This window comes from Hesperophylax consimilis, chromosome 3 (assembly GCF_061612785.1).
Source record: "Hesperophylax consimilis isolate HC1 chromosome 3, BYU_Hcon_1.0, whole genome shotgun sequence".
Lineage (NCBI taxonomy): Eukaryota > Metazoa > Arthropoda > Insecta > Trichoptera > Limnephilidae > Hesperophylax > Hesperophylax consimilis.
Window position 1 is genome coordinate 28,060,877 of NC_142838.1, and position 544,014 is coordinate 28,604,890.

The 544,014-nt window shown below is 34.0% G+C and overlaps 4 protein-coding genes across 12 annotated transcripts; 2 read left to right on the forward strand and 2 right to left on the reverse strand.

Annotated features, from left to right (window-relative positions):
- The first annotated feature begins 2,379 nt into the window (after positions 1 to 2,379).
- LOC149425221 (uncharacterized) lies at positions 2,380 to 207,925 on the forward strand. 9 transcript variants are annotated; one of them, XM_089650023.1, is made up of 25 exons: positions 2,380 to 2,481; positions 64,581 to 64,629; positions 113,401 to 113,617; positions 163,907 to 164,167; positions 169,737 to 169,878; positions 172,528 to 172,569; positions 173,800 to 174,082; positions 175,156 to 175,460; positions 177,867 to 178,058; positions 179,138 to 179,422; positions 184,816 to 185,092; positions 186,570 to 186,718; positions 187,009 to 187,111; positions 187,211 to 187,457; positions 188,005 to 188,069; positions 188,203 to 188,282; positions 191,603 to 191,728; positions 192,766 to 192,802; positions 194,612 to 194,754; positions 197,382 to 197,573; positions 198,976 to 199,227; positions 199,837 to 200,158; positions 202,540 to 202,733; positions 206,540 to 206,680; positions 207,337 to 207,925. In XM_089650023.1, the coding sequence occupies exons 4-25, from the start codon at positions 163,950 to 163,952 to the stop codon at positions 207,406 to 207,408; spliced, it is 3,867 nt and encodes a 1,288-aa protein (XP_089506149.1). In that variant the 5' UTR covers positions 2,380 to 2,481; positions 64,581 to 64,629; positions 113,401 to 113,617; positions 163,907 to 163,949; the 3' UTR covers positions 207,409 to 207,925. The 9 variants fall into 9 exon arrangements, with proteins under 9 accessions (XP_089506149.1, XP_089506167.1, XP_089506153.1 ...); XM_089650041.1 differs by having other exon boundaries at positions 194,633 to 194,754; XM_089650027.1 differs by having other exon boundaries at positions 188,008 to 188,069.
- Positions 207,926 to 208,073: 148 nt separating this feature from the next.
- LOC149425222 (ubiquitin-conjugating enzyme E2 N) lies at positions 208,074 to 209,649 on the reverse strand. The gene has a single exon (XM_089650108.1). It carries the CDS (start codon positions 209,417 to 209,419, stop codon positions 208,964 to 208,966), a length of 456 nt encoding a protein of 151 aa, XP_089506234.1. The 5' UTR covers positions 209,420 to 209,649; the 3' UTR covers positions 208,074 to 208,963.
- Positions 209,650 to 217,185: 7,536 nt separating this feature from the next.
- Cib2 (Calcium and integrin binding family member 2) lies at positions 217,186 to 233,117 on the forward strand. Its single transcript, XM_089651024.1, has 5 exons — positions 217,186 to 217,236; positions 217,325 to 217,359; positions 218,564 to 218,681; positions 221,321 to 221,575; positions 233,007 to 233,117. Exons 1-5 carry the CDS (start codon positions 217,186 to 217,188, stop codon positions 233,115 to 233,117), a joined length of 570 nt encoding a protein of 189 aa, XP_089507150.1.
- A 33-nt stretch (positions 233,118 to 233,150) lies between these two features.
- LOC149425224 (uncharacterized) lies at positions 233,151 to 453,378 on the reverse strand. The gene is made up of 4 exons (XM_089651025.1): positions 452,918 to 453,378; positions 235,855 to 236,090; positions 234,680 to 234,915; positions 233,151 to 234,565 (listed from the first exon to the last, which is right to left on the reverse strand). The coding sequence occupies exons 2-4, from the start codon at positions 236,015 to 236,017 to the stop codon at positions 233,600 to 233,602; spliced, it is 1,365 nt and encodes a 454-aa protein (XP_089507151.1). The 5' UTR covers positions 236,018 to 236,090; positions 452,918 to 453,378; the 3' UTR covers positions 233,151 to 233,599.
- Between the last annotated feature and the right edge of the window lie 90,636 nt (positions 453,379 to 544,014).

Here is a 544,014-nt window from a genome sequence, read left to right on the forward strand (position 1 = left end):
ATTGATATTTTAGAAGAGGTGGAAGAATAAAAATGTGAGATGAAAGTAAAGAAACTATGGATACGAAATTGGACTAATAGAAGGGATAACTAGGAGCTACATACTCTCTTCTCAAGTATATAGCATTAGAAGATCCCAAAGAATACTTTGCAACTTTGAGAATGACTGAAAGTTTTTTTTAATTTTCTGGTAAAGAAAATGAAGTCACAAATTAAACAAAAAAATAGAACAAAATGGATCGACTCAACTAAACCACTGACTAAATTGTCTATTCGACTAAATTTATGTTGTTCGGACATGTTTAGCTACCAATTACTCGCCTCTCCACTAAATTTCTAGCCCAGTCCGAACAAAACCTCTGTGATCTAGAAGGTTTTGTTCCGACCCGCCAAACAAATGGTTTGCTAGTGTTTAGTGCTTAGGTTTGCGTTTGCCCAAACTGGGCAAAACGAGTCGTGGGGAGGCACTATATTTCCTGGCTCAGAAAAGGCCTTGGGGGAATATGTATTTATATATATGTATATATTGTCTTAATGTAAAGGCATGTGCGTGTGAGGTGACTATCGTACTGGTTTTGACGATCAATGTTAGGCCGTCGTCTCACGGGTCGGTAAGGAATCGATAGAAACCGAGTGCCGAAATAATGCGGGAGATGTTCCACAATTAATGCTGCATGGTCTCTACCTACACACGGCAGAAGATGCCAAGTAATAATTTTCTAGCTTATAGCCCAGTAAACTGTCGGTAATGCAGATTTCTGTTTTCACATTTACCGTTACCGCCTTTACGCTAAATATCATAATCTTATCACCTCAAATTGACTCACGGGTACTATTATAAGGGTACTAAAAAAAATGAAGGCTTCAGCACGGGCAAGCCACCCAGTGAGGCCTACATTACTGGAAAACTTAAAATGTAATAAATATTGTAAGTACCAAATTAAAAAAAACTATTTTATAACAGGTAATTTAATGTATTGTATGAGTAATTTGACATTAAGCAATGGGTATTTCGGATAATCCAGCTTTACGAAATATGCGTCTGGTTTCCAGGAAGTCGCCGAGGAACGCAGTGGAAATTAGAAATGAGGTTGCTAACAACTTTCACCATTGCTTGTTTTAATATACTATATGTTCTATTTAAAATTTAAAACAACAACACTTGATTAACAACAAATATCGAATTGAGACAACTATTTAAGTCAGGGGTTTAAGTAAACATGCACAAAGTAGGTTTTTAGGGTTAAGTTTGGGTTATTTTAATAACTTGTTTGTAATTCCTAACAAAACTATGATTGAGAAAAATGGAACCTCAATGTAGCTTTGACCATCTCCCACCACATAACTTGTTATGTCTTGTAGTAATTAAGTAGAAACCAAGTGCTGTTTATATATATGTTTGCGTATTAAGCGTGCAGCGGAATTCGATAAGATTAATAAACATGTAATACGAGAATTATTATAGCAATGCAGTCAACTTGTATTTGAACACGAAATAATAGCGGGCCATTCACCGGAATTCATTCCAGTGAACTTCCTTTGCCACTTAATCTGCTGGACCTCTTGTTTTGTCATGAAATCAAAGTCTACCATGAAAGTTATTTCTTCAATGCCCACACAACTGCCATGCTGCCAGTAGTGTCGCCCAAACCCATAAATAATAATAATAATAATAATTGTTTATTCCAGAATGTGGAGAGGTGAGTGCAATTGAGTGCAATCCCACACATTCCATTAAATAAATAAACCACTCACCCGTAGGATCGTTTCAGTGGATGGTTACCATGGTTACAATCCCCCAATTGCCTTTAATTTTATAAAGATCTAATATATTTTACGGAACTATTTTTTATTGTCCATGAAATCTCCAAAAACGTTTTAATTTTTAGCAGGGTGCGAAGGGTTAAGTAGGTACCAATTTGAGATGGGCGACAAATATATACGTATCATGGATCGGTCATATCGGTCATTTCAGCATATCGCTCGCCATACACTACCAATGAGAATGTATGGTGAGCGATATTCTAAAATAGGCCAAGAAACGAAAATATTTCGTGCTTATAGTGTGGCCAGTCACAGGCTTAATTATTTTTGCGGATGAGATCTTGGTTTGTCTTTTTACTACTCTCTGAACGTGAATTTTATAAAATAAATGGTTGAAATCAAATAAAAAATGGGTAAAAATGGGTTATTATTGTTAATAATTACATAAATAATATCAAAAATTCAACATAATAAGAATTATTATCTCGTATTCAGTATTTAAGTACTTTTATTATTATGTGGCCATAGAAAACGTTCACTCAGTCGCCTTTCAGATATGAGAGTTCGTAGGGAAGTGTTGCCCGCCTGGATTTGCTCTTTGCTTCAGTTGCAAGCTTGACTGTCATGGCAAAAGCTGTTTTGTTCGTGTAGGTAGTGTTGTGTCAATCGCGAATTTGTGCACAATTTTATTAACTGGATCAGTTTCTTTGATTAAAGGGTAAGCGAATTTCTTATAAAAATTCAGCTATTTATTGCTGTATATACATGCCAGATATGTACTCCAATTTTTAGCTAATTTTTGCATTATGTGTGTCGATCGATTGAATTAACTCATACTTGTGTGCAATTTTATTACAACCCCTACGAATATATAACATTCTTTTATGACCTTTTGAAGATTGTAGAACGTAGGATTTTGATAAATAAAATCGAAAGGTCAATAATCACAGGGTTTTCAAAGGCTTTACCTCAGTTCAGTATGTTTAGTTTTATCTGTCACTAGTGGGCTACTTTCGCCAATTTCGTAGCTAAGATGACATTATTTTCTTTTTTACAATAAATGTGTTGTAACTGTCGAGTTACTTAGAGAATCAGATTATAAAACATGAATATTTGATTAGTACAGTCATACTAATCTATAACTTATATATTCACCACAGGAAACGTGAAAGTATACAAAATTACACTAACAATGTTATATGTGAGTACATTTCAGTGGATATTTATAATATCTGTCTTATCGTCTATAAAATTAATAAATACACAGTTCCAGATATTTATTTTTCAACTATAGTTGATGGTTCAAACTTTTGAATCACTTTTCTTTGTAAGCTGTGTGCAATAGATGTAGTGATTTGTAGTTAATACTACTTATTATCTTAATTTTGAATTTCATCCAAAATATTGCATTACCTCTGCCACGACATAGCAAACGAAATATATTTAATAAAAGAACAAAGGAATATAATAAACATGTCTCCATTGTAACATAAATATATAATGAATTTAAAGTGCCTCGGTCTCTCTTTTTTGAAATGTGTGGAACATAATTTGAATTTGGAAGTAATCATGTTTCACGGAAATGTAATATAATATTCTGTCATGAAAAAACAAAAAGTTCTTAAGAAAACCATGGAAATATTTTTGAATCGATAACTAACATTTGTAAAAATTGGGAATAATAAATTACAAAAGTGATTGATTGTATTTACATACTATTCTTGTTGTGCTATTTCTCTGTTCCTTGGATATTTCAAAGTATGTAACTTACGATAATTAATTGATAATAATCCAACGTGTTATAATATATTTTGGTTTATATGCACATAAATGCATTTATCTGTAAACAATTTTACCAGTGTGTAGGTCATACTGTATGTTTGATTGGCAATTTTCCATCATAATATTAAATCAACGATTTATTTATTACTCATGTGCTTATAATTACCGACCATTAAAATGTGGAACAACCAATTCAACTCATTTTTTTAAAGTTGGTATTATTATGTTGTTGATATTATATATTACTAAAGAACAATAATTCATGCCTTTTCAAAAAAACGTTTTCTATGGATATAGTTTTTTATGGATGTAATTCATAAAATTATCAAAAAGTGTCACTGTCTGCATTGGAACTATAATAATTGGATTTAAGTACTAATAAGCAGTATTTACTAGAAAAAAACAGTTAAAAATATGTTTTATCTAAGAAATCCAAATATCTCTTCTGGACGTTTTATTTATATATTTTTATTTAGTTAGTAGAAAGCAATACATTTGTGGTTTGACATTGTCAATGAAACGAAAAACAATACTCTTTTATACCACTTTCTTGTAATATTTAATTCAAATTAGTTTTAATCAACAGGATGCTATAATATATGTCGTTAGAGTAATGTTACCAAGACAAGTCTTGTTCTCCGTGAAAATCGTTTCCATTTTATATGATCGTAATCTGACTTTTAGAGAAGTTCTCATAATTAACTATTAATTAGTTAGGTACCTGTGTCAAATATTGGAATCTTACTCGAGTTGCCAAGAAGAAAACTGAGAAATGTTTTTTCTACAGATTTCAAATTTGGAATAAAAATATTTGTCTTATAAAATATACAGGGTGTTAAGGGATGTACTTGACTTGCTTTAACCAGTCATGCCTGACATTATTTGGAATAAAAAATGCATATTAAATTTTAGTCTCCGGGTAACATTGTGTCAGCGGTCAGGCGGTTACTCGGCTGGGTGGCTTGTGACTACAGATAGAAGAATTAAATTAAAAAATATATCAAAAAGTCACCTTAGATCAAAATTTGAATCCAAATAATGTCAGGACTTACTTGTTAAGTAATTCAAGTACGACCCTTAACACCTTATATTATAGGAAGGTATCTACTTATCGCTTGTCTGGATTTAATAATAATATAATAATAATATATTTTATTCCAGGATGTGGGGAGGTTTGTGCAATCCCACACGTCCCATATAGATATACATTTTTTTTTGTACAATAGATATAATAAATTATCAAATAAGGAAAACTATGCAGGGTGTGTTCTTGAGTGCGCTTGGGCCCAGCGCTCACTCAGGAGTGGCGCTTGGTGCTGGTAGGCTGCGGTCACCAACGTGTTGGCGGAGGCCATTAGCCGCATCCTGGCTCCAGTGACCCGGTGTCTCATCAGGCCGGCAAATCCATTCAGTCCTAGTTCCGTGAACATTGTCGATGCGCTGCTGTATCTTCGGTATCCAAATATTATTCTACAGGCGTCATTATATTGAATTCGGAGTCGTTCCATCGAGCAAGTTCGGTAGTGACACCATGTCTCACACGTATACAGGCCAGTACAGAAAGCGTTGAACAGTATTTTTTTAACGGTATTGCTGCATTTGCAAAATCTGCGGGCAATCATGTTAGAAACTATGCTAAGGCTTCTCCTTTGTCGTTCGATATCGCCATCGTCCGATAGGTTTTCATTAATAATGTGCCCCAAGTATTTCACGTTCGAACATGTATTTATTTTTGCCTCGTTAAGGTATACGGGGAGCATATTACTTGTATCTTGACTTTTTCCGTGGTGGAACGCAATCAATTCCGTCTTCTTCGGATTGTACATCATATTATGCTGTTTTCCATATTCTTCACAAATGTTTAGGAGTAATCTTAATCCCTTGATCGACGGAGCTAGGAGGATCATGTCGTCCGCGTAGCTTATATGATTCATACATATACTGTTAACACGACAGCCCGTTCTGATGTCCAGGCGACTTGACAACTCGTCCATGTATACATTAAATAGAATGGGGGACATACACCCTCCTTGCCTTACTCCTGACCGCAAATATATCGGCTGGGAGTATGTACTTGCCCACCGTACAACATTTTCTTGCTGGGAGTGCCATCGGGATAGTATGTTTATAAATGAGGTAGGTATATTCCTAGCTTTCAATTTATCCCATAATGTTTTATGACAGACCCTGTCGAAGGCTTTACTTAGATCTAAGAAGCACCCGTATACGGTAGTTTTTCGTTTCTTGTAGAATTCTATTATTTGCTTTGCAGTATATATTGCCATATTAGTGGATAGTCTACATTTAAATCCCATCTGGTTATCTTTAGACATTAGTTTATCATTTATTTCATTTAATATTACCCTTTCAAATAATCTTGCAGTTATAGTTGCTAAAGATATTGGCCGGTAATTGCTGGAGTTAGTCATGTCAGGCTGTCCCGATTTCAGGATTGGAGTTATAATCGTTTTCGTCATTGCACCCGGTATATGGTTGTGTTTAAGTATTGCGTTGAACAGTATGTGTAGTAGTTTGGGTATGTATCTACCTCCGTATTTTATGTGTTCAATACTTAAGTTATCATGTCCCGGAGACTTACCAGCCTTAGTGCCTGTTATGGCCTTCATTATACTGCTTTCAGAGAGGTAAACGTTTTGTCCATCAAATTCCATAATATCAGGGACAGACGGTATTTCATTTCCAGAAATATCTGCAAAGGTTCTTCTAAAAGTATTAGCAATTTCCTCCGTGTTTGTAGATCCATCAATTTGGCTGGCGATTCGATTTTTTGGTTTGATCAGGTTATTGCTTTTCTTCCAGAACTGGGCAAACTGCTTCGTGTCAAGTGATTTTACGATATCATCCATTTTTGTTTGTTCAGAGGAGCTTTGGCAGTGTTTAAGAGCTATTTTGAACTCCTTTCTTTTTCGTTTTCTTTCATCCGCAATGGGACCATGTAATGGTCTGCCATTTTTAATCCACTCCATCAACGCCGATCTGGAATTTTTGTAGTGTTCCTTAACTTGTTGATTCCACCCAGCAATGTCACGATGTGTTTTTGGTTTGTTTTGATCGCTCTCCCGATGAAATACGGTATTGGCAGCCTTACTTAGAGCTTCAACGATGTCTGTGTATATATTTTCCATGCTTTGTATATGGTCACATCTGTCACATATAGAATCCGAATTACAAATGGATTTGGAGTGTCTTTGATAGATTACACTAAGTAATGCTTCTGCTACAGACGTATATTCACTGATTTTCTTATTATTATTCCTTCTCCATATTATGTTATTAGGCTGTTGTGGAATATTAAAAATAGTTGCAGGTAATTTTTCAGCAGCGATTACGCAAGATGTCGGCCTGTGATCGGACCAGTCGGTATCATAATGTATTTTTAGACTATCTATTTTGTTCTTAAGATTATTGGTGCATATACAGTGATCGAGCCAGGAAGTGGTATTGTGTGCATCGCTTATATATGTATATGTGTCATTCGGTAGTCTTTCAATATCGATACAATTGTAGTTATTTTCGGTGTAGAAATGAGAGAGTTCTTTCCCGAATATGGAGGATGGGTGAGCGTTGAAATCTCCCATAACAATGGTTTCAGAGTGTTCGTTGTCTTGAATGATCGTATGTATTTTGGAAAGGTAGTTGGTGAAGTCGGTAAGGTTGTCCGCGTGACATACCGGCATGTAGACAGTCAGTATGCTTATCGTCCCTCCGTTGGTGGTTATCTGAATACCAGCGATGCGGTCATCTCCACACGGTATTATTGAAGCTTGCAGCTCGTTCCTCCAAAGTACTGCGACTCCTCCGTAGGGTCGGCCTCGTAGCGGTCCGTTTGATAAATCTACAGCAGAGGTACCCCATCCCTGGAAGTTCGGATGAATTTTGGATAGATTCGATGTTTCGTTTTGTAATAGCCACGTTTCTTGCAAAAGTATTACATCGTAGATATCGCACATATCTATAACGAAGTTGACGTTTCGTTTAAAACTTTTGCAGTTTATTGAGATTATCTTAATTTTGTTCTTTTCCATTGTATTTTTTTTCAATAAATTTTCGGAAAACAGTACCAGTCGGCCAAAATTCTTTGTTCATGTAGGTTTTGAAATCCGTATTCGGTATAGTCAACTTGAAAGATCCAAACTGCGTGGGATTTCGTTGTATTATTTTTTCTATTTGGATATTACTTCCTTTTATTTTACAATTGATAAAGTTTCGTATATTGTCCTCAGTTACACTATTGTCGAACCTCGACACATATAGCGTTGTTTTTAACTCGGCTATTTTTAGGGAGTTCTCCATCGCTATTCCAGTTGCAATAATATTTCTCGACCTCCTTAGTTTTCTTGTAACGGTTTTATAACCATCCGTATTAAAATTAGTTGTCTCTGGTATAAATGTATTTTTGTGAGATAGTGTGCGTGCAACTTTGGCTGATTCATCCATACCCGGTTGATGTACCTGTGATGTCTGAATTATGACTTGTTGCTGTTGTGTGAGATTAAAAGATTATTTTTATTATTTGATAATTTTCACAACATACAACCATAAATTTTGAAAATGTCAAACATGCGCGTACAAGGAAATTATATTTAATAATTATAATAATAATCTTTCATTTGTATCCGTTATTTAAAAATTTGCGAATTTGAAGCGAATTTGGTAAACTTCTCGAATTCCGCTGCATGCAAAGGTTCTTTAAAAAAACAACTCTTGAATTTAACTTAAATATCTACTGGAGATGATTATTTAAGAGGGGCATTTAAGTACACATGCACACAATAGGTTTTTACGGTGTTAGTTTGGGTTATAATAATTATTTATTTCCTGTTTTTCAAGCATAACTTGGGTGGAGAAAAAAAAAATTAAATCCTCTTTTATCATCTCCCGCGATACAAATAGTTATATCTTGTAGTAATTAAGTGCGTATTGAGTTAGCATGTTTATCGAGATTTCTTTTGGTTTTATGGTTTCATACATTATCATATTATCAAGCTATCTTTTCAAAGCTGAATATTAATTTACTTGCAAAATAAATTAAATATAATATCATGTATTTAGTTCCTAGGTAGAGTAAAGGTTGCAATGTATACTTTATTCTGATAGCAAAATAAGAAAATGATACTACATTTATATAGGTACTAAATAGACTAAACACATTCACACACAATCTTCAATAATATCTGATAGTTCAGGGGTCTCATACTACGAACTTAGGCGGGCCGCAAACATACATACATTTACACCTATCTAGACCGAATAATATTATTATTTCTTCATGTACTGGGCCTTAAGCCTATTACTGGAGTTTGTCCCCGTCTAATAATCCTTTTTCACTTATTCTGCCGCTGTAACTAAAACACACAATCTTACCTGAGACTCTCTAGGAAGACACTGTGTTTTTAGTTACCGCGGCAGTATTGGAGGGATTTAATTTATTTAAGATTGAAAGATTTGTACAAATTAATAGATATAATAAAACAAAATTGATGTTTTTTAATGATAATTCTAGTACCTGCTTCACAGACATATGAATATACATATAGACTAGAAATTAAAGATGAGGGGTAAAATCAACTGTTGAAGAACGAAGGGGGTAAAGCTGAGTCCAAAGTCCAAAAGTCCAAATTCGCCAAAATAAATTTCTTCTATTTTCAGAGTCGAATATTTCGTTTACGTATTTAGTTAAGACACTTTTATGTTCATAATTTACTTCCCAGCAACCAACCAGCTTTGTGTTTCGCGTCCAGACGTATCTCGATGTGATAGTATATGTTTCTACAACTGATCCATAATATTATACGATGTAAATATGCTTAAAATAAAGTAAAATAATGCTTATATATGGAATGTAATACGACAATTGGGTTTATTCTCTTTTTCACATCTATTTTTACAAGTTTTCATAGCACAAGCCACCATTTTGCCGTGTTATTTCGTAAAATGAACCGATGATACCTCGACCATAGTTCGCACAAGAATGATGACGTCACGTTTTCTAAATTCACTTGAGGCCATACGCGAGCACAGCCGGCTCCAATGGAACCGGTATGGGAAGTGGGGAATAATACGCTTTTAATCACTTAGGTCTACTAATATTTATATGTCTATGACCTGCTTATATTTTGTTCGTGCAAAATGGTAGGTATTACAAGTTTTAATATTTTTTATTGTATAATTTCTTTCGGCTTGTTTCATAAAAAAAAATAATTACAATGTTCACATTATCTTATTATTTTTGTATTACATTATTAAGATTACTCAGTTTTTTTAAATTTTTAAATAAATAACTCATAACTCCTTTAGGGCGCTGGTAAAATAAATGGCGGCCAAAAGCAAATCAGACATAAATTCACTTGTATTTCGAGATGGACGAATAAATTTAATAATGGACGGAGGAAATTTAGTATTGCTAATTTATAAAGAATCTCTTCAAATAATTTGTAATTCAGTTGAAAAACGGGATTGCAGGCCGTTTCCTGATAAACTTAATAAAAAATAAACTTTGTAAATTCCTAATAATCGGAACATGTGAATTTGCCTTGATATATTACTATAATACTAATATAGTATAATGACGAAATTCGAAAATATTAGTATTTTTATGAAAACGTGTTACGACATCATGATAAATCATAATACATAAGTTTATCAGGAAATCTATAAATTCATTCGTTAAAGGCCTACAATCCCGTTTGTAACCGGATTACGAATAATTTTGAGATTCTTAATATATTAGCAATACTCATTTTTCTCCGTGTGTCAGAGGCCGTATTCGGCGCGCGTGCCGCCAATTTTAGATCCCTGCATTAATGCAATATCATGTTTTTCAGTTTTTTGTACATATTTATTTTGAATAGGAAGTAGTGTAGACACTATGAAAGATAACGGCAATCTATTTTAGCTAACAGAATTTTAATTCATTGTACGGGGTTTTCTAATAAGAAGTGTTATTTTGAATAGCCCGCTATTTCGGTAGATGTTACTTTTGAAGCTGTCATTTTTGACATTTGACAAGTAGAAACTACGCCATTAATAAAAATGGAACGATACACGCTTCAACAACGCAATGAAGTGATTAAAATTCACTTGAGTGAATCAAATGCAAATCATCTTGAGTGATGAGGCCCATTTCCACCTCAGTGGCTGAGAGAAACAAGCAAAATTGTCGCATCTGGGGCTCGGAAAACACAAGAGTTATTGTTGAAAAGCCTCTCTATCCTCAACGTGTGACTGTTTGGTGCGATTTATGGTCCGGCGGAGTCATTGGACCTTACTTTTTCGAAACTGAGGCTGGAGCAACAGTTACGGTGAATGATGATTAATGATTTTTTATGGCCGGAATTGGATGGTATTGATCTGGACAACGTTTACTTTCAACAATACGGCGCTACGTGCCACACAAGCGACGAAACTATTGATCTTATACTATTGCATATCAAAATAACACCTCTTATTGGAAAACCCTGTATTTCTATTTACACCTACGTGTATTTCATTATATAGGTACTTAACAGTATCCGGTTTTAGTACCCGGCTTCAACGGATATTTAAATTGAAAATAAGGAACAAACAATAAAATTAAAAACTCTTTAACTCATGATGAAAAACATTGCGGTAAGAACACATCTGCGCTGACCTAGCGAATCCAGATAGAAAAAGTGATTCACTATCCCAGAGTTCACTGTTTGCTGGTGTTTTAGTGAGACGCAACTGCGCGAAGATTCATATTACACTATTATAATGTGTAGATAGTGCTCCCTTTACGATGATAATTTATGGCTGAAGAAAATTACAAATTCATAATATTATTCCAAGTGCCTGTGTCGTGTGTTTGCCATGTCCTCTGGCGACGAACAAGAGTGTATATATTGGAGAGGGAAGGTGCATCTGGAGCAAACATCCCTTATCTCTGAAGCCAAATCCCTCACCTCCCAGTTAAACTCATCCCCCCTATACTCAATCAATAACCAGATTTGCATTATGCCTGTCAAAGGGAATTTAAACGAGACGTCACTTTTAACCCTTCAACCTTTAACATATTTTTACCTACAAGTCCCAACGCCACAGTGAAATTTCATGGAATTTAGGAATGCTTCCGAGGTATTTTAAATGTGCTATAATTTCTTATTTCCAAAGTTAAAATAACTATAAAGAATTATTTTTGGTGTGTTTCTGTTTGAAATTAATATTTATATTCCTAAACGACACAATTTTAATATCAAACATGAAAATGTCATAAAAAAATAATTACCGAAACATTTTGACTCGAAACGTTCATAATTTTGAGAGAATTCGATGTTTAGAAAACATGTTTCTTATTTGTGGGGAATTAGTAAAAACATATCACCTCACTTTTTATGCCGTTGATAAAATAAAAAATGTTAATATATACAATATATCTTTTAACAGTTAACGAAAAAATCCCGCCAATTTGTGATCATACATCCACTTTGACATGGAATCAAGTATAAATATTTGAGACTAAATGAGAAGAATCTTTAAGAACAATTCTCTTTTCAACGACGAACAAATTATAGATTATCGAAAAAAGAATATTATAGAAAAAATACTTTTATAATAATTGGACGCCCTGGTCAGATCCGTCAGATGCTCTAATTGAATGTGTTTGTGGCTAGTAATGTCCTTCTGATGTTTGATGGGTTAAGACAGAAGAAGTCTCAGTAAGAAGTTCTGTAAACTGTGTGGATGGTTTCACCGCTGCATGCTTCATTACACCCTATAAATGCAAATTTATTCATGTCATCGGCGAGCCTTTGAACTCCTTCACCCTTGCCAGTTATTTCTGTCCAAGGACGAAATTTTTTTTTTTTTTAGGTAAATAAATCGGTCATTACAAATTTAAGCTTTTTAATTTGAGTACCGCACAAGAGTCCCAACTGATCTCAACCGGTTGGAATTAGTGAAACTATGGCGTCCCCAATCGATTTATGTTGTGAGGCTGAAGGTAGTGGAGAGGAGAAGGTGATAGGGAAGAGGAAGGCGAGGGAAGTACCTTGCTATTCAGATCTGATCACCAAACCATTTAAAAAAAAAATGCTCAGGCCGCGCCTTAGTGGGTCCCCATTATTCGTATTGATTTATATAATATTGTATATAATTAATGTAAAAATTGGGAAAAAATAAAGGAAAAAAAAACCATTTCATCCAACGTTTCGATTCTGAATCATAGTACATAGTATTTCATTATGATGATACTGAAAGTACGTGTTATATCTACCACTTTTATAATTCTTACTGGACGCTACTGCCTAATGCATATTAACAGAGTTCATTTTTGTTCCTACATATTTGCAATACTTATCTTCAGGACAGCGTGCATTGACTGGTCATTTTTGTAGTTATTATATACATGTATAATAATAATACATATTTCGTTATCTTCCTTTTTTGTTACAGGTAGGGATAGTGATATCCTTACTGAGATATGCCGTACTGAGGTTTTCATTTCCATATTAAAATGTAATTATATGAATAGTAATAACGATATAACTGAAAGAATTATACACACGTTGTGTAGTTTTTTTAGTGCGGTTGAGTGGCTTCTGTTTCGGTCTGTGTTTGGTACCGGCATAGTCCAGTGGTAACGCATTGGACTGCCATTCCGAAGGTCGCGGGTTCGAACCCGGCGTGCGCAAATAAATTTTATTTGATTAATTTGTGTTATTTCACAATTAATTAATTAAAATAATATATAGTATATTTGCGGCACGTTCCAGAGTGGAAGATACTACCAGTATCGCCCTGGTGAGACCACCATTCAGAATTGAAACGTTGCTCCAAATGGCTTTAGCCGTGTTTAGTGACTAGATCTGAATAGCCAGGTACTTCCCCACCTTCCTCTTTCCCTTCCCCACTTACCTTCAGCTTCACAACATCCCCCAATTGGGGATGCCATAGTCTCACTGGCTCCAGATGGGAGCAGTTGGGACTCTTGTGAGGTATTCACTGTAAAAAAAAAAAAAAACTATGTTTTGCGTATTGAACCGAGCACCAACGTAATTCATAGCTAATCGATTTCCCAATATATTTTGATACCTGATCTGTAAATTTTCAAGTTCTTTGAAAGATTTTTTCAAGTTCTGTTATTATTTCAGTTCTGTCAAGCAACTAGCCTATAATAACACTAATAGAACTTGAATAGGACTTTCATAGAACCCGAAAATGAACGTTGAAATTTGATGAATTTTTCAAATTCTCCGAAACAACTCGTCCTTAATATTAGAAATTAGAAGGCAACTGACTGATCTAATAGTTTACGCAAAATAATTCACGGCCATCTTGTTAGTGCATTATGTTTTTAGCAATTTTGAAATAAATGTTCCCAATTCCCATTGTTTAACCCTTCACTACATTCATCACATTTGTCCAGTTTGCAATGTTTTCATTGTAAACTATTATACATATTATATTTTAATTTTCCGTAAAAACGAATACCTACTGTTTTAGAAACCTGATAAAATTATCTTTCCGGCGTATGCATTTAAAATAAACATAACTATTTCTAAATAATAAAATTTAATATCACACGTGAAAAATGTTATCTAAAACGCCAACCACATTTTTACTTAATTTTTTACTCCAATCATAGAAAAATTGAGAGAACTCGATGTTTCGAGAACTCATTCGTTTTGTTTGGGGAATTTGTAAGAAAACGTACCTTCACTTTTATCTCTTTCATATAAAAAAATGATACAAAATTTTAAAAGTTAAACCGATTGTTACGATAGCGGCGCTATCTATATAATAATTAATAATATAAAATATTAATTATTATAGAAAAAAAAAAACTTTTATAAAATATGGACGCCCGGTCATATATGACCCTCAAACGGACGGATATTTCACCAATATCGCCTATCTTAGCCCTCTGACCTAAATGTGTCGACTATATAATAAGATGGAGTATGTTGAATTAGACATTTTCGCCGATAATTTATATGTATTCATAAAAAAATGTTCTGTTATTGCTAAAAAATATGTTGCGCTGATTATATATTTCTTCTTTTCTTTCGTTTAAAAGAAATACAAACATTGCCTGGTTACGAATAACCTGACAATATTTAAAAATCTCCTACTACCATCACAGTAAGCGGAACATCTTGTGATGGGGGACTTGTGTAGTACTTGCGTGTCTATTTGGGTCTCTTGTAGATATATCTATTTATGTCTCTTACTTTTTGTCTTTCATATAATTTTATAATTTTGTATTTTTACATTTATTTGTTTTATATTTTAATCTTTATTTAGATGAATAAAAATGAAAATGAATGTATCCCATGTCAAAGAAGATTTTTCTAATTGTTGTACCTATTTGTGTATTAACTGAGTTTTTATAACCGGATTTTTCTCACGTAAGTGAATCGTCTGTATAAACCTGGTATAAATAAATAAATATACGGACAAAACTATTTATTCAAATTGCGAATGTACGGGCGCAAACAAATAATTCATCGAAATATTAGCATAACTTGCAAGAAGCGTTTTTTCGTAAAATAATTCAATCAGCGCCATCAATGAAAAGCAATTTATGAATTATTTCAAGTGTACCCTTAAAGAGTTCCCTTTCCTTTTTTAAAGACATGTGACTGAAAGAATTGATGTTGCCTTCATATATAAGTAAGAGTGTGTTAGTCGGGTTGGGTTAGGGTGTTGAGGGTTAGGTATCTATCTCACGCCATCGGCTGACAGCTCTGGTGACCGGTGAAGGTACTGGTCGCTGTATGGTCCGAATGGCAGAAACCATCAGGCCATCTACTCGCCCTCCGATCAATCTCTCCCAACCCTGCCTACTCGTGGATACTTGTAAGGAACCACCCTAGGCGTGAAATAACGCCAAGAAAACACATATTTTACGTTAACCCTTTTCCTTTTAACTTGATGCATACCTTACCTCTGGACTGGAACCCCTGGTTTTACATAACGGCATGCTTTCAAATCAATATATATTTTTACGTACGATACCTATTAACTACTTGGATTGAGTGGGATTATGGCATTACTAATTTTGACATGTTTTTTTACTTGCGCTAGAAATTCGATCATAATGTCATACAAATAAAAATGAACCATGAAGATCCAATTGAGCATAAAACCATCGTAAGGTTCTATAAGTTTCAAAGACCGCGGTGTGCTGGCCATATGGAAAGAATGCCAGATGACAAGTACATCGAAAATTATATCCAAGCCAAAGATATTAGAAGAACGAGATGTGCTATGAGCAGTTCATACTGTGTGGAATTGTTTTGCCCAGTGTCGCCGGTTTTGTTCACCAATACTACTGCACACCTTCGCTTACGCTAAGGTATCCGCACTAATACATAGAACAGATTTCTGTGCGTACACGTCCCGAAAGTATTCAAAGTACCCTAATTAGGTAGTACTCCGCCTACGGTCCGGCGGCCAACATAGCATATCTCGTTCTTCTAATATCTTTGATCCAAGCGGAAGTGACCTAAGGCAGATCGTGGAAGAGAAGAACTAACTGCGTGGAAGAAGTTTGGGGCAGCTGAGATCGAGTTCGAATGATAGCACCGTGATGATGATGAGAGAAGGGCAAGGGGAAGACGAAGGTTGTTAAGCAAATGCTGGTTAAGAGTCAAAGTCCAAAGCTGGTTATTAAACTCATAGCTATAACCATTTCAAACCAACTTTTAGATTATGACAGATTCGTGGCGATACTTCCTTTCGATTCGCGTGTTTTTCATTCTAGAACTACGCGCAGATAAGAGTTAAACACATTACCCTGAAACTAGTGGTGTAAGCGGAAACTGGAGAATCTACATCACGTGTAGAACCAAATAAAACACTTTTTTTGGTAGATATTTTTTTCGAAAACTTATGGGTTATGAAATTATTGGAGCCTGGTCTACGTTCGACGCATTTGAAAGGACAATAAATGGCTGATAGAAACCCCGTAGCGACCGATTTTTACCGTACTTCGGACTCGATGATATTATACTCTAAAACAAAAACTCAAATCATAAATGTATACCACAAAATCATCTCCAAATTACAATGTGATATAGATTCAGCATTTTCCCGCTTGTTCCTCGAGTTTCCGGACATCATGTATATATTTTGATTTATTTAAAATCTGTGAAGAAATCATCATCCATTAATGATTTTTTATTTGCTTTTGAAGTTAAACCTCTGGCTCAGAGCCAATGATCTTACGGCTTTGTTAGGTCGTTATGTACTATGAATGTGATTGCCTGAATACGAATACCTTAATATTTAATTTATGTATAGCGTTCGTACTTTATTTAATAAATTCCATTCAATCGAGTGGAATGTTAGAATAGAAGTTTGCTTTATTTTGTCAAAAATTAATTCAATATCACGTACATCACTTCTGTTTTTAGATTTAAAAATCTTTTTTAGCTACTATTATAATCAAATATTTTTTTAGATTGAATCCCAAAATGTTCTCAAATAAATGTAAACGAAATATTATTTATTTTGCCATTCGATCAAAAAAGAAATAAATCATGCTTTTTATGAAATATCAAAGCCAGAAATTAACTTTCTTACTAAAAATATGCGACGTGTTGCCCTGGTATTTATTTGTCCTACCAAATCTCTAAAATAAACTGAGCATCTTAAAGACATAAGTGATGTAAAAGAGAGTAGTGTAAAAACAATATTCGGCGCGCGGCTTGGCGTAACGGGCGAACCTACGGTCGACTTTGCCCTAGCAGGCCTAGAAAATCTTTCTTTCCTTGGGGTTTATTTTAATTGTTTCTGATGAACGTATTACTAAAATATCAAAGTTTCTAGAGGGATCCCTCGGGAAGTTACTAATTCATCGTTTAGAAAAATAAAATTTGGTTAAAAGTTAGGTTGATAAAGTTTGGTTTAACATTAAGGTAGCCTTGAAAAGGGCCGTTTATCTTCTGTTGATATTTGTGATCATGGTTGAAAAATGAGAGTAAAATTTGCTTACATATCTGCCACCCCGGATATAGTAAGCAGTAATTGTTGATTGAGGTACTAGTACATATTGAATCATTTGGCGGGTTGGAAATAAGCCGACATAGCTCAGTGGATACAGAGCACCTGACCGGACATCAGAAGGCACGGGTTCAATTCCCGTTGGCGGCATTTATTTTTACTCGGGAGATACTTTCAATTTGTATTAGTATTTCGGATGACTAATTATTGCTTATAATTATTTGTTATCCTTTATGCTATGCATAAAACCTTGTCTTATAAACGTTATTTTATCATTAAAAAATAACCCAGTGAAATGGTTTAAAAAAACCGTATTTGTGCCTCTGTATTTTAGGTAAATAAATATTTAAAAAAATGATATTATAATCTAATTGTTATTGTCTTTTTAAAAAACTTGTATTATTATCATCATGAAAAGTTCTGGAACCATTTTCCTAAGGTAGAAAGACACATCTTCAGACTTTGTGGACCGAACGCCACCGCTACTGAATATGGTTAAAAGTAGTTAGGTTCCCGGTTTCACCCGAGTTTTAACATTTTTCTCTTCTCTTTTATAATAAAATAAAGTCGCTATCCGCGTTTGTCTGTTTGCGAGCTAAATTCTTTCTAAACTACGCAACAGATTTTGAAAGGGTTTTTCACTATCATGTAGAGAAAATCTTCCGGAAGGTTTATAACAAACAGTATGGAGTCTTATATTATATTAGTTAAATAGCTATTAAACTCAATAGCTCATGATGGAAATAATATTGAAAGCTAAACATAGTTAACATTGAAATACTCTTAAAATTAATGACAAAAGAAGAGCTAATCTTTCTAGAGGTTCCTTGCTTCAGTGCAGAGATTTTCCGCTTTATAGTTGAGATTACCATTAAAATACTTCTATTTACATAGATTATACGGGGCGCGAGGCATAAATTTGAAATGTAGGTTATGTCTTTCTGTGTCATTTATTTTTCACAGTAGATTGAATTCCTGATTGGATTCCTGCCCTTAGTTAACATAAAAATTATAATCCGATCTTGCAACATTTCTTTTCATCCCTCCATGAGAAAAGTTATCTTAATTTGCCTCAGTGCACTTGGAGAGTTTTTCCTCTTTGGCATAGTTCGAACCTTAATTGTATTTTCTTGCAGCGGAAAATCCAATAATTTCGAGAAGAATAATTCGGCGTGGTCAGCGGCTTGGGAAAGTTGCTCGGAAACAGCGAAATTCCTCCGGGGCGTGAAGGTATCTACGAGGGTCCGTAAATAAGGGAGTTCCGGGTCGCATAAGGGAGGGGGGGGTCAGGAAAATTCTTACCTACATTCTTTTTTAACTCCAAATGAAGTCACTTCTTCAATAATTGCAAATGCACTTTGTGGCGCCACTTTAATTTAAAATATTGACTTACTTAATTAATAACTTTGTATAAACATAATTTTATCCAAAAATGATCGACTTGTTTCAAAACCAATGTTTTCTTCGTCAGGATAAACGTATAATGAATATAAATTTAATTTCTATTGGAACAAAATTTCTTTTAATTTTTGAAGGTTATACCGATGTAATAAATATATCATTGAAGAATAAGATAAAACTAACACACCTAAATGAAACATGAGACAGAACAAGACACACATAATAAAAATATTACGGTCTTAACTGGGAATCGAATCTAGGATCTCTGTTTTACCGGGACAACGTCTTTATCCACTCGAACATTGGGATCTAATTATTATACGTCGTATTTGTCGATCTCATATTTCTAATTCAGAATTAAAAATATTATCTAGCAACTAATTTTTCCCACATTTTTGTATCCATCTTTGAGAATGATTACACAGTTCTAAAGAACTTACCTTGTTAACTAGATAGCGTCTCATATAAACATTTTTTTTATAGTGAATACCTCACAAGAGTCCCAACTGCTCCCGTCTGGAGCCAGTGAGACTATGGCATCCCCAATTGGGGGATGTTGTGAGGCTGAAGGTAAATGGGGAAGGGAAAGAGGAAGGTGGGGAAGTACCTGGCTATTCAGATCTAGTCACTAAACACGGCTAAAGCCATTTGGAGCAACGTTTCAATTCTGAATGGTGGTCTTACACCAGGGCGATACTGGTAGTATCTTCCACTCTGGAACGTGCTGCAAATATACTATATATTATTTTAATTAATTAATTTTGAAATAACACAAATTAATCAAATAAAATTTATTTGCGCACGCCGGGTTCGAACCCGCGACCTTCGGAATGGCAGTCCAATGCGTTACCACTGGACTATGCCGGCCGTCTATTATATATCTGGTTTTCTTTATTTATATGGGATACTTATCGACCATTTCTAAAAGTCTAACTTAATATTAAATTTTTATTAAGGAAGAATTAGTGTTGCTTAAATAATATTGTTAATTCTGAAGTTGACATACATATGACTATAATAATTAGGTCCCAATGCTCGAGTGGATAAAGACGTTTTTATTTTTTATCTCATTTAGATTTGTTAGTATTATATTCTTCTTCAATAATATATATTCAATTCAAGGTTTTGAAACATGTTGATCTTTTTTGATTAAATAGTGGTTTGTACATAGTGATTTATTTTTTTTAAATCCAAAAAAGTGTTTGGAAAATTATCAATACAACGTCGGCAATTAAAAAAAATATTAACTGAAAAGATAACCCATCAAAGTGTATCTTTACCAATTTGAAAAATATTTGAAGTCGCCAATAATTTACATAGGACCTTTCGACTAGGCCCCAGGCAGGCCAATGAAGTCATTGAGGCATATGCCTAAAATATACTTCTTTCGGTTCTTATGTAGCCTTAATACCCGGCAATGCAAATAGTTGGCAATGAGTTTTAACTTTAAAGAATTGCGAACAATATTATGGTTGAAAATAGTTGCGTTTCCCTAGAAACTACCAACTGAAAAATCGATGCAAATTTCATAACGTCACAACTCACCGTTTGAGAGTTGTTTACTGCTTCAACAGTTTCTCTTTAATTGAGATTGCCGTTCCAGAGTTTTCACTTCATAACGAGCAGATTTTCGGCTTTATCTTTGAGACTGTTTAAAATATCTCGTGATCTTTTCTTATGGGTTTTGGTATTGGACAGTTTCAAAGCGGGATAATCTCCGCGTAACTGAACGTCGAGTAAAACAAATTGCAATTTATGCACGAGCACTCTTTGCAGTTACTCTGGGAACGGTATGCAGCTCGGCAGGGTAAAACGAGAAAAAGATTCGCGAAATTAGTTTTATTACCCTAGCTTATTCTATTGCGCCACGCGATACATATTTATATATAGAATTTTGCAGATGGTAGGGTTACGCTGATGCGAATATTGCCTTTCACTGCATTGTGTACCTACTTTGCAATGAGTAATGATGCTGAAAATTTGTTATAAATTTAAACATCAAAATATAATATTATATCTTTATTTAAAAATTATGGGTTCTGTTTATCTTAACCATGTAGCAGTAATTTCTACGATGATTCCAATTAGATAGACACAATATAAAAATAAAAAAATTGAAAAAAGACGGGTTTTTGAAAATACTAACTTTTGATATGTACTAGTATCTACATAAACAAGGTACCCACTTATAAATAAATAAAAAATCAATGCTTGACACAGTTTGATAATGCCTTCATGAGTCGAAACAGCTGTCACGCGTAATAATAATTGCACAGCAGAACTTGTTTATAAATATACTTTTGTTTATTTAAATTGAATAATAATAGTATTGAAAATTATTCGATGTATCATTATAATTATAGGTTAAATTTGTTATGCTTTACGGCCAATCAAAAGACCCAGTTAAAAATATGACCAAAAGCTGACGGGTCGATAAATAATCGATCTTTAACCGTCCGTTAAAATATTTAAAGTAGCAACGTAGCAAGTGTCATTTTTTTTTTCTTTTTATAAATTATTCAATCATTTAAATATACATCAAGTCTCAGAGGGTTGGGCGCTATTGCAGGGATATAGTTTATTTTAGGAGGGTGGAAAAATCTTCTGGTAAGGTTCATAGTCTCCCCTTGATGACGGAATTAGCCCAGCGGCCTTCGTGACGCCGCCGAGGGACCCGGGGCGCTCTGTATCCTGTCATCCGTTGTGGGTAAATAAGATCAATACATCCGTTTAATCAGCGCCAGGACACGCTGATTATGAGTCTCGCGTTGGCTGGAAGTAAAGGATTTTGTGGACTTCAAAGTATTCATTATTTTGGAGGAACTTATTCAATAATACACACAAAACTATACATTTATTTCCTCGCTCACCTAACAAACACACACGTAGTAAACTCACATATATGAAAATATAAAGTTGATTTATTAAAAATCTGGTCAAATTATTTCCTGTTAAAAATGGGACTGGAGGCATATAGCGAATGCTTTGACAAATTTCATAATAAACTATCAGTAAAGTACGAATATGTTATGAGGATGTCGGAACACGTGTTCTTCAAAATAATAATATTTTCACATCTCGTCCCTGGTATTTACTCGGACAAGGGCACCTGCGTGAACGCGTGTTATATATTCTGAATGACTAATATTTTATTGGGAAATGATCATGCAACCACATTTTTTTATTATCTTGATAAAAAAAGCTGTACTCATTTTTTTCCGTGCATAATACCTATGTGTTTTCGTTTCTAAAAAAAATAAAAAAAATAAAAATTTAATAATGTTAAATCAAGTTCTGTTTCGGCGTTCAAGGCCAGTTTAGTATGTAATTTGAAATTCATATTTTAAGTCATATTCTAAACTAGGTTTTTTTTGCTCTTGACACGTCATCAATGTGTTGTGTATATATATACGTTTTACTGCTTTGAACGCCGAAACAGCTGTCACAATAATAAAAACAAAAGAACTTGATTAAATTTGATTTAGTTAAAAATAAAGAAATGGGGTTATGCGAATCAATCACAATAATAACAAATAATAATAATATGTTTTGTGGCGTACACGGGCAAGGAAATAATAGTTCAAAAAGTACTTTTACCATTTTGATTGATTTTTGACATTGCAAGGATGTCCAAATCTTTGGCTAAGGGAGGAGGAAACGTAACACGGCATACTAGCCCCCAAAATCAATTTAATTTATTTATACTTTTGCATAAGGTATACGCAATTATTACCAGTTAAACAAGGATAATAAAAATCAGTATCTGTATGTTTTAGTTGGTTAGTAGGATTGTTTTGTGACCAACTTACTAAGAGAACCTTTGCTGAGGTGTTATTATTCCGTCATAAGTAAAAACACATCATCGTCCTTGAGATACTGTGGTTCCACCCATAACGGCAGTACTGTATACATAATAGGTTAATAGTTGTTACGTCATAATATTACAAAGACATAATTTAGTGAAAAAAATAGGCCTGAAGTGCACTTAAAGATACCGATAAGACGAAAGGGAATAAAAGAACACAGAAGTAGATGATTATTAATGCAGGTATTTAAAATTACCAAATAATTATTCAACTATAATCTATTTAGTAGAACTAACAAACATAATATACATGCTAATTAAATTATGTTTGTTTGGTTTGGGGCGAGTATGTTTTATTAAAATTGTGTACCTTCAATCAGCGTCATACTTTTAACTGTGATAATCAAATCATTTGTACACTTATTCAGTTGACTCGGTCCTGGAGCGAGTCGAAGCCATGAGATACATATATTGTCATATTATATCTGAGTCGTAGTACGATGCAATCATAAACATTTTGTTTCTACTTCATGTTTGTCATTTTTTATAAGAATTTTTAACTACCTTTAACCTTCAGCGATTCTATGGAAATACGCATAAATTAACCCACGAAGCCTCTGACGTTTTGAAATGTTTTCTCTTCGAAGAACTGTTTTTGAAATAATCTCGCATTACATTTGATTCCAGAGAAATTCGCTTTTTTAATGTATTCAAAATAACACACTATTCTTTATTTATTACAAGATAATACATTACAAAATGATAACAAATTTATAATGTATTGTTCCCAGTGAGTTTTCAAAACTCATTTCTTGAAAGCAGTTGAAAGATTCTTTCAGATTTTAGTATTACAAATCGATATTTGAAATTAAAAATATAAAAATTTTGAACGCAAAAAATATTAAGTTTTTAAAGTCGCTTACCGATGGTTTTTATTGTATAAACTGTAATTACTATTTTACACGAAAATTAAAAACGTATTTAATTAGACAAAGGTATTATAAAAGTAAGCGATACTTCATCTTTAAATTTTCTAATCTTGACAAATTTTTTTAAATGCTAAATATCGTTTATGGTAAAATTTTTAATGCAAACTGGAAGGAATTCATCACCGTAATGTATAATAATATAGCATAACTTTCAGCATAACCTTTTGTCAGGCTGGGATATATATCTCTCAAAAAGATTACGGTTGTTCATTGTCTGTGAATAATATTTCCCAAATTTGCCAAGGGGTCAGTCAAATCAATGAATTTATAAACCTTTTATTTGTATTTATAATCCAGTGATGTTATTCGCGTGCTCTTTATAATGGCGTTACATCGTATTTATATCTGTATACCTTAATGAGTCCTCGTATCTAATACTCGGTAAATCCGTGTAGTCGTTTTAGCTGTTCTCGTTGTGACGAAGATTGACTGTATTTATATAATTTTTTTTACCTCTAATTTTATGTTTTCATCCGTGCAAAGTCATTACCTTTTCATTAAAGTAACAAGAATTGTTTTAGAAGGTATCTATCGATTGTAGCCATCAGTTTCCCGTAACCGCGGCCGCGTAGAGGCTCTACGCCCTTACACTCACCACGGCGTTATTCCTCCTGCTCGTAGGCGCTGTAGCGGTCTAGCGGCATAGTACTGTAGCAATGTAGCAGTGTAGTCAGGCCTGCCTTGTATAGTGGCTCCGCAGGGACGCCTTAACGGGTGAACGCTCGCGTCTCGGCGCCCTCGCATATCGGGGTATCGTGCCCCAACCAGCGGCTGCTCGCTATTTATACGCTCTATTTTAAAGTTTACAGTGATTATACTGGAAAAAGTTTAGAGCTTTCAGCCGGTAAATGCGAATGCTGTTTGCAAACACTTATTTTCTTAGTTGAGTTACTCTCTGATCATCAAAGGTTTCTAAGCTTTCATTTCCACCTTAATTATGCACCTATGGAGGTTTCTCGTAATCATTTTCCAAGCCCATTGTATTTAAGGCTTCTTTTTGAGCCGGTTCCTCGTTAATGAGGATCGTGACATCGTGACCTAAACTTCAATTTCACTGGTGGACAAGGCTTCTCAACTCCTCGCGGTTTTGTGCTGCGCGGAAACCTGCGGACACCGACGTACTCACAGGCGTCCTATACTTGGTCACTTCAGCGCATTGGTGAATAAAGCTTTTAGGTATGTTCGAAATAAAGTTTAATCTGTACCAACACGTATATTTTCAGTAAACCACGAGTAGCCATGTGTTAAATATAGTAATTCACTGTGTGTTTTACTCGATCCATTCAAACCTACAATATACTTATATTTTTTCTGCATATCGTGCACCCACTTGCTCACTGCGCTGCAAACCGCGAAATTTACTTTTCTGCGAGGGTCTGGTTATTTCATTGTACGCTCTTCGGCGGTCAGCTTAAGACTGATGTCGTAGTTTATTCAAAGCATTCTCTAACCCTCCTGGTGCCAAGATATGGTCACGTCTAAATGATACCCAGATTTCAAGGTAGAGCAAGCCTATCAAGTTTGATATCTATCATCACACCACAAAGTGTTTGCTTCATAATATGAAAGTGTATAATATAAGAATTTTATTTTACTTTAAACACATCAACCTGCCGGTATGTTCCATTTTACTTTCTTTTGTATTATATATTCATAAGACATCCACATTTGTATTGAAAAGCACTGCGGACTTATTACAATAATATTATAAAATATGCATAACCTTTAAATTGTTGAAGTGGCATTTCATTTAAATGTTTTCAACATAATCACTAACAAAGATATCAATAAAACTCATTCGTATTACATTTCTTATTACCATACATTTTTATCGGCCACGCTTTAAATTGTATGTTTTCGACGAACGCTTGTAGTTTTTAAATGCACGAGTATGTTTGCGGAATGTTTATTGTCAAATAATTAAAATGGGCCTGAATCCACGATAAGGAAAAACGTGTACTATGATTCATTTGCAGTAGGTATGCCTAAAACTCACTTGTAGATAAAGAATGCTCATAATGCCTACATTGCCTACCCAATTTTATATCAAATTATTAAAAAAAAAAAAAAAAATGCTCAGGAGTGCTTTTAGGAGTCCTTCTTACACGTTGGGTCTTAATGTATTTTTTCCAATTTATAAAACTACTCACTTAAAAAGGACGTAGGTACCTACTTGATTATTTTCATCATAATTTTGAAAATATTACGAAATAATTGGGTAATATTGGGGAAAGGTACTGTACATTATATTTTACTAATTATCAGGTGGATAGGTCCCTAATTATTTGTTTGATTTTGTGGTAGTCCTTTTTTTTCAAATGCTGAAGTACGTAGCAGAGTCTTATAATTTGTTATATTATATTCGATTAACGTTTGCACAGTGAATGTGAATATCATTAATATAATCAAAGTGAAACTTAATATTACTTATTCCGGAATCTGATAAGAATAACCTTGCTAGGTATGTTTAATGTCAACTTTCAGCAAATAGAAGTTTTATCATTATTGTAGAAAGCAATCACTTTGTGGTTTGACATATTTAATAAAATAAAATACTTTTTTGTTTTAAAACCGGTCGGTTTTGAAACCGGTCGGTTCTTAAATTAATAAATATCGTGGTTTTAAAACAAAAAAGTATTTTATTTTATTAGAAGTTTTATCGTTATTAACGTCTACAAACTGCTGTGATCCATACTAAGAAATCATACCTATGCTTCGACAATGCAAATTGTGTACTAAATGTTACAAACGATATTTAGCTCTCGATTATCAATCCAGAGGTCGCGGGTTCAATCCACAGCATGCGCAATTATATTTTATTTAATTGATTCGTGTTATTTCGCAATATAATCATATCAAAACAGACAACTACAGACCTATAACTTTAACTTCTCAATTATCCAAAATCTTCGAAAAGTGTTTAAAACGACAAATTATGAACTTTCTAGAATCTAATGATATCCTCTCAGCTAATCAATACGGCTTTAGAACCAAACTGTGCACCGATGACGCTATCTTTAGCTTAACCAAAAGCATATACTCTAACCTTGACTCTAACACTAAAACGCTAACCATTTTCTTGGATTTAAAGAAAGCGTTTGACACAGTCAACCACAAAATTTTATTTAAAAAAATCTCTAAAGTCGGTATTAAAAACAAAAGTTTCATGTTATTAAAAAGCTATATATTGAATCGCCAACAACGCACAAAAATAGGAACAAGCTTAAGTACCTATGACTTGACAAAACATGGTATTCCTCAAGGAACTGTCTTAGGGCCACTACTCTTTCTAATCTACATCAATGACCTATGCAATATTGCAATACCAGGTAAAATTCTCTCTTTTGCCGATGATACTGCAATAACAGTACAAGGTAAAACGTGGGAAGAAACAACCAGGAAAGCCAACAAATGTATTGCAACAGTCAAAGATTGGCTTGATAGAAATCTCCTCAGTCTAAATTTGAATAAAACTATCTTTATTCCCTTTTACAATTCCCAAAAGTCATCCCCTAAAAATAATCTTAATCTGAAGTTCCACAACCCTAATTGTAACTTTGCGACATGCTTAAACTGCGAAGACGTGAAATTCGGACAATATATCAAGTATTTAGGAGTTACTATAGACTGCCAACTCAAATGGACTTACCATATAGAAAAGACGGTCAATAAACTGAGATACCTAAGTTACATTTTCAAACGAATGAGCAACATTGTCAATATAAGAACCATGAAACTTGTTTATGACGCGTTAGTGCTTTCATCTATTTCCTATGGAATAATTGCCTGGGGAGGAACTTACAATAATCACGTAAAACCCTTAGAAATCGCTCAGAAATCCATCATTAAAATAATGTACCAAAGGACCAAGACATATCCCACCAACCAGTTATTTCAAGAAACAGAAATCATGGAACTAAGACGGATCTATTGTATTCAATGTCTCAAATTTATATTTACGCGTCCTATCAATTTCACCAAAAACACAAATCGCTCGAGCCAGAGACATACCACATGCGTGTTCACAGTCCCTCACTGCAAAACTAGGCTGGGCCAAAGGCACATCAACTATATTGCCCCAAAATTGTTCAATTCTTTACCCAATTCCATCAACATGTCTCAAAACCTGAACTTATATAAGAAAAATGTTAAAAGTTGGATAAGAAATAATTTCGAAGCGAGTAACTTTTTTCTATAATTTAAGCCATCTGTTTCTAAATAACTAAACTACCACATGTCTCTCTGTAAATTAAAGATTAATTTCTTTAAATCAAAGAAATATATACATGCATCTATGTTTTATGTGTGTGTGTGGGTGTGTGTGTGTGTGCGTGAGTGTGTGTGCGTGTGTCTGTGTGTGCGTGTGTCTGTGTGTGCGTGTGTCTGTGTGTGCGTGTATCTGTGTGTGTATGTGTGTGTGTGTGTGTGTGTGTGTGTGTGTATATGTTTGTAAATTAAAAAAAAAAAAAAGAAAAAATAGAAACTTCTCTAAAAAAAAAAACCAATCACATTGATCTCTATAGATACATTTAACAAGTTTAAAAAAAAACTATATTTTAAACACCACTGTTTTATCCTTACACTATAATACCCACGCTCAGGCTTCGCCTTTGTGGGATTTTTTTGTTACTCTTTCATTCTATATTACTATGTATGTACCTGAATTGTATATGTATCAAAAATTTTGTTAATAAAAAAAAAAAAAAAAAAAAAAATAATATATACTATTTTTAAGTTCTATTTTCGTTCCAGAGTAAGAGTTACTTTTAGCATCGCTCTGGTGTAAGACCACCTCAAAATTGAGACGGCTTTAGCCGTGTTTGGTGACCAGATTTGATTAGCCAGGTACTTCCCCATATTCCTTTTACCCATCTCCTTCCCCCCACTACCTACAGCCTCACAACATACCCCAATTGGGGATACCATAGTTTCACTGGCTCAGGGGGTTAGGATCAGTTGCTACTCTTGTACTGAAATCTGAGTTATTATTTTGCATAACATTACACGACGCATTAAATTGCGTAGTTATGCTGACGATAGTTACGTAAGCTCCCTATCTTTCTTGTAAAAGTTACAAAGGAGTTCTCAGCGGAATCCAATCTCAGCGGTCAACGTTTATCGTTGACGATAAAAGGGTTGGTTACAACGAATTTATCAAGGATATTAAACCGCTTTCGTTTTCTCTTTCCAACGGAGCTCTCAGCGGTATGAAAATGAGAACTGCTAACGCAAAATAGCTCTGTTGTAACCTCTCTTACTGATACGTGCATCATTTATGGGAAAGAGGGAGAGTTAGATAATGCATTTCGTTGCTAGTCTCCTCTACTGCATTCTCCAACTTCCGCCCACATATACTTTTTATTAATATTTTCAACCCTGACGTGTCCCTCGAAATAGTGGGTAAATACATGGTACACACCTCGCATAATGGTGTAGAATTAGTGCACTTTTTCAGAATTCAGAACAACCGGATCAGCCTTGATTATGCCAAATATGACCCCGCATTCCGAATTTTCCACCTATTTAGAGCATGTTTCCCTTCAAACATGTTATTTTTTAAGATAATCTGTATACATTTGTCGAGTCGAAAGTAATTAAGTATATGAAATTCCATAGATAGAAAAAAATCGCTAAGTACGTTCCGTAGTAAATTCCGTAAAAAACACGTCTTTTAAATATTAGCGTGCTTCCTCTTACATTTGTATTTACATAATATGTATTATATAATAGATATTATCTCCCTTTCAAACCAGCTTCTTCTCCTTTTGAACGCTTTCTACGGAGCTTTAATAAATCACCAAAATTCCCATGAAAATTCTTGCCTTTCAACATCGTTTTCAATGTTTTAACGTTTTATTTATTATGTAAAATGTGTATTAAAATACACAGAATTTTAACAAATGTATTCACCTTCGTTTTACTGTCTGCTTAGATTTTTATATAATGTTCTACTGATTTCCATAATAATCGAATTTCATTAAAAATTCTTCCAACCGAAACGTTGTGATTTTGACAGTTAAGGGTAAACGTGACATTTGTTCGAGAAAGTCATACAAATACAATATTGTATCTGTGATTCAATCCAATATTGTAATTTTATGCCTCTCTTAAAAGAATTGAGTTTAATACGGACAAAACTATTTATTCATATTCATATTGCTTATGTACGGGCTCAAACAAAAATTCGTCTTAATTTTGTAAAGTATATCTTGCAAAAAGCGTATTTTAATAAAATAATTAAATTAACGCCATCTGTGAACACGTACATTATAACGAACGTCGCGTTTAACCTTAAATAAATATTTTGAAGTTCCTGACGGAAATTTCTTTGCAAGCTGAATGTAGTTAAGTTGACCTAAAAAATTCAGGCAGAAAAAGCTGTAGGTACACATTGTTAAAGCCAGAGCTCGCCGTTGGCGAGGTTCTACTTACTGCTTTAGGAAACAACATTTCTGCTTTGTAGTTGATTTATTTGGAAAGAAGATTTCTTTTGTACTTGGTGATGATCTGGCTTGTAAACCATACAGACGATCAGGGAATAATTAATTCCCTATGAAAAAATGGGTTGATTATAAAACTCACTCTGCAGGAAACTTAACAAATCATCCAGCCACCAAATACAAAAAAAAAACAGAGAACTCACCGAATATATCACTCACATTGAGATTGGCAGCGATTCCTTAATCTCCAAATTCGGCAGCGGACGGCAATCAGCACAATTTCACTTGCATTCGCACCATGAAATAATGATCTGCCACGACCAGCGCTCAAGAGAGTAGAATTTGGAATAAAATTGAATTAACACATTGTAATTCTAAAAGTACTGTCACTTTTCTTGTGACAAAAAATATTTAAAATCAGAAGATGACAATCAGGACTAGTGGTGCCCTCTCTTGTCAAACAATATAATTCAGATGAATCCAGCTGCTTAAATGCACAGATGGCTGAATTTCATTGTCACTTTACCTGCAGAGCAAAATCTATGCGAGAATTCCCAGAGAGGTCTATAATATCACTATTTTTAATTTTAAGTTTAAAATTTTAAGTTAATTTTGTTTAAGTCTACTGCTTCTCCAGTACTTAATACGTTTTTACTGTTTATGAAAACTTAATTCTTAAGCTGATTCAAGTAAGTTAACGAGAAAAAAGAAGATTTGATGAATCTGTATCGGGAGCAATTATAGTAGAAGTTTGTATACTTGGCAAAGAAATGAAGTCTAATCAGCCAGAAGGGAAAAATACTCGTCACTCGCCCAATTGAAACAATGCGTCATGGAATTAAACTGAACCGAAATACAAAAACTGATATTAGCGTCTAAAATTCACGATATTCCTAGAATTTAGAATATTCACAATTTGGCATTTCTTACCTATGCTACAAGCAGCAATAACTCTTGATCGTTGACGAAATTTGCACAGCTTTTTCCGACAAAAATGTATAGGTCAACGCAACCATTTTCAGCTCGAAACAGTATTTTCGTCAAGAGAAGTTGAGCTTTAAATTATCACGAGTAAACAACTAACGTGTGTGGAAACTCTGATATTTTTCGATGCCGAGAAAATTGCATGAGAAATAATTTCCTCTGGGGAATAATTTCCGCTCTTTACAAGATCCTCTCTTGCATGAATTCGCTCTCGTTACGCTCTTAATTATTGTGCTAGTGGCTCCGGGTAAACAGCCCCCAAAGGGATGAATGCGCCCCCAACGGGGCTCTCGGGAAGTGTCCATGCGAGACTGTTTGCCACTCAGGCCTCTACTCACATTCCGCGCGCTTGTCGTTTCCATTAACATTTCCCAAGATTTGTATAGAGTTATTGAGCACGTACTTTGTCTCTCGTATGTTTCCAGTTTCCGTGTATTTAGGTTTTGATACTCGAGAATGTTTAGACTCGTACAACTTTTTTCATTCCGCCTTGCTAAGCGACTTCTTCCGCTGTAATAATATCGTATCCAGCGTGTCCTTTGATAGCGCAAAGTTTTCCGGAAACTCGTTACATACATGTCTCCGCGAACAAAACCTTTGGTCATTTGACACTCCCTTTGCGTCTTATTAAATTGAATCATTATTTAATTTCCGCTTGAATCATTTATATATTTAAACATAATAATTTCGCTTGATTAACGCTGATGATGCATGCTTGTATGACATCGCCCACTGGTGATTTGTGATGTCATTTCGCACAGTAATAATAGCTGTTTTGGCGAGTTAATACGCTGACCTAGTACCGCATCAAGTATCTCATAACATACATGTACAAACAATCCCAAATCTGATCCCAGTGTACAGATTGTAAATGCCATTGATATTTGATATTGTTTGCTGGAAGCCAATCAATATTTTCGTTGTGTGTGTATCGATTTCATTAATTACCTTCTAATGGAAATAAAAAAAATATAATACTGACATGTAATACATTTCTATTGCGTTAATTTATTAAATTAGCGAAATAGGTAGATAATTTATTTTATAAATATAATAGGTAACCAATAATTAATATTTTGTGCGTGCTTAATTCTGTCCAGAATCCTCGTGAATTATTTACAATGAAGAAATATTTTGTGATTAATAATGTTATTAATTAAATTCACGTTTTTTTCTGTTGAATATTAATGACAAGGCTACAATAAGGTCATGTATTTTTTTCATGAATATAAATAACATTTTAGGTAGTAGACCGAGCCATTGTAAGGTAGCTATGCGGATAATGTATTATATATGATATTAATTAGTTATGATTTGAATATATCCGTGGCAGAGCAGTAAGATCCTTGCATCTGGGCTCGGAGTTCGATGATCCGAAACCTGACGCAAATTAAAATGTACGATTTTTCACTTCGGTGTAGATTTTCAATATAATAAAAATGAGTGGTTTATTTGCACGTAGTTCCAGTAGAATATTCTCTCAGTGTCTCCCGTATGAAAGAGTGTCTGAAATGGACTTTCATTATACTTACACGGAGAAAAATGAGTATTGCTACTTTATTAAGAATCTCTTCAAATGATTGGTTTTTCGGTTAAAAGCGGGATTGCAGGCTGTTTCCTGATAAAATTTTAGTAAATTTCTAATACATTGGAACATGTGTTCATGCACCTGCTTACCTTGATAATATATAATGACGAAATTCGAAAATATTAGGAATTTTATGAAAACGTGTTCCGACATCATGATAAATGATAATACATTCGTGTTTTACTAAAAGATTATCAGGAAACCTATCAATTCATTTTTTAAGGGCCTACAATTCCGTTTTTAACCGGAATACGAATAATTTTCGGAAACATTTTTCTCCGTGTCGTATCTAATCTGAATTTGTGCATATGTATCTACATCCCATCCCCTCTCTTCCTTATTTCTTATTTGATTTCAAATCACCATACCGTGAGTCACATCTTTCCTCCTTTGTAGTTACCATGGTTCTGAAAAAAATATTTCACGAGGCCAAAAATACGTAAAAATATTGGTTTATTGAGGAAAAAGTATTAATATTTGAATGTTCAACACGTGATTCGACCTGCGGTCTGCGACAGAATGTGGTCTTAAAAAGCTATCGCGTTTCTTTCTCCGCTTCGATTAAGGCGAGGGGGGAGCGGTATCGATTTTCCACCCTCGTGCAACCCCCCAGCGCTTTGTTGGTTCGTGTGAACCACTGTGCTCGGCGCTACCAATACCCCGGTAGGTACCGGCAGTAGCTGGTAGTTAGAGCTAGTAGCTACCACACAGTACTATTACAGTCCGCCCCCACCCTGCCGCATGAACTGTGCGAGTAGGTACTGTGGCGCTACTGCCAGCCAATCTTACCCCGTGTGAACAGCCAACAGTTCCGCACGTCATGCTTCCGTTCGCAGGGGCCACTATCTGAAAATACCACGTGTTCGTATGAACCGACCCAGCTTTATATTCATATTCACTAGTTGAAGCTGCATAAGTATATGTACAACAGTTTATGTTTGACAATGTTTCCACTACTGAGGTTATTCAACCTACATTCTCGAATTATTTGCTAGTAACAAAATTTAGGCCATAGGGAGAAAAATATTTCTAATTTATTAAGAATCTGCTCAAATTATTCGCAATCCGGTTAAAAATGGGATTGCAGGCCCTTAACGAATGAATTGATAGGTTTTCTGATAAACTTTTCGTAAAATACCGTAATTTCGTATATATTTATTGTCACGATGTCGGAACACGTTCTTAAAAATCCTAACATTTTCGCATTTTGTCATTATATATTATCGAGACAAACGCAGGTGCATGAACACGCGTTCCGTTATTATTACGAATTTAACAAAAGTTTATCAGAAAACGGCCTGCAATCCCCCTTTTAACCGAATTACTAATAATTGAAGAGATTTTTAATAAATTAGCATTATCAATTTTGTTCGTGCATCAACATGACATCTTCGTTTAGATTATCAGATTATTATTAACATTTGTTACACCCTATTAGGGAGGACATATTCAACAGGTCTTGTATATTATTATTTCAAAAGAATTTCTTTTTTCATCTGTACATATTTTAAGTGTTTCTCATCTAAATATACTCCGTTTTCTGTGAGAAGATCTTGAGTGTGACCCTGCAATGTCTATAAAACTGTTAAGTGTGATTAAATGTTTGATGCTTCCTGTTGACAGCTTCTTTTTACTGACCTTCATTCACAAGCCATTTTATGGGTATAATGAAAATCTTCTCATCCCTTAAATTATTTAATTTTTCCAAAGTGTGATCTTGGTGGAAAATCTATCGATCTGCACGTCTTGTAGTTAAAGCGTTAAGTGTATCGATTTCCCAGACGCCTGGCCATTTATGTTTAACAAGACCCGAGGGGAGAGAGACTGTATGAAGCTCCGAGTGATCACACTTAACGCGCAGCTGGTACAGATTTTCCATTAGCTTTTATAATACTGGTTACATTTTATGACTTTAATGTTAAATTACATAAAAAATATTGCCTGGCGTAGTGAAATATCCACCTTTATTCGAATACGAATGCATTTCAATTTAGAAATATTAAACCTTTCATATCAATTTTTACATTTCATACCCATCTTTATCAAAAATTTGGGGAGCTTTTAGACACTCAACAAACGCAAGTACACCCATCCCTTTTTTAAATAATCAGTTATACGCTGTAAATTTTAAGGGATTTTGTTATTTAACGCACGTTTTTACAGCCCTTAACGTCTCTCCTACCTTCCATTCTTACTACCCCTTGTTTCAGTACGGATCAACGACTTCAGGTCGAACAGATAGGGCCTATTTAGATTGAGAGTAAAAAACACCCTTCGGATTTTCTAGTCGCTGAAAACCCAAATGGTCAACACTCCTTTGTGGCTGGCATTAACTAGAAAAATACTCACGAGAGCTATTTTAACCCTGTCGGATTGCGACTAAAGACGAATAAAATCTCTACTGGATAAATATAATGCTCACTATTGATTTGATAAAAAAACCTTCATATTGGTTTCGTTACTTTATTTCCAGTTCGATGACAAAATACGTGTCAGAATTAATAGCAAAATAATTAATCCAATTTACCGGAAAAATAACTTTGCTTGATTACTTTTCATTGTTTCAGGTTTTCCGAATAGATTTGTATTCCGGTTGTTATCTCTTCCTTCCATCATGTTCCGGGAATTTCGTCCCGTGACGTGTTTTCCATTATAATTTTTCAGCCACACATTCACAGACATATATTACAGAACACCTATTATTCCTCCCCACTCTGGTAAAACGTAAAAGTGATACATACCCCTGTCAAATTATTCAAAGCTTTTTGACCATTTTATGGCTTCCAAACACCCACTAGTACTGGATTGCTTTAATTTGCATCGTGAGACTTCTAAGAGTTCGAAGTGTAAAACTATGTATATTTCGAGCTAACTTAGATTTCAGAATAAGCTCAATGTGTTTTTGCTGGCTATAATTTGCAGTGTTGAACTTTCTAAGAGTTCAAAGTGTGTATTTTTCGAGCTAGCTGGATTTTAGAACAAACTCTATGTATTGCTACTTACGAGTACCAGCTTGCTATAATTTTCAGTGTTAGACTTTGTAAGAGTGTGTATTTACCAGCTAGCTGGATTTTAGAACAGACGCAATGTATTAGTACTTTGGTAAATCTAATTTGGAAAGTAAAGCGATACCTCGGAGTGCCCCCCTGCCAAGATAAACCTTGTCAATTTGCCTTCCGCCCCATTGCACTGGCGCAGGAAGCAGAAAGATAACAGGGAAGTGCTAAATTGGTATTGATTCCATATAATTTCCCGGATTGGGGGCTCTTCGGAGATCAGTGTTTTAGTTTCTCCTCCCCTGAGGACGACACGGTTACTAACCCCTGTTCCTTGAAGCCGTATACAGTGAAGTGATACGCAGGGGAAATAAATATCGATACACGAAGATAATACTGCTTACCTGTTCTTTTATCCTCAAACTTAACTTTCAAATTAATTACTCAATTACTTTTAAACTTATTATGAAATCAGATATGACCGCATTAACTGAATGCTGCCTGCCCGTTAAATAACAATAATAAATAGAGTGAGGACTAAAATCAAAAACGGCAAACTCCACACTTTTAATAAAATTGTTATTTTTACATAGTTATCTAAGTAACATTGCAGGTACCAAAGCAGAAATAAATTCAGTAAGGAACCGACTGCATAATGCAGGGAATAAATATCACATGAACACCAACGGTACTGAATGTCTATCAGCCTATAAAACATTGTTATTAAATCTGTATGTCTATCTTGATAGCTTTGTAATGTTTATAAATTTTCAATGTATCTAACTTTATAGGAATGTGCATCCTATAGTTCAGGGATAGCCAACAGGTCGACCGCTGTCTACCGGTCGACCGCGAAGCTGATTTAGGTAGCCCGCTAGAGTAAAATAAAGTGAATAGGAAAATATGACAAAATAACGTCATTATTTTGAGATGTATTCGCGCGAAGGACTGAATAAGGTACCTACTCACATGCTTCGGTCGCATCGCAACAACGCAATGGCAGTATCGTTGCGTGCGTGTGCGTGAGTCTATCAACTAAATGCGGCTCGCCTCGCTCCGCGCGTAGGTAAGGTATATCGCTCTTTCTTTTCTTTTCATTTTGCATTGTTTTCTCGTGGCTTTTCGTAGGTAGCTAGCCTAGCCAGTACCTACTAGTGTCGACTTGAGTGCGCACGGATCACATTGAACTTGTTATGTGGCGATAATAAAAATAACGTAGGGACTTTGACTGAAATTGTGACTTCGTTTTTTATTGACTATTCATTATTATAAATATCAGAATGAGTGGGCCATCTAGTTCGAGTGCAAAAAAGAGTAAGACTTACCATTATCGTAGTGAGTAGGAAGAGGATTTTTTTTTTCGTTATGGTCGAGGACAAATGTGTGTGTCCAATTTGCAACTCAAGTTTAGCGTTACCGAAAAGAGCAAATCTTGAAAGGCATTTTAAAACTACACATTCCCAATACGCCACTGATTTTTACTTTTCACTTGAAAATTTTCACCTGGAGTTTGAAAGAAGATTTGCGGATTTTGCCGCTCTCGAAGAAGTACTAAATTTCATGGTATTCCCATTTAATGAAAATATTGATATTGACATCTTAACCGTTAAAATCGGTAACTTAACCGATACTGAATCTGTTGTGGTCGGAGAAGAAATAATTACAATGAGAAGCGACATATTTTTGAAAGTTAGGGCATCTGGTAGAACAGATTTTTGGAAACTGATTTGCAAAAAGAAAAGTTTCCATGCCTAAGAAAGGTAGCTTTATATTTGACGTCGTTTTTCGGTTCTACTTATCTTTGCGAATCAACATTTTCAACGATGAATGCAATAAAAACCAAACATCGTTCCCGCATAACAGATGCCCACTTAACTTCGTGTTTGCGAGTCGCATTTTCTTCGTACACTCCCCAATACGATAAGCTTGTGGAGAATATGCAGTGCCAAACATCCACCCTTAAACGTAAAGCTGAATGAAAAAAATTTATATGTTACATTGCATTAATAAATTCTTACAAATTTATCACAAAATGGTTTTATTTTGTCACTTTTAAACTCTACCTTGCAGTCAACCGCAAGAAAAAAAATTTAACGCAAGTAGACCGAACAGGTCAAAAGTTTGGCCACCCCTGCAATAGTTTACTCTTTTTGTTGCTTTAAGTTAATATTTCTATACTTGGTACATATTTTAATTGTTATATCTCTATTACTCTTTGATTATATCAAATGTATTTTTAATTGTATCATATGTAAAAGCCCTATTTGGGCGTGTATAAATAAATAAATAAATAGATTTTTCGCGATTGCTATTTTCGATTCAATCTTTTTAAATACTTTTTTATCTTTTTGATGGGCGGAAATAGTCCGTACAAAAGTTTAAATTATCTTTTTGCTAAACGCACCACATAAAAGTGTTTAAGCATTATTTTTATTTTATCCAGAAGGTCACCTGTAGTTTCTTATATTTCCTTTTTCGTGCCATTGCTAAATTAATAATAATTATTAATAACTATTAATAATAATTATTAACAATAATTACTAAGCATTATTCTATTTTTGTAGAGTAAACCGTGTGCACATATTGAAATATAAGTTTAGTGTCATATTTTAAGCCCCATTCAAAACAACTATAGGTCATATTTTTTAAATTTTGTCTTGTTATCGGAGTGTTGAATACGTTATGTATCGATGCGCATTACCGCTTTGAACGCGGAAATATCTGTCACAATATTAAAAAAAAACTTCAATGGCAATATTGGATTTGATTTACTTTAAATTAAAATAAAAAAATTAACGGATTTCTACGAATTAAAAACAACTACAACGAATAAATTACTGCGTAAGTACATAGACGAGTTCAATAGATACAATGAAAATGTACTTTTCCTAGTTGTGGCACGGTGTTCAGGCGGCATTTTGATTAAAATTTATCGGTCATCCTTCTATGTTGATACTTGATGTCTCTGCCGGATGAAGGCATACAGTCACAGTGCCGCGGTTTGTTTGACGTTTGACAAGGCTTGTCCTTACCCTTCCCCTCCTCCCTCGGTGCCCTAATGCCCGACCCCTTCTGTGTGAGAGGTCGTAACGAGATGACAGCTCGGAACAGGTCCAGACAGAGATGTGCATTGTTTATGACTGTTTGACTATGTTATGAATGGAACTAAACGGATGCTGACCTAATAATTATTGTATCGTCTCAAACACGGATCAAATTAAGGATACGTTTATTATTGTTACGTAGAACTTTCATAGAAATTGTATTGAAAGTTAAAAATTAAGTTTCCTGTTGAGAATACTTCGCATGAACAATAAATAACATGTTCTATTTCAAAAGGTCTCCAATTCCCTTGTGATCTTTACTCATTAATGGCCAATGTTTTAGAAATACATATTGTGTCATTTGCATTTCGGAAATGAATGCGGCTCGGTGCATTTGACAGGATTTTGTTATCATGTGCTCTCAGGAGGTTATTGCAAATATCACACGCTTAAGCGACTCTTTCGTCGTTGTGGAAATTCATTTATCTATAAACTAAACACATATGGGCCTTACTAAGAATCTTTAATAATAAACGTATTTATTGCCATTCAATTTAATTTGTATAACTCTGTTTTAATTTAAAGTTTTTCTTTTATGTATAAACAAGTTCTGCTGTCACGCGTAGTAATAATATTTACACAGCAGAACTTGTTTATCTGCTGTATGTATTTATAGATAATATATTTTTTGGTAGTCGCTCTCTAAACAAATATCCCCTCCTCTATCAAGCCTTATCTAAAATTTCCTCACCTCCATTCAACATCTCATCTCTTCTAAATCTGAATTAGACTCCATTCTTCCATATAATTTTGAAATTTGCAAAAGAGATATGTAAATTCACCTTCCCTCTCTCCATAATTTGAAATGAACAATTGAAAAAAATATTGTTTCTAAATAAACTGTTTAAAAAAAAAAATAATATTATTGAATTCTCATATAAAAAAATAGTAAATCAGTTGTGTAAAATTTATTTGTACAGGGGGTTACTGTACAAATTTACCTCTTGATTATAGGATGGATATTTTTACAAATCATTCACTGACGCCACACCCCTCACTGCTCTTATTTTGTCCCAAATCATGGTCCAAATCGAAATCGGTCAAAAAATCTTTGTAATGTTGCATTTCTAAAAAAATCATCATTCCAGTGGGCACTGATTCAGACTTGGGTTCGAACTTTAAAAGCCATTTCTTCCGGCTCTATGGTATCAATAAGGCTGTAATTTCGGAATAATGATAAGAATCATGGTTGAAAACGAAATCAGTCAATAAATTGTCATTATTTTGCATTTCTCGAAAAATCATCATTCCTGTTGGCACTGATTTCAGACTTGGGTTCGAACTTAAAAAGCCATTTCTTCCGGCTCTATGGTATCAAAAAGGCTATCATTTCGGAATAGTGACAAGAATCATGTTTGAAAACGAAATCAGTCAATAAATTGTCATTATGTTGCATTTCTCAAAAAATCATCATTCCTGTGGGCACTGAATTCACTTATTAAAATGAAGTATTTTCTTATCTGGGGATACTTTTTACCCCGATCCTGAATCAATTCATGAATATTGAATCTCGTGTCAGTAAGAACTGAGTAAAAAAAGATCGCCAGTAAACCTATTTACATTTTTAATGATTCACCTCTAACCCAAAAAAACATCTTGTAGTTTCACCACCGGCTTTTCCATTAAGTTCAATCAACTTTTATTTTATGTACTGTGAAGTAAAATAGTTCCCGAGGTGGAAGCTTTATTAATACAGGGTGTCCGGGAATAAAGTGTGCCAACTTCGGGGGGTGATTGTACATGATTTTAGAAGTAAAAAAAAACTTTTTTCGAATTTCAAACGTTTTAATGTAGATTTTAGGTAAAGAAATTGACTAGTATTTATGGGAAAATATTATATTTTTTATGGAAAAATAAATATTGGAAATATTAAAAGTTTAGCCCTGATCATACATAATTGGAAGACAGGAATAGGAAATGTAGGAACTTGTCCTTAGCTATTATCAAAAGCTTCATTATAAACCTGCACCCTTGTTCGTTCAGCTTGACGTCAAGCCTCATTTCCTTGATTTTAACGTACTTTTTTATAAGATTTCACTAAAGGGATATGTGCGAACTAGTTCAGTCGTAAGTCATCTGTGATCGGAAGACAGGAATAGCAAATGTGTCAACTTGTCCTCAGGTATTGTCAAAAGCTTCACTATTGACCTGAACACTTGTTCGTTCAGCTTGATGTCATGATTCCTTTCATTGAGTGTAACGCACTTTTGTATAAGATTTGATTGATGGGATATGTGCAGGCTAGTTCAGTCATAAGTCATCTGTGATTGGAAGACAGGAATAGCAAATGTATTAACTTTTCCTTAGGTATTATTAAAAGCTTAACTCTCGACCTGCACACTTGTTCGTTCAGCTTGATGTCATGATTCCTTTCATTGAGTTTAATGCACTTTTGTATAAGATTTGATTGATCGGATATGTGCGGGCTAGTTCAATCATACGTCATCTGTGATTGGAAGACAGGTAATGCAAATGTATTAACTTGTTCTTAGGTATTATCAAAACCTTCATTATCGACCTGTACACTTGTTCGTTCAGTTTGACGTCACGTTTCCTTTCCTCGAGTGTAACGCACGCAAGATTTTATTGTAAGGGATATGTGCAAACTAGTAAAGTCATACGTCTCCTGTAATTGAAAGACATGAATAGCAATTGCATTAACCTGTCTTTGGACTTTATCAAAAGCTTCGCCATCGACCCGTGCCCTTGTTCGTTCAGTTCGAGATCAGCTGTTCCGTTTGTCGGGATTGTTTGGCTGATTCATATTCCGCACCGGCACTTTCCCCAAAGTTAACGCATTAAACGAATAATTTATTTGTGTAGCTTTTTACCCCGCGTAGTATTCGCCGTAGCAGTGAGCTGGGTTTTCTTTCTGCCGGCACGGAACACAGAACATCTCCCAGTGGACACATTTAATTAAAGCGCTGGCGGTGGAGCACGCGACTGAATGCCTCCTGTAATTTTCTCTACGAAACTTCGTGCCAGACTTGGAAATGGAAACGAGTGAATATATTATTATTATCAAAGCTGCACGAAATGAAATGTTTTGTTGATTTCTTATCATTTATTCGCGTTCCTTATATATTGTTTTACTGTACGAGATTCAGCATTTTTCATAATTTTAAATTGATATGTCAAAGCTCCATCGCCTATGGTGGAAATGAAAAAAAACTTAAAATCCCAAATAGGAAAAACTGTTCACATTTCAAGACGCCGGAGCTCACCGTTCGCGAGTTATTAGTGAGAGTAACAATTTTCTGATTTATCGGTAAGACTGGTAGTTAGGTAGGTACTACCAAGGTTTGCCCGAGTTTCCACACATTTTTTTATGATCGTCAGTTGAAAAATATGGAACATAAAATAAGGCTTCTTCATTAACTTTTTTTTACAGTAAGTTGATTAGATATTTTAAAACTGTCCTCGCATGTTTTTTTTGCTTCAGATTTAAGAAATCAGGACCTGTTTTCTGATCATTAGTTAAAATGACTTTGGTGAGCTATTTTCGTGTCGACAACAAACTCTATAATTTGACGCACACTATGAATAAAGAGAGCTTAAAAAAATAATGTGTTCAGGTCGATCGAACTTTCATATAGATGGTTATCGAGGTTTTCCTGACGTCAATCCGCCGCTGCAGGTGAAGTAGGTACAAGGTAATATTGTATCGATTGGCCATGTGGCGTTGCATCCCCATTGTTTGAATAAATGGCTCCTTGGAGATATCTCGTATCCCCTGTCGGACTGCCTGCCTCGCCGGGGCTGCGATCACTCCCCTAATTTCTTGCGGTGAGACCTGACCAATCACAATACATCGAGGGAGACAATGTATCACGGCTCCACTTGCTTTTACGATCGAGGGAAGGTGCTAAACCTCGCCCTACGTCGTTTCCTCAATTAACGAAGACCCAAAAAATTAAAACTTAAACACGGTGAACGGGCTTCCTTTCAGAAGGACTTTATATAAATTAAATTTGATTACAGTGACTTCAAAATATATTTACAATTATATTAACTCCCGAGGGAGACGATTTCCCCATGTCATCTTTGGGGATGATGTGTGTAAGGTATTTTATATGAAAGGACTACAGTTAGATATTCTATACAGGTAACAGGACGTATCCGAAGGATTTTAACCACCGACTCCTGAGCATATTTCGAGTTAAAAACGTAGATGTCATTTTGTTGTCTGATAATATATTTTTCAATTAAAAATATTTTTTTCCATCAAACCTCGCCACTGAGTACTTGGGTACAGCCTGGCTATTCACATGATACGCACTCCGTCTCATTCCAGAAGCACGGTATCAGACGAGACATGCGGTAGGTACATCGCGACGTGTAGCAGTTAGAATTTTTTGTTATTTTGTTTTTAATTAAAAATATTATCGTCGGACAGAAAAATGACATCTTAATTTTTTACTTCAAATATGGCCAGGAATCGTTGGTTATAATTCTTCTGGTACATTCTGTTAGACCCTGTATGATCATATAACGGAGTCAGTAGATGCGAAGGAGACAAATAAGATATGGTGATTGGGATAATTAAGAATCGGTAAACGTATTAAATGGTAGTAATATAAAGTTTCTAAAAAATAAATAAAAGACCGTAGGTTATCTATAAAAAATATACTTTTGAAATATCACACAATCGCACTTATTAAAAAAATCGCCAGAATAATTCACAGCTAATATCTTTGTGTACAGTTTATATAGGTAATACAGAAATAGAATAGTCTACCTTCAATAATAAATAATATATCACGTATCGATAATATCAGTTTTGCATCATGTAAACATATTTCCAATCATCAACACGATTTTTTCGCCTCGTTTTGAAGATATTCCGCTTGTTAAGCTTGCCAATACGTAGGCACAAATGTATAACCCATTTTAAGCTATGACTTTATTGAATGTTGAATTGAGTGAGGAAGGTTTTTGTTACCTTTTTCACGCCATAAAAGCTCTGTCACCTTCCGTGTGAGACCGCGTTCTGGAAAATGCTTTTGATAGATTCAATTTCGTCACTCTTTTCACGTTTCGATAAAATAATGTCCCCCTCACAAATTCACGTCATCTAAATTGTCGACTGTCCCATTCCTCTCTTCATAAGTTACTTTGACATTTAGAGAACCCCGTACTCGGGTATTTTATCCTAAATTTGTGCCACTCTTACACCGACAGCTTGTCACGAATTTTATGAATACCAAACCGAATTTATTTATATTATTTTGCCGTAAAATCAAATCAGAAATGGTTTCGCCAGTCACCTTGTTCAATATAGAATAATGTTTTTCGAAATTTTGAGATTTGCTAACTGATTACTTTGCTACCTTTTTTGATAGGTCAGCGAAACAGTAACAGTCTTTCTTCATAAATATTATCCTTTTAAAAGTAATACTGTAGGCATTGTGAAACGATTTTGGCATTTCGGCAGCGACCGATTTCCTTTAGCAGCCATTACCGCCCTTTGCAAGAAACGCTCGCTCTGCGCTCCTGCTGTAAAGAAAAACTGTCATTTGAAAATGAAAACAATTACTGCCACTGAAGAACAGTTTGTTGTTGTTGTTCGATATTTCCAATGGTTACTTAGAAATTTTGATGCAACCGTACATACTATGCAAATATAATTGCAAATCTAAGATCAGCCCTTGTTTATTTTCGTGCTGCAAATCGTTGACAATTTAAATTTTGCTTCAATTTATAATTTTCCATTTCCAAAAGCCTTGTGTCCGTGTAAATGCATTTGTGTTATTGTTAAATTTCATGCGAAACGATCAGTCAGTCACTAAAAATACAATGTTTTAAAAGTACTCCCACATCCCATGAAATTTACCCTTAGCATCTCATTCACAATATGTTTTAAATCTCTAGCTATATCATTTCAGTCGGCCTTCTCTATTCACATAAAATACGCTGTTTACAAAATACTCCCATGTCCATAAAACGTTGAAATATTACTCGGTGTTCTCTTCTTACTAAAACTACACTGTTAACAAAACACTCTCGCATCATGAAAAAAATACCAATGGCATTATCATTCATTCAGCCTTGGTTTTTCAATAAAAATACGTTGTAACCGCAAGACAATAATTACCCCGGGCTGTACGCATATAATGCATTCACACAAAAAATATACTGTTTACCAAATACTACAAAGAAAGTTACCCTTGGCGTATTGGCTATTCAGTTCACTGTTGTATGCATCTTAGAAAATTCCCTCGGAACTTCATTCAGGCAGTCTTTTCTACTCACTAAAATCGCACGTTTACAAAATACTTCCGCATTTCACAGTTCATGTGTTCAGATATTTTACGCACAGTTCAGTCCTTGTGATTATTGGTAATTTGATTAATCGTCCCATTTACGGTGGCGTCCTTGCGAAAGGTTTTATGGTTCACTGGTTTGGAGATGATCGATTCTCTCAGCTGCGTCAGTACTCAGTACAACTTGTTGCAATCGGGCAATGGACCATTTCATCATAAATATGCTCATCAAACTGCTTGCCGATCGATTAATTTTAGAAGAGTAAATGCACTGTTTAAAGTTTGTTAATATCACTTCTTCTCATGTTACCAAGAAGTTTTAGGAATTTTTACTTTATGTTTGCGACTTGAAAGTTTTCTAGCTGACGACTCGATTAGATTTATTTTACCCCTAAACTTGAAAAGGATTTGTCTTTGGACGTGTATTTATATCACTGTAGTAGCTAGTACAAACAAAGTATTATTCTTACATATTAATGACACACCTTGTAAAAATTTTGTGGTAGATTGTTTTAATCAAAACAATATTTTTTTTACAGTATTATTAAAATTTTCACGAGCGTTTGGTTCTTTACAAAAGGCTATCTGCCTAGCTAGGAACTAATATCGATCTGATAAGACGTAATAACACTTACACATTTGATTAAAATGAAATAAACAGCATTGTGCGCGATATTGAAAAGTTGTTGGTTTGGACTGAAAATTTAGAAAGATTAATGTATAAGGGTCATTCCGCCGTTTCGTTCAAATCGCATGTTCTTGCAAAAAAGTCATATGAAAAATAATGTTTTTCAAGAAAGTTTTATTGGAAAATGTAGTTATTTAAAAAAGGAAAAAGTAGTATTTACCGGATTAGGCATTTGTTACTTAATAACTTTATGGTATACAAAAAACATGCTAAAATCTCATTACCTTCCCCGTGTAAATGAGGGACCGGTAAATTGATCAATAAATAAGAACATTTTACACTAGTAAAATCACTACATTCATTAATCGACCTGAATGTACAACTAATTTTGCATATTTATTGGTGTTTAATTTATTTTTAAAGTTACTGTATCATAGAAAGAATTGAGATTTTGTTTTTGTCCAGAAAAAATCGCTGTCGTCTTCCGCCAAAGCGGTAATTAAAATTGTGACCGTGTTTGTTACTGTTCGTCAGCTGTACCCCACCCCGCGCCTCCGTTACTAATCAGTGTACCGCTATATCTGGATGGGGGAGGACGTGCGTCGCTGAATAAAGAAATATCTGCGATCTCCGTGCTCGAAAACGACTTTGTCACCGACCAGGCATCATTACCTTCCAGCATTTTTTAAAGTAAGTACATGTTTTAAAAATTCGAATCATGAACCTATAAACTATAATTAGTCGGACTATTTTTTATTGAAACATAAAGATTTGTAATGTCATTATTAAGCGAGTTATTAAGGAAAGATTGTCAAAACCTCATTACCCTCCGTCTCATTACCTTCCGTATCGTAAAATTTTTTGCCGGATGGTAATTTAGAGGTGTGGAGGGTAATGATAAATTTGTAAGGGTTATTTTTACGTGCATCTGGGACCATGTTTGGGGGTTCATAAAAGTTAATATTATCAATAAAAGCAGTTTCTTGCGTTCTAGCGTCGGACAATTTCAGTTTTGGTGAAATACATATTTTTGTTTTATCTATTTACTGATATGGAAAAACAATCTGTTAAAATTTACCCTGCGAATTTTTATTTGAAAATCGATTTTTTTATTCAATGATATAATTATAATAATTATTCAAATGTAAACGAATAATATATTAAACAAATGGTTTAACTATTCCCCTACAGTCACAATTATTTTCATTACTTATCTTCATTACTTCAGTTGTCTATTAAAACAGATGAATTTTTACAAAATTTCAAGTTTCTAAACAAATCCAGATTTGAACAAAAATCTATATAAAGGGCATTATTAAGAGTCCAACGCAAATTTCTTGATTAAAAAACCATATCATTACTGTTAGATTTTAAATCATTTAGGGAAAAAAATATTAAACAAAGATATAAAAGTAGTGTAACAATTTTTGGGCTCTCCTGTAAAAGTAACGAAATTGAAATTATCCATATTTGTCATTCAACTTCTCACTTGATCCGATACTTATGATAATTTTTCTTTATTATTTGTTACAGGCTAAACACCATAATCCACAATGGCAAAGTTAAATAAAAAACTGAAAAAAGAAGAAAAGTTATCCAAGGACAGGCTGCGTAAGCAACAAAAATATGCTGAGATTAAAAACAATCCGGAACTGTACAGTCTTCAGAAAGCGGAAGAAAAAAAAAGATACTTAATGCGAAAAGCGCAAAAAAAGATTTGCAGCATTGAAGATATGAGTGAAAGAGCCCAGAGAGAGCAAAGACGAAGATGGCGAAAGAACTCTGTAAATTATTGGAAGAAAAAAGAGGAGCAGCGTAAAATAGAAACGATTACAGTAGAAAATATGCCTCCAATTCATGAAAATGTCAAGGAAGTACCCAATAATGTGCAAAATACTCTAGATCCTGACCCTCTCGCAGTCGAGAATGAACAAAAAATCATTAACAAAAATGTGCGTGGTCTAACGAATGTTAGAAAATTGAGGTATAGATCATTGAAAATCATTAAGACGTTACAGGACCAGATAAGCAAACTCAGGAACGAGAAAAGAAACGAACAAAAGAAATTGAAGGCGTTGCAGCTACAAAACTTAAATAGACCAATCGAAGATACAGTAGAGAAAAAAGTAAGTAATAGTACGCAAGAATTCAATCCTTTCGATCAATGTGAGTTCGAGAAGTTCATCCGATCCCTAAGAGTAGAATATCCTGATTTCGATGAATCAAAACAGCAGTCCCCCAAAACTGTGGAACTCCCACACATGGACATTGACGAGGAAACCAACAAAGAGGATAAGGAGGCGCCATTCAAATACTACTTAGATGACTGGATAATGGTTCAATATAAAATAACTAACACGACACATCATTTCATTGGGAAAATTATTGGAAAACATGAGTACACACTAGAGTACAAAGTAATTTTTTTGAAAAAAGCTCAAGGGAATTCCAAAAAATTTGTCTGGCCAACAATTAGTGACGACGATTTCATTTTGGAATCACAAATTCTTCAGCGCTTGCAAGGTCCAGAGGAGAATGAAAGAGGACAATTCACTTTCAAAAATTTGCCGAACTTTGATTTGAAATAGTTTTCCAGCAAAAACTTTCACAAGAATGATCTCAAGTTCCTTAAATATTATGTTCCTATTTAGATGTAAGACCTTTATCTTGTACTTATTAGTTACATATGTTGTGTTTGTTTTAAGTATCTCTGATTTTATTTTAAACTGCATTTCAATTGACTTCTGATTTTTTCTTATTTTTAATTATTATTTTTATTATTTCTATTTTTCAAATATTACAATGTTTGCTTAGGAATGTGAAAATTTTGTATTTCTTGTGTACAAACCTACTTATAAAACGTAATTTTAAAGAATTTGACTATTCCTTATAATTTCTGGGTAAGTAGTATAATAGGAAAATTTTAGTTGTGTTGGGTTTGATGTTCCAGCTGCCTTTTCTTAATTTGTATTTTGATATTTTTTTCCATTATTTTTTAACAATTCATACAGATATTGCAAAAGCATAAGTAAGCAGAACTGATTACGTATGAAAAAATGTATTTCTTGTCTCCAATGTTCAAAAGTCTGAATAAAGCATTTAGTTTTTCACTATAATAGGTTTTTCTTCTTTTTCCTAATCCGCTCACCACGTCAAATGATACTTAGCATGATTTGAAATCTATTTTATTATTCAATTTCTATTCAAATTTCATTATTCACAGACATTTTAAGAACCTTAAACATGTTCACTACCATCTATTAATATTTCATTACCAAACTTCATTACCATCCAAATGTTTAAATGACCATCCAACAGTTTTTCATTACCATCCACACCTTCATTACCTTCCATCAATTTTCTTCGAATCCAAGTGTCGCACAAAGGTGCCCTTTTCACTTTTATACATCTGATAGGTACGGGAACCCATTTCTATAAAAATATATAGTAAAAAGGCAAAAAAATAAAAATCCGCGGAAACAGGCAAATTTGAACGAAACGGCGGAATGACCCAACTACTTTTTTATACAGAGTGTCCGGGGGTAAAGTGCACTAAGTTAGGGAGGTGATTCTAAATTATGGTAGAAGTAAAAAAGATTAATAACTTTTTTCGAAATTCCAATGTTTATTTTTCCATTAAAAATATTTTTCCAAAGAAGAATATTTATTTTCCCATAACAATTCAAGTTTTTTTTTTACCAAAACACTAACTTAAAACGTTGTGATTTCTAAAAAAGTTTTTGTGTCTTTTCTACTTCTAAAATCATGTAGAATCACCCCCCAAAGTTAGTGAACTTCACCCCCGGACACCCTGTATAGCCTCACATTCATGAGAGCTGGACTACACCGTAACTAGAAAAACGTATGATATTGCAAGAGTCATATATTTCATCGAAACCATGTTCTGAAATCGTAACAGGTATTACTGATGTGTATTTTAGTCCAATCTGTCATTACTTTATTCAGGTGTAGCCAGGTACCTACCATTTTCTTCGTTCATTTTTACTCTGTTTCAGTTCGTATTATATGCTTGGTACTGTATTATTATTGGATCATAATTTATAAACAAATGTAATAATAAATAAACAAATGGTGGCAACCAGGGCTATACTTATTTCAATAATGTACATAATGACATTATAATAATAATGTACATATCATATCATATTGTATTTTTTTGTATTTATTATGCTTATATAATGCACTTGCATAATGTGGATTGACTAGATGATCATTTGTGGAAAAGTGTGTGGAAGGGCTTAGTTTTTCCTGTGGGGAAGATTTAACCCGGACATAAAGTCGAAATTTTAAAAATCCATATTTTTTATGTTAGGTTTAAAACTTCGACTGAAAATCTCATATTTTATTTTTCTTATTGTTTTTTTATTAAACTTCGCTTTATGTTAATCATCCTCTAAAAGTATATGAATACATTTATTTTATGTTTAATTCTTAGGTCAAGAAATAATATAACCAATATTATCACCTTTATAAGATTTTTTTGTTACATACTAATTTTTATTTTTATAAATGTTCCTATAACTTGTATCAAAATCTATCAAGAATAAAATTTGAATTAATAAACTCATTTTTTTTAATATCTGGATACCAGATCATTCCTAGCGCTTATCTACAAATTCTCTTCCCATTTCTATTTCCTTCCGTGTCAGTTAATTTATGTGATGATTTGTTCTTTTTCAGTAATTCATTTATACATTTATGAAAACTTTATTTAGTTTCCTACTTCACATTTTACTGTAAAATATTTATTCGTAGAACCCCAACCTCAGTTGCAATCCTTTGAAGATTTTTAAAGTAATAATTGCGGTTTAATCCGAATAAGACTGATGTTTTGTATAAGCTGTCCATCCAAATTTGCCTACGGTTCACACGGCCGACTGACCTCCCGGTCCAGCCACCCCAGCCTCCAGTCTTCCCGGAGCCAGCTTTCATCTCGTTATGACGCGCGCCAATAAAACCCTTCTGTGATGCCAGACTTTATCGCCTTTTCCCTCAAATCAACACCCATGGATCCATGGCAACCAACCTAGCAACAGTAAAGACGATAGTGTTCTATTTTTGAATAAACAGACGTGCGAACAAATACGAGAACTTTTTGTTGCTTATTTCTGGACCGTTAGGGCGGAATTCTGAATAAGAGGATTCGACCTCGCCTTGCCGAGTTCTATCGGATATATCACAGGCTCCCAAATATTTTATTTCGCGACCCCTTTTTATAAAGGCTGAGTGACCTAAGACCCTGAAACGTTTAATAAATACGTTTTTAATATGACTAAGACAGAGTAAACAAACAAACGATAACTTTTTTATGTGATATTTTATATAGTTGTTACTTGGGACGTCAGAATTGGGTCCGAAAATTTTCATAACACAAAAACTTTAAAAAATTGTGTTTTGTGGGTTATTACAATTACCCAAAATATGCTTTAATTGTTTGTAATTTTAGTCTAGTTTATCATTATTTTGGGTACTATCAGTGGCACGTTTTTATACTGTACTTTTTCGAGATAACTGCTTTAGTGACACTGTTTTAAACATTTATGATTTTTGGCTTTTAATTTCCTGATTTCGTGTTTTTTAAATTATATAATTTATTAAACTTATTAAAACAAATAGATAAAGTTCTTGTACAGACAAATCATCTTATAGAATGTTTTTGTACACATCGATAGTATCGCGGTTCAAACTAGTTTGACCCCCAGTCCCCTCTTATCCTGCAATAGGTAGTCTTACGATACAGTACACCACTACACAAGCAAGACTCTCTTTATTCCGATTACCTGTATATTTTTTTTACTTGTATCTAAATATATGTATGTTATTTTTCGTATAGTATGTCTAATTCCTGTAGAAAACTAAAAAAACAATAAAAGAGCTAAGAATTAATACACCAATGCACCGATTAAAAATGAAAAATTGCATCGCGGTTAATGTTTTCCCAGAAAATACTTCGCCTTGAAAAGCTTGCCACTTCCCTTAGATTGGGAACCCTTGTAACACAGAATGTTATCAAGCTAGATCTGCAACGAGCACTTTAACGTGCGGATGAATAGGTTAGTATCTGGAATAAACAGAGGCAAGCGCTCTCCTCGGCATTCATATTCACATTTCTTATTAAACTGTTAATAATAACATTTTACTGTTCTTATTACTCCGCGTTTCCAAGCTTAAGAGCAACGGCTGCGCGGGCTTTCTCACACAAAACTTAAAATTGGATTTGGGGCCAAAATACCAAATCAAACTATTTTTTTGTCAAATTTATAGCAATAATCTATTTATTACCTACGAATATATGCTACTTTCTTTATTTGTGTTTTAAATTATAAAATATAGGCCACTATAGAATTCAACTTTTCATGATTTTAGAAGCAACTATTATTTGTGATTTAACCAGTGGACTGCCGATAAGTCTCCGGAGAACTTGCGAACATTTTCATATTATCTTTGTTAGAATATAATAATATTAAAAAAAAACTGTTTACTATAAATTTTTTTTAATTACAATGGCGGGTTTTACCGGAACAAAAATTTGTCTTATATATATTAAAATTTGAACTCAAGAAAACTTCTTTTTTTATGACTTTATATTACATTATATTGTAACGGTAGGTAGGGCAAAATTATTTTTATAGTAATTACAATAAACTCACAAAAAATATCAACGTCAATCGGCGTTTCGCGCGCTTTTCGGTTGCTTCGTTTCTTTCCCATAAGTTGAGGTTCAGTTCGGCAGTTCGGCTCGCGGGTGTATACGTACCATAACATAACGCAAAATTGATTATTTAACGGCCTATATATTGTTTATGGCCGGTTATATCTTTTGATAAAAATATGTTATTGACGAAGGAGATAATACTAATAAATATAAACGAAACAGAACAAGACACGGAAAAATAAAAAAAGATTACGGTCACAACTAGAAATTGAACACAGGTGCTCTCGTCTTACCGGGACAGGCGTCTTAAACCACTCGACCATTGGGACCTATTTATTAAGCGTCATATTTGTCGATATCATATTTCAAATTCAGAATTAACAATATGAAAAAATATTATTCAGTTTAGTTTGGTATTTTGTCCTCAAATCCAAATTTATTTTTTGTATGATAAGGTCCGCGCAACTGTTCCTGTTAATTCTTTGTTTCTAAATCAGAACAAATAAACAAAATACATATTTTAAACATGAAATTAAGTAAAATTGTTGAAATTAATTAATCTGAATATTTTTATACGCGTATTGTAAGTTTTAGAAGAGCTTAGCATCAGTTTTGTTTATTTTGCTGGATTCACTCTGCGATTTATAATTAAGGCGATGCCATACGTAGTAATGCAAAATCATGTGTTTTTTGTTTGAAAATTTGGTCGCCTAGAAATGTTTCAGATGCTTTGATTAAATACTGCGAGTAGAATACATCTTGGCCTTTAAAATAATCTAGTATTTTTTAAATAAGTCTTTTTATAAGCCCAGAAAAAAATAATGTAAAGGCCTATGAAAACTGTTTTAAAGTTCAAAATCTCCTACTTACGAACCCATTTTCGGTTATGATTTTATTGTATAGTGTTGCAAATTAAGTTATTTATAAAATGATAAAAAAAAAATATTTATGCCTGAACATCCACAAAATAAAATAAAAGGCACTTTTTTGCCATGTTTTTTTCTTGCATCGCCATCTACGTAAGGGTTGTTATTGATAGCGGCTCAATTAAAAATATTACACGACGTAGTACATCGCCTTAACCCATACTTATTGGCTATATATACCCAGTGGCGTAGCAAATAACAAACCAACCCGCGCTATGACATTATAATGCACCGTGGAATAACAACAGGGCACATAAACCGCACACATAAATTCCACACTCAATTAGCATTTTAAACTCTATCAAGTAGTTCTTTATAAAATTAAAAGTGTTGTTTTTTAAATATATTTTTTTAGTTTAAAATTCTTTTAATGCTTTTAGAGTGAAAGTTTAATGTATTTGTGTCATATATCCTTCATAGTACAGTCATACTTCTCTCTTTCAAGTTTTTTTATAAATCGTAAATTGTATTGTTGTCTTTGGCAGTAAGGTGAAGCCTTGAAGTCAAGTTCCTTGCTTGTTATTTTCTATTTCTTTAGAAGTTGGTTTATTAGATTTATTTTTAATGGTAATAGCAATTTTTACTTATTCAATAAATTACTCAAATAATATATTACAATGTAAAAAAAACAATGAAATAAACTAACTAAAGTGTTTACTATTGATATATCTGATTAGTTTATTTCATTGTTTTTTTTTTACATTGTAATATATTATTTGAGTAAGTAAAAATTGCTATTACAATTTTATAAATCGTAAATTGTATTGTCGTCTTTGGCAGAATGGTGAAGCCTTGAAGTCAAGTTCCTTGCTTGTTATTTTCTATTTCTTTAGAGGTTGGCTTATAGGCCAGTGCAATTAGCAATTCGCGATCGAAGTAATTCCGGTAGTCCCAATTTTTTTATATGTTATATAAACTGATCCCCTGATGTAAAATCTGAGTTTCCGACCTTGGCGCACCTGTGCTCGCGCCGCCATTTTGAAAAAGCTGGCCAAAATTGGGCCAAAATCTAGTTTTTCCCAAATATCTCATTACCAATGCAAATTTTGGCTAAAGTATCTTAACAAGTATAATAGAACATAAAATAACCTACAACTTTTGTAAAAACAAATTTCTTCTATCTCTAATAGGTACCGAGGTAGAAAGTCGTAAAGGTGCGTACATTTTTGAAAAAACAAGTTTTTTGCGCGACTAGGTTTGGGTTTTATAAATACCTCGTTTCCAGTACAATTTTGTGAAAAATTTATTGATAATAATTTTGTAGAAAATAAAATTTCGTTAAAGAAATATGTATATAATTTTTATTTTTTATCTCTATTACGTATCCAAACTCTAATCCACCAAAACCAGGCCAAAAATTAAAACAGTGGTTAGGTGTTTTAAACTTGGCGTTCCTTGATTTTATTTTTCTTTAACAATTATTGTTCTAAGAACATATACGTTGACAACAATCGTCATGCCTGTGTCAGACCTAGCTATAAATATAGTATTACATACATTCCCAATGGGAAGACCACTAAAATTGGCCAAGCCACTACATTTGTGCTCGCAGCTTGGTCTGACATGCCTATCAACGTAATCACAACATACATTTAAGATTATTAATACAATTAAGATTATAAGGCACATAAAAAAGATAAAAAATTGGTATTTTCGTAAAATTAACATTTATTGAGATTCTTTTCTTTATTAGTTAAGTTTTCAGCATAACAAAAAATAAAATTAATGCTAGATCAGTTTAGACAGAAGTACGAGCCCTTGACTATAGTTTCTTACTTCTGGCCCTGAATAGCTTCTTCATCTGTCTCATCACCCAAATTTGTGGCGACTGGGTCATCATATTCCTCGTCATCGTCATCAACGAAGGCTTCTACAGCATTCTCGCAGGAGTTGCCATTGCAATGAATGCAGAGTAGGGAACATTTCAAACCCGACTTTCTGCAGGTCCACTTTCTAGCGCAACCTTTTTTGCATTGACATGATATAAAGTTCAGCAAGGCCTGAGGTGCAGCTTCCTTCAACATTGTTACTGGAGTAAGTAACCCAACAGCATCCTTTTTCCACCCCCATTCAGCGGATCTTTATCGTGACCAAGCCAAGTCTGCACTTGCAAGTATGTTCTTGAAGCGTGTTGCTGGACTGCATCTTTGGTGGGTGGTAGCTTAGATAAATTGAATATGTTCTTTTTTACTCCTTTGACAAAAATGATGTACCTTAAATTTTCCAAATTTGATATCTCGTTGCCGCCATACAAAGTGCTAATAGTTGTTCGGCAGCCAAAGTGATTGTTTCTGTCTTTGATTTTGGGTCTTGAAATACACGAACAAGTTCATTCACTGAGTGGTTCTTGAGAAGAATATTACAAAATTTGTGTTTGCCTTGACCGAACGGAGCTCCAGTTGTATCGCAACCACTTATGCCATGAAGGAATAAAATGTTTTCAACTATTTCAATGTATTTAAAACATTTGTTCGAGTACAACGCGTTAGGTGATTTACCTTTTCCAACTTTTTGGTAATATACGTTGGGAGGTGAGAGAGCTGTGAGGAGTACCAGCAGATCAATATCCTGACTACATCATGTTGAGATGACAACGAATTTGCTGTGTTCACTATGAGAACGTCAGCATCCTCTTCAGCTTGTACTGTCGTTATGTGGGATCGTGCAAATGAGGTTCTGAGTAGAGAAATAAAACGAGACTTGTTCTTATCATTTCCCAGAAACTTTTCCTGTGGCACTTGTGGGTGCATGCTTTCAAAAAACAAAACTTCAGCAGAAGTTGTAACTCTGGCATGCCGTGCTCTTTCCACCCCTTTAGTGCTTTTATTTTCCATAGAATCTGGGTATCCATCGAATACCACTACTGCATTGGATCCATAATGATTTTGTACATACCTGACATATTGCTGGAAAATTACTGAAAAAGGTTGAGCACGACCCCATACAACTTTTTGCATTAAATATCCTCCATTAATTACATGTATTTTACTGCTTCCCAGTTCTGTATTATTTGGTAGAGGGTTGAATGATGAATAAAATATAGACTTCGTTCCTTTGCGCATGCCTTCCTCTGAGAAAAGAGACAATGGTACAGGAGAGAGTTCATATTGAATAGCATTAATGAATCTATTGCCATAGTCACACCCTGATTTTTGACACTGCTGGTCACCGCCGCAAGAGAAACTATCGCATCATTACGTTTTAAGTGTAGGTAACTTTAGACATAGCTAATTTCCCCATCTTTTCAGCCATGTGACAAGTGACTTTGCTATCCCCGATTGTGCCACTGCTAATAGACATAATCACGTTTGTTTTAGGAAATGGTTCATGGAAAGCAAACCAATCAATGAGAGTTTTAACGTCTCGATCATCCAATTCTTGTAGGCCTCATCTCTACATGTTGCTCTGACGTTCTGAGATTCAATCCCACAGAATTTTTTTGGCGCTTATTGCACTGGCCTATTATTAGATTCATTTTAAATGGTAATAGCAATTTTTACTTGCTCAATAAATTACTCAAATAATATATTACAATGTAAAAAAAACAATGAAATAAACTATATATCAATAGTAAACACTTTAGTTTTTAATCCTGATTGTTTTTAAATGATTAACAAGTGTTGTTATTTTAATTTTTTGTTGAGAGATTCATAAAGCTTTTACGAAATCTGTTTGTAAATAGTATTTAATAGTCTTTTTAACCCTTGGCTACTGCACGTGTACTTTAAATGGAGTGCAATTTTAGCTCATAATTGCATTCTTCAAATGCAGTTTTAATGGTAATGCACAGAGGGCGTTAGCGAAAGCATGCACATATCACGCGGCGAGATAAATGGCACCGAAACTGCGCTGTACCTACTTCCCTTCCCGCCCCTCGTACCGTAGTCGGTATACCGCCTGTCAGTATGCATTATCCTCGTGTATTGGATGGATTGTATTGGATTCCCGATAGTGCAGTAGTCGATTATTCATATTTGATTTTGGGAATTTTGCGGCGAGCTTTTTGGATCAGCATTTTTATAGACTCCCCGCGATACGACAATTTTCTGACAAAATTGTGTTCGCTTGATGGAAATGGTTATGAATATGAATAATCCGACGAGTTATGCCGGCGGGAAATATTATGCTAAACTACTTTGCTCGGATGATGAAATTTCCGAAATCATTTTCTTTTTTGTGGAAAAAAAATAAACACATTCGGTGAACGGTGACACCGAGAAAATGCCATTTTATTTATTCATTTATTTATTAAATGACATTGTTCAAAACCGTGCTTGATATTATTTTAAATGAAGTTAATAATAAATAAATTATGACTTCCCGTAGTTTAACGGTATGGGTGGAGATTGTGGTTAGATTCATGCCGTATCGTAAACATTTATTGACATAGATATTAAATTTTCATGTGCGAGTGCTTCCAGTCTGGGTGTTATATTGTGTGCTTTATCTTTAAAGGATTTAAGTCACTGTAGGTTTAGAATATTTATAAAAACTTCAAAAGATTTCTAGAACCTGTTAGTTTTTGTGGAGATGTAGCATCTGGATCTAAAAGTGTGCCTGTTTTATTCGTCCTCACCAAATAATATTCAAAAATTCAAATTTTAGAACACAAAAAATACTGCTTAGCATTTTTTTCTTGGAATTAAGGACAATTAAAATTGATGAAAACCCACAGCATCTCTATATAAAACATACGCCCTGAGGACCTTATTCATTTTGTACAAAAAGAACTCCACCATTGAACAACAAAACATTCGCAGTAAATAGAAACATTAACCCGAACAGAACGTTGAAACCAAAAGCATCGCTTCTAATGTTTATTTAGTGATTAAGGTGTTCAATCAAGTGTAGATAGGAGTTGCCTGGAGGAAAACTAGTAAATAAATAAACTTGATACTGAATAAATGCTTGCGAAGGTATCCATTGAAGAAGAGGTCACTGTCAGATTGACTCTTCCGTTACTCTAGACCGATTGAGACCGATCAATATTCTGATAGTTTGTTGACTGTTGTATATTGTATATTATGTATTGCTTTGGACGTGTTGCCTTTGTTTGCCCGACGATCAAACGATGTTTAAATACACTGAAGGTGTTTGCTAGGCGTATCCTTTGCCCGGAAGCGGCGGAATAAGAAATACGGCGCAGCAGATAGTACATCGAGACGTATTCCCCTTTAAACCTTTACAAAGTGCGTAATAAAGACACACCTGTGAAGGTAGGTGTGTCTTCGCCAGCCATATATCTGGTAGCCCTATTCTTTGTAACTGAATCTCAACTCGGCAGCGTCTTATTGTCTCCGCCTGGTGTGCTTTTCAAGGCATTATTTGGAGCAACAAGAACCCAATTCGTATTTTTAAATCACACTTTCTCAAACTTATTTGACTTACCGCCCTCTTTTAAAATGAATTTTCTTAATCCTCGTATCTCCTCTAAGAAAAATATAACTGAAAAAGTCTTAAAAATAATTTATGAAAATAAACATGAAAATACATTTTTATAATGCATTTCCTGCGACGTGAAACCCTACGATTTGAAACCCTACGACCTGAAACCCTAAGAACTGAAATCCTACGATCGATTGGTAGTAATGTATTTATTTTTATTGTGTTTAATAATAATACATTTTCAAATTAACACGTTCGCGGGCAGTGAGTCACCCTACTTTGGCACTATTTTTTTGTATTAGATTTTTGCGAATGCTCTAGCATTTCCGTCATGATACGTACCAACCAACACCATCAAGTGCGACGCGAATGCTATAGCAGACGTATCTCAATACATTTGACGCATGCTATAGCATACGTAACCACGCGGGATACGCCGGGCGAGCTGTACGGGAAGGGGTAAACACTGTTTTATCTTTGTGTGCAGAAAAGGTCTCATGTGACAGTAAGCGATCTGTGGTTGTGTCAGCAGTGACAGTAAGAAATAGACTACCTATATTTTATAAGGATAAAGCAACTGCTCAAGCATATCTGACAAAAAAAACTCAATAAACTTCGAATGCTATAGCATCCGCGACATAATTAAACTATCCAATGCGAATGCTATAGCATGCTCGTCCGGGAACGTGTTAAGTCAAATTTCATAATGTTATGATATAAGGTTAGTAGTAATGTGCCTTTTGATTTATTGATTTATTCCGAATTACGACCAACAAAAAAATTATATATAGTAAAATGAAAAACTATTTTTAAATATTCGTAACGCTTTCTTATTTATCAAAACGGTTCAACATTCGTCAACTATTTTCAGCCTGCAATAAAAAAAACATTATTAGCTGTCGAAAAGTTGAATGGACGAAAGCGTAGAACCTGTTTCCAAGTTCGGAGGTCGCGCTTTCGGAGTATCAGGCCCTAAAGCTTAGAATAAATTTCCACTTGAACTAAGACCGATAAAATCTCTACGAAACTCAAAACTCATCTCTTCAGAATTTCATTTCCACAAATACATAATAAATGTGAAATCCTTGTTTGAAAGCTGACCACAATTTCTGTAACATTATATTTTCTGAAATAAGACAAATAAGTGCAGTTTTAAGTAAAACCAATTAAGTGTTTTGTAAAGGATTTATCAAGTTTACTTTCTTTGTTAATAGATGTGTCGTTGGAAATTCACATTACTTATTTCATCGAGAATAGATAAAAAGCGGACATTCACGTGATTTTTTTTTGCTTTGCTTCTTATTTAACCTGGTTTATTCTTATAAATTGAATTCTCAAATGTGCGCGCAAGGCCATCGATAATAACTTTGTATACCACCATAAATTCGGTGACCGGATAAATCATCAAAATGATAATTATCACATCTTTAAAAAGTTATATAAAGTCATGGAAAGTGATGAAAGAAAAACTTTATTAACTGGATTAAGCAGGTTAGTTAGGTTAGGTTAATTTTTCGGTTAGTTTAATTTTTAGGTTGAATTGGTGTACATTATAAATACCAAAAATATGATTTAGATAAATTGAAGGTTTTCCCATCGTTTCGCTTGAATAGAATACAAATAAAATAAATAAATTACTCAATAAAAAATATAAATGTAAACTACTAAAAAAATTTTTTTTAATAGAAATGTATGAACGTATAAAGGATTTTTTTTTAATTAAAGTATTATTGCTAAGATTTTCTGTGACAGTTTCACTTGATTAACTTTTTTGCTTTCTTATAAAATTATTTACAAAATAAATAAAAAACAGTTTTGTGCTTGAAATCGAACGTTTCTAGACTCCGTTTGTCAAAAGATTTTAATGTCTATTACCTACAATATAAGGTATACCAAGAATATACATATTTTTGGCTTGTAGCTTCCTCTTAACGACTCTGCAATAACCATCGGCATTATCAACGTCACCCGCAGACAATTCAGCAAGTATTTTTTGACGCACGTCACGAAATAGTAAAACTGCCCCCGTGATCTTTTTAAACTTACTTTTACCTCAAAATTGTAATCTTCTCCGTAATATATTGGTGTATAACCATTTTATTGAGAAAATGAAGAAATAAATATGTTTCGTTTCGTATCATGGTAATATATATTTTTATAATTATTTTTGAATCAAAAAATATTGATACGACAGTTAACCATGCAAGTTTAAAAAAAAAACCTGAGAAATTCAATGCAGGATCCTCTCATTAACTTCATAACATCATTCCGTTTAGTAACGTACTCATTATGGCAAGCAATCCATTGGTTACGAGGGAAGCAACATATACAATTGCCTCCCAGACGAAATTAAAAATGAAAAAAGTATAGGTACATTTAAAAAAAAATTGTTCAGTTTTATGCTCAATCAACAAAACAATGAAAGTGAATAATATCAGTGTGTAATATATTTATGTGTAATATATATGTTATTTCTAGTTAAATAAGTGAAAAATGTAATTTTCTTTTATCTAGAATAAAAAAAAAAAAAATTAAAAAAAAACGTATCTTTTCTTGCATAAATGAAAACGGTCGAGAGAAATCAAATAAAATGTAAATGCTATGTATACATACGCGAGCCAAACTGCCGAACTGAATCTCAACTTATGGAAAAGGAACGAAGCAAATGGCGCGAAACGCCGCTTACAGTTGCTTCGTTCCTTTCCCGTAATTCGTGGCTCGGTTCGCGTTTCGGTTCGCAAATCTATACCTACCATAACAAGTAGTCATTATGACATAGAAAGCGCCAATGTCGTTTTTATAATACCAAAAATATGGTCACGTGGTTGTCCTCCAGCTCGTCGAAATGTGATAAGCATTAAATTGATTTAATCATACTGACTGTCAGAAAATGAACACGTGTTCATAAAATTTGTATACGTGCATTTCGTATTTCGAAATAAGCACTTTGTATTATAACGAAATTACAAAAATATTTTTTCCATTTTTTGGAATGGATAGCACTCTGTTTTCAGCTACTTGGTGAGATAATGACACACCGTATTACTACGCCATATATACTATATACGATGCAGCAAAAACCTACTCTCATTCCAAGAAAACCCACTTCAATAATATGTAGAATATGTATGGAATAGTCATAAACTTGACTTATTACTACGGCGCGGGGCGTTAATACATTTTATTTACTTTATGCATTGTATTGCGTTAAGAAATTATTGCACGTTAAAAAACTCATTTTGGATATTATAAATAAACTATAGTATAAAATTGAAGGCACCTGTAAAACATAAGGTAATGTTCTCTCTAACTGTCCAATGCCAATCTATCCTCGTCACCGTCGGGAAATCTCATTTGACCGGATCTCCCCGGCACTTGGACCTCCGCTTGAACTTGGGTGTGCGATAAGGGGGGCGCTGCGACCCACCCCCACCACCACCCCCCACAACCTTTACTTTCTAACTCCCCCCTCCCCCACCTGATCTGTATGCCGAGGACCACGTGCCTGGATCACCATCTATTCCGAATTACACGGAGGGCCTTCACCTCGCTCCACCCTCCAGTCTCCAATCTTCAACCTTCTTACCCCCCGAATCTTAGGGAGTCGCGTTTTCTGAAACTACACACTGGAATTGTATGGACACCACTGAAGATATAAAACGATAGAAGTGCGTTATAGGCGTGCCCGAATTAAGGTAAATTTTCATCTTGCTTCTGGTAAAATTAGATACACACATTTTCAATTTTTTAAATTAATATTTTTGAACAAATATTATTTTCATTGGTATTTCTGGCGCAAGGGAATTCAAAAGTCTCATGTGAATTGACATCATCCACTGAAAAGCGTGTCTGAGTGCCTGAAGTTAGATGTATTTGGCCTTACTTGGGTCAAGTTGAACAAACTCGTACATTTTCAAATGTCGAATTTCTTTCTTAAACAAATAAACAATTTCATTGGCCTGTATGGGGCAAGGGAATCGAAATAATAATTTATTTAATATCAACGGTATAAATATACCATAAACAATGATAACATGTCACAGTTAAAATCGTAGAAATATTTAAAAAAAAGAATTACAAATATATGTGGCATTTGATTGTGAAATGACATTAGAGAGTAAGTAAGTAAGTAAACAAGAGATACAAGTACATAAGTTTCTACAGTGCAAATAAGGTAGAATTAGATTAAATTAATATTGATTGAAAAGATTTGATAGCATAGCCCTCTTGTACCTACATTTACCATTTATCATGTATTGTTTCACAGTGCTTTCACACAAACGAAGTAATGAATTCCGTGAGACCATCATGAGTAAGGTCTTTGACGTTTGGTCAATTTCATCTTACTTACGGTAATATAATTATCATAATAAGGTTTAGTTTGAATTCTAGATACAAAATTTACCAAACTCGGGAGGAATTGAAAATGTATAAAAATAGACTCAAATGTGTTTGAATTTGAGATACCTATAAAATTTACCCAAATGATAATCCAGGGGAGAATAGTGGAAACAGGATAAAGGAAGCAGCTACAATTAGAAGAAGAGACCAGTGCATTGCAGATTAACATTGTCGTGAAATTAAATTTAACTAAATTTCCCAACAAAATTATTGTGTTATGTTTATTAAATTAAAGAATAAATGGTAACCAGCAGACAATCGAAATAACGTGTTATGCTGCTTATAGACATGAGAAAAAACGCGCGAGCAGAGCAATTGCTTCATTCCTTTCCCATAAGTCACAGTCGGCAGTTCGGTTCGCGTGTTTTTACCCATTATTTTTTTTTTTTGGTTTTAGGCATTTCACCCTGAACACCTTTATGTTCTCCATGATCTTAACGTATTCCCTTTAATATTATTGAGTCGCCACATATCATGAATAACCATAATCAAGCAATTGCTTAATTATCATTATCCTCAAACTACCAATCACAAGCAGCTCGGATGAAATCTTTAGGAAAATCTGTGTTATGGATATTAGGCAACTTTATGCCAAAAATATACTAGCATACCTCTTCAAACACAAAACTACTTTTGACAATGTTCAAACTGCTTGTGATACTAGAACCAAAGGACATAATCTCTAACAAATCCCTTTCGCTAAAACAACTTTTCGCCAGAGAAATTTTAGATATTTTGCAACAAGGCTATTTAATGCTCTCCCACTAGCCATTAGACTGAACTAATTTTTTTCGAAATATAAAACAGACATCAAGTCTTGGATCATCAGCCAAGACAGATCCAAGATCAAAATTTTTATAAAAATTCCCTTATAAGTATGTAATGATAATATTCGGCTAATTTATATAGCGCCGTTTTCGTGAGAAATCACCTCAAGGGCGCTGTGCTAGATGCTGATTAACCAATTTATCATTTATTATTATTATTTACTATTTTTTATCATTTATTATTATTATTTACTATTTTTTATCATTTTCATATTGTCATTTAATGTTATGAAATATTGTATGTATCATGTATCAAATAATATGTAAACATTAATTTATGTACTCAATACGTCTGTCTCGACACAGGTTTATCCTAGTGAGACAGACATCGAAAATAAACCTGTAAAAATACATTTATATTGCTAATAAAAAAAATAAAAAAAAATAAATCCTTTCCCACAAGTCGTGGTTCAGCTCGGCAGTTTGGCTCGCCTGTGTATACGCACATTTATGTTCTCCACGATCTTAACGTATTCCCTATAATATTATTAAGTCACCACATATCATGAATCACCACTTTGCTCCGAAGGGTCGCTGTTGAAGTTTTTATCAGGCGGTGAACAAGGGTTGCTTTAGCGGAAGCTATTTAACATTTTTATCGTGTTAATTAATGTATTTTCTTCTGTATTGTTCCAGTGTTGAGCTGTTCATTCCAGCTTTGGGTCAGATGTCCAAAACTATAACAGTAAGTATCCCCTTAAATACCCTATCTTATTCCACTACGGGCCGGAAAACCCTTCCTATTAAAAACCCCTGTACTCCCATACTCTAAGAACCGTAAAAAATACCTACATTATTCTTCGTTATTTCCACAATTTCCAAACATTGGTAATAGTTTGTGTTAAAGTTAGACAGTAAAATATGCATTTAAAAAGGTTTAGTTAATTATTGTGTCATGACATATGCACTTATTTTTTCTGTTTTAAGCGCACGCCTAACAGCCTATAATGAACCGTGGAATGTTTAAATATTCTTTTAACTGTAAAAAAAAAACACAATACCCTGTATAATTTTACATCGAAATTTTTCTTATTCGTTTCAAGAAAAAAACATTGAACTTTCTTCGCCTGTTTATTCCCCTTATTTTGTAAGGTGATATGTTTGCCCAATTTACGCGTGTTTGTTGAGCTTTGTTCGTTATGTAACAGCATTAAAATGTTTCTTGCGGATGCAAACGTACCCCCCTGCCATTATCAGCAGGTTAATTTTTGATGAACCTCCCCTCGGAGAAAAGTTGATACCGGGGATATCTTATTTCAATGTCAGCTTTCTCAGCAGTTACCAGTCACAATCACAATATCCAATATAGCCCTGTCCTGTTTTATTTTCTCCTGGCATCGCCACTTTGTTTAACTTTCCCCAATTCGCTTATCGCCCCCCGACCTTTATTGAGCTCCAGAAAAGGCGAAACCCGCCCTCCAAGGGAGATACTATCACCGTTCTAGATTAATCTTTGATATGCATATATATTTCTTCTTCACTATATCCGCGATTTCGATAAAAGAAACAAGACATATTCAAATACACTTTTGGTAAATTGCATTTCTCGCTCCCTTTGAATAAAATCATAGATAACAATGGAGATGGGCCATTTACCATTATTAGTACAAAACCGCACGCACAAAAGTGTCATCGTTTCATGCGCACAGCGGCCCCCCGCCTTTGTTTCTACCTACATGCAATACGCGTATACGCGCATTGTATAACTAACAGTCGGTGCGCATCCATGCTTCCCTTTGTTTCTTTTATCTATAAACAAAATAAACCTAATACGTTATTGTTATGGTTAGGTATACTGTGATTGCAAAATTTGGAGCCTGTACTTTTATGCTTATGTCGAAATCTCCGCCCTTTATCTTTCGGTGATATTGAAAAGGTCGCCAAAATGTTCAAAATTAATACAACCATTATTTTTGTTTTAATTAACCGGAGACAGGGATTTGAGTAGGGTGTATGTGTATTAAAATCTTGTAAACATTACAGTTTACACAAGCAGGTCACGTCTGATTATCGGGCGAAGGAAACATGCACCAGGTATCGGTAGCTCTTAGCTAGTAGCTATTAGGTATCAGGTACCAGGTATCAGTAGCTTTCTAGTAGGTAGCAGTTGCCGGGTAGGTTCACCCGGTATATATATGGAACTGGCCGTGTACGAAACGCTTCCGGGCGGCGTTGCCGCTAGTAAAGTGGTGTATGCGCCCCGTCACGTCATTGGCGCTATTATTACGGTTGTCACGTGATTGGTCCGTTTCACAAAATCGGATAATCCGATCGCAATAGTACTGGAGGGGAATCTACTTGTTTAATGATTCGGACAGTCAAGTAATTACGGCAATCAACGGGGACACGGCCGATTCGCATCCTCGTTGTAATATTTGGAAATTCAATCATTTTACCCCGATAGAGATTCTTTACTTAGCTAATGGGATGATGTTTCGCATGTTTGGAAAGTAAATTTGTTTCGTGTTTGCCCAATCTTTGAACGCGGGCGGGAGCGTCCTTTCCGATTTCTCGGAACTAAAAAAAAAAGAAAATTGTCACGGTGATCCCATCACAGACTGATAAAAATAGCAATAAGTATGCAAATTTTGTCGGCTTGAAAGTGGTATAATTATAATAATGTGTTTTCCCTCACCCTTTGCACGAAGGGTTGTCGTAACTTTCTGCCATTTCAGTCGATCGTTGCGGACATTTCGGCATATTTTTATTGATTCTTCGTAGCTGTGAACGACCCATTTGCTGGGTATTTAGCGTGTGTGGCGTCCGCAGTCGTTACCATTTTCCACACCAATGCCTATTGACGGGTATTTTTATATGCTGGATCGCGCCTCTTCTCACTACTTCACATGTTATTGTAGCAGGGACGCTTTCAAAGTGCCCCTCAATGGGAACCCTTTAAATCTGATCTACCAGGTTAACTGAGTGTTCGGGGTTGAATATGCTCAGTGTCAAAAAATTACTTTACGCCTTTGCTTTTATACATTTAGAACGATAAATGCAAAGAATAAATGTTTAATCGTTAATGCTTTATTTGGATCTTGAAATAAGGGACTACAGTCCATTTTATAATTTTTTTAAATCAAAAATGACCTTCTAACTTAAATGCCTGTACACTTATTTTTTGTATGCCTGTACAATAAGTTTTAATAGTTAGAATAATTAACAAAATTTTAAAGCTAATTCGTACAATTTGACGGTGTATTGTTAAAAGACACAAAATTCAAAACCCGCGTAGATCTGTGCCGTGACTCTAGAAACAACCGATGCAATGATGGGATTTTATTCATTTTTAAATAACGGTTTATTCATTCTACTTATAATTAATTATAAGTAATAAAACATATATATTCATAATCATCGTTTGTTGACTTATACGAATAAATATTTTTTAAGCCATAATATTTTTCACTGGTGAAAATATTATATAGCGGATAATAATGTCGGCCCAATTGTGCCTATTCTGTGCAAGGTTGAGGCCCAGCGTTTTTCTTAACGTTTTCACGCACTTTAGGCGATAACTATTATTTGTGCTCGGATATTGTTCTTTAGTTGTTCACTCGACGTTAGCTTATGGACATAGAAGCGTCTTTTAAGATAGTGGATAACCCTATAAAGATAAAGATAATGGACAGATAAAGAAAATTGGAGCGGTTGTATCTGTTGGTTTCTAGCCGCTGTCTACTAAATATTAATAGTGACACCGGAGTAAACAATTTTAAATTATAATAAAGTACTTTATAAAAAACTATGGTCAAAAACGAACTGTCTAAATTGAATTTTACGGAAATTGTTTGGTTTAAAATTAACAAGCTCTATTAATTATTTGCTCTTCGCGAAAATTTAAATAAAGTCTCAAACAGCGTCATGATTTAAAAAGCACTATTTATCGCTGTAGATACTAATAACAAGTGTTTATTTTAGACCTTTTAGGACAAATAATAAACTGATGTTTCGGTATATATCTTTATTGCCAATAATATTAATAACTTACCGAGTTACCGTGCTTGGGTTTAATAGATCAATAAAACCTTTCTCACATTCGAACAAATGGCTAACATTTATTAACAAATAATAATGCTTAATGTACACCATTCACAGTGACTGCCTCTCCCTTCGCGGGATCAGGTACTGGTATTCGCATGTATCCGGGAGCATTACGCCAGCAATATTTCCCCATCTTCTTTAACGGAATTATCTCTCCAAATTTATTGCACCCAACCCCTTGATTCGTGAGGCCTCGAAGCCTCCCAGTCTCGTAAGCTCCACCCCAGCGTGGCCAAGAGAACTCGTATGAATTTTTAAAGCTCACCCGCGAACATTCTGAAATATTGTTTAAGTGAGATGTATATTTATCTTACTGTCCTCCTCTCCTCTATAACGCGCCCTTTACGCGGCTATTCCACCCTCCTCGGGCAAGAACTCTAATTCAATTTAATCCGAAGGTTCTTTTCTCGCTGCGTTCTTCCCGCTAAGCATTCCTAGTGTGCGCCGTCAAATCTGTTTCACTGAGGTGAGTTTATTTTATTAGCGGTGGGAAAAATAAGTCGCTTCCATGGTTTTTCTCGGAATTAACTCAATACTTCAGATTTTTCCTCTTGCTTTTTAACAATCTTTAGAGGAGAATCTCTGGTATATCTTAATTCCAATAATTTTGAACAAAATTAATTTTAAATTCTTGATTTGTGTATGTGTTTGTGTGTCGAATGTAAATCTTGAGTGACTGAACACGTCAGTCGCTTACCTAGAATATTTAAAAAAATAATTTTCTGATATTTATATTAAGGCTTACTCGTTGACCATTTTTCTTTAACAATATTCCCCATAAAAAGATATCACCCTTCTTGAGCAGCTTTGAAGTCTTCTCTACTAATTAGTGTAATCGAATCTGAAATGTTAATTCTCCATCAATATCGTATCATGAATAATGGCTGATTATCTTTGATGGATTTTATAATTCGTTTAATAGTAAGTTCCGCGAAGTTCTTCCTCGAAACAGTGTGAACATTTCCACAAAACCCGAATTTGAATAAGGAACTCCAGTGAAAATATTATTACTTAAATTTGATAAAAATCGCTTATTCTGAATATGTAAGTTTTATTATACATATATTCAGAATTTTAAAATGTCTAAAACACCACATGATGACTGACGTCATTACATCCCATTTCATTCTGGTTTTGTATGAATTTTTTTGTTTTTAAGTTTTGTTTTCGTATTATATATCTTTTTATGTATCTTCTCTTTTACTCATTTTCTCTATTCTTAAATCCTGTATTCCTCTAGGATAATTTGAAACCTGTTAAATTAACTGTCCTAAAACGGGAAACCTTCCTAGTTGGACAGTCAAAAGCTTCCTTGCATAAAATATAATGAGTATTATTAAAAAAAAAAAAAATGTATGTATCTACTTTACTTCTGATGAAATTGAAACTTCGTTTAGGTAACTTTAGGCTATATATTGTTGTTAGATATGAAAAAAACAATTATTAATAACCCTTATCTAGAATATTATCATGGGAAAATTTAAAAACCAACCAGTGGAATTATGATAATGTATTGTTATTATTCTTGGATTTTTTTGTAGTGTAGAAAGAAATAAAATTTAATAAGGTAAAGTTAATTGTTTAAAGAAATTTGTGAATCTAACCTCAAAACATGCTGTTCGGGTGGGAGGTCGCGTATTTTGTGATTTTGGAATCACTTAGAAATATTCCCGGATGACATTGATTTTCAAATAGATTTCGCTGCTTTTAAATTTATACCAAAATTAAATATGTTCAGTTTTTGAAAGCAGAGTCTTTTGCATTTTAATTTACAAGCAGTTATAAAATTATGATTTTAAAAATGGTGTTTTTTTTTTAAGATTGGCTTTTCTCTTACCCATTATATTGTTCTTGTAAACTGTAGAAATATCAGTTTATACGAAACAAAACATTATTTATTACACAAATGTTATGAAAGTTATTGTCTCTTCACTTTTTTCTTTTCATATAAATTTAATAATTTAAAAAAATAACTAACTTTGTCAAACCTTCTCGCAAACACGCAGAATTTTAGAATCAATGATTATTTGGAATATATTACAATTATTTGGAAGTGTATGGTAAACTTTTGGATGCAAATACAAAGCGTGGTATTGCCTCTTTCGAAGCCTGTCTAACCCCTCCAGCGTTTAGGGTCATATATGACCGGCGTCCATGTTTTATAAAATATTTTTTTATCTTTTTTCTATAATGCGGAAATACGTAATTGTTATGACATTAGAAAGAGAAATAATAATTCTTTCAAGCTTTCTTCAAATATTTTTACTGCCAAAATATCTATACTGCCATTAATAAAATCTTAAAAATAGCCAAAATGAATTCATTTTTCGTGCTGTTACCGTAACAATCGTTTTAACTTTAATTTTTTTAATGTTTTAATTATATGAACGCGATAAAAGTGAAATTACAGTTTTCTTACAAATTCCCCAAACAAAACTGATGTGTTATTGAAATAGCGATTTCTCTCCACGATTTCTACGATTAGAGTTAAAAATTAACTTAAAATGTGGTTAGCGTTTTTGACAACATTTTTCACGTTTGATATTAAAATTTTATTATTTTGGCCGGAAAGATAATTTTATCTTGTTTCTAAAATAGTATTTGTTTTTATGGAAAATTAAAAAATAAGATGTATACAGCACATTTGAAATACTCAGAAACATTGTAAACTCAACAAAAGAGTTTAAATTACTGAAGGGTTAAATCATATTCATAAAGACCGGTCAGTGGCTGAGTTGGCTTCGCGTTTGGGTCCCACCCAGGCTGTAGTGTGTTCAATTAGTAGGAGGTTTTCAAATATTGTCAGGTTATTCGTAACCCTGAAATGTTTGTCTTTATTAAAAAAAATATGTCTTCATATAAATTTTTTAACCAAAATACAAAAGGAGAACGACTTTTATAAGTCAGTTATCTAAGAGGAAAAATTTAGCCGACGGCGGAAATGGCTGATATTTTACATGTTGGTCTAATTCAGTAACAATAGTGACGAGATGCTGATATTTTACGAAGTGTTTAATTAAAAGCTGTTTATTTTATGATTAAAAATAACTGTTATTTCGTTACTAAATTTACCCAGTCGAAAATAAAAGTAAGCTCATTGTGACTGGTGCCGTAACAGGCATCCAACAGATTAGGTAATTCCAGACTCGAAAAAATAAATCTTTGAAATTTTTTAACTATTAAAACTAATTATATCAATAAAAAATATACTGGTATTTAAGTTGTCATTATGGATAAAACATAAATAAAATAATGGAAAGGAGTTCTTTACATTCTTCAAATGGACCCTATTTAATTCCGTCAGTATTTCAGCTTCGCAATAAAAAAATGCTTTCCAATTTTATTACTAGAAATAAACATATATTTTTTTTAAATGTTTCAATTTTGAATGTTACAATGCTACAATTTTGAAATATAATAAAAATAAAAATTGTTCACTGTACGTTTTTTTGTATTATAAACGTTTATGATATTTTTTGTCGTTTCATATAAAAAAAATAATAATTAATACAAAATTCACGAAGTCTCAAGTTATTTTTCAAATTGCGGTTTAATAATAGTTTAAATTTTAAATCTACTGTGGTTAACTTCTAGATTTGAATATAACGCGTGGTATTTTCTCTTTATTACACTGTTTAGTTCATATTTCTCATCATAAGAGTAAGGGAGATACAGATACAGCGATTTCTGTGAGATCCTTTATGAGTTGTTCCCAAAAGCGAACAAATTAGCCTGAGGGGTTAATATTTAGCTTGATACCTCTCTTTTGGAAATAATACACGATTATTGCGAACGAACAGCACATTGTTAGAAAGTAGGTGGGTCTTGAAACTCTTAATAATCCATTCAGTCTTCTTCAATGGATTATTAGATGTTTCTCATTGAAGCAATTACGAGAAAGGCTAATGAAGTATGTTAAACGAAATATCTTCCTTTCGTCAGTGTTTTTTATTGTTTTACTTTGATTCTTGGGAATTGCCATGACAACTTTTTTACTATTATTTCAACCGAGATGTGACAATGGTTTGCTAATTGAATTAATTCCAAAAGGTTTTGTTTAAACCGATCTCTTTATATTGTGAGTATATCTGTAGTAAATTTTCTCTTCTTCTCTCTCTTCTTCATCTTTTCATTAATAATCCATCTCTCCTACGCTGCCACAATTTTATTTCTAATTAAAAGCGTCCCAGCGGAATATTTAATCCGGTTAAGATAAAATTTTAAATTAAGTATCAAAATATTATTATTTCTTTTGCGGAATATGAATTAGTCGTTTCTGCCAAAGTTCTGATTATCTCAAATCTACATAATGCAATGGCTAACTTTCATTGGTTATGATTGCGACTTATAAACCACTTATTTGCTAGTTATTCTTTTAGATTAAATTTCAATTTCGTGGGACCGAAGAATAACATACAATGGGTAGAGCCTTTCGACGAGTTTCAAAGATAAATTTTACCTGAAAAATTACACGGAAACCATGCCAAAGGAAATTGTGACAAAAATTCCAATGGGTTTAATTTCATCATGGAACCGTGCTTTCCACGAACATTACATGATGTGGCTGGGCGGTAAATTCTTGAACATGGACTTATAATTACATAAAGGTTTTGATTAATTTTGGAGTTAAGATTTTTAATTACGGTGGCCTCTAAATGTCACGTGAGAGACCTCTATTTAGAACCGAAACATTGTTCGATATAGCTTTTGTTTTTATATATAACAAAGCGAATCGGCTCCTTATTTGCTGTAAGTGAAGCGACTATCTTTTGACGCATGTCATAAAATAGCTGTAAAACTGCCCCATGAGCTTTTTACACTTTTACTTGATCTATTTCCTAACAAATTTTTTTTAATTGTACCATCGTCACACAGTACAGTCACTTTCTGCATGTTTGATAAAGATTATCAAATCAAATCAAATGAAATCAAAAATTATTTATTGTAAAATAAAAATTACAAAAGGTGTAGCTTATGGGTAGACCCCATTTCTTCCAGCTAACCACATTTATTTAATTACAATGTTTATATAATATTATTTGTTTTATTATAATAATTACAATGTTTATACAGATAAAATAACAATATATCATCTTTGGTATTGTTATGTACTTAATTCAACTATCTGTTATTGCTACTACTTATTTATGTTTATTTTTTTACCATCTATCATTTACTGTACCTTCTGTATCTGTAACATACCATCACCGTGATTCTGGGGTGTGGCTTCTGTGGCTTCCTATCTTAACCCTTCAGGCTTTTAAATATTTTCACCTACTTTCGGAATGCTTCCGGATATTATGTCCCATATTTTTGGAGTTGTCGCAAAAACAAATACCATTTTAGAAGAGAGATACAATTATCACGCATTTACAATATATATTGCTTCCGGGTATTATGTTCCATATTTTAGAGTTGTCGCAAAAACAAATACCATTTTAGAAAAGAGATAAAATTATCACGCATTTACAATATATATTGATTTTTTAATTTTTTTTTTTTATGTTTCTATATAATAAAATTTTGACATCAAATGTGAAAATGTTAACAAAAAACTTACCCAAACATTTTGACTCGAGGCGTCTTTGATTTTGAAAGAATTAGTTTTTAGAAAACACATTCCGTTTTTGTCGGGAATATTATGTAAGATAACTGCTACTTAATTTTTTATGCCGTTTATACAATAAAAAAATTGTTGATAATTTTTAACATTCAACTGTCACTGAAAGAGATCCCATCAATTTTCAATCATACACTTTCACAATTTTTAGGAATTATAACTTAATTATAAATAATAATAACTCTTTCCAACTACGAACAAGTCACATATCTCCATTTTTTTTTAAAAAAGATAAAAAACTTTTATAATGTGTGGACGCCCCGTCAGATCTGCCAGTCAGAGGCTCTAATTGAATATTGTGTTTGTGGCTAATCAAAGGCTTAATCAGATACCTAAAAATATGAGTAGAACCAATGTACCCTTTTAGCCGGCAAAACCAACACACACGCCTCGGCCTACGAGTATAAGAGCCGTAGAACTATATTACAAAGATTATCAGGCCATAGAGTCTAGAGCACCTAGGCTTTGTCGCCGGCTTTTATCAGTTCGCTGCCATTGTTATTGCCCGTAGGTTAGTTTGACCCACATAATGTGATCTCATTTCTGCAAGGAAGCTATCGCGACACTCCGGAATATATTAAGTAGATAGCCCTTCCTTGGAACTTTGAATTAATTTGAAGGTTTGCTGTTTGGAAATATCATCTCATTTTAAAAATACGTTTTTGGCACATTGATTGATACGTTTTAAATATTAATTGCAATGGAAGACAGGTGATTGTAATAAAATAACATCATAATATTATGTATGTTCAAAATTGAAAATGGTATTGTAGACAGCCTTGATTTAATTAACCTCGTTCAATTTCATGGTGACCAGATAATTCATCATATTAATTAAAAAGTTTTAAAAAGTCTTGGAAAGTGATGAAAACTTTATTAACTGGGTTAAGTAGGTTAGGTTAGGTTAGGTTAGTTTTAAATATATTTTTTCATCGTTTCTAATGACTTTACATCATTTGTTAAAAGTGTGTTGAATTGTCGATGTGTCGATTTATCATGGAACCGAATTTCATTTAATTCGGTGTAGACAAGAGCTACTCGTTCTAAAATCCCGTTTAAATGTAACAATTCGACTACTATGCATTTTAAACACTCGCTTGTACCTAGATTACATGAAGTTAGTAATAGGTACGCAGATGTAGCGGATCTGTTTAACTGCACATAAGCTAGGTACAAGAAGGCTATACTATCATATCTTTTAAATCATTATTAATTAAACCTAAGTCTACTCATACTTGTTTATAATATTTTGTATGTTCTTGTAACTCCTTCTAGAGTTTGTATTAATTTTATACTTTCTGTCGTCATTGTATGATCAAATGCCACACTTAATTGTTATTTTTGTTTAAATTATTACCAGTGTTTGATTATGCTTGTATCTGTAACATGTAATTATTGTGTATGGTATATTTATACCGTGAATATTAAATATACCTACAACGTACGTAAAGAATTATTCGTATTCATTGTAAACATTTTTTTTATTTATTTGAATCATAATTTAGTATCGACTTCTCAGTGGAATCACAAAAATTCGACAGAAAGTTTTATGAATATATTTTGAGATTTTTTATGTACGACCAAGTGTGGTAGTAAGTTTAGTCGTGTAAATATCATATAAAGTTTGATGTTGGCTTCGGACGTTTCATATTATGTATTTCCCTTGAAAATAGTAGATACCATATTTATATGCGAGTACAGTACATGCGTGAATAAGCAAAAAGGCTGCCATCTGGATTATGCTTTCAGGAAATTCAGCTGGAGCTTTTGACTCGGTCTATGAGATTTACATACTTGACCTTTGAGATTATTATCTCGATTAGGTCTTGGAAGCACGTCTGGGAAATCGATCGCCCCTCTCTCTTCTTAATCCCCTCTTCTCCTTCACATATCGAAGCACAATGTTGGACCATCAAATATTTATACTAGAGTGTCTTCATTACCTTTCTTTCCAACACTAACAGAGTTTTATCGGGATATTATTACTGCTCGCTCTCCTCTTCGTATTGAGTACTGCCTCACAACATATCGAAAAATTAATTTTTCAGGATTATATGGTCGTTTGAGTTTACGAGCTATGGGAACATTCTCCGCTCGTGCCTTCGGAGAATCCGTATGAATTATCAAACAGTCGGCCTTTTTTGTCATTCGTGCAAATGAAAATGAAGGCTTTTCCACATAGTGTCTAAAGCGCGTTGTCTTGTATCGGACAGTAAGAGCGTTGGGGCCGCGGGGATGTATAATTCACCCTCTCCTACCCCTATTTAGATCCAAGGGAAGGAGTCACGATCGTCTGGAAGAATGGTTATTGACTCCACTATTGAGTTGTGACGCTCGGTTAATATTTATTTGAATGCTCCTTTAATTTTGTTTCTCACCGACAAAACCGTTTACGAACGCATAATTCAAGATAAACTTATGTTATGCTATATCCATCCACGTAGCGCAGATTGATATTAACAAGATCTTGTATTTCACTTGTTATTATATGTGTCCTGTCAAGTCTTGGTGTTGTGATGTTGCTAGTTAACTTCAACCAAACTTTACAAAAATTCGTTACACCTGCGATAAAGAACAATTAAACAAATAAATTCAAATGTTTTTATAGCAGCGTATAGTTAGCTCGGCCTATTTAGTTAACACAGAAAAGTTTATCTCGTGATCAGTGGCGGTTTTCTCTAAAGTGCGTTTGTGCGGCGAACCCCCATTAAAAAGATGAGAAAATAAAACAAACTTGTTTTATAATAATATAAGCACATTATAGATAGCACGCTATTAAAATTTCGCCTTCAAAACCCGCGCCACCGAAAAATACGATACATATTCCAACTTTGTGCGAGTTGTAATCCGCGCCAAACTCTTCATACAAAAGAATTTTAGCCGGTACATACCCTATGACGGTGACATATACAAAATTTGGTCTTTCTTTGCAAAAGTAAGACAAATTGTGTGCGCCGAACACGCGTTATGTTATCACGTGACCTCCGAACATTGACGAATGTAACCGAAGAAACCCGAGAACTTCGCGGTCGACGTTTGAACTTTGAACCATAGGGAAGCAAGTGTTATTTTTTATGTTATATTATGGTATTTAACTTTGTAGTCATTTTTGTACATATTTTTGTTTTCTTGTTTCTGCATTTCTCCAACCGTTTGCTTATGGCATTTGCAAATCTACTACCTATTGAAGTAGACTTAGTAAATTTATTTCGTGCCACCTTTATTTGTTTTTTTTTTTATGATTTAAATATCTATTATATATTCTACGAAATTATTCTTCTCGAAAAAACAATAATAATTAGCAACATACATTGAGTGCTATAAAAACATTAAACAATTTAATTCCTATAAAACTTTTCTCATTATCTAATATTTGTGTCTAGTGTAAAGTGATTTAAAAACAATAATATGTAGGTACCCCTCCCACTAACTTTATTTAAGTTGTGTGACTGCTGCCGTATTCGACTATTTGACGAAGGACAACAGTAAGTAAATTTTAATTAGATATGTTTATCTTCTCTTGAATTTCTGAACCCCCTGTTAAAAAGACCACGAACCGCCACTGCTCGTGATCTATATTTCCCTCTTTGACAAATGCCATTTCCCCCTCATTATTTTGAGGAGAGAAGGCAAGAACATTATCGTATCGGTGATTAGGCCATACTTTGTTTTTATAAGGGCGTCAAGTTACATCGATTCGGAGTTACGCTAATTTGATATCACCGTAAAACGTAACTGCCGCTCGTCGATACCGCCCTATTAATGTTTCAACGCGTTGCCTTTCAAGCAATTATGAAAGGGTCCAAAAAACGACGTAACGAAATTTTATGCTCCGCTGTAAAATTCGGATAATAATCATACAAGGAGCCTTTTGTAGTGTGGATCACAATACTTAAGTATTATTATTTTTATTAACGAGTTGAATATGAAATGGTAACATCGCCGTTTAACTGCGAAAAAGCATCAAGTCCAATGCCATACAACTTTTGAGATGATCGCTATTGAAAGTTCGTGTACCTATGCATAACTTTAAAAAATATATTTTAATAAAGTTTAAAATTATAGATTTATTCAGATGAAACTACTGTAATTTATCTGCATTTTTCTCTTTTTTTGATAAAAATAAGAAGCCGTGTCTATTATCTAAAGGCATACTTTTGGTGTTCTATGGACCAAGGACAAAGCAATAATTATTCAGACTTAATACTAATAGTCCAGTCAAGTTAAACATGAAAAGGGGGTTGTGCTTGCAAAAGGTCCAGTCATTCTGAATTTTTTATATGTTGTTAGGACTTATACCAGTATTAAAAAAAAAATTTTGCAACTTCGAAAGTGCTGTGCGAGCGGCGGTGGACCTAAAAAACCAGGAAATTTTCGGATTTTTTTCAGTTTTTGCTCAATATCTCAGTAAAGGAAGGGTCTGACCGGTGTAGTCGGTATACATACTTTTAAAGAAGACTAAATTTTCTATAATTTGAAACCAAAGCAAGCTATATAAAGCTATTGGTTTTCAAGATACAGTTCTTCAAAAATAGGCAATTTTTTCCAAAAAGTGAAATTTTTTCGAAATGGTCACTTATTTTGTAAAATAATTTCTAAAATACGCATCTCACGTCAAATATTGTATGAAATAAAGTTGTTGTAAATTTAATAAGCTTTTATTTGATACTAGATTGATATCTGTAGACTAAACGGTTCTCTCAAAATTGGCAGATAACCAAAAACAGTCATAAGTGGGTTTTGGGTGAAATGCAAATAAACTGTTCTCGCGTCTTTTTATGGTTTTATTGTGCTGTCAAGTAAATCCATTAATCATCGTGGGTTTATCCTAGGGTTATAATATAATTACGACTATTTCAAATTTCAAGTACCCATTAGTACCTATACCCATGGGTACCCATATGAATGGGCACGCATATTCACGAGCTGTTCGAGCCCACATTTGGGCAAACCTCACACTGGCCAGCATTGTTTTTTATGAGGTTGACATAACTCCTGAGGAGCGAGACGAGACTGAAAAATTGCTGCGAGACACTGAAAGGTCTCTCACTATATCAGCAGAAGAAATTGATACCTACCAAATACTAAGGGCAAAATTTAAAAGTGCCTTGGAGAAAATTGAAGCGAATGGTCCAACATCACAGTTGTGGGTCCAATACTTTCGTATGACCACTTTGATAAAACTATTCATCCAGGCAGAGCGTGCTGGTGATTGGAACCTTCATTTTTACACTGTCCACAAGATGCTCCCTTTTTTCCACGCAGCTGGACATTTTTTGTATGCTAAGAGCGCGCACCTCTATCTTCAGGATATGATGGCTCTATAAGATCGGATGGATAAAAGTGAATACGACATGTTCACATAAAAGGATTCTTCACCATTTGCCGGTCTGACAAGTTTTGGTCTGGGTTGTGGTCAGACCTAACAATTGAGCAGAAGCTGATGCGATCCATGAAAACCTACGGTGGGTTGACCCAAGGAAGAGGAATCTCCGAAAGTGTTCTGGCAAGGTGGACAACAGGAATGGTGTTTATGTTGAACATTTGTGAAGAACTGGAAAGTTTTTGCAGCTTATCATGTCATACTGGAGAGCAGCATGTAGACATGAGACCTAACGTCTATCTTCAGAAGAGACAAACGTCTATCTTCAGAAGAGCACGAAGGGTGAAGCTGGTTGCTGTCACTACTCTACGACCTCCTACAACAACCAGGACTCCCGACAATTACCAGGAACGGTACTATTTAGCCACGCGTTTGCCGGGTGCGATACCACTTCAGCACCGTTTGGCTAAGGAAAGACCGAAATTAGCACACTTCTGAGCAAGAGTGAACCACTTGCTGAGCAAGTGGAGGTCTTCCTTCGGCCAGACTCTACCCCACAAGCCGTGAGTGAAGCAGGCATCAAGTGCTTCGTGGCTCTATATGGGGGTGACATCGCGAGGGATACTTTGGATTTCCTGAGGTATAAGACGTTTGTCACTTCAACAAACATAAACCTTGCCCGTTTGCCACCGACGGAAGATGCTGCAGGCCACCATGCAGCAAGGTGCTACCTCCAATTGCAGAAGTGGCGGGGAGTCAACTTGAATCCCACTGAATGGGGGTGGAAGCTGTCTTCTCAAGGACTCACCCCCATCCCCACCACGATGGATCCCGCACCTCCTGCCCTTTTGCGAAAAATTTCGTGTAAATGCAATAAAGGATGCTCTGGGAGCTGCTCGTGTAGAAAGGCTGGGCTCCACTGCTCAGTCCTCTGTCAGTCATGCGGTGGCAAATTTTGCATTAACGTGACGGATGTGGAGCTGAAATGCTCGGACGATGAAGATGACCCGACTACAGACTGGGCGCCTCTCCCAGCTAAGATAAAAAGAAAGACATGATTTGGCAACCAAGACACAATACCTAAATGATTTATATTAGTTTTATTTTTTTGTGTACATGTAATTTGTCCTTATAGTAGGTACCATGATGTTTGTACAAGCATTTTGGTATGTAGGTATATAAAACAATGTTTGAAGATGACGTAATTCCCGATAGATGTAATATCTTTTCTTTTTTCATCAAAAATCTGTTAACTGTTTGATAAATAAAACCATAAAAGGACGTGAGAACAGTTTATTTGCATTTCACCCAAAATCCACTTATGACTGTTTTTGGTTATCTGAAATTTTTGAGAGAACCGTTTAGTCTACATTCATATGGGTACCCATGGGTATAGGTACTAATGGGTACTTGAAATTTGAAATAGTCGTAATTATATTATAACCCTAGGATAAACCCACGATGATTAATGGATTTACTTGACAGCACAATAAAACCATAAAAAGACGCGAGAACAGTTTATTTGCATTTCACCCAAAACCCACTTATGACTGTTTTTGGTTATCTGCCAATTTTGAGAGAACCGTTTAGTCTACAGATATCAATCTAGTATTAAATAAAAGCTTATTAAATTTACAACAACTTTATTTCATACAATATTTGACGTGAGATGCGTATTTTAGAAATTATTTTACAAAATAAGTGACCATTTCGAAAAAATTTCACTTTTTGGAAAAAATTGCCTATTTTTGAAGAACTGTATCTTGAAAACCATTGGCTTAATATAGCTTGCTTTGGTTTCAAATTATAGAAAATTTAGTCTTTTTAAAAGTACGTATACCAACTACACCGGTCAGACCCTTCCTTTACTGAGATATTGAGCAAAAACTGAAAAAAATCCGAAAATTTCCTGGTTTTTTAGGTCCACCGCCGCTCGCACAGCACTTTCGAAGTTGCAAAATTTTTTTTTTAATACTGGTTTAGGTCCTAACAACATATAAAAAATTCAGAATGACTGGACCTTTTGCAAGCACGGATGTACATCTTGACTGGACTATAATAAGCTGAACGATAAACATCCCATATAAAGACACAAATTTCTTTCAGCAATATTGAAATATTTATGACTTAATGCACTTTTCGCAGAATACTTACTACGTATACAGGGTGTTAAGGTACGTACTTGACTTACTTTAACCTGTGATTCCTGACATTATTTGGAGTATAAAATGAAAACAACATTTTGGTCTCCGGTCACATTTTAAAGTTTTTTTTTTAAAACCAAATTTAAAAAAAAATTGGTCACTCAGCTGAGTAACTAAATAACCCCTCACCCCGACCCTAACTCTCCAAAACCTACAACTTTTTTTAAATGTTTTAAGTTAAAAAAAATGTCAACGTAGACAACGTAGTAAATTTTTATTTACATTTTTTAATCCAAATAAGTAAATTAAAATGTTAGTCAAGTACGTCCCTTTACACCCGAATATTTAAGTCCCGTTTACGTTCATTTACATATTTCATAGATTTGCTGAATTAGTCGTGAAAGACTTTTTGATTTTTATAACACCATTCTAAACAAGTTACAGCTCCCCGACTAAAGATAACACAATATTTATATTTTTATTTGTGTGAAACATCGAGATCTTAGTCTACTAATATAACTATATTATACTGTGTTTTAGTAAATTAGTATGCACTTTATACAGAAATTTGTCCTTTTAATCCTGACCCTTTTTGCATGTTAGCACAACTGAAGGATAATGAGAATTCTGCTGAATGTTTGAGATAGTTCATAGTTCATTTACCTCGTATAAATAGATGAGTGGAAATGTATTTTCATGGGGCGGGAAATTTTATAATTTTCCCTGATTCCACACTACACTATCCTGTTGCTGAAAACTCTTCTGAACTGGTGATGCGGAATGTCAATATCATGTACATACTTAACAAGGAAGTTGATTGAAAAATATTATGGCTTAAAAATATGTATTCATCATAGACATATGAATATTAGTAGACCTGCCCTAAGTGATTAAAAGCGTATTATTCCCCACTCCCCATACCGGTTCCATTGGAGCCGGCTGGGCTCGTGTATGGCTTCCCGTGAATTTTGAGAATGTGACGTCATCATTCTTGTTCGAACTAGCGTCGAGCTATGGTCGAGGCATTTTATGAAATAACACGGCAAAATAGTGGCTTGTGATATGAAAACTTGTAAAAATAGATGTGAAAAAGAGAATAAACCCAATTGTCGTATTACATTCCATATGTAAGCATCATTTTAAGCTTATTCACGTCGTATAATATGAATCAGTTGTAGAAACATATACTATCACATCGAGCCAACATTGGTCGAATGTAGCGATTCTCAAGTGTGCGCATCGTTGTTACTGGGAAGTAAATTATGAACACTTATGAAAGTGTCTTAACTAAATACGTAAACAAAATATTCGACTCTGAAAATAGAAGAATTTTTTTTTGCCGAATTTGGACTTCGCAAATTTGTTCATAACGTGGCGAGTAATTTGCGCTCCCATGTAAAAATGTCTATTCATTCAAAAGCAGATTTTACTTTTAAGAACTAAATGGTGATATTATAATGCGAGATGCCGATATACTGTCAGATTGATTTATTGACGAATCACAGTCAGCTTTACCCCCTTCGTTCTTCAACAGTTGATTTTACCCCTCACCTTTATTTTCTAGTCTATATATTCATATGTCTGTGGTATTCATATACATAGATCAACAAACGCTAATTCTGAATGTAGAATTTTTATTATATACTAGCTGTACCCCGCCACGCGTTGCTGTGGCTCAGTCTGTTTGTGCAGATAGAAAAAAATAGCACGTGTTGCTTTTCAATTCAACAGATGGCGCTGTATATATAAAAAAAAACAGGTTTTTTCCGACAGATTGCGGAATTTAAAAAAACATGTTTTTACCAGACGGGTGACATCGGTGACATCTTGTGTCAAAATTGCAAAGCAATCGGTGAAAAACTTTCGGAGATTTAAGATTTTAAACAAACATTTTCATTTAAATTTATATACGTGTATATTATAATTGTACGTAAAGACGATCCTTTAATTTAATTAATGTATTATTTTGTTTTTATTTTATGTTGTCATTACTTACTAATTACGTTTTTCGTTTTTTTTCTTATAATTTAGATTTTTTCTATTTAAATGTAATAATTGTGTATACCTCACGTGATATGGCAGACTGGGAGTTAACTATACTTAAAAAACTAAAAAATATACTCAAACGTCCTGCGATTTGTTGGCGGGTTCTGAAACTGAGATCAGAATACTGTTTCCTCCCCACTGGTCGGTCGGGCTAACGGCTTTGAAAAATTCGAACTTCGAAAATTATTAACTACAAAACGACTTTAATTTATTAAAAAAAACTGTTATTTAAGTTAGAAGGTGAGAATACTAATAATTTATATTTTACTGGAATTCCTTTGGCCATCATCGACGAATAGACAAACACAGATTGTTTTTAATAACTCGTTCGAAAACCGTTATCTAGCAGTTTAACCGGACGTAATTGTAATTTTGTAACATTTAAGAATATATTTATTTAAAAGCTATTCTGAATTGACGGTAAATATTCTTTTTTGAATCCTGATCTTGTCCGATCTGCATGGAGTCACAAGCTCAGTATAATGGTTTTCCCTGCTTCATAGTTCTGCTGTAGTGTGAAACAAAGCTTATATTTTTTCATCAATAGTTGATCCTTCCAAATTTTTATCTCGCAACTCGTTGCTCCTTTATCTCTTAGATTGGAGCTTAGGAAGACAAACTATTACAAAAAAGATCTAATATACTTTAAATAAACAACGAAAAATACACAACTCGGTGTAGTACAGTTCTCTTTGGTCCGTTTTATCGTCAATTCAGCTGACCTCGTATAAAGAATTATATAAATCACTATGAGAAAAAAAAGAAACAACATAAGATTTCCCTCGTCGGGCCATTTTCGCTTTATTGAAGAGGTTTTGCCAAAGGCAATAATTTTGTCTGGTGATTGGTGAAACGATCGGGGAAACGATGTTTCCCCTTATCCCGTCGTTTCTCTTATCTTGTAAAAAGTATACACGAAGACACAAGGTGTTTGGATGATTTCGTTGGTACACGATTATTTCATATATACGGACGTGATGATTCTTCATGTACTATGTAATATTCCGGACAAAGGTTTTTCCTCACACGAATAATTCCTGATACAGATTATTGCGAATATTGAGAACTCCAGAAACAGATTATTCCGCACGAGATGATTCTGAATATGGAAATAACTCAGTCGCAAATTATTCCGCAAATGGTGATTCCGAACAAGGAAAACTCCGGAGATGAATTATTCCTCACATTCATTATTCCTGTTTAGTTTTTTAAAAATGTGCTTTATATTCAGTGTCCGAGTTTCCAATGTGCGTAATCATCCTATCCGGAAAAATCTGTGCGCAATATTCGTGTCTCAATCACCGAGCATTTTTTTCCCGGCGGATATATTCGCTATGTGTCACAGGGTCTCGCTACTAGTTTCATAATGAAAAGTTCCCCTTGTGTAAAGATGCCGTAGCATACAATATTCTCATTAGGCACATGACATTATTGTGTTACGACAAAGGCATCCTCCCCCACTTCTCACCCCGTTTTCTGATGTAAATAAGCTCTGGCGCAGTTGCTATTTCCTCAAACCTTGGCCCATATCAGAGATTGGATTAGCATTTTTAAAGGGGTTACCTACATCATTTTATCACTAGCTTTACACCCGGCATCACCCCTATACACTATTTACCATTTAAAAATGTGAGATCGTGTCTTATTTTTTTTGTCAGTTAAGTGATTATTGAAAGGCTTCATAGTTATTGTTTAAAATTACGTTGCTAGCTGGAAATTCTTAAAAAGGCGGACAGAAAAGGCTGTTAAAATTTCATGACTCAAGCACATTCGTCTCATGATTCGAGAGTGTTGCTTCACATTTCTGATCTGTGTTTAAGATAACCTCATTTAAAAAAATGATATGGCTGTTATGATAGAATGAAAATTTAGGAAAAGCCAGGTTTGTAAGTTTGTAATGAATTAGATAATATGACTAGCAATTAGCAACTACCCAACGCCGGCTGTTCTGCTGCCACCGCACGTAGAAAAGAGTATCGCTAATTTATTCAAAATCTCTTCAAATTATTGGTGTTAAGTTAAAAACGGGATTGCAGACCGTTTCCTGATAAACTTTTAGTAAAGTAGGGACATAGGGTAGGCTGGTATTAGTAGAAATAATATCTTCTTAAAATATAAAAAATTAAGCCTGCGTATGTTTGCGCTCGTAAAACACGAAAAGTAGTCGACCGATATCGCTGAAAATTTCAAAAAAATTTCTTATTAGTGCAACGACTGTTTAGAATGATAGAAGAAGTCGGGTACTCCCGAGAAATACTCAAAGCAATATCTCTGCACCGGAATGAGATACGGAGTCGTGTAATATCTCTGCACCGGAATGAGATACGGAGTCGTGTAATATCTCTGCACCGGAATGAGATACGGAGTCGTGTAATAGTTTTTTTAACAGTAACATTGTAGTATACAGTAGTGAATGGTGGAAGAAGTCATAGACACCCGAGGAAGACATTAGAAATAGCGAAGCATTTCAGGGTCCACTGGTACCATATAATATTCTCACTGGCTCCAGATGGTTAGGAGCAGTTGGGAACTCTTGTGCGGTAGGTACTCACATAATATTATTTTTTTTTTAAAACCATACCATAGCCTAAAAAGCAACTAACGAATATTCTAGCAGGCGAAGAATCAATATTGTAACACCATTTCCCTTCGGCCCCATTTGCAGTAATAATAATTGTCGCCATTGTTTCCCACGTCATGTTCTGAATAATAATGTAAACCCTTTGGAATGTATTGTCGGGCAGTTTAGTTAGGATTATCAAAGGCAGGCCCCGTTCCACTGAGCTACTGGTGCGGCCGCATATGGTCGCACTCCTCCCAAAGAGCACATTGTCAAATAATGCTGCGTAATTTGCTTAATGGATAAACATTATAATTATTAATATTTGTTAACGAAATCAGACGATGTGAGTTTTAATATTCTCCCGAAACGATAGAGTTCCGTATGAGAGAATTGGGTTAAATATAAGCCCGGGAGAATAGAGAATTCTGTGGGAGTATGTGTTAAGTATTAACGCAGCCTTGGAGAAAGGAGAATTATTATGCATAATTACACTTACTAATTACTCGGCTAATTCTTATTTTACACTTGTAAGATAAGAATTAGCCTAGGAGAATGGAGAATTATGCATAGTTTTAGCTAGCTAAAAGAATAGAGAATTCTTCAGGAGTGTATGATACCATTAACCTAGCCTAGGAGAATGGAGAACTCTATAGTAGGAGTGAAGGATACGTTTTAGCCTGGCTAAGAGAATAAAGAATTCTGCATCGGGAGTGTAGGAATATAAGGAGAAAAAAGAAATGTGTATTGAGGTATAGGATAAGTATTAGCCTTGGATATGAGAGAATTATTTGTACGGTGGGATTATTATTAGTATATATAGAGAATTTAGTTTTAGGGGTGTAGAATATGTATTAGCTTAGGAGAAGACAGAATTGTGAATCAGGAATGTAGGAGTATTAGGAAAGAGAGAGTACTATTTTCGGTGTTTGGAAAATATCCGATGCAGATAGTTCGAAAATTAGAGTCAAGGATTCCCAAAGAGAAAGTTGCGGATCTATAAGTGTACGAAAATACTCGAGGCGGGGATGGAGATAGAATACTAAACGTCCGTTTACGATTATAGTTGCTACCCAGCTTCGCCCTAGTTTCAAAGCTCTTTTTTCTTATAGAACCGATGAAAAATGTGGAACAGTGTGGCATCTTTTTTTTAAAGTTAAATAATAGCTTCGCTTAGAGTCTAGGTCTAGGGGGGATAGCTAGAGAATTTGTGAAGAAAAAAAACCTTAAGATCTACGAGGTTTCAAAAGTTCGGTATATTTTTTTGACTATCGGTGGATCTTAACTGAATTCGGTAGGTTTAAAAAAAATCGGCTGATTTTCACAAATTTCCGTCGTTTTTCTATGAACATCGGTAAATTTTTACCGAAATCGGTATTGCTATTGTTTTGTCGACTCCACACGCTCGCGAGTGGGATTTGGCATAACCATAACAGGTAGGGTCTCAGACTCTCGATGGGGGATTTATTGCTTGACATCACGAGACACGAATTGGTGATGCGTTTTATATTTTCACAGAATTATTATTCTCTTTTAAATACTGCATCTTTTAAAAATTTCACTTGTTTGGCCATGAAGCATCATAAAAAATTGCACTTGTTTAACCGGCATGCTCGCACTCCACTCACTATACAGGTGTGTTCTTTGCACTCACCCTCCACTTAGAATCATATAAGTTACATTCGATATTCCGAGGAATGTGGTAAAACACTACACCGGTTGGAATTGATTCTGAAAATTAATTCCTTGCGCGGCCATACGCCTGGCATTTTTCAAGCAATATATCAAAACCCCCATCGAGAGTCCGAGGTCTAATAATGAGAAAGTTCTAATTTCATAAAATATAATATAAATGTGATAAATTTACGAGAACAAGTTTTTTTGTACGAATAATCCAAAACATAGAAAGATGAAAACTTAATTTTGTTGTATTATATTATTATTCAACAATTTTTTTGAAATTGGTTTATTTATAAACAAGTGAGTAATTTAATATTAGTATGCGTTACGAAAAACTCTGAAATCATTTCTGACCAATTTAATAGCATATTCGGAGATTTGTACGCTGTGTTTCAATCAAATTATTATCATTTAGTTATTTATCACTGTCACATAACGATTGCTGCTAGGTCGATTTTGTAAGGTCCATCGAATAGAATCATTGATATCACAATACCTGAACTGCAGCGCACATGTAATGGACGGATACTTTGTAAGGTCCATCGAATAGAATCATTGATATCACAATACCTGAACTGCAGCGCACATGTAATGGACGGATACTTTGTAAGGTCCATCGAATAGAATCATTGATATCACAATACCTGAACTGCAGCGCACATGTAATGGACGGATACTTTGATTATTTTGTTTATTCCGAGCCAAAAGTCGAATGTAGACAAGACATGCTACGGTTCCTGTCTTATCCTCTGCTTTCTTATTTTCCACGTTTCACGCTTTCCCAGGAATTCATTTATTTTTCATGGAGAATTCTCTAAATATATACTTTTCGCATTCTCTTTTGGTGTGTTTCTATAGAATGATAATTTCATGACGATTCAGCAAATAAATCCTCAACAAATCGGATCGAATCTTTTTTTCATATTAACTTTATGGACCAAGTAGTGCGCACTTGAATAAAGTTAGGTTTCTGCTTTCTCTAGCTTTATTTTTTTCTTTAGCTCCAGGTAACAAAATTTCTATATGTGGTAAAAGAGTAGGTTTTTTCAATTTTTTTGTGTAAACATGTATAGTTTTTTTAAAGGACAAACCCCTTACAGTTTTTTCCCCGGTATCTTACCAAGATGTGCTTTAAAAGTGTTAAAATCTCGTTCATTTTTATTCACTATGGATGCCATTGTCATTGACTAACGCACTTTAAAACTTAACTAGCCCATTTGTTTAAGTTTTATTCGAGATTAAAAAATTGCCATACTGGCTCGGAGGAATTCAAAAATTCATTAAAATGGACTCTCTGAAGTGTTTTTGAATTTGAGATACCTGTCTACAAAGTACAAAATTTATCCAAATATAAAGTTGTGGTTGAATATTGGAAACTTGATAAAGAAAGCAGCCCCAATCAGAAGAAGAGACCAGTGTATTACAGATAGTCATTGTCGTGAAATTAAATTTATTAACAACATGATTATATTGTGTTATGTTTATTAAATTAAAGAGAAATGGTAGAACTTGCAGACAGGCTGCCTTGTGGCAGCACAGCGTGACTACTTTGTTTTATTTTTAAAATTCAAGTAATATCAATGTTTTATAATAAAACTAAAAAATAAATAAGTTTTTGAATTGAATGCAATTTTGCACGTATTCTTAAATGATTGTTATAAATTTGCAAAATATGTCAAAATTTTAAATGATTACTTAGAATTTTTTTAAGGTTAAGTTTTCAATTTTCTCCAGCTCATCTAATATTCCAAGACACTGAGAGAGACAATGACGCCACCAAAAACTTCCAAATTTTAGGTTGTTCTTAGGAAAATGTTGGATGGTCGAAATGCGAATCAGTTAATATAATAATAATGTTTTGGCCCGATACGGCAACGAATTTAAAATTGATATCTCTATATTTGGAATAGCATTGGCTACAAATCACAAGAATTGCTTTCTGTCCGCGGCTGCACCGCGACGTGCAGTGGCAAAGGCAATGGCTCTCCACTCCGATCAGTGATAAGTCACTGTTTGTGTCAAGATTACTGCACTGAGCGCCGCAAAACATACACACCACACTTGTGTACGTCCTGCGCTGAAATATTTCGCTTTGTCCCCATATTAACTATTAGTAATGCGCGCTTCAGTCAGCGGCAGATGTCGGTGAGAGCTTATGCTAGTTGTGGCTTGTACGCGATAAACTGAAGCTTTTTGTGTAACGTGTTGTCTGTGCTATATTTTTATGCAACAATTTATGACAATCACGGTTCAGTCTAAAATGGTTAAACGAATGATTGGAGCAACTAAATTTTCTATAGATATAAACATAAACATATTTTAAAAACACTTTCACATCATTTTTCAAAACTTCTATGAATTAACAGTCAATTACAATTCGTAAGCAATTTATATGTTTCCCCTCCATGCAGTTTCTTCCTTTTATAACTATTACCTACTCATACATAAATTTAAACTTGAATTCAATGATTTTCTTAAAATCATTAGTTTTCAGAACAATCTCAGGCGAAATTACATAATCATATTTTATGGACATACGTAATAGGTACTAAAACTATGTAATAACGAAAAATATTCTTAACTCTATCTTATTGTTTGTGTAATAAATAAATAAAGTATCTCGCTATATCCAGGATAAGTTAAATGTATGTGATTTTTATTTTTTTTTAATCCTCATTATCTTGATAAAGCCTAAAAAATATATATATTTTTTAACTTTTTGTACCCTTCAATTTCTTTTATTAATACTTTATGACTGTTTCCCACATATGGGTTTGATTCTAACAGATGTTAATTTTGTTTTGTACTGACTAACGTTAAGTGTAGGTTATCGTTTTAAGTGCGCTGAGAAATCTGCAAATAAATTCAAGGTTCGGGGAATTCAAGACAATCAAGCAGCCACCATCTCACTTTTAAGGAGTCCTTAGTTCAAAGAAAAATAAAATACAAACTTCGGCTCAATGATTCTGCGATGTTACTTTTGAAACTGTCATTTTTTGACATTTGACATGCAGAAACTACGCCATTAATAAAAATGGAACGATACACGCTTCAACAACGCATTGAAATTATTAAAATTCACTTGAGTGAATCAAATGCAAATCATCTTGAGTGATGAGGCCCATTTCCACCTCGAAGGCTTCGTCAACAAGCAAAATTGTCGCATCTGGGGCTCGGAAAACCCAAGAGTTATTGTTGAAAAGCCTCTCTATCCTCAACGTGTGACTGTTTGGTGCGGTTTATGGTCCGGCGGAGTCATTGGACCTTACTTTTTCGAAAATGAGACTGGAGCAACAGTTACGGTGAATGGATTGCGCTATCGAGAGATGATTAATGATTTTTTATGGCCGGAATTGGATGGTATTGATCTGGACAACGTTTACTTTCAACAAGACGGCGCTACGTGCCACACAAGCAACCAAACCATTGATCTTTTACGATTGAATATCAAAATAACACCTCTTATTTGAAAACCCTGCATATAACTTTGAAATTGGATGAATTGTTCAAATTCTATGAAACAACCTTGAGTCACCTTTTAATGCTTATTATTAAATTATTTTCATGCTCTACTCTTCAGAGTATTTATTGGGACTGCTTTAGAAATTCGGTACTAATGTTTGCAGTAGTATACTGCGTCTGTTGTTCGATATATTGGTAAAGCATTACACTTAAATCAATTCTTTTTTATAAAGTTTCTTCCTCACGACCGAAGTATAAGCCTGTTCGTTCTAACGGAGTTCGACTGTATTTTAATCATCAATTACCAGTATCTGTGTATGTAAATATTTAAATGTAATGCTAATGCTGTGATATTGGAATAAATTTATTTTTAATCTGGTTGCGTCTAGACTCCTAGACTCTATCCTGGGGTTGAAAACCTTCGCGAAACAATTTAAGTCTCAGCAGAAACCGTGCATATTTTTTACGTCCTTCATGCCAGCAACAGTAGCCCTAAAAGCGGGAATGTTTTTGGAATGAAGGAGAAGTTATTAACATTTTTATCGAAATTTTTATGCATGGACAAGTTTATTTAAAAAAACACTATTGTTGTAATCTGTACCTACCCCCATCCCTGATATACTCCATCCTGCTTGTCTAGTTACTCATCATTATAAGAATATTCTTGTATTATGTGTCTTTGTAATATTAATTTAATAACTTATGTCAATCTAAGTAATCCAACTATAGTTGTTTGTTACCAAATTTCTCTAATTAAGATGCGGTAGATACTTACAAACCATCTCTTGTGTACATAAAATATTAATCAACAGTGGTGTTAAGGCGGGGTTACTATTTTTTTATTAAACTTGTGGCGACAACTTCGCATTATTATTGTCTACATTCTTACCAGCGTAATGTGACGCTTATCTCATGTTAATAAAAAAAACAATAAACAAGCAAGTAAACATTTCAGAATACATCCGGGTGCTGAATATCAAATACTGTACGTAAAGACTTTACTGACGTTACATTATACCGGTAATTGGTCTTCCTTTGGTAATTTCCAATATGGTGCCTGGCGCCGTCCGTCCCTATGAACTACCACCTCCCCAATCTTCACCACCCCCACCCCTCCCCTTTTCAGCAGCCGCTTCCCACTTCAAGTACTTCCATCATATTACTCACCGGATATACTAACTTCAAGTCTGCACTGCTCTTCGAGGGATTAAGGCTCCGTAGTAAGCATTCAAAGATGGTTTGAAAGGGAGGTATGTAAATATGAATGTTAGATATGGATATGGAGCGCGCTAATATTTAAAAACGATAATAATTAAGCAAAAATGGTGAAATAATTTAATAAAACACGACTCGTTTGAAATACAGCAAAAATCTCTCGACAAATGCTTAAGTTACATTTAAAGATACACTGTGAATTTTTTCATACCTATAACATTAAATAACAGAACAAAACGTGTTTTTAATAATTTTCGGAGATTAATATATATAAGTGTGTACAGGATGTTATATGAGTACATAAAAAATATATTTACATTACAAAATATATTTATGTTCGCAATCTCACCAATGAAGAAACTGGTTCTTGTGCTTGGTGAGAGAGTTACACTAATTATAAGAAAAATAGAATACCATTATGGTACAGCTAAGTATATATATAATAGGAACAATATATAAAGAGACAACATCTAAATACAGTGGTGATGAGTATAGACTGATAATAAATATCAATAAAGGGAAAAAACAGTATTCTTTACTTTATTCCTAAATAGGTATAGTTATTTTGCATTTGTTTGGTATTACATTTTGGAATTTTGATATTATATTGATATAGCTTACTTTGCGATTTTTTTATCGAGGGAATCTCACATAATTAAAGTTCGGCTTTACAAATGTAAAGATACATTATTTTCAAAAATAACATATGTATTTTTAGGAACTTAAAAACTTCTAAAAAAATATTTTTTTATAAATCCTTAGATATTCGGAATGCGTGGGGCAACACAGTAGTTTTAAATGCATTACTAAATATACACATTCAATTGCATCCCTAATTTTATTTTTATAGCTTCGCCGTTATCAACGCTCGCTTTTAGAAGACTTTTTTACTGAACAATTAAACATATGGAAGGAAACAGTATCTAGCCTTATTTTTCTCAGTCGTAGATTAAATAATAAATCCTAAGTTAAGAGGAGCGGCTGCGCGGCCGTTGTCATACAAAACCTAAATTTAGATTTGAGGCCAAAATACCCAACCAAACTGAAAACATATTTTTTAATTCGAAGTTATAGCAAATATATTGTATTAATGTGTGCCTATTTTATTTATAAGTTCTTCAAATTGTAAAATATAGGATATTCAAGAGTTAAATTTTGCCATTTTGGCACATTTTTGTGAGTTAATAATTATTTAAAACAAATTGCTATATTTACTAAACGAATACGGTCGGTGGCTGAATTTTCATCGCATTTGGGTCCCACCCAGGCGTAGAATGTTCAATTCCTCGGCTGACTAAGTCCTCCATCACAACAAAAGCAGCAGTTTCAGCTTACTTTGGTGGTAGTAGGAGATTTTCAAATATTGTCAGGTTATTCGTAACCCCGGAATGAAATTTGACGTGTATAAGTTAAAAATTTTAGCCTTTTTTACGATGTGTATTTAGGGCAAGATTACTTTTTAATAATTATAATTTACTCACTAAAATCATTAAAAATATAAATTTTTACTTTATTTATTGCATCTCACTATACATAAAACACTTTTTTTCTCATAGAAATCAACCTCACTAGGACTGAGCCTGTATCGAGGTTAACAGCCCATTAATTACATTAATAGCCCATGATATAAAAAAAAAACAAATAAATAAAATAGCACATATCCGTGCTAGATATTTGCTATACGTTTTTAATAAAAAATAATTATTCAGTTTGGTGGTTCTCCTTAAAAATATTGTTAATATTTTATTATTTTAAAGCCAAATTGTCCATTAACAATATAAGATAATAACATTGGAAAAAACCCAGTGATGAATGCGAAAGATAGCACATTATATGCACGAAGAACAGTGACAAAAATGTAGATGAAGAATAAAATGCCGAGTCAAAGCCGGTAAGGTTTCGATAAAACCCAGTGATGAATACGTAAGAAAGCACATGATATGCATGAAGAACAGTGACAAAAATGTAGATGAAGATTTAAATGCCGAGTCAAAGCCGGTAAGGTTTCGATAAAACCCAGTGATGAATACGTAAGATAGCACATGATATGCATGAAGAACAGTGACAAAAATGTAGATGAAGATTTAAATGCCGAGTCAAAGCCGGTAAGGTTTCGATAAAACCCAGTGGTGAATGCGAAAGAGAGCACATGATATGCATGAAGAACAGTGACAAAAAGTAAGACAAAAATGTAGATGAAGAATAAAATGCCGAGTCAAAGCCGGTAAGGTTTCGTTCAAGAATTGAGTCTTATCACAGATTTTTTTTTACATAACGTCTGTCAAAAAATCGTAGACTTAAAAATTCAATGCTTTGACAAGGAGACAAGGAGAATGGTAACCATAATATAATTAGTAATGTTGATCGAGGAACAGAAATTCATTATTTTGAAGTCTACGGGAAGGGATGTTGAACTGAATGAGGTGTAACAAAGAAAATGATTCAATAATACTGTAGATAATTTAAAAAAATGCAAAATACATCTGCGTCTTTTCTAAAGAAGAGAGATTAAAGTTTGTTCAATTTCATCACATGAGTACTCGCCTCTTTTAAGTCCTAACCTCCAAGCAATTCCTCGCAAGACGCGATGTAGTACGGATTCGATATGATTAATGTGGAGAGCATAGAAAGGAGACCAAATAGCATAGGTTGTAAATATCTTGAGGATCTCTCATTACCGTTAGCAAAAACGTGCATGAGAAAATTTGGTAGTATCGTTAATCAAAATATGTTAAAATGAGGCGGGGCTAAATGGGCTCTTTGGAGTACGCCAGACGTCACATCATCATTAGAACATTCATAATTATTTATTTTAACCCTTTTTATTCTACATACAAATATTTTCACTGACGTAGAAATTGGACGTAAAAAGTAATAGATGTTATAATAATATATATTCGTAAAATAGCAAAAACACAAATAAACCTTTAAAACAACAACAATGAACTTGTTGCAGCAATAACAAAAAGGTGAAAAATACAGCCAATGGAACAATAATAGCCTGATATTGTAAGCTATTTCATCCAGGAAGCCGCATTTCAAATATTTAAACAATTAGATAACGACATATCCGTTTTTTGTCCATACATATTTTTTTAAATACTTGATGCCTTCTTTAAACGAGTATTATTTTTCGATTTCCCCGTTACCCACACTCAGCTTTGTACCATTGTATCTCTGGTAATATTGTATTCTCTGTCATGTTAGCAGAATGGGTTCTGTCAGTTGCATGTTTGTACATTGTAACCCAGCACTCTTAACTTAGGCGGAGTCAATTAAAAGTGGTTCGCCGTTGTGAGTTTAAATTAACCCGTTTTACGAACGGCGTCTCTTGCTCATCTCGCCGAGGCGAATGTTTCAATTATTTGCCGGCTGCGAGTTTGCGTTCGCCGACTTTGAGCTTTGCTAAAGTCAGATAAATAATATTGTGTGACTGAAGCCAGTGCCTTATTTACTTGTAATTAAATATTTCTATGAAGATAATTCTATATGTAATATAATGTATCTGCTTCTGGTTTATACTGAGAGTAACAACAACAGTAGCATTGTAGTTGGCAACAGTAGCATTCTATTAAGATGCTGTCTTTAATATCTATGTTTGGCTGTGATGCGTACGTGATGTGAATAAATCCAACTAGAACTTTGATAAATTATCTTAGTTATATTATGCTGGCTTCTACGGTTTATGGAGGAACTAGATTTTTCTACTCGGCTTTGTTCGAGATTTCAACACGAAAGATTTTGGAACAGACGGTATGATTTAAGGCGATGCCATACGTAGTAATGCAAAATCATGTGTTTTTGGTTTGATAATTTGGTCGCCTAGAAATGTTTCAGATGCTTTAATTAAATACTGCGAGTAGAATACATCTTGACCTTTGAAATAATCGAGTATTTTTTTATATAATTCTTTTTATAAGCCCAGAAAAAAATAATGTATAGGCCTATGAAAACTGCTTTAAAGTTCAAAATCTCCTACTTACGAACCCATTTTCGGTTATGATTTTATTGTATATTGTTGCAAATTAAGTTATTTATAAAATTATCGAAAAAAAATTTAAAGATTTATGCCTGAACATCCACAAAATAAAATAAAAGGAACTTTTTGGCCATGTTTTTTTACTTGCATAAATCAAAACAGGCGGATGGTGTTAAGCTGGAATTTAAACCTTATCGCCATCTACGTAAGGGTTGTTATTGATAGCGGCTCAATTTTAAATATTACACGACGTAATGCATTACCTTAAAATGAATTGATTGGTTGCTTATATTCTTTTCTTGCCGCGCGACCTTAAGAGCTTTTATTGCGTTTAGAGTGTTTTATTTCGCTTCTAAAAAAGGCTACTTTGAAAGGTATATGGCCTGCTTTTTATATTTAATTGTTTATTTATTTATTGCATCTCACTATACATAAAACACTTTTTTTTCACAAAAAAATCAACCTCACTAGGACTAAGCCTGTATCGAGGTTAACAATTTACATTTGAGTGAAATAAACAGTAATCACAAACTTAAATTAATTCTACATACCAACACAAAATATTTCAAAATTAAAGAAAAAATATGTATTTAGATGTGTTACCAGATGGGTAATTTGACAGTATATTGTAACAATATTTGAACCATAACTAATCATTAATCATTATTCAAAAGAAGAAACAAAGTAGATAATAAAGACAGATAGGGTGACATTCAGTTTTTAGCAAATGGGACTTATATCAAATCTTATTATTTAAGAAAGGACAAGGATGAAAATATTGCGACAATCGTCTGTCAATGCAAAAATCTTAATTAACCCTAAAAAATAATTAAATAATTTTAATATAAATCATTTCTGATTTTTTTAAAATAATGATTGAACTTTGTGTTATTTAGATTCAAATAATTCTTCATTTCTAAACTGCACGAAAAGGTATTTTTGAGAGTATCAAAATGGCACTATATATATTTTTAAATTGAGCAATTAATTTTCTTTTCAAATCATTTTTGACATCTTTGGGCACGAACTTGCATCAAGCTTACTTTATACTGCAGGCACCACATACGAAAATTTCAAGGCAGAAAGTTCGTTAAATGGAGTTTACTGAAGAAAGAAAGGCTGCAGGAAATGTATATTATTCTTTTAAGTATATTTGAACTTGAAAAGCTCCGTGAAAAGCAGAGAAAAAGCAGAAGACAAACAGATGAAAAGCAGAGTTGGGCTTACTATCTTAAAATGTTTATTTTTCTGTTAACACTGTGGATATTTGATCTAAAATGCGCATAAATTCATAATTTTGTAAGAAATTTGTATAAAAGGTATTTAAATCTTTTTATTTAGTTTAATTATTTTAAATAAATTATGTTATGTAACCATTTTTATTATATGAAAAAAAAATCTTTATCGACAGTATTCTTCATATTAGGGAAATACACGCCGGAGGTGGGTTCCAAGTGATGTGTTTATACATAGTTTTGGAGTTCTTTTCGGGACCCACAAAAACACTTTCTGCTTTATTATACATATAATAATTGTAATTCATTACAAAAATGCCATACGTGAAATACCAAAACATTCGCTTTTCTTCTCCGTATCTACGTCTCTGATATACTGACAGTAACTTGAATTTTATGTTAAACAGAGCATATTATTAGGGTTATTTTATGCCATTTGTTCCCGACATGAATTGGCATTTCCAACATGAAACCATCCAACTTTCAGCTACAAATTACAATTAAATTATACAAACCGAATCATTGATACTTGCAACACGACATTACAGATTCAGTATAAAGTGGGTTAACTACCCCGACGCAAGGTAGAGCTCTAAGGGTTGGAGTGTTTGCCCTTACCGGGGCACTCCCCTCATCAGCCCTCTCCCCCTCCCTCCTGCCCGGAAGGATTGGGGGGCCGCAGGCCGGGGTATGGGTGCTTTGTTGTCTTGTTTTGGCCTTTGGGAAATTAATGCGACCGTCAAGGAAATATTGCTATTTATACCAATTTAATTCGCGGGGTCCGGGTACCTGCTAATCCCTCAGATATGTTTCAATTATAAAGGGAATTTAAAAAAACAAAAACCTCGGCCACTTAATTTGAATTTATGGTCATGTTTTGGGTTACAAAAAAATCTCCGCATTTTTGAGATTTCTAGTAAAAAATTATGAGTAAAATTTACTTACGAAAATGATGATCCAACAAATTCGGTATTTAATAGAACAGACTGAAACAGGAATTCATATTTTACACGGTTAAAATTGTATTTCTCATTCGCTCTCGCGACTGACAAATAATGATAATAATATATAGTTATTTTCTACAATAAATATAATGTTAATTGTTTTATGCTTTCAAAATTGGCATTCTTTAATCTTTTACTTTGATCAGTATAAACGAGCTGGATCCTTTATTGTGACAATATAGCGGTAGACGACCCCAATGTTTGAAAGGTATTACCTACCTAATTTGGGGAAGTTTTGAATGCGACGAGCGAATGGTTGTGGCTTTGAATTCGTTGTTCAGCGTAATACCAATGTGTAGGTGAACTCATTAGCTAACTGTTAACGTAATAAACACTCTTGTTTATTTTCACGAAACTACAACGAGCGCTAGTTTCGTTTGCAAAATTTCATTTCAGTTACACGATTCCAAGCCTACCTAAGGGTCAACTGGTAAATATCAACAACACAACAGAATCAGGATCTTCGCAAAAATACCGTGGAAATAAAAATATTTTTGTGACCTATTTATTGTTAGCTCCGAGAATGTGCTTTTCCTTATTGTCCTCCTCCTTTGACTCCCCTCCCCGCTATCGGCGGTACCTTCACCTTACAAGGGAGATATTATACCTATATACAAGAGACTAGCTAACGTGTCACATCTTTCGTACGCTTTGTACTGAGCTCCGGAAAGTACTACTGACTACATACAACCACATAGCCATACTGTTGGGTATTGTGTGGACCTCTTCCCTTCAGTGGATGGCAGCGGATACACCATAACAGAGAGCCCTTTGGAGTCTCGCTCCCCGTGTACATATGTTTCCAGTTCTGTGTCCTGTGGGAGAAGTTTGCCTCTCAGGCAGCACTTACCCGGGCATATAATAGATACACCACAAAATATTTGCTTTGTGTAATAAATTGTACTTACTTGCGAATTTCACTTATACCCAATATCTTACAATGAAATATGACACCGATATGCTCACGTGTTTAAATTAACCAACCCCGTGCGCTCGTTAAATTCGTAAATACCGCTCGCTGTTAGCTTTTGTTTTTGCCGATATTTCAGCTTATTGAAAATAGCAACGGAGAAAAGGTAAAAAATGCCCGAAACTCGAAAGTTTCGCTTCATTCCAGTTTCGCTTAACGCGGTGTAAACAGGTTTCACCGCAAGTAAGAGTTGCTTGCACCCATACCTCTTCCGAACTCCGCCAGCGACCAGACGCATTCTTTTTGCAAAGCCGATAATTTAACCCTTCGCGAGGTTTGCCTTCTTTCGGTATTCGGCGCTCAAAACTCACCGAGTCGGACAACCTCCATATTTTACTGTTGTTCTAATTTATACTTTTCTCATAACTGCTTCAAACGCTCCCTCTCTCAACGTTGAAGATGTTTGGGTTTCAGTTATGATATACAATTTCCGAAATCGTTGAGTATATTCGCGATTAAATACGATAACGTTCAAACTCTGTTAAGAAATAAGTAGGTTCATGTCTGTCGGGTTTCCACCTTCACCCATCATCAGTTCGGTAGGTACTGCAACAGTGGGAATATGGAATAGTCGTGTGGTTGTCACCTGGCATAATACATATCACATCTCTTCCACGCCTTCAACAATCCCATTATTTAGCAATTTATCTCCTTCTATCTTTCTTCTGACACACTATTATCGGAAATTCTCTTCCTAGGCGGGATACCTTCCTTTTTCCTACGCCCACTTCCCCTCCCCCGGAACACGAAGTAAAAAGGAATATGTAAACGCAATGAGGGAGTCCCCTGTTTTTATGGTTTAACGCAGTAAACCCGAGCTAACCACGTATCGAAACGGAGGACCTTATAAATATGTTATTGAGATCCAGACGTCATTTCATTTACGATGAAAATTTATTTTTATTGTCCTTTTCCATCCCCTATATCTACCAAGAAAATCGATATATTACAATGAAATAAATGATGCTGAGAATCTCATTCGAATGTCCGGTACTAAGAGCAGTCGCCTAAAACACTAGATCCAGAAGTTCTTCCGAAACCCTTTTTCCCCTTTGCGTTACACATAAAAATATTTATTATTTTGGTTAAGGTATACCTGAGTGTATTAAACTGTTATATTTTGCCTTCGTTAGAAGTCAACTTCAGTACAATACTCCCGTCGGAACTCACCTTCCAATATTGACGTACAAGCTATTGAAAGAATACAAAATAAATTCTTACATTTTCAAAGTTTTAAAATGGGTATTCAAGCAATTTTGTTGAACTACAACACTTTTTTTAAATAGCATAAATATGCTTAAATTGTTGGACAGAAGGATTTTCACTGACTCGGTATTTTTATATAAAATTCTAAATGCATTTGACAGTCCGGTATTACTTGCTTTCGGATTCCACCACGTAATACTAGAAATTACCATTTATTTCATTGCAGAAATTCTGGGACTAACCACCATATGTATTCCTTATTGCCCTGAATACTAATCGAGGTACATAATTATACCGAGTCAGTGGACATCTTCTTTATTTGAACCACTACTGAATGTATTCCTACTCTGATTATTTTTTAACGTTTAGCAATAAAACTTTTGCTGATCGCAAGCCAGACGGATATTTTATCTCAGTGGGCAATTCGCAGCTTTCTTTGCGGATGGTTTGTGGGCAAGAAACTTCACGAAATCGATACAAATCGGGAACACGAGTCGCGGCTCGCTGAGAAAGGTAACACGAGGGGAACCTTTGTCTCACGACGCCTATTAAATTAATATGCCCGTAAGGAGGTTACTGGGTTGTCTATAGTCGAACAATGTACTTACCAACTCTTGGTATATGTGTACCACTGATAGCTCCGATGTAACATTTCTTTAAACGCACAAACGATTTTTTCTTTCGCATAAAAGTTTTACCAGAAGGAGGGGTGAATAAAGCTCTCAGCGGTAGGATAACGGGAAATTCTTTAGCTAACATTAAAATCCGCTGTTTAATCCATTGTATCTTCTCCCTATTCTGAATGAGGTACGTACCTACTAGAGAAAAAAAATCTAGAAGAATAACTCAGTTGGTACTGAATACTGCATCTACGAGTTACATATTGTTTGTGGACATTCATACAGCTAGTAGTTATGTGAACACTTTCGCTTAATTTTACTACATTACTCCGACTTGACGACAGCACGCAACGCTCATGCGCTCTGGCGGGATAAAAATGAACTATCAAACACGGCTACCATCCTGGCAGAACCGGACACGAAACAAACTAACAAATTTATGGAGAGACAACATGCAAAGGGGCCGAGTCGAAACAGGACTTGGCTACGCTCGGTCAATAAATAAATATACTTGTAAAAACCATTTAATGTATTCAATTATATGAGGGCTTCGCCTCGCTCTGGCGTCATAGATAACCGCCCGGAATGCTATTGCAGACGATATTGACTAGTATGTGACGTAATCAGAAAAAATATTCTCGGAAGATTTTTAACAATTTATACATGTGTTTCAGGCTAATAATTATTGTATATAATAATTTCTTATCCTTTGTGTTTTGCATATAAACCTTGTCTAGCAAACACAAGTTTATCTCTAAAAAAATTAAAAACTTTAAAAGTTTATTTTATTTATAAAAAAATAGTAGTATTTAAGTTTGACAGTAAAAAAATGTTGCATATTATTATTTATTACTGTTTGGGAATCCTCATTGACCATTATTGTAAGAGTGGCTACAGCGCATCAACATTCATACCAAACCAAATTTCAGGTAATCTATACCTACACGTTTCGCGCTCGTGTAAATAAGTTTTCAGTCCCACTTTGAAGTACCTACTTGTCCTACCCGCCCCGAACTGTGTTATTGCGAATGAAAACATATCGAGAATTTTGAGCAAACCGCCTTAGGCGATCAATAACACACACTCCGTCACTTCTTCGTGCCAGAGGCACTCTGAATGGAGAAAGGAGAAGGAATGCAGTCACTCGTACTACATAAATAATTCAGCATTGACAAAAAATGCCGTCTGATCAATGATACGTCATTCGCGTAAGTTCTACGGATGAAATAAAATTTGTTAGATGATTTTTTTGAGCAGAATACGAAAGTAAACATTTTCTCTAGCTGGATGACTTCCGTGGCATAGCTGATCTCCCTCTCTGATCCTAGAGGTTGTGAATTCAAATCTCGGTGTTGTGGCAACAAATGGCTTTCGGTCATTTGACACAAATCAACAAAAATACTAATTTCAGTTATGTCTGTCTTTAACTCTGGTTCAATGAACCCTAGAACTTTGGGATTTGCTTTGAATTGAAGTGTAATTTTCGAATATATACAGAGCAGTTTACGTGAAAAATCACCTAAAGGGCGTTGTACATAATGTATTTAGTAATAAATAGGCTTATGACTAGTATTCATAATAACAAGTGACTTATGTCTAATGCCACATATACATACGCTGCCGAACTAAACCTCAACTTTTAGGAAAGGAACAAAGTAACTGCAAATGATGCGCAACGCCACTTGCAGTTGCTTCGTTCCTTTCTCGTATATCACGGCTTATACGAAGATGTATAAGACTTATATCTAGTAATTTACAACTAAGACTAATTAATAAGTTAACTGGCTTAAAACTTGTGACTTTCATCTAAAACTCATATCTAGTGACTTACGAATAAGGCTCATCACTACTGTCTTCAATCTAGTGACTTTCATCTAAGACTTGCATCTAGTGATTTAATGACATATATATTTACAACCGCGGCTTAAAGTTAAAGACTTACAACTAACGTACTTACATTTAAAAATATTTATTTTGGGTTTTACCCGTGTTGTCAGTGATAAGTCAATAATTAAAAATCAAAATACCAAACAACACTCTGTAGGTACAGGTGCTAACAGGTAACATAGTAACATATAAACTACTACAGGTAACGTAGAAGATACATCTATAAAGCACCTACTTTTACTTACCTATAACATAAAACTTTTAACTAGATTTCTTTCATATAAATTTCTACCGCATTTCTTTGAGTTCCTATACAGAGTACTTACCTCTATATTAATGTAATATTTTTTTACCAGAAAATTATTGTAATAATGAATTATATATTTGAAATGCATACCTATTTCGTTAGTTTAAATTTCGTAGGGTTAATCTTGATAAGTAAAGTTGGATTATGTGATTTTTCAATGGTCTGCGTCTTTTGGTTAACAAACAGTTATCCATCCTTCTACAATTATAATATCCCAGGAGGTTAAATATAATACGGGCAATTTAGTTTCTCATTCCAGAGTAGAAGACACTCGAAGCATCGCCCTGATGACCACAGTATGAATCTAAATATCGTTTGAAATGGCGTTAACTATGCTGAAGACACTAGATTTGCGTAGCCATGTACTAACCTTTCAAACTTCCATCAACTTCACAACATTCCTTGAAATTGAGAGACCGTACCTTTACTGTCTTGGGGCCATCAATAAGTAAACGTATACTCTTGCGGTCTATCACACAAAAAATAAAATTCTCCCATTTATCTGGGACTGTAATTTTTTAAATTATTTTATTTATTTATATCAATTTGGGAGGCAACACCCGGCCATGGGTCATCGCAAGTGGTTCGCTACGTTTGGTGACTTAGCAAGAGTGCCCGGGTTAGTGGGGTGAGGGTTGTCTTGGTCCTGGCGGCGGATTCGTCTGCCCACCTACTGCGCATTGGGTCGGACCGGGAGAGACTGGTTGAGGGAGACCTTTTGACCTCTCCAGCCGGACTCTCTCAACTCATTGCCTTGTACCGCAGTGGGAGGTATGGATTTGATGTAAAAAAAGAAAACATACAAGTTTTTGTACAAAGCTTTTATGTGCTTTTCGACAACCACCACCACATGCTCGTATTTGAAATTTGTGTATATTATTAAATTAAAAACAAGAGTATGAAAACAACACATAAATGACCCAAATGATTGTATCAAATTACAAGTGATTTATATATATATATAGAGAGGGGATAACTATATATATACAAATGTGTCAGATTAACCAGTTATTTTTAAATAGTTCAAAGTGTCACCACGTCATATTCTCAAGGAATGACAAAAAATTGTACATCAGGATCCTTTAAATGAAACCAAAATTATAACCAGCTCCAATACGCGCGATCTTTATGTGATTCTCAATATAAGTTACAATATACATGTCATATTTACCTCAGAAAGATAATCTACGTCCGCTGGACTTTAAATTTTTATGTCTCTTTTTGATTACAACACGTAGCGTCTTGTTTGTGTCTCAGTCAATTCAGTCGTTGCGTCGGTTGGAACTAACGTGAGACGGCTGGATCGCAACCGTAAGTACTCTAGATACCTAGATATGGCTACGAAATACGTCCGCGAGACGTATTACTATCTTGTCAAACTTTCGCGAGACAGGTATTTTGTGTAATAAATTAGTATAATAATGTAACTATAATATTTTAGTAATATAAAAAGACTGGTAAACATTTATTGGTAGTAAATTGCCAAAAAGTAACAAACATAGACTAATAGTTTTATAAAATGGTCCTTATAGAATAAAAAGATTTTTTATGTTTAGAGGTAAACTTTTCTAATTAATTAAAATAATAAAAAAATAAGGGTTTAATTTATTACAATGATACATAATCTAATGAATAAAACCTAAAATATACTAAAAAGTACATACATATATCATAACTTATACTGATGTCGTTACATACGTCTCTGGGACGATTATTCTTCTAGGGTTAATCAGATCACAAATAAAGCAGCTAAAATGCTTGGTTTCATAATAAGAAAAAAAGATTTCACAAACATTATCAAACAACTTTACGAGGCATACGAATTCTTCTTACATTAAAAAAATAATACTTCAATATTATATGAAGGTAAAATAATAATATAATGTCAAGAGCCTTAAAATGATGGACTTGTTTCTGTCTCTAGGTACACAGAGACAAAGCGTGAAAGTTTTTCTGTTTGAATAAAATATGTATATGCAGTGTATATTTGGTTTTCCCAACCTCGTGTCTCCATTAATCTTGTTCCTGATATATTCTCGTATTGTTTTTGTGTTCGAAATGCGGTCTGGCTCACTTGTGGCTGTGCGGTACCGGAGCGTAGGGAGGAATTCCGCCCCTCCCCCCACCCACGCTACACCCAACCGCCCCGGTGGGTGGTGCTCGTCATCTCGCATTACAAGCGACGGCGGTATTAAATTAACCTAAAGCCGGAAGGTATTGGGGGTTAAGTGTGCTTAAACGCTTCCCAGATGTATTTGACGTGTAATTTTACACCATTCATCCACGAATAATCTTAAAAGCGATTTATCTTTTGTGACTGGCTGTGCTCCTTATTATTGCTTCTCAAGGGCTCTCGAGAAGTTAATAAGGTGTTTATATAATATGCCTTTTCTTGCCTTCTTTTTATCTGACAAATAATAACCTAACCCTACTTGTTAAAATTAAAATACAAACATGTAACGATGAATTTGATTGATAACCCCCTTTCAAATGTGTCTGTCCCCCGTTCTTTATCTACGAACCAATATTTGAATGATATTATTAGGTGTGTTTAAACAGGACAAAATTTCCGCGAGATAAGCCACGTATTACGGGAAAGGAACAAAGCAACCGCGAGCGGCGTTTGCGGTTGCTTCGTTCCTTTCCTTCGTTCCTTTTCTATAATTCGCGGCTCGGCTCGCGGAAATTTCGTCCTGTTTATATGTAGCATTAGATTTTGCGGTGGCAGAAACGGTAACGTTACATTTTATTTATAGAACTTCCGTAGTTCTCGAGTTTTAGGTACACTGGGCTAAGTATTTTTTCATGTAAAAAGCAATCGGTCGCATTGAACAATCATTTCTGTTAGTTAGATTTCAATATTATTAGCGTAAATTCGCAATTAAAACTCTCCCGGGACTCGTTCGATTGAGAGAGGGATGCTTTTGTGAAAATGATTTCTACGCTGTAACTTTTCCTTACTTTAATTTCTCGGAGTGTTTTGGATCAATTTCTTTAAAACTTCATCGTCTTTGATATTAATATTTTGGTTTGGTAAGTCAATTTCATAATATTCTGGCGTTCTTTTCATCCGCTTTCTTTTGGCTTTGGCAGTCGGCGGGTTTAGAAAAAACACCTGGTCTGGCCTGGACACCCTCCTAAAGTCTTCTTGTCCATCAGGAGATGATTTCCCTGACTCTATGGGTGTGTGTTTGGTCAGTTCGTTGCTCTCTCCGACGTCTAGTCTTCTGTTTTCCCTCGGTTATGTGAGCCCGAGCAGTGAGATCACGTTTCTACGATATTGGCGCCAACTTGATTGTATCTCAAAAGATATTATTTCGAATGTAATCTAATTTTGTGACGCCTCTGAAGAAAAGAAAAATGGCCATAGATTATACTTTTTGTAATCCACAATAATCTCTACAGATAATCCAGTCATTACTTGCAGTTGTTAGACGTGGTGCCTGACACAAAATAATGAGACCAAGCTTACAGTGTTTGAGCGTGAAATCTTTGGACCTAGGTACACTGGAAGATGGATCTTACATTATAAAGATGAGTTGAAAACTTAAATAGATGATGAGACCACTGTGAGGTTATGGAACAGTCCCAAGGTTTCGAAGGTTCCAAGGTTCTGTACGTCTCAAGATTCTGTAAGTCACTGCGATGGGCTAGTCACATGGAGAGAATGCCAGACGCTAAAAGTGATGGTCGGGGTGCTCCAGTGGAAGTGACCCTCAGGCATCCAGTAGAGTAGACCAAGGAAGAGGTTGATAGACTGCGTGGAGGATTGGAGCAGGACAGGAAGGACGAAGGACTGTAGGCGAATGACGATGGACCAAATCCAGCGGAGAACATTTGTAGAGCAGGCCAAATCCAATTTCAGATAAAATTTTCGTTTTAAGTTGAATCAAAGTAGAAACAAATTTTCAAGAAGTTTTTATAACGAACATATAATTTGAATAGCTAAAGCTGGAACATGCAACTAAAACAATGAAACTTGACGTTTTCATGACGTTCCAAATACTGAAACGATTGCCTCAGAAAGGTTTTGAAATTGCTTTCACTCTAATACCCAATTTCGGTCGGCTATAAAAACCTGAAATAGTATTTCTCATTTACGCCTTTTTGTGCTACTACGTGGCGTACTAAAGCTTCAACGACGCAAACTTTTCCTCCAACACTGCACTCGCCCGCACCTCAACGGGTCGGTGTCAACGAGTAGGGCGCTACGCCTCTACGCCGCTCAATAGCCCGTACGTCGTAGCTCGGAGCTCTCCGTGGAGCTACAGCTAGACTATTATGTAGACGAAGTTATAGAAGCAGGTTACTGACTTTTCAAACATTTATTGCATGACTGGCACGATATTGATTTATTCTATCGTTGCTTTGTATTTAAATCTATTATTTTCGTTTAATTGTGTTTTATTTTGTATACATTATTCTGCTACATTAACGCAACGGTAGGAAATCGGGGTTTATAAATATGTTTTTTTTTAGGTACAGATATGTGTAAACATTTTGACATAGTATTAGTACACGGATAAAACTTACCGATATGAAATATTGTTAATATATTATGTTATGAAGAAGCCGGAACACGTGTTCTTAAGAATTATAATATTTTCGCATCTCGTCCATTATTATATGAATTTATTTGGAAGAGGCCACCTGCGTGAACACGTGTTAAGATATATTCTGAATGACTAATATTTTATCAGGAAATGGTCATGCAGTCACATTTTTATCAGTATCCTGATGAAAAAGCCGTACCTACTCATTTTTCTCCGTGTAGTTAAATCTGTAGAAATATTAGTTTGTGATGTTTAATATTAAGTCTATTCAAAATATTGAAAAAATCATTATTTTATCTTATGAAAAATACTTCTTTTAAAAGTATTAGCGGAAAAAGTATTAAATTAATAGTTTCTTTTTGGTTAGCTTTTACACGTAACCATAATCATTTATTTTAAGATGCTCTTGTTTAAGAGGGATACGAAAACCAAAAATATATTTTTTCTTTCAACTCCCAAAATAATAATCAAGCAAATCGAATCGTGAAGATTATTTGTGTCGTCTGCGCGAGGTAAGGAATTATAAAATAATATATAAATTATCAATTATTATCCCACAAATTATACTACAATACTCAATTTATCCTCCATAATATTTTTTCTTCTTTCCAAATACAACAATTGGTATGGATTTTAATTTCGTAATTAGTTTTTACTTTGTAACCATAACCTTAATGTTACATAAATCTTTAATTTAAAATATGTTAATTATTTCACCAAATATATTATTATATTACTATACCATTATTTTTTCGCAAATGCACACTCCTCTTCCATCCACAAGCAAATGATTTTAATGGAAGAGTAGTATAAATAGAAAACAGAAGCTATGTAAAACCTGAATTGTAATATTATGTTCAAAAGTTTATTTAAAAAAATAAATAATGGAGTCGCCGTTCAGTGGGTCCCTGCAATATGTAGGAAGCGCCCGGCAGGATCGCCTTATGTTATATATAATAACACACTTCACTCACAAAATCCAATTCGAGGAAATGGATTTTTTTTAAACAGCTATATCTTTTAAAATAATACATACATTTATCGAGATTTTCTATACATTTGTCAGCACACTCCTATATTTTTTTTATTTGAAAATAAAGCCTATTTTTGTAGAAGACTCCATAAACTGAAGTTAAAGTCAATGTTTAGCCATTTAGTGATGTTTTATTTGTAAAAAATGTATGTATTTTAATTTTTTTTTCATTTTCACACAAAACAAACCAAAACTTCCGCATCTCCGATGCGACAAGTGGAAGGATGTGTTATTCGTTCTATGGGTTTATGTACAGTTTCCTTTTGATAAAATATTCTTTCACACAAAGGATAAAAAGGTGTGGAGTTGGTTCAAATTCTTTAAATACATATACATATAGTTGGAAGTTGGAACCCTTACGAAGAGATTGATATAAAATTATCGGATAGCAATGCCTTTCTCTCCATCCAAATAGGACTGGCGTACGAGGTTAAACTACCCTTTCCGCCGGAAGTATTAATATTATTTTTTTTTAAAGGCAATTTTTCCCGGATTACAAATATCCTGAAAATATTTGAAAATCTAACACTACATATGAGCTAGAACAAGCTTCAATGTATACATAGCATAGCATATTTTTGGTATTTATAACCTATACCGATTTGTAGTATGGATTAATCTAAATAGTGATTTCACTTATAGCTTCACCTTAAATCGATGTCGCCAAAATTGCAAGTGTTTGGCAATCTCCACAGGGAAATGATTTATTATTTTATCTTTTCCGATTTTATTTCCGGGTTAAATCTTCCCCATAGGAAAAACTAAACCCTTCCACACACTTTTCCACAAATGATCATCTAGTGAATCAACATTATGCAAGTGCATTATATAAGCAAAATAAATACAAAACAATACAAGAACAACACGTCAACTCACTAGAGATCAAATGGGAAAATAATTCACCGACTCCAGATACTTTCATATCAGAGGGTTCGGCTCGGTAGAACTCCTAACAGGGCCTATAAATCCTACTGATCCCTCATCATAAATATTTAAAAAATCTTTCGTTTTCCTACATGTATTTAAAATGACTGATTTGTTCATTTTTAAATATATAAATTTTTTGATAGATCTAATAACTGGATCTAACGTCTAAATTTTCAATGAGAGAGCTAGGTATAATGCCAGTAGCCGAAATAACGAATGGTAATATTTTTATAGTCTGAGAATGCCAAATTCTTTTTATCTCATTTCTTAAATCTGTGTATTTACTTTTTTTGTATTGTTATTATGTGTTTATTTTTTTAATATTAAGTTCTACAATTACTTTCACTTTTATTATTGCGACAGCTGTTTCGACTTTCAAGGCCAATAAAGTAGTCATGCCACATTGGGACGACTATGATTTTACGATATTTATTTTATTTTATTTTTATTTTATTTGTATGATTCTATTTATCCCCATCCTATTTTTATTTGTACGATTCTTAAAATGATTAATTAATATTTTCGTTAAAACCGATCTATTTAAAAAATGAATTATGTGTGGAACTTACCTTTAATATTGTAGCTATTTATTAATTGTTTTATAATGACTTGAATACTATTAAAGTCAATTGCTCTCCGTTATTATTTATTACCCGGTTATGAAAATGAAAGTTTTTAGTTAATCCCTGAAATAAAAATAGGGTAGGGGTAAATAAATCGTATAAATAAGTCGTCTCAATGTTGCATAATCTCAGTTTGTCAAAGGAAACTGCTGTCACAATAATAAAAAAAATATATTTAATAGTAAATCAGATTTACTTATAATTAAAAATATACAAATGTAATAATTCTCTTGATACTTAAAACAATAACATTAATTTTCATAATAATATTTCTTCTGCTATTTGGTTTGGGTGAGTACATCCTAAAATTACTTCTACAAGGACTTGTTTTGTGTTTTGTTTTCTGACGGGTTTAAAATTATGTTATGAAATCAATTTTTGTTGAAAAAAAATCGAAAACCTCAAATACAGGTACACTGTTGATTAATTTCCTTTTCATTCAGATTGATGGTATCAAAATAATTATAAAGTATAATTTTAGGTGCTTCTTATATTGGATTTTGGCAAATTTTGACGTGTTGTAAGGAATTATCATTGAATAGAGAGTTCCAGGAAGTGCCCTAATAATACTGAGAGAAAAAAAAACAAATAAATTACTTACTGGGATCGCATACTTTCACTCTTTTCTTGCCATTGCGCATCCCTTGTTAGACAGATACTAGAATAGCTTCATCTCCTATGTTATTTTTTTAAACTACATTGTTAAATTCCAATTGTCCAGTATCTTATGTAATAAGTCAGTATACGCTCATGTTAAGCAAATAAAACTTCAGGCGTATGGCCATTATCCCCATAAGCACTCTTTACTGCCTCACGTTTCATTATTTTTTCGTAGTTCTTCACGAAATTTCTTTTATATCAATTCAATCACACCAACATGTGTTTCCATGCAATCATAAAGTCACCCTTAAAGATTAATACTCGACTATTTTGAATAAGAAATGAGCCGTAAAGAAACCCTCGGTCAGTTATGGCACTTGGCAGTGATTGCCGCGTGGTCCGCCCTTAAGTGCCGTTCTCTCTCTGACCACAACTGCTTTATGAGGCCTTTCGTGTTAACGTTTATGGGCCTGACGCAAATATGGGACCGCTGGATCGATTTTATGTGCCGTGTCGTGGGACCGATTGGATTCCCGTCAAACTGAACTGCCTTAATCTGGTTTTAATTTTGATTAGTCAGCTTTGTTTTCTTTTGTATTATGTGGAACACTGCGTTTTTGGTAACGATTTGAAGCCGTTCTCTGTTGTCACCGTGATAATAACATCGTTTACGATCTCCGTAACGTAATAGTCTAGGCATTTGGGTCGGGTTGTTACGGGATCGATGATATAGATTTGTTTTACGTGCATGTATGGGCGCTGCCAGATTTTAACGATGTGAATATATAAATATGAACTAGGTTTGCTACCTGTTTTCGTTTGAACTAGTTTTCCCATTAGACTATCTTTTATTTCTTAGAACTATTGAAAAATATGGTCATAACAGCCTTAATTTTTAAGAGTTAAATACACATTTAAATTGTTCAGACAGTAAAATCTGCACACCATTGTGTTTTTTTTTCGAATTAACTGTTCTGAAATTGCTGTTTATCCATTGAATTTTCGTGATTTGTTTTTCACCCTTCCATCGGATTGTATCAGAAATCAGCTACATAATAGTTTGACACCACTGATACGTTTCATAATATACTTTAGAGTAGCTTCAGTAATTTGTAGCAATATTTTTTTCACTATAATATTATTTGCCGGAGTTCAAACAAAAATTTATACAAAAAATGCTGAAGAATAATGTATCCACATATGTCACTGTAACTTGCACATACAAAATATCAACAGTTTCCACTTTCACAGTCGACGGCAATTTAAATTAACAAAATGTAAAAATATGCTAAAAATAAAATAAAATTAATAATTAAAAATAAATAAATAAAAATGATAACAACTAACAATTTGTAGGCTTTTTAAGACAGTTAAAATACAGTTAAATTAAAATAAAAACTATAGCAGACTTAAGGTCATGCGATGACCAGTGTTTTTTGATATAGTGTCCTCTGTGTGCAGTTTTATCTTTTATAAGCATAAACTTTTTAATATACGTGTGTTTGTCGGAAGTGACTTGCCAGGTAAGTATGTTTTGATATCTTTTCTAAATAACAAATGTAGATCCTAGGAAATAAATTGTACAGCGCCCTTGAGGTGATTTTTCACAAAAACGGCGCTCTACAAATTATCCAATTATTATTATTATTATTATTAGTTTACCATATTTTTCTTATTTGCTTACATAGTACTCACATACTCACATTCTCACCATTATATATATTTATACTTTTTTATTCTTTTTAAATTCCTCTATATTTCAACCTTTTGATATATTCTTTCAAATTATTTTAATGTCTTTTGCAAAAACACTAACTCGCACATATTAAATATCAACAGTTTATTTTTTCTTATTAGTACTTTCATTGATTTCGTAAATTGAATGTATATATATATTTTTAATTATATACTTCTTGCATTCTCTTAAACTCTAAACTCCTTATTTTTTCATATTGTATATCTACTTTTCATATTTCTTTTAATTTCATACTTGATATATTCTTTTAATGTATTTTATATATAATCTACCACCACAACACAAGCATGTGCCTAGCTTGGTGGTGTAAACATTCTTAATTACTGTAATAAACAAAGCATTGAATAAAGAAAAATAATTTAAATATATATGTTTGGGGTCATTTGTGCAAGAGTGGTGTAATCATTTTTTACAAATAGAAATTATATATGGAATAGGGTGCTATCTGAATCACGTATTCTCACTGCACCCGGTTTATGTTGATTACTTACCGAGCCATAAAGGAACCGGTTTAGCCACGAAATAACACCCTAAACCATTAAAAAATATAAAGGTATTGTTAGAGTTTAAAAAAACAATGCTTTTAACTCCTATTCAATATTGGGTTCAGACCACTTTTGCGAGAGTGGTCTAATTAACATATTATCCCTCTTTGTTTCCAGGTGATGTTGAATTCGAACTAAGTGACAAGTGGCCAGCAGTGTCTCCTGTGCACGAGAGCGCGCGTCGCACCCCCAGAGTGGCCGTGCAGCGCGCCGGCCCCGCCCTGCTGGAGGGAGGCGGGCGCGGGAGGGCACCCGCGCAGCTCACGGCGCCCCCGCAGGGCCCCGCGCCCCCCCGCGTCAAAGACCGTCCCCCCGGCGCAAGGGACCCCTATCTGTAAGTCGATACAAACACTACCAAAACTACAGACAAACAAACATCGTAGCGTCAGTGACGTCAATAACGCCACGGTATTCTTATAAATTATTTATAAATATCGGTTTATAAGCACTAAAAGGCCTAAATATTTACTACAGGTAACATTAGCAACTTTGCAATATCCTAGAGTCAGTAAGGTAATTAAAGCCGCATTCTCATTACTAACACGACTAGATAACGGCTTATGTGCATTTAAAATAAAAAATGCGAGATGCGCAATCAAATAAGAAAATGTTAAATCTTGTGAAAAATTGTCAATACCGTACCAACATTGCATCCAAATATTGTGGCGTACAGTATTGGCCTTGATCGTGGCGTGAGTGACGTCATTAAAGAGTCTTCTTACAAATGCTGGATAACGGATTATGAGCGTTAAAAACTCAAAAATATTTTACAAGATTTGCCATAAAATGCCTAAATATGCAGAAAAAACAAGCAAAAGTAAAATATATACATCGACACTGGCTACATTACAACGCAACAGTCTCTCTTAAATGACTACATAACGGATTTAATGAATTAAAAATGGTGAAAATATGCAAGCTGTATTTTTAAAAGCTTATATTTGAGTACAAACAAAATATATTTTTTTTATAAATACCCCTTTGTTGAGCAGATTACCAGCTTTAGCAAAGCTCGTCTATGCATCACCCAGCTTGTGCGCCTGAACTTTGTTGTGGCTGGGTCACTCTTACTCAGTTTCATTGTTAGTGCCAAGTTATTTCTACGCCAAATAGTCTTAAATATGTATAACCTGTTAACTAAAAATGTGCCGATAAATATGCCTGCAATCCGATGTCTATTCGTTACTCATTCCGGATCCGTTGCTTAAATTATATACTTAAATTAGTACAAAATATAAACAACACGATATTATACTAAACCCACATGGTCTGAACCAATCTACGGTAACTTAACCAAACATGGGATTTTTGTTTGTTCTACCGCTATCTCAACTAAAATTTTCCTTCTGCACCGGCTCACAGACGGGATGACGTAATTACTAAACTGCTCTACGTTTGCAGACGTGTAATACTTTCAATACGAAAACCGGTCGTTTTAAGACTCGTTTACGGAATCGAATGATTTGCTAGCTATTTTATTTCCATTATCCTACAAAATGTGTCTCTTCAAGACTCAGATTCTCTCCTTCCTTTCCTTAAAAACATCTTCCATACAACACAAAAATATGACTCATGTGAAATATTAAAAAAGTAAGAAAATCATATCAAAATTCAAAAAAATATTTATTGCACAAAAATACAGAGTACCTACAAAGAGTATAGCTTATAGTTTACATCCTATTTCTTACGGCTAACCGAACAAATACACATTATATTACATAACCCAACAATTTCATGTTAACAAATAATAAATAAAAAAAACAGAGGCATTTAATTTATGTAAGGTATTCATTTAAGGTGTAGTGACATTTGTTTAAAAGAAATGTTTTTAGTGATGATTTAAATTTAAGTCGGTTACTTGTTTGATGTTGCGTGGAAGTTTGTTATATAATTAAGAGTACCCATCAGACAAACCAGACAAAATCACACATCCCTCAATGTAACACTAACTCAAAACAAAATGCTTTTATTCACCGTGCTTCATACAATTTTAATACTTCATACAGTGAATTAGACTTATTTAACTCAGCACCCCACAATTTCAAACCTAAAATCAATAAATAATTATATTATCATTATTATTTTTTTATTAATACAAATACGTACATGCTACACATTACACAGACTAGATCCATCCCATACCCCTCCCTTCCGCCATCCCATCCCTATAGGCTAATGTAACTTTTTTTCTTGCATAAATATTATATATATTCACTAAATAATTAAAATACCTAAGTGAAAACCTATTATTGGTTAAATAATTAACACTTACTACACCATACCTTATAATAATTATTACTGTTGGTTTTCCAAATAAATAAATAAAAAAATAGTAAAAAAAAAAATACTTTAATGGCCATGTAGTGTTATCTTTACCCTCTCTTTTGAAAGTTGCACATTGGTAATTCCATACGGCTAACAAACAACCCCGTCAATACAAAGACGAAAGAGTTTTCTAGAATCTGGAATTCTTATTGTCGAAACATAAGGTCAAAAGTAATACATCACAATGGCTTTGCGAAACCCTATTTTCCATCGATTGTGGTTCATAATTAATATAATTATTAAGATTGGACTCCTGGCGTCATTCTAATGACGGGGCTACACCATGCACTCGTGCAATGACGTCGTCAGCCACCGTCTGTACTATTTACATGTGAGTACAACCATTATTTTGAAATGCGTATCACAGCAACGACTATTATCATCGATCAAACTGAACGAATTTCGAATTAAAATTTGACTTTTCGCTAAACTAGGATTGTCAAATTTTATTCTGCATAGTAAGTATTTCGCGGAAGTCAAAAATTGACATTTTAATTAAATGCATTCCATAATGTTAAATAAAACATGGTAATATCACAAACTTGCAATGTTCCTTAATTTGTTAACACTAATTATGACAACAAATTGTCTTTTGGAATTGATTGATCGCTCAGTTATATGTTGGTGAAAACCTGTATTTTTTACAAGCATTTATTTGATCACGTAATTATTGGCGAAAGCGTCACCTAGAGCTGTACCTACTTCTAAAGTATTTTTTCGAATCGTCTATTTTTAATAAAAGAGACCACGTGAATCGGACGCAAATTTATTTTGTAATTATTTATAACAACAACTAACCGTTATTACAGCTATTGATTGTGTTATTATTATATGGAAGAGCTTTTTACCATCTTCATAGCGAAATGGGATCATGTTTTCAACTGGAGTTTTATAAGAGTTACCGGAAACTTGATGGGGTAATTTGTAACGTTTTTTTATATTTCTGTTTTCACACCGTTTCTCGTTCAGAAGAATGTATTTTTCGGAGAGTGAACAGCAAGCCCCTATTATTCTAGCTACAATCTTTTGCGGGTGATTAAAATTATAAAAAAATAATTGCTCGCGTCTGCCGGTCTTAATAGAATTTTGTGTAATTTAAAGTTATAATTTAATTAAATCCGAGATTTAAATTATTTTGTATACTCCTCTTAATTTCCGTTTTTTTGTTTTCCAAAGATCGTAAAAAATATTTTTTTTTTATTTCCTTTCACGGCGGCGGCTTTAGAGCTCGCCCGGCATTGTGTAGCTGTACTATATTTTTCGCGACGGCAGTTTCCCGGAAACTCGGCCAAATACCGACGTGAGAGACAGAAAAGGTCGCGGTGATATTTACATGCAAATTCGGTTTTAAAATCCACGTCGACAATGCGCCCCGCATCGCCCCACATCACTCCTAGTCGAGCTTAATGAAGAGATTCCGCGTGTTGAAAGCTATGACATTTTAACTTTACACTTTCTGTCATTTAGCTATATGAGCGTTTATCCAACTCCCATGGCACTAACACTAACGCCAGGGACGAGTAGTTGTGTAGTGTAGTGTATCGCAAAACATCCCCGTGAAAAGATTCAAAACAGAAAAATTGTTCAAGGCTGCACCGTCGCTGAATGTCGAATGACTATTCCTGTCTCCCTTTGCTTCCCCCAGGCCGTGTTGCTGACTAACCGACTAGGAGTAGGTACTAGATACCTGCAACTACTGTAGCAATGGCGGTGCGCGGCCGGATTTGATTATGTCACGTTTTGCTGACTATGTTGTGCAGTCATTTTTAATTGTCCCTTCCTACATCAATAATGCACTCCCAATGAAACTGTACCCGATGCTATGATTGTATATCGTATAACCATATTAATGTAATGATTGTCGAAATCCGATATTGCGTTAGTATTCTAAAATTTCATATACTATTAAATTTTAAACATATTATTGAAAATCAACTATAATATACAATCATACGCAGATACTTTTAGACATGCATTGCATTTGGACTCGTGATAAAAATTGGTTTGGATTTATTGTTGAATTCGTTCAGATATTTTCAACATATACGAATCACAGTGGCATGCTAAAAGATATCTTTGTGACATTGTATAAAAACTGCTTTAAAGTTCAAAATATTCTGTTTCCGAATCTCTTTTCGCAAATTAAGTAGTGTTATAAATGGCCGTAAAACATTTAAATATTTGTGCTTGAACTTCGCAAAATAAAATAAAATACACGATATTTTTTCTTGTGTAAACCAAAACAGACGTCTGGTGTTAAGTGGGAGTTTAAACCTTATCGCCATCTACATAAGGAGTGTTCTTGTTATCGGTCCGATTCTGAACGCTACACGGTTTGGGGCATCGGCTTAAAGTAAATATCATTTCGGAAATTTCCGCACAAAGCGAATGCACTATGTCATTTACAATTGCCCCGGGGTAGCAAGTAGCAAGTAGGAAACCAGCTTCCTACATTCAAAAGTAATTTAATGCATCCAGTATCCTTAACAATCGACAAAGCGGATTGTGCTCGCTGGATTGTCGTAACGCTGGAATACTCAGTGCGGAAGTAATGCTAATAATGATGTTATAAGTCGGGTACGCCCCGGGTGTTGGTTCAGCAGTGCTATCAAGATGGAAGTTGGACAATTAAGATATAACGGACCCTGTTGTGCAGGATACTTACCATTGTCCATTACCTCTGTTCCTCAGATGTACCGTACATTTGTTAATTTACACTGTTTTCATGTTTTAAGTTGTTTCTTTCTCGCTAATTTGCTGTGAAAGCTTTCCCGAGCTTATGTAGGTACTATTCGGTTGTGGAGACATTTTGTTTTTGCGCTCGCTTTTTAGTCTGTCCTAAATTTACCCTGTGGAATGGAAATAATTTATTAGTCCGTTCAGTTGAATATACACCTACCTAGATCATATTTATAGCGGTGTGTGTAAAAAAATACTCTTAAGGGCGCTTTACAATTTATGCAAACTTATAATACATACCTTAATCGTATAAATTTAACACGTTAGCTTATCTAACTTATTTATAACTAATTAAATGTTTAATACCTACCCGTTAACCAACAATGAAGAGTTATACCTACTATTTGCAATGTAGGTATTTGTTAATGAGTAGTAATTTATTGTAGTATGCAATACGACCCATTAATTCATTCTTTACTAACCAACTAACAATGAACCACTCAGTTTCCTAGTAGGCAAGGAGGATGATACACCTCATAATTTTGCGCATAAACTATTTGCTTTATTCACATTTAAATGTATTCATCTGATTTTCTGACACTTGATATAAATATTTGTTTCTCTTGATTCGGCCATATTATGTTCCTGTGATTTATTTTTCCATACATTTACCAGTCTTATGTTCTATCACTAATTTATCTAGTTACCTGCTCTGCATGTCAATTCATGTAAGCGACCCCTCGGTAAAAAAAGTTTATTTAGTTAAAACCTTTTAGTATTCAAGGACGGTTTTCGTGAGTATTTGAGTGTCCCATAGTCTGCTATCATTTATTTATCTCTTCATAAATCTACCACAATATTCTTGTATTCGGTTACCTTTGTTGGTTTTATAAAATCGGCATTGACGTAACTACTTCTGTAATACGTCGGAAGCTGCTTAACTATATCTTTACTATAAATGGACCGAAGTCTCTCGTATGAAATGTACGGGAAAGACATCTGATTTGATTTCATAGTAAGATTTCTCATAGTTTAAGGGTGTATATAATACTTCACCATACATACTGTTTCATAAAATAATACTATTTTTTGTACAAAAAATAAAAGGGTTTCAGTTCAGTTATTAATATTTTTTACAGATTCTACCAGTTACCTACCATGATTACCTTTGTAAATAATTTATTTGTATGCTTTACATTACGTACCTCACTAGGTGTAACCAGTTCTGAGGTAGGTGACAGCAATGTACAATCAAAACATTGCAATGTTATTGACAGTTAGGTAGTGCTAAATTTAGGTTTTTTATATTAGCTCCACGCAAGAGGCCTGAGAGTAAATAAAGGCCTATTTCATCTTTCGGGATGCTGTGCAGGGGGTACTTTTACGGAAATAAAGTGAAAGTTCTGAGAAGGAAACAGGTAAGATGGGTGGGTAGGAATCTGGGGGTCAGTATGTCCAGGAGTGACGGAAGTTTGAATCCATCCCTCCCGCTGCGGTGCAAGGCGATGTTCCGAGAGAGTCCTGATGGAGAAGTCTCTCGCGATCTAACCCGCTACGCAGTTGGTGGGCAGACGCACCCGCCACCAACACCTAGACAAACAATATGTAGAAAGACATTATAAAAAAATGTTTAAAACATTTTCTTAAACATATTTTTTTTATGCACCAATATGCAGTATGGGCATATAGCTACAATTAGAGGCACTACTGCGTACTATTATATCTTGTCGAAACTTATTCCACTATTAGAAAGCGGTAAGCGGTGCGCATTGGCCGGATTCGGTAGTTTTAGTTAGAGCTTTGGGAGAGTTGGAGGTCTGTTGGAGGTAAAAGGTGGAACCTTTTATTTCGCTTCATATCTCATCTAAATATAATACATTAATTAGTGTGGGGATATTTTGAATCTAAAAAAAGATGTATAAATATATTGTAGTTCTATCACAAGATGCATTTAAGGGTTTAACTGATTACTTACCTAAACTGTAGTGGATATAATGATGCAGAATTATATAAAATGTCTAATCTTTAAAGAAGGGGACACTCGAAACAATAGTTATGTACTTTTGAGTTCATGCGATAATTTATGTGTTTTTTGTTGTTGCAATTATTGCGTGTTTTAAGTAGTTAGGTCCTTTTTGACAAGACAATTTTGTTAGCTTTCGATAATATTCTGTAAATCTTGGTTTATTTTCAAGTTGTGAGTGTTTTTGTCAAACACGAGATTACCGTTCTGATATGATTTACGTCTCCTTTATTTACAATTTATCAGTGACAGTAATGATTTTTTTAAAAGAGGAACGGGAGTCAAGATAACATTTTTGAATTTGTCATTTTTCTAAAACGTTTCTTTTGAATAATACATAATTGAGTTTACGACATATTTTAAACCCTCTTCGATCGAAATTGACTATTCTTGATATAATATGAATATGAATCCAACGTGCACTAAATGCTGTATCAAGGTAGAGGTACTGGGCTGTAGCTATTCATCCCCGATACGAATAAAAAATGTCTGTCAGTGGAGCACACGAACCATAATTGAAAAGCCTTCAATCCTACCCGTGCAGCCGTCATCCAACCCCCTCACCCTCCTCCACCCTCCGAAGCTCTGAATGTATTTTCGTTTGCTTTTTTTTTCAATAATCCCATTAAAGCCTGGCATTGCATACGATAATAAACATGCTATAAATAACTCATTTTGTCGATACCAGGAATTCAAGTGATTTGTGACCCAATATTCGCCAGTAAACGGGAATTGCGGCACTTCAAAATGTATATATGTGTCTATATAGTGTGTTTATATATATATATATATATATATATATAAACACACTAATAGTTTCTATCCGGCTTCATCCGGATTTTTCACACTGTTTTTAGATGGCATTTTTCTGCAACATCTTATTTTTACAGTATGGGTATTTTAAAGCCAGTGATAGAAATGGCATTACATTGTCGTATACATTGAAGAGAGGAAATGTAGTTCAAGTTTCATAACGCCATGGCTAACCGTTTGATAGTTGTGGTTTCTTCTCCTCACAGGTTTTCTGGTGTATAGTTCAGTTTTGTATTGTACTCGTTGTATTGAGGTGATTTTTCACGAAAACGGCGCTATATAAATTAGCCAAATATTATTATACCAAGCCTTTTTAAATCGTTGATTGCGAAATTATCTGAAGGAATTTGATGCAATAGCATAATTTTCAATGTTCATAACCTCACAACACATTACAAGCTTTAATATTTTTTATAGTATCTCAATTTGAGCGGTGGGTATGTATATTGTCGCCCCAGGAACCATTTATTGGATAACCAACACCCCTGCCATAGGTCACCCAAGCGGTTCGCTACGTTGTTGACTAAGCAGGGGTGTTAGGGTTTATGGGAGTTTTGTCGAGGTCTTGGGGGCGGATATGCTTGGCTACCTAGTGCGTAGCGGGTCGGATCGGAAGAGACTTGGTTGAGGGAGACCTTTTGACCTCCAGCCGGGCTCTTCCCAAAGGTAACATAGGCCCTAAGGCATTTTTTTTCCTCGGACCTCCTGTGTGGAGCTAATGTCCAAAAAAGTTAACTTTCAGAGAGGTAAATGCACCCCGGAAATGGTCAATATAACTTGTCAATGTTTACGTCACTGTTGCAGTTTTCAATTCTCATTATCGATTCGGTTTTAACTATCGATTATGGTCTTGAAACATAATGTTGCGCTTTACCCAATTCGGTCACAAATACCAGAATTTGCGAAAATTATCTTTAACGAAGCGATCAAGCCGTGATGACCCTAATCCAACACTCATAGATAAGCTTTACCCGTCAAGTGGTCTCGAGATAAGCATCCATAATCGTAATCGACACCGGGCCTTGATAAACTTTACTCGTTACTGGTCTTCCGGTAGTCCCGGTCAATGAGTCCACCCAGCAACTGCTGGTCAACCTGGCCCCGGTGACTTTTGGTCATTTTTTGTTGACCATACCTATTGCCTGCCCTACCGCTAATGGCCCGGTTCATTAATCATCCGAACCAGGAATTACCCCCATCGCTAAGGGTAGGTATGGTACCTTCCTTTATTTAACTATCCCGGCATTATTAACGGGGCTTCTTATCCGGTATTCAAGCATCCAAAATTATGCCTTATGATGAAAAAAAGCATGTATTATTTTTATTAACTTTTAGGTATTTTGAATTTCGTACTTAATGTTAGTAAAACTTACTACATAGTTCTTGTCATCGGTAAAATATCGTAATGTTAGGTACTTGACTTGCCAAGATGATCACCGTGAAATTTTGTTTCCGTGAAATCAAGAACAAATTCACGTTTCAAATATAGAAATAATAATCTTCTAGATAATTAAAGTAAAGTTCCTTGTAGGTGGATTTGAAAAGATTATTTTGGTATTTTGATATTTTTTACAACACATTATATATATATCAGTTCCTATTTTGAAAAAGTCGCACACTCACGTCTGGGGAAATTGTGTTATCATTATGAAATAATAGTTAAAATCGTTCACCCCAATTTCATTTTTAAGCCTCCGTAGCTCATGATGAAAATGGCGTTGAAAGTAGTTGAAATTACCTAGTAATTTCAGACAGAAAAAGCTTTGCAAATATCATGATGCCAGTGTTTAACTTTCTATATTTTGCTTCTTCAGACAGATTTTGTACTTAATGGTTCAGACTTTTCTTTTCGAGAATCCGCGATTTTTTGTATTTCGTTTTAGTCCCTCGTTCTTTAAGTCGCCTGCCACCAAATATTTGTTTCCCCCAAGTATGACGGTGCAGAAGAGTCCCTCTAATAAACCTCCACCCGCTTTTCGCCCCCCCTCGCTGTCCAGCCCCGCATTAAAACTTTTATTGTAAAACTTTTAATTGATTTTCACGTAGTAACACAGTAGTAACGGCCTGGTTCCACAGCCACTAGTCGGTCCTTCAGAATATTTAAAAACTTCAAAACAGTAATTAAATCAGACAAATGTTCGATTGATCGTTTAATGCGAAGCTTAATGCCAAATCACTATTTTGATTAATCTTTATACCGAATTGGTGTACATTATGAATACCACAAAATATGCTTTGGATAAATTGATGGTTTTCCTATCGCTTCACTTGAGTAGAATACAAATAAAAAAATAAATTACTCAATAAAAAATATAAATGCAAACTACTAAAAAAAACATTTTTTCAATAGAAATGTATGAACGCATAAAGGAAACAACTTTTTAAATAATACTTCTAAAATACAGTATTATAGCTAAGATTATCTGTGACAGTTTCACTTGATTAACTTTTTTCTTTCTTATAAAATTTTTCACAAAATAAATAAAAAACAGTTTTTTGCTTGAAATCGAACGTTTCTAGACTCCGTTTGTCAAGCGATTTTAATGCATATTACCTACGATATAAGGTATACCAAAAATATACACATTTTTGGCTTGTAGCTTCCTCTTAAACTTTACTATTTGAAATCGGTTTCGATTTAGTTAACACAGAAAGTTTACACTATTTGCTAAGTATAAAAGAGGTGAAAATATTGCATCACTTCTAGCTCCGATTTTCCGATACAGCGTGAGCATACGAGTTGGTTGTAAATTTGCATAATTATTATAGTAAGCGTCTGGAGTTTCTCTATGGAACTTTTGTCCCAGGACGTGTCGCCTACCGCAAATTTTATGTGCCTACATTAGCATTGTATACTAAATAATAATAAAGTGGTGGCTCGTAAAACACGTCAGGTCAGGCTTTCAGGCGTTTTACTCAACAGCCTCTTACCTTGGTAAGTAATTAAAATTATAACTTAGCCTAAATGTTTTATATTTGCGAGTTGCGTTGCTGGCAAAAAGAAACAGAAATAATCAATCTTTCTTATTTAAAAAAGTTCATTTTACTCTGTCTTCAGTAAATTAGTGTGCTAATTTACTGAATTACTCGGAATTAGTTGTTTGATCGTTCTTATTTTTGGATTCAGACAGGCGGTGAAATTGATTATCTGTTCAACAAAAAAATTTAATTTTAAAATGTTTTATTAATTTCACCAGAAGTAAGAAATACTGTGCATTGCCTAATTAAAATATAAATATTAGACTTATAATATCTTATCAAAAAATTTGTCTAATGCTGCCAGTACACGTTTGGTCAACGCATTGGGCAAATGCGCTGGCCCAACGTGTACAAGTACCCTTGACGTATATTGGCCGTTACACGCGTTGGCCGCCAAAGTTGGCCGGCCAACCCGATTATTGTCGTATTTTCGTGCACACATCAAAGGATCTTGGCTCCAACCGCGTTCACACCTCTCACACGACGGTTTCGGCACCAACGTTGGCCCGACGGTACTAGGGGTATTAAATCTTCCTTTTATTGAAAAATGTTTTATCATCGAGGACGGATTTGCGGCCGTTTTTATACAAGATTTAATTTTGGATTTGAGGCCAAAATACCCAACGGTAAAAATCAAACGTATTCGGTACGAAAATTAGCTATTTTATTTATGTGTGTTTTAAATTATAAAATACAGGCCAACGATCTAGTTTGGTTGGATTTTTTGTCCTCAAATCCAAAATATTTTTTTTAGTAAGATGATTAAGTTCCTCCTAAGAGGAATAACTCGGCTGAGTTTTTTTTATATAAAACTTAAATTTGAATTTGAGGCCAAAATACTTGACTAAACCTTTTTTTAAATAAAGGTGTACGAGTATATGGCAAATATCTAATACGGCTATGGGCTACCTTAATTTGTGTTTTAATTTATAAAATATAGGCCTTTAAATGTTTCAATTTTTCATGACTAATTATAATTATCCCACAAACAATTGCCAATGGTTGTGAAACATCGATTTCTTTAATGGCATATATTTTGTATTTTGAAACTCAAATAAATAAAGTAGCACATATCCGTATTACATATATATCCAGTTTTGTTGGGTATTTTGGCCTGAAAAAAGGCCGCAAAGCCAACCATTCCTCTTAAGATCAATTGCCACCATCAACCCCCCTATACGAGGAATATTCAAATTCTAATTTTCAATTTTCGTATGGGCAGTCTAGTGTATTGTATAACCCACATCTTCATTCCCCGTCGGCCTAGTCTCCCCGGCTCCGTAGTGCCTAAGTGGGTAGTTCGGACTTCGGACCTAGTAGCTCGGTCCAGTTAATGACTTGCTTGTATTTGCATATTCCCATCAGCGTGCCACCGGGCGCCGCTACGAGGGGGTACCCTCTTCTGACCCTGTTCGGCCCAAGGGATGTATTCATTAGCAAATTCATTTTCATGAACACCTCCGTCTTGTAATACTTGTATGCTGTCTTTTTTTAAATGTATGAAAGACGCGGAGGTCTCGAATCATTGTAGCATGTTTAAAAAGTTATCCTCTTGGCAGCGCCTTTAGCAACAAACGCGTAGGCAACTTGTTTGAATGTCGTAAATAGTCATTCAAATTTAGTTTCGTCTATCTTCTGTTTTGTATTAAAAAATCTACAAATACCGTAACTTTTCCTCTGTTAAAATATTTGTTTAGTACTCAAATCATCGTGCATAATTGTGCCGAATTGTAATGACTTTCATTTTTCAAAACTTTCACCCTTTTGGATTTCCATATTTATCCGCTATGTTAGTACACATTCACTAAGATATGTTTGAATAATATCTGCGGCCATCTTGTCTGTCATTGTCTGGGCCTTTAAAACAGGCGGCGTGACTATAATACTGAAGTGGAAGACGATTGCCACGTATAAAAATATATTGAAAAAAAAACTACCGTTTTCTGCTCTAGTTGTACACAATTGAAGTTAAGTACCGTAATATTTAACACTTGTCACGGTTAATGCCTCCAACCCTGTGTTACATGAGCGCTTCCCAAGTTTCAACCAACTTCGTTGCTTGAGATTTGCATGCGGGACATGAGCATATGGAGGACCGGGAACCACATTACCGGGAAGCGTACGAACAAATTGTTTCCTCCGGGTAACAAAGGATGAAATACTCCCTCCCAATACCAAACTTTCCAGTCAAATGACACACCCCTCAGTGTGCGGGCTACTTCCTTGCGCTGGGTGACTAACTTTGAATTATTTAACTGGTGCAGAAAGGAATATTTTCAGCTACATTTCGTGCACCACCGCGGTAACGGTGAAATACACGTTTATGTTTTATGTGTATTACCTTTTACTCGTGCAAATCAAATTGATGTTACTATTTTTTCATTTATAATATACCCGAAGCCTTTTCCAGCTACAAATTAGTGTACCTCATCTCTTTAGCCTTCATTGAAACGTCGGCGTTTTATTTTACCTAGGTAGGAAAATGGGTCAAATTCCCGGTGGTTTAAAGTAAAATATAAAAGTCCGCCTTCTTTATATGTTTTATTCGTCAGTAACCCAGCTAGTCTCCTGCAGGCCTGGCACCTAGCCTAATGCCTGAAATATGGAGCTCGTAATGGCGGCCCCGCGTGTTATGGTCAATATCCTCCCTCCGATCAATGTCTAAATACCGTTTGATGATGTTAGTTCGAACTATCTACTCCAAAACAGCTGGGAAATTGCTCATCTAAGAATCATATTTGTAACAATCATCGTTATTGGCGCACGAATACTGATGTTAACAGTATAACTAACAGTTAAGGCGATGCACTACGTCGTGTAATATTTCAAATTGAGCCGCTATCAATAACAACCCTTACGTACATGGCGATAAGGTTTAAATTCCCGGTTAACACCATCCGCCTGTTTCGATTTATGCAAGAAAAAAACATGGCCAAAAAGTGCCTTTTATTTTATTTTGTGGATGTTCAGGCCTAAATATTATTTTTTTCGTTCATTTTATAAATAACTTAATTTGCCACATTATACATTAAAATCATAACCGAAAATGGGTTCGTAAGTAGCAGATATTGAACTTTAAAGCAGTTTTCATAGGCCTTATACATTATTTTTTTCTGGCTTTATAAAAAGACTTATCCAAAAAATACTCGATCATTTCAAAGGCCAAGATGTATTCTACTCGCAGTATTTAATTAAAGCGTCTGAAACATTTCTAGGCGACCAAATTTTCAAACCAAAAACACATGCTTTTGCATTACTACGTATGGCATCGCCTTAACTTTTTATAATTACGTATGGTTACTTTTATTGCACATTCTTCACATCATTTAAAGGCACATTCTTTAACAACCGTCAATAAGTAACGATCCAATAAATGTTTTTTTTTTATTCTTGTCTCCTATTAAATAAAGGCACTTACTTTCTAAGGTTATAATACGAGGTCTGTGTAGATATATCGCCTCCGGCAGACTGCGGAGCGGAATTTCGTCACCGAGAGAAATGGGCGGCTTAAGCCACAGCGGGCGTCTCTTGGATTTTCCTTTACAACTTCAAACCACTTTGGTTAACTGCCATTCTAGTCATTTACATTTACTTTAAGATAAATCGTTGTTTTAAACTGTTCATAATCCGTATTGTTCAAAACAAAGTTTACGGTATTGAGTGGCTCAAACGCTTTATTGACAAATGACTGACTACCTGGGTGGAATGTTTTTATTTTATTAATAATTATTTGGCATTTAACGAATGTTATTTTCAATTTACGTTTAATGTACATACTTTCTTTTAAACTACAATTTTCGCAAAAAAACCCTTCTGAAAATGTATGTATAAAAATAGGTATTAATTTAATTACTCGTAAATCTATTTATGGCTAGCCAGAATGTGACTTTTTTTTCGAACATGGAATATAATTTTCTCAATATGTTCTTGGTTTTTTCCGACTGGACAATAAATCATGAATATGTGGCATCCAGAAGGCTCTCGGGCGATCCCAGGTGCAGCAGTCCTTTTATATTTATATATTATCATCCCTTATTAATTGGGGATTTTCCGAGGATTCTTCCGCAGCCACTGACGAGATTCCCTCGAGAAAAATATTGTTCTTCTCATTAAAAGTTACTTTCTTTATCGTTTTTTTTTTCCTTCAAGGCTTGTGTAACTGTAATGATTCACCTTGTTCTTCGTCCAGAAACTTCTAAGTTTGAATTAATTTATTTCTTCCATTAGCGAAATGTATCATAAACTACCACATGATTTAATTATTTATATATGTGTAATGATATGGTGTACTTCTAATTAATGAAGGCACTGAACAGATAATAACACCCTCCAATAGAAAAATGCATTCTACACCCCGTTAAATAAGTGACAGCATGCGAACTTCCTGATAAAATAATAATACTCATTCAGAATATATCGAGAACTTCTTTTTCTAATAGATGGAATGCCACAATATAAGTATGTCAGTATCAATATCAGTATTTGTATGAACACGTGTTTGTTGCAAAACATTTGTTTTGACTGAAACCTTGTTTTGAACTCTTCCAATTCATTCGTTATAGGCCCGCTGTCTCATTTTTAACAGGAAATCGAATTATTTTACCAGAACAGTATATCATATCAGTAAGTTTTCTCCGTGCATGTAGGTTTGAATGGAAACCAATGTCGCCACTGACAAAGTACCTTTTGATCGAGACAGTTCTTACACTACCTGATATCGTATATCGCCATTCCATTTGATTTTAAATTTGTTCTGAGAGACCGAATTTTTCAGAATTTTAAATTAATGGGAGAATCTTCTGGACGTTTGTATTATAAAACACGCATACATCTTTTTTCATGTGTTCTTTATTCTTTAACTGAAGGTATGGGGCTTAAAAAGTGTTCGGGATTAATTATTGTATCATGCAGCTTATCGGGCGATTGGTTGGCGACTTGGCGGATATATGAAAATTTTTAACACTGCATGAAAAGTCATGTTATATCTATGTACATTGTATATATGTTTCACATCAAATTGAACGTAATTTTCGATCGCTGCTGTCTTGTGAGTCACTCATCAAAGTTTCGATGAAGATATAGGGTATGTATTGAAACATCCTAATGGCTGACTAATTGATACTCTCCCCACACTCTCCCGATCTTATCTCCGACATGTGTATTGGGTGTTCCGTGTTCAGCGCGGTGCGACTGGCATATATTATGGTTTACTGGTCGACCTTCGACTAACATGTAGCGTGTGACACCACTTAAGCTCACCGCCTTCTTTGAATAAAATAAATGAAAGTAGTGGAGTCTTAGAACACTTGCGCTTAGAACGTGTTTTGGGGTGTTTTTCCTGACTACCCTACAAGTTTTTCACGAAAGCGCTTCAGCATTGTATTTTTTTAAATACATCACTAAATATATTGTCAAAACCATTTGTGACTTATGACACGAGCGAGCGTTTGTGTTAAATTACCCCTTGTCAAATATTAGGGTACCGCGTACAGATGTTTCACGTAACGTATGCTGTACTTCAACCTTCCTTTATCTTATTTAATTAATACTAAATCTCTCAGTAATCCAATGCAATCCAGTTTCGACCTTTATTCTATTGTTTTAGAGTTCCGTATGCGTGCCATAACCCAGAAAATTGACGATTTCTGTGAACCTCTCTCTCCCTCGGGGCCGGGCCGGGGTGAACCTTCCCTATTGTTCTGGCCACTCGGGGATGATGAATGGTTCGGCGGTGTTAGGGATCCCCCTGGAGGGACACACCAGCTCTGCGGACACATCACAAATATTCCACCCACTATGGAACATCACTCAGCTACTTTGTGTCTAGCGGAAGTGATAGTTTTATAGGAATAGTACTCGTAAATAGGCTTCTTAAGAAAAGCCTCGTCCAGTATGAAAAGTTTAATGATTAATTGTATATTTACACCATTAGTCCATTGTAAAATAAAATAATCAATGCGATTTTATAAAGTCGCAATAGAGTTAGGCCAACATTACTGGATTGTGCTATGAAACCTAAAATATTGTAAAAAAAAAATAACTTCAGCATATAAATAAAAAATAACGAACAAAATGACACATCCCCCATACACACAAGCCTAGCTTTATTGTGGTGGTTCATCTCATGTATAAAATTAGGTGAAATGATTTATATATTTTCTGTAAATTATGTAGCTTTTTTAAATAAACTTTTAATAAAAAATATCTACGTTTATTGCTCGCCGTTTTTGTTTTTGCGTTGTTTGACAATCTAAGGGTAGTGAAAATGGTTTTTTTAACCCCCTTTAACGTCACTGAAATTTTTTTATGATCCATCGTGTCCTCTTCTCTCTATGTGTTAATACATTGCTAATATCTCACATGTCATTTAATCATATCGGAATATCGATTCCGTGTATGATAGATGAAAGACTTTCGCCGCCGGGAATCATCATAATGATTATATTTTACATACGTTTTTATGTGAAATATCGCCCCAAGGCCGCTCATTCTAAATATGTGTCGGCGACATTAACTGAAAACATACATATATCTATTCATTTCTAATTTGTACTTAAAGACGTACGCAGAGAAAATTGATGACACTATCGAGGAAGATGGGGATATGGTGCAGGCATTACATTAAACACACTCGTTCCCCACTTTATAGCTCGCTGTCGTAGCCTTGATAAGATCTCGTTTCATCACCTGATCATTTGGGGTTTAGTTTCTTATTCTAATGATCTCACGGCTAGATTAACAAGTGAATAGCTTTCTACTTGTGTTAATGCAAGTTCATTCGGTCCTGTGATAATTACCTAGAGATGACGAGATTATTGTGAACGATTTATTGGTAAATATTCCTGCATTAGTAAGTAGTGTTATGTTATTGCAGGCTTAATAAAAGAGGTCGGTCACTTATGTCGTCGCAATGTCTCGCCTAATATGTTGTATGAACATCACGTCTGAAGCTTTTCCATTAATTCTTTCTGCAGAATCATTCTCTTTCTGCCACCAATTGAACCGGTTATCCCCTTTGGCTGCGGTGGCTAATCGGTCCATAAGAACCACCGGATGATTGATCTTCTCGCAATCTCCTCTCTTCCTCTTCCCTTCTCTCCTTTTGTTAGTCTTTCTCCTTCATATGTATCCACGCTCCCGTGAATTATGATAACGCTCTGATCTGTTCTATTTGCGGCGATTATGTGAGGCGTACCCCATTCGGGCGCCTGTGAACTGTGAACCGTCTCAATATTCATTTCATTTAATCCATCCCAATATCCCAACTTTCCTGGTCTCATAATATCCTGACATTTTTTCATGATGAAATATTTTTCTAGAACTTTACTGAAAATGGCTCATGCGGAGAATGTGATTTCTTAACGGAGATATATTTTATATCAGATATCTGATTCCCGCGGGATTAGGTATAATTTATTCGAAGCTCACTTCAGTCAATTTCAAATATCCATTTTTTTTAAAATTTGTCCCTATTTAATATTATTGTACATGATTAAAATCGAAAGGAGCATGAAATAAACTGATTATTGTAGTATATTTTCAATGTTGAAACCTCTGTTGCAGAGCAGTAGACTCTGGACGTAGAGGTCGCGGGCTCAACATTCGGTGTACCCCCGTTGCAGTGGTGGCTCGTAACTTTTGAGGATGATAGAGTGCTAAGTTTGAAAAATTCGATATTATTTGATGTTGTTTAATACAAAATAATTTTTTTAATCTATTTTTTTTATGATTTTCAGGATTTCAGTTTGGCAGTGCGCTGCACCGATTTCCTGAAAATCTACAAACAAAAAACAGAATTTTTGAAAAAACGTTTTCGGCTATAACCACATTAAAAGTGCTATTTTCTTTTAAAAAATATTAGTTCTCTAGCACACCCAAAAGTCATCAGCCGCTTTTAATTCCACACTTAAAAATACTATTTATATGGTCCTCGTGTGAATTCCACTCACAATAGAACTATTCTTTCCAATTACTTTAGCCATGTTTTATGACCAGATCTAAAGCGCTAAGCACTTCCTTGCCTTTTTAGTTCATAATTTTCCTACGTCATAAGTCCATTTCCAAGAAATTGAAACCTTGTGCGATCACAAAATAAGCGACATAATATATGATATTCAGAAAGGGTGTTCTAATAATTATTTGATAAAATGAAAGCAGTCTATTGAATGCGTCATCATTTAATTAAATGTATTATTTATACTTTATCGCTCAATCGTGCTTGCGACCACAAGGGGTGGCTTAGCTGCAGTTGTCGTAGTAATAACAATAATAATATTAATATTGTGACACCCTTCCACAACGCATTCCTGGTGAATGTTCGCCTATTGATTGTGAGATTTGAGCCGACCCTTGTCTGGTCACGAATTGTGGAATAAAGTCCTACTGGAGGTCCCCGAATTGAACCGCTTGCGTCAATTTTTCATTTTCCTAATTTTACAGAATATGAAAATAGATTTTAATTTAATTGAATTATTTGTATTTATTTATTTAGACACACACATCGTTACAAATTGTAAGGTATTTAAATATATTCAATTTATGTGGTTAGGTGCATATGTTTATGTATACACAAAATCTATTTTTGTCTGGAATAAGGAGGCTTCGCCAATGCAACGATTATTACATAGAAGAAGAAAATTGTGTTGAGAGAAGAAGCAGAGAATTGTAGAGACATTATGAAATAATAAACTTTCTGATGTAACTTTACCTGAAAGCATATATACTTGAGTATACATATCGACGCAGTTTCCAGTAAAGTTGCATCAGAAAGTGAAAATCGAACAAATGTTGGTTACGTCAATTAATTAGCTTTCTGCCGTCGATATTTGCTCTCGATTGTGATTAAAGTATACTTAAAAATTCAAAAAACTTAAGTGTAGTTTTATATTAATTTATATTCACGTTAAAAGAAATGTTAATTTGTTTTGTACGTTAGTAAAGAATCGGTGAATATTGTAGTTTAGTATTTTTCGTGGTGGGTTTTAGTAGGTACACAAGATATTTTTTTTTTGTTCAAACGACAATAAAGAAGTTTTTCTATTTTATAAAAAAATACATTTTCCAGGTAGGTATTAAAAACGTTATTTATATTTAGAAAAAAATGCTCCGGTTTTGTACACTTCTTATAATTAAGTACAGTAAAAAAAAACTAAACTCTTCAGAAATTGAACAGAAAAAAAATCATCGGGAAGTGGCCCATTATGATCACGATGAATTCTGTTCCCGGCGGCGCTTGACTCATACGGAAGATCTCTGAAACGGTCGTGAAAAGGGTTGGCTTAATCCTGCTTTTTCATATATATTTTTTTGAATAATCAAGTGGAGAGAAAGAAACACACTTGATGGGGGCCTCAGTACTCGAACGACCTTTATCTTTCATTCTTTAATACTTATTTTTTAAACACTTTTTTAGTTCTAAGAAATGTTGTTTCCGGTGCAAAAGATCTCAGAAAGGCAAGGACTTTGGTTTTAAATATAATTGAATTTTCTATAAAGATTATCGAACCTGTTTAAATCGCAAGTAAGTCCTACTGTTCAGTTTGGTAGCCAGGTAAGTACTGGAACTCAACACCTGAAAAAGTATCTTGTATCTGCCAAAATTATTGTTCCGTTTGAAAGATTACTGTATCTTGACTGATTTGCAAGTTTTAGAACACAGACAGGTGGGAATGATGTTTTCATTCCACCGTTATGTGAATAGAAGGTTCTCCGAAGAATTCCTGCCGCCCAACTTTTCTTGCATGGTTGGTATTGCCGCAAGAGATCGGGTTGTTTTGTGACTCTTTCTGTGCTAACAGGCTATGGATTGGCTATGGATTGACTTGCAGTCTTGTGTGTCTTCTCCCTCAGGCGACATCGGCATCTTATAGAGCCAGGTTAATTTTTCCTTTCCTAAAAAAGACCGTCGAACTACGACCCCCTCCTTCGTCAAGATGTTACGATCATCAGGATATATGTATTTATTACAGCCCTAAACACACTTTTAGGTAGACTTATAGATTATATGAAAACCAAAAGATGTGGCCTTCTGCGTCACCTTTGCCGAGTTCGAAACTTTTGGTTACTAATGGGAAAATCTACTACGAACTGAAGTAGTAAAACTCACATTCGCGTAAGTTCATAAATTTGAATGTTTAGTTTTACTATCGTCATGTTTCCTTCCGTCCCTTAAATTTGGCCTATTTCCAAAATCCGCGTTGTAATATATCTACGAGTAATGTCTATGTATCATAAATAGGAGTTTATCTCCTGTGAAATATTCCGATGTCTCACCGATATCGTAAATCTATTTAAATCCATTTATTAGAATACTATCATCAGCTTCTCTGTAGTCTGGACTAGGATCAGAGCATAAGTAAACAATACGAACTGTCGGCAGGATTCCTATTAATTACGACCTGCCATTGTAAGACAGGTTATTCCCGAACTGCAATGATTCCGAATATCGCATACCGGTGATACCAATAAATTTATAGTAATTTGACTGGTTCACCGATCTTTTTCAAAAGTTAATATTATTTGAGGCAATTTAAAAAAAAAAACACAAAAATATTACAATAGATACAAATGCAGATACTTCGAGGCTAATTTCGAAAAAGGGTATTTTTTTAACGAAATTGCCCAACTCAATTGAGAAATTATTTCACGTGTGTGAATTGGGGAGTGGCGCCATTATAGTTTATAATATGTTTAAAAAAATACACTATTCGAACTACGTGATAATTAACAAATAACATAAATAATAACAAACTTAAATAACATAGTATGATGTTAAGTAATCTGTACAAAACAGAATAGAAATACAATAAACTTCGGTAAATGAATTCGTACAAATATCAACACCAAACAGAAATTACATAACATGAATCTAAACAAATAAAAATTATATAAATTTCATTAGTATAAGAAAAATAATTACAGACAAAAAACAAATAACTTAAATAATATAATAGTCATTAATGTAATTCTTATGTAACCGAACCTTACGAACCCAAGTATTCAATTTGTGCCCGTAAAACCGATGATATTTCTACAAATGAAATTCAATGCAAATGTTTAAGTGAGGGTTCGAAAATTCGACTCCGTTCAATTATACTTATATTATAACAATCCGTCATGATATCTGTTATGAAAAGAACACGCTGTCACTTTTTTAACAGGATCATTTTTCTCTGTATGTTCGAACGAAATTAGCACAAGTTATCTACGAAAACAGCACTTTGTTTAATTCACATTTTACTGTCTAGCAAGACAAGGCCCACCATATATTGTTATTGTTATTTTTTCATTCGTTTTTTATGGAAAAATATTTCCAACTACGATATGGAGCGGCCATTTCATTTCTCCCCCTTTCAACGCCATACGTACGCATTAAGGAAATACATGTATTTTATTAGGTTTTCCTGTCCCGATATCTGTGAACAGGAAAATCCCTCCGAACCCCTCTCGGTAGATACATTTTGCAGTAGTAATTTTTATAACTTTGTTAGTTTGACTTTCGGATGCAGATAGCCGTGCAAAGAGCTTTATCTCAATAAAAGAAATATGTTACCCCGGAGGGTGAAATATTTAGTATTGGGGTCCAGTGCATCCTTTTACCCTTATCGCGGCGGATTGTCTTCCGTCCGTTTCGTCACACTAGACCAATTTAAGATGATTCCTCCTGTCTCCCTCGTATATTCGGGAAAGGGTCCAGACAACATGTACACATTTATTTGGATGTTTCGGCGTAATGGTCATATCGTCCGTGATGTCCAAAAAGAACGCGGACGATAAAATACGTAGGTATTATTTGTTAACTAGCTGACGTGTACACGGCGTTGATAGGGTTATCCTTCGGAGATAGACGTATACCATCGCGGACTTTTCTATAGGCCTTTTATTATATACAATTTGGTAGTACATTCTTTTGATGTACATAGGTTTAGCCAGCGTTAGCAATGTAAGCGCCCGAAAATATTTTTTGCAACTTAATTACAAAACATCGAATTTTCTGTACTTTCTACAAATATAAGTAATATATAAATAATATTTACAAATATAATATTTACAAATATAATATTTCAAGTGCCTTCATTTAAAGATCCTTATACTAAAAATGCATTAATTCAAATCATAAAAGAAAAAGACAAGTATCAATTTCTAACTGAAAACCGTACTCGACTTAAATATATTTTTCCATGCCCAAAATTAAACACTTCCTTTGCACAAAATTATTACACTTACCGGGCAAGAATTTTTTTCAATCGACTACCTGAAGAAATTAGAAACACCTTTTTTTTTTTTTTTAAAGAAAGACAAACATTCCCGGGTTACGAATAACCTGACAATATTTGAAAATCTCCTACTACCACCACAGAAAGCTGAAAATGTTGCTTGCGTTGTGATGGAGGACTTAGCCAGCGGAGGAATTGAACACACTACGCCTGGGTGGGACCCAAGCGCGATGTCAACTCGGCCACCGACCGGTCATTAATGATAACATCCAAATAATAAACACTGTGAAAAAATATTTTAAAGACAAACTTACAAAAAATAAAAATGTTTCCAATTGAATTAATCTTAAGAATAACTCATCTCAATTAGTTTCCTTAAGTAACATTCCATTCTTCAAATAAGTTTAAAATCATTTTATTTTTAATTACCTACATACTGTAATAAAACAATGTACAATCCATTTCCAGCCACAAGCTAATGCTTCTATGGAAGAGGGGTCTTGAAATATTTGATCATATATTGTAACAAATAAACAAAAATGTACTTATATAATAAAAAAATAATAATATGCATTTATTATATACATAAACCTTTCGGAAAAAAATCTTTAAATTACAGTTAAAATCCTATTTTCCTATTTGGAAGAACTAAGCGCACAAACAGAAAGACGCGGTAAACGACTTTGTTTTATACTATATAGAGATTTTTGAATTGTTCTTCCCTCTAGTCTATAGTTGGTGAAATAATAGTATACAGGGTGTCCGGAAACTCGTAGTACAAGCGGGAAACTGGTGAATCTACATCACATTTGGAGTCGATTTTGTAGTATATTTTTTTTTATTTGAGCTTTCGTTATCGAGTAAATCGAGTTTGAAGTTGATTTTTTTTTTTTTAATTAAATTCTTATAAATTATTACTGAAGATCAAAGTACCCAACTAATTAAAACTATTTGAAAGTAAAGCAAATGAAGAAACTCGGATTTGAAGCATTATTTTGAAATCACCCTTCATTTAACCCGGTGTAATCATAAAATATTTCTGCTCTGCAGGGTTAAAACATCTGTTATTCAACCCTAAACACCAGAAAAAACTTTAACCCTAAAATAGCCGAAAAATATTTTTTTTTGTTTTTTTTTTTAAAATGCTCAAATCAAAAAACTTTATGTTTTTTTGGGTTCCCCATGTGGTGTAGATTCTCCAGTTTCCCGCTTGTACTACGAGTTTCCGGACACCGTGTATAATTTAAATTGGTAAAGTTGTTGGTACTTATCAGGCACCGTAAAGTTAAAATGCTGTATTCTATTTTAGGTATTATGAGTAACGCTCCCACAATGGATGCAATAACACAACAACGGGTTTATTTACGTTTAACTCCGTTGCCATGTGCAATAAAAAAGCCGTTACCATATGTTACGCGGACCCCCTATCTCTCACGATTCTGGTCTGAAAAATATCAATTGCGTAATAAATCAGCGTTTAATTATAATTTCAGCAGATGAAGCGATTAATCATTCGGGGATCACGCACAGTGTTGGGTAAAGTTTATTAGGCGTTTGGGAAGTGTGGCGGATAACCACCTGGATAACCAATGGAAGGTATGACATTTGTTATTTTTCTGGCATTATCAGCTTTATTCTGCTCCCACCAACCATAGAGCAGGAATTAAAACTCCGAGCGTGATTTTGTACATGAAACAGGCCGCACCGAGAAAAGTGCGGCAAGTAACAAGCTAAACGTCAACGACTCCGGAGAGAAAAACCGGCGTTTTAAGGCGATGAGTGCAGTGACGTCGTGTAATATTTTAAATTGAGCCGCTATCAATAACAACCCTTACATAGATGGCGATAAGGTTTAAATTCCCGCTTAACACCATCCGCCTGTTTTGATTTATGCAAGAAAAAAAACATGGCCAAAAAGTGCCTTTTATTTTATTTTGTAGATGTTCAGGCATAAATATTTTTTTTTCGATCATTTTATAAATAACTTAATTTGCCACATTATACAATAAAATCATTACCGAAAATGGGTTCGTAAGTAAGAGATTTTGAACTTTAAAGCATTTTTAATAGGCCTTATACATTATTTTTTTCTGGGCTTATAAAAAGATTTATTTAAAAAATACTCGATTATTTCAAAGGCTAAGATGTATTCTACTCGCAGTATTTAATTAAAGCATCTGAAACATTTCTAGGCGACCAAATTTTCAAACCAAAAAACATGATTTTGCATTACTACGTATGGCATCGCCTTAATCTCAATATTCGTAGCAAATGCTCGCCGATTGTGTGCATGTACATTAGCCATGTCAAAAAGGTGTCTTGTGATTAATCTAACTTTCTTCCCATGTTCGGGTCCCGCTGGACATCAAACCAAAGAATCACCAACCTGATAAATGCAGAAATCTGGCGATTACTTTTTGTGTTGGTTGGGGTAGTGCAATCTCCATTTTGGATTTCGTCTAGAACAGAAAAAGGATAACGCCTTTCTCTGTCCCAAATTACGGTGACGCAATTCCAGCGTCATCGCACGGAAGGATTTATTCAATCTGCAGTCCAAACCTAATATTACACAATCCCCGTACATATATCGCGTTTCTACTGGCGAGCCTGGTCCGTATATCTATTCTAATCTCTCCGAAGAGGTGGTCGAAATGCTCATTCGAATCTTTCAGAGACAATAGCTTACCCTTACTTAATCTCTAATTAACCCATTGATCGTAATACGCCCGGATTTTCATTTAATTTTTCCGTCTAAACAGTAGGGCTCATCAACAAAGTTAATATTTAGACCCTTTCATGTCTGGTCACAAGTTTAATGGAAATTTGTAAGCTAGATAAAATACTTGTTCCGTGTCCTTGGGAAAGGGTCGTAAAACAAACAAAACGTGGAGGTACTAGTACTGAATTAAGTATGCCATTCGATCATTACTGGAGCACGCCAAGGAAAATCAATGTGGAAGTTATTGAGCGTGTTTTCTAACGAATAAGGCATATATTATAATATTGCCCTTGAATACCTCCATCACAAAGACGACGTTGGCACACGAGTACCTCGCGAATCGATTTTTATAAGCTCTGAAATCGTTTATTATTTGTTCACTTGTGAAGTCTTATCTTGCTTGGAAGGTGAATGCCACTTTGTATGTAAAAGGCGTCAACTTGAGAATTGTGTTTTCATGTATCGAACCTTCGTTCCTTCCGATAAATACATCACGCGATACGCCAATCAACGTATTCTGCTGTTTGCATGAAAAGTGTTGTATTGTATTTTTAACGTTCAACTGAATTAAATTGAAATAAATACCCAGTGTTATTTCGGCAGACATGATAGAGCTTTGTCGTTGATTTTCATGGTAAAATACGATGTGGATAATCCGAAAATCGTAAGCGAGCAAGGTAACTTTGTTGTGTCTATGATGTTCTCACAAATGAATGTTTGGCGTAACAAAAACTCTACCTTAACACTTGTATTATTTGTGTGGATAAATTGCTCCTAGCTCCGTCATTGTGTCTGAATTCAAGAGAGAGCTGGAACAAAGTTTTTACACGAAAAGACAATACGGACCAACATGGTAGCCGACAAAAGGAAAAGCTTAAAGTCCGAAACAGTACGAGCTACACACTGAAAGGCGCCCGAGGCGACAGAATCCCATCACTCTAACGATTAAATTCTCTCCCAATACCAATCTTATAATAATGTATGAATGTGAGTAAATCGTCATTCAGAATATATCTGAATAAGTGTTAACCCAGTAATGGACGAGATTCCAAACTATTATTATTTTGAAGAACACATGTTCCGACTTCCTGATAATATTCGTGCTTTACTGATAGTTTGTTATGAAATTTGTCAAATCATTCGTTATAGGCCCCCGGTCACATTTTTAACAGGAAAACGAATAATTTGACCAGATTTTCAATAAATAAACAATATTTCATATCAGTAAGTTTTCTCCGTGTGACAAATCAAGAGATTGGTTAGGAAATTTGTCCACATCCTCCCTCTTTTTTCCGTTGTTCGTTTTTCCGCTCTGTACTCAACAATCTTTGAGGAATATTCTTTAATGATGGCGTTCTTCTTCAAAATACCACCTTCTTCACCACATAATTCCATAAATATAGAAAGTATATAGTTGTTTAATAATAACCCTGAAAACTTGTGCGTAACTCTTACACGATATTATGTACTATTTTCCCACAGTATAATTTTAATACTTTCTGGCGAATGAATACATACATAAATTTCCTGAAATTGCGTGTTAAAAGTAATCAAATAAGATAGGGTTGCATCGGGTAAATGCTATTGGATCATTTATTTCAGGGACGGGGTTGAAATGGTAGCTGTCGAATTGCTTTACACCAACTGATTTTCCCTCGAATCTTTTCGCATTGAGATGGATAGGATGAATTCGAACGGGATAATGGAGGAACGCGTGATAGCCAAAAGTGAACATAATGACATAAAATATATCTCAGGCGTCCCCCCGGCATTAAGCGAATGTCAACGGGATCATCGGCGTAAAAGCATTTCCAGGTAGTCGCGCGAGTTATTGGTCATTTGTGAATAAGTAAAGAAGTAAATGAATGCAAGGAGGCGCGGGAAGCGACATAACTCACTCAGATAATTAAATTTATTCCTTGAGGACACCCTACTCCAGGGGTCGGCGCACTTCTCTGGCAAGGGCGAAATGTCTTCCGTAGGTTACACATTTTCAAAGGTACGCAGGTAATACATTTTATTTACTAGTACTAACACTAGTAGGCAGTTACTACTGAGATTCTACCTGGTTCCAACAACGTTTCGATTGTTTTTTTAACAATTGAGAAATGGGGAACAATAAAATACTCTAAGAAAATAGTAAGTAGTAAAAAATAAAAGTTATGATGAGCATAATGGCGTGGTTCATAAATAGGTTGGGCTAAAACTATAAACGGCGTACAGAATTAATTTTTTTTATAGGTTAATGAAATTAACAAAATAATGTGGTGTACTGAAATCTTTTTGAGTCACTTCCATTCGTTTCGTTAGTCGACGCTGCCATAGGCCGGGGGGAGGGCCCTAACTGCCGACGGTAGTTCTGTTAGGGGACATTAATCTTTGTTTCCAGAGGTACCTAATTCAAGCCCTATTTCATGACTCCACAGAACGCGCTGACTTAAATTGGAGCATTAAAATTTTGAACAATTCAAGCGTACGTACTGTTCCATTTTTCTGTGAGATGTAATTAATTTAACAAAAGTTTTCCTTTGTGTAAATAAAAACCGCAAATATTGGTTTAGAATACAAAATGAGACACCTGTAAGAATCTTGGAATAAATCCATCTTAAGAGGCTTCTCGGGCGCGGAAACCCCGCCTCGCGGAATGGGCTAATCGGAAGGGATGAACTTCCCCCCTGACCTCAACCCTCCCCAACCAGTCCCCACAACCCTCTCCCGGACAACCAAACAGGACTTGTGAGAGATTAATGCCCGCGCTCGCCTTGCTAACATTTCTTATTTTACGTTTCATTTATTTCCTAGCAATATGTAAGGGAACATCACACGTTACATGTTTCAGTACCTCTCATATTTTTATAGTTCCGCCGACCATGGCTTATGTAACTCCGCCGTTTGTGTGTGAAATATTGCTTTCTCCGTACAATTTGCCACGTCACTTAGTCGGGTTTTAAATATTTATGCTTTAACTTGGCCAGGTGGGTACTCACGGGCACCTTCATGTTCATACATAGTTGCTTAAATCGACATTTGAATCTATCAAATTCAAAATCTCTGTATTTTACCGAAAAATTAATGCTAGATGGGTTGAACTTCGATTGAACAGAATTCTCCAATTACAGCTAACCTAAAAAATAAATTATGTAAACACATGCAGTGTAACACAAATTTAATAAATACCTCAGTTAATATAGATTTTTTTATAATTATTCGGCGTGTCATTTGTGTTTTAAAAGCTGTTTTAAATCGATGGGAACATTATTTATGTGTTTTCTGGTAGCTTATTGTGTATTTTAATTGCCACGGAATGTGGCCCTTTTTCGAAGAGAGTTTTGTTTACTTTTGGTATTAGTGGTTTTTTTTTGGAAATATTATTGTTTTTAATTTTGTTGTGAGTGTTTTGGTGAAAATGTGTTCGGATTAGACTGTATTAAACGATTATTTATATGCCAGAGATATATTGTCTCTTATGTTGTGACATTCAATAGTTTTTTTAAAGAGGGATTCACTTGAGTTGAGTCATCTGTCTTTGTATCTAACACCATCCTTAACATATATATCATACCGAACCCCACGTTAAGGAATGTTATCACCTCTAACCGGGTTATCTGGACAGTCAGGAGGTAATCAGCAGGTTTGCAGGCGATGTGATGATGGACGATGGTCGGTGGCAATCCGATACCAACCGCACTACAATTTCCTGTCGGCAAATGCGATTCCCGCCCTCCGCTGACAAATAATGGAAGCAGAAATGGCTGCGGGGCGACAGGCACAAGGGAGCAACACACAACGTACACCAGAGTTTCCCAAACTCATATCTCTCGCCGCCCCGTTAAATATGTTTTAATTCAACGTTCCGAGAAGATAACTCACGATTCACCCGATGAATGGTGCGTGGAGTGTATGGTAAGCGTGTGAATGAATCACTGGGTATTTCATATAAAACATAATATATGATATACATGGGTATTTCATATAAAACATAATATATGTGGAGAGTGAATTTGTTAAGACCGTCGACTTGATGATTGTTATGTGTATTTGTACATTTCCTTGGAATAAATTATTTTAAATTGTATATGAAGGGTGCACAGGTGTGATTCTTGCGATCTGTGTAGTCAAGTGAAAATATTTTGGATATCAAATTTCAGTGTTAAGGATTCTTAGAAAATAAATCACGTTGAAACGTATTATTATTTTTGCTCATATTTGTGAGTCTTGCAACGTTTCATGGCTATTCTTTTATTTCAAACCAAAACAGTTGTATAGTTTAGTAGGCGGATAGATAAGCTGTGTTACACCCATCAACACCCCCAGGAGAGACATGGCCCACTTCGGGAACCGCTGGTGTACACTGCTCTAGGTACCCGGTTCACAGGTCCCATTACCATTGTGTATATATAGTGTGCGAACGCGGAGTGCGGGCAGCTCGATGCCTAATGGAGCCCCAAAACGTGACTGAATGTGTCGCTTTGTGTCATTTCCGCGCTAATTAACGTTTCAATTTCCGACCTCTGCTTTGCCGTTAACAGATCTGTTTTCTTTATCTATCTCCCTTCCTATAAGCTGTATAGCCATTTTTATATGTGACCTTTAAACCCCCCTATTTATTACATAATTTAATATACTTTTCCAAAGTCACCAAGAAACTACGTCCAAATGAAGTCCATATCGCTTTGTCCATTACATTGCAAATAAAATTTATCTTAGAATTACACTCTAGAGGTCTTACTAATAATAGTTTTTTTTAAATTAGCTACATTGATGGATGTGTATCCATTGTTATTGTTGTATATCTAAACTAACTAACTAACTAACCATCACGCCGTTTCCCCGCAGGGGTAGGCAGAGAGGACGGACCGCCAAACAACTCGGTCTTGGCACACACTCCTTGCCTCATTCACATTCATACATCGTCTCATACATACTCTTCTATTATTCTGACTCTTGACATGGCCCGACTCGAGTATCTGATTCACTTGATCGTGCCATGTCTTCCTCGGGCGTCCCCGACTTCTGCTACCATTCACATTTGCATCATATATCCTCCTTACACTCCTATCTTCGCTCATTCGCTCTACATGCCCAAACCATCTAAGCATCCCTTTCTTAATCTTACTCATTACGCTTACATCAGCCTTGCACTCTTTGCGGATCTCCACATTCCTCACACGATCAAACATGGTTTTACCACACATACGCCTCAGGTATATCTCTTTTTATTAAATTTAAAACACGTTTATTAGTAAGGGGGTAGGTGTCAAGTGGCAATCTTCCACATTCCTACATGGCAGTAGTAGTAGGTCCCATTCCTAATGTCATCAATACTATGACACCAAACATCCGTAACAGCGGTCGTACAGTAGGTATGCAATTTATTAAAATATATTTTTGGTCTGCAGAAATTTTAGGATAAATACTTGAGATGTTCTTATTTATTACAATTGGGTAATATTATTGTATTTTCATTTTCTTTTAGTTTATTCAAACTCTTTAAAATGTTTTTTTTTTATCTGTGTGACGTGCAATAAGTTAAAAACCAACTGTTATTATTATTACCGCCTATTATTCCAGATTTGTCGGGATTCCAGAAGAATGCATTTCATGAAATCGGGAAAATTTCCATCGAATCGTACCTTTTCAAATATTTACCATCGCCATCGCGATTTCCACTCTCCATTCAGTTGGACAAATATTTCTCGGAGATATCTCTGTGCTAATCTCGTGAACGGGAGAGTAGAATATGCCAGACGCTGGTATGCCAATACGGCCGACACCTACTCTGGGGATTCCCGACCATTTTGCACGAATGCCGCTGCAGAAGCCACCCTCTGGGGAGGATATCATTAAACGCTTTTCTTATAGATTTGTAGATTCTAAAACATGCCTATGTTTTATTACTAGTGACAAATGCTCGTTTTATAGCGCGTTACAGTGCTGGCAACAATACAAGGCTATGGACAAAAAAAGAATGCCGCACAAATAAATAAGAATCCTACAGGTTGGATGACTAATTCGTGGTGCTCATTAGCATAGAAATATTTCTCAAAAATGATCACAGGTAACGGATGCACGGGGTTATTAGAGTTTGATCAGTCGTTTTGCAAAGCTAAGAGTGTGAGCATCAGTAGTAAATAAATAGTTTTTTTGTTTGTTTCGAGTATGGAGGACACTCACCAAAGTGAATAGAAGAATAGAATATGCCAGAGGCTGGTATGCCAATTCGGTAGTCATCTAATCGGGACATTCCCGACAATTCTGCATCGCTACCACTGCAGCTGTTGCCACCCTCCGGGAGGATATTGTAGATCTGGAGAACATGGCTGCGTTTAAAAAAAATGTTAAATGTCATACGGCGCATGTGTCACAACTGAAACTGAGTGAAACTACACGATCCCCAATTAGGGGGATATGAGGCAGAAGAGGGGTACTTTTATAGCGAATTATCGTTCGAAGTGATTAATTAAAATAAGATTAATACGAAGGTTAATTATCTATCTACTCTCAGATCGTAAGATTGCCTCAGTATTTCACTGGCGAGTTACAAGCGTTCAGAAGAGAAAACGTGCTTGAAATGGATTAAGCTCTGTTTTGTGACTGGATCTGAATATCTAGATACTTCTTAATCTCCCGCCCCACCCCCACAACTTCATTAAGCCTCCCAACATTTCAAAAATTGAGAAACCATTCCCTCATTTTGACATGACGTAAATAAATAAATCAACCCGTAAAAACAATACCTTTTTTTAAGGTAATAAATTTACATATTTATGTTTAATAGGTGAATTTAAAAAAATAATAATTTTGGTTTGACTGAGGTTTGAACCTTCCTCCCAAGGGGCTGGCTCTTGCGGTGAACTTTGAAAAAATATCTTATAAAACTAAAAAAAATGGTTTGACTAGCTATTGAACCTTCCTTCCCTGGAATCAACCTCTCTAACAACTGAGCCGAATCCCAATTGGATAGGATCGAGAGTTATTTCGTATATTAACTGCTGTAATGTCATCTAATTTCAGGGAGATGCGTATATCTCCGCATGTGTATGCGTGATTTCCACCGTGTTGATAGAATGCATTGTCGTTGACAATGAGTCAATCTGCCGAGTTTCAGCTCGATCGGATATGGTGGTTTAGTTTCCACTTCATTCATTCATTCATTCAAGAAAACAAATGTGAAATTCAAAGATGTATTTAAAAACGTTGCAGTAGAAGTAACCTTTCACTCGACAAGACGAAATGTAATAAATTAACGTCACGCCGCCCTCTGCGAGCGAGGAAGGCTTTTCGCGCTCCGTTTGATTTTCTCTTGTATCTGAATCGCCATATTCGTTTATTATTTACTCCGCAAAACAGAAATAGCTGGGCGGCGCTGCTGTGAAAGCTGTTGCCAATGTTCCCAGAATGTTCCCGTAAAGAATGTTCCGCGGAGATAAGCCGGCCGAGCGCTTCTGCCTGCGGATCCGGAAGTGACTGCGCAGGCACCCACTTATTACAGTTAGGTACCAGTTACCACCCATCAGGCGGGTACTTAGCCAGAAAGATTGCCTTATTTTATTTATCAGTGGTGAGAGTATTTTTGATATCTCTGCGCTGACGGAGCCACCGGGCCCGCTGCTGTTGTATCACTGTGGATTTGCATGGGCATAAAGCAACCAACATGCTCAATAATTCAAAGTGTGCATTTCCCCTACGATTTGATAATGGAGTCGTGATTAACTAATGGCCCCTTTACCGGCATCCCGGAACGTAAATATGTTCATTCGTGTTTATGTATTATGTGCAAATTGAGATGACTTCACAAAACGGTATGAATATTGGTACCTACTGTTGTACGAATATGTATTAGAACTTTTCGGTAACAATGGGGTAGATACTATTTTCATCAATATTTGAATGTGTTCCATTTTTGGAGTCATGATTCGATAATGCGTATCAGTAGGTATATTATTTATGAAAAAATTTTCAGAACAACAATAATGTACCTATTAAAAACATGGGTTAGGTACAATTTTCATTAATATTTGAACATATTCCATTTTTCATGTTGTGATTAACTATTTGCGCTTTTACCTGTATCCAATATAAATAAATTAAATCTGTAACTACATTGCTGGTTATTTATGTATAACTTCACATAGGTACAGGTAAATCATTTTAAAGAGACCCTTGCTTGTGCAGTGGTGTACTGGATGGATAAAAAAATAATTTAATTTAATATTAATTTTGTTTTTGTTAGAAAGCTGAATAGCTAACCTCAATTTAAAAAGTATCTTTGGGCATTTATAGGGTAAGGGGGGGGACTTCGGGTGATGTTCCAAACTAGTTCTAAAAACATGTATCAGTGTGCATAAATACATTCAAACGTGTCTCCTTTAACACGATTTTCCTGTATGTATTTTTAGGGATTTATTTTTATTTAAGCTAAACCAAATGATTCACTTTGGCAGATGGTTTATTGGAAGGAAAAAGAGTGGGGTTAACAGTTCTAATTAGTGCAATTAGAGGAACTGGTGTTTTTTATTCTTGGCAACGTTTACTACACGCAATATTATAATTATGCCCAGGTAAGTATAACATATCAATTTGTCCCATTACGATATATAATCTCAGTATCGCCCTGCTGAAAGACCACCATTCATGTTCAGTGGTTTCATATAGAATAGTCTTCAAAGTACAACTTCGTATAAAGTTAATTAGCTAGTTATAAAATATTTTTTGCTGACTAAGGAATTTTTTATTCTAAAAACTAAATTTAAAGTTTTTCGAGAAAACCGTAGGTGAAATTACTCATCCCTCAAATCTTTCATAATTATTAATAGAATTGCAATAATCTTTTACACCTCAAAAAAGTAACTTTGATATCAATTTTTAATTAGTTTTACGAAGCATTTTTTATCGTCTCCCGTAAAGTTTTCAATTTGTGGATTGAAAGATTTTACCAAACCACCGTCGGCATAAATTTGGATCTTATCTTCAGTAAATAGTATCTAATAAATAGTAGTAAAAAAATACCTATATCAACTTCTTCATGTACGATCCGCACAGCCTCCTTTGATTCGCCTCGTGGCGCATTGTGTGAAATTTGGAGCCGCTCGACTTTATTCTTCCACACTCCTATCGGCAATATATTCCGGGGCTAAGAATTTTCCGGTATTGTGCAACATGAAAGAAACCAGGCCATAAATTCCTCGTCGTATACAAGTGGATTTGCCCGTTTCACACCCTGAGCCGAATTGGAGTAAAACCACCTTATCACAGCGTGACACTAAATCAAGTCTGCCTCCTATTTATATAAGATCCTCGTATATAATGTGTATATTATAAGCCATTCTACCCATCGATATAAATATCAATCTACCTTATATCTACTTCATGACACCCTGAACAGTGTTGGAGTAAAACCACATCAACCAGAACACTGAATCAAGTCGGCCTCTTATTCATTCAGATCCTCTTATATAATATGTATATTATAAGCCACTCTACCCTTCGATATAAATATCAATCTACCTTATACAGGGTGTCCGGTGTAAAGTTCCCAAAATTTGGTAGGTGATTCCATATGATAGTGCAAATCAGATTTTTTCGAAATTTCAACGTTTGGTAGTTTTCATGTACAAAAGTTCTTCTTACTTTTTTTACTTCTACCATCATGTAGAATTACCTTCCGAAGATTGTGCACTTTACCCCCGGACATCCTGTATAGCTACTTCATTACACCCTGAACCGAATTTGAGTAAAACCACTTCAACCCGGACCAGGATACTGAATCAAGTCGGCCTCTTATTTATATAAGATCTTCCTGTATAATAATATTATAAGCCGTTCTACCTGTAACTAACTACTTTATTGAAACATTTTAATTAAATAAAATAACCACCATTTAATAAAATGTGGTGTGTGTTAGTTATTTTATTTAATTTAAATGACGCAACAACAAGAGTTACTTCTGAAAAAACACACACAAATTTAAATAAAAATATAACTATAATATAAATATTTGTGTAAAATGTAGGATGATCTTGCATAATAAGAGGCCGACATGATTCAGTGTCCTGGCCTAGGTTGATATGGTATTGATTGGAGCTACTTTTCCATATTTCCTCCCCGTACCAGTTTCCATTCGACTTGACTTTTTACTAGCACGTGCTAGGTATATACTTTAAATTTCTCACTAGGTATAGCTTTTTACATTTCTATAGCGCAGTTTTCTAATTTTTCATTTAAAATACACCTCGCCCAGATTATGGTTCTGCTATTCTTTTTTCTTTTTATTCTTCTTCGTATGGTGGAGGATAGTTGGTTTATGCCAAGGTGGGGTGCAGATATTATTGAGCCAGTCTTCGGCATCGGGAGTCACTTAGTTCAGCACATACGTACCTCCCCGAAACTGAAGGGAACATTCTTATACGATGTGTTCTGCTGTTGAGTATGTCTGCATCCACATAATTCAAAATTCTTTAGGCTATACCAGCTACATACATATAGGTACCTTTATATTATTGTCAACTATCCTACAGTCATAATATCGAATAATATCACAACTGTAATTCGATATGAACTTCATCGTCATTACGGTCCTGCCATTGATAGCTCATATCAACTTAGGACGGGTTGTTTCGGAGAATCTGAACAATTCATCAAATTTCAACGTTCATTTTCAAGTTCTGTGAAAGATTTTTTCAAGTTCTGTTTTTATTTCAGTTTTGTTGAGCAACTAGCCTACAATGATATAAAAACAGAACTTGAATAAGTCTTTCACAGAACCCGAAAATGAACGTTGAAATTTGATGAATTGTTCAAATTCTCCGAAACAACCCGTCCTTAGTTAATTTAACGCATCTTTATCATACGAATTGCTTATAAGAGAAAATTGAGAGGTTACAACGCACCAATCAACAGTAGGTATCAGGTACGTCTTTATAAGAATTCTGATAGTATTATTACGCTAGCGTCTGGACGGTTTCGGCCCTCTGATTGGTCGAATTCAAATCTTATCTTTCGGGTAAATTCCGCAAAGCCTTCGCGCAAAATATCACACATTCGTTCCTTGAAAATGTCAATCCCTCCTTTACCGGCCGCTGGAGTAGTTTCCCTATTGGCCGACAGAGCGCACCTCTGGCGGCATAATCGCGAATAATTTCATTTGAAATAATCCATAACAAATACGTACAATTTCATCTATTCAAACTACCAAACTACCGTTTTCGTACGCATTTAAAAAGAAAGAAAAAAACATTTGATTCAACTTAATGATAATAAACAACAACTCTTTTCATTTACGATTTAAAAAAATATTGATATTTATTATTATTTACGTAAATAATAATTTCGCACCATTTTGACAGAACACCGATATGAAATTCGCAAATAATACGCGTTTGTTTGTAGGAAGTGTAGGCACTGCCAACCCAATAAATAAACATTACAGGTTAACTGTTGTTAGCATCACTTAAACTGGGCGAAGCCTAACCAATTGCCGCCCGCAGGGCCTAATAGCAATATATTATTCGTTAGGAAATTCATTGTTTTGGTGGTCCTGCTACTTAGAGCTCCGTTCTGACATAGCCTAACTTAACCTATATTTCTGTGACATGCGTCGTTTATGAAAAAAAGAGAAAGATTACAATTTCTAATGGTTCCATCAGCAGTATGCCTTTATCTCACGTGTTCCCGGTCATCCGGTCATTAGCTGAATTTTCTGAAAATTCCCACCCGTGATCAAATAATCCGAATAATTAGCTTTGTTTTGTTTTCATTCTAGAGTTTGTTTTTGTTTTGTTACCCAACAAAGTTCTGGATTCGGTTTGATAGTCAACACAGTTTTGCATTCGGTTTAATAATTGTCAACAAACTTTTGCATTCGCTTTGATTACCGCCCTACTACTCCCCCTACTACCGCTACCCCTACTACCGCCCCTACTCTCGTTTTGGTAGGATAAAAAATAAAAATAAATGTTTTGCTTAAATTCACACACAGTGAAAAAATATTTGTGTTGAACTCCTGATAAATCTCTATGCGAATAAATTAGAATAAAATTTATACCATATTGAGTGTATTTTAGTAGCATCGATAGTGTATTTTTTGTGTGAATACCGCACAAGAGTTCTAAATGCCTGGACTCGGAATGTTGTGAGGCCAAAGGGAGATGGGCGAAAAAAGGCGATGGGAAAGATGAAGGTTGGAAAGTACCTAGCATTTAAGATCTGGTCACTAAACACTGAAATCATTTTAATTGACATTTCGTTTTGTTTCTTTCATTTTAGGATCCCCAAAGACTTCAATAGTATCTGCACAAATGATGACCCTATAGATACAAATTACAAGTGCGCCCCACTGTTGAATTTTGCAGCTTTACGTCACTATCTTAAAAAAATGAACTTGCCATATTTAGAGTACAGGCGTCTGGTGGGAATGCTGTCCTTGTTCTACCGGTATTTCAGTGGAAGATTTTCCGACGAAATAGCGTCATTGATCCCCTCGGCACCGGTGCGTAGTCCGAAAATACGCCAAACGCGCGCCCTACATCTGAACGCGGTTGACATTTTGTCACATGAGATCGGGTCTCGTTCTTGAATTCAACAGCTCGGCTATGGAACGATTTGCCGGTCTCTGTATTTCCTCCCTCCTACGACATGTGACTCTTCAAGACCCATGTTCACTCCTTCCTCTCCTCAAACAAACCCCTCACACAGCCCCCCTAAGATGACATAGGCCCTGAGTAAAATTATTTTCCTGATTTTCCAGTGCAATTAATGTAAAAAAGAGTATACTGTAGTATCTAAGTTATGTCTGGTGTCTGGACTCTGAATGAGTATATAGGGGTTGAATATTATATTCCCTTCTACTATATTTTCGACAGCATTAGTTTAATTAAACGATGTTTTTTTCTCTTCATAAATCATGCTTTGGTTCATCAACGCACTAAATACCGGTAAAGGAACCTGACCTGTATTGTATTTGTCACCCGTCAGAATTAATCTCCCTGTCAAGGCGCGACCGTGTGAGGGTGGGGGTAGGGGGGTAATTGCCTATTCGTGTTTACACGTGTTTGACTTAACCGGGGTACCGCCTATCGCCATCTCTTGTTCCCATTCAATACCCACACACTCTGATATTGCAGTGAGATGCCGCTGATAAGGCTTTCTGTCTCTGGCGCCTTCTCGCCATCATTGCATACAGACTTACAGAGCTACAGAACCTACCATGACGTGGCGCCTCTTGGGGTAGACCTTTGTACTTCTGCCACCCTTGTCTCCTTGTTTCATAGTTTCCTCGTGTCCTTGTCTCTCCGCAGCCACGCGGATCAAATTAGATTGGATTAACTCAGCGGACACGTGATTACAGCAGTAATGAAACCGTAAATCAGCGTACGCATTTAAATCAAACCCTTTCAATAGAAAACATCGACCTGAATGCTCCAAGGACGACCAAAAGGTTACAATGGCGACACCTATTTTAATTATCAACGACTAACTTATTCAAACGCATCATGAGGAAGATATGTATCGCTTACATAAATAACTAGTTTGCAATTGCAGCTGATAACGATTCTCGTATGGTACGTATTTAAGGTTTATTGATTTTGGTCGTTTTCAGGAATTTATGTGATTCGTGTGCTTTAGGGCAAAGTTAAGCGACCTCGTCCAACCAATCGTGGGCGGCCTTCTATAGTCTCCACTGAACAGTGTTCTAAGTTTCGAGGTGATATATGTTGTCATAAAATGAAATTTAATACCCAATGTAGCGTGGAAAACTAAATGTAGAAAAACGTTACAAACCTGTGTCAACTTTGGTCAAAATCAGGCTTAGAGAATGCTGATCGTGGATCTAATGAAAAATTTTATATTTCGGCTGCCATCTTGAATGTATAGGATTCTGTGATATCGTTCAAAATCGATACCAGTGACTTTAGAGAGATGAATTCCAAAATGTTGTCAAAATGTTCGGCCGCCTTTTTAAATTTCTAGGTTTCTGCATTCTGTGACATCGTTGATAATCGCAAACGGAAGAAATTTATTAAAAATTCTCCATCAAATTGTCAGCCATGTTTTGTCCTAGAGGTATTGTCTTATTAAATAATATAGAATAACTAGTGGGCCCGGGCAATCGCTGTCCTGCCACACACCGCCTTCTATGTAGACCGTATTTTATATAGACCTCATTTTATGTAGACCGCCTTTTATCTGTTGTCGGATATTTTAGGCATTTGACATACACAGAATACATGCGCAAGACACATCCATCGTAGATATCGTTTTGACGTTTCATTTGTTATCGATCATTTCACCAGATTGTGATTATTGTACGATTCAGTACAATAGAAAATAAGTGAAAATGCGACCGGTACCGTTCTATTCTATTAAAACTGCCTTGAAGTATATGTCTTTCATAGTGTGACAGATTACCGTACCAATACGATTCATGGGAAACATTTTCGATATACATGTTTTATTTAATTTTTCAATTGTAAAAAATAAAATGAAAATTCTTAATTGATAATAATTAAATGTTGTAAATGAGATTTCCTTAAAATTGCGATAAAATATTTGAGGGAGGGTGTAGAGAAGTTAAAATTTGTGGTTGTATGTATTTCTGGATGATAAAGCTGAAAAAAATTATTTTTTTTGGTCCAAAACTATCCTATATTTCAAGCTGGAACCAACCATACACATTCACAAATATTCATTGAAATCGGTTGGGCGGTTTCGGAGATTAGCGTATACAAACACAGTGACACGTGATTATTTCATATGTATTTCATATTTATTTAACTTTAACGGGAATTAAACTAACTAAATTTAAAAGAGCCTATGTCCAATGCTGCGGACACCAGAAGGTTCATGAAAGAGGAGATTATTCAAAAAATGTGATTTTCAAGATCTCGAAAAAAAAATCATGCTTCCTAATAAAATAACCCAAAAGTAATGACTTTGTGCAGTGAAAAAGGGGAGTCTCAAAACTATCAATGAAATTTTTCACTTATTTATAACAATTCTCACAAATTCACAACTGCCGGGTGCTGCTACTTGGTACTGTGGTTAAAAAAATGGATCACTCAAGTCAACGAATGTATTGATGGTATGTTTTCTGACTCGTGTAACATTTCCCATCAGCGAGCAGTTAATCAGAATGGCCGAGATGTGGAGATGTAGATGAGGGAAATTGCCAGCTCTTTCTATAGATTATGCCTATTCTAGTGTTAAATTGCTTCCAATCTCCATTTCTATTATTTCCTATTTCGTAGCGTCCTCTTCCAGCTGAGCGTCCTGGGAATATTTCCATTTAATTACTTTCATCTCGGTTCTGGCGTAGGTCGGTTTGATGGCGGTGGGTGTGTGGTGGTATGGTGGTAGGAGAGGGGAGGGAGGTGCACCACCTCGCGCGCATGCCCCTCTTTATACACGACTCGACCTAGTTGCTCAATGCTTCCTGCTTCGCAGACTCCAGTTCAGTGATGTGATGTCTGGGGAAATTTACCTAAATATTGGGTAAAACAAAGAAAACTATTTTTTTTCTTCATAAATCATAAAAGGTTTTTTTTGTCTAGCTTTTTCACATCACACGTCATGTTTTCTGGTTTGTCAGTACTAATATTCTAAAAATTCGTTTATTTGCACTGAGAAATGAAAACTGTTTAAAAATCAGCTACTTATATAATTTTACGTATTTTTTTGTGTATATCGAAGTATTCTTGTATTTTCTTGATTTTTTTACGTTTTTGCCTCCTCCCTCTCGACGACGATGTGCAGTTTAATTTTGTGTGATCCTGCCGCTGAGAGCGCTGTCCCAAGATAAAACATCTCCATTTGTCTCTTTCATTCTTATCAGGAAAACTGAGAGGTTATAAAGGATCTGTCGGCGGTGTGACTATATCACGATGATTTTCTGAATCGGGAAATTTCCAGGGAAATTTTGCCCGCCATAGTGGGAAAAATCCCCTCGCCGCTCCAGTTGCTGCCCGTAGATGCTAACGCGGGGGATCGGTTCAGTTCACGCTTAATTTAGTTATTTTGTATGGACGACTATTCGCTCGTGCGCGAATAAATCCATCGCCCGGAGTACGAGAGTTATTATCGTTGAACACCGCCTTATACTAGAAATAATTTAACATTCGGTCTCCATCCGCTGTTGTCAGTTCTTGATTCATTTATTCAAGAATTTTTAATTTATGGATTTTTTTTACATTCTCCCTCAAATTATTACTAATTTTATTTTAATCTTTACTTATAAAGCAGAAAGTATTGTTTTTATGAAGCTGCAATAAGCGCATGAAACTTCAGCAGCTTTTTTATTATATTATTTCTAGGTTATCGTACCTTTTTCCAGCTCACAACGTCACCTCCATCCAGCAATTTATATTTATGTTTTTCGTGGTTAGCTTTAGTATTTATCAACTTGTGTTATTAAGGACGGGTTGTTTCGGAGAATTTGAACAATTCATCAAATTTCAAAGTTCATTTTCGGGTTCTGTGAAAGTCCTATTCAAGTTCTGTTATTATATCATTGTAGGCTAGTTGCTTGACAAAACTGAAATAAAAACAGAACTTGAAAAAATCTTTCACAAAATTGCTGAAATTTGATGAATTGTTCAAATTCTCCGAAACAACCCGTCCTTAGTGTTTCCAGTTTGCGTCTAGCAATGATTTTTGCGTGACTGTCAGAAACTTATGCAAGATGTCACTGCAAAATGATCATTTATCCATATTTTTGTGTAAAAGTTGTTCAGTAAAATATTTTCAGCCTTACCAATAGAAAATAATTTCTCAACCGTTAACCGGTGTTTTAGTTACACATTGTATAAAGACCGTTGGTACTAATAAAAATTAATTTTTTTAAATTCGGCACTTCGTATTTTGCGTCCCGCCCATTATCGATTGTGTTTATTTTTCCCACTGTATGCGCTAGAAGCAATTCTAAATTTTCATAAATTGGGCAATTTACTATTTATATTCGTATAATCATCTTAATATATACAAAATAATCAGCCTGCGTATGTGTGTCCTCGCCAAACTCGAAAAGTAGTCGACCAATATCGCTTAAAATTTCAAAGTTTGTTCTTATTAGTGCCAGGAGTGTTTAGAGAGGGGTTTGAATAGTAGAAGAAGTCAGGGCTACCCGAGGAATACTTAACGCAATATCTCTGCATCGGAATGAGATACGGAGTCGAATTAAAGTAATATAGGTTTTTTAACAGTAACGTTATGGTATACAGTAGTGAATGGTAGAATAAGTCGGAGACACCCGAGAAAGACACTAGCATTTGCGCAGCATTGCGCGATCCACCAGTTCAATACATCTACAGATTATTTGTGTTCTTTTTCGTGAATTTTAGTCAATTAATTATTCAATAATTGCTAAGTATTTCATGACAGTGATGTTTTATTTTATTTATAACATAAATGCCTAATGCTTGTGTTGGTAAACATTTTCCAAGAAATGAACGTTTTAAGTTGTGCGAGCAATGCGTTTAAAATTTCAGTTTTTTGTTGTCCTTTTCTGGGAATTAAAAACAATATATTTTTACTATACGAGGCAAAAAGTGAAGAGACAGTTTTATTGCAAATTCCTTTTACAAAAGGACAGTGTTTTTTAATTTTTTTTAAAGTTTTGGACTTTTTGATTAAAAATGTATTTGGTAAACTTTTTAAAGTTTGAAATTAAAATATATCCTATTTTTTAAGTTTTAAAGTATATTTCAAATACAAAAATATCAAAGGTAATTTTATCTTTTTTTCTAAAATGGTATTTGTTTTTACGACATCTTCAAAATAAGAAATATATAAGAAAAATTCCCAAATTCGGTGAGAAATTATTATTACTAGGTTTATACGACAGAAAAACAACCCTCTTTGGCTGGATAAATGAACTATTTTATGTCAGTTTCTATATTAGTAAGCTTTTTACATACACGTTTATCAACTGTACAAAATTTGCTCCACGTAAGGCTATTATATTTATCTTTTTTTTCATTTGTGGAACTCCCAACTAGTTTTGATTGGTCGGTACATTTTGAATTATGTATCGTCACTTTTGAACCGTTAGAATTGTGTTACGGGCGTATCTAGTGTGCCCGAAATAATGCAAATTTTTCCTAACTTCGGGTAAAATTGATCAAACTTTTTCATATATTATTTCGAAATACTCTCTTGAACCGATAATCGATTTCATTAACCTGTCTGCGATGAAAAGAAGTCAAAAGGTCTTTTGTAAATTGGCCTCTTCTGTCTCCTTCCACATCGATGTAGACGTAGATCGAACACCTATCGTATGACTAACATCCTCGGTTTTCGCAGTGAAAACAACAATAACACTGCGCGGGTTAAATTATAACCATAATATTTACACTGATTATCATTTGCAATAAATATATTTAATAAATAGTTATTATTAATTATCGTTTCTGTATAACTCTGGTTTCCGGGATTATTAGAAAAACTAATTTAGTCTTTATTTTTCGGAATAACTTTATTGAGTAAAACCTCAAATTGTCTTTCCGGGATACCGCTCTACCAACTGAGCTAATGGGACCCTATCCCCCTCGGTCACTTTTAACTGTATCATACTTCGAATAAGAACTACCAACATTGTCTTCATTTTCACCGCACATGGTGTCCCGGAAAGACAAGGGTCCTGGGTTCGAGTCCTAGATGTGACCGTATCCTTTTCTGTTTCAAATTTTCGTTTAGAAATCGCTAATATTGTCTTCAATAATTAAACTAATTTAGTCTTTATAAACCTCACATAAAATATCCGCACAGTGCTATAATTTCGGTGGTCTTCGAGATAGGATTTCTTGGCTCGAATTTTGCTCGTGCGGTAAATGTTTGCGCACCATTGATGTTTCCGCACCCCTTTCTAGGCCCACTTAGAAACACGGAAAGCAGGTGCGGTGGGTTAAGCAATGTGACATTTTAGTCTAATTTTAAGTTAAAATTGCATGGCACTATGTAAAGTCTATGTCCGTGAAATCTTTTGATTTTATCATGATTATGAAAGTTAAGTTAAATATATATGAACGCTTGTTTTGAGGTACCTACCCTTTCTTTTCATAATTACTTATGAAAATATACCCACTATTACAACACTCGTTTTTATTAATCATTCTATTTTTCAAAGCTTCTTAGCTGATAGCGGAAATGTCAATGCAGGTTAACCCCTCAGGCTAATTTGTTCGCTTTTGGGAACAACTCATATGGTCTCAAATAAATCGTTGTGTCTCCCTTACTATCAGGGTGAGCAATATAATCAAACGGTGTTATAAAGAGAAAACACCACGCTTTAAATTTAATGTAGATTTTTTTTAATAAATTATTTTTATACGAAACGGCACAAATTGTTTAAAATACATTTGTCTAATAAAACGAGTGTGTTCTCTTTACCAGTAATTTTAGTTCAGTGTTTAGACGAAAACACGGAAGGCGTTTATCACCTTTCAAAAACAGTTTTAATTTTCGTATACGTTCAGAAATATTTAATTTACTTATTTTATTGCAAAACGGAAACGCTCCGACCTCCTGACCGAATATGCCAGTGACCCGGGGGGTTAAGAATAATTTCCCTAACCGAGAAATTTCAGATAAAAAAGGCTGTGCATTTTTATGACGCCAGAGAAACAAACAAATTTTCAGCTTTGGGTAAAAATACACCCGAACTTTTTGAAGTGAAACTTCTTTAGGCGCGTAATGGATTTTCGTGGACGGAGTAAAACCGAGTCAGGATCGACACGAAAATGCGGGTACCCCCACCACCGCTCACCGTTCACCGTTCACTGTTTTCAGTAAAAGCAACAAATCATTAGCATGCGCATAAAAGTTTTTATGTGTTTTATTTAAGTACTTTTTTACTCGGTAGTATAATTTTGTTTGGCGCATGCCTTAGCTGTGGTACAGACGTGGACAGGGCTTTCCTGTACCGTCCGTCCGCGGTTCAGTCTGGTTTAGTCGTCCGTCGAGAGCGCTCGCGTCGCGCGCTTTGCCGTTCCATTCGTATTCCAGTATATAAATATTGTTTACTGTCGAGGAAGTTGTTATAAACTTTAAAAAATATGTTTAAAATGCCGTGTAAATATACGTGTTGTGCGTTCAGCTTGCTGCTGCTGGTTTTAGTGAGTAGTGCTGCCTCCAAAAATGTGGATAATTCCGATAGAACCTTCGAGGAAAGCAATTGCAGTAAGGTGAGACAGTTCCTCGAGACCAGGAACATCTCGGCTGTACCGGCTCGAGGCGCAGACGACAAAGGTAAGAAACCGACAAACCAACAGAACCCACATTCATAAATTGTGGTTCATACGGTTTGGTACAGAATTTCAGTGTTAAAAATGAGTAGTGACGAGATATTTAATTGTAATATTGTTATTTATGTAATATTGTATACTTGTGAATAAATTGAAAATTTTTGGAACTATACATTAATCGAACGTCATTCATCTATAAGAAAATATTAGAAAAAGCAAATCCATGCTTCGTCGTTGAATTATTTAACCTCTAATTTTCAAACTAACCTAAGAGAGAAAATAGAGATGATGAAATGAAAATAGAGAGAGAGGAATACTAGAAGTTTCACTTCTGTCTTGCGTAGGCTTGACACACCCATTTTTTTTATTTTATAAAATGAATTTTCTTTCAGCTTCTGGCTAGTAACTTTTATCGTGTGATCAGTTGAAAATTAAAAAAATCTTTGTCCTTAAAATAATAAATAAAAATAATTGGTTTTTCCGGAAAATTGTGAAAATTTTAAAGAAAATCACGATACGTCATTGTTAGGTGACTCCCGGAGGTAGTTGGACTGGCTGGCACTAAAACTTGACGCATTGGAACTGTTCCAAATATCATATCTGCTGGTTGCATTTCTCCAAGTCTGGGTAGCAGATCTGAACTTAACTTACCACTGAACTTAACCTTTCCTGTGCATGGATGCTTTTGATTGGGTTAATCTTTTTTTATTTCATTGAAAATATATGTATGATTAATCTCTCCGATTTCATAATGGTTCAATTGATATTTCTGATTCAATTAAAATTTATGTATTAATTTATCTTAATAATTTAATTTGTGTTTTTTTATTTGATTCAACTTATTATGTTATCAACATAACAATCGTTTATTTTAAATACTAGCGATTTTTAGTGATTTAATTAACATTTGTGATTTGATTAGAATCAGTCGAAGTACATTCCCTTTCATGCCATGAGAATCATGAGTTGAAATCCGCACCCTGGCTCTGGCCGATTGAATAAACCTTGCGAAGGCGGAATGCTTATAGTGCTTATCTCGATTTATCCACACTATCTACACCCGCACTCTCTATTGTAGTGCTTCTGGACAAACTACTATTCGGGGATTAACTCAGTCCAGCACTGGGTACTCAGATTAAATTATGTGTTTATCCTTCCCACACAGTTATCTACATTTTTATTTATTTTTTAAATGTGCATTTTTTACACTAAATACGCAATTTATGACATGTTGCAGTGTGATAGTGAAAAAATAATAACAGTTTTTCCTCACCACAAAGAGACAAGGCTTGTGTTTGGTGAGGGAATTAAATGAAAAGTCATGTAAGTAGTTAAATATTGTAAATAATTTCAAGACAATAAATAAGAAAAACGCAAGATTTGTCGACAACAGGAAAGGAGGATTTTTTTAAAATAATTACAAATATGTGAAACATGGACATTTTTTGAAAATTTAAACTTAAATTTATAAATCTGTTATTTTTATGTTTCTTACGTTATAAATATATACTAATTTCAGTTGTGTCTGTAACAAGCGATAAAGTAGACATTTACCTATAATTATTTTATTTTTATTAATTAATAATTATCTATTGGAAATGTGTATTTCTTTTCTCCAAATTTTTGACAGATTTCGTGATTTTTCATGTTTACTAACGGTGCTCATTTTTTTATTTATTTTTATTTTTTTAAATTTATTTTTTATAATATTGATTGCATTTTATGATTTTGACTGTCCAACTAGGAAGGATTCCCGTTTCGGGACAGTCAAATTTACAGGTTTCAAGTTATCCTAGACGAATACAGGATTTAAGACTAGCTAAAATAAGTATGTTAAAACGAAGATACATAAAAAAGATACATAGAGGCGTTCGTGATTTCAAATTACATTTTTTAGTATCATTTCGGAATCAGTCCTGCCTAGATCCAACAACCATTTTGTCACTCTTGGACCGAAGGATGACAATTCACACAGTTTCAGCTGAGAGGGGATTTTATTATATACTTTAGGGCCGAGATATGAGAATATTTTTTGATAAGCCGCTCTATTGCTTGTTGGAACGGAAAGGTCATTCCTTCCCTTACTTCTGGTTTGATGTTTGTGTTCGGCTGTTTTCATTTTGTTTTTATTTTTATGAACATATTTTTTTTATATAGCACTGTCGGACATCTAGTACATTAAATTCCTTGAAGAGAGCGTCGCTCGAATATCTGAAAGATTTCTTGATAAATAACACGTAAAATAGATTTCTGTGGCTTCAATAACGGGTTTAATGTTGTTCTTGCTGCACCTCCCCACCCAATGCAACCGTAGGTTATGATTGAGTTACACAGCCCGTAGTATATGTTTTTTAAGTCTTGTTTTTTTTTAATTTCCCCTAATGAAATAAATATGTGAATCAGGGTGCGCACTCTTTCAGCTACATTTTCAATCTGGTTCTTCCATTTGAGGTTATTATCAATTATAACGCCTAACTATTTAATAAATTTAACGCACTCGAGGGCTTCACACTTACATGGAGGGTTATTATTTCCAAAATTACAGTTAATTTCATGTATTATAAGGTGGTGAGGTGTTTGGGCTTGCCCTGAAATAGTAGAACTGAACTAACTAACTAACTAACTAACCATCACGCCGTTTCCCCGCAGGGGTAGGCAGAGAGGACGGACCGCCAAACAACTCGGTCTTGGCACACACTCCTTGCCTCATTCACATTCATACATCTTCTCATACATACTCTTCTATTATTCTGACTCTTGACATGGCCCGACTCGAGTATCTGATTCACTTGATCGTGCCATGTCTTCCTCGGGCGTCCCCGACTTCTGCTACCATTCACATTTGCATCATATATCCTCCTTACACTCCTATCTTCGCTCATTCGCTCTACATGCCCAAACTGAATGTTAGGTATTTGGTTTTTGATACGTTTAGTGTAAGCAAATTGCTGTCCAGCCATTTGAAAGTCAAATATTTTATAAATAATAATAATAATAAGAATTTATTCCAGAATGTATGCAGCGGTAGTGCAATGTGATACATTCCATATTTGAAATAATATACATAATTAGAGTAACAAAAATAATAATAATACTTTCAGCTTCACAAATCCTACAGAAGTAGTATTAACATCCCGTGGTTAGTTTCTGCGTTAGTCATTTAATAATAACAAAATGTGATATGGCGATATTGATCTAATTTTCATTTTAGGAATTATGCTGTTTTTAAAAATAAAGATTTTTGAAGTATTTCAATTCCGCTTTGTTTTGTGTTTTGTTAGCCGAAGTTTCGGCATGTTCAAGATCACCCTCGTATTTTTCGGGCACCCTCCCTTTTTAAACATCTCTAACATTTTTTAAGTATGTTTCATGTTTCACCCCTTAAGTCGGTTTTGCGGTGGAGCATTTTTAACCTCGGCAAGAATGATTTCCTCTATAAATGGTAGCAGGCGCGCAGTGTTAGCATTACACTTGGGTTTTCTGGATCGCGAGAAGCAGACTATCGTCTTTATAGTTCACATGACAAGTATACCATAGTGTACTTTAAGAACGGCACCCCCTCCCCCCGACTAGACTGGGTTCAGTACCCGGCGCTATACCCCCCCCTCACTCCTCACCACATTCTCAGTCCCATCACCACCACTACCATCTCGCCAGCATTTACAGATGACGCTGACGGCCTGTTGCATATACTTTCAGTAACGAAGGGTAAATAATATACCTATATGTTTGAGTTGATATTTTCTTATCATGAAATGCTAACATCTAAACATTTAGCATGCGCAATGTTTTGTCCCGCGTTTTATGAATACCATTCAGTGCCTTCAGTTGCAGAGCTGACGGTCAATAATATTGTACATACAGACAAATCTGACACATCTGATGTCTAGACACGTTCTCATATTTGTACTAGTTTGTCTTATCGTATGTTTCAAATGCCTTGAATCAGTTGTGTAAAAATAAGTTACTTATATTTATTGAATGCTCACACATGAACATGAACACTCTTACTTCACAGATAATAGCATTTTTCCGGCGCATACCTAATTGTTTATGTAGGTATGTCAGATAAAACAAACTTTACTTGATTTGTGCATTTGTGTGTAATCGATTTCCTCCGAATGGTTCACTTGCCTGGCCAAGTTTCGGTTTCCATCTCTCATTAGCAGAACCGGAGTTGGTTTCACAACAGCTTGGAAAGTTTCCCAGCGCAGGCGAAGGACGCGCATTGATTGTGGTCTGTGGGTAATTTCTGAAAACTTTGATCGCATTTCCATTATTTGTAATGTAGATTCTCCGATGCAGGCCGCTTCGAGTCGAACTTATCGGTGGTTTTTGTCGTCTATTTTCTGCTATTGTCGATTGAAATCCAAACGGTCCTCGATGATATCGATTAAAAGCAGGAAGTTTGACTGTTCCGCGTTCGCGGCAGAACTTTTGGTTGCCACTAATTATTGTTCGCAGCGCCTAATGGAATAGGGTAGTGCTACCGATTGCTCGATGCTCGTTGAGGAGTTGGTAGTTGGCAGTCGGGTGTTGAATGGAGTCAGTGGTCAGTTAGGAGTCAGTGTCAGGAGTCTTGAGTCAGGATGATGAGGGATGAAATGGTGATGACACGGTGTGTATGTGTCCGCAGATGTGGCGGGCGGAGTCCGGCCGGCGGCGGTGAGGGTGGCGGCATGGCCAGCAGCCCCGGCCGCGCCCCCCTGCGCCCGCCCCCGCCCTCGTCCCAGCGCTCGCCGCCCCCCGAGCACATCACGCGCCTGTTCCCCAAGTGCCGGCCGCGCTCCGACCTCAACCTGAACCCCGTCGCGCCCCTCCGCACCACGAGCATGGACGCCAACACGAACACCGACACCTCCGCCAACACAGCCACCGCCACCGCCACCGCCGATAGGTTTGTCCACAGAACCTTCCTTCTTGCCTTGCCTTTACCTACCTGCCTACCGCCCACCTGCCCACCTGCCAACCTGCCAACCCGCCAACCCGCCAACCCGCCTCTTGCTCTTTTCGCTTTTTGCCTTGCATCATCATCACGAGCAGCTTTTTATGTTCACCCTCTTCTCACGTAGCCCTTTGTTCAGTTTTCAAGGCATTCTCATCTGTATGTGCTAGATATTTCCTACAACGTACTTTGGTATTCAATCCCCGCTCTTGTTTTATTAGAAGATAATTGTTTTACATATTCTGGAAGTGTATCTCTCGGCGCGTCGAGTGGAGGGGAGTGGGGAGTCCCCCAGATGACGAGTTAATTGGGTCGACACTGCGGAAGTGTTCCTTCCCGATTATGAAAGTTTGTATTCACTATCGAGTTAGTGAGGCCGTACCATGAATGTACCAATGTTGTCCCGTATCAAGTCTAAATCCGCTTACTCTGATTCACATTCAACGGGCATTTTTGCTTTCTTCAATATCTAAGCCCGTTTCAAGTTACGCCACTAACGTACAAATTTAATGAATCTTATTTGAAATACTATATATGTTCGTCCAATCAATTAATATTTTTGGTTTTGGTGAAGAAAATCTCGTAGAATGTAGAAATCTCGGAGAATATATATATGTTTTTTGCACTGCATTCTCCCCAAGATGTTAGGCGTGTTTTAATACGTATTGCTCCTTGAGTAGTGCCTCCCCTTCCATTGTCACAGAGAATACGAACACTGCATTGAAATGAATAATGCACCAAAGATACAAATGATTTATTTACACAAATACCATTACTCCTTTTCTACAAACCCCTTTCTCCCTAGGGCCTTTTGGGGACAGAATTCCGATTTAAAAAATATGTATTTTTGTATCTTTTTGGATGTGTTTTAGGTATTTGTACTTTTTTGGACTGTATTTGTTTGTAGAAAATAGCTCTTCTTCTGCTGTTTTGTGTTCATCCAAAATATTTATAAAAAATACTTTTGCACATCATATGGATTTATATGCTTATTCTAAGGTTTATTCTCTTTCTAAATATTGTGCTTTGAATTTTGGAGCCGTTATGGAGAATTTGACTGAAATGGTTTTGTTATTCGGAGTGCCGAAACCATGACAACGTTTACCATAAAACCTTCTTAATGTACATCATTAAAAATCTATCGTTTTTTCTTCCGGCTTTTCGCGTTAATGTTGGAAGTTCAAGAAGTATTAAGGTTTTTGTTGTTGTGGCGGTGTTAGGAGTCTTTCTCAGTATGCTCGCTACAAATAGATATAAATTGTCATTTAAATTTAGAAATTTGATGTTGGAGCACAAAGTAATATTATGTGGCTCAAAATGAAAGCGCAAGCTCGGTGCGTGGGGTGGGTGGTTGGGTGGTTGGTTAGTCAGCAGTCACGTGCGCCGCGTCACGTGGGACACCCTCGAAGCCCTCCACTGATCCTCCTATTGGAGGATAAGTTTTCGGTCTCACGAGCGCTAATGGAGTTTTCTTTCCGGGAATTCTTTTCATTTCTCGATGCGTCACTTTTTCATGTTTTTCCAAATCTGAAAAGTTACGGAATGTGGAGCCTGCTAGTCCGAAAAGCCTTGGAGATTTAGTTAGGTAAACGAGTGATATTGGAACTGCTTGCAGATAATTGCCATAATCTTTAACGTAAGTAGTCCGGCATGCACTTTTCCTACTTGTGTTATTAAGTTTTGCATCAGACCCGAGTTTCTCTTTGACAGACATCGCCTTCTTGGTCTTGGCAAACCTCGCTTTATTTCTCCAATCTCCCAAGTTTTAAACAATATTTCAAATGAAAATTCTTAAGTTTCACCTGCTGTTACGGGAAAGTTTCAAATGTAAAAAATAGTGTTCGGCGAAGGTGACATTCCTCATCCAAGTAAGCCAGACGCACAAGCAGAGGTCCCAGGGGTCAATAAATTCCATAAAATTGTTTTATTAGACATCTCGAACTAAGTGCATAACCTTCTTCCTCTTTGCCCTCGAGGATAAAATTAATAAGTAAACTTGCGGCGATATCGGTTGTTTATCTACTTAATTAATTTTAATATTTTTTGTGTTTATGTTGAATCTTTTGTTTGTGTACCTTTATAAAGTACACAGAATCTCGACTAAAGCTTTGTAAACTTCGCATTTGTTTTTAATAAAATCCTGTAATTTATTTTTGAGACGTGTTTGGAGCTCCTGATTAAAAGCGTTAAAACATTATTTTTTCATGTAGCTGAAACGTGAACTTCATTGTAAACCTTTATTGCGAGTAGGTAATTTCGGGAGCCGCCAACCAAATTAAATGATTTTTTTTGTTTGCTTCACCTTTACTTTTACGGCTCTGCTACGGAAAACGTTTTGAGGAACTGTGTTCGGTCTAATATGAAATAATTAATTTATTATTTTTCCCATTTCGTGGAACGTTATCCGAATACCCCCGAGATATTGATTTCCCAATGAAAAACGTGGTTGGTTTAAGGATTAAGGCATGTTCGAGAAATAAACCCATCTCTTAGGAATTCTACCTCCGTAGGATGGTAGGATGGCTGGTGCTATTTACAGTTTCGTACTACAATAAGCTACGAGCCTATTCGACTTCCGGATAATAAAATTCCAACCTACCAATAATTTCCCCGTAATACGCCATCTCACTAAATATTAATAACGTCGACGTAGTCACGAAATATAATATGATTAATGAACGCGCCCACGATTTTTCTGTATTCTTTTCTAATCCTTTCTACATGTATGTTCATTCTCAATATCATTTTAGTAAAACTGGTGTTCGAGTATACATAGAAATAGGAATGTTAATTTTATATTCAACTAACGCTGCCGAATGAATTTCAACTCTTCGCACAATTTCTCCATAACTCACGGATAGCCTTTTTGTATAAATTTGCTTAAATTATATTTTTTTACATCGCTCGACTGATTTATTCGCATTGTGTTACGGACCCTAAAAATGTTTTATGTTATTTAAACTTCACGATTTTCCTCGAAGGTAGTAGAGTAGTTTGTTTGAGAAGAAACTAGTAATAACAACTAATATCCAATAGTCACACGACTAACTTTAATAATTATATTTGGTTTTATTTTTTTCGTTACGTGTACTTTTCCGTCGACCAGATTTGATATACCGCAGCAATAATGGCTTCGCTTAGCTGCTGGAAAAATACCGTCCATCTTTTAACTGCGCTTTTTTCTCGCCTTTGCCTAATTTACACAACGAACGAGTTACGCTTAATATGCATACTGAATTAATGCTTTGCTATTACACCTGCTAGGTGCTTCAAAAGTAAGCTCTGTTGTTTTGGACACGAAATAAAAATAATGAAGGAAAGTTTTGACCTTGGTAACAGAACACAGATAACAGCTGTGACAACAACAACAACTGTGGTCAGAAAACTGACGGAACTGAGAGGATATCTTCTTCGTGGATTATTTTACAACCTCCAACCTCCAGATTGACTTGCTCAGCACTTATATTAGTAAAATACCTTACTTTTTCCTTTTCTATAACTTGTAGTGTATTTTTAAAGCGTTGGGAGCATGGACCTAAAAAGCCCTGGACGGAGCTATTCGAGAACAGTTTGAAGCAGCGGGGTGATTTTTTTTAATGACATCCCCTTTCTTGTATCATCAATTAAAATTTCTGAGATTCCTCTACCTGAGGGAGTATTGCTACTACTCGTGGCTCTATCCTACTGACTTTCTCTTGGGCATGCTCGGTATGAACCATCTACTGGTCAGAAGAGATGTGCATATTGTATCACACTTCTTCAAACTGATTCGTGGATGGTTTGAAAATCCGACTATCATGGAGAGTATTAGTCTCTATGTTCCTGATGGTTATCTCCGTCACCGACAGCATAGACTGTGCCATCTCCCGGCCTGCAGGACTAACTTGCCAATGGTCATGCCGCGTGGGGAGAGCAGTCTTGCTGTTGAACAGAATCAATTCGGATATCGACATATTTAGCATCGGTGAAGCTGCCTTTAAAAGGCAAGCTCTATTAATGCTGGTATAGTTATTATGTAATACCATTTTACAAATGTACTTAAAAACGAAATAAAATGTAATTTTGTAATGTTTTTAAAGGAATAAACTAATTGAATTGAATCAAATACCCAAAAAAATCATCAGCCGTTATAACTGCGTTAACAACCCAATAATAAAATTATTGTAAATAAACGTTGCCAATAAAAATGTGCGGTGAAAAAATGAAGACAATGTTAGTAGTTCTTATTCGAAGTATGATACAGTTAAAAGTGACCGAGGGGAATAGGGTCCCATTAGCTCAGTCGGTAGAGCACTGTCCCGGAAAGACAAGGGTCCTGGGTTCGAGTCCCAGATGTGACCGTTTCCTTTTCTGATTTTTCTGTTTCAGATTTTCGTTTAGAAATCACTAATATTGTCTTCAATATTTAAATATTACAATTTGAGGTTTTACTCAATAAAGTTATTCCGAAAAATGAAAATTATTGTAGTTCATTATGCACCGCTTTTCATAAAAATCATTAAAAAGTTTGGCATACAAGATGGGTGCCAGGCAATTTCCCTTCCCCATAGATTTGGTTTCAATGCCATCCATACAACATCGCTCTGTCCAGGGCTTTTTATGTCCATGGTTGGAAGCATACGGTTTGGTTGCGAAACGCGGCGGTCTACATTGTGCAATATGTTGTAAACATAAAATACTTGCAGCTATATAACTTATCGCTTACTACTTGCAATTATACAGGGTGTCCGGGGTCAAAGTGCAGTAACTTCGGAAGGTGATTCTACATGATGGAAGGAGCAAAAAAGATGAATAACTTTTTCCGAAACTCCATAAATTCGCTGTGTGCTTGTCGAGCGCGAGACTGGTGACGTTATTATTTGCCAGTGACGCGTAAACCGAAAGTTCGAAGTTTTCGCGCTTTACAGCTGTTCTGTTACCAGCTGTAAAGCGCGGGAAAGGGGGGGGGGGGTGTTAGTTCTAGGATCGGCCGGTCGATTTCAAATGATCCAAAAGCAATAATAATGCAGTACGCACACGCCGGCGCAATTTTTCGTTTGTAGCTGAAAAGTACATCTAAAAGTCGAATTTTCAAAAAAAGTTATTAATCTTTTTTACTTCTACCATCATGTAGAATCACCTCCCGAGGTTACTGCACTTTCACCTCGGACACCCTGTATAATCCATAACATGTTGGTCGCTTTCAGTACCTCTGCTTCAATAAACATCTTGAAAATTGCAGGGTATGTACAGGGCAAGTCAAGCATTCAAGAATGGTTTGGCCTGTCGGTTTTCGACGGCCAGTGCTAATTAATTTGTATGGCATTATAAACAAAATGCACAAGGTACACTTTAATCGGTCCGACCCGGAATCATTGCCATGCAGGTAGCACGGTCTGTGTCTATGTCTTCACGCTATGGGGGGATGCAGAAATGGTAGCGTAGCAAAAAAGTAGCACTTCCTTATTATAATATTTGTATTGAGCTAACAGGTTAGTTAGTTGGTGATGTATTGACGTGTGTTGTTCGGTTGTGCTTGCAGCAGAATAATCGAAATTGCGGGCGGCCGGGAAGTGTTCTGTCAGAGCCGGAGCCGCGCGGGCCGCAAGGGTCGGCAGCTACACCGCGTCGGCCGCAGGGACAGGGACAGGGACATCACCCTTGACAACATTTACATACACGAGGTAACTTATATTACATTTTATCAGGGATAACATGTTTAAGTTATTTATTGTAGTCGACACATACGCTATACGCATCATGGGTTGGCATATCGCTCGCCGTACACTACCAATGGGAATGTATGGCGAGCGATATGCTGAATAGGCCAAGCCACGACAATATAGCGTGGTCTGTCACAGACCTCATTGTGATATTTTATCATTGACGAAGATAATATCAACAACAGTGACGATCCGTGACTTTTCAGTGAGCTAGAGTGGTAAAATTGCAAAATACGACTAATGATATTGCTGTAGCTGAAATTTAAAAAAAAAATTTTTATGAAGATTTCAGGATTCAATTTGGGGATGTGCAGCATCCTAATAATAATAATTAAAGATAATGTTAGTAATTAAAAAAATGATAAATATGACGAAATGTAATGAGTTGGCTATAGCTCAGTCGGTAGAGTGCCAGTCCCGGTAAGATTGGAGGAACTGGATTCGATTCCCAGTTGCAACCATTGCCATTTTTATTTTCTGTGTCTGTCTGTTTTATATATTCATTGACAGATGTTAGTTGATATTATCTTCGTCAGTGGAAGTAACATTCTATAAATGTTCTACTTCTTCAATAATTACTTACACGAAATTATTAGTACCTTCGATCCCCTGAGAGACAAAAAAATGTTTACTTCTTATAAACTTATTATTATTGTTTATTAAGGTCAAATAAAAGCACTGCCGATGCTATTATTGCTGTCACAGACTTTCTTGTTTCAAATTTAGATAGGGGAAAAATGCATTTCTATCTTCCTAGACCTATCAAAAGCTTTTGATTCTATCTCCCTTGACATTCTTATTAATAAACTAAATGCCATTGGTATAAGAGGGGAAGACCTAGAATTTCATCAAAGTTACTTAACTAATCGAACCCAAAGTGTCAAAATCGAAAACAAATTCAGCCAACCCCTCCCTATAACCTACGGAGTTCCCCAAGGAAGCGTCTTAGGCCCTACTTTGTTTCTCATCTATATAAACGATCTTTGTAACCTAATGATAGATTAAAAAAATTGTAAGTTTTGCTGACGATACTGTGCTAGTCATTCAATCAGACACTTGGTTAAACGCATACAAAATGGCTGAGAAATCCACTTACTCTGTTAAAAAATGGCTAGATCTAACTCTCTTGCACTAAATACTTCCAAAACAAAATACATTACTTTTAGTATGACTAATTGGCCAACCTAATCAAGATGTTGAAATAAAAGTACATGAATGTTCTTGTACTCACAATACATTCTGTCAATGTCCTTGCCTAGATCGAACGGACCATATCAAATACCTTGGTCTTACATTTGATCAATATCTTAAGTGGAATACACATTGCCTACTTATCACGAATAAACTTAGAAAACATATTTATTTCTTCAAAAAAATTACAAACATACTAGACTCCAAATCTATGAAAATTGTTAATTACTGTCTTTGTCAATCTATCATTGAGTATGGAATAATTGCATGGGGAGGTGCAACACTATCAGCTATAGATTCATTATCGAAGGCACAAAAATCAATTATGAAAGTTATTCTTAAAGTTCCCTTAGAAACAAGTACTGCAGATATATTATACAAATCCATCTATTAGATATTCGACAAATTTACACAAAAACTATCTTAACTCGTCTGTTTAAAAATAAAACACACACATTTTACGAAAATACCCAAAATATTGTAAATACGAGGCACAAAACCAAAGAACTCATACAAACACCTAAAACAAACACAACATTTGGTCAAAGAAATTTCAAATACATTGCGTCTAAAATATATCGAATAATATTAACAAATACAAAATCGTGATCAAACAATGGATCATCAAAAAAGGTCGTGCAATAATTAGTCACCTCACCCAAATATAATCCTCTATCTCATTATTGTTACCACTACCTACCAACCTGAAAATTTTTGTCAAATATTTTTGCTTTACTGAAAAATGTACTTTATTTCAATATTATAAAATTTTTTGTAAACTAGTCTCGGCACAGGATTTCCTAGTGAAATAGGCAAAGCCAAAAAAAAAATATATGTAAACCTTTTTATATAGATGCACATAATAATAATAAATAATTACAAATGTAATTGTACAAAATAGTACCTAGTTACTTCTCAGCCCCATCTCCTTTCCTTCCCCACTCCCTTTAACTTTACAACATACCCCAATTATATATATGTACCGTGGTCCCACTTCCTCCGACCGGTTGGAAGTAATTTGGATTCTTATGCGCTGAGCTATTTGTAATGAGTTTTTATATATCCCTTTAACCCCCTTTGGTACTGGATTATTAGCGGAGTTTAAAATATTCAATGCTTGATGACATTTGCTTACATTTTTTATTATAATGGAATTATGATTTGGATCAACATTAATTACGTCTTAAAGGGTTTAATTGTCAATAAGGCAAGAGGCCATATTTTTATAATGTTTCAAGATAAACATAAGAAAAAGTATTTTGATAAGAAATTATTGAAACTGAGTTAGATAAATTACAATTGAAACTTCTAGCCTATTTTCCCATTACCATTATGATTATCAGAGAGTCCTTAGGTTCTTGTAGTTTTAGCGAACATGATTCTAATTAATTTTGATTTTATCTAATTTAATTCAACAAGGACCCCGATGCCCCCCTGACATCGCAGGACTGGCTGGATAAGGTTAGAATCATTTCTATGTCACCTGCCATTATAAATATTTCTCATTCCGATTCTAGGTCATTTCAAGCGTTAGTCATATTATGAGGCATAACAAAGGCGAATTGTTGAATTTATGAAATTTTTGGATAACAGTAAAAAAATGTGTTTTTATTGAAACCGGTTTATTGTAGTTGAGAATAAAATTTATGCTTTATAATTTTTCTTTTGTTATTGACCTTACCATTTTTTTTATAAAATTTGTGACATTGCCGGTTTTGTTTTGAATACAACACATTGCCGGTTTTGTTATGGGTATTATTTTTAAATTGCGATATGTAGGTATAAATACACAACCGCAATATCGAAAGGTTAAATTACTTACATTCCATTGGTCTATTTCAGTCATTCCCAAAGTGGCCTATATAGACCCCCGGGGGTCGACTTCTACCTGCAGGGGGTCCATATCAATGGAAAAGAAATTGGGGGTGCATGAGATGTAAATGGGGGTCCACGAGAGTGGAACTTGCACATTTGATACCCGTAGCTACGTGTTGGGCCCATACGCTCAATAGCAATGCTGTACGCCTTGTTTTATTTTATTTATAAATAATGTCAGAGACAAACAATATTTTTCTTAACATCATCACTTCACGATGATGTCTAGAAAAATAATGTGGGAATTATTCTTCTCGAAATTCCCTAGCCAACCCCACCCATGCACATTCACATAACACATTCATTTTAAACTGCGTCGATATTCAGGGCAAAATCCGGTCTCCGTGTTTCAAAAAGCAAGCGCCGCGCCGGCCCGAAAAAACAAATCCACGTCCATCACCATCTTGCCTCTCTTGCCACCTTGTGGTTTCCGCTGGCCCCACTTGCGCCAGGCTCACCTTGCCATTGCACAACAACAAGGTCCATCCACATTACATTACAATATTCCTTAGCTAAGGATAAGGATTAGCTAAGGATAACAGGAATCCGCCTCCTGGAATCGCAACAAAAAAGTCATTCATATTGAGGTGAAGGCAATTCTTTATCTTTGTGTAGAACAGAAATCGCCCCTAGTTAGACAATAATTGTCCTTAACATTAAAATTAATGACTAGGGTTATTATTTATCATTAAGTAGAACCGGAGTCTCCCCGCAGCTTATTCGTAACTGACTTACTAGAAAAAGCGAGGTTAGAATGGAACTCTCAGCGGTAGGAGCTTCCTTATGTTGACGATGCTGTTGGTTGATTTTTTGCAGGCCAACTCGAACAACCTGCGGCGGCGCTCGTCTCGCTCGTCGCTGTCCCCACCTCCAGCTCCGGCCCTGTTCCCCGTGCAGCACTCGCCGCCCCCCGCCCTGGTGGCGCGGCGGCCGCCCTCGCCCTCTCCGTCGCCCTCGCCGCCGCCGCCAGAGTCGCCGCCGCCGCTCACTCCACCCGAGCGCCACAAGGGCAGCAAGGGCAGCAAGGGCAGTCCCATCGCAGTCACGGCCGCCGGCGGGGAGGTCGTGGTCTTCGATGACATCGGGGACAACTGGCAAGGTAACCTAACTTAACATGCAACACACATTTTTTTAATCTAAAATTTCACAAGAGCACTCCTTATGTACAGTGTAAAGACAGGTTAACTATATCGCCACCCGGTTGGGCAGCATTGTGAGGCGGGGTAAGGAAGGCGCTAAAGGAAGGGATTTATTAAAAGAGGTCCAGATTATATGAAACAGTAGCTTGTTCCACATGCAAGCCAACTTACGCAAGAACGAGTCGAAGAAACGACCCATTCTCATGCTTATTAGATGTATTAAATATTTTGTTACAAAACTTTTTTTATTTCTTATCAGTCCTATCCCCTCTTTTTTTATCTGCTGTGTAAATATTACTTCTGTAGGTTTTACACAGATGGAGCTACACGTAAATGTTTGAACACGAGTTACAAGTTGCAAGTTAATATTACGCATTTCAAAAAACTCCTATTACTCAAATTACAATTTCAATCATAAGTTGTTATTGAATCCAGCTCCTCAATTCTTCTTGATTCTCAGCAAAATGCGTAGCCTCACCCTTGATTATTTCTGTTTTATTTAGTCCTTTTTCCTATTTCCTTCTGGTCATTTCTTAATAATAATAATATTTGGCTGAATTAAGTAGTGCCATTTTTTTGAGAAAAATCACCTCAAGGATGCTGTACAAACACATAAATTATATAATTAAATTGCGAATTACCTCAGCGATTCAGATATATGCTGAAAACATGGCTACTAAGCAGAGATACTCTGTATTAGTAATACTATTGATTATGGCAGTTGTAGTGATAAATATTATGTATATATTATGTTGTATTGTAATTAGTAATAGTTAATAATAATTAGATATTATGTACATATGTTCTATTGTAATTGAACATGAACATCCTGTTGAAAAACTGCTTAGTTGCGGTTTAATGGGATTGTACTTTGAAGAACAATTAAAAAAAAACTGGATTACAACTAAGATTTATAATAATAACTAGTGACTTACGACTAAGGCTTATAACTACTGACTTAAGACCCCTTGGGAACGTCCATATTCTACTAGATGCAATCAGTTGAATAATATTTACTTTCTGTCAACTGCAGGTCTGCGATTAGACTTTGACAATAGCGACAACTCGCTGGACGCCGGCCTGCAGCGCACCGTGACGGTGGATCGGGGCCGCGGTGGAGGGGCGGGGGCGGGCGAGGCCAGCCAGGGCCGCTCCTCCCCGCTAGACGAGGAGTCAGAGCGCTCCAGCGGGGGTGAGGAAGAGGACGGGGAAGAGGGAGACAGCTGCAGCAGCGCCGGTCGTAGCCACCGCGTGGCCAGGATCATCGGCGGGTTGCCCATAGCCGAGTATGCCGAGTCTCCCAGACGGTATGGCCCGCCCAGGCCCGGCTTCCCGCAGGTAACTACACAATATGATATTATATAGATTTATATTGAAAACCTTAGTGGTTCTCTCAGGTTCCATGACAAACATAAAACTGACCTAACCTATTATTTTATCATGTTCAGTTTGTGTCATTGTTCTGTTTTATCCGATAACCATCTCCGGATCTATGTAATCTAAGACTAGCGCAGACCGGAAGCTGAAAGTATTTATAAAAAACTAGCACCAATTACGTTCTTCGTTTTACATTTAACAGATAGCACCTTTTTTATCTATATAATATAGGTAAATAAAAACACATGCGCATTCAAATGCAATTTTGAACTAACGAAGATTAACATTTTTATCTATATAGATAGATAGATATTTGTCTCAGGTCAGAAATTTACCTTTCGAATGAACACCGTTAGTAAACTTGAACAATCTGTCAAAAATTTAAACAAATTATTCATCAGTATATGTTGTTATTTATTAATGATATTGTTAGCATATTTAAAGATGTAGAAGTTCTTCTTTTCGCAGATGATTTGAAAATATATAAAACAATACGCAGTTTAGACGATTGTTATACTTTGCAACTTAATTTAAATAAACTATATCGTTGGTGCATCATCAACTCTCTGTTTCTTAATATTAAAAAATGTCAGGTCATTCGTTTTTGTAAAATACGAAATCATACAATTTATGAATATTCGCTTAATAATGTAAAATTGACAGCTGTCACTCAAATCAGGGACTTGGGTGTTATATTTGATGAACAGTTAACATTCAATCCGCATATAAATGAAATCACAAATAAAGCCCTAAAAATGCTTGGGTTTATATGTAGAACCGCATGTGACTTCAAGTCACTAGAATGTTTGAACACACTGTACACATCTTTAGTAAGAAGTCAAGTAGAGTATAATTCGCCTATTTGGTCCCCGTTTTATAAAGTACATTCCAACAATATTGAAAGGGTACAACACAAATTTTTAAGATTTATTAACTTTAAACTAAATATTCCAATCCAAAATATAAATTATATCCAACTCATGCATCAACTAAATTTGATTACGCTGTCAGATAGGCGAATTATCTCCGACCTTGTTCTACTAAATAAAATTATTAATTATAGAATCGACAGCCCTGAAATTCTTGCCACAATAAAATTATTTGTACCTTCCAAAAATACGAGACAAAATTCCACCTTTTTCTGTAACAATTTCAAATCTAATTATCATGCGCACATATCGTTAAATCGAATACAAAATTTTGGTAATAAATTTGGTAATGTTGTTGATATATTTAGAGATTCCGTAGCAGTGCTCAAACGAAATCTACATAAACACTTTGCTGAAATGTATGACTTCTCCACTCCATAGTAAAAAACCCATTTTTTAGCTTCTGTTTTTTCACTCTTTTCTTTTATGACTTTTTAACTTTAATATATATGTTTTAACTTTACAAATTAATATTGTAATTTAAATAACAATTCGAATATGATTTTAAGTCCCTATAAATGCTGATTAATTTCAATCCATTTATTTTTCTAAGTAAGTAAAAAAAGAAAAAAAAAACCGTTCTCCATAATGGTATTCTGTATTATTTGTAAAACATTTATGTACTACAGATATAATAACTATTTTATTTATATATGTACGTAAACTTTTCAATGTCACATAGTTAATGTAATAACACTAATAACAATGTATGTAAAAGCCCAATGGGCGTTTAAATAAATAAATAAATAAATCAGTAAAATAATTTGGTACATACTTTTTCACATGTCTGAATCGTTCCTACAGTCAGTTCCAAGTACGAAAATCAAGGCAAATCCCAGTTCTGAAGTTCATTGAAACGGAGTTACATACATAGAGACGAACACACCACCGATACTGCTACATATTTTTCATGGATGTGTGGGACTACTTTGTCTTTATTTCCTCCCACATGTGGCAACACTAACTCGAATTAATCCGCCGCTGTACGCAAGCGAGCACGAGAACAGAAATCTCCATTCCTTCTTCAACGTTCGATCTGACCGCCACTCTCCACTACTTTGTCTGCCATGGTCTCCGCGTTCTGTAAAATTGTAAATTCATCCTCACGAATAAATTTAATTAATACTGCAGACACTCATTTTAATCTCCCATCTCCTGAACACAATTTACGGTTCGGGCAGCTAACGTAAATTACAAATACACACACACACACATTGCTGCCACAGATGTATTCTGGCATCTAGGCGTACATTTTTCTTTATGACGTTAACGTCACCTTCTGGTGTGCCTTAAGGCTCTGTCATTTTGAGATTGGGTTATTTTCTTTGTTGAAAATAATGAACACCTTGTGATAAAGTTAAAAATGTAGTATAATTATGAGTTTAAAGAAAGGATTTTTTTTTTGTGGAGTTGTAACGAAATGTATGTTATGTTCCAGCGCGTCCTGTCTGGAAGCAGTCCTTCGCCCCCCCTCGCCGCCCCCGCTTGCCTGCCTCCCAGCTCTGCCACCTTCGACTACCTCTACGAGTTCTCCGAGACCAGGAAGGTGCTGGAGGAGTTCTTCAAGTGCCCCCGGCCCAATGACATAGATCATGACAATGGAACACTGGACGACATACACGACTTTAGGGTAAATATTATAGCTTCAAAATTGGGAATGTAATTGTGAAATACTCATTTATTTTGGTGCTTTCAGGGCGAACCGCATAGCTTTATTTTGAAACATTCCTTATCTTTTTAAGTGGCATTCGGAACTTGTGCTTAAAGAGGTGTGTAGAATGCCTGCAATTTGAGTAATTAAATTGCTTTTTATGTTTTAACCATTCGCTCACTTGTGAGTGATATTTTTACGACCGTACCATCCATGTTGGAATTCTTGCAATGCGATTTTAACCGTTATGCTTTAAAAAATGTATAAAGGAAATAATCATAATCACTTGTGCTAATAACACTGTAGTTGCTACTTTTATTTCATGAATCTTTGACTGTCTAGAAAACATTTTATAGGTATTTGGAGGATTGGTTATCATTGCCAGTTTAAATGGATTGATGGCTAAATGATTCTTCGGTTCTCCAAATCCGCAGAATCCGAGGTTGCGTGATTATTTTTAGTGTAAAATAACGAGAATTTGGATAATTCTAATTTAGTTTATTTATTTTAACAAAACTCGCTTATAATAATTTTACGAACAAATAAATCGCGTTCGCTATAGGAGGTTTAGGGTCAACCCGACGGCAAGACTGCTGAAGGCAGAATGATATTATTTACCAGGTTTACAATGATACCAGCCTCACAAGAATGTGGGTAAAAATAATATTGTTGTTATTTTCGGGAGATGCAAACTCCCTATAATTTACCTCACAGGTACATGTCAAAATTAATTTTCAAATGTCAAATGTTTTTGACATTTTATCCCGACACTTGAACAAAACTCATCAACGTAATTTTTGCGCAACCTCTCAATTCTCGCCCTACAGTTGGGTATTTTGACAATTTTCCTACTGCGAGGTTCAAGAGGTTAACGAAAGGCACACATTCTCGATTTACAAATAACTTGAAAATATTTGAAAAACTCCTACTAGCATTATTGTAAGCGGAAAAAGGTGTGCCATGGTGGATGATTTAGCTAGCAGAAAGATTAAAAGCTTGGGTGGAAACCAGTCACATTTGTCAACTAAAATAAAATAATATGTAAACTTCATTCACAGGATCTGGAGTACCAGCTCCGCCGCCACTCCCGGCCGCACGAGGATGAGCCCGAATGCGAGGAGGACAACGAGGAGGGTTCGGGCGAGGGGGAGGGCGAGTTGGAAGGCGAGGGGGTGGAGCGCGGGGGGCCTGGAGGCGCGGTGAACGGGGACGCTGAGGGGGAGGGTGAAGGAGAGGACGGGGGCAGTGGCGCTGGCAGCTGGTACGTGGGGCAGCGCCTGGCTAGGCCGCCACACCACTCCCCGCACAACGCCCATAACCATACCAACTTCTTGGGACTGCAGGTACAGAAAATACTACCTATAAAGGTGCCTACATATTCAAAACATGATTTTTGATGTTAATTGAATAAAACAGAACATTAACAAAACAGAACAGTGAAAAAATAGAACAGTGACAAAACAGAACAGCGACAAAACAGAATTGTGACAAAACAGAATTGTGATGAAACAGAACAGTGACAAAACAGAACATGGTAAAATAATGAATTAACTTAGGTGATTTTTTTAACTCAATAGCTGCCATTCACGCGGATCGGAGTATGAAGAATCCGTGCATCAAATGCCATTTACGCTGTACCACGTAAATCACGAGTATGAATGTTTCGACGATGAAATTTCTAAGTTCTAATAGTAGATGGGTCTAAATATTATTTTGTAAAATATTATGAACTATTTCTTAACGACATCTCTAATAAAAGTTGATAATTTATATTGTTTATATTACGCAAAGCAGCATCCAAAAAAGGTGTACAGATTTATAGGCGCAGTTGTTTAAATCTTCCGCCATCATAAAGTCATGTGGTTCTTATTACATTCTCAGTTATGCGGTTCTAAAAATTGTTTTTTAATATTCGGAGGAAATGTTACTGAATTAAAAGATTTGTTTTTTTTTTTAATTTAGTTCGGTATTTCATCTTGTGTGTGTACAAACATTTTTGAAATGGAAAGAAACATAAATTTTTATATCCCTAAATATGTCAAGATGCGATCTCAGTGAAGAAGAGATAAGAGAATTTGTCCTCGATCTTGACTCTGAAATTAGGGAAAGTGAGGATGACTCCGATTTTATAACGCAACTTAGTGACAATGAAGATGATCCTATGGTGACTGAAGTTACCCAAACAAGTCGTCAGGAAATTGGACTGTGAATTCCGGAAATTTTATACCAATCCATCAATTTAATGATTTTTCATCTGGAATAATCACACCCTATTATTTTCAAAATATTTCCCAGAAATCAATTTTTTTAACACACTTCTAAATACAAATATGATATCCGAAATTGTCAAGGAGACAAACAAACATTATCAAGCAACTATTATTTCAAGTAAAGTTATTTCTGAACATTCGCGGCTTCGCAGGTGGAAAGATACATCAGTTAACGAACTCTATGTATTTATTGCAGTGACAATGCTAATGACCAGAAATAAGCACTACATGATAGCAGAGCACTGGTCAAAAGATCCCCTTCTGACAAGTAATATTTTTGGCAAGACGATGGCAAGAAATCGTTACCAGATACTGCTGAGTATGCTGCATATGTCACTGATACTAAAATTGCTGGAGATAAATTAAATAAAATTAAGCTTCTGGTCAATCCCACTCAAAAATGTTCAAGGAAACAATGGTGCCATATGAAAATCTATGCATTGACGAGAGCATTATAGAGTTTAAACAGTATATTCTATCCAAACACCATCGATTTGGAATAAAAATGTTTGTTATGTGCAATGCGCAGACAGGTTATATTTTAGATATAATTATTTATTGTGTTGATGGGACCGATGTCACTGACGAACAATTTCTCGGGGCTTCAGGAGCTGTTGTCAACACCATGTTAAATGACTACCACGGTAAAGGTAGATTATATGTAAATAATTGGTACACTAGTCTAATATTATTACATTTTTGCATGACCATCAAACTAACGCATGTGGAACGGTGCGAAAAAACCGTAAAAACATGCCGAAATTCAATAAATTGAAGAAAGGGGAAATTACTTCTCAGTATTCCGATTCACTGATGGCATTAAAATGGCACGACAAAAGAGAAATTCACATGTTAACAATGCTTCATGATGATACAGTTTCTACAACAGGAAAAATAAATTTTAGAACTGGGGAAGTAATTTCGAAACTAAATTGTATATAACAAAAACATGGGCTTAGCGGATATGATGATAACTAGTGCGAATTCCCTAAGAAAATCAATTGTAAAGTGGTACAAAAAATTTATATTTACTGAAATCTTACATAATGCACAAAACCATTAGTTCCAAAAACATCACTTTTCCTGATTACCAATTATATGTGATAAGACATTTGTCAGAAATATATCATATTACATAGCACCCTGAAATTAGTCTACGTACGTCACAAGAGGCGCCATTACGGTTATCTGCCAAAATTCTGGTTAAACATATGCCGAGACCTATAACCGCAGCGGAAAAAAACCAAAAACCTTATAAAAAATATGTTTGCTCAAACATTAAACTTAGACCAAAAACAAGAAAAGCGACCAAGTACATACTTGTGTGGTGAATGTAACGTGCCGTTATGTGTTTCGCCATGCTCAACAGTATTCCACGAGAAAAAAGAATGTTAATTTTAAGACTTTAAAACATAGTGTAAATAAAATGCAGTACAATCTAGTGCAATATCAAAAATAAAAAGTGAAAAAATTTGAAGAATCATTGCCGAACTCCATAGAATCTGTACTGGACAGGAGTCCGCACAAGACTAGATTTGGGCGCCGGGTCCACACCGTGTCTTCAATCAATGGTAATGCTCCTTTACGGCCGATGATGATGATAGTTGTATAAATTATGGGAATCTGCCTCCTGCACCCGGTGCTCGGTGAATGTTGGGCACTGGGTGTGCTGTCGTCTCTGCTCGCTTCTGGCGTTTGGCGGTTTTCCTAGGCAGGGCCGGCTGGTCTTGAAGAGGTAACACCAGAAGATTTGGAGCAGAAGACTAGGCGAGGTGAGGCAGTTGGAGGGCAGGAGTCACTTGTAGAAATAAAACACTTGTTTTTTATGGTAAAGTTGAACTGATTTTATTTTATTTTTGTCGCTGCTTATATCCTATAAGGTTGACTCGCAGCCGACATCTGGCTGTCGACCGAAAAAGGGTGGGGATTTTACCCGCGCCACAAATGCGTACATAAGCCACTGCAAAACGTCACATATTCATTTTGCCGGTTGATTAGCTGAAGGCAGACGCTTGAAATTGAGACTTTGCAAAGATTTTGCAAGCTAGCCTGTATTACAATTACATAGTAGTTATAACAATGTGTATCTTGACAACTAGATTTTTATTTTGTAGAGATACAAGATAAGATAAGATACAACAAAAAAAATAAGAAATGTTTGTAAAATAAAATTGTAAAAATGATCTTGAAGCGATCAATTTTGTAAAAGGGTTATGACAGTATTTTTCGCAGGTCCCCAGTAACATAGCGCTCCGAAAGAGGAAAAATTCACTATCCTACGAGGTTCCTGGATTTTTGTAGAGACAAATATGTAAAATAATTATTAAAAAATGGTTACATTAAATCGTTAAAAAAAAGGCATTTTAAATATCTCCTCAGTGGTAGCATATCGCAAATAGTTTTTATTTGACTACCGCTGAGGAGATGTACACGTTAAAACAGGTATTATTAACATTTTGTAAATTATAATTTAGTTAGTAAAATTTGTATACAAAAAAACTGAACATCGTACCGCTCGGCTGGGGTACGTGTGCGATACGGTATAGATGCTTTTCGGGGTCAGAATTTTCGGGCAATTTTGGCCGAAACGGGATACAAATGAGCAGTGGCGGGGAGTGAGGAATTTGCCAGTGGCGTGGAGTTGGCACGTTTTATAAATGTAAACATATTATTTATTTATTTATTTATTATTTATTAACGCCGATTATAGCGGCTTTCACAAAAAAATAACATTTGTTTTACATATTAATAATTTTTGAAAAAATGAAAAAATGTGGCCAACGACGTCCATTACAGAATCCATTATGATGTTTTTATTTTATACCTCATTGTTTATTTGTGTTAGTGAGTTATTGCTATAGCCAGCTCACTGCTCCGAAATATTCTGTTGGTGTTTACTATTATGTCAAAAATACATTATGGGACACACTTGAGGATTCAAATTATTTATCAAGTATGTACTACAGATATCAGTAATGAGTGTCTAATATAAACAAAGCCCTCAATGGTAAAGGGAATGCGTAAAGATTAATTTAATTGATGACTTAAAAAAAACCGAAATAGCTTGGTGGAATGGGTTAAACATTTATTTCCTTCAATTTTCTGTTTATTTCTGTTCTGGTTTGTCACAGAACCCTTATTCCTACAGAATACTCGATCCATATTTCTATAATCCATCGGCTTATCTATTTTTGAAGTGTTTTTCAGTGAATTTGTTGAATTTTACAAATTGATTCATAAATAATGTTCACATTTGAAATGCTAGACAAGTGATATTTGGAAGCATTATAAATTTCACATTAAATAACCCATGAAAATACCTATAAACCTCCTCGGACCCAGGGAAAAAAGTATTTGAATTTAACTTTTTTTTTGTGAATTTTAAAAAAAATCACAGAAATTAATTTAATAAAAAAATAAATTGGATGCATAGTTTTTCAAAAATCGTATGTCTCTTTGTGGGAGACGCTGGGTCTCTAGCATATAAAAACACATGTTTTTCTTTCATACTGGTTATAAATGTTATAAAACAATATTATTATGACTTTTTGCAAAATGTTTTATTGAAATTGAGAGACATATTACAAGTATATCTCCACCTGGAGATATACGACTTACATGGCCACTTTTCACAGACATGAATTACAAAATATCAAAATCTATCAATTTGGGGTTTTAAATAAATATACTAGAACACTAAAAGTACAAATAATAACAGTTGAGCTAAAAATATAGTAAATACAATAAACTTACCAATTTCCTAACCAGCGAAAAGTGCTTTCCTCATACCTGCCATTTTGAAACTACCATAAAACTGTAGATTTTATGGTAGGTTGAATCTAATAATAATCTTGGAATCACACCACTTTTCCGGACACTTTTTTATGTCGCCCACAGGAGACGAGGGGGTTTGTGGAGGTTAACGTCTTGGCCTATTCACATTATAACTCAACACAAATCCTTGCTTCATTCACATTATATATAGTCTTTTTACATACTATTCTGTTATTCTGGCTCTTGACGTGATCCGGTTCAAGTATTTAATTCACTTCACATAACCTGAGAGGAGACGAATTATTCAATAATATGGAATTTTATTGACACACTGAACAAATTATTATGATGCAACTCAGTAAATATTTGAAAAAAAAAAACAGCTACTACAAAATTTTGTTTTAGAAGTTTGTTCCATGAATCTACTACCCTGTTTGCTACATACATATTAATTATTATTTTCTGTGTATTGTGTCACCGATCTCTTTTACTGATTAGCCCTTTACCTTATCTACGCGGTTATCTTATATGTGGTCGTTCTGTTCGTGGATGTCGCATAATGTATGATCAGTGAAGTTTCACTAAAACATAAATTATCTCAAAATGTGCCGCGTGGTGGAATGATTGCGTCGAATAAGCCAGCATTAAAAAGGTAAACAAAATATTTTTGAATGTTATATTTCCCCTTCCAGCAAGAATGCGAGCCATACGAGCCCGAGATGAACCTGGTAGAGCTGTCGGTGGGAACGGGCTCCAGCGGCTCGGGATCCCGGGAGCGGGAGCCCGCACCGCCCTCGGTCCCGCGCCAGCCTGCCCCGCCCGTCAACAACCATCACCACGGCAACGGGCACAACAGCCACCACCACCATGCACATCGCTTCACCCTGTCGCCGGAGACGACCGACTGCGATTCCAACTGCGGTGATCTGGACAGCGAGGTGTCGCTTATGCTGATTGAAAATGAATTAGGTAAATAATAATATAATTAGGTAGATCTACCTTTTACGCCAGTTCTACTGTAATGGCGGGAAAGGTTTTGCTTTCCGATATTTTTATATGATTATTATAATACAAATAGCAATCTCTTTAACCGGTCAGCAACGTAAGCAGATATACACGATAAAATAACGATAGCAGTCAAGTACAATAAGCGTGTTTACACGTCAACGCGTGTGTTTCCACAAAAATCGTCATAACTCCGTTATTCTTCTAGTGACATCCCTAAAACAAAAAGTAGAATATTCGTATTGAATGAAGCTTCACATCTCTATTCAAAGTTATCCATAGAAACCCGTAAAAAGACCTACTCAGTGGAAGCAAATTTTACCCGCCAAATCGTAAAACGACGCCAAGAAAGCCGTTTGACGTGCCGACCCGCCTCGCAAGTTTAATTATTTTTTTAAAAATATATTTTGTATGAAATGGTCAAAAAGTGAAGTGACAGAATTGTTTATTGTACATTTGTACGATGAAATAAGTGTTTTTTTTTTACATTATCCGTGATTTTAGTATCGTTTTTACATAAAACATTACAGGTGAGTCATTTTTACAATTTTTTCATGTTTCCATTCTAAATTTAAATATTTACAAATGTTAATATTTATTTATGATACAACAATTTGAAAGCCTATTTTGTAACCTTTCTAAAACAGTTTTTACTATTCGGCTCCGTTCAGTAATGTTTCATTTATAGAGCTTTGATTGTGAGGCGGTAATAACACAACGTTTTCGTGAAATTGACATTTCGGTAAAGACATCTTAGCTTCAAGTTCGCGAAAAGTCGGAGGGGTTAATAGGTAGAAATAAAAAATGTGGTTAGTTTTTTTTATCTTCTTATCTTCATGCTTTTCGTATGCAAGGATATTTTATCAATAGGACAGTATAATCAACCCGTAGAACCACTAAATAAATCTTCTACTCATTGCAATAAAGATGTGGATTTTTTTTTTTTGGGTCAATTGTTTTTCTATTTTTTAATGATTTAAAGTAAAAAATAATAATAACTTGTAATCATTAATATCAATATGTATTTTAAATACAATTGAATTTTTCATGATCTTTCAGACCATTTGTTATTTTTTTTAACTGTTTTTTATTCATAATATTTCAATGATTACAATTTTTTGTTATCTTTACAACCACCATACTAGGCTCATACCCTTATTACGGTAGTAATAATGCTTTAAATTACAATGTTAAGATGTACATAAATAGCATGTTGTAAAACAAAAAGTAATTAAATAAATACAAAATAAAATGTAAACATATATAAATATACAAAATTACTTAAAATATTAAAATGTATAAAAATAGCCTTTTATATATATTTTTTATTTAACGTAATCTTGAAGTACACCTGACAATTGTGGAAACCACAAAATGAATCGACAGATTTTCAACAAATTTTACGATAAATAATAATCCATGAATGTATCATATGTTATAGGCCCCGTGACCAACAACGTGGGCCCACGCGTGCAGCCTGTGGCGCACATGCCCATCCTGGAGGACGGCCTCAGCTCGGGACATGCTTCTGACGTGGATAACAACAACCCACCACCACCCACACCCCCTCCTCTGCCCAACACGCACCAGGTATACATACTACCTTTGCCCTGCCTAACTTTTGATGTTGAACTTTGGTTTAGTTTAACTCCCCTAAACCGAACTAAAGACATACATACCGCTGATAGATCCATTATAACCTCTCCCCTTTTGCCAAATATTTTGATCTGTTTAACAGAATTAGCAGGTATAAAATTATTATTTTTTTTAATATTTACAATTCTTCTTCATAGGTTTGAACATAGGCTCTATTGAACTACTGAGTTCCACATGCCATTATTTATTTTATCTTATTTCTAAAGCTTGTGTTAATTTTTCAGATTGTGAAACCACAAATCATAGTGGAAAATGGCATCAAGAATGATGTTGGCGCACTATCTGATGCAGATTTGAACTCGTTAGATCCTCTGGGTGAGTATTTACGTACGTACATTTGAAATTAATTTACGCACAAACCACACCCGATCAACTGAAGTATTTTATTGACCGTCCACACATTTTATTAATAATATGTTTTTTTAGGTCGTTGGTCTGCAGCACCACCTCCCCCTGCACCTGAGGCTCATCGCAGTCCTTCCGTATCCCCCGCGCCCCCTGGCTTAGTATCTCCACAGGAACCCCCTGGAGGGGCCCCGCTGCCTGGTGAAGCCCCTGCCTGCGCCGCAGCCCTGAGGGACATCCGTCTGGCTCTGCGGAGGGCTAGGGCTCTGCCCCCGCCGCCCGCTCCCCGGGCCCCAGAGCCACAGACACCAGTGTTGTGGTTACCCAGGTCAGATAGAAATCCGATTTTATTAATTATAAATTTGTTTTAATATTTTACATGAATACTTTTGAGTCATAAATGTTCATATTGTCTCTGTTGTGGCAGAAACAAAGTTAACTTTGACTAAAATATTCTTCTGTTATTCTTGATGTGAATAAACACAAGTAATTGATTTACTATATGGTTCCATGCCTTTCTTATTGTGATTTAAGTTTGGGATATTATTCCATGTTGCGCTACCTCCTTCTTTAGCCGAATTTTCGGACTGCATTACAAATGTTGGATTGTAAATGGATTATACTGTTTGTCACAATAAATCAATAAAAAAAAAATAAAAAAAAAAAATAAATAAATAAAAAAAAAAAAAATAAAATGATAAGGTAGCGCAACACGGCATAATATCCCAAAAATAAATCAAGATAATGCTTTTGGCCGTGAAAATCTCAAAACTAGTTTTCCGATTATTATTTCTGTAACGTAGAGAAAGTTCAAGGCCCCGTCTTCACAACTCTTTATTTAAAGTATTTTGTTGAAAAATGTGTCCTGCTTTCAGAAGACGTGACACATCGAGGGAAAGCGTGGATTCTGTGGAGAGAAAACCCGCTAGTGGAGACGAAGGTAACATCCATTTCTCATTGCATAGTGCACAGTTACTAAAACATTACGCTTTTGTTAATAATTAAAGTAGAATAATAATGTGTTTCTTTTCATTTTTATAATTATAATCTGTTATGTGTGGTTGTGCTAACAGATGAAGCCGACACAGACCTTGAAACTGATAGACTACTCGGCCAACAGAGAACAGATGATCAGGGCTTCTACGATGATAAGGTAAAGGAAAATTGTAGTAAGCCATTACTATTATTGACTGTTACCGCCAGGTTACACGAGTGTTAACTTTTAACTATTAATTATCTAACCCAGGCGCTGGTAGGTTCATTCATTAGCCGCTAAAAGTAATTACAGTAGAACCTCGTTAATTCGAAATCCAGCGGACATCAAAAATCAAATTTCGAATTAACGAATTCCCACGTAATTCGAAATTTTATGAAAAAAAAAAAAAAAAAAATACGCCGAAAATCGATTTTCTCGGCCGCCTCTTCAAATCCGGGTGGTATTTTAGTTGTAAATTCCTATTAATACCAATTATTTCTTTATTTTCGCGGTCGATGACCGTAGCGACCGGCCCTGTAAATTCAGATATTCGTAAAAATGCTATATATTTACGCGTAAATCGAGATTTTGCTGCCGATTTCGGTCGCGGCCTACCCTTTAAATTGAGATATTCGTAAAAATACGATATATTTCCGCGTAAATCGAGATTTCGCGGTAATTTTCTGTCGCGGCCGGCCCTTTATTTCAAATATCTGAATTTGAATTCGTAAAAATACGATATATTTCCGCGTAAAACGAGAATTCGCGGCCGTATTCCGTCGCGGCCGGCTCTTCAAATTCAGATATTCGAAATAAATTCGTAAAAATATGATATATTTCCGCGTAAATCGAATTTTGTCGGCAGTTTTTCGTCGCGGCCGGCCTTTTAAGTTCAGATATTTGAAGTAAATTCGTAAAAATATGTCATATTTCGGCATGGATCGAAATTTCTCGGCCGATTTCCGTCGCGCCGTATTTTTTAACTCGGATATTCGAAGTAAAGTTAGCAAAAATACGATATATTTCCTCGTAAATTGAAATTTCGCGTCCGATTTCCGTTGCGGCGGGTCCTTTAAAATTCAGATATTCGAAATAAATTCGTAAAAATACGATATAATTACGCGTAAATCGAGATTTCGCGGCCGATTTCCTTCGCAGGGGGCCATTTAAATTCAAATATTCGAAATAAATTCGTAAATATACGACATTCCAGTGAAAATCGATTCAGATTTACAAAATAATAATACTAATTAGGACAATGTATAACCACGTAAAAATACATTTTTCGGCGTTTTACCGCCACGGCTGACTTTTAGATTCAGATTTACGAAATATTATGATTTATTTTCGCAAAAATCAAATTTTTTCGAATTACACGAACAAATTTTCGTGCACGTACAAAAATAAATTTCGAATTACGAATTAACGAATTTCGAATTAAAAAAAAATTTGTATGAAAAAATTTTTTTGCGGAAATTTTTTTTGCGAAAATTTCGAATTACGCGTTTTTTCGAATTATCGGGGTTCGAATTAACGGGGTTCTACTGTAATTGTTTTGAGTGATCCTCTACCCATATCCATAAGTCCCATGCAAATAAATGCACAATCTAAAATAATATTAAGACTGAGAAGTGTTGAATTGAATTGTAGGTGTAGGTGAGACAATAAGAGGAAATCAAAACAGTGAACGCTTCCAATCAGCTAATCGATTAACCTAACTAAACAAATGCCAGTACAGTTATACCGTGTTTAACAAAGCAACAATAGCTTCTATATAACACATTATGAAAAATAAAAGAAGAAAAAACTTTTAAGGGTTAGGCTTATTTGTTAAAAACTTCAAATCAGCTGCTTATTTATTTATAATGCACCCTTTTTCAAGGCACAGTTTGAATTATGGATATTTTTACATTTACGCATAAATTTGTTTTTTGAATGTTTGATTTTAAATATCGTTCTTGCACTTATTTTCTTCTTTATCGGTATTTTTCTTGATAACTGAGTATTCTTGTGTGTAAACTTGCGACATGAATTGTTGAATTGAGCCTGTTTTTTATGTCCTTGATGAAGCTTCGTTAAACGAGGTATTTGTGTACTCAGAATCAATATTATTAAATGCCCAGTCAGGAGTTTGTTGATAACAGTATTATCTATTTGTGTGTTAAGTAAATGATTGTGGTGACGGCATTAGCATGCACCTGGTGTGGGTCCCCTGACCTCCTGTTGCCTTTATACTATGATTATGACTGTATTGTAATTGTCGCACTCGGTCTTGCCTCCCCGTATGATGTGGTACCCATCTTTGTTTATTCTGTGCCTCTGCCAACACTCTGAAGATTCCTCAGACGGCTCACGCAATATCGTTTGTATCAAAACCGCTTTGAATTTATGTAAACACCCAGGATTATACCACAACACAATGGATGTTGACACATTCACCAAATTTATCTTACTGCGAATATGTACATTCCAGAAACCAGAAATCAGATGATAAAAATTACAAAAAATTGACAGTGGGAAATTTATTTTTTTACACATTTTCAACGACAATGAGCATATATGATTTAAGATTTTCACGGCCAAAAGTATTTTTGTTATTTGTTTTTGGGGTGTTATGCCGTGTTGCGCTAACTCCTTCTTTAGCCAACGTTTCAGACAGCATTGCAGTGTCCATCATCAGGGCAGATGTGTTATTTTCATTGCAGTGTCCATCATCAGGGCAGATGTGTTATTTTCATTGCAGTGTCCATAATCAGGGCAGATGTGTTATTTTCATTGCAGTGTCCATCATCAGGGCAGATGTGTTATTTTCAAATAACACATCTGCCCTGATGATGGACACTGCAATGCTGTCCGAAACGTTGGCTAAAGAAGGAGTTAGCGCAACACGGCATAACACCCCAAAAACAAATAACAAAAAGACAATGAGCATGATTGTTTTTTTAAATTAACAAAATACATCATTATTCATAGCACAGTATCTGAAAATTATTTCTAATCCGTGTTATTTTACAATAAAACCAATTTTGTATTTTTTGTATAGATTATTCATAGATCATTCAATGTTATTGTGAAACACAAATTATGAAATAGTTTAGAATGTAAAAACTATTGTGAAACACAGTTTATGAAATAGTTTAGAATGTAAAAACTATTGTGAAACACAGTTTATGAAATAGTTTAGAATGTAAAAACTACTATTCAATAGGCTTCAAATAGATTCACAGTTTGTGAGTTAGGTCACTGCTTTTTACTAGACATTAATTTATTTTGTACATTGAGTTATTGTTAATGAATTATTTCCCTCCATTACAATAGAGAGGCCGTTGTGTTAATAAATAACAAAGTGGTGTTGTATTAAATACAAATTGAAATGTGACGAAGACGGAATCAGATTGGTCGGGGTTAGAATCAAGATTTGTTGTTTGGTTGGGATAGAGATGGATTGTTGTGTCGGGTTGCGGTTGTTTTGACTTGTGTTGGTTGGCTGGTTGCAGGGGTGGAGGAAGGGTGAGTCACCTCCCCCCGAGCCCCCTTCCCCTGGCCCCCCTGCCCCCCCACCGGGGCTAGACTCCCCCCCGGGGGAAGCCCCCCTGACCATAGACGACGCCAAACACAAAAAGGTAATGCCTTCGATCCTCCGCCACCAGTCGCGCTGCAGCACAGCATGTAGGCATGCCATTATAGCTTGCTGGCGCGTTCCACTGGAACTGCGTATCTCCCACCCCCTTGGATGACACTCATAGTCTTTATCCATAGAGTCCATCTTCCTAAAGCCGTTCCTTCTTAATGGATTCTTTATACCAATATTCAAATATTTGTATTTCACCTTATGGTGGTTGATCTTTACAAAATTATTAGTAGTGTCCTCATTAGGTTCTAATAATCAAAAGCGTAGATTACATTATTTATAAAAAACTTTAAATATTTCAGTTCAGCGCTATATTTTTTATTCTTATTTTTATTCTATATCTTGAAGTGTAATGAAGTAGTACCTTGTACTTTGTCAGTTGATTTGTTGTCAGTAATATACTCGGTTGACTGGGAATGTCAATATATGAAGTGATTATTTCAATTATCCAATAAACTAACTTGTACATTGAACAAGTTGTTGCTTCCTTGACCAAACAGGTTTTTTCATTCTGTCAAGTGTGTTGTGTTGCATGAAAATATTATTTTACCTGTTTTATTACATCCCTGGCGAAGCATGTTGTGTCCAAAGTATTTTTTATTATTTTAATAAATTAGTGTATTATTAGTTGACATAGAAGCATGTTTCTCATGGATTTGACATATGGTTAGATTTTATGTAATATGTAGCACATTTTTCCGCTTTTAAACCAGCAATAAATTAATGCAATGTTAAATTTGTTGTTTCTTAAAAACAGTTTGTCAAAATTATTTATTTAAATATTTTTGTAGTTTAAATTTGCTACTATAAAAGCACTATAGCCTATTTACTAATATTAAATCAATGCTAAATAATTTATTATTATTGGTGTCATTTTGAATAAGTGTTAATTGTAAGTGTCTAATTTTATTTTATCACTGTGTTAATATTGGCCACAAAGGCTTTATACACAGCAATGCCTCGCTTCAAACAAGTGTCTGATATAAAAGTTTTTGTGTTAATCCAACTTCATTTCTTTTTCTTTTTCAGGATAAAGATGGCAAAAAGAAAGGCAAAAACAAAGAAGGTTTGTACAAACTAATCGATCTCTTTAAATTAAATTGAAATATACTTATGGTTATTCATATATATCCCATGGTGACAATCCTTTATTCATATTTGTATGTATTTTCTTTTTGCAATCCTCCCCTGTGGAATTAATGTTATTGGTGAGTATTTTTGAATTTTAAAAAATGCACTACTCAATAAATTAGTCGCATGGATCTATCATAAACACCTTTTTATGTTAAATATCACACTTCCATCTGCATTGCTTTTCAAAGTCTTGAAATATACAGAAAACTTTCAATTAAGATATCTTCGAATGTTATGTATTCTGTTAACCCCTTGTGTCCTAACAACATCTCCGTATCAACATTTTTTTGGTTTGGGTCCCACCCAGGCGTCGCACATTCTATTCCTCGGCTGGCTAAGTCCTGCATCACAACACAAGCAACATTTTCCGCTTACTGTGGTGGTAGTAGGATATTTTCAAATATTGTCAGGTTTTTCGTAACCTGGGAATGTTTATCTTTCTTTTAAAAAAAAAGCAAGAAAGTATCTTTTAACGTCATGATTATCAAAAAATGTGTACGCATTGCGTCATTTTTATTTGAAAATTTTTTACTTCAATATGTATGTAGCACGATAAATTTTACCTACGTTTTGCAAAGTCAGCAAAGTAGAGTTGTTTTCGTTACTTTAATTATAGTAGAAGAAGACAGAAATTCTTTTTTTGGTACCAAATTATTCAGCTTTCCATGCTCAAATTGTTCCTAATAATTTATTACTCAATTAGTTGATAAAACCAGTCTCTCTTCAAACATGGAATCCAAACCACAAATTGAAGTGATTTCTTCTAAATCTTTTTTCTTTGCATTGCTATTCATACTAAACATTTAGCACAATAGAATCTCATATTGGCTGAACTGTTGACATTTCATCAATGATCAAGTATGATCAATTGGATCATTTAAGGCAGTTAATGGCACCGCATGATCACTTAGTTTGCTGGCTGTGTCCAATATTCATTCAGTCAAATAATATTGATGTATCTAAAATAACATAACAGTTAAGTTCTTGTCTGCGTTATTGCATACTTATTTATAGTACTAGCCAAATGACAGAGTGGGGGTTTGGAAGTTAAACAAAACTAAATCAAATTTTATAGGTCAATAAGTCAACACATTTGGTATCCTTTTTTTGTACTGTTGGAATTTTGTTTTTTAAAGCTTGATTGTTTAAAACTGTTGTTTAATCAATGATCAGCATCATTCTGAACTTTTGACATTTAAATGGTCCCCGTTAAATGCAAATTCTCGGTTCGTTTCAGCTTTTGATCAAATTGTGATCAGCTGGTAAGCATAAAAAAAACTGTTCTGCTTGACAACTGGTCCCAATTTGATTGAAAGTGAAATCAGTGTTTATCGGGGACCGTTCAAATGTAAAAATTTCAAAATGGTGCTGATCGACAATTTAACACGGTGAACGCCATGTAGGTCACTGGTGACCTCATAACGAAAATTGTCATTTTTCTCCCATAGCGCCATGACGGTCACCGGTGACCGCAGTTAATTTTCTTGATTTTCATGGAAAATTTTGGTCAAAAAAAAAAGGAATACGTTTTGATGGTCGCCGATGCCATCTGAGTATTTTTTTTTTCAAATTTAAAATGTAATGTTTCTTCATTTCCACAATGGCGTTCAACATGTTAATAGTCTTTAAAAATGTGACGAGAGTTTGAAACTATTTGAAAGTAAAAGTAAAATCAAAGAAGTGTATCAGTTTTTTAGCTAAAAAATGTAGTATTTTTGATGAACACATTTAATATTTGCAGGTGGTCTTGCCGATCCTTCAGTGTTGATTGAAGGAGTCCTGTTCCGAGCTCGGTACCTCGGCTCCACACAGTTGGTCTGCGAAGGACAGCCCACCAAGGCCACCAGGATGCTGCAGGCCGAGGAGGCTGTCAGCCGAATCAAGGTCCTTACCTTTTATACTTGTTTTCTCATGACAAAACGATCACTGTCAATCATCCGAAGCCGAGTTCACCCGGACCTTATCTGTCCAATGATTAGTCTAAATTAACCTTGTCAAAATAAATGAAACTCTTCTAACGTGGATGAGGCCCAATTACACCTTAAAGACATTGTGCCATATCAAATTGTGACTACATAGTAAAGTCTAGTAAAAAAATGATAATGTGTTGAAAAGTACAATATATTTTTGTTGTAATTTGAAAGTGAATGAAGCTAAAATAACTACATACATATTATGCATTTCAGAAGCCTGGATATAAAAGTGGCTGATTGTTTTTTGTAATGTTTTTTCAATTAGCTTCCACTAAAACCCAAACAAATTTTCATAGTTTCTACTAACATGATTGAAAAATGGCATTAGTAAGTTGACAGTATGATAGTGTTATTATTTCATTTAACCTTTGTTTTATATTGTTGAATATTTTAAAATAGCACAAAAAGGAAAGTAAAACGCATCATTTTGACCCGAAATGAAAGGCAAATTTTTTTACACACAATTCTTTTTTATGCTAAAATTATTTAGCACTCATTTGACTAGAGTGTCGGTGACAATATACTGTTGTTTATTAAATATATAATTGTATTTGACAAGAGTGTCGGTGACAATATATTATTGTTTATTAAATACATAATTGTATTTGACAAGAGTGTCGGTGACAATGTATTATTGTTTATTAAATATGTAGTATTTGCTTTGCAAATTGGAATGAAGATTAGCCTGGAATCTGTGAGTTGCATCAGAATCCCTTCAACCATTTGCGTGGGTACCCTTATCAAGAGCAAATTAAAACATGTCTGAAATGATAACAAGAGCTTATTTAACAAAGTTTTACCACTTTCAAACTTCACAGTAAATGATTTAGTAGACTAACATAATACACAAAGTGATTAAATTTTATTTTCAGTCAACTGCAAAAATATATGAATATTATTAAGGGATCAAAAATAGACAAACATATTTTTTGCAAGTGATTGTAAGATTATCGAAGCTCTCTTTTCAAATGACCTATATTTATACAGAGCCAATCAATTGTAGGTTACTTTTGTTTTCAATGTTTCATTGGCTGCATATTAATGTTTTTTGAACTACACACATGCACACAGCTGACCTCTGACCTTTAGTTATCAGTTAGGAATTGCGTTATGCAATGTCACCCGTGTCAACAACTAATCAACCTATTATTTTTTTGTTGAATAAGTGTGAATGACACTTTACTCTGATTAATATATTTTTTTAGAAATATTTGAACTTAAGGAAATTGATTAAAAAATAACAGGACTCTGATCTTGATAATTATTTTACAAATATCTGATTTCACTCATCAGATTTTCACTATATTTAACCCTTTTCATGATTGCAGAAAGATTTTGATAATAATATGGATTAATATGTTAGAAATGATATTGTTGTTTGTTTTTTTAAGTTAGTCTGGTTGGGTTTGGGGGATGTGTTGTTAAGTAATACATAATGTGCTTTGCCGTGTTTCCACCCACCATCATATTTCACTGCCATTGAAGTCATATACATATATAATACACTGAAATACACAAGGGCGATGTTCATACGCTTCTAATTCATATAACTGACTGTCAATTATTTTTATGTTGACCCATTTTTGTATTGAATGTCTTTGTAACGTTTGCCTAGAGAATGCTACCCCTATGGCCACTTTACAGACTAGTCTTATTATATTATTCTGTTTTAGGTTTGAGATTCAATTGCATTGTTTGTAAATATTTGTTTTGTCGGATTATCTGAAGCTCCGTGTCCACTGTCCATTACCATACTATCCATTATTAGTTTCCAATCAGACATAAACATTAGCGATCCATTGTTTTGTGGGGTAAAGTTCCATCCCGCAGGGGCTCGGTCTGAGTGAATCGGGTATGTTTAGTTGGTTGATTGGTTGGTTGGACTGTTGTAAACTAAACTATATATTTAATGGGTGTAGAGTTTGTTGCACTAGAGTTTTGTTTCAGTGTCCCCCCTCCACTGCGGCTGGTTGGTTGCCTCCCCTGCCCCCGCCCCCCACCACCCACCTGGATCTGTCTATCCTAAGGAATGTTTGTCTCTCACTTCTTCTTTCTGACCCTATTCATTATGCCATACCTTCTCATACCTTTATTATAGCTTTGTTCACGCTCTCATTTACTGCATTTTCTGTTTATTGTTTATATTCATTATTCATTTGTCAAAACTGTCTAACTAGATTACATTATTGCATGTGGCATGTCCATGATATTCTATTTTGTCCCTTCTTGTGACATCATCCTCTACTGAGATGTTTTTAAATATTTTTCCATGGCTTGTTTGTTTGGCTTTTAATTGTGCATCTTTCATCACTAGAGCTCTGAATTTAAAGTCCCGCATCCGCTTGGGAAGGAATGTGCGTGGCACGCTAGAAGCACGCTGGGAATGCGGCACGCGCTAAGTCATAACCGATTCACAAAGGCTGTTGTTCTCAGTTGCGACTGAGCGCTCCCAGACAGTTTAAAGATAGAGAGAGAGAGAGAGACGGACATTTTGATATCGATGGCAGTGAGAGTGGCAAGTTTTGTGGTGTTTTATAGGAGCCAAACGCATGCGTTCAGGCAACCAATCAGCAGCGGGCGTACGAGGGGGTGTACCTGGCGCCCCCCGAGGGCACGGTGTTCCGCCTCTCCTTCCTCGGATCCGTGGAGGTGGACGAGGAGGGCTCCGGGCGCCGCCGCCGCAAGAGGCTCAAGAAGAACATGGTGGAGGAGGCCGTCACCAAGATCAAGGTCCTAACTTATTCCCGCCCCCGGACCCTTCTCTATTCTCTCCCGCAACCAACTCCACTAGCCACGGGACCCGCTCACAGAGGCAGACCTGTTCACAACACAGACAACGTTGCAGACTACCGCTCCTAGTAGCCATTAACCATTAGCAAGCATTTCATACTTTCTAATTGAATTACATACGTCATCTCGGTCTCGATGTTTTGAACTTGATTTCTACTAGCAGCCTTGGTCTGAAAATTTTTGTCTCGTTCTCTGGTTTTACGTGTAATACATTACTGGACAAATATCAAAACCTAAATTCTACATTGTGATCATCAACAGTAATAGAGTAATATTAAAAAGGGGCCTTTGTTTTCCATGTTCTTTCGCATTCTGTTGAATCTTAAATTTCTACAAATAAAAATTGAATCTTTTCCTCTGGCTCTGAGCAAGCAAGCAAGCAAGCACATTCATCAAGTAGATATTTGGAGTGAAAGTGAAAATTCATTGCACTTTGCATTATTATTAGTTGTATGTAGTGTTTTTAATGAAAACATTGTGTATGTTTCATTAAAGTCAGGTCTCCAGCGACCAAAACTAAAACATTGGGATGGGGCCGCAATATTTTTTGTTTTCCATCAGCCTCGGAAAACAAAAACATTGCTGCCCTGCCTAATGTTTCATATTTGCACAAACATTTGTTTCAATGTTTATGGTAATATTGTCGCTGGAGACCCGCCTTAAAAGCCATTATTTGCAATGTTTTGTAGGGTTTCGTGATATCTAGGTTATTCATTTCAAGTTAGATCACTGATACATAAAATCGCAAACATGTTGAGTCTGATTGTCCACGGAAATTTAGAAAAATATTTATTAGTCACACAAAATCATGAAGGTATAGATAATAATTAATGTACTTACATTAGAGGTTCTCTTGATAGTAAAGTGCCTGAATTAACAGAATTACATAATTACTTAAAGAGGTTCTGTATAAACTGTCATAATGGAAGCATCATCATTCAAACAATATTGTTATGTTTATAGAAAGAGATTTTATCTCGGCGTGATTAACCCTTATTAATGAAAATCTTTATTTCTTTTTATTTGTCATGCTTTCCATGGATTCCATAGGCATTGGTGAGTTAAGATGTTTTTTTTACTAATTTGCGCATGAAACCTTCACCTTACTCTAACTAGCCAATGCTACTTTAAAAACTTGCATGAATCAAAGTATGTAAATATTGTTTGACAATAACAAAGGGGAATGTTAAACAATCTCATCCATTCAAATCTAAACTCTCTCTTCTGCTCCCTTTTTCCCAAAACAACATAGCTCTGAGAAAGTTAATTAAAAACTTTAGATTATTAAAATGTACACAACCGATGTTGTCTCTTCTAATAATACTATTTATTCTTCAATCAGGCTCCCGAGGGAGAATCTCAGCCCAGCACAGAGGTGGATCTGTTCATCTCCACTGAGAAGATAATGGTCCTAAACACGGATCTGAAGGAGATCATGATGGACCACGCCCTGCGCACCATCTCCTACATTGCCGACATTGGAGACCTGGTGGTGTTGATGGCCCGCAGGCGTTTTGTCCCGCACGAGATGGATGACCCGCCCAAGGTCAACCGGACACCAAAGATGATCTGCCACGTTTTTGAGAGCGAAGAGGTTAAATCTTACCCACTACTAAATCTTAAACTTCTTTGACCTTACCAATTTCCACTATACATATATGGAAAATATCAATTTCCAATATGTACATAGTATATTTTGCGGCACATTCTAGAGTGGAAGGTATTCTCTTTTATGAAGGTATTTATGCGGTCAAAATTGAAATACTGCTTGAAATGGCTTTGGCCTTTAACCTTTTGACCTTCCTCTTTCCCATCTCCTTTCCCTCCCGACAACGTTCAGCCGCACAACATACCCAATTGGGGATGCCAGTCTCACTTGCTCCAGACAGTTTGAACTTCCGTGCAGTTTCAAATTAAAAAATATACATTTTTAAAAGTACCTTAAGCTTGCTCGTCAACAATTTTCAATATGTATTTCATAATTATTATAACAATGATGTTGACACTAATTGTGTTTAATTAAAATATTTTCCCTAACCTATCTTATCTTAATACTTATTGATTACTCATTTAAGAATCGTCACTAAAAACACAAGCCTCATTGACTGTGGATTATAATATTTTGTTCGTATTATGATTACCATATAATAAAATAGAATATGTAATCTTCCATATTTGTTTAATTTGGATTTATTTGGTTTAGGCGCAATTCATTGCGCAGTCCATCGGGCAAGCCTTCCAAGTGGCATACATGGAGTTCCTGAAGGCGAATGGCATAGAGGACCACAGCTTCGTCAAGGAGATGGACTACCAGGAGGTCCTGAACAGCCAGGAGATATTCGGAGATGAGCTGCAGATGTTCGCTAAGAAGGAAATGCAGAAGGAGGTTGTGGTGCCTAAGGCTAAAGGAGAGATCCTGGGAGTGGTGATTGTGGAGTCAGGCTGGGGGTCAATGCTGCCCACGGTGGTCATAGCCAATCTGGCGCCATCGGGAGCGGCTGCCAGATGTGGTCAGCTCAATATAGGTAGGAACTGAAGCCCGATGCCCATATTATAATCCTTTATACTTTTTCTAAACAAACTGAAATAAAATAAGTTTTGGTGGTTGTTCACAATAATGCGTAGGGATTGTCAATCCTCAAACTTAATCTTAACTATTGTTGATATACGACTATTAGATACTCTTGTTTAAAACCTCCGGATTCCCGGGGAGTGAGTCTGTATTTTTTGCGCTCGCTTACATTGCGTTAAGTGACTCGCGTGTAGCATACATACTGTCTGTTATGTACGTTACATGCGACTCACTTAACGTCGATTTAACCCCTTCAGACCTGAATTAAAACTAGCCGTGATAGAAGATATTTGATACTTGATAATAATTGGTATAGTTATTTGAAAAAAAAAATTTTTTTTGTCAATAGTTTAGAAGTTATTGCTAATTTCATTTGAAAGAACATTAGGTCTTGGAGGGTGAGTTTCACATAAAATAAACAGTACACTATTTAATAAAACATAAAAAAATACATTCAAAACTTACTTTTCTTAAAAACAATTATTTTTTATTTATTTTTTTTTTTTTTTTTATGTGACACCTCACAAGAGTGTCCCTGCCTGTGCAGTGCACAGACAGGGGAACTATGTCACCACCCGGTTGGGCGGCGTTGTGAGGCGGAGTAAGGTAGGGGCGTTAAGGTAAAATTTAGTCAAGATTGAACACAAAAATCACATTTCAAAATAAAAATATGAATACCGCCTAAATGAGTAGCTAAAATCCATAAAAAAATAGAGAGCAAAGCCCGTTATACCACCAATTGAAAATCGAAAACTGCCAATTTATATTCGCTCTGAATTTTGAGAAAAAAATTCTTAAATCTACATATTTTCAAATATATACACCCTCCGAAAGGGTTAACCTGCGTTAGCTAGCGCAAAAAATGCAGACTCACTCCCGTGTCTTCACGGCGATCCTACATAATGCCACTTGCCGAGAGGCTATCCTTTTCAGTTATAACTCAGCGGTTGTCTTTTAAATATTTACTTCAAAATTAAGTTTTAAATTAAATTTACTTAAACTTTAAAAATTAAGCCATTAAACAGATGATACATCTGTGGCGTCAGACCCAGAGTGGATGGATCAGACCCCTACATTTGAAGTGTTGAAGAATCGTGCCCATGCATAGTACGAAGCAGTGCAATTACAGTATCGATCTTGTACACTCATTTGTCTTTGGATATTACCTTTAATTTTACGACTTTCCGCGTATTATTTTGAACAGATGGCCATCTACTGTGATACAACCGTGACATATAAAAGTTGAGTTTTAATGATAAGGCTAAAATCATTTTTACTAAAATTTTTTTAATATTTTCAAACATTCCCCTTTGTCCTTTTTGTGCTAAAAATACTACCCTTGACTTGCGAGCTGCATCTACCAAGTGATAATACGAAATATGATATGACCGTTTATCATATTATGTAAATGTTTATACAATGTTCTTTTCTCTTTAATTGAAAATAAATGGAAAAGAAAAAAGACTATTCAGAGGACTTCAATCGAAACAATCATTTATTAAACTATAAGGGGAAGGCGAATTATGGCAAATATCGTATCTTCCACTCTGGAACGTGCCGCAGCCTATACTATATATTATTTTAAATTAATAAATTGTGAAATAACACAAATAAAATTCATTCCGCACCCCGGTATTTGAACCCACGATCTTCGAATTGCTAGTTGAGAGCCTTAACCCTCGACGACGGAGGCCGTTGAAAAAAAATAAAGACTGCTCCGAGAAAACTTTGCACATCATTTATAATAAGTCAATAAACTTTTATTGTTGACTACATGCTCGACTCCTCCCAAGCTAAAACCGGGAAGCAATCTAAAAATAAGTATTTAATAGGTATGCTTTTTTGTGTTAGATTTTTTTACTATTTTACCCTAGAGTACGGCACTGGTTTCGCCCCGGCTTTGTCGTGTCCTACAGTGAAATTTTATTTACAAATGTATCTAATTAGAACAAATTGAGGACAGAACTTTTAGAATTTTTGGAAAATACCTAATAATGAAATTTAGTGCCGAACATATAAGCCGTCAAAATGTTGATATTAGCGGCCGACCGAAAAGCGTGACATCACGGTACTGCAGCACTGCCATTGACATTATGCTGCGCGTGACGTCACAAGAAATAATTACACCAATGTTCTCTTTGAAAGCTTGCAACTTCGTCATTTTTGGAGATAATTTTACCGTCATTATTAACTTTTTATATATAATACACTTTCATCAACGTAAAACATAGGAGACCTTATTGTCTACATGTTGGGTTTGACGAAAATATCTTTTTATTTGTTGAAGTTTCTTGTCGGCTTGTATGGCAACCTGATTCACACTGATGTTTTCAGGTGACCAGATAATAGCAATAAATGGCGTGAGCCTGGTGGGCCTGCCGCTGTCCACCTGCCAGACATACATCAAGAACTCCAAGACGCAGACGGTGGTGAAGCTGACGGTGGTACCATGCGCCCCCGTGGTGGAGGTCAAGATCAAGCGCCCTGACACCAAGTATCAGCTGGGCTTCAGCGTGCAGAATGGCGTTGTAAGTTGTGATTCATTCGTTATACAAGTCGTCATTCATTTGTGATACAAGTCATCATTCATTCATCCCCGGTCACATTGCAAAATACCAGCTGGGCTTCAGCGTTGACTTAGATCAGACATTATTCAGATTGACATTGTAAGTCATTATTCAAGTCATAATTCATTCATTCATATCATAGAATAACACAGAAAGTGCCTTGCGGGTGTGTTTCGTGATCCAAACATTTGCCTAATCGAGGCTTAACTTTCCAGTACAAAACTGTGTTTACGAAATTCAAAAGGGATTTAGATCTACGATGTTAAGCGAGTGTAAGTGAGACAGAGCGCTGGGCTATTGGGCTAAATGGAAAAATAGTTTCCATGAAAATTTGTATTTCTAGTTTTCTTTATTCTATGATTCACATCATTCGTCCTCCAGTTGCTTTGCAAAATGGAATACATAACCTTATATTCTATTGATTTATGTATTCATAGCAACTACCTTTTACATAATATATTACAGGGTGGCCACAGAAAACAGATTTCAAAATTCCCTAATAATTCCAGATTTTCCAGAGCAATTTTTGCTCTGATACATTTTATTTGATATAGGAAATCTTTCAACATTTTATTTTAGAATCCACAAAAATTTCCGTAGTTTGGTGTAAATTTTTAACATTTGAACCTCTAAACAGTATAAAAGTTAGTTCTTCTAAACTACGCTAAGGATTTTGATAGAGTTTTCACTATCATTTAGACAATTTCTTCCGGAAGGTTTATATGTATATATATATATATATATATATATATATATATATATATATATATAATACATGCATATTATATTTATAGAAAGTAGATAAAAGTCAATGTTTTGTAATTAAGTTGTAAAAAAATATTCTCGAGCACTACATTGCTAACACTGGCTAAACCTTATGAGATACATCAAAATAATGTACTACGGAATTATATATCTTAAAAAGGCCTACAGAAGAATCCGCGACGGTATATGTCTATTTCCTAAGGATAACTCCCAGCAACACCAGATACACATTAGCTAGTATTATAATAAAGTCGCTATCCGGTCCGTCTGTTTGTGCGCTTAGTTCTTCTAAACTTAGCACAGGATTTTGATAGGGTTTTCACTATTATTTAGATAATTTCTCCCGGAAGGTATACGTATGTGATACATGCATATTATATTTTTAGAAAGTAGAGAAAAGTCGATGTTTTATAATCAAGTCGTAAAAATATTTTTTCTACCACTACATTGCTAATGCTGACTAAACCTTATGAGATACCTTAAAATAATGTACTACGGAATTGTATATCTTATAAAGGCCTACAGAAAAGTCTGCGATGGTATATATCTATTTCCTGAAGATAACCCCAAGCAACGCTGGGTACACGTCAGATAGTAATTTAATAAAAACACATTATTAATTTACCAAAAGTTACAGATTCAAAAGTATGTCTCATTCTAATGTATGAATAAGGCAGGAATACCTATTGCAATGTGCGTATTTGAGCTAGGAATGTCACTAACACCTTCAGAAATGGGATTAAAAATAAATACTTTTGCTAATGCAATTACTTTATTATTATAAGTGATATTACAATGTATTAGGTATTTGCGCTAATCTAATTTTTAGTATTATTTTTCACTACTAAAATAAATAAAAAGATATCTGCTGTTTTCAAATAGGACTTAAAAACAGATTGTATGAGAATTGTCTCTTCCGTTTCATGTTAAATTTTTTTTTTTGATATATATGTGTATGTACAATGTAACTTATATTATTTGAATTAAAATAATATAGTTTTTAATCTGTATTTGACGGCCCAGCTGGGACGGGTCATATGGAAATGTGTTGTATTTTTACAAATTTATTTTGAATATCTGAATTTGAAGGCTCGGTCGCTATGAAAAATTCAATTTACTCCAGAATAAATTGTGTTATTATGAATTCACTTAGGACGGGTTGTTTCGGAGAATTTGAACAATTCATCAAATTTCAACGTTCATTTTCGGGTTCTGTGAAAGTCCTATTCAAGTTCTGTTATTATATCATTTGTAGGCTAGTTGCTTGACAAAACTGAAATAAAAACAGAACTTGAAAAAATCTTTCACAGAACTTGAAAATGAACGTTGAAATTTGATGAATTGTTCAAATTCTCCGAAACAACCCGTCCTTAGAATACCGACCTGAATTTGGAGGTGCGTCCGCGGAACTCGAAGTATTGGCAATTTTTTTTTTCTTAAGATTTTGAATTTCTAAAAATAAAAAAAATCCCCGGGTCTGTGGCCACCCTGTATTATTATTATCTATGAAGCAGAAATCTCTGAGTTGAAACAGAAACATATTTCTAATGGTGAAGCCCTGGCATCATAGAATTTTTCTGAAATGTCAAGGTCGACAAATTGTCTTTGGCTCGCAACATCATTTCCATCATGAGCAAAGAATATACACGTGTCTCGTGTCATATTGCTTGTTTTAGATTTTTCAATTGTTCACATTGCCCCCTAGGTTTATCTTGTATCACATCTAATTTATCTATTTTAATCCAATGGTTTTCAAGTATGAATAATTCTTGTTAAATATAATCTGAGATATTTTATAACATTTTTTCTAATGGAATTGTATTATGCATTCATTGAAATAATAATATACATATTGAAAGTATTCTTTGCTGTAAAGCATTTGTAAGGCATCTTGACATAATATGCAGCGTATTTTATAAATTTAATGCTCTTTTAACCTTGTTAGTTGTCCGTACCATTAACCTGCTGATCAATAAATACAACCTTCTCCCAGGAAAGTATTGAAAATGCCTTCAACAATGTGAATGATCACCCAGGATTTTCTTTTAACCAAAAACAATTGCAAGTATTACGCACGCATAAAATGCTACACTTCTGCTTGTATATATAATTTTATTTTAAGGGCTGGGTGCCCCACTGATCGCCATCACCAACATTAATAATCCATGTCAAGTACTAACTTTGTGAAAGAGCACTTTTAAGAATAAACCGATTTAACAAAATGTTTTTGTAAGCTGAATTGTGAGTAGGATTCGTTTGGGAGGCGGGTACGAGAGCCTTTTATTGGATAACCGACACCTCTGCCATAGGTCACCCTAAGTGGTTCGCTATGTTTGGTGACATAGCAGGGGTGCCCGGGTTCATGGGCTGAGGTTTGTCGGGGTCTTGGCGACAGATGCGTCTGCACTCCAATTGCGTGGCAGGCCGGATCGAGAGAAACTGGTTGTGGGAGACCTTATGACCTTAATAATAATAATATTTGGATGATTTGTATAAAATATGTATTTAAAGGCAGCGGATGACTTGTAACAATTGCGTGAGAAAACATTACAAGAGTCGATACGAGCTCCAGATGCTCTTCAATTTGTTAGCTTTTTTCAGTAATCGAACTAAGCCATGTATTGTAATGTAACAAGTTAACCTCGAATGTAACATTACAAGTCAGTCGCCGCTTAATACTTATAATAATATTACTTCTGGCGGGTTGAGAGACGACATCTCTTTTTTGGTTACTTCAAAGAAATTATTTCGTAATGAAAATCACATTGAAAAGAGTTTTTTTTTTAACGAAATAAATCTAAAAATTAACAAAGAACACATGTTAATGTTTTACTGTAAAAGGTTAACTTTTCCACCTACCCACCAGTCATCAGTTGGCGGGAACGGCAATAAACAAGTGAAGTTCTTACAGCAGAATAATTTCTAAAATATAGACACGAAAAGATGTTTCTGTCTGGTCTTTGTTTGCATTGATGATTCTCAAGTTTGTTAATGTGTTACAGATATGCAGCCTTCTGCGGGGCGGAATAGCAGAACGGGGCGGGGTGCGTGTGGGGCACCGCATCATCGAGATCAACAACCAGAGTGTTGTTGCCGTCCCCCACGAACGCATTGTAAACCTACTCGCTACTTCTGTAGGCGAGGTGATAACAACTATACATACTTACTATTACACAATATCCCCCAACCATCTATCTGTCTTCATATTATAACTTACATCAAAATCTTTATTCCATATACTTTTGGTGCAGCTAAATTAATCCACACTAAATGATTAAGATTCAAGTCACATAAAATAAAACAATGGCGATATGTCATAATATGTATATGAATATTAATTCATCTATCACGGTTTTTAGAAACCTACATCGTGCACCACCGACAAATCATACTCGAGAAAGTCAACCCATTCAAGCTAATATTTAAATCAGCTTTATTATCAGATTGATTTCGATGCAGTCCTCTATAGAATTGTAGAGCCATATCATAACTTGCCGATGATGAGATAGTATAACAAAGATATTTGTCGTTATCTTTTTTACTTCTTGGAATGTGTTTGTCAGTGTTGTTATTTGTTGACCAATCATTTGACAGATTTGATATTTTTATAGTGAATACAAAATGCTGCCAATATATTTTCTCAAGGTTGAAGTTGTATGAAATTCCAAAACATAATTTTTATATACTTGATGAGGGTTTGTCACTTCAGCTTGAATCAAATTAAATACTTACATCATCCAAATTATATATTATTTAATTATATGTGTCAGGCATGTAATGGTCTTCTCGTCTTCCACAGATCCTGATGAAGACAATGCCGACTTCAATGTTCCGGCTGCTGACCGGCCAAGAAAACCCCGTGTACATATAATTGTTTGGACTTGATTCGAGAGTACATTTAAAGCTAAAGTGCCTGCCTGGGGAGGGTGTAACATGTGTGTTACCTTAAGGGGTTCTAATGAATGAAATGTAAACATTGTTGAGTGTTCTAGTATTTTGTGTTTTGTATTAATAAAAGTTGACAATATGACGTTACCATCTCCCACCTGGCCTCGGCTGTCCTCAGCACAAACAGCTGGATGTACGTTGCGTGGTGCATGCACCACATATAACAACCACATAGGCAACCGGGGCATAATGCGGATCACACCACCCGATGGAGAGGCAGGCGGCCCAGTGCTTCAAGCTTATTGTTCACAGTGTACAAGCTACGTCTGCACTGTATACCCTGGTATCGGCTTAGACACATCCTTTACTATGTTAAGTATCTTCTATAATGATCATTTGCTAGCGTGCTACCTTCAGATATTATGTACCGCTGTTAATGTAAGTTTTGTATGAATCCGATGTGTACTGTGGCCTGTGCACGGTCCCGTGTCAGTGGGATGTGTTTGTGTACAGAAGGACCCGCATGTGAGCGGGTTGACCAGTGTGTGTGTACAGACGTGTAATAAACAGACATAAATATGAATATTGTTCCCAATGCCCAGAGTATTATCTAGTCATGCATTTATTTATAGATTAAAATTACAAGAGAAAATTTCCTGCGTTTTATTTCTTTACCCTAAAATAACAATACATTTTATATTTATGCTTAAAAATCTATTTCAAAAAGCAGTTGTACAGAACTTGTTATACAAGCAGTTACAAAATACAGGTCACCCAAAAGTAATAGCCATGTTCTCATTTTCTGTAAAACATTAGTACACAAAGAACTGTTAAAGTTAGGCAGTACTTCCAGATACAAAATTACATGTGAAATTCATGGTACAAAATGTATCGTTCACACCCGAGATCCCCTGGAATAGTGAGTATTTTCCGAGGCTGTGGTACCTAGGAGGGTAGCCAGGGCACCAGGTAAGGCACCTCAAGTAGAATAGTACCTGAGGGTATGCAGGTGGTGGCGGGGACCTTGAGTGTGACGCCTTAATTAAATAGCAATACTTCTTACAATAAAATTTTGAGGACGTAGCAACAGTAAATAAAATATAGAGCATAAGTAAGAGTAAATGCAGAAAAATAATAATCCTCTCCATTACACTGAACTCAACTGAATCTGTCACCGCACAAACCTGATTGTAGCGAGTGACGTGGAGATGTGTTTGACTGTCGGTGGTGGTGGCTGATGGCTGCGGCTTGACTGGCTAGGAGTGCAACGTCGATACAAGCGGTGCTTATCGTGATACAGAAGGGAAACACATTTGACAGTCAATGGAGATAAATAAGCGAAACATTACACAATTTGTTCGTAGAAAGCTCAGAATAAACACAAGTATCGATAGAGGTCACAGTGATTCTATATAAGAGGTAACAAAATTTAGTCAGTGACATGATTCAGCAAAAGTCTATAAACATTGTATCACCATCTGACGGCCCCGACACAGGCACCAGGCACTGACAATGCTGGACGTGCTGCTCCCGAAGAATCAGTTGTCCATGGCATATCTCCTGGTCCATTCCTTAGCATTGCGAATAGCTTCTACTTCGTTCACTTTCCACAGTTCGGCGACATCGTTGGCCAGAGGATCATCTGGGTTGGGGGCTGACAGTAGGGCCTGGATCGACAGAAGAACGGTGCGAATTTGTAAGGCAGGGCTCCATTTATCTTTCAGAATGTCCAGACATATACGGCCCAAACGATCTATATTTGGGTGATATATTTTCGTTATAAATCTAACTTTGGGTGCTGACATTGGGTAGTCTTCGGGAAGAAAAAGCTCTAATTTGAACAGCCCACCTTCAAAAGGCGAATCCTCGGGTCCAGTAACAATTACGTGAAAATATCGAGCATTCGTATCGCTGGGCACTGCACTGATCCCCGGCACCGGTTCCTGCATCAGACGTTGTGTCTCTTTAATTATTCTACGTGGTAGGGCTGCCATTTTAAATGTGCGGCCAATGCTGATAATTTAGATTGTACAAAATATACGCCACACCACGCCCCAACTGTTTCACTCGCGTAGAAGTTGATATTTATTAAATGAATAACAAATATAAAAATGGGAAAACAACGTATCCACGATCTTCAAATTACATTTATTCCATCGCAGTATCGAAATGTCCTCAATGTGAAAAGGGACTTCATTACAAACGAAATAATTTCGACAGTATTCTATCGACAGTCTAGCCAATAGCTGGATTTTTTACCGGCGAGTTAAAAATACCGCGTGGTTAAAATCTATCCCAATATTCTAAAACAGAGTAAGGGCACTATTGAACATAAGTTTTATTTTATAAATAAATAGCACAGACTTGTGAAAAATCACGGGGTATTATAATTGCGGTGTTTTTGAATATCATTGCCTTTCAAAAACAAATATTATCAATTTTTTTTCGGTATTATTAAAAAAAAAATGTTGACAAATTCGGAAAATCTGAGGGTAATATTTATCCTTAATTTATTTATATTAGGTTCTTCCAGATTTTCTTATTCACGTGAGAATAATCCAGTTATAAAAAAAATCAGTAAAAAATTTATAAATAGGTACATAACATTATAAAAACCTGAACAGTCAAAGAATAAATAAATAATATCTAAATAATGTTAGAAAATTATGTAAAGACTCGCTCAAATGACAAATAAGACAAAGAGAGGCGCGAAATGCATAATAGACAAGACAAGTGATGCACGTCATAATTGATACCAATAATACTGAAGGATAAAATAGCAACTAAATCATGCATTAGGCAGTATTTTTTTACTGTCACATACGTGCAAGATTGCATCTACTATCAATAAGTTTATTTATACAAACACCTTAAAATATCAATAATATGTCCAACTCCACTGAATTAGTGGCAATATCAACAATTTTGACCGCAAGTGAGCTGCCAGTGTACCATATTGCGGGGCTGTTTTGCGCTTTTAAATTTTATTTTGAACAATATTGATTAAAAAAATAAATATAAAATTGTTCCAAAAAGTAATCTCTTTGTGTGCAATTTATGGATGTAATAATTCCCATTAACAAAAACCCTCCAAGTCATTTTTTGGTATGCCAAAAAACGTTTGCAGGTTATGGTACGTATACATTTGCGAACCGAAACGCGAATCGAGCCATGAATTGAGAACGGACATATTGAAGGCAGGTCAGATTTGTGTGGCGCTGATAAGCTTTACCGGAATGAATTTTTAATTCCTACTCGCCGGTGACGCCGGTTAGTGACGCTTATTTTGTTGAACAAGAAAGTAGTGTCAAAATGAGCGACCTGTTAATTCAACAAATCGCCAGTCTGAGATAAATTAAACACTCTACACACTTTTTTGTTGTTTGTTTTTTTTTTATTTTCAAACAATTTACAATACCAAATAAAACTTAAACATAATCACTATGACTAAATCTGACAGGAGGTTTCACCAATCTGCCAGCCCTAGTTACTACATCAGTTTTCCCACTAGTGCTGGGTAAAGGCTCACTATCATTTTTATTTTCTTGACTTCCCAAGTCATACCATTTATCGGGATTTTCATAATTTGATTTTAACTTTATGCAACTTTTTTTTATTTGGTTAACATGGACCTTTTTTACCTCTCCTCCGATTAAAAGAATTAAATACACCCATGAACTTAATTTTAACTTAATAGTTCCCTGAACCCATTTCATAGGACCTTTCAAATGTCTTAAGTATACCAATACATTATCATTTTCCTCATACTCTGTCAATGCATTTTTACTTGATTGCTTACTTTTATTTACATTATTTTCTTCTGTCAAAACATGAAGAGGTGTACGTGGCTCATACGAAAATATTTTAGCCATAGGAGACAAACCCGTGACAGAAGTAGGGGTGGAACGATAAGTATACAAACAATCTATTAGACGTTGAGCTGGTGACAAAAATTTAGAATTTTTTGAAAACATAAATTTAATTAAAATCTTTTTGAATGTTTGAACAGATCGTTCTGCTAATCCATTTGACTCGGGATTATATGGTGGAGAAAATAATAATTTAATAGATTTTTCTTTACAAAAAATAGAAAATTCTTTACATGAAAATGGAGGACCGTTATCACAAACAATAGTTTTCGGAAAGGCAAATCTGGAAAAAACTTCACTTAATTTTGATAATAAATCCGAATATTTAGTATACTGCGTCGTGAGTGTAATACGAGTGAAATACGTAATTGATTGTGGTTCATACGGTTTAACAAAAGAAGTTTCACTTCTGTCTTGCGTAGGCTTGACACACCCACTTTTTGTTGTTTGTTTTTGGGGTGTTATGCCGTGTTGCGCTAACTCCTTCTTTAGCCGACGTTTCATTACACATCTTCGGATCTACCGGATCTGCCCTGATGATGGACACTGCAACGCTGTCCGAAACGTCGGCTAAAGAAGGAGTTAGCGCAACACGGCATAAAACCCCAAAAACAAACAACAAAAATGCTTTTGGCCGTGAGAATCTAAAAACTTACCACTCTACACACTGTACACATGTTTTATTTCTTAATTTTAAGAAAGGATTCTCCAGAAGTTAATAATCTTCCCCTGAAGAACTCGAGGTTTTGTTAAAACTGACAGCTGCTGTCAGGCTACCGCACAGGGGGCGCAGATTTTACCCGCGTTGTACGTGTTCACAAGTCGGCGCCAACTGCCGCCGACGAACTAAGTGTACGAACACAAAGAACGCGTGTTTCGGCTTTCGGATTACCAGCACTCAGTGCCTGAGTCCGCCGTAGAAGATAGGCGCCGACTTGTGGACACATAGAACGCCGGTTAAATCCGCGCCATTTGCGCGGTAGCCTGATAGCAGCTGTCAGTTTTAACAAAATGTCAAGCTCGTCGGAAGAAGATTTTTTACTTTTGTAGAATTCTTTCTTGAAATTAAGAAATAAAACAATTGGTATTCATCCAATTAATAGCAGTAGAAAAAGTCATGGTGAATTTTTGAATTTTATTTATTAATGAAAGATTTTTAAATATCCCTTATTTCACTCGTGACATTTGAGGTTATTATGAAATTTTCTTAGTTTGTACTTTTGTTCGTACCGTTTTCATTCATATCCTTACTGACAACATCCTTGACGACAACATTTTTGCTGCTATGTAAACTTCTTTTATCCCAGGTCGGCGATTTGTTAAAAACAGCAGCAATTAGTTAGTCGCTCATTTTGACAGGACTTGTTTATTTATGTTTTGACACTAGCTTCCAAAACAAGCTTCACTAACCGGCCGCACCGGCGAGTAGGAATTAAGAATTCATTCCGGTAAAGCTTCTCGGCGCGCCAGCGCGCGGACACAAATCTGAACCTGCCTTCTCACACGTTTAGATACAAACATTCTTGTCGGCTCGCCTGCGCCGGTCGGCCGCTTACTCGCCGGCTAATCTGAAAGCCGAAACACGCGTTCTTTGTGTTCGTACACTAAGGCACTGAGCACCGATAATTTGAAAGCGGAAACCAGCGTCTACTAAGTGTACGAACACAAAAGACGCGTGTTTCGGCTTTCAGATTATCGGTGCTCAGTGCCTAAGTTCGTCGGCGGCAGTTGGCGCCGACTTGTGAACACGTACAACGCGGGTAAAATCTGCGCCCCCTGTGCGGTAGCCTGACAGCAGCTGTCAGTTTTAACAAAATGTTGAGCTCGTCAGACGAAGATTTTTTTATTTTATTTCTTTTATCCCAGACTGGCGATTTGTTGAAAACAGCGGCAATTAACTGATAATAAGCGCCACTAACCGGCGTCACCGGCGAGCAGGAATTAAGAATTCATTCCGATAAAGCTTATCGGCGCCGCCACGCGCGTACACAAATCTGAACCTGCCTTCACTATGTGCGGTCTCATACGCTTACATACATACAAACATTCTCGTCGGCGCTTCTGCGCAAGTCGGCCGCCTACGCGCCGACTAATCAGAAAGTCGCGTCCTTTGTGTTCTACACTAAGGAACGTAGCTACTGCAAGCGGTGTTTCGCGCCATTTGCGATTGCTTCGTTCCTTTCCCACAAGTTGAGGTTCAGTTTGGCAGTTCGGCTCGCCTATTAGATGGTGAAACATTATATGAGTTCGTTAAATCCTTGCAAATAAAATGTTATTAATTACATAAAAAGTGGATTATATATTATAATTTTAACAATTCATCAAATTTCAAAAGTTGATTGGCAAGTTATGTGAAGGTTCTATTCAAGTTCTATTATTATATCATGTTTTTATTTTTAAAACGGCCAGTTGCTTCACAAAACTGTAATCACAATAGAACTTGAATAGATCATTCACAGAACTTGAAAATCCACTTTGAAATTTGACAAATTGTTCAAATTCTGTGAAACAACCCATCCTTAGTTGAGTCTCATATTGCAGTTTGTGTTCAAGTTATACATCATCGTCAATGTTGATGTTCTGAATTTAATAATGAATATACTAGTACGTATTAAAAGTATTTTATTACATTTCCGAACAAAGACAAAGTTAATAGCCGCTTTAATATTTTTATGTATATGCCAAAAAGCAGTAAGTTCGTATGCGGGTTATCTTTTTTTTCGATTTCTATAATTTATTAACGTAAAATAAAGAATATTTCACATAAAATCTATTAAAAAGAGAGAAAACCAAGGCGCAAAACTCTTGCCGCTAGGAGGCGCTAGTGTAGCAGGTTGCCATCAATGCATCTGAAATGTTTATTATAGATTTATCTGATTTGACCTGCCAGGAAAGTCTGACGAAACATAAGTTATAACCTTCGCGTTATGATGACGGTAATTAAAATATTTTAGAAAAAACGCTTTTTGCAAGTTGATTATTATTATCGTTTGTTGCATAGTATCTACATAGTTTAGTCCTGTTTTGACCGTATTAAAACTCATTTCTTCTAAAAAATTAATAAAATTCAAAATTGGATTGATCACAATAATTGTGTATTTAGTGAGGGCATTGTACATGTTAGTCATTAGCATTACAATAATATTATATACCTAACCTAATTCATTTTAATTAATCATATTTCAAATTCCCTGTAAATAGTGTAATAATAATATAAACCTAAAAAGACCTCGACGGTTCCTTAGTGCGATTTTATGAATGACATTGAAACCATATCTAGGCTGAGGGGAGATTGGTTCCATAATGACTTAACACTGTGACTATTCAAAACACCTTTAAAAAGCGATATATAGTCAATAAAAGCAATGGAACAAAATACATATTTACCTAACCTATTTAACCTAGTTTTTGTTTCATCACTTTTCATGACTATCACTTTTTAAAAGTGTGTTGAATTGTCATTCTGATAAGTTATCCGGTCACTGAGGAAATTGCATGGCAGCCTGCCAGGAAGTATTGTATGACAAACTTTTGAAATGATTTATATGCAAAGTGGTATAAAATAAACTATTTTATTTTTGGGTTATTTTAGGTTCATGTATTTTACGTTTTAAAAATAAACAAACCTTCTGGTAGTGTGATAAATAATTTGTTAAGAAAATTTATTTTGAATAATTAATGCCTAAACATTTCAAAAGTAAAATATATAAGTTTAATATCAGATCTATCATCCCATTTGTTTTGTTTCAGATAACTAAATAAATAGGTTTATTACCCAGTAAATGTTAATAAATTTGTATAAATTCCGTTGGTTATTTTTGAATCTACAGCTAAAGAAGTTGATAAATAATATTATTTACAGACTTTGCGAACCCAGCATGTTATATTATTTCACTTTTTATTATTAATTTACGCAAAAAGGTTGTCGGTACTTATTGTAAATTATTAAAGTTTTTAAGTATTCATTCATATGTTATACCTGCAAAAAATAGATATACTTGTTTACGTAATTTAAAATATTATATATATTTTTCAAATGAATGATAAAAACCTACAATGTGTCAACAAAAACTAGAAATTTAATAAAATTAAACCTTTTTTGTTATTACTATGACGGCAACACCGAATAAAACCGTTTTTATAATAAAAATGTTGGTGGTTTTAAACTCGAGATTATGATAACTTTATCTGGCTGATAGGTTGACCGCAAAAGAAAAATGACATAGTAGGTACATACTAAACAAAAATTTTCTTAAGGCGATGCCATACGTACTAATGCAAAATCATGTATTTTTGGTTTGAAAATTTGGTCTCCTAGAAATGTTTCAGATGCTTTAATTAAATACTGCGAGTAGAATACATCTTGGCCTTTGAAATAATCGAGTATTTTTTAGATAAGTCTTTTTATAAGCCCAGAAAAAAATAATGTATATGGCCTATGAAAACTGCTTTAAAGTTCAAAATCTCCTACTTACGAACCCATTTTCGGTTATGATTTTATTGTATAATGTGGCAAAATAAGTTATTTATAAAAATTTAAATATTTATGCCTGAACATCCACAAAATAAAATAAAAGGCACTTTTTGCCCATGTTTTTTTCTTGCATAAATCAAAACAGGCGGATGGTGTTAAGCGGGAATTTAAATCTTATCGCCATCTACGTAAGGGTTGTTATTGATAGCGGCTCAATATAAAATATTACACGACGTAGTGCATCGCCTTAAAGTTAAAAGTACGTGCTTCGTCATAGATTGTACTCTACATTGATTTTAATTTAATCTAACATTTAATAAAAAGATGGCTTACTTGTACGTACGATAAAAAAATCCATGTAATTATCTCTCAAAGGACCTACAACAATAGTATAATGGGCGCAATCATTGACTTAATACGACACATCAATGGGTGCAAAGCATTAGTCATCAAATCTGTAGGAATGTAATTATTTGTGCTAGAATTTTGATACTTGATAATGATTGTTTGGGAGCGCAGCACTGTGCAGTGAAAAGTGAGGGAAGGGTGTACGAAATGGTGCTAAGATATCAGAATGTTTGATCTAGTATATTTTAGTGATCATTTAAATTAGGTAACGTCTCTAATGTCCCCATTCAGTACTGCAAGAATCGCCAGAAACCTTTTCAGAGCTAATATTTTCGATATTTCATATATTTTTTTGAAAATTTTGGTTTTCTAATGAAATCCGTATATCCCGTGAGACACACGATGGCAACATCGGTTCCCATCTACCCGATCAAAAGCCGTGATGTTTTCGGTTTTTAATTGTATGATTCTCCATAGGTATTCGCTCAGCCTTATTTTGAAAATCTTTGCATCTCGACCACGGAGGTCGAGGGGTACCTAAGGTGTTTTTAAAGTACCTATGAGGTGCTGTAGTTTTGGTTCTCGCGGGGCGGGGGTACCCCTTGAGGCGTCCCTCTTTGGATTACTGTATCACCGGTCACGAAACATCCGAATGATAATGATAACTTACACTGTGTAATCAAACTCCTTGTCCAATGAAAGAACCAGCAGGAATGTGGCTAGGGGCTAGTTTTATTACAGTAGGTATAGGTAGGTGCGCCAAACACGTTCAAGGTAATTAAATGGTAGTTGCACACTTCCTTTGCCGCCCCTACCCTACCCCTCGCCACCACTCCTTTATCAGCCACTATCACATAAAGCCGCTCCTATTCTTTCATTATACATTATACCCACTAGTAAATATCTACCTCCAGTTTCACCTCCCCGCAAACCATGCAAGCTTGTAAGCCTAACGAAGCTTCAGTTTATCATCGGACCTCTTTGTTATAATCTAGTCAGCAGATAAAAACATTCATATTCACCCTGTTCCTCGAATTGTTATATTATTATGTATTGATTGTTTATTGAAATGGGTAATAAAATAGTGACATTTACTGAACAACAGATTGAAGATTACCAGGTGATTCATTTGTAATTAAATGTTTGTGATTACCTAAATCTGTGCAACACGTTCTTGAACGATTTGTTTTTTTTCACGCCTTCTTCAGGATTGTACATTTTTCACAAGAAAGGAAATATTAAGGTGAGTTTTTAAACAATTGAATTATACAATCATGATTTTGAATAACATTTATTATATAAGACATGTTTTAAAAAAGGCATTTTCAATATAATTTGTATTGTCAAAATACTTGTATTGCCTACAATAAAATATTGTAGTGATCGTCCAAACGTGATTCCTCACAAAACAAAGTGCTTTTAATGTTTTCTTTGTTCATATTTCTCGAATTTATAACTGAGGTGAGTACTATGAGTTGCTAATGAAGTAACAGTGTATTATTTTCGCACGATTTACTTAATAATATTTAATTCAGATGTCGTGTGATACTAATCCGAGTAGAATTTTTGTAATCATCATCGGATCAATCAATTTTGCTATACTCGTATTATGTAAGTCATTGTAGGTATCGATAAACAGCTAACAGCAATGGGGCAGCCACCTCAAGTCCCCAAGGATCACGTTATGATGGATGGTTCACATCTCGTGCGGTGTCTGGTGATTTTGAAAGTAGACAAAATTTCTCATCTTTAAAGTGTGCCTTATGTATTTAATTTCTTTCCATCGCAAATATAACGCATGGTTTCAACTCGGCTGAGTGACATAATTAATATAGGTATTCATGAAAAGTATATATTAAAAAAAAAAACATCCAAATAAGCTCGTCCCGTTTACTTCCTGTTAATCCAAATAACGTCTAGTTACCCTGTTTGTCATGGTTTTAGTTGTAGATTGTTGGAAATATATAATATACCTTAATAATTCATGTGAATTTGTCTTTCACAAGACAATTATTTATATATTTTGGTGCGATGGATTATTTTTCAGTTTTAATTCTGTAGGGATTTTATTATATTTTTTTCGGTCTTGGACCGATATACTAATTGGTTCATCGCTATGCTACTATATGTAACAGAAATGTTGATCGATTGTTTTCATTTTGTTTTTAATTCTATGAATATCGGTAGATAATTATTTTTTATAAAACATTATCGAACATTAAGTGCGATAGTTTCTTCATAATACCCAGATTTTTCTACCTTCTCCAGCGTCTCGTGGTGTTCTCTCTAGTGTGGAGATTTTGGATACTATTTCGCGAGAAATCTCTCACGTTTTTTAACTCCCTCTTTCATGAATTCTGGTTACGCAGGAGCAAGTGTACATGTAAACGGATGTTTTAGGGATGGGGAAGTAAGAATGGAAAGGGTTAAGTTGCCACTGTTTGCAGGGTACATAAGCGTTTCCGGGAAGTGAACCCTGAGAAGGTCCCCAAGAGCATGACAGAGGATCAGGCGTCCAGGATACAAGTCTCGGTGGAGTGCATTGAGAAGCTTCCTGAGTTAAAGGTAAACATAATGTAATAAATAGGTTATGATGAACTAAATAAACCACAAAATTACGTATTTTTTAAACACAATAATTTATTGTGCTACTATATCTGCTTTATAATGCATCATCAAAAATACTAATTTCGGTTGTCTGCGGCGTGCGTTAGTTATTCCTGCTTGAAATCTGGTGCAATGAACTCAAATTTGCTTTGAATTCAAGTAATAATTTGAAAATTTGAATTGATTGTTTAAAAAATTAAACAAACGAAAAGTACCTAACTAAATATAATATTTTTAACCGAAAATTATTTTCATTGCCATTTTCAAAAGTGGAACTGATTTGTCGAGAATTCGGACAATATCGTGGTTTTTTACGGGTCTGCGCTTGTATAATAATAATAATATAACCTCGAACAGCTCATCAAAAGAAACATTAAAATCAGATTCATTAAATTTTGTATGGTTAATGGTTTGGCGGACCAAATGCCGAAATGACTACATGGCGAGGCATTATTTTAGTGACTTTTGATATGGCTATATATAATTAATACGACGATTAGTGTTTTATTGATATGATTCAACAAAACCATTGTAGAAAACAATCACAAGTATCAAAACATTAGAAGAAATCACCTGGCAATGTTTACGTTGTATTCGGAGCCGCGTTTACACGTTAGTTATATATAATATTTTTTGAGAAAAATCACCTCAAGGGCACTGAAATCACCCCAATGGCACTGAAATCATCTTAAGGGCACTGAAATCACCTCAAGGGCACTGCAATCACCTCAAGGGCACCGAAATCACCTCAAGGGCACTGAAATCACCTTAAGGGCGCTGCAATCACCCCAAAGGCACTGAAATCACCTCAATGGCATTGAGATCACCTTAAGGGCACTGCAATCACCTCAAGGGCACTGAAATCACCTCGAGGGCACTGAAATCACCCCAAGTGCACTGAAATCACCCCAAGAGCGCTGTTATTTAAAATATTTTATTGTTGTTGCTTCAAAGTGTTGACGGAATTGAAAAATCATCTAGGGCCCTATAATAATTAATATTTCTGAAAATTAATGACAGTTATAAGAGTATTATTTTATAATAACATAGAAATGTTCCCGGAGGGAAGAGTGCGCTCTTTTAAAGCGCTTCTCCGCCACCACATGGGAAGATTATGGCGCAGACCACTTCAATCAAATATACAACCATCACTGCCATGGTTTCCTGGATGGAGTCCCCCCTGATGGCCCTCTGGAGACGATGTTCAAATATCTTCCATAAACGTCTGCTTTGATACTTTTGGTGTTTAACTTTTTTCACTGCTTTTCCGAATTTTTTTGTGCCTTTCTTTTTATTTAATTTATTTTTCTTATTATTTGTCTGATTTCTTTTTTGTTATTTCAAAATATGGAATATATTGCATGGCACTACCCCTGCATACATTCATGTTGAATAAACAATTATGTTGAATAAACAATATTTTTGAGATTAGTGTGTATTATATTAAGTGGCATCATAATATTCAGTGGTAAACTGTTTACACAATAATATATGTAAATGATATTATCATCGTTGATTACAATAATTTTGACATAATAATGGGTATCACACATTGAGATAATATACCTCAATGGTACCACAAAGGAAAAATTCTAGAAACTATTATGAAAGTTTAAAAGAAAATATGCAGTTGAAACTCTGAGTTGTTATCACACTTACTAGTACAATATAAGTTAAATTAGTAGCAAAAATTTATTCGATCACCTAAATTAAACTATTGTACTTGCATCAAAATGCAACAAAACGCAGTTGACATAAGTGATAAAGGAGCATTTTCTTATTGGTTAGTTTTATGGCGACACACTATTTTCTTCATACTAATGCAGGCAAGACCTAGAGAAGACTGAAATTGTTCATCAGGAGCGGTCATAGATGTATTTTTGCACTTTGGTAGAGTACAATAATTGTAGTGACGAGATGCTGACATTGCACCTAGTGTTGTTCAATATTAAGAGCGGTTTTTCCTAATAAACTATTAGTAAAATACTTATGAATTGCCACGATGTCGGGGTATGTTTTTATAAAAATCTTAACGTTTTCGCATTTTGTCATTATACATTAATAAGAAAAACGCAGGTGTATGAAAGCATGTTCTGATATTGTTACGAATTTTTTTTTTTTTAATTAAAATCAAATTTAATAATATAATTATTAAGTACTGCAAGTATTTTTGGTTTTTTTAAACTGGATTTGAAAGCCTAAACAGCTGTAACAATAACGAAAACCTAAAAATACTTGCACTACTTAATAATTATATTATTAAATTGGATTTTAATTGAATTTAAAAAAATAAATGGAGTTCTACAAATTAAACACAAAAACAATAAATAAATTACGAATTTACTATAAGTTTATCAGGAAGTGGCCTGCAGTCCCGTTTTTAATAGGATTACCAAAAATTAAAGAGATTTTTTAAGAAATCAGCAATTTTATTAAATTAAAAAAAAAAAATTAAATGGACTTCTACGAATTAAACACAAAAAAATAAATAAATCGGCAATACTATTATTTCTCTGTGCAGTAATTAAAAAACCTATTAAAGGATAGCGTTTTGGGAAAACCTTGTTCAAACTTATAATATTTTAAAATTTAAACAGGAGAACCCCTTCAGGCGGCGCATCTGTGAGGTGTTCTCTCGCGATGGCAGCGGCAACATGACCTTCGAGGACTTCCTGGACCTGATGTCCATCTTCAGCGAGCAGGCGCCGCGCGACCTCAAGGTGTACTATGCCTTCCGGATCTACGACTTCGATGGGGACAAATTCATTAGCACGGCCGACCTCAGCGTGGCACTGCGCTTGCTCACCAGGAGTGAGATGGCTGCCGAGGAGTTGCAGCAGATCGCGGAGAAGGTACCACTATCCATGTGCCCTATTTTAAAAGAGCAAGTTAATCCCTCTATTATATTTTTGTGTCTCTATATCCATTCTGTTTTTATGTTGAGGCTAGTCTAGTGTTAAAAATCGAGAACAGACGGAACTCTGGGAGAAAACACAATATTTTGTTGTTCTATGCAACAATGCAGGGACATATTGCAAAAAGATTGGTGAAGGTACTCTTTATAAATAACAAAATAACACAATAATCCTTCTTTCCTGATATTTGTTCCTGAAATATTTAATGTGTTTTTGTTTTTATTTATTACTAGGGCAGAGCCGTGAAAAATCCCGTAAATTAAAAAGAAATATGTTTTAAAATATAAATGCTTTCCCCGTTACGTGATTTTTAACAACTGCTGTCACCGAGAAATAAATTTAATGTTTATAAAAATAACCAAATGTAAATACAAAACTCATTTCTGGCTTCCTGGTATTTGTTCTTGCCGGCAAGTTCACGTTTTAACGTTATATTATTTATTTTCGGTATATTTTTTGTATCGATCACATTAATGTGAATACCTAATGGTATTTTGTTCCTGTTGACACATTTTGACTTTTATTTTATTTATAAAATACCTAGCGCAAACCCGTGAAAAATCGGGTAAGTAAAAATCATTGGATTTTTAATTCAAATTTTGAAATTGAATTATTTTTCTGTTAAATGTAGGTAGGTATGTACTAATGATGGGTTGTTTTGCAGAATTTGAACAGTTAATTAAATTTCTACGTTCATTTTTAGATTCTATGAAAGTTGTAATGTTTTGTCTTTTCCCCATTTTCTTTTATTTTTATTTGTTTAAAACAATATAAAATTTTCTTCTCTCTTGGCTATGACCGATATTTAATTTTTTCTCTAAGGCTTTGCATATGTGTTCGCAGGGATGGAAAATTCCTCCCCTACAACACATAAGCCTCCATGAAAATTGGACCCTTTTCTTTGATATCTACAGAAAGCTACTTAAAGCTCTCTTGTACTATATATCTTCATAGACATATGTACTCAACTAATTAATACGTTATTTACGAACTTGAACGCAAATAATTTTCGTATTTATATTGTAATTAAATTCCATCAAACGTTGTGTAATTTTTTGATTTATGATATAGGATTTTAATTACCTTCATTTTGTGGTAACCCCCTTGGTTCTGATCGAGGTGTTGAGTTTCACAATTTAATTGGTCTTTCCATTGCAAACCCTAGACTTAAATGAATTCTCTGGATGAGCTAACTTTCCTATTGTAATTATTCTGATTCCCTGCACCCTAACAAAGTCGTAGTTAAACGCTGATAAAAGATATTATACATGTTTATTTGGACAGGTAATTAAATATAACTCAAATGGTTAATTGTTAGTAAATTTGATTTTGGTAAACTCTTGTGTCTGTCTGGCGCCACTCCTTTATGATTCTGCTGCTATAAGGTACATGTAAAGATTGATTTAGTAGGTTAATGTAATTAGTTAATTGCATATTTGACGAACTCGGAATAGCCCATTTGCTGGCATAATTTGGCTCCAAATCCTCCTGCAAGTAAACGAGATGATCGTGAGTCAACAAGAAATTTGCACAATCCTTTGACACGGCTTTTTGATTGATACCTAAGTTATCGCGTCCCAAAAAGCCTTCCACGTCATCATGTACTGCATTCAAGTTTCCCCTCGAGTCCCGATACCCCCAAATTCCGACCCCTCCTTGGACTACAATTTACTTAGGGCGAACCGGTTTCGTCCTATATACAATCATATACTCACGGTTGGTGTGGACTTACGGGTCGTGAATCCTCATTCCACGTTTAAAAGAAAATGCGATAGTGGTCTATAAGACCTAAAATGCAAGCTGTATGCAGGTCCGCATTCTCCAGTAAACAGTACATACGAATAAATATATGTATACATACAGTTTGGGAAAGGTTTATAACTCGCAATACGAGGCTATCTACCTCGCATTCCGAGCTCGGATCTCGCGCCAAGAACTCTGCGAAGCTCTAGGTCTGGTAACCGAATATATACGTACTAATAAGGTGATACTAATAAATACTAGTAGAATAAGGTCATATTTGATAGTTTGTTTTGGAGAGCTATCGAACTCCAGGCTTTTGTTTGTTTGGTTTTGACGTTTTTATTTAAGAGAATCGTCATCTCTATTTGGTTTGGTAAATGGTCTTGTTGTAGGAGCGACCACTGTCTCCTGTTTGATGAACTGTATTTGTTTTAAATTTTACCTCCAGGGTTCAACATTAATTTTTGTTCATCCTATCCCGTGATTTTCCAATTGTTTCAAGTGGTTGATTGCCACATTAGAGAGTACTCGACCCTCAAATATCTCAGGCAACTGATGGGGTTTTGTATGAGCACCCAATCAATAAAATTCAAATGTTTCGTATAATTATTCGATATAAATCTGGCTAACCCGTGATTTTTCAATTGTCGATTGTGAATAATAAGTATTTGTAAGCACGCAGCTTCCAGCTGTTTCAGGTAACTAATAAAAACTGTGCGATTATCTAATCAATGGTATTTAAATGTTTTATGTAATTTTTTGATGTAAATCTGGCTAACCCGTGATTTTTCAATTGTCGTTTGTGATTGATAAGTATTTGAGAACACGCATCTTCCAGCTGTTTCGGGTAATTAATAAAATCCTTTGTGACTAACTAATTATGGCCAAGGTCGTTTTCAAACTATGCGGTTGACCCAATTCTCCAGTGATCCTTTGTTTTGTAAACAAATAATATAAACATCTCCTGACACACTAACCTAAATGTGAGATTTGTTTATTTTAAAATTCCTTAGAAGTCATTTGTGCCTCTTTACTTTTATTGTGCACTATTTATTAAAATATTTTAAATCCTTTATTGAAGTTAAACTATTTATTTCATTTCCCGAATTTAGTAAATTTACTAGAAGTTAGGTGAAAATAATATAAATATATATATATGTACACATATCTCGATTGTCAAAATACGTTAAATAAGATTACATATATTAATAAATAAATATAAGGTATATGATTCTACATGGTCTTGAATATTAATAAATACATATTTTCTTTTTCAATAATATAGATATGTCCTCGGGTAGGTATTAAAAATCGCTACCATTTCGATGCTTCGATTAATAAATAAAATACATATATATAATTACATTACTCATATATATATTCTTTATATACAATATTTTATTTTATATTTATAAATATATATACAAATATACAATATACATATATTAATGTGTAATTCTTTGTTTTGTTGTTTTAATTTAATATTCAATTGATATACTTCCACTTCACAGCCCTTCTGTGTCTCCTGGGACCTGAAAATTATTTATAAAAGGAAAACTCACCCACGTCAAGGTATTTCCGGTCGGGTAGTACACAACAACCTTGATGAAGAAATCCTACCTAATTAATTGTATTTTTCAACTAATTTCAAAATAAATCTTTTCGACTATTTATTCCTATTTAATATTTTATTCTCGCTTGAATCATATAAATTAGCTGATATTTAATTTTTCTTCCGAACGAAATCCTAATTCAGAAAACCCGTTGATTTAATAACACCTTTCTAGTTTAGGCTTTTGAATGATAGCTGTTTCAAATTCTTTTTCGAAATGATAGACTGATGATTAAAATTTCGGTTAAAACGACAAACACTTTTAACACTGTCGCTATACGCACGATGGATTTTAATTGAACAATTTATTAATTCTAAATTTCTTTTTATATAAATTGATAAGAAAATTTATTCCAAATTGTGCAAACTTTTAATTTACTCGACTATTAATAAATTAAATTTTTTCTAACTGTTAATTTTAGAACAAAGATTTAAACGTTTATTATTATCGAATCCTTTTTTTTTGTTTTTGTGTTTCTTTTAACCTAAGATGAAGTATTTATTACTATTATTATTATTTTTTAACCAAATTGACGTTAAATTATAATCTATTTTTAAATATCAATACGCGATCACGTTCACTTTAGATTAACGATAACAAACTCTTAAATTTAATTTGAATGTTTTCACTTTGAATGAAATAATTATTTTTAAATTTTTAATTAATTCACAATTCACTTTTTGCACTTCACTTAACACTTTTAAGCACTGAGTTTAAATTATATTTATTTTCACTGTTTAACCAAATTAAACTGATTTAACAAAACTTCACTGGTGGGGTTTTCAGAATTAAGAAACTGAATTTAAGACTTTTTACAAAACTTTCTAAGTCCAGGGACTTGTTCAGAATTTAACACTTAGATTATTTCACTAGAATTTTACCAATAGACGTAGTACTGCCACGTAACAACTTTTCAAATCCTCGGCGCGACTGTCTCCTGACTGATGAGTTCCATCTTTTATACCCCTCTCAGGTTCCAAAAGACGTATCTGAATGTCTCTTGATGCTTAATTCTATCTCCTATCAACTCGTAAATCCAAACACCCCTTCCATCAATATCGATCGTTCCTACATAAGATGTTCTGCTTTCCGGCTCAAGGCGGTGTTCAGTTTCCATCTCACAATTCTAAATCGATAGGGTCCGAATCAGGTAAGTCTGCGTTAATCGCCCAAGCTCCCTTTGTCCTCTGTTCATACAAAAATGTAGTTAAAATCTCATGATTTTGCGTTCCTTTTTTTTCTCAATCCGCGATAGGTCCGTCCTCAATAACATATATATAGATCTCAATTTTATGCATCTCGTGCGAAATTGTTTAAATCCATGCTGAAATCTTTACTACGCATTTTTGAATTTCGATTCGTCTAAATTCTACTCAATTTTATTGTCCCTTATATGGGCTTTTCCATTTTCACCAGTACTTTCTCTCTTAATGCCGCAGATTTGAATTTTTCCTTATCTTTTGGATTTTCTTTTATCCGCGACGTTTTCTTGCACAATTTTCTTCTTTATTTTTTTGTTATTTCTCATAACTCTATAACTAATTATTTTCCAAGTCGTATTTATTTATTTCACGGATAAATTTGAATTGTACCACTTTTCTCCACTTGGATTATTCTTTATCTCCGTTCTTTACCCTTCCTTTTATCTTTTCTCCACTTTTCCCGATGTGTGTGGTCTCCAGGAAAATTTCATACTTCATCTATTATTAATTCAGGTACCTATGGTTAACTGTAGTGCTAAGATCTGAAATTTCCGCGTCCCTTATAAACTAGCCGAAAAATTAATAGGAGTTGTTTAAAGCCACAATAAATAGATTTAAATTAAAGTTTAAACCTTCTACGTTTTGTGGGATCAAAAGTTTTAGTTAAGATTTCAAAGTGTGAGTGATTTTTGCGCAAAAACTAATTAAAGTAAAAAAATATTAAATGTCAAGTTGAGTGACTTTGTCTATGCAATAAAACAAATATTAAATAGTGATTGCCACCATCAATTTTTCATCAAGCATAATTAAAGAGGGGCATTTGTGAACTTACTAAAATAGTGATGTCTAGCACACGTAGCAAAACCCCAATAATTTCGGAAGATAAATTGAACATGGATAAGATTATTGAATACATTGATAAAAAATTTGAAACCCTGAAAAAAGATATATTTACAAAAATTGATTTACAAACTACAGAAACTACAAAAAGTATTGATTTTATCAGTGCTCAATACGATGAGATGTTAAAAAAAATTGAGGTCTCAAATAATTTAAATCGAGCGATTCAAACAGATTTTGAAAATATAAAAAAAGACCAAATGGAAAAAAATATGATTATTAAAAAACTTGAAATCCGACTTTCTGATTTGGAAACGTTATCAAAATCTAATAGTTTGGAAATAGCAGGAATTCCACAACAAAACCGCGAACAACCTGTGGAAATTGTTAAAAAAGTTGCTGCCGCAGCAGGAATCCACCTCTTACACACTGATATAACTGACGTCACGAGAGTCTCAGACAGACGAAATGAAGCCCCTCCTAAACTTCTTGTGACCTTTTCCGATAAAAGAAAAAGAGATTCCCTCCTTGATAAGAAAAAGGAAATAAATTATAATGAAATCAAGGATCTGGCGACATCTCGAATCTTCATCGGGGAAGAATTAAGCCCGTATCATAAAGAAATCCTATGGAAAACAAAACAATTATCAAAAGAAAAAAATTACCAATATGTATGGTACAAACAGGGTAAAGTTATGATACGCAAAAAACAAGATGATAAAATTATCTACATTAAGCACCTTGATGATATGGTGAAAATAATTTAGTGAATAATATGAACAACATTACTTAATCCACTTAATAATTTAAATTGAGAAAATGAATAACGCACTAACAACAAACATACCAAACATATCATCCATAAACAATAATTTTAACATAATGCACCAGAATATTAGAAGTATCAATAAAAACTTTGATGAACTACAAATATTGATGAAAAGCTTAAATTTAAAATGGGATATTATTATTCTTACTGAATGTTGGCTAACTGATAAATACTACCCCCTACAAATTGGGAATTATGTCCCTTACTCTACAATAATGAACAACACAAAAAATGATGGTGTCATCGTATATATTAAAGAAGATATAGAAGCTGATGTCAGAGAGATCTGTATCAATAATGCAAACTGTCTAAGTATATCAATCGGTAATGACACAACAATACTCGCAATTTATAGATCTCCTTCTACACAAAATCTAGAACCATTCCTCAACTCCTTATCTAATCAACTAAGTCTACTAAAAAGAACTAAAGATGTATTTATCATCGGTGATATAAATATTGATATTCTTGAAAATGGCCATCCAAAAAAATTTGATTATATGCAAACACTAGCATACCATGGATTTAAAAGCCTAATTGATGAACCAACACGTGTATATAATGAAAGCAAAACTTGCATTGATCATATCTTTTGTAAAACTAATAGAAAAACTCAAGCCATTATTTGTACTACCACACTGACAGACCATTATACAATAATTCTATCAATTACAAAAAAAAATACATATGTAAACCAAAAAAAGAAATCACTCCTAACGAAATCTGAAACAAATTGGGAAAACGTCAAATGCGAGTTAACAGTGAATGACTGGACAAGCCTTCTGGAAAAAGATGATACTGATACTGCTTGGAGTTATTTTATAGAAGTTTTACAGAACATTATCCTATCAAACACCAAAACCATAGAAAAAAAGTTATCTCATAAAAATTTACACATTAAACCTTGGATTAGTCAGAATATTATAAACTCAATCAGAAAAAGAGATGAACTGCACAAAAAAGTCAAAAACAACCCTTATGATATCCTAACACTTCGATTCTACAAAAGATATCGTAATACATGTAAAAATGTAATACGTTATGCTAAAGAAACATTCTATAAAAACAAGATTGATGAATGTCATAATGATTCACGTAAACTCTGGCAGATCATAAATGAAATAACTAATGCTAAAGCCTCACATAATGACAATAGCATTAAGGAATTAAACATTGATGAGATTCCCACATCTTTTACAGAACACCCGGACAAACTTCTTGACTTTATAAACAACTATTTTTGCAATATAGGCTCAAACTTAGCAAATAAAATTAAACAAAATTCAATTAGTACTATCGAAAATACAGTGAGGATTGACGATGTAAATCAAGAAAACAGCCTCAATATTGTCAAGATAACAAGTGATGAAATAAGAAATATTATAGCCTCCCTAAATATAAATACTTCATCGGGAAATGAACTGATATCAAGCAAATCAATTAAATATCTACAAAATGAGTTAATCCACCCACTGACGTATCTTATAAATCTGTCAATATCAAATGGTATTTTTCCTGCTTGTCTTAATATTGCTACGATCATTCCAATATATAAAAACGGTCCCAAAAATGATGTATCAAACTATCGACCAATTAGTATTTTAACTACACTATCAAAAATATTAGAAAAAGTTATAAAAAAACAAATGCTTACATTTTTGGATTCTAATAAAATATTATCATCTACGCAGTATGGTTTTAGGGAAAACCTGGGTACTGGTGACGCTATAGCTAATGTAACAAATACAATTATTAGAAAATTGGATGAAGGCAAAAAATGCCTAGCAGTTTTCATTGATCTTCAAAAAGCTTTCGATACCATTGACCACGAAATACTGTATTTAAAACTAAAAAAAAATGGAATAACCGAAACAACCCTAAACCTACTTAGAAGTTACTTAACGGGAAGAGAACAATTTGTACAAATTGGTAAAAGAAGGAGCAAAACTCTACCAATTAAGTACGGTGTCCCCCAGGGAAGCGTATTAGGACCTATACTATTTCTAATTTACATAAATGACCTTATGAATCTTCCCATCAAAGGAAACATAATGAGCTTTGCAGATGACACTGTAATTTTATTCCATGAACAAGATTGGACAAGCACATATAAGGAGGCTGAACATGGCCTAACTGTTCTTCAAAACTGGCTTAAAGCAAACTCCCTTACATTAAATGTGAATAAAACCAAATATTTAATTTTCTCCAAAAACAAAAGAGGACAACCAATGAATGAGCATATACTCAAACTACATGAATGTCAAAAAAAATTTCCTCAATGTTCCTGCTCGATTATAACTCAAACCAAAAGCATAAAATATCTTGGTATTGAAATTGACGATAAACTACACTGGGATTCACACATTGATCGTACTTCAAAAAAGTTAACTAAACTCATCTACTTCTTCAAAAAATTACGGAACATTTTGTCAGCTACGGATTTAAAGAGAGTTTACTATGCTTTATGCCACTCCAAATTGGAATATGGAATAATAGGATGGGGCTCAGCAGTATCAAAACATATAAAACAGCTGAAGGTAACTCAGAATTGCATCATAAAGACCATACTAAAGGTTCCCATAAGGACATCAACAACAGAAATTTTTAAACAATTTGACGTTCCAAGCATACAGAAAATCTATGCCAAAAACATTTTGGTACAACACCTCAAAAATAATTCTCAGGAAAACACCTCACATACTCATAATACCAGAGCCAAACAAACAGAGATACTAACTATACCAAAGTGTAACTCTACCTTTGGACAAAGAAGCTCTGAATTTTTAGCAGTAAAGGTATATAACAAACTGCCACTTAGTATCAAACAAATCAAAACAAAAAACAACTGCATTAAGAACATTAAATCTTGGCTTAAGGAATTACCGGAAAAAGAACTTACTAGCATATTTAAAACATCGTCGTAGAAGTTTCTGGAAACCCTTACCCAAAACATGAAGTCGAACCATAGAAGTCGCTGAAAAATTATTCAAAACCTAGTCCCCCTCAGCACAGGATCTCCTAGTGAGGAGGACTATAAAAATCTATATCAATTAATCATATAAATATATATAATTCTTATAAAAATGTTTAAAAAAATGTAATATAGTAACTAAATAAAAAAAAAAAAAAAAAAAAAAAAAAAAAAAAAAAAAAAAAAAAATTAATATATAGTTTTCCACACTTCCATGGGAGATATACCTAATTAGACTCTGGGATATCTGTCATTTTTATTGCCTGACCCAATCTCCGCCCAATTTTCTATCTTTCTCATACCAGAATTCACATAAAACATATGCACTGACATCTGTTTATGTTTAAAATTTTGGTACTAGACTCGTAAATTTAGTTTAATTTCAAACCTATTAATTTTAATCTCTTTTGACTAATCTAAATACTTCCATAAGGTCCACGTTAAAGTTAATCGCTTTTCTAATCGTTTATTACCTTAACGTAAATAAAAATCATGTTCGGATTTTGATTGTTTATCCTTCAAAATATACATGAGACCGCCAACCTTTTATCTTGTTTCGATCCCTCCGTAATATTGGGTAACTCTAATATATATCTAACCTTATAATCATGAAAATGTCTACTTTTCCTGAATCTAATCTATCGATATATGTTTAGTTTTACTGTCTTCTTCTGATACTCGATTTTCACGTCCCTAGGACCTTCGTAGCAGCTAAAATCTCTGTATTTTCCTTTCATTCGGTCGCCGCACTTTTCTAAAATGTCTATTTTTTTTGCGAGATTTTCATTCAAGATTGATTTACCAATATGTCCGTTTCATCTTAAATTGATAACGATTAATTTCCATTGTTTCCAAAACTCTCACCTCTCTTTAGTACGATTTTTATCGAACATGACACCCTCCTTCTATCATAAATAATTGTACTACAGTTGAAAATTCTGCCAGTGATTTTCCTTCGCTTTTCCCGTCCTTTTTTATACTATCACGTTTATAATTTTTTTCATTGCATTTTTCTGTGTGCGCTTTACAACTTGTAAAACTTCCAAGCACCCGATTTCAATGGTTCGATACCCCATAAACGTCTCAGTTATTGTAAACATTTCCAGGAGTTTGTCACCTTGAAAGTCGATGTTGACCCTAAAGTGCGTTCACCTCTAATTTCTGTGGGAAAGAAGAAGCCATTAATTATCTTTTTTCATTGCCCGATCCAAAATTTATTCCTTTGTCCGTCGTAGACACACCTCCCTCCGCTCACTGATTGGTTACTCAAAATTTTATAGCTCTTTGTTCAGATCTATTGGTTGACAAAATTCAATATTTATTTATAGGCCTAGGAAAAGGGGAAGTACCAGTCGTCCTAGACGATTTTACGACCTCTCTGCTTAAGTCCCGGAACCTTGATTTAATTTCAACTATTACAGGTGTCTACTGCAAGCAAGCTGGATCAATTCTTTCTCCGCCAGATGTCGTTAGCATGTCCGTTTTCATAAATAATTTGCATATTTTCTTGCAGCTATGGTTTATCTGTTTTTCTTTCACTGTGATTTAAAGCCTTTCATCACAAAGTACTATTCAAGTTCTGTTATTATATCATTACGGGCTAGTTGCTTCATAGATCTGAAATAATAACAGAACTTTCTGATAAAAATCTTTCACAGAATTTGAAAATTAACTTTGAAATTTGAAGAATTGTTCAAATTCTCCGAAACATGCATCGATTGTCTGAATTTTTCATACAATCTATTCTGACCGAATCAATCAAAATGTCAAAGTTACAACAACCGAAATTAGTAATTTTGATGAATATTGTCTAATGTCTAATCATGTTGTTTTTCCTGAATACGGGTTCTAGCGGGGTTCAATTGTAGAACCCGTATCACAACTTTGACAGTATCGTAGCTACTTTATAACTAATTACTGATCTTACTCAATCCATATGCTCTTAACAACAAATAAACACTGAGTGCTTTATCCTTTGCTATCTCGCACTACCATTCTTGAATTAATTATTTATATCGTCTATCGGAAAACCACTATTTCGAGGCTCGAGCATCTTTAGAATGCCCCAACTTTTCCATCAATCTTGTTTCTCTATTCTCTATTTAATTGTTTTCTTTGAAGGTAATTCTGGTCTACATATTATTGAAGAAAGTAATGTGTCCTGTTCCAGGTGGTCGAGGAAGCAGATGTTGATGGCGATGGTAAGCTGTCCTACATGGAGTTTGAGCATGTCATCACGCGAGCCCCGGACTTCCTATCCACATTCCACATCAGGATATAATAAAACTTCATCTTCTTGCTTTACAGTGTATCCACTTTATTCAAGTTTAATAAATTTCAAGTATCTACATGTCTAACTATAAAGTACATTTACAACAGTAATTCGTAAAATAAATATAATTTTTCTTCTCTGGACTCTGGATATTTTTAATGGTAGGAAGGTACATGTATGCATTTAAATAGAATAAACATCAATTATTTGAAACTAACAGCGGCGTGCGCTGCTATTGTACGGTAACATGTAGGTACACTGAACAGGTATTATAATATACGAATGACGCAAGCGACAGCTTGTCTTACAAGCTTCTTTAACGAGGACTAGTTAACAATAGAAAAGGGAGAGTAGAAGAAAATAGCGGATCTGCTCGGATACCGTACACTTTATAGAATTTTCACACTTTCAACATTATATACAAGTTCTCTTAGATGTATAGGCACTAGGAAATTAGAATCACAGATCGATCGAAGGAGCTTACAGAGATCTTAGTACAGGTAATGCGAGGAGGGGGCGCAACGCTCAATGCGGGGGCGGGAGCGGGTGTAGCGGGGGTGAAAGGGGCCCAGGGCGGCCTCGTTGGTACTGCTGGGCGGCTGCTCGTCTTGCAGCTTCAGATGGAACAGGAAGCGGCGCGCGGCGGCTGGCTTGGGGCACGGCATGCAGCCGCCCCTGCTCAGGGTCTGGTGGTTCAAGGTCCAGTACACGGCTGGGTTAATTGCAGAGTGCGCGTGGCCCAACATTAGGGTGAGACGGAGCAGACGGTACTGCACTGCCGGTAGTGCACCCCCAACCAGCAGGGCGTGCAGGCAGCAAACAAAGTGCGGCAACCAGCACGCGGCGAAAACGGCAGCTACCGTCACCAACACATTGGCTAGTCGGCGACGAGACTGCAAGGTGGAAGTCTGCGGTTGCGGAGCTAACAGAGACGGCTCAGCGGGGGTTCGTGGATCTCTCTGCCTGCGTAGCTCACCTCCGCGCACGGGTCCTCCGCTGGGCCTGCTACGTCTCTTCCTACGCTCGGCGCGCTCATCCTCTTCTTCTTCATAACCATAAGTCACGGCCTGGGTCTGTGCAGCGTTCGCCATCCCCGCCACGATGATGACGTGAGTCGGCCGGCGCATGAGCGGAACGGGGAGCGGCAGCTCTCCGTGGGCAGCTCGGGCCGTCAGGGAAAGTGCGCACAGCTTAGAGCGCACGCCCATGTGGCACGCGAACACGGCGATAGATGGCAGAAGGTAAGCGAGTATAACTCGGGTCACTTGCAGGGCGGGGTTGGGTCCAAGGTCGACCATCGTGGGTGTTGTGAGCAGGGCTGCGATCGCCCAGACCAGAAGAGCGACTACAGCGGGACAGCGTTGTAATTGAGATAAACATCGTGGATGTTGCACAGTGATGTAGCGGTCCACGGATAGCATCATTAGTGACAATGTGCTAGCAGACACTGGTAGAGTCTGGAAAGAAAAGAAATCAAGTCAGCTAGCTACAAACTTTTGTTGCATATTAAGTATGTTGTCAACACGTATTTGTCAAATGTCGAATCTGAGCAAAGTGATAATAATAATAACCTCAGCAGCAATGAGAACCATGCACGGCAGCGTGTTGCAGGGGCGCTCCTCCCCGGTGAAGAAGGGCGCGGCGGGAGTGCTGTTGGCCGGGCCGCCCAGCTCCGAGGCCCGCATGACCGCCAGCGGGCCGCTGCACGCGCACACCAGCAGGTCGGCCACGCACACGCTCACGAGTAGAGGCGTGCGGACGCGGGCGCCATGGGCTGACATGAGCGCTACCAGGAGGCCACTGTTACCTGGAAGGGAAACGGAATCTTTATTGATGTATATAGTTTATATCAATGTGCCTTACCATACAAGTAAAATCATTTCTGTGTTCCATAGATTAGCCCTGACAATTCGATGGATCATTTGGTTATTGATATCGTTATTTTATTTCCAGACATAAGTTTCAATGATACTACTAAGAGATAATTTAGCGCCCTTGAGGTAATTGTTCACTAAAAAGACGCTATATAAATTAGCCAAATATTATTATTATTAATTGGAGGAGACATCTGTGAAGAAATCTTGGAAATTAAAATCTCGACCGACCAGGTATTTGATTTTAAAATGAGTTTATTTTTCTTCTTTTTTCTAAAACTGCAGCAAGAAATCAGATTACATCATATTCTCTCCTTTTGAATCTTGATAAGTTTGCATCAAGTAGGGACCTACTTATACCACAGCTTTCGCATTCAGATTCTTTAGAAGGATTAAAAATGTATCTAGAAAATCAACTTTCCACTACCTAATGCACAACCTTCCAAAACTCAGAAAGGCATTTATAAGTGAATTTAAATACGATAATGTTCGGCTGCTGGATGCATAAATAGCATGTGATGTGACGTAGCACGATTCATAAGTGGATCTCTTTCAGCAAATACATAACGGTTATACATTTTTACGGGTAAATAATTTGTATTTAAATGTGTTTGCGGACAAATATAAATAATACTCACATAATAAATAAGAATGATTCAATGGATTCTGCCACTGAAAGATCCATTATAACCCCACTGACTCATATACATTTTTGATGTGAATACCACACAGACGAAATATTGCACAGTTATCGTAGTTGCTTCAAACTCTACGGATTCTGAATGATGGTCTTTCACAAGGGCGATACTGAGATCATTTACCACTCTGATATTAATGGTAAGATGGAGATGTTACAATGGAGCTAGACTAACCGATAACTCCCACGAATACGATGATGGTGTATATGATGACCACCGGCACCAGTTCCCCGGTTCCGAGGGCGGCGAAGGCTGGATCTGCGGTGGGCGGCGGCGGGAAGTGCGGCGTGTAGTTGCCGAAGAAGGGCAGCCCCTCACTGTGCGGGTGCAGCTCCATGGGGCGGCCGGGCTTTGGGGCGGGGGCGGGGTCCCGGCCGCGGAGGGCGCATCGCGCAAATACACCAACAGCTCTGAAACAACACAACATTATTTACGTGTTAATTATTTTATGAAAATTTTATTATTATTTTTTTAATTACAATTTTTTCCCTCGGATTACAGTAATATAGTGCAAATAATAAGTTACATCGCAAGGTTCAAATAATTCCTCAATTTTATTTGAATTAAATGTTTGCTGTGTACTGTTGATTGGAATTTGAACCTTGGATCTCTGGTCCCAGAGTAAATTAGCTTACCGATTTCTAACTTAGCAATATTACTTGAAACTTTTATTTATTTCCATGATATTCAACAAACTCAACAACAAATTCTTCGTAAAAGGTCATTTTTAAAAAGTCGAATTATTCCCAGTGTGTGATTTATAGACCAGCAAAAACTTCACCCTTCCGCTTGTAGAAATAAAGGGGAGTAAAAAAGAGTCAGCATTTTTTCTTAATGTTTACCTATAAAATTTGAACTGTGAACTGAACGAAAGGTTCGGCATTTTTTGTTTACAGTCAGTTGTTTGTGAAATCAATTTTTTCGGAGGTAATATTTCACTGACTCCACGAATGTTGGCCCAATACAGTTCAGCCAGCCTGAAAAATATTCTATTTAATTTGTCTACGCAATTCTTACGTTTTCCGCTGTCCGCTTTGGAAATGTGAGAAAAGAAGGGAATTTTATGTTATCGGTTTCGTGTATTTTAACAATGACTTCAAAGTTGTAAATATGTTCAATGTTCAATTATTATTACGGTCAACATATATTAACTCTACCTAAAAATTACGCTGACATATTTCTTATACAATGAACCAATAAAACTTTTTAACACAATTACACTACCAGAACTATAACCAACCAACCGACAGACTAAGTACCTGAAATACGTACTACATCAGCACAAAGACAATAATTCATCTACCTAGCTCCTAAAATCTTCAACCTTCTCGCTGACTACTTTGATCCGTATCCTACTACCAGTATCGCCCTGGTGTAAGACCACCATTCAGAATTGAAACGTTGCTCCAAATGGCTTTAGCCGTGTTTAGTGACTAGATCTGAATAGCCAGGTACTTCCCCAACTTCCTCTTTCCATTCCCCACTTACCTTCAGCCTCACAACATCCCCCAATTGGGGATGCCATAGTCTCACTGGCTCCAGACGGGAGCAGTTGGGACTCTTGTGAGGTATTCACTATAAAGAAAAAAAAAATATTCACTATAAAGATCCGAAACCCAAGTTCATATTTTCAAAACCCAAATAACGGGATGGATCATCTGCAATACATTTCAATCATAATACCCATATATTCTACACTCTAACCGCTTAAACACACTTTAAACATGTCTCAGATTCCCTATTTAATTTTATTATCATGTAAAATATTATTAAATTTAACTAAATTGTGTATTACATATAATAATTATATTATTATCAAGTATAAAAAATTAAAAAGTATAAAATCTGTAAACTTCACCCGCCACAACACAACAATGGAAAGCAGTTTAACATTTTATTTTTTTTCGTTATTTTTTCCCAATAATTTTACAACTTAGAAGTAGAAAAAATATTACACACTTAGGTAAGTATAACATATAAAACAAAGGTAAGTAAATAGAACCCACCAAGGCACTGTTTGTGTGTGGGAAATATAAAAATGATTTAATTTACTGATAAAATAAGGACAGAAATATATTTTTTAAATGAAATAAAATACTAAACATCAAGAGAGTTGTAATGTAAATTTGAAAGTTACAATATAATCAAGTAATAATGTTGTGAAACATTAAGTTTCACAATAAATTTTTATTTTATTAAGTCAGAAGATGTGTAATCTAAATTTTGAGGTTATGGTATTACTTTAATGAAAAATGAAAGTTTGCAAATAATTTATATGAATAATGTTTCAATGTGTACATAAATCATTCAGCCATAATTTAATTATTGGCAACTATGGCATTTTATTAGTCAACGCCCTTGAGGTGATTTTCAAAACATTATTATTTTTATTTGTATTTGTTTTCGTAAGATTGTACAAGGACGAACAAAACTGCTGTGTTAAAATTGATTTAACAAAATAACACAATACCGATAAAGCATTGGTACCAACCTAAATTTTATTTCATGTTTTCAAAATTTTGAACTTATCGAGAATTCAGAAAGTCAACCAATTAGGTCCTAAATATTGTTTTTAATTAGGCTAATGAGCAAATTTTTAAATAAAGTTATACTCGTGGTTTTTATTTTCTTTGAGAACTCTAAAACTTTGAGTTTGAATAAACTGAAGCTTCATTTTTAAAATTGGAAGTGTTTGTTTTGAGAAACCAGTCAAGCGATAAAATACCTACAATATAATATGTTTAACAAAGGTTTGTTTTTTGGTGGAAAATTAATTAAAACTTTGTTGAATTTGTCATGTACTCATCTGAATGATTTATTCATGTAGCGGAAAATTGAGACACATTTAAAAAGCTTTTTTATATCTCTTTCAATTTTTTATTCAAGTGCATTTGATTATAATTCCCATAGAGAGTGCAACCAACTAAACAAGGGCCCTGAGCTGATTAATCTAGCGAAAGCTCTTTCGTATATCCACACTCCTGGATTACGTGAGTAATCTTATTTTCTAATCTATTTTGTTCGTCGGAGTATCTACTATCTGCCGTCAGAGAGGTGCATCATACAAACTGATGGAAGCTGTAATGAACCCGCTTCAGGATTTAAAGTCTTTGAATGCCACTCGGAGCTGGGAACTGTAGAGGTTTATATCGTGTGGGGCAAAAGTAATCACCCTATTTGAAAACGCTATTACTTTTGCAAATAGCGCCAAATGTCAATTCGGTTTTGAAATTTGCGAATTAAACAAACGCAGAATACAAATCAACAAGACACACCGGTTTACAAACAAATTTCACAAGCAGTACCAAAGTGTATCATTAAAAAAATTACAACAAAAGAACATCGGGTGATTACTTTTGCCCCAAACTTTTTTTTTTTTTTTTTACAGTATTACCGCACAAGAGTCCCAACTGCTCCCGTCTGGAGCCAGTGAGACTATGGCATCCCCAATTGGGGTATGATGTGAAGCTGAGGGTATTGGGGAGGGGAGGGAGATGGGGAAGAGGAAGGTGGGGAAGTACCTGGCTATTCAGATCTGGTAACCAAACACGGCTAAAGCCATTTCAAGCAACGTTTCAATTCTGAATGGTGGTCTTACACCAGGGCGATACTGAGAGTATCTTCCACTCTGAAAACCCTGTATAAATGAAATAAGTTTATTCTATTGCGAATGTATTCGGTAGAATCTCTAAAATTTTAGAAAGATATAGTATAGAAGGTAAAAGAAATATATTAAAATTTCTAATCTATCCGAACGAAGGAATTTTTGAAATTGAATGGACTATACGAGTATGTACTCGCGTTGAAAAGTGAATGGGTAAGTATCGACTATCGACCTCGTGTTGTCCGACTGCTAGTTTCTTGTTCAGATTATCTGATTACCTCTAATTAAGGATTATACTTATGTGCATTTATTGTTTATTCTTGAAAAATAGTGATTCCAATAACATTTCACAACTATTAATTAAATTATATACAATTATTACTATACCTAAGGGTACATTAATCAATTACATTTATTTATTATATCGGTTGCGATGCAGAATAGTGTTAATAAAAAAATACTTATTTAAATCTAGAATTCGTTGACTGAAATATCATGTATATATAGCGTAGTCATTCTCTCCAGAGGCAGAGCGTAGGTTGGTACTGCCTCTTAGAAAAATAAAAAGCCTATGTTGCTTAGCTCTTGTGAAGTTATTAGGGACATAAAATGTAATACGCCTAGAACAAGGCTGCCCAACCTTTTTAACAGTTGGGCGAAATTGACGATTTTGAATCACCGGCGGGCCACTGAATACCTGACGGTTCCTATTTCCATGGGGGGGGGGGGGGGGGGGTTTTGAAAATGGTTCACGCGGGCCACTTATAATTCGTTCGCGGGCCACATTGCGGCCCGCGGGCCTGGGGTTGGGCAGCCTTGCTCTAGAACATCAGGATTGCGAATGTGTCCGTTGAGCAGCTTATGCTACGTATACATCCGCGAGCCGAACTGCCGAACTGAACCTCAACTTATGGGAAAGAAAGGAAGCAACCGCAAATGGCGCGATACGCCGCTTGCAGTTGATTCGTTCCTTTCCCGTAATTCGTGGTACGCAAATGTATACGTACCTTTATGTTTTACTAACACCATTGCAATTTTTCTCCTAACGTACAGAGTCTAGATAATCTAGTCCTACCATTCCATATTTCCAGACGAAACAGTCTGCAAAATTGGTTATAATTCTTATGCACAGTGAATTATTTATTACCCATAACACGAACTATCATTACCTATTGGTGATGTATTATTATGCTAAATACATTATTATGCTACATTGATACATTATTATGCTAAAATTTCAGCACTATTTATTTTGTATTTGTCCCGTAGCGCTCGCTGTCTCTTGTGATAATTTTGGTAGGCGGATATTTAGATAACCATTGTTTATTTCCATCGGTTACCCCAAGTGGTTCGCTACGTTTGGTATAGATCTTGATGTAATCTCCCAATGGTGAATTGGGAGAGGCCGGTTAAGGAAGACCCTTTCACCTCTCCAACCGGACTCTCGAATAAGGGAGGGATGGATTCATACGTCTGTGACTCCTGGACACAATGACCCCCAAATTCCTACCCACCCTTCGTATCCATTTCATTCCCAGATCCCCCTCTCATTCATTGCCTCAAAAGCCCCTCGACGCAGTATCCTCTATTATTTTTCTACGGGCCTCATTAATGAAAAAAAGATCTCATTTTCCGATGAACGATAATATGACAAAAAATTAATTCAGTTCCATAAATTAATGATATGAGTCACGTAAATAATTAATATCGTTATTGTACCTACTTGATCCAATGTAAATTCATATCTTTATTATTTTTTTCTTAAGGGTGTGACCGCCAATCAAACAATGTTGGACTTGATGATGATTAAGATTACAAAAGGTGTTTCAATTCAATTTTTCATCAAAAAAAGGTTAAAACTTATACACGCTGTCCGAAAACGCATAGTAAATGCAGGAAACTGATGAATTTACACATGTATATATATAAATATGAAACTCTTGAAAATAATAAAATTGTACGAATACAACATATGCCTCCCAATCTACAAAATTCAAAATGGACTTATACACACAAACACAACATCTAAACAAACGTCACAATTACACGAACATTATACTAGGCAACATAACAAATTGTACACAAATACTGTAAGGACTGAAAGTGGCAAAAGAGGCATTGGCCACGAGGGTGTATAAATATACAATCTCCTTCCAGATAACTTTAAAACGGAGAGTAGGTATAAATGTATTTAATAAAACTTTTTAATCTTAAGTTATCAGAACAAAATTAGAAAACTACTTGTATGTACTTATTTAAGTTAAGAAAGTGAAATGTAAAATTTCTTTTAACTTAATAAATAAATAAATAAAAATATAACGTGTATATCGATTTGCCGTTGCCTATCTATTTGATATAGTATTATTTTTTGTGTTTTTAATAATGATGGTGTCAGAACAAAATTGGAACAATTTCATTAAAACCTGACGAAGAAACGTGAGCGTGTAATTATTATTTTATGCTGTAATTCTACAGGTACAGGTAAATGACTGAAGTAGAATGAGTGTTGTTAATTAATTGAAAGAATAACAGAGCAGTTCCGAGTGTCGCATGCCGGTGGAGCAGTGACACGCGAAATACTTATTTGATGGAAAATATACATAACTTTGAATATTTGCTTTTAATTTCCCTTTCAGCTAAGAACCTGTGTGCGTGTGGCCCCTTCGACTTAGAACCCCATCCCCTAACCTAAATCCCACGCCCGACCCCAGGAGAGGGTGGAGGGTAGTGGGTGGTAGCTAGTAGGGGTAGCTACTGTGGCTGGTTGCTACCTGCCGAAGGTGCCGAAAGGAAGTGTAACAGGTGGCTCGGAAAGACAGCGCGGAGGTAAGGAGAGGGGGAAGGGTGGGAGATTGGACCATTGTGAAGAGATTGCGCTGAAGGTTGGAGTGAGAATGAGCGAACTAAGCACAGAAATAACAAAGAATTAAAATGCCAAAATTTGTTTTTGTAAAAATGTTTTAAAGTTTTACCTACAACATAAAATGTAACTATTTATATTAGAAAATATATTTTCTTGTGTAACGGCAGAGAACAAAATAAATCGCAAATTCTCCAAAACAGAGCTATGAGAATAACTTAGGCGTAACTAAAATGTTAAAGCAACTAAATTGGCTAGCAGTGAAACAAAACTTGAACACGATGATATTTATGGATAAAATAATAAACAATCCACTGCCAAAATACTTTTCGAAAAAAATTATATTCAAGGATATTCACAGTCACAACACAAGGACGCGCAATGAAATCAGACAGTTTCAGTTTTATCAGTTTACTCTACAAAGGGATGAACTTTTTTATTAACTATAAAGACTGAATTGTAGAAGCCACACTAAGCAAGAGTAAATGAAATAGCGTGTTATAATAAAATAGTCATTTGTAAACATAGATGTACAAATAACTAAAATAATGAATACACAAATAAAATAGGAAACAGTAGTTGTAGTTCGAGTAATATCCATTTGTTAAATTTACCTACAAAAGATATGTTCTGTTGCGTAATTCAACGTCAACGCGTGTATTTCAACGGTCATTAGATTATTCTATTATGAAGCAACAATATTTTATTTATTTATTATGTGCATCCATATAAAAAGGTTTATTTATAGTTTTTTGGCTTTGCCTGTCTCACTAGGAAATCCTGTGCCGAGACAGACTAGCTTACAGATATTTTATAATATTACATTTTCAATAAAGCAAAAATATTTGACAAAAATTTTCAGGTTGGTAGGAAGTGGTGACAATGATGAGATAGAGTTAATGAGGTGACTAATTATTGCACGACCTTTTTCGACGATCCATTGTTTGATCAGGATTTTGTATTTGTTAATATTATTCAATTTTCTTGTGTTTTCAGGTAGGTTATTGTATATTTTAGTTAGTATGAGTTATTTGGTTTTGTGCCTCGTGTTTACAATATTTTGGGTATTTTCATAAAATGGATGTGTTTTATTTTTAAACAGATGAGTTAAGATAGTTTTTGTGTAAATTTGTCGAATATGCAATACATGGAATTTGTAGAATATATCTGCAGTACTTGTTACTAAGGGAACTTTAAGAATAATGTTCATAATTAATTTTTGTGCCTTCGATAATGAATCTATAGCTGATAGTGTTGCACCTCCCCATGAGATTATTCCATACTCAATGATAGATTGACAAAGAGAGTAATAAACAATTTGTAGATAGATTTAGATTTGGAGTCTAGTATGTTTCTAATGTTTTTGAAGAAATAAATATGTTTTCTAAGTTTATTCGTGATAAGTAGGCAATGTGTATTCCACTTAAGATATTGATCAAATGTAAGACCAAGGTATTTGATATGGTCCGTTCGATCTAGGCAAGGACATTGGCAGAGTGTATTGTGAGTACAAGAACATTCATGTACTTTTATTTCAACATGTTGATTAGGTTGGCCAACGATATTCATACTAAAAGTAATGTATTTTGTTTTGGAAGTATTTAGTGCAGGAGAGTTAATATCTAGCCATTTTTTAACAGAGTTAATTGATTTCTCAGCCATTTTGTATGCGTTTAACCAAGTTTCTGATTGAATGAGTAGCACAGTATCGTCAGCAAAACTTACAATTTTTCCATCTATCATTAGGTTAGAAAAATCGAATAATATGGCATGATCAAATGTGATTTTTTCCGGAAAAGTTAATTAGGGTTTGTGTGTAGGTGGTGAATACTTAGGTACAATTCCTTACGAAAAACTGTATTATTTTTACTAATCAAAGGAATTGATTTCCCTCAAGGAACAAATTTACTGGCAGATAAAAATAATGAACGTGATCTATTTTAACCTGTTGTCGAATACGTTTATTTTCGAGAGGAAAACGAATAGTTGGTTTAAAAAATGTTTTTGCTTGTTTGGAAGAAATTAACAAAATTGGTAAATAAACCCGCATAATATAATGTATCCATATAGATTAAACATCATAAAAACGATAATTTAAAAAATCATTTGTTATAGAGTTCAGTACAACGTGTAACATTCTAAATGTATTTTAATTGCTGATCTTGTTCGTTATTCAAATCTTCATAGCGAATGTGAAACGTGCTAAGGAAAACTACAGTACCTTAACTAGTAACAGCAGGAAGTATTCACAAAGTTTTCTTGGATGTGAATGTGACTAACATACAGCCACGCGTAGTAACTACTATCATCATTCATTGGAAAATTTCAATACATTTGAGGAGAATCATATTAGGAAGCTTTTTAAAATTAAACATACTGATTCCGGTTGTTAGTGATTATTAAAGTTCCGATTTTGAATTATCAATTATTAACTAAGAAGTATCAATGATAATAATAATGATTGGATTATTTGTATAGCGCAGTTTTCGTTAGAAAATCACCTTAAGCTTATATAATCTCAAAAATCAAAGTATATTAAAAAAATTAGGGGTTTTCTATAGCGTTGATTAATTTGTGTATAACTTACATTATCTAAAACCATTTTCCAATCACTTTTGAATGTCAATGTTGGTTTATAATGTTAGCAAATTAGATGTGAGAGGTGTAACCAGATTTTATTTGTATAGCGCAGTTTTCGTTAGAAAATCACCTTAAGGGCGCAAATTCTAACCAAACCTGATATTATGCATTATGTACCAACATTATTTTATAAATGACTAATTCTTTTTTTGAAATGTGTATTACTTTTGTTTAAATGTTTGACAGATATAAATCTGAAATATGAAGCCGTAAGAAAAAAAAAAAACGGTAATTAAGACATTTTTATTTTTCTTTTATATTGACGAATATATTTTCTATAACCATATTATTATATTATTTGCCCAATTTGCAGCCAAAATGACATGTTTGTGAACATGGCGTTGATGACGTCACATCGGCCAACGTCGGTGACAGCCTTCTTACCAACCAGTAGCGTTTTCTGAGTCATAATGATATAGCCAGTTGGAACCTTTCCAAAATGTGCGTATTCTGAGAGTTTTTAAAATAAATATTTAAAAATAAAAATATAAATTACAGGTTTTTATTACCATGATCAGAATCAGAAAAATAAACTGTAAATCTTAAGCTAATTTTGAACGGTTGTCATAACTTGTGAAAATAACCTAATTCTGGTTGTCTCTCTAATTTAACAAAAATATTATTGTATTATAAAGAGAATAGATAATATTTGTTTTTGCTAGTCAACAATTCTGAGGCACATATTTTATAAAACTTACAATCTCACAAATCCTACAATCATTATAAAATCGGTTTTTTTAAATAGAATAGAACCCGTATTATACAAATCTAACACGAACAAACCATTATAATATTAAAATTATTGGAACAGGTATATAGTATTAAAATTGTTCCAAAGTAACACTAGGTATTTACATATGTAAGTAGATATATAGTATTAAAATCATTGGAACAGGTATATAATATTAAAATTGTTCCATTGTAATATTAGGCATTTACCCACGTAAGTAGGTATATAATATTAAAATTGTTCCAATGTAATATTATGTATTTACCTATATAAGTAGGTATCTGTTCCAATGATTTTAATATTAAAATGGTTTTTTCGTGTTAAATTTATACAACACGGGTTCTATTTTTAAAAACACTCATAAAAAAGTATTACTTTTTATCCATCAACGATATATTACGCAGGTATTATGTGAACATATAAATTACCGTAAGAAAATAAGCCATTATTTTATTTATACGCTCTTAAGGGTTTATTAAATTCCATTTCCAATTTTGTCACGGAAAGTAGAATAACTTTCCCCGAGCGAAGCGGGAGGGACGGAAACTCCTCAAAGTTCCCCGTTTCGGCTCATATTAGGCCGGAAACCATTTTACGAAATTGATTTAAACGACGTACATTTTGACCTTTTCAGGTGGTGCACAGTGGAAAATATTTACTTTAACTGACCCAAAAGCCGGAAACTTTTTACTGTGTTTTTATATACTATAATGTAGTGCAATCACACGTTTTTTGTAGATAGATATTATGTATAATAACTAAAATGATTGAAAAGATTATTTCTTAGTGAAATAATTATAATATAGTAATCCTGTCTTTCATTCCTGCCGACGTTTTTCGGCTAAAACTGGTTCAAATTGTCGATTTGTAACGTGTTCTGAAATTTTTTTTTGGAGAAGAAAATAAACAGAGCAAAGATAATAGTTGAGGGAAATTATTTCATGAAACAACTACACTTTGTTTCATGAAGTAATAACATATAAAATGATGAATATATGCTTTGTGCACAGAATATTAATTAATAACCAAGTCTTTAAAAACAGTCGACCTCTGTGCGATGTTAGCCAACGGCTGCTCTAATAAGTGGAAACCAAATTATCACAATCTCAAATAACAAACTTGGAACGGTCGCTCTCATGTTGGCGAGTTGGCAGAGCGCGGGGCGTTGGTATTGTTGCTTTAGGGGTATAAAGGTCGAGGGAGCTGTTCCAACAACCCACAAGAGCGCAGTGCACGTCACTACACTTTTACACACTGGCTTTAAACCAGCTTTAAAGCAGTTCATATGTTTTTGTATTAATATTTGGAGGTATGACAGTAATTTAATCAAATGGCCGAATCGAAAACCGAATACACGGAAATCTCCATCCCACGAGCGGTTATATTCGAGCTTTATTTTGGATCCAGTCTTCGCTTATAAATATTGAAGAAGTTGATTAAAATTTTTTTTTAAAGTTACAGTATACTTTTTAGATGATAAAACGTCGGTTTTAAGAGCGACAAGTGGCTCACTAACATCTTTTGCGAAATTGAGTTTTTAATGACCAAGTTTTTTTTCAATGTCCTTAAACCTAAATCTATTTGAAAAAAAAAGTCAGTCAACTATTTAAATGTTAGTTAGTTATTCAGTTAGCTCTAAACTGACGAAATATGAAAGAGCATAAAATTCAATTATATGATTTGAAATTTAAAATGTATCGTTGTATAAAACTACAGTGGCCATCAAAATGGATTTGATTGATGTACTTGCATATACTGTACAAAGACAAGATATTTAATTAATGTCGGTTTGTAAATGTTTGACAATAGTTTACGAGATTATTTGTATGGATGGCGAATGATTTGATAGAAAATGTTCGTCAGTGAAGTAGATATCACAATAGAAATACGTTAGAGATGAGACATTTAGGAAGGGGCTACTCGAAATCCTTTCAGCATTCGAGACGCCTTTCAGATCATTGAAAACGTCGCGGTACATTTTTATATTAGGCGGCCATCGTCTCGAGCGAGTGAAACATCCGTTTCCTGGCCGCCGACAATAGAAGTAACAGCCAAAACCGAATATAAAAACCTTGCCAGAAATTCATCCGAAAATTGATAAAGAATTGGTTGAGAAATAAATATTCATGGTGACAACTTTGCCCATTCGCGACCAGTTACTTACACCTACTCATACCTCCTACCTACACATTACAGACTAAAGAAATTGTGATGTGTGTGATGGAACATTTGTTTTTTCCACCCTGCTGACTTTGTGTAAGCCTAATCTCTAACACTGAACTGACAGTGTTCCCCCTACAAAGGAAAATATCGGAAAATTTTACGTAAATTTAAACCAATTTCTCGGGGAAATTTTCAACGACGGTGTTTATAAATTTTATGTGTTAAAATATATGACGAAGATATTTTGATATTTTTTCCACGTTACGATTGACGTCATCGATGTAAAGAAACAAGCTATAGAAACATCGACGCCAAGAATTGAAAACAATACCTGAGATTACGATAATAGTTGAGCGTTTTTGTTGTTTTTTTATAAAATTCTTTTTTCCCGCCATTAAAATTTTATTAGATCCTTCGGGATATAATCTCAAAAATCAAAGTATATTAAAAAAATTAGGGATTTTCTATAGCGTTGATTAATTTGTGTATAACTTACATTATCTAAAACCATTTTCCAATCACTTTTGAATGACAATGTTGGTTTATAATGTTAGCGAATTAGATGTGAGAGGTGTAACCAGATTTTACAATTTAATGATGAATCCAATCAATCAAGTGGCCCGATTAATCAGTGATGGTTTGTTTCCGATTACAGTGATTGCTCGGTGTAAACTGCCCTTGTATGAGGGTGGTTGGTGGGTGCCCTTAGGGGATGTAATAAAAAATAGGGGTAGTTAGGTATGCTAATTTGATGAAGAGCTACGGTGGGGTTTACCTTAATCAAAGTCTTCGGTGTTTGACGTTATCCAATTCGAAAATGTATTTTAGTCTCATTAATGTTCCATCAATAAATAACAAAGGGGCTTGAGTATATTGTACTATGTTTACCGACGACAAATAACTTTGCCATTTACATAATTTGATACAAACAACAAAAATATTTAATGGTATCAATAACATGACTTCTAATGTTGGGAGGCTTTGGAAGAGCAGGACACGTAGCAAGGATGGAATATAGCTGACTACTAACAGGATTTACTATGATAACCCTGCAGTACATAGGAATATTGATGAGCCTAAACTTAGGCACGGGGAACTGGAGAGAAACAGCAGGAGTGGAGACGTTTCCTAGAGATAGCGGAAATGCCTATAAAAATGATAATATCACATAGGTAGATGATATTACAAATTTGGTGGGATGATTAAAATTCTCAGCATACGACAAAACACATGTAAAATTAAATTGCTTCTTTCTCCAATTATTCAGACAAATCACACAGTTACTTGGGTGACTTCATAAGAAGTAAGTATACTTATAACTTATGATCCTCTAATTAGTTGGTACTAACTGCGTTATTCGATTTAACGACCAGAATATCAATTCTACGTTGCAAGTTTAAGCATTCCCGGAAACCGAGCTCACTCACAATTTTAATGTACGAATTTCGATAAATGAACTTGCATGATTTAACGATGTATCCATTGAACCAATTTTAAAAGTGTGCCGGAATCAAATTCCCATAAAAGTATCTGAATTAAATTTTGTATTACCTAATTCTTCAATATCAAAGTTTTGTATTACCTAATTCTTTAATATTATAATTTTGCATTACCTAATTCTTTAATATTGTAATTTTGTATTACCTCTGGAAATTTTGTAATACAGGTAGGTATTACAAAATTTAGGAATCCTTAATATTTAAATGTTGTATTACCTATTTTTTAAATATTTAAATGTTGTATTACCTAATTCTTAGTATTAAAATTGTGTATAACCTAATTCTTCAATATTTAATTCTTGTATCACCAAACTATTTAATATTTAAATATTGTATTACCTAATTCTTTAAAATTTAAACATAATGTATTCAAAACGCCTTTCAGTCCCAGGGATACAATGGAGAAAATTATGGTTTTATTTTTAATCTATTTTAAATTATAATTCATTTCATATATTCATAAACTTGACGTATCTTTCACAATTTTGTTTACTAATCGGCTTGGGTCGAACATCAATCAATTAATTGATCACATATCAGACTGGCCGAGGGCCGAAGAGAAAAAGGTACTCGAAGGTGATACTTGTATTTAATAAACTTGTCAATTTCCAAGCGATCAATTACTTCTACTTGAAGTGGAAATAATTTCTTTTGTATTCGAATGATTGACACTTGAACTTATCATGGTCGAATCATTTATCTGTTCCCGAATAGAAGTAGAACTGTGAGACGTAATCAATCACGGCCCACAGCAGATATTTATCCAGATAGGAAATTGCTCGTTCTCTTATCTTCTCTGATGGACAACTGTTATCTTGTCTAAAACAAATATTTTGAGAAATGTATCTTTGTGCTAAATGGGTTTATAAATCTTTGAAATGACAAGCGTAAACAATATTAAATCCACGTTAGATCGGTGCTAATCATGCCTATTGCTCCCTACTTCGAACAGATTGAAAACAGATTGGAAATTGTGGATAGAATCAAGTACAAGTCTTTGGGCAAATTTTCGAATTAGTCTTACATATTTAAAACTATTTACATAAACTATATTTTATACAAGGACAGTTTAAAACATGAGACAAGCCACTATAAAACATGTCGTTACAATTTTTTCACAAAAAAATCTTAATCACCTTATGTTTACTTTCTACTACCGAGAATATTGAATAAATTCTGAAAACTGTAATTTTTTTTAAAAATTTGGAAAAAGTTTTACATACATTTATCAATATACAGTGGAGTTTAATTCTGAAAACTACACAAACGATTCTTCTTTCCAGTTTTTGGAAAATAGTGTGCGATCCAAAAAAGGACGTAATGTTAGAGTTTCACTCCACTACAATTTCCAGTCGAGCGGTTTTTTAAAATACGGGTGCACCAACATGCGACTAAAAAACTTGCACTAGATTTCTGGTCGCCACGATTAATCGCGCGACTAAGAATCGCAGTGGAGTCTGAGCCTTAAAAAAAATTATATTACCCAAATACTGACTGATGGTGTAATTCATTCATTAACAAGTGACAGTTATTGGTATTTTTGTTTTACCCCGCAAAAATCTATGAAAAATCTAAGTAATTCATCTTCCTATGTATAGTTTTGCTTGGTGTTTGTGAAAGTGCCAACTAACAAAAACAGTGCAAAGTTTTTCGAATTTTTCATCAATAATCTTAATAAAGGTAAGTTTAAAAGTTTTAACGAGAAAAAATCTGTTTTTTTTTAAATCGAGGAGTAATTTGCTTCTTTTTAGAAAAGCCATTATTCGAAGTATTTCCGGGCTAATGATTCGTAGCAGAAACTCGATAGAAGTTAATTTAAGTTTGATGATAATAAAGAAAATAAGGTAGTTAAGACGGGATGGATAAGTTATACCTAAGATAGGAATCATCTTAAAGCCGAGACTCAAATTACGCCGATCCTTTGTTGTCCCGAAATCGTGAATAATTGACATGAAAAGAGATAAGTTGACACGTAATTAGCCAGGACAGGACGTGTCATCAGCTTTATTGACTCCGTCTCAGGATATTGGAGGACCTTCGTAGATTAATGAGCTGGTATAAGGAGGTATTGAGTAGATAATTTAGCAAACTGTCAAAGTTCAATATGCTATGCATAGGACGAGAGATGTACTTAATCTTGAATCATTAAAACTATTTACTTTCATCGAGAGATGTTTACAAAATTACACTTTGCTGTAGGTACCTAGTTTGTCGTTAAAATGAAGACATAATAAAAGTAATAAATTTGATTTCGCCTCGTCGATATCCATGTCAAAAAGAAAACAGTTATTGTTCTTGAAATGTAGGTATTTTTAATAATCTAAACTAAGTAATTTATGTATCATGTCTGTCTATCTATCTATCTATGTATTTATTTATCTATCTATCAATATATCAATCTATCCATCAATATATATATATATAAATTCATTGCTGTTATTGCTGTTCAGACGCAAAAAATTGTCATTACAAAGATATTTAAATTTAAAGAGTTTTACCGAAATTCACTGTAAAATTTTGGTACCTCGAAGTGGCGAAGTGTAAGAGCTTGCATTGTGCATTATTTAATTCACATTTAACCAACTCATAATAATCCAAAACTAATATTTGAATACGCCAAGTGTCAAACAATTTAGTATTTTTATTGTTAACTTTGTGGGTATCTACCTATACCGAAGCCGCAGTGAGTAGTGTATTGGCCAGTATAGTACCTACTAACATATTGGTTCCGAGTGCGCTGAGATATCTAGGCTGTCCCATTAGCCACATCTGCAAGTAAATAATTACAAATTTTTCTTTCCAAAAACCATTCTTAATATGGATGCTCAGGCATATATTTGTCTCGCAAAGGACGCAGTGAACTTACTGACCAACATGATTATGGATCCCAATAATAAATTTACGAAAGAACATATCGCTAAAATTATTCCTAGAACCAATGACATATTAGGAACAATTGGCCAAATGGCTGTTAAAATGGCGAATCTTGAGGGTGAATTAACAGCTCTTAAAACTGCAACCCCTAATGTGTGCACCCCCTCAGTTTCACAAACTCAGAGTGTCTGTGATATCCTCGCCGAAATCAAAGAACAAAGTTACAGAGATAAAAATTTGATTATTCATAATATTCCGGAGAATACATCGTTATCTCAGACTGAATCAATAAATAGCGACATAGTGTCAGTAAAAAAAAAAATTTCAGATTTAGATATGTCAACATTAAATCTTGACTTGAAAATCTACAGATTGGGTCAAAGGCGTGCCGATAAACCAAGAGGAATTAAAATCGAGTTTCCGGAAGCTAAATGGCCGAAAATACTATAAAGCAAGAAACACGCATTAAAAAATAATATACGTATTTACCAAGATCAGTCATTTATGCAGCGGAAACAATTGAGTGACCTAAGAAAAGAATTGGAAAATAGAAAATCTTCTGGTGAAACGGATATCACGATAAAATACATAAATAATAATCCGTCGATAGTCAAATCGAACCCAAAAAACTAAATTCTAAAATAAAAATATTTTATCAAAACGTACGTGGACTAAGAACAAAATTACAGGACCTGAAATCAACCTTACCTACTCTGGATTACGATTCTTACGCTTTCACTGAGACATGGCTGAACAAAAACATTGATACTACGGAATTGGGTTTCTTTGAACACACAGTGTACAGACAAGATAGAAGCAATAGCAATAAAACTAGAGGAGGTGGTGTGTTAATATCCGTAAATAAGAAATTCAACTCAAGAAAACTCAAATGCATCTACACTCATCTGGAACAACTATTCATCATGGTGTCTACCAATAAGGAAAAAATTATTGTTGGCTGCTTATATATACCCCCCTCTTCTGATGCTCAATTATACAAAGACCACTACCTCGAAGCTGAAACAATACGAAGAAAATTTCCAGATGCCACTTTGATATTAACAGGTGACTACAATCTACCTAATGTAACGTGGGACACAGAAAACAATAAAACTTCATGCACGGACAACATCAATCATGGTTCCCATGATATAATCGAGATGTCAAATTTTTTAAGTCTCCGGCAGTTAAACTATGTCTACAATGTTAACGCTCGTCTTCTCGATCTAGTGTTTTCCAATTCTTCTTCTGTAAAAGTATCCGCATCTGCTGAAGATATTCTCCCAATCGACAAGTATCACCCTCCTTTAACGATCGAATGCTACAGTTCAAAAATAGAAAAAAATCCATCTCCATCAACAAAATTAAACTTTTTCAAAGCTGATTTTAAGCAAATCACAAATCTTCTATTGTCTACTGACTGGAACTTTCTTGACTTTGAAGAAAACCTAAATGTAATGGTAGACAAATTTTACTTAATTTTAAATAATGCAATTGAATTGTTTGTACCCGTCACTAAAATCATTGTGCACAACTACCCAAAATGGTTTAGCAACGACCTTATTAAAATAATTAGAGACAAAAAAATTGCTCATAAAGTTTATAAATCGTCATGTGATCCTAAAGATTATGTAAAATTTTGTGAACTAAGAAAGACAACTAAAAATATGTCCAAGTTATGTTACAAAAGGTGTATCGAAAACTGCGAAGAATTGGCAGCAGCTAATCCTCAGAACATTTATAAATTTGCGAACATGCTCAATAATAATGACTCTAGTATTCCGTCAAACATGTATTTAGATAATAAAATGGCCGATACCCCCCAAGAAGTCGTCAATCTGTTTGCTGAATTTTTCAGCAAAGTCTATGATACTGCAAACAACTCTCCATTATTCGATACAACTACAGCTAACAATGACAACAAGATCGATTTTAGCCAATGTATATTCAAAGAAAGCGATATTAGAACTAAATTAAAATCCCTTGATATTAATAAATCGGCTGGTCCCGATAACATTCCTCCAATTTTCTTATCAAAATGCTTATCAGTTTTAACATTACCTCTAACCAAACTTTTTAACTTGTCTCTAAAAATTGGTACCTTTCCACAAAAATGGAAAACCAGTTTTCTATTTCCAATCTTTAAGAAAGGAAATAGATCAGATATCTCTAACTATAGACCTATATGTATCCAATCGTCAATCCCTAAACTATTTGAATCTGCTCTGCTTTCTAAACTCTCGCCTGAGATTAACAAAGTTATTTCACATCGTCAACATGGTTTCATGGCAAAAAGATCTACTTTTACAAACTTGATGATCTATCAGGAATACCTATTTAATACAATGCAAAAGCGTCTTCAAACAGACGTAGTGTATACTGACTTTAGTAAGGCATTCGACAAAGTCTCACATAAAATTCTCATACATAAACTTAGTGCCCTTGGAATAACAGGGAATATTTTGAGATGGTTTGAGAGTTATCTGCATAAAAGAAAAATATGTGTTAAACTCAACTCACACTATTCACACCATTTCGAAGTCTTTACCGGCGTCCCACAGGGGTCTCATTTAGGACCAGTACTATTTTTATTGTTTATCAATGATATAACTACGGTTTTTGATGGAGTCATGATTCTCTTATTTGCAGATGATCTCAAAATTTATAAAACCATTACAAATATTCATGACTGTTACGTACTACAATTTAATCTTGTGAGGCTACAAGAGTGGTGCACCCACAATGAACTATTTCTCAATATTGATAAATGTCAAACGATAACTTTTGCCCGAATCAAAAATCCCATTACGCATCAATATAGCATCAACAACATTTTCCTAAAAAGAGTTGAGAATATTAAGGATCTTGGTATTATTTTTGACAGGCAACTAACATTTGTTCCTCATATAAACGAAATAACCAACAAGGCCATGAAATGTTTGGGTTTTATATTAAGGACAGCGAAAGATTTTAAATTAATAAATTCCTTCAAACTGCTATTCACTGGTTTAGTTAGAAGTAATCTAGAGTATAACTCAACAATCTGGACTCCATTTTATAAGATTCACCAATTAAAAATTGAAAGAGTGCAACATAAATTTCTGCGATTTATTAATTATAAATTAGGAATTCCAAACGAATATCTTAATTACACTTTCCTCATGAACTTACTAAATTTAACCGATTTATCATTGAGACGCACAGTGTGCGACTTAGTATCTCTTTTCAAAATTTCGAATGGCAGACTGGACGCCATTGATTTGACGAGTCTTATATCGCTCCGTGTACCTACGCGCGACACTCGACAGACCGCTCTATATAATGTTCCCATATCTTCTAACAATTATTTTCAAAACTCACCTATTCAAAGACTTCACATACTCGGTAATAAGTATAGCTCAATTGATGTTTATCATCACCAATCAGTATACAAACTAAAACACAGTATACTAGAATGTTTGTAACAGATTCATAATTTTTTTCAAACGCATATTTTATTGTTTCATTAACTAAGCTTTGTTTTGTAAAATTCCCAATCGGGCAAAATAAAGATTGATGATTATAAAGATAGTTTACAACAAACTGTAGTGTTTATCTTTATAATAATAATAACAAACTTACTTGTCTTGTGTGTATTACCTACTTACATTATTGTACTCTTGTAACTACACTATATTTATATAAACTTATCGAACTCATTGTCCAAATTCCTATAACACCGTAGAGCGGCCGCTACACTACTCGCTTCGGCGCTTCGACGAAGTCCTCGACGAAGTTAGCCGAAGTCCGAAGTGCGTGCCCACACACTCGTGCAACTTCGCGAGTAGCTCAGTCTCTCGGAGTCCGTGCACTAGGCAACATGGACGTTCAAGTGGCAAATAAAGGATGAAAGTAGATTAAATGCTGTTGAAATGAGATCCCTGAGGCGTATAATAATAATAATAATAATAATTGGATAATTTGTAAAGCGCCGTTTTTGTGAAAAATCACCTCAAGGGCGTATGTGTGGTAAAACCATGTTTGATCGTGTGAGGAATGTGGAGATCCGCAAAGAGTGCAAGGCTGATGTAAGCGTAATGAGTAAGATTAAGTAAGGGACGCTTAGATGGTTTGGGCATGGAGAGCGAATGAGCGAAGATAGGAGTGTGACGGCCGGCATAGTCCAGTGGTAACGCATTGGACTGCCATTCCGAAGGTCGCGGGTTCGAACCCGGGCGCGGGTGCGCAAATAAATTTTATTTGATTAATTTGTGTTATTTCACAATTAATTAATTAAAATAATATATAGTATATTTGCGGCACGTTCCAGAGTGGAAGATACTACTAGTATCGCCCTGGTGTAAGACCACCATTCAGAATTGAAACGTTGCTCCAAATGGCTTTAGCCGTGTTTAGTGACTAGATCTGAATAGCCAGGTACTTCCCCACCTTCCTCTTTCCCTTCCCCACTTACCTTCAGCCTCACAACATCCCCCAATTGGGGATGCCATAGTCTCACTGGCTCCAGACGGGAGCAGTTGGGACTCTTGTGAGGTATTCACTATAAAAAAATATAAAAAAAGGAGGATATATGATGCAAATGTGAATGGTAGCAGAAGTCGGGGACGCCCGAGGAAGACATGGCACGATCAAGTGAATCAGATACTCGAGTCGGGCCATGTCAAGAGTCAGAATAATAGAAGAGTATGTATGAGACGATGTATGAATGTGAATGAGGCAAGGAGTGTGTGCCAAGACCGAGTTGTTTGGCGGTCCGTCCTCTCTGCCTACCCCTGCGGGGAAACGGCGTGATGGTTAGTTAGTTATCTTTATAGTCCCTTTCAATTGGGTCCCAAATAACCGCCTCGGATTGGAGTGTTTCTAGAAACAAAAAAATTAGGTCCTGTGACCACAGTGTAGAAGCCATATTTTATTACGTATAGTCACTATGACTCTGCGCACGCACAACCACCAAACACGACGTCTCGAAGCGAACTGAAGTGAACCGAGTAGTGTGGGCAGACACTTCGTGTTCGAACTTCGAGTCCTTTGACTCGGGCGCATTTACCGACAACAATCGGAAGTCGGGCCAAGCGAAGCGAAGATGCCCGAAGCGAAGCGAAGTTCGTGCCCACACTATCGTATTAGGTCAACTTCGATCAACTTCGCGAGTAATGTAGCTGGGCTTTAACTATATACTTGAATTGTATCTACTTAACTACCTACCTATATCTGTTATATTTTTCTCAAGTTTATGTATTAGTTTAACCTATGTTCTGTAAAATATTCAACTGACGTACTTTGTACAATAAACTTTGCTTGCTTATGTTTATAAAATAATAACACCATAACAATAACCCTACACATTGTTATGTAAGTTCATACTCAATTTATTATGCTATGTAATTAAAATATTTTATAATGCTACTGAACAACAAAACCCATAACATGTATATGTAAAAGCCTTCTAGGCGTTAATAAAAAAAAATAAAAAATAAAAATAAAAAAATAAATATATATCTATAATAATAGTAATGATGGTATTATTTGTAAAGCGCCGTTTTTGTGAGAAAATCACCTCAAGGGCGCCTAACAACTTAATTTATGCATTTAATTTATTTCTATCACTTATAACTTATTACTTTTGGCTTATAAATAAGTTCCATAGCCAGTGACTTATAACTGGTGGCTTATAACTAAGATAAATGTCGAGTGATTTAAAACTAACTAATGACTTAAATATACATATTTTTATGACCGAGTGGCTATTTACACAATTCCGCTATAATATGACTTACAACTACAAACTAGAGATTTACGACTAACATACATATTTACGTTTACAAATATACAATTTTATTATTTCTGCCCGTGGTGTCAGTGGTAAGTTATAAAATATTACAAAAATAGTTTACGCATAATAAATGGTTGTTATATTAAAGTAGGTAATAAGGAGAAAAATCCCCTGGTATGAGCAAGGAAATACAACTGAAAAAAATACGGTTATTATTCTGGATACGACAAGTTGAAAAGGTGAGTCTTTAGTTTTGCTCTGAACTCAGATGAGCTGTCGATCTTTCGCAAATGTGAAAGGAATTTGTTCTGTAAAAGCTCGGTCTCCAAAATTGGTATTGGGATTGCGCATAGGTACTGAGAATCTACCTATGGCTGTTGAAGATGCTGATCGAAGCGTTGCTTATCTATCTATAAATATATCTATCCATCTATCCATTTATATATCTATCTTTATATTTATATATCCATCTATAGATTGATGTACATATATCAATCTTTTTTTTATCTATTTGTGTATCAATATATCACATTTATAATTTTACAGTTTTATTCCGAGATTGATGAATTACATTTGATATGAAAACAAATATTCCGATAGTATTTTGGTAAAACCCTTCAAGCCACATTGTTGGGAATGTTACTTTTCAATGGGTTAATTTAAAATAGTATTCAACAACAGTACAACACGGTAACGTAATTTATGCCAATTAAGGCATTTTAAGTCATTTCCCGAAAACCGCAGATGAAATTGCTAAAAACTCAATCTCATAAAAATCTCGTAAAAAAAACTTATGAACTTCAAAATTTTAAATAAGTTTTACGAAATTTTAAATATCAAGCCATAAATTTTTCATTTAATGGCTTGAAGGGTATTTACTAAACCACATTCGATTTTAATCCGGTAAAAAAAACATTCACCAAGGGTAGTTTCACAGAATTTGAACAATTCATCCAATTTCAATGTTGATTTTCAAGTTCTGTGAAGGTTTTATTATAGTAATATAGTTCTGTTATTATATTAGTTTTGTGGAACAATTGGTTAGTAATGATATAATAACCTTGAATAGAACCTTCACAGAACTACATAATCAACATTGAAATTTGATGAATTGTTAAAATTTTTTGAAACAACCCAAACTTAAATGTTCGTTAAGATTGTTTGAGCAAATAACATCGTGACTATAAAATTAACATTACTTGAATGTGAACGGAAGAACCCAGGCTAAAATTTGTATTTAAAAGTATTTTGTCTTGACGTAATGTGCTTTGTACCGAATAAACCAGAATAATACAGGACAATAAAACTGACCCACACATGAAGACACGCGGCCCGTTATTTACAGATAAAGGTTATAATAACTATTTATCCCTGAATTATACAATATAAGTCCTATAATCTAAGAAGGAATATTCATCTCAAACAAAGACTTCATGATGGTGTGTTTGACCTTTGTCCATCTTCTAACCTTTCAGAGCTTCCTGACCTCTGTCTGCGAAGGGACACATATTAATTACGAGTCCTCCCTCAAATGCTATATTTATGAAGGCTCCGATTTATTGCACGATATAAACTGAATAGTAATATCATGTTGTTACCAAAACGTGGAATAACGAAACGATGGTGTTGCCTGATAAAAGATATTGGGATATTAACGACGAGCATAAAATATTTTTTGAAGAGCCTTATTCTTGCAGGCGCCAAGAGAATTTTATTTTACATTGTGTGACTACAATATACAAGACTATGATTGCCACCCTGCATTCCGAAATTCTACCGATATCGAGCCTTTTCCGACATAAGCGTGAAAAATACATTTTACAGGAGGATTTTTTTATAAATATCTAAGTTTTCGTTTAGTATATTAACTAAAAATTAAAAACATATGTACGTTATTAAGTAACGTAAATTAAGATACCTTAGTAGGTACGTACTCATTATATGAGAAATATTTTCTTGTATAATACGAGTTCACACTCTCTTCATGAGGAGTGTTTAGGACCTTCTGTAATACGAGTTCATACTCTCTCCATGAGGAGTGTTTAGGACCTTCTGTAATACGAGATCATACTCTCTTCATGAGGAGTGTTTAGGACCTTCTGTAATACGAGTTCATACTCTCTCCATGAGGAGTGTTTAGGACCTTCTGTAATACGAGTTCAAACTCTCTCCATGAGGAGTGTTTAGGACCTTCTGTAATACGAGTTCACACTCTCTCCATGAGGAGTGTTTAGGACCTTCTGTAATACGAGTTCAAATTCTCTCCATGAGGAGTGTTTAGGACCTTCTGTAATTCGAGTTCACACTGTCACTATAAGGAGTATTTAGGACCTTCTGTAAATCGAAACTAGCTTGTAAAAATTTCGATTCTTCTTCCTTTTGTTTGTTTAGCAAAAGTGTTTTTTTTACATTAAACCTTGTCAGCTGGATGGTGTTTTGAACTGACTTAGAATTACTTGAAGTACTTCCAGTCTTTCCCTCTTCAGGCAAATATTTTTGTCCGGAAACTCGTAATATTTATTACGAGAGGGAAAATGGTGAATCTACATCACACAGAATGTTTTTTTTCGATCTACGCCTTCAAGCATTTTAAACGATCTTTAAAAGCTGATAGGAAAACCCCAATGACCTATTTAAAAAAAAAATTCCAACGTCGGACTTAATTTTACTCGAACTCGAACTGCTTGGCAAAATTAAAGAAAAAATATACGATAAAATGAAAAATGCATTTATCATGACTTCGGTTGCTGCATTTCATGCAATCTTTTGCCTGTCCGTGTGGAGATGTGTTTTAAGCGGATTCAATAAAAAAAACGAAAATCGTCAAATTGCCGCTTACGATCTTCTGCCGGGACAGGCTCAATAATACGTCATATTCTCTTGAAGTTCTAATCTCTTAAATAAAATTGATTTTTTTTGCAAATTTTTGCTTTGTTTTGTAATGTTTCAACATAGTTCATTGGGTTATATGGGTTAGTTTTTTCATCACTTTTAATGACTTGATACAACTTTTTAAAGCTGTGTTGAATTGTCATTGTGTTGAGTTATTATGTAATCCCAAAACAAAATAAATCTTTGGAAATAAATATGCTGCTTTTTATTATCATATTGAGCATACTAATTTCGGTTGTCGGGAATGATTGCACGCGTGATTTGATATTGTATTCCCGAGAAATGCATAAAATTATTCAAGCACAATGAACCTTTATTTTTCAAAATTGGAACTGATAAATATAAATCATATCAGACAAGCAATAAGTCGGTACCGACATTATTTTATTAACAGATTTTAAATATGATATACAGACACCATTTTATCCCTATACATCCCTATTCTTGAAATTTTTTGCATTTATTTGATATCTCTAATATGTTATCAAAAATATATAATTATGTTTGTGAAGTAATTTGACAATATTTGTTTTTGAAAGTCAAATGATATACAGAAATCCCACTTTTATAATATCCCGTGATTTTTCATTTTCGCTTCTCTCAAACTGTAAAACGATTTTTTTCATAGTATCTACTTTCTGAGTTCAACAAACAAAGTACTTCAAGGGCTTAAGAAATGAAACACTTTTCATTAAATTTTCGAGCTGTTAAATTTTCCCTGTAAATCTATTATTTCTCTGAAGGTGGGCGAATTTTTCAAGCTCTGATAGCGCAAAGATGACTTAACGACAAATTTTGCATGAAGAATGCAGCGACTATAAAATGGGAAAATCGTCTTGTATTTTAAAACATAAACGAGTTTACTCGAACGTTAAAATTTATAGGATATCAAAACGGAGATTTAGAATGTCGTTAAATCCTTACAACACAACGCCTTACCCTCCTGGAAGATATGCAGTATAATAATACACGAGATATAATAAATTCTCAAGTGAAAATACAACCGATAAAATCGTTAGGATTTAAAAAAAAATAAGAATTTTAAAAATACTGTTCAAAACTGATTTTATCAAAATGTTAAATACTCTGAAACGATTTAAAATAAAATGATGTTGTTTAGTGGTAGTTAGATACTCCCAGTATCGCCATTGTGAAAAAACATCACTCAGAATCGAAAAGGTGCGCGGTGCTTGAAATAGAAATAGCAGGTACCTATGTCGTAAACTTCTTCCTGCTATTCTAATTTCTTCCCGACTCCATTCAGCGTCATAATATATCCCAATTGGGGATGCCATAATTCCACTGTCTCCAGATAAAAAGGGGCAAGTCACATGAAAATGTCATTTTAATACCAAGGTACTAAGTTTAACCGCCCTTACAATAAAATTAAGTATTTTTAGGTTGAAAGAACGTTATAATTTATTTGAGTATTTAATTTTAGTTAATAATACATTAAAGTTGACTCAAAGTAAACTGAACTTTAATGAAAGTTATTTTTACATAAGCGGTAAATCAAGAGCTCGGTTTGGTTGGGATATTATTATCAGGCCGCCCTAGTCAACAAAGAAAAAATAATATTAGGTGCATTACATTTCAAAACAATGTAGGTATATAATATTAATAAATACAGTAAAATTATCTTCTGTTTTCTATTTATTTATCTTTGGTAGTCTCCATAAAATATTTGTAAACCGTTATATACAGCAAAAATGACATGTGTAAAATAGATGAAGGTAGGTCCAGTAAATGAGAAATGATAAAAAATATACATAAACAAGTAGCAGTAATAACGAATGGTAGAAATAAGTAGGAGCATAGCATGACGTGTAGGTTAACGATTTAAAACAATTTTGTTAGATAATTTGTATCTTACAAAAATACAAGAGGTGACATTATTGTTACGATGGATTAAGTGGAAAAGGTTGATAAGAAATACAAAAAAAGTAGGAATGTGAAAATGGAGGGCAGTTTTACTATTTTGTGACATGCGCCAAAAGTCCCGTCTAATTATCTAACTATATGGTATGTTGAGAAAGTCAACGGTCGCTTTCTGATAGGCAGAAATTCTCGCTTTAGACGCATAAAAAGGTGTATGGGATCTCCCACAAGTATACTTGCTAGGAACGTAGTTAACCTCTTACAACGTAGGTGGATTACGCATAGTTCTAGAGATTATCAAAATTTTGTCAACTTTTTTTCATGTTTGTAATTAAAATATTGCGCCTTTAAAAAGGAGCTAGGTTTGGACCCTGCTTTCAAAATGCACTGGTCCCATCACAACATCCCATTGGTCCAAACAAGGCGGCAGTGGTTCAAATTAGGCGACCCAATTTTTAGTTGCTTTTGTCGTGTAAATGATAAGTTCTAAAATTCTGAGACTTACATTTTTTATTACATGATTGGTGGTTTTAATGAATCGGTTACTTGTATTGCATGTACCAAGCCTAAGGAACTATTCCGGTTGTAAGTTAGGTAGTTCAATCATTGCAACCCTTTCTTAATTCGTTATTTTGCATGTGGTAGGGGAACAGTAAGAATTAGATCATACAAATCTGACAACACTCCATTTCTGGTTGCTGAAAGTAAATAATTAAAATAATTGTTCAGTTTCAACAATTTGACCAACAAATCGAGATCATTCTACAGAATAATGGAATCGATGTGACTTTTGATAGCCCTGAGATGTTTGATATTATCGGCGAAGAGAAGATATCTTAAGCGTTTAATGGTATTGCCAACGTCGTTAATGAATTAAATAATTAGCTCGGGTCCTAGGTCCGATCCCTGGAAAATCTCGCATATTTTTTTGTACCCGTGAGAAATACGATGTCTGTAACTGACATGCTGGCTCCAATTGTGTGAGTAATTTGCAAGGAAGCGAGGAAATTCTGAGAGAAAATAATTTCTTTGAATTTTTAAATAAAATATCATAATTCACTTTATCAAATGCTTTCTTGAGGTCTGTATAAATCAAATGTATCAAATTTTAAACGATTGAGGTGAGAAGAAACCCATGGTGATTCTCAATGTGTGCATTCCATCCCCATTGCAACATATTGACGATTTGATGGAAGTCCGCCATTAATGTGGTGGTCGAATTAAAGTTTTATGGTTAATATAACTGATCATAAATCCTTGAATTGGGTCAACATAGACAGTTGGCTTTATTTTATGATTTGCGGTAAACGGCCAAGTGCATTTCTCAAACTATATTATCCATAAAGCCTGTGATTTTATAGGTTCCTTCTACTAAATTCCTGCTTAATTATACTTTGAGATTGGATTCTGCAAAGATATGGGTGGGAAGCATAAATATACAGAGTGTACTCTAAGTGTTTCCCTGGTGAAAGACCACCATTCTAGACAAAAACGGAACTTGAAATGGCTTTAGCCATGTTTTGTGACGAGGTTCGAGTATTCAAGTAATTCCCAAACTTCCTCTTACCGTCTATTTCGTCTCTCCACTACCTTCAACCTCACAACAAAACTCCAATGGGGGTTCATAAAAATATTTATATCTATTTAAATAAAATAAAACATTGTAAATATAGCTCTCAGCGGGTTCAAAATAATTATTTATTATTTTTATATATTATACAGGGTGTTAAGGGACGTACTTGACTTACTTTAACCAGTAATTTCTGGAATTATTCAGAGTAAAACATGTAAATGAAATTTTTGTCTCTGGTGACATTTTGATGTTTTTTGTTTCCAACCAGTATAAATCAGTATTGGACAGGTAAGGAGTCGTGTGAGGGGACGGGCGGTTACTCGGGTTAATGACCATGACATATTAAAGTTTTTTTTTTTAATTTGGTTTAAAAAAACATGTTAAAAAACAAACAAAAAAGTCCAAAACAAAATAAAAATTATAACATTAAAATAATGTGAAAAAATTAAGAGTAAAAAAATACAAATGATCTTTATTCCATAAGTGAAATTTAATAAAGAACAGCATTTCTTATGAATTCATAATCTGCTCTTTCATAGATGGCGCTAATTTAATTATTTTAAGAAAAATCACTTTTAGAAAGTTATGCTTTAAAATATTAAGATGAATTATTTGTTTGCGCCGGTACATACTCATTATTAATATGATTACATAGTTTTGTCAGTATTCAAACACATTTCTTTCAATAAAAGCAAACAAATAGAAATCACCGACACAGTGTTGCAGTGTATGCCTTTATTGAAACAAAAAAAGAGTTTGCATATGAAAAAAACTATTTATTCATATTCCTAATGCGCAAGTACGGGCGTAAACATATAATTCATTTTAGTATTTTAAAGCATAACTGGTAAAAAATTATTAGCGCCATCTAAAGTAAAAATCACTTAAATTAAATTTATTCCATTTCGTTACGTTATACCGAGGGAAATCGTTGTAAATTCCCCTCAATAAATATACATTTTGTATTCAATTACCATAAAAGCGTATTGTCAAGCAAATCTTCCTGTTCTCTGGTTAAGAGATCGGGTTTCCATTAGTGAGAGGCGATTGGGGAGGTTGAGTATAATTCAGGAGTGAACCGAAGAGAAATAAGTAAAGGTTCTACCCGCAACGCCTTAATCAAAAACGTTCAAGTTGGATCCTTTTTCTGGCCCTTTTTGCTGTGCTTTTATTTTTGTATCCATTATTCAGGCATTTCTTGATGAAAGCGCTTATACGCGCTGCCATAAAACAAGGTTATAGAGTCGTTAAAGATTGTACAGTTATATTATCATTCTCTGCCTTGCCTAGGAACATTATATTTTCATTTGTCAATATTGATAATTAAATTATTAGTTATGGCGGAAGGAGATGTAACCTATGACCTATTATGTACATACATTTATATAATTAAATATAGTACCGAAATAATAATAATATGTCACTGTACCTACTCGAAAAATAAAATATGTCATTGTACCTACTCGAAAAAATAAAATATATCACTGTACCTACTCGAAAAATGAAATATATCATTGCACCTACTCGAAAAATGAAATATATCATTGCACGTATTCGAAAACTAAAATAGAAAAAGCGTGCCGCGAACTTTCTTCTAGTATTTCTGACTTTAAAGACAAAAATTTTTTGGTTGGTAATTTTACATCCAAGATTTTTGTTTTCCAATTCTATCTTTTTGAAACCTTACAAATTCTAACTCTTGGAATGAACGAAATTTCATACTTTTGAGAGATAACCTTTTTTAAAATTCAAAATATTTTTTTTTCAAAGACTCAAAACTTTTGCCATGGATGTTTTTTTGTTTAATAATTCTATTATTATCACGATCCATAATAATATGAATAGTGGTTCACTCATTTCATTATGAGCTGAAAGAAACAGGTTTGAATCTCGCGTGGGGAATTTTTATAATTATTTATTTATTTGGAACAAAAGCAGTTATAATATATATATTCCACAAATGAAAGAATATCTTTGTTTTAAACCACTTTATTACATTTATAGACGTCGACCGGTTTCGGTTGAACTCAACCTTCATCAGGACAGTACAAATATAAACTAAAATATAATACAGAGGAAGATTATTAAGTAAACAATAAAGAAAGAGAAAGTATATAAATGTGAGGGAGAGAGCATCAGGGCAGCGGAGTAGGTAGTGGGGTCGGGGAGGGGTGGGGATTACCCAGGGAGAAAGGAAACATCTTTAAAATAGGGCTTTTAGTTAGTTCTATCTGTTTTTTTAAAATTGGGTAATTATTTTTATTTTTACTTGCTTTTGAGATAATACTACATAAAAATAAAATAGGAATACGTCTCAATAATCTAGAATCATTGGAAATCTCTTTTGAGATAATACTACATAAAAATAAAATAGGAATACGTCTCAATAATCTAGAATCATTGGAAATCTCAAAAGCAAGTAAAAATAAAAATAATTACCCAATTTTAAACAAACAGATAGAACTCACTAAAAGCCCTATTTTAAAGATGTTTCCTTTCTCCCTGGGTAATCCCCACCCCTCCCCGACCCCACTTCCTACTCCGCTGCCCTGATGCTCTCTCCCTCACATTTATATACTTTCTCTTTCTTTATTGTTTACTTAATAATCTTCCTCTGTATTATATTTTAGTTTATATTTGTACTGTCCTGATGAAGGTTGAGTTCAACCGAAACCGATCGACGTCTATAAATGTAATAAAGTGGTTTAAAACAAAGATGTTCTTTCATTTGTGTAATAATGTCAAGCCACAAAGTGTTTGCTTCCTTCGATAATATATATATTCTTTATTCAGTATTTTAATTGGGGTTTTTACAGTTTTAAGGTGTGTTAAAACCACCAAAATAGGCACATGCCCATGTTATGGTGGTTGATTAAATATAGAGTACAAAAAAATCAGGATGAAATATAGAAGAAATTAAAATAATATAAAAAGTATACAATTTAAAAGAAAATAAAAAGTGAGTTTAAGATAGTATGTGAAATACATTAAAATAATTTGAAAGAATTTATCAAAAGATTGAAATATAATAGAATATTTAAAAAAAGTATAGAATATAAGACATACACTAAAAAGGAAAGAATTTAAAGGAGAAAAAAAATATGTATAAGAAGTTATTAAAATTATATACCTATAGCATCAAAATGAGTATGTACTAGGTAAGCAAATGTAAAAATATGGTAAACAGTGTATAAGTATGTATGTGCGAGTTACAGTGACATATATGGATACTTTATTCTTCAGCCTCATAGATTCTTGTTTGAACTCCGGCTAATAATACTAGAGTGAAAAAATTATTGTCACAATATTGTTCTTAACAAATACTGAAACAATCCTAAAGTACATGAAACCTTTCAGTGGTGTCAAACCAATATCAATAAAATATGCTGACGGCCTCCGTGGTCAAGGGTAAAGGCTCTCGACTCGCAAGCCGGAAGTCGCAGGTTCAAATCCCGACGTGCGCAAATCAATTTTATTTGATTAATTGGTTTTATTTAAAAAAAAGAAGTGCGTTGAAATTTATTCTGTTTAACAACTCCGGACAGTCAACTTTTGAGTTAATCATATTGTGCAGGAGCATCTGGTCAGCGACAAGTCTCTTGTTGAGTAGTTTCATGATTCGAAAATGTTTCGTCGTATAAATTGTATACGTTGTACAATTACAGCCGCCCCGGGAACCATTTGTTGGATAATTAACACAATATGATCAACGTGTTTCTGGAAGGTAAGTTTAGACTTCAAAAGAACCCCAAAATCTATATTGATAGTAGACATCTAGAAATTATGTAATCATGCGGTATTTTCACACGGTTGCGAGTGAATGTAACTTATTAATGATGGAAAAAGCTTTTTTCAGTCAGTCAAGATCTGCTTTCAGACGCAAACAGCCGTCAAGGTGAGCTTATAAGAAGGTATTTCTTCATATTTTCAGCAAATAGTAGAATTTTAGCGTTCTGCAAACATATCGTAATATCACTTATGTAGATAGAAAAAAGCAAGGGACTAAGGTGGGTCCCTGAGGCACACCGAAAGTTATGATTTTCCAAAGCTGTTCATTACGTGTGAAGATATCCAACGAACACATTCAAGTTTTCCTAAGCGGGACGCTGTGGTTAATCTTGTCAAAGGCCTTGCTATAATCGGTACAGACTGCATCAACTTGTACACGTTTATACATTGTTTAGTTTGACATATGGTACAAACAAGGATTTTCATCCGTCATAAGCAATGTTTAAAATTAATTTAATCGAGCATGTAATTTCATTATACATTTCAGATATTTGCTAGTCTCGATTTTAGTCACAGAGATCTTTCTGTGAATAAAAATATGTCTAGATATTAAGGGAAGTTATTTACTAAGTGCTGGGTTTCTAAAAACCCCCACAGCTCTGCAGTGATTTATCGCGCTGACCTGACCTGAAGTGTATCGCGCTGCGCTGACCTGAAGTGTAGGAAAGTTTGCTTGTTAAAAGTCATTGTTTTGGTTTCGGGGATTGTCGGGAATAAACGGTGAGAGTGCCAAGGAGCTTTTACAATTGTACGGATATCAACCTTTATAAACTTTCTTCATCTAAAAAATAGCAAAACTCTTTGAAAAAAAAACTTCGCACAGCGACAGAACTTGGTAAATGAATATTACTCAAAGGAAAAATGTCACATAAATGTGTAAATTATGAAAATCTTTATTGTTTTTATTTAGCATTTTCCCTCTCGTTAGCAATAATCTGTACGCTAGTTTCAGAAGTAAGAAACATTAACATTATACAAGGCAGTGAAAATTTCAAGGCTATTTCCTTGTTAAAAGAGTGATTTAATTAAATATTCTTATTTTATGTCCTGTATTTCCTTGTTAGCCGTTGTTGTTTGAAGGCTATACTTTTTTATTCATGAAGCAGACGTTTCCGATGCAAATTAAATAGATTTTTTGAGGGATATTCCGCCCCTGTTCCGCCCTGAAACCCCCACCCCCTACCCCCCTACCCTTCACAACACCCTGCCACCACCAACCAGGTCTGCCAGAGGGGGGACATGAATATCTTTGCAATAAAAACACGTCGTTAATAGTAAATCGGACTAAAAATGGGGATTGAATCATCGGGGCGTATCTATGACGTAGGCAGGCATATGTACAATTTTTATTTTCAAAAATCTAGTCGTCTTTGATGGGTGAAATTTGGTGAAAACAATCCAATTAATGATTAGAACGGTAGTTACGTTCTATAAAGAGATCCGAAGGATACATGTGTATTTCAGTCGTTAAAACAAAGTGAATTTTCTTTTATGTGTCATTATTTTTATAGAGATTTTGTCAAGGTCGATGAAATCCTCCGAAAGGGTCAGAGTCCTCAAGAATGTGTCTGGAACTCTCGTAAAAGATATTGAGTCAAACAAGACATTTACACGAAACATTCACTCGAATAAATTAAAGTAAAGTAGAAAACGTACGGATTTTTTGAACTACCGTGGGATGAATAGTACCACAGAAGCCGATCTTTCTGTCCAGCGCAAAATCAATGAAGAATAATGGAATAAGAAATATTATCCGTGAACAAGTTATGGACACTCGAATAGGCAAAGTGTGCTAAATTAGCCCACTATAAATAGGGGAATAATTTATGAAAAAATGGTTGAGACATAAAACGAAAATTACATACTCAAAAATTATCAACCAAATAAACTTACAATATCGTAAATCTAAGTTTTTGTTGATTTTAATTTGTTTTAAATTGTCGTAATTTGATAGTGGTCAGCTGGTAGTGGAGTTGAAACACTACACAAATGAAAAGGTCACCTTGCTCTCTCCACAGGTGTAAGTACCTTATGTTGTTTTTCTCTAAACCCGTATTTCCAAGTTCACGATAGTGGTTTAATTTGTTCGTAGTTAACTTAACGACTTGGTAAGCTTTTCGGAGGACGCTTGCACAAACACAAATTCACGTCCCTCTGTAACTGTCCAAACAAAGTTCTAGTTTCCCTGGACCAGTTCTAACTTCTCAGGACCAATATTGTTGTTTAGTTCGGATGTAGGTATCCTTTAATCTGGTTTGAAACTCCGCTGCGTCCTGAGGGAGAAAGATTCAGTAATTGGATGATTTTTGTTTTCTTACTGAGAATCTATTTTCGACACGTTCACAATTTATTTTTTACCCTAAAAAATATTACAACAAACAGTAACGAATTTAATATTATAAAAAAATATGTATTCTTTTTGGAAGACACAAAGAATTAAATTTTTAGATAGGCGTCGATAACGTGAAAAATACACGAATAAAAAATTTAAAAAATACATTGAATAGGTATCGCGGGAATGAATAAAGGATCATACTTAAAATACCCCTTTAATTTGACATTAGTGACATTTTAACAATTGAAGTTAAAATTCTGTGATTGGTCGATTGAAGTTTTGGACTTACTGTGGAATTTAAAATGATTACATTAAATTTTATGTAGTTTTATCTCATTTTTAAAACGTTCATATAAATAATTACCGCGCAAATGCCTCAGAGATCTTGTTTCTACAGCATTTAGTCTACTGATTCAGCATTCAGCAGATTTAGCAGCCATTGATTTACTGAGCAGCGCTCCACACTGATCGAGCATGAGTTGTAAACGTCCTATAAAGTCGTTAGAATAGAATTCGGGAAAATCTGAACATCAATGTCTAGAAATACAAAGAAAAATGCTTTCACAATACCTTTGAATGGCGTAATGTAATTTCCAGGTGAATAGAGAGACAGATATACACTGCCACTTCATCCGTTCACGAGAGATGGTTTTTAGGTTGACCGGAAGAAAGACTTACTCAGAATCTCAGAGGTGCCAATAAGGTAAAACTTTAAATAAGGTGAATATAACATAATACAAACTTAAAAGCTTAACTCATCACTCTGTCTCATAACGAGGTATGAATCACACAGAGGAAAATAAATTCTAAGTAAATCCTTGTACTATTGTACCGCCCAATAAAATTTTTGCTTTTTCTATCCTAAATACGGTCATTAAATAACATAGTATGTTTAATTGGGTTGGGTTAAATCTCACGATCATCAATCTCGACATAAAGATGGCAGCCAATAAAAATGTGCGGTGAAAAAACGAAAACAATGTTGTAGTTCTAGACTCGACGTACACGAGCGAAACACTCGTTCAAGTTGATGTTGAATTTACGAGGCTTTCGTTTCTGTGTAAGACGGCTCGTATGTGGAACTAACTAGCGGCATCTGTTTTTCCTCCTTCTATAATCATATAATCTGGGCCTCTTCAAGACTCGCATTAGTAATGCCCTTCCAACAGCCCCTACCTTATTCCACCTCACAACGATACCCAACCGGGTTGCGCCATTGCTCACCTGTATTTACACTGTACAGACTGTCAGGTAAAAAGAATGTATATTCTAACGCAGCATCATGTTCATTGGTAAAATGCATTGTTCATATAGTTTTTTATTAGTGATTGAAGAACCGGTGGATTAGTCATAAGTGGATAATAGTTGGTATAGTCTATAGTTATTAATAAGATAGAGTATTGCAGAAATATATTATATATTTTTACACCGTCTTTGAGGTGATTTTTCACAAAAACGGCGCTACACAAATCATCTAAATATTATTATAACTAAGGGGAAACCGTTCAGAAATATGAAAGAGTGCAAGGCTGATCTAAGCGTAATGGTTAAGAAGGAACGCTTAGATGGTTTGGACAAGTAGAGCAGATGAACGAAAAAAATAGTCTAAGGAGAATAATACATGACGCGAAAGTGAATGTAGGAGAAGTCGGGGACAAGTGAATCAAGTACTTAAATCGGATCATTTCAAGAAAGAGAATTGCACAAGAGTGTGTATGAGGCGACATATAAATGTGAATTAAACCAAGGCCATTTTCAAATTTTTATGATGTCTTAAATGATTTAATGCTGGTTAAAACGATTTTCTGAGAAAGTAATCGATTTATCAATCGGTTCAGAAAGTAATCGATGAATCTATTGTCACAATTAATTTCTCAGTAAATCGGTTTAACCGCTAATAAATGATTTTAAACATCATTATAATTGAAATTGGGGAGGGTAAATGGAATTATGTAAATAAGTCATCTCAACGTGGCCTAACCACAGATTGAAGATGGCCTTGAATGCTGAAACAGTAGTCACAGTAATTCACAACTAAAATATTTGCAGAATTTAACGATAAAGTTATTAATTTTGATTTATAATTAATTACAAATTATTATAAGCAATAATGAATAGCCTGAAACACACATTTGTTTTCCTTTGTGCTACGCATAAAAAAATTGTCTTGTAAACATTATTTTATCATTAAAAATTAATTAATTAATTACTTCAAACAACTTCAAAGACCGTCGGAGAATTAAAATGTTGAGGATTTCTTTGTTGAAATTTTTGGAACCTGAATTAAATTTGTTCTCATTAAACCTATCATAAAGAAAAAAAATGTAAAATAGCAAGATAATTAAACTCACAGTGTAAAATTAATCTTGGTAGCCTTGGTACATAAACATTGTGAAAAGAAAACACCAAGCTTCATGACCTTTTGTTCCCCAAAATGTTCACGTTTTCAAAATGAATATGACTGAATACTTTGTTTTAACCATTTTTTATTAATTAACTCGATACGATATGTTAAACTTTACATAATAATGACACAAAGTGAGGTAGGCGACACATTACGCTATAAGCCTCTTGCGAAAATCGAAATGATCTGTTCCTCCTGTGTATAATAATTCGTGAATTCGATGTTGGTTGCCAGAGGGTTAACGTTTAATGATTTAACTTTGTATGCCTTTCTTGAAAGAATTTCGTTTTTATACGTACAAAACGATTTATTCATATTCATATTGCGTGTGTACGGGCGCAAACCAATTAGTCGTCTTATTATTTTATAGCATAACTTGCAAAAAGTGAATATCAATAAATAATTGAATTATACAGGGTGTCCGGAAACTCGTAGTACAAGCGGGAAACTGGTGAATCTACATCACATTTGGAGTCGATTTTGTAGTATATTTTTTTTTTATTTGAGCTTTCGTTATCGAGTAAATCGAGTTTAAAGTTGATTTTTTTTTTTTTTTTTAACCAAATTCTTATAAATTATTACTGAAGATCAAAGTACCCAACTAATTAAAACTATTTGAAAGTAAAACAAATGAAGAAACGCGGATTTGAAGCATTATTTTGAAATCACCCTTCATTTAACCCGGTGTAATCATAAAATATTTCTGCTCTGCAGGGTTAAAACATCTGTTATTCAACCCTAAACACCAGAAAAAACTTTAACCCTAAAATAGCCGAAAAATATTTTTTTTTGATTTTTTTTTTTTTTTTTGAAAATGCTCAAAAAAAAAACTTTATGTTTTTTTGGGTTCCCCATGTGGTGTAGATTCTCCAGTTCCCCGCTTGTACTACGAGTTTCCGGACACCGTGTATAATAAATAAAATATAAAAAAAAAAAAATTGAAAAAATAGGTGGATAAAAACAATTAACTTTGTTAACACCACTATTTTAATAATAAATAAAAAATATTTAGTAGTATTTCCCCACGTTGACATAAAAGTTGTAGTACAGGAATTATGCAATATGACGTGGCGTATTTGTTCGCTCAGGGTATTTATTTTTATTGGGATGGCTCCTGTGGCAAAATGACAAATATTTGATTCGAATATTGAAGAAAAAGTAAGAAGAGCCAATACGAACCAAAAAGAGGCATGGAGAAGTAAGAATTATTACAAAACCACGTATAATGCTAAAAACATTAAATTGAAGTAAATAATAACAAATGCCTACAAAAGCGTCAGAATCCAGTTATTTTCCAGTGGCTAAGCACAATAAATCCTAGCAAACATTTGCATAATATCACATCACAATTCAACAAACATGATGGGAGAAATGGTACAAGCAATCACTGAATGCCTGGATTTCACCTGCATTGATATTCAAGTACATGTATATATTCACCTGTAACCTGTAACGGTATTGTACCTTCCCCTGTATTGATATGTATTTCGTGCTATATTAATAGTACATGTACCGTATTTCCCATTGGTGCAACAGTTTGGAACAATCATTATTCCGTTCATTTTCCTTACGGATCATTTCCATTCAATCCCAACATTGAAACTGAAACCAGTGAGGGCTTTCAATTATTTAGAGTAGGAAGTATGGATTGAATGTTTCGCAACAATGAAAGCCTAATGATCTATTATAATACATGAATATATTACAATATAATACCAGGTTGTTTTCACGTAGGTTCATAATTAGGTAAGTATGTACTATAATAAGACATGTTCAACTAATATTATTTTGAATAGATAAATACCAGTAATTGATTGATTTCGGGGAGCTTATGTGTTGAATAAATGATTTGTTTTTGGTCCTTTAACTTGCTTAAATGTCATCTCGAAAACTAATAAACTGAAAAAAATGACGATGATAGAAATTTCACCCAGTAAAATTAAATTTATATTTAGAGTCCAGAATACAACACAAATTTTAAAGCTTTTGTGAAAAAAATATTTTAACAAGTTATTAGAGTACTTAGAATAAAACTTTTGGAAAACTATTTATACATATCTTCGACTGGTAATTATTTTTTATTTTTACGAATATTCGGAAAAATTTTAGCAAGCATTTAGTTTTTCAGTTTATCGGTATATTGACTCAGCTTACGGCGCACTAACAAAGTGCTGCTAAGCGACCAAACTTTGTAAAGGTAGTAGAGTGGTGATTCAACTTTTTTGAACAGAAAGCTCTCACGCATACAGTGGCATATACTGGTGCTAATAAATTAAACAATCATAAGTAAAGAACAAGTTTAAGAACACATTAAAAAAATATCATCGTTTACAAACCAATTCGTTGGAAATGTAAATGAAGGGGAATTTATTAATATGGATTGTTACATTTTCACAAGCGTACTTAGTGGCAGAGGGCTCATTAAGCGCTTTGTTTACCAATTTGAGCCCTACCTCGAATGCGGGAGAAACGTTAATTAAAATAGGGTTCGTGTTGCGGAATGCTATCCAAACTGCGTTCCCTTTGTGATGGTCGACTGTGTAGGTCCAGGAACGTGTTGATGATCTTTGTCCTAGATCCCTTATCAGATGTGAGATCTCGTATGTTAAGAATTGGACAGAATGTGAAGATTGACTCGCGATATGCCCCCAAGAAATGTGACCTGGCAACTTTCAAGCATCCGGTGCTTATTTTGATATTGGATGCATTGTTCATTCACTTCTGTAGTATGAAAGCATGATTTGAGATTTCGCGGCCAAAAGTATTATCGTGATATTTTTTTTGCTGATTACAATATGTAACACATGATTATAAGTATATAATGATAAGAGATACATGATTATAAGTCTAAAGTGTACAAACGTTAGCGTCAGGGATCTAATCACAAGAACGTGCAAATTGTTTATTAAAATCTGCAAGATCTCGACATATTTTTTGATACATGCTGTGCTTTTGGTAGAATATTGAAGACTGTATTCCTATTTAAAAACAATCAAAACAGCAACTTATACATACACGTCCACTTCGTTTATACTTTCCAAGTACTTAAAAAATCTATATAAAACTATTTTTTATTGGTAAACTTTATTCATATATTTATTGTATTATTTGTTTATATTATCTATAGATATAGATAATTTACTAATGAATTTTTTTCTTTTAAATTTACATGTAAAAAATATTTGTAAATGTTTATTTATGTAGCTCTTAAGCTGTTTATGTTAATCCATGAAAAATAGTTGGGATGCCGGCCAATTCTAACGTTAGTGTTTTTTTTTAAATTTTATATTAATTACTGTCCGTAACTGTGTGTTCTCCTAAAAAAAAGAAACAAATCGTATCTTCATTTATAAAAATCACTTGTCACTGTATTCGTATACGATAATCTCTGAAACCACCCAAAAGATTTCAATGAAATTTTGTGAATGTGTTTATTTTGTTCAAGATTGGTAGATCCGATTTGGACCCGATAGGTGGCGCTGTTGGCGAATTTTTTGTTTTCCAAATTTATCATCCAAAAATACATACACCGAGAAGTTTTAACTTCCCTACATAGAAAGCGGTCTGTGGCAGGAGAACGTCTGCCCGGACCCACTAGTTATTTATAGTGACTAGCTATTTTCTGATATTAGTTAAAGTTTTTCTTGGTGATCAGTTGATATTTTTCAAATGGATTTAAAAAAAATAGTCCTTAACAACTAATTGAAGTCAACCTGAAATACTACAAAGGACTTAATTAAATTCTAAAATTATCACAACAATATCCAATTGCCTTAAGTTAACAGATTTCGAGCTTATTTGAAATTATGCTCATTTTATATGTTGTTCAGTTGAACGCTTAGTAATTATGAAGACTCTTTGAAATATTTCAATGGACCAATCAAAATGTTTCATCTTCAACATTGTATTCAGTACCTGAATGATTTATCTTATTATTTCCAAAGTTACAAGTAAGGTAAATGCAAGGGTTTCAAAACTAAAAACACTTCATTTAGATTCATTCATCTACTCAACCGAATAGATAATTCACACTAAAAATGCCTTCTATGTAGATTTGAATGTAAACCAAGTCGCCAGTGACTTAAAACCTTTTGGTTCTTGGCCATTTAGCATGCGCTCTGTCTTTCTTACACTTTTGATATTTTATATCACCATCCCATTTTAATATCATCATGATCACAAAACATATTTTTGAATTGGAAATTTAAATACCGATTTCCCAGACTCGAAACAGGCCCACATCGATTTTTTTTATTTAATCCAATACGACACATTTTATTTCCAAAGGTGGTTTGATTTACGACACCATAACATGTACTGTATACTGTCTACAGTATATGTGTACTGCAGACCCATGAAAAAATCAAGGGATATTAAAATAATTGCAGGATTTTTGAAGCTGAAAGAATTTATAAAATTATTGCCTCAGTATTACACTAATTTTGTTTATAATCTGATTATATTTTTTGTTGAAAAACTTAAGAGACAGAAATTTACCTTTAGAATGAACACCGTCTTTAAACGTGAAAATCAATTGGTGAACCAAAATTGAACAAAATAAATACAGAGTGACGACACACACTGACACAGTTATCAACTCCTGCGTCTGGGACATTCCAGAAACACCTACGCTGCATTATCATTTCTAGACAGCCCGGCGACGTCTTCACGAACGTACACGTCTGGAACATTCCCATTTACGAGATGTATGCGGTTCTACATAAACAGCAATCGCGCGCCACTACAAAATAGTGTTTATTTATACGCTCAGCCAGTTAGTGTACACCGCGGGAACTGGGAGTTGCGTCTAGGCTTGGCGACCACTTCGCCTGCACCCCCTGCGCATTGGCCCTGCGACATCGTCGCCGGCCTGCGCTTTGGCCTCGTGACTTCTCCATCTCTCTTCAGAGCTCATCATGCTCGCATCATCTGCCGTCAAGATCCACCGCATATTCGGCTCTTTCCTCACTGGAGCATCAGGAAGACTTATGGTCTTCAACACCAGTGAAGAATTTCACCGCTCAGTCTGGTCTCCGCTTCTACACCGTAGAGCTACCAACTTCATCGCCGGGATCATGTATCACGGATTAACGTGATGCAAACCAACTATTACAACGACACAGTCATTCATCACCAGAAACAAACTACCGCTACACTGGCTACTCTATTTGGACTCTGTGTACTACACTCATATTTTATTCGTCTCTCACCTTACTATCCCCAAAACACATTTAGAGTGTAGAATTTTTATGTTAATAAAATGCATTAATTTTTAGAGCGTTTAAAAAAAATCAAAAGTGAAGTTATTTTTACCTGTTTAATTTTCTTCACGTGTTAATTCACCTTTGTTTAATTCCGTCTGTGTGTGTAATTTTGGTTCCGATCTGTTTTTTTTCATATCAACGTATCTTCTTAATGAAAATAAAATTGACTTTTCTAGGTCTGCAAATTAACAACATTTATTGAGACAAATAACATTACTCCGACAATACGAAGACAAGACAACTAATGAATCGCCTGACTCGCTTCGTAATAACCCTTTATCCATCGTGCTTACAGGACTAACGTGCTTGGAATGATGCAAACACTAACACAAGGAGAAGACACAAATCTTACAAATACGTACATCCCTTATTAAATTCACCGCCAGTGAGCAAAATGGAATTATCACAAAGATAACAGGATTTATCTCATCGGACAATACTGCTTACAAATAATACTTAAATAAATTATTATACCCATAAAGCATAAATCACCTTTAAACCGTTTTTATTACGCTTTTATTAAAATGATGACGCAGATAGCAAATCTTTCAGGTTTAATGAACTCTCCCAATCTTCTTTGTTATACTTATTTAGTGAAAGAAGCAAAAGTGATACATGGGTACATCTTCATTTTTACGAAATCACAGCAATAAAATACTGAGCTTTAGCAGCTAGCTATAAATTACTTTTATCGGTAGGTACCTACTATAAATTTAATTTAAAAAATAATTGTCATCATTAAATATTAAAAAACATTCCTTTGGAATAGCTTTGTAGGCGTTCTAAGGGAAATATTTGAAAATGAACGCAAAAAAATAATGAAGTTCTCTCAATTAAATTTCAACAGAATTATCGGTAAAAAATTGAAAAATTTCGTCTTTATGAATCAACTATTTGCCCCTTTGCTAAGAATTTTTAAAATAATTAAAAGTGAGTTATTTCCACGATAATCAAACTATATATATTGTTGAATGATATCTTTGTAGGCAAATTTGATAAAATATTGTTATAGAGTTGTGTTAACTTGATTTTAAGAACGATTTTCAAAGATAACTCAATTCTGGTTCTCATGAATTTTTAAGACGGGTTATAATATAATCTCTTTATAAATGGATGTAATTGCTTATTTTCCCAAAAATATGTTGAGTAAAAAATATTTTTCGGAAATACAAGATAATTTACTAACGTTCGATCGACACGGCGCACACTGGATAAAATGGCGATATCAGCGTTATTAAATATATTAATTATACGCTAACGAATTATAAGAAAATCTCTTGCTAATGATGTAATAATTAATGGTAAGCCGTCATAATGGTACTCTTCGTTCCGTTATTTTTTAAGTTAATGTTTTATCTTGCTTGAAAGATGGAGCATAAAATTCTTCTTATTGTTGACTCGTACAGAAGTAAAACGTATCTTTTTTTCCGAATGTTTTAACCGTGCTCCTGGTAAACGTTTGAATACAAATTTATGCAAGTTTCAGTTCTAAAAATGTGTAAAGAAAATATTTCAAAGATTATATAGAAATAGAAATCAATTTATTACACCTAATTTTAAAACAAGACTAATGAAAAACTATTATATTCACTACTCCATTAAAATACAATAATTTCCTTTCTAAATGGTGCAGTTTTAACTACCAATCATAAGAAATAAATAAAATTAAGCAATTTAAAAAACAAAAAAAGATGAGTTTATATTTATTTTCTTATACATAACACATTATAATGTAAAAAACAAAGTAAAAATGATGGCTCCCTTATCAGGTAAAAGAGTTCCTCTTTTCTGATGAGGCGTACAATTACCTTATAATATTTTGTAAAATAAATAATATTTGCATAATGCAACTGGTATTCTGCATATTACAATAAAAAATATGATATTAAGCGTCATGAAGGAACAATTAATCAGTACAAAAACTTCGCAATATTTTAGGAAACGATCCGCGGATCTAATTATGTTCCTATAGTTTGTAAATTAAAAAAAAAAAAATTAATTTTCCCGGCAGGCGAAGTTACTCAGTGAAGTACAACTAAAATAATTTAAAAAAAACTTACAATTGTAAATTGGAATTTTGTCTGATTTAACTTAAAACAAAATACAATAGATTTCTTCCGAAAACTTTAGTTTTTATTTAATCCATGCAATAATCACAATTCATCTAGTGTGCAGTATAATACTACGGCATTATGTGAAAATTTAACGTACAGGTTTACGATTAGATTTTCCAATATCATGAATTTGCAAAATATTGCCAAGAACCCTTAACAATTATTTTGGAGAGCATTTCACCGCCAGGAGTACAGGTTGGAGGAGGATATCTATTTTTTTTAATAGCTTATTAACGTCGCTCCACAACCCTACAACCCTCGCTCTGCCTCTTGACTATTTCAATGTTTGGCTAATTGCATGGTACTATTTATACGGCTAACAGCTTCTCGTGCCAGCTCCTTACCTTACCACATATCTACGGGCTACATGCCTACCTGTAGGAACTCGTATATGGCCACAGGACAGTTAAAATGTTTCGGAACAACTTATTTTCGTTAACCTTTCTGACACCCATAACGTATTGTGCATATTGAGGAGAGCCTGAGAAACCATATCCCTTTCTAGTTGGGTGACTTTGTGAACCAGTTTAAATAGTGATTAAAAAAAGACAGGACTTAAAAAAAATTCTAACGATTAATTAGTATACGATATATTATATTTCTTAGACAAATGATTAGTTACTCGAGGGGATATTAAAAGTATTTAAAAAAATTGAAACTAAAACTTCTAAGTTGGTACCGACTTTCACTAAGCACTTCATTAAAAAGGTGCTGGAATTAGATGCCGATTTATTAGACTATAATATAACTATATGGCTATATGCATCGTAACAATTTCTGTAACTTTGTAAATGTCCTCATTTATAAATCATAGGATTCATTTGCATCAAGAGCACCACTTTCACCTTTTTGTGGCTGTTTACAATTATGAAGGGAAGAAAACGTATCAAGGCGTATTCACATTGATATGTAAGCAACAACAAAAAGCTAGTAACAGAAACTATAATAATATAAAAGTGTGATGTAAAAGTGTTCACTGAGAAGTAAGCATGGAATAAACTCTTTTTTCTTTGCCCAGGTATTTAAATATTATTTGGAAGGAAAACATGTGCAGCATTGTTGGAGTTTATTTTTAAATTTCATTCATTCCAGAAGGAAAGGTACAGGATGCACCACGGAGTAGCCAGAACGTGTCAGCGCTTCTTGAAATTCGAGAAATCTCTCGTCCAGGCTGTAGTCTAATGGCAAAATGCGCCCCTAAATCATAGATGAAGATTTAACTTCAGTAATACAAGTGCTAAATGAATACTTAAACGCAATTTATTTTTTTTGTACTACTATTTTACATCATATAGATATTTTATGCGTGTAATTTCTTTCATTCTAAATTGTATTATTTTTATTTACATGTCTTTTGTGTAGGTCATTACAAAATATTTTTTAAATCATCCTAATTTTTTCGTCAGTAGACACGATGAGATTATCATACTGTCGAATCTATAATAATCTCATCGTGTCTTCTGAGATTTGTATAGATTCGACACTATGATAATCTCAGAAGTTACGATGAGATTATTATAGTGTCGAATCTAAATCGGTTTTTAACTACATTCATTTGCATTTCGATTTTGTTTTCGTGAAAGAAAGAATGAACGCAAATTATGGAAGTGGAAATTAACCCACTTCCCGACATCCGGTCGAGGAAATCTCGTGTGACAATGCGTCCTCAATGATATTTTTATCAACTGACAAGCACTCATATACACAAGGGTGGAGCGGTCCAGTATACCGTTTTTTTGTAATATCAAATTCGTCACACGCGGGATTGATGCTCTGTTATGTGCTTAATTCAAATTAAAAGTATATATTAATATAAAGTATTTCCGAAACAATTTTGTAGTTTAAACATCGGACTAAAAAACGTCAGAAAAATTAACTTCATATGCATTTGGTTGAAACAATACCAAGTGACGTATAACTCAAATATGTTGAACGTTTTCCTACTCGTTCTTCAGTTCAGTATGTTCACTTCAGGATGCGGAATGATTTGCTGATTTCTGTGTTTTCTTCCTTCTACAACATGGGTATTGAAGAGATGTTGACCCCCTCGAAATACTCTAAAAAACCCCCTGCACAGCATTCCCAAAGATGGTGGAAGATGGAAATTATTTAACACTGAAAAAATTAAAAAAAAAAAAAACATAATGCTGCGGTGAAAGACTTCTCTCTTGTGGTCAGAACTTAGACAGATATTCGGATGAAGCCGGAATTGCCATCGTTTCAGTTATAACTATACCTACTACAAGATATTGACTCAATTTCACAGAGTGATGCTTCTCGCGTTTCGAATAAATAAAAGGTAATGTTGGCCTCACTGGGTGGCTTACCCATGCTGAGGCCTTGACTCTTTCTAGTAAGAGGTTTCATTCCAAATTCCAAATTCTAGTAAGAGGTCGATTCCAATCAATTTGTTATATATTTCGATGGACGTAAATTTAATTTAATTTTAATACAAATTGTTTTCTTACGATCTTCAAAAAATATTGATTTTGAGGAGCTAGTTGCAATTGGATGCGATGGAACTGCATTCAACAGGGAGTAACAAAAGTGGTGTCATTCAGAACCTTGAATCACACCTCAAACCTTTTTTATTCTGAATTTTCTTTCAGCTAAACTCAAACGAACTAATTTTGCGAGATCTATTTGGATACATCGATGGAACCACGACCCGCAAAGTTTCATTGGTATTGTTTAAAATCTTTAGATAAATGTGAACTATTTCCTTTCATCTAATTTAAAACCATTCACGGTTCATTGCCAAGGGTGACAACGAGCAGAATTTAAGTGCAAGTCAGCTGAATCTACTGAAATTATGTGAAGGATTCTGCACATTTGATTACATAATATTTTTACGTGAACGATATTTTTTATTAATCATTAACAGTTTACGCTTCTACGTGTCTCAACATTAAGAAGAAAACAGTGTGCGTTATTGGTGCTAGATATTTACACGAAACAATAGTGCGTTCATCCTATTTTCACAGCGATTTATAGGATATTATGGAAAAATTATGTAAGAAAGTTGGAGCTGAAAAGGATTCCTCTGAAAGTCCAGCAAACGAAAATGTAAATAGACGGTATTCGTACATTTAAGGTGCCTGTTAATATAATGAGAAAATTGAACAAGTCGTTACCGATAACATGATTGACGATGTCATACTACCAACTATAAATAATTTTCCTTGTCACACTCAAACCAAACTGAGATGTGTGAAACTTGTAACAAAAGCGTCAGCTATTATTTGTCGACTCTTGAGAAGAGATGGTTTAACCAAAACAACGTTAGAATCAGGAAAAAGTGTGCCCATTTTCAACGCCAATATATAGAAGTTTTCATAGCAACTTTCGAGAATTTTAGGTTTTTTTATTTGGTTTATATTATTACCGACAAGTTGTTTTTCTCACTTCTTACATCTGTAAAATAAATGGTAAAACACGAATATAATACTTGCCAGAGTAGTACAAGAATAGAAAATATAAAATTATTAATATATAAAGCATCTTTCCCCAAAATGGCGATTTTCAAATATAAAAACAAATTATTCCATGCTAATACACAAGCGGATATATATAAATTCACTCCATGCTACACACGCGGACAGTAAAGTTAAATCAATATACATATATAGGTATAAATATAAATATATTTTTTAAATTGGCTACTTGCCGGCCCAAGAGACAAATATGCCGAAAAATAAAGATAGATGTACTATAAAACTTTGTTTTTACCGGGTTGATTTTTTTATTTGTTTTTGGTACCATTTTCTCATCTTCTTTGCAAACATTGAGGGAGAGTCGTAATTCGGTGTGTTATTACCATATTAGTATTTGTATCTTTCGTTTGATCCATTATTTCCTTCAAATAAATAACTGGTGTTAGTTCGTACATTTTACATTCAATAGGTGGTTCAATAAATATATTACTAAGCTTAGTTATAAATAGTCTACGCGCTACACATGCTGAATAAAACTCTGCTCAGCGAGTATTATTTTTATTAACTGCTACCATTTTATTTCGAATTAGTATTTCAAGTATTTCGCATTTTCAATGATTTTTTTATTTGGTTTATTCGGAGCTAAGTTGAGTACCTTTGAACATTTCAAATAATGTTATTTACCATGTGTGTTCTAAAGGCGAAGAGAAAATACAGCATTATGGTCTGGAGTCCAGAGATAAATATAAAGCAGAGTTGATAAACAGTAAATTGCCGGTAGTCAGTAGGTGGGTTCCACGCAGCTTAAGCTTAAAGGGGTTGAATGTGGCACAGTAGCCCCTACAAACTACAAGGGTAGGTTTCAGCCATGATATTTCACTTTTGTAAGAAAAGGTTTAAAAATATAATTTTTAATGTAAAATCACACAAAAATTAAACAATGGATCAAGATGTTATGTTGTTACAGTTACAAATCACTAGGAGGCGGGTATGGGTACCGCCGCCCTGTGAACCAATTATTGGATATCCAACACCTCTGCCATAGGCCACCCCAAGTGGTTCGCTACGTTTGGTGGGGTGTATTTAGGATGCACCTGCCCACCAGCTGCCAGATCGGGAGATGCTGGTTTGGGGAGACCCTTTGATCTCTCTAACTGCTCTCTCGACCCATCGCCTTGCGCAGCAGTGGAAGGGATATATTCATATGTCCATCACTCCTGGAAACACTGATTCTAAGATTCCTACCCAACCCTCATACATCAACCTTCCTCTCTTTCCTTTCCTTAAAAAAGACCCTGCACACAGCATCCCAAAATATAACATAGGCCCCGAGAAATTTTTTTTCTCAAGGCCTCCTGTGTGGGTTAATGTAAAAATATAATTTTCTTGCAAATTTTTGGAGAATGAAAAAATATTTTTGAAAGATATTAAATATATTTAGAAATTTTATAAATAGGTACTAATTTCTGGATCAATAAATCGACATTCTTTGAATTTAACTATGTCATTTTCTAAATTAGAAATTATTGTGTGAAGAATTTAGACAGTGGAAAAAGTACCGGTATAAGAAAAAGTAGTAAAAACTAGAATTCAGTCTGTGCGGTGTTTTTCACAGGTCTCTGCTAGTTTTCTAGTAAATTTGAATGTAAATATATAATAATTTGATGGTTGTTTTTCCTTCTCAGAATACGCAATTATATTCATATGTATAGAAATATTCACCCAATCTTATCAAATTTCTAAAATGCTCTGCGCAGTTCGGTTGAGTGCATTTTAAACTCTTTTGATAATCAAATACTTGACAGAGGCGGTTTTCACAGTAGCGAAGCTGATAAGCACGTATACAAATTAAATTTCAGTTTTGTGCTTCTGGCAAACAAACAAATTAATATATTCTTAATGTGTAGCATATTTCACGGGATATGAATTTAGATTTAATACGTTCCGCGACGCAGCTAAATTTAATAAATACTAATGAAATTATATTCCGTCGTCAGAGGGCGAGAACTGTGCGAGTGAGAGTGCGTGTATATACTGTGTATCGTTCAAATAAGATTATTTACTACCTAGGACTGTTGGAAATCTCATTCGTCTGTGTGAGTTTCCATCTGTTTTTTTAAACCTGGCGAGATATTAATCTTAATTCTTACCTCACAGCATCATGGAACTAACTATAACAGAAACTGAAAAACGTTCAAAAAGTTTCACCTCTGACAATGAAATATTCATAAAAATTTCACGTACAATAAAAAATGATTTGATATTATTGTTTTTTTTATCTACTAAATAGGTATCAAATGAGCCAACATTTCAATTACGTACCAAAAATAATTCGTAATAAAAATTCTTTTCATTGATTTATACATACAGGGTGTCCGGAAACTCGTAGTACAAGCGGGAAACTGGTGAATCTACATCACATTTGGAGTCGATTTTGTAGTATATATTTTTTATTTGAGCTTTCGTTATCGAGTAAATCGAGTTTGAAGTTAATTTTTTTTTTTTTTTTTTATCAAATTCTTATAAATTATTACTGAAGATCAAAGTACCCAACTAATTAAAACTGTTTGAAAGTAAAACAAATGAAGAAACTCTGATTTGAAGCATTATTTTGAAATCACCCTTCATTTAACCCGGTGTAACCATAAAATATTTCTGCTCTGCAGGGTTAAAACATCTGTTATTCAACCCTAAACACCAGAAAAAACTTTAACCCTAAAATAGCCGAAAAATATTTTTTTTTGGCTTTTTTTTTTTTTTTTTTGAAAATGCTCAAATCAAAAAACTTTATGTTTTTTTGGGTTCCCCATGTGGTGTAGATTCTCCAGTTTCCCGCTTGTACTACGAGTTTCCGGACACCGTGTATATCTTACTCAATTACATATAAACGGAACTTCAATAGCTCCATAGCCCACGATAGAAATGATATAAATGCGATATTTTAGCATATATTTGCATAGACTATCAAAATGACAATTCAACACACTTTAAAATTGGGTTAAACAGTTACATATGTCACCTATTTATTCTATTTTTTGTTTCATCACTTTTCATAACTTTATAGCACTTTTTATAGGTTTGTTGAATTGTCATTTTGATGAGTTATCCGGTCACCAACCCAAACAATATTTTCTAAACAGAATTTTTTTCAAAATATTACAGATCTTGCACATGACAATACTTATGTATCTAATAGACATTTTGTAAAGTATGTAGATATGTCAAAACAAAATATAACGGATCTTGCACACGCTAATGGTTGTATATCTAATAGACATTTTGTAAAATAGGTATATAAATATGTTACAACAAAATATAACGGATCTTGCACACGCTAATGCTTATGTATCTAATAGACATTTTGTAAAAGTAGGTAGATATGTCAAAACAAAATATCACGAATCTTGCACACGCTAATGCTTATGTATCTAATACACATTTTATAAAGTAGGTAGATATGTAACAACCAAATATCACTGATCTTGCACACGTTAATGGTTGTATATCTAATAGACATTTCGTAAAGTAGGTAGATATGTCAAAACAAAATATAACGGATCTTGCACACGCTAATGCTTATGTATCTAATAGACATTTTGTAAAAGAAGGTAGATATTATGTCAAAACAAAATATCACGAATCTTGCACACGCTAATGCTTATGTATCTAATACACATTTTATAAAGTAGGTAGATATGTAACAACCAAATATCACTGATCTTGCACACGTTAATGGTTGCATATCTAATAGACATTTCGTAAAGTAGGTAGATATGTCAAAACAAAATATAACGGATCTTGCACACGCTAATGCTTATGTATCTAATAGACATTTTGTAAAAGAAGGTAGATATTATGTCAAAACAAAATATCACGAATCTTGCACACGCTAATGCTTATGTATCTAATACACATTTTATAAAGTAGGTAGATATGTAACAACCAAATATCACTGATCTTGCACACGTTAATGGTTGCATATCTAATAGACATTTCGTAAAGTAGGTAGATATGTCAAAACAAAATATAACGGATCTTGCACACGCTAATGCTTATGTATCTAATAGACATTTTGTAAAAGTAGGTAGATATGTCAAAACAAAATATCACGAATCTTGCACACGCTAATGCTTATGTATCTAATACACATTTTATAAAGTAGGTAGATATGTAACAACCAAATATCACTGATCTTGCACACGTTAATGGTTGTATATCTAATAGACATTTCGTAAAGTAGGTAGATATGTCAAAACAAAATATCACGAATCTTGCACACGCTAATGCTTATGTATCTACATAATACACATTTTGTAAAGTAGGTATATATGTTACAAAAAAATATCACGGATCTTGCATACGATAATGGTTGTATATCTAATAGACATTTCGTAAAGTAGGTAGATAAGTCAAAACAAAACCAGAATATTTTTTTATTACACATTGGCATTATAAGTAATATGTGATTGGAACGTTATAAAATTTTAATATTTTACAAGATTGTTATGATTCGCAGCGAATAAATGAAATTGTTACATAATAATGTTATAAATTCTATCATCATTAAATTAATTATTTATTTATTTTATTATTGCATAAACCCCGTGAACCCTGGGCAATGTGATGACCACCGTTATAACATCACAGCAGATAGAGAGAGGGCAAATGGCGAAATTCCGGCGCCATAAAACGGGAACCAGCCAGCTAAGGGAAGGAAAACCCCAACAGAAAACCCTGGTCCTCCAGGTTGAGGGTTGGGCGTAGGGCTAACAACTCCACCCCATAAAAAAACATATTGTTACGACACCTCAAGACAAGCCTCGGGATTGAGAAAGACTCTTGAGGAGGCCAAGACCCACCAGGGGTTGTAGAGCCAAAAGTGATGATGATGATGATTATTGCATTTTACTATAAATCGTGTATTTTCAAAAAAATCAACTTGACTAGGACTAAGCCTGTATCGAGGTTAACAATTTATATTTGAATGAAGCAAACATAGAGTAATCACAAACATAAAGTAATACTACATACAAACACAAAATATTTAAAAAGAAAGGAAAATTACAATATAGGTCATTTGACAGCATATTGTAACAATATTCGAACCATAGTTACTTATTAATCATTATTCACGAGAAGAAACAAAGTAGATAATAAAGACAGCTAGGGTGGCATTCAGTTTTAGCAAATTTATATAACATATAAAATATGTCTTTATTATTATTATTTAACACTTTCGACAAATCCTTACTGAATACAAATTTGACGAAGAAGTGCTGATTGTGTTAAACCCAGGTTGAACCACATTTCGAAACATTTACGACAATCGAATTTTAATTTTTTTTTTTATTTATATATTCACCATATGTATGTTGTTCAAAATTTAGCGATATGTGCAGTGTTTTTACAAACAAAGACTTCCTAACTTCTTCCTCGAAAAATGATGAGTTTTAGATATCTTCTAATAAATAATGTTAAATAGAAGCGTGCTTAATGAAGAAGTTTGTTAAAACATGTTATTGTGGCGTAGTGTTTTCACATAAACGGATTACAGAATTCCGTGAGTATTTATTTTTTAAATTTTTCGTTAAATTTTTATAATTTTTTTTTTTAAAGAAAGACAAACATTTCCGGATTACGAATAACCTGAAAATATCTTAAAATCTCCTACTGCGACCACAGTAGGCGTAAAATATTGCTTATGTTGCGATTGAGTACTTAGACAGCCGAGGAATTGAACACACTACGCCTGGGTGGGAACCAAACGCGATATCAACTCAGTCACTGACCGGAAAATATATATTAAAAGAATACGAGATGTAAATGGTTTAATTTATCTTTAATAAATAAATAAAATTTGCAATAAATACAAAATAAATTTAACGCCCGAAATGATGTTATTATGCTTATGGTTTGATAAAGTTATTACTGTGGTAAATAATTACTTGAAGAAAATGACTTTTCTGTTCTTTTGGCTAGATATGATGATTTGATATGTGTGGTATATGTAGCAAGGTGGTATAAAAACACTTGAAATTTTGTGCTGAAATATGTTTTTTTCGTTGGAATTTGTTAAGAAAATTGGACGACACCACGATATGTAGACAGGTACATGGTCGATCTTTATCTCTCTTTGTTCTCATGTATTTGTATCTTTTATATTCTGTTTACTTTTAAATTACTTTTCTGCTGATCTTATTTTATTGTTCGAAGCTTTTTCTATTTTATATCTATTTTGTTTTTTTTGCAATGTTTCTGACTTTCATCCTTCAAGGGTGTTTTTGCCATTGCTTCATTGAATGGAGAAAGAGAAGTCGAATTTATATATTAATTTAATTTATTTGTCTACATTTAAGAAATGGAAAGATAAATGGCGTGTAGTTCAGACTTAGAGGTGAGGCAATCTTGATTAAGGCTTGATAGAAAACACTATACATGTTTTGAGAGCTGAGAATAAAGAAAAACACAATAAATGCCTTTTAGACGTGTTTCGTGTTCTAAATATTTGTCCAATCGGAACTTAAATTTCCAATAAAAAACTGTGTTTACGAAATTCAAATGGGATGGAATAGTCAGGCGAGTGAAAATGACACGCGATGCGATAATTCCATAATTGAAACATTTTTTTCAATTTGAATTTGTACGAAAGGCACTTCTAGTTTTCTTTTTTGTTCCGTGTCTGAGTATAAATGCGTTGATGGAACGTTTCCATTCAAATTTGTATCGAAGGCACTTCTAGTTTTCTTCTTTTTTCTATATTTAAGAGTGATAACCAAAAAATATGATAACAAAAATTCCCACTTCTAGACCACAGAAAGTATAAAAAATCCCGGGAGTCTAGCAGGTGAAATTTAGGAAGATGAAAAAGAACGGTCCAATGTCCAATTCTCATGGAGAAAATTCATTTTTTGGAAAAGTGTAGGAATTGATGGAACATCGGTTTTGATGGGATAGCTCTCCGTATCGAGGGGTAGTAAGCTTATTTCGATTGATTAACATTGTACGCAAACATTGCGGGTTCTAATAAAACTGTTATTTTCTGAAACTTTTTTTAACATTTTATTCACACCTATGTAGGTTTTCCTTCCACATATATTGGGATTGAATACAGTGGGATTCTGAAAAAGGCTCGTTTAAACAGGACGCTGTGAAGTGACGCTAGTTATTAATAAGAGTTAGTAAGTTAACAGAGTAAGTTAACTTATGTCATTATTTGGAGAGTGAGTGCATTCATGTAGTATATTCAGATGAGACATAAAGCGAAAACATAGGTTCCTTTTTTGTACGTCTAATTTGTACGATTTGGTCTCCAAAGCTCTTAACGCTTTAATGCCGAACGACCAGAAACTACAAAAACCCGGTCTACCCGCACCCGCACCGATTATCGTGTTCTACCAGTGGAATACGTTTCGATCACATTACTACGCACTAGCTCGTCTAATCATATAGCTAAGGGGTTGTGAAGCTAAAAGTGGGGGAAGGCTGTGAAGAAAATATGTTAAAGAGGATGGTAAGGCTATTAAGATTTGGTTACTAAACATTGCTAGAGCCATTTCAAGCAACATTCATAGTGATAATGGTTGTTGTTTGTTCCAAAAGATAGTTTTAATATACTTTTTTGGCAAATATTCAATTCGGAGGGGCCCTAACTAGGTGCCAAAATAATACACATTGCAGACAGGATAGTAATATTTTAACTAATTTTCTAGGGCCCTCGGAGAAAACCAGCCAAAATAATTATAAATTTTATTCAAGGGACTCCAACCTCAGGGAAAGCCTTAGCTGGATGCCAAAATGATATATAAATAATAATAATAATAATGGTTTTTTAAGAATGTATGCGGAGGTAGTGCAATCCACATTTTGAAATAACAAAATAAAATCAGAAAAATAAATGAACAAAATAAAAATACATATAATTAATTATACATGACTGATTCCGAAATATTACTAAAAAAATGTAATCTGATAATTGTATCTTCGCTTTTACATACTTATTTTCTCTGAAATTTTAAATTGTACGCAATTTTTTTTATTTATTTAATGTAATGTATTTTTCCAAAATAAATACATAAATAGATAGGTGAAATGAAGAGAAAGAAGTTTCACCCAAAAATGTTTGTAAGCAGCCGTTTATGGAGGATATTTGAATATCTCCTGTCTCGAGAGGGCCATAGGGGGTTTATTCCCGAAAGAACTCAAAATCTCAGAAATCATTGCTGTACATGGCGGCGTAAATGTTTTTTTATAGTTGTTATTCAAAAGTATTGGGTAGGTACGTTAAACCCTTCTATTCACAATTGAACTCGTCCGAATACAAAATGTAATACATTTAAATATATATACAAAAAAGGGGGGCTCTGACTGGGCCTAAGTCCGGGCCTGTAAAGGTCACGGAGGTTGTCATTTAATCCCAATGAAAGCTGTTTATAAAATGTTTCCTGTAGAGTAAATGGTTTTTTCTCAATGAAGCTGAATATTGGCAGTTCTGTGCCAATGTTCGTATGTTTACAATTTCATTTTTTTTTTTTTATGTAGGAGAAAAAACAGATACAGATATCAATTGACAAGAATATACAAAACATCAACTAGAGAATTCACCTGCATCCAAACGATTTCTCACGAATTGACTTAAACAGCAGTTAAAAACATTTACAAATATTTTGACTTAGGGGAAAAATATATACATAAGAATATTATTTTACAAATAGAGATATGAAAGAAATGCGCAATATCCTTATAAGAATTTATAAATTATTTTTGAAAAATTTTAGAGGGTAAAACCAAAAAATATATATATAAATAGATAAACATAAATTAAAAAATATATATATATTTAAACGAAGTATGTCTAAGTTGTTTACTTTGAACTTTGTAGGAAAAGAGTCTTCATTTTTCTACTAAAAGTAGTGCGTGTATCAAAAAATAAGTCAGAGTCCTTGAGGTTTTGATTCTGATTAAGTGATTCGCACATTCTTTTGATTGGATCCCTGACACCAGCATTTGTATGCGTCCTGCTCTTGTGGAATAAGTCGTTAAGCCTTGTTACTCTGGGTGGTACTTTGAAGTTTATTAATTTCAGTAAGTCGGGACAGTCAATAACGATGTTACAGATTTTATACAAAGTCATGAGATCAAGGTATGTTCGCCGGTTAGATAGAGTGGAGACGTTATAACTCGAGAGCTGTATATGTAATATGTAATATGTACCCGCGTTTGGGTGCGCTCATTCTGTAATTGAGGCATCGCAGAAATTTCTTTTGAATACTTTCAATATTTTCTTTATAGATATCTTAAAGTGGATTCCATATGGAGGTGCAGTATTCAAGTTGAGAACGGACCAGAGTGTGGTAAAGAAGAAGATATGTTTCAGGTTTTCGAAATTCACGGCTGTTTCTGATGACAAATCCTAGCATGCTGTAAGCTTTATTTACAATATTATCAATGTGCGCATCGAAGTGGAGTTTGGAATCAAAAAGTACGCCTAGATCTCTTATACAGTAAACGCGCTCGAGTAAATAATTACCAATACAATAATTGTGTTTGATAGCGTTGTGATTTTTAGTAAAACTTATTTGTTTACATTTATTGTAACTTAGGTAAATTTTGTTTTCATTGCAAAACGTTTCGAACAATATATCATTGGTACAATACTTACGACGTACATAGCCTTTTATATCATATATAAATGCCAGGAGCATTTAATAAACGATGGATGTAAACTAACCACGTAATAATAATAATATTGAATAATTTGTATAGCGCCGCTTTTGTGAGATATCACCTCAGGGGCCCACCCATATATATTCAAATGTTTTCTCCGGGGCTATGGCCGCAATAAGGAAAATCACACTCGACCATTTCGAAAGACATATTTCCATAACGAAAGTAACGTACTTTTGAAAAATATAAATTGATTTCAAAATGACGGCTGGCGCAAAAAAATGGTTTTCAAAATCACCGATTAGATTTTTTAACTTTAACTCTAAAGAAAATAATATCACTCAGGGCCTGTCATCTTTGGGGATACTTTGAGGATAGTATTTTGAGGAGAGGAATGAAGGAAGGATTAAACATGGATAACTCATGTGACAAATGTCAACCGTGTAAAAGTTCCGATGCCGAAGAAAACAATGATTTCAGAGCATTTTCTATTGAAATACTGGTTGAAAAAGGACAGCATTGAATAAAATTGACCCATTAGTTCTATTCGGCTAACCAAAACCATGAAAATGTTTACATCAAGAACAATGTTGATAATCTTCGATTTTAGTTCAACGTTGAAAAAAATATTTTTTACTATTTATTAGATCAGCTACCTGACTTTCTCCAACAAATAATGATAATGTCTTTTTATGTTTCAGTTATGATAATACTTCAAGGCTCCACAGCTCATAATAAAGTGACGATGCTACGTAAAAATTGTTATCCAGAAATACCAGCGTTTTGGTGAAGAAAATTTCAAGTCATCCGATTTTTAGCGTTTCAATAAAATTCAATAATTGCTGCTTTAAAACATAATTCGATTTCTGCTTTCAACTTGTTGAGAAATTTGTTGAATCTATTGTCTACATCTTTATTATTTTATATTAACAATCGATTAATACCGTGATTAATTTTTGGGTTATTATGCCGTGGTGCGTGTACAGTGTACGTGACAGCGTTACAGTATCCATTATCAGGGCAGATGTGAGCACTAGCGCAGTCCGAAACGTTGGCTAAAAAAGTTGGAACCGCAAGACGGCATAATAATTCAAAAAAATATCACAACGGTATCTTTGGGGTGAAAATCTATACACCATATCCTTCGATTAACAGTTTAAAACTAGTACTAGGTATGTTAATTACAAGGTTTGATAACAGATTCGATTTTTGAAGTCATTTGCAATGGTAAAAACAAAAAATAAAACGGGTTGGTGAGAGAAATAAAATATTTTATGTAGCTTTTTTACACTTTTACTTCAGGTAGCAACATAATTGAACTATAATCCATGAATAACACAGTAACAAATTATTACCCACTTACATGAAAGAAAGAAGTTTTCAGCTTTACATGAAATGAAGATGTTATTTCTTTGGAGGTATCTCTCATTTCATAGGAAAACATCTCGCCCTTGGGGGCACGGGATCCAGAGCACAGAGGGTAGTGGGGGCGGCGAGGGGGTAACAGAAGTTAGAGTGGAGGGGTTGAGTAGAGGGTGGAAGAGAAAACGTACAACAGACTGCAGTTACTTCTGTAAAGGTCACGCTGAAACACGAACGGTTATGTGACGCACGCGCGTAGGTAGACTGTATTATGAATATATTCTCTAAAAGCGGAGGCACTAAATTAGATATCTCATTTTAATTATATATTTATGGTTTGAGAAATGTTAATTTATACTTATAACCTACGTCATTGGCTTCGTAATTTAATAATCTTATTTTTAAATGTTTTGTTAATTATTATTTTTTTGTAATATAATAATATAACTGCTCCCGTCATATTTCCAGTAAGACTATGACTTCTATCTGGCTATTCAGAGCTGGTCACCAAACATGGCTAAAGCCATTTCAAACAATGTTTCAAATCTGAATGGTGGTCTTACACTAGGGCGATACTAAGAGTGTTTTACACTCTTGAACGTGGCGCAAAAATGATATATATTATTATAAATGAATAAATTTAAAAATAACACAAATTAATGAAATAAAAAAATATATACGCACACCGGGATTCGAACCCGCGACCTCCGGATGGCTAGTCGAGAGAGTACCTTTGAATTGAAAGAATTGGTCATTTTCTTACCAAAAAAAGTTATTAATATCTAACATCACTGCAGCCAATATGGTATTTTGACGTATTTATATTTAAAGTTTATTTTTCTGATTTCAAGTGTAATTTTAATATTTTCAATCTTATTTTTTGATTACAAAAACGATCTCAAACCGCAGAATCTGAAATAGTTCCAACTGGCTACAACGTGATTATGACAGAAAACGCCAATATCTCGAGTGAAGTCAACGCCGAAGAATTTCCAAACAAAAACGTTGTTCGAAAACTTGAGGTGCCTAAATCGTGTAGGTTTTTCTGAATCTGCAACAAACCTAATTGACAGAGATCACTGTTTTGATAAATTCTCGGGTATAGACAGATGTGCTGCACAGAAATGGGATAGGTTTACGTTTGAACAATCTACAAGCTGTGGAAATAAAAAAAATAATTGTCCAATAGTCACATTTTAAACATATTCCCCTCCCCTCTACCTACTTTCACCCCTACCTCCCCCTCGCCACCCAACCAAGTTGATGTTCTCTCTCCATCTTATAACTTACCTTTAAATACACTGTAACTCTGTAATTGATATAAAATGTTTTTATATAACCCTGATGAAGATTCGGGGTGAACAGAAACCGGCTGGTTTTATAAATAGAAAATATATACAATAAAGTGGTATTAAAAACAAAGTTACCTTATTCGAATTATTATAAATATACTAATGATATCGATGTTTTTAACATAATAAATTCGATGTTTAAAATGTACTAAAATTATTACTTCATTACAAAACATTTTATGTGAACATTTTTGACAAAATTTAATTTTATGCAATTGTAAGTAATTACGCAACCATTTTTATTACTAATGTAAGAAGACTAAAACGAGCAACCCCGAATAATTGCTCGCTTACACCATAGATCATCATAGATCTCGTGCTGGTTACGCAAAATATAAACCGATTAATCAGTGGCCATCTCCCCTCTACCTAGGGAATGATGTATCACGGACGGCCTATAAAACCGAGTGCACGGCCTTGAATCAAGCAGAGATTACTAGCAAGTTGTAGGCTGAAGACCTAATACTGGTGGCGACATGTGTCTTCCCTTTCAGCGAGGTCCTAAACAAGTTCTAGGCTCAATATCTGCCAACTGATAGCAAGATGTATGTTCCATTTCAGTAAGGTTGAAGAGTAAAGTAGTAAAACGAATTCTTTTTCGTTCGTAGTTGGATATAGCGCGCCGTGTCGCCCTTTCCGCGAAGTTTGTTATAATCGTTATAATTGTTTACTTTTATTAACGTTATGCTAACCCTACGTATAAAAATATATACATTTTATGAACCCATGCAAGAGGGGGATATTTTTTATGGGCGTATAAAAGAGTAAATAAATAACAATCATGAAAGAAATATACAATCAAATGTATAATAATAATATTCATGGAAAGCATGTGACAGATTTCTTATTAAATAAAAATAAGTGAAACAGATAAACAAAGGGAAATGTTTATAAAAAACATAAAGGTATCATCTGTGTTTACATATTGTAAAAAACGCTTGTTTATTTTATGTATTATTTGCTACCATGATTAATTAAAAAAATAAACAATTGGAATTGTTCTGTGATCTGCAATTTCAGAAAAAACAGAGACTTCAAGGATAATAGTCATACATATTAATTTCATTGTTCATATATAAATTTACGTAAGTACTCGTATCTCTAGGCAACGTTTTAAGTAACTTCGTGCGTTTAAGTACTACATACCTACTAGGTGATACATAAAATCACATTTTGTTGCTTTACCTTATTGACAAAATGAAGGGATTACTGTTTAAAGTAAAAAAAATTCACTGGAAATAAGCAAAACATACCCAATCTATAAAAAAATGCACGAAAGCCTAAATATTTTGTAAAATAACGATGATATTAAATTATTGATACGAGTAAAGAGAGCCTTCTTATTGGCTATGGTATCGCTCCAAGGGTTATGGTGTTTCACTTTGCTAGCACATTATTTATCACGTTTTCAGCAATTTCATGAAACAATCTTACTCACCAAAGTCTGCTTAGATCTCAAAAGTTCGAATTTGCAGCATTGTGATTTTAAACATTTATTTGAGATATTATATTAATTTTGAGTAACACTGCAGATTTATAAATAAAAAATCAACCCTTAAAAAAAATTTTTTACTACAATACTAAGAATATTTAAAATTTAAATTTAATATATTATGATAAAACTATACTAACAGACCGAACGATTAGTCATAATAGACCCGATATAGTTTTACATGAAAAAATAAAAATAAAAAAACTTATATCATTGATGTCGCTATTCCAAATTCCTGTAATATTCAAAAATCTGTGAATGAAAAAATAAGTAAATACACAGATTTAGGAAATGAGATAAAAAGAATTTGGCATTCTCAGACTAAAAAAATATTACCATTCGTTATTTCGACTACTGGCATTATACCTAGCTCTCTCATTAAAAATTTAGGTGTATTAGATCTATCAAAAAATTTATATTTAAAAATTCAAAAATCAGTCATTTTAAATACATGTAGGATAACGAAAGATTTTTTAAATATTTATGTTGAGGGATCAGTAGGATTTATAGACCCTGTTAGATGTTCTACCGAGCCGAACCCTCTGATATGAAACATTCTGGAGTCGGTGAATTATTTTCCCATGTGATCTCTGGTGAGTTGACTTGTTGTTCTTGTATTGTTTTATATTTATTTTGCTTATATAATGCACTTGCATAATGTTGATTGACTAGCTGATCATTTGTGGAAAAGTGTGTGGAAGGGTTTAGTTTTTCCTATGGGGAAGATTTAACCCTGACATAAAATCGGAAAGTTAAAAAAAATAAAAGACTGACAAGGAATCCGATTTCAGAGAAATGCACCACCATGCACTGTCATCGACAACGAGTCTATTTGCCGACTTTCAGATCGATCAGATGTCCGGAAGTGGGTTAATTTCCACTTCCAAGATTTGCATTTATTCACTAACGAAAACAAAAGTGATATTCCAATAGATTCGTTTAAAAAAAAATCGTTGAAGACCAAAAAGTTCCGCTGTTAGTAAAATATAACAATGATTGCATAATGTACGAATATAAAGATTTCAGAAATATTTAACTATAATAAGAAAAATATTTTTCTTTATGTAAGCACATCAAATTTTATGTTCAACTTAGTAAAGCTGAATCTATCATATTAGATTTATTTTATCATGAATGTTGGAGTTCACATTTGAAACCCAGTATATAAAAATAATTACATCCCTTTGTTCGAGATCCTTTTCATAGCAGTAAATTTTCACGATCCCGCTTTTCAATGCGTTCCAGCGGGCATCGAAATCAAGTTTTAAATTCGATTACAACAAAATACCATTTCATTTAGCGGCCCATTCAAATTAGAAATATTTCAATGCTGACCTACAGAATCTTTAATAATAATATTATTTGGCTAATTTATACAGCGCTTTTTCGTAAAAAATCACCTCAAGGGCGCTTAGCAAATATATTTATTGAATAATAAATACCAAAAACTACTGATTTAAAACTAGTGACTTATATCTAAGACTTATCTAGTGACTTACTACTAAGGCTATCTTAATGACATATATATTTACATATGTAGAAACTTAGAGCTAACATTAAAATTAACAATCTAACTTTACTAGCGCCAGAAGAAGAAGGAAGTTCTATTATGTAAGGGTGTTTTTGTAATTAATTTTAGAACACGAGTGCAAAATACGCTCAATGGGTTAGCTGGAAATATATCTTAAATGAATGAAGTGAATGAATGAAATTAATCGTCGATCTTTATCGCATTTAGATGATTCACCTGCCAACAACTACACGACGGATTTATGGAAATGAGTGTCTGAAAAAGTGAGTTTTATTTTGGATCTAAATTCTGTTGGGCAGGTTATACATCTCTAGCAATCATATAAACTAAATAATAAATAATTAATTATTTCTCTTAATGAAAGACACTATAAACTTATTCCACTTACCAAAAATACTCAGAAACAGATATGTATCAACGCTGAGAACAGTGGTAAAGTTCGGGTAGCCATTGCTGCACACTGTGCGATTCTGTTGGAGAATTTAATAACTTTGAATGTTATATAAAACAATATAATACACACACGGATAATATATTATTTGCGCTCACCACATTTAATTTCATCCCTGGGAATGGACATAGGAGAGTTTGAGTTACGTCTAGCTTGTTTTATTAAACTACATTTATAAATAAAACTTTAGCAATTTCTTTTATGAATACCAGCTGGTCCAACAACTTTTTCAAATTAATTAAAGTGAATGAAAATATGACCTTAAGCGAACCCAAAAGATGCGGTTTCGGGTTCGCTTAAGGTCATATTTATTTTGACATATTGGAGTCTATCTTTTAAATAACTTTGGAACCAAGATGGTTCCAAAGTTATTTAAAAGAAGAACTATTCCATGTATTCCAATTTGTTTTAGTTTTTCTATAAGTTTTGAATGTGATATACTATCGAATGCCTTGCGGAGGTCATTGAAGATAACAAGACACTTTACTCCATTATCTAACATTATTGTCAGTTTTAGTTTAGTAATTGCATCTTGTGTGCAGTAATATATCAATTACCAGTTCCAATTACCAGTGATGTAACAGTTCTAACTTCTTAATAGAAATTTCTTCATACAAAACCTAAATTTGGAATTGAGGACAAAATATTGACCAAACTAAATAATATTTTTTAATCAAAAGTTATAGCAAATATCAAGTACGGGTATGTGCTTTTTTATTTAGTTATGTTTTGCTTTAGAAAATATAGGCCATTAAAGAATTCAATTTTTCACGATTTTAGAGGCAACTTTGACAATTTTTTGTTCATTAAAGATAATTATTAAAAAAATAATATTTCTTAACTTGCTATGTATATACAATGAAATATAAATAAAACATCTTAAAAATACGTTTCTTGAGTCGGAATTCATAATTTATAAACGACAAATTTATGTTGCAATGTAAATCGGTCGTATGAAAATAAAAATTAAACCCATCAAAGTAGTTTCTATAACAATTTATATTTTATATTTCTTTATTTTTTCGTACTAAAATAGGCAAGATTATGTTTTTAGTAAATACCATTAAATTACAAATAATTGTTTTAAAATCGTGAAAAATCAATTTCTTTAACTGACCATATTTTATAATTTAAAACACAAATAAATAAAAAGCACAAATCCGTACTAGATTTTGCTACACCCTTTGATTAAAAAAATATTTTTTCAGTTAGGTCGGGCATTTTGGCCTCAAGCCCAAATTTAAGTTTTGTTGAAAACGGCCGCGCATACGTTCCCCTTAAGTAGTTACCTAAGTACTCCATTGGAAACACTTACATAATATGTATTAAATAATAAAGATATAAACATAAAGAGTCCTATATCCGGAAGAGCATAAAAACAACGGTTACATATGTAGTGAATAGAGGGACACGATGAATACATTATATTTGTGAAAGTGTTTTGAATATTGGCTAGCCCGTATTTATGGATACATCAATCAATATACACTCATCGGCTTGTTTGAATAAGAAATGATATAATACCCCCTACCAAAGTAAAGCGAAAAAATTAAATGTAGGGTAACTGATCAATACACCAAAACAAAACTAATGGTGATTGACATGGCTTAAATCTTCGCGAGAAAGAATAACCTAAAGAGCCTAAAATTTTCAGCAGCTTTCATTCTTGGCTCTTCCATATGCGACGAAGGGAGCTATGGAACAAAGATGAAATAAATGCATGATAAATGATGATGTGAGTAAAATGCAAAACCAAAGATTAAGAGAACTGGTCTATATTTCTGTACTGTGTGGTCAAGGGACGATTGTTCATGGTTCATTACAACATTTGAAGTGTCGTCTTCTCAATACACCAACATACCCTATTTACAATAACATACAATATAGGTACACAATTTTATACATTTTAAAATGGACTTCTTTACGAAATTATATAAAGAGCTCACAAGAGTCTTAACCCCTATTTAAATGTCCTAGTTTAGTATTTAATTTGTTTTTTTTTTAAAATTAACTCCACACAGGAGACACAATTTCCTTCTGGGCCTATGCAATCTTTTGGGATGCTGTGTGGAGAGTCTGTTTTAAGGAAAGGAAAGAGAGGAAGTTCTGGGAAGGTAAAAGGTTCGAGGGTTGGGTAGGAATCTTGATCTGTGTGTCCAGGAGTTACGGACATATGAATACACTCCCTCCCACTCGGCGCATGGCGATGGGTCGAGAGACAAGTTGGAGAGGTCAAAGGGTCTCCCCTATCCTGCCTCTCCCTAAACCAACCTCTCTCGATCTGGCACGCCACGCAGCTGGTGGGCAGGCGCATCCGGAACACACCTCACCCTTAAATCACCGAACGTAGGATGACCTATCACAATCGTGAAAATATATACAAAGTAATGACTACGCATAAAATAAGTGTCCATTTATATTTTTTGGCCTTAGTCCTGGAACTTTGAAGTAATTACTTACTCGGAGCTTACATTATCAGATGTCATCCACACGACATTACATTGCTTACATTTCGTGTTTAGCTTAGAATGCGTTCAGTTTTATACAATAATTTAAATTAATCTGCTACAAATACTACACTCTCTACTCTCTGCATCTCCCACTTCACCCACTTCCTGGCGGAAATATGTTTGAAATTCGCCGTAGCGAAATTTCCGCGCTCTGAAATTCCTCAGAGAAAACAACTTTACAACCAATAGGTAAAACATTTAATTCGAAATTTTTTTTGTATGAAAATCAAAGCAGGTGTTTCCAGGAATCTTAAACAGAAACGCTCGTTACAATAAAATGCGGTATATTAATTTCAATGGAATTTATGGTTGCGAATGATTTATTTATATGTACGTTCATATTTCTTGAACATTAATGAATGATTCATGAGCGACTAGGCATGAAGCAGAATAAAGTAAATAAACGGCAACATTGTACGTAAATAAATTCTCGGGAATTGATGCTGCGACATTGATTGAAATGCATGAGACGAAATAAATAGTTGCATTTCGTCGGGCGGATGGTGCATGTGATGTTTACCATGTTGGCTTGTACTTGATCTACTTTAGAAAGTCTTTACAGGCGTCTTTTTTCTTACTTGCCATAAAACGCCGTGGGCGTAATAAACCACCTAGCTTAGATAATTTTTATTATGACGCAAATTTTATAGCCAGAATGATTTGTGTATTAATCCAAATAAATAATATTGTTGCCATGCAGATATTGTTTCGTTTTAGAATTGTGTAGCTTTCAAAAATATATTAGAATAACTACTGACCGAACGATGTTTCATTTCGGTTTCGGCTAATATTTAAGGCCCCGTAGTAAGCGTTCAAAGGTGGTTTGAAAGGGAGATATGTAAATATGAATATTAGAGGGAGCGCGCTTATATTAAAAAAAACGAAAATAATTAAGCGAAAAGGGTGACAATATTGAATAAAACACGACGCGTTTGAAATAGATCAAAAATAAAGAATGCTTTAGTTGCATTTAAAGATAAGTTTTAAATTTTTTCAAGCCTATAACATATTGAATAACAGTATAGAATCAGCATTTAGGTGCCCTTACATTTATGATCTCATTATTAAAACTGAAATTTTAGAATTTAAGTAAAACTGGTATACGTTATAATTTTTTGACATAATCGGGAATCGAACCTTAGATCACTAGCCCAAAGTCAAAGCTACTAAAATTGTGCTGCTTTGAGTGGTTTTTAAAATCCATCTACAATAAGGAAACAAGGACTTGAAAAACAATTTAAAGTTTATAACGTCTACAGCTTGAACTTATTCTACCTACATTTTCCGGTGGCGCGCCGAGACAATCAGCTTATTCTAATCAACTGGGCTTTACAGCCGTAAATAGACATTCCGTTGAAAAGAGATTTTGATGGTTGTTTGTAAGGAAAATGAACTTAACATCTATTTAACATGACAAACAATAATAAATAAGGTTAGTTTATTTCTCTTGTTCCATACCGTCATGGTTTTCCGTTATTTCAGAAGTTTTTCGAATACTTTTTGATATTGCTTGAAGATTTATTTTCCGTTTCTGATTTTATGTCTCGCAGCGTCTTTTCTAGTTTATGACAGTTTTTGCATTCTTTTTTAATTGAAATTTAGTGCTATATATTTTTAAGCATTATTAACGATTGACTTCTGCATTCCAGTAATTTTTCGACCACGCCCGAAGAAACCTGGTTATTTGTATGCGAGGAGGTGGTTGATCTAATTTTGAAGAGCAGCGTCGTTATTAAAGAGATTTCTACTGATTAGACTGCTAGAGATTGATAGAGGGGGTAGAATATGCAAATTTAATGGAGAAAATGGAAAAGCAATCAGAAGAATTAGGAGAACGTGGTATAATCGAGCTCAAGAATTGCCGCTTTTTACTGGTAGACTTTCTCCCGTAAATGGAAAAATTAATTGAGGAATTAAGGAAACTCTGATGCCTCAACTTATGTTACATAGTTGGTTGTACTCCGAGAAGGGGAAATATCAACAAATATTTTCGGCACATACTGTTCGACTTATTTTATTTTAAATCAAGGTTTTTGGCACTTACTGTTTGTCTTATTTTATTTGAAATTAAGATTTTCGGCACTTATTGTTCGTCTTATTTTATTTTAAATCAAGGTTTTTGGTACTTACTGTTCGTATTATTTTATTTGGCACTCATTTTAAGTCAATGAAGAATTCTTTTAATAAATAGAAATATTTAAGATATATAAGAAACAAAATTGTCAATGACACAATTAAAAGAGTCTCCGGAAACTAAATTGCGCTTAAGAAATAAATATAAAAACGAGTGCTTCAACCCATGTTATTAAAAACAACATGTTGTTTCTCCGGGGTTTCTAACAAAATCTCTTATTAAATAAAACTCCGTCTTTAACAAAACACTTGGAATTTTAATGTGGTAGATTGACAATGGGATCTGATATTTTAATTAGCAGGCGGTTGGAATAATATGGACCCCGATCTTGAGGATCCCATCTTATTTTACATACGCGGATTCTTTACAATACTCAAAAGCTCACGCCATCTATGAGTAACCTAATAGTCTACTGCTGGTGACTACTATGTGTGAACTGTTACACTAGAATCAAGGATATTACATATACTATTACGTTTTGCCAAAATTTTCTGGAATTACTTATTTCTCTTTGCTCAGTTGGCAGTTTAATATCAATATATTATATGATTACCTACCAAGTACCAACTAAATGAGTAGTCAATGACATTACAAAACTTAAAAACCTACAGTGTACTTTTATGACGTTATTGATTTTATTCCGTTTTCTTGCTGATCCAAATGTTTTTTTTTCTTCTTTTTATTGGGCACTTTTCCTCTGAGACGTCTCGGGTCCGTACTCTAATTAAATATTTCTATTTCGTTTTTTTGTATTTGTTTTTGTTTTTGTGCTGTTTTTCTTACTTACTCTTACCTGGAATTACTAGAGCTATTAAACTACTTAGCTTCATATTAACAACTCAAAATCTTGGAAAAGGAATGTCGTATAGGGACCCATTTGGTTTCGTGATAACCTCACAATGGTCAAAAGTGTGATATGGGTGATGATACAAAATAAATCTACACTCAAAAAGTATTGAAAAAATGCCTAAAAAACATTCTTTCATATTATTACGTCAAAACATATCCCGAAAAAAGACGTCAAATTATCCGTATTTTGAACGAAATAGCTGTCAAAATGTATCCCGAAGTAAATAGTTATCTTAATTTTTTTTTTTTTTTTTTTTTTATATATACAATAATATTATTATTGGGTTTATAAAAACAGTTTATTTTTAAACAAGTTCTGCTGTGTAATTATTATTACGCGTGACAGCTGTTTCGCCCTCTGAAGGCATTATCAAACTGTGGGTAGCCCACTTACAGACGATAAATTTATATTATTTCTAGGTAGGTATTTTAATTTCATTTACTAATTTCTTAATTGATTTCTAAGTAAAATATCAAAAATTATTAATGGTTATTACCCCAGCAAAGTTTCCCCAATTAGTGTAATGTTTAAATTTGACTGAATGTCTTTATGTTAGTTATTCCCAAACGATGACTCATAGGGTTATTTTAATAGCATAATTAAGTACTTCATAGTGCACTCATATTTGCATTAGGTTTGAAGATATCTAGTAGGGGTGAACGAATTATATTTGTTTGTTCATTAATTAGAATAGCTTTTGGATTATTAGAGTTTTTGTTAATTTCTAACTGCTCTAAAAGATTCAGTTTACGGCCTTTATTTTGTATGTGTAACGGAGTTGGTTTATTATTATCATTAAGTGAGTGATTTTCATCTAGGAGATGTTTGGCAAATTGAGATTGTATTTTATTATTATTTTTAAAAGATCTTATATGTTCTTTAAACCTAGTGTTAAAGGACCGGCCCGTTTGTCCAACATAAACAGCGTTGCATTCGTCACACTGGAGTTTATAAATGCCACTATTTTGTAATTTGAGTACCTTACTTTTTGAGTTTTTAAGAGATGATCCTAAGTTGTTATTTGTGCGGAAGGCAATATCTAAACCACACTTTTTGAGGACTTTGGCAATTTTATTAGATGTCTGTCCGATGAATTCTAAACACCCGAATTTATTATTCGTCTTATTATTAGTCGTTGGGTAAATTAATTTAAGGTTATTTTTGTGTTTGTTATTATTAATTATTTTTTCAATGTCTCTACCCTTGAAGCCATTATTTTTAGCAATAGTTAGGATTGTATTTTTTTCCTTCTCGTATGCTTTCTTGTCAAGTGGGATATTAGTAAGCCTATGTACCATTGAGTGGTAGGCAGATAATTTATGTGACCATGGGTGTAAAGATTTATAATTAATGGTCGTATCTGTAAACGTAGGCTTACGGAAAATTTCAAACGTATGTTTATTATTTTCTCTACCGATAGTTAGGTCTAAAAAATTAATTTTATTATTACACTCTCTTTCAACCGTAAAGCAGATTTTACGGTTGATGGAGTTAGCAAATGTGACAAAAAGATCTAATTGTCTGTTGGTACCTTTCCAACAGACCAAAATGTCGTCAACATAACGAACATAGTATATTATGTGTTTGCTAAAGATTGAATTTAAAATTTGTTTTTCAATGTAATCCATGAATATTTCTGCAAGAAGTGGACTGAGGGGCGATCCCATTGGTAATCCGTCGTTTTGTTGATAGAATTTATCATTAAACTCAAAGTAGTTAGTTTCAACACAAATTTTAAATAGATCGAATAAGTCTTTTTTAGTAACTGGGTTTATATTAGATTCGTCTAAAATATCTTCAATGATTTTAAGGCATTCTTGAATAGGGATATTGCTAAAGAGACTGACCACGTCTAAAGATATGAACTGGCAATTGTGCGGTAGATTAATGTTTTTTATTTTATTTACAAGTTCGAGAGAATTTTTAACGCTATGTTTTGGGTAGAATTTAGTATGTTGTTTGAAAAGAAAGTTAAGTTTTTTGGCGAGTATTGTCGTTGGGGCGTTTATAAAAGAAACCACGGGACGTATGGGGATATTATCCTTGTGAATTTTAGGTTGTCCGTATAATGCAGGAGCCCTTGGATTCATCACCATTGCACTTCTTCTAGCGAATTTATTTGGGAATATTGATTGGCAATTATTTATTAGGTTGCGCACGTTTACTGAAATTTTGTCCGTTGGGTCCTTTTTTAAGATTTCAAAGTCTTCTGGTTTTAGGAATGCTTCTACTTTATTTAAGTAATCAATTTTGTTTAATATAACGACGGAATTTCCCTTATCCGCTTTAGTAATTGTGAGGTCGCTATTTTTAATTTTGGCTTTAATATCATTTAAAATTTCCGTTTCTTTTATATTGAATTTATTTTTATTTTTACTGGTTGATTTCAAAGTTTTTCTCAATATATCCGCTGTTATTTGTTTAGGTAAGCCGTTATTTTTTATTTTAGACAGAGAAATTTCTGTGTCGATTGCCAAACATTCAATTTGTTTTTTAGTGATATCTGAATTTATTTTATATTTGAAGCCTTTATCTAGTAAATTTATTTCATCTTCTTCAAAAGTTTCACCTGATAGGTTAATAGTTTTTATATAAAACTCCGTGTTTGTATTACTTTGATATTCATTGACTTTTACATTTTTATTTTTAGATTCGACAAGTTTTTTAAGTTTATTTTCCTGAGTTTTGAATTTATCAGATATAATTCCGCCGATGTGTTCACGAGTATCGTAATCCAGGGTATCAAATTCCCATGGATGCAGTTTAAAAGTTAATTCCGAATGCAATACCTTGATGTAGTGAAGTATTGTGTCCCTTTTCCGACAACATTCCTTAGTCTCCTCCTTCAACCATATCCTCTGCGCTCGATGCACAGTTTTTATGGCTGCCGAGGATTTGCTTTTGGTAGAAATATGCACGTACTTGGGGATCACGTTTAACTTCAAACACTCTTGGTTAAACCAAAGGTTTTGCACTATTTTCCGATGTTTTAATTTTAATCGTCTGTAAAAAATCACTTGGGTAGCTATATCAGCAACCTTCAATTTATTTATTGTTATTAAGTTTAATTTGTAGAACTCCATTTTATTTTTTTATTTTTTATATATACAATAATATTATTATTGGGTTTATAAAAACAGTTTATTTTTAAACAAGTTCTGCTGTGTAATTATTATTACTTGGGTAGCTATATCAGCAACCTTCAATTTATTTATTGTTATTAAGTTTAATTTGTAGAACTCCATTTTATTTTTTTTATTTTTTATATATACAATAATATTATTATTGGGTTTATAAAAACAGTTTATTTTTAAACAAGTTCTGCTGTGTAATTATTATTACGCTACCCTATTACGCTACCCTATTACCCTATTACGCTACGCTATTGATATAGCTACCCAAGTGATTTTTTACAGACGATTAAAATCAAAACATCGGAAAATAGTGCAAAACCTTTGGTTTAACCAAGAGTGTTTGAAGTTAAACGTGATCCCCAAGTACGTGCATATTTCTACCAAAAGCAAATCCTCGGCAGCCATAAAAACTGTGCATCGAGCGCAGAGGATATGGTTGAAGGAGGAGACTAAGGAATGTTGTCGGAAAAGGGACACAATACTTCACTACATCAAGGTATTGCATTCGGAATTAACTTTTAAACTGCATCCATGGGAATTTGATACCCTGGATTACGATACTCGTGAACACATCGGCGGAATTATATCTGATAAATTCAAAACTCAGGAAAATAAACTTAAAAAACTTGTCGAATCTAAAAATAAAAATGTAAAAGTCAATGAATATCAAAGTAATACAAACACGGAGTTTTATATAAAAACTATTAACCTATCAGGTGAAACTTTTGAAGAAGATGAAATAAATTTACTAGATAAAGGCTTCAAATATAAAATAAATTCAGATATCACTAAAAAACAAATTGAATGTTTGGCAATCGACACAGAAATTTCTCTGTCTAAAATAAAAAATAACGGCTTACCTAAACAAATAACAGCGGATATATTGAGAAAAACTTTGAAATCAACCAGTAAAAATAAAAATAAATTCAATATAAAAGAAACGGAAATTTTAAATGATATTAAAGCCAAAATTAAAAATAGCGACCTCACAATTACTAAAGCGGATAAGGGAAATTCCGTCGTTATATTAAACAAAATTGATTACTTAAATAAAGTAGAAGCATTCCTAAAACCAGAAGACTTTGAAATCTTAAAAAAGGACCCAACGGACAAAATTTCAGTAAACGTGCGCAACCTAATAAATAATTGCCAATCAATATTCCCAAATAAATTCGCTAGAAGAAGTGCAATGGTGATGAATCCAAGGGCTCCTGCATTATACGGACAACCTAAAATTCACAAGGATAATATCCCCATACGTCCCGTGGTTTCTTTTATAAACGCCCCAACGACAATACTCGCCAAAAAACTTAACTTTCTTTTCAAACAACATACTAAATTCTACCCAAAACATAGCGTTAAAAATTCTCTCGAACTTGTAAATAAAATAAAAAACATTAATCTACCGCACAATTGCCAGTTCATATCTTTAGACGTGGTCAGTCTCTTTAGCAATATCCCTATTCAAGAATGCCTTAAAATCATTGAAGATATTTTAGACGAATCTAATATAAACCCAGTTACTAAAAAAGACTTATTCGATCTATTTAAAATTTGTGTTGAAACTAACTACTTTGAGTTTAATGATAAATTCTATCAACAAAACGACGGATTACCAATGGGATCGCCCCTCAGTCCACTTCTTGCAGAAATATTCATGGATTACATTGAAAAACAAATTTTAAATTCAATCTTTAGCAAACACATAATATACTATGTTCGTTATGTTGACGACATTTTGGTCTGTTGGAAAGGTACCAACAGACAATTAGATCTTTTTGTCACATTTGCTAACTCCATCAACCGTAAAATCTGCTTTACGGTTGAAAGAGAGTGTAATAATAAAATTAATTTTTTAGACCTAACTATCGGTAGAGAAAATAATAAACATACGTTTGAAATTTTCCGTAAGCCTACGTTTACAGATACGACCATTAATTATAAATCTTTACACCCATGGTCACATAAATTATCTGCCTACCACTCAATGGTACATAGGCTTACTAATATCCCACTTGACAAGAAAGCATACGAGAAGGAAAAAAATACAATCCTAACTATTGCTAAAAATAATGGCTTCAAGGGTAGAGACATTGAAAAAATAATTAATAATAACAAACACAAAAATAACCTTAAATTAATTTACCCAACGACTAATAATAAGACGAATAATAAATTCGGGTGTTTAGAATTCATCGGACAGACATCTAATAAAATTGCCAAAGTCCTCAAAAAGTGTGGTTTAGATATTGCCTTCCGCACAAATAACAACTTAGGATCATCTCTTAAAAACTCAAAAAGTAAGGTACTCAAATTACAAAATAGTGGCATTTATAAACTCCAGTGTGACGAATGCAACGCTGTTTATGTTGGACAAACGGGCCGGTCCTTTAACACTAGGTTTAAAGAACATATAAGATCTTTTAAAAATAATAATAAAATACAATCTCAATTTGCCAAACATCTCCTAGATGAAAATCACTCACTTAATGATAATAATAAACCAACTCCGTTACACATACAAAATAAAGGCCGTAAACTGAATCTTTTAGAGCAGTTAGAAATTAACAAAAACTCTAATAATCCAAAAGCTATTCTAATTAATGAACAAACAAATATAATTCGTTCACCCCTACTAGATATCTTCAAACCTAATGCAAATATGAGTGCACTATGAAGTACTTAATTATGCTATTAAAATAACCCTATGAGTCATCGTTTGGGAATAACTAACATAAAGACATTCAGTCAAATTTAAACATTACACTAATTGGGGAAACTTTGCTGGGGTAATAACCATTAATAATTTTTGATATTTTACTTAGAAATCAATTAAGAAATCAGTAAATGAAATTAAAATACCTACCTAGAAATAATATAAATTTATCGTCTGTAAGTGGGCTACCCACAGTTTGATAATGCCTTCAGAGGGCGAAACAGCTGTCACGCGTAATAATAATTACACAGCAGAACTTGTTTAAAAATAAACTGTTTTTATAAACCCAATAATAATATTATTGTATATATAAAAAATAAAAAAATAAAATGGAGTTCTACAAATTAAACTTAATAACAATAAATAAATAGTTATCTTAATAATAAAGTAGAATCGAAGCGTTATTAAAAAAATCTATTAATTTCACTAAATATTAATGCACATTTTAGTGTCAAGAAGTGATATTGAGTTATTAGGAAATAAACTTTTTTTCTAATTTTTTTTCATTTAATATATTATTATCCCAACCACCATTATAAATGCAAAAATGTGTTTGTTTGTTTATCCTTCTTTTACGTCGAAGACCGATCGATGTGATTTTTTGGGTGGACTGGGAAGTGACATAGACTACTTTTCATCCCGGAAAAACATTTATTTCCCGTGGGAAAAGTCTTTCTACAGTAATTTCTTCCTAATACCACGCAAGCGAAACTGCGTGTACTAGCTGGTATGAAATAAATAAATCACCTGAAAAAGAAGGAATAACGGGACACATATCGAAAAATGCATTATTCACAATACAAAATGGCCAGTGCTGAATAGGGAATTCTCTTCACACCCAAAAATCACTTATTATTAATTATTCACATGTAGAAACACTTCAGACACAAGAATACATAGTTTTTATAATTTTCAAAAATCATTTATTAAAGTTATAATGACTTTAAAAACAGGCGCGAACGAAATATTTCAATGCAGCTAAAAACGCCCGGTGATTGATCAAGCGTTCAAGGGCGAACGATGACGTCACTGTTGACGGGCCTGAGTAGATCCTGCAAACCGATGGCGGCAGCGGCGGCAAAGGTGTGACGTAGCGGTCAAAATGGCGCATGACCATTTTCAGAGCCGAAATAGCACGCAATTTTTAAAACAACTACAAAAAATTGAAAATGCATTTAAAAAAAAAGAAAAAAAAGAGGCACATAATAAAATAATTATCTTTATTGAAATAAATTATTTACAAAATGCACGAGAATTCCCTATTGGATATTATAACCATGATTAATGAATGTCTATTACATATAATGGGACCAGTGATCGCACGCTACACGTGCAGTGGACATAAATACAAAAAAATTAGCTGAATTAATTGCTGACCGAATATATTGACCTGACATAAAGAAATGTTAGCTGACTTAATGGCTGTCTGAATTGAACTGACATAAAGAAATTTTAGCTGAATAAATGGCTATCCGAATACATTGAGCTGACATAAAGAAAATTTAGGTGACTTAATGGCTGTCCGAAAACATTAAGACTTCCTGGATGTCCGAATAATTTGAGCTGACAAAGAAATTTTAGCTGGCTTAATGGCTGTCCGAATACATTGAGCTGACATGAAAAATCCAATAACATTAAAAAAATAAAAATGGAAATATTTTTTCACAACCTCCTGAAAACCCTTCTCCGACATTTTGTCTTTTGCAGCAATACGAGTGGATCAATCTAAATATTAAAGAAGTGATACTAATTCAATATGCACTTTTCAAGATCTCCACATAGGTTAAAAATTGACACCACGTTTATTTCAATATTTTTTCGTGAATATTTCTTCTTTATTATAAAAAAGTCGCATCAAGTATCAGAAACTACTTGTACAGTAAAACTTTTATTGAATTTGCGCAGATCCTTCTCGCAATATCCATCGGAGTATGAGTATATTGGCAGAAGGATTTCCTATGGCTGTTTCCGTCAAGTTAAGTTGGTGTTTTATTTTCCATTCTCACCAGTGTGTGAGGGGGAGTTCGGAGAGGGAGTGGAGGAGGGGAGGGAGGTTTGGGAAACTGGCTCCGCGTGTTAACCGAACTGTGATCTTGTTTATCGCCAGAATTCGATGCGTCTTCGTTTACAATTTGCGAGATGTTTTTGAAGACTGATCTCATCCCACCATTCTTCTTCTTCTTCTTTCGTATGGTATCCCACCATTCATAGTAACGATTGGACGCAACGCTATTTGGTACGGGCCCTTTTTTCATCAAAAAGAAAAAATATATACATGTGAGGTATTCTGAAACACCTCTTTGTCATCAGTATTTCTTCTTAAGTTTTTTCGTTGCAATAGCTATTCGGTTACAATGGTCATTGGTTACATCCACAAGACGCCAGCACACGCGCTGAGCCACAAAAACTAGCAAGTAAACTAATAAATACTTGAACATTGATAAAAATACCCTTCTGCTGTATTTGGCATTTTGCTAATTGGGAGTGCATGTCTTCAAGTGAATGGAACCATTTATTTGTTTCAAATTGGTATGTCAAGTACGCAAGCATTTTAATTTAAATGTATTATTTCGATATCTGATGGTTCTGTAGTAAGATTGGTTTAATTTTAGTAGTATTTAACACTTGTTAAATACTACTGAAATAACCTTATAAACCTATGTGGCTTTACCACAATTTGATAATGGCCTTGAAAGCTGAAACAGCTGCCATAATAAAACAAACTAAAATACTTGCAGAGTTTAACAACATTATTAAATTTGATTCTCCTGCTTTATTTTTTTATGAACTACAATAAAAGGTGTTATTTTGAATAGCCCGCTATTTCGGTAGATTTTACTTTTGAAGCTGTTTTTGACATTTGACAAGTAGAAACTACGCTATTAATAAAAATGGAACGATACACGCTTCAACAACGCATTGATATTATTAAAATTCACTTGAGTGAATCAAATGCAAATCATCTTGAGTGATGAGGCCCATTTTCACCTCGGTGGCTTCGTCAACAAGCAAAATTGTCGCATCTGGGGACCGGAAAACCCAAGAGTTATTGTTGAAAAGCCTCTCTTTCCTCAACGTGTGACTGTTTAGTGCGGTTTATGGTCCGGTGGAGTCATTGGACCTTACTTTTTCGAAAATGAGGCTGGAGCAACAGTTACGGTGAATGGATTGCGCTATCGAGAGATGATTAATGATTTTTTATAGCCGGAATTGGATGGTATTGATCTGGACAACGTTTACTTTCAACAAAATGGTGCTACGTGCCACAAAAGCAACAAAACCATTGATATTTTACGATTTAATATCAAAATAACACCTCTTATTGGAAAACCCATATTACGAATTAAACATAATAACAATAAATCTTCTGCCAGTTAGAGGTCCTCATATTTTACTCTTTTTAAAACATTTAAAATAATTACAATTCAAACAAAATTACATTGCAATTAAATTTACAGCTTTTTGAATTTATGATTTTTCCACGAGAAACAGATAATACTTAGTTTTGGATAAATTTCAATAAAACCCACATATTTTAATCATAATAATATACCATTGCACATTTTGCTGAAATAATACTTGGATATAGAAAGCAAACACAGATTGATTGAACATTACAAAAGAATCTCTGAAATTAAAAAAAAAATGTTTCAAAATTCATCGATCACAAATTGTGTTATAATAATTAATCAAAATGTTGCCTGTAGTCCTAGATCGGCTAGATCCATAAATTGGATTTTATTAGGAGCCTTGAAAGCTTCTTTATAAGGACACTAAAAAGGCGACGCTATATTATCGAAATAAACATTAATGCCTTGATTTATTTATCTTAATATATGCGCAATCTCAATGTTATTGGAAACATTGCGCAAAATTTGAAATCGAAGAAAGCAATTTGTGTGCCAAGTTTTATTGGTCCGCCAGTTGAACTAAAGTAACGCAGAAATCTGTTTGTATTGGAGACTCTATACATCAAAGATTTGTAGCCAAAGAAAATATCTATTCATGCTTTGGACCATTTATTTTAATTACGCAATGTGTTGGTGGCAAGGTTCCAGAACTAAATCATTGCGAGTTTCAGATTCTGAAGAAAATCCGCTACTGGCAACTACATATTTTGTATCCCTTTCCACCCTTTCTTTGCAGAAAATTTATCATTCATTAAAACAAACAATTTTTTTGGTTACAAACTACTCATCCAGTTAATTCTCTGTAGAAGTAGACCGAGGGGATGTTAAGCCACACAGTTTGTATATTGGCACATTCTCCTAGCTATATTCGCATTATTTTTCTGTTATTATGCCTCTTATGATGTGATTGGATTTTTTGAAATTCTATGTAACCACCCGATTCTTCATCCATCCTCTAGCGTATTATACGTTGCCTGCTATTTATTTCCAAACCATCTTCCTCATACTTGTCCATGACACTTCCAGAATGTCCTCATTCGAGATACGGTCTTACACAATTTTACCACATTTACGCATCAGCGATTTGATTTCTGCTACTCAATTCATGAAATACACACAACATTAATGGTAATTAGAACATGTAATTGTATCTCCAACACCAATTATTATTATAATAGTTCGGTATCTCATTATAATAACATGTTGAAAATGTTATATTAACATGTTATTGTATTCCTCGGGTCTTTGAAATGAAGATGGGAACTCGAAGGAAATTAACTGTAACATTATATTATGTTACTAAATAACCATCGCGCCGTCTCTATGCAGGGATAGGCAGAGAAGACGGACCATTAAACAACAAGGTCTTGACATACATTTCTTGTTTCATTCACATTCATATACTTTTGGTATTCCGACTCTTCACAGGACCCGAAATCAAGTATGTGGTTCACTCGATCGTGCCATGTCTTCCTCGGGCTTCCACGAAATCTTCTACCATTGACATTCGCGTAATATATTCTCCTTAAACTCCTTTTATCGTTCATTCGCTATACATGCTGAAACCATCTAAGCGCCCATTTCTTAATATTACTCATTACGCTGTTATGTTAACTGCATAAAGTAGTTCTAACTAGTTTATTATGATTTGAAGGTAGGTATAAATATATATGTACGACGTCAATACTGACAATAGATAACAAGATCAAAAACACGCCTGTTTGTTTTACTATTATGTATGTTGAAACGTAAGGTAATATACAGTGGCGTAGCTAAAGCACTCACATCAATGGTTCAATTTTAGGGGTGGGGGGGGGGGGGGTTGAAACTCCAAACCCCCTCCCTTTCATACGCTCATGGTGATATGTAATCTACGATTTTAAAAAGTTTTTTTTAATAAAACGTGCAAACCAATTAAGTGGAAATACATAAATGTAGTGAATAATAATAATACATAAATGTAATAAAAAGTGTACTGTGGTATATATTTGTTTATTTTTTTTCTTAACTAAGCGCATCGTTTATTACAGTCATTGTGAATGTTTAGACCATCAAACTAGGCACGGGTCTATGTTGTCATGGTTGATTGTATATAAAGTATATTAAAAGAATATGAAATATTGAAGAAATTAAAAGAAATATAGAATGTATACAATTTGAACGTTACTATTAACGAATATTGAACGGGTTTTGAAGAATTAAGATAAAATAAAATTGTATACCCAGTAGTAGAGGTGGTTCCCATGAGTTCTTTTCGTTACTGGGTACAATGAGTACAGGTACAAAGAAATACCTGGTAAAAAAAACGGTAACAAAATACTCAAAAGTATTTAATACCGACCTGAGGATTGATTCAGAATAGGTAATTTCTAAACTGCACTCACATAAATTCTACCCACATATTCCCCACAAATTTTCTACGTAAACTTGATTTTGGGGGTGGCTACGGCCTCACATTTTTCTGATCAAAAGTAAAAAGTACGAATCAAAAATACCCACGAAAAGTACCCACCAGGAACACCCATCGAAAATACCCGTCAAAAATACCCGGTAAAAGTACCAATTAAATATATCTAATTGTTGTTTGACGGCCGGCATAGTCCAGTGGTAACGCATTGGACTGCCATTCCGAAGGTCGCGGGTTCGAACCCGGCGTGCGCAAATAAATTTTTTTTGATTAATTTGTGTTATTTCACAATTAATTAATTAAAATAATATATAGTATACTAGCAGTTAAAAACCCGCTCCGCGGGTTTTTTTCTGCTAGGCCCTGCGGGCGGCTCTTGGTTGGGCTTCGCCCATTTTAAGTGATATTAACAAAAGTTACATTTAATAGATAGATATTAGAACATTCACAGAGAGAGGGTGAGTAGGTATATATATTGTTAAAACACGGAACAGGAAGGAGTTAATTAATAATAACATGCTAAATATACGCATAATAAGAATGACAGTTGTTTGAATAAATGAAATTTTACGTATTTGTGATGGATTATTTCAAATGAAACACTATTATTGACTACATGTCTACAACTGATATTAACTGTTATCGTACCTAATATAATTAGCTCATAGGAGACTTGCAGTGCTTGAATATGTGTTACAACCGTCAATGTCTATAAGTTGAATCAATATCGTTTAGTTTGTCACAATTAAAGATAGTTTTAACAAAGTTGACTTAAATAATAGATTATTACATATTGATTAATTGTACCCGTGTTTATGAATAAAAGGAGGGTAATTGTGCGATGACATTAGCAGTCGGTTTAATTAAAATGTGTTAATTTTACTCCAACTGGTGGTAATTGTTTACCTACAACTGTTACTGTATCTAATAAAGTTTAAAGCTAGATTATATATACACCTTCATCAGGAGAGTAAAAATCTATATATAAAGGTAGATTATTACAATATAGCGCCCCTGAGGTGATATCTCACAAAAGCGGCGCTATTCAAATTGTCCAATAAATAAATAAATATAATGTTTACATTTTATTGTGTATACACCGAAGTCAAAAATTAAATACAGATTGCAATTGGGAAAGAAGAAGCGGAAGGAGGGGGGAGGGGTAAGAGTAGGCTGGGTTTATAATAATTAGGAATTACAATATCGTTAGACGGGAAAGACCAGTTGAGTGGGAAAATATTTAAAAGAGAGTTTATAAAAAAATTCTTGTTAATTATATCTGCTTTTATATTAATATGTTTCCTCATTTCTAAAATTTCAAAATTATTTATAGTGAAGTATTTTAAGACCTGAAAAAAACAAATAGCATATATTCATAAGACAAATAGCATTTAATAACGGTTATTCTAATAAATTGATAGTTGAAATACTAAATAAAAAAATTAAACACATTCTCTTCAAACGGTCTTTCTAAAGATAGAAATAAACAATGGCGTAGAATTCTGTTTGTGGATAACGATACTTCTAAAATTATATATATAAACAATCCTGGTACCATTCAACTGGCGTTTTACACTAATAACAATGAAGAAATATATTCTTAATAATAAAGATAGCAAAATTCAAACAAAAAAATCAGGAGTTTAAAAACTCAATTGAGATGATTTTAATTTCTTTTACAAAGGTAGAACCAATAGAAACTTTGAAGTCAGAACTAAAGAATATTGCAGGGCTATAAATGGAAATAGTGAATCTGAGTTTGCAAATAATCTTTTGAATAATGATCACACTTTCGATAAAAATTCAGGTCTTAAAATACTTCACTCAGGATATAAAGCATCGTAAATAAATAATTTTGAAATTTTAGAAATTAGAAAACATGCCAATATAAAATCAGATATAATTAATAAGAAAAAAATATATAAATAATAATGATAAATGCCATTACAAAGTGATAAGCTTCCAGAAGAAATCTTCTTATAAAACGCTTGTTAATGGTAAGTAGTCAAGTATTGTGAGCTGCATATTTAAATATTCGCGCCAGGCATTTGGTTCGTTCTTAAACCGCCAGAGGTGCGCTCTGTCGGCCATCTTGAAGAAACGCGTGAATTTTTATAAACGTCAAACATAATCACGTAACTGTGGAGAATTTTCATTGTAATGTAATTAATCCAATGGATTATGAACTTTCTAAAACATATTTTCTTCGATATTATCCAAAAATTATATGAGCAGAAACGATGCTTTTGAAGAAATCTCGTATTATTATGAGGCGATCCTATTTTAGTATGGAATCGTGTCTTAATATTCAAGTTACCCGAAACAGACAATTTTAATTTGACCAATCAGAGGGCCTACATCGTCCAGACGCTGGGACAATAATACTATCAGATTTGCGGCACGTTCCAGAGTGGAAGATACTACCAGTATCGCCCTGGTGTAAGACCACCATTCAGAATTGAAACGTTGCTCCAAATGGCTTTAGCCGTGTTTAGTGACTAGATCTGAATAGCCAGGTACTTCCCCACCTTCCTCTTTCCCTTCCCCACTTACCTTCAGCCTCACAACATCCCCCAATTGGGTATGCCATAGTCTCACTGGCTCCAGACGGGAGCAGTTGGGACTCTTGTGAGGTATTCACTATAAAAAAAAAAATAAAAAAAATCTAGTCCCAGCATAAAATACTTGTGAGTATTTTGGAACCAGGTATTTTGGAGATTTGTCACAAGTACAAAGTATCGCATGAAAATACCCGGTACTTTTACTGGGTACGATAAATACGCCTCACCTCTACCCAGTAGCATAAAGATTCGCACTTTAGAGATGGAATTCGCAATTTGTGCCACGAGTCGTTTTCCAGAATGACTACGGTGAATTAATGCCAATATCACAAAATGTATCTCCAATGTGGTTGGGATATAGCGGTCAGTTTGTATGATCAAAGTTCGCCTATACGAATTGACAGAGTGGGCCGGTGTGGTACGAAAACTAATTTCCTCTTCCCCCGAAAACTTTTTTACGAGCTGCGAAATTATTATTGATGAATCTCGAAAAGAAATTCGGCAGATATTTACGTGTATGCCACCTGTCATAACCCGAATAAAAAGAAATTGGCCCTAATTTATTAGTTTTTGGAAAAGCTCGGGTAAATCAACCCTTGTCAAACCTGCTTTGTGACAGATTTATTTCTACCGTAATGTAGTTTTATTTTTGTTTATTTTTTTAGAACGTCATAATATTAATATTGTTATTATTATACATTCCAATTTCGATTTTTTGTATTCTTTCTGTAAATTTTTAGTAGTAAAAAGTATAAGTAGTTTAACGTGTGCGTACTTATAAGTAAACTAACGGAAAACTAATTAAAAAAATATTTATGTTGAACATTATGTAGAGAACTTGTTTGTCCTTATTTAGCTTTTCTATTCGGATTTTTAAGCTAACGCAACCAGCTCGCCATGTCAAGTGCATTGAGCTTTGAAATTTAGCCGTAAAAAAATAAGTTAAAACATTATTTTGTTTATTTCATATTTTTATTCAAGAAAATTTTGAAAACAGTGCTGAACAATAAACTAGTAAAACAGACAAATAAATAATTCAACACAGAAATACAATTTAAAAAAAAATAACCCATTTTTAGATGCGAAATGTGTAAAAATAACGTTAATTCTATTTTCCGTTGTGCTCCATTCACACTGTCTTTTTATACTGTGATCTTGAAATGGAGATTTTTTCTTCCCTGAATCAATGTTTTGCAAAGCTCAGATTGCTGAAAATAAATCATCCTTAGTAAATAATTTATCCAGTTTTTCCCAATCCTCGACCTTAGGTGAGAGAAGGTGAGCTTTAAAAATGGCAAAAAGGTTCATGTATAAAATATTCAGTTGTTTTTGTTCCCGTCGAATAAATCTTTAATTCTAATAAATAATAAAGAAGTCCTGTTTACCTCCATCTAAAGAAATTCCTGTTAACGTTTTAAAGCACCGTTTTCTCATTATCTGCGTGTATAAAAAAGTTTGAAAGCTAATTAAATTACGCTTTTATCTGACAGCATTTTCCCTAACAATGGAAGTGAGATTCGGCAGGGAATTCCGAATGGACGAAACATTTGTTCATTTTACTAACAAAACATCGCATAAAACCTGGTCTTTTGTATTTTTGGCATAAGCTTAACTATTGTCTTGTTCTCAGTAAACTTTGCAGTAAAACACTCAAATTCTTTCGGTAGCAATTATTCATATTTTGTTTGAATTCATACGAAGTACTAATTAGGTAAAACAAAATAATAAAACTATTTTTTTTCATAATGATCATCCTAAGGGCATTTTTACTGTAGAGTGTAATAGAATTATAATTTTCTAAAAGCTTTTCCACTTCAGTAGGTAGACAAATTATTAAATTACATTTTAAGCTCGAAAACGTTGCCGCTAAAATTCGGAATACGCTTGGTTCGCTTTTAAAAAATATTCACGTAAAGTGCATAAAATCTCGTTAAAACATTTATCTCGTAAATGCTGTGACGGGAGGGCGGAGGGTTTGTCAAAGATTTAACCTATTTGTAAACTGAGGAGAGCCGTAAAACATACTGCTTCCGAACCGGTAAGATATAAAATGGCCGTATAATCCATGTTTTCCCTAAGGCGGAGTCGCGTGTACCGTGTAATCCTCACTTAGGATTCTCAGCATCCCGCGGGGGGAGGTATGCAGGGGGAGGTCTAATGGAGAGGATCAAGAATTTTTCATCTCGGGCTGAAGAAGAAGTAAATCCCGGCAGGTGTCCTCGGTGCGAGGAGCCTGGAGAATATTGAAGCAGGTGTTCCTTATGACTATGAGGACTTTTTTATTATTATTTTTGTTTGCTACAGAGAAAGGACTACCAACACTAAAATATTATTGTGATTTCCTAAATATATCCCCGGTGCGTATGCAAAAGCCACCGTATCGTAATCTGATTTTTTTTCAGAAAACTTGTTTTAGGTTTTTCCCAAGAAGTGAGAAATAAAAATCTGCAAGCAAAAAACAACTTTAAACACACTCAATAATATAGTGTCTTTAAAATCCATTATTTACGAACCGATTTGCAGAACAACAAACAACAAGGACAGCATATTGAACCGCCAACCGCATTATTATTATTCCGACGGTCAGATAAATGGAATAATGAATAACAATTCGACTGGCGGTTTTGCATACGCCCCATCCGATTTGCAGGGCCCCAGCATGCTGTCCAGAGGCTGAGTATATTTTATTAAATGTTTACGATTCTTGAAAAAAATGTTTACTTAGGTACGTACCTAGAACAAAAGTAAACTGTCAGGTGCTTATTTATTACACTCCAAAAAGGTACCTCAAAAGTTTACCTAATTAATGTAATGACTCGAATATAACTCTTTATATATTTCTATATCCTCATTCTAAAGCAAGATGATATCGTGTCCCAGATCTTGTGTTGGAATTCGTGCAATCCGTCTAGAGTCTAGAGATTCTCCGGTGAAAAGCTTTTGTGAAATGCATTTGCCATTTATAGGAAAGAGTATAAAAGGTTAATCTTCTTGCCGTTAACAAGGGAAAACGATTACTGTTAAGTGCAAATGGAAACAATTAAAAGGTTGATTGAACAGAATTTGCAAGTAGTGTAGTAAAACTAAGTTAAAATTCTGAACAAAGCACTGAAAATGTTGGGTTTAATAATAAGAATTGCCAGAGACATTTATAATATATCTACTTATAAATAAAATATTGTACTTTTACTTGACTGGTCCGTAGCCGAATTGATTAGAACTAATTAACAGAACTAATACTCTGTTTCAAACATTGTTTTTTTTTTTTATGTGTCCTTATAAAGTAGTGTTTAATAATGAATCGTCCTAAAAAACGACACATAAGCACCATGATGTCTCCTAGTCCAGAGGATATAGGAGGAAAGTGCGTCACAATTGAGGATGCGGATGAAAACAGCTCGGTTACGTCATCCAAAGGCTCGGACGTCACCGAAGAGGAATATCCTTGCGCTTCAGGAGTAGATGTGCTCAATGAAACCCAAGCACATTTGACAGCTCTTCAACTTGTGTTAGCAGAGAAGCAATCTAAGGTCTCAAAAGACCAGCAGCTGAGGATCGCTAGAAACGTATCGGAAGTTTTCAGATCCGTATCTCAGCTGTTGTTGGAGCGAGAGACGATGCGTGCGGATTTAGCTACAGTTACAGCACAACTTAGAATGGCAGAAATAAAAATACGCCACGAGAAGAGGGAAAAAAGGCACCTTGAGCAAAAAATCATACAATTAGAGTCTGATCTCGGGCCTGTAATGCGGAGAGTGGCAGTGGCAACGGAGGCTACCCTCTCTTTTGCTGACATCGCCCGAAAACAGCCATATGATGCTCACCAACCCCCACCAATCACTCAACAAGGACATCGCGTCGGACCACCAAGACCTGCCGTTTGCATCTTTCCAACGGATGCGGACGCCACAAAGGACAGTGACGGTACGAAAAAAATGATTGAAGATACAATTCGGCCATCTGAACTAGGCGTTCGGGTCACGGGAATAAAAAAAATAAGAAATAAAGGCATCCTGATCAATACGGCAACCACGGGCGAACAACAAAAGCTATTAAATGCACCTTGCTTCGACAACTCGAGCAAACTGAAGGCCCGACTACCGTCAAAGCGTCTACCGAGACTGATATTCTTTAATGTTCCCCGGGACCTGACCGACGAAGATTTTTTAAGGATGGCTCTCACTGGTATTCCCAACGTTGAAGACATTGAAGAAACTATTGCAGGCTGTAAACTAAGTCACCTGGCTGGTGCTCGCACAGGTAACGCTTGTCACCGTATCTACGCAGTACCCGCTACCGTACGTAAATTTCTAGTCGAGCAAGAGAAAGTATTTATAAGCTGGACTATTTGCCGCGTCCGAGATTTTATTGGCCTTACTGTCTGCACCAAATGCTACATGATTGGTCACTCATACAAGTATTGCAGAGATACCAAACCCACATGTGGACATTGTGCTCAACAGAATCATACTGGTGAGTCCTGCCCAAATTCCACCATCAAACCAGTTTGCGCGACATGCACCAGATTTGGTAAGCCTGCTGATCACTCAACTGGAGATAGGGACAACTGCCCGGCCTACATCGCTGCACTCAAGAACGACCTTGCAACTATAGATTATGGAGTGTAACATACATGAGCATAAGTGCCTCACCATCGAGAATTATAATCCCGTGACGAACTGTCTACGAATAATGTATATGAACGCGAGAAGCATCCGTAATAAGTTTGATGAGATCGAAGAAAAAGTAAGAAGTTCGCGGTACATTGTACACGTGCTCGTCATTACGGAAACGTGGCTTAAGATTGGAGAGGAAAAGTTTTACTCCCTGAATGGTTACAAAAGTGTTTTTTCTTCTCGCCCCAACGAAGGAGGAGGCGGCGTAGCAATATATGTGATTGATACTATGAAGTGTGCAATTATTGAAAATTTCTCAAATGAAAATTCCTTTTTAGGTATAACGCTTAGTAGCAGTGATAGGAAACCAGTTAACATCTATGCTATCTATCGAAAACCCAACACAAATATGCAGGATTTTCTAATACATCTAGAAAAAATACTGAACGAAAGTAGACAAGATACATTAATATTCGGAGACTTTAACATTGACATATCCATATCCACACATTCTTCATTAAATTTTTGCAACATCTTACAATCTTACAATTTTTCAATACATAACAAAACATTTCCCACGAGAGTCACTGATACAAGCTGCACCTTAATAGATCACATCTTATCAAATAGGCAAAACATTCAGACTACTATATCGAATATTGATGATCCACTTAGTGACCATAATATACTTATTGTTGATTATAAGAACAACTTAAAAAAATGTTTTAATAATAGAACCAAATCCCGGATTACGAGACCTATCATCAACAGTATGTCAGTAAAATCCTATCTTCTTGATAACAATTTCACGATCAACTTAAGCAACTCAGAAGACCCTTTTAAAAGTTTCAATTATCACATTAAAAAGGCAATTGAATCAGGTACAACTACACCAAAAACAGGATTAAGAAGTCGGGTACAACTGAATACTCCGTGGTTTGATTCCAAATTAAATACATTAATCAAAGAACGAAACCAGATTCACAAGCAGTGGAAACAAGACCCTGGTAATCTTACTCTTGTAACACTTAAAAAGAGATTGAGAAATACCATTACTAATTATAGGCGAAATCTAAAACACAAATATTATGCGAACAGCTTTCAACAAAACCAAAATAACCCCACTAAAACCTGGAAAATCATAAACTCTATTCTATCAAACCGAACACATAAACCAACTAACGAAATAGAATCCCTCGTGGTAAATGACTGCGTAATTAAGGATCCGAGCCAAATAGCATCCGCATTTAATGAGTTTTTTCTCTCAATAGGAAAAAAGCTAGCAGCTACCATTCCGTCATTCCCGGATGACTGTAATACCGTTTTTGTGGAACCGAAGGCTTGCCAATCCTTGTACATGGCTAGGACAAACAAAGATGAGGTACTGAGGATCATCTCTAAAACTAAGCTGAAAGCAGCACCGGGACTCGATGGAGTAACACCATCAGTTCTTAAGACTTGTAAAGAAGAATTAGCGGGTCACCTTACAGAACTTTTTAATTGGTCACTGTCCTCGGGAAAGTTTCCAAATGAATTAAAGTTAGCGAAGATAATACCTATACACAAAGGAGACTGTAAAACATGTATCTCTAACTACCGTCCTATATCACTTCTATCGGTTTTTTCAAAAGTATTTGAGACCATAATCAAAGATAGACTCCTAAAATACATATCTGCGAATAATATCCTTACACCACAACAATATGGCTTTCGGAAAAATTCTAGTACTCAATGTGCCGCCTTTGATTTTATCTCCAACCTTCAACAGTATATAGACCAGGGTGAATATGTGGCAGCCATATTTATAGATCTCAAAAAAGCCTTTGATACGGTCGATCATGAAATACTCTTAAAGAAATTGGAATATTTGGGAATTGTTGGGAAGCCCCTAAATCTCCTCCGAAGCTACTTAGATGATAGATTTTGTCTTGTTGAAGTCAAAGGTGTCTCGAGTGGCTTAGGTAAAATCACATGTGGAGTGCCACAGGGATCAATTCTTGGGCCTCTGCTTTTCTTGCTATATGTCAATGACATAACTAAATGTGGTATCTCTGGAAACCTCCAACTTTATGCGGATGACACTGTAATCTATTATCACAGTACAAGCCTGAGTGACCTGGAGTCTCAAATGAATGTAGATGTCTCAATTCTAGCTAATTGGCTGCGTATTAATAAATTGAGCCTCAATATAAAAAAAACGCACTACCTAACTTTCGGTAATAAGGATTATGTGCCAATGAATATCACACTTGGAACTGAGAAGCTCCAAAATATAGAAGTCACGAAATATTTAGGGCTATTAATAGACTCTAAACTTTCGTGGAATTCCCATGTTGAGCATGTGAAATCTAAAATATCCCCAATAACCGGCGTACTGTACCGACTCCAAGGTCTTCTCTCTACATCTCTACTAAGGGCCACATACTATGCGATGATTCACTCCCATCTGAGTTATTTAGTTAGTATCTGGGGCACTATTACTAAAAAACAAATATCAGAAATACAAGTGATTCAAAATCGAGCAATAAGGAATATCTACCGTCTACCGTGGGATATACATATCAAAGATATATATTTAAAGACAAACATACTTCCTTTTACGGTTCTACCTAAATACAATATCACTTGTACAATATTACAAATCATACATAGATCCTCACACACTAACATCAAACCAGCATTTAATTCAGACATACACCAGCACAAAACACGGTCCCAAAATCTAATACACCTAGCATCGTCTACCCACACAACAAAATTTGGTATTAACTCATTACAATATATTGCATATAGACAATACAATGCATTACCTAATGAAATAAAGCAATCAGTAACTAACAAAAAAATATTAGTTAAAACGCTTAAAGATTATTTCCTGAAAATGTTTTTAAACCAGTGAATTTTCGCTCGCTTTCATATGTTGGTTTACTATGTTTCATGTGTATAGATGTCTCTCAGTATTTCTAAAATCTCTATTCTTAACAATGTATTTTTCCTTTTTTATTTATTTTTCTTTTCCTTTTCAATATGTTGTATTTTTTTAAAAGTGTAATATCCTTGTAAAATGTATTTTATGTGTCTGTACTTCCCGTAATGAGTTTTATCTCAACTCATTGGGAATAATGTGTTACTTACCATGTTTTTTGTAATACATTATAAATAAATAAATAAATAAAAAATAAAAATTATAACTAAGATGATAAATTGATTATAACTCACGTATTTGGTTACAACATTAAAAGGTTCATTCAGATTCTATTGAAAAAATAGAGCACAAATTATACATTTAATGTTCCTATTAAAAATATGAACCCTGACTGATGTCTAATGAAAAATCTTAAATTAATAAAGTTATCTAACAGAAGATTGGTATCTGATACATTTTTCTTTTTAAAATCAATTAATTCCTTTATTGACAGTCCTGCATTATTGCAATTGATTTCATTTCACGTTTCTAATAGAGTCAATGATGTCAATACCAATTAGTCTATAAACACCATTATACCATGCATACGCAGCTTAGGTAACCAATATGAAGAAGTAGCATATATTTTTAATATCACCGAAAGAAATTCACATATTTAAAAAAAAATGTTATTAGTTAATATTTTGTTTCCTACAGCCTGATTGTGGATTTTAAATATAAAGTTTAGTTACCATGTTATAATAATATTAATAATTTTTATTCCAGGATATTTAAAAAATTTTATAGTGTATTATTGTCAGTAATCCATTTTTTTTCCAAATTTTTTATTATGTATTTAAAGGTACTTGCATTTTCTTTTTTTTTGTTAATTGATTTCGTGTTGGTTTCGGTTTAATGAGTATCATTAATTTTGTGTGTTCATGGATTTAAGTTTAACCCTTCAGACTTTTAAATATTTTTATCTTACAGTGAAATATCTCGTGAATTCCGGAATGCTTGCGAGATGTTTTAAATATACTACATATCTACATATTTTAAAAGTTTTTAAAGATTCTGAAAGGTCCTCAACGCGAAGTATGAGACCTAGAACATCTGGGAACATGTATGTACCTAGATGCAATACGACAGCTGCACAACACCATCATGAATATATAGGCACAAAGATATTTAACGATTTACCGGATACAATAAAAAGTGAGAAAAATTATTTTTAATTTAAAAAAAAACTTTCGTTGTATTTTTACAGAGAAGATTGACTTACTTTTATAGATGATTTTCAGATACATTCTGTTGCTTATATTTTTGTTGATTTTTCGTTGATTTTTGTTGATATTCTGTTTCTATAATTATTTCTAATTTCCTTATTGTACAATATTTTGTAGTATTTTACAGTATCTTTGAAAATATTTTTTTTCAATTTTTGTAAGTGTACATATAATTATCCATATATATATTTCCTCCTATCTGGGCTTTACCCTTGCAAGCAAGTTCCGATTCAAAGGAGGAGTCTGCCTCTATAGTCGAGCTGACGTCAACTGTGTACGACTATTGAGTCTGGAAAACTCCAGATTCGACGTAATGTGGGTGCGCGTCAATCTTGCCAGTACGGCAAGATTCTACGCATGTCTATACCGCTCCCCGAACCATAGCGAATCAGACACTTCCGAGCTCTTCAAACATTTAAGAGATACTATTGATGATCTCTTGCCCCGCTACCCTTCGGCCGAGTTTATTGTTCTGGGGGACTTCAATGTTCATAACGAACCATGGTTGAAGTTCTCTGGCCCAACGGACTCGGCTGGCCGACAGGCGGAATCCTTTGCCATTTGCTACGGATTAGAGCAACTGGTTCAGGAGCCTACAAGGGTTCCTGATGTCCAGACTCACCGTTCCAATCTGTTAGACCTATTCTTAACTACTGTGCCACACGGTTATAAGATTGACGTCACAGCGCCTCTGGGATCATCTGACCACTGCCTAGTGACGACATCAATCCCCGTTAGCCTCAGACCAACCAATGAGAGGCTGAGGAGAAAAGTGTGGCACTATAGGTCAGCAGATTGGTTCGGTATGCGGGCCCATTTCAACGCTTTTCCGTGGTCAGCTGTTTGTTTTCGGACTTCGGACCCTTCAAGATGTGCCCAGGAGATTGGTGAAGTCATCAAATCGGCGATGGATGGCTTCATACAATCGACTACTAAAGAAACTGGTGTGGGCTCAAAGCCGTGGTTCAGTCGACAATGCTCCGAAGCAGTTCGACGAAAAAACGCGGCTTACCGAGCCTACAACACATCTCGAACGCCCGAAAGCAGATCAGCATACAACAAATCGGCAAAGAAATGCAAGAGAATCATTAATGGGTCAAAATTTGAACACGACCTGCAGATCAGCAAAAAGCTGGCTGCCTGCCCGCATGGCAGCAGAGCATTCTGGTCCCTTGCGGGCTCAATAGGTCGGAATTTTTGCAAACCCAGTTTGCCACCTCTTACCAGACCTGACGGCTCACTAGCAAACACCGCCACCGAAAAGGCTAACTTATTAGGGAAAATGTTTGCGGAAAACTCGACCCTCGATGACGGAGGTGCTGTTCCGCCGACGGTTCCTCACTGCGGCTTCTATATAAAAAAGCTGAGGATCCGGCATCGGGATGTACTCCACGTTATACGGGGGCTCGATGTTAACAAAGCTAGTGGACCTGATGGAATACCTGCCCTGGTATTGCAGAGGTGTGCTGCGGAAATAGTTCCAGTTTTGACAAAGCTCTTCAAAATGTCCCTGAAGTGTGGCACTGTGCCCTCTGGTTGGAAAAAAGCGGTCATTCACCCTATTCCCAAGAAAGGTGACCGCTCCAACCCGGCCAACTACCGCCCCATAGCGATCACATCAGTTCTGTCCAAAGTGATGGAACGTGTGATCAACGACAAACTGCTCACATACCTCGAGAAGAACAAAATTATCAACGACCGTCAATACGGATTCCGGCGGAACCGCTCGTGCGGTGATCTTCTCGCGTATGTGTCGCATGTTTGGGGGCGGTGCCTGGAACGTCACGGTGAGAACCAAACGGTCGCACTAGACATATCCAAGGCCTTTGACCGGGTCTGGCACCGAGGACTTGTCAACAAATTGCCTTCTTACGGACTTCCCGCATCCCTGTGTACGTGGATTGCTGACTTTTTAAGGGATAGGTCGATTCAGGCAATTGCTGACGGTTTCACCTCATCCTCACACTCTATAAATGCTGGCGTCCCACAGGGATCGGTTCTGTCTCCGACTTTGTTTTTGTTGCAAATCAATGACCTTTTGACATGTGCACCGATTCATTGTTACGCGGATGACAGTACAGTTCATGATAGCTTTTTGTTTGACAAGCCCCCAAAGGGCACACAAACTCCAACGGCTCGGAGGGCTTTGAAGCAGAGAATGGACGGTTATCTCGAGAGTATTTCCTCCTGGGGTAAAATTAATCTCGTCGAATTTAATGTTTCAAAGACCCAATCCTGTCTGATTACGTCTAAAAGGGATCTAAATGATAATCTAGTCTCCTTTAACGGAAGCAATCTTCCGAACAGGCCTTCCATTGATATGCTTGGTGTAACTATAAGTGACCAGCTCAGGTATGGGGGCTCCATCGAAGCCAGAGTAAAGCTGGCCTCTCAGAAGCTGGGCGTACTGTACAGGGCCCGCAGATACTTTAATAGTACACAACTGCTGACCCTATACAAATCGCAAGTGCGCCCTACTGTCGAATTTGGCAGCCATCTCTGGTCCGGAGCCCCTAAATACCTGAAAAAAACCCTTGACTCTGTGCAAAAACGGGCGGTCCGTTTGATAGATTCCCCAATCTTAACAAACGGACTGCAATCTTTAGAGCACAGGCGTCAGGTAGGTATGCTGTCCTTGTTCTATCGGTATTACAATGGAAGATGCTCTGAGGAACTAGCGTCATTGATCCCTTCGGCACCGGTGCGTAGTCGGGATACACGCCAAACGCCCAACATTTGTACACGGTTGACACTTGTCACATGAGAACGGGTCGCTTCTACGATTCGTTCTTAAGTTCAACAGCTCGGCTGTGGAACGAACTGCCGGCCTCTGTGTTTCCTCCCTCCTACAACATGGGACTCTTCAAGACCCATGTTCACTCCTTCCTCTCCACAAAAAGACCCTCCACACAGCATCCCCAAAGATGACATAGGCCCTTAGGGAAATTATTTTCTTCAGGGCCTCCTGTGTGGAGATAATATAAAAAAAAAAAAAAAACATAGACTAGCTCCCCAGTTTGACCCGAGAATATTTCTCTACAAATTGGGTAAACAAAAAAAAGTGATGTCTGATATGAAATGTAATATATTTTTATCTCTTGTGAATATTTCATAGACATATGAATATTAGTAGACCTGCCCTAAGTGATTAAAAGCGTATTATCCCCACTCCCCATACCGGTTCAATTGGAGCCGGCTGTGCTCGCGTATGGCCTCAAGTGAAATTTGAAAACGTGACGTCATCATTCTTGTGCAAACTATGGTCGAGGCATTATCGGTTCATTTTACGAAATAACACGGCAAAATGTTGACTTGTGCTATGAAAACTTGTAAAAATAGATGTGAAAAAGAGAATAAACCCAATTGTCGTATTACTTTCCATATATAAGCATAATTTTTCTTTATTTTAAGCATATTCACATCGTATAATATGGATCAGTTGTAGAAACATATACTATCACATCGAGAAACGTCTGGACGCGAAACACAAAGCTGGTTGGTTGCTGGGAAGTAAATTATGAACATTTATAAAAGTGTGTTAACTAAATACTTAAACGAAATATTCGACTCTGAAAATAGAAGTAATTTTTTGCCGAATTTGGACTTCGCAAATTTGTTCATAACGTGGCGAGTAATTTGCGCTCCCATGTAAAAATGTCTATTCATTCAAAAGCAGATTTTACTTTTAAGAACTAAATGGTGATATTATAATGCGAGATGCCTATTTACTGTCAGATTGATTGTGATGTTTTGAATATCCACAAAAATAAACGATAAATAATAAACGAACGTGCTCTAAAAATTTTTTTTTTGTCTAGACTAGCAACATGGGATAGATTATAGGCCTTGAGTAAACAGATTCCCACGGGAAAGGAGAGATCGGAGGGCAGTCGAGTCTTGAACTTGGGTACGTCGACAGCTCCGAGAATTCAATACAAATCAGAAGTGTTGTGTGAGATTACAGTTAATTAGTGAATTCAGATGGTGTTAGAAAGCTTTGTTGGTTTTTGAATTAAAGTGAAAGATTATTGAACCGGTGTTTGTGTGAAGTGAAAGTGGTTCGACTCAGTGAGAATACAATTAATAATAATGACAATAATAATAATTGGATAATTTGTAGAGCGCCATTTTGTGAAAAATCACCCCAGGGGCGCTAAGGGTTGGGCGATCGCGATTATAATATAAAATGTGTTAAATTAAACGTGATTTCGTAAATATGTAGTTCAAACTAAGTGACTTGTCTTAAAAACATGGAAATGATAAAAATAATGATTGCGTTTTTAAAACAGAGTGAACATATAAAGGCAGGAAGTGTTTAATCGGGCTAGGTTATTGATTTGGCGAGATGGCATTCTATCCACGGAGACCGAAAACCAGAGAATCAAATAGATTATTAACTGTGGGTTCGAATCCTGACAGATTAGGGAGGTACAATTTTATTTACAGGAATATTTAATTACCCTTTTATAAGCGTAGGGAGGAGGTCGAAAATTAAAGTGATTTAGCTATATAGTGTAACCAGGTAAGCTTCACGCTGAGAATGAGAGGTGACTAACTGGGTGAGTTTTTTATATTATTTATTAAATTCCAGAGGACCCCTTTTAAAAGACGGATACAACCGAGGTACAGGAACTAAGTTTACGACACCTGCCGCCCAAATAATGTTATCATTAAAAGGAATACCCTAGACGGATTGTCAATCAGCTGTGAGTGAGAGACAGGCCAATGACCTTTTCATATATAGGCTGAGAGGCGCGGTGTACAGTCAGTCAAAGGGGAAGTTTTGCTAGCGTATGACCTCCCGAATTGAAAGCGATCGGATGCAACCAGACGGAACAAAATGAAAACTTTTCTTCTGTTATTTGACTTTCTAATTTAATACTTTTCATCTATTGTTTGACTTTCTAAGTTACGAATTGGGATGCACAAAAACATATCTAGAGGCAAAAGAGGGAGATGGTAATCTCCGAAATAAAGCTACCAACCGAACAACTTTTCTCAACAGGTACCTTTCGAGAGGTAGGCAGCCTCTTTAAATTAAATGCAAAAATCAAACCAATTATCCGTTTATACCTACCTGAGAGGATAGGTATCCAGTAGAAGTTACCCATACCTAATACACGAGGATGCTAGTAACCTCATAAAATAATTACTAGAACCAAATATTAAAATACAGACAGTCCTCATCCTAAATTTGGCATCTCGAGTAGACCTTACATATATCTCACATGATAATTGGCTGAATGGGTAGGCACACAACCTATCGCTAAAAAGCAGGCTAAATGTCGACAAGATTGTCGTGTGTTATCTATGTTATTGACCTAGAAAGGGATGTAAATCCCCGACGATGAGGGAGTTACAACGTTTTCTAGAGGTGGCACGTAACTTAGGACCTTACGTGTCACATTTTCGCGACTAGATTCGTGACAAGGGATGTCATGGCTTTCCCCTTCTACACTCAGTAAAGTAGATTTCCTGGAGGTGTTTGAGGTTGGGGCAATTCTGAAATTGGTGATGAGACCTGGTTTTCTTTATTCTGGCGTGACGGTTGCCGATTTGGAACAAGGGGAGACCCGGCCGGTTGTGATATCCAGACACGCAGATATCGATCGCCTTGCTCAAATTATCATCCATCGGTTTTGTTTGGTAAAGAGGAGGAGCCAATCTTAGCTTGAAAAAAAATTCATTCCCTTTCCTCTCCTTCCCCTCCCAAAATATATACATGGATGGCGCCGACAACTAACACCATAAATTTATCTTATGTATATCACATATATAAAATCTAACACTTTATTATACTCACATAATCCTATGATAGGTAGACTCACGTAGCTAGTTTGAAGAGCAGGCGACTCAGAAAAATCAGGTTTATGAGATGGCTTTAAAACACAGCGGTAATGAATTCAACTCACTCTATCTCAAAAGAACCAAGGGATACCACACATACATAGATAACTAGGTTTCTAAACCGAGAAACAAAAAACCAACACAACGTTCGGTGAAGCCTTTTTATACTGATCCGTCACGTGAAATGAGTACGTTCAAGGTCGTACGTCACGTAGACAAACTAGGATGTACACACTTGAAGGGGTGTGTAATAAAGAGAGAGGCAAGGGATTGAAAGACGGCAGGGAGGACCTTCCTACCCCGGATATATACATAACCAAAGCCTTATGGAAAAGTTACCTATGGGACTTAAAGAAAATTTATCGTAGAAAGAAGAGAAGAAAAAGTTGAAGTAAGAAAGGGCAGATCATTACATGATTTATTGACGAATCACAGTCAGCTTTACCCCCTTCGTTCTTCAACAGTTGATTTTACCCCTCATCCTTAATTTCTCGTCTATTAATTCCTATGTCTGTGGAATATTTACTTTTTTTTCTAAATAAATAAAAAAAAAAATCTATGATTTTTAAAGTTGTAAAAACAAATCCCATTTTAGAAAATAGATAAAATAAGTATCTTTTTATTTTAAATGAACATTAATTTCTAAATAATAAAATGTAAGATTAATAATGATGTTATCAAAAAAATTTCATATTTTTTAAAGAATTCCGTACATTTTCTGTTTTGTAGGGAATTAGCAATTGTCAACGAAAAATTCCCGCTAATATGTAATCATGCACATTGACAGTATTTAGGATTTAAGCCATAGAATCAAATGAATCTTGTATAGTTGAGGTAGATATGTATAGTGTATTGAAAATATGTAAAAAAAATATTATTAAAAGTTTAATTTTTATAATACAATAAAAATATTGAATGCAGGCGTAAACGTCAAATCTATTTTCGGGTAAAATTCGGTTTAGGGGAGTCACTCGAATAACCGAAATTGAACTTGATTTAGACTAATTTAGGGCTGGGGAATCCGAATCTGTAAGAGTTAGGTGGGGGTCGGCACTATTAACTGAATTATAGGGTCTTGAAATTTCGTAAGCGATACATAGAAACCATGTTTTATTTTGTTATCTTGTGTTTTTACTGAATTAATAAAATAAAAATTAGTAACTATTTAATACTTTTGAAATTTTAGTAGTGCCAACCAAAAAAAGAAAAGTGTTACAAATTCGGATTCCCCAGCCTAAAATTAGTCTAAATCAAGTTCAATTTCGGTTATTCGAGTAACTCCCCTAAACCGAATTAATTCCCTATTTTCCCTTGCGTGACTGGTTTTACTAAATCATTTATTAGTTAAAGTTTAAAGAATTTCTGAAGGTATGCACGTAAGAGCAAGCGCTGGTAATGTCTTTTCTTTTGAATTTTGTGTTCTACACTTTAGTGCCCAATTCTTGTAATTCTGTAGTACTTTGCTCTCATATATCAAACTTTCTCAAATTAACTGCCTCGCATCTTTTTGAGTTTTTGAAATTCACGCTTTGAGCCTGGGATGATATTGAATAGCATATACGATATAATTGTGACATATACTATGCTATTGATGTTTCTTTTTAGCGGAGTTATTGAAGTTTAAAATTACCCCGGCAGAAACTGTCGCTTGTTTGGGCGACATTATCTCCTCATATCCGGCATCTATTTTTAAGACTTTTTAACATCAAAAAGTCGATGATAATTGGATGGTATTTGATTCTCAGAACTGCTGAATGAATTGAGAAAGCCTTTTTTTTGTTTCCGCTCCCAGTCATCCTGCATACAAGGCTGTACAATTTAAATTTAAATGTGAGGTCTTTCCACTTTTCCAGGCATGTCCGGATAATGACGTCATTACTGAATTCGGATGTTTACGTAAAATAAGGGTAGCTAATAATTGGGAACATGTATTCTGTCGGCATACAACGTTTTGTCGTTATACGCAACACTAATTTTATTTTGTTTGTGATACAAACAATTTTCTAAAAAAGATTTTAATATTTCACTCGAAACTGGGAGGTTTTATTTTTACAATTTATTCAATCAATAGTAGATTGAAGATTGGTCTAGACTTGAAACTAGAAGACAAAACTTGTGGCATAGGTAAGAAAAAATACAGTGCTATGTGCCAAAATATATTTATGGAGAGACACATTTTGTTATTATATTTTTTGTATCCATTGACAGCAAAACATTTTGCATATACTTTTGATAAATTATTGGTAGGATAATACCTACGAATACCTGCTTCTTTTATATTATTTTGGATTCAAAATTTTAATTCATTCTGGGATATGCCTCTAAACCAATATTAGCCAACATTTAAAAAAAATCTTTAATACTCCCCAATCATTTAGAAATTTGGAAACGATTTACAGACTTCTTTTGCTTTGATTTCTATCTGTCTGGTGCAATAATGACATCCCTATATATCTACTCCATTTTACCAAGTTTTATTTTTTTGATCTTTCGTGAACTGTGAACTAAAGTATTTCAAGATTATGTGGTGGCCAAATATTTGATAGTCTGCTTTTTAGTCGCCCAACTCTTCCATGAAGTAGTAGTAGTTCTTTGGTAGGCCAAAAAGACTGACCGACAAAACACTCTTCTTCATAAATGTTGTAACTCCTATGTCTCACAACTACTCAGATGATAAATTATAATGGAGCCTGGACAGCAGTGTTCTTAATCAGCGGGCTGAATTAAGATTTTTTATTAACCCTGATCTTGGACTAGCAGTGGTGTAGCGGTAATAACTAGAAGGTTCGGGAACGTTCATACGTGCAACCCGCATCATCTCAGAACCTGCTAGCGAAATATCGAAGGTACGGCGCATCTACCTACTCGCTGGATTATTCTTGAACGCATTTGCACCGTTATAAAGCGGTCACGTTAACGTACGTATCTCAATCAACAGTCAATAGTCAGTCAGATTTATAAGTTAGAACCATACGTGTGGCAAGCTCCTCCACCTTTTACCTCACCGCGCCGCCATGGGCCATGGACCTACCACACCTGGCGTTGCACGAACTTAAAGGAGAGGCTACGGATAGTTACCGACTCTCCAGGAAAACATTACCGGATATTTATCTATTTTTCTATCTCCGCATTATCGGCAGCTCTAGTGTTATCAGTGCCATCTATGAAAACCTCTTAATACAATATCTAGGATACCACGTAATGTTTCACACAGTGTGAAAACAAATAGTTTCAAACAGAATTATGAGAACGATCAGCACTCAAACGAGCTCTATCTTTGTATTCTTCGTTCTGACCCTTGCTCACAGTGACTTTAGTCAAACTTCTTCTTCTTACTATATTTTACATTTAATCGTTTCAATATTTACATTAGATATTAACTTATTTAATGTTTGGTGCAAAATTAAGAACTAAAAGTTGATAATTGCAAAATGATGTCGTTTTATCGAGCGAAGAAACCAAATATTTTTTTATTATAAACTAAATGATCTTTGCTTATCTCCTGTGCCGTCTATTAAGGACCTTGGTATCACTTATATTATTATTAATTATAGATTACATGTTTTTTTAGTAAACCCATTATTCACTTCGTTAACAAACTCTTAAACTACTTAGCTTCATCAATAGAATAACCTCTGACTTGAATAATATAATTACCCTAAAAACTCTTTACTGTTCGTTGGTTCGCTGTAATCTAGATTCTAGAAAATGTCTGCGTTATTTGGTCTCCATTCTTTGATGTTCAATATCGAATCCGTATAGCATCGCTTCGTTAAGGAGGATTACTTGAAAGATAGGACTAGAAAGAGTCTATTTCTCGTACGATAAACTAGAAGTAAAATTAAACCTTTCTTCTTTAAACGAAAGTAGAAAGAACTTTGCATCTGCATTTAAAAAATATTAACAATATGATTTACTCACCCACTTTGTTGAAAATCATCCCTTTAAATGTCCCTTTCCATAGACTTTTTAAATAATTAATTGCTTTTCATCAATGAACACTCTACAAATCATGGAAACCACTCACGGCATTCACCAATGTCTAGAATAGACAGACTTGTCAACTCAAGTCGGGACCTTAAATTTTTTGGTGAACATTATCTGTATTGTTTTTTTAGTGCCCTATTTTTGCCACAATTTGTTTTAATTATTTTATTGTGACTATTATTATATTTGTGATACTATAATTTCTCCTACGTCTAATATGTAATGTGTTGTAATTGGACACGGTCCGTTAAATAAATAAATAAATTTAGGAACTAAATTTTTGCATGATATCAATTGTTATTTATTTGATGTCATGTTGTATGAATGCGAGATTATATATTTTTCAATGCTAAACAGAAATTGTTGAGCCTGAAATAAACCTTTGAATTTCCGGACAGATGAATTGATCACTCAAATGTAGTGACCCGTGATGCTTTCAAATATGCATTCAGATAAATATAGTATTTATGCCACTCGTATAAACAAACAGAAAAAAATAAAGAAATTGTCAAAGCATCTTTATAATTTCAATCGAATACAAACAAACGTATAGCAATCAACTAAGAGTAGGTATAATTTTTTTTTAAATTTTTTTTTTTCGTTGAAAATTTCTTCTGAAAGCTTATTTACCAATAGAAACTTTGAAGTTAGAACTAAAGAAAATCTCATAGCTCTAAACGGAAATTGTGAATCTGAGTTTGCAGATCATCTTTTAAATAACGATCACACATTTGATAAAAATTTGGGTCTTAAAATACTGCACACAGTAGTTTTTAAAGCTATGAAAATAAATAATTTAGAAATTTTAGACATTAGAAAATATATAAATAAAAAAGAAGACTTAATTAATAAGCCAAAAAAAAATTATAAACCCACTTTTAAATATTTTCCCACTAAACAGGTTTTTCCCGTCTAACAATATTGTAATTCCCAATTCTGAAAAACTTCGCCAACTTTTACCCCTCCCCACTTCTTCCGCTGTTGAATTGTAATCTATATTTAATTATTGACTTTAGTATATACTTGCTCCTGATGATGTGAACATTGTTCATGAAACATGTAGAGGTTATATATATTAAAGTGATGTAATCAAATTTATTTGTGTATTATTCTAATTAGAGTATAATCACAATTTATTTTTTGTATAGTAGTGTACTGTATCATAGGTATTACTGCGCTGTAGGAGGGGATTGGAGGCGGTTTTTCCAAATTATTTCGAACCATTTTGAACCACTATCGGTGTGCACAGATACATTCAAACGTGAGCTCTTTAAAATGATTTGCCTGTACGTTTCCTCATCATAATATGCATATAGTATGTTTGAAAATATTAACTCCATGCGTGTTTTAAGGAAAGATAGGATAACACATGGGTCTTGAATATACTCATTATTTAAGAGGAAGTCACTGGTTAAAACAGTTTATTCATTCAACAGTCTATAAATGTTTGGCACGTTTTTGGCATAAAACCAGGCTGCGTGAAAAACCTCCTAGATCACAAGGCCGAGACACTGAATCAAATCGGCTTCCTAACTTGAATGAGAACCTCAAAAAATGTTTAAATCAAAATTAAAAAATGAACTAAAACAATTTAAAGTGTTTTAATAAATAAGAATAAAAAGGAAAAATATTTAAAACGATTTTTTTGTAGAATTACATATAAGTTAAGGGGCTGTTTTTTAATGATTATCCCGGCCATTAATCTAGGAGGTTTTGCTATGTTTCACCTTCCGCTGAAATATTAGTATTAAAATACAGCAATCCTAAGCGACGTCTATATTCTAAAGATTGTAATCCGTTCAAGTTCAAAGTTCAAAGATTACCTTAAATTGGTTTTCAAAGGTTAAAATTTTCACCATGATTCTATGAAGGGTGGTTTTCATCTATCCTATATCTCATGGTTCTCTTTTGTAGATTGTATTAGCTATTGTATTACCTGGACTCTAGACGAAAGAATATAATGGTACTGAATTGAGTCTACAGTACATTATTATCATGTTAGCAGTGACCACCTCACAGGCGCGACCCCATTAGGACCTGAGTGGTGTTGCCGAGAGTTTGGGTACTGGGTATCGTCGAAAGAACATAAGATGAAACGTAGAAATATTTTAACTTTGAAAATATTGTTTTCCACAAGTGCTAAAAATGCTTGAATTTGTCCAGTAAATTATTGTTACTAAAAACGATTTATGCATTTGTATTAATTTTTTCTCAAATATTAGTAGAACGGTATTCAACAAGAAGTAAAGACTAATATCTTCTATCCGCCCTCTTATGGGAGTTTTACACGATGCTTTTTTGTCCGGTACGGGTCGTTTTTTCTCGTGGATTCGGGGTGGAAAAAAGGATGTGTTCTATTTAGGCACTGATTTAGCGGTAATTATTTGACATCTGTCGTCTGGCATTGTTTTACGTCACTATATTTTGTGGAAATGTTGCACGTTTATTTCGTTTTGTATTAAAAATATTGATAAAAAAGGTTTTCGTTGTATGTTTAGCACTGAATGTCAACATGTATTACCGTTTGGTGTTCTGAATTCCGCGTGTTTTTGTATTATTATGTAAGCAATGGTAAAGGCAAAACATTACAGATGTTTTATCCAATATATGCCAATTCAAGGTGTTATATATATTGAGAGTATCTTCCACTCTGTAACGTATCGCAAGTACACTATATATATATAAATATAAAAATTAAATATATATATTTATTTGTAAATGAAAAATATTAATACAAATTAAACACATAAAATTATGATTATGTGGGAGTGTTGTAGACTATTTGAAGATAGTTCAAATAATGACCTGGGAATAGATGTCGTTAGCCTGAAGGCAAGCTGCACATATTCACATACAAAGGAACTGCCTCTGCCCAAGGAGTGTGCTTGAGTATGTTATAAGCCTGTGAATATGTATTTGACCATTAGTATGGTGCTTATGCTATATCTGTCTCTCTGTCTCTCTCTTTCTCTCTATATACATTATATCTTTGAAGAATGAAAACAATGATGCCGTAAAAGTAAATTTTTCATACGGTTTCCAATGTAGTTTTTCAGTGGGTAAAAAAGCATCGTGTAGGGACAAGAAAAAAAAGAGATGCCTTTAACCTGGGCTGGGTAGCTGGCAATGAGTTCTCCTCTCATACGGACATCATACGATTATTATTATGCTGGGAAACCGGGCAACTCGGGACAGTGGAAATTCGACTCACTTCAACGCACTCTGTCAATAACTAGGTTGAAATAAGTTGGTTACGTTACGTTAGGTTTATAAGCGATTTTTTTGTCAATCGCTTTTCATGACTTTATATCAATTTCAAGTGTGTGGAATAGCCACTGTCCTGAGTTGCCATGGAACCGTAATGTAGGTGTGTAGTATTTCAGAAGTACTTCATTAAAAGTGTTTGTTAAAGTATTATTATTCGTAAATAAGAATGCAAATATTCCTGCCCGCTTCCCTACAGCAGTTCACAACATGTTTATTTAAATGGTTATTTTGCAGGAAGTCTTGATAAATGTTTTACGTATTTCTCGAAATATTTGACGAATGTCTTGCTGGGAATGTCAACAGTTGAAGAGTTCATAATTATTACTCGTAGATATTAAGTTTTCCGCAACATGGAATAATATGTACAAGGAGAAAACCTACTGATATAAAATATTATTAAAACTCTGGTCAAATTATTCATATTCCTGTTAAAAACGGGACTGCAGGCCTCCAACGAATGAATTGACAGGTTTCCTAACACCTGTCTAAAAAAAAACGAATGTGTTATTATGATGTCGGAACATGTTTTCATGAAAAATTCTAATACTGTAACATTTTGTCATTTTATATATCAGGAAAAGGACACCTCCATGAACACGTGTTCTAATATATTCTGAATAGACACAAATTTTTCTTTTTAAAAATTTCATTTTTCTCCGTGTACTAAACAAAGCGAGCTATTAATGTAATTCAACAACCAGTTCTTCGATTCTCTTCACCTTAACAATGAACTTCGCTAGTTGAGGACAAAACCTTGTAAGAACTAAACCAGGACAACGGTTTTAGTAATTTGCACTTAAATTATACCCCATCACTGCGGCAGATTCAACAGAAGTGGAACAACGGGAAGAATGTGAAGTCACCTCGAAAACTTTGAATTTAAAATGAGCTAATTAATTGAGCATTGTGTAACAATAATTGAAATAGATCTCTGATTCTATCTGTCTATTTAAGGCTAAATTGTTGATACCAATGGAGGGATGATTGATGAAACTTTGAGGACCCATTGTGCCACTACCCTTTAGTCTGAAGTTTGAACGAAATGTGCCACCTTGAGATGTTAAGTGACTTGATGTGAAATCGATAATCTTTTGATATCTCTTTCCAACAAATGCTTTTATAAATCTGTAGGAGAGATTAGTTCGTCGTATTAAAAACTTTACTTCAAAATGTCTTTGGTACTCAAGCACTGCAAGTAAGCACACAAGCAAGTCACACAATTTATTATCTTTGTAATGGAACACAGGCACTCTTTTGTGTTGTATTGGATTGATGTTCGTGATAGTGCAGTTATTTCTTCGCTATCGTAAAACCCTTTAGTACTTTCAACACATTTCTTCAGATTTAAAATGGGCTATATACTAGTACATCCTTATTTTTTGATTATCAGTAAAAATAAATAGTATTTTAGAATACACATTACTATTTCTAAATAATAAAATTTTAATATCAAACGTGAAAGATGTTGTTAAAAACGCTAACCACATTTTTTTATTAATTAATTTACTTTCCCAATCATTGAAAAATCGAAAAAATATTATATTTCTAAAACACACTCGTTTTATTGAGAAATTTGTAAGAAAACGGTAACTTAAATTTTTTCTCGCTCATATAATAAAATATAAGAAAATATTTCGAATTAAACCGATTGTTACGATAGCGGCGCAAGATATGAATGATTTATTTTGATTATTTTTAGGATTTTATAAAAAGCATCCGGTATAAATATTTGACGCAAACTAGAAAGAATTATCATTTCTCCATTTGAAAAAATGCATGATAGAAAAAAAGGTAAAAATACCTTTGAAAAACATGGACACCCTGTCATATATGACCCTAAAACGCTGGAGGAGTTAATTGTCTAAAACAACACAATTAAAATATCTTTGACTTTAAAACGACGGTAACTTAATATTTGTAAAAAAAAAATAATCTGCAATGTTTCCTAGAAATCCACAAATGCCGAACTAACATAGAATAGACTTTTTTTTAGTAGGAACCTGCAGTTTTTCTTGAATAAAATTCTGGTATGAAAAAAATACAATGTTAAAAATTCTTAACCCCATTTTTCTTCGGCGTTAAGTCCGAACTTATGTGACACGACATATCATACTTACTACACCTCTAGAGTGCTGACGTGTTCTTGAGGAGAGAAAGGTATTTCGTCATAAAATAATTTAACGACCCCTTTGCTTTTACGAGTAAGCACGAGGATAAGAAAGCCAGAGTGTACGAGAGTACAATATTTCTGGAACAAAACCTGACCCAAACAGCTTACCCAATTATTTTGAACCCGCACACATGTATGTTTCCCTAGTGAAAACTTTAAACAATTTTTCTGCTACTTTTCTATACATGGATAGAAAACTCTTTTTTTATAGTCATAAATGCTGTTTAACAAAATCTGTAAATTTTAATGCATAGGAACGTTTACATGAATATGAACCTAAAACATATTACAAAATATGAAATGAAACAGAGGTCGATATGAGAGAGGAAGGTAGATACTCCAAATTAATGTGATCAGCAATTAAAAAAAATTTTTAAATCCTAGATCTAATGATATATCGCTTATATCTATTTATTATACAAGCTTGTGGGCTTTTACATAATTATAAATGATGAATAATAATAATTAGTGGATCATTTCTATAGCGCAGTTTTCATGAGAAAATCACCGCAAGGGCCCTTTACTACGTAATTTATAATTTAAAATATTCCCTACCTCATAGACTTATTTATTACTAGTGGCTTATAACTAAGATTAATAGCTAGTGACATACAACTAAGACTTATCGCTAGTGGCTTACAACTAAAATTAAAAGCTAGTGACTTGCAACTAAGACTTATGACTAGTGACTTAAAACTATACAATTTGTTTTATGACCGAGTGTATATTTACACAATACTGCTATAAGATGACTTACTGAATGACGAAGACAAAGAATAATAGTGAAATAGGAGTAAACACGGAGTAAATGATTAGCTCACACAAACAGAACGATGAGTGATTTCTAGTAGTGTATTTTTACATCATTATTTATGATTTTAATAGATTTTGTAGAAATTCCATTTTATTACATTGTAGTTACTAGTTATTCCATTTTATTACATAATTACATTGCAGATTATTTTTTCTTATATTATTATACAAAATCCATTTTATATAATAATTTAATATTTTATATAATAATATAAGCATTAAAAATAATTATTTATTTTTGCTTGATAATATACTGCCCTGATAAAAATGAGATGTCTGATGATATTTCTTCAAGAATTTATATAGATAAATAAAACAAGTTTTATATTATACTAGATAGCGCTTACGAAACTTCTCCATTTTAGTTATGAATAGTATAATTAAAATATCAAATAACTTTTAATTATAATTATTTTTAAATTGTTACACAACAACACTTCTATTGAACATACACTCATAACAAGACGGATTAATTCATTAATTTTACATTATTTAATCTTTCTTAGTACACTATGTTATTTTTTTAGGATCTCATTACTTGAATAGCAAACATGTGATTTTCTCTTTAAATGTATTAATTATTTATACTTCATGTACTAGGCCGAAATGGGATTGCACTTTCCTCCCAGTCCCGTTGGATTAAAAACTTTTAAAAAATGTGAGTATGTATTTGTTGAATTATATTTTTTTACAAACATTTCGTGAATTGTTTGCTGCGTTACTAATCTGTATTTTGAAGTGTGTTTACTTGAAAAGCAAAAGCCACAAATAAAAAAATATACATTTAAAAGAGAAAATTGTAAAAAAATTTGAACCAAAGCAATCCTTCACCCCATTTCAAACGACTTCTGACAAAATAGCTGATGTCAATTAGGGTTGACAAGACAGTATAATAATAGTGTCCATTATTATATTGTCTCGTGAATCGGACGTTTCAGAACATTTTCATAGAAAAAGAGGTAATTATTGTATACTCTATTGTAAAAGTAGAAATGAAAAGCACATAAAAATATGTATATACTTTTTATGTGAAACATCAGGAAAGGCAGGGAAACTATGTCGCCACCCGGTTGGGCAGTACTTGATCCATTAAAATACCTGTAGAACAGACTCAGCATGCCTACATTGCATATGCGCATTAGAGATGGTAATCGGTCTGTTTGGATTTGGATGAACAATTGATTGTCAATCAAAAAGACCGCCTTTCTTTGCACAGAATCAATTAGGTTTATTAAATATTGTGGGGCTCAATACCTATTCATGGGTATTTCAGGCGAATAATTATTTCTTTTATTATAATTGGTCACTTTGTGCTAAGCATAAAAACCTTGTCTAATAAACATTTAGTTCATCATTAAAAATAATAATATTTGACAAGTCAAAATACTTTACCAACAAAGTATATATGATATGTCTCGACGCCATCTAGTGGGAAACTTAGCACTAACACAGCCTTTCCTACAAAAATAAAGTTGGTTGCTTAGAGGTGAACAAATGTAATAAGCAATAATTGTTGAATGAAATACTTACTACATAATGAATTATTTGGCGGGTTGGGAATAAGTCTGCGTAGCTTAGTGGTCTAGAGCACCTGACTGGCAATCAAAAGTGTGTGGATTTAATTCCGTCGGTGGCATTAATTTTAAGTCGGGAGATATTTTCATATTTTGTGGACATTGCCATTTTTTAAACCAACAAACGAAAAGATTTTTGACGATTATTTTATTTCATATTCGTCACTGGTTGCCCGTATTGATTTATTATATTTAAGTTGAAAAAGATAATATAAACAAATCTACGGAGGCCGAAATGCCATCTAAATTTCTACTACAAACACCCTCAGGAATCACTGGTTAAAGTAAATCTCCTAGCACCATGGATATGCATATCCAGTTATCACAGCACAAAAACTAATTTTGAGAATTATATTTACATGCCAACCTATCCACCCCTCAAACGAACTATTTGCTAAGATTAGGGTCTGAGATATTCGCCAGTTATTAACTAAGACAAGCTTGTGCTACATACGGAAAAATAACCTGCTGGCGTCTCCACAATATCAAGCATACACTCGCTTTTCATCAAACCTGGGAAGCGTGCTCCCTAAAACTAGAACCACATTCGCTTGACAATTCTGGTTCATCGCTCCTAAAATATACAATGCATTAAACACCGATATAAATTCAATCAATTCTATATCCCTTTTTACTATCCGTGTTCAATATTGGCTATTTGAAAGGAGACGAGCCTTCTTCAAAGAATAAATAAGTACCAAACAATGTTAAAAAAAGAGTCTTAACTCCATAATTTATTTAGTTTTATCTTTATTTCTATTTTTAATATGGTTTCTATAATAGAATAAATTTTTGTTTTACCATAACAATTTCCTTTTTCGTTATGTTTTACTATTGTGATTGTAACATAAATCATGTACGACTTCCATAATACGGGCATGAGCCTAGTAGGTAGTTGAAAAAGTCACCAATTTTTAATTTTAAATATTTATAAAAAAATATCCATATATGTTTTTTTGGCCATTACACAATTCATGCAGTTGAATCAATTATAAAAAGGTAAATTTTTTTAGAGAAGCTCAAAGCCAACCCTAATAAGGTCTATATATCCAAAATTGTTCGAATAAAAATGTTTTTCTAGTGTAAATAAAACAACAAAACCAAAGAAATTACTACTGCATCACCGGATATAGTCATTAAGATTGTTGCAAAATGTGCGGCGTAGGTTTTTCCTTGCACCGTAATACTCGTGTAACATTTAAAAGCTCTTAGTTTTTCACTTCGCACGGCGCCGTTCTTTACAAAACGTAAGAGAAAACCTTAACAATAGCCATAATCATTTTCATGCAGTAGGCGCAACATTCGTCTATTGTAGCCATTATGAAGCTAGTCACCAAGGCTTCAGGGGGAATATTTTCCTAGCACAAAATAAATACGTATTTTTTGTGATGACTTCTTACATATTTTACATTCTTATTTTTTATCCTGCTCTCTTAGATCAGTGGTTGGCTTTCTTAGGGCATCTTGACCATCCAAGTTACTCGAAACAATTCTTTTGAACTATTTAAAATACTCGTACTAGTTATGTAGTTTAGTTGTAAAGTGGGTCGACTTCCTCTATTGCGCATTCCATAAATCATTTATTTTTATTACCTGATAATATGACTAAAACCCTATATATGATCATTACAGGTATAAATTAAATGTTAAAATCTCTTGTTATGAAACAAGTACTAAGGCGTTCTGTCTATTTTTCTGAGAATCGAAACATTACGAACCGATATTGTGTGAAAATCTGTTTGCATAGTTGGCATGGATATTGCCAAGCACAAAATTTGCATGATTTTAGGACTCCGGGTTTTAAATTATTTTGCGATATTTTGTGTGATTGAATTGGCAAATACTATTTTACGGTGGTTTATATGAAATAGGTGTTATATTATAACATATGTACAGATTGTGTGTTTCGTGGTAAAGACAGTACATTTAAAAACATTTAAGAAATAATACACATTGCTCTTCGTTGAAACATTTATTTTAATAAATTAAAAAGATTGTAATAATATATCACGAATTTACAGTGGTAATTTTAGACAGGGTTAGTTTGTAAAAAAACATTAAGTAATGGCCTACTTATCAGGAATAATGGTTTTCGTTGAAAAGTGACCAAGTATTTTCAACTTACATAAATCCTTTGTGGTTTACATTTCAATCTGACTTAGCACATTATATTACCCGAAGTTTCTAGCAAAAACCCTCTACAAAATTTAGTTTTATTGTCATCAGGTCTTTGAAAGAAAAAACGAAACCTTTCAAAACGATGTTCTCTTTCAACTAGAGGAACGAGTAACTCGAAACTATTCAATATTTGAATTGGTTTGGCAGAAATAAGAACGTAGGTATTCAAAGAAATCGTTACGGGATTACAAAAATTAGTCGCAATCTGCTTTTGTAGAAAGTTAATATGTACGGAAGTTTAAAATTGCAGAGATAGTTGAGAAACAATGACAAAGAAAAAGCTCATTAATACATATACAACAGAAATTTATTTCTAGTTATTTTTGTAATGTTCAATCATTTTTTTTAAATTCTCTTGGTAGTGAGGCATGTGAATTTCAGTTTTTTCGCTCTGCAGGGATTATACAATTTTTAAAAATTTCCATATAAAGTAATCAAATACTTACAAAAAAATGGATCTATTTTTTAAATTCACAAAACCATGTACAATGTGGCCTTAGAACGGAGTACCCCAATAAGGTCACATTCTTTTGGAAAATTGTAAAAAAATAAAATAATAATTTACGTAAAAATCAGTGGGATAGTGTACTTAGAAATTAGTTGAAAATATCTACTGAAAATACTTCATTTGGATTATGTGATTTGTTTAAATTCCAATTTTTAGCGGATTCTTGATGTTTTAACATATGTGTGTTATGAATTTAAAAACATTTTTTTTAAATTGACCACAATTAAATATGTTTGTGTATCGCAGCAGTGCAAACACGAATGTTAGATTTTTATTTTTTTTAAACTGGGACTTTTAATTTCGACAAAACTTGATGGCGATATGACTTGGAGCCTATATTTAATTTCACTTCTATTTTCAGTTCAGGTACAAAAATCAACACATTTTCACTTCCGATACTAGATATTAATATATTTTCAGTTCAGGTAATAGATATGAATATATTTTTAGTTCAGTTACTAGATGGCAATATATTTTCAGTTCAGGTACTAGAAATCAATATATTTTCAGTTCAGTATTGGAAATCAATGTATTTTCAATTCAGGTACTACTAATCAATATAATTTTCGATCTGAGCAACGTATGACATGTTTAAATGTGAAAGCCATTTCCATTTTACAGTTAAAGTATGGCAAGAGGAAAAAGCCAGATGACTCACAAAAATTTGCATACACTTGGTGTGTAAAACTTGCAGAGAGAAGCGACATACCTTTGTAGAATAGACTGTTATTCGATTTGAAGATATAAACAACTTTCGGTTAAATTAAAAGTAAATATATCCAGTTTCCGGTTAGGCATTTAACAGTTAGTAAGTAGGTTAGGGACTAGAACCTAAATGGATTTTGAAGTGCCCGATAATTATATGAGCAATACCATCCCTGACCTGCCTAGCAAATTACGCAAGTTGTGGTTCGTAAATTTACCAGTAGTTTGCGGTTGCCGTGCTGCGCTTAGTTTTCTGCAGTCGGGTCTAATCATTATGTTGGTTTTACTTTTGGTTCTACTCTACAGTTGGGTAGGAAGGAAACAGAAACTCAACATTTACCATGTGCTATTAAATGTATACTCCTGTAAATTTTATTTTGTAGTGAGGTAGCCTTAGTAAAGTTGTGTGAAAAAATTTTTTTGCTGAGTGAAATTCTTCTTAAGATTTTTTCTGCCCTAAACAATAGTGACAAATTTTTCGTAAACAATTTTCGTGCAAAAACAGTCAATACAGTTTTGAAGGTCTATTAAAATCTTATAGAAATTGTGTTTATTTTATTTTATTCGATACATCATGAGGTTTTATGCATCAAGTCTTGAAGATGACATCAGAAAGATGATGGCCCCAAGCAGCGGTACTTTGATGAAAGCGATTTCTGAAGATTTCGGCCGCATTTTGTCACATCTCGACGGGTACAGCTGCAATTTCCTCCCGAATTTCATCCTTGAGTTCTTTCAAAGTATAAAATATATAAATATCCGTCACACGTCGTCACGTGGCGACGAAAGAATGGCTATTTTCAAGAAACTTGCGGACCGCGAACCAAAGCATGAATCGACTGAAAACGGCACGACCCTCCCTACACAATGAGACCCCTCCCAGATTCCTACCCATGTTAATGTTGATATTCATCAATGTGTTTTATTGTCAATAGATATATATTTATTGTTAGTGACTTAATTAAGGGGCGAGGGTGCAAGGCTTAACGTCAGAGCCGGTTGACGAGAAATGTCAATTTATATTTCCATCAAATAATGCATTCCGTTTTTTACCTACAAATATTATCCGGACCGTTACTTGTAAGGTATATAATACAAATCCGATGAAATTTCATGAACACAGTTTTTAATTTGTTGAAATCGCTTATTATGTTCTCTTCGAGGTTAAGAAAATTTACAAACGTTTTCAAAGCTATCTTATTATGTCTGCTGTTTATTAATTTCTATGTGGGTGTTCTGTTTATCCAGAAAACCTATAAATTCGGACAGATTTGTTATCCATTTGGTTTAAATCAAACTATTAAAACTAGTATTAAGATAATTTAACGATCAAGAAATTGCTTGTTTCCATAATATTCTGAATTAAGAGGGTGTTGAACAACTGATTAACTTATTCATTAATATTTTAAAATTATTATCTGATTCATTGTTCTATCGGTTCATTGTTAATTTATTGTGTTTTCAGTATGCCAAGCGTCTTGGAAGATACATACCGTTGCGAGAATAACCAGATGTTTCTGTATTATTCAAGCTGTTCGTGTAAGTGTGATAATATATACTGAAAGTAGCATGCTCCACGGAGACGGGTTCATTAAATAATGTCGCGCACATTCCGGCGTATTGTCTTCCAGAGGCAGTAACAGTTTCCTGCCTGACCGAATATGAATTATCCCAGCAGCCAGCAGCCGTCCTAACGCACAGTGGCTGAATTGGTGATTTAATGGGAAAAAATACAATTGAAAGATTATTTTTAACTTATTTAAGTGTTTGTTTTATATTATGTAACACTAGATTGTATATATTATTATTATCTGTCTCATTTTTTAAAGTTTTTACACTCCAGTAAAATTAAATGTTCAAAAAAACAAAGATAAATATAAATTCATTATTGCAAACGTAGATAATATTGATAAATCGAAACGAAACATGAAATGGAACAAGACACAGAAAAATAAAAATATAACTGTCACAACTAAGAATCGAACCCAGGATCTTTTGTCTTACCGGGACAGACGGCTCAAACCACTCACCACTACCCAATTTCCTATCCCTATTAAAAAACATATTCAATTTTAAAAAAAAGAAAGACAATACTTTGAAAACTATTCCTTATGAAACCATAAAAATTTGGCCTAAAGTTAGCCTATCCACTCTCGTGGCCATCATTTACATCTCATGCACCCCCATTTTTTTCATTTGCATGGACCCGCTGTACGACCCCCAGGGGTCGATATAGACAACTTTGTTAAACAACGCCTCCAAGACTATCGATATTTTTAATAGTAGCCTTGAAGAATTCAAGAGGCATATGAATGCAAAAAATCACTATTTATAACTTGTTATTTCTATTCTTTTTCTTTCATTGTTTCGTATCATTTATTTATTATTCTTTACATTGTGTAGTTAATGTTACATGTGTATTGTAAATGGACACACAGTCTGTAATACACAAAAAAAGGGAATTTAAACCTTGCACATTCAAAACATCACTGAAAACTAGCTGAAACGATCACACAACAAAGTGTATGTTTGTCGGGCCACCAGGAAATTCCGCGTTATTACGTATAAACATATTTTTTTATTGAAACCCCAATGTCTTCAATGTTCCATTGAAATCGATATGGATAAATATATTGTTTTATGTTTTATTTTAAGGTTGTTCCCTTGATTTTAATCACGAAACCTTTCTCTTTGTTTATTTATTATCAATGCTCCTTTATTTATCGCTGTAATACCAATTTCAAACCTTTCTCACTGAAGTAATATTTACTGAATGTCTGGGTTGATTTTCTATGACACTTTAAAAATACATTCCGCTCTAACTCTGAATGGTTTCGATTCGGAAGTAAAGCACTCTGACTTCCATTTCCACGCGATCGGATCTAGATACTCGTAGTATTCACGACGTACAAAATGATTGGATGCATAAAAGTTTACATAGAGTGACCGTACTATGATGTTATGTCTATTAGTAACAGTGAGTAAATAGAAAAATCACTGCAAGGATCTCCGTGTACTATTCTATAGTATATATATAAAAATATATAGAAAACATATTAAAAAAAAAGCGAAGTTAGCAGTCCACAACGGAGTGCTGGTACCTACCTTGATGTATGGAAGTGACGCATGGAACTGGCAAAGAAAGGATGAAAGTAGATTAAATGCTGTTGAAATGAGATCCCTGAGGCGTATATGTGGTTAAACCATGTTTGATCGTGTGAGGAATGTGGAGATCCGCAAAGAGTGCAAGGCTGATGTAAACGTAATGAGTAAGATTAAGAAAGGGACGCTTAGATGGTTTGGGCATGTAGAGTTGTAGAGCGAATGAGCGAAGATATGAGTGTAAGGAGGATATATGATGCAAATGCGAATGGTAGCAGAAGTCGGGAACGCCCGAGGAAGACATGGCACGATTAAGTGAATCAGATACTCGAGTCGGGCCATGTCAAGAGTCAGAATAATAGAAGAGTATGTATGAGACGATGCATGAATGTGAATGAGGCAAGAAGTGTGTGCCAAGACCGATTTGTTTGGCGGTCCGTCCTCTCTGCCTACCCCTGCGGAGAAACGGCGTGATGGTGAGTTAGTTAGTTATAAATAAACCTTCCTTTCCTATTAAAGTATGCCTTCAAGCTGTAGCATCTTTAGAAAATTAACAAAACAGTTAAGCAGCACGTAAAACTTAAAACTCATTTTTTTAAATCTTAAAATTGTCTGTTAGTAATTGCATAAAATTCTAGCATTTTAAACCAACATTTATCTACCTTTAAAATCAGATTACAATTTTTGATGTCATCAACATATGTCGCTTGTAGTCTAAAACTTCATTACCGACTGGAAAAAATCTCGGAGTTAAAATATGAGATCAATTTCATATTGTAGTCGTACTCGCGGTGCCTATGTCCTATATTAAAATTAAAAATATATATGTTATTATTCTAATCAATTCAATGTAAAAGGTTATTTATTTTAATTTTTAATTATTATTAGAATGATCGTTACTTTGTTAGATTGAACCAAAGGTAAGGTGAAATAACTCAAAAAAACCCCAACTCACAACACTTTGTATCAACACATTAAAATCACCGTTTTTGCTAAAGCTAAAGTTTCCGTTGGTTCAGATTGTATTAAACTAAATATCAATTAAGTACAACTACGATGGTAACAATGGCGCCTTTTCCTTTTCTATCTTTCTCTGTCTCTCCCTTAATAAATGGTCAACAATACGATGATCCGTAATCTTATGTGACGCAATGAACAAACAAGTTTCCCTTTCAGATTGATTGGCTAACTTATTCAACAAATTAAGACCAGCCTAAGTTTGACTAACTTCCGCTCTCACAAAGAGCCCAGTGTTTATTACATGGGACTCCACGGGCTAGTTTAGTTTGTCGTATGAATTATGCGTAGAAGCCCACATTATCGGGTCCATTAATCGTTAATTAACAAGGAGCGCCATTCCTCATTAAGGCTTGTGTAACTGTCCAATACACTTCGCGGATAAAGATTAATGATCGTCGGTTATAAAGGGTTGCAAATCGGGCACGCCGAATTTAAATTTTCCACCATTTTTAAATATTTTATTTGGCAACCCTAATGTTTGACCTTTTTTCATTGAATTAACAACACTTTCACAATGAGGCGACTGTTCGAAAATTGAGTGGGATTTTTGTATATTTCAAGGAGTCAATAAGAGAAAATAAATAAAAAAAAAGGGGACAGGATCGGTTGTAGACAAAAAAAACTCTAAAACATAGCAGTCGACAGTGAGAATATCGATAAGAATCTAAGAATATCAACAATTAAACACTGGCAAATTAAGACAATCAAAATCACCAATTCTCACTGAAGACCCTCACTTCCACCCTTAGAAAGTTCAGTTAACTCATGACCTAAAGTGAGGAGACCATTTGCACCATTTCTGGTCGTCTGATTTCCAGAAATGCTGACGTTGATTGGCCGCCCAGATCATACGACTTGATGCCGTGTGATTTTATCCTGTGTGGTTTTATAAAGTCCAAGATAGAATATTGAAATTAAAACTTCAAACAAATATCTAGGGATCACTATTGACCAATGCCTAAAACGGATACCACATATAACCATTCTCAAAAACAGAGTACGAAAATTAACCTTTATTTTTAGCTGCTTGAGACATATTATAAATAAAGAACTACTGAGAATGACGTACTTCGCATTCTGTCAATCCATAATCCAATATGGTATAATAGGATGGGGGGGCGCCTATAAAACTCACACACAACTCCTTAACATTGCGCAAAAACTAATAATTAAAATAATATTAATGAAATCATTTTATATTCATCTAAACTCATTTTCAAAGAATTTAAAGTCAGAAAATTAAATACTCTTTTCTTGTATCACTCAACCTTACAAGTTTACAAAGATGATATACTAAACAAAACCGTACCATTCAAAAACACAGCAAATCTCAGGCAAAAATACATGTTACCAATTCCGATTTGTAAAAAAACTTTGGGTCAGCAAAACTACAAATACTTAGGAACAAATTTCTTCAATAAATTGCCAGAAAATATAAGATCACTAAATGATAGTTTCAAAAAATTCAAAATACAATTAAAAAAGTATACTGAAAACCTAAACTAAATAAAAATAAATAAATAAAAAAAACAACAACAAATATTTACAAAATAAAATAAATCTAAGAAACTAAACAAATAATACCTCATCCCATACACACAAGCAATTGCTTATTATGGGAGAACATTGAAAAATATTAAATACTAGCAGTTAAAACCCCGCTCCGTGGGTTTTTTTCTGCTAGGCCCTGCGGGCGGCTCTTGCTTGGGTTCGCCCATTTTAAGTGATATTAACAACAGTTACATTTAATAAATAGATATGAGACATTCACAGAGAGAGGGTGAGTATATATATTGTTAAAACACGGAACAGGAAGGAGTTAATTAATAATAACATGCCGAATTTACGCATTATAAGAATCACAGTTGTTTGAAAAAATGAAATTTTACGTATTTGTGATGGATTTTTTCAAATAAAACACTATTATTGCCTACATGTCTACAACTGATATTAACTGTTATCGTACCTTATATAATTAGCTCATAGGAGACTTGCAGTGCTTAAATATGTGTTACAACCGTCAATGTCTATAAGTTGAATAAATATCGTTTAGTTTGTCACAATTAAAGATAGTTATAACAAAGTTGACTTAAATAATATATTATTACATATTGATTAATTGTACCCGTGTTTATGAATAAAAGGAGGGTAATTGTGCGATGAGATTAGCAGTCGGTTTAATTAAAAGGTGTTAATTTTACTCCAACTGGTGGTAATTCTTTACCTTCAACTGTTACTGTATCTCATAAAGTTTAAAGTTAGATTATATTACTCTACCTTCATCAGGAGAGTAAAAATCTATATATAAAGGTAGATTATTACAATATAGCGCCCCTGAGGTGATATCTCACAAAAGCGGCGCTATGCAAATTGTCCAATAAATAAATAAATATAATGTTTACATTTTATTGTGTATACATCGAAGTCAAAAATTAAATATAGATTGCAATTGGGAAAGAAGAATTGGAAGGAGGGGGGAGGGGTAAGAGTAGGCTGGGTTTATAATAATTAGGAATTACAATATCGTTAGACGGGAAAGACCAGTTGGGGAAATATTTAAAAGAAAGTTTATAAAAAAAAATTGTTAAATATATCTGCTTTTATATTAACATGTTTCCTAATTTCTAATTTAAAAATTATTTATAGTGAAGTATTTTAAGACCTGAAAAAAACAAATAGCATATAACCATAAAACAATATATTTATAAGACAATTAGCATTTAATAACGGTTATTCTAATAAATTGATAGTTGAAATACTAATTTAAAAAAATTAAACATATTCTCTTCAAACGGTCTTTCTAAAGATAGAAATAAACAATGGCGTAGAATTCTGTTTGTGGATAACGATTCTTCTAAAATTATATATAAAAAACAATTCTGGTACTATTCAACTGGCGTTTTACACTAATAACAATGAAGAAATATATTCTTAATAATAAAGATTGCAAAATTCAAACAAAAAAATCAGGAGTTTAAAAACTCAATTGGGATGATTGTAATTTCTTTTACAAAGGTAGAACCAATAGGAACTTTGAAGTCAGAACTAAAGAATATCGAAGGGGTCTAAATGGAAATAGTGAATCTGAGTTTGCAAATCATCTTTTGAATAATGATCACACTTTCAATAAAAATTCAGGTCTTAAAATACTTCACTCAGGATATAAAGCATGGCAAATAAATAATTTTGAAATTTAAGAAATTAGAAAACAGGTCAATATAAAATCAGATATAATTAATAAGCAAAACATATATAAATAATAATGAAAAATGCCATTACAAAGTGATAAGCTTCCCAAAGAAATCTTCTTATTAAACGCTTGTCAATGGTAAGTAGTCAAGTATTGTGAGCTGCATATTTAAATATTCGCGCCAGTCATTTGGTTCGTTTTATACCGCCAGAGGTGCGCTCTGTCGGCCATCTATAGCCGTGCGTATCCATATTGAAGGAACGCGTGATTTTTTATAAACGTCAAACATAATCACGTAACTGTGGATAATTTTCATTGTAATGTAATTAATAAAATGGATTATGAACTTTCTAAAACATATTTTCTTCGATATTATCCAAAAATTATATGAGCAGAAACGATGCTTTTGAAGAAATCTCGTATTATTATGAGACGATCCTATTTTAGTATGAAATCATGTCTTAATTTTCAAGTTAGCGGAATTTACCCGAAACAGACAATTTTAATTTGACCTATCAGAGGGCCCACATCGTCCAGACGCTAGGACAATAATACTATCAGATTAATCATATCATAATATCTTTTATCTTATTACTAGTGAAATATATATGTATACACACATTGTAAATTTTTTTATTGAATATATAATTTAAATTAAAAAAAAATATATATATATATATATATTATTTTTTTTATTTTTATTATATATATATATATTTTTTATATATATAATAAAAAATGCTAACAAACCAAAAATAATTCTTAAACTTTAAACAGTAATCCGACGCGTTTTTGCTGAAATTTGGTATGGGAAAGTCTTAGAAACTTTGATCATAAGGGTCAAGGTATGCCAGCACATCCACAGCGGACATTTGGACGACATCATATTTCATAAATAATCTCAATATTTCATCTAAATCATTTAAAATTGCCTAATTTCATAATAATTTCCGGACCAATTTGAACAACTTTTAATGCATCAATACATAACTGACTGTCATATACGGAATCTTTAACAGTTATGTACTAATCTATTAGTACATAACTTTGTTTGTTTATCATTTAACCCCAGTTCGAAAAACGAACAGGGGTTGGAATAGCCGACTCAAGGGCTATTCCACACAGATAACAAATAAATTAATTATATGGTTTTTGACAGGCGAATGCGGAAACACAATGCGTAACGTTACTTCACAAGCAACTTACCGGTGAAATGATGGTGAAATCTGCATCAGCCTCATCTGTCAGCACTGGAACTGAACTGGTGGTTCTTTAGCACTTGTTGTTTTAAAGTAAATTGCGATAAAAATACGTCTTAGGATTATTCCGATTAGACAACCGGCGATCGAGATTTGGCGGGACGAACCGTGTTTTTTCAACTGGCTCGGCTCACGGCTTTCCGTCGTTTTAGCTGACTTGTGCGAACTTAAACTACACAGTTAAAATTCTGACGATACGATTGGTTAGTACACGGCCTGTCAAAAGCAATTGGCGTTACGGAACATACATTATATGTAATTTCACACCTCCCAAGTGTTTGCTTCCTTAGAAAAAAAGCAAAATTCAAATTCAAATGGTTTAATTTTATAATTAAATCCGGCGTACCCGATGGGCCACCTCTCACATTAAAATTTTAAATCAACGATCTTTAATATATTTTTTACCAGTATGCCTCAATTTTTACTTTTTGTTTTGTGGATCACATTTTTTTATCCATTTACAGTGCACATGTAACATAAACTACATGAAGATGTAAAAATAAAAGACATATTTATAATGGGTAATGAATGGCATTTACTTGCCCCTTTAATCCTTCAAGACTTCTGTCAAAAAAAAACCACATAGGAAAAACTCACACGGCCTCAAGTCTTATGATTTGGGCGGCCAATTAACGTCAGCATTTCTGGAAATCACATGACCAGAAAAACGTTGTCCAAATCGATGGTTTCTCTCGCTGTATGACATGTTGTATCGTCCTGCTGAAATTTCTCGTGGTCCATATCGTTCAATTGATTCCACAAAAAGTTGATGATGCTTATTATCATAAAGAGTACTACATTTACAGTTAAATTCTGGTCAAACTTAATCTCATAAAATAGGTCCAGTTACAACTCCAGCCCATATTCCGCATTGTAGCTTGCAATAGTGGCTCTTTGTGGGCGCATCGGTTTTTCATGAAAAGTACTAGGATTTTCGCTGGCCCAAATACAAAAACTCCGCTTTTTAACAAAACCATCTATACAAAAATTATATTTTTATCACCGTTGCAAATGGTCTCCTCACTTTAAAGCTTACGGAATCAACAAGTTTACCACGTAGCAGGTGCAAATAAAGGGATTACTAAAAATAAAATACACCTACCTTCAAACGTATACTGATCATAATCTAGTAAATTTTTTTTTATTTAAATCCCAAGAAGTGTTACATTGCAGTAGCAGTGAAAAATTTGAGTGTGCTTCAGTTCAAGCTTAATTTTAAACATTTTTGAGTTTCAAAAACGTTTCAGAAAATGAATAATCTAGAAAATTTAAATTTATATACAGTTTAGGTTTATTCCACTTTCAACTTACTAAAAAAACCTCTGACAAGATGATTTTTTCTAGATCAATGCAAACATTTACATTCTTACTGTTGCTTTCGTTCAAGCATTTAAGCTTACGTTGATAAAAGAACTTGATGACTTTTTTCCAATATATTTCGAAACAATGGGTTTCCTGTCGGTATTTCATATTCAGCAGAAAAAAGTGAGTCTTTTTTTCGTAATATTTCATATTTTATGAAAAAAGAAGAGAAGCACAAAATTATTCTACATTATGAACGCCAGTATAGATTTACTCGTTAGTAAAAAAAATATTACTTTAATAATCTTTCACGTCGTAAGATTTTTTTAATTGAAAAAGTTTTCCTGTTCGCTAGGAACTTAAATATTCATAATGTTTAAGTAAGTTCAGGAGAACAAAATCCATGGTAAAGTCATTCAAAAATGGTTTAAAATTACATTCAACATAGAATTATATTTTCTATGGTTAAGCGCTTAATATTATTGTCAATATTTCTGATAGATTTATAAATTATATCAACATAATATGTACGCCAAGTAGGTACGTACTCGCACCCAATCTAATTGTCGACACTAAAAAGATGTACAATATTTTTACTGTTGTAATAACTTTAATCAGTTTTCTAGATTGTGATAAAATCGTAAAATGAAATGCAAACGTCTTTTCAATAATCCAGCATAGCTTAACATTTCTTGGACTACCTTTATATTTCCAATTAAATTCAAATAATTAAATATTAGCTTTGCATAATTAGGAATTTGATCCTCCGGTCATCCGCCATGGATTATTAATACAGCCTTTGTTTAGAAAGACTTTGATCGTTACGGATGACGTCAAGGGGAAAGCTTTTATTTTTGGAAACATTGTTTTAAAGAAGCCATATTTTATAAAGTTTGATTGTGGTTGTCATGTTGCAGCCATTATTTTAAACTCCATCGAAAGTGTTCTTTGTTTGACTTGTGTTTTATTTTGTAACTTTAACCGTTGAAATAATAAATCTTAGAATATTAGTATTTTGACTAAAAACTGGACGTTAAGAATATAATTTATTAGGGTAAGTCTTTTTATGGTGCAAGAGGACCATTTTCTAGAGTGTTATTATATCAAACATATTTACCAGAGTCATGACTTGTGATTTCTCGACTGTTAACAAATGAGCCCACTGCTCTGCCACGGTTGTTATCAGAATAACACACCTAAAAAGATTTCGAAAGATGGAATAATTAAAATTTCTACATTATAATACCTCAAAATTATGTATTTTTGAGGTATTAGTACCTACCTACTCCACCAAATGGACAATAGAATTCTGGACAGTTTTCTACTTAAGACGACATAAATTGTCCATTAAATACGAAAATGGATTTCACTGTCTGTAATTTCAGATGCTGAACCGAAAATCTAAAATGATAACATTCGAAAAGCCGATAATGCGGTAAGCGGATCACGGATAATGGATTTGCCACAATCCTGTAACGTTCTAAGTCTTTTGAAACCAAAAAGCTTTTATTTGAGTAATGGTTTAAATACTATAAAGTTATTACTTTTACTAATTTTCTTATAATTAAAGTATACATAATATTTAAATGAAATCCTCAGCACGGGAGATCCCAGTCAGGATATCATTATATCTATTTGTTAAAAAAAAAGATAAAATAAAAAAATACAAAATTTTCAACAGCCGCTATTTTGTTATTTTTACATAAAAATCATAATTCTAGTTCGAACAGTTGCCACAACCATTCTGAACTAAAATCTTTTCGTTTTTGTGTTTGAGAAACTCAGAAATAACATCAACGAAGTTGACATAGCTTTTTTTCGAGGGGCTATGCGGATGCTGCTACCAAGAATAGATAAATTATATGATAAAATATATATAATAAAAAATTTCATATATTTACAGAGATATTTTATGAATTTCGAAAAGATTTATATCAATATATTTTATGCGAACCATACAAAAAATTCCCAAAAATACCTAATTTTCAATAATTTCCTAATTTATTTTAAATTTTTGTGGCTCACAATAATTTACGACATAACCACATGTATATTTTTTGATCACTTTAATTTTATTACGCTCAACCGGTTTCCGAAAACCCTTCATTTATCAGAAACATATTAAAACTGAAATGTAATGATAAAGTAATAAAATTAAAGTGGTCATTAACAAATTTAGATACTATTTTATTTATATGACAGTTAAATTATTTTAATTATGATTTAAAAATTTCCTTATACATATATTAAATAAGTTATGTATAATGGTGTATAACGAGAGTATTAATTAAGAATAATGTGTACTATAAATGATTTATAATATATTGTACATAATATATATAATATATATACTAGGAGAAACTATTTTGAGATGTTCACGTGTTTTGTAAACACCTGTGAAAAACCTGTAAGAACCTGCGATGAGGTGTTCACGTGTTCTTGATAAAGTAGTTATTGCTGTGGAATAGATTATATTATTATTTTAAAGAATATTATAACATGTTATAGGAAATGCAAAGATTAATGAAATGTGGGTAGTAGGTACTGTAAATGTATTACACAAGGAATAACATTACAAATAGTACCTAACATCACTGGGTTCATACATTGTTGTTATTTTTGTTAAAATATGATGTAGGTTCAACTATTTCGTGAAGTATTCATATTAAAATAATATACTTTTTTATCGTTGATTCGGTTGTGGATTATATAACAGCATTTTTATCAGTCGAAAGCGCGAATTGAAATCTACATCATTCAACACTTCCAAAAACTCTTCACAAGCTCTTCACTCTTGGTTCACTCTTGGTCTTCGCATTATTGACGCCCGCGACCCGTCATATGCTTCTGCATCTTCAATTCTTACAAAATCCTCAATTAAATCCATATTAAAGTAAAATAAACACTGAAATTTAAATAAAACTGTAAGCTTCACAAATGTCAAAAGTGTCAAGTCAAAACCTACTGAAAGGCAATAGGTAGAAAACTCGGTTAACTTATCCGATATATAACCACTATTAGCTGCTTCTAACGTTTAGTAAAGAGGGATTTTATCTTATACATAAGCGTTTTTGAGCGATGGTGAAATCGAAAAAATAGTTTATCCTATGCATAGTGCTTCTGAAAGCTTATGAGCAAGATGGTCAAATACCGCCTTAATGCGTTTCGTGAACACTTCGCTAGGAGAACCTGTGCTGAGGTGGACACGTGTTTTTCAACAGTTACACAGTAATTATTAAATGTTCTGTAAAAACCTTGAAAAAGAAGAAGATACATGTCAATAGAATATTCATTCAATTAAGGAAAGTTTTGGCAAGAGGATGATTTTTTAATGAGTTAGGTTATGTTTGGTTTCGTACTCTGACGTTATGAGTAAAGTGATTTTTTTATATCCAGTCTTTGATTTTTGTGAAAAATTACAGATAAATGTGTGGTTACAAAATATATCTACGGTTGTTTCGGTGTGGTAGACAAGCAATTATATAGTTTGATTGCTTTAGTATTTAAAATTTCTTTGCCCGTGTGAGGTGCGTGTCAATAAATAAAAATTGGATAAGTTTGTATAGCGCCGTTTTGGGGTTTTATGATATTTGATTATTTATTACACTTTTGAAATGTGATTTAAAGTCATGAAAAATGTTGAAAAAAGACTACTCCGTTTTAGTCTATTTTTTATTTCATCACTTTTAATGATTCTATGTCACTTTTCGAAAGTGTTCTGATATGTCATGGAACCGTAAGTTACCCCATTTTATTTTAGAAAACCTTCAGAATTGTTAGAAAAATGCTAAAATTCCAAGTCTACTAAAGCTGAAATAATAACGAATAATTTATTTTTATCACAAAATATATTTATTTTATTATCACTTGGTTTTGTAAAGTAAAGCGGGGTAACTGAACAAATAATGATTGTGAATAAAATTCAGTGTAAATATGTGTATAAGAATTAAGGGCCACTCACACAGAGAATGGAAGAGATGGATATGGCGCGGAAATGGAAGCACATGATGTTGAAATTTCTTACATACTACGTATACGTCTTGTATTACGCGTAGACACGATTTATTTTTAAGCCCGAGTACTCGCGTGTGGGCTAATCCCACCCCCCCAGCCCTCAACTTACTCCAAATTAATGTGGGACTCCATGTACTCCATGTACTGTACATGTTAAGCAGGGGTCGATAAATGTTTTCGTAGAGAGCTGAAAACCAAATATTTTAGACTTTAGTCTAATATACAAACTGGACGATGTGTAAGTGTATGTAGGTAGGTGTACTTATAACAAGAAATCAATAAGTTTTGACACAATGTTCTTGTAAAAAATAAAGTTGTACGTACTAATAGTGCATATAACATATACTCTAATGCATAGACACAATGTAGGCCTACTGTGTCTGTTATACAGGTATTTCTCTTTTGAACCCACATGCATAAGTATACGTACCCGAAAACTGACGGAAACGAGCGGGACAGCCGTTGACTGTTGATTTATTATGATAGAACGGATCGTTTATTCGTCTCGTTTTTCTCGTATGTGGAACAAGCTACCGGCATCTGTTTTTCCCCTTCACATTTTCCTGGCATTTTCAAAATCCGCATTATTAAATCTGTTCATACACCCCCTGTCTACTATGCAGATAGGGACGCTCTTGTGAGGTGTAACATAAAAAAAATTGACTATAAAAAATAAAATCACAATTAAACGGTACAATGAGGCGTACTCAACAATCTTTATTTTTACGTAATATTACACCAAAGTGAGGTGTAATGTTATTAAAATATTACAAATGATCATCTCTAACTGAAGAACTGTATGTATAGAGATTTCGGCTTACGCTAAGAACGTGACAGCGTTTCTTTTAAAATTTTATAGAAATTGAAAATTTGCTTGCTTGGATCGCGGGTCGAGGTTTGCCGATCACTGTACTGGAGGGTTTATTTACGTTATATTAAACATCGTGCGTGACGAACACACCAAAACTAAAATGATCTAACCCAAATAGCTTAGAATTAAATAATTAAACAGCAGCAACCTACCTATATACTTATCTCACTGTTAAACAGAACTCCGTGCCATCGTAGTCACAGAACTCTGGTGTCATAAAAATGGTGAGATTTTATTGAAAAAAATAATTGAGTTTGTTCAATTTTCAACATGTAAAACATGGTAGTGACTACTGATATTACACAAATAAGTAGATATTGTAAATAATTAGTGAAAAATTTATTTCTACTTTAGAGATACTTATTTATAAAAACTGTAGATTATTTGTGATAGATAATACTGTTCCATATTTTTTTTTAAATATTTTTAAACAAAAAAATACTGAACCACGGAAACTGCTTCAATTATGTTCTCTTCTTTAATATTAAACTTTATATTTTAAATAAAATATTACAGAAAAAACAACATCTGAGAATTTTCCAGCGTAACTTTTCTTTATAAGAAGATTTTAAGCATTCCAAAATAAATATTCTCAGGTATCTCATGGCTTTAGATAATTAATTTTCTAACAACATTATTTCCCCCAGGCGAAGTAGCTAGAAAATATTATCTTTCAAAAAGTAAAAAATAAACAGATTGAGAAAAATAAATTTTGTTTGAGTTACGAAAATGGATTTAAGGTACCGTTCCCAAACGCGTTCATCGCTCTAACGCGCGTTAGCCTTTGACCTGCAGTTTCCAAATGATATTGAAATTTATTTATCCAGCACTGCACTCGGAATACCAATTCGAGTACTTACCGTTATAAAATATCTTGCATATTCAACCCGATAACACTCAGCAACATGTTGCTCTTTGATGCTTGATGTTATCTCCCTGAAGCATTTCGTGGAGAGGTTTATTTGTAAATTAAGGGCTAAATGATGATTTCGTGGCACTTGGGAGTGAAATCAAGAGTAGGTAGTCAGTTCCAACGTGAAATGCGGAATTTGAAAATTATTTTGATAAGAATCAAATATTTTATCTGGGCTATGATATTCATTTTAATTTAAATGAAGACAGGTGGGGTGAAAATATTAATTATTAAGGCGATGCCATACGTAGTAATGAAAAATCATGTGTTTTTGGTTTGAACATTTTGTCGCCTAGAAATCTTTAAGATGCTTTAATTAAATACTGCGAGTACAATACATCTTGAAATTATTTATTATTATAATTATTATAATTATTTTATCCTTTGAAATAATTGAGTATTTTTTTGACAAGTCTTTTTATAAGCCCAGAAAAAAAAAATTTAAAGGCCTATGAAAACTGCTTTAAAGTTCAAATTGTCCTATTTACGAACCCATTTTCGGTTATGATTTTATTGTATAATGTGGCAAATTAAGTTATTTATAAAATGATCAAAAAAAAATTTAATATTTATGCCTGAACATCCACAAAATAAAATAAAAGGCACTTTTTGGCCATGTTTTTTTCTTGCATAAATCAAAACAGGCGGATGGTGTTAAGCGGGAATTTAAACCTTATCGCCATCTACATAAGGGTTGTTTTTGATAGCGGCTCAATTTAAAATATTACACGACGCAGTTCATCGCCTTAAAAAGAATCCACTGTCCCACAGTGAAATTAAGAAACAAGACACATAAAAAATTACTGAGTCACGACTGACACTAATTTATTTATATTTGTTTTTTTTTAGGTTTCTTATAAATTTTTCAATAAGTGATATGACAAATCAAGTTAAGTATTGTAATAATAATACATATTATTTGCAGAAACTGCTTTGCTATTGGGGGTATACTCATCATCATCTTGATCGATGCTAAAACCAATGGAGTGGAAAACACTGGAAGCTTATGATAAATGTCTCCAATCCAGTCGACCTCCTGCCAGTTTTATTAGGGCCTAAGAATTATCTACGCCATTTTTACATCTATAATAATAATTATCGCTTAACAACTTAGTTTATACATTTAATGTATTCCTATGACTTAGACTTATTACTTGTGTCTTATAACTAAGTTTAATAGCTAGTGATTTATAACTAAGATTAATGTCTAGTGATTTACTAAAGCTTCAGTGGTGGGATATATTCTATGGCCTTACCCACGCCCTTCACGTCCATCCAAGGGCGCTGTCCTTGTTTAAAAACTTAATATTATGGATTGCTTTTTAAATACCTTATAAGCAAGATACCAGTATCTTCCTACGACTTCGTTCCATTATATTATTATCTGCTTAAACATTTCTTGTCCGAATAAATAAAATAAAGATTTTAAACTAGTAGTCCTGTGAAAAGTAGACCTCCCATAAAAAAGTGAGTATGTTTTTAATTTTTTATTATTTAATAAATCATAAGATTGTGAGTAGGTACTTAAATAATTACTTGCTTAATTATAAACTTTTTTTTGTAACGGTTTTAAAATTATTTTTTTATTTAAATGAGGAATTATACAATTTGTCCAAAGAAAGAATTTCCTCTGAAATTGTAAGATTTGTGAGTAGGTGGGTACTTAGATTCCAACCTACTTAATTATAAACCGTATAATATATTTTTTAAATTTGTCCAAAGAAATTTCACTATCTCAATTAAAATTCTTTTTGAAACATTATTCGGGTAGGTAGGTACCATAATATTGGAAAGCTCCATCAAAGTAAGCCACCTAGTAAAAAATAGTCATCTCTTCTTGCGCAAAGTAAGGCTTGCTTGAATAGTAACGTGGGTGCAGCAGATTTTCCAAACCGAAAACGTACAAATAAATGTACAGACAGAAGAAATGCTAAACGGTCAAGTTAAAACAGGACTTCGCTATTCTCAGTCAATTACACTTCAGGGCAATAGCCTTAACAAATCTGTAGGTTAAGGGCCTCAAATGTCTGAAAACTATACGCCATAAATACATTTTATGGCGATGGACGATAAAAAGAGGCACAACTTCCCTTGGCGAGAACTACCCCATACTTGTATTAATGTTTGTTTCTAAGATTTACGGTTGTTGACATTTCCGTTACACAATGTTTTTTCCTCACCCACACCTAAACACTTGTATGGCGCCTCGATGCCTCTAATTCGAACTAACAACCAACTAGTATCAACCGGTATCTCGGTATTTCTAGTTCTGAAATTGACTAGTTATGGAGTCGTTACGACGAATGATCTACGATTTAAGTTAGGCCCTAAAAAGAATTAGAATTTATTGTTTTCCATCACACGCAATCCGGAATAAAACGGACTATATTTTTATTCCATATATAGCAGAATTAATAAGACGGATAGCTGGGATGGGATGAAGATCTTCGTTTTACTTTAAGACCTTTTTCTGTTGCGGAAGGTTCTTGGGTTTCATTAAAACAAATTGCGTCTGAGCACTTAATCAACGACTTGATTCTCTTTTTATTGCAATAAAGGAAGAACTATTTATAATAAGAAATACGCTACATAATAAAAATGTTGACCATAAATTAATATCGCTTAGAAATGTTAAGTTGATATTACAGGTGTTAAAACAAAATGTAAAATACGGGCACCGATGTGAAATTACTGAAAATATTTGTAAACATACGTTTTATCTTTCATATCGTCTTTAATTTGTCCAGCGTCCAGAACATTTTTATCTGTGAATTATTCTTCGTCAACAATTCCGCTACATTTTATAACAACAAGTCTTACTTCGTAATTCTTGGACTGGAAAATACATTCATATTAACCTTCATTAAAACATATATATGTTAAGTACCTCCAACACATTTTTAGAAAAAAGGTGCAACGGTAAGGGTGACTTATATCCGTATTATTTATTACGTTCATCTATATAAAAAGGTTAAGATATATTTTTTGGCTTTGCCTGTCTCATTAGGAAATCCTGTGTCGAGACAGACTAGTTTACAAATATTTTATAATATTAAAATAAAGTACATTTATCAATAAAACAAAAATTTTCAGGTTGGTAGGTAGTGGTAACAATAATGAGATAGAGGATTATATTTGGGTGAGGTGACTAATTATTGCACGACCTTTTTCGATGACCCATTGTTTGATCAGGATTTCGTATTTGTTAATATTATTCGATTGTCTTTTTTTGAGTAGGTTATTGTATATTTTAGACGCAATGTATTTGAAATTTCTTTGACCAATTGTTGTGTTTTTTTTATTTGTTTGTATGAGTTTTTTGGTTTTGTGCCTCGTGTTTACAATATTTTGGGTATTTTCATAAAATGTATGTTTTTATTTATTTTTAAACAGATAAGTTAAGATAGTTTTTGTGTACATTTGTCAAATATCTAATTCATGGAACTTGTAGAATATATCTGCAGTACTTGTTATTAAGGGAATAACTTTCATAATTAATTTTTGTGCCATCGATAATGAATCTATAGCTGATAATGTTGCACCTCCCCAACCGATTATTCCATATTATGAATGATAGGTGCTTATAAGACATTTTGATAGTTTTCCACGACAATTAAAAAAATTGTCATATTTCGCAATGAAGATTTGTTTTCATAAATAAACAAGTTTTCACATTTTCTGGTAATGTTACGTGATTTCTTTAGAATGAATAATTAATATCATGCTTTATATTCCAGCACGCTGATTTTTAATTATTCATACAAATTCGGGTACCAATAAGAGGAGCGGCTAATCAACAACTCCAAATGAGGGTAGGAACTGTATAATATTTATTCTACCCCCGGGAAATGTATACCAGAGTGCCCATTGCAAAAACGAACACGTTCCTAAGTTTATATGTACAGTATGAAATTATTACTTTATGTTAGTATATGCTACATATAAAAAAACAGTTATTCTATAAAATCTATATAAATCTCTGGAAATACAATACTCTTTGCTAATAATTAAAAAGGCTTTTAAATTTGAAACAGTATATCTGTTTTGAAATTATGTAGAAAATAAAGGGTTAACTAAATATAGATAACATAAAATATAAATATGTAACATAAAAATAGATAATCTGCCAATATCAAAAATCTGCCAAAATCCACCAAATCAATGATAATATTCACAAGATGTATAACATTGTTGATAATATAAACCAGGTAGAAATAATAAAAGTGATTTATTTTTGGGGTACTATGCCGTGTCGCGTTACCTCCTTCTTTAGCCAACAGATGTATAAAAAATTGTGGTGAAGTGTGTGCTTATGTATGTAGATGTGATTCCGTGAACTCCAATCCAATAATAGCTGGTAACACATTTTATTTAATATGTTTTTTTTTGCGTTTAGTTTTGGCACACGGCTACAGCGGTCAATTATCGGATACCTTATTGAGCTTAGCCCCGTCGACTTTATTGATATTTATGGATTTTTGTGAATTTCAATTTCCTTCGTAATAAGGCATGCTCTATGTGTTTTAGGTATTCCCGGAATTTCAGGAAAAAATTAAAAAGTTTCCAAAGTAGTGACCGATTTCAATTAAATGCTCGGGAATTGCCGATTTGTCAGAGTGGCCGAGTTTACATGCTAGGTAGAAATAGTTTATGCATACGGCGTTTGAAGTTTGCCGTGTTCAAATTACTTTCAAATACAACCATATCGATCAAATATTTGTTATCAAGACTTTGTAAACGTTGTATTGGGGAATGCATACTTTATACATATATAAACATTAATTTTTTTGTATTTCTTTGGCATTCACTATGTAACAATTTCTAGACATTTTTTGTTTTTAATAAGTTTTATTATTCATAATGTACATTTGTTACGTATAAATTTTATTAATTACTTTATTTTTCTCCCTCCGTTTCCCTCTCAACCCCCTCCCCATCGCTCAAATCCCCTCCCACCAAAGAACCAAACTAAATAACACCCCATATTTCTGCACATAAAAAATTAGTTTTAAAATAGCTAGTTAATGACACAGACGTGTCGAAACCGGTCGCTAGCTAATTAATAAAATTTATACGTAACAAATGTAAATTGTGAATAAAAAAACTCATAAAAAACAAAAAATATAAACATTAATGTTCGTCTACTTGTTCACATAGGTAAATGTAGGTTTATTAAATGCAGGAGTAAATAGAAATCGAATTTACAGTTTTAATGCAAAGGTTAGGTCGTTTAATTTTTCGTCGGTTGTCTTGGAATATTTAATATGTTCATTAATGGCAGGTAATGTATGTGCTATAAATAGATATTAAGTTCAACATTGACAGAGCGTGTCTTATTATTTTAATTCAATATTCATCATATTTTTCTCATTTGTATTACTTTCACCATCGTTACCCTTGTGTTGTTATGGTATGTTATAGGTGCTATAACAAAGTAAATAAAATAATGATAACATCCAAATAATAAACACAGTGAAAAAATATTTGAAAGACAAACTTACAAAAAATAAAAATGTTTCCAATTGAATTAATCTTAAAAATAACTCATCTCAATTAGTTTCCTTAAATAACATTCCATTCTTCAAATAAGTTTAAAATCATTTTATTTTTAATTACTTACTTACTGTAATTAAATAATGTACACTCCTCTTACAGCCACAAGCTAATGCTTCTATGGAAGAGGGGTCTTGAAATATTTGATCATATATTGTAACAAATAAACAAAAATGTACTTATATAATTAACAAAAAAAATATATATATAATATTCGATTTAAAGGCCAAACGGGGAGTTAGTAAATAAATACAATCTACCCTTTTAAAAATATGTATTGTGGTCATTTCAAAAAATCTTGTCTTTTTCTTTCCGCATGATGGTTTTGGAGTGTTACATCACCGTGCATCATATTATTGGTAATAAAACGCGGTGAGTAACAAGAAAAAGCAATTTTTATAAGAAGTCAAGTACCATCGCTTCGATGTATTTCTACACATGCCAAAATAACCCATTTCAAATTTTGATATTTTCCCCTGAGTTTTCTTCAAAGATCGTATTCTCCCACAGCGAACCGGAGATTCTATTAACTTACTTTTGTACGACGTTTTCTTCCCGATAGCATAATCTTTGTGACTGGTAACGACTAAGTCATTGAAAAATGAAAGTAATATAACTGGAATTATTGAAGGATCAGACTCTTCTCATTTGCATAAACTTCTAATATTGAAATTGTCATGATAACTAACTAATTTAATCTCCGCAGACGCAGACAGACCAGATGGATCGCTACATAACTATATTTGATATTTCGAAGTTAATAATTTTAGTTGGAAATGTTGCTTGGAGCTTACATAAAACGGCGTTGACCTTTGACCTATTCATTTCAGACAAAGATCTGTGCAAATGTTATTACTTGAAATATTATTCTATTTCAGAAACAATTAAATTATAATGAAATAAAACAATAACTTTATTTGAAACCACGAATTTATTTAAATTATAATGAACGACCGGTTTTGCTTAGCACAAGTATCATCAGTTTTCAATTTTTATCCTTTAATGCTTGTGTTAAAAGATTTAATAAGTTCGTGGTTATAAAAAAAATTATTGTTTTATTTCATTAATATGTCAAACCAGAAAATTATACATAGCTAAAATTAAAATGAGTGGTCAACAGTTTACAAGAATTTAAATTTTATTTCAGGGATCGGTAACAAGTAACAATGCCACATCTTTATGAAATATTTGTTGAGTGGATGTTCAGGATGCGCATTCCCACGAGCTGGCGTATATCGGTAGAGGCTGATTTGGGGAGACCCTTTGATCTCTCCAACTGGTCCCTCGACTCACACCCTCGACCTGAGGGATATATTCATATGTCCGTCACTCCTGGACACATTGATCGCTAGATTTCTACCCAACCCTGAAACCTTTTACTTTCCCAGAAATTCATCTATTTCCTTTCCTCAGAAAAAACCCTCCACACAGCATCCCAAAAGATGATATAGGCCCTTAGTAAAATTAATTTCCTCAGGGCCTCCTGTCTGGGGTTAATGTAAAAAATTAAATATATCTATACACATATCAATATACATAATATTTATTTTTTATTTTATTTTATTTATTTAAACGCCCATAGGGCTTTTACCTATAATAATTTACATCTTTATTTTTTAGTTATACAGATTACATATAAAAAATAAAAAAATAAATAAAAAATCAGTGTTAACAAAATACAGGTTTCATAAAAATATCAGAGTTGACAAAATATGTTACATAAAATATAAGAATTTTAAAAATATAGGTATGGATAGAGTAAGTGAGACGAAAAATAGAAAATCTGCCAAATTCCACAAAATAAACCATAATGATAATAAGAAAGTATAACAATAGTTTACAAATTAGGTAAAAATAGTTCGCACATACTCCGTTTAAAGTTGGCCAAGTTCAAATTATTGCAAATACATTTATATTATTTAAGTATTTGTTACCAAGACTGTGTAAACGTTGTATTGGAGAGTGAAAACTATAGTTGGAATGAGATGTATGTATGTAAAATGTTGATATTTGCCTAGTTGTTCGTGTAGGTATGTGTAGATTTATTAAATGCAGGAGTTCACAACAATCGAATTTAGAGTTCAATAATTTTAATAAAAAGGTTAGGTCGTTTTTTCTTCTGTTTTCTAATGTCGGAATATTTAAAAGATTCAATAATGACTGGTTATTTATGTGTTCTAAAGGGATGTTAAGTTTAAAATTGACGAAGCGTAGAAATTTTCTTTGAATTCTTTCAACATTATTTTTTATTTTTTTATTTATCTATCAATATAAAGTTTTTACTTGTATTTATCGACATCTGTCTCACTAGGGTACACCTGTGTCGAGACAGACGTATATTATGAATATGTACATTGTAGAAGGGCGACCAAACTATGGAGTTATGTTCTATCAGGCTTCTAACAAGGGATATGTACAATAGTTGTATGATTTGTAAAGATTCAAAGTTTTTAATTGTTCTTAATATAAAACCTAATGTTTTCATACCCTTATTCACAGTTTGTTGAATGTGGGCCGTAAAGTCTAGTTTCTCATCCATTATTATGCCAAGATCTCGCATTTCTTTTACTCTTTATAAATTTGTATTATTTATTGAATAGCCAAAAAATTGTGATGTTTTTTTTCTGGAAAAGGTCAAAATTTTGCATTTTTCTACATTTAAATATAAATTGTTTTGTGAACACCAGTTATTTAGCATGTCTATATTAGATTGAAGAACTTGACAGTCGTTTAAGGAGGTTATTTCTTTATATAATTGAATATCGTCGGTATAATATAAAATTATATTATACTATTAAGTATACTATTAAAGCTAATTATTTATGTCTTGTTTAGGTTTTCATAAAAGAAGTTTTTTTTCAAGTTAGTAATAAGAACAGTAAGAGCACAGTAATAAAGAGAGAACGATATAGTATGTTTAAGTTGGATATAATCAGGCTCACTGGGCGAACGTACTTTAATTGAGGCAGAATTTTTTCGCAAACTTAGTTATACAGATTGTATTAGCTATACACACCGAGGAATTGAATACACTACGCCTGGATGAGATCCAGATGCGAAGTCAACTCAGCCACCGACCGGTCAAGTTAAGTTAACATTATTTTTGAAGATCACACCTCACACCCTAAGAAAAGCTATTCTATTTCAGTTTACCAAAAAGGAAGATGTACATAAATGTATCCAATTCAAAAATATACTCCAATCCACTTTTTTGTGATTCATTTCTTATCGAACTTTCTTTTCTTAAATCATATTTAAGTAACCCCTACTCGGAAGCAAGATCATTCCCCAAACCCTCTTGAATAATAAACCAGCTGATCAAATATGCAGTCATAACTTTTGTATAAAACCAATTTAATCGTTCAGCAAGGAATACTTACTCTGATCCGAACTTTCCCCTACCCTTGCGTTCCTGGTACCCCATTACTTCTTAAACACCCCCTAAATCGGTAGGCAATGCTGCATTCAATATTCACGCAATAAATGCTCAAGTTTACAGAAGTTCTAAAGTTGAATTGCGTTAGCTTCGAAGTACAAGTAGCTTCATAGGAATAATTGGGTATTATTTGCATGATTCGCGAAATAAGGCTTGTACAATTATTAACGTTAACTCGGGACGCGTATCATTAAATAATTTGAATGTTTTAAATTTATTTAGGTAAATAATTTAGCATTTTGATTGTATATATGTATTGATTCGCAGATTTTATTATAACTTCGCGACATTTTAAATACATTTATTTGAATTACCATTTTTTTTCGTGAATGTATGAATGCAAATCTTGGAAGTGAATATTAACCCACAAATCAAGCTAAAACTCGGCAGATGGAAACGCTGTCCATGACAATGCAATCTATCAACGTTTGGTGGCAATCACGCATACACAGCCTTGTTCTGCTATACAGCTAATTTCACCCGTGACAGTTATTTTACCATCCGATAGCGTTGTTCTGCTATACAGCTAATTTCACCCGTGACAGTTATTTTACCATCCGATAGCGTTGTTCTGCTATACAGCTAATTTCACCCGTGACAGTTATTTTACCATCCGAAAGCGTTGTTCTGCTATACAGCTAATTTCACCCGTGACAGTTATTTTACCATCCGATAGCGTTGTTCTGCTATACAGCTAATTTCACCCGTGACAGTTATTTTACCATCCGAAAGCGTTGTTCTGCTATACAGCTAATTTCACCCGTGACAGTTATTTTACCATCCGATAGCGTTGTTCGGCTATACAGCTAATTTCACCCGTGACAGTTATTTTACCATCCGAAAGCGTTGTTCTGCTATACAGCTAATTTCACCCGTGACAGTTATTTTACCATCCGATTGCATTGTTCTGCTGTACAGCTAATTTTACACGTGACAGCTACCTTACTCTCCGAATGCATTGTTCTACTATACTGCTGATTTCACGCGCAACAGCTATTTTACCCTCCAAATGAATTGTTCTGCTATACGGTTTGACAATGAAGTTCTACAAAATAAACTTTCAAACAATGCATAAAAAGCTCCTCATATAGAGTGGAAGATACTACCAGTATCGCCCTGGTGTAAGACCACCATTCAGAATTGAAACGTTGCTCCAAATGGCTTTAGCCGTGTTTAGTGACTAGATCTGAATAGCCAGGTACTTCCCCACCTTCCTCTTTCCCTTCCCCACTTACCTTCAGCCTCACAACATCCCCCAATTGGGGATGCCATAGTCTCACTGGCTCCAGACGGGAGCAGTTGCGACTCTTGTGAGGTATTCACTGTAAAAAAAAAAAAAAAAAAATACTAAAAACTCAATTCAAACAAATTTTGCTGTAAAATTATTTAGCTCTAACTAAAATTACGCAGACTTAATCTTAATTAAAATTGTTCGTTCTGTTTCTGTAGCTTGTGATGTTTTGGGGATGTGTTCACGAATATCACAGATATAATTAATCTCTTCATTGAGGTATTTATACTAGGGGAACACATAATAATATATAATTCATAAAGATCATTAGCCGAAACACGTTGGAGAAATGTTCAGTTGAGTATTAAGCCGTGTTAGATAATTATTGTACCTGTGTGCCGGGCAATGATTGATTAGAATAAGCCACGAGTCTTGGGCTCATAATAATATTAAACGTACACGTGATTTTGTAATTTCTATCTACCTAGTAAATCTACGTTTTAGTTTAATGCCTGAAAGACAAACTATATTAGCAAGCTTTTAGATTAAACTTTAAAAGTTTTTTTAAATAATTTTAATATAAACAGCTTCCTCGCTATAAAATGTAGTGTAAAAAATGTATACGTATAACTGGAGCAAGGTAGGTACATGAACATTTTAAGAAGAATAATGTAAGCCAGCATGTGGTTTTTGCTGTTTTTATAATACATATAGTATGAATATAATTTCATGGTACACTATATTTTATTTACTCAGGCCCTAGGCCTTTTGTGTTATCTCCTATTTCACCTCATTCTTTTGTGTTTGTTTCTAGGTCTTATGAGTGTCCCCTTTCCCTGTAGCGGTAAGGTATTTCCCGTTGGAAGTACCTCTTTCTTTGGGTTTACTACCAGGGAAGAGTTGTTCATCGAGGTGATCTCCGGTCTTTCATCTATTCCCCCTTAGTTCTCCAAAGGCCCCAAGAAGGAAATGTCTACTGAGGTGCCCTCAGATCTACTCTCCCCTAGGTTTCTCAAAAGTCCCTAATTTTTTTGTTTGAATGGATCATTTTTGGCCCACAATTATTTAGGGGGAAAAGGTCCAACCCAGCAGAGCGACTCTGTATTTTGGAAACAACGTTTGTGACACTGTTCTCCAATGTCATTCAGCTTGAGTACGGTAGCTCACACCTTAGCTTGGGATGGCTATTGCAGGTCGTGTTTCCACTCCCTGAGCAATGGGTTGACCATACTCCCTACTCTTTGTTCTGGCACTAAATTAACCACAATTCCTGTCTATTTCAAGCTTTCGTAATGTTTATTTCAAAAATTTTCATTGTTAATTTTTTTCTTCGAGATAAAGCAGAAGCTTAATGAACATAAATTCCTTAAATAATTTTATTAATTATTACGTTCGAGAAGTTGTATTAAAGTTTCATTAAAATTAGGAAGGGAATTTTTAATAGGTGCCCATCTGTAATGAGATTCTTTCATTTTTCTCGCTAATATCGTCGTTGAAATTAAAATATAATGGTATCTTCTCGTAGTAGCTTCATCCATTCTTATTTTTAATATTTATTTACTTCGTTGATCATTACGTCAGACTGGGCGGAAGAGGAATGAATTCCGTACCCATAAATAAAATACATACCTACCACAGATAATCGTTGGAGAAGCAACGGTTCTCTGAATAAAGTGGTAGCGATTATTTCTCCATTCTAAGGAAAATATATTCTCAACTGTCAAGCTGCCTACTATGTATTAAGTATAAATAATCACTCCAATTTCTAGGGTTGGGTACATTTGTGTTGACCCAAAAAACCATCCACCAATATATTGTTGTATCCTTGCCATAAAATTTCTAGAAAATAACGCCATTGTTAGAATATTTAAGTATTAACACATTAAACTTTATTATGTATTCATACTTTTGGTCCTTTCGAAGTTTGGGCAGGAAAAGCCTGAAGCTCCCCATTGAGAATATTTTAACAAACAAATTCTTTCGCTAAAGGGCGCCATTTTACTGCGCGTAATGGACAAGGGAGGTTTAGAAAAAGATTTCTTTTGTGTAATAAGTACTATCTTATGTAACTACCAAGCAAAAATCTAAATTCTGAAGAAACGGAAACTATTGAGTGGTGATATCTGGCGTCAAGAGATATGTCAATTCTGCCTTAGTAGTTACCAAGGTTTGGCGACTTATATTACTAGTGTAAGTTACTATTAAAATCCAGGATTTTGAAGTCAATAGTTGTCTTTTTTGTGACTAAGTTGAATCGAAATCTTATTTCAAAAAAATATTTGTATTTAGTGTGTCCAGCAATATTCGAAAATTACCTATGCGTCTACCCACTTACTGCATCGTGAGCCGGATCAGGAGAGACCCTTAAACCTTCCAGCCGGACTCTATTGACCCATCACTTTTCACCGAAGTGGAAGGGATGGATTCATACACCCTTTACTCATTTTTTACTCACTCTTTTCAATCATGACACATATACACAATACACTGACCCCCAGATTCCTACCACGCTTCTACCTTTTCCTCGCCGGAAATTCCTATCCTTCCTATCTTTAGAAAATCCGTCCACATAGCATCCTCAAAGATTACATTGGCCCTGAAAGAAATTATTATTTTCAGTGACTCCTGGAGAGAGCGTATGTAAAAAAAACTTTTCTGTCTGGAATTCGCAAGGAATTCAAGATACAAGATGAGATTCCATTACACTTGTTCCAGATTTTAATTCGTTCGATTAGCAAGATTTCTATACTCCGGCGTGGTAGAGTAGATTTAAATAAAATTTAATTTTTTCCAGAGTGGAAGATACTACCAGAATCGCCCTGGTGTAAGACCACCATTCAGAATTGAAACGTTGCTCCAAATGGCTTTAGCCGTGTTTAGTGACTAGATCTGAATAGCCAGGTACCTCCCCACCTTCCTCTTTCCCTTCCCCACTTACCTTCAGCCTCACAACATCCCCCAATTGGGGATGCCATAGTCTCACTGGCTCCAGACGGGAGCAGTTGGGACTCTTGTGAGGTATTCACTATAACAAAAAAAAAAGTCAAAGTTAAAGGACATTTAAAAATTACTATTATGTGCCCGGAGAAAAATGAGTAATACTAATTTCTTTAAGAATCTCTTCAAATAATAATCATAACAAGACATTTGTAAAGCGCAGACCTTTAGTTAACGAATTGATAGGTTTTTTGTTAAACTTTTAGTAAATCATAATATTTTTGCATTTAGTCAAGTTCAGGGGCATGAACACGTGTAGCGATATATGTGGAAATTAATAAAATTTTATCGGGAAACGTTTTGCAATCCCATTTCTAACCGAATAACGAATTACATTTGAAGAGATTTTTAATAAATCAGACATAACAATTTTGCTCCGTGTGGCCAAAAACTATTGATTTTTGCTTTCCTTTACTCGTGATTTGATCATAAGCTTAGTTTTCCTGATGGGCGAAATTGGTTACATTAAAGGTTCTTCTATTATAATTTCTAATCTAATCTTATTAAAGCACATATGCTGTCTATTTGATTTTCAACCAACTACAAAATAAATATTAGACGGATAATATTTTAATGAAGCATCTATAATATTTCTGCTCATGTATTTATAAATTTCTTTCCGCCACTCCTAGGAACAATAAAGCGTTTGATGTATCTCAATTTCTTTATGTATCATTCGCTGTTCAACTTAACTACACTATAAACACATTAACTTGGGAGAGAAAAAGCTTTTCGAAACTGCTTTGACCTTCACATTTCATTACAAAAATACACCCCCAATGTGAGTGACATCATATGTTAGGCGATTGTATTTCCACCCTTAAGGCATTAATAAACAACATACTTATTCTACTATGGACACTTGTGCTTTACATCTTCATTTTAGAGATATTAATTGTTTTAAGATATTTGCTATACGATAAAAGTTTGTATTTCAGAGAGATGATTATAAGGGCTGGGAAATCATCCAGATAATCAATAAATGGTTTACATTAGTATCACTAATTGAACCACGCCTAAATGTTGCGGTGCGTGAGTCGAAGAAATATGCGATCAATTATTATAGGGTAGTTGCATTTATATAATAGTTAATCAACAATTAGTTTAGATAAAAGCGTTATGTATTCTGATACCGCAAAAGATTTCAAGATACTCAAAGCCAGTGGAACTAGAGCAACCCTTTTTAAGTATTGAGAGGCTGGGGAAAGAGTGAGAGAGTAAATGGAAAGGGAAGGTGCTCAAAAATTACTCTTCTTTTAAGATCTAGTCACCAAAGTCACCTGAAGCAAAGATATAGTTAAGAAAGCTGCTTTTTGCCATAGCAATAATGAGAGTATCTTCCATAACACACAAACAAAAACAATGGAATTCCTCAACTGAGTTAAATAAGATACTTTTCCACGGATCACTAAAACTAAACTGAGGGGTTGATTTGCCTACAATACGTTGAGCAAATCTTCAAGATAAATTTTTTAATACACTCAAATTATATGTCTTGAACGTTTGGAAAAGATGACATAAACTATCCTTTAGTTTCCCTCATGGTATCCTGCACGGATAATTGAGAAAACGTGTAGGTCGAAAAAACACAAAAAAAAAAGTGGGTGTGTCAAGCCTACGCAAGACAGAAGTGAAACTTCTAGTATTCCTCTCTCTCTATTTTCATTTCATCAAAAATTAAATGAATTAATTAAATGAACTACAACTATAAATGTAAATGTAAACGCAACACAAAACGCGAACACAACTTATCACAGCGGGAGCACGCTGCTAACTGATTCACTGGCCGTGGTGGGCGTGGCCGCGCAAGTGCGCTACCGGCCGACCTGCTAAACCGAACTCGTATCTCGCTCGTAACTCAAAGCAAAACGTTCGTGAGCGGCTCCCCCACCTCAACAAGCGCATATGGTGAGAGAGGGACAGTGAACGGTGAGCGGTGGTGGGGGTACCCGCATTTTCGTGTCGATCCTGACTCGGTTTTACTCCGTCCCCGAAAATCCATTACGCGCCTAAAGAAGTTTCACTTCAAAAATTTAATCAGGCAGAATAATAATTTTCTTCCCCAGGGGCTAGAGCTCTAGTTCTAGAGCCTCCGTTGCGCTAAAGTCTTCTTGACGAGTAACAACATAATAATTGGTTTCGGCATTCACGGTAATTTCCTCAGTCTGTTGTATCGTTACCCTCGAACTCTGCTCGTGTAGTGTGGCCTAAAAAATACATAAAATGTACACGTGCGGGGGTTGGAAACTTGTATGAAATACTAATCTACGGATCAGATGTTTACCATCGGCAAATTTTCTCATAATTTTCTTCTCTAACAATAATAAATGTTTATGGGGTTTCATGTTCCATCTTTGGAAATGCTGTGTGGATTGTTTATCTGAGGAAAAAAAGCAGTGGACCTCAGCCTTGAAGAGACTCCGGTTGCAAAAAGGCCGGAAAATCATCGGTACCTACTGGAAATAAGTATTGTTTCACCAGAAATGAAATTATAAAAATATCATTTTATATTCGACGCCCTTTGTGGTAATTTATAAAATAAAATTTTAGTGTACTGGAATAGGCCCAGCCGCGAGAATATTGTGTGCTGAAACAGGCCGAGCCACGTAAAATATAGTGTGTTTATATCGTGTTCTGTCACAAGCTTTAAGGAATAATCATGTGATAGACCACGCTGTAAGCACGCTATATTTTTGTGACTTGGCCTTGAAATGGACCAAGCCATGATAAAGCGTAATGTATAGCCTACCTTAAGATATTCCTTGTTTTGAAATGTATACCTGACTATGTACATACGCATTTTTGGATTGGGTTGTTAATATTATTATGGTTCAGAATAAATTCGTTTTTTTAATAATCCTTCAAAACTGTAGCGTCCTTTTGTGAGAGCAAATCGATTTACTTCAATAGTGTTAATCCTAACATACACTTTTGCTCATTTTTCACTCCCCAAATCCTTGTTTCATAACCTAGGCAAAAAGGCATGTAGTATTAGATATTTTAATCAACTCTCTTTTACTCCAGATTTTAACTAATTACCTATGTATAGAACAGACCAACATTAAATAACGTAGTATTTTAATCGACCGGTTTTAATCTATTCTGTCGGTTCGTGATTTTCACAATGTTTTTTTTAAACTTATAATGTATTCATTTTTTTTGGCTTCCTCCCATTCTCGAGTCTACGTGTCTGATAGTGTTGCAGTGCAGATATGTTGCGTAGTGGTTAATTAAAAAAATATATATATTCATTTTCTTCCTTCAATGAAACAATCTGTATACATTGTCAAAACGATTAGTCGTAAACGTTGATTGAAACATTAAATACCTATCTACGTGTCATCTATCTCAAAGGCTTAAAATCTTTTTATTATTATTTTGTAACACAAACGTAACAACTAGAAACAAATTGTCATTAATATTGTCTCTCATCAGCGGGTTGTTTCCACAGAGAAACGTAATTAGTCACAGTGTAATTTGATTGTCCCCAGGGTAAGTGTGTCGGCGTAATTTACAAATAATCAAGCCAACTTCTCATCACATGTATCTAATTCCTTCCAAGAAATGTCTTGTAAAATGGCAAACGCTATGAGTTTGTGCAGATTGGATGGGAAAGTTGGGTGATTAAGAGATAAGATGACAAGAATAGATAAAGGCTAATATTGTCGTGAAGCAACCTATTTTCTACTGATAATAAAATGGACTTATCTAATCATTATTTGATTCCATGGTTCATTGAGCCTAATCACCTTCAATATATCAACTAGAACTACTCGATCGAAATTTTTATTTAATTGCAACAATAATATCAGGACTAAGTCATTTAGATACTCGTTTGTACCTAGATTACGTGCAGTTGTCAATACTTTCGCTGAAATAGTAAACGTGTTGAACTGCACGGAATAGTTACACGTGATTGGTTTATTTATGAGTTACACGAAGGCTATCGGAACGTACTTCAATAATGTTAATAATTAAGCAAATTTTACTTCTTGATTACTGTTTCACTAAACTATTATGTTTTCAAATGTTTGTAATAGCCCGAATGGGCGTAGTATGTATAGATAATTTGTTTTGTACGGAAGTTTACTGTATTTATGCATCAATAATTCTACCAATCTATTCCAAATTCCAAACCTTTGAAATTGGTTCTATTACATTAATTACTCCGTATAATAAATAAATAATGTGGCATTGTGAAAAGCTGTTTTGTATCTAAGGAGAAGTACCACGTTTTTAATCTTTGAAGAAGAAGATAATACGAATACATCTAAACGAAACATGAAACAGAAAATAAAAAGGGAACGGTCGTAAATGGGAATCTAACCAGAATCTCTGTCTTACAGGGATAACACCTCAATCCACTCGGCCATTGTGACATAATTTTTTTCGCGTTATCTTTGTCGATCTCAAATTCAGAATTAACAATAATATTTTTAACAAATTTTTCTTTAGCTGTTTCGTTTTAACGAATTTATTTGTAACTTGTCTCGTATCAAAAACTTAAATCATAAACAAGTTGCGACCGTTAACTTTTTATAATCTCAATCTTCTACTGTTTCATGTTTTCATTTATTGGTTTTATCTTCTACTGCATTGATTAAAATTATATTGATCGGTGAAATCTTCAAAATTTATTCCATTAAAATAAACTATATTTTTCCTTATTTGTTATTTTTGTGAACCAAAAGTGCGATGTTAATAATTAAAATGAAAATTCAGGTAAAATTTTTATCTTTTTTGATCTGGAAAATCTCTGACTGTGGCTGCAGAAGAATTCTCGGCTTTTATTATAATGATGCAACTAATTTTGTTGTCTAAATTCACCAGTTACTATTTGTTTTAGTCACAGCACTTTTATTCTACGATTTTAAGTCTTCAAAATAAATTAATATTTGTTTTGCACCCAAAGCGAAAAGCTTTGCCTAACATCAAATTATGCAAACCTCTCTTAACATAATACGCAAAAACTTTAATACTATTCTGTCTACTATCTGTGTTGCTAAGAAGTTGTTCGCTATCCAAATAATTGGTATTTTCTTTTGCAAATCAGGGGTAGGCTTCAAGTGATTTAAGGTCGAGTTGCGGATTTTCCGTTCCGGATGTGACAATTACTAGCCCCGCAACCCGGAACCCGCCCCGAGATAAAAAGACATAAACGAAGGCTTCGAAGGAAAAAAAGAAGGTTAAGGCTTTTGATAAGTAAAACATGGAAGGGAAAAGAAAATGTATTGAAAATGAAAAATGAAAAGTTCATGCTTAAGACTCAAGGATGTACCATGGAATGGAATATTGGAATATGTAATTGCGATATCTAAAGGACTGATGACCTTTAGATATCTCGCTTCTCATAGATAAAATGAAAAATTCATGCTTAAGACTCAAGGATGTACCATGGAATGGAATATTGGAATGTATAATTGCGATATCTAAAGGACGGATGACCTTTAGATATCACGCCTCTCATAGATAAAATGAAAAGTTCATGCTTAAGACTCAAGGATGTACCATGGAATGGAATATTGGAATGTGTAATTGCGATATATAAAGGACGTATGACCTTTAGATATCACGCCTCTCATAGATAAAATGAAAAGTTCATGCTTAAGACTCAAGGAATGTAATGTAATTGCGATATCTAAAGGACTGATGACCTTTAGATATCTCGCCTCTCATAGATAAAATGAAAAGTTCATGCTTAAGACTCAAGGAATGGAATATTGGAATGTGTAATTGCGATATATAAAAGACGTATGACCTTTAGATATCACGCCTCTCATAGATAAAACCTATTTCATTTTCAAAATTAATGGTTTTTGACTTAATTTTATGAATTAAATCATTGATATTATTAAGTATTATAACACTTATCATGCGTAAATAATTATGTAAACATGCCACATGTATCTTTTTGATGTTCGTGAAGATTAATGTTTAGAAAAATATTAACGCTCGAACCTTTTTAAGGCTTTGGAAAATAATCTGATATGTATTCAATTTTTTTCGTGGAGTTAAAATGAACGTTTTAATGATTGTTTGTTTAATTTTGTTATAATGAACCTTTAAACGGATGTTGCCTTAAATTTATTAAAATTAAAGTTTTAGCGGATATTGATTTAATTTTGTTGTAATTAACGTTTTAACGGATGTTAGTTTGCTTTAGTCAAAATAAACTTTTTAAAATTTGCTGTTTTAATTTTGTTAAAATAAACAATTTAACGGGTGTTGCTTTAATTTAGTTAAAATGGAAGTTTTAACGTATGAAGCTTAAATTTTGTTAAAATGAACGTTTCAACGGATGTTGCTTTAATTTTGAAAAAATTAAAAAAATAATTTTTTTGGAAATTTACATTAGAATGGACGTTTTAGCGGATGTTTTTTTTAAATTTTGTTAAAATGTACGATTTAACGGATGTTGAATTCACTCTGTTGTTTTGCAAAAAGTTAATTGTAATGATTTATTCATTTCTTATTTATCAAAAAATAATATAACAATCCAGCAGCGCTAAGTATTATATTTACAATGTATACACTAAAGGGACCAACTGTCTACTAATATACCGAATGGCGTGAGAAAGGGTTTTTCATAAACTGCCCATTTGAATAACATTAATCTCGTGACTTGAATGCAAAACTCGATTGATAATATAATCTTCTGAAATGTCCCAACCTACTCTTAAACCACCAAAAAACCCAAAACCACCCCAAACGTCAACCCGACTTACTGCTTGCGTTTTCCGGTAGATAATGTAAACAAACCAAAAATAAATATATTTAAAAAAAATTGTAATTACCCGAATCCGATGAGACTACGGCACCCTCAATTTTGGAGAAAATTTAATACCTACCCGAAGAAAGAAGTGAGGAAAAAGAGTTGAAGAAGAAAATGAAAAAAAATATAAGAAAACACCTGATTGGTGAGAACTCCAAGGAGTACCAAATCCATTAGCTGCATGTAGACTTTGGTGGCCAGTTGGTTCTTACTAAATTACTTGTAAATACGTAACACGATTAGCGACTAACTCAAGATTAACCAAGTGTTGATTCAGGGCAAGATTATTCGGGGTGTTAAAATGTTCTTACAGCCTCCGAGATGACGGGTATCATAATACGAAGAAGAAAGTCAATTAAGTTGGGTGATAAATATGTTCATCAAATATTTACAAACAAAATTGGCAGCTGGTCCTAACGTAGTTTCCTTCACGTAACATGTAGGTTGGTACTCTAGTTCCCCAAATTAAAGCTTTTACACCTCCCACGGGCGGGGAGAGGTAAAACGCAAAGTGCTCATGTATAATGTTTGCATACGTGTTGTATAATGCGTTACCGACTACCAAAATATTCACTTTACATAAAGGACTTGTTGACTTAAAAGCAATGTCCATAAACTGCGGTCGTGTCCTCTTACAATCGCCGCAAGGGCTGGCTGCGGTATTCCAATACAAATATTGCTGTCGTTAATTGGGCTAAATTAAACTAAAATATTATGTTATAACAAGTTACCTTAATTGTTAATTTTTAAATTCAATTTAAATTCGAAAACACTAATTCTAAAGCTATAAAGATCTACCGATTTCAGCGAAAATCTACCGAAATATGTGAAAATCAACCGTACTTTTTTTTAATATCTACCGAAATTTTAGAATATTTAATTGAAAATGACGATAATCTCCAATGGAACTCACACATAGACGTAAGAACAAAAAAAAATCACTATAATAATCATATGTATCTTTAAATATGATTTAAGATTTTCACGGCCAAAAGTATTTTTGTTATTTGTTTTTGGGGTGTTATGCCGTGTTGAAATCGTCGAAAATCCCATCAATATTAATAGAGACGACGGAACTAAGCTCAATAGTACTTGGTATCCGGTAATTGACGGCTACACCAAAGCTAAATGTAGAAAACCATTTAATTTTTTTTACTGTAAAACCAGCTCGTAGAGTAGTGAGTTGGCAACACGGCATCGCACAGACGTACTCAAACACACATTTCACCACTATCAATTACACATCTGCCTTGATGATGGATACTGTAACGCTGTCCGAAACGTTGGCTAAAGAAGGAGTTAGCGCAACACGGCATAACACCCCAAAAACAAATAACAAAAATATGTTTCTTTATTTAAGAAAGTTTGCACATTTCAACTACAAATGCAAATTGTGATGTATATTGTACATTGATTTATAACTTTTTTTATAAGGTTATAAAATAAACAGAAAAATACAAAAATAATATAATGAAGGTAAAAAGAAAATAAAAGTACGGTTAGTTGAGGTTTATCAAATACCGCCTCGCTAAATATAGTTACTGTACATATACTTCTTCAAAAAAATCCGTAAAAACCTCAAATACAAACGACATAAAAAAATAAACTACGCTTTGTGTCAATCACAAATAGTACGGGATAACTGGATGGGGTCTGCCATGAGCACCCACACAGAGCAGCTCAACATAGCCTCAAAAGGAGTAATAAAGACAATTTTTAAAATTCCGGTTAGAACTGTGTACGAAATCTACAATGTAAAAAACTATAATAAATTATTATAAGCAATAATTAGTCGCCTGCAATATCAATACAAATTAAAAATATCTCCCGAGTAAAAATAAATGCCGCCGCCGGGAATTGAACCCGTGCCTTCTGATGTCCGGTAAGACGCTCTGGACCACTGAGCCACGTCGGCTTATTTCCAACCCGCCAAATAATTCAATGTGTACTAGTACTTCAATCAAAAATTACTGCTTATTATATTTTTTCTTCAACAGTAAACAACCAACTTTATTTTTCTATGAAAGACTTAGTGCTAAATTTCCCACTAGATGGCGTCGAGATATTTTTTTTATTTTTTTTTTTATTGTTGATACATTTTTTTTACAATATTTCATATTTCAATTTAGTAATGTTGGCCTCACTGGGTTGTTTACCCGTGCTGAGGCCCCCATTTTATAATTTAAGAATTTATACATTTAAAAAAAATAAAAGAAAAACAACATTAAAATAAAGATAAATTTTAAATAAAAAATTAAGATTAAAAATTAAAATATAATTATAACACTAAAAGAAAAATATCAAAAGAGAATGTAAATTGGCATTCATAATGATATATGTGTTTGTGCGTGTTGCGTGTTTTATATATATTTTTTTGTGTTGCGTGTATATGTTTTATTCTTTTATGTTATAGTATTTTGGTAATATTTTCTTTTTGTTCTTTAATCCATTTTTTTATTTTGTGTTTGAATTTATTTTTATTTTCCTCAATTTTTGTTTCAAGTGTAAGACTGTTGAATGCTTTAATAGCGTGGTATTTATGATGTCTTTGTCCAAAGGTAGTGTTTACCGTCGGAGTTTTTATGTTTTCTTTGTACGCTTGTCTGACCGGTCTATTAGTGATATTTTGTGTTTGTTGGGGTTTGTTTTTTTGGTCGAAAATGTAGTTTAGTAGTGTTTTAACATATAATTGGCGTATATCAAGTACGTCACAGCTTTTAAATATTTGGTCTGTGTCGGTTAGTTTATGTTTTTTGAGTATTACTTTTAATATCGTTTTCTGTGCGATTTCTATTTGAGCGATAGCTGCGTTTGTTGCTCCTCCCCAAGCAATTATTCCATGTTATTATATAAGTCAAACATTCCCAGGATACGAATAACCTGACAATATTTGAAAATCTCCTGCTACCACCACAGTAAGCTGAAAATGTTGCTTGTGTTGTGATGGAGGACTTAGCCAGCCGAGGAATTGAACACACTACGCCTGGGTGGGACCCAAAAGCGATATCAACTCGGCCACCGACCGGTCAAACTAATGTAAAACTAACGTTTATTAGACAAGGTTTTTATGCATATTACAAAGGATAATAAATTATTATAAGAAATAATTAGATATTAGTTATTAGTTATTAATAGCAAAAAGGATAATAAATTATTATTACCAATAATTAGATATTAGTTATTAATTATTTCTTATAAAAATTTATTATTCTTTGTGATATGCATAAAAACCTTGACTTATAAACATTAGTTTAACATTAAAAAAATAATACAAAAATTATATTAAAAAAGCACATTTGAATACTCGACCGCCCACCAAATATACTCAACAAAGGGCAATAAGCCAACATATACTGGATACTCCCAGTTTGAAAATATCTTTGCTAAATTTGAACTATATAATACTAATTTAAACTATAATATAATGCTCTAAAAATTCACACAGAAAAATAACGGATGTGAATAAATTTAAAACAAAGCGATAATTAACTTTCAAACATTGTGAAGATGATATAAAGACTACTAGGAACTGCTACAAAAATAAAACGTACAGGCCGCCTCAGAACAGAAAACCCTAGCTATGGGGACTTTGAAAACTTTGAATGTATTACTTACATCTACAAAATTTGGGCCCCTCGAGTGATTTACCATCTGTTGTTTACCATATTATTTAATTAATATCATTCCTCAAAACATTTCTATGGAAACGTATGAACTACTTAAAGTAAAAAAAATCTGTTAAAGCCAATAAATCCACAAAGATTTCGCCGTTTATCCCATATTTTTAGGTTATATAAATTTGACACTTTGAGACAAGCTATCGCTCAATACATTTTTAAAAACTTCCCATAATGTTCCAAAAATTGCTTGAGTAAATAGAAACTAATGAAAAACTAAAAATAAAATTACATGTCGACATTTTCAATAGGTACCTAAAATGTCAACAAAAATCAGTAAATTGTTTAAATGTAATTGATTAAAAGCAAAAATATGTATTGTTTATCCCGGTATATTATTTTTAGACTGTACAAATCAATGGTTGCTGCCCACGGAACATTAGGATTCTTGTTTCGGTCGGGTTCTGTTCCGGATACCTGAAAAACCACTTTAGCGGTATAGAAGAGAGGAGGGAATTAACTGAGATTAATATCCTGATGTGTATCAATTTGCGTGACCTGAGTAAGAAGTATATTTCTGGAAAGTTAAGGATTGTTTTTAATTTGTAGGAACTGCTAGCGTAAATCATTTTTAGTTTCCGGCAAGGTCCAACATTTGTTGAACATTTGACACACCGAAACGACCCTACAGACTAAAGCGGTGGATTTTTTAACTTCATTCCGACTTGAGGATCTCTCCGCCAAAGACGCGTACCCCCTTTCTATGTTCGCTTTCTGTTCTGATAAGTTTGTCGCTGATGAATGTGTTGCAAATGCTAAAAATGTGTTTTATTTAAATAGGTTATATTAAGTAGGAAATAATTGTTGCTGCCCCTAAATGTTAATAAAATGTCAAGCCACTGAATAATGGAAGGGGACTGGCATTGCGGCCATCTTGGCAGCCTTTTTTGTGCTATTGTTTCAACAGAATGTTTTATTGGCATGCCAAGTCCTCTCTTATGGTATTTTTTTTAATCATTGGTTTTACCGGACAGACTGGGCAATTGTAAAATAAAATTGATACTTCCATTTGAAGGCAAACGGAGCACTACTGTCACTCGTAAAAAAAATTACAACAACCTTTCTGTTGGGAATACACCAACGAAAATATCGCTGGATAACTGGAAATAACCCTTTGTCTGAATTTCCAAATAAATGTTTCCATTCCAAACAAGCCCATGAGAAAACGAATGCGTTTGACATGAACAATAAGAAAAATGCAAATTCTAATAAACGCAAACTGTTCTACCAGATTTGTACTTTTATTCATAGTAAAAACCCCCATTAAACAGTTCTTGCGTGAGACAGGAAGTCTGAATACAATGAAAGTATTCCTGTCGCTTTATATATATTTAATGAAATATCTTCTTACATAATATTTTTTTGTCATTTCTGCCTTATTGCTTGCAAAGTACTTATATACTACCTAATCTTGTTTAGTTAATCTGTGAAATGTTATATTTCCTTTATTGTAATATGTTTGGAAATAGTTAAATAGTTAATGTGTGAAATGTTACATTTCCCTTATTGTAATATAGTAGGAAATAAAACACGACTCATGAAATATAAATGATAAAAACACTAACGGAAAAGCAATAAATGTCAATAAAATAATACATTATTATTTTTATACAATTTGGGAGGCAGTTTTACCGCCGCCCGGGAACCATTTATTGAATAACCAACACTCCTGCCATAGATAACACAAAGTGGTTTGCCACGTTTGGTGATTTAGCAGGGGTGCTCGGGTTCATCAGGTGAGGTGTTCAGGATGCGTCTACCCACCAGCTGCGAGGCTTACCAGATCGGGAGAAGCTGATTTGGGGAGACCCTTTGACTTCTCCAATTGATCTTTCTTGACCCATCGCCTTGCAACGCAGTGGTAGGGATAGATTCAAAGTTCGTCACTCCTGGATACACTGATCCCTAGATTCCTACCCACCCCTCAAAATCTTTTCCTTCCTATCCTTTCTTTCTTAAAAGGGCCTTCCACAAAGCATCCCCAAAGATGATGTAGGCCCAGAGGGAAATTATTTTCCTGGTTAATATGAAAAAAAAATGTTGCCTATTTTGAGATCAAATAATCATTTGTCACAGAAAATAACGAATCCGTGGAATCCACGCACAATAAATAGTAATAAAATACTTGTAGCATTTCCGAGAACAACTCCAAATGGATTAAGTTTTCCGAATAAGGCAATTAAAGTTATGATCGATACTAATTTAATTCACTTAAAGAGTTTTACTTCTTCGGTAGCTTTCTAGTTTTGCGTTCCAAGTACTTAATACTAGTATTACTTTCCGCATCATCTGACACAATGTAGTTACTAAGAAAAGCTCCAACGTCAGAGAGTCTGTGAATATTCAATTCGGCAAAAACCTTGATTAGAAATAGCCGTTTAGGATAAATAGCCTATAGATGGGGTTGCTAACCATGGGTCATATATATTTTTAGGTTTGGTATTTCAGATTTTCATATAACAAATTTTAATCATGACTTCATACTGTCGAAAAGCGCCATTTAGAATTTTTCAGCATTTGAAAAGTCTCGGCAAGTTTAAGCTTTAGATCAAATTTTAATTTTCTGGAAAGCATAAAAACATGACCATTGTGGTAACCAACCCTGGTTAAAAATTGATGAATAGACGTGATGAACTTAGAATCTGCGCTTAACGCGGGCCATTGAAATCTCAATAAATCGAAATTACACTGATTTTCGATATTATGGTCACCAAAACAGGGTTTTCCAATAAGAGGTGTTATTTTGATATTCAATCGTAAAAGATCAATGGTTTTGTTGCTTGTGTGGCACGTAGCGCCGTTTAAAAAAAAATTAAACGTTGTCCAGATCAATACCATCCGATTCCGGACATAAAAAAATCATTAATAGTCTCTGGATAGCGATCCATTCACCGTAACTGTTGCTGCAGGCTCATTTTCGAAAAAGTAAGGTCCAATGACTCCGCCGGACCATAAACCATACCAAACAGTCACATGTTGAGGATAGAGAGGCTTTTCAACAATAACTCTTGGGTTTTCTGAGCCCCAGATGCGACAATTTCGCTTGTTGACGAAGCCACGTATCGTTCCATTTTTATTAATGGCGTAGTTTTTAATTGTCAAATGTTAAAAAATAACAGCTTTAAAAGTAACATCTACCGAAATAGCGGGCTATTCAAAATAACACCTCTTATTGGAAAACTCTGTATAATGGAGTTTGAAACACTACAAAACGCAGTACGCCGCGAACCTTTGTGGTGAGCAGTCCGAGCCGCGCTCGAATTTCCGTATTTTGACGTAATCAGAAATTACTACCAGTGGACGCGCATTGGTGACAATAAAACTACAAAACGTTGTTTTCGAAAAATTACTCGTGCTTGAAATATAAATAAAGGGGAGACCAGGGCCAGAAGGCTCTGGATCCATCCAGTAATATGGTGTACCCACTATCGCCTAAAATAGTGATTAATGATGTAATGGAAACATCAAATAATAAAAGTGATGAGATTTCTGGAGAGTGGCAAACTGTGACACGGTCCGGTAAAAGGTCAAGGCTGAACTCCGAAACTAGTGAAACAGGGAAAAAAGAATTGAATGAAAAGAAAGGAATCATTGTGGTACAAGGAGAAAACCTACCTGGAAAATTAGGAATGGCGAAACTACTTTTTAAGGCTGGAATGAAAATGGAGAAATTGAAAATAATTTCCGGAACAAAAATGGAAATTACGTTCCCAAACGATCTGGAAGCTGAAAAAGCCATCAAAAATTCAATTTTCAATTTTAAGAAATGGGAAGTGGCAAAAAAAAATAATAATGAATTTTCTTTCGGTGTAATACGAAGGGTAGACCTTGATGTGACAGACGAAGAAATCATGGAAGTCGTCAAATCTGATAAAAGTGTGGTTAGCATAAAGCGTTTCTCTAAAAAGGGGAAAGAGGGTCAACTGACGACAACTGTGAGCCTGAAATTCGTGGGGAAAGAGATCCCATCACACGTCTTTATGTACGGGGTCAAATTCGGAGTAGAACCTTATGTGTTCAGGGTAATGCAATGCTATTGTTGTTGGAGGTATGGACATATTGCAAATAACTGTAGCAAGAAAGATATTAAGCTGTGCCCGAAATGTAATGGAGAGCACGAGACCTGTGACCAGGTAGCCAAATGTGTTAACTGCGGAGGAGACCATCCGGCAAATGACATTAACTGTCCAAAGTGGAAGAACGAGAAAGAGATTACACAAAAAATGGCAAAAAAAAATGTTACGCATAAACAGGCGAAAAAACTCATAGAAAAGAAGATATCCAACTCAAAAGAAAAAGTAAATATTCCAAATAACATGTTTAATAAAGAAAATGTGTACAAACCAAGCGGAAAAACTACTTATGCTGAGAAACTTAAACGAAATAAGACAAACACAGCTGAAATGCATATAAATTCAAAAAACAACAGTAATGTCAACATTGCTCGTGAAATATTGACAGCAATTATAAATGGGGAAAACTGGGAAAATCTCGTAAAAATAGCAATTAATAGATTCATAGACACCATAATGGGTATGATTAAGGATGGAGGCTTAAATGATATATTGAAATCACTTGTTACGGCGAATAATGGATAAGAATAACCTTAACATATTACAATGGAATGCTCGAAGCTTACATTTTAAGAAACCTGATTTAGAAATATATTTACAGAGGCAACACATTAAAATTGCCCTAATATCAGAAACTTGGCTACAATTTCCTTACATTTTGACATTTAAAGACTATACAACATATAGACGAGACAGAGCCGATGGCTATGGAGGAGTTGCAATCTTAATCCATAAAAGTTTACAGTCAATTGAACGAACCCTAGATATCATCGGATCCTGTGAATTAGAATTATGCAGTGTTAACTTACTCAATGCTGGAAATCTGAAATCCGTCAACGTGATATATTGTCCTAGTAATATAAATGTTACAATTCAAACATGGAGGAAAGTTTTTGATCAGATGGGATCAGGTGCACTAGTAGGCGGTGATTTCAATGCCCACAATCCACTATGGGATAGAGCTATACGAGATACAAGGGGAGATCTCATTGCAGAAGCCTGCCAAGATTCAAACCTTATTATTGTCAATAACGGAGATATAACAAGATTAGGACATCCCGGACAAAGGAGTTCGAGCCCGGATATTACCCTGGTATCTTCAGAGCTCCTACTGACTTGTAACTGGAGGGTAGATTCAGATACGATGGGTAGTGATCATTTACCAATAATTATCACTTTAGAAGAAAATTGTTGTAACTATGAACCAATTTTGAAAAGAAATTTCAAAAAAGCAGATTGGAACAAATATAAATCCACGGTGGAAAAATTAATACAAAATCTTCCAGAAAGATCATTGTCAATCCAAGAGTACTATGATAAATTAGAAGAAGTTCTGAACAAAGGTGCAGATGAAAGTATTCCATTCTTTAAGAAGTCTAAAAATAAAGAATTCAAACCGAAGTCATGGTGGAATCAAGAAGTCTCGAAAGCTATAGCTGAAAGAAGATTAGCTCTGACTCGTTTACGGAAAAATGTTAATATTGACAATTACATAGAATTAAAGCGCAAGGAGTCGAGTACTAGGCGGATAGTAAGAAAAGCAAAAAGGGATGGATGGAGAAAGTTCTGTGATTCTGTTGACGCTAATACAACCTACTCTGATATGTGGAAGAAAATGAAATGGTATAAGGGAATAGGAACCTCCCGTCCAAATATCTTTGAGAATAGCGAATCAGCGTTAGAGTATCTAAAATATCTGGCCCCAAACGAAGATCTAATTGAACATGTGTGGACAGAAGAAGAAACCTCGGATACTTCTGGCATTCACAAACCGATAACAGCTTCTGAACTAAAATCAGTATTAAAAATTAAAGATACATCCCCAGGAATAGATATGATATCTTATTCTATGATAACTAATTTACCTACTTCTTGTCATTTGCTTATTATCGATTTATTCAATTCAATTTTACGAACTTCCATATTACCTATGCAATGGAAACAGGTAAAAATTGTGCCTATAATTAAACCCGGAAGAGATCCGAAACTTATGACCTCTATAAGGCCAATTTCGTTAATTTCATGTCTTTGTAAAACTTTCAACACTATAATTACAAGACGATTAGAGTGGTATTTAGAAAGTAATTTTTTATTCGATAAGTCTACAATAGGATCTAGAAGAAAACTATCAACCATGGATAATCTGGGAAGAATGGTTACAGAAATACAAGTTGCCCAAACAACCAATGCCGTTACAATTGCTGCTTTTGTAGACATTAAAGATGCATACAATAATATAAAGATCGAAGAGGTCATTAAGGTTCTCATCTCTAAAGGTATAAAAGGAAAAGTTATAAAGTATATCTGGGAATATTTTAAACAAAGAATGATCATTATTAAAGAATCTAACATATTTGCTACACAAAGGTGCTCGAGAGGACTACCGCAAGGAGATCCCATGTCTGCCCTACTATTCAATATTGGAACTTCTGGTATAGGAAACCATCCCCAAGTGAAACGTGTACAGTACATTGATGATTTTGGTATTTATTATTCAAGTAAGAAAGTAAAAACATGTGAAGACATTATTCAACAAGCTCTGTTAGAACTACAGAATGCTCTTCAAATAAAAGGTCTTGAAATATCGGAACATAAAACGAAAATATGTCTATTTGCAAGGGGAAAGAGACGAAACATCCTGAATATTAAAATAAATGATATACTTATAGAAAGAGTGGATGAACATAAGTTCCTTGGGGTGTGGTTGGATTACAGACTCGCTTGGAATAAACATATAAATAATACCTGTCTAAAATTGAACCAACCGATGAATATTTTGAAAGTGTTGTCAGGCAAAAGCTGGGGAATTCATCCACTTCATATGAGAAGATTGTACACGTCCCTTATAAGAAGTCGATTAGATTATGGTAGTATACTCTTTCATAACTCTGCCAAAAGCCATATTGAAAAATTAGAGAGAATACAATCACGAGCTTTAAGAATATGTGGAGGCTTCCTGAACTCAACTCCGGTGCATGTCTTACAAAGTGAAATGTGTGCCCCTCCTTTGAATATAAGAACTTGGAAACTAGCTGCAAGATTTTGGCTAAGAGCTGTATCAATTGAAAATAATCCACTTGTTTTAGAAATTTTCAAACTAAAATCCTTGATACAAAACAGATTCTGGAATAATAAAAAATTACCTATGTTGATAAAAATTTGTACAGAAACCATTGATTGGAAAACAAATAGAAACAAATGTCTCGATATGTACTCCTTCGAAACCTGGGTTGGAGCAATTAATTTAGAATGTATTGCAGTTGATATTGATGATTTCAATTACCCCAAAAGACATCTTTCATTGAGAGAAATTAGTAATGTCGTAAGCGATATGCTAATTAAGAAATATTCAGGATTCTACCAGATCTACACCGACGGATCGAAAAAACCGGATCAAGTTGGAGCTGCCTTCATTTCAATACAAAACAATTTTACACATAAAATAAAACTGAATAAAAATTGCACTATTATGAATGCAGAATTGATAGCAATCAAAGAAGCTGTGGAGTATTCAATTAAAAATAACTGGAATCAAATTGTAATATTAAGCGATTCTAAAAGCGCGCTTCAACATATCAAAAGTGTTTCAAAAGGAATTGCCTGCAGAAAGATAGCCTACAATATTGCAGATCAAATAATGCGGCTACAGCAGAAAGGTGTGCAAATATGCTTGCAATGGATTCCATCTCACGTAGGAATACATGGGAATGAAGAAGCGGATTTGTTAGCAAACGAAGCATGTGTGAATGGACACATGTATGACTGGAAACCAGATGCCGAAGATTACTGCCAAAAAATTAATTCAACGTGTAATATGATGTGGAATCAACATTTTGAGACTTTATCTACCAATAAGGGTATATGGTATAGAAAACTCCAAAAGGAACCGTTTAAAGAACCCTGGTTCACTGAGGTTAATCTGAAAAGATCAGAAATGAGAATAATTTTTAGATTAAGATCCGGACATGCACTAATGGGAAGAGTATTGTGTTTGATAGGCCTCTCTGATTCTCCAATGTGCTCAATATGTGAAGAAATTGAAGATGTCCAACATACATTAACAAAGTGCATTAAGTATGAACAACAGAGAGTAACAATATTGATGACCTCGGACCCATCGGAAGTTCAGAATTTAATAGCCTCAACAGAGTTCTATGCCATATCAAGAATCATGAAATTTATTCGATCATGTAAATTGGAAAATATTTGAAAGTGTAATCTTGGACAAAAGGCACCTTTTAAAGAACTTATAAATTATAATTAAAATATTTTAATATTGTAATTTTTAAAACAGATGAGGCAAAAAATGACAGCATTATGTGAGTCAGAAGCCTCGTTAATAAATTCAAAAAAAAAAAAAAAAAAAAAAAAAACACTACAAAACTATAAACCTCAACTGATATTAATTATATGTGTACTCCCGTTTCAATGCAAAACAGAAGTCAATTTGTTTTTATTATAAGCACTCTGGCCTAATAAAAACAACATTTTCCCGGAAATGAGGTTATTTTTACGATGATGTCATATGCTCCACTATTTTCCTCACAAAGGAATCCTTGAAAGGCCATTTGTCATCACTTCCGTTGGGAAAATGACGGGATTACGAATCACGGTGACATGAAAAAATGATTATTTGCAAGGTTTAATAAAGTTCTGGTCAATACGTCCAAAAACACGATTTAATAAAACGAATCAGGATTCAGGAGATTCCTGAAAAAAATCCAAGTATTATTAAAATGAAAATTAAAAAGGCAATAATTTTCACATTAACTATCTTATAGAGTAAAGGATTCCTTTTTTTCTTCCTCTTAGGGATTTTCGTGAGGAGGGAGAAGTGTACATCAGTCTTGAAAAAACCTGTTCTGTAGGAGGAAGGGAAATCAAAATTAGCAATTGGTTGTTTCACATTCTAGATGTTGAGCGCTAGAAAAAGTAAATACTCCTTAGTGTACAAGGGGTAAAATGCAAACCGCCCGCCCGCGCAGTAAGCCAGTTGACACTATTTTCTTAATAAGTATGTTTTTGTAAATTGAACCACCTTACCAGGTTTTTTTTGTTTATAAAAAAAAAATCTTTTGCATTTTTCCTTAGACAGATGCTTATATTGAGAAATCTGTTTTTTTTCTCTCTAATTTTTTAGCAAAAATATATAATAAAGACACACGAAAATGTAATTGGGTTTTATTATAACAAAACATAAATTATACGAGACTTTCCTGTTCAACAAATTCAGTACCAACTATTGTTTTGAAATTGGAAATATTTTTCACTACCACAAATATACAGATTCAAAGATGAATATTTTATTTTATTGATACATGATTTAGAGAGTACATGAGGTTTTTTGTGATATTTAACCCTCCATGTTAGGGATGACCCTGTGTTATAGCGGGGAAATTTTACAGTTTGCGGACATAGAATCTATACATTACTATAATACAAAAAAGAAAAATGAGTTTGGGTTGCAAGAAGAGGATGGAGAAGTTAGAGAATTATAAGAAGATGAAAATTTTGAGAAATTATTAATAAAAAGATCACAATAATTAATTATGTACATACTATACCGCTAAGTTAGGGAATAAGGATATATTATGTTTTGTCTGAAAGGTGATTAAATTGATAGAGTGTAGAATGAATGGGTATTGTAGTTGTAATGTATTCCATCTGTAATGATACATTTCGTAATTTGTTTTTTAAGGGAATTGGGTTGACTCACGGTTTTTAGGTTTTCAGGGATAAGGTTAAAGATTTTAGGAGCTAGGAACAAAAATTGTCTTTGAGCTGACGTGGTATGTAGTAAGTAGTATAGTAAGAACATATTCATGTTTAGTCTACCATCATATTATGATACTTTATTTCCTCGTCAGGGGACTAAAATATTTTTTAATTTTCCATTATATTACGAAATACAGTAAAACCGAACAAGTGCGGTGAACTATAGTAGCGAATCCACAATACGGGTAAAAAGTCAGAAATCCACGGTGGATTTCTTGGCACACTAAAGATTAAGCGGAAAATGCCGCCCTGGTACCTTTGTGGGTTTTATTTGTTTCCCCGATGTGCACTTCTTCCGAAACCATCGATTTTTTGGTGCGCCCTCAGTCGAAAAACCATTTTATCACAAAGGATAACAGTGTGAATCAAATAAAAATAACTTGGAAGGATTTATAAAAATATTTTTACTGAATTAATTCACCATTTGAATTTAAATTTAATTACCGAAAAAATAAATTTATAAATGGCGAGCTATCTATAAATAGAGCTATGTTAAACGGAGCTCGGAGGAGGTTGAAATACCCAAATCTGGCGGTCCGGTCGTGAGGCAGATCGCTAGCCATCAAAGTTTAGAGAAAAATGTGACTAGTGTATGAATCAACTGTTTACATTAAATACACGCTTTAAAGGAAACAAACACATGGCCAGTTACGCACGTATGATTAAAAAAACTTCATATCTATATTTAATGTATATTTAGTAAAGTAATTGTATACATTTACAGAATAAAGAAAAAAACTATAAGTGCCTTCCATACAAATATGAAGGGAATCAAATATTCCATTTAGTTACTAGCACAGCGCTTTCTCTTACTTACCGATATTGAAAATCTCCATTCCATTTGAATTTCGTAAATACAGTTTTGTATTGGAAATTTAAGGCCCGATTGGACAAATATTTGCATCACGAAATACACATTTCAAGGCATCTCTTGTGTTCTTGCTTATTCTATATATATTTATTCATAATATACCTACGATCCATAATCCGTCTATAAAGATAAGAGGTTCTATTACCGACGGACAGTACTGCAGACCCTCAAACTTCAATGCTTGGCATCCCCTGAATTAGAATAATCCTTTTCAGTCGGAACAACTTACTTTTTTAGTAATTTCACGCGTTTTTATTCAGAATCCTTTTTGTAGAAAATATTAAAGTTTTACTTCAAGAATTTCTTTTGAATTTTCTCATCACCCCATAAATTGTATCTCTTAGGATGGGCGTAAATTGAGACGGAAGACTGAGGAAGGTACTAAAACTTTATTTTATTCGATAATGAAACAGTAAAATGTTGTGAAATTCAGTATTTTATCTTACATTGTGGGAGCAATGCTATGGTTAACTTTGTAATCTTCTCCAAGCATTCTTCAATGCCAGAAAATTTTGATGCTTCCTTTGTCTCCTTTATATTAAGAAATAATTAAGCAGCCAATAGTTACATTTATTCCAACATGAATTTTATTACTGCTCTTGTAACAACGCAATTGGCAAAGGTATTATAAGTTATTTTCTTAAAAGCAGTCAGTTGTGTAGACGGATTTCTTTAGGTTGAGGCCCTGTGTATTTAATTGCATCTAATGTAATGTGTTTATCAGGTCGCATTAATGTTACTTTATTTTATGATGTTTACCTACTATATTTTATAGACAAACTGTCTACGTTGTCTTTGTAAGTTGATATTTCAAATATATACCTCTATTGAGTAAATTGGTGATGGTTGAAAATAAATAGCCATGGCATCCAACGACAGCGTCACAGGACGTCGGGCAGGTGTGAAACATCGAAACTGATTTATATTTTTAACAGTGCGTTTACTGTTGACGTTTTATCATTTTCACTGTCACTGACAGTATTAATGTCACTGCCACTAGTATTTGAAATCAATAAACACTTGCAAAGTTTTAAGAAACGAAAACAGCGCTCTGTTGGAAGCAACGCTCTTGATTTTAAATTCACCCGGTAAACAGAAATAAAGCAGTGAGCTTGTAGTACAGTAAACGACACTATGGGCGGAGAGATGAGAGTATTGGCGGCGCACAATGGGGCCGCGTAATGGAGAGCATTGGCTGAATTTCTGAAAAAAAATGACTCGTTTTAAAGTTCATTAAATTTGCCATAATTGGTCAAAAGCGTCTCGCATCTGACGCAATATTGATAGAAAAGGATTAGTTTGAACTTGAGCTTCGTGCTAGTTACTCTGGCAGTTTTCGCAGCACGGTAAATTTCAACATTAAATTTGAAATTGAACAAACTTTAAACCTCTCTCCTTTGGAAGTCCGTCGGGAAAGAAATGACCTCATTTGCTTCTTCAAAATTATAAATGGTATTATTGATTCACCTACTCTACTGCGATTCATTCCCTTAAATATCCCCTCGCACAGACTCAGAAATAATGAACTGCTCTTCCTCAACCATCATTCGACAAATTATGGATATTATTCACCATTGTCCAGAACGTGTAGACTGGTCAACTCAAGTCAAAACCTTAACTTTTTTGGGATAAGTCTGAATGATTTTTGCCAGTCGCTAAACAAGTGACGAAATATTAGAAGTGTCCTGTGGTCCTGACTTGACCTGACCTGATTAGAACCAAGTAGCGATGACGACAGTACACTGTCACAATATTGTGAATAGTATAATATACTCTAGATAAGTTGTAAATAAATTACCACATAGTTGACTGGAGAAAAACATTTATGTTTCTTCTGCGAACGACTTTATTTTTATGAATAATTTTATGTTTATTTTACAAGCAATAATTATTCGCCTCTATAAAAATCTCCTGATAAAAGATACATGACGCCAACGGGACTCGAACCCGTGTCCCTTCGATTTCCGGTCGACAGCTCTGACCACTGAGCTATGGCGGCTTATCTCTTACCCGCGAAATGATTCAATATATACTAGTGTTTCATTCAACAATTACTGCTTGTTACATTTTGCATAAAAAACCTTGTCTTAAAACATTAGTTTACCAAAGAAAATTTATTTTATGTTTATCAGTTTTTCGAACACCTGTAGAATTAGAGCATTAGTTCGCAAATTACAAGGTATCCAGATGTTAGTAAGAGGGCAGCGAGGACAATGAGAAAGTGCTATAAAATGCATTAAAAAAACCTAAAAATCTTTGAACAGATAATCTCAAGAAGTGATCTATACATATTAGAAAAAGGTGATGCCGCCAATTCACAAAAGATCTTTCTTCTCCTAGGCTAGGACAATGAAATTGTTACTCTATTCAATGAAGACTTTCAACATTTGAAAACGTTTGATGGAGTAGGGAAATAATGAACTTTATTTTGGCACACGGACACGATTCAGATTTTGGGGCGGTGCGTAGGACGAGGTGACCGCCCGCCTCAGTTGTAGCTGGATCGCCAGCGCAGCGCGTCCGTTTTAGGGCCCGTTCCCACTTCCGTTTTCAAATCGGGGGCGGGTCCCGTTTTAAAATCGGATGCCCTAGTGGCTGTAGTGGATGTATGGAGCTGTTCACACTTGTCCGACACGATTTGAAAACGGATCCGACATTTTTTGTCGGATGGCTCGCCTACGCAGCGCGTCCGTTTTCAAATCGTGTCGGCACACGCTCGCTCATAGTGTTGTATGGAGCTGTTCACACTTGCCGTCCAGTCGTTCCGGCAGAGTCCCCGCCAAACCCCGACCCCTCCCCGCCCGCTCCCTGTCGCAAGGAAGCAGGCACACTGCGTGCTTGTATTTGGTTATTTTGTTAAGTAAATAAATCAAAACTACAATAATGGATAAGGAAATAAATCCCGAAAATTTAATACCACTGGTCGAAGAAAGAGTATGGTAATATTTTATCTTTAACTAAATAAAAACAAAACACTTGGTGTACACAACTTTTGTACATCAAAATTTTTATGTTATTTTATTTAAGTTTACTTTTTTTTAAATTTTAAAGCTTTAATGAGATGCACGGAAGAGCGTATTAGTTAAATAAACACATAATAAAAAATATTTGAGTGTTTATTGTTTTCTTACTTTAAAATATCGATAGCCTTTCTTCAGGACAAATGCACTTTCTCAATTTTGTATTTTGATATGTTAAGCTCTCTGAAACTCATTCCAGTAGATGGTTAAAGGAAGTGATAGACATTCTCTTAAGCCATTAAGCGCCCTTGAGGTGATTTTTCATGGTGAAAACGGCGCTATATAAATAATCCATTCATTATTATTCTAAAATAATTAAAGAACTTTAGTTCATCACTTCTTAACTCACCAATTAACACTTGGAAAATTCCTACAGAAAATCATTCGGCTATGATTGGGTGTACTCAAAATTTTCTTTTCACTTTTTTCCTTCTATTTAATAAGTACCACATGACAACAAGAGCTTCATCGTCGTCCATTGCGCACCATTACTGAATAATGAGCAAATAACATGTTTTTGGTGAATCGACAATTATTTTTTTTCGTAGAGTATGGTCCGTTTTTAAAACGGTAGTGTGAACAGGGCCATTGGCCGTCCGTTTTGAAAACGGGACCCGCCTCCGATTTGAAAACGGAAGTGGGAACGGGCCCTTAAACTCACGGAGCTGTTCACACTTGTCGCCTAGTCGTTCCGGCAGAGTCCCCGCCACACCCCGACCCCTCCCCGCCCGCTCACAGTCGCAAGGAAGCAGGCACGCTGCGTGCTTGTATTTGGTTATTTTGTTAAGTAAATAAATTAAAACTATAATAATGGATAAGGAAATAAATCCCGAAAATTTAATCCCACTGGTCGAAGAGAGAGTTTTGCTGTGGGATAAAACGACAGAAGGGTATAAAAATAATTCATTAAAATTATCGGCTTGGCGAGAAGTTTGATGTTTATTCATGCCGGATTTTGAGAAATAGCCTTTCTTCAGGACAAATGCACTCTCTCAATTTTGTATTTTGATATGTTAAGCTCTCTGACCCAATCACCAATTAACACTTGGAAAGCTGTCAGTTTCAGTTTTTGACCAAATTGTTATCAGCAGAAGGGGACAACTATCATGTTGTTAAGCTTGTCGGCTTATTACGATTTGATAGAAATCTGAAAATCACCGAGAATCGACGTTTGACCAAGACCTTTCAAATGTCAAAAATATTTGATGATAATGTTAAATTTGAATTTCTAAAAAAATTGGGCCTATGTTTGGGAAACTCTGTATTACATTTATTCATCGTCAATACAAGATACAGAAGGGAAGTGTTTTGTCTGGGTTGGTCGGTCCGTGGAAGTCGGTAAATATCTGATGAAAGGTTAAAGAGGGAAACTCACCCCAGGCTGGAGGGTTTCGGTGCTTAAAACCGAGATTATTATTTTATAATGCCTTCAGGAAGGTCGTATGTGAGCTCTGATGTGGTAAGCCGGGGGTAAGACTTGCCTCTAAATGCCTACTATTAACCTTCACAGTATTAAATAATTTAACATCTCTGCCTTCATGTAAATATTTTAATTTGATGTCCCAAGGGACTTACTTATTCCAACTAAGTCATTTATTATACACGTGACTACTGTTCATCTCATTTAAAAAAAGCTAAACATTAACGGAAATCGATTTGTTATTTTTAGTTATTTGCTGAAATTCCACTCGTTTCCCCTACACATTTAGAATGTATTAAACACATCTTCCGAGAGAAATAATATTTTAAATAATCTTAGTTTGACCGAGTAATTAGATGTATTTAAACATCATTAACCCATAGATATAAACAAGCAAAAAAAATAATGATATTTTTAATTATTCAGTTTTGTTTTACCCACTATTAAATATATTACATCCAGAATGGCGAATATATTTAACTGCACGGAAGATAAGAACAAGAATACACTTTCGTATTTTTTAATCCATACTAACTTAATTATTTAATTATTTTATGCATTTTAGTAGCTAGGCATGCAATTAAATAAATACATAAATAACATGTATTTAGTCATAATATTTATTTCAGCGAGGCAAAATAATGCTTCTGATAATGCTCGGAGATCGACCATAATACTGACAATATTTATTAGAAATGGTAATGACGGTAGGTTAAGCTAATGGTTATTTATATGTTATTATTCAGTTTATATTTTCAGTGTGTTATTTGAGATGAAATAAAATTTCTTAAATTATTATTAATATTTCCAAAAAACTGTTTAAAAAGAAAAGTTTTCTTTACATCAGGATATTAAAGACTTCTAAAAAAAGACATAGTAAGAATAGGTTAGTAAGTTTTTAAGAGTTTTATTTCACTTGTACATTTTTTACTTGATTTTTATTTATTTGCTACCAGTTTACCACTCACAAACCTCACCTAATAAAATCCTTTAATTTTTTTGCATCATTTTTAAGTTAGTTTTAAGATTGCTAGTGAATGACCCGGATGTGTCCAAATCGGCAACAAATAAATAAATTTAAGTAAAATAAAACTCTTCAACACAAAATGTCTACAAATGGTTACATAGTTAATGCCCAAGATATACAAAAAAGATAAATAAGTACCTAAACATAATATGAAGAAGAACTGTGGGAGAAGGTAGTCAATCAGTTTTTTTTAAAATAATTATACAAAATAATTATTGTTTTTAGAAAACAACTTTTATAAATTAAAAAAAACAGAATCAAAGAGCAACCAAATTGCGTAAACACCAAATTAAAAAGTACTTTTGTTAAGACTTTTCTCTTGTCTTATTATTCATTTTGTTTGTGACAATGTTTTGATGAAAAGAGAAATAAAAAATTAAAATAATACGTAAGAATAGATAATTAAATATTACACCTAGTTGAAAGGGAAAATGATTGATTTTTTGTCAAGTTTCATGTTTGTAACGTATTGTACTTTTTTATGTGAATATGAGTTTCATCTGCATATGTCCGGAGCCAGTTGGACGTGGCATCTCCAATTGAGGTATGTTGTGAGGCTGAAAGAACTGGGGAGGGGAAGGAGATATGAAAATCAAATGTTGAGAAGTGATTATCTGGTTACAAAGTCAAAGCAGTAACATCAAGCAACGATTCGTTTCCGAGGGGTGCTTTTTTACCAGAGCGGTACTGAGAGAATGTTCCTACCACTGCCTCTATTTTATAAAAAGCTATTTTTTACGTAAAACCAATAACAAAAAATGGTATAAGATTAAATTTATAGCGTGTAGGAAGCGCGGTGATAAAATGCTTCAATGAAATGTGAAATTAATTTTGAGGCAAAGCGGCTTTGTTGTAAAAACAGATTTAAATTGAAAAAAATGTTATGTTGTAATTTTTTCGAGGAATCTGAATTGAAGCAATCTTTTGTCGGTGGCGTTGTCAATATGAAAGCCATTTACGTAAAATTCTTTTTATAGGGTTACTCGCTTCTAGCTTAGTAAGACGGAAGTTTCATCTGACAATGTCACAAGTAAGTACCCCCGACATGTGAGGTCACACTTTGCTCGAAAATCCCCTACTCTCTATATATAAACTATATAGATGACGTCATTCGAGAAGGCTTTAAATGCGATCCTCTCTCAATTTATAAAGTTAAAACGAATACAAGAAAAAGCTTTATATTCTGAAGGAGCTCATTCATCTTTTTCAGCACAAAGTTGGTGTTTCTCAGTTGAATTAGTTTAATTCAAAGAAAAGCTCGAGTCTACGCGCCATACCCTTAATTCATACATCGCTTTAATATTTAATAAGCAGTGCAGGTTACAAGACATCGCCGTTCAAACGAATAAAGCTCTTTTTTCTATTTTAGAAATTTTGCGAAAATATTAGTCTTTGCGGAAAATCTTTCCTTTGATCTTTGTTTTTAAATTACAAAGCGTTGCCTCCGCTGGGAAACAGGGAATTAATATTTCACTATATATTTTTGTGCGAGGAACTTTCTTTCATAATTTTGTATTAATATTTTGATATTTCTAAATAATGTAGTATTATATTATGCTTGGTAATTAAATTTACAAAAAGAGCTTAACAGGTTTTTCTCAACCATTAAAAAAACAAAATAACATTTTTTTTAATTGCTACATTTGAAAAGGACAATCTTTTCATCTAGACTTCACACCATCGATATAATAAAATTGGTATGTCTTTTATTGGTGGAATAATTGTAGTATCTTTCATTAGTGCATCATTATCTTGTGGGACAATTGTTGAATCTTTCACTGGTGCAATCGTCAGTACCTTGTGGAATAATTGGTGTATCTTTCATTGGTGCAATCTTCATTATCTTGTGGGATAATTAGATGAGGAGGTATTTAAAATACCCACATTAGAAACATCTCTAAAATGAATACTAAAAATGATGTTGCACAAATGTATTACCTCAGTGTTCATAATGAATCACGGTTGAAGTTTTCACGCCCAAAAAATTCGGCCGTTAGATCGGCGGATTCTTTTGCTCTTGTCCATGGATTAACTCGTGGAATCTCCGATCAGTATACCTGACATCCAATCACATTGACCACTGCCTGATTAAATGCATTAATAAATCCTTTCCTACCACCCCTACCTTAAACCGCCTCACAGAGCTGCCCAACCACATAAAAACATTAAAAAATAATAATACTAATTACCTACCCCTTGCAGTTATTCTAAGAAGCCGAACATTTAGGATGGGTTGTTTCAAAGAATTTGAACAGTTCATCAAATTTCTATGTTGATTTTCAAGTTCTGTGATGGTTCTACTTAAATTTTGTTATTAAATCATTGTTGGCCAGTTTTTCACAATACTAAAATAATTACAGAACCAGAATAGAAGCTTCACAGAACTTTGAAAATCAACTTGATATTTGATGAATTGTTCAAATTCTTTGATAAAATCCGTCCTTAGATATTAGAAAAATTGTCTATAATGCCTAAAATATATTTTCTTCCAAAATGTTCCATTTCCAAAAGCATTCACTAATGGAATAAAAAACGCACTTGAAGTTCCTTTCCGCAAAACTAGGCTAGCGCAAAGAAATGCTTTGCACCAAAAATTGATAATTCAGTGTGTACAGGGTGTCCGGGTTTCACTGTATATCATTAACCCCACACAGGAGATAGGAGGAGTAAAAGGTAGCGAGATTGGGTATGAATCTAGGGATCAGTGTGCCTAGGTGTGACGGACAAGAATTATTGTTTAAACCATCTAATAGGAGATTCAGGATGGGTTGTTTCAGAGAATTTGAACAATTCATAAAATTTCAACGTTCATTTTCGGGTTCCGTGAAACATCTATTCAAGTTTTGTTATTATATCATTATAGGCCAGTGACTTGAAAGAACTGAAATAATAACAGAAATTGAATAGAACTTTCACAGAACTTGATAATTAACTTTGAAATTTGAAGAATTATTCATATTCTCTGAAACAATCCGCCCTTAGTATTTAACAATGCCTGTATTACAAAAAGTTGATTTTTTTCTAGTGAAAAAATGCACCACACTGACAATCGGAAGACTGCAGATTCGATTCCCGTCGGCGGCATTTATTATTCGCAGAAGATTTTTCAATATTTATGGGTGTTGCAAGTATAATAGGAATAATTTGTTTTTCTTTTTGCTTTTCATAAAAATCTTGTCTTGGAAACATAAGTTTATCACTATAACAAAATAATATTAACATTTCGTCCTGGGTTTTAAAATAATACGGGAATTATTCACTGGAATGTTTCGGGAGACGAATCAAGTGGGCCAAACTATTTTATTTTAGTTATTTATATACTCAATGTTAGAAACTACTTATTATAAAATATATGCTTTTGAAAGGTCTAGTAACATCAAAGAGGTTTCAAACATAATATTTTAGAATCCTCCAAAAAGCTCCAAGCGGAGATTGCTTACATTTTGCTCAGAGTCTTAAAAGTAACTTTGTAAAATTTGCTTTAAATCGGTTGTAAGGATAAATAGAATAGCGAAAACATACAGTTACATGGGGAAGAATTTTCTGCCGAGGGGTAGGGTTGGGTTGTCGTTTTAGCGCAGGATCCTAAAGAGCTGTTATTTGAAACTTGTTTTAAACTTCTCAGAGAACTGTGTCTTAATATGCGCAAATTGTTAACATTTCCTTAGAGATATTTAACGTTGCCAAAATAATATAACCAATTCAATAAATTACAGCTAATGCAAAATATCAAAACAACAACAAAAAAATACTAGAAATTTATAAAATTTGTAAAAGCAACACTTTTGTTAAGTTACCAACATGGACATCCGATAGTGTAAGTTGGGACTTCATGGTCTATGTATTTATTTATTATATGACAACAACTGGTGGGGTACGATTGCACCTTGGCTGGGCAAGAGAAACAGAGTTCGCTCATAGACGAGAAAAGATCTTCAGTATCAATAAAACTGAAAATGTGAAATAGGTCTATATCCAAAGAGTAAGCAGAAAAGTAAAGCAGAAAATTCGTAAGAAAAAAACGTTTTCTGCAATCTAAAACTAATTGTATAAATAATCTAATACCAAAAATTTAAATTATTGAATTTAATGTAGATAGCATGAAGAATCACTTCATGGTTGTATATTATAATTACAAAATATGTGGTTTAAGTTCAGGGTTCAAGAGGTTTCGGCGGAGGTTTTTAATTTGCTGTTTGCGCCTTGAAGTATGAAAATTGTTGAATTAAGGAATATTTCGCGGTGGCAACAAGCCCTACGTATGCCCTTTGTCATGATTAAAGCGGTTAAGATTATAGCCGCTGTATAAACAACGTTCAAAGGGCAAACGATACCAGGGATGCCCTTCTTCATTTTACAAAAAATGGAAGATTAATTATTTAACAAAAGTTATACGCAGAAAGCATTACGGAACAATAAGATCAACTAAGAAAGGGTTTATAAAATAGTGGTACTTTTTTTTTGTTCAGCGAGGAAGAATTTAAACCATTTTTTTAAATATGGCACCGTCAGTATTTGTTAATACTACACGGTTAACATTTTTAAATACGACACTGCCAGACATTGTAAAATAATTTTAAATAAATAATTTTGGAAAGAAAAAAGGTCGAAGAAAGGTTGTCACCGTTTTTTTCCCAGATAGAAGAAAGTTTCAGTTTAAATCACTTTGTTTGTTTTTCTAAAACGAGTAATTTTCAATAAATAAAAAGTAATAAGGAACGCTACATATCTGGGGTTTAGTTCTTTGACTTCATCGCGCTACAAAAAAGGCCTAATTGCCTGCGGTGGTTAAGAGACAATAACCTAAAATATATACAGCATCTTAACGACGTAAGTGAAGCAGCCGTGCAAAAAAATATGCGACGCGCAGCCCTAATGTACTGGATAGACCTGCGGTTGGATTTGCTTTATCAAATCTTTAAAATAAAGTGGGAATCTTAACGACACAAGTGATAAAGTCGTGTAAAAACAATATTCGGCGCGCGGCCCGGCGTAATGGACGAACCCACAGTCGACTTTGCCCTAGCAGGCAAAGAAACACGATCTTTCGTGCGGTTTATTTAAATTATTTCTGAAAAACTTGTTGATGATTTTTTTATTACTCTCAAATATAAATAACTCACATCCCTCTAGAAACGTTTGAGATTTTAGTAATACGTTCATCAGAAATAATTAAAGTGTGAGCGTCGATCAAACCTGCGGTATTAGGTACTTATGTCCCATCAATAAACTATATTCTTGGAATATCAAACATAGAAGTTAGAAGTCACGAATTTATTATGATTTACATGATTTTGAAAAAGAAAGAAAATTCTTTTAATCCCTTGTGAAAAACCTGCCGAGTTTAAAAGATCAACAAATTAAACAATTTGAGAGGGTCTGAACTTAGTTGAACAAAGGATAAAGCTAATTCGCCATCAAAGAAAGAAATTCCGGATCGTTTGATTTGCCTTTCTTTTTAAACGAGATTTGTAACAGATCGGTTTACATGAGGGGTTCCACGCAAGCGAAGGATATTGCAATTATAATGTATTTTACCCGAGGATTTGGGACTCTTATGCATTAATCACACAAAATCCTTATGACATGCCTTTGCACGACGACCTCTCTAGTAGAGCGGTTAAGATCCTCGTTCTGAATCCAGAGGTTATAATAACACAATAATAGAACTTACACTTACGGTACGTTTAAGAGTGCTGAATCTCAGTATTGCCCAGCTAAAAGACCTCCATTTTATGGCGAAAATTTGTTAGAAATGGCTAACCGTGTTTAGTGACAAGATCTGAATAGTCGTGTACTTTTCGGCCTTCCTCTTTCCAATCTTATCCTCCTCCCCACTCACTACAGCCTCACAACATACGCCTATGGGGTCTCACTGTCTCCGATTAGTAAGTACTTTAGTGCGTTATTCACTTTCGACCTGGCAAGAACCAGTTCGAACTGAGTAGGTACTTTCCCAACTTACTCTGACCCCTTCTCCAGCTCTTCCCTTACAGCAATATTTCTAAATAATAGCGAGCGCCATGGTCTGTTTAATTCCGCTGAGTAATAATAATAATAATAGTGTTTTACTATATATTTTTTTTTGTAACAAATAGATATAATGATATCCTCACTGGGATCTCCCGTGCTAAGGATTTCATTTACATATTATGTATAATTTAATTATAAGAAAATTAATATTACATCAAAGTTACATATGAATTTAATTATGAACAAATATCATGTAGTATAATTTATTTTTTTAAATAATTTTAAAATAAGTAAGATAGTGTTTTTTGGTATAGTTCAGTTGAATATGTTACTATGAAGCAAAAGAAATGTCCAATTGAATGAGAACTGGAACTCTTGTACGGTATTCATTCTGAAAAGAGCAGTAATATAAAAAAAAATAGGTGAAACGCTTTGATGGTTTCACTGTCCAGGACAGATAAGTATTATTATGAAAATTGCATCACAATTTACGGCGAAAAGAATTTTCTGAAATGATACCATTGAAATGCGGAATGTAGTAAAACAATTCTACACGGCCATAATGATGCCTTTATGGTAAAATGTGGAGAGTTTTTGAAGATTAGAAGACTACTAAATTAACATAATTTAACTATTCCCTGCTTGCATTAAAATATATCCTGTACAACTATAAAACCTTTGAAAACTTTCCTATACAACGAGGTGACAATTATTTTCATAAATAACGTTGGTATAAATTCTAATCACGGAGAGCGAGTATGAAATATTAATCTTATAGATGCATCTGACGGAAAATTATTTTCAGCAAATATGTAATAGAAAAAAACGAAATTTTCGAAACTTGGTTCGGTGGCACAATCCATTATACCTAACCTAACCCAAGCATCAGCTTAAGCTAAAAATAGGGGTGTTCGTAAATCGTTAGACGGGATATCATTGGAACATTGAACAATATATTTTTGTTCCCTTTGAAGAAAAACATTATAAAGAATAAATATCTTTAAATATTCTCTTTTTTGTGCTGCCGTTTATGCCACCCTTGCAATAGCGCCTGGGACTAATGAGCCGTTCGCAATATCCGTTTCGCGCCCCTGGAAAATGCTACCTGCTTGTAATGGTATAAATAGGCCCTTAGTCAATAATTAGGTGATGCGTATCAATGAGTAAGATCGCTTGATGCAAGAAGCTGGTTTAATTAGGTGAGTACTTACAGAGTACACGAGAGCCGTTGACGTAAATATAATAAATCAGCGAAATTTCATTTATATCATGATTGGCACTTTCGAACACATATTAAAAAAAAATTATATTTCAATTAGAAAATCCAATAAACATAATCAATTCAATTTGGGAGGGGGGGTTTATTATTTATCTGATAACCAACACCTCCGCCAAAACCCCAAATAGTTTGAAACGTTTTATAATTTAGTAAGAGTGCCCGAGGATCCGAGGGAGACTCTTACATAAATATAAACGTCACTCCTGGACATACTGATCCCTAGATTCTTAACCACAACTCGAACTTTTTTCCTTACCAGAACTTCTTCTTTTTACACTCTTTAAAATGAGCCTCCCCACATCATACATCATCCCCAAAGATGACATAGGCCCTGAGAGAAAATAGTTTTCCTCGGGACATTCTGTGTGGGCTGGTTTCACAATAAAAGGCAAAGCAGTTGAATTAAAACTTGTTAATAAGCAAAATATGTTTCTTGTTACAATTCAATCAATATTAAACAAAGGAATTCTACTTTGATCAAAGTAGAATTAGTCATTATTTTTTAGTACCTAGACTTAAAATTAGTTACCTGCCCGTAGCTGCTTTAAGTCGAGTCAATATAAGCAATATATCTATCAAATGATAGATATATTGCTGGATTATGCTTGCCCCAACTGTGCAGATACCTAGTAGTTTCGTGAAAAGTAGACCTCTTGTAATGTTGATTACTCTGATTTGAACGCACTAACAATTAAATTAAAGAATTAAAAAGTTTGCTTTTACTACATAAATGTTCTTATTCTGTATCACAATACTTGTTTAGTACTGTGAACCAACCGGCCTATGGTAAAATAATAACAGAACCTGAATAGAATTTTCCTCGAACTTGATTTTTAATTTTTTTGATTAATTGTACAATTTGATGAACTGTTCAAATTCTGTGAATCAACCCGTCATTAGTAATGTTTAGGTATTTGAACATTTTTTTCTTGGCACAAACCAATATTTAGCATAACCAAAATTTTAAATATTTTTTCACATTGTTGATGTGTTGTTTAATATTTTTTCCACGTGGAAGCAACTTTAAAATATGCATATTCTACAATATATTGCGGTGCTTTGTGTACAGTGAATACATCCCAATTTAAACAAAACGCTTTGATGTGGGAAATTGGACTTTGGTGGAAAATCTTTCTTGCGAAATTGCATTTTCAAAGATATGATGTTGACATCGCGTTGGAGATTGCTTTAAGAGAACTATACAAAGAACCGAGAGTGAGGGAATTTGGGATGCACTAAATCTTGGGGCACTTTAAAATGAGCACGATGAAATTTTGACTCATATGAAGGTTTCATTGCAAGTTAAATTTCTTTAGGTTATGCCATTTGCATATCCCTTGACGCCGTGGTAAATAAGTAGATGATTAAATTTGAACTGGATATGCGGTAACAAAATTTGTTATATCGCTCTACCACCTCAAACATGTGACAAAAGTAGAATTTAGACGACGTACATTAATTAAGTGTTAAATCACCACCGTGCATTGGATAAACTGGTTCAACGTATAATTTTAAAACATGTTCTTCGGACTACACATTTACAAAAGACTTTTTTAAAACTACTTAATTTTTTTTGTGAAACTGAAATATATTTAGTTTGTCTTAGAAAACTATATTTTCAATAGGTTTTTGTTTTCAACGCAACCATTTTCAGCTCTTCGCGTGATTTCCAAAATGAACTGTTGAATTTTAGATATATGATGGCTGTTAAATGAAACTCGTTCCTTGCCTCCTATAAAAACACGAGGATACTATTGATGTATAGAACAACAAAACTTATAATATTTTCTAATGTTTCTGTATTCACCCGCTCGTTTTCATATTTCTTTACGCAACTATAAATATAATGGTTTTTTTCATACTAGAAAAACCACACCGCAGAATAAAAAAGCATTGTGGTATCTGAAACTCACCTAATAAATTATCCAAATGATCGCCAGTGACAAGCAGATATTTTTTTTTTGTGTCGTGACATATGTCGCTTGTGACATTACGACGTGAGCTGAATCTAAATCGGAGTGATGGTTAAATGTGTCAAAAACCAACCTGCAAATCAGCAGTTTTGAATGTCACATGTTCATGACGCTTTGTTGAAAGCTCAAATACAATGATTTGACACGTTTAGCTTTATACACAATGGAAAATTGTCAACCAAAATACGATGTTATTTTAGTGATCACATATGCATAGCCGATAAATTATGATTGCGTAATTAAGGTAACTATGATAATTTATTATTAATCATGTGAAGGCTTTGAATGTTCTCATCGTTATATAAATTGTATTAATATTCAACAATTCTTCTTCTTTAGGCGGACTCTTCTGTCGGAGATTGGCTGTCATCGGGGCAATCATCACTCTGCTTGGTGCAGGCGCGGAATTGCACAGGTACTAGTCACGTAGGTTTTGAGCTATAAGGTAGGGCTTCCGTCCACCATCAATTTTCCTTCCGATTATCAGCTTCGTTCATTTTCAGAATGTGAAATCAGAGTTGCAATGTTTGCACAATGTTGCAATGTTTGACCACTAAACCATAGCATGAAGAACTTCTACCTAGCTTGGGGCATTTTAAGAAAACGCCTTTACGTCCACAATTCAAAGGTCAGTGTAATTAATAAAGCTATAAACCAAACCATTATCAGTATAATTTATAAACAATAAATGTTTTATTAAGCTTTGATGAAATGTTTCTTTAATCCAACAAAAGGCATCATAAAAATAATCCTTTATGGGCTAGCGGCTTAATATTCAAAGACTTAATAAGGATTCTGTTTTCAAGAAAGGTTATCTCTCCTCAACCACCATTAATGTAATTATAAACCAGCCAAAGATGACGTATTTTCCTAAATAAACAGATATTTTGAGGTTTGAAATACAAGGACAAGAAAGGTTATCTATATTTTGACCTGTATATAATATTTTCTCCGGTGGAAAAACCTTCATTTCTCTTCTAGAGCTACCTTCAGCGTAGAACACCCTGAAAGTATCATAAAAAGTGAAGTTATTCCTTAAAGAGCTTTCCGTTTCCAATGTTGAACGAGAATGAATATTTTATGCGGCCAGATACTACCTGAACTGCCCACGTTCATATTATTTATTTATTCGAACTTCATGTTGCAATTTTACCGCGTGTATCAAAGAACAGGTTTATTTGTTATTGATAATCACATTTGTACCGAAACTATGCGTGACTTTAAAATAATACTTTTTTAATAAAATTAGTGTAATACAAAATATTTACAGTTTCAAAACTGAAATAAGAAAAGACTAAAAAAAAATCATTTTTTTATTAGCAATAGAAGAGACATAGACAATAATGTGTAAAAAGTTAAGATTACAAAAATGCCATTGTCTAAATGCAATTTAATAAACGGTTGGATTTAAATGTTAAGCCTACAAAAACATTTTCAAAAACTTCAAAAACAAACTTTTTATTTTTCTTGTTAGCTCACAGAGAATCACAGAAAGGCATAATAATAAAACACGTCACAGTATTCAGACAGCACCTAAACTCTTATCTTAAAACTTCTCAGACAAATGAAATACCGCCATATAATAAAACTTTAAATGCATAAAACACTAAAGGACTTTTTAGCTGGTGAATTTTTTTTCTGATGATTTATAAATTATTATTTTTTAATATATTATTTGGGTCTACGATGATTATATGTATCACTAAGTGTAACGATGTCTAAACTCAGGTTACGTTAGTAAATTAGGGATAGGTTTTTTTACTGTTGTAAAATTTTACGAATTGCTATTACTGCAGAATTCCTCTCCCATGATTATATTAAGAATTTTAGAATTGAAATATACTGAACGGATATACAATGTATTTTACATTTTTTCCCCTGACTTCTCAACAGTTACTGGCAGAGAATGCTATGACAGGACACTGACGGGAGTAATGTGGGACTTAAGGAGGCTTCAATCTTCTCAGCTTACGTATGTGTTGTACGGTGAACCAGCTTAGATCGTATTTTATTTTCGTGAAAAATGAACCCTACTTTACATTGTGACGTTGAGGTATACTGTACCTTCGTATATTTATCTCTTTGGGTTTCTCAAGAACTTTTCCTCGGTTTTATATTTCAGAAAAGAGACTTTAACAGAATGAAACTAATTTTATTTGTGGAGTTGTGTATTTCTGCAGAACTAGCATAATTATCATAACAGATCGGACAATTAAGTGGATTTAACAAATCTTAGTTTTGGTAAGTTTGCGCAAACATTACATTAAATATACTTAATTGATGTCACCATGAATTTTAGTAGGTGCATAGAGACGACTAAATCACGATTGTCAAGTGAGCAATATATAAAAGATGAATTTAAGTTAAATTTTAAAGCATCAAATTCAAAGAATACCATGCAGAAATATTTTAAACATACGTATAAATTTCATGAAAATCAATTAAAATGTTGAAAAATATATTTTTTTCTTTTGAAATATTGCCGAATTCGGGAAATCACATTGAAAATTAGGTCGATGTCAACTTGTTACTGACATACCTTTGCAACGAGGCATAAAGTATTCTGTTTTAATGCATCTGGACAGGCTAGCTTCAACTTGCAATAATATCCTATTCACAAAGAAATAATTCAATTTTTTCAGTACTTCCAATATTAATCGCTACATCGTTTGCTACATTCATCGAAATTGTTGAACATGAGTGACAGAAGAAATTTTTTTGATTATTTATTTATATTTAAAATTGTAAATAATCAGTTGTTTATCCCCGATGTAATGTTGATCCATTGCATTATTGTGACAATTATACTACGACTTCAGGGAACAATTATGTTACAAATAGATTACACACTATTGGTTACCTTTTTTTGAATATATAAACATTAAACATTACAATAATTTACAAATTTAAATATTTTGAAGCTGATTTTTTTTTTCTTAACTAAACTGCTCAATTGAATTGAGAAATTATTTCCCATTTTTTAATTGGGAAGTGGCGTTTTTATGGTGTAAAATTTCGTTAACTGTGGTTGATAATAGTTCTAAACCTATATGATAAATTTAAATAACATAATTACGAAAAAAGGAAGATAATTAAAAAGTACATATACCTATTATTTCATTATTATTTAAATACTATACTTATCAAACAACTTTTCAAAATGTTAATACTTATCCTAATTTGACTGTCCTAAAACGGGAATCCTCCTATATACTTTTTTTTATTTTTTTTATTGTTTTCAAGTTTAATTTGTAGAACTCCATTTTAATTTTAATTTTTTATATATTCAATAATATTGATATTGGGTTTATAAAAACAGTTTATTTTTAAACAAGTTCTGCTGTGTAATTATTATTACGCGTGACAGCTGTTTCGCCCTCTGAAGGCATTATCAAACTGTCCCTGTCAAACTGGGAATCCTCCTAGTTGGGCAGTCAAAATATTTCTTAAATAATGTATATAAATGTAAAATCTTTTACTAAATAAAACAAAAATAAAATATAAAAATGAAAATATAACTTAAATAATATATTAGTTATAAAACTTAGAAAACATAAGAAATAATAAAAATACATGTTAATTATTAGGAAGGTAAAAATAGAAGGTCGGTTTATATTTTATTTTTTTACTACTTATTAATTAATTGATCAATTATTTTTAGTTTCATAATAGATTATAAACGGGCTAATACGTTTTGCAAATGTATATGATATTCTGGCGAGGTTTTTTTTCTTCTTTAGTTGAATTTCAATTTTAACTTCATATTCTTTAAAAAAAACACACAAAGCCACGTGGAAACACCCAAATGGCAGAACAAAAAACCAAATAGACCATGTACTTATTAGTGCTAGACATAAATCCAATCTACTAGATGTCCGCACTTATAAGGGAGCTAATGTTGACTCTGACCATTTTCTCGTTGCAAGTCGACTGCGGTTTAAAATATCAAATGCTGGTAAAACAACAAGGTCTAAAATCATCAAATTTAATACCAACAAACTACAAGACACCGCAACAAAAATGGAGTTTCAAACTACACTCAACAGGATAGCGCAGTGTGACATAAATGATATCAACTCGCAATGGACGGCCTGCAAAAACCTTTTAACAACAGCTGCTCTCGAAACCCTGGGTAAAGAAACCCCTGTCAGAAGAAACCATTGGTTTGATTGGCCGGCATAGTCCAGTGGTAACGCATTGGACTGCCATTCCGAAGGTCGCGGGTTCGAACCCGGCGTGCGCAAATAAATTTTATTTGATTAATTTGTGTTATTTCACAATGAAATAATTAATTGAAATAATGTATAGTATATTTGCGGCACGTTCCAGAGTGGAAGATACTACCAGTATCGCCCTGGTGTAAGACCACCATTCAGAATTGAAACGTTGCTCCAAATGGCTTTAGCCGTGTTTAGTGACTAGATCTGAATAGCCAGGTACTTCCCCACCTTCCTCTTTCCCTTCCCCACTTACCTTCAGCCTCACAACATCCCCCAATTGGGGATGCCATAGTCTCACTGGCTCCAGACGGGAGCAGTTGGGACTCTTGTGAGGTATTCACTATAAAAAAAAAAATAAAAAAAAAGACTGCGCAGAAGTAACGAAAAATAAAAATGAACTCTACCAAAAAACGTTACAACAAGACTGCACAGGACGACTTATGGACACCTATATGGAAACAAGGAAGAGAGAAAAAAATTTGCACAGGAAAAAGAAACGTGAATATTTACAAAAAGAAATTAGAGAGGCTGAAGCACTCAGGCCTAAGAATGAGAGTAGGCTTTTCTACAAAAAGTAAATAATATGAGAGCTGAGTTTAAGCCAAAAATAAATATATGCAAGGACGAGAACGGAGTGATACTGAGTGAAAAGCCTGACATCCTGAGGAGATGGGTGAGACACTTTGATACGGCTCTCAATAACAACTCGGCAGAGGTGAGGCACAACACGGTGGAGAGCATGGGAGATGACTCGTACAATGACAATACTGAACCCCCTTCGCTGGAGGAAGTGAAGCAGGCAATAACACAGCTGAAAAATAACAAATCCCCCGGGTCAGATGAGCTGGTGGCTGAATTATTTAAAGCAGCAGATGGAGAGCTTACTCAATACCTGCAAATCATAATTTAAAAAATATGGACAGAAGAAGAGATGCCCAAAGAGTGGAGACTAGGAATTGTCTGTCCACTACACAAGAAGGGCGACCAACTCGAGTGCTGTAATTATAGGGGAATAACGTTGTTAAATACCGGCTATAAAATTATGTCTAACATCTTGTACAAAAGATTGCTCCCAATGTCCGAGGAAATTATTGGCAACTACCAATGTGGCTTCAGGCCAGGCAAATCATGCATTGATCAAATTTTCTCCTTAGACAAAACGTTGGAATACAATGTCGAGACTCATCACCTTTTTGTAGACTTCAAGGTCGCATGACAGTATGACAGTTGACAGTATTAATAGGAACGTATTGTATAATGCAATGAGTGAGTTTGGAATACCGCGTAAGCTGATCAATCTGGTGAAACTGACAATGTCCCCAGTAACGTGTACAGTCAGGGTTGGCAGTGATCTGTCCGAACCATTTGAAGCGCTTTACGGGGTGAGACAAGGAGATGGATTGGCCTGCCTCTTATTTAACATAGCCTTAGAAAAAGTTATTCGTGACTCAGGCATTGAGATATTTGACAACTCTGTGCAACTATTGGCTTACGCTGATGATATCGACATAATTGCGAAAAATCCCGATGATTTACAAGACGCCTTCATAAATCTTGAAAGTTCTGCCAAAAATATGGGTCTTGTAGTAAACCAGCAGAATACCAAATACATGGCCGTAGGATGTACCCAACAAACCCCATCTCTCGTATGTGGAAGCCAAAATTTTGAAACGGTACCAAGATTCACATACCTGGGCTCCCTGATAACAAACAATAACAACACTACAGAGAAGATCCAGAAGCGCATCGTGAATGCAAACCGCTGCTATTTCCGCCTACAAAAACAATTAAAATCCAGACTGCTTTCCAGAACCACCAAGGTATTAGTGTACAAAACACTAATTAGACCAGTGCTTACGTACGCAGCCGAGACGTGGGTTCTAACTAAGAAGAATGAGCGAGCACTGGATGTTTTTGAAAGGAAAATTTTAGGCGCATCTTTCGTCGCAGACGTTATAACAATGAGCTCTATACTCTGTTTAAGGAGCTAAACGTCACAAAGTTAATAAAACTGGGAAGACTTCGGTGGCTAGGTCATGTGGAGAGAATGACCGAGCATCAAGAACCAAAGTCCCTGCTGAGCTCAAGACCGATAGGGAGAAGGAGCCTGGGAAGGCCAAGGTTAAGATGGAGCGACAACGTCCTCAAAGATTTGTCTGCCTTGGAGCTTCAAAACTGGAGAGAGCTGGCGCGGGACCGAGATGAGTGGAGGAAGACTCTTGAGGAGGCCAAGACCCACAAGGGGTTGTAGAGCCAAAAGTGATGATAATGATGATTCTTTAAAAAAAACTGTCTTATAATTTTTTTTATTTTCTTTCTTCTTTCTATATTATATATTATTTTTGAACTCTGACTGTCAGTACCATTCATGTATGTAATTGACACTTGTGCCGTTAATTCTACACAAATAAATAAATATATCCTCAAATGCTATGTTGCCAAATAAAAGTATTCGATTGATTACTAGCACCTTTAAACATTAAAGTGGCCAATACAAAGTAAGTCGGCACTGGGAATTTACTTATTTTCAATAATCCCTTATTATTAGTCAATAGTCAAGTAATTGCTAATATGATTTGTTTTGAAGCAATCTCTTTCCAGGCAAACACTACCGTGCTGTAGACTAATTTAGCGCTATGACAAGGGAAAAAAGGGGGGTTGAGGGATTCAGTCAAAGTTAGATTGTTGTGGAAATATATGTATTGTAAACACCGAAATTCTTATTTATTGTTTTGTTTACACGCTTGGGCTTGAGGTTTGGATAAATTATTATTTTCATAGTACGAGTAGTTTCTTGCAAACTATTTTTCAAAAAGAAACTTTTTTAAAGACAGATTTAGGTGTATTCTGTTTAATATGTATTCAAATCTATGTTGAAAAACTACAATAGTTCTTCGGTATATTATATAATATCTAAATAAAGCGCCTTTTAGGTGAAATGTGGCATTAGAATTTCTCTACAAGAACTTTTAGTAAATTTTATTATTTTACACAACACCTTTGTAACTCAATGTAAAGCTACCACCAGAGAATTCTTAGAGAGAACTAAACACATAGGATTATAATAATTATGTAATATCATAATTATGAAAAGCCCCCTCAGGCTTCTATTTTAGTTTCAAAACGTCACCCAGGGACGGGTTACGACAAAGTTCCTTAATTATGTACTTTAACTTAAGCTCCCAATTAAACTTTTTGCTTTTGATACTAATTTAACGTATAGCAAAGGAAATGACCCGAGGCAAATATTAAAAATCGGACGAAACAAATGTTTCTGTATTAAAATATTCGAGACTTCATCTGAAAATGAGTTGAACAGTTACTCGGATTTTCCTCTTTCTGAAAATTTTGTCTCAGCCCAATTAATGTCATTAGAATAATTTGGAATGATTAGTGATCACTTTTTGTAAAAACAAAACCTAATTTGGAAGATAGATTGACAAATATTGTTGTTCTTGAAAACAAAAAAAATACTTTTTTAAATTTAAACTTTTCGCAATTTGAATCAAATACCTTTTATTGAATATTATTATCAAGTTCTTCGACTCAACTTAAGAACAAAGGTAATGTAATTATGCTAGTTATAATTTATTTTAGTGTTTCAAAAGTTACTAATGTAGACTTCATCCAAGAGAGATGTTTAAAAAAAACGCATATAAATAGTAAAAAGAATATAATTATATTAAATTTTACAAAATAATATTTGAACCAAGTCTAGAGTTTTTGAGACGTCACTGTGCTGGTAGTATAACATCTTTCTTTTACGACAAAATTTTATATAAATATTATAAAGTAATCATGTTATTTGTCTACTTTGGTGGGGAGGCCTCTGGCATCATCTGGATTGCAGGAGGGCGATAATGGATCTGTGGAAGTGTATGGGTACCTACTCTTCCAACTTTAAGCGCATAGTTAGAAATTGCCAAACTTTCGGTTCTGAAAGCTTTCAGGATAGTACCAAGTTTAACATTAGATCAGCTTTAATATTTTTACTAAACATTTAATTTATTTTGTATGAAAGTATAATTCTCCTACATTACATTTTTTAAAATTTATGTGATTATTTGAAAAATAGCCATCATAAAATTCTACACAATCGTAAAATATTAATTATTTTTCAATTTACCATCGTGTTAAAATATACAACGATTCCTTTCGTGAATTTCACAAAGCTTATAATACAAATATTTTAATGAACCTATCTATCCTTAGATGGATTTATTAATAAATTGGTAAAGTCGGTTAAGCGATCATAATTTTTGTACCCTAACCCCACCAGTCTTGCGCCCGTAGATACGACTTACCAATCAAAATAATTTGATATCCTAATCCCGAAGAATAATAGAACATTATACTTAATTAATATCTTCTCTGAATCCTAAAAGCAACTTTCGTGGCTTATACTGTTTCATAACAATCGTACCCAAAGCCATGCCTAGAGCTTATCTTTCAGTTACACTGAATTCCCATTACAATTATTTGACTTAAACAATTATCATCGTTTGAAGAATTTTACCTTAAATAAGTGTTCTTTGAAAGTCATTTACGATAATATTCCTACAAAGTAATACGGTTTCAAATTCTCCCCAACCGAGGCCCGGGCAGTTGGCACCCACATAATGACGTCTGGGTTGAAGAACATGATTAATTATTGTGCTCAAATATTTCGTGGAAGGGCGTCTTTCTCAAAGGAAACCATAATTTTCATTTCGAATGGCTCATCGGACGCTGAATTCTGAATTCTTTAAATATTTAAATGGACGAGAAAGCTTGAGAGTTACGAAACATCTAGGGATTCATTGAAAACGATAGGCCACTTGCAAAACATTTTTTTTTTGGTTTCGTTAAAAATTTAATAAGACATTCCGCGTTTTTCTTTAATCGTATTTTTGAAACTGTGGCGATTTTTTGAAAATTTATATTCGCGAAATTGGACCATTTTTTACTAACCGGAAAGATGGGATAAAATTTATGTGTGCGAAAATATTTTTATTAAATAGCCGAAATCGTTTTTTTAAAAAAGCCAGCCGGTACGGAACAATGTGCCGATTCGGAATTTCTAATAGTTCAAAACGATTGGGTATTTTGTGAGGTGGGGAAATGCAAAAATTCTACAATATCAGAACTGACGTTACTAATACCTAGTACGAGAACATTTCCCGGTTATACAACTATAATAAACTAAAATTTCGTTTCCTTTTGCAGAAAATTATATAAGAAATTTTCCATTTTTTAAGCCTGAAGAAAAAAATAAAATCTTAAAATGACTAGATAATTTACTAACGTAGAATTTTGTTTAATTTTAGAGGTAAAGAAACTTGAAGGGAATTTGTATTTTGAGTATTTTAGAACAAATGCATTGGTAACCCTGGTAAAAAAATAAATATAATAATAAAAATAAATAAGTAAATATCTGTCAAATTTGTATGATTTTCTACGACTTATAATATAATGCCTTCAAATTATAAAGAAGGTTAGGAAATACGCACAAATCATTAAAATAACCATAACTAAACCTTCGAAACCTTTCTAGTGAATGTTTACTCAAACCCCCGATATAAATAGTTGTCTTTTATAATTAAGTTGCAATCAAGTGTTTTTTTAAAGAGCCTTTGAATGCAGAAAATGTTTTGTGACTTGGACAAACCGTGGTAGTAACTACTTGTGCAACAGAATGCACGAATATTGTTGTAATATTTTCTATTTTACCAGACCCAGACATTGCAGGGTTATTTTTGTGATGGATATATCTAGATATATCATCTGAATACTGATGCTTATGAATGCCACTATTTTATATTATGATTTTCTAGCTGTTGGGATAGATGGTTATAATCTTGAATAATATCAATAATTACTGTTGTACCACTAAAACTACAATGGAAATCGTTTCTAAGATATCTATTGTAAGTCGAAATTGTTTCTAAGATTCTAAGTTTCTATATATATACCATATGCCACTTTGAACCTTTCCTTGACTTCCTTAACAAAGAACCTCCATACAGTATCACAAAATATGTCATAAACCCTGAAGAAAATCATTTTTCTCAGGACCTGGGAAGGATGTGGATGTGATACATTTTTTTTATGTTTTCAATTGATCAAATTGATAGGAATCTAGCGATCGGTGTGCCCTTGAGTGACAGGCATATGAATGCCTGCCGAATGACAATCCTAAATCATACAGTCACTATAATAAAATACTATCAGATTTTTTTAATGTAGATTTTTTCTACATTAAAAAAAAATGAAGATCTCTTTTGTGGAAGCAGAAAATAAGATTTATCTAAATAATTAATTTTCTTTTCAAAAAAATTGTCCGTTTTCTTATAAGCGTAAAATGATTTATTTAAGTAAAAAGGTTGAAGAATGAGAACTTTCAGGCCTTCCTAAGGCGACATATGAAAAATAATGGAAACAAACCTCAAAGCTTTAGCGCTAAGCAAGATGCTGCCTTTTGGACGTCTGTAGATTTATCTCCGTAAGTGTTCTATTGTCCGGGTCCACACAACAATCACCTGAAAACAGACATTGTTCCGACCTTACAAAGAAGTTTTTAAGTACTTCAACACAGGAGATTAACGAATGGATTACCAACAGCCGGGATAAAGAGAACAGGAGAACAAGCCGATGAAACGTTCTGAGTAAGCTCTTCAGAAGCTCACACGGTTTTAGACTAGGGATTTAAAATCTGGAGCCGTTTCGGAATATCCGGATTTTATGATGTCTAGGAACTCAAATTCCGGATATCTGAAAAAATCCGGATTTAAAAAAAACAATAAAATTTCAAAATCCATGGTACAAAAAAAATTTTAATATGTTAAAGAAAAAAAAGGTATTTTCCGATTAATTAAACTTGTTGATAGTTTAAAAAATAGGTATCACTTATTAAGTTCAAATTTATTATTTAGGGTGGATTATCATGTTTTTACAAAGGTACTTATGGATTTTTTTTAGTTTTTAATTTAATATATATTAAAAAAAAAATTTCAAAAGACAATTTATAAAAAAATGCATTTTTAACTCAATAACTCACCGTCCAAAAAAGTTCGTCGAATACGTGCCCATATACGCTGTATAATATCCCTTCAAATATAAATGTATAATATCAGCTTTAGTAAAAAACGCTGTGAAATTTTTATTCAATTGATTAACGACAGTGTATGTGAAAACTTTACTAATATTGAAAGTGTTATGACATAATTGAAATATGCACTATGAAAGAGATGTATCTATTGCTTATTTTTTTTTTTTTTTAAATCAATATTTACAATATGGTTTAATTATACATGTACAATTTACTTAACTGAGAAACCAATTATAGATTTCTCCCATATACTTACACATTATGTATTAAACGAGTTTTTATATTCAATTTTTAATGGGATTAAAGATTTGTATATCAGAGAGAATTTTCTTATATGTAGATCACAGTCGTTTAAGGCAACCATTTTTGTTTAGATTACTTTCATATTCTTTTTCATTAAAAATATTGTACGATCGTACGTGACGTGTAGGCACTATTAAATCAATTTTGTTTAATATATCCGGACAGTCAGTAATGTTGCTACGATTTTGTATGGCAACATGGCGTCTGAATATTGTCTTCGTAAACTCAATGCATCAATTTTGAACAATATAGTTGCATCCAGATAATTATTAAGGCGTTGCACTACGTTGTTTAATATTTTGAATCGAGCCGCCATCAATAACACTCCTTACGTAGATGGCGATAAGGAGTATTATTGAAGGCGGCTCGATAATTATAAATTTCCGCTTAACACCATCCAGCTGTTTTGATTAAGGCGAGAAAAAAACATGGCCAAAAAGTGCCTTTTATTTTATTTTGTGGATGATCAGGCATAAATATTTAAATCTTTTCCGATCATTTTATAAATAACTTAATTTGCAACATTATGCAATAAAACCATAACCGAAAAGGTCAAGATGTATTCAACTCGCAGTATTTAATTAAACCATCTGAAACATTTCTAGGCGACCAAATTTTCAAACCAAAAACACATGATTTTGCATTACTACGTATGGCATCGCCTTAAATCCTATGCTACCGCTTATGATCTATTTGAATTATATGTGATTTTACGCAACAAAATAAGTTAGCACCTATACCAATAGAGCAAAGTTTCTTTATTAATATTTTTTTATTGATTTTATAGAATGCTTTGGAGAAATCAGTATACAGAGCGTCTACTTGAGTGCGGTTTTCCATGTGATTAACTAAAAATCGTTCAATAAAACTAGATTACTTTCTACACTTCGGCCTTTTATAGCCCTGTTGTTCTTTTATTATTAAAATATGATTTAGTTGTGAACTTAAGCTTTGGCTTTTTTGAATATATTGAAAATCAATGAGCAAATGAAGGATGTTTATCTGTTGTATAAAAATGAAATAATAATAATTTATCGTGGATTTCGGAATTATTCCAAGGTATTTTTAATGATACTCTATATTATTCTTCATTATGAAGATGTCATAAAAACCAAAATATAAATTTTATTTTCTGATTCATGTGAAATATACGTTAGTATTTAAAAATTGCAATATTTTAATTTCAAACGTGAAAAAAGTGGATAGTAAAATTTTATCACAAACAATTTAAATTAAAACGTCGAAAAATTTCATAGAATTAGTAATTCCAAATACACATTCCTTTTATTTAAGAAATTTGCTAGAAAATTGTGACTTCACTTTTTATCTGGTTGATACAATTAAAAATTATAATAAATATTCCCAGAGGATAACCAAACAAAAACAAAATTTATTGTTTTGAATTTTTATTTACATATTTTTTATTCTTAAGACATTTATACACGGTGTCCGGAAACTCGTAGTACAAGCGGGAAACTGGAGAATCTACACCCCATGGGGAACCCAAATAAACATAAAGTTTTTTGATTTGAGCATTTTCACAAAAAAAAAAAACAAAAAAAAATATTTTTTGGCTATTTTAGGGTTAAAGTTTTTTCTGGTGTTTAGGGTTGAACAACAGATGTTTTAACCCTGCAGAGCAGAAATATTTTATGATTACACTGGATTAAATGAAGGGTGATTTCAAAATAATGCTTCAAATCCGAGTTTCTTCATTTGTTTTACTTTCAAATAGTTTTAATTAGTTGGGTACTTTGATCTTCAGTAATAATTTATAAGAATTTGATTTAAAAAAAAAAATTAAAAAAAATAAAAAATAAACCTCTAACTCGATTTACTCGATAACGAAAGCTCAAAAAAAATACACTACAAAATCGACTCCAAATGTGATGTAGATTCACCAGTTTCCCGCTTGTACTACGAGTTTCCGGACACCCTGTATTATTAAAAAATACTTTTAGTTTTATTAAATTCACGTGGTAAAATTCAATTAAAAAATAATATGTACAACATAACCTCGCTTTTCGGTAACATGAAACTATATTCATAATATGACATTATTAATTAAAACTGACAGAAATTACCATAAAAATAAAAATATATTTGGGAATTGGTAGTGAGACAATGTAAGATATGGATGTTGTAGGTCACTGTGTTTATTGAGTCAGGATAATACATTTATTGAGTCAGTTGCCGTGACGAGGAGATGATGTAGGACAGATATTGATACTCCGGTTGCTGCGATGATGTGGTGGTCAAGCGCGGATCAGTGAGTCGACGCCGGGCGCTGGTGACCGGGACTCGATGAAAGTCAGGTACTGGCGAAGAACGTAGGTCTTCAGGCACTCCAGTGCTGACGAGACTGCCAAAGGTGCGGTGGACCTTGTAGGCAGTTGAACGGGCGCGGTGTGACCAGTGAGGATGCTGCGTGTCCTCGTGGTGGTCATGATGCGTGGAAGAAGCGCTGGTCAGAGACGCTGGGACCAGGGCGCTTGTAATCCGAGTAGCGCTTGCCAGGGACGACGATCCGGACAAGGCGCTAGGTTGATGTCCCGGTAGAGTCCATGATGGTAAGGGCGAAGCCGGGTATGTGTCCTTTGCGGAGGGGCGCAGGGCCCCCCAGTTGTCACTGGAACGATGTGGAATGAATGACTGACTGGCTTGAGGTGAAGAAGGATCGAAGCGTGACGTGGGGGGAACCGGCCATGGTGGCCGATTCCTCCATTACGCCGAGTTGAAGATCTCGAGTAGGATGATGTCGCGTGGAACTTGTTGACTGGAGTGATGTGGTATGAAGACCGATGATGACTGACTGTTGACTGACTGATGTACTCAAGTCCTCCACCGCTTATATAGCTGCCGATTCCTTTGTTCTCGTCTGGCACGGGTTGGAGTAGCGTCTGGACTTCGAACCCGCAGAACCGCTGACTCGGTTGTTTAACACATGCCGTCCGGTTATGATTTTGATGACTCTAGGAGCGGTGACATAACCGCTACATATATATTAAAAATACTAATATAATTGTGAATTGGTCATTAGAATAGAACTTACGAACAAAAACATGATTTTAACCATACATCAGAAATACCAAATCTAAATTAAGATTCTGGATAAACTCCAGTTCCACTCAAAAGTATCTGTAAATCCGGATTTTTATAAATCCACATTATTTGGAGTGAAATCTGTAGTTTATACAAAGTGGCGGGAGTTGCTTTCTGGCGAAATTAATAGTTCACTAGAGAATACAAAGTAAACATGCATCGAACGTATCGGATGAAAGTAAATATATATTTTCAACTAGATGGCACTAAAATAGATTGAAAGCTTTAAACTATTAGCATTCTCATGCATAACTTCATCAGAGTATTATGGAATGAAAAAATCCACTTACTCGAATTCATAGAAAATCCAAATAATACAGTTTTTGTAGAGTATCCTCCAACACTTAACGATGGATACAGAATGAATAGATCAATTATTTTCTACGCCATCGGAGGTTCTACGCGAGACATTATAAAACAGAAAGACAAATATAAAAATGACCACGAGAAAACACTTTACTGTCAGATAAGACATATCAATTATAAACTCGGTCTACCAATAGAAATAAATCACAACAACTTGATGAACTCTCAGATAGAAGACTTGTTTCCGAGATGAATTTTATTTTTTAAATTATTAATGGAATTTTAAATAGCCATCATTTATTGATTGATACCTTCAATATAACAACTAAAATTACTCGATCAAAAATTATTTTTTATTGAAACAATAATATCAGGACTGAGTCATATAGATACTCAACACTGGCAACACTTTCGCAGAAATTATAGATTTGTTCAACCGCAAAGAATATAGTTACAAGAAGGCTATAATAAAGTATATCAGTAATGGACGTAAAATAAGTAAGTAACTAAAATTGCTAGCACAAGCCGGGATTTGTACTAGTGACCTTCTGATTGCTAGTCTAGAGCCTTACCCCTCTACCACTATTCTCCCCATAAAAAAATTTGGCTGAGGAATTTCTTATGGGATATGTCATATAAAAATTATTAATCATCTTGCCAAAAGACGCGCTGTAAGAACCAAACAATATTAAGATGGTAAAATAATATTCTTTGTATTCCGTTTTGAAAGGAACCCAGTTAACTCTTTAATTGTATCTCTTCCCCATCGACAGAGCCATGGAATTGAAAATCAAAGAGATATTTCAGAGTGTGTTGGCTGTTTTCCAATAGTTTCAGATTTGAGCATTATATTTTGGAAGCTTTTGATAAGCCAGCCCTAGGTTCATAATATTATTTATTCAAACACAAAAGTGAACTAAGAATAATTATCATTGTATGCTTATCGAACCGATATTATGAATTAAAATGGTGACAAACACTATAAGGTTTTGTTTTTCTTTAAAAAAATGGATAAACTAAAGTCTGTGACAGGCCACGCTATAAGCGCACCATGTAACCGTGGCTTGCCCTATTCAGTATATCCCTCGCCATACATTCCCATTGGGATTATATGGCGAGTGACACTCTGAAATAGGCCAAGCCACGATGCGTATAGCGTAATCTGTCAGCCCCATAAATATCGTACAATTTTTTTTTTGTTTTTGAGTTGGACAATAGATTTAATGATAAAATTAAGTAAGATTATTACACTTTTATTTTCGTTCCAAAGATAACAAAGGAAATGGGTCCACAAATCTTAGACTCATGTCCATAGCACCAAGTATACATAGGTCTTTGCCAATTAGTCAAATGTTTGGTATTACTAACGCTCGTCTCGTTCTGCAAAAAACTTTCAAGACAATTCATCTTTAACGATCTGCTGGAACATTTATTGATGTTTTTTTAAGCGTATATAATCAAATTCATGACCTTTATTATTTTTAAGGTTAAACAATTCAATGTGTGCGGTGTGTCTATTTAGTGTCAGCTCAAAAGATGACTCACACATTAATCTACTAAAGTAAACCACCGGTGACCTCATCAGATTCAACTAACAAGTTGACTAAAGAGGATTCACATTTATCGATTCTGCTTCAATTGTTATTCAGCAGACAGTTTATGAACAAATATCGGAACCTGTGAACCGGACAACCCCTCTCCAAACTTAAAATAACCTTTCTTAGTTATACATTATTTAGTATTTTGAAACTGTATCGCAAGAAATACGGATCAAATCTGACGCAAATCAAAGGGGTTGAAGTTACCCTTTATTTTCGTAATCCCCAACCCTTTAAATGACTTAAAAACCTGTTTGGATTCCGAGAAAATCGCTCATCGAAAATGTATTTTATTTTATTTAACGACGCTCTGAAAATTATTTCCAGTAAAAAAGGTGTTCTAAAAAACCTTTTTTAATTTCTTTGATATAATAAGCTTTATAAAACTAATTGAATTAATTTTCGTATTATAATACCAAAATCCTTTATTATCCGAGGTGCCTAATATTTTTTTAATCCGATCCTTTTATGCAAATAGATTGATGAATAAACTTTTTGGTGAAGTATGTTGGGTTGTTAGCTTTTAGACTTTTGGCGTCAGAAGCTAACTTTGCTATTCCATTGCTCTACTGATAATAGATATTTATAAAGCATTTGAATAAAATAGAAATATTTAAGGGTTTTGTTTTAACCAACAATGCTTTCAAATGGGTAAAATTATTTGATCATACTTGATAAAAAATTAATAGTTCATTGACCAGTACATTTAGCGCACAATTTATAATTTAATATCACGTCAAAATAAAACCTTTAGTATAAATGAATCAACTTTCACTCAATATTTTTATTATGTATTTTAAATTTTGTTTTAGTCCTTACGTATTTACAAGGTTTTCCCGCGGCCTTATGTAAAAATACAGTTTTCAAAGCAGATACTTCATTTTTCAATATTTTTTGAGCCAAATGAACTGTCTTTCCTGATTTCCCGGCGGGAAATCTCTAGAAATCTATGTTATTGGAAGGAATTGATATTTTTTCAATATATACAATATATTCAAATATATACTGGTGTGTCGTATCGTAATTTTAAATTCTTTAGCTCGTTAAATCGCCCACCACTATACAAGCAACATTTTCCGCTATAGTAGTGGTAGCAGGGGATTATCAAATAACTTGTAACCCAGATTGTCTCTATTTCTTTAAAAAACTAATAATGCTTAAAAAGTACAATACTCTTCTTGAATAATAATAAATCATTCACGTTGCTTAATGATACGGAGACAAGAATATACTTTAAATTGTTTTTTATTATATTCAAAACCTTATCAAGTTTAAGAACTGAATTAAAATCTTGAAAATTTATTCAAAATGTAAATTTTAATATAACATGGATATCGCACCATAATTATACGATTTCAATATTGATGATTTTTTTTCTTAAGAGAGGAATTGTAACCGGATGAACTCATGAATTAAAATTACCAAGGATTCAGACGTTTTTCTCATTTTCCAAGTAATAAATTGTTTTTCGGTGCTCAATTTTTGGAATAAAAATATATTAAATCGTTCACCGATGAACGTGTTTATTGAAGTGAAACTTCTTTACGCGCGTCATGCAATTTCGAGGACCGGAGTAAAACCGACTCATGACCGAAACGAAAATGCGGGTACCCCCACCACCGATTAAAGTTCATTTGATCTAGTCAAAGTTTTGAAGTAACATATAAATGCTTCTTAGCTCATCCCGACAACTGGCGTTGGTGGTGTAATGGTCAGCATAGTTGCCTTCCAAGCAGTTGATCCGAGTTCGATTCTCGGCCATCGCACATTATTTTTTTGTTTTTAACGCCTTTTTCATTCAATATCTTATTTTTTAGTAGGTCAGAACATTTTTTAAAAGAAAATAATATTGCAAAATAATAAAAACACTTATCTCACTGTGATAAAACATTACTCCGCTAGAGCGCGCTTTGCGTTATTGTGTTGGATTAAAATTATTATCTAATCCGTATATTATGATAATTGTATTACATTTATTTAATTAATTTATTTATTTTGATAATATGTAATAATTTACAGAAAAAAAATTAAAACTATCTCCCTCTGATAAAATATCCGTTCGCTAGAGCGCACTACGCGATCTTGTGTGGGATTCTATTTCTGTACATTGTACATTATTTTTAAAAATATATTATATTTTGGGTGTGATGTAGGTAACATTATAAAACATAACAAGCTCTCATATTTTCAGAACCTACATAATATAATCAATTTATGCGGCTTTGCTTACAGTTGGTGCTCAGCGTGGTTGGCTTTCAATCAGTTAAGCGAGGTTCGATTCTCGGCTGTGGCATTTTTGAAGTGAAACCTTGTTGAGGTGGGGGAGCCGCTCACGAACGTTCTCTCTCTTCTCTTCTTTCCTCTCTCTCAGACACCAGCGAACTGCGCCACGCCAAGCATCAGCTGAAACTAGAAGTTTCACTTCTGTCTTGCGTAGGCTTGACACACCCACTTTTTTTCTAAAGAGAAACGGGCACATTATTTAAATGAGTGCAATAAAAATGTATATTATCTTTGTTATTATGCCAAGCATAAGTTCATTAATACACATAGACACATAATAAAGCTAGCCGTAGGTACTAAGGAAAACTAAAGCCAGTGTAAAAATCATAGATAATGATGTGATGAACTTTCACAGTCAATGGAAGATTTAATAGCATAGGAGTCTGCGTTACATCTTAGATTGTTGCAGTGCGATTTTGTCTAGGAGGCCCGAACCGGGTTGATTTTTTAACCAAACGGAGAAAAATATTAAGAATCTTTTTAATTTTTGGGAATCTGGTTAAAGCGGGATTAAAGGCCCTTAACGAATGAATAGGTTTCCCGATAAACTTGAAACGGCCTGCAATCCAATTGTAATGTCAAAGGAATTGCAGGTACCTACAGGTTACTAAAAACAGTTAAAACTACTTAATTTAGGTTGATACTTATTATTTTTAATAGTTAATTTTATTAATCCTAGTTTATTTAAATCAAAACCTTAAACAGTTTGGTCCTTGATTTGTTAGAAATATTCTTTGGCGTTCACCTGCGAAGCAACATTTAATTCATGCTTATTTTTTGATAATTCAAGTTTAATGACCAAAACATAAAAGAAATATGCTAGCAGCAAAAAATCTTACCGGGAGGTACAATAATTTTAAGTTATTCTTCATGGAATTTATGTTATAAAAAAAAAACTGTAAATATGTTCAAAAGATTCAAAAGACAATGTGTTCGACTGAAAAAACGAACATAATTCGAAATATTCCAAATATTTAGCACTATATTTTATGGAAACACTTCATTCAATTGGCATGATTTATTTTTGAGGTAATATGCCGTGCTACCCCCTTCTTTAGTCAAAGTTTCAGACAGCACTGCAACGTTCATCATTAAGACAGATGTATAATCGAAGATTGTGGTGAAGCTTGTTCTCGTGTATGTAGATGTGATACCGTATTGCCAACTCCAATCCTATAAGAACTGTTTTTTCAGTATAATTTAAAAATTTTTCAACCGTCATTTACGCAATATGGCATAATACCCGAAATATATATAATTTCTAACAAAATTACATAATGTTACAACATAATAAAATATACAGCGCAATGCTTGTTTGTAATTTTCATTATCGTGTACATACTATATTCTAAACTTTGATATTTCTTCGTGTATTTTTATTTTTATATCTCAATGATATGTTATGTAAACCTTGTATGCAAATGTATTAAATAATAAAATATGTTATGCATGCATGTATTAATATTTAATATACATATTTATAAATATTATATATTAATTACCCTCCTCAGAATATATTGTATCTAGTGAGGCGGGTAAAGAAAACATCGTATTCAAAAAATCATAACCAAGATAAAGGCCCTGGTTGCCTGCACTGGAATACTGAACACTGAAAATTACTTAAACCAATTCAGAAAAGTGAAAAATAGCATCGACTGTTTTCATTTGCTTTTTTCCACCTTTCATGTTGGTAAAGAAAGAAATTAAAAATAAAAGCGTGAATTTTTTTCATCCTCTGAGCTCTGGCTTTATGAAATTTGCTCCCTTTTTTCGGCCCGCCAGTAAAATCTATCAAAACTGAACTATTTAAAACAACTCTATGAGATAGTTACAGAGATGGGGAAAGTGGAATTGTGATTGAAGTGTAAGACAAAACATTTCTTCAAAACATTCAAAAGTAATTTTGGTAGAATTAGTAGTTGAGGTAAATAGTAAATAACGAAAAAATCTTCTTAGGGATTATTCATCATTTTATAAAATATGGGAAATAAATTTATAGGAAAAAAAGGGTCATTAGATAAATAAATTTAAAATGACAAAACGTTAGTAAAACGTGCACGTGAAAACCTGGCCGCGATGTTATTCGTGTAAAACTGCGCATGTTATTTTGTGCCGCGTGGCAGACTTTCTGGCGGCTAAATGTTATCCCCCCATAATTTTCTGGCAAGATATTTTCATTCCAAGTTCAAATAATTCGCTCTCTTCTCTCGTTGTATCTTTGATGAGTCAGCGACGACGGTGAGTTCAATGGCGACTACCGAATTAACGTCGAGATTTTTTGGTTAGCGTTGGTAATGTCAACCGTTTCTTTATTTGATGACCAGAGTTTTTTGTGTCATTAAATTTTGCCATCTGTCTCCTGTAGTTTAATAATAATTCAATGGTCTTTAAATTATTGTAACTAATTATGTTTTTTCGGTAAAACCACTATCGTACAAACACGTCATTTAACCCTTCATGACTCTGAAGGACATAACTAACCACAAACATCTTATTTCAATGAGCCTCTGAAGGACAGATCTGACCGGGGCGTCCATACATTAAAATGCGGAAATATGTGATTTGTTCGTCGTTGGAAAGATAAATAATTATTTTTCTAATTGTTTCAAATATTACTTGATTCCATGGATAAAATTCGTAAAATTGTCAAAATGTATGTTTATAATTGGCAGGATTTTTGTGTTGACAGTTGAAAGTTAAAAAAATGTATATTTTTATTGTATAAACGGCATTAAACCATTTTCTTCCCAATTCCCCACACAAAACTAAAGTGTTTTCTAAATTCAGAATTGTTTGATTAGTATTGATGTTGCGGGACAAAATGTTTCAATAAGTTTTTTTATTAAAATTGTCATGTTTGGTATTAATATTGTACTATTTATAAAACCCAATGTTTATTTCAAATAAAAATTTCTCAATGGTATTTTTATCTAGTTTCTAAAATTTAATTTCTTTTAAAATTAAAAAAATATTTGTCACATTTAAAATACCGCAGAAGCATAAAATTTCACCTTGTGGTACTTTTTTAATGTTTCTTATGTGAATCCCAACTGCTCCCAACCGTCTGGAGCCAGTGAGACTATGGCATCAATGGATATGTTGTGAGGCTGAAGGCAGTGGGGAGGGGAATGAGATGGGGAAGAGGAAGGTGAGGAAGTACCTGGCTATTCAGATCTGGTCACCAAACATGGCCAAAGCCATTTCAAGCAACGTTAAAATACTGAATGGTGGTCTTACACCAAGACGATACTGAGAGTATCTTCAAAACTCTGGAGTGTTAAAATTATAGTTATATTAAATGGATTACCGCATGTGTTCCTGTCATTTCCAAAACCCTTTTCATCCCCATTTCATCCCCTAAGCTTAAATCATTGTAAAAATAAATCAAGTGCATTAAATCATTTCTAAAATACATGATTTTACCACACATGCTTACGCATCATGAATCTAAAATCTAATACAATGAATTTACTGTGTCCTTACTCTATCAACTTTATTATAGCTTCATTAGAGTTGGTTTCAGATCTTCATTGTGGAGAGTTAGCCTTCCTTCTCTTAACAACTCATCAGTGATTACTGCATTAATTGTCCACATTACAACCGGATTGACTAGAATTATGCTAGGTACTGTCAATGTCATTTTGACCTCCCCACAAACAGCTTGCTATTAGCACTAGTTGGCTGTACACAAACACGTCTAATTGGTTCAAGAATTTATCGATCTCTATAAATTACATCTAGGTATATAACACGTACGCGAGGTCTTTGTTTGTATACGTACGGTCAAATTTCAAACATTTTGGAACAGATTGACACACATATACATGTCGTCAAAACAGAAATATCTTCTTATAATACCGGACTATCAACTAAATCATTTAAAATTTTATATAGAAATACCAAGTCAGTGAAAATTCTTCTATCTGACAATTTGAGTATTTACATTATATTTATGTTTTAGTTAACACATTTGGGTATTTACATTATATTTATATATATTAGTTAACACATTTGAGTATTTACGTATTAAATGTACGTGTACCCTTACGTGAGTGGCCTAGTACAGGGTTTGGCAGACCGCGGCTCGCGAGCCGCGCACAGCACTTTTTACGAGCATTTGCGTTCGCCAAACAAACTCAAGAGGCCCGATCACAACGGATATTATTCTCTTTTAAATTTGCACTTGAAGGTACTGTTACAGCCATAAAAAGAATTGTTAGATGCCGTCATTTACATATATGAAAATTTTCGTGTTGGATTTATTTGATAATTGCAATATGAATATTATTAGACACACAAAAACGGATGTTAAGGGACGTATTTGACTTAATTCAACCAGTTGTTCCTGAAAATAATTGGAGTAAAATTTTTGAAGTGAAACTTCTTTACGCGCGTCATGCAATTTCGAGGACCGGAGTAAAACCGACTCATGACCGAAACGAAAATGCGGGTACCCCCACCACCGATTAAAGTTCATTTGATCTAGTCAAAGTTTTGAAGTAACATATAAATGCTTCTTAGCTCATCCCGACAACTGGCGTTGGTGGTGTAATGGTCAGCATAGTTGCCTTCCAAGCAGTTGATCCGAGTTCGATTCTCGGCCATCGCACATTATTTTTTTGTTTTTAACGCCTTTTTCATTCAATATCTTATTTTTTAGTAGGTCAGAACATTTTTTAAAAGAAAATAATATTGCAAAATAATAAAAACACTTATCTCACTGTGATAAAACATTACTCCGCTAGAGCGCGCTTTGCGTTATTGTGTTGGATTAAAATTATTATCTAATCCGTATATTATGATAATTGTATTACATTTATTTAATTAATTTATTTATTTTGATAATATGTAATAATTTACAGAAAAAAAAATTAAAACTATCTCCCTCTGATAAAATATCCGTTCGCTAGAGCGCACTACGCGATCTTGTGTGGGATTCTATTTCTGTACATTGTACATTATTTTTAAAAATATATTATATTTTGGGTGTGATGTAGGTAACATTATAAAACATAACAAGCTCTCATATTTTCAGAACCTACATAATATAATCAATTTATGCGGCTTTGCTTACAGTTGGTGCTCAGCGTGGTTGGCTTTCAATCAGTTAAGCGAGGTTCGATTCTCGGCTGTGGCATTTTTGAAGTGAAACCTTGTTGAGGTGGGGGAGCCGCTCACGAACGTTCTCTCTCTTCTCTTCTTTCCTCTCTCTCAGACACCAGCGAACTGCGCCACGCCAAGCATCAGCTGAAACTAGAAGTTTCACTTCTGTCTTGCGTAGGCTTGACACACCCACTTTTTTTAATAAAATCTTGGTCTGCGGCGGTTTTTTTTGTCAGCTTAAAACGTTTAAAAATCAGGAGATATTTTCCATTAGTGACCAGTTACGGCATGTGGAAAAAATTTTTTTGCTTGGTTTCGAAGAAAAAAAAAAGTCAAGCGTTCATACAAGTTCCAAATTTTTTTACATTTCGTCCTGATATATTATTAAGACCAACGCAGGTAGATGAACACGTCTTCATATATTATTACGAATTTACCAACACCCCATTAGGAAGCGGCTTACAATCCCGTTTTTAACAGGATGACTAATAATTTGAAGAGATTTTCAATAAATCCGCCTTACTCATTCTTCTCCGTGTACTCATTAGCTTAGAGATTTTTGCTCTGTTTTGAAGAAGTCGCATAATTATTATATATAAAGGGAGATACGAAAATACGAATGGTAGAGGGAGCGCGCTAATATTAATAAACTATAATATTTAAGCACAAATGGTGAAAATATTTAATAAAACACGACTCATTTGAAATAAAGCATAAATTTCCCGACAAATACGTAAGTTTCATTTAAAGATACACTGTGAATTTTTACATGCCTATAACTATTAAATAACATAACAAAACATGTTAAATAACATAACAAAACAAAACACAGAGCTTACTTTGCTCCGAAAATTATTAAAAATGCTTCATTTCTTTCTTTGAGGGAAATTTAAATAATTAACATTTCAGCATAACAAATGTATAGATATTATCTTCAAAAATAACATTTATACTTTTTTTAGAATTAATACTTACAGTGTAAAAGAGAAACTTTTAATAAATTGATAGAAATTGGGAATGCAGGGGCTTAAACTAAGTCAAATACGTCCCATAATACTACGTCTTAGCGTCACACAGATAATTTATGTTTTTACTCTATGAAAATATTGGGATTCTGTTAACTACTTAACACTAGAAAGTCTGCCGACCCCTGGCCTAGTACCTAGATACCTTGCATGGCAGAAAGAATCGGAACCTCGCCCGATATAGAAGGTATTTAATGAGGGAGTATCCACTGCGCAACGGTGCCATTTTGCAGCATAAAGCACTTACTTAATTAGCAGTTCGTGCGCAGTATTAGCGTAAACATACTGCAAAACATTACCTATTTTCTACCAACATTAACCAAAATATTCAACATGCTCCATGAGTTTAATATCATATCGGCCCTCCACACTAACGACCAAATTCAAGCAAAGTTGATATCTACAATTCAACCAAAGATTAGGCTCATAGTCGTAAATCGAAATGAAAGTCGTAATATTGACTTAATTCAGTCAATAAATAGTAATTAGCTAATCTAATTGAAAATAATATAATCTGATATATTACATTTTTTATTAACACGTGTTCATAAAAATTCGACACATCACATTCGTGTTTTACTGATCGTTTTTTTAGGAAGCCTGTCAATTCATTCGTTAAAGACCTGCAGTCCCTTTTTTAACCGGACTACGAAAATTATAGAGATAATATTTCATACCAGTAAGTTATCAGCGTTTAGATATACAGTTGTACTTTTATGTGGTTTTTGAAAAATTTACCCTTTTTTCAATGTAGAACGCTGATGTTTTCGCATGAAATAAAAAATTAAAACGTGGTAATTCATCGCTATCTCAGTATATGAGATAGGATAGATACATTAACAAAAAATGTGTAAATTTCATGATAAGAGGAAGCTACAAGATCTACATGATCGTGTATTAAGAGGAAGCTTCAAGCCAAAAATGTGTATATTCTTGGTATACCTTATATTGTAGGTAATAGGCATTTATATCGCTCGACAATCGGAGTCTAGAAACGTTCGATTTCAAGCACAAAATAGGTTTTTATTATTTTTAAAAATAATTTTATAAGAAAGCAAAAAAGTTAATCAAGTGAAACTGTCGCAGATAATCTTAGCTATAATACTGTATTTTTTTAAGTTGTTTCCTTTATGCGTTCATACATTTCTATTGAAATAATATATTTTTTAATAGTTTACATTTATATTTTTTATTGAGTAATTTATTTTTTTATTTGTATTCTACTCAAGCGAAACTATAAGAAAACCTTCAATTTATCTAAATCATATTTTTTGGAATTCATAATGTACACCAATTCGTAATAAAGATTAATCAAAATAGTGATTTAGGACTAAACTTCGCCTTAAAGATTTAGAGTAGTTTAAGATAACAACGTGTGAATTTACACTGACACTAAAATATGAACACTTTAACAAACTATGATTAATCCTTTGAAATACAAAAAGTTTGCGTGTCGCGATATGTTTTCATTGAGTTTATTAGCACTAAGAAAAACAGTGAATTAGTATGATATTCAAATGGATGCAGCTTTTGCGTATTGTTTTAGTACTATGAGTAAATGATGCTTACTTTAATCAAGCGAAAAACCGGCTAAAAACACTTCTAAATTACACAGCACTGTAACTAATTATTTTGTTGATTTTAATTTAACCGTCTTGCTCTGCTGGTTTGCAGAACCAAGTGAGAAAATGTTTAGCGACATGTGTCACGTGACAAACTCTAGTAATGCATTTTTCCAGAGCGAGAATAACTTCCGTCTTCAGAGAGTCATATCCACGAAAATCTTATTTCAGAGCCAACCTGCATAGTCCAGTAACCATGTACATCAGACCTTGCGTCAGATCTGCTAGTACTGATTGCTGAGTTGTTTATGATGTTGGCCTAACAGATAATTCAAGTTTCCGATCTCGAGCACCAAACGCAACATTGTCAAAACTAAAACACAGAATTCTACTCAGTTTTTGGTGATTTTAAACCTGAAAAACCAGTTTTTGATTATAAATAAATAGTACATTTTGAAAGTAGACAAAATATGCTACAATTTGAACCGAAAACAACTTGATATTTTCCAAAATATAGCTTTTCAAAATTTACCAATTTTTTTTGAACTCGGAATTTTTTTTCAATATTTTGTTGTTCTGCGGGAATTTGAAAATCTTGCATCAATAAATTGATCTGGAATCTTTATTATTTTAGACAGCTGCAGGTTAAGTGACCAGACGATATCTCTCCCTTCCACCCCTTCACATATCTCTCCCCAACACTCCCTCCTCCTCCTCGAGATCAGGCCCTTCGTAGAACATCAGTTCGCGTCTGGCACATAAGTTCGTGTCGCAGCACCTTTCGTTTCCCATAAAACTCATGTTAACTCATAAAAAATCAGAACTAGCAGATCTAACGCAAGGTAACCCTCTTTCAGGCGACAAGGTTACTAGACTTGCAGTAAGTACATGATACATTAATAACATTCACCGCCAAAGTATTATCGTTATTTATTTTTGGGGTACTATGCCACGTTGCGCTTCCTCCATCTATAGCCAACGTTTTGGAGAGCGTTACAGTGTCATTTCAACACAACTAACAACCATTACGCCGTTTCTCCGCAGGGGTAGGCAGAGAAGACGAACCGCCAAACAACTCGGTCTTGGCACACACGTCTTGCCTCATTCACCTACATCGTCTCATACATACTCTTCTATTATTCTGACTCTTGACATGACCCGACTCAAGTATCTGATTCACTTGAACGTGCCATGTCTTTCTCGGGCGTCCCGACTTCTTATACCATTCACAATTGGCGTCATATATTTTCCTTATCCTCCTTTCTTCGTTCATTCGCTCTATATGCCGAAACCATCTGAGCGTCCCTTTCTTAATCTTACTCAACAGCCTTACATTATTGCGGATCTCACAATTTCTCACATGATCATAATTTTTTTTATCCACACATACGCCCCAGGGATCTCATTTCATCCTTTCTCTGCCAGTTTCATACCCCACAGCCATACATCAGTAGGTAACAGCACTCCATTGTGGACTGCTAGCTTCGCTTCTTTTAAAAATTATTTGTTAGCGCCGACCGCGTTCAGTCCTCCATTAATGGAGTTACCTGCATTTACCCTTCTTTCAATTTCTCTCGTAAATATACTTCTCGTTTTTACTGTACAATAATGTGGAATGTATTATTTATTGTGCAAAACAGTTAAAAATTGTGTGCACACAAACAAAATAATGTGTTCTTCAATCCAGCAAATTGCCAAATATAAAATCCATGTTTCCGTCAATAACATTTTGTCATTTGAATGGAGTGTTAATAATCTCTAAAAATCTAAAGGTGAGATAGTAGAGCCATTTCGCATTCTACAAGAAAGTTACTGTTTTGTAACTTTTGATATCGCAATTAAAATGGCTAGGAACTAGGAACTAAATGAATAAAAACACGCCATGGGCCATTACTTTCTGCCATTGAGCGAAAACGAGTAATCGTGACCTTAAAACAAGGAACCAGGGAATTGGGTGTCATAGTGTATTTCTGTTTGTATTCTGATACTAGCGAATTAACCATTCCAAAAACTACGCTGCTTTATTTATTATGTGTCTGAAAACCCATTGAATTTCAAGTAGTGTGGACGTAGAAAGGAATAGATGAGGGAAAGGAAGAGAAGATATCGTGTTGATGTATTACTGTACAGATTCCGGCCATTAGAATGTCGACACGATATCGTCACGCGCAACTTGTCGCATCGTCCGTCAAGGAATATTAATCAAAATCACTACCCGGGGGGACCTCCTTTCCAGCCAAGGCCATGTCCTGCACAGCAATAATCGATCCTTGTGACAATCCTACAGCAAACCAAAAATGTGTGTGTCTTGGTTTGCAAAAAAATAAAGTTATATATGAATCTATTATGTGATTTGAGAATTTCACGGTCAAAATTTTCTATAAAATAATATTCCGTGTGGTGCTATCTCCTTTTTTAGCCATTGTTTCGAACAGCGTTACGGTATCTATCATCAGGGCAGATGTGTAATCCATTACATATCTCCACATCTGCCCTGTTGAAGGACCTGTAACGATGTACGAAACGTTTAGTAACTTTTGAACGTATATTGTACGTCTTATTATTTATTATGTTTTCATTTCGTTTCAAGATGAAGATGATATTTTCAGTTTCGCGTTTACATTGCATGAAATAACTTTAGCTTTGTTTAGTGACCTGATTTGAATAGTACTGCATACCCTCTTAAATATAACTTCCCCGAATCGGGGGTTTTGTACAGATTCCTTCCAGGTAGTTTATAATTCCGTAGTTTTGGAATGTCGACTTCCTTAATGTAAAAATTATTTTAATCCATAGCAAACTTTTCACTTTCTAAATACGTAAAATCATTGATTTGTATTTATTATACATCATTGCTTTAAACTGTGAAATCAATGACGATTTATTAATCATGTTTGTGTTAAGAGAGAACAACTCTATCATTAAAATATGGCAATATGTTTTGGACTCGTTCGCCCTCTGCAAGTTGAATGACAGAATAATAAAAAAAATAAACCTTTATAAATCTATTGTCGGAATATAATACCCCAACTCCCGCTCCTCCATTATAACTAGCATTGACCACCATAGCATTTTTCATCTCCAGTTTAGAGTCAGGTAATCTACCACCCCTTTTAAGCCTCATCTCTCTTTACAATAAAGCAGAAAATCTGTTTGCTGAAGCATCAAAATCTCTCTAACGGTGAGTTCCGAAGTTCATAATGAATTTTTTACAGGTTTTCTGTTCAGAATTTATAGAACAACGTTATGATGTTTATCTGGCCATGTCCTTTCCACGAGATTTGAAACATCGATTGTGTAAAACTTAGTACTTATCAAATCAATTTCAAAATAATTCCATGTTTTCAACAGTAGAGTTACGCAAGTCTTGGAAAATTCTCGTAAATAATTTTATAATTAAATAACGACGTGGAATTTTTATGATAATTAACTTTAAACTTTCTTTTCTTTTTTGAAGCTAGCAAATAGGTACTTAGGGGTGTGACATTATACAGGGTGCAGCAATACAGTGCAGTTTTGAAGAGATATTAAAAAAAATGGCTCGACTTACAGAAACGGGGTTTAGTTTATTTTTTTCGGTACATCATGACGTTTTATGCATCAAGTCCTGAAGATGAAATCAGAAAGAAGATGGCCTAGCAGCGATACATTGATGAAAACGATGTCTGAAGTTTTCGGCCGCATTATGGTACATCTCGACGGGTATAGCGGCAATTTCCTCCCATATTCGATCCTTGAGTTCTTCCAAAGTGCGAGGCCGATCTTTAAATCATTTTTTTTCAGGTACCCTCAAGTTGAAGTCGCAAATGCTCAAATCAGGTGAGAGCGCGGGCCACCTCACGTCACCTCTCAAAGAGACGAGGCGCGCATGGAACATATGTCGCAGTTTCGTCATTGAACCTCGAGCAGTATGGGCCATAGTACCGTCCTGTTGAAACCAGATGTCTCCCAGATCTGTTTCCTCCGTCAGTTTTTCCAATTGAGGGTCAAAAAAAATTTCAAAGATCGAAACTTTGTTGTTTTTCAACGTTGAGCGTTGACAGTCACGGTTCGTCCATTCTCTTCAAAAAGGGCACAATTACCCAAAATTTGGAAATCACACACCACACGGTCACTTTTGGGGTGTAAAGAGGTCTATCGTGAAGTTGACTTGAATTATTTTCAGCTGAGTAACGAAAATTTTGAGAATCATCGCTCCACAGAGATGGAAGGCGAGCTGTGTGGCGACAAAAGAACGGCCATTTTAAAGAAAACGAAGCCCCGGTGTTGTCCGTACCAAACCATGGTAACGACTGAAAACGGCATGACCCTCCGACATAATGAGACCCCTCCTAGGTCCTTTCTCCACCCCATGGGATTTACCGGCCCTGCAAAACTGTCTCTTTTACTGCACTATGTATATTAAATGATAAAAAAAACACACTTTGTAACACAATACTTTCACTGGTGACGAAGCTAGAGCTCTTGGCGCTTGCAAAGAAGCCTTTTTTGGTATTCTATAAATAAATGTTTTAAAAAAATTGACACTGATATTAAAAGTCGGTAAAACATTTAAAATAATAGTACAACGGGTAAATTTTCAGTTTAGGCACCAAAGCCATTGCCAATTTATTTTATTAATATTATATTTAAAGTTTATGCAATGATATATTTATTTTAATAACTGTTACATTTTATCATAAAAGCACAAAGTTTATACTTCTCAATATTGATTCTAATGTTATTGAAAATGCCTTCTGACTTGTCACCATTATTATTCCACTCACTGTATTATTCTAACCGAGTGATGTAACACTTTTGCATGAGATAGGCAAAATTGCGATGGGAGAATCAGAATTTGTAATAAATATGGCTTGATTCCAAATACACACGTCACGGGCAACCAACAAGACTGATAAATTATTGACGTAGGATGAAACTATAATTATTATTGCTTTGATTGGAGTAATAAATGTATGTTTGCAACATTATTTGCATCGCATAAGCAAATTTCATTTTAACGTGAGGCAGTTTGATAATAATAAAGATCAATTACGTTTACGTCTTTCGGTTTACTAATGAGAGTTATTCTTATACCTATGGAGCCGAATATCAGAGCTGAATCTACAAATAATAATAGTTTACGCTCTATGCAGTGAGATATCTATGAACTTACATCATACACAAGCCCTGATCAAATGCAAAATATATTATGTGATATTAAACAGTCTCAAGATTAACTTATTGATTATGATTTGTACTAAAATAGTCACTTACTTTAAAAAACACACTTTGTGACTTATTTGTATAGTCCCCTGGAATTGGCTATATAAATCACTGATAAGTTTGACAGCATCGTTAAAACAGCATTTTTGATCCATATTGCTGAGTACCTACTTGCTGAAGAAGTAAAAACAGAAACAAATGAACGGTTGTGTTTATTAAAAGTTTGTGTGAGTTTTTGTAAAATTTTATTTTTCAGCAGCTGTTGTTACAAAATATATTATAGATTTAAAATTTCTTTTAGGATGTTTTTTTCTGAAATTTTTTTGTTGAAACCGGTTTGCATATGTAACTTACAAAAAAATTTTACAAATAAAAAAAAACCATGTATAGTGATGTACCTACACTACATAATTATAGTAAATTAATATTTTTCAAAAAAAATCTTTAATCTCAAGGCTTCATTTTCAAAAATATTATATACAAGGTTCCTCCAAAGATAAATTGGAGCAGTGTCTTCAAAATACAAATTTTCGACATAATAGTATGATATAATCATTATGTAAATACCAAAGAGACGGAATTGCTTTTGATGAATAGAAATTTGCCCGTATTGTCTTTGCGAACATGCGAATTAAGGTGCAAATAGATTAAATTTCATCTATTTGGGTCTGCCGCATGCTCTTGTTTAATGTGCCTGGTCAGGGGTGAGAAAACTGCGGTCCGCGAGGCTCTTTGGTGCGGCCCGCCAGCACTTTTGCATCGCATAAATAAATACATTCAGAACGCGAGAACGGGTTTTTTCATGGAATATCAGATACATTTTTAAGTTAGTAAAAAGTATCGTGTAATATAGAAGTCTAGTTGAATACCATAAATATTCTCTAAGGTGCAAGGAAACCTTTCACGTATTCTGAGTCCAGTTATAATTTAAGATGGTGGACTCGTAAACAATCTTGTGTTTAGAATGCACAGATACAATTCCAATTTGGATTCATTTCATGACACATTTCGTGTTTCAAGTGCAGTTATTGAAAATTCTTGTTGCAGACTATGTACTCCGAAAATCGGAGGAAACCCGTTTTCATGTTTTGAGTGTTATACTAATTAAAGCTGGGGACTCGCGTGCAGATTCATCCTTAGTTTCGTACCAGTTTTGTGTTCAGAATGTAACAATACATTTCGAGTTGCGGATTCATCTGTTAATGAATTTCTTAGTGAATCATTATCATGTCCCGAGTGTAGTTACACGAATTACGTCAAAACTTGAAAGAAAACAATTCGGTTGTTCTACAAATATCCAAATGAACAAGACGGCGAAAAGGTTTCGTACCACTGTATCAGGTGACATTCATGAATTAGAAATGACCGAATTTAATACTTGTTAAATTGCAAAAAAATACAAAGGGAAACAGGTATTATAAAATTATACTATTTTTCCAAAATTATAAGCGATTCTTAGCGCACTTCATAAATTTCCGCCCTTGTACTTGATATTGATGTTCCATCTGAACATAATCAATGGAAGTGATCAATGAAAGAGCACAGGTGCCATTAATTAAAGCCGATGAAATTGATTATATTACTATGTTCATGAAGGGGTTTCGAAATTTGACAAATTATTTTCATATGAAGTACGGTGATATAGACCTTACTTCGGGCACACTCACACATATAACACACTACTATCGGATTAGTTTTTCAGGAAAATTCCCCGCGTTGCTCGGGGTTATGAATGTTTTTGATTTTTGTTTCTAGAGTATTTGAAAACTGGGTGCTGTTTTAAAGGGGTAATAATAATATTATCATAACAAATAAAAAAGATTACTTTTTAAAAGTATTTGTTTTACTTAAGCATGCCATTTCTGTAATTTTTCGTGCCGTACTTCTTCTACTTTTCACTTTCAGGCTATACTTTCTTCATCACATACGCCACATTTTACCTCACTTAACTTTTTGTTTCACTTCATGCCATGCCTTCCTCAGACGTCTCCGTCTTCCACCATTCACTGTATATCACATTGTTACTATTAACAAAAACTTGGGGAAGGATTTTCAATAAAACACAATTTTTTTCGAAAGTCGTCGGACAACTGACTGATTGGGCCAGTTGTTTGCGTATTTATTGGGTTAAAATTCAACAGTTTCTATGTGTGTTAATTATTCTTCTTCAATTATTTTTATATATAATCAGAAATATTGTAATGCTTCACAGCGCTGAGAATTAATTACTAAGGTCCCACAGTTTTGTCTTGCGAGTAATTCATCCGTAAAATGGCGATATGACACGTGTACAGTGATTCAAAATCTTATGAAGATGACTCATAGTGCGAGATAAGCCTCAAAGTATTCGGCATCGTAAAATGTGTGATAACAGATAAATAATCATTTCCTTAATTATTTAGGTACATCCATCTGCTGTCCGGTACACTAATAAAAACAAACCTATAAATTGTCAGCGAAAAAGGTCCAGTAGTTTTGAGTCTATAGGGGACAAACAAAAAACATTATTTTTTATATATTATACACTAGTGGGTTTGGTCAGACGTAGTCTTACCACAGACCGCTTTCAATGTAGTTCGGTCTAGGGAAGTTAAATTTTGTTGTTTTATGTATTTTTGAATTAGAAATATGAAAAAAAAACCTTGACTACAGCGGGTCCAAAACTATCCTATCTTACAAGCTAGAACCAACACATTCACAAATTTTCAGTGAAATCGGTAGGGGAGTTTCGGAGATTAGCGTGTACGAACATAGTGACACGTATTTTATATTTTAAGATAGATTTTTAATTGCTCCTATCGCTATTGATTTAATTCGACTTTATATCTTCAATATAATCTATTATATGCAAAGCTTATCCAAGTAGTCAAATCCTTAGTCAAACATAAATGATGCCTTTATTTTAAAAGAAGGAACATGGGCATCATCAAAGGGTTCCTAACGTCGTATTTGTGCATAATACAGTATGTCAAGCACGCTTTTACTACGGGATATTACTAACGCCACGCCCTGAGGCGGAACATGTCTCTTGTACTTACTACTTACCCTATCTCATATATACCTCACAGCATATTCATGTGTGTTTGTAAACGGAAATTAACAATTCTCTTCAACGTACATTACAATTCACTGACTCGCAAAAACTATAATATAAAATAGTTGCTTTAAGTGAAAATATTATCGTACTTTTTAGCCATACCTAGTTTTTATCCATTTTTCGATATTATATTCTCCGGGGTGCTAATGTTTGAACTGGTGACTAAACTATCAAAATGAATTAAAAAAATGTTACGCGGGAGACTCTATTTTACCAAATCGTACACAAGGAAAGTCTTATTTTTTTTTAAACAATTTGTCAATTGATACTAAAAAGAATTCACAATCTGCTCTTTCATAGATGGCGCAAATTCATCTTAGAAATATTAATTCATCTTATAAAAATATTATGAAAAAATTATTTGTTTCACCCGTAAATACGCATTATTAATATGAATAAATAGTTTTATCCGTATACAAACTCATACAAGTAAGTGATTCAATCAAATGTTGTGTTTTTGTATGCCTTTCCAGATAAGATGGTGTGTACATTATAAAAAATAATTAATTTAAAAATTATTCAATAATTAACATCCGCTCCATTTTCGCTTTCTTTATAATGTTTATTACCATTAAATTAGTATTGATTTATTTTCGGATCTCTTCATTAACTTTTACTTTACCTCACGTACTCCTAATTCTACTCAGTTCAATTGTACTCAGTTCTGATGTCTACTGTATTAGTGGTGGTGGAAACAATTGCATTCAGTTAATTATTAATTGAATTTTCCTGCAAACAACGTTCTATCAATGACTTTCCCGTACCTGAAAAACAACATTCCCAAACAAAACTTCAAAGTATCCACTTGCTCCTAGAATTCACCGGTCCCAAAACTTACTAAGTTAAAAACGGTTATTGTGTAAGATTAATATTTTTTTCCAATAAAAATGAAGATGGTTACAAAATGATAGACTCATTTGACTTGAATCGGGATGTTACGGATTCGATTCCCGCGACGTTAAAATACATTAACGGGGATTTATGATTCATTTTAATATAACGATAGTTGCAGGATGTTATAATAAACTGTTTAAAGTATTTAGAGGGGAAATTTATAAGGAAAGAAAAAATGCTGTAATTTTATCAAAAGGATAAATTATTTAAAAAAAACGCGTAGACCTTAAAAGACAGGAATCTTTCTGCATATTCATTAAAAACTCTTGAACTGTGACATCTTGATTAGATCTTATTTGCACTAATTTACACCACGCAAAGTCATTTCCACCATGAGCTACAGAGCCTTGAAAAATCCGTCAAATCTGTCAAAAGATAAGATAAAACTTCGTGTTGCTTTGGTCAAAAGTTTTACGTTTTACTAAGAAAATGTCCGAATGTAATGCGAATAAAACATATATTAAGAGTGTCACTAAACGTGTTAATAAACGTACTGATTTCGGTAGTTGGTGCATGTGTAAGTAATGTGAAATGTTCCTATATAATGCATAACATTACTAAAGTATTACTTTAAGGGCCTTACTAATAAACGTGTTTTATATTTTACACAACTGTTGAACAACCATTAATTTATGGAAAATGGTTGTTTATCAGTTGCATAAAATTTAAAACAAGTTTATAAGTAAGCTTCTAAATGTCTTGCATTTTTATAATGCGATTGGAGGGACGTCGTAATTTTTCAATTTCTTCTTTCGAAAGGCGACATATATATTTTTTAATACTTTCAGCTTCACAAATCCTACTATTATAATATTTTGTGAATTTTCACGTTCCTGCGCAACTATATTATAATTTTCATCAAAATTACTTATACAGAACTGCGAGGTTCTCTACATGAACATTTTAAAGTATTTTTTCGAAGTCTAAAATTACTAAAATAAAAAATGTTGAATTATAGAAGCAAAGTTTATAAACCATAATGAATGTTTACGAACCAAATGCCGCAGGACATGAGGCGTTTGCAGAAAAACGTAGGTTATCAGTTTACCGGCGAAATTAACTAAACATAACACTAAATGGAGGGACACGAGAATATATTGTTTAAATTAATAAGGGATTAAAAGCGTACATTTTGTTTTGAGAAACAGTTTTAATCAGTGGAAACCTATTATTGGTTGTATTTTACATTACTTTTATCACTAGACATTATAAAATATTATAACTGTTGGTTTTCCAAATAAATAAATAAAACAGTTATTTTAATTGTTTGCGCCTGGATTTAGTTTAATATTTTGGTGTTTCATTTTATTCTAAAATCATTGGAATTTCGTTTTACAACAAGTTCGAAATACACTGTATGCAACCAAAGATGACCTCCATGATTGAGTGGTCACGATCCTTGACTACTAATCCTGAAATCACGGGGTCGAATTCCGGCGTGCGCAAGTAAATTTATTAGACTAATTTTGTGTTGTTTATCGTCAATTTATCGGTTTAAAATAATGAATAGTTTATTTACGGCACATTCTAGAGTGTTAAGTTGAGAGACAAATATTCAGAATCTAAAAGATGTTTAAAATAGCTTAAGCCGTGTTTGGTGACAAAATCTGAATAGTCAGGTACTTCCCCTTTCCATCTTCTTCCCCTCCCCTCTACCTTCAGCCTCACAATATACCCCAATTGAGAATTCATAGTTCCACTGGCTCGGGAGTATCCAAACCTATATTATTAAACAATTAGATCCAATGAAAAGTAAGTTAGGCGCTTTGAAAACTCTTCACACAGAAATGAAAATGTTTGATAACTGGAGCATATTTGCTACGAACACTTCAAAACGGTTTCTAAATGGTGTGTTGGCTTTTCCACATCCATGAATCAACTCGCGACCGCCCTCTTGATACTGCTCACCTGAACCAATCAACGAATTATAAATCAAAGGGTGAAACTATAACAATATTATTTACTGACTGAGGTGTGTTCAAAGCACTGTAAATGTTAATGGAAATTGAAAACACAAACATTCAACATCTAATGTGGGTTCCCTGGAAACTTTGGGATAAACACGTTCAGGTAAGCACATACAGGATGAAATATTGCTAAGTATTTGGAGCGCTGAGGAGATAAACCGGTGGAAGTATATTATGGAAAGGTACTTGTGCCTAAAGTATGGAAAATTTCTTTTACTTAGGGTGGAATGTGATCGAACTTTTCATCAAATATAAATCATAAATTCAATAATTGACATACCTGAACTGTTATACTTTATTTATAACCATACATCTCGCAAACCAACATAGAGACATTATCTACCGTATTATTGCGAGAATTCCAACACTTATAAGGATATTAAACATATTTAACGTATCAATGTCTAAATATAAACATGTCTTAATAGAATTCATATCGGCAAGCAGAACAAAAAATCTAGTTAAACAAACTGCCTTGCTCTGCTTCGACTTATTTCATGTATATATTGTGCGTCTGATAACTATATAACATGTACAATGTACATACGCTGAAGTATTTTAGTACACTAAGAATTTTCATGTTCTTATTTCTTTTATAATGATTCCAGTAATGTTTCAAATCTATCTTCATTATCTTATGTAATATTTTTCCATCTTGCATTGTAAAGTATTTTGCTATCCATAAGATGTTGCTATTAAGGTGATTTTTCACAAAAACGGTGCTATAGGTATTATCTATTCATGTAATAATAAATAAATATATACATGTGATGTAATGAGTAGAAACTTTGTTTTGTGTGTCTGCCAACATATCTGTTTTCGAGCAATGGTAATTCAAGCGCCTTTTGAAACCTCTATTGAGATCACCCTCAATTCTATGGTGACCTTGAATAACCTTTGACTGCTAATATAGAGATGTTGATTCTATTAGCCAAGGAATCTCCAGTAGTCTTAATAGAAACAAAGCAAAAGCTAGCGAAATTCTTATCTGATAACTCATAAGTGTTCCAACTGCCCCAAATCAGTGGAATAGTAGAAGGAAGTTCAAGATAGGAAACAGAATAGGAAAATTAAAGTTGGAGATTACCGTAGTGTTAAGAGCTGGTCACTAAACATAGCTAAATCAGTTTAAAAAAAATCTGAATTTTATAAAATATCTTCAAGGTGAAGTGATTTTTTTAAACCGGATTTAAACTCCAACCTTGGTGACTTGAAGCCCGTTGTTATAATAACCTTCTTCCATTTTTAATAACTGGATCTGACTAGCCAGATACCACCCAAACCATCTCCGACATCCCACCGCCTTCTTTCTCTTAAAACATTTTTTTTGTATTTACTTGAAGAAGTTTCATTCTTTAAGAATTATATCATAACAGTATTAAATACATCCTGTATCTTTGTTTATCGCTCGCGTAATATATGGGTGAAAAGTAAACATAAACGCGGATGAACCAGACGTGGATATTTAGGTACTTCACTCACCTGTGGCGTCACGGGCACCCGGTGACGATGCTGCAAAATTCGGGGCCGTTTATACTGAACACCTCACAACTATAAACCACAAACTTTGTGAGAATTACGGATTCATCATGTGTATAACGTTGCTAACCTTGAATATAACTTCATAATCCAACATCCTTAGAACACGACTCTCTGAACACGAACAGTTGTTCAAAAATATATCAATATTAAAGTGTGTATTTGACGTCTGCTGTTAAAAAAGCTTCAGTTTTTATTGTTTATAACGGAAGGTAATTTGTCATGCATTATTTAAAGAAAAACATGCGGAAAGTCGCCAAGAATAAAATTGATTTAATTTTTGTAATTTTACTTTTTTTTGTATTATGTTTTATGTAAGAACTGATTGTTTTCGGGTTTGTTATGTTGATTACGCGAACAGAACGACAGATCGGCGCTTATTATGTAAAGTGTACAGTGTCGACGTTGTGAGAGCGCTAGCAGGCAGCGCGGGCTGCGGATGACTGAAAACGACGCCGGGACGCCGGCTGGGAAAACCTACGTCGGGACGCTTACCATTTTAATCCTTACCGCCAATCCCAAACTACAAGACACCGAGTAACAAATCCAAATCAATTTCTATCACAGTCGAAAAGATATGTGAATTGCAAATACAACTTTTTTTCTCATGGAAGAATATTGCTGTCTCTTGCTTGGTTTTAGGTTTTAATTCAAAACGTGGGAATTCGGGAACTAGTACCTTCATTAAGTCTTAACAAGTTTGATCGTGTTGGGGAATCAACAGGCTGAAAACAGCTGCTTGTATTTTCTACGTACTTCAATGACGTCAATTAATGAGATTACTTGAAATTATTTCACACTTCCGGTGTTGATATAATAAACTAAACCAACTTTAAAAGTATTTTAAATTGATGTATTAATTAATTAGTTTTACCCAAATAACTTGGGAAAAGGTCCCTTTTTTTGACATAATTATATGATGAAAGGCATATTTGTTGCAAAAAAATTTTTTTGTAGCATGTAGCAAATAACGTTGAAGATTTTCAGTAATACTAATAATAATTGAATAATTTGTATAGCATTCCTTTAGTGAGAAATCAGCCGAAGGACGCTGTGAAGTAGTTTGTTTCAATTATATTAAAGTATTAAAAAAAATTGTTTGGGAGAAGAAAAAACATAACCGTACTAAAATATATACACTTTTGAATATAGGTAAATTTTTTATCCGTTGTAAATAAATTAAACAATGTTACTTAGTTTGAGCCACCATGTTATTTTTAATATAGATTGAGAAAAATTAGTATTGGTAATTTATTAAGAATATCTTCAAATTATTACCCGGTTAAAAACGGGATTGCAGGCCCTTCACGAATGAAGTTTTCTGATAAACTTTTTGTAAAATCCTAATATTTCGCATTTCGTCATTATATATTATCAAGGCAAATGCAGATACATGAAAACGTGTTCCGATATATTATGAATTTACTAAAAGTTTATTTGGAAACGGCTGCCACCCTGTTTTTAACCCGATTAACCATATTTTGAAAAAAAAATAATGAATTAGCAATACTCATCATTCTCCATGTACGCCGACCGGTTTCGAAATAACCCTTCTTTCCTCCGTATTTTGTATTTTGCTCTGAGGAGCAAACCATGTAACATTGTTTCATTTATTAAAAAAAAAATTCGGTGTTTGTTGATTGTAAAAGGTTTATTATTTTGAAATAATATTGTCTCAAAAAAGGTTTTGTTTTGGTTAAAAAAACTAAACGAATAAAGTTAACTCTAAAAAAAGTGTAGTGAATGAGATTTTTATATGAAAACTGCAAACTGCCGAAATCCATGGTGCTAATGACTTAAGATGTCGAGGTGTAATTTATTTGCTGGGCAATTTCCAATCCTTAGTGTTTAAAATCAAAATAGTACTCTTTAATTATCTTCGGCAAAGTATCCTTATGAACATAGTGGTGATGAACGACTTCCCCGATGAATACTAAAGTGGCCAGCGATATCCCGATGGCATAAAAGTAGAATATGTTCTTGAGCTTCTCCACCTTCTCTGGCTGGGCGGTGGGCAGCCACTTCGTCGCGTCCATCCTGTGCCTCTTCCAGTGGCCGAGGATACCTGACTCCACCAGATGGCTGACTATCAGGTTGGTGCGATGTCTCAGAGCTGATCCCTTCCTGAAACAGCAACAAACATGTCAGTCTATGAGCCTCCCAACTGTAAGGAGACCAAAGGAAATAGAAAGGTAACTGAACCACCGAACTGATCAAGTATCCAAAATTTCTATGTTCAGTGTTCAGGTGAAAGCTCCAAACAAAGGAAATAGAAAGGTAACTGAACCACCGAACTGATCAAGTATCCAAAATTTCTATGTTCAGTGTTCAGGTGAAAGCTCCAAACAAAGGAAATAGAAAGGTAACTGAACCACAGAACTGATCAAGTATCACAAATTTCTACGTTCAGTGTTCAGGTGAAAGCTCCAAACAAAGGAAATAGAAAGGTAACTGAAGCAAAAAAACTGATCAACTATCACAAATGTCTCTACGTTCAGTGTTCAGGTCAGAGCTGCAAACAAAGGTGTGATCCCGCGTAATGCGATTTAACCGAAAAAGAAGGTGTACCGAGTACCACCATTTTGGTCTGTCAATAGTTTTTGGGTATTGAGATTTTTGAACAGAAAATTATAATTGATTACTGAAAACTACTAACCTTAAAACGATAACTAACGGGTATGTCAAGAAGCAATCCTTCATTATGTGAAAATTATTTCCCAAGTTTCCTTCTTTTTTATACGTTTCATCCCTGTAATAATACAGTGTTTCTAAATTTCTGCAGTAAGCCAGCTTTTCTCCACTGATTATTTTAGGTATAGAGTCCCTGGAAGGAGACTTGTCTTGAATCCTTTGTTTGACAAGGTTGTAAAGAGTCTCGTTACTATCGATGTCAATTATAGTGCGGTACACGTCATGGCTCGTCACCATTGAAAGGTTGGTATCCAATAGTTCCTTGATAGTATTCAGATTGGGATGAACACCTGGCAACACAAATCGTTCTGCTAGTATCCCATTATACATCGTCGCTATTAAAAACGTGTAGAATAGCCAGGTTATAAAAATGATCTTCATTGACAAGTGGGGCAGCAAATATGATTTGTGTACCGATCTTTGCACAAAAGACGAAACGGTGACAAGAAATCCCACGCAAGAAGCTTCAAAGATAGTGACTCGATCACAACTTACCAGCAAAACACTGTGCAGCACGTACAGAAGACAAATACAACTTGCAGAAACAAAGATACATATCCAACCCTTGTATGTAAATCCGTCAGTTAAATAGCCCGTGAGGATATAGCGCAGGGAATGGAAAGCCGCTCCTCGAGGCACGGCCCAGCCGAAGCAGTCATTCTCATAAGTTAAACTCAGATCAAATATGACTTTCCGACTAGACGTGGGCCAAATTACTCCGTACGCGATTTCACTTTTCCCTGCGATTACCTCTCCAAGAATTCCATAAGACGTTCCATTGTCGTATGACCCGCCCCATATTAAATGCTGATGAACGAGAAAATTCGGCGTAAAATTCATATCCTTGGCCATCTCCAGAATCATATGTGTCTCAAATCCGGATATCGGTGTCATGTTGTTATATCTGTCCACTATCACATTTGGTGGAACGCTTATAGTTGAAACATTCAACATGCATCCGTTCATATTGATCTTGTGTTTCGCGTCAAACATATGTGTAATGCGCGATTTTCCAGGTATCCAATCGAGCTCTTTCAAGATAATTTCAGGTTCACAGAAGGATGAAGTGGAGAACTGTCCGCGCATTATATTGACAGACGAATGGTTGTTAACAATAAACACGGTATGAAAGAGTCCAAGCTGGAGGCATTTTTCTACGGTAGCTTGAAGGTAGGTTTTACTGACGTTATTATAAAAAGCTATCAAAATATACATGTGCTTATAACGAAGAACGTCTAAAAAATCCATTAAGTTTGAATCATCCCAATCGGATAAAATTAGCAGACTGAATTCGTGTCGAGTAAGAAGACCTTCAAATAATTTTAAATTTTTGATTATGTAGCTGTACGAACAGAACATGACAATATTGTTGCCGTGTTTTGTGATGGCATCCGTGAATAAGTTAGACAATCTCCTGCCTCCGTCTGTTATAACGATATCTCTCGTGTCAGTCAAAAGTAGATCAAATACATCGATTAGACGTTCAGAGAAGAGTTCGAACCCCATAATTTCCGACTGCGTGTTATTTATGTTCCATTTTTGATCCAAACCATAAACTGACGTTAATGTTAAACTCCAAGCTACCACGATCAAAAGCTTCATTATGATGTCACTTCCCTGAAGATCTGTTCGTTAGTACTGAACGAGAAAATGTAACGCCCTTTTTATACTGTAATACAATTAGCGAGCAGTTTTCCTTTAGCAAATACGAGATTAACATAATATTATTTGCTTGATTTTATTAGGCTGCAAACATTAATATGTTCATTTCTTATTCATTATATAATATCGCTGGGTTGGAACTAACTCCAATCAGAATCGGCTTGGGTAAGAATACAATATTGAAAATAGAGCAAATAAGAAAACCAATTTGTTGAATTATAATGGATTGATTCCACAAATATCTTGCTTTCATCGAATGGGTACCTACTTACATTAATTTATTTACGTATATTTGGTTCGGGTACGTTTTCATAATTCAAAGAATTCTTAAAATGGTTTCATATAACTTATCATACATTGGTGTATTTTTCTACTAGAAAGTAATTACGGTTTTATTTTTTCTTATTTTGTAAATTTCATGAAATATCGGCGAATGAATTAGACTCAACGAAGGTTTCTCCTGTAGCACAAATCAAGCCGGGGCCTATGATGTATTTTTAATTCAACTTTTTTTTTGTTGTTCGAAAAATAAATCTATTTATTTATATATTTTAGGTAAAGTTGACAACAAATCTGTTAGTATACAACAATACAATAACAATATATTTATTTATGCCAATTATGAACTTTCCACTGTTGAATAGTTAATGGTAAGGTGTACAGTGTCATAGAGATGTTCTCTTTAATTAATTTCTTGTTTAGTTAGAAAATATGAAAATAAAGTGGGGGGAGGAGGAGGAAATTTAAGATTAGGATTAAGAGGCAAAGGACGGGAATATATAGGGATTGAACTTCTAGTTATTGAGTTTTTGTTTTATGTCGCGTAAAGTCGAGTTAAAGATTTCAATATGGTAATAATTTAAGTTAAATGAATGTGTGGATCTGTAGATAAATGAGTTTTGTTTGGAATTGGTCTTACAAAGAGGGAGATTAAAACTAAGCGAGTGTCTGATGTTGCGATAAATCACCGTAAATAAGACATTACATCGGTCGGTAGTGATCTGGAGATCCAAATAAAGCATAATAAGTCACATCGGTCACATAATAAGTCACATCGGTCGGTAGTGATCTGGAGACCCAAATAAAGCATAATAAGACATTATTACATCGGTCGGTAGTGATATGGAGACCCAAATAAAGCATAATAAGTCACATCGGTCGGTAGTGATCTGGAGATCCAAATAAAGCATAATAAGTCACATCGGTCACATAATAAGTCACATCGGTCGGTAGTGATCTGGAGACCCAAATAAAGCATAATAAGACATTATTACATCGGTCGGTAGTGATCTGGAGACCCAAATAAAGCATAATAAGTCACATCGGTCGGTAGTGATCTGGAGATCCAAATAAAGCATAATAAGTCACATCGGTCACATAATAAGTCACATCGGTCGGTAGTGATCTGGAGACCCAAATAAAGCACAATAAGTCACATCGGTCGGTAGTGATCGGGAGATCCAAATAAAGCATAATAAGTCACATCGGTCACATAATAAGTCACATCGGTCGGTAGTGATCTGGAGACCCAAATAAAGCATAATAAAACATTACATCGGTCGGTAGTGATCTGGACATCCAAATAAAGAAGATCATCGGATATTCTTAAAAGAGAGAAGAATCTTTGAAGGCTAGAAAGAAAACTGTCTCTAGAAGGAATGTTATGACGATGAACTATAATAACAACTGCATGTTTAATTGATTAATTAATTAAAATATAGTAAAAACTTTTTAATTTAACTAATTTTGAAGGTTATACCCATCAACGTAATATATCATTGAAGAAAAATATAATATCAATATAAAATAAGCATGAAACAGAACAAGACACAGAAAAAAAAAGTCTTTCCGGTAAGACAAGAGATCCTGAGTTCGATTCCTACTTGTGACCGCTATCTTTTCTTTGTTTTCTGTGTTTCGTTTAGATTTATTTATATTATCTTCTTCTCCGAAGATTTAATTCATATGGCTTCACTAGGCAGATATAATTATTTGTTATCCTTTGTGCTATGCATAAAACCTTCTCTTATAAACGTTAGTTTATCATTAAATAAATAATAATATTTGACAAGTCAAAATTATTTCACCAATAAATGAAGATATCATATGCCTCGACGCCATCTAGTGAGAAATTTAGCACTAACAAAGCCTTTCCTACAAAAATAAAGTTGGTTGTTTACAGGTGAAAAAATATAATAAGCAGTAATTGTTGATTGAGGTACTAGTACATATTGAATCATTTGGCGGGTTGGAAATAAGCCGACATAGCTCAGTGGATACAGAGCACCTGACCGGACATCAGAAGGCACGAGTTCAATTACCGTTGGCGGCATTTATTTTTACTCGGGAGATATTTTCAATTTGTATTAGTATTTCGGATGACTAATTATTGCTTATAATAAAGTAAATATTAGATATAATAAAATATAAAAGTTTGGTGAGTACATCTTCCGGAAGATTTAATATTGGAAGGCCCAAATATGGATGACGGTACAGTGTAGAGACAGAGACCAAATACATAAGATTGGGCATAACTTGACTAGTTATAAAGAACTGACGTGACACATCAGTAAACTGTGTAAATGCGTCTCCCAGAGGCAACCAGGTTGCTCCAAGAGATGTTATGCCGATAATAATGCTGATTAAATTGACAAAAATGCAAAACAGTTATCACCAACAAAAATGTTTTCCGAATAGGCCGATAAAAATGTGTGGAATAAAATACGCTGGTGTTGTTGGGTAACTAAATATAAAGGTACCTATATACTTACACAGAATCTATTTGAAAGCTTCTTTCGAAAATGCTAGTATCATATTGACGATTCCCCTCACCATCAATCAAATTGATTCAATCCACCTGAAGATCAATCTAAATAATAAATCAAAAGGCTCACATTTAGGTTAGAATGGGCCACGAACAAGGGAATCGAGTTTTCTGCTGCTGCGAGAATAAACATACCTAGATAAATCCGTAAAAGGTTGCTTCAAACACTCGAAAAAGCTTTTCACTGCCTGCTCTTTACTGTGTGTCCTTGAATTTTATTTATTTATATTCAACCCGACAATGACATTACGTAAGCATGGACTTAAACTCCTCGTAAACGGAAAGATTAATCGTGTTTTAAGGATTATTTAATATTCACATCAATCCAATATCGTTGATACATTCTCTTCTTACTCAAAAATACTAATTTCTGTTGTGCGTGCATCCCGCGTAACTCTTCAATGAACTCTGGAACTTGGATTTGCTTTAAGTGTCATTATAAAATTGGAACTGATTGTGTGATGAATTTAGACAGACGATAAAGTACCTACCTACCTACAATAAAATAATTAAACAAAAAAATATTTTTAATTTCATTATTAAAATTGGAACTGATTTGTCAAGAATTCAGACTGTTCCGCGATTTTTCCCGGGCCAATGCTAGTATACTAATAAAGTTAAATTGGAAAAAATATTTTTTAACGAAAACATACATAATAATTGTTTACCTGGATAGGTTACCAAAAGAAAACTCCAGACATCCCAAAAAAAATAAATTAATGCAGGCTCAAAAAATCCAATTTTAGGAAGGTTTTAGGAAGGATAGCGAGACCACAGAGAAAAACAATGTTCCATAATGCATCAATTTCTTTTTCACATCTACTCTTTGATTTATTTTGCTGGTAAATAGTAAAAGCTTCTCCCCATAAATAACTCCTTTTTTGGGCCGCACATATTTCATTTAAATCTTTTTAGAAGAGAAAGAAAGTTAGTTCCTTTTCTGTAATGCATTGAAAAACATTGATGAAGTTATTGGTGACATATTTCTTATGGGATTTGTCATCCACCTTAAATTTATATGGGGGGTGCTTTGGAGTACCATTATTGTACGTAATTAAATGGATAAGGCAAATTGTTTGCCTACGATAGTTAAACCAATTAAGTAACTTTAATAAAAAAATCATATTTTTAAAAGGGGAAATGGGTCACACGTTGTTTCGGACCCGGAAGTATACCTACTTATTAACGTAGATGGGGGGGTTTAGGGGGTTCAACCCCCTCCCCCCTACCACACCATCGGCAACAGTATTCCGTAGGAATAAATAGAATAGTATTCGTATATATAAGAGTCTCACTCTCGGGCACGTCACCATAACATATTATATTGCCGATTGAGTCGTACAAATCTTTACCCGAATTCGCCCGTGGGAAGAGCGATACGCCATTTAAATATATTAGATAAAAATTTCGGCATATTCTTCGGAAAATTCAATGAGTTTGTAAGGTTTTTGGCACTACATTCTCACTGTGAAAATGGTACTTTTACAATTAGTTAGATAAAATATCTGTAATGTTGTAAAATTTTTTGTACACAAATAAAATAAAATAAAAAAATATATCACATTCCTGGAAAATACAACAACATTATTTGCAACATTTATTTTATCAATTTATAATCCCAAGACCAAACCTCCTCCATAAACATGAAAATGGTTACTCGCGGTTTTTTCTTTCTATAGGTTTCGATCAATTACTCCCTTGTACACCTTTGAATTTAACGATTTGTCACTGCGATCGGCGTGAACAGCGAACAGCTGACAGCGAACAGCGAATAGCGAATAGCGTACAGCGAACAGCGAATAGCGTACAGCGAACAGTAAAGCAACGGCGGGCAATTCCATCCGTTTCTTGCGGCGATTATTGTGATTCTGAAGGTAGGTCAGAAAAAATCCACATGTCCCAACCAGATTAAATACATATAAAAATGTTAGTGCAGTTGCAGTGTTAATCGGACACTTAAGGTTAAACGCAACGCTCGTTGTATTCGACGTGTTCACAGATGGCGTTAATTAATTAATTTTGTTTAAATACGCTTTTGCAAGGTATTGCTTTACAATATTAAGACAAATCATTTCTTTGCGCCCGTATATACGCAATATGAATATGAATCAATAGTTTTGTTCGTTTAAAGACTTAATTCTTTGGAGAAAGGCACACAAATACAATATTATACCGATGATTCAATCCAATATTGTATTTGTATGCCTTTCTCGATAGAATTGAGTTTTTATATGGACAAAACTATTTATTCATATTCATATTGCGTATATGAGGGCGCAAACAAATAATTTGTCTTAATACTGTAAAGCAATACCTTGCAAAAGCGTATTTAAACAAAATTAATTAATTAACGCCATCTGTGAACACGTTGAATACAACGAGCGTTGCGTTTAACCTTAACAGTTAACAATTATAGTCAATTTACTTAATTAACACCGAAATTAACGTATATTGTCCACTTTCATCAGTATGGACTTCGATGATTTATCGAGTGATAAGAAAGGTCGATGATACTAATTGATTTTAAAACTTCCAAGGTGGAATGCTGAGAACTGTTTGTTTTCAACGGTTAGTTTTTACACAAAAAATTATGAATAGTGCACTGACCCCAGCAAAACAAATAGTATTTACAATAAGTATATTCGCATGCAGCACCATTCTGATTGAAGTGGAGGGTTTTATCGAAAATCAACCCGTAAAATAGGTCAGAATGAAGGTAGTTTGGTTTTTTAAAAAATCATGTTCTTCTAATGAAATCATATACAAAACGGATAGTTTTGTAGATATCTGTGGTTACTACCTATATACGGATTATGCGCTAAGCCATGCTAAGCTCGACATAACAACAAAGCCGAGCTTAGACGCAACTGATATCGGGTACCGGGCATAACTAAATCACAAACTTTACGGTGTTTAGGAAAAATGACCCATTTCTCTTTAAGTAAAATCTTTGACCATGAAAGGAGAGTAGGTAAGTATAATTCGTGTCGTCAGTAGCAGCTCCGGCTTACTTCACATATAATTGTATATTTGATTTAATATAAGTATATTTGAGTAATGTAATAACATCGTTGAACAATGCCATTGAAAACCTTTTAATTTTTATCAGTGGTGATAACGATTGGCACTTCGTTCATGAAAAGCACCGCGCTGGAAAAATATGACATTTTTGATAATAATAGAGAAGGATAAAGGTAAAGGCGAAGCGATATTTCTGATTTCTGAACAAGCATGTTGTTCTCATAAAAATCAACCTCACTGCTAAACCTGTATCTAGATTAACAATTTACATTTGAGTGAAGCAAACATAGAGTAATGACAAACATATAGCAATACTACATACAATCACAAAATATTTCAAAAGAGAGAAAAATATGTATTAGATGTGTTACCAGATGGGTAATTTGACAGTATATTGTAACAATATTTGAACCATAACTACTTGCTTAATCATTATTCCCAAAGTAGATAATGAAGACAGCTAGAGGACATTCAGTTTTTAGCAAATAGCTTATTATTTAAGAAAAGACAAGGATGAAGAAATATTAAGACAATCGTCTGTCAATACAAGCATCTCAACAAACTTTTTAAATTTAGCTAAGGAATTGGTAAACTTTTAATGATTTGGTAGAATATTAAACCTATTTATATAAGTGGTGGCTGATATAAATAGTTTCTTTGACCAAAATAAGTTTTAGTATGTACACAAACTTAAATGCAGAGTCCATTCTAATTACATGGGTTTGTTGTGTTCTTTCTTCAAAATTGATATTGATAAAAAATCCACATATTTATTGTTTTTTGAAACAATAAAAATAAAAACCAACAGACCATTGGTTTTATAAAAATACACAAAATAAAAGGTTACAGTCGTTACTAAAATTTCATTGCCGGAATTGGCGACCGCCCTAACCACTGAACTATCCTGAGAACATTCAGTCCGTTGAGTACTTCCAATAATCATCTTGATAGATTTTAACACAAAGGTGTCAACTAGCCAAATGTCCTCGCGCAGAGCCAAACCTCATTGTGCGTGCGGAAACTCTGATGGCTGGGCGTGGTTCGACAGGCTAGGCTTGATTTTTTCAGCGAGTACAAAATTGTGGAGCCACCGAGTCGTGTCATATAAATTCAGACCTCAAATCGGAGAGTATGGTTTTGATTGTGTTCAGGATGAGAAAAAAATTACAATGTATATACTCGTATATTTATATGTATATACTTCTTTTATTTACCTTCCTACCTGTATTTCTCTTAATATGTACTTAATTTTAAATAAACCTTTGTTAAATTTTTGTAAAAAAATCATTTTATTTATCATAAACCATTGTTGAAGATTTGAAAAAAAACTGTTTTATTTACCTAAGTTCAATACTTTTTCCGCTAAAATTTTACTACTTAATTTTCACTAAACCATTGTTGAAATTGTAATTTCTGTACCTGTATTATTTTTTACTTAATTTTATATAAAAACATTTACTGTAGGTACCTACCCATATGCGATTTTAGTTCACAAGTCCGAGATGTTCACTCGGTGGTGACATAGTTATATCAAACTGGCCTGGCTCGGGGTGGATCGATCCAGTCTTGAATGTCTCGTTAATTTGGACTGTGTCCAAATGACTTCGTCGTGTATGTCTAGCTTTATTTCCCACGCATGGAGAAATTGGAATCATATCCGGTGTGAAGTTCACGTTTCAGTAGTTAAATAGTGTACTAACTTTATAGACTCGAGATACTTCTATACATGAAACAGAATTGAGAGATAAGCAAGTTTTTTTTTTCAAATTCCAACATTTTATTTGTATTCCACACTATGGAATAATCTGACTTGGTAAAAATTCTACTTTTAAGTCGTGCCTGGATGACACCCCGGTTTAATAGCGAAGACCTCTCTGTTAAGGTAGTCGAAGCTTTTTTCTACAAGAAAAACGGGTGCGCGTCTTTGCTAGTTTCCATCTTAGTTAGTTTATGCTATGTTTTGCAGATGGCATTAATGTATATTTATATTTACAAAATCAAAGTTATTTTATAACCCTAAGGGCCCGTTCCCACTTCCGTTTTCAAATCGGAGGCGGGTCCCGTTTTAAAAACGGACGGCCAATGGCCCTGTTCACACTACCGTTTTAAAAACGGACCATACTCTACGAAAAAAAATAATTGTCGATTCAACAAAAACATGTTATTTGCTCATTATTCAGTAATGGTGCGCAATGGACGACGATGAAGCTCTTGTTGTCATGTGGTACTTATTAAATAGAAGGAAAAAAGTGAAAAGAAAATTTTGGGTACACCCAATCATAGCCGAATGATTTTCTGTAGGAATTTTCCAAGTGTTAATTGGTGAGTTGAGAAGTGATGAACTAAAGTTCTTTAATTATCTTAGAATAATAATGATTGGATTATTTATATAGCGCCGTTTTCACCATGAAAAATCACCTCAAGGGCGCTTAATGGCTTAAGAGAATGTCTATCACTTCCTTTAACCATATACTGGAATGAGTTTCAGAGAGCTTAACATATCAAAATACAAAATTGAGAAAGTGCATTTGTCCTGAAGAAGAAAGGCTATCGATATTTTAAAATAAGAAAACAATAACAACTCAAATATTTTTTATTATGTGTTTATTTAACTAATACGCTCTTCCGTGCATCTCATTAAAGCTTTAAAATTTAAAAAAAGTAAACTTAAAAAAATAAAAATAAATATTTTGATGTACAAAAGTTGTGTACACCAAGTGTTTTGTTTTTATTTAGTTAAAGATAAAATATTACCATACTCTTTCTTCGACCAGTGGTATTAAATTTTCGGGATTTATTTCCTTATCCATTATTGTAGTTTTGATTTATTTACTTAACAAAATAACCAAATACAAGCACGCAGCGTGCCTGCTTCCTTGCGACAGGGAGCGGGCGGGGAGGGGTCGGGGTTTGGCGGGGACTCTGCCGGAACGACTGGACGACAAGTGTGAACAGCTCCATACAACACTATGAGCGAGCGTGTTCCGACACGATTTGAAAACGGACGCGCTGCGTAGGCGAGCCATCCGACAAAAAATGTCGGATCCGTTTTCAAATCGTGTCGGACAAGTGTGAACAGCTCCATACATCCACTACAGCCACTAGGGCATCCGTTTTTAAAACGGGACCCGCCTCCGATTTGAAAACGGAAGTGGGAACGGGCCCTAACAGAGATGTGCTTTATTTAAAATAAATCCATTTCAAATGGAAATGCAAAATGCAAAATGGGTATTTTCCATTTTGCATTTTAAATGCTTTTCTAAAAACCATTTTGCATTTTAAATGCTTTTCTCAATGCATTTTCCATTTTAAATGCTTTTTTGCAACATTCTTCCTACTATCTCCACACATCTTTTTTTCATAAGCCCCAAATATCAGTCGGTCCTCAACCTCGCTATGGAGAGATAATTTCCATTTGTCAAGTTGCTCCCTGGTAGGAGCCCTGGAAATTGAGTGATACCATTACAAAAAATACTGATTCAAATACTGAACATGGGGCCATGACGCTGTAATATTAAATGTTAGATATAGTTTCTATGTTTTTACGTTGGCAACATTAGTCCCGCGCAAATTTTTTGTGGTTACATAATCTGTAGTGGTGTTTTTGGATTTACCATCATGTATAATGTTTGTTCTACATTGATGTCCATTATTAAATGACAAAATTGTTTAAAAATTCTATAATTATTTTAATTGTTTGACCTGAGAAAGCATTTTGCATTTTCAATGCATTTTGAAAATAGGTATTTTGCATTTTGCATTTGAAATGCTTTTCTAAAAACCATTTTGCATTTTGCATTTTCAAATGGAAAAGTTTTGACCCATTTCCATTTTGCATTTCAAATGGTTTTGGGTACCCATTTTGCACATCTCTGATCCCTAACTATATTATTTAATAACAAAATTAAATTCCCCGTTAGATTCTAAACAATCGTTTCTTTTTACCTATCTTCTGTCACCAACAACAATAATAAAAACAAAATGTTTTAAATCAGGAAGTGTTTCAGTGGGCAAACTATAAAATGAACACTGTTAGAAATTCTAATTTAAGTAGGTACTTAGAGATAAATCGAGAAGGATTTTCACCTACCTACTTCTTCATTCTGATTTCTTAAACCCCCAACGAAGAAATCAAGAATGACTGAATTTGAGAGAGAATTTCAAAGTTTACGCGCAGACTACGAGATTGCGAAGATTTTTTTATTTATAATATACATAGATTTGCAATCAATCGCCTTTGAAGCATCAAACAATAAAAAAATGGCGCGCAATAAACCGCGAATCCGATAACAACACGGTAGTGTTAGTATCACCTGGTAGTGATGTCAGTTACTAGTATGTGGGCGCTAAGAGCTCAGTGCGTAGTGCGCAAGAGGTCATTGTTTCTTCTGGCGGAGATTGAGGCTGCTGCGCCAACTTGACCAAGTTGATCACTCGTGGCGGCTGAAAGGCCAACCAAACAAAACACTTAAAATAATGTTTTAATTTAATGTGTTGCTTTGTTTTTTTGGTATGATTGCCGTAGAAGTCAAACTGCTCAGATCCAGTAAGTCTGCGGCACTTCCCGTGTTGGGAAGTTAGTGTAGGGAAATAAATGGGTAGGGAGGGGAGAGAGGGGAGAAGAACAATTCAAACCGTAGTTGACGGCTTTTCTTCTTCTCCACGCCAAATCAATGCGGGGGTGCCACAAGGACCTGTGCTGTCACCGACGCTGTTTTTGTTGCATCGATTACATCGACAGCGATGTCGTTAAATGTGCATCAATGTATTGCTACAAAAAGTTAACCACCACCACGAGAAGGCTCGTGCTCAGATCTCGTAGTTCTGATTTTTTTGAGTTTTTTATGATGTTGGCCAAATATGAAAAAGCCACAAAATTTTCTACCTTTCTTCAGTTTTTGGCGATTTTAACCCTGATCCACTAGTTTTCGAATGTAACCATTTCGTACGTTTTCAAAGTAAACTAAATTTGCTACAATTTGTGTCCCAAACTGTCTTTATAGACTCAATAGTTTCCAAAATACAGCTTTTAAAAATATGTAATTTTTTCGAACTCAATTTTTCTCTAAAATTTTTTTTGGGAATTTCGATTCTGTACCTGGATGTGGTGACCTACGTATGAACCACTCCTTAGGCCAGGTTAAGCTCAAATTGTAGCAAATTCTACTTTGAAAACGTAAAATATAATTATGATCGAAAACTAGTCATTTTGGGTTAAAATCACTAAAAACTGAAGAAAGGTAGAATATTTCATAGTTTTTATTTTTTATTTTTGATGATGTTGCGTTTAGCGCTCGAGGTCGGAAATTAATGATTGGGCCAACATCATAAACAACTAGCAGATCTGGCGCTAGGTCTGATGTACATGGTTACGGGACTATGAATCGAAGCCTTAGTTCTTGAGGTAACTCGTTTGAACTATTATGGGTAATCTTATAATAATTAATAATGTTGTAGTTCATAGATGGCGCTAATTTAATAATTTCACTTAGGTTTTGCAAGTTACGCTTTAAAATTTTAAGACGAATTATTTCTCTGCGCCCGTACATACACAATATGAATATGAATAAATAGTTTTGTTCGTATAAAACTACATTATTTTTAGAAAGGCATACAAATACTATATATTAAATGGGTGATTCAATCCAAAATTGAATTTGCATGCCTTATTTGAAAGATTTGAGTTTTTATACGGACAAAACTATTTATTCATCTTCATATTGCATATGTACGGACGCAAAAAAATAATTCGTCTAATAATTTTAAATCATAACTTATATTAATACATAACATAACGCCCCCTAAATCGTGTAGATCAAGAGAGAGTTGCGGCGACAGTTGGAAACTATTCTTAAATTTATGCAAATTCAAAAAAGTCTCTCTGGTGTCGCCTCGCTCGTGTGCGCACCTCAATAAATGGATTTTTATGCTCGCAACTGTTGCAAAGCTACAGTCACTCATCGGTGGGCGCTCTTAGCTGAAAAGAGGTATTTAACAGCGTGTTTTAAAATTTTGAAATTTTATGACAGGTATTTGAGGGGCGTCTGATTAATTCCTCGTGAAGAAGAGTATACCTACATATTGAATACATTGTAACATTTTTTACAGAGTCAAGCACAATTGATGAGTTGTGTGCCTGTACCTATGTCAAACCTCATATTGCAAGTCATGATATTTTCAATCGGTTACGATATAAAAATATTAATTTAATGCACGTGTATGCCTTCACCCCTGAGTAGATGAGTCTTTGTCTTCTTTGCCATATAAAAATGACACTTGGAAATAACACTTCGAAGGATATATTCTGATTTAAAATATTCATTTAATGGGTGCGTGGTCTGAAACTGAAACTACTTATCTGTGGGTAAATGCCAAAAGTGTCTTTGTAAGTATTTGGTAATTAGATTTAGGTACCAGAAAGTATTTTAAAGCATCCCTTATTTAAAAAGAAATTTTGACATATCAAATCTTCATTCGGAGCGTTTTACAAATTTGGCATGGGCAGTTCTAGCAATAAGCCCCAGATATTATTTCAAGTAAAAACACTATACAAAGTATCACTACATTATGTAAAGTATCACCTTTAGTGGATTGAGGCAATACAAAATGAATGTGGAATAATATCTGTACGGTAATTTAATGAAAGTAGATATTCATGATGAAATTCTCAAGTAAGCCTAAGATTCATTAAAATAATAGTTTGCTAGATTAATCATTATTCTATATTTATGGTCTCAAACCTCTGGAGAAAAAATTTAAATCTAAAACTTAAACCCGCTAAAAACGTTTGCACTTTTTTTCTTTCTGTTTTATTGTTTCATGGTTGTCTTTTGGAGTGTAGAACCTTGGAAATTATTTACAATATAGCATCTGATAATCATTTTAAATTTAAATTAACTTAAAAATGTTTTGATTCTATACTAATCGGCTTCATTAAAATGTGAATTTCGATGTGATACACCCTGTGTATCAATACATACCTGTATAGTTGTAGGACATCATCAATTTTAACAACAAAACCTAAGAAGAACCTCATTAGTTCGATACAATCTTCACCAGCGCCTCCTTTTGTTGACCGCAAGAAGCAACTAACTACCTTCCTACATTATTAATTTGGTTTGAACTGACTTTGGTAATATTTAGAAAGTGCTAGCTTTAAATATACAAACATACACATCACAAAGAAAATATTTAATGAAGTAAATAAGTAATTTAAAAATACATAATAATAACATTTTCATGTATTTCCCTGGATGTAGGTATCAAGGGCGCATACAAGGGGTTAAACACAACGCTCGTTGTATTCGACGTGTTCACAGATGGCGTTAATTAATTAATTTTGTTTAAATACGCTTTTGCAAGGTATTGCTTTACAATATTAAGACAAATCATTTGTTTGCGCCCGTATATACACAATATGAATATGAATCAATAGTTTTGTTCGTTTAAAGACTTAATTCTTTCAAGAAAGGCACACAAATACAATATTTTACCGATGATTCAATCCAATATTGTATTTGTATGCCTTTCTCGATAGAATTGAGATTTTATATGGACAAAACTATTTATTCATATTCATATTGCGTATATGAGGGCGCAAACAAATAATTTGTCTTAATACTGTAAAGCAATACCTTGCAAAAGCGTATTTAAACCAAATTAATTAATTAACGCCATCTGTGAAAACGTAGAATACAACGAGCGTTGCGTTTAACCTTAAGGTTAAACGCAACGCTCGTTGTATTCTACGTGTTCACAGATGGCGTTAATTAATTAATTTTGTTTAAATACGCTTTTGCAAGGTATTGCTTTACAATATTAAGACAAATCATTTGTTTGCGCCCGTATATACGCAATATGAATATTAATCAATAGTTTTGTTCGTTTAAAGACTTAATTCTTTCGAGAAAGGCACACAAATACAATATTTTACCGATGATTCAATCCAATATTGTATTTGTATGCCTTTCTCGATAGAATTGAGTTTTTTTATGGACAAAACTATTTATTCATATTCATATTGCGTATATGAGGGCGCAAACAAATAATTTGTCTTAATACTGTAAAGCAATACCTTGCAAAAGCGTATTTAAACAAAATTAATTAACTAACGCCATCTGTGAACACGTAGAATACAACGAGCGTTGCGTTTAACCTTAAGAGGAAGCTACAAGCCAAAAATGTGTATATTCTTGGTATACCTTATATTGTAGGTAATAGGTATTAAAATCGTTTGACAAACGGAGTCTAGAAACGTTCGATTTAAAGCATAAAACTGGTTTTTATTTATTTTGTAAATAATTTTATGAGAAAACAAAAAAGTTAATCCAGTGAAACTGTCACAGATAATCTTAGATATAATAATGTATTTTTTAACTTGTTTCCTTTATGCGTTATACATTTCTATTAAAAAATATATTTTTTAGTAGTTTACATTTATTTTTTTTATTGAATAATTTATTTTTTATTTGTGTTCTACTCAAGTGGAACGATAGGAAAACCTTCAATTTATCTAAAGAATTTTTGGTATTCATAATGTACACCAATTCGTTATAAAAATTAATCAAAATAGTGATTTAGCACTAAGCTTCACCTTAAGGCCCCGTAGTAAGCGTTCAAAGATCGTTCGAAAGAGAGATATGAATGTTAGAGGGAGCGCGTTACTATTAAAAATGATAACAATTAAGCGAAAATGGTGAAAATATTTGATAAAACACGACTCGTTTGAAATATAGCAAAAATCTGTGGACAAATGCTTTAGGTGCATTAATAGAAACACTGTCATTTTTTCATGGCTATAACATATTAAATAACAGAAAAAAACGAGTTTTAATAATTTTCGTAGCTTACTTTGAGATTTTTTTCTACCGAGGGAATTTAAAATAATTAACGTTTTGACATAAAAAATGCATAGATATTATCTTCAAAAATAGCATATATTTTATTTTTGTATATTTATATTTTTATAACTTAAAAACTTGAAGACTTAAAGAGAAACTTGTTATAAATCAAAAAATATCTAGTTTGTCTAGCGTAGGAAAAAAAATAAAACTACTCTTAGATTATGTACAAAATACAAAAATATCATTTGCACCATGTCTTTTATCAATGTAATATTTAATGTTAATATAATTATATACCTACACTAGAAATAAAATGTTAAAATTTTGCAGCTAAAAAATATATTTAAGAAAAAAGTATAAGTCATGGTAAGTAAAGATGCCCCCCACGTTCTCCCTTGCCCATACACAGGGTTGAACGACTCATTACGGTGGACACCCCCCCCCCCCCGTAAATGCTATAGCTACGCCACTGTTTTCGTATGTGCATATATATTTGTGGGGGTTCGCACAATGTTTTCATATAATGTGATGTCGAACCACAAAATGGTTTTTACATTTTTAATATACGTAATATGATTAAAAAACTAATATTATTTAACAAAAATGGTACAATGGATTATTTTTTTAGAAAATAAAAATGTATATATATTCACAACCTTGTTCTGTGAGTATTTTATACGCGTCATTATAGACGGGTTTTTCACTTAGTAGTATACTGTACCTACTAGTAAAATATCAGTATTCTTCCCTTTCTGGTTGATTACCGTCAGTGGATTTAGTGTCACACCTGCTTCTCTGATTCTTGCATTCCGGGCAGGTACCTATATCGATATTCAAAGAAAAGGGCAGGGACCCATCCCGGGGGTACCTGGGTACGTTGTATCAGTACCTAGCCACGCACACTCACACCGCCTTTATTAGTATTCATAGATAATACAGGTGTGCTAGCCACTAGTCACTTAGTGGTGTGACTTGAGTCGTTCTACAGAAAGAACCTATCCAACGAAAAAAAAAATAATAAATGTTTTTATGTATGCTGCTAACATAATTTTTCTGTAAACCTCGTAAGTCAAAATTTTGTGAAGGTATGATGAAAATCATTTTTTTTATGATTATTATGTTTTGTAACAACACTCCTTATATAGTTATCGATAAAGTTTAAATTCCTACTTAGCACCGGTTACCTGTTTTGATTTATGCAAGAAAAAAAGCATGGCCAAAAAGACAGTTTAATTTTATTTTGCGAAGTTCAAGGGCATAGGTATACATATTTAAATGTTTTATCATCATTTTCTGAAAAAAACTTAATTAACTACATTATGCAATAAAACCATAACTATAAATGGGCTCTTAAGTAGAAGATTTGAAAGCTGAAAGCAATTTTGAAAGCAATTTTCATATGCATGATACTTTATTTTTTTCTGGGCTAATAAGAAGACTTGATCGTTTAAAAAAAAGTAAATCGTTTAAGAAAAAAGTTTGAACATTTCAAAGGCCAAAATGTTTTTACTCGCAGTATTTGAATGAAGCATTTAACAACGATATAAGATTTGGTTCAGACTTTTTTGAAAAAAACCATAAAACTGCTCATGTTTACTCTATAGAGCATTACGACCTGAATTACCTACGCTATGATATCAGATAATCATCCAAAATCATTCGCTTAAGTTCAATAAATCTCTGCCAACTATTACATGAATAATATAAAAACATAATCAAAAGCAGTTTTCGTGAATGTTAATTTTACATTCATGTTTAAAATAATCTACTATTTATCCGTGAAAGTACGATTAAACGAACTAAAATGGCTAATTGTGAAACCGATACTGAACTTAAAAAAAAACAACCCATTACCTAAATTCCTTTCAAAGAAAATGATGTACAACAAGGACATTAATAAACATAATACATATAACATAACGATCAATGAAATTAGGCTACCAAAATAGGACAAAGTCAATACAAAAACTGTTTACTGTACGAAGGAATGCAATCTTATATTGTGCTGCTGGAAACTATAAAGTTTGCACTTTAGAAGCCATATCAATAAAAATAAAATGAAATAAATAATAAAAATTTAATCAATAATAATTAGTAAGCTTCGGTGAACAAATTGCCAAAATAAAATTAATATTTAAATAAAACTCCTGAAAATATATGTAATATTCTGTCTACGTAAAACATAAACGTTTCCTAGCATTTGACAACTCTAGTTCATTTGATTAATAATTTGAACTTCCATAAATAATATTGTTAGAGTACAAATAATAATGTTGTAGGTATAAATGAATATCGAGGCATTTACATTACATGAGTTGATGACTAAATTGAATAATTCTTACACGTAATTGGTTATTGTGAACACACACAACAACCAATTGGTAATTAGTTGCACGTTTTTTTTAAAATAATTATTTCTACCTTTTTGACGAAAATGCTCCCAATTTTATGTATTGAATGTTAGCGTTGGCTGGCTTATTTACGCATAACGATGCTCATTTGCAGGTAGACAAGGGTATTATTCACTTAATAAAAAACATATATATACATACCTAGTACCTGCATGGAGACTAAGCGACCCAAAGCTGATCCATTAATATTTTACCTTTAAACTAATAGAAATTAATTGGTTATTTATTACGTACACGTATTTTATCTAAAAAATGTACATGATTCAATTTATCACCAAGATGAATAAAATAAATTCTTTCTTCTTCGTTTGGCCTTCAATGATTATATATTACAATTTGAGGTTTTACTCAACAAGTTATTCCACTATAAAAATATCGAATATTCGCCCTAGACATAAAAGTAACAGTAAAAAGTCAATAGATTGCGCATATTAAAATAAAATATGGATATATTGATCAAAGACTCTACCTAGACTGCAATTTAATTCGGTTAGAAGCTTGAAATTATATATGAAGAGAGCAGTCAATAAATATACGCTCTCAGTAGAAGTATGATACATTTTTAAAATTACGGAACTTGATAAGATGGAATTAGCTCAGAGCTCATAATACTGGGAAGGCAAAAGTCCTGGGCCTCGATTCTCGGTGAACTTATTCCACAAAAACAACGAGTGGTTTCTACCCACTTACTGTTCGAGTAGAATGACTTTTGACGTTTCGTCGAGACTCAAGAATAAGATCTCTTACTTTCTTACGGTTTTACTCATAAAGTATTCCACTATATATACATATATTTTTTTTTTTGAAATGTGTCATTTATTTATTTTTTATTATTTATTTATTTATACGCCCATTGGGCTTTTACATACATAGTTCAAAAAAAAATATTCTGAAGATTGTAAGTTCACAAAAGTAATAGTAAAAATACATATAACCATATCCATTTGACATATTATAACAGTAACTAAATAGTAAATGCATACAATAATTATTTGTAGGTATATTAATATATCCTTAATTTAGAGCCGGGTAATCACACGAATCAGTGTATTCAAATTATACGACCAGATCAAAGGTGCAAAAGCACCAACTTAGTTTTTTACAAGAGACTGCTGAACAACAATAGTTGGGTGATATAAAAAAAACACTCAATAGTCTCGCTTTGTTCCTTGTTTCTTTGGCAGAAATTTCAGATATAGCAGTTGAACATTTTGAAGCATAAAAAAAGATGTAGACATTTGTAAATTATGACCAATTTCAGACATCGTTAAATATTTCCGCAGAGGTATACGCTTACCGACCGGGCTTTATTAAAATTCCAAGAATATCCTGTTTATGGACGTTCTCCAGTTTCCCCTGTCAATCTTTCCCTGAGAGATGAGAGCTCCATCTGTAGTCTGGAGGCTGATGGCTGAAGATCGAATAATATACTGATGGCTAAAGTGGAAGCTGAATAATCATGGGAATACTTTGTTGCACGAACAAATACTCAATACTCGATACTTTACAGTACCTACTATGAACCTAAAAAGTCCTGGACAGAGAATTAATGTGATTGTGTATGAATGACATTGAAGCCAAATCTAGAGTAACAGGAAATTGCCTGTCAGCCATCTTGTATGACAAACTTTTTAAATGATTTGTACGCAAAGTGTAAATGAAATACATACTTAAATTTTATTCTTACATTGTTAACGCAATTACAACGGCTTCTGATTTTTTTAAATATTTCATGTGATTTTTTAATGTTAAAAATATGTAGGTAAAGGCGCTTTTCATACATATTTCCCCTCTCCCGCGGCTTCAAATTGATCTCGAACAGTGTCTGTCCAGGGCCTTTTAGGTTCATGGTACCTACTCTACCTGCTGCTGAGCTTTGATAGATAGATCATGAAAAGATTCACACAAATCAATATATCTGGTTTGGAGCAGAATTTAAACATTACTTACTTGGTTATGGGTGGCTAAGACGGTTGTTATTCGATATTTGGCTCAAAGTCAATTGACAAACATATTTTATCATAAATTATGTAATTTATTTCAAATTTTCCTTGGTTAGGTATCCATGAACATTATTCAAACAAGCATAAAATTAAAGGATTTTAAAGTCGTTTCTTTAAACATAACATATTTTACAGGATGTCAAGCAACGTATTTGACTTTGTTAACCAGTGATCTTATTTGGAGTAAAAATGCTAATTAAATTTTGTTTTCCAGTGACTTTCTTGACATATCTATATTTCGAGTCGTCACTGGTCACTCAGCAAGTAACATCCCAACCCCTCGCCCGTCCCTACCTCTCCAATACCTCTCAGAGTTTTAAAATGTTTTTATAAAAAAAATTATCAAAGACTGAAAAAAGTCACCGGAGACCAAAAATTCATTTACTCTTTACTCCAAATAATATCAGAAATCCATGGTTAAAGTAAGTCAAGTATATATGTTCCTTAAAACACTGTATAAATAATAGTTAGCTGTCGTGGTGTTCAAGTGCATCTGTAGATTATCCAACCAATTACAGAGATACTTCCTGGATAGACCAGTTTCAAAATATCGATTAATTTTAAGGATCCATTAAGTTTTACTACCATTAATAGTTTAAATTGCAATTCTAATTATTGAAGAAGACGCAAAATCATTCCCAGTAATATATTCACAACTGGAAAATCGATTCGTAGTCGAAATATGGACAAAAGATTAATTAGACCTTTATATGTCTTCAGCGTGGAAAATCGTTGCAATCAATATGAAGCTGCATTTGCAAGTGTATAAAAGTGACAATTAACCTGTTTAATTATGTTGTATCATAAGTTTTTGGCTGCAGGTCTTATAGAAGTCAGTTACAAATAAGATTCACGAGATTTAAAGAGTTTGTAATTATTTCATCAATATTGGTAAGGCTTTCAAGCTAGCGATTTAATTAATATTTTTTAAATGATGTAAATAATGAAACGGCTGATTTAAAAAAAAAAAATTTGTTATTTGAAATAACGTTTTAAACACTTTTAAAAGTATTATTTTGATACTATCCGAGTTTAGTGACTAGATCTGCATTGCCATAGTAATAGTCAAAGATGTGCAAAATGGGTACCCAAAACCATTTGAAATGCAAAATAGAAATGGGTCAAAACTTTTCCATTTGAAAATGCAAAATGCAAAATGGTTTTTAGAAAAGCATTTCAAATGCAAAATGCAAAATACCTATTTTCAAAATGCATTAAAAATGCAAAATGGTTTCTCAGGTCAAACAATTAAATTAATTATAGAATTTTTAAACAATTTTGTCATTTAATAATGGACATCAATGTAGAACAAACATATTACATGATGGTAAATCCAAAAACACCACGACTACAGATTATGAAACCACAACAAAATTACGAGGGAATAATGTTGCCAACGTAAAAACATAGAAACTGCTATCTAACATTTAATATTACAGCGTCATGGCCCCTGTTCAGAATTTGAATCAGTATTTTTTGTAATGGTATCACTCAATTGCCAGGGCTCCTACCAGGTAAAAACTTGACAAATGTAAATTATTTCTCATAGCGAGCTTGAGGAACGACTGATATTTGAGGCTTATGAAAAAAAAATGAGTGGAGATAGTAGGAAGAATGTTACAAAAAAGCATTTAAAATGGAAAATGCACTGAGAAAAGCATTTAAAATGCAAAATGGTTTTTAGAAAAGCATTTCAAATGCAAAATGGAAAATACCCATTTTGCATTTTGCATTTCCATTTGAAATGGATTTATTTGAAATAAAGCACATCTCTGGTAATAGTAAGCGCCCTCCTGATGATTTTTCATAAAAACGGTTGTGTGCAAATTATCCAATTATTATTATTATTACTTCCCAACCATCCTTTTTTCCATTTCATTCTCATGCCCATTTCCTTCATCCTCACAGCACAACCAAAATCGGGGGTGCAATACACCACAGAACTCTCGCGCGATGTTCACATCGAATTATGGAGACAGGATAATTTACAGGTAGTTTTCATGTCAACGTTTTATAATCTACTGTAATTGAATCAAGTTCATTAAATGAAAATACTTGGTGTATTATCAAATATAGAGGTTCAGTAATTGGATAATATCTAACATAAAAAGTAACTCGTTGAAATAACGATGTTTTGGTAGAATTAGGAACTGCTTCGATTAGTTTTCGCTTAAAGGCGGACAATAATAATAATAGTAAAGATTATAAAATATGGTGGGCTAGGCCGCTGCGGTCCGGCGAGAATATTTGGTCCCATAAACGGAGTTGAATAATTAATGGAGCGAGAATGACGATTTCCATAACCGGTCCCTGCTGGCTGGTGGCTGGTGGCTGGTAGCTAGTGGCTGGTGGCTGGACAACTGGACTGACCGCCGAGGATTGGTGGAACACTGGATAATGTTCAGGGGCGTACCGAGATATCGTGAAGCAGAGATTTGTCCCCCCACCCCCCCCCCACCCGAGGACACTGCACCATCCACAAAAAACTCCAAACATCGAAAACTGAGATTGGTGACAAATCTTTAAAAAGACCCTCGGTTGTAGGACGGCTCAACGCTCTAATATTAATATTTTCATTTTTTTATTTTAAATTATAATAAATAAATTACGAATTAGATCATATAAATAATAATAATAATTGGATACTTCAATTATTTCAAAATCACTCTGTGGCGTCATTTTAATTTGAATAAAATAAATAACTTTGTAAACACCACTATTTAATAAAAAAGATCGACATTTAAACGTATAGTGAAAATTAACAAATTTAAAAATAGACAAACTAGTATTAACAAAAATTATTACAATGAGCAGTGATTTATTATGCAAATTTATACACTTGTTGTTTTTACAAACTAATTAGTCACCGCTTATTATATTTTTTTCACAATACTTTTTTGTCTAATTACAAATTGTTAATTTTCATTATACGTTCATCCTGCTGAAGAAAGCATTTCTTTTGAAACATGTTGATCCTTTTGATTAAATAGTGGTGTTTACAATGTTATATAGTTAATTAAAAATAATTAGATCATTTGTATCCCCCCTCAAAGACACCTTTACCAAAACGGACGCAATACCTTTAAGTAAAACATTAAAATATTACATGATACCAAATATGATGAGTAATGTACGTTTTTACCAATTTTGAACAATTTAATATTGCAAATGATAGTTCCTTTAATAATAAATAATTATTTAACATTTTTCCACACAGTTTTTTTGTAAATCCGATATCTTAATATTTTATCCAATTGAGCGAAAATTATTATTTTATAGGGGTTTTTTTCTAATACCGCAGGTCATTTATGATAGTTATAATTATTAGGTTGTAGATGCCCGGGTTTCCGGTTTAGAAGTTACTCCCATGGACTGCCTCCGCCCGTGCCTAGAGCTCAGGTCGCTTGCATTCCACCCTTGACATTTGAAACAAATTAATTGCTGAAAACTGATATTTTCTCAAATCGCTAAATACAACATTCTTGGTCACTTATTAGTTTCACGTTTGCCAAGTCCAGACCACGTTATTTAAAGCAACGTTGTTCAACGGCTAATGGGACATTATTTCATTTGTTTAGCAGCTACATACAATGTTTCGCTAGGTTTTCTCGCAGGGGTAGGCAGAGAGGAAGAACCGCCAAGTAACTCGGTCTTGGCACACACTCCTTGACTCATTTACAATCATACATCGTATCATACATATTGTTCTATTATTCTGACTCTTGATATGGCTCGACTCAAGTATCTAATTCACTTGATCATGCCATGTCTTCCTCGGGCGTATCCGACTTCTACTACCATTCACATTTGGGTAATATATTCACCTTAAACTCTTTGTTCATTCTCTCTACATGCCTAAACCATCCAAGCATCCCTTTCTTAATCTTACTCATTATCCTTAGATCAGCCTTGCGTTCTTTGCGGATCTCCACATTTTTGACACGATCACAGATGTTTTTACCACACAAACGCCTCAGGGATCGCATTTCTACATCATTCAAACCAACATTAGTACAAAACATTTTTGTGTTTATTTAAAAAGATGCATATTACATAATTGGCATAAAATATGTTACAAAGTACAAAGTAATCATTTGAGATTTTTGCCATATATTATGTTTATTACTTTAACAATTTTATAATTTGAACAAAAAAATAAAAAAATTAAAAATAAAATAATAAAAAAACATGGTTTCATAGCATAAATGTACCACCATAATAAACCCAAGCTTTTGTAAATAGGGAATGTGTTATTAGGTTTATTTTTTCTTCAATTATATTTTTATGTATTTAAACTAAAGTATAAGTATGTAAACTTAACTCCAAGATTGCCCCATTTTTTTGTCATGTTTTTTTTTTGCATTTTGGTGATGGGAGAATTGATGTTTGTCTGAATTTTCTATTATTTCAAAAGGTGCAGTTTTGTTAAGAATATTATCTTTGTAAATGTGTAGTGTTACAGGGTTGAAGTATAAGGCATTTATTTTCTGATTTTAAATTCTTTAAACAAAAGTTCAGATAAATATAAGGTTTAAGCTTTTAAGTTATAGTTTAAGTCCCATCCCACCCTAATACAGGGTTTTCCAATAAGAGGTGTTATTTTGATATTCAATGACTCCGCCGGACCATAAACCGCACCAAACAGTCACACGTTGAAGATAAAGAAGCTTTTCAACAATAACTCTTGGGTTTTCCGAGCCCCAGATGTGATAATTTTGCTTGTTGACGAAGCCACCGAGGTGGAAATGGGCCTCATGATGATTTGCATTTGATTCACTCAAGTGAATTTTAATAATTTTAATGCTTTGTTGAAGCGTGCATCGTTCCATTTTTTTAATGGCTTAGTTTTTACTTGTCAAATGTCAAAAAATGACAGCTTCAAAAGTAACATCTACTGAAATAGCGGGCTATTCAAAATAACACCTCTTATTGGAAAGCCCTGTATATTCCAATATAACACCGTATTAAATTTTATTTCCCATGCATGTGGTTTTAAATAGTTATTACTTTCATTATTATTATGTAAATTTGAACACACTTATTTAATTAATACTAGTTTTATGAAAAAAGCCTTAAGGGCATAAGCTCTAAGGTAAATCAATATATAAAAAAGAAAATAGAGCCTAATATAAAAGCCTTCAAAAGATTCAAAAGAAAGAAACCGAGTGAGACAGATTGTTGATCAAATTTTTTAAAACATAGACATTATAAGAAAGAAAAAATCCGTGTTTTTATCACAGGAAAATTTATGCGATATCTTCTATAAGTATAAAAGTCATTGCGAGCTGTAATAAGTTGTGTTGACATACATTTTCAGAAAGAAAAAAGTGTAAAAATCACAATGCCAGAGCACAACGTTTGTTTCTAAACTTTCGCTAACTTTGTTAATTTTCTAAAATTTTTTTTTACCATTACTTTTTTATACCACATAAGAATCTCAACTGCCCGAACCCAATGGAACTACGGCATTCTCTTTTTTATGTGAGTACCGCACAAGAGTTCCAAATGCTCCCAACCGTCTGGAGCCAACGATAGTATGAAATTCCCAATATGTTGCGAGACTGAAAAAATGGGGAGACGAAGGAGATGAGGAAATAATAAGTTTGTAAAATAATTTCTATTCATAACTGGTCACAAAACACGCTAAAGCCATTTCAAGCCATATATCTATTCTGAATGGCAGTCAATTTGAGGCATGTTATGACGCTGATGGAAACGAAGGAGTTGAAAATGAGGAAGGCGACGAAGTACCTAGTTATACAAGATAATCTAAGAAATAGGCAAAAGTACCCCCACAAGACGGTTCTCACGGTATCTAAATAATGTGCGATGGTTATCGTTTATCGTTGTCCGATCGTTAGGGACCACGTCTTGGTAATCCGATATAGTCCTAAAACGCTAAGAATGTGTGCAGTTCAATGGATTCATTTATCTATAAATTCTTATGAAAACCTGAAATACACTCGAAATAATTTAAATCTAGAAACGCAATATTATCCCCTCGACTGTGTGTTGTGGACGTGTGTACTGTCTGCATGCACGAAGTAAGGTCAATTTTCTCTTACCTAAATTGAAATTGATTATGCGTTCTATTCTAATTTGCATCCAATGGTCGAGTGTTGAAAGGGTAAAACCAATACACCACTACGCACGCAATGATCTCTAATAGTTTAAATGTATTTTGGCATATTGGTAGGTGGGTAAATTAGTTATTGTGGAGTATTGGTAAATACATTAGGTATTTAAAATGTGTGTAGGTAAATAATTAAATTTTTTGAAAATATTGCCCAATTATTATATTAGTAGTTTCAAAAATCATTATCGTAGTAATTTGTTAAACAAATGACATACCAATGTGTGGATGTACTTTACAAAGTTCAGTAGTGTAGTGATGAGGAAGCTTGAAAAAGCACGGGATATTATAATAATTGTAGGATTTGTGAATCTGAAAGTGTTTATGAAAAAAAATTGCCTCCAACATAAACAACATTCTGTCAACACATCTGTCATATATTTTAACAAAAGAAATACACATTTCAAATTACCTAATCATTATCTAAATCATTCCCACAGTCAGTTCCAATTTTGAAAATAAAAGCGAATCCAAACTATAGAGTTCATTGAACCGGACTTTTACGGAGATGTCACCGAAATTATCTGATAGTATTATTACGCTAGCGTCTGGACGATCTAGGCCCTCTCATTGGTCGAATTCAAATCGTATGTTTCGGGTAAATCCCAAATAGGGGGTCTGCAGGCGAAATTCGACCACTCTGCCCCTCTGGAGGTATAAGAACGAAGCAAATGACTGGCGTGAATATTTAAATATGCAGCTAACAATACGCATAGTTACGCAAAATTACATGACCATTAACAAGCGTTTAATAAGAAGATTTCTTCTGGAAGCTTATCACTTTGTGATGTCATTATTTATTTTATTAAAACATAAATAACTTTGTTTACATCACTGAATTACATACAATCTCTACATGTTTCATGAACGAAGTTCACCTCATCAGGAGTAAGTATACATTTAGTCAAAAATTAAATATAGATTACAATTTGAAAGAAGAAGTGGAAGGAGGTGGGAGGGTAAGAGTGGGTGGAGTTTATCAGAATTAGGAATTACAATATCGTTATACGGGAAAGACCAGTTGAGTGGGAAAATATTTAAAAGAGGGTTTATGCCATTGTTTATTTCTATCTTTAGAAATAGGGTAAATATACCATTTGAAGAGATTATCTTTAATTTTTTTATTTAGTATTTCATCTATCAATTTATTAGAATAACCGCTATTAATTAAATGCTATTTGTTTTATGAATATATTGTTTTATGGTTATATGCTATTTGTTTTTCAGGTCTTAAAATACTTCACACAGGATATACCTAAAGCATCGCAAATAAATAATTTGTATTTTTAGAAATTAGATAACATGTTAGTATAAAATCAGGTATAATTAACAAGATTTATTTTTAATGAACTCTCTTTTGAATATTTTCCTACCCAACTAGTTACATTTATTATAGCTAATATTGTGAGAAAATACTGAATAAACGCGTTGTCTCTCACCCAATGATGAAAACTGATATTTATTTTTAAAAATCTGTGACTATTTTTTCGATTACCATCATTTCGAAGAGGATATCTCGATTATACTATTAGCTATTTTCCGTATGAACCCATGAGTAACAGTTTCATCGTGGTCATTTATCAATCGTTTTTGAAAGCTTTTTTCTGTCCATCGGAAAATAACTAGGCACCTAACAGGTGATGTAAATTCGAAAACCTAATACAGGCTAAAACCTGATACAGGCGAAAAACTAATACAGGCGAAAACCGTAAGTATGGGTTGGTTAGGTATCTGTTGTCACAAACATGAGTCATCCTGTATTTAGATAGATTGCATCCAAAAAATGTGACGTTGGCGTGTTTTGTAATCCAAAAGTCTGACCATTCTTTGCTTAAATTTAAAATTCAGGAACTCAAATTCAAAATTAAATGGAAGGGCGAATTCGATTTCAAAGAGTGTAAGAAAGACAGAGTAAGTAATGTTGATTGGATTTTTCGATTTAATAGTACAAAAGTACGTATGTCAGTGATGACATTTGTTTCATTGAAAATTTTCATGGAAAAAAATATCTATTTGAAGGTGTGTTTATTATCAATTCAGTGAATACATCCACGGAGAAAAATGAGCATTGCTGATTTATTAAGAAACTCTTAACATTATTTTTAATCCGGTTAAAAACGTGATTTCAGGCCATTTCCTGATAAATTTCTATTAAATTCCTAATATATCGGAACACATGTTAATGCACCTGCCTTGATGATTTAATATAATGACGAAATGTTAAAATATTCAGATTTGTACCAACACCTTTTCAGACATAGTGATAATATATTCGTATTTTAAGAGGAAGCTACATAACAAAAATGTGTATATTCTTGGTATTCCTTATATTGTAGGTAATAGGCATTAAAATCGCTTGACAAACGGAGTCTAGAAACATTAGATTTTAAGCACAAAACTGGTTTTTATTTATTTTGTAAATAATATAATAAGAAAGCAAAAAAGTTAATCAAGTGAAACTGTCACAGATAATCTTAGCTCTAATACTGTATTTTTAAAAAGTTGTTTACTTTACGCGTTCATACATTTCTATTGAAAAAAACATTCAGTGCATTACATTTATATTTTTTTATTGAGTAATTTATTTTTCTGTCTGTATTCTACTCAAGCGAAATGTTTACCTTAAATTTATATAAAGCATATTTTTTGGTATTCAAAATGTACACCAATTCGTAATAAAAATAAAATAATAAAATTAATAAAAATTAATCAAAATAGTGATTTGGCTTTAAGCTTCTCCTTTAGTCTATCAGGAAACCTATTAATTCATTCGTTAAGGGCCTGCAATCCCAATCGGTTTTAACGGGTTACCAATAATTTGAAGAGATTCTTAATAAATTATAAATACAAACTTTTCTTTTTGTCGTTTCAAAAATTGGTCGTATTTGCCGTTATTTTTAGAAGCGTAAAAATAATATCACTACACATATAAGCCTCACCACAGCGCTGCCTTTCAAGATCTCATCTTTTTTGCATTCATCTTTAATAATAAACAAGCAAGAGCATGGAATAGCAAAAATTCGATTTATAATCTTCAGATGGTAATATTTACATTCGATATAGCTACTATTCCTTACACACAAGTTCAATAGATTTTTTTTAATTCCCTTTACACCTGTTACGACTTGGAACCAACAAAGCCCGCTAACTGACAAGCTTCATTGACGCGGAATTTTAACCCAAATACTTTTTTAGCGTTTGGTCGACAGTACCTTTATCGAAAAAAAATCCCCAAAAAGCCTGACCCATTCAGGTAAAAATACTTGCTCGAGCGAGATTTCATGCTGTCTAAATTGTACTAATTGTCGTTGTGACGAGGACTTACGCCACTTTACTTAGTATGACAATTTGCTAGACTACGCAGCCTTAAAACATTTGTCCTCCATTTTATAGAACTTTTGAATCGCAATTTTTTAACCTATTTAAAATGAATAGTGCAAAATGAAAATGTAATTTTTTTTATATTTCGAGTAAGCAACAGAAATAACAATGTAAATGTTTTGATTTAAACTCTGAAATTTTTTTTTGTTCTTTTGTAAACTAGTGCAGGCCGTTGAAAAATCACGGGATATTATTATTGTAGAATTTGTGAAACTGAAAGAACTAAAAAGAAAATATTTGCCTCAGGATCGCATCGCCTTACAAAAACAAATATTCGCAACTTTCAATAATAATATAATTTTATTACATTTTTGTTGACAAATTACAGAAAAGTTAGACATTTTAAATTTGAAAAATCATCTGCTAATCGTTTTTACAAAATTATTCATGAAATAAAAATAAAATATTTTTCTGGTTAAGTACGGGTGAGTACCTAATTTATCGCTTGTCTAAATTCTCAAAATCATCAGTACAATTTTGAAAAATTTAACGCAAATTTGAGAAAATGTCACACCTAGGACACCACAGACACACCACTTTTCGGGGATACAATTTGTGGGACTTGTCGCACCCTTCTTATCAAAATATTGTGTGGTATTGAAGTTGTGTTGTTATGTAGTTTAGTTTACATTTCGTCAACAATATTTTCCTTTTATTGTGATAAGAGCGATTTGAAATAAATACACTTTCTTAATACGAATTAACCCAAAAGTATAATTAAATTGGTGAGCACATGTATGTAACAAAAGCATCTAGCCTTATTTTTTTATGGGCAATTGACTTTTTCAGTGCTATATATATTGAAAGTTATATATTGCCTTACTAAATTCTAAAAAAAAAAAATTTCTAGATATAAATAGCAGTACGAATTTCAATGCGGCAGATTGATATCTGATGGAGTGTTCCTTTGCTACCAAACACTGATTAATCAGCATGTTACAGATTTTTCATTACTTTAATGTTCCTTGATTGGAAGCATTCAAGAAAGTTTTAAGGAAATAAATTCAATCTAATTTTTAATTTCAATTTGGGAGGCGGGTATGGATACCGCCGACCCGGCAACCATTTATTGGATAACCAACATCTCTGCCATAGGTCACTTCAAGTGATTCACTAAGTTTGGTGACTTAGCAGTGGTTTCCGGGTTCATGGGGTGAGTTTTGTCTGGGTCTTGGCTGTGGATGAATTCTTAAGTCTGTCACTCCAGGACACAATGACCCCTCGACTGAAGCACAGATAAACCCCTAATACCTTTTTCCTTCCCAAAACTTCCTCTAGTTCCTTTCCTTAAAAGACCTTCCACACAGCATCCCTAAATATGACATAGGCCCCGAGGAGAATTATTTTCCTCAGGGCTTCCAGTGTGGAGCTAATGTTAAAAAATTAATACAAGAGGAATTACAATCACTCAAACGCGTTAGAGGCAGGACTAACTTGAATCGAGGAAAATTGATATCATTTTTCACACAGCCTCACGCTGCGTGGAGCCACGAAATCCATTGGTTCCGCGAGACATTTGCGATCGGATTTTATTTCGATATTCGGGTGGCAACATAATACATAATGGATTCCTCTCGGTGTGTCGGCAGAAGTAAAGTTGCCGAGGGGGGACCGGGCCGGCGAGGAATGCGGTCCCGCGTCCGAACGGACCGCGCGGAGCTCCCCCGTAAGGCCACCCTACCGCAAGCTCCGAGACCGGCCCTAACGAACATGTGCATACTGAACAGATTGCCTCATTCTTCTCCTCGAGTTGTTACCTTTCGGATGCTGGCCAAAAGATGAACTGGTACCGGCGAGAGAATGCTGGCTTTTGCCTTTGTTACGTGTCTGATGCCGTAACGCAGGTGTAAAGAACTGTTTGGAATTATTTTGAATCCTGCGAAGGTCCTTAGATAGATTTTACAACAAAACATTAGTCGAAAAACTTAAACAGCCAAATATCAGTCAGTTTTAAAATGTATTTACTAATTAATTAACCGATATGTTTATCCGAGGCACTATCTAGGTTACAAACTAATTATTTAGAACTTAGTGATCATTCAAAAACATAGCTGCCAAAGATGTAGTAAAAAATAGTTGTTAATTCTGAATTTCATATATGAGATCGACAAACATGAAGTATAATAATTAGGTCTAAATGGTCGAGTGGATAAAGACGTTATCCCGGTAAGACAGAGATCCTGGGTTCGATTCCCAGTTGAGACCGTTATCTTTTTATTTTACCGTGTTTTTGCATGCTTGCACGTCGATTTTCATTTATTTATTAAATAATACATTTTCACTGTGTAGTAATATCATCTACAAGTAAGTAATAAAATAATGTAAATAATAATAACACAAGATTTAAAGAAAACAAAAAAAGGAGTTTACAAAAATATATATATACAATGGACTCTTGTATTAGTTTTAGGTATTTTTTTAAATTTAAGCTGAAATTAATGAATATTTCCGATAATTGGGGTTGTTTGTGTAAATTAATTTCTGATAGAGGTAGGTATTTTGCGTATGTCCAGAAGTGTGTACTCAACTTAGGTAAGTGAACTAAAATCAATGATGTTGATTTTATATCATTTTAAATTAAACAAAAATTTTCCATACAATTTTAATAGTGACTACAAGTTTGTGTTTCATTTAATAGATCAGTTCATATATCACGTCTACGTAAAACACCAGTTGAACGTATAAAATTAGAAATATAAAATAAATTTTTACATTACATATTCATATTATTACAGAAATATATGTAATGGTTGGTTTACTGCCAGAACACAATTTATTTCAACTAATCCTAATAATGATTCCGCACAACGTGATATTTATACATATTTGTGAGCAAATATCGTAAGTAATCTAGAAAAAATAAAAGCCCACAATTAAACAGCGGGCGGGGTTGGGATTCGAAATAAATTAAATTAGATGGAAATATAAATAATCTATCGATTATAAAATGATTTGAAGATTGATTAATGAATACATTTTGTCGATTATTATCCGTGTCATTTGCTCCAGGCTTTGGCTTTCCAATCTCACCAACTAATTCCGTAAACCGGAATGTAATTTTTTCCCCCCGTAACTACCTAATTAAACGGATACGCAAAAAATCTGCATCCGGGAACTGTGCATGAATTAAATTACACGTTTTATATCATTACTCATTATATTATATATTCGATTCATAATCTCACGATCATAAACGAATTAACCATATGGCGCTTATGTAATAGTATTCATAAACGTAGTTACACAATCATTTACTTTTTACATTATTTTATTTTTTATAATACTATACAGACTCACAAATATGTGTATATACTAGTAATAATGACCTGTCGTGACTTTTCCTAAGATATATTAATGATTTTGTTGAAGCTTTTTTTTCTAGGTTTTGTTTTTAATCAAGTTTTATTGACTTATATGAATTTTTCAGGTATATTCTTAAAAAATATTATAAATCAACGGAATAAGCTTTTTGATTTTAAAAGTCTGAAAAATGGTTGCTTTATACTCTTGTAAAAGCTACTTATACAATTAATTGAATTAATAAATCAACTTAAAAATGCTAGCTCTGTGAGTTATCGTTGGCGCCAACATTTTGAATAATTTTGTTGGTAAGGAAACAACAAAGATAAATAATTTTGACTCACGTGTTAAGTAAAAAAAAACATAAATATTACGTTTATTTTTCAGTCGTTCTATTCTAATTTAAAAAAATATTCTTTAAACTTTCTAGGTTCCAAAAAAAAGTTTCTTAACCGCTATAGTGTATGTAGTTCGTTGTACATTTTATTTGGCTAGGTTTTATGAAAATTTATTAAAAATCGTTTTGGCGACCTCTGTGGCATAGTGAAAAGCTCCCAGTCTCCCAAGCTCTTAGTTCAGAGGTCTAGAGGTCACAGGATCAGAACCGAACATGTCCAAATAATTTTATAAGTTTGAATTTATAATTAGTAAGATCATCATTCAGTAACGCTTTTAGCTTTGTTTATTCCCCAGAGAGCGAGAGCAACAAGAATTAAATTAAGAAATTTGAAGATCGTGAAGCAGAAAAGTTTCCAGAACTGAATGGCCTGATAAACCTCCACCGATTTTTTTCTCGTACAAAGCAATCGATTAACGGTTTGATATATTATTGAAGAAAAAAATGCTTTGTTTTTAAAAAATAATTAACCGGTTCCGCTTAACTCAAGCTTCATCAGGGTAAAAATTTAAACTGTTTAAAAATCTCTAGGTATGTAAACGTATGTAAATTTTCACCCTGATGATTCGACTAAAATTGGTTCGACCAACCAAAACTTTATATTATTTTGTAACAAATTAGTGGTTAAAAAAAGTGTTTGTTTCATTTAATTATTATTTTTTATATTTTCTACTCATCATTTCTTCTACTAATATTACTTCTTTCCAGCATCACACCAACGACATTGATGCCACATTTCCATATACCTAAAGCATATTTTTAACGTGATAGGTAAAAAAAAACTTGTTTGTATCTGGTTGGTAGTAAGCACTTTATTTTGAAAATATTTTATGACTAATTTACTGTTTTTATCTCCTATTTAAGCTTCATTAGGACAGAATATTAATAAACATCTGATAATGAAGCACTTGTGCGTATAACAGTTTTAAAAAATATGAAAGAAAATCAGTTCTGGATCCCTGTTGTGCTTCTTTTATCATAATACCTGGAACGGTCATTCGGACAGCGTGGGGTGGGAGAAGAGTGGACCATGAGGCTGTGCGGGTGGGGGGGGAAGGATGCGGGAGGGTGGGAGGGGGCGGCAGGGGTCGGAAGGGTTAAAACAAAAAAGGAAGAAAAACAAGAAGAGATAAAGCATCGGGGGAGGGTTGATGGATGGACCTGCAGGATTATCTGATATTCTGACATCACAGATATATACCCGCATTTAGTACTATCTACCTTTCGGCATTGAAGGATACAAGATAATCATTTTAATTAATGATGAAGATTTTGTGAATTCATGATTTATAAACTGAGTGATATATTTAACATACATCTTTTCTGGATTATTTTTCCTTTATAAACCATTTTAATAGTGATTTAGCTTTATTAAATAAGAAATACGGTCGTAGATAGAAATATGTTGAAAATAGTGATTTGTTTGTTTATTTTATCATTAACGCCTTTCGGCTAGTAAAATAACTTATAGTACAAGACATAAACTTAAACTTAATAAGAGCCCTTATGAGCGTGTAAAACAGCAAAGGATAGTTAATATAAGTAAATATCTAAATGTGTAAAAACATAAAGCAGAATTATATCCTTTTTTAGTAATACAATGTTGTAATTCAAAATATATAAGTGTACGTATATATTATACTTGTGTATATAAAAATATATGTAACTAATTTAAGAATATGAAAAGTTGCAGATTGAATTATTATGAGTAGGTATATGATAAGTAAAGCATAGTTCAAGTTGAAGACACTTTAAAATGACAATGGTGTAAGTATTAAACAGCCCTTATGAACGTGTAACCGAATGCCAGCAGGGTGAAAATTGCCCTGATAAAGTCAGTCTTCGATGGGAGAGGGGACCAAAGTGAGAAGTGCGTGTAATACAAAATCCACCATCTTAAAGAAATACTAAAATATTTATAAAAATAATAAAGCCAGGGCCCTTAACCCCGCTAACCCCCTTTGTAAAAGGGGATTTGATTACTGTTATGGGATTTTTTCGCTTGCCAACCACACACCATGTAATCTACTCATTTCATTTTTAACCAATAAGAATGCAACAGATCTGACAAAAATTTAATTATCGATTAATTTGAACTTATCGCAAGTCAGGGGCAAGAAAAAGAGCTATCAAAGGTAATTGTCCTTTGATTCATTATTCCACCGCTTGGCGTAAAATTTAATACCAGTAATGAGCTTAATGTTGACGTTAAATATTGATTGTTTACGTGAACAGTGTAACAAATTAAAACCAGCTGTTTTTACGGCAACATGAAGGTTTATTTACTAGATTTTGTATTCACTGATTCCTATCGGAACCTCTAGTATGTGTTATTGTATCAGACAATATCGCATACATCGGAAATTCAGTTTTCATTATGTCTCATTTTCAACTTTCGCCTTTTGGGGTTCAGATTGTTGACGTTGACCTTAGATAACATAAACCCATCCAACCTGATAAGGTGGCACTTATAAAACTCGAAAACAATCTCTTTCCAATCAAAATAATCTTACAGAAATCATTTTTATACCCTTCAATTTAAATAATTTAAGGTCTAAAATTTTTATTCTCTGTTCCCATACGTACAAGTACATAAATATTTTAAATAATTCATAAACAAAGCAAATTTCAGGTAAAAAACTTTGAGTCAACAGAAATACAAATACCAATAAACAAAATTATTTAAGAAATTAACAGAAAATATATAATTCATTAGTTATAACTTTAAAGAATTCAGAACGCAGTTTAAAAATCACATTGAAAACTTAAATAGCAACATTTATTCAAATGAACAAAAGAAAAGGTTTTATTTAATTAAATGATGAGATTCATTCATGCAGATAATTTAGTTTATGTTATTTAAACCTAGAATAATGTTGTAACTTGCAATCTATATTGTTAGTTTTGTTTTCATTTGAGAATTATTATAAAATTGTTAACAGCCTTCAAGAAAATTCATCACCCACATATATCTAGATTTAAGATGACCCGTCGTAATAAAAATAATTACACAAACGAATCATAACTGATAAAAAGTTTATACCTACTATTCACAATACATATTAATATTAAATGTGTGTGTCAATTTGTACCGCCACCCCGCGAACCATTTATTGGATAACCAACAAAGCTTCCATATCTCACCTCATGTGGTTAGCTACGTTTGGTGACTTAGCAGGGGTGCCCGAGTTTATGGGTGTGGTTTGTCTAGGTTTTGGCAGCGGTTGTGTCTGCCTACATACTGTATAGCGGGCTGGATCGGGAGATAGTGGAAAAGGTAGATCCTTTGACCTCGACCTGTCCACCCATCGACTTTGCAGTTGGAAAAATGAATTCTCTGACTCCTGGTCACAATGACCCCCAGATTCCTACCCACCACTTTTTCCTTCCCAGAACGTTCTCGCCTTTATTTCCTTAAAAATACCCTCCTCACAGCATCCTTAAAGTTGACATAAGTCATGAGGGAATTTTTTTTCCTCGAGGCTTCCTGTACTTAAAAAAAGTATTGTTTCAAAAAGCATTTTTTCATTTCAGAGATTTAAAAAACATTAAGATATTTTTGAAATGCTTGTGGGTCTTCAAAACTTGTTCAGAAAAATATATTGGTTTTGAAAAGCAGTTCAACTGGAACCTTGTTTAACCGCACTGCTTCTTAGCATACGGCTTCTCAGCTCTTTATAATTAGAAGGTACTACATACTCGTAGCTCCTTCAGTAATGAGCTTTACTTCGGGGCACCCCAAACACTAGTATCTATTAGGTGCTTGGTGATTCTATTAAGGGAATGTTGTAAATATTATAAGTTTACATTAATTTTGTTTCGTTTACCCTTTGGAGCAGAGTCTCGAGACTTGCCTTGTAATATTAATCTAACAAACTTATCAGGGGTGGAATCGGCAAGAATAAAGTATTTTTCAAATACAGTAAGCAGATTTTCATTTAACCAAAACATTAATATTTTAATTGAGGAAAAAAAAGGTAAGAAAAACTAAAGGCGGTGATGATGAATATGATTTGAATGATGAGATTAAATTAATGAATGCAAAACTTGGAAGCGGAAATTAATCCACGATCGAGCAGAAAATCGGCAAATATGAAAATGCATTCTATCAAATTTTGGTGATAATCACATATATTTCCACGTGCATTTTTCTGAAATTATTAAAACAATTAATATACGTAATAATGGTCGGTCCCACCCGATCGGCAATTTGCGGGGTTGGTAGAGATGTTGAAACCATTTCCTGTGTTCAATCTTGAATCAATTTTTTATTTTACTTTTAAAAAAACTTTTTAATATAAATGTGTTAGTTTTATAGATAATCTCCAAATAATATTAATAATCGCGGAAAATAGATATTCTACCATAATAAATAACAATGTGATATATCTGCAGCATTTGGTGGCTTTCATTCACATTATATTAAAGCGACTACTATAATTCCAATGTTAACAAACTGGAAGGTAACTACGAGTACTTCCTAATTTCTTCGCAGTTTCTCTTTACATTATGAAGAACATAATAATAATAATAATAATGGACACCATAATTGAAGACATTTCCCTGATTCTGTTCCTGGTGGTAACCTACAAACAGATAACTGTAACTGTGTTCGGCCCACGCCTTCATTAAGGCCCACATTTCTAAATATACATACTCCTATGTATGTCTTTCTTATTACTGGCATTGTATGTAAATGATGGCAACAGGAATCAATCTTTTGTTGTGACTCTGGCCATACTAGCAGTTAAACCTATCAGCATTGCGGATACGTTGTCACAAATGAATATTTATATATCATGGCTTGGCGCCAACTAAAGCAATGACATCGATCTATATGGAATAATAGTCAAAAAAATAAATAATAATAACCGTGTTTTTATCAATTTAAAATTTTATCCTTAACCAAGAATTGAGTAATGATGTTATAAAATAAAATAATAAAAAATAATTTATTTATTTTTTAGAATAACTTAGTGAGCAAAACTTCAAATTGCAATATTTAATTATTGAAGACAATATTAGCGATTCCTAAACGAAATTCTGAAAAATATACGGTCGCATCTATGATACGAACCATAGACATATGAATATTAGTAGACCTGCCCTAAGTGATTAAAAGCGTATCATCCCCACTCCCCATACCGGTTCCATTGGAGCCGGCTGTGCTCGCGTATGGCCTCAAGTGAAATTTGAAAACGTGACGTCATCATTCTTGTGCGAACTATGGTCGAGGCATCATCGGTTCATTTTACGAAATAACATGGCAAAATGTTGACTGCTATGAAAACTTGTAAAAATAGATGTGAAAAAGAGAATAAACCCAATTGTCGTATTACATTCCATATACAAGCATTATTTTACTTTATTTTAAGCATATTCACATCGTATAATATAGATCAGTTTTAGAAACATATACTATCACATCGAGAAACGTCTGGACGCGAAACACAAAGCTGGTTGGTTGCTGGGAAGTAAATTATGAACATTTATAAAAGTGTCTTAACTAAATACTTAAACGAAATATTCGACTCTGAAAATAGAACCGAATTTTTTTGCCGAATTTGGACTTCGCAAATTTGTTCATAACGTGGCGAGTAATTTGCGCTCTCATGTAAAAATGTCTATTTATTCAAAAGCAGATTTTACTTTTAAGAAGTAAATGGTGATATTATAATGCGAGATCCCTATTTACTGTCAGATTGATTTATTGACGAATCACAGTCAGCCTTACTCCCTTCGTTCTTCAACAGTTGATTTTACCCCTCGCCATTATCTTCTCGTCTATTAATTCCTATGTCTGTGATACGAACCCAGGACCCTTGCCTTGCCGGGACACTTCCTAGATGTGACCGTATCTATTTCTGATTTTTCTCTTTCAGATTTTCGTTTAGGAATTGCGAATACTGTCTTCAATAATGAATTCATTTGAAAGCTTACTATTTTAATATTTAATCATTGAAGAATAACATAACACTAATACATCTAAACAAAACATGAAACAGGACAAGACATAGAAAATAAAAAAGGCAACAATCGCAGCTGGGAATCGACAGGATCTCTGTATGATCGGGAAAAATCCTCTAACCACCCGGTTTAATTCAAATTACTAAGGATTGTATATCATTCCTTTATTGACATTTGTTTTTCTTGATATATTTCATAATGAAGTCAATATAATCCGCAGAAAAAATATTTTCCTCTCTTGCAAATTAAAAATATTACATATAAAGGATTTTCCAATGAGAGGTGTTATTTTGAATAGCCCGCCATTTCGGTAGATGTTACTTTTGAAGCTGTCATTTTTCGACATTTGACAAGCAGAAAGTATGTCAATAATAAAAATGGAACGATACATGCTTCAACAATGCATTGAAATTATTAAAATTCACTTGAGTGAATCAAATGCAAATCATCTTGAGTGATTAGGCCCATTCCACCTCGGTGGTTTTGTCAACAAGCAAAATTGTCGCATCTGGGGCTCGGAAAACCCAAGAGTTATTGTTGAAAAGCCTCTTTATCCTCAACGTGTGACTGTTTGGTGCGGTTTATGGTCCGGCGGAGTCATTGGACCTTACTTTTTTGAAAATGAGGCTGGAGCAACAGTTACGGTGAATGGATTGCGCTATCGAGAGATGATTAATGATTTTTCATGACCGGAATTGGATGATATTGATCTGGACAACGTTTACATTTAACAACACGGCGCTACGTGCCACACAAGCAACGAAACTATTGATCTTTTACGATTGAATATCAAAATACACCTCTTATTGGAAAATCCTGTATTTAAAATGGAGAGAATTTCAAAAAGTCATTGTAAGCATGCGGATATTTTTCTGAATCCTGTTTTCCAAAAATGGTGTTAAAAATAGGTATTATAAATATATGGAGCTGATTATTGTTCACCGGTTTAATTAAAAGTGGGGAAATCGCACGTAGAACACGTGGGGAATGTCCTATTATAGAGAGTGACTAAGTAGCCAACCTTTATAAGGCGCCTACTCGTCAAGGAAAAGGAATTAATCGTTTGATTTTTTGTGGTTATAAATGTTCGACCAATGCTCTTTTTTGCACTTTATTCACCAGATAGAATCTCAGAAATACATATTTATTTACACCAATGCTAAATAATGCAATCTATATGCATTTTACGGTAGTTGATTTTACTTCTTTATTTTTTCAAAACTAAAAATATGTCTATATTATTTTGATGGTAACAAGAACACTTGAATGGGGCTTAGTGTGTATTTTGTACTTAGTTTCTTCTATGGTACTTTGCTCATATTTGGTATAAAGTTTGCAAAATTTGTGAGGTTATTTTTTTTTCGAAGGACGTTTTTATGGAATAGGACGGTTTGAAGGTAGAATAATGTCTTATTCCTATCAGAGGTTGGAGAACATCGTGGTCACATTAAATCTAAAATCTAAATATTTGATTTTCTTCAGCCTTAAAATTTGTCTTCTGCTACCACTTATCTTGCCGCGTGTTTTTTTTTATGTGAATACCGCACAAGTCCCATCGGCTTTCAACAGTATGAAGCCAGCGAGATTATGCCATCACCATTTGGGGAATGTTTAAGATATTGGGGAGTGGAAGGAGATAGGGAGGGGAGAGGTGGGGAAGTGACTGGCTACTCAGATCTGGTCATCAAACACGAGTAAAGCCATTTAAAGCAACGTATCAATTCTGAATGGTGGTTTTATACCAGGGCAATGTTGAGAGTATCTTCTATTCTTGAATGTACCTTACATTCATTTTAAATAATTAAAAATTATATAATACAAATTAATCAAATAAAATTTAATTGTTCTCGCCGGGATTTGAACCCGCGACTTCCGGATAGCTAATCGGGAGCCTTACCCCTCTACCACGGAGGCCGTCGTGAGCTGAAGGGCTTTGAGTTAAAGGTATTTTTTACCGTATTTGCAAAGCACTGCAAGTACCATTTGATTGATTTCCGTTTTTTTTCGGTTTTTGGAACACTCTTGTCTTGAATTATACTTTCGATTTTCAGTTTGTCCAAACAATTGCATTGCAATATACGAAAAGTTCAAAGGCTTCTATTTAGTTACAGTTTTGGAAAAATATTAAAAAATGTATTTAAAAAAAAAAAATTAAAGCCAGAAATATAATTAGAATTATAAAACATGACAATACATTTCAAATTAGCTATCTCGTTTTTACTTTCAATTTTTTTTTAAACTCATTTATTTCGGAAAAATAAATCTTAAACAATTTTCTCATTCGTCATTTTGAGTCATTTTAACAAAATGTTTCAGAAAATCAAGCTGAAAATAATTAAAATTAACCTGAATTTTTTATAGGTAAAGATGTTAACCTCCTTTTTTAAGCGACTTATAAACATTTGTACTCGCCGAAGCCCGTTATATTCTCTTTATATCCCACACACACAAAGAATCATGTATCACCTGTACGTACCTATAACACAGGTACACAATAAAGATAGAAAGGTACCTACCTTCGTTCGTATGTGTGGCAGAACACGCATACTTACTAACATACTATATTTTCAGGGAGCCACGTATCAAATTCAAAACGAATTCAACCAAATCGACCGCGGCTTTAGTGGGTACCTACTCGCCACGAAGTTAGTATCACACGGGAAGCTGTTGGGTTTTCATTTTAACATAATAAATATATTATTAATTATCCCTTTGAATAGTTCAATATTCGTGTGTGGATATTCTTAGCGGCGCCTTAGTTCATGTGATCAAAATAAAATCAAAAACATAAATCTCATTGACATTAGCGATGGGTCATAACTCATTTTAGAGCGGGTGAAACGGTGCCAGCTCAATATTTTCGTACGGCTCAAAGAGTCGACTTAATTCAGATCTAATAATGAGATCAGAGCGTATGAGCAATGAGAATACTTTGCTATCTGAATACGGCTCCCTTGGTACGGCTCCCCGATACGGCTCCAGCGATACCAGCGTGAGCGTATGAATGATCGAACGACTATTGGTACCGGATAAGATGATGAGATGCTAGGTAGTTTTGTAGGTCTAGGTTCATTTGTTTCAAGTTCAGATGTCGGGCTGTCAGACGCCGTTTACGTCTCCGAGTATATATTTTTATTTTTTAATACTTTCATTTTTTACAATGACACTGTATTTTCGTGTCTTACAGTATTATAAATTAAAACAAAAAATAGGGTTTCCTCACCATAAAGAGACAAGGCTCTTGTGTTTGGTAAGCAGTGTTGCCAACTCAACAACTTCAAAATATGCTAGAGTGATGGAAAAATATGCCAGAAAAATGCTAAATTACTTTAAAAAATGCCAAAAGAAAAGCTAACATAAATTTAACTTAGAAATAAAATCAGTGAAATAAAATATCAATTTCTTCATCTTCATCTTCTTCTTCTTCATTAACAGCAGCTGATGTGGAAGGCTGGGAGACGGAGTCGTAACTTTCTTTGGTCCCAATGCAGCGTAGTACTTCGTCAGGAACAGTGTAAGAACAACAGCACTTTCCTGCTCTCTTTAGGCCAAATCTCACGTACAAAATGGCATTCAAGGTTCTCACCGCCAAACGATTTTGGAGTTTTGTTTTGACCAGACTCATTTGGCTAAATACACGTTCAATGTCCGCATTTGAATGCGGCAATGTTAAAAAAGACATTGCAAACTGACATAAATCACCGAAGGGGTTATTATTAGCTGCATCTTTATATTGCATGACTTCATTCCAAAACTCTACAGTGGAAGTCAAGGATTCCCATTTAATGTGAACTATGTTTCTCCATTGAGATACCAATTTTTCAATCGTAGGTTCATTTAGTCGGAACTCTTGGGCTTTTTTTACAATGGATGGTTTTACTACTTTTAAAGAATCTTTATCTTTATCGCCCGAAAAAGTGTTGTCCATAGTGCAAGTGAGGTGGGGAGACCGACAAAGTTATCGATATCATTTTTGTTAGTTAAAAAATTGGTTTTTAATTATTTTCATGTTTCTGTAAAAATAAGCCAAATAAATATGATATATGCTGAAAGCATAATAGTTATGCTAAACATGGAGTAATTATGCCAAATTTAGCATATAATATGCTAACTTGGCAACACTGTTGGTAAGGGAATTCTAGCTTAATTATAAAAAAAATCATGTAAGTTATTAATAAAATATTGTAAATAATAACAAAAAGATAGGTAAGAAAAATTCATGATTTATCAATAAAATAAGATTTTTTAATACATACAGATATGTGGACTCTTATATAATAACAATTAGTAATTGGATAATTTTTATGGCGCTATTTTTCTAAAATAATATCCTAATAAAAAAGATTAACCTTTCAATTGAGCGTTGATACTGTTTACCGGGAGTCGTACGAATACAACTCATCAAAAAGAGCTAGCTCATTTGTTCGGCTCGTTCATGAACGACTCATCACTAATTGAAATATTATACGAAAGTTTTCATTTAAAATTATTTGAACCTGGTTAATCCATTTTGCATAATGTTGTGTTCTTAATTTAAAATATAGACTCTGGTGGTTCAAAACAAATCACGAGCAACGGTGGTGGGTATATATAGACCCACCGTAAAAATCGAATGTGAGTGTTTTTCACACAATTTTACATGTATCTTTAATTCTTAATATGATCTTGAACAATTCCTAGCATATTCCAAATGTTTTATCTGAGGAATTTTTATGTTTTAAAAAATATATCCCGATTGCATTGAGGTGAGCTGTTTTGAGGGCTGTCCAAATGGATGGGGCACTTTTTAGCGCGTTTTTATACGCAATTGTACAGATAAATACAGCTCGATTTATATAAGATGTCGATATTTGAGGTGAATTTGTTTAACCACTCCAACGATTTTTGGAAGTTTGCAAAATGTCTTGAGCAATCGCTTGCCATAATTTGCTAAATTTATGGTATCTTATTGGATTAACGGTGAATTCTAGGTGGATTCATTGGCTATAAACTGCAGTAATCAGTTCAAATGTTTCGATATTACTATTTTGAGGAATGATTTTAAATTTTCGAAATATTTGCTAACTTTAAGTTAGTTCCGGAATGATTTTTGTGATTTTTTTTAAAATTAAAAACTTCTATTATGTTAATCAAAAAAAAGTTATACCATTTCCAATTAAAATAAAAGAAATTCACCTAAACGAAACATACGTCTCGTAGTAAATATTTTTGCAATCACTTGATCATTTCTGACCACGGAGTCTACGAGTTAATGGTAGGTACGAACATATGTAAATATTGGATTTAATTCATAAATCTTCGTTTTCTTATAAAATACAATAAAGCTTCAAGGTTATCTGCGAATGGAAATATGTAAAAAAATTAGTTGTTGTTATATTTATAGACGTCTCATCCATTATTCACTATGCGAAATGCGCAAATAATAACATACCCATATTGAGTTATTGCGGATTAAGATTATCAATGCGTACGACATGAAGACATAAGCTTTATGACTGTTTCGTGTGTGTTTAAAAAAAACACTTAGAATCTCTCAAGTTCTTATTCAGTGAGAGAGTAACGTGGCCGTATAATACGTGCTCCTCCACTATGTGAGACAGTGATGCGCATAAAAAATGGCCGAATCTCGTTTGGCGGGAATGGGAATTCGCAAATGGCGGATGGCGGGAGATCCGGCCAATGAGAGAGCTCGGCCGAATATCTCTCGGCCGTTACAGGGAGGTGGAAGAAGAAAAAACAATATACATAACCAACAACCAACAGGCCGGGTATCGAGAGATCCGATATACATACAAGAGAGGCATGTTAATAAACCGGTATGAGCCCAGTGCTTCCAAAGCCGCCATCACTTCTCTCTCACAAGACGCAGCCTACGGACCAACAAACCCGACCGACAGCGCGGCCCACTTCGGCACGAAGCTGAATATGCCTTCATTATTCATCCAATCGGGCCAACTTATCTCTGAAGAAGGATTTAACGAACTTAAAGCGTTTCATGTCACAAATACTGTTACTTAATGTCACTTTCTGTGTGTAAATAGTCGCATACACATATACCAATTATTTGGGATATATCTTTACTCCAAGACTTCAAAGGAATAATCGCAAAAAGTTTCCATTTATATAATAATAATAATTCTAAAACTTAACTATTTTCTATAATATTGTCTGTAGATTTGTGATTGTCGCTGCATCTTGTTATGGTGTGAATACTTAAAAATACATTTCTAAAAATTGGTTTGCAGATAAGTGTAGATATATGTTGTAGTTTTTTTTAAATGTAGAAATACTTAATGAAATAAAAATAAAGTAACTTAAACCAAAATTATGTCGTATTCAGTTACAAATACTTTTAAAGTTGCATTTATGTCATACTGCATAAGAGTTCCAAGTCCTCGAAGCTAGTGAAACTAATGTATCCCCATTAGGTGACCGTTGTGATGCGGAAAGGAGTGGGGGGAGTGAAAGAGATGTTAAAAAGGAAGAAGATGAAAGACTGATACTAATTGCGGCTCAATTCATTTCAAGCAAGGTCTCGATTCAGTTTGGTGATCTTTCAACAGGACGATACTGAACTATAATCAATTCTGTACGCACTACGCGTATATATTTACAGCTCACCGTTTTCGAATCTCAGCAGTGCCAGTGGCCCGCGTTGGAATATGAAAATCCGTTACTACGTAGGTGCCATTTTAATTCCTAGAATAAATCGCGTATTCGGCGGTTATAGCCCGCGGCCATCACAACACTTCTCACTACAGGCTTGGTATTAATACTATATATACGGCGGAGGCTGCACGAAGAGCGGGGAGGGGAAGGGTGGGATGGGAAATGGAGAAGGGGGGGGGGGGGCGCCCACATCTCCCGGCTTAATTTACAGCACTAAGTGCCATCATAAATGGGGACTGACAGTAACGTTCGTTTGGTCGGAAAAAAGGAGAAAAAAAATCGAAGCGAATTTACAAATTACAACTTGATGTCGGCTATATGTTATACGTGTATACCGCGCTTCAGATGGTTTATGCAGTTGAATTATTTTACAAATTTGTCTAAGAGTACACATATACACGTAGGATCGTTGCATGGATCTTGTATTGTGCCTAAACGATTATTTTAATTATTGTCCTGGTCAGTGACCACCGTCCTGAAATGAAACGTTGCATTTATGAAATTAGCAGTGTTATCAGATCACAATAAACAAGTTTTCCAAATAATAGAAATAAATTATTAGCATTCTTTTGTATTATTTAAAAAATGTATTTTTTATAATAAATAAACAATTTAATTAACATTTCACAGTGAAAAAGAAAAATGGTGATTTTTTTCACCATAAAGAGACAACGCTCTTTTGTTTGCTCACGGAATTTAAGCTCAAATCGTAAAACGAAATAAGTAATAAAATATTCTCAATAATAATAAAAAGGAAACTATAAAAAAATTAAGATTTATGTATCGATAACAGAAAAAGAAGATTTTTTTAAAGTGATAACAAATATGGACAAATATAGTACTTTTAGATAATTTAACAATTTAGACTTACATTGATGAATATTTTTGATAATTTTCAAATTTGAAGGAAGGCTGTAAAATAAATTATTCCTAGTGATTTTTAAGATGCCTATACTATCCTCCGAGTAAAAAATTAGCACAAAAAGAGGTACAAGAGCGATTTTTTTTTATTTTAGCTTCAATTTTATAGGTACACTGTTAAATAAAACTCCTTTGCAATAATAGGCACCCATAGTTCGTTATCGGTAAAAAAATGTTTTGTTGTAATTTTTTTTTAAATTTGTTTTTATATTACTATAAAATTATGAAATACATATATCATTTTATTACGATGAAATAATACAGAAATAATCGAGCAAACACTCTTAAAAGTTAGGTTTTGCTAGTAATGAAATTCGTAAAATATTTTTATTTGAAAAAAATCAAAACACGATATAGCAATATTATTTTATGCTTTGTAAAATATTGAAAGCACTAGAAACCACGCTGTAGAAACTGATTCATTTTTAATAATCTATTTTCTAACAGTGCGTTTACTTACCAGAACATGAAATTTTCATGGGCAATTTAACTGTTGCCATTTCAAAATATGACGGTGTTTGTGGTTTAGTGGTTAGTGTGATTTAAACGTAACCGGCATTTAATGCATTTTTGATTTGGTAATCGAGGAATAATACTATTTATCATTCATAATGTAACATTGTTTTCAATTCCTCAACTTTTTGGCAACACACCAAATATATGTATTGATTAGAACAGCCTAACTTTACATAAAATTACACATATTCAATATACACAATACCTACATATTTAAACGAAGTTCCAGCTAGGTTAATTATTATGATCGGGTATAAAGAGGAAGCTACAAGCCAAAAATATACATATTCTTTGTATACCTTACATCGTAGGTAAAAAGCATTAAAATCGCTTGACAAACGGAGTCTAGACACGTTCGATTTCAAGCAAAAAACTGGTTTTTATTTATTTTGTAAATAATTTTATAAGAAAGCAAAAAAGTTGATCAAGTGAAACTGTCATAGATAATCTTAGCTTTAATACTGTATTTTTAAAGTTGTTTCCTTTATGCATTCATACATTTCTATTGAAAAAATATTTTTTTGGTAGTTTGCATTTATATTTTTTATTGAGTAATTTATATATTTATTTGTATTCTACTCAAGCGAAACGATAGGAAAACCTTCAATTTATCTAAAACATATTTTTTTGTATTCATAATGTACACCAATTCGTTATAAAGATTAATCAAATAGTGCTTTGGCATTAAGCTTCGCCTTAAGTTAAGAAATCAACGAAAATTATTATCAGACCACTTATAATACGAAATATAATTTGTTAAGTCTTTTTTACACGTTCCGTGCAATTCTCACTTCCAATACTATACTTTTACAGAGATTTGTTACATTTCTTAAAATATTTCTAGCTTGCGCCACGTTGTAGCAAGTAGTCTACAACTTCATTTTTAGTATAATAATAAAAACACCACTGGAATAGTGTTGAATAATGGTCATATGGTCAAAGTAATCATATTGTCTAAAAATTGTTTTGGAAAAACACCCCGTAAAATGAAGCTCTTACTCTCACGTATAAAGGGCGGGTAAACATATCTTCCACACAATCTCTGCCAAACTTTAAATTAGATGCGTTTCCCTCACTTGCAACTCACTCAAAAATTGCGAACATCGTTATGCAAATACGTAATTCGTTATTTGATAAATGAAGTAATGCGTTTAAATTCATTTATCAGTGGCGTTGTCACGAAGTTGAGGGGGACGAGAAAAAAGCGATACCATACGTGGTAATGCAAAATCATGTGTTTTTGGTTTGAAAATTTGGTCGCCTAGAAATGTTTCAGATGCTTTAATTATATACTGCGAGTAGAATACATCTTGGCCTTTGAAATAATCAAGTATTTTTTAGATAAGTCTTTTTATAAGCGCAGAAAAAAATAATGTAAAGGCCTATGAAAACTGCTTTGAAGTTCAAAATCTCCTACTTACGAACCCATTTTAGGTCATAATTTTATTGTATGATGTGGAAAATTAAGTTATTTATAAAATGATCGAAATTTTTTTTTAATATTTATGCCTGAACATCCACAAAATAAAATAAAAGGCACTTTTTGGCCATGTTTTTTCTTGCATAAATCAAAACAGGTGGATGGTGTTAAGCGGGAATTTAAACCTTATCGCCATCTACGTATGGGTTGTTATTGATAGCGGCTCAATTTAAAATATTACACGACGTAGTTCATCGCCTTAATGGTAACCAACTCAACACATTGACAAATTAACCCGCTTTTGAAAAGTGGCATAAAGTGATGAAAAAACTAGGTTAAACAGTTTAAATGGGTTACGTAGGTTAGATTTATATTACTAGTTCTTATTCAATGCTTTTAAGGACTTAATTAAAGGTGTGTTGATTTGTCACTGTGTTGAGTTATCATGGAACCGTTAATTTCGTATTTTTATGTAAATATCAAAAAATCTTAACCACACAAGTGCTCGCATCAATAACTGAAATATGAATTGAGTGATTGGCGTTTGAGTTGGACATTTCTCACCTTCATGTAAAATAGATCTTAACTCTGAAATTTTCTTTAAGATGACTACATATACATACAAACTGATCATAGTGTTATATAGCCAATGAGTTGACCTATATTTTTAAAATTTATAAAAAATAAATGTCATATTTTGGCTTGCGATCAGTCAAGGCGTTTTGCAAACTCGAAAATAAATAAGTAAGCCGTAAAAACCTACATGATTCCTTTAATTACAAAATTTCTTAACTCTTAAACCCTACCTGGGGTACTGGAGTACCCCCCTGCTGTTTAAAATATCCACAATTTTGAAAATATTGCACTGTTGCAAAAATCGCTCTAGTTAATCTACTCTCGATAATTGGCGCGTAAATACGTCGGTAAGCCGTGACCTCCCGTTAAGTGCAGTCGCGTCCACAGGTGTTCCGGGGTACCCCAGTACCCCGTGGTAGGAATAGTGTTAGTTCTTCCTTCCAGCTATACTTGAATTACTGAAGTTGTTTTTTGACATCTCTCTGGTAAGTTTACACATTATTTATGATTTACTTTACTTTGTGATAATGGCTAGAGTACAGTGTTGATAGAGAGGGCCTGCGCCCAGTAACGCGACATTCGTGGACTACAAATGTGTTATGAATGTAGTTACAGTGTATGCAGTGTAATGAGGTGTCTGAATTGTTTTCAGGTATGGCATCCCAGACTTGAAATCTTGGGGGGGTGAAATTGCAGCTGCTTTGTTGGTTTCTGACGACGAAAAGCTAAACCTAGGAGAAGATTCAGAAGATGAGCCCAACGGTGTTATCGAGGATTTCTGGGACCATTCTGAAGTCGCATCTCATGAAAACGGTGATCAAGTGGATGTAGATGAAGAGTATTTAATGCCTGACAATGATGGGGCTGGTATAAATAAAGAAGATAGGCGCTTCGTTTGTGTGCTAGATGCTCCATTAGTTCTGTACAGAAAATGTCAAAATAATGTCATGGAACTGAGTGCTCCCATACAAGGTCTTAACAGAAACCTGACATGTAACAATTGGTTCTCGTCTATACCTACGGCCAAGAAGTTACTGGAAAAAGAGATAACATTAGTTGGAACTGTAAAGAAGAATAAACGAGAAATTCCTCCTGTTTACTTGGACACTAAAAATTGAGAAAGATGCACCTCAATGTTTGCCTACGACGAACCTCTCACACTTTTGTCATATTGTCTTCTGAAGTCAGCTAAGAAGAAAGCTGTAATCATGCTGTCCACCATGCATGACAGCCCTGACAAGGATAATGAAGTGTACCCTCCAGAAATAATACATTTATATAGTAAAACCAAATGCCTGGTGGATGTGTTCGACAAACTTTGTAAGAAGTACTCAACGTCCAGGAAGACCAAAAGGTGGCCCATGTGTCTCTTCTACGGGTTGCTAAATGCCGTTGGTGTCAACTCTTGGGTCTTATTCAAGCTTTCAACTAACATTGATAAAGAGAAAATAACTAAGCGGCTTGAATTTCTTAAGAGTTTGTCAATGGCACTCATAAAGTCTCATATGAGAGCAAAATTTCAATGGCCAAGTTTAGCCCGGGATATCAGAGAAACTATACGTGCAGTCTTGAATATTCATAATGAAGATCATAGGCCGGTCCCTGATAATCTCAAACCTGGTCGCTGCTGTTTTTGTCCTCGCACAAAGGACAGAAAATCTCGATCTGTCTGTAACACTTGTCGCCGCCATATTTGTGACCATCAATACAAAATCTGTCCTTCATGTGACGACAAAAATGTATATTAGTTTTTATTAATAAATTTTATTGTCTTTTCTTATTACTTTGCTAAAATACAAATAATATTTTTTTAAAAATCAAATACTTTTATTTTATTAATTTTTTTCTGCCCGGGGTACTTCAGTACCCCGTGGTAGGAATAATTACATTCCCAGAGTGGTAGGGTTTAAGAGTTAAAATCTGTGGTAAAAGCCAGTTTGTTTAATGCTTTATTATAAAAATTTTGTGTAAAAAAATTCAAACACCATTTTCTGGAATCTGTGATTTGTTAGATATCAACTGTAGAAATAGGCCATATTAGTACATTTAGAAAAACTTACTAGGTCTGTTAACAACCTCGTAGAAAAATTTATATAGAAAATAATATTTATTAAAAACCTTTTTGTCTAGTGAGGCGGGTAAATAAAACTATAATATGTTAATTACCCGCCTCAGAATAGACTTTGTCTAGTGAGGCGGGTAAATAAAACTATAATATGTTAATAACCCGCCTCAGAATAGACTTTGTCTAGTGAGGCGGGTAAATAAAACTATAATATGTTAATTACCCGCCTCAGAATAGACTTCGTCTAGTGAGGCGGGTAAATAAAACTATAATATGTTAATAACCCGCCTCAGAATAGACTTTGTCTAGTGAGGCGGGTAAATAAAACTATAATATGTTAATTACCCGCCTCAGAATAGACTTTGTCTAGTGAGGCGGGTAAATAAAACTATAATATGTTAATAACCCGCCTCAGAATAGACTTTGTCTAGTGAGGCGGGTAAATAAAACTATAATATGTTAATTACCCGCCTCAGAATAGACTTTGTCTAGTAAGGCGGGTAAATAAAACTGTAATATGTTAATTACCCGCCTCAGAATAGACTTTGTCTAGTGAGGCGGGTAAATAAAACTATAATATGTTAATTACCCGCCTCAGAATAGACTTTGTCTAGTGAGGCGGGTAAATAAAACTATAATATGTTAATTACCCGCCTCAGAATAGACTTTGTCTAGTGAGGCGGGTAAATAAAACTATAATATGTTAATTACCCGCCTCAGAATAGACTTTGTCTAGTGAGGCGGGTAAATAAAACTGTAATATGTTAATTACCCGCCTCAGAATAGACTTTGTCTAGTGAGGCGGGTAAATAAAACTATAATATGTTAATTACCCGCCTCAGAATAGACTTTGTCTAGTGAGGCGGGTAAATAAAACTATAATATGTTAATTACCCGCCTCAGAATAGACTTTGTCTAGTGAGGCGGGTAAATAAAACTATAATATGTTAATTACCCGCCTCAGAATAGACTTTGTCTAGTGAGGCGGGTAAATAAAACTATAATATGTTAACTACCCGCCTCAGAATAGACTTTGTCTAGTGCGGCAGGTAAATAAAACTGTAATATGTTAATTTCCCGCATCAGAATAGACTTTGTCTAGTGAGGCGGGTAAATAAAACTATAATATGTTAATTACCCGCCTCAGAATAGACTTTGTCTAGAGCGGCGGGTAAAGAAAACTATGTAATATTAAATCATAATAAAATAAACGCCCGGGTTGCCAGCACTAAAACTGAATGTGTATTTTTCCGTATGACTGCAGCACGGTTATATACAAATTGTGTAAGTATTTACCGATGTGAACCCCTATTTTAAGCTATATATGTATTATCGCATTGACAATATTTTGGTTTACTCTAACTATGTTAGTAAAATATTAAATATTTGTTTTTAACAGCCCTAGCTATCCAATATTCACTACGTCACTGATCCGAAATCCCAACCTTGTCCTAAGTTACACTGCCAATCAGACCAACATGGCATCCAACTCTCGGCAATCAGATTAACCATTAAACTTGTTTCAGACTATCTGGAGATTTTCCTAATGATGCCGCTAATGAACCAAAGCCGGAACGACACAGAAATGTTGTTTAATGCTAATACTTTTGAACATTTTAAACTAAAACTGCATACCTAGGTTACATTAAATTCTAATAAATGAAATTCAGCGGATTAATTATCACATTATGCTTTACAGACGTGTATGAAAGTCGAGTGGTTTAAACTATTTTTAAAAGGAGTTATTAAGATCGGTAATGACAAAAGTGACTATGAATTTTACAAATTGATACATACAAGCCACGGATTATAAATATTGTAGATGATTGATCCTTTCACAAGATTCCAGGAAGCAATGTGCAGAATCAGGTAATTGAGTCATGGAGTTGCAAAATCCGATGTGATAATTTGAAGATAGTAAGTAGCCTTGATTATTAAAAGAAATTTAATTGTATTCCAAACACTTTTTGGGGAATGTATCAAAATGACTCAATTCTCAATGTTGTTTAATTTATTATTATAATGTTTAATTTGTAGAACTCCATTCTTATTTTAAGTTTTTATTCAATTTATATATTCAATGTTTAAATAAACAGTTTTTTTTAGTTCATTGAATAAAAGCATTATTGACTAAAAACACATTATTAAATAGAGAGCATATAAATAAATATTTTTTTCTTTGTTAGTTCAATAAAAACATTGTTGAATAATTTTTTTAAATATGAAACTGTGACTGTGTAATGTGAAACTGTTTGGTTAATTTGTACGTAAGATCTTTACTATGTATTTATGGTTTAGTTTGTATTGATAAGTATTCTCTCTACTTAAAAGCCCAGTTGCGCGTAAATATACATAATGAAGGTACATTACGTTATGTTGTGAATTCATTCATGGACGAAATCACGAGGAGTTGTGAGTAGTCCATATTAAACAATGCCCATTTTTGTAAGTGCAATGATGTTTTGAACACAATCAGCGATATCTAAAAAATTTTTTTTGCAGGTAAGGGTAAACTTAAAATTATTCATAACAAAATATGCTTTTATATATTAAGGGTAAACGTAACGTATGTTATAATCTAAGCGTTCACAGGTGACATTAATGTAATTATTTGGGATGTCAGGATGTGGGGATGCGGGCATCTGGGGACGTGGGGATATGAAGACGTAGGGTTGTGGGGATGTGGAGATGCGGGGATATGGGGATGTGAAGATGTAAGGTTGTGGGGATGCGGGGATGTGTGGATTCGTGGATGTGAAGATGTAGGGTTGTGGGGATGTGGGGATGCGGGGATGTGGGGATTTCGGGATGTGAAGATGTAGGGTTGAGGGGATGTGGGGATGTGGGGATGCGGGGTGGTGGGGATGTAGGAATGTAAAGATGTAGGGTTGTGGGGATGTGGGGATGTGAAGATGTAGGGTTGTGGGGATGTAGGGATGTGAAGATGTAGGGTTGTGGGGATAGGGGGATGTGAAGACAAAGGGATGTGGGGATATGGGGATGTGAAGATGTAGGGATGTGGGGATGTGAAGATGTAGGGTTGTGGGGATGTAGGGATTGTGAAGATTTAGGGTTGTGGGAATAAGGGGATGTGAAGATGTAGGGATGTGGGGATATAGGGATGTGAAGATGTAGGGATGTGGGGATGTGAAGATTTGAGGATATGGGGATGTGGGAAAATGGGGATGTGGGGATGTAGGGATGTAAAGATTTGGGGATGTTGGAATGTGGGGATGTAGGGATGTGGGGATGTAGGGATGTGGGGATGTGAAGATTTGCAGATGTTGGAATGTGGGAATGTAGGGATGTAGAGATGTTAGGATGTCCATATGTTATAGCGGGTGAAGTTTACAGATTGACGATTTTCAAATAATATTATATAATTCATCAGAATATTTTAAAGCATAACCTGCAAAAGGTTTTTTTTTCATAAAATAATTAAATTAACGCGATCTATGACCGCGTAGATTACAACGTACGTTACGTTACCCTTAATATGAATAATTGATTGTTAACACCTGAACAGTGAACATACGTTATATGATTATAAATAAATTAAAATATCCGTATAAAAATTCAATTTAGGCATTCAAATACAATACTGTATCGGTGATTTAATCCAATATTGTATTTGTATACCTTTCTTGACGGAAACGTGTTTTCATACGGACATAAATATTTATTCATATTCATTTGTTCATATTCATTTATTCATATTCATTTATTCATATTCAGGCGCAAACAAACAATAATTCATCTTTGTATTCTGTTGAAGCATAACATGCAAAAGTGTTATTTTGAAGACTTTCTTTTTAAAAACCTATATTTACCTTAATTTTAAAAATTACAAAACATTTTGAGTTATACGGTTTTGCTGAAACGTTTGGTAAAATATATTGACCTGATTCTTTTCAATACTTAGATGAAAATATGAGCACTGGACTGTATGTGATTTGTTAAAAAACGGATTAACTTGAACAAGAATGGCCTGCAGCTATCAAAAGTAGGTTGCCATGTTCTTATAATTATATCTACAGCGTGATATATTTTCCTTTGATTTTACTGTAGATTTGAAATTGCAACAGTAATGCGTCCATTTAAAATCTCAAATAACACGCGGTAGAATCCGTCTCGGGTTAGCTGCATTGAAGCGTCCTGGCCCTAAAGATATTTATAATAAAATATAATAGCATTATTATTTTATCTCGCAGGCGTTTCTTCTCGAAGATTCCACCAATAAAGTTCAGGCCAGACAACACAGCCGAACACAAAGGTACCTATTTAGGTAGGTTCTATCTGGTTTAACTTGATATTGCCCGCGTCTGTGTTGGTGAGGACATTTACATGTGCGGACGCGAATGCGTTGGTGTGGGGTCAGTGGATACTAAAAGTAATAAAAAATTGACCTGATCTCGGCTACTGATGTGGAAGTATGCCATGACCCATCAGTACAAATGTATTGAGTTTTCTGGTGTTATAGGCATGTACATGATATTATTGCTAACCAATCAGCGTTGGGTTTAAATGCTTGTTTTATGTGAATTTCCCACAAGCCACAAAATAGCCCGGACTCTTTAACTAGAAGGATAATGGCATCCCCAATTGGGGTACGGTGTATGGCTCAAGTGAGATGAGAAAGAGGAAAATTTGGAAGAATCCGGCAATTCAGATCTGGTCACTAAACACGCCTAAAATAATGTCAAGTAACATTTAGATTTTGACACGCGCTTTTAGAGTTTTTGCCACGATTGTTAGTTCTATCGGTACTTTATTGGAAGGTGTTTCGAAGAACAGGAAAATAAGCGTCAAATTAATTTGAGCGAAAATTTTTAAAAACAATCTTATTACATTTCGCCTAATAAAGGATTACAAAACAATATATTTTTTATTTGCTTAAAACACAATATTATTTTGCTGACATTCTCCCACGAGAATGGCTGTAGCAACAGCTTAATCAAATGTGCCTCTACCGAACCACCTACGCGAAAACATCGGCTCTTTCACATTTCACCTTGGTTGAGAATAATACCTACCTTCAGTATCATCCATAGCTAATACCATAGAAAATTATTATTATTTTCTTAATTTCTCAGAACTCAATACGGAACTATGAATCAGTTCAGAAAGACGAACTGTGTTACAAATACTTTAATATACCTAGGTGAATTCTTGTCGTGCTTAAAAAAAAAATTTTTTTTTCGTAAACAGTAAATACTCATCACAATAATGGGTTTCAGGGAGAAAAACAGTAATGCTGAATCATAAAAATCCTTTTAAAAACGGGATTGCAGTTCGTTTTCTAATAAACTTTTAGTACATTCAAAATATATCGGAACACATTTTCATGCACCTGCATTTGTCTTGATATTATAATATAATGTAGAAATGCGAAGATATAATATATGCGTCGTGATAACACTTTCGTCATCAATTGTCAATTCATTTGTTGAAGGCATGCGATCCCGTTTTTAACCATATTACGAATAATTTTAAGAGATTCATAATAATTCAGCAATATTTTATTCTCGGTGTGCTGCTTAACTTCCTACAAAATTTAAAATAAAAAATTGTTAACTTACTTACTTACTTTTTTAATTATTCCCTGGTATTAAGAATTGAATTACTTTATAAAAAAATATAACACTAAATAAATTTTAAATGATTTGCCTTGCGTTCGTTTATACTTGTTAATACGTATATTGGTTAAAAGTATCGAACAATGGATATTTCTCGTAAATTTTGGGAAAACTTACTTTTTTGATTTTCCATAAAAAATAATGAAACTCATGGAAAAGCTAATCTTAAAAGTTTCTCAATCAGAGAGACAATAGTTTGACATACGAAAAATATGCATCAAGTGCAGAGCTGCACAGCACATAAGATTAAGTGATTGAAATTATGTTATAGTCGATGAAGGCTTTCGATACACTCTCTTTGATATGAACAAAAATAGAATGTGAATTGGCAGACAATTCGAAAGCAACAGCCTAAATATACCATGGTTAAATCGTGCACAGAAGTGCGGAAAATATACTTATTATTTTTTACAATACAGTGGTGTATAGGTAAATAAAGTTATTAAAAATATTCTATTTGGTGATTATATTTAGAATCTCACCATATTTATTTAAATAAAGGCAAAGTAAAAAAATATTTTTAATGTCGTATACAGGTGATAAATGTATTCTTAAAAATCTGCTCCATACAAAGAGAAAAATTACTAATATTAAATATTGCTAATTTATTAAGAATCTCTTAAAATTATTCATAATCCGATTAAAAATGCGATTTCAGGCCTTTAACCATTGAATTGATAGGTTTACTAATAAACTTTTTTAATAAAGTAAAATACGAATATGTTATCGCGGTGATTATAATTTTTTTATATTTCCGCTTTTCGTCATCGTATTTTATCAAAGCAAATGCAGGTGCATGAACACGTGTTCCGATATATTGGAATTTACTAAAAAAATATCAGGAAACGACTCGCGAACCCATTTTAACAATAATTTGAAGAAAATTTTTACTAATTAGAAAAAAAAATTCTCCTTTTAAACATAAAAAATTTTCATCGACTTGCCCAAATCGGAACACTTTCATTTAATAATGTTTTATTGTACCATATAAATTTATATACAGCTAATTTTGGGATAATATGCTTTTAAAGTTATTCACGTTAGTGATTTTTTGCACCAGTTCATCGATAAAATTTGTAATTCATATAGGTACCTCGCCGACGGCGTACCCTCTGCATATTTGGCGTAACTCAATGGGAGTGTCACGTGTGCAGCATGCACCAAGCCTCTCCCCCCCCCATCCCCTCCCTCCCACCGAATCTTTGTGCCCCGGGGGAGGCGAGATCATTTTTAGGTCGGTCAATGACCCGGACACCAGCCTTATTCCCAATCCCCCCAACCCCTCCCCTTGGGAGGGCACTCTTCCCCCCTAACCCCTCCCTCCTGGCACAATAAACACGTGAGATTGACATTCGTGGAATATTCAGATATTTAATAAGATCCCCTCGTCACGATTCAATGAGATAACAGTGAAACCTTGTATAATTCCAGCATGTTTTCGAACTTTAATTTCGGAACTGACGTCTGATACCAAATCGTAAAAGGTATTAATTAGGTTTGAATAAAAACGATATCCAAAAAACATTAATTCACAATAACATTACAAGATTGTTATATTATAAAGCCATATATCGTATTATTAACAACCCATTTTTAGTCTTTCTCATTGGACTAGTTAATATATTCCAATTCCATTACTATCGTGAAGTGGATAAAAGGTAGTGTTTTAATAAATTACTCTTGTATTGTTTTTTTCGGCTGCTCCAATAACAATCTTTTGTATTTATTAAGTGATAAATTCAACAAAATTTAGTGATTTGGCGTAATTATTACCCTATATTAGCGTTCTGGATAAGCAATACATATATTATGGTAGTTAGTCCCAGAATTTCTGCACTAAAATAAATCCCGAGTGGTATGATCCGAAAGCAAGCAATTCTGGTCTATCATATGCATAATTAAAAAAATATATGACAATTTCAAGTCAGTGAAAATCTTTATATTTAATATTCATTTCAAGTAATTCAGGAGCAAAATATCATCGTTGTTTCTTTTCTGACTGCTTCAATACTTCAGAAAAATGTCAAATAAGATGAAAATTCTCAAAATTTGTAGAGCTTTATAAATGCTTTCAGAATATCTAATAATTTTAGTATTTTGTAAATATTTGTACAAAAGCACATCCCAGACAAAATGCGTTCTTAGTTCTCATTGTCTCCAGGCATTTCGGGTTTGATTATTATCCGCGCGTTGATATAATTTACATACACATCGTAAAGTTACAATCTAATGCGCTAAACTGTTTATGAAATTAATGTTCCTACTCGTATTTTAAATAGTCACAGTTTCAGAAATATATTATTTGCTTTCCATATTTGAGAACATTCATAATTTGAACACGAAAACTCTGGCAATGTTTACCAAAATCTCAATGTTTGCATTCAGTGAGTATACAAAAACACCTAGCGCTGTAAAATAAATACAAAAAGTACGAATAGATGTGTAAATTAAACTTGGTTGCCGAATATTCTAATTTACAAACTAGCCCATCGGGTAATTGGGATTCATATATTCTCCTGGCCGTGAATGGAATCGACCTTACAAGATCATTAATATTTAACATATGCGTTGGTTCATTTCCACGGAATTGGCGGGTTAGAATGCATGTGTACACATTTATGAATCGACACTTAGAAAAAGGCTATGTTTCTTACTGTACATATTGATTCATCTTGTCTGCGGCCAATTCTCTCGGATTCGTTGTCGTCCACTTGTGATTTATTCAAATTAAAAATAGATTTTTTGGGTGTGGTAACATTAAATTACCCGCTGCCATTTTCATAGGATCTACGTGTTAAAAAAAATATATGTTCTTCCTTTTCAACTTCAAGTTCTAAATATAGTAACCAAGGTTACCATGAATATTGTAAAATATTAACCACTTAGAGTGATTTATTTATTTTAGGAACAAATGTAAATAAGATTATATAATAAATGGCGAATGATATTTAAACCGTTTTATGCAACTAATCATACGCATTGAAAAATTATAACGAAACCTGAAACAATGTAAGTCAATATATTTTCTATTTCAATATATAATAAAATAATATACTATTGAAACAATACAGTTTTCAGATAATTATAAAATCTTCAGAAATGTTTAAAGATTAGGTTTCGATAAAAACAAGAGAGATTTTAGCAATCCTAGTGGCAAAGAAACAAAAAACTTAAACCTTTAGCTTTGATGAATCTACACAACATTTTATGACATTTCCATTGTATGTACATTGCAAAATTCTTTTCATCGCAAACTTTGATTTCCAATTATTTACCTCTCGAAAACAAAAGAAGACGCCTTATTTTATATCCATTGATTTCTATTTTTACAACTGTGAAAAAAGTATTTATGTTTGAAATTATAATTCTTTTGAAGATAAGGATAAAGAAACTTTGTTTGTCGATTTTCTCCAGTGTCCCGGATATGGAGAAGAATCGTGATGTATTAATATACTGGCTTATATTTTACAATCAAAGAAACAAACCATTATCAATCATATCACAGACGTCTGATATAATTCACAGTGAACTCAGACCTCGCCAGTCTGGCACAAGGTCTTCGCAAATCAATTGCTTTGGAGTTATTTAAATCCTTAAGTCATCGCCCCGGGCTTGTCGTGTTTATAAATACATTCATGTGTTATGATTGGCCAGCCATGTCCTTATTATAAATATATATATATATTGATATATTTACGATAGGTTGTACTTACTTCTAAAATGAGCGAAAATCAGAAGGTTATATTGACGGCCTAGTTTTTGTAGACCAGTAACCACTTCTCGTAATCTCGTCTCTAAAATTTATCTTAGTATTTTTTTCAAAATTGCTGTTATTTTTTGAATTAATTAAAGTTATTTAAATTTAAATAAACTTCGGGTCTTTGGGTATATAATTTCTGAAAATTCGACATTCTGTATAGCTATAGATTTTTTTGTGTTTCTTTGTTCATAAAAATTTTAATTTTTACAGTTTTTTGTTTCTACAGCTACCATACTAGGTAAATGTCAGTATTATGGAAGCTATTTCTAGTTAGTTTTTTCTTATTTTTAAAATAGGTTTTAATTTATTTCATTACTATGTATTTGAGATAGAACATGTTTAGCCTACTGCAAGCTTCTTTAGACTAGATGCAAAGATTGAAAGATTCATTTTATATTTGAAAATATCGTTTTCACCATAAATTAAGATGAATGTTGGAAAAACGAAATGAAAAATGAAAGACATGCAAATGTAATGTGACGAATTAACGAGTTAACGGCACATGAAGCTATTTAAGCTACGTACTTCCCCACCTTCCTCTTCCCCATCTCTTTTCCACTACCTTCAAACTCACAACATACCCCAATTGAGGTTTCCATAGACTCACTGGCTTCAGACTGTTGGGAGCAGTTGGGACTCTTGTACGGTTTCCATAAAAAAAATATATTATTGAGAATAATTTGGAGCAAACCTATTATATTATAATATATTGTAATCAGCATTAGATTTCCATAATTTGAACGAAGATATTAAAGAAAAACGAGATTTTTAATATCCTATACGCCATAACCTTATTACACTATTCAAAGAAAGGTGATTTTTATTATTCTTCGAAACGATGGCAAACGCGTTTGGAATGTTCACATTTTCTTATTAATATATAAGCATGACAGAAAATCATTTACCACAATTTTGCCTTGAAAGTTCAATTCTATTAGGTTATAATGGTTGACTACTTCTAAATCGTTTGCTAATAAATGTCAAAGGTAAAATAATAAACTATACGGTTGTAAACTACTTTACAGCTAGAGTTACATTTGTTAGAAATGCATTTACTTTTACACGCCTTTCGTTATTGCGTGGATATACCTACCTTAAGCTATCTCGATATTTTCTAATCTTAACATGAGACTCAACTTAAGATGAAAGTTAGTGACTCATGTCAGTAACTGAACACTGAAAAACCTGTTGATTTAAATAATAGTCCATGAGCGTTTTAAATCTATTTTTAGTTTATTTTTAAAAGTACGTCTATCTTGAAACATAGGTATGAAACATTTTCTTATCACTCTTAAGGTGATATAAGTTAGTGAAACGTGTCAGTTATCCAAATAAGTAGGTGTGCAAAAATCTACCAAATATTACCGATAAAATGCATGCGTGCTAGCGTAGCGATGTATGGTGCGAAACAAATTAATGATGAACCAATATAAAGAACTCATTATACGATTTCTGCTATCGACAATCATTTCTAATGCCTTTTGTGAATTTCCCACAGGAATCCCAACTACTCCCAACCGTCTAGATCGAATGGGACTATGGAATCCCCAATTAGTGTATGTTCTGAGAGCGGAAGGAGATATGGAGAGGAAGGTGGAGAAGTTCCTGGATATGTAGGACTGGTTTATTCCCTATATCCAAAGTTTTAAATGATTAATAACACCGCAATGTTATTGTTAACACAACAATTGTTTTTCGCTTGATTAAAGTAATCAATGAAGCATGCAATAGAATTATATCCAAGACATCCAAATTCAAGTGGGTGTCAAGGAACAACGAATTACCTACATACAATCTAAAATTATTAGTCCTAATTAAGCCTACACGATGTGTTACACTCGAAAACATCGTTTAAGTTTTGTTTGCGCTATATTATTGAATGTTTCTGACCCATCAATGGAAATTTATATTAAATTAGCCTAATTTGATTCAATTTCACGGACTGATGCGTGTTTTGTGTTCCTTCCTTTACGGCTCATTCCCCTAACCTAACTTAACCCTAAACCAACTCAGCAATTCAACTCACGTGGCATTTGTATGCGAAAGCGTGGCACTCATTGTTAACATTAAACGCCGGTCATTAAATTAACAGTCGTGGGAACTGGAATGATTATTCATAATTCAACCCTATGGTATTTTGATTACACATGTAATATGTAATTATACGTTGGGGTGAATTTCAGAGGTACTGAAATAAATTTTCTCGGTTATGTTTGATCACTTGATGCACATTTTCGTGGGTTTTTGGTTTCAGAGTGAAACAGTGCTAGATAATGGTTTTATTGAGTAGGTATTTGATTTTTAAAAGAATTTCAGCAAATCGTCTTATCTGAAAGAAAATGTTTAACGGTGAGCATAAGAGCGCTAAATTTGCACAACTATAGTTATCTGAAACTTCTCGATTCAATTAATATATTTATTTATATATATCCATGTTGAGCTAAGAATCTTTGATAATTCTATTCAACCGTCAACAAGTAAGATTACCGCCATTTTGTTTGTGTGATATTATTAATTTGCGCATATCAGAAAAAATATTTAAAATTTTACTATTGAAACTCTACCAAAGCCAGATTATAAAGGCTTTCGAGAAAGACCAACATTTTACGAAAATTTCTGTCTACGAGATCCTACTTCTAGTGCTTAGAAAAATACTACAAATTTTTAAAAGATTGCAAATTTCTGAACGAAAATTCTTACTAACTTACTAACCATCACACCGGTTTCCCGCAGGGGTAGGCAGAAAGGACGGACCGCCGAATAACTCGGTATTGAGTTATTACAACACACTCCTTGTCACATTCATATTTTTACATCGGTAATCTTTTGTTGACTCTCGATAAGGCCCGACTTGAGTATTTAGTTTACTTGATCATGCTATGTCTTCTTCAGGCGTCCCTGAATTCTTCTATCATTCACATTCGTGACATATATTTTCCTTACACTCCTGCCTTCGTTCATTCGCTCAACATGCCCAAACCATTTAGGCGTCCTTTTCTCACTCTTACTCATTACGTTTACATCAGCCTTGAATTATTTGCGAATCTTCTTTAGAAAATAGACTTTAAAAAACATTTAAATATTTATGCCTAAACCTCGCAAAATAAAATAAAACACACTTGTTGGGCGATGTTTACAGCGGCTGGTGTTATGCGGGAATTTAAACCTTATCGCCATCTACACAAGTAGTGTTATTGTTAGCGGCCCGATTCCAAATGTTATACCACGTGATACATCGCCTCAACTGCTTAAATTCTCGTAAATGACGTTTTGAGGTTGATAATAACTTTTACGCCACAACTAAGTTTAACAATTACCGCTCCCTAACTCTGAAAGATATTATTTCATAGCCCCTAGTTCATTTTAATGGATTCATAAAAAAATACGGTCAAGTGTAAAAAGAACTGCAAGGTTCCCCTTGGGGTCTACAGAGCGCCAAGAGGGATTGGGGAAGGTTGGGGGGCCCTACCTGTTACACCTCTTTGTAGTATACACCCCTTCTTCGGCTTGGGGCGGATTAGTACCGAATTATTTTATTTATGAGTCTGTTTAACCAATTACCAACGTATTTTAATTACTTTGTGATAATTGGTTGAATGCTAGAATGGATGTTCTCTGATTTTGTGCTTTTCGCGTAATACATGGTGAAACTTGGATAATTCTGTGTTTATTTCTTAAAAAGCAGTCAACCTGAAGTATTCGACGGATTGTTTCAAAGAATTTTATAATAATCTTTTTTTATATTTATTGGACCAAAGATTTTTACATATTTATAAATAGTTTTACTATATGGATTCTGTTGGGAAAAAAGGTCAGTCCTCAGATACACATTCCACAATAACAAGTGAAAGGTTCACCAATATTCAAAATTAATTTTCTAGTTCTGTGGAAGTTCTATTCAAATTCTGTTTTTATACTAGTTCTCTGAGGCAACCGTTCCATAATGATATAATAACAGAACTTGAATACAACTTCCAATTGTTCGAATTCTGTGAAACAAATCACCCTTAATAAATTGTTGTAATATTGCTGATTTTCATACTATAAAAAAACACACAATGAAAAAAAAACATTGCTGATGAATTCAATACATACAGTTAAAAGAACATCGAAAAAAATTGCGTTTCTTTGCTAACGGCTTACCGCAAAATAATAACGAGTGAAATTGTATTTAGTTTGTCAGGTAAAATTTTTCAAATAATAATAATACTAATTGTGCAATACCTACATATCCTAAATATGGATATCTCATCGGAAAAACGATTTTAGAATGAAGAAAATTGCGGCGGAACGTTATTTTCAATAGACGTTTTAATTTTATTTTATTTTTTATTATCACTATAAAATTGTTTTATAGTTGTTTTTTGATATCTGTCTCAATAGGATATGCCTGTGTCAAGACAGACGTATTGGATACATAAATGAATATTTACATATTATTTGATACATGCATAACTATAACCAAAATATAAATAATAAAGTTGTATACATTTTAAACCGAGAGGACATAATATCAAGTGTAGGTTATCCTATAGGGATAGAAATATTATAAATGTAAATGGAAAAGTTTAGATAAAATAGTTAATGAAATAATAAATTGAAGTTAATACGAGCAGTATAACCTATGATAACATTTTATATTTTCATCTCTGACCTTGTACTATTAAATAAAATTATTAATAATTGCATTGACAACCCTGAAATTCTAAACAAAATAAAATTTTACACACCGACCAGAAATACGAGGCAAAGTGCAACATTTTTCTTTGACAATTTTAAAACCAACTATGAAGCTCATACACCTATAAATAGACGACATCATTTTGACAGTAAATTTGGAAATATTGTAGACATGTTTAAAGATTCCGTATTAGTAATAAAACGAAATCTTTTTAATCACTTTACTGAGATGTATGAATTCACGATTCCGTAGTGAATACACTTTTGTTTTTATATTTCTATGTTTCTTAATACCTATTTTGCTTTCCGTAATCCACACTATTATTTTTAATTTACCTTAATATAATCATAAATCATTATTTATTGTAAACTATGTACCTAACACAACTGTATTACTTGTTACCTATTTTTGTAAAAGCCCATTAGGGCGTTAATAAATAAATAAATAACAATATTTCATTACATTAAATGACAGAGGTCAATCAGCATCTAGTTGGAGCGCATACTTATAAAGGGTTTTTTATAAAAAAAATTGATCTTAGATCTGTTTTGACTGATGATCCAAGACTTGGTGTCTATTTTATATTTTTTTTTAAATTTGTTCGGTTTAATGGCTAGTAGAAAAGCATTATATAGCCTTGTTGCAAAATATCTAAAATTTCTCTGGCCAAAAGTTGTTTTAGTAAAAGGGTAAGAGATTATGTCCTTTGGTTCTAGTATCACGAGCAGTTTGGACATTGTCAAAAGTAGTTTTGTGAATTCTGAATGGTGGATCTTTCAGTAGGGTGAGACTCAGTTATTCACACTTTGGAGAGCACATTAAGTTGTCGAAAATCCAGAATCAATTCTGTATTTTTGTACAAAATTTCCAAAGGCATACAGAGCTAAAGATCTTCCGCTCTTTCGCGATGGTTTTCTGGTGTTACTTCCATTTAAAAACTAAATCCATTATACTTTTTTCGAGAAACATTAAACTAGCAAATTGAACATATTGTTTGAACCAAATTATAAGTTACTCAATAAATTTTGGAATTACTAAAATTATAAAAAATAAAAATTAATGTTCGAAATTCGATCAAACCTGTTTTCCAGTAGAAAAACGAATTACCTGTACATTAATTTAAATATCAAAACCACGTTTTCTTTGATATCTCAGTTCGGTCCTCATCCCATGAGTAGATGGGTACCAGCCCGACTGCTACCCCCCCTCCCCCACCCTTCACCCAACCCTTGGCCCTTCCACCCCGCACCCCGGGAGCATTCTTCCATCTTCTCTCGGGACTGGTTCTGCGGGCCACCTGACTTCAGGGAATGGAAACAGTTAATAAAATGTATAATGATTTAACACATTTTTATAAATAAAATATCTGACGTAAGCTCTGATTGAGTTCAACGGGGTTGGATGTTTTGCGATGAATGGTCTTTGTTTGGTCTTGCAGGCAGAAAAAGCTGTATTTATAGTGAAGTACACAACTTTTGGGGGAGGATCGTAAAAGGGGTGATACAAAATTATTTTATTACAATTATATGGATTTTCCTATTGTTCATCATTATATACCTCCCCTGTAAACCCCCCTCCCCCAAATTTTGTGAATATCAAACATAGTTTAAGGCACAATTGTACCATTATGAATATAAATTACTATAATAATCTGAAACCGGTAACGGTAAAAAATATATTTAATAAAATTGAAACATCATTATAATGGATAAAAATATAATATTTTTTTGTACCTATTGTAATTTAAACTGGCACATGTTTACACTCATCTATATCATATTCTGTATCATCAAATGTTTAAGTACCTAATTGTTAATATACCAATCGTAATATAAACTGTCTTAAAACTTAAAATTAGGTTTAAATTTAAGAAATGCGCCATAATGTGCTATACTAGAGCAAACACTGTGATTTACTTCAACTATAGGATGTCCCAATGTTCTCTTAAACATATTTCTGAACCGGAAGATTTGGGAATAACCTTTGACCCACACTTAACATTTCACGTTCATATTGAAACGATATGCAGCAGGGCTTTGAGAATGCTTGGATTTGTGCTATGTAACTCCAGGCATTTCTGCAGCTCTGCCGTGGTTCGCTTGCTATATTTTAGCCTAGTACGTAGTATTTTGGAAAGTGGCTCAATAATATGGGGACCAGGGGATGCAACGTACACTTCTATGGTAGAGAAAGTACAAAAGAAGTTTCTACGTTATCTTTATCTTAGAGACTTCGGGTACTATCCCTATTTATACCCATCAGCCTTTCTTTCGGACTAACTTACCATCAGCAATGCCTCTCGGAAGAATGATAGGCCTTCTAAACTCACTAGCCTCTGACATCGATATTTTCCACCTGAGCATTACTAAATTTAAATCGCTAATTAGGCAATTATGATTGTATAATGTATCTTTGTTATTGGATATTTTTATTCTGTAAATATACATTTAAAATATAAATAAATAAATAAAAACATGTTTAAACTCATATGTACCATATTTTGTTTATATAGTCCAATGTTTAATTAATTGTTAATTGACCAATTGTAATTTAAACAGTCTTCAAACATTTTTACACTCATTTATGCCATATTTCCACTGGACGGCCGGCATAGTCCAGTGGTAACGCATTGGACTGCCATTCCGAAGGTCGCGGGTTCGAACCCGGCGTGCGCAAATAAATTTTATTTGATTAATTTGTGTTATTTCACAATTAATTAATTAAAATAATATATAGTATATTTGCGGCACGTTCCAGAGTGGAAGATACTCCCAGTATCGCCCTGGTGTAAGACCACCATTCAGAATTGAAACGTTGCTCCAAATGGCTTTAGCCGTGTTTAGTGACTAGATCTGAATAGCCAGGTACTTCCCCACCTTCCTCTTTCCCTTCCCCACTTACCTTCAGCCTCACAACATCCCCCAATTGGGGATGCCATAGTCTCACTGGCTCCAGACGGGAGCAGTTGGGACTCTTGTGAGGTATTCACTATAAAAAAAAAATAAAAATAAATATTTCGTAACTTCAAAAATTAAATCTTCACATAACTGTCAAAAATGAAGACTCCATCTTGCTTGTTCCATATAATTTTTCACCAAGAGCAAACGGCAGTAACTACAAGCTACAAGTATGCACTGAGTGTGTCAAAACTAAGAAGAAATACTTTCAAATGAAGAATAATAGTTAGTGAATAAATGCACGAGGAATAACTTGGCAATGTAATTATTTTTTTTTAATGTTCAAAGGTTTGAAACACCTGTAAATCTGCTTTTGAAACATCTCTCGGACTAAACCTCCGTGCCTTTATTATATGCGATATTCCGCAGGTAACCTAACTGTTGGATTTTTCAATGGCCTTTGCGAACAAACATGTATTTGTTTAAATTGTAAAGAAATTAACAAAATTTCGAGTCGTACTACAAGTGAAGAAAAAATAGATGTATATTTGTATTGAACCAGTGGAATAGGTACGAACATATTTTATTTTTTTTGTATTAATATTTTTTCTTGTTTTTATTGATCTTTAATACTTTGTTCTCGTTTGTAAGTTATTTTGTTGTTTTTTTATATGCTTGTAAAAAGATCTGTATACCTACAATATTTTGTCAAAGGTAATATCTATCATATATACTAGGTATGAAGGATGTGTGTTAAAAAACGAAATTTCAGTTAAAATCATTATTTTAACCCCGAGAGTAATCCTGTACCTACGTCTTAGTATTTTTTTACTGCACTGTAAGTTCTTATGTGTTAACAAAATATTATTCATGATTTATGATAAAACAATATTTAAATTTCCAGAATTTCAACAAATTAATGTTAATGTCTAGCAGTTTTTGTAAATAGTTCTCAAGTGACACATTACTACTACGCTTACCATACAAGTCTGTGTATCAAGTAGTGCCATTTCGCTGGGAGCTACTTAGTACAAGTATTTTTTCTCGTGTGAGACCATGTGAGATTTATGAATGATGATTGCTATACACATGGTCACAGAGATCATCTCAGTAATCCGCCGTAGTGACCGCACGAATCAAACACGAATATCCCCCCGATCTTCTGCTAGCCTGTATGCTATATTCTTCTCTGTATACAAGATCTACTCGTCAATGGCGGGAAAACTGTCCGATGTTTCTAGAAGCCATTTATGATTGAGAATCACCACATTCTTGGAAACGAAAACCTGATAGCTCTAGAGATAAAGAGATAAAGTGGAAAGCATGCGACCAAGAACATAAAAATTGTATTCCACGGGGGTGCAACACTCGGAATACAAAAGTTATAACACCGAAGTATTTATATAAAGTTACATAAGCTACAGTATACTTTAAAGAAAATACGTAGCAAGCTGAACTCATCTTCACTGAATTACCCGAAAACATTAGTAGGTATGTGACTAAAACATACGCCGAGATCAATGACGCCATTTAAGTTCCCCTTATGCTGTTTGTAGAATGTTGAACGAAGAATTTTGGAAATCATTTCATATTGTGGTAACGTATTTTTTCCTACCGATTAATTTCACAGTTAATCAATCTCACCTACCAGTATGAGGAACTGCAGGGAACCATCCATAGATCCCTGTGGAATCCCTGATATTGCTGAAATTTCGTGGAATTCGTTTGCGAATGCGTTTAGTGTTTTCCTTCAGTGACTGGTAAATTTGTTTGGTGAAGAAGTGCAAATATTTGCACATGGCAATTGCATTTATCGAAGTAATCGTAGATCGTAAATTAACTGTTTAATCGGTATATGTTATATAAATGCTTTATTATTCGCTGTGCATGTACTTACTCCAGCGTGAAGTTCTCAGAAAGACAAAAATAAACGGAAATGTTAAAGCTGTTTCCTGATCTCGTTGACAGACGCATTCTGCTTTCCTCGGAATCAATTCTCCGGTTCTTGCAGTTGAGCTGTGATAATAAAAAAAGAAGTTAAACAAGTCTCCATTCTCATTCTCTTACAAACAACTGAGAGGTTGGTTGCGATACGATACAAGAAACATGAAGCAACGTAGTTTCTACACACACTCAGAAACTGGAATGCAAGAACGAATGGTAATGGTTTGAAGCTCTCAAGAAGGAGAAACATAAAGGCTTCATTTGAATATCCCGACAACGCAATTTATGAATCCATGTTATAAAGTTATAGCGAAATGCACAGTTTACTTTGAATTCTGCACTCCAATAGGAAAAGTTAAAAAAGCCTGAGTATTTCTTAGAATAAAAGCACTCAATGAAATGTACCACAATCTTTGCTGTTGATTGTGGTTGAAGAACCCTGTCCCATATTAGGCACGTTGTTGTATGTTATGGCTGAAAATAAATCAAACGCAATCTCTGAGCTCTCGAATTGGGTACACCTGTTATTATGATTTTTGCAACGCGCGAAGAGCTTTATCAAAAAGAAACCGAATCGAATTCTATATGAGATGCATATCTCGAACGTGATACTCCTTTTAAAATTCTACCTCTCCGGTTTGAAACTTGGCAAAGTAATATTTTCAGTGATTTACAATCCTGAGACACCCACGAATTCCCACAAGCTTTAGCGAGGCGTGGTTTGCCAGCCATTGCATGTTGCAGCATCAGCTTAACCTTGGCTCTAAAAATAGTCTCGGCCCACCCTTCCTCTGCCCTTCCCTCCCCCTCCCTCCCACAGCCTCCGGCCACCCTCCCGACTCACACAATGGACCGAGAAAGCATCCCAAATCTAAATTACACCAGGCAGAAGGCAGAACCATAAGCCTGTAATTTACTCTCATTTTAAGAGCTTTAGTACGATTTTTTTACTTTTTATTTCGAATTTTAACCGGCTTTTTGTGTATGGAAACCAGTGTGCAATTATTATTAAAGCTTATTGTTGATCGACAACCAACCTTAAAATATGGTTATTTTTCTCTGACTGTAATCGGTAGTGCCTTTGCATAATTCGAATATTTATATAGGCATGACATAATACTAGTACTTTTATTAATAATTCTTTTTACGTACATTTAATACATGAACAAGTTTTTTTTTATAAACAGTAAATAAAAAGGAAGTATATTAAAATTATATAAAAATAGATGTAATTGAACCAAAAAGTACATAAACATAATATGAGTATATATAAAACCCACATAGGCATAGCCAGTTCGTGGGTATACTTGTAAATTTTTTAAAGCATTTAAAATTTACTGATTTGTATAATACTTTGTTTAAATATACATTCTCACATTATATTTATAGAAAATTACAATAAAATAAAATCCGTATTTACAGAATTACAATACGAAAATAAAAGTTTAAATAGGTACCATAATAATAAACGTTTTTAAAATTTTAAATTTCAAATATTAAAAAAAAAATTACATTAGTTTCACACAGGAGGCCCTGAGGAAATAGATTTCCTTCATGGCCTGTGTAATCTTTGGGAATGTAGTTTAGAAAGTATTATTAAGGAAATAAAGGAGATGGAAGATGTTGTGGGAAGGAAATAGGTATGAGGGAGTGGGTAGGAATATGAGGGGTCAGTATTTCTAGGAGTTACAAAGAGTCTCCCTCATACCCTCAACCAGTGTTTCCCGATCCGGCCTGCCACGCAGTAGGTAGGAAGACGCATCCGGCGCCAAGATCTAGACAAACCTCAACCATGAACCCCTTCTAAATCACCAAACGTGAACCATGTGGGGTGACATATGGCAACTGGTGCAAACAATCATAAATGTAGGGTAAATGGTTGTTCATTAGCTGCGCAAAACCCAAAACTACATTGTAAAGGGGCAAGAATTTATGTAGTAGTTACAAAGTTTTTATAACATTTGAAATAATATCTGAGAAAACGGCACTTTCCTACCTCTTTTGCATATTTGTAGTCCCAACTATGTTATTTACTTTACAATTCAGGTGTATAATTTATTTCTGTACAATAAACTACTGGCAAAATATAATAATATTTTGCGCGAAACATAATAATATTACGTAGGAATTTACTATTACGCTAACATATGAATGGTTATTAAGTATTTTCCTGTTGACTACTTACATACTGTCCATACACTTTATAGACTGATTTGAATATTTATATAATATAATTTTTTTTTAATATTACAATAGAGGATGTTTGTGGACCAGCTTGAAAAATAATTTATCTTACTCGCCCACGTTCGGGCCGCATAGCAACAGCGAAGGATATACTGTATCAGAAGATCGTATGCGAGATGAAGGTGGGGTCTGGGCTCAGATCTACTTGGAAGGGCATTCGATGCTGCGATGGAGGAAGGCAAAGTTAGTTCCACGGTACTTGAAAGAAATAGAGGCAGGCTCTCTCAGCCTCCAGCCTCCCGGCATATGCAATGCAGCCTTATGTAATGCCTCACGATCTGTGCATGCTCATTTCGCTACAGCCACGAGCTCATTGAACCCTCTTGCAGATTCCTCCATTGTACGCAGGGAACATAAATGTAATCGGTTATAATAAGCCGCTCGCTGTTGGTGGGACATGGAGATGATAATAAAAGAGATATGCTATTTCGCTTGATGTGAGACCGTTCAAAGATAACTTTTGTAAAGCGTATACATAAGTTATACGTAGGAGATTCAACAGTAGGTAATCTTGCGGGGAGTTTTACAGCAAGAATAGTATTGTTGATCGTGCGAACTACGCAAGACAAAATTTTGCTATTATTGAAAACCTTTTTGGAGGACTTCAGGAATTCAAAATAAAATATAAAAAGTTTCTCTTTAACCCTTTAAGTTTTTTAGTTACAAAAAAAACATATATTTTTTAAGATAATATCTATACATTTGTTATGCCGAAATGTTAATTATATGAAATTCCCTCGACGGAAGAAAATCACAAAGTAAGCTCCGAAAATTATGAAAAACGCGTTTTGTTCTGTTCTTTAATGTGTTATAAGCATTAAAAAATCACAGAGAATCTTTAAATGCAACTAAAGCATTTGTCGGAAGATTTTTGCTCTATTTTAAACGACTCGTATTTTATTAAATATTTTCACCATTTTTGGTGAAAACACATACATTCGTATTTACATATCTTAACCTTAGGACCTAGGACCTTAAGTCATAAGCATGTACAAACTTTTAAAGAGAAACGAATGAAAAAAATTAAAAATAAAAGAAAGATTTCTACTCAACTTCAATTCGAGTTTCCGGCATTCTCTTTCGAAATCTTTATCTTATTGAAAAATATTTTTTTTGACAAACAACACTGTTCGAAGTCTTGTCCTGATGTTTGAAACTGTAAAATATACTAAAATTCATAGATCATGACCGAAAATTATGTTTCGCGCTGAAAATATTTGCGTTGTCTTTGATAACCCAGACAGATAAAGCTGACCATATACCATCAAGACAGAGCTTACCGTTCAAGGGTTTTTGCTGCTTCAAACAAATTAATGTTTCCCTTAAGGCTTCGTAGTCAGCATTAAAAAACGAAGAAGAAGTCTTGAAAGGGAGATATGTAAATAAGAATGTTAGAGGGAGCGCGCTAACATTTAAAAACGATACAAATTATGAGACTTCTTCAAATAGAGCAAAATCTCTTGGCTAATGACTACACGGAGAAGAATGAGTAAAGCTGATTTATTGAAAATCTCTTCAAATTATTAGTCATCCTGTTAAAAACGTGACTGTAAGCCGCTTCCTGATAAGGTGTTGGTAAATTCGCAAAAATATCTAAAGACTTGCTCATTCACCTGCGATGGTCTTAATAATATATCAGGACGAAATGCAAAAAAACGTTAGGACTTGTATGAACACGTGTTCGGACAGCGTGACAAAACATTGGTATTTAAATTAAAGTTTTTTTTACCTTTTAATTCATTCGTTAATGGCCTGCAATCCCCTTTTTAACAGGAATACAAATAATTTTAAGAGATTTTTAATATATCGGCAATGTTTTTTTTATCAGGAAGTTACATTTAAAGAAATTCTGCAATATTTTTCATACCTATTACATGTCAAATAAGAGAACAATATTGTTTCGGAGCTTACTTTGCGATTTTTTCTATCGAGGGAAAGAACTAATTACCGTTTCGAATATACAAATGTATGGATACTCTCTTCGAAAACAATATATATTTTTAGGAACTTAAAAGAGAAACATTTCATAAATCGGTGAATATTCATGAATCAGAAAAAAACAGATTTTAATATTATATTCGGTGGTGGTGCTAACGAAAATCAACTAAGTTGTAAGTAGATACAGAATTCGTTAGTCAAAAATAGTCAAAGAAGAAAATTAAGCCTGAACAATTTAAAATGTGATTCTGACGTCAAATTTAAAATAACTAAACTCATGTGAGATCGATCATGAAGACGAAGAGATTATAAAGTGTAGATTGTATGGTGTATTATGCAGTTGGTCCATACATAAAGAAGTTGTCAGAGAGGATGTAGAAGTAGAACGGAGTGGATTGAGACCGGTAGCATTTTGGGTAACGGTGCATGTCTGTAATTCATATAAAGCAATAACGTTCAAATGAAGATAATACGTTTGGTTGTCCGTTTTGTAGGTCTCATATTTCGGTTTTGCTGCTAAGTAGCTAATGATGTTTTTTTATCAGGCAAGTACCTACCCACCCAAGTAGTTTCCATATTAAAAAAATACGCTTAAACTTATTTTTTTGGTTTCGTTGGGGATTTCAACACTGTCTGTTTTTTGAACAGTAGGTTCCATCTTTTATCTTCATGTCACCTGTTCCTGTACTTCATTTTACTTAACTTAACTTCACTTTATTTTGGTAATATTTCAATTTTTTGTAATACCTGCATCAACTGTAAAGCGCCCCTGAGGTGATATCTCACAAAAGCGGCGCTATGCAAACTGTCCAATAAATAAATAATAAATAAACAAATAGTTATTTGTTGCACTTTATGTATTTTCAAAGCTCCATAGCTCACGATGAAAATAATTTTGTGACTCAAAAACTGGAAAAAAATGGTACAAAAAAGTCAATTTCACGACGCCAGAACTTCAAACACGCAGATTTTATGCACTACAAAAATATGTATTTAAGATTATTAGGATAATTTGTATAAGGTCTAAAAACATACCTGATGGGTGGGACAAATCACTATCTCTTGTTGTAAAATGTGCAGAAAAAAACGTTAAGTCAGGTGAAGGTCTCATTTTAGGGTAGGTTGAGAGACAAAGAGAAAGAAAGAGAGAAAAAAGCGGATAGAGGAAAGATATTGGAAGGATGAGAAGTACCTGAATATTCAGATCTCGTCACTAAACTTTATAAAAATTATTTCAAGAAAAAAACGTATAATTTTATATCCATTTGATATCAACAGACCCATGGTTAATAAGCAGTACTGTAGTGGCGTGCGAATTCGTTAATTCGTTAATTATTGCAAACATTAAATGCATTATTAACTACGCAAGTAATTAACGTTATCACTTTTGCAGGTAACGACTTGTTGACTATGAGTGATGCTTAACATAAGGAGCCTCGAGGTGATTTTTCACAAAAACGGCGCTGTAAAAATATTATTAATTTGAATTGAGTTTGTCAGAAATACCTGCAGATAAAAGAAATAAGGAAGATGGGTCATGAACCAAGTGTCACCAACATCTGTCATTAATTTTACTACACGGAGAAAAGTGTTTTATGTTCCTAATTTATTAAGGATTTCTTCAAATTATCGTAATCCGGTTAAAAACGGGATTGCAGGCCCTTCGTACGAATTGATAGGTTTTCTAATAAACTTCTAGTAAAATACGAATGTATTATCACGATGTCGGAACACATGTTAATAAAAATTCTAATATTTTTGCATTTCGTCATTGAATATTTTCAAAGTAAATGCATGAACTCGTGTTCCGATGTATTAAGAATTTACTAAAAGTTTATCAGGAGACTGCTAGCACTCCCGTATTACCAATAATTTAAAGAGATTTTTAATAAAAGAGCAACACCCATTTGTCTACTGTATTATTTCAAATCGCAGCGGTGCCCCGCTTTTTTCAACATACACACAAAACGCATATATCACTTGCTCAGCCGTTTTGATAGTCCGTGCAATTTGGTCGTAGATCGACAACAACCAGTGTAATGTAAATGGTAATACGAATGAAAGATTTGTTTCAATATTTTGACACTGTTCAATCATAATAATAAAACAACATATGTTGAAAGATTAAAAGTTCACCTTATTTGTAAGAGATAGATTTGATTGTTCAACATTAATATGGTAGATATATTATTTGGTATCAAAAACGCAACCTACCTTTAGGGCTGCTGTGTGGAGATTTTTTTGAGGAAAGGGAGGAGTGAAACTGGGTATTAAAGATACCCATGTTGTAGAAGAGAGAAACCCAGTGGCCGGTAAACCGAGAAATAAACTAAAGCAACTCATCACCATCACGCACTTGGTATTTTTTTCTTTTTCGGTAAATTTGTAAGGCCTATTAGGCCCCATGCTCATTCAAACAGCAGGTTCTAATATGTTATAACTTATAAAACACCCAAATTGGGAATGCCATAGAATCTCCCTGTGTTCAGACAGTTTGGAGAGTTAAGACTAAATATGTGACGTAAGAGAACTTATAACATACCCCAACTGGGAATACCGATGTCTCACTGGCTCCAGGAGATTTGGAGAGTTGGGACTATATACGTGACGTGATTCAACGTATAACATACCCCAATTGGGGATGCCATAGTCTCACCAGCTCCAGACGGTTAATTGTTGATTTTAGAAATGTATTTGTTGTTGTCAGATAGTAAATACATACTAAATTGCGCAGGTTACTGCAGGGGGTTAATCCTTCCGAGGATATTTTTTAATATTTTATTTGGACGAGGCTATATGAATGCGTTTTCACGGAAGTGGATGCCGTCAGACATCTATTGAGGAGGAAAACTCCCAAATCTCGACGCATGTTGGAAACCTTTCAACTTTTGGGCTCCAAGGGATAACCGGACGACTTTATTTTGAATAAAATGTTATTTGGATAGCGTTCGGAAGTATGTGCGTAGATGGGGCTTGCGTATGTTTGTTTATGCCTAATATTGACTTGTAAACGAGATGACACATTCCGAATGGTCTGACTTGAAAAACCTTATTATCATTTTTTATGAATTCATAATCAACAACAAAATTAAACTAAGGATTCGATTAGCTTAATAATACCTGAATTAATTTCTTAGAATCAATGAAACATTCTTTTTTGGTTACAATCTTCATAGAACGACGAGACTAAGTCACTTTTCTTTACCTAGTTATTATGAAAATAATAACCAAAAATAATAATATATCGCTCTAAAACGTAACGTTCTTGTGCTGTCGTGATAATTTATCGTTGGCTTGTCGGAGTCTGAGCAAGATTTTGGGTACTAAAGGTCAAGCCGTGATGGCGGTTGGAAATTTGAATTTGGAACCGTAGACTGGTTAGGGGTGGGAAGAGGTGTGGGCAGGGGGAGGGGTAGGGGGAGGGGTTAGTCTCGCCAGGAATTCGGAGGTGCGCGGTCAGCTCTAGAGACCAACGGCAAGGATTTAAATTTTCCAGTGGCGTACGAGCTGAAATGTGAAAATAATCTTATTTTAATTCTACTCGTCAGTCTTGTCACATAAGACCTGATTAAGATTTCCATGGTCAAACAACTGATATGCGATGTTGTCCTTACTTCAAAAAAAAACGGTCATCTCTTGGGCCGGCTAGTTGCCAATTTCAAATAAATAAAAATGGTTTTTATGTTTTAGGGCTCAGGGACTGGCTCTTAAACTACTGTGAACTTTTAAAATGAAAAAAATGCTTTAATTGAGAATTGAACCTATATCTCTGGGGAATGGAGTCAACCGCGCTTACAACTGAGTCAAATCCCGATTGGGTAGGAATGACATTTATTTCGTATATTTACTGCTGTAATGTCATCCAATTTCAAAGAAATGCATATATCATGTTCGCGCGTATGTATGCGTGATTGCCACCAAAATATTATCGACAAAAAGTCTATCTACCGATTTTCAGCTCGAGTGATTTTACTTCCGAAATTTGCATTGTTTAACGTAAACAAAAAGTCAAACTCAAATCGATGTATTTTAATACGAAAAATTACTAAAATTACCACTCACCCTGTCGAATGTCAAACACCCTGATATCTGAAAATTTCCTGATAAAAATATGAGTAACATATTGATAAATTGAAATTTCAAATTGAAAAAATTGGATTAAAACCAACAGGTTACTACAGCATTTTAAAATATAGCGGCAGTTATTAAAATGTGTCAAAAAAGTTTGGAGAAACAGAATTTTCAAGGTTAAATATGTATAACATTGGTAGAAAAAGGGTTAGTTATGAAATAAATAAAGTAAATCATGCAAAGTAATTCAACATTCAAATTAAGTAAGCATTTGTAGTTTATAAAATTAAAACGGTTGCAACAAGGTCATAAACCGGTTTTATTTCAAACGTTATTAGTAAAGTTGTTTAGCATCAATTAGTATTGTCCGAGTATTTATTGGTCATGTACTTCGAGGGGAGAAGTATCACTTGCTCCAGTTAATATTGAAAGGCAAGATAGAGGGTCGCAGAGGGCCTGGTAGGAGACAAATGTCTTGGCTGCGAAATATACGAGAGTGGACCGGCATTAGAAGTGTGGAGGAGCTATTCCGGGCAGCGCAAGACAAAGAGACATTTTCTAGAGTGATCGCCAACGTCGGGGGGACCTGATACGGCACATAAATAAGAAGAAGTATTGTCCGACACCGACATTGTAGTACGATTGTCCTCTCGGTAGGTATACGTATTTTAAGTTTTCTATATTCATAATAAAATCATTTGACGAAAGAAATTTTTGCAAAGGCACATTAAAAGAATGGATACATTAAAAAAACTTTTTTTTAACACACAAACTCAGTAAACTTCCTTCCAGATAAAAAATCTATCAAGAACACATATTTCAAGATCTAGATGAAAATATAATATTATACTATTTTTTTATGTTAGAGGTTCATTGTAGATAATATAAAACAATAATTGTAATCAAAAATAAATAATTGTAATATACAACAAAAATAATAAAATTGTAACTCTTTCAAATTAATATGTAAATAAAAATAATAAATGCACTACAACGGGCGGTGATGTTTTTTTTATTTTTATTTAAAATAATGTAAAAACGTAGTACGAAGTGAAAATGTTAATAAATCAATTTCCCAATTTCCGCATTTCGTGAAGTGAAACCTCCCATTTTTTTAAACTTTTCTTTGTAAAACAATATTTCGGCTGAGCAATGCTGTGGACAGCACAACATTTTATATATTTATATTATCACGATCTTGCTGTGTGAAGTCACAATGCACATTACATACTATACGTCAATACAGGCGTAGGTACTCTGTTTACTAGTTTTTTTTTCTTTGGCTTCGTAATAATTAAATTAACTTCAGTATTTTTTTCGCAAGAATTGTATTGGATCTTTTGTATTTTTCGCTTTGAATTTAGTAGACGTGACTCTCCGCCTCTGTCCGCGATCGAACCTTCGGAGATCGTGTCCGTTGGCGCTCGTGACGTCACAGCCACTCGGTGGCAGAGTGGGGGCGGGAGGGGGCTCGGGGCCGCGCGCACACCGCCCGCGCAGTCCCGCACCGGCAGCCATTCGCGTGCGGTCTCTCGTGCTCTCTCGTGCCTTTACCTGCTCACCTTCCTACCTGCCTACCTGCCTACCTGCACAGTCCCAGTCCTCTCCCAACCTACCACCCAATCACCACACCACCTCACTCGCCGACACCAGCTCCAAGGTACTTGATTTAAACCTTTGTTTTACACTCTCATTTTTGCTACGAAAATATCACATTTTACCGTAGTTTTGTCCAGCCACATAACCTCACTTGAACTCTTGTAGAATCTTAAGAATACGGCTCGTCTCAGTAGCACGCCATCAGTTTCTCTCAATCTTTTTCAAATATGTTCATATTTTTGTGCCTGAAAGTATCCACGCTTTTGTGTGGAAATCTACCTGTTGCGAAAATCCCGCCAAAACTACCCTCTCCCAAAAAAAATCTGTTCCTCTTTGTAGTTTTCCCTAATAACGATTTTGGTGCGCATTCCCGTATATACTTTTGTTGTTTTTTGTTAAAATCAAAACTGAATAAACCTCAAATGCCCAGATTCAGCGAGCAATTCCTTCCCCACATCCGCCTTATCACGTGAATCACTTAACATCCAAATTATATTTCCATACATTATAACATTCAGACAGAGCCAGTTTCAACGGATTCCAATCAAGTCGGATATTTCTCCAGAAGACAAGGCGAACATTTATTTTAAAAAGTACTCTAAAACGATTACAAGGCCGCCCAGATAGATATTGTACGAGTACGTTTTGGTTGCGTTGCGAATATCTGATCATGTTCAACGTTTCTTGCAAACACACTGAATTCTGACGTGGGGTGAATGTTCAATTTATGCGGCAAAGATCACGGATCAAGAAATGGAATATCTTGTCTCAACTCGGACGAGCCAATGAGGTGAGTATGTTACTTATTTTTTTCTTTTCTTGTGTATTCATCGCCAATATGTTTTATGTTACAAGCAGATTGGTTGCTAAACAGCGTGGGTTAAGCGCTAATGATTCTCATTGGCCGGGTTTTCCCGACAATTTATACGTACCGCATAATATCATTATGCCTTGTTTCTTTACTTGTGTGTCTTGTTGCAATCGCAGTGTGTTGTTTATTTAAACAGTTTTTAAAATGTGTTTTTCTAGTTAAACATTAAGTTGTAGACAATCCACGAATGAGGCAGGCAGCCATACATGCACCGGGAAAGAATTTCACGTCGTTGATCCGTTGAAATTCCAAAGAACTGAGCACACTGTTTGCCAAGTCTGAATTTGAATATAATTCCCATTACAGACAACAGCATGCATTGGAAGACCTGTCTTTGAATACAAAAACCAGGTAAAAAATCACGTATTGTTCTACACCTACCTGTCTTTCCGTTGTCTATTGCAGGATATAGAAATCATCATGGTTCCTCCCTGTTAGCCAAAGAATCATCCCTAATTTTACCAACCAATCAATTTGAAACTTTTTTTTTGGTTTTTTATGACAATTTTAAAAATATTTATCATTTTAAATTACTATATTTCGTCGTTGCGTTTTGGTAGTTGCATTTAGCATTGTTTTCCGCATTTGTTAGCACGACCTGAGCAATATCTCAACCTTCAATTTAACGTGCCGCCAATTATTATAATAAACCAGCATAATTTATCGTCTGAAAAGCGCGGGAAATACAACGTTGTTTCTACAACTGACATATTACTTCATTTCTTCAGCGTTGTGAATGAATAAAATGATTCGAAATATTAATTTATAATCTTCTACCGCGTTATTATAACGTGTTGTATGTTGTTGAAAATTATTACAAATTTCAACTGTAGTTTTTCATTGTTGTCTTTAACTTAACTTCTCATCGTTGCATTACCTACGGTTGTGTTCGTTTCACAATTATGTATATATAATTTTCATAATGCTTACCAACAGCGACACGATTTTACCGGTGTTTTTATTCAATCGCAGATAATTACCACCGCTTAACGTTATAATTTTGTGCAGTATATTTTAATATAACTCATATTTTCTAACAAAAATATCAATCTACAATTTGGAATTCTAATTATTATCGTTACTACCCTTAATTTTTTGTGGTATTTTCAAATCTGTACAATTCCGTGAATTGGGATGAGGGATGTCTCATCTTGATTTCGCAGGTAAATGGAGTTTTTACCTGAAATAGCTTTAGTTACCTGTCGCTCTGTTAAGGACCCTAATGCTAGACAAAGGTATTTCTATGGGTATTGAAACCCGTGGAACTTACAAAATAAAATAGGGGAGAGTTACTACTACTAATAATAATAAACGAGCTCATTCCATCTAGTAAATATCTCTTTGAATATTATGAAAATACAGACTGTATTATTAATAACATTATGAAATTTCGAATGTAGATTTGTATTGCTTTATAGATTCAAATATTCCAACACATACAGACCAATTTAATTTATGTATAAATACATTTTATATTTAAAGAATATTGAATAGGTACCGACCAGCATACTACATACGCAATGTCACTTATATTCTGAAAAGCAAATTGTTTCAGTTCCACTTTCAAGAAACTTCCTAAACGCGTTCTACGCTTGTTCCACTTGGTCATGCCATCGTCTCCGCTGTGGACTTGAGATAACAACAACAGCAAATTTAGTATTGGCCGTAACTATTATTCGGGTCGTTTGCTTGAGTTTTAGGGTTCCCTTTAGTGCCTATCAAATTCACTTTTGAACACTTAGCGCGTTCGTCTGCAGTTCTTCAACATGTGAAATCTTATTTCTTAGTTTTTCACTTCCTGAAATTATTATAATTCACAATTTTTAATGTTTTTTATCTCGTTAACCCGTGGAATAATTCAGATAATACTTAATCACTGCCAATTTTCCAACATTAAAAGTTTTTTTTTCTAGTTATGTCTGACGATTATGTACCAATCGGTTAGGTAATTTAATAAGAATATAAATGTATGGCTACCGGTTAAGTTGTGATGGTTCAGCCTACATTTTGAATGTTAATTGACGACCACTTTACACTGACTCTTGCGCCGTTTTATAACCGATTTCCATAAAACTTTTTACATGTTCTTACACCCACATACTATATTTCGATATATTTGCTAACTTAACAAGTTCTGTGTTCATCATTTCGATTCTCACATGCTTATTTGAGCACTTCGATTGTTTACAAATCCAAAGCACTCGACGCTGGCCATCGATTATGCAAATTAATCATATAATACATGTTACCACGCGGGTTTTTAAAAGATTAGGTGCACAAGATTTACGACTTTAAATAATTAATCGAAGTCTTTCATTTAAGTCTGTTGACCAGACTTTTCGCTGGAAAATCTATTTCTTTAAATTAACTACAAGCAATTTTAGTTTTATAATATCCGCAATATTCATCTATATTAAGTGTTTCCCAACCGGCAGAGCGTAACAGCCAAGTTTAGCAGCATATCGGGAAGAGTTCCCACAGTGCTATTTGCATACTGAACTCCAAACAAAACGGTTTAAGTAATGATCAATACAAAAGGCGCGGAACAAAGGCGTCTTGTTAGGTTTTTTGTGTTCCTTTTAATTTCTGGGCATTTAAACTCCACTGGGTCTCGTTATGTGAGTTATGCGCAAATTTCAGAATAATAATTTTCGGATTGATCGTTTTGGCCAGACTGTCGTTAAATAAAAATATGCAAAAAAATCTGCGGGAACAATGAACCTCATCCAACGGGAACGCGTGGTAATATCATTTGTTTTGGTTTCTTGTAATTACGTTGAGGTCGCAAATCATATTGGTAATTTCTCTGGCTCCAGCCTCTTAAATTTTTATTATTGCGAAGAAACATAAACTTCAGCATGTGCGTTAGAAATTTTAACGAAACTTCACTTCATACCTTATCGTTTTAAATTATTTTTTATTAAAACCTCTGTTGTGTTGATGATTCATGCTGTAAACATTCAAGAAACACATTTTGAATGTTCAATATGGACATTTCTTTGGAATGAAGAATAACTATATAACCCTAAGCTATCAATCTGTACAAAATAACATTCGAACAAAAATAATTAGATTTTCGTAAATTAAATCATTCGCGTACAAGTTGATCACCTCTCGGCATTGAGCTTCAAATTGCCATTGAGCATAGATTTAAACAAGTTTCATTTGAACATCACGTAGGTACAATAATTTTCTTTGTGACCGCAGACTATCGTGCTTTAAATGTGTGCCTTGAGATGAGTACACCGCAGGTAGGTACTCAGTATTGAATCTTGTTTATCGGAAATATGTTTTCTTATAAGTAACGTAATATTGTATCTGGTCATTTAATAATTATCGTGGTCGGTTGGGTTTCGGAAAGTGTTGCTTTGAACGGGAAAGACAACAGGTTATGTTTGGTTTTTCTATTAGATTATTCACGTTATGTCAATATTGATTCAGGTCCACTGAACTTGTGGTGTTTTAATAACGTATTAGAGCTTGTCAGCCTGAGCAGGTTTCACACGTCCATCTTCCACACTCCACGCATAGCTCACCACTAACTACATGACGTATCGTCCAAGTTTACATTTTACTTAGTGACATTTTTTATAATGGGAAAGTTCTAGAGTCCAAGAGTTACGCAGCCTTTTGATTTCCAAGCTATACGCAGAAATTTAAAAAAAAAATACTAAAGATACTTTTAACTTTTCTATATAAAACAGTTTGAACTGCATATTTAATGATTAAAATTATTCTAGTAGGTATGTACCTATTTTTTCAGATTTTGATTAAAAAATATTTTTTAGTTTTAGGAACTGTGATAGTCGTAAATGAATTTTAGGAAGGATTATAAGAAAAATGTCTTAATTAGAGGTGTGATTAAAGATAATAAAGTTTTCTTTATTTTATTGACGGTATGCAAACACGGGGACTATATCGCGACATGGCTAGGCAAAGTTGTAAACATATATATTTTTTAATTTTTACTTACAGCTTCAATTCAAATATATAGAATAATTTCCTCAAGTATACCATCCAGCTTACCTTGGATCATTTAGTACCATCTAGAATACTACATACAATCGGAATGCGAATGCCTATTAGTAATATTATAAGGTTTTTTCATCAACATGCCATTCATAAATAACTCCTTAAGTGATTTCGAATTCGGAAAGTGATCATTGTCTTATTTTCATAGCATCGACGAACAAACTTCTTATGTGTAAAAATCTAATATTTTAAAATTCCACAGATAATATTTTTGATAGAAAGCAACAAAGACATTGGTACATTGAAAAAGATCATTATTTTAATTCATAACTTTATTCATATTGATTAAAAAATTCTTTAAATTTTCATGTTTAAGTTTAGACACACGGAATTCAAGACTTCGGTTTGTGTGAAATCACTATTAAAATTTTTTATTCAACTATTTTACGGGTAAACGCTAGTATTTTTAATTTTGAAAATCATTACTAATTAAATGTTAGTGTTATTAAGAAATGTGCTCGATTGCTGGAAAATCTCCAACTAATAATTAATATTCAGTCGGAGTCAAGATTCTAGTTCAGAGTCCAATTGTGTTTGAGTTGTGACTTATGACGACTTTCCCAGAACATGGGCCAGCGCAGAGAGCAAATTTGTACTTTAAATAATCACTTTTTGCCGTTTTTCCCACAAAACCAACAGAATTATTGTATTTATTCACGCGTGAAGTAAGAATACGTGCCGTAGATACTAAACATGAGGTCCTCGCTAACGACGAAATCGCTAATAATACACTTTCTGGAAAAATGCAACCACAATCGTATCTGTTGAATGCAAATGGCAAGTTTTAAATCACAGTCAGGGGTTGGCTGTCACATGCTATTATTCTCGCTCGATCAGCAAATTATTGTACCTACGTTGTGAACGCAATACTCGATTCACCAGTATATGTTTAATTGTTCCAGTATGTAATTTATGAAATTTGTTTTACATTAAAAATAATAAATAATGTGTGTTCCGTCGCTAGCAAAAAAAAAATTTTTTTGTAGATCTTGCGGTGTAGAGGGCGCTTAGATCTGCATTCACATTACACATTCGTTATTTTTCATCGTGATGCCGTTCTGTACATATTTAGAGCGAATATAAAGTTTTCAGTTTTAAATCCGGGATTGGTTGGTTATGTGTATGGTGTGTATATATGAAGGTGTGGTGTTGTGCGGGTGGTGGTGGGTGTATGTGGCCCGATAGCCATCGCATTAGTAAAACCTGTCCGTCTCCGCCGAAAGACACTTGCTCGGAGTACGGAACACGGTGTCGTTGGAAAGTCCCGTGATTTGTCAAGAACAATGTTGGTGAATCCGAAGAACAACGGAATATTTCCCGCGTCTTTCACACAACTTCCAATGCGTGCGGAATATTAAGGAACTCGGTGAAGGCGACAGACATACTAATTCATTCCGCCGACAAGGGCCATTGTCCAAAAGCCTGAGACGCCTGTCAAACTCCGCCCGTGATTTCACATACAGAAATATATAATTTTAAAAATATCTTATAAAGCGCTAGGTCTTTATATATATTTTTGTCCTATGTCCATACTTGACGATTTTCCTTAACGAGGCATTTACATTATAGACGTAAGAAACAGTTGAACTTGATCGTCAGATCTATACATCCTTCGTAATATTGATGTATTCGTGTAATATTTCATGCTGTATTCGTGTAATATTATTGCAATGATCTAATGCCTAAAAATAATATGGACGCTACCGCGGAGCGGTGACACATCTCGAGAAACTTTCAACCGATGAACTCACAACATGGCCAATACTAAGTCCAACTTCATACCAGCTCGTCCCGGCGAACAAACATTTTACCTATTAAGTCCCTCGTTACACAGGTATAAGTTTACTTACATTTCCCTCTTTTTAGAGAAGAAACCTAATTAATTTTAATTGCTAAACCACAAAAAAGGTAGGATGATTGAGCGTTCTGATTCAATCGCAAATTATTGATGCCTACTCTAATCGAAGGTTGCATGATGTAATACTCACTATTTTATATTTCATTAACGATTTAAAATGGAGCCTTTTTACGTTTGTATCTTTTTACCTTTTTCAGTCAAATCTACAATCGACCCTGCCTGATGAAGAATAAAGACGAATAGGAGCAGATGATTGAGAAGAAACTGATGGTATTCGGTGTTATCTTTGGTTATCTAGCTGTATGAGTGTATAATAACGTTATAAAGCTAGGTTACCGGAGTTAAGATCTTACCAATTCATCATGTGACCTCTACAATTTTACATCATCAACACCAACCTGAAAACCAGCATCATCATTATCCATTATACATTTATAATGAATGTACCGGCCAACAAGCAAAGGTTGAATATCGAGGTACAATTTTAATAATTATTATAAATTATAACTTATAACCAATACGATTTTTTTTACTTTAGCGATCAAAGTAATATTAAGTACATACCTAAAATTAATTTTGATAGTTGTGGGATTGTAACTTGATATCAAAAGGCAGTGCCTTTTTAGGATAAAAGACGCACTGGGCGGTTTACAGAGGAAAACGCTGTCATCCTGCATGTTTTCGGAAACCCTTGTACATTTTTTTACGA

Bases quoted from the DNA above. Each gene is read 5' to 3' on its own strand.
- LOC149425224 (XM_089651025.1), bottom strand. From the start codon at position 236,017: ATGGAGCTGCACCCGCACAGTGAGGGGCTGCCCTTCTTCGGCAACTAC. The intron at 234,916-235,854 runs GTTAGTCTAGCT...TTTCCCTTCCAG, and splicing joins CGTATTCGTGGGAGTTATCG to GTAACAGTGGCCTCCTGGTA. The intron at 234,566-234,679 runs GTTATTATTATT...TTTTCTTTCCAG, and splicing joins TGGTTCTCATTGCTGCTGAG to ACTCTACCAGTGTCTGCTAG.
- Cib2 (XM_089651024.1), top strand. From the start codon at position 217,186: ATGGGTAATAAAATAGTGACATTTACTGAACAACAGATTGAAGATTAC. The intron at 217,360-218,563 runs GTGAGTTTTTAA...CACTGTTTGCAG, and splicing joins ACAAGAAAGGAAATATTAAG to GGTACATAAGCGTTTCCGGG. The intron at 218,682-221,320 runs GTAAACATAATG...AAATTTAAACAG, and splicing joins AGAAGCTTCCTGAGTTAAAG to GAGAACCCCTTCAGGCGGCG.
- LOC149425221 (XM_089650023.1), top strand. From the start codon at position 163,950: ATGGCCAGCAGCCCCGGCCGCGCCCCCCTGCGCCCGCCCCCGCCCTCG. The intron at 191,729-192,765 runs GTAATGCCTTCG...TTTCTTTTTCAG, and splicing joins ACGACGCCAAACACAAAAAG to GATAAAGATGGCAAAAAGAA. The intron at 202,734-206,539 runs GTAAGTTGTGAT...AATGTGTTACAG, and splicing joins TCAGCGTGCAGAATGGCGTT to ATATGCAGCCTTCTGCGGGG.
- LOC149425222 (XM_089650108.1), bottom strand. From the start codon at position 209,419: ATGGCAGCCCTACCACGTAGAATAATTAAAGAGACACAACGTCTGATG.